We start from the raw sequence: 576,716 nt of genomic DNA, 5'->3' as shown, positions 1-576,716 counted from the left end.
ATCAATTCTACCTGTATATTTTTTTAAAATATTTTTTTCATTATTTTCTTCTCACCAACTCAGCTTTTAAATACTCAGGCACCTGGTTTTAATACTCTGAACATGAAACATAATTCTGGATGCTGACACCAAACTGATGCATGTTCTAAGATATTGCTCAGGATCTGTCTCATAAGGTAACACTGATATAACACATATTACCACTATGTGCCAGGTTATTTTCAGCTCTTCACAGTGGGAAACTGCTGTCTTGGATAATAGAGTATCTGCAAGTTATTACATTTTGACCATTGAACCTAATGGTACTGAACAGGGATATTATGATTAATGATCATTATGTGTTTTGGAGATGAAAGAGGCACCAAAATGTGATTTTTGGTATGGCTGTTGAGCCAGCAGGGCAAACTGGTGAGAGCAGACTGAGGCATGAGGACTGATCAGCCCTGCCCAGCCTCTGGTTCTTCTTAGTGTGCAATTGCAGAAGAGTGCAATTGTGTACTCAGTGCAATTGTTCACTTGTGCTCAATATCCTGAGCACCCTCAAAAGTGCTCAGGATACTGAGCTGAATGCTTCTGTTCTGGTTTAGCTGGCATCAGTGTCAGCTGAAATGCAGAGTTTGGGCAAGGGAAGCACAGGCTGCAGTGACAAAAGCACAGCTCAGAGCCCCTTTGTGGGCACCTGAGCAGAGCAGGCATTGTGACATGAGCTTGCATGGCAGACCAGGGGTATGAAAACTCAAACTCTGACGTGCAGAGCAGGAAGCAACCTAGGAGGTGTTTAATACACTCACATGTTTGAACTCTATCCTCTCCCTGCTTGCTGGAGGTCTGGGTGATCTCTGCTGACTTAGGAATCAAAATTATGTGCACAACTCCAGGTGAGCACCTGAACATGTCTAAGAAAAAGCCAGCACACAGCCCATGAGTGCTTTATTGTATGAAATTTCATTTTCTCACTAAACTTATTAACTCAAATCATCATTTGTTTTCCTTTTGGCAGGAGCTATCAAGACACAGAATAGCCTGGCTGATAGGAAAAAAGAGATCATGCTCTATCTTTTCTATTGAACCTGTGCTGCAATAAAGCCTGTCAGGCAAGAGTTACATGGCCAAAGGAGAGAATAATGTCTGGAGACCAGGTTTTCCCTATCCCATGTGAGTACCCTGCTGTTGGTTACTGCACACCTTCCTCAGTCATTCTCCCAGACATATGTCAACCCACTAATGGCTTTGGTCAAACCACTCACTTGAGACATGACTTACTAGCTGCAGAACTCTACAGAGAGATTAAAGCCAAGATACCCAAATTGATTGACTGAACCAACTTGCTGCTAACACAGCACTAACAACTCAACACACTTGGAAAACAAATAGCAAAATAAGCTTGGCTTTCACCACACTTCCTTTGTCATGAAAAAAAAGATCCACACACACAGACCCTTTCCCCTCAAGAAACAGCTTATTGAGGCTTTAATGAGGAGAAAAGTCTCTCTAATTGAGGAGAGGAATAGAGAAAGGATCAGGCAAATTCCCATCTGGCATTTACAGACATATCCACTTTTGCTGCTCATAACAATTAGCATATCTGTGCCAATGACGATTTGCAAGTCTCTGTCTGTGCTGACTTTGGATGTGTCTCAGCTGCAGGGAGGGGGAGCTCCACAGCATTTTGCCATTCTGAGTTTCCTTGTTATCCATATTACCCTCATCCAGAAACCTAGGCAGACCAATCAGACATGTCTCTTTTTAGTGTATAATGAGGATGTGGTAATTGCAGCCTAAGATCCAGAAGTTGGGAAAGGATCCCGCTGTTTGGGTGTATCCATCCAGTTCCTGGGTTTTGGTGAAAAGCTTGGCAAAAACTATGAAACTACAACATAGCAACAGTGCATACATGATGTATGTAGATTATGACACCTCTCAAGATGTTTCCCTCTCTCTTGCAGTGTCCCAGATAGCTTAGCCAAGCAGATGTTCACCATTAATTTGAGCCATGGAAAAAAATGCAAGTTTCACACTAAAAGAAAAATTATGGTACATGGAAGACATCTGAACTATTCTCTGTTTGCTTTGTCTTGCAAGCAATGAGGAATTTGTTTTTTCTGAGTCAGAGCTGGAACAGGAGCAGAGACACCTCACGTTCTGGAAAGATCTCACTATCCAGAATCTCCAGGCACTAGGGAGGACGAGGCCTGTGTCCCTCCCTCAAAGAAATCTCCTGCTTTTCTGTAGAAAAGAATCACTTTTCTGTGAAACAGTCAGGGAAAGAAAGAAGAGATCTTCCTGATGATATTCCACTCATTTTCTCATTCAAGCACATTGTTTTACCCAGTGATTGAGGGAGAAAAGACAGACCCAGCTGCCCTCAAGGTGCAACGGCTTCTGGCTTCATTGTCTTTCTGGGGAAAATGCTTGTTCCATAATTATAACCCCCAATTCCCTCTCAGCCACAAAGCTTTCAATTTCTATAACACTTCAAGTCTCATTTCTAGCTAGAATGAAATACATTCCTTGAAGTTTTCTGGGAAAAGTGTTGGTGATAAAAATTCACTATTGTCCATTGTTGGCACTGCAGAAGGGCTGTTGGAACATGGCATGTAGCCATCATTCCCTCCCACCTTTCCTTCCCAGTGTCAGCACTATCACTGCTGACCCAAATAAATGCATTGTTCCCTGAGGCAGGGAGAATGAAGTTATTCTGATCTGATAAGGCTCCTCCCTGACTATTCACTGCTTGGACTCTGTTACCAGAAAGATGGTCCCCATCTGACTTGGCTGCTCCTCCTGGAATAGCCCCAGATCTTCTCTATACTCCAAGTAGTTTAACCTTTTTCCTTCTCTCTGCAGCAGGTTCACCCATGGAGCACCAAAGAATCCCAGAACTATAGAACATCCCAAGCTGGAAGGGACAAGAGGATCATTGGGTCCAACTCCTTGCCCTGCACAGGAAAATCCCAAAAATGCCACCATGTGCCTGAAAGTATCATTTAAATACTTCTTGTACTACCTCAGTTTGTGACCACAGCCCTGGGGAGCCTGGTCAGTGCCCAGGCATCCTCTGGGGGAAGAAGCTTTTCCTGATATCCAACATAAACCTTCCCCTGATACAACTTCACACCATCCCCTGGTCCTATTGCTGTCCATGCCAGTTTGCAACATGGTTCAAAGACAAAACAGCTTCTGGAACTGCTGCCCTTTCCAGCTGCCACGTGAAAGGCAATGGTTACTGCAGCTCCTCCTTCCACTCCCAGCCAAGCAAGCCAAGCACCACTGCTCAGGTGGAGTGGCAGGACCATGAAATTCTCTGGACACGGGTCCAAGCCATGCACAGTATCTTCCACTATCCCTTGTGCCATGTTTGCAGACTGTTTTCCCTACTTATTTACCTGACTGGAAGGGTGTTCTCATTGCTCTTAGGATCAGGAAAGGTCTTCAGCTTCTTTTGGACTGAACACAAGAGGTTGGTACCATCTCTCCACACATCTCAGGTACTCACTGACCCCTCATCCTTTCCCTGGGGCCCGGGGCAGGCAGCTCTGGGGCACTGCCAGTGTCTGGCTCCATCCCTCCGTGCCAGCCCTGAGAACAGGACGCTTTGTGCAGCCTCAGGAAATGGCAGTTCTGCCGAAGGTCATGGTTTGTGAAACAGACACCTTTTTTTTTTCTTTTCCTTCTTTTCCCTTTACTGGGGAGTTTTTTTACTCCCTTCTCCCTCCTCACCCCACACTTTCCCTGGGCTGGTTCCAAGAACAACCCTGGTGCCATTCTCTCCCACTGAAGGCACAAAGAGCTTCTTTTACAGACCCACTGGCTGTTCAGGATACAAAGAAGTTAAACTAACAATGTGGCGATGCAACAGCCCATTACAGGCAGGTCTGGATGAGTCACAGAAATAAAGAGTAGGAAGGGATTTAAGGGGCCACCTTCCCCTCTCTCCCAAGGCAGCCCATGTATTTTCTCTACATTTTCCAGTGACCTGCTATTTCTGTTCCTCTGGAGTACAGGAAGGTCTTGGTTTCTCCTCAGGAATGGTATTTATTGCCAGGATTTATCACTCCTCGGAACAAGTTTGTCCAGTCTTTATGCTTATTTAGAGAATACACCACATTTAACTGTGGAGTTCAACCCCAGAACAAAATACCATCTGAAAACAGCATTTTAAGTGCACATTTAATCTTGGAAAGAGGCTAATATTCTTCTCTGAAAGTGTTTCTAAGATCTGGGTTGCCTAATGGCTAAGCTCTGATTCTGATGGAGCAAATGCTACATATATTATATGGTGACTGGTACCTGTACTTGCTGCAGTTTGCAGAGATTTACAAAGCAATCTTGAAGATTCAGAAGGAAAACTGGAATTACTGCATTCAACAGCTTTAAAAATAACTTAAAAAACTAACCCAAAAAACAACAAAGCAAATGCTAGTTCCACATTTGGGTTTGTACTCAGCCATGGTTAGATGTAGAATCATCTCAGCTTTACCACCAGAGATTTCTCTCCTTTCATCCAGCCATATCAGAGACATCCACCTGGTTATCCTCATCTGGTTATCCTGGTTATCCACCTGCTTATCCTCATCTTGAACAAAATAAGAGGGAATTATCCATTCATCTCTGGACACGGGTCCAAGCCATGCACAAGATCTTCCACGATCCCTTGTGCCTCGTTTGCAGACTGTTTTACCTATTTTACCTTGATTGGAAAGGTATTCTCTTGCTCTGATGATCAGGAAATGTCTTCAGCTTCTTTTGGACTGAACACAAGAGGTTGGTACCATCTCTCCACACGTCTCAGAGTGCACCCATCATTTGCAGCACTACAACACTGCCTTGGGCCCCACTGAATAAGCAGCCCCAGGAGTGTGGTAGGACAGTCCCCCAGGCCATGGTGGGACCAGGAGCATGGTCCCCCTTGCTGTGAGAGCTCACAGTTTTGGGAGGAGCCCCTTGCTGGGCACGGAGGCTGCAGAAGTGCCTGATGGTGATGCTCTCGCTCTCCTCCAACACGTGCACAAAGCCCAGGGAGTTCTGCTTTTTATGGGAAGGTGAAGCACTTCCAAGAGTAATAAAACAACCTGAAAGAACACACAGCACGCATAAAAATGCCAAATTAAGTTTGTCTTCTGCACCTCAAAATACAGAGGCCACTGGGGACCTACCTGGGGTTTTCTCTGCTGTGGCACAACATGGTCTCACCTGGAGTCCAGCTGAGAATGTTCTTGCTAACAGACAAATAACATTCCTCAAAAGAGTCCATTAAATTCAAGCCTGCTACCGTGATCCAAGCAGGCTTGCAGCCTGCAGCTGCAAAGCATCTGCCTGTGGCTGTCCCTGGATTCCTCATTCCTCACACAGAGCCTGATGCTCTCCAGGAAAAGTCAGACCCTGTCACCTTCAGCACGTCACCCTGCCAGGCACCAGCTCAGTAAAAGGGCACCTCTGTTATGTCCCTGTGCCAGCACCATTAACCAAATATCACCCCCATTATTCCCAGTGAGGTCAGAATAATTTTTACATCAAGGTCTGCAAACAAAGGAAGCCCATCTTCTACAGGGTAAATATTAACAACCCTTGGACTGTTTGCAACTTAATTAAATGCTTTTATGGAATATTTCCCTTGCATGTGTAAAACCTGGATGCTATTTCTGTTGGGTACAAATCTATGGGTGTATTAACTACTGTTAGATAAAATAAAACAAAGAAAAAAACCCTCAACCCAAAATAATTTTTTTTTTACTATTTTATTTCAGTGCTGAGTAGATTAAATTGTCTGACTGAGTTTAATTCAACCTCCTCTAAAGTTTCATAGCACTAGATGTAGATAATTGTTGACTGATAGCACTAAAATTACTAGTAAGAGTTTTTTTTTATCTTTTAGGGATGGAACTTATAAAAAGTTTGAATCTCTAATTTTTTTTTTTTTTTTCCTTAACTAAAACCATTATTATGAAGTTCTCTTCAATTTGTCCTGGAACAGCTTCAGTCATGGCTCAATTCAAGTGGAAACCAAACTGAAAAATGCATTGGTTCTTCTCTCTGGGCTTTGCTAAGTAATTTTGTAATAAAGCAGAATGGAAACAGAAGCACCACACTTCCACTTTGTGAAGCAGTTTGGAAATTCCAGACATTCTTCTGCCCAAATCAGAGCAAACCCTCAAATATTGCAAGATTTTACATGAGTGAAAAATTATCTCAAAAATTACCTTTCTTTTTGACCAGAATATTTTTTAGAAAACTTCATTTAATTTCAACTTTTAAAGGCTAGGTGTACACAAAGTAAAAAAATTAGAAATCTGAAGATAGTTCCAATAGAAGGACATGGGATCAAGTTCTAAATGTACAAATGGAAAGTTTTAATTATTTTGTGATATTTTAATGATTTTTTTTCTGATAGGCAAATAATAGACCACCCTTCATGAAATGTACTAATTTTTGCATCTTTTTCAACCAAATTTCTCCAACCAATCATTTTCTAATAAAGGGAACACTAATTACAAGCATGTGCAAAGCGTTTTCCATTTAAAATGCTTTTTATTGATGGTGAGGATATGTGTGACATCACAGGGTAAAAATAATTAAGAGCACAGCTGAAAACCTGTTTCCATAGCATTAGATAGGGCACTTGGCTCACCTCAAACAGAGAACTTCACAAAGTTAATGGGACTAACAGGACCCTCTTCCACCACCAAATAAGGCAGTATGTGTCAACTGAGTTTGTTGAGTTGCAACATAAGAACCCAGTCTCAGAAGATCTGATCTGTGTTCCTGCCTTGGCCATAAATGTGACAGGTGGCTTTTTGTACCTGTGGGTGTTACAGAGACAAACAGCATCAAATGAAGCTCAAAAAGAAGAGCAATAACTAAGATTTGGAATTCCTAAGTGTTCCTAAGAGGTCTGAGCACACCTACACAATGGAAGTAGCTCTCCAGACAGAACAGACTCCAGGATCCACATCCTGAATAGTGTTGGGTTAGCTAAAGCTGCTTGCTGACTTGTTAATCAGAAGTGAGTATTATCCAGGAAATATTGTCTCCAAATAATGATTTTGTTCTGAGTCTCAGTCAGTCCAGAAATTTTTCTTTTCTTTTTTTTTTTTTTTTTTACAGTAAGCTCCTGATTTTAACTTGCAATAAAAATGTCTGTAAACTTCCAGTGGGTTTAGTAAGCTCAGACTGATACAACAAAAGCAGGGGAAGTGAAATCCTGGCATGATCTGTATGAGACTCTTTTTAGCATACGTTTTCCATACACAGGCTTATATTACAGAACAGCTAATCAATGGAAACATTGTGCTGACATCTGTGTGTAAAATCAGGACCTTGATGTTGACACCTTTCAAATATTTATAGTAGTTATTGTACCAACACCTTCATGGTCTTTCAGCCAAGTTATACACACGTGCCCACATTTTCAAAGAGTCTCTCAAGCTGTGTAGTTTTTGCTGTGGGCTGCAGTGCATATCAAATTTGTAATAAGAATATATTTGTTCAACTTTCCACCCCAAACTCAGGATTGCTGCACATGAATAACACCGATGCGCACAGTGTTTGAATGCCAACATCAAAAGCTCAGGTCCTAATTCCACAAAGTATTTCAAATTAAAATGAGTCCTTTTAAGGACTTGTGAGGCTTTAAGGCAATTTAACTGGGTGCTTTCCCTCCTCCACACTACGTCAGAGCAAATGCAGACTCAGTCTAGATCACAAGGCAACACCTCCAAGCTCTCCCTGCTCCAGGACATCTCTCCACAGTGCTCACATGACTTGTCCCAACCATTTCTCAGAGTCATACCAGCACAGCTGGGCAAGGCACAGTCAGTGCTAACTCTGTGTGGATCCATACAAACCTTCTCCTGCCCTGGAGCTCCACGGTGTACAGTACTGCACCATGGGCACCCTGGGATTTGGGACCCAGCAAATGCTAAATATCATCTTCAGAGGAGGCACTGGATGGGGTCTACCTTCATCCCTCACACTGGGTGAGCTGCCCACCTCCAGTGGTGGGGTGGGATGAGAGGAGGAGAGGAGAATGACAGACCTTACCCAACAAACCCGAACAACACTTTCACACATTCACAGGTGGAGCCTGCAGGGAGACAAGGCTAGAAGCCCACGAGGCCCACACTGCAGGCACCCAGCTCTGGTTTGTGTTTGCACCCCAGACTGGTCACAGCCTTTTGCCATCACCTGGGACAAACCATTCTCAGTGCCTCAGTTCTCATCCATGAAACACACCTGGGTGTGTAAGCACTCCTCTCCAAACAGCTTGTCTTACCTTTTAATTTGAAAATCCAACTTTAGCAGCTGCACATTTTGTTATCTTCCTGGTGTGCTTGTGGTACAAGCAATGTGTTCTTCTACAGCCAAGAAGCTTCTGTTGATCTCAGACTGGAACATGGAAAAGGAGCTATTACAGTTCCCTTGAGAAGATCTCATCTGTCATTTAAAAGTCTGCTTCATATTACTTAATTTTTTTCCAGCAGAGGGGAAAGTGAATAAGGATCTAGTTTTCAGTGTTCTTTGTTTGCTTGACATTGTGAAGTCTAGAAACATCCCAGGCAGACACATGGAAAACTGCTTGTGTGACACTGGCCCAACACTTTTCAAAGTACTATAAATATTTAAATAAAATAGGCACTTGCAAAGTTCAGCCATTTGCATGGATGTTTTCCTTCTGAGCTATAGCTACTCCCTATTCACATGTAGAAATTGGATGAGTATGGTATTTATTGCGCTGGTTAGATCTCACAGCCAAAATAACAGTCTTATTTAGGAGCTGCACTGGTGTTTCACCAGACTAATAAAAGGCAGCCCTGTGTCCCATCTCCAAATATTGGCACTCAAGCTGTTTGGTTGGAAGCAGTTGCCTTGTATACGTGTATACTTACAAAGATTTTCTGTTTCTGTTGCAGACAGAAAGAAACTACTGTTCTTCTACTGAACAAACAGGTCATTATGGATTTCTCTCTTCCATTGCCTCAGCCACTGCAGAAGTCCTTAGGTCAAGAATTAAGTCATATTCCTTGGGTGTGGGGACTGCTCTTGAAAAAGAGGTGACAAATGAAATGTAGCACCTTTGCCCCATGTTGAAGTTAATCCATAAATACATGAAGGAGTGGGATACATGTGTAAGTTTTGCATTCAGAAAAGTTCTCTTGAGATTTGTTTGGTCTCCATATTACAATGTTAGATTCCATTGCAGTGATGACAGACGCAGGCAACTCCTCCCAAAAGGGAAAGGACCTAGACCTGTCCTGGGTTTGACCACCACATTGGAGTCACCCTCATGACTTGAAAGTGTTGGATCTCTGCAGAGGAAGTAAGTCTGCAGTTCATTTTTCATTGGTGAGCTTTGAGAGCAGAACACTGTTGCATCAGTGTGTCCACATGACACAGACACTTGCTCTCCTGTCCCACAGGTGGGTCCAGTGATGTCTTTGCTCACTGCAGGTCTTCCTGCAGGCACTGGCTTCAGTCACTTCCCAGGAATGGCAGGAGGTGGAGAAAACAGTCATTTTGCATGGGAAATTTTCACAAGGGTTAATTGTCCTTCTGTAAAAATATGTCTGGCTTCAACTGGGCCATGCTTCTGTCCATAAGAGTGGAAGAATGATTGGTCTCAGTAGTTTTCTGTGTGAAAGAACATAGAGACTGAAATTACTTCATCTCTTGACCTTTGTTTTCAGACTTCTCCTGATAACCTAAGAACTTGCTTCATAAATCTCTCATTACAAATTATTTTCTTTGGCTGTGAATAACATTTTGCTGCAATAAAACCTTTTCTATTTTTTCCCCTTGACCTCTTTCCCATCTCCTAATATCTCTACTTAAACATGGATAGTACAGACACAGCATTCCAGGGTCTGTCTAATTAAAGTGTTTAATGGAATTAAAGTCACATCTCCCACTCAGTCTTGCTGCTCCTGTTTGCCAAGGAGAATCACATCTCTTATGGCTCTGTATAGAAAAAAATCACTTTCACCTTGACATGCTCTTGGTAGGGATAAGATTTTACTCATGCTGAAATGTCCCTGTGTGCAATATTATAGAGCCACCATACTCTGAGAAACTATTAGAAGCAGCATACTTAATCACTTCTAGCTGCAGTTAAATCATCAATGATGTCCCAGTGACACTGTGAGCAAATGCTTGTCAGTGTTGCCATTTTATTTGTCTGTGGTTTGGAATGTTTTGGATTACATCAAGTTGAAAAATGCAGCTTTTTCTTTTTTTTTTTTTTTTTTACCAGACAGGATGTAAATGGCTTTGCAATTTTCAGTAATGTTCTAACCTGAATTGTAAGAAACAGTGTAATGTTCTCACACATGGGGTTAGCTCACTGCCATGAGGACAGTTTTATGGCCTTCTTTATTTCTTTGAAATGCAAGGCAAAAATGTGAGGATTTTACTTCTCTTATTTAAATGTTGCTTAATCAGCAGTCTGACTCCTGTTTCTGTGGTCTTCTCCTGGGAATGGCAGAGGATTCCAGCAGGCAAGTGCCCAGCTCTTCAGGAAAACATTACCATGTAAAATATTTCACAGTGGCCCATTTTCTCCCAACTGTTTGTCAGCCATCTGAATAAAACATTGATTATACCACAAGCTGCCAAAACATCATTTAAGCAAATTGCTTGGGGGAAAAAAGAGTGGAAAGATGCGAGTCATAAAACATCAAAACTTTTGTGGGAAAAGAATGTGACAAAAGTATTGCTTTCCTTATTTCTTTAAAAATGAACAGTGCCTGATGCCTTTTTATCCAGTGCTACAAAATTTAGGTGGGGAAAAAATTCTTCAAAGATTAAAGAGTTGATGTACAATAGGCACAAAGATGTTCCTTTTGTCTTCATGTCCCTAACACATATTGCATCTTAGCTTCCTATTTTTCTACATATGCATGTACAGAAAAACAATGATTGTACAAAATGTAATACCAAATCTTGGGCATATGTTTTCAATACCACACTCACAAAAATTCAGAGCATAGATGCACATACAAGTCTTGAAGGTTGGAGAGCTGTGAAAATGTGCCTTGCAGAGAAATGTCAGACACTCACTCTTCTGAAGTCCTCAAAAAGATCAAGGGGAGGATGTGATTTCAGTGTCAAAAAGACTACACTTTTTCTTCAAAGACAGTATATATCAGATATCAAAAGAGTTTTTAACAGCACGGAATGACTGAAAGTTAAAGACATCCCAACAAGAAATACGTCACAATTATTGAACAGAGTGGGTGAGTCTGAGGAAAAGAATTGCAAAAGTAAATGGTGGGTTCCCAGCTCCTGAAGAGTCCCCCAGATGTTGCAATCTTCATGGAAACAAGGCACTTGGATGTGTTTGGAATTACTCAGTCTAATATGATGGCTCTGCCATGACAAAGGACAGAGGAGAAACAAATCTGGATCCTTTTCCCCTTAAAATACATAACTGCAAGGCTGATCAATCTCTGTTCTCCACCCTCCTTCCCCAAAATTCCCCAGGAAATTTGCAATGCTGATTACCAAACTGTGCACTGCTGATTGTTATTATTATTATTTAATTTTTATTATGATAGTGCCTAAAATGCTGGACACAATATAACCTTTACACAACCAAATTGCTCCTGTTTGTGGGCCCCTGTGTTCACATCCAAGAGAAAAGCCCTCTTCCAATGTGTTACTTGTCACTGGACCTCATGGGATGCCACAGAGAATCTGAATGTCCCTCAAGCAAATTCCAAGCAGAAATAAGTGTTCAGGAAATCAGGCAAATAAAATGAGTGATATGATCATCACACACAGAGCTAATTGAAGAATTTGCATCCCACCCTCCTTTTACCATAAGGACTATTTTCTGTATTTAATGTGAACCTGTCCCCCTGTTATATGTAGAATAGGGGAGCTCCAAAGCCTCAATAACTGATTGTCCTTAGCATCCTCACCTTAAAAATATCCATTGTGACCAAATATGTGCAGACAGCAAAAGCCTCAGTCTCCACTGAACACTGCAGCTACTGAAGCCAGCTGAAGGTTTTCAGGGAAGGGAGATAAAGGGCTGCTAGAAATCCCATTCTTCATATCTGCCACAAACCAGACCCTAATCAGAGCATACCCTCCAATAACTCATCTCAGCTACTGAACTCAGGATCACAAGAGACTGAATAAGCCTGTTAGACTGAACTGTTAACATTTGCCAGAGTTTGGCTTTGGGGGTGCTCATATACTCCTACTGCAGGCCTTCTTCTCTGGTTTTCATTTACAGCTTTTTCCCTCCTTCAAATCTGTTACATTTTATTGCCTCTATTTCAAAACTTCAGCAATTTGGATATTCTGAGCCATATTTTTAGCATATTAACTGACTTCATGAAATAGATATGTATTTCTAACTATTTTTAATAGGAGTGAAATGCTGTAATTTTTTATTCTGTTATGAGAATACAACCTGCAAAAGTTTGGCTTTCTAAGGAATGTATTGCTGCTAAGATGGTTTTACTACATAGTGAAATAGAGGTGAAACTACATATGGGTAATTAAAACATCAAAGAAAAATACAAGTCGTCTTTTGCAGAGATAAAGCAATATATATAATTTCATCTAGTGGCCAATGTTGACTTTTTTTAAAGGGAATTTACTTGCCTCCTGCAAAGTATGAAGTTTCTGTCATCTGTTCCTTTTATGTTACCTTTCAGTTATTCACAAGGGCCCCATCTCTGTTGCTTTTGCTGCTATTGCTCCAGGGTGCACAAGGTTTTTGTGCTGAATTTATGGATTTGTGGAGAGCATCAGCACTGGTGATCACAGACAGGCTCAGGCTGGTGGGACCAAGGTTCTGGAAGCAGCATTGCTGATGCTCCCAGCAGGGAAATGTTTCAGAGCAAAAGCCTCTGGGTAAAACTGAGAGCAGAGGGATCCAACCAGGTGCTTGTGATGGCTCTTTCTAGTTGTAGCTTCAACAAAGCTCAGGAAGTCATGACAAATTACAAACATTGCTCTGAGGGAGAAATTACGGGATTTTTGCACCGCCAACTCTGTTTCCAACCGTCTTAGGTACCTCCTTGGTTTGGTTGTGCTTGAAAGAAAGGTGCTTAAATCCACTGCACAACTTCTTATACTCGAGGTCACTTAATGGAGAAATCCAGTGTGAGAAAGCACAGTCTGCCAGAGGAAGAAAGCTATTTATATTCAGGTGCAGGGCAGAACAGGGGAGAAAAGAATGATTGTGTTTTGTTGAGAAGAGTTGAGTTCATCCCACTCTGTGGTTTTGCTCTGAGCTGCCCACACTCTTTACACAGCCAACACAGATGCAGACACTTCCAAAAGAGGATTTCCCTACAAAAAACATCTAAGTCCCACCTGGAGGCCTTTCTCTGCACTGTGCACAGAGGATGCTCTGGTAGCTAAAACCTGTGAAGAGTGACCCAGGTCACCCAGACAGCACAGTGATGTTCCTCATCACACCCAGGGCAGAGCTCTGAGCCCAGAGCTTCTCTGAGCATTGTGCTTTGAATTCCAGTCCTCTGTGAGCTCTTCTAGACTGGTCTATAAAATGGAAGGGTCACACACCACACCAAATGAACTCCCAGAAAGCAATTACCTTTGGAAAATTGATAGATTCCCATAGGTTTCTCAGGGTGAGAGCTACTAAAGATGACATTGGAGAACTGAAAACAAGATGAGAGGGCACCTGTGAAACCCCATTAGCAGCTCCCTCATGAGCTCCTGTTTTGCTGTCTGACCCTCTGGCAGGGAGGTTTTCTAATGATATGAATCACAACGACACAACAAATGAATTAAAGCAGCAAAGTCCCGTTTCGTTTGCAAGGCTCAGTTTTTATTATTTCCCATTGCAAAGGAAGTGCAGGACTGAAACATCTGGTCCTGTCAATGGGCTCTCAGCCAAAGCTTCAACATCTGTCATGAGCTGAAACAACAGCAGCCTAATCTCAGTATTGTCTTCAGCCTTCTCAAAAACTTCTCCTCCCCAGTGAGGAAGCAGAAAGAAATCTTCCCTCGGTGTTTTATTTCAGGCATAGCATGTTCAGCTGCAACCAACAGCTGATACTTTCCTTCCACAATCCTCCCACTGCCTAAAGGCAATGAATGTTCAGACCAGGGAGTTCATCAGGGATAAGCAATTAATTTTTTCTCAAAAGATATTTTTTACCAAGGTCAGTTTTGCAGGAAATGGTACCTTATTTCTGAACTGCTGGGAAATGATTCCAGGGAATGTGGGAGAGCAGCAAGAAGTCCCAGTAGAAATGAAGGAATTTTATGTCTGAGATCCTGATAAGATTCAGGGGAAAATATACTTCAGACTGGATTCTCACACCCATGTTTCTACAAAGGGCCTGAATGCAGATAGCCTTATAAATACATTAAATTTTACACTTTTAAAAATGTCTGCCATGTCATTAGTGTGAATCATAATTGATTTTAGCACAACAAAGGCCAGAAGTCTGTTATAAAGTAAAGAGTTGAACAAGCTGGGTGGTTTGCTGAAAAATATACACTTAGGCCATTTTGTTAGCAAAAAATATCAAAAAAAAATATTCTAAAGTCTCACAGGTTTAATCTAAGAAACTATTGGCTATTTCAGGAGAGGAAAAAAACTCTTGCAACAAGCAGATCACAATAAGACATCAAAAAAACCTAATTCTGTAAATAGATCAGCAAGAAAAGAAGAGTTAAGAAGAATCTCCATCCTTTATTGGATGGGGTGGGAGTCACAGTGAAACAGGATGAAGAAAAGGGTGAGGTATTTAATGCTTTCTTTGCCACAGTCTTTACCAGCTGTTCTCTGAGTGCTCAGCCCCTTGGGCTGGAAGATGGGTGGGGAGCAGAATGGAGCCCCCATAATCCAGGGGGAAATGGTCAGAGATCTGCTCCATCACTTAGACCCCCCCAGGTCTGTGGGGCTGGATGGGATCAACCCAAGAGGGAGTCATGGAGGGGCTCACTGAGCCACTCTGGCATTTACCAGCAGCCCTGGCTCCCTGGGGAGGTCCCAGGGGACTGGAGGTCACCAAATGTGACCTCAGCTACCAGAAGGGCCTGGAGGAGGATCTGGGAGCTACAGGCCTGTCAGTGTGACCTCAGTGTGCCAGGAAAGGTCATGGGCAGGATCTTCTGGATGTGATCCCACAGCATGTGCAGGACAACCAGGGCATCAGGCCCAGCCAGCACGGGTCAGTGACAGGCAAGGCCCACTTGAATAACCTGATACTTTCTGCTTTATTTCCTCCTGCTTTGAAATAACTGTGTTTCTAGAGGATAGGATGTTTAAAATACTGCTGGCACATTGAGAAAGATGGCTACAACTATTGTCCTGCAAAGAAGAGAAGAAAAAAGGAACTGATGTGGTTGGTCCCCAGCTCTGCCTGTGGCTTTGCCAGCAGGGTCTGTAGGGAATGCTCAGGATCTCTAGGAAAAATCACATTGGTGCTTTCTTGGGTATTTGGGTTTTAAATCTCTGTGAGAGATCTTGCAGAGAGGACAAGGTGATGGAAAGCAACCACTCATAAGACACAGCCAGCTCCCCCAGAATCACAATAATACCCAGGAAAGTGCTGCTTAAGCTCCAGTAGCAATCACTTTTCCATGTCATCCAAACTCTGCAGCACTGAAGAGAATTTGCTTTCTGTCTGAAACTGACATCACAGCTCCCTTTAAACAGCCATTACTGCTCCAGATGTTGGCAAGCATTCCCTAAGTCAAACATGCCCCAGCAGATGTGGTATCTCACCCTTTTGGTGCTCACAGGCAACACATCTTTGGGTGAGCTTTCAGCAGACACTTTACATTTTGTCCCCCCTTTCCTCTTACCCCTCAGCAGGCAAGAAGCTGAGCAGCACCACAGACTGAATTTAGCTCATCCAGAAGTTATTCCAACTCATTCTAATTTTACGCCTTTCCTTTCCTTTCCTTTCCTTTCCTTTCCTTTCCTTTCCTTTCCTTTCCTTTCCTTTCCTTTCCTTTCCTTTCCTTTCCTTTCCTTTCCTTTCCTTTCCTTTCCTTTCCTTTCCTTTCCTTTCCTTTCCTTTCCGCGCCTTTCCTTTCCTTTCCTTTCCTTTCCTTTCCTGTGTACTTTCCTTTCCTTTCATTTCCTTTCTCCTTTCCTTTCCTTTCCTTTCTTTCCTTTCCTTTCCGTTTCCTTTCCTTCCTCCTTTCCTTGCCTTTCCTTTCCTTTCCTTCCTTTCCTTTCCTTTCCTTCCTTTCCTTCCTTCCTTTCCTTTCCTTTCCTTTCCTTTCCTTTCCTTTCCTTTCCTTTCCTTTCTCTTTATTGCTCAGAGCATATAAAATGCACAGAACAGATGAAAAATGCATTAGTAGCCTCTTTGTTTTTCTTTGGATGACAATACCTAATAAGTTAAGCTTAGCCTATAGCAAAGCAGTCCCAGATGGCCAGGTCTGTTCTAAATAAGCTCCTTTTATGAGACCAGGATGTCTAAAAGAAACACACTTCATAAAAGGAGAAAATGTGCAAGACAGAAAAACTCCAGTAAAAGAAAATCTCTCTTACAAAACTACTACTGTTCAGACTCTGTATAAACATGATTATCAAAGACATACTTGGGTTTTGCGGGAATTTCTTTCCTTTTTTTTTTCCCAAGTCTAGAAAGGAAATATTTTAGTCAGATATTTATATACATTTCCATTCTCCTGAAAAAGAAAAAACCTAAAGGTTCCCTTCACTGGATGTGAAAGCTTACCTGATAAAGAGACATCTGAAACCCTTAACAGTGAGATATGCACTTTCTATTAATATATTAACTGCTGAAATTGCATCATTTTTCTAGAGAGAAAGGGATCAAGGGTATGCTCATCACCTTCTTGCTTACAAGGAGGAACACATCTCTTTTAATCCATGCTGACCTCGAAACCATATTGTACTGATTGGCTTTGTAACATGGAGATTTAATCTGATTTTCCTTGCCTTTTACTTTTACAGAGATCCCAGACTATTCTGAAACCACCCTTTAAGAAACAAACAAGAAAACAGGTGAGGATTTAAAGGTTTATCATCACCAGGGGATAGCATAACCAATGAACCATTCTCCATCAGTCAAGTGTTTCCACTCTCTAAGAATCAAGCAAAACCCACTAATTTGTTCCAAATCTTATTTAAAGAACACATTCCATGAGCAACACAATTATTGGTATCTGCTTTCCCATTATTTTGTGCCTTGGAGTTGGAGTTTCAATAGTCAAACAGGATTCACAGTCTTGCTGACACTTTGTGGTGAGTTTTTTCTCCAAATGTGTAAACCCTGTTGTGTCAAATGTAAAAGAACAAGCTCACATTGCAGCCTGTCCCTCTGTCACATCCCCTCCTGGGACAGCTATTTTCATGACACAGAACTGTGTTTCTACTCCTTTTGGTTCTAGATAAATGACCTTGAAAAGACTTAAATGCCCACATTCTCACACAGTCCTGGATGATCCCTGAACCCTTGTTTCTTCAACAAACAAGCAAAAAAGCAAAGTGGCAGCATGTTATTATTCATACACAGAATAACCAGAGATTGCACTAATTCCTTTTCTTTTGATCAATTGAACAAGAATACTAAAATCTAGGGAGCATAGAAAGGTTCAGGTTTCTTAAATGTATGTCTCACCAACTGCTCAAACAGGCAACTGCAGACTAAAAAAATTCCATTCTGAGTGGAATTCTTCTGTTTAGGCTGGAGGTACTTTGTTTTAGCAGGGGTGCAGCAGGCACAGTGGTTGGTTTCTTTTCCATGAGAAAAATTAATATGTTTTCATTTCAGGTCAGACTGGGACAATTTTCCTTTTTAATTTCCACTTCAGGCAGCAAATTGAAAAATCAATACTCATCATAGGTTTAATTGCACTGTCTGTGTTCTTTTAACCAACACTCCAGAACACAGCAAAGAAATTGGGGTATAAAAATAGAAAACAGAGAGTGGAAAATCTGCTACCCAATAACTTATGCTGCAAATCTACAGCCCTGTGACTTATTCGTAGAATCACAGAATGGTTTGGCTTGGAAGGGACTTCAAAGATCATCCATTTCCAACCCTTCTGCCGTGGGCAGGGATGCCACCCACTAGACCAGATTGCTCAAAGCCTCATCCAACCTGACCTTGAACACTTCCAGGGTTGGAGCATCCACAGATTCTGTTACAGAGCCTCACAGTAAAGAATTGCTTCCTAATGTCTAATCTACATCTACACTCTTTCAGTTTAAAGCCATTCCCCCCTGCCCTTGTCAAAAGCCCCTCTCTGGCTCTCTTGTAGCCCTTTCAGGTTCTGAAGATTTCATTCACTCACTTTTCATTTCAGTGGGTGATGAATTTGTTCCAAATCTTATTTAAAGAACACATTCCATGAACAACACAACTATTGGTATCTGCTTTCCCATTATTTTGTGCCTGGGAGTTGGAGTTTCAATAGTCAAACAGGACTCACAGTCTTGCTGACACTTTGTGGTGAGTTTTTTCTCCAAATGTGTAAACCCTGTTGTGTCAAATGTAAAAGAACAAGCTCACATTGCAGCCTGTCCCTCTGTCACATCCCCTCCTGGGACAGCTATTTTCATGACACAGAACTGTGTTTCTACTCCTTTTGGTTCTAGATAAATGACCTTGAAAAGACTTAAATGCCCACATTCTCACACAGTCCTGGATGATCCCTGAACCCTTGTTTCTTCAGTAAACAAACAAAAAAGCAAAATAGCAGCATGTTATTATTACCACAACCACCAGGTGAGGGTACAAAGTGCAGGTGCTACTGACCTAGCATAAATGCAATGGAGAGCTGCCGAGCAAATGGATTTAAACACTGGGAGATGACAAATGTTAAAGGCACAAATTACCCAGCCCGTTACTTCACCATGTTTTGTTGAGAGTAATCACTGATTAAATGCTGGGTCATCAATTGCCAAGCAATGTTTAGCTTTGTATCATCCCAAAGCATCCCTTATCATGGCAGTGTTTGCATGTTCTCAGTTGGCAGCAGAAACAAGACAGTTGCATTAAGTTAAACCTCAGGATTAAATCTGGTCTCCAGGGCAAAGGCAGAGTGATTAGTACTCCTGCTTATAAACAGAGTTGCTCTAATCTTTTACTTATAAATTTCCTCCTCCATCTGTTATCCATCAGGGAAGTGAAGCTTTGAGAAATTGTGCAGATGGCTTTAAGGCACTGTAGTTCTTCTGCTAAGCAATGCCTTGGCCTGCTGGACGTGGACCTTGGAAATGGAACTTTATTTGCCAAAACTGCCTCTTTTCTAGCCCAAGATCCTGCACTGAAGCCCAGTGAAAAGCATTTTTCACTGCCTCTTCTCCAAAGAAAATGGGCTCCATTGTGCTGAAAGATGCAATGTGCAGTACCTGGGCCAAAGGATTAAACTTTCATCATCTGGGTTTGATACTTAGATTCTTGAGAGAAAATGAGTGTTAAGCATCTACTGCATGCCAGGATATATTGAAAGATTCCTTTAGCAATACATGCCAGTATTTTAAAAATAGGGCACATTAGGGATTTTCATGTGCTGGAGAACATTATCTCTTCTTAGAGCAAAGGTTTTGTGCCGTGCTTGATTTTTTTAGTGAAAGGAGGCAATTCTCCACAGTTTTTAAAATTATAGCAGTAGAATGGAGAAAGCAGAAAAGCAACCAAGGGAAGAGAGACAAAGGGGATGATAACAAGCAACTCAACAAGAATGCAGGTTTGGGTAGCTTTGGGCTGCCCACACATGCACATATAACATAGATATCAATCACATCATTGGCAGAACCATAAATAGTATTGGGGAAATTATTGAGAGTTCTGGGACAAAAAAAAAAAAAAAAAAAAAAAAACCACAAAAAACCCCAAACAACAACAACAAAACAAAACAAAAAAACCAACCAAACAAAAAAATAAAAAAAAAAATAAAACAACCCCAACCAAAACCAAGACAAAACAAAAAAAAAAAACCCAAAAAACCAAAATCAATGGTCTTCCAATACTGACTTTCGTAAACCTCAGGTTTAACATAAGAATTCACAAATAGTTAGGGTTAAGTCTGTTACAGTCAATTCCAGACTTGGAAAAGATTTCCAGTCTTAGCCAGGTAGTTTCTGTAATTGCAGACCTCTTCCCAATGTGTTTCTGTACATAAATACAACCTGGTGGGTAAAGTACTGAAAAATCCATTAAGATGTCATAGGAAGTCTGTGCCCTTTGCTAGAAAACTCCCTGAGCTCACAAGCCTGAAAGTGTCTTACTCAGACTTTAGCAGAGTAGAGCTTGTAGGAATAAAGGGATAGGTTTTCTGATGCCTCAGATATCACAAGAAATTCACATGAATTCAAATAAATGGCACCATAAAATTCATCAGCACCTCAAGGAACAGACCTGACTATCTACTGCAATAAACAGATATTAACCTAGCACACTTTCAAGGTCACCTTTGCACATAATCAAAAACCTCGGGTCAGCCTGTGTACAGCATCCTGCCAGAACCATCACAAAGGATTTCCAGGGCATGTTCTTTGAGGTTGGCAACAATCTGTCTATCATGGATTTCCATGACACTGCACATAGTCAGACTCTTCTTCATTCAATCTAATTCAGTTGAAATCCAGGGTCAAATAAATGTAACTTCTGCACAATTTTGCATTTTCCATATTGCATACAATACCATTAAAGGAAATTTCTCTTTTGTTACCCATCTATTCTTAGAAGCCTAACACGGATGGTTGAATATCATTTGTAGAGAACATGCATTTCCTCACAGAAGATTTATATGCAGATCTTGCTTTAAGAACTCTGTTCTTTGAAGAAAACATATTTTTGAGATTAAGACGTAGAATCAAGGACAGGTAATCCAGGTGAAGTTTTCAGTTCTGTCCTAAGTTTTCTGTGTCGCTCTGTGCAAATCACTTCACACCCCTCTTTCAACTCTGAATCTCTGGGATGAAAACTAAAATGGCTCTTCATTTTTCTTCAGTGTGCAAATGCATATAAAAATGTATTAGAGCTTTTGTTTAGATGAAGAAAACACTCATTTTTAATTTGTGGGAGCCCTGTAAAGTGAAGCTGTCTTGGCTGGGATGCTACAGTGCAAATATAAATTACACACTTGATCCATTAGTACTCCAATTTTTCATAAAGTGTGATTCATTTCACCAGCCTAAAAGCTGGAAGTCTAATCTAAGCTGGCCTTCTAAACACTGGCCAACAGAGAGAGGCATCTCCAGAGTACAATTTTTCCCACTGACAGCAGACACCTGGCACTCCATTCCACTGCCAAACTCCAGCATTTGTGTCACTTGAGACGCTCCTGCAGTGCCCAGCTGCTCTCCAGGACATCCCTTTCCACCCCCACTAGTCCTGAGTGGTCTCAGCCCCCCATTGCACTGCAAAAGTCCTTCACTGAAACAGCCCAACAATGCCATGAGGGAGAGTTCAGCTGCTGTACAATTTAGGTGTGCAGTGCAGGTGTCTGTGAGTGAATCAAGAGTCCAGGCAGAGGTGCCATCAGCACAGTCAAAGGAGCAGGCAAGTGATCCAGCTGCCCTGGAGCAGATGGCTACATCTGCCAGCTGAAAAGCTCTGCAGACTCCTCCAGCCACACAGACCTTAGATCATCCAATGTTTTGGATTCAGAAGAGTTTTTTGCCCCATTTAGAACAGCACAGAATTTACTTAAGAAATTATTTTAATTTATTTATTTAAGAAATTACAAGCAGTTATTGGCAAGCCAACTCCTCTATTAAACAGTGCTCCAAAATACAAAAATGACAGAGCCCCTAATGTGTAAAACTTTCAGCAGAAAGAATGTACAGAGCAAGCAGATACTTACTAATTACAGAAGAATGTCAGCAACACCACTATTTGTTTAAAGAGAAAGGAAGCCCTGAGTGCTAATTCCTCATAAGAGAAACATCTGTCTCACTGGTATTCAGAAATTAAATTCATGTCCCTCCTTAAAACTTGCACTTATTTGGTAATGTGGCAACCTTAATGGAAAATAGGATTTATGTGTCTGGCCATTCAACGACAAAGTTAATGATAGTAAATGGGGGATAGAAAGCAGGGTGGGAAGGTTGAAACTGAAGAAGCAGCATCTGACAAGTTTTAAGAAGCATAGTATAAAAGGCAGCCTCCAAAACCATCTGCCAAAGTGTCAAGGTGATGGATTTTTAAACATAAATAGATTATTTTTTTACACTATAGACTATTATACATGTCAGAGCAACACAGCAGGCAGAAAAATAGAAGCCAGTGAACCACATGGCACTTGCAGCCACCAACATTCCCATCTTGGCTCATTTACTTTTGTGCAAGAAGGCTGAAGGCACCACCAGGTGAGTGTCTGAGAGCACCCATCTTGCAGAGGCCATGCTGAATGTACACCATTTTCACTGGGTAACCTCAGGATGCTCTGATGGAAAAGGACACCCTGAAGTATGACAGAATCATAGAATGGTTTGATTTGGAAGGGACCTTAAAGATCTTTTTGATCCAACCTCCCTGCCGTGGACAGGGACATTTTCCACTTGCTCAGAGCCCCATCCTGGACTGCCAGGGATGGGGCAGCCACAGCTTCTCTGGCAACTTGTGCCAGGGCCTCATCACCCTCATAGGAGATAATTTCTTGCCAATGTCTAATCTAAACCTACTCTGACAGAAAGCAGCTCAGAGAGAAAGTTGCATAGAGAACGTGACATCCACAGCCCCATGAAGGAAATCTCTCTCTGGATGTGAATTTCTCCCATGTCTACTTCAGGTCATATTTAGCACCCAAATCAGTTTTTCTGAGGTCTTTGTTAGAGATGGATGAAAGGCCAAGCCTGCAAAGCAGGATTTTGTTGTTCCCACCCACTTGATGACCTTGAACTCGTTCACTCTCTGTTTCAGAGAAACGCGTTTTTGTGTTGCAGGTCAGGAAGGTATTTAACTGCACCTCATTTCAGTAAGTGAACAAGGTGGGGGAACAAGGGTCTCAAGTTACGGGGAAAGGTACTTTTACAGGTAAATTACAGCAACAGGTAATTGTCAAGTGTTTCAGAAAACAAAAAGAAGGCTTTTTATTTTGAAGTAATGCACTAAACTGACTTCAGCCTTTCATCGCGTGGGGAAGAGCAGAACAAATTCTCATTCTTGTATCACTTCCTTTGTGAGGAAAACCACAACCTCCTCTTTGATATCTATTCAATGAAAGAATTCACTAGAGGTACCAGAGGTAGAGCAAGAAATATCTACAAAAAAACATTTTTAGTAGTTGCACAGATGCAGCTTGATCTTAGAAAGTGAACACACAAGTGGTGCTTCAGCAGTGATTTGTTGCATTTTTGGCTTCTGGCAAAATTCAGAGAGGAAAGGCAAAAAAATATACTCAAAATACTACGGTCAGTTCTGATAACCCAGGTTACTCACAAGTCCCTCCTTCACCAGTCTGAACCATGTGAGACTTTTGTGACACCAGCTGCATGCTTCCATTGCATTGCTGCTGACTTGTCTTCCTTGGCCATGGAGCAATGTCTCAGGAAAGACAGCAAAGCATAATTAAGGAGCAGAACAACAAGACTGCAAGCTCCCAGTCCCACAGCCTGCTGTGGTGGCATTCCTGAGCTACTCCAAAGCCTCCTCACATGCATCTCTGCATGCTGGGACCAAAGCAGGGCTGCTGGTGCTGCGTTTATGCTCCAAATTCACAGTTCCTTCTGCTTCCCCATGGCTGCTAAGACAATGAGCTCAGCAGCAGGGATGTAGGATGTGTCCTGGGCTGGGATATGGGAGCCAACAGTGCCAGCACCCCTCACAGCAGCTCTTCCAGTGAATGCCCAGCCTGCACTCACTCAAGGAACTCAAGACACCTCCATAAGCACTTCAGGAGCTGGTGACTCAAAGATCAGCCTTGACTGAAGCAAGGCATGCCCTGCCCTCCCCATTCCTGTGGCTCTCTAATAACTGGGTCACTTTACTTAACTGGGGCTGCTTCTGCCAGCCAAAACAATACCACGTTCAAAGAGGCTCATCTCGACTATCAGTGTTAACTTTTCCCTTTCTAGCAGATAAGCTGAAGCAGGAAAACAGATTGTGGCTGCTGCATCCCCTGCCCCCCCCCCACGATGGGAATGTCATTACAGCCCCTCCGTGCCCCCGAGGGCAGAATAAAAAACCTTTTTCTACTCTGTCTTACAGGGTAGGACATCATTATTCCGTGAAACATAATAGCTCGACACCTACACCTGAAACACAATCCACTCCCTTCTCTCTTTATTCTCGCCGGAGCTACTTCAGCTCCCCTGTTCCATTAGGTAAGATATTACTTTCCCTGTCTGAGAGCAGGAGGGAAGACATCAGCTGTTATCTTTCAGCCGATAAAGATCTTCATTCACACCTGATGGATTGCAATTTAAGGGAAAAACCCCCTTCCTCCTCCCTCGGCCTCTGTGAATGGCAGTGCAATAACACTGCGGTAATAGCTCCCAGTCTAGATAAGGCTGTTCCTTCTGACAGGAGGAAACGGGGTTTGAGAGTCACTGAGATGTTTTGATCACCTGTCAGGGAAACATTATATCTAAGTTTTGCTTCAGTAGAAATATGCCATTAGCATCTGCAGCACATTCCTTGTCTGGCTGAAGAGCTGGCACCATGCACAAGCACAGGCTTTGGGCATAAATCCACATTATAACAATGGACCTTGAAGCCCCCTTATGTTTGACTGCGATGTCCAAAAGAGCATTTTCCACTTCTTCAAAGCTTCTGAAAAATCTTTTGCAGCACAGACACCCTGTTGTGCCTCTTAATTTCCCCTATCATTAGAAGTTAAGAACATTTGTTTAAGAGGGTCTCTGCAGCTCTTTTTTGATGCTTACCCCTAAATTTACCACCTCACACGAAGAGGAAGAAAAATCAGATCATCTCTGGTAAAAGTTCCTTTGACAAAGCTCAATTTTAGGTCTATCAATATTTCAGGTGTTATAACTATTGGGAGTATATGAGTTAATATTGTGAGCTGTAATAACTTTCATTTTCTCTAATGTGTGGTCATAGGAAATTTAACACTCCATCCTCCTCATCCTTTAACTCTCTGCTTCTCTCCATGCTTCTCAACAGAAAAAGTGTTCCTAGGCTCTGTAGGAATTATAATACTGACAGATATTCTGATGAAGGCTGCAGCTGCCAGGGCAGTGCTGCTCCACTCTCCATCACTGAGATGAGCTCTAAAAGCAAGATGTGATGATCTGCCCAAAGCCAGAAGGGTGGAAGAGACTGATTCTTCAGCTGAGAGCAGAGTTTTGCTTGCCTTGCCCACCAGGATGTTGTTGTGGATAGAACTGTGCACATGCATGTGCAAAATTGTGTGCTCACAGTATCTGCCCTGCCCTCTGGGTGCTGTCACACACAGAACTGAGCCAGTGCACAATAAATTAGTCCTGATGTGGGACTGCAGCTGCCTCAAAAACCTCAGACAGTTCTGCTCAGGGCTCCACTACCCACGAGAGGGAGCTGACAATCCTCTGGCTGAGTCTGACAGCCAGAAGGCTGCTAACTACCCACTGGGTCTGGCTTTCTTTCCCCCCCCCCCCCCCCATTTTAGAAATATCTGAAACATGTTTTTCATAAAACTGGGGTAGAATAAATGATGTGAGGCAGGTGAAAACAAATCAATTTTAAAAAAACCCCTTATGCCTGGATTCTTCCATATAGACTGGAGATTGACAGTAATCTTTCTGGGAAAAAAAGTAACATTATAAAGAAAATTATTGTGGCTTCCTGCTGCATTGTTTGAGTTCCTAAAGGGCTCCAGCTTTGTGAGGTGACTCCAGAATAAAGTCTGGCATTAAGTTCAACCTGGAGTCTGTGCTGAGGGTGTCTGACAACAGTTTTGTCACCACGTGGTACTTGGTGCTGGAACCAGACCCCAAGGTGCAGCACAATTTGTAGCTGGTGACACAGGGACTGTGCTGCAGCTCGTGGTGCTGCATGGCAATCCCAGCAGAGACAGCCATGGGCAGCTGCTCACCAAGGGGAATGTAAGGCTGGTAAAGCTGGTTCACAGCAGTGCCAGGCAGAGCATGTGGAGATCCTCCCTGCCACCCTGCTCCTGGCAAACAAGGTGTTCTCTTGCTGCCTTTTCCCACCAGGTTCCCAGACAATGATGTTCATCACACCAGTTTCTAGCCCAGGGACAGTACTGCACCATGCTCCCATCCAGGTTAAGCAGGTGGTGAAGCACCAAGCCAATCCTGCCTGAGGAGCAGCTTGGGTGCCCTTTTTCCCTGGGGAAAGGCAGCTGTAAGCAGAGGGTCAGGAAACTGTCCAGAGGTGGGAATCAGGAGTTAAAAAATACTTTGGAAACACTGAAAATGGCTCAAGGGACAGCAGCACAGCAGGAGTGGTGTGGAAGTACCCTATGGATGGAAGATTTCTGATCTTGGAGCATAAATCTGGCCCTTCTTTTAGTTAAACACATTTTTTGGCAAGGCTGATTGTCCCCTTCCCATTCCATAGCAGTTTGGCCACAGGGACCTGGAAAGGCTTGTGCTGCATTCCTTTCTCAAGCACAATTCCCAGAGACACCAGGGCTCAGAGAGGTAAGCAGAAACAGCCTTCAAAAAAACCCAAAAATACTAAATTTTAACATGAGAAGCGCATCCAGCACTATTTTTTTACACCAAGATACACTCAAGTTCTCCACATAGCAATCTGCCAGAATAAAATGAGAATACCCCAAAATAAAGTGAAAAAATCCCCAACCCCTGAGTTTATAAGACTTGACAAGTGATAAAACACAATGAAGTGTGTTTCCACTGCATATGCTCCCTTGACCTGCCATGAATCATTGCAACAGGAAAGGTATTGTAGCTGTGTGAGCAGCAGAGCAGGCTGCCATTTAAATTCCCCTGCAGATGAATAACTCTGTGATTTAGTGCTCCCCCAGCAGCAGCCCCCTGTAAATAACACCTAAAATGCTCAGGAACTCCCATGATGTCTCTCTTAGGCCTTCTACCAGAGCTGACTGAGGCAGGAGAGGCTCCTCATTGATTCCAACAGGCTTTGGTTCAGGCCATTGAAGCAGATGCTCAGCACAGTAAATCTACTGATATTAGAGGGAGGGTTTGGGGGTAAATCTGCTGTAAAAACCCTGAATATCAGAGCCCTCTAACAGCCTGCACTTTGCAAAGAACAGGAGACTTCTCAGGAACTACTGCAAGATGTGTTTTACTTTCAAAGCCATAACTGAGCCTAATTTAAATGGTGTTTTCTGACACGTTTGTTCCCAATTGCTACGACTGTATTACATTTCAGGCAAGGCAGCCCTCAGGGAATCCAGTGAGAGCAGTGTGCAGAAATTAGTTCTCCTGTTCACAAGCCATCAGCTGGGCATTTTCAGCTCAGGGACACTGGTCCCATCCCCTCCTTCCTCACTTATTTCAGAAATTGAAAAAATAGCTGCTGCCCAGAGAAGAGAGCCCACAAGCTACAAAGATGAAAATGGTCCCCAGGAGGGTCCTCATGGTCAAACCCAGTCTACTGCAGACTGAATTATGAAATGCAGTCTGAAAACTGTCTTTATCCCCGAGGCAACAAGACTTTGTTTCATGAAAAGGAATTCAATTTTCACTGTGAAAGCTAGTTATAAATGGGAGCAAATTCACACAAATGTGTTTAGTCAGAGAAATCCTTGCTCCCAGTGTGTTTTCCACAGTCAGCCAGGCACAGCAATGGGAAAGCAGGGCCAAGGCACTCTGAAATGTCTCGCAGACAGTTACAACACTGTTGATTTTATATTAAAAAAATTCTGGTAAAGTTAAGAAATTCTGTATTTAACAAAGTTCCTTTGCCTGTTCTCCCATTACTTAAAGATTTCTTTCTGGGCATTTCTACTATTTTTTTAATTTAAAATGCCCATCTCAATTAGTTTAACTAAATAATTCTCAAGGTTTATCCCGTGTGTTCATTTTGTGCTGGCTCCTCAAGTTGTCTGCTGAGACCTCTCACAGGGGTTTCAGGTGTATTCCCTTTGTTTTAACCAGTACTCCAAGTCCTTACTCAAGATGATAACTATCATGCCAAAAAATTGACTGAGCCACATTTAAACTCAGTCCCCCAAGGAAACAAGAACCGACCCTCCTTAAAAAGCGTTTCCAGATTTCCTGCTCTCACCTGTCCCCCAAACCCCTCCATGCTCAGCCTTTGCTGTCAGGAATGTCAGGAACACCAGACTGTGTGCACATCCCCATATCTCCACACCACCTGCCTCCAAGGCTGAAGCACAAGTGCTTCCATCACAGACTTTGTAGGAACTTTTGCTATCAGGCTGCTTCCTTTGAGTTCAGCAAAAAAAATAAACACTTGAATTTAAAAAGAGCACTCTGAAAAGGGATACTCTGTATTGGCCCATGGATGGAGCTGAAATCTTAGTAGGAACTGTGCAGCTCTCACTCTGATGAGCTCCTAGATGGTTTACTCAAACCCAAACAAGGCATTGTCCATATGGAGCTTGATGAATGTTTGAGCTGGAGGGGAACTATCTCCACTGAGCTGAGAGCAGTGGGTTCATCTTCATACAGTAAATTTGAAAATAACCCACATCAAAACTAGAAAATTGTTCCCTCTCTGTTTACCAGCACAGTTTGTCACCACTTGCATAACAAGTTTTCAGGATGAATCATGGACAAAGTATATGATGTCTCTGAAATTTCACTTTTCATCCAAAGAACAGAGTAAATTAAATTGTTGTTTTTAAGAACAGACCAACAGGCAGCCTATATCCACAAAATATTCAGTGAAGCACAAGGACATTGACACCCAAGATTTTACCAGTTATAATAGGATTTCAAGGAATAAACATTTGTGACTTGTAATCAACACTGCAGAAGTCAGGGTATCTTCTCTTGGTTATTTCAGTAAGTGAAGCCAGATCCCACAGCCTTCTGGAGGCAATAGAAAAGTTTGTATCTTCAAAAGCAAAAGGATGTGAGTATTTCAAAACCATCAGGAAGACCCAGTGGCCCATTAGGTGCTCTGCTCTGCCACCAGCTGTTTAAGAAATAATAACAATGCAGTAAAGCTGATGTGAAGTAGAATGGCATGAACTGACTTCCACAGCTTCCAGCCATGGCCCAATGCATGGAGATAACACTCACCTCCAGTGCAGTCTGATACCAAGATCACAGAATCACAGAATCTCTGAACTGGAAGGGACTCACAAGGAAATTCAAGTCCAACCTCCTGGAGGCTGGGGGGGAAACCTAAACTCAGTCTTTGGCAAGAAACCTCACCACTGTGGTTTCAAGGGACACTCTGTGTTTTGAAGAGAAGTGGGCTGGCCCCTCTCCCTTTCTGTAAGTGTTGGCCACGTTAGATGAGCATTTTGGTTTGGAACAGTGTTTTGTGTAGATGAGTATTTTGTGCACTTGGGAAGCAATCCCCCATGGCTCCCTTCACCACAGAGTTCACAGAGGTTGCTCAGTTCACACAGCAGTCTCAGGTTCCTTTTGTGGGAGACAACATCCAACCCTCTGTTACAGCTCACCCCAGATGTTCTCCTACAGGGATGTGAGGCTCTGGACTCCACTCTGGACACTACTTCAATCCATGCTCCTGATGGCACCTTCTGTAGGAAACCACACTACATATCAATGGAAATAACCCCCCTGAACCACATCAGGACCTCAGCAGCAACCCCTTGGAGATAGAAATCCAACCCATTTCTGCTAAGTTATTGTAGGAACAATCTTGTAGAAGCTTAATTAAGGGGTTTGTCCCATTGCATTAGTCACAGACTGCTGTGGGCAGGGCTGAAGGACTAGCTCTGTCCTTACCACTTTCTTCTGGCAGAAGTTTTATTTTATTTTGTTTCTGGCTCCTGTGATGCAGCTCTTAGATGTGCCTCAGTTAGGCCAGGAGTCTGACTTACCTGAGGCAGCAAAAGCAGCTAATGGTCATCTGCTGTAAATCCATGTGTTACTGCAGTGCTGTTCACAGCTGAGCACAGCACAGGGTGGCTGGACACTGGAATTGGATGATCCAGGGGACAGATGCTGGACATGAGCTGGTTACACCCTGTGACACAAATGGTTTCACCCTCAGCATCACCATTAGAAAATCTGGCTGGTGGGAGCAGCCTGGAGTTGGGACAGTGCAATAAGAAAGGAACTGCAAAAGCAAATTTTCCTGAGGAGGAGGAGGAGGATTAGTGTAGGACTTGGTGATGATGTTTGGATTAGCTTTAACAAATAACCCTCAAAGGGAATAGTTTTTGGCTCTATCCTGAACACTAAGTTGGCTTTGAACTACGAGGGATTCCACAAAATCCCAGGCTATTTGCACTCCTTTCTGGTAGTGTAGGATCTTTTTGTCTTTTTTTATGCTGCCTGTACAGCTCATGCATTGCCTTTGAAATTTCATAATGTGTTATGTAACTTTTTTTTTCTGTATGTCCTGGCCTAGCTTGCTTTTAAAACCAGCTGTGTCTTTTCAGCTGAGGTGAGGCTTTGCAGCTAGCCTGCATTTATGTAAACATGCATTGTAACATCCCCAAACCTGCAGTTAGTCAACAAAAGATCAAACAGACCATGGTGCTTTCATGGTAGCCATCAAAGTCACTCAAAGTTTCTCAGTGAAAGCTGCCAGCTCACATTTTTTGGTCCAATGACAAAGATAAGGCTATTTATCTTCCTTTCAAAGTTACAAATAAATAAGGAAAAGGACAGTAGTTTAAAATGATATCTTAATCAAACCTGTTCATCTCAGAGTTTATATTTCAAGCCTTTACCTGCATTCCAGAGTGAAGTCAAATGTCAAACTTTCCCCCTTTATCTTCTCTCCCTGACTCAAGAGAAGATCTGTATCTTTAGAGAATGAAACAACTGTTTTCCTTAAAATGGTTCAATAGGCCTTGGATTTGTAAAACAAGCCACTTCTCTGGCAGGTGCTGTGATTTCAGAGAATTAAAGTAATTTCCACAAAAGGGCTGACAAACCCCACAGCTGCTGGAGTAAAAGGAGGAGGAGCTGCATGGATGTGCACAGCATGTCTGGGCAGGAGAAAAGGTGGACACTGAGGGGGGCCTGGTATTGACTTCTTTAATTTGCTGTCTATTTTTCCATTCAATCCATTTTGGTCCTAAGAGCATATCCAAGTATTATTTCCTTTCTCCTCTTTCCTAAATCAGCTTTGTCAACTGGACCAGTTGTGGGTGTTCAGAAAAAGAACACAAAGCACAGTCAAAGCTGTAGTAAACAAGATGTGCAGAAATATGGTTTATTTAGTGTACACATAAGAGGACTGAAATGAACTTACAAAGCAGCTACAGATGAAAGACAAACAGCTCCTCATGTGCACTGATGATAGGACAAAGAGTAATTGGTTTCAACCCCACTAAGAGAACTTCAGGTTGGCTACCCTGGGAGACTTCTGATATGATTAATTTTGTGCTAGGAAATATTGTTCAAGAATCTGTGAAACCTCCACCATAGGAGGGTCTCATAAACAGCTGAGGCAAGAATGATTTAAGTGTTCATGAGAACAGATCCTGCCTTAGAGGAACTGAAGAGCTGTAGGTTAAAACACTTCTGTGAAATATCTTCCAACATTGTCTGCAAATACCTCATTTCATTTTCTCAAACCCCTTGGATTAGGACAGGACTCACAGCTCACAATTGATTCAAAGTTTGGGGCTGTTCATGCCTTAGCCAAGACTTTGGGTTCCACTGCTCTCTCCATTTCACATCTAACTTTCCAGCTCGTGCAGAGTGGGGTGAAAACCAGAATCCAAGCAAGGCACCAGCACTGGGACCATGACCCTGACAGGCAGCCAGCCCCTTGCTGTGAGTATCAGAGCCTTTCTCACCTGCTGCCATCTCAGCCCCAGAGTGCTTAACCTGGATCCTGACCCCCTCTCTTTCCTGCTCAAGTGGCACCTCCTCAGGGAAAGAGCTCAGTGAACAACAGTGAATCTTTTTTGGATGCCAGGCTCAGGAATGGTCGTGGACAGAAGCTGATAAACTGCAGAACAAGGCCAGAGCTGGAGGCTGCCCAGGAGCTGCCCTGTGCTGTCAGACCTGTTCCTCTGCCCTTCTCCTCACCCAAGTACCCAAGCCCAGAGCAGAAAGGACAAGCTGCCTCTCAGCTGTCTTGCATCCCCTTGAAGGTAAGAAAATGCTCTTTTTTCTTCTTAAAACTGGGTCATTATTTACATGCAGGCAGATAGTGCATATTTTTGGCAATTAGATTGGAAGACTTTTTTTTCCCCTGCAGGTCCAGTCCCTGAAATTGTGAATACAACTAAAGAAAGAGAATGGCAGGCACAGAGAATAAGTTTCTACTACTTAAGTAAGAGAATAAGTTTCCACTACTTAAGTAGCAGCCAGGAAGAGGTTGAGAAAACATTTTGATGCCTATAAAATCATTTGGGAAAAAAAAAGCATTTCAGTGATATAAAAAGCCTTTCCTTCTCTTCCTGTTTTACGCCTTAGAATATATTCTTAACTAGTTTTTCCTCTGAGTTCATATTTAAATTACTTGCTGCTCTATAGAAAGGTTTACTAGTGCTAAACCTGAGCCAGTCTTCCTTCTGGATGTGAAGGTGCCAGGAAACCACAGAAGAAAGCCAAGTGCCAGCCTGCTGGAGAGGCTGATCATTTTCTGTGTGTGTAATTGTGGCTTCTGGGTGTAAATCCCAAATTCTCCCATAAATTCTATTGTAGATGATTTTTCGTTCCTACGTTCAGGTTCAAAATCATGTCATGGGCTCCCACTCTCTCCTCTTCTTTCCTGACATTGTTCCTCATAGGAAGAATGTGCAGAACCCTCATCTGCAGATGCATTTTCTTTCTAACCATCCTGCAGAAAATATTATTGAATAAGAATTAAATCTTTTAAGTACTCAATGTAAACATTTAGGAAGGCCAGACACAGGCCATACAGAGGTCCTAGCCAGTCTGAAGCTGACACCACAGTCCAAAGCACACTCTTGGCTCCATGTCCCTGCTTGGGTGGAAGGTTGGCTCTGAGCCTGCATGGATTGCAAGGGCTGTCCCTTCAAAGGACACTCCAAAGAACAGTTTACAGCTGTAGTTTTCTCTAATCTCCAGGATCTTAACTCTTTTTAACACAGAATCTATTCAATTACCAAATGGCCTTTTTAATTCTTTCCTGTCTTTGCTATGTGTATTTGTTTTGCTACCATTCCCTTCCAAATTCATTATCATCCTCTCCTTCCACTCCTTTCTTCCCAGTCCAGATTGCTGCTCTCTTTGCCTTCTTATGTCCCTTTTCTCTGTTTCTCCTGCGTCTAAAGCATCCTGCCAGTCCCTCTGTTTACATCTCTGCCTCCTTCAAGTCCCCTTTAACAAATCATTCCTTTCAAAATGCCCACAAAGAGAAATAATGGCCAAAAGAACTCCATGAAGCCATTCCCCTCTTTGATGCTGTCATGCACCCTCTCCTCTGTGCTCAGCCCCCTGCAGTGGGGCTGCCTTTCCCCTCTCTCAGTCATGCCCAACACCAAGAAACCTCCTAAATAATTAGGGGATGAAATTTGCCTTGGAGAGTGAGTCACTGACCTTGCTCCATTCTCAGCTCTGCCATTAAGCTGCCAAATGACCCTAAATAACTTTTTTAACCTCATCTGTCTCTTCCTGTGACTTTTTTCAACAAAATGTGTAAGCTCCTGGAATCTTGTTCTGCTAAACAAAAGAGACCCATTTTCCCATTGCCTGTCTCAGCTAGAATTTATCCCTGTAACCATAGACATCTTCACAGTCAATATCTACACCTGAGCTACTCACTTAAGTTTCCTAGAGAGTCAGAGGGGAACAATAGGCAGGTTTAGGTTAAAATTCACCTAAGCAAATGTAGGCTTTATATTTGGGATGAAATGAATCACTTCATCAGAATGCTTGCATGTTGAAAATAATTCCCCAAATATTAACCAATTGCAATTCTTTGATGAATTTAGCTGAAAATAATTCCCCAAATATTACCCAACTGCAATTATTTGATGAATTTAGCTGAAATAGCGAAGTTATTTTTGTCCAAATAAATTGGATTTTTAAATAAATTATTCCATGAAAAAAAAATTGCCCAGACCTCTTGGGAAATACTAAATACTTGAAAGGTGATTTTTCTAAGTCTTTCCAGTAGTTTCTTTGTAAATGGATTCCTGAATCTTTGTTTTATGAAGAGTTTTTACCACACTTCACCCTCCCAAAGGGCTGTAACTGTGCAGAAGGCATGAAGACAGGGAGGTACCAGCAGGTCAGCACCAGACCCACCTCAGAGCTCCCAATGTCACAAAAATGTGACTTTTCCGGCCTCAAATGAGAACTTCCATGAAATGGCATCTCCTGAAGAGCTCATGGGAAGGGATATTCCATTTTCCTACCCCCAGGAAGAAGCTTGGGGAACAAGGAATCTTTTGTAAGACAAAAGATGGAGAGGTCATGTCACACACCAAATATGTAGAAATGGAAGAGCAGGGACATTACACCAATCCCTGCTAATCAACATCACCCCATCCAGCCAAAATGGCAGTAAATTTGGGAGTGCTTTTGAAAAACACTAAATAACAGAATTAACTTAAAAAAAGAAAAAAAGTCAGAGTTTTGCCAAAACCTATTATAGGCACTCTACAAAGGGGTGTCTGTGAGCAACAAGGAGGGAAACAATAATAATAAACTGGAGGAATGGCTTTCATAGGATAATAAATGAATTGCAGATAACACATGTCAGCCACAGTAATTCTGAAAGCAAACAGTTCCAAAACCAGAAATAAAATGTGACTGGGACAAATAGCTTCTTCATCCTTAAGAAATGAGAGTCACTTCCCTGAGAAAAGAATTAATCTATAAAAAAATGAAACATTTGTATTTTGTATGCTATGTTTTGGGCAAAGTAAAAAAAAAAAAAAACAAAAAAAAAAATTAAAAAAAAAAAATATATATATATATATATATCTCCACACATTGAATAACCCCAAAACCCCAAAGCACCTGGAAAGATTACTACACAGAGCTTGGGGCCTGCAATGCCCAGTCAAAGAGAGCCTTTAAAACCCACCTGAAACTGGATAAAGAACAACTCAGAGAGTGGATATAGACCTAGAAGAAAACCTTCCACAAGGAAGAAAATTCAGACAATTAATTTAGTTATTAGTCACATTTATTGGAAATACCTGGGCCAGCTGTATGAGGCTGTAGAAGTCATCAGGGACAATGGAAAATGGAGATGGACTCTAATCCTGTAAAGGAGACAGAGGAGTTAGCACCTTCCTGTGAAGCTCTTCCTCCCAGAAGGAAAGGCTGGTAAAATGTGGAGGCTCAATTATTTCTGGTCATGAGAGTTTGATATTCCAGAGAAATACTTCAGTGGCTTGTAATTCTGAAAACTGGAATCTGATCAGCTTACTCTGAAGGCAAGGAATCCCCACCTCTGTCTACAGCAGCTGGAAATGTAAAGAAGAGGAGATACAGCTAATCAGCTGGACAGAAAGCTGTGGTTTGTATCCTTCTAGAGCCTCTTGAGCCATTCTGTTCATGGAAGAAACAGCACTGAGCCATCAGAGAAAATTAAGAGAAAAACATAGTTTTCTTTCTTGGAGGACATATGGGATGTTTAGAGCTATCTTTCTGTGGCAGTAACTTTGTGCAGGCCTTTAGAAAAGAAAAGAAATGTTCAGGTATTTAGAAACAGCCCAGGAGCAGCCAGAGGTGAATCCACACTGTGATATTCCCATCTCATTTGAGGGAGAGCTGTGACAACCTGCATCTTCAGAGACTCACTTTGACATGTCCTCAAAGAGGCTCAGCAGCAGTCTTGGAATTACTTAGGAGTCCTAATAGTTACACCAAAGAGTTTTAGAACTAAATAGGGCTAAAAAAGGAAAATATTCCATAGAAATTATTCTGCAAAACAACCCAATGCCATAGAGAGTTAAAGCCTTTCTGTGGAAAATCTAAACATTCTGCTTTGAGGGTGTAATTTTGTACTAAACTTCCCTGAAAAATTTAGCCACTGGTTCAAACAAACAGTTTGCACTCCTTGGGTTAGTAAATAATGTTCTGCTTCTACACTGGTGCTTGTGTCTGACTTGTGTAAAATCAATTCTTGTTTCTTTCCTTTTGGGCAAAGAGCAGTTCTGATGGCAGTCAGCAAAGGAAAGAGATGCTTGAGCAACAGAAGTTAGAGAAGATTTTGTAGTGAAGATTCATTTAGACAATTTGGTATCTATTACAAGCTGAAATCAGGCAGTTCCTGCATGCAAATGTGGAGAGGGAGTGAAATTGAACCTTGCACAGGGAGAGGGTTCCTTTCCTTCATTATCATTTCATTATACTTCCCTTCATTATCATACTTATCACAAAGTAAGTGAGTGGCACAAGTATGGGATCTGATGACTGGAAACACACTGGACATGTGTGCCACGAGGCTCCAGGGCTCTGTGCTACACCATGTGCCACTATCATGTTCAGGTGCTCTCTCCATCCAGCTGACACTGAGAATTCATTGCCATTGTGGAAGGGGTCTGTAATCTCCCATCAGCAGGATGTGCCTGTCTGCTGCTGCACACAAGGAAAACCTTTGTCCCTTCATTCCTTGTCCCTTGGGCAAAATGGCTGCACTTGGGGGAAGGTAATAAAGATCCTCTCAGATGCCACAATGTTCCTGTCTGGGGAGCAAGAAACAGAAAGGGGGTGAGACAGAAAATGACAGTGCATGCCCTGAAATTGTCAGTGTTTAGGAGGCATTTGGACAGTGCTCTCGATAATATGCTTAAACTTTTGGTCATCCCTGAATAGGTCAGGAAATTGTCCTAGATGGTCATTGCAGGTCCCTTCTAAGGGAAATAGTCAATTCCATTCCACTCTGTTCTGTTCCATGATCAGGGATAGAGGGTGTGTTCCAAGGAGAGGGTTCAGTGTCTTTGCTTTCAGATCTCATCAGGAAAACAAGCCTGACAGAAACATGACAGAAATGTTTACCACAGCATCTATACAGAACAATTCCTGTGTGTGAGAGGAGGGATGGGAACAAGGGAGGAAGGTCTTGCACCAGGGCTGGTGGTTTTGAGCAGCTTCCAGGTGGCCCTGGCACAGCATGTTTTATCTGTCTCATGAGGAATGTGGGTCTGTCATTCCAGACATTCAGAGAGGGCTTCTTATCACTCTCCTGGAAGTGTTTGACTTCACCTGGCAGTTTTCCTACTGTTACCCATGAAATAAAGATTTTCATTAATTGCAGTGGAATAGCCAGAACTTCTTTATTGTCAGTTCTGTTGGAACAGGAGGCCAGTGATGACTGGAACAGCCTGTGCAGGCTGACATGAAAAATAATTTCCTGAGCTCTGTCATTCAGATAAGGAAAAAGGATCAGGTTCAACTCTGGGGGGAAAGTGTGTCTTAAACAAGAGTCTGCAACTTTGCAAGACCCAAGGCAGCAGAGCAGTACAGGTGGGAAGATAATTCTAAAGTGGGAATTGGGGAAATAGCATTTAAAATATGAAACAGAGATGGCAGGTGGCCTAAAAATATTTACAAGATTTTACACAGAAAGGAGGGCACAAAAAAATCCATAATATGAGGCCAAGTGCTCAAAATCTTCTGACTGCTCTCACCTATTATGCACAGGAAAAAAAAAGGAAAAAAAAAGAGAAATATCTTTGGTACAGGTTTAAAACAGGCAATCATTTGCTTGAAATGACACAAAGAAGATGGGTGTATTTTTCCCTTTTGCATGTTGTCAGTAAGTGGCCAGAACAAGACAGCTCAGAAGAACAGTAGGCAGCTTTGTAAGGTATGGCTGCAGAAAGAAGTCAGCAGGGACAATAACCTGAATGTCCTCAGACCTGATTTTAATTCCTTTTAGATCAAGAGTGGGTTTGGAATATTCTGTAGGTGTTACATGCCATACCCTGATTGCAGCACTCACATGTGAGAAATATTATAGTAATATATAAATATAAATGTAAATATAAATGTAAATGTAAATATAAATATAAATATAAATATAAATATAAATATAAATATAAATATAAATATAAATATAAATATAAATATATATATATTATTATATATATATATATATATATATATATATATATATATATTATAGTGCAGCAGCCCCTGCCTTGGCCTCCTCAGACAGGAGCACACAGGACAGTGCACTGTCCATGAGCCTTTCATCCTGCTGCCAGGCAAATTTTTTCTGCAGAAAAAAGGCAAGAAAGGGAAATTCAGTGAAGGCTGAGGGAGAGGAGAGGAGAGGAGAGGATGGGGACTAATGAAACAGTGAGTACAGAAATGCAGTGGCTGTACTGAGGGAGTAGCAGGGCTGTGCACCCCATTTTTTGCAGCACATGGTAGTGTTTTGTCGCTTGAAGGACAAGAAGAACCAGCACAGGGACCTCCTCCCATGTTTCCCACTCCATTGACACCATCACTGCTGGACCATGGCAGCAGCAAATGAAAAAGATATTACAGATATTTCTGCAGTTAAATGATGAGTTCAAGCTGCTAAAAAGCATTCTAATTTCTTTTTCTTAATTTTTTACATCTCAAAATATTCCTTGAAGGCAGTTCCTCAGCAGGAGCTGAAGGAAAACAGGCTGGTTACAGTTTAATAGACTGGTCCCAGAGAGCTTTTCATAAAATAGTAACACTATTATAAATGAGAAATATTGTAAGAATAGCTAAAATGGGAATTTGCACGAAGTATGGTGCCTTTTATTTGCATATGACCTCAATGATTATGTGCAAGATTTGGCTGTCCTCAGAGTAAGTGCCACATTCTGGTTAGGGAAATATGATCCCTTTGTTTTGGCAGAAAATAAATCTCTTAAGGTAATCAAAAATTCATGTTGCGTATTCTAAAAATATCCCCTCCAAAACTCTCCATGCCAGACAAAACAGGAGAAAATATTTGCCTTTGACAGGGATATTGATCTATAAAATGTTTCTTTTCTTCTCCCTTCTTTGCCCTCTTGATTCTCTTCCAAGCTGCCCTGTTCTGGTGCTTTCAGAGGAACGAGGGCTTCTGGGAAGGATCATCTTGAAACACAACTTTGTCAGCTATGCCCCAAACTTTATTCCTACTCAGGAGGCCCTTTGCACAGTTCTGGCAATTTGGAGAGGAATTACATCCATTTCTAGCTCTTCAGACTCCTCCCAGCATGTAGAAGAACAAGGGCTTAGTGTGCACGTTATTGCGAGGGTGCTTTGGATTCCCTCTCCCCTGCACAGACGTAAATGGAAGTGGATCTGGAAAAAATGTTTCACTTCCTGTGAAAGTCAATCCACCTAGTCAGGAATCCTCATAAAGAGGAATACTGCTCAGGGCAGGGATTTCTCTGAATAAACTAAGTGTCTAGGTGCTTTGAATAGGTGGATTTCCTGTTCAGTGGTGCACACTGGTGGCTTTGTAACGCAGCAGTGATGTACAACACCTCTGCTAGCTTAAAAATACAAGGTTTAGGATCCCTGGAACAGCAGTGCAGAGCAGCTGGACCAGCCCACTGTGTCTGTCCCTTGCTGTACCAGTGGTGGGACCTGATTTGAACCAGCTGTGGCTTCCTTGAGTTGGTCACTGCTTGCCTCTCCATTTTAAGATGAAGTGAGGAGAAATTGCACGGCTGTACCTCAACAAGATGGGATTTTCTTTACTCCCCACTCTTCTTCAAAGGCAAAACAGGGTCAAAAATCCTGCAAGTTTCTGACTGATATACTTACAAAACAGGGGGACTTGCGGGGGGGAAGTAAAGTTGGTTTTTGTTCAGCAGAAAACAGCAAGTCACTGGAGGGATGGCATTTCCAAACAACATATATCCCACCTGTCTCTTTGACCTGGCACCCTGTCACACCACAGGAGTGATGGATTAAAGCTTTTATACAGTTGACTGCTGTTTCTGAGTCTCATTTTTCCACTGAGGGCTCCATTTCCCCATTAGCAAATGTTTTTATTTCAGGCAGACTACAATGCCTTGTTTGTGTTTGTTTGGCAAGCCATGGGTTAGCCTGGCCAGAGGAAGCAGGACACACAGCCCATCCCTTATGTGACTGTCTTTTAACAGCTCTGAAAGGCCACTGGCAGGCAGCAGTCCCTGCTGCTCCCACCCTGCACTCCAGGCAGCCCATTAGTGAGATAAACCAATATCACCTATTGAGCATTAGCTGACATATGGCTTTTGAGGGACAAAATCAGATAAGAAAGAGTTTAAATATTGAATCTACTTGCACAGGCTTTAACTTCTCTGTTTGCAAGGAGGAAGAACACAGAGGCTTATTCTGAAGTCAATCATTTCAAACTGCAGTCAATAAAAGCAGTGTAAAAGAGCAGCTGGTAAGTACAACCATGTGTCAAATGAACCATTGTGTTTTCTAGGAATGAGGATGAGAGAAAGCCTGGTTATGGGAGCACTCTTTTTCCTGGAATACTATACATCTAAAACAGCAGCTTAACAAAACACCACTAAGATCAAGGGACATTTGCTGTTAAAGCCTAAAGGAATCACAGGCTTCCTAAACTGAGGGATTCTTAAGGCCTGAAGGAGCACTGAAAATGGTGTTTCAGCTTCTCTTTGTCTCCTTTCTGATCTATTTTTTTATTTGCAGTTATTGGCAGAACTAAATCCTTCTTCCTACTAATTCTCAATTCATACTTTCACATGGAATAGGCTTAACAGTTGTTTAAGACCCACGACAAACTGGCATTCACCAGTCTGGAAATGGACATCCACATTTTTGTGCACTTGTAAGAACAAAGAGGGTACCAAGGATTTCAGCCTTTACATTCAAAGGAGTCCTACAGGTGCTCAAATTTTGTGGCAGGGCTTACTATTTCCAGTGACTTTTGAGAAATGTTTACCATGTTTCTGGTCCTTTTTTCCATGCAGCCCTCAGAGATGACAGGTCAGCTCCCCAAAACTCTCATAGATTTTGGAGCCAAAAAGAAGGGAAATTGTGTCTCATCTATGATCTCTTACAGCCCCTCAGATTGTTCTGTGTGGCTTTTATCCAGTGCACAACCTTCAAGAAAGCTCAATGAAAAGATGAGCAGATCATCTCCACCCTGTCACCTCTCATGGCAAGACCAAGCCTGGGACTGAGCCCAGGGCTTCACACAGCCCTGCTGTGCCAGTTAGCTGGAGCCACATCTCTCAGAGCTGCACTGCTGCTGCAGGCAGGCTTTTGAGGAACAAAATCAACCCTTCCACCTCCTTGAAACCTGGAAGTGGCTGATTGCAGCTAAACCAGTGTTCCCTGAACCATCTGAATCTAGCTGAGTTCCTCCTCAGAGAGAAAATGCTGCAAATTCCTTGTGTGAACAAAAGGGGAAGCCACTGTGGCTGCTCATGAAAATCAGTCATGGAAAAAGAGCTGGGAATTCATGAATGGTGAGGGGGATTATTCACTGTCCCATTAAAATGTGCTCCTCTCCTGGGGAAAACACCCTGCATGCCACTGCTTTGTGCAGCTCACATCCAGGAAACCAGTTAAACTGCTCTGAGGGAGGGAAAGGAAATAATATCCCTCCTGAGGGGAGCAGGAGATCTTTCCTGTAGACACCAGAGTTTTGTCTTAAACTGCATGTCCAAGTCAAACAATTTTCAACTCCTCTGCAAAAGCAGGAAGGAGTCAGATGGAAGAATCTCTCATTGCATGGAGATAACAAGACTTGCACAGGTTGATTGAGTTCCTTCCTCCATCCCCTTTTCCTTCCAGATCCCCCTGGAAAGAGCTAAAATAATAATCTCTAAAAATTAATAATAAAATAAATAATCTCTAAAATAATTCTCTCTTGAGAATATCTGTTACTGACAGTTCATTACACTACTTTGAATGGGATTCTTGTTTTCACTTTAAAACTGGAGATGGTTTTGCCACTCATGAAGGATTTTGTATTTGTTATAAAAACAAAGTGTGTGGGAATGTGTCTTTTTAGTAGCAACCTACCTTCCACCAGCACTACTGGTTCCTTTCCCAGTATAGTTAGAATCAGTCTCTGATTTTAAGAGACAGGAAAGTTTCACAGAGTGCTCCCTCATGCTGAGCTGCTCTTGACTTCTGGCTTAGAAGACGAGTCAAACAGTGTAATGGTAACAGAATTATATCTCACAGAATTACCTTCATCTCTCCAAGACCTGAGTTAATAAATCAGTGGAAAAGATTTTAATTAGATATTGAGTTAATTTCTACTTTTATTACTGGGACAATATTTTTCTGTTAACTTGCTGGTGTTCAAAATGTTCAAAACTCTTCTTTCAGAGATTTGCCAAAGTAATACAAGCAGTTTCTAATTTGTAATTGTAAAGTTGTTCTTTTGTTTTCCTGGAGATACCAGTATTTTGTAGTAGAATTTTGTATATTCATGTAAGATCTCATACAAGTATGCACAGAAGAAAATACTGTTGCATTATTTGCCTTTGAATGGAAATTTCCCATGCATATAAATTAAGCTACTCTACAAAAGTGAATACAGAACAAACACAATTATGCCACTGTATTTCTTACATATTTTGGCAAATTATTAGGATCTGGTTATCAAATTTATGATGTTCTGCTTCCATAATAAATAATATGTGAACCCAATAAACCTACATTTCTCACATATCATTAACTACAATAGACCAGCACATGTGCAAACATAATCTCCTTCCCAAAGCCAGATACTCTATATCAAACTTCAGGTTTTTCGATGTGGCCTGTTTATAATATTCTTGGAACCTGGGGAGTGAAAATGATTGCTATATATTTGAGACCAATAAAAGACTGGGTTCATTTTTACAAATGTCATATATGTTATCCACTCATCTGAGTTTTCACTCAGTCTCTCCCACCATTAGATCCAAGTCTTAACCTGCTAATTACCAGCAAAAAGATTTCCCTTTATTTTTAACTTGCCTGGAGAAAAGGCAATTCAGGGGAGACTTTATGGTCTCCCTGGCAGGAGTTTGCAGCCAGGGGGGATTGTTCTCTTCTCCCAGGTAACAAGTGACAGAATGAGAGGAAATGGCCTCAGGTTGCAGCAGGTGAGGTTTACTTTGGATATTAGGAAATAAATCTTCACAGAAATGTTGAGCATTGGAACAGTCTCAGGGAAGTGGTAGAGTCACCATCCCTGGAAGTGTAAAAAAGGCACGTGGGTATGGTGTTTGAGATCATGGCTTAATGGTGGTACTAGGTTGACAACTGGACTTGATGATCTTAAAGGTCTTTTCCAACTTTAACAACTCTGTGATTCTATGAAAACTACAGATGGACAAAATATTTTCTGCTAATATATCTTCCAGCTCTGGCCTCAACTCAGAAATGTCAGACTGCTTCTACTCTCCCCTTCCCTTACATCTATCCCTTTGACAGACACTAGCAGGTAGGTCTCTTAGCATTCTTCAGCAATTAATGTTCAGCCAATTTTATATTCTTTGCCTTCCCCATAAAAAAAAAAAAACAAAAAACCAAACCCACCTTGACAGTGAAAAAATAGGGGATAGAAAGGTTAAAGGTTCATGGTTGCACAGGAGCTCTGTTGATAAGGCATTTCCTGTAGCACCAGAGCAGTACTGAAAGCCACCCTTCCCTTGGGCAATAGGTACCAAAACCTTTGCAAATATCCATGAATTCAACCCCAGAGCAGTGCTGCTCCTCCTGTCAGCAGCACCACCTCCCACTGCAAAACAGCAAATTGCAGTTTGAGTAAGAAGAGCTGGTGTTTGTCACCTCTGCCTTTGCTGGGCAGTGGAGAACGTGGCACCTGAGCTTCCAAACTCTCCTCTCCCTCTTGCCCACAATCATTTGTGAATTATCACTTGTGTAAACGTTTTCACCCTCTTCCCTTTCTGACAAAGCTCAGAGAAGAGGTGTCAGTGCTACTGCAGCCATCCAGCAACTGTTTACTAAATAATCCTTCACTGCATCCCACTGACTGTTTTCTTTGGAGGGAAACAAACATTCTTACAAATAGAGCAGATGACATATGGAATTATAAAACAGCCTTTTGGGTAAATTAAAGATCTCCTTTATCCTTAAAACCATCCAGCTTTGCAAGTCTAATGTGGAGTGCTGTATTATGCCAGATACATTTGGAAACCATCCCAGTTATCACTTTGAAACTCTGCCTATTTAAAAGTTTTGGCAACTTTAATCACAGCCACAAAAGCTTCAGCAAAATTGCTGTTTTAATGAGACCAGTTCTGCCAGGAAGCAACAAAGCAACTGATGCCATCTGTTTGCATCTACCCACATTTAATCTATTAATGTGAGCCAAACTTACAGTCATCAGTATTGTTTTACTGGGATCATTATCTGGCCTAAAAATAAGCTATGGATCTTATTCACTGCTTAAGTAACTGAAATCAGCATTCTTGCACCAGATATAAGTTTGATCCAATGCTTTTTTGGCCAGAAGAGAAACCAGGAATGGTTCAGCTCCATATGCCATGAATGCAAGTGAACCTTGGCTAAGCAGACAAATGCTTTCTTCACATATGCATTACAAGCTGAAAACTAACTACACTTGTGGGTCACAGTGTCTGTTTTCTGAATCACTGTGAACTTAAAATAGGTGGAATAGAAACAAGTTAAAAGATGTTACTACTTTCCTGCGCTACTATCAAGTTTCTACTCAATGATCCAACATGAAGTAGCTAAATAAATCCAACTGGCTTCTTTTCTATGCATTCTCTCTCAGGATCCTTTTTTCCACTTATTTTATGCAGTTATAAAACCTTTGGACAATTGTAACAATAAAACATGGATATGGGCATTAGTGTCTGTTACTTCAAGGCAAAACTTAAAATCATTAATTGACTTGACACTCCAGAGAAAGCCACTGCAGAGAAATGTCAGCTTGCATTTTGTGATGTCTCTGTCTACACACTGAACAATTGGAGCAACCAGGGCTGAGAGTGAACTGCAGGAACCTGCAGCAATTCTTGGGCTCTGATCCCAAGGCTGAGCTCCAGTTACATCTCAGCTCCCATACAGGCAGTTCTGCTGGTATAAATTCCCATTCCCCACCTCCTTATTCCACCTCCCTCTATTGAACCTCATTTTGTAACCTCTGGGGTGTTGTCACATGGATTGAAAGGAAATCATAGCAAGATCCACCAAGATCCCTGCCCTGGTCAGAGCCAGGACTGTGGAGGGGCATTGAAGCACAGCTGACCTGCAGCCTAAAGTGATCTAAAAATTTTAAAATCAATTGTTTGGTTGGAAAAGACCCTTTAGATCACTGAGTCCAATTGATCAAAGACAGCTCTTCACATCTTGTGCTTCAAAACTCCCTGAAGATCATGGAAGGCAAAGGTGGAGGTGTTCAGGTAGGGATGATGGGAGCTTGTGAGGAACAACAAGCACTATCTGCCATGGCTGGCAACACACATCCTTCCTCTTGGGATATTTAAACCTAATAAGACAAATAATTTTTCTAATTTTTGATTGTATGAGATCATCCTCACACAAAAGGAGATGGACAGACAATGCCTACCTGTTGCTTAAATGTTAACAAAACATAGAGCTAAGGAAACAAAAGAAGAAAAGCTGTAGGCTGTTTAATACCTGTAAGATCTGGAATAAGATGTTTCTAGTGGATGGAGAAACTAATTTTCCTGGTTTCCTGCTTGTTTCCCACACATAAGAAAAAATGTAGAATCACCATTCTCCAACATTTTTAAACATAATTTACTATAAGCAAGATGTTAGTTTCCTTGGCTGAATGCAGACATTGAAATAGGGATAATTCTTCCCAGTTCCTTGGGCCTCTCATAAATTTATTTCTTACTTGTTCAAAAAACCACTTATGATCACCTACATCCTCTGAGTTAATGGTACCATTTTTTCTTGTTGTTTTCAGCTTATGTTATGATCTCTGAGACTATACTGGATTTAGGGATTTCAATTTGGTCTTTAGTGGCTCATATATACCACAAATTTAATACATATCACTGGGCAAAGACTAAAACAAAAAAAAGTGCAGCTGAGGCTGGCATTTCTGTAAAAGCCCAGAGTGCTGTAGTACATTGGCAGGATAATCTGTCATGACTAAGAATTATTATATTCATAAGTCTATACCACACAAACTGAATCCTCTGATCTAAATTAAATTACTCTGGTTTCATGGCAGTGCTACTTATATTGCATTACAGTCCATTATCCATGGCCTTGTTCTGGCCCTAAGTGATGACAGATTCTAGTGCCTTACACAGTTATATTGGCCATTTATTTTCAGTGCTAGAACAATAGGCACAAACAAGTCTCTTTTGTAAAGCTTTGGTACAGCTTGAGCCACATATTCTGCTTTTCAATCAAACTTTTTTAAGATATCAGTCTTCCTTTTTCAACACTATTTCTTTTATCTTGCATGCTTGATCCTTAATCATTAAAATTTCACTAAGCTGTGACATGAGCAAACTTTTCCATCATCTTCTGCCCCCTTAATGCCAAAGTTCACAGTACTTCAATCATTTTAAATCACCAACTGTACTTCACATTTTATTGAAGATATTAGCATGTCATGTTCTGACACTGCAGAATGTTGTAGGGTTTAGTGCTGGTCTCTCTTAAACACAATAAACTGCAGTTCTTGAACCCAGATCACCCAAAGCATCACTGGGATGGATGGTCCCAAGGGCATAAGCACTACAGCACTGTGAGAGAAGCACTCCAGGCTCTTACACCAGCTGCCAAGGAAAAAATTGTTCAAATGAGCAGATTTAGGGTAAACTCCAGAGAAAATTTCTTCCTGATCTCCCAGGGTTAGGCATTCGATTAAGCTCTGGAAAAGAAATGTAGCAAATAATTATAGAGAATGATAAATGTAATTTTATTTTTTTTTATTCATATTATTTTCTTAGTGCAAGAAGAGGCTTGTGATGCCTTGGGCAGTGTGGTAGTGGGGTGCCAGCAACAGGGGCAAGGGAACATCATGCAGTAGTTGCACTTAGAAAGGAAACTACTCATTTCTAGGAACAGCACATTCCCCCACTTTGGATGCTGTGCTGCTGTATGGGAATACCCAAATAATTCCCCTAAATGTATTGACAAAACTTCTGCTGTCTAGCATCCATAAACACAGACTTATCCTCCAAATATAAAAGAGACATAAACCACAATCTGTTTGATTTTAAAACAGCAATTTAATAACTGCTGTAATAGTCTTTCTTTAGAGTGAAATCCAGACCACCACCCCTATTTGGGAAGCTCTGGGGCATGAGCTGCCTCTCCAGAGCTGGTTCCTTGGGAGCTGGAACAACCACACTCCAGCTGCCTCACCAGAAATGCAACTGCAGCAGCTCCAGAAGTTCACAGTAGCTGCACTAATTTTTACCAGCTGAGGACATGAGCCTTTATCTCTTGTTTAGACTGCAGAACAGACATCAGGTTTCAGCAGCATGGATCTGCTCTAAACAGAGTTGATCTTTTTGGGTTCAGGGTTTGCTCATCCCAGGGAGCCTGATCTTCCTTGTGCTGCAGCACTGTGGAGCTCTGGTGGCAGAATGACACCCCATACCTGGAGAAATGCTGCTGTGGATGCGGGGAATGGAGTAGCTACCACATGGATGCTACTGAAATGAAACTGGCCCCATGTGCCAGCTTTGCAAAAAAGAACACTTTGTTCCTGCCTGGCCTTGGCAAGCTTGTAACCCTGGCTAATTTAACATTAAAGCTACACTAGCTGTCTCAGATCCATATTGTAAAAGCCAGCTGGATATGCCAAAAACTACAAAGGGGAGCAAGTTTTTTGCCTACACAAATAATACTGACTGTCACTTTGTATCAGGACTTAATCCTGTTAATGAGCTGCAGGCGGGGCAATTTCCCTGATTGAATATGTTTTTCAGAGCCCATTTCCACTCACTGTATTGCTTGCTGATAGCCATAAGGTATGGACTGCAATCTGGACTCCACTCTCATTCAGCAGTTCATTTTTCAGAGTGCCTTTTGCTTCCACATCCACTCAATCCTGTTATCTCTCCCACTGCCACAAGGAAATGCTGTTCTCATTTATTGCAGGCTTTCCAAGCTGTATTCAGATTTGCACCAGACTGCACGTTCATCCTTTGTGCTGTGTAAAGGATTTTGGGGAGGTTTCACCTGGTTTCACACTAGTTCTGTTCTGCTGTACTGGATATTGGAAATTTCACAGGATTTCGTTCATTCATTCATTCATTCATTCATTCATTCATTCATTCATTCATTCATTCAGCAATGAAAACTAAGTAAATTCTTTGGTTATTCCACTTCAGATCCAAAGAAATCACATTGTGCTGCACAGAAACAGGCCCATGGATTGGATAAGTTTAACAACTGATTATATATATGTAGATTAGTCCAGAAAACAGATTTATATTATTGAAAACTTATTCTTATTTTTCATTTACATTGGTTTAATTTGATCCTACCATGGTTTCGTGGATGTAGAAGCAACAAGTTTTTCTTTGCCTCTGAAAACAAATGGTTGGATCCATTTCCCTACTTATGTTATATTAACTTCCTTGGAAGAAAAAGAGAATTCCACCAGATGAGAATTCCACCACCTCATCTCCCTGGAAACTGGGAAAGCAGGTGTGCCTGTATTGATTCTGCTTAGGATCCTGCAGCAGGCTGAACAGCTCTTTGCCCAAGTTTTGCTATGTGACATCCTGGCTCTTTTAGCTCCACTTGGTCTCCCAGGAAGAAAGGGATAGGAGAGGAGGCAGCCAGGATACTTATTTATCTCTCCAGTGAGTAAGAATCTATGATTTCAGGTAAAACATTTTGGGTTTATGACAGATTTTGTTTGTTTGTTTTTGACAAAGGAAAAATATAAAAACCTACAAATATTTTTCAATGGATATGAATGTTAAGAAAATCACCAATCTTAGGAAAACTCACTGCTTTTCACTGCAAACCAGTTCTCCTGCTGAAAACCCTCTGAAGAGCAGTGCTGGTTCTAGGCACAGGGCCTGCACACACCTAATGTCCCAGATCACCCCCACAAATTATTTGCTGCTTGTTTTTAAACCAAATACTCAAGCAAAGGGCTATTTTGGATTAAAGGGACAAAGCACCACCCTGAGCACAGGAACTGATAAAAGGCTGGCCTCCAGCAGGCGACCATCTCATGCTTTGTTTGTTTTTACCTGAATTAGATTAGTGCTGCAGTGTGATTTCACCCTTATTAGACACCAGGAAGGCTACACAACGTAGCACTAAGCTCAAGGAAAAGTTCAGAGAGAGTTCACAGCTAATTAGAGGTCAGGCTGCTCACAGCAAAGCAACCTTGATAGTGAAGTGGATTCTTGCGTGTCTGATATGACTGAGCTGCACCGGCGTGGATTTTTACATGCCTGAACACTATTGCATCCAGCTGGTGTTCTTCCCTCACTGGTGAACTAATAAGTGCTGTTCCTCCCCTCCCAGTTTGCACATAATGTTTACTGCAAAATCATGGAGAACTCTGTTAAAAATATCAGAACTACATGTCACATAAATATTTTGTCAGAGCAGCCTTAACAAGGCATAACTGGGACCCCAAGAATGGGTATATGTAGCTACTATGTATTTACAAAGTTCAGCAAATAATACATATTTAGTATGGCCTTTTTTTTGGCTGACCTCTCTAAATAAATTGTAAAGTTAAAGTGAGTTGTATTTTTTTTCTCTCTTAAAAAAGAATTAGTGTTAGGCTAAATGATCAGAAGTCAAAGATACATTTGGTTTTGCCCAAGAAATACTTTCAGGTTTACAGAAAAGAATTCACACATAACCCATACTAATTGCTGAGAAAAACCTTTGTATTTGTTGCCTTCCCAGTTATAATGATCTGATTTTGAGAAGTTTGACTACTCAGGAAATGTGTTGCAAAACACATGCATGTATCCCTTTTTTACACCACCAAAACCTGGATGTGGGCAGGAACTCTGAGTGTGGCTGGCAGCTTTTCACCCCTGCCTGACTTCCACAGAAATGTTTTCTCACCTTTCAGTATAAAATAGACTTGTTTCTCCATTTAAAAATTGACTGCTGGAAGCAAATAGTTGTATCCAAGGCTCCCCTGCCCAAAAGGCTTCCCAAAGAATAAAATTCCCCCTTGTTCAGATGGCTGGGCTCACGAGTCACTTCTGCCCTTCTTGGCTGTGGTTCTGGGCTGTGAGTGGGAGACCAGTGGCTCACAAGCTGTTTGCTGACAGTCTCTGCTGGAGTGAATTCACTGCTGGATGCTCTGTGATGCCAAACCTGCCCTGTGCCCACTGACCTGCCTTTACATGTGCTGTGTTGATGTGTTCCTTCAGGATTTGCTTATCTCTGCTTAAAATATGTAAGATATGGGTATTCTCTGAAGAGTCACCGTTTTCACTATCTTAAGGTATAAAGAATGTGGATGAAACACTTCATAAAGTTGGGGAAAACATAGCAATATTTCATTTAATGTGACTGTGCAATATATCCCATTACATATGGTGTATTCAAAAAGTTCAATACTGTTGAACAGCAATTAAGTAAAATAAAACATATATTAGCATATCCCAAGAAAGCTCTAAAGCACTCCATGCAAATTTTTGTGCTTTTTTTTCTTACTCAAAGCTAATTAATTTTTTGGAAACAGGCTGCAATTATGAATTTTGGAAACTAAGGGAAGCACAGCAGGGTTTCCAGTTTACTGCCTAACAAAAACTGTGACTCTTTTAACAGTTCTGACAGGCACAGATGAGTTTTACAAGAGCTGCTTCCTTCCCGCAAACATTTTTTGTCCCTTCAAACACTCTGTTGCCAAATTAACAATCCATGCTGAAAATCTGCACTTACCCCGACAGCATCATATTGTCAGGAGCTACTTTTGATTTATATCTTTCTCAACTGATTCTCAAGGAACACTGCAGGCATTAACCATTGCAAACAATAGGAAGGTTTTCAATGTGTGTGTGCTTTACAGACAGTCTATGTCTATTTGTGACATTTATTTTACAGCTTTTCTCTTTAGTGGTAATATTTGCAGTCCCATCATCAACAACCAAGGTAAGAGTTTTAAGGGAACAGTAGTTTGAAACAAAGATTGCCTCCAAGAAAATGAGGCAATAAAGTGTTTGCACACATGAAAAATACCTATGAAGTCACTCCTTGGTCTGAGCTACAGAGCCAGGTTGCAGAGAACAGATTTCACTGCTGAAGGGCTACAATGATTAATCACAGCCTGTAGGAAAGCCATTCTGAGTGTTCTGCAAGGGAACTGCAGGGCCACCACCATGTCAGAACTCCAAAGAGGCTTCCCCGTGCGAGCACAGAGGCGACTTTCTGTCCCCTCCACACCCTCCTACAAAGGCTGCCAGAAGCTGCCAATTTCAGCCCAGCAGAGACTCTGAACTCATTTCTGAACACCAAGAGGCTCCCATCTCATCCAATGTGCAAAAAGGCTTCAGCAGACTGATGCCTTAGCATTAATTATTATTAGCTGTCTCTGATTTATGGTGTGAAGGGGAGGGACTGCAGTTTGCCAGTTTCCAGATGGAGTGGAACTGGAAATACACAGCAGCTTTCCTCTAAATCTATAACCATGGTATCAATTTTGACAAGAACACGTGAAGATACAGCTCCCTGTGCATCCATGGCAGAGTAGCAGTCATCCAGCCTGTGCATACACCCCCTCCTGTCTCACACAATCCTGCAAAATGTGCATGGATGGGCTCTTAAACAGAAAAAATTACTTTGAGAGCTCATGTAGTTCTTTTAGGAGGTTGATGTAGTACTACCCAGAATATTGGGTATGGCATAGGTTGGGAAAACACCAATTAGGTTAAAGGGAAAATCCTTACTGTATGTAAAAGCTTCTTTGTATTTCAGCAACACATTTTCCACAAGAACCATTGAAAACCCTGACAAAGTGATATATGAGCAAATAAAACTTGAGTTTACAGCATACAGACTCACATTTTCTGATTTTTTTCCCCAAAACTCAGTGCCAACTGTTTTCTTTGCCATTTTTCTCCAAACCCACTGTGCCAACCAAATGTCATTGATATGTGACTTTCCACACAGATAGATGGCATTGCAATTTTTCAAAGTACTAGACTGAGGCTATTAAGCATATTGCTTTAAACTTGCACCAAAATCAGAGGATATGAAGGAAGCAGACAGTTGGCAGAACTAGCCTTTCTACCACATATGTCAGCAAGAACTATAGCTTGGGAAAATGATCATTTCTGGAATACAGCACTAATGTATTTACCGTATGCTGGGCTAGAAGCTTTTTACATTCATGCTAGTAATGCAACTTGGTAATTTCACGCAGTCAAACTACAGGTCTATATTTATTTTTTATGCAAAGATTTAATGTATGGGACTGTAACATGGCTAGGCTGTGTTATTTTTACTCACACACTCCATAGACTCTAGTGGTAAGTTGTGAAATGCTGTTAGAAGAAACAGTAAATGCATTACACTTGTGGAAAATGCAAGTCCTCTACATTATAAATGTTATTTGCCTTGTTTCTTATTCGTTTATCTATTTATTTCTTAATTAGAAAAACTACATCATTTCTAAAGGACCTGCCATTACTAGGAACTGCAGAGATTCTAACAGAAAGATAAATAAATACATAAAAAGCTGGAAATGCCCATTTCAGAGCTTAAAATGAAAGAAATGAGTAAGGCAAACCAGGTTTGTATATCTATGCCAAGAATGATACCAGAACACAAAACAGTAAAAGTCTTGACCAGGGGCATTTAAACAACTCTCATTTAGGTATTCCAGTCTCTCTCTGCTTTAAACACCTTCTACTGCTAACACTGTATGGGCAACAGCAAAAAGGAGAACACACATGAACATCTGAGTACACACAAGGAGCAAGACTAGAAGGATGCAGTTTACATTGAAAACATTCCTTGATACTCCTAGCTGCTCTTGTTCTTCCCTCCTTTATCCTGTCCTCTATCTCCTAGCCAGGTTTTTCTTCCTCTCCCCTGCACCATCCTGATTTATAATGTTCCCATGTTACAGGTGACAGCATAACAGGAGGTGACCTCCTGAGAGCTAACTCCTCCCAGGCTGGGTCCTGTGTGCAGACTTAGGTCAAAAACAGAGTTGAAACTGATCTGGGTAATCCCAAACGGCCCATCTGTTCCTCACTCCCATCACACCAAGCCTTGCCTGTCGTCACCCACAATGACTCTTGGAGCTCTGTCCTGCCTGTTTCAAAGTGGTTGAGCTCAGAGGAGCTGGAGATGGCTGAAATGTTTTATTTTTTTTACCGTATTCTGCACAGCCAAATGCATAAAGACACAGATGTACTTCAACCATCTCCAAAGTCAGCTTCTGTTTGGCTCAACACTGAGCTAGGCAAGGATGTGAAACATGGCTAAAATGTGTGCTTGGTTAAGGCAAAGGCCAGAAAAAGCTTTTAGGAATGTCTAGTGGGACTGATTTCCTCCTCTCTTTTGTGGTTTTTCCTCCAGAATCCTTAACATGGGGATAGACAGCCCTTGATTTTGTTATGGAGACTGCCCTCATCAGAAATGTGCTGTGTGCCTTTATCTGGGAGGCCCTGGTTTCTTTTGGAAAAAATATTGCCAGTGTGGGGTGATTCTCCAGAGTGCAAGGAGTAACCTAGAACCTCTCAGCCCTGCTCAGTTTCTGCAGAGCTTTTCTACATGTGGGCCTTGACAACACCAGTGCCTGGTTTTAGAATTTTGCGAGGTGGACCATGATGTAGAATCCAAATGTGAAGTCAATCCAATGGGAAGTCAAATCCAATCCAAAGTCAATCCTTTCTAGATTTGGTGGCTTCTGAATAGTTCTATGGCAGCAAGGTCAGAGGGCTGCTGCTTCCTGGGAGCAGGGGTTCTGAGGGACCTTCTCCATGTCCCATGTGTCAAAAAGGAAATCAACCCTCTTCACCTGCAGAACAGAAAGATTTTTCTTGTTTTGCTAGTGGCAAACTGTGAGTGACTTGCTAACAGAGCTTGTTCACTGACTCCTAACATTGAAAAGCTTTTTACACTTCACTGTCAAGAGTCACATCCTTCCCCACCTTGTTACCACACAAATTTTTCATTTTGTTCCAAAAGTTCTTTCCCTATCCCTTCAGATACCAGATACCCAGCTGGCACCCTAGTCCCTGGTATTACTTTAGTATTAAAGTTCAGGACAAATATTTAATACCATTTCAAGGGACAGATTATCAGAGCTTTAGACATAATCAAGGGAAGAGTTGCCCAAAGCTCATGGGACACAAAAGATAAAGGATCCTCAGGGCAGAACCTTCTCCATGGAGAGACAGAGCAAGTCAATCCTGTTCTTACAAGAGGCAGGGAAACCTTCCCTGCAAAATGTTGTAGCAGTCAGGGGTCCCAGGGATGCAGTTGATTTACTCACAGCAGTCAGTGCTAAGTCCTTCTGGAGCTGGTGGGATACCCAGCAATCCTAAAAGCACAATGTGGGAGAATCCCAGAAACACTACAGTGGACATGAGCAGTGTCCTCCTATTTGCACAGCAATTCTTATCTGCAGATTTGCAGAAAAAAAGAGATTTCCAGAAAGACTCTGGCACAATGGACCATGAGAAACAGCATGTGCTCCAAAGGCACATAAAACTGATCTACAGACTGAAGCATGTTGGCATTTTTGACACAGAGACCACAGAAGGAGAGAATTATCAAATTGCACTTCCTCAGGTCAGGAGCAGGTTAAATTCTGGAGGGAAAATAGGGCTATCATAGATAAACCAACAGCGCTGCATCTTGATGAGTTATGGCATTCTTTCCTGACTGCCAGAACAAGAGAGTTCAAAAATAAGTGGTAGCAATTTCACATTTTAATTGGCACAATTGTAGAAAATGCTCCTTGGCAAGTATCAGGTATTATGTCTAACAGACCAAGCATTTGTCTGCAACAGACTTCCTTTGTGTCACACAGGAATAAATAGACATGATGCTGCCTTATATGGCATAAGCATCACCTTGTGAGGGAGATGTGATGACTGTGAAATGAAGCTGAAGTTGGCAACGATAATGCAAACAAGAGGATACCTTCAGCATGAGTGCTGACCCCATTGCATGAATAGCACAATTCTGTCTCGTAATAGAATCCTCTGCTATTGTTTGTGTGTGCATAAAACACCCTTGTAGTGAAATATATACTCGTGCTCTCTCCCAGAAAACTGAAAATGATAAATTAGTGTCCTCTTATGCCTTAAGGCCAGAAAGCTGCAGATAGAAACTGAGAGGAACTGGAGGTCAGTTCAGTCTGTTTCTCAAAGTTACACAGCACAGCTTCAGCTGCTGCTTTTTAATGCTGAAGTCTTGAATATCCACTGTGCATTGCCAAGGTCCTCCGTTCAGAATTTTACAAAATTAATAAATAATTTATTCCTTCAGACCACTACTGCTTACCCTCCCCAGCATGACTGACCCCTGCCTCCACCTTTATCTTTCACATCCCTGAAGACTCCTGTATCTGAGTTAGTTTTAACTTCCAGTGACCTTATGCAGTCCCTCACATTTGCTGTTCTCCTTCAGGTGCTTTTCTGATGTTTCACATTCAGACTCTACATCACATCCTTGCTCTTCCCGTCTGCAGCTTTCCAGGTAAGTTCCATACTGAAAAGGCCACAGGCCAGATTTCAGTCCTCTTAGCCAAAGAGCAGAGAGGAGTCAATTTCTTTAGAGGTAGCTCAGCACCCTCTGCTGTATCCTCAGCGAACTGCAAATTTCCTTGCAGATCAAGGACCAATTTCTCACAAAAGCAAGAAAAATTCTGTGAAGACAGATGCCTAAGAGAGTGATATAGGAACTTCTGTGCCAACTGGAAGATAGAACAAACCTTGTTTTTTTTCTTTTCTCCTCTTCTTGGAATGAAATAACGAATATAGTATTTTCAACTTTTTTGAACATATGATAGATGCATTGAACCTGGCAAATGACATTCCTCAAACTGTTTTTACCTTTTAAATTATTTTTTCCTATCTATTACTTTATTTTATATGAGCCACTTAGATGTAATTTTTCAAAAAAATCACATTAAGTTCATTAATTTTTTTCATTTTTTTCTGAACTGAGAAGCAAAAGGATGTCATTCAAAAGTGTTTATCCTCAGCATGGATAGTTCCAGTGCCTTTACTTTCTTCCTCAAATTACATTGTTTCTCTTCAAAGTGCATTTCAAAGCTGTAGTATTTCTGAAGATGAGGTTGCTGGATATTTTTTTCTTTAGGATTAGACTGTGGGCTCAGATAGATTAGGGCAATACATGTTAAGTAGAAGATACTACCAGACACTACTAAGTAGTTCAAAGCAACAATAAAATAAATATCTATTTACATACTACATTTCTTTTCTTTATTGATGTGATGTTCCAAGTTCTCAGCCTACAGCTACAAAACATGGTCTGCCTGTGTCCAGCTTTCACCACAGAAAAGATCAACTGATGATTACCTGAACCATGAAGATTGTTACTGAATTTGAGTGGAAACCACTGTGCTGAGCAAGAAACAGGAATCATTCTGTTCTCTGTGAATATTCACATCTCTGAATGACAGGGTGATTCTTTTTTATTGTGACTCTTGTAGATCTAGCATGTATGACTCTTTCCTACACAAATTCTTTCAGACAGGGCTCATTTACACACACAAATTTTCAGCTTCATGAAGCTCAATTCTGCAATTAATGAGGGTTTGTGGAGTGGGATGGAAGAGGAACAAAACCAGCAAAAGCAAAGTATTCCACCTGGCTGCAAAATGCATCTTCCAGCAATTATAAAAGCTACAGTATGACTTCACAGACTTGCATGACAACTCTGCAGTGGGATGAAAAAGAGATTAGAGAGAATCCCTTCTTGGGATGCAAACAAACAGAAAACCACTGGGGCACAAATAATGTCAAATCTTGCAATAATTTTTTACCAGCCTCACTTTTCAAGCTATTGAAGCTCATCTGGAACTAAAGGAGAGTTGAATTTCTTTAAGAGTTTCACTACCTTTATTTGAACATGTCTGTAGCACTGTAAAATTAAATGTTTTGACTGGAAGTTTGCTTGGAAGGAAGCTGACTTTGAGATCCCAGCTAAACTCTGAAGTATAAGAATACTGAGGAGGAGAAAATCTATGAACTTTCCCATGGCAATAAAAAAGTAAAGGCAGCTATACACTGAAATAAGACAAATGTGAAGTTGAAAATTTCCATGCTGGAGCAAGGCAAGGACTCTTCTCTCAGAGCAGTGGAAGAAACCTGTGATGAACTGATTGTAACTCCCTTTCCCTGACTCCATGTACTTCTCGGGGTGGAGGTAGAGTTGGAAAGGAGGGAAGGGTGGGGAGGAAAGTTTTTTTAATATTAATTGTACTTCTCATTAACTTGCTGTGATTTTCTTACTAATAAATTCAATTAATATCCTCAAGTTGAGTGTGCTTTGACCATGATGGTATTTGGTGAATGACCTCTTCCAGTTCTCATCTCAACTCCTGAACCTTTCATCAAGTCTTCTCTCTCCCATCCACTTGTAAAATGAAAAGTAAAACATTTCAACTCAAAAGAAATTTATCATATATTCAGGGAACTTTATCGAAAAAACCACACCAGCTTTTAGTTTTAATTTACTTAAAACAGTCCAGGTAAAGTTGGGGTCAAACAAAACAAAGGCATTTGATGACTCAGTCATACCAAAATTATGCCACATATGGAGGGTATATGAATTTCAGAGTTGTTCTCAGAAAATAAAATTCTGGCACCCTTCATTCAGAGTCTCCAGTTGCTATTCTTGTGCAAAAGTAAAAGTAGTCTTCACTGTGTTTTGTCTCTTCATTCCAGTTCCCCCATTTGATTCCATTTTGAGAAGAAATCCTTGCTACTTAAATCAAAAGGTGAACTTTCACAAGCATGAACAGATACTGTGTTCTGAGCCCAGCAGAGCCTGCTAGAATGTCATATCCCTCAAAACTCACCCCTTTTCAGGAGTGCAAACAAAAGGAGATGCATTGAGTAAGAACTAAACTTTGGAATTCTGAAATCAAAAATCCATAAAGAAATTTCTTTTTTTTTAGGATTGAAGTCTATCTATAATACTGTACAGGCACAATTATTTATCCTGCAGCTCAATACATTCATAGCAAAAAAAATGCTCATTCAACATATAATCACATTTTGCCTTAACACTTAGGTAATGAAGGATTTATTTATGCAATATATTTGAAGCCAGAATTTTGAAAAACAAGAGAATTTTGCACTCCCATCTAAAACTTCAGTAAATCAGAAAGATCAGTGATGTTTTAAATACAGTATTCATGCTGAACAATTTGCTGGTTTATGCCAATTTGACATATTGGGGAAGTTACAAATACTTGGATATCCAGAGACTATGCAGTGCTTCTCCAGATGCTTCTTAACCAAAACAATTCACAGATGTTAGCTCATCTGTCTGCTGAACGTCCTCCTAAATTAGTTGATCCTAGAATAAAAATACAGGTACAAATGAAAAAAAAATAAATGGTAAAACTAGAGTAAAGCTTTATTCTTGTAAATTATTTGGGGAATTTATGTAAGGAAAAGCAAAACTATCAAAAATTAAAAAAACAACCTACACAACTGATGAAAACTTTTCTGTTGCCATTTTCATGAATGCAAATGTGCTCCTCTATATTTCCACAAAAGCATTTTTGCTATATTTCAATTTTAGCTACACAAGTGAATTTCCAAAGCATTATTCTGTATATGAACTGAAGTTAATTGCAATCATATAGCCAAATGACATCTATTACTAAAGTTCAATGCACCTAATTTTTTATAACATTAATTTCTCCTACATTATTTAGAGATCCTATCAGGTTCATGCATTTCATTATTTCACATACTGTATCACTCTCCAGAAATCTCACCATTTCAACAATTGGGATGTAAGCTTTTACAAGCTATAGGCCTTCATTTCTTAAAATATTTTTATTTTGGTTTCATGACCTCAAAACTACTTGGGATATGTAGGAAGGTCACATTTATTAGTATGGACTAAAAGTGCTTTATAGATTAATTATCTTTTTAATATAATTTAAAAAAATATTTCAATGGTGATGCAAACTCAACAGTAAGGTGAATTAGGTTTGCAAGATGTGATTGGTCAGGGAGCTACATGATCTCATCTAAGTTCTCTTTCCCAAAAAGGGCTGGACCATTCAAGGTGCCTTCTGACCAGAGGTGTTCTATGATTCTGTGATTTTATTTATTAATGTGCCCCAGTGAATTCCTACCCAAATCCTTGGGCTGATGTTTAAGCAGCTGCTTTTGCTAGTTTAATATTGCACTCAACAATAACACCCTGGAATAGCTCCCTTTTCACTGTGATCTGTGGACATTTACATGGATGTCTTCATAGGCAGATCTTTAAGAAATGAGCAGCTGAGACAGAAAACTTGGACATTATCAGATTTAAATCTCGGTTAAAATCTAATTCTGGAGTGAAGCAAAACCCAATTTTCATAGCAGATACCATCCCACACATAAGACCAAGGCAAATTACAATCATGAACACCAACATCTTTCATATTTTCCTGAAAGCCTACTTCCAAGTCTGAAATATCCTTTTTATTTTGGTTAATTTATTTAAGCTGCTGTGCTGAAAATTTTTCAGGAAGTGTTAAATGCTAGTTTATAAACATACTTGCCTTGTTGTCTTTGCAGAAGTCCAGAGATGGTGATTGGCTGCCTGGACAAAGGCAGCTGTGGGGAAGGTGATGTAAATGGATACAGCTGAGGGGTTCTGAAATCAGAATTAGCCCATGATCCCCTTAGACTGCTTTGGGATCCAGATGATGATGGACAAGAACTATGTGGTAATCTCAGCACAGGGGTGGATCTGTTAATGAAATTAATTCATGCATGTGATTTGAGGATACTTTTATAACAATACAAAAGATTTCAAAATAACTTCAATTTGTTGTCTATATATTTTTACTTACTGAATATTTTTATATATTTTAAAAAGCAAACTGACAAAAAATTTTGGAATCAGAAGTGGAAAAAAGAAGTACTTCATTACACATATTTTAAATTTCTGCTAGGAAGATATAATAGATATATTTGGCTTAACAGTTATAAAGAACAAGAGTTTAATTTTTCTGGAACAATTTAAAGTTATTGATGTTAATAACTCTCACAGTTTCCAATGTTTAAGATTGAAATGTCTAAGACATTTCCAATGTTTAAATGAAAAAAACGAGAAAGATTGAAGATTAAGATTGAAATTTCTAAGACATTCCAATGTTTAAGATTGGAAATGTCTAAGATATTTTCAATGTTTAAATGGAAAAAACCAGAAATACCTGTTGCAGGCTGCATGAAGTTCAGATTATTCAGAGAACAGCCCTTGAACAGATATTGTGCTTTTATCTCTAATTTTTGTAAGAATGATACAGCAGAGACATTGTTAACCTTCCTCATTATAAAATTACCCCTTTTTATAGGAGTACCATGACTGCAGATGTCAACAGCTACAGAAGCACAGAGTACAACTGCACATTGAAAAATGTGATTTCAAAATAAAATTTTCCCCCCATCATGCAGATGATGGCCAGGCTGCACAGTAACACTTCTTCAGATCTAGAATATAACCTTAATAAAGGCCAGAGGGGACATTTCAGCCTCTTGTAGGAGATGGTAACCTCTTGAAAAAGTATTGAATTACCTTGTAGATCCTGTTCCAATACTCTGACTTGGCTTTATTCGAGCTATCTGAGAACTCCTGTAGGATACACACCCTGTTGGAATCAGATTTTTGAAAACAGGACCAACGTGAATTACCCATTTTACTTAAGAGAAAACTTTGGAAACAAAGATTAGTACTTTTATTGCATGATTTGGGACAAATTCATGATTGGTTCATTCAAGAACTAAAAAGGGTGCACAATTACAATAGTCAATGACAGCACTCAGCTGTCACAAAAACATCATATTGCACCATCCCTGCAAATCTTGTTCCAGTTAAACACATGTTAGTTTCTTTCCCCTTCTTTCATTTATTAGACTATTATTAGACTATCAAGACAGCTGTGCTGAAGTGCTTTAGTTCTTCAGCTGATCTTTTTTTACCTCATCCACCTCTGAGAAGGAAACTTTCCTTAGTGCACCATTAAATCATTGTTTCCACTTACTCTTTTGCACATAAACTTTGATTCCCTCAGCCTTGTCCTCTGCAAAACTTTATGTGAAAAAAGTCCTGAAATCTGCTGAACACATAACTGTTCTACATAAAATTTTACTGTGTAATAAATATCTATTTATATTTAGACATAATAAAAAAACAGTTAACCTCAGCTCTCTTTATCTTGTTATGCTTAAATTTATAGGCAACCATGCATTTAGCAAGGATCTGAGCATATAAATCAGACATAACACAGAAAAAGCAATTTTTCCTCCTCCATTGAAATTGCATTGCAATTGCATTTGTCCTTGTTCCAGGACACTTACACCATGTAAAAACAAAAGAGTGCTAAAAGTTCTTTATGTGGCTGCAGATGGATTCCATGAACTGCTGAAGCCAGGTGAAAGCCTGCCTGAGCACAAACTGCTGCAGAAATATGCTGAATGTAAAACCAAGAATGGGAGAGACACACAGCATCAGGAATTCTGGGAAAGTCCTCACAAATAAACAGTTCTCAAGAGACTGCACCACTGTCAGTAGGCTGTTACTCATGTCTTATTTACATCTGAGTGTTACCCAAGCTGAGGGTATGAAGGAATGAAAGGAAGGAGCAGCAGGTAAAATGTCTTATGCCCTGTAACAGTGATAAGGTGAAAAAAATTCTCACCTTTTTCAATAAATTCTTGATCTCAACTGCCTCACTTTTGTTATTAAATATTTTTTTAACTTCCATATTTTTTTTAATTTCCCCCCTTTTATTTGTGTGATATTTAATATGACACTGTGGACGATGTTACTCTCTGTTAACCACAAATACATAAAATTATGAAGCTTAACAGAGGGTCAACAACATATATTGCAAGGATTCCTGTTCTGTTCCATCACACAAATAGTGACAGTATTTTCTTTGCAATTGCTGATTCAGCAAAAATCAGTTTGGTTACCAGTAATCATTTACTGAACAGAAGAGGTAAGTACTAGGGAAACATTTCATACTCCATTTTAACCATTTCCCAGCTGCTGGATTGAAGTTCATGTGGTAAACTCCTCACACCTCAACACAATTCAAAATTTTTTAGTAAATTGCTAATGTATGGATTTTAATTTATTCATCCTCCTAATGTAACAGAAATGTTATTCAGTTTAAAAAGTTTACTTTTACTCACCCATACGTCCATCCTGTGGTGGAGTTATTACTGATAATCTTGCTGGACCAGTTGGTGTCTCGAGCTAAATAAACAGCAAGTCATTGACCACAGTGTAATAAGCATATTAATTATTAAGCCATTTTAAGCAGTAGTGTTTTATTTTTGAGGTCTACAGAGCCTGCAGATTTCCAGAACTCTCTGCTTGCTGTCAGTTTTGTTCATGGCACTAAAATACAAAACCTAAGAATTAAGTTATTATTTTTAAAGATCTATGTGCAGGTGAGAAACACATGTATTTTAGCTTTATTATAAAACCTATCCCATTCAGATAAGAAGTGTTATCAGACACTCTCACTGTTTTCTGTGCTGAGATTCTACTTGCAAGCTAGCAGCTGCTCCTGGATGTTACCTCTCCTAACCAGGATACCAGCACTATGAAAAGCTCCTGCCTTCATTCTCTTGTTAGCAGTATCACTCAAAACCTGCAATTCCCTACTCAGGTATCAGACTCTAAATGGTGCTTTCAGACCACTGACATTTTTGAATTATTGGGATTTTAAGAATGTGTTGTTTACTTTGGCATCACAACTTTAAAAGCCTGTATATGGCATGTGGAGAATATAATTCCAGAAATTAAATGCTGTGATTTATTTGCTTTTGGTTTCTTTTGGGGAGCATCTGATTTCTATCCTGCATCAAGCATAACTGAAACCATCATGCACATCAGAATGGTTTTGAATGGGATGGGGGGAGAATCCTTTTTTTTTGCAGCATAAACAGAGTAAGAGAAATCAAAAGGATATATGTGTGTAACTATACATAAACAAGTATTAAAAAAACCCACTTACTTTCCTCATTGGTGAAGGTACAGGATCAATCTCCATTGCCTCCATCCTTGCAAGAAAGGTCAAAGTATGACATTGTAATAAAAATAACATTTTCATTATAAAGACTAAAATTATATTAGATTCTAATGTTAAATTTGATAAGTAATGGAAAAGCATAATACATAATGCATAAGACACGTAAGTATTTAGGACTCACTAGCAGTAAGAAAAATCTATTCACTGATTCTGAGCTCTGGTTTAGACATTTACAGAGTAAGTTATTTTATGATTAGCATTGTTATTCTTCTATTTGTCTGAATAAGCATGCAAATTTATGTATTTTTCACTCGTATCCACAACAAAGGCACTCTGAATCTCTGGATTTTTTTGTAGAAAAGAAAGTCACAATCAAAGGTACAAAAATATTTTAGCTTGGGCAAGCTGTATATTCATTTTCCTTACACTTAAATGAGCCTTACTGGAGTGGCTCCTCCCATCCATCCTGAGATCACTACAGTGTACATATAGGTGTCTGTACAATAAATTTAGTTTTTCTCTATGGCAAATGGAGAGTGTTTCACTTATCTATCCATGCATTCATCTATCTAGCTATTAATCCAAAAGTTCTTTGGAATAAGGTACATCATGCCTTAGATTTCTTTCCAGTACCCACCATCCATGCAACTGTAATGTACACTTGAATAGATAAGACTTTCCCCAGTTCATTCATATTTGAACAGTTTGCAAAAACAAAACACAAAATCAGAAAATATTTTAGAAAAAGGTTACTTTCTGTATAAAATATTAGTCAAGATTTTCATTGAAAATTATCAAGTTTGTACCCACGTTTCAGAAGTGGAAGGACGACTTGAATGAAGAGAATATGAAGAATAAACATTCTGTTTTCTTGAAGAAACTGAAGTCATTAAGAAATTTAATATTAGAACACAGCTATGTCCAGTGACAGGTATTCCATAGTTAATATTTTAAACCAACACTTCTTACTGGATGGATTTCTGCTCGTACTGGAGAATGGTAGTGGTGTAGTTTTTTCAGAAGGTTTCATACTAAAGGGGAAAGAAGAAACACCAGATATAAATTGAAAGCTGGTTTGATTAGTTAACATGCCTAACTGGTCAATAAAGTAAAAAATCAAAGCATTTATCTATGAGTAGCAGGTTTTAAAATGACACTATTTGCCATGGAGCAAAGTAAGAATTTATTTGGTAAATCTATGAACTTGCTCTTTACATCACAATATTTACAGTGCTCATTATGTACCCACCAATATCAAATTTAGCACAACATTATCCTTTACCACAAGGCAAAGGACTTTACAGAACAACAGGTGTTAAAATACAACTATTAAATATAGCTAAGTACAAAATTCCTTTCATTTAATGAAATTATACATTTACCAAACTTTAAGAAATCTAGTTAGCAAATGAAATGTTGGCATTTTGATGCTATTCAACAATAACTTTGCAAAACTGGTACCTTTGGCAAGAATCAGAAATAGAAGGAATATGTTTACTAGGCAAGCAAGAAAAGGCCCTAGGACACTTCTCTCTAGCTAGAACTCAAAAAAAAAAATCTAAAATTCAGTAAGAACTCTGTAGCTGATATAACCAAGATGCTACTCATTTGAGATCCAGACAAGAAAATGGAGGCATAAAATGAATAAAAATATATAAACTGCAATCCACCACATAGTTTCCTTTATACTGTTTTTTTTCTTTCTGTTACATTACACCAAGCAACCTGAGAAAGCAAAATACAGTATTATGTGCATTAAAGAGTCAAGGGAAATCTGTATTAAAAAACATAGAAAAGGAATAAATATCAATTAAAGATTAAATCTGTCCAATTAAAATGCCAGTTTAATGAACTGCTTATTAAGTAGATTTAAATAACAGTTTTGGCTTTATGTTGGAAATAAGATAAAAAGATGAAGGTGTATCAGTCATTGAGCAGGGGGATAAGGATGAGCAACCACTTTGAAACATTTGAGAAAAAAGACTAAATCAAGATGAGACAAGTATTTAATTTTTACTAGAAATAGAAAACTATGAGAACCATGTTACAAAACTCTGGTAACTTTATAAATGGGCTAAGATACCAGAAAAGGCATCACAGTATTTTCCAGGCTGATGCTATAAAGTCCATTGCAAAATACACAAACATGGTTATGTAACAGCAAATAAAAAATTAAAACTCAATATCTATGTGATAGACTTTATTAAAAGTTCATTTTTAGAGTTAAGTACAAAGTTGTATTTCAAAATAAAAGGATTTCTTCCTGACAGGATTGATCTTTTTGAATAAAAGTCACCTGATGTCATAAATCACTATATATTTATTTCTGTAAAAACAAACGAGGAAGGCAAACAAAACATGAAATTTTTATTCCTTTATAAATTAAAATTACTGTTGTCTGATTACATTTACTTTTGCTGCATTAAACCTCTTACCATTGTATCTGTTGAATTTGTTGTGTTACTTTCTTGAGAGACTCTTCCAGCTTTGCTATCTGTGAGATAATCATAGATTTAAATAAAGTCTGTTTGTGTGATATACAGCTTCATTTTCATCCAGCTAATATTCTAAAGTGTTAAAAGGCTGCTTTCTATTGGTTTTAATCTTAAAACATCACTGCAATTCCAGATTTATTGGAGCTGTTAGGGCTGTGTTATGGACCCATTAAACAGTCAATTTGGAAGAGATATGCTTCTTTTTGGCAGTTAAAGACTTTGTTTGATTACCTATTCTTAAGTATGCCAATAATACTGGATAAATGAATACTAGGAAAAGTGCTTAAAAATAGTTTTCTTTTCTTTTGCTTCCTATTTTCTTATCTGATATAAAAGCTTTGTTATGATTAATAAAGAGTTATCTGAAAAAGCCGCCAATAAACATACAAAATACATTGTTCCCATATTTCTCATTTCAGATTCAAAATGTATTCAGCTCACTTCAGTATCTATTTGTAATAAGCCTAAGTGAAAAGTTTTTTCTACTCTGTTAAGAGACGCAACCAGAAACATCTCCATTAAAAAAATGTTATGAGCTGGCAAAATTGAAGACTATTGAGGTCAAGAACGTTAGGTCAGCTCCCTAGTATGTGTATTTTTTACAGTCTTTCATTATGTGAACATATATTATATTTTATGAAGGATGATAAAAACTTATTCAATAGCCTCAATACTGCATCTATGTTTTATCCCTAATTTCCATTATGTGACCTTAATCCTTCACACTGTTCATATTTTGATTTGAAGGCAAATTATAAATTTGCCTGTAAACTTTTCATGCTTCTCAAACAGTTATTTGAATCCTTTAATAAAATGATCTGATTTATAAAATCATATTGTTTGTGGGAGATACTATGTTCTTTTTGGAGATTAAAAACTCTGCAAAACAGATTAAGGAAAAAATGTAATTTATGTAAGATCTGGGTTTTGGTATTCTGTTTTTTTCTTCCTTCCTAATGAGAGCTAGGTTTGATTAGGAAAGGAACCAGTCAGGAGGAATGTACTTTACCCTATTGCTCTGTAGGATGGGGCAATTTTAAGACCAAAGTAAAGAACATGAGTAATTATTTGATTTTCAGTATTTTGGGATCCTAGCATAGCCAGGAACATGGACAGCAAGTGGCCACCATCACCTGGACTCTAAGACCTGCACAACTCACAGAAACAGCAAGCAAGCAGTTTAATGAAGACCATGAGAACTTGTTGGTTGACAGTGACAAGGATGACAAACTAGAAATAAGGAGAAACAAGACAGCCAAGCATGAGAAACTGGAATGGTGTTTAATACAACCAGCTTCTCCTGACCCTGATCCAAAACAAGCAGTTTTAACATACTAACAATACACAGAATGGTCAAAACAACAAGAAACCCACCCAAACCAGTGTGCCATTGAAGCAGCAACCAAGTGTATTTTCAATGTTTTGGTACTGTCACCTGGACACCTTCCTTAGGTCAAGCACCATCCCTGAATACTCCACAAACACTGATGAGTGAATGTCCCAACAGTAAACAACTTAAAAAATTAGCATGACAAAGTATCAAAACTCTCCACAGATTCTTTGGAGGTAACATCTCAATTTATGCTGAATTCTATTACGGTATTTGTTTCACTTTGTCTACAGGTTTCAGTTTTACCATCTGGAGATGGTACAATAGATTAGAAGGGGGATGAAATCAGGATTCCTCCCAGGTCTGGCTTTGAAAGCAGAAGGACAGGACCCTAAAAGAACTACACACAACACAGCACACTATGAGGGATCCCAAAATGCATTCATGGAGAAGAAGGAAGAACAGGCCACAGAGCACCTTATTTTCCAAACTTTCTATCCATGGCAATCACACTAGAAACTCTCCTCACACGTGAAATGGCCAACTGGGCAGCTACATGAGCTTCTTCTCTGTAACTTCATACATGGGACACCTACTTATGGGTCAAGTTACCCATACTACCAAGTAGCTTTAAGCAACATCCCATGTCCTTAGAAATAAAGGAAAAATCCAACAACTTAATGAAATATTTAGAAGAAGCTGAAAAATGAAAAAGAATCTGCCTTCTAACCTAGAAAGGAAGAAGCACAGTCACAAATGCAGTACCTGTTCTCCACAGAACAATTAATTCTGTCCTTCACACTCAGCTATCCCAAATTTAGGGTATTAGCCCTTAGTCTTGTTCCCCACTGCTCAAGCTTCTCATTTGTCAGCCCTAGTCTTCTTTTCCTCTGGACTCATCTTCCAGCACCCCTCTCTCCCCACCTCCTCCACTTTCCCCTCCATACAGTGAACTGGTTTCTTCCCTCCCTGTCCTTTGAGTCTCCATTTAATCTTAACCACCTTACAACTAGAATATTTTATTAGAAACAGTAATCAGAATTAATAGTCCTCAGAGACTTTAAACAATTAAAAACTGGTATTTATAATGAAAGTAATGAGTCAATCCTAATAAATTATTGTAAGTATTCCCATAAAAGATTAACATCATTTCTAAAAATAAACCAAAGTAAAAAGGCAAACATAAACAAAAATCTAGAAAATCATAATAAGAGTTACCTTTTGTTTGTGGGATTTTAATAAACGCTTACGATATTTTTCTTGAAATTCTGAAATCTAAAAATAAATACAGTTATACCAAGCTTCATATTATTACATGTATGCACCTCAGCAAAGAAGTGATGGAAAATAACCACTTCACAGTATTCAAAGTTTTCTGTCTTTCATAGGCAGTTACCATATCTTTTTAAAATCCTCTTCAAAAAGAATCCCAACTATTCTAAGTTATTATCACTGATAGACAAAGTCTTATAAAGTTAATTTAATCCAATATGACCTACAGTAGAGTTGGTAGATTTATTTCACTGAAGTTATATTTTAACACTATGTTCAATAAAAAGGTAAAGACATTAGAAAGCCAGTTTAGCTGCAGTGTTTCTTATTCATCAGTGCTAAGCAAACACATAAAATTAATGGCAACATAAAAAGTAATCTGTCTTACTGGCAATTATAATATGCCTTGTAAAAATACCCTGTTAATTAAAAAATAATTGTTAGACACACTGTCTGGTGATGTGTAAGCATTTCTTGTGTCCACATGAGGATCATAAACCATGACAAGTTAAAAGTAAAAATGACAAGGCAGGCAAGACAAGAACTTGAGGAACAAATTACCACAGGCAGTAACTTCTAATAAATCTTTCTTCTCACATGTAAGAAAACTGCCAGAAAATCTGTAGGAAATGAGACAACCAAGAAGAAACATTCTGAGAATATACACCCATATAGGAGTATCCAACTTAAATGGTTATTTTATTCCCTGTGGAAGGACCTGGGAGGTTCCCACTGAATACTCATCAAAGGATCAGTGTGTCTTTGGAAGAACTGAAGGAAGAAATGTTCACTTAGAAAGTGATGGCTCTGAAATGTCTCTACTCACTCAGAAATGAGTTCTTGGGTCTAGGAGAAACCTGAATTTGTTCGTTTAGTGCTCAGTGGCAGTCAAAAAGTAAATTAGATCTCACCAGTAGTTTAAAATGGAATAGGGGACATCATCATTCCCCTCTAAAAAAATGCATGTTTCTATATCCTGAGTCTGCTTAACATCTCAGAAAGGACAGAGTAGGTCTGAAAACAGTTCAGATTAATCAGGGTTATGCAAGAACTTCAGTAAAAGAATGACCACATAGAATATGTGAATCTTCATGGTTGATAAAAAGACAGTTGAAGAAGGGATGCATCAGCAGTTAAAACTGCAGTGCATGAGAATGTATACTTTTCCCTCCAGAACTAAATTCAAGAGTAAGAAGTGAAATTAACAGGTTAAAACCTGAAAAATGAAATAATCATCATGCAGTGGAAAACCTGTGGACCACCCTTCCACAATATGAGACAGATGCTAAAATTCAAACAACCTGACAATTATGTGGGGAAAAATATCTACCAAAGCTTCTGAATGCAGAAGACCAATCTCACTTAGAGACGTTACTGTGCCACAAGTTGTGGAAAACTGGGAGGCTCTTCTGAAGATGTATCACTACATCCAGCTCTGCTCTCATGCTTTCCTAGCACCCACCAAAGTGACAAGATATTAGATAAGAGATTAGAGAAATTGCTCTTATATCTTTTGATGCTGGGACAAGTTCTGAACATACCTCAATGCCTTCACTACACTTCAGTATGTTCCCAACAGGTTATCTCAAGCTACACAAAACCTACCTCAGCCTGGAGAGATTGAGCCCTCTTCTCTCCTTCCTTTGGCACACAATGGAAGTTTGTATTCCCATGTGATTGCAGGTTCCCTGCATTTGTTCAGTTTATGGAGTAACTGCTGATCCTGCTGTCAAAAAGTGGGTAGGGAAGGACAGAGGAAGGGTTCACATTTACATTGTGTCCCTTCCACATCTGAGGAGGAACACTGCTCAGGAAAGGGGCCAAGCTCAGCTTTGGAAAAGTCTATGAGGCCTGGGGTAGAGCAAATGTGAATCCATGACCACTGTTGGAGAACACAGGTGATATCCCCTGGGTTATTGATCTGCTGCATCAGGAAGCTCACCCAAAGATCAGCAAATCCCAGCCCAAGGAGATGAAAACAGCCAACGAAGGCTGTGGCTGGGCCCAGGGACAATGTACTGCTGGAGGGGTTGAAACTGCTGCTGAAATGCACAGGGAGAGGGATAAGGACACAAAGTCCCAAAGCCAAGCTGAACAGATGCAGAAAATGAGGAGGAAAATGGAGTTTTGTAGGCACTCATTTAACCCAGACAGCTACTGAAGTTCTTGACTAGAAACTAAGCCTGACAAAACGAATCCTATCTGGAATTCACAGAAAGTAGGGGGAAAATGACCTTGGAATCGTTTACTGCATCTACCTGTGAAAAAATAAGAGGTGTATTTTGATTAAAAAAAAAAATAGATCAGAAAGAAGAGAGAGCACAGTCAGCTCAGGACTGTGTCCAGCTCAGGTTTTCACTGTGTAACTTTTTATTGCTGTAATTAAGGCACACTATCTGGGCATGTTTAAGCTTCTGGAAGATCTAATTTTTCACTGCATAGCATTGAAAGTGATTTTACACCATTAAAATAACCAGACTAGTGGTCCTCAGAGAGAGTTTGAAAACATAAGCAGTGACCATAATGAATAATTTATGTCTCCTTAAGAACTCAGAAACTGTGGAATTAAGGAAGTAAAGATGGTAATGGGCATACATACATTTTCAAGCATTCACTCATACACTTTTCCCATTCACATAAAAATCAGTAGGAGTTGCTGATTATCTTATAGAGTTAAAAAGTTTTAAGGCAGATTCACCTGTGATATTTCTTTTGAACATTTCTTGTTTAACACATCTACTGGCATGAACAGTGATTGAATATCAGGACTTGTCTATGAAGAAATGAAAATATAGCAAAGTTAGAATTTTTATTAGCAAGTCATATTAAATAAAGTCTTTTGTAAAGTGTTTCTTAAATTGACTAATGAATCTAAATTTAAAAAATTCGACAGATTAGACAAGGATAAAGCTGAAATTGAAAATAAGGCTAGTTTTCTTTAATGGCCCTACCAACTATCTGGAAACCACTAGGATTTTGTTTAAATCCTTTACCCACATATAAACCTATGGTGATTAAGATAGTACCAGTGTCCTGAGCACATTCAAGGAGGATGCTGTGGCCCGTGGAAGAGGCATTGCATTCACACCAACACCCAGGTTTCTGGCAGCCCCTTTCCAGGCTTTTTGGTTCTCACCATTCCCAGCCACATGGGATGCATCCTAAAATCAGTTTTGTTTCAAAGTCCTTTTTCAGAATAGTTGCAATGCTGACTGGGATCCCTTTGACTCTCCCTGCCCACTGGGCAGCAGAATATTATACTACAAAAAGGAAACACCCTTAAAGTAATTGTTGAATTTTTAAAGTATTTTATGACTTGGGTATTTTAATCAGAGCTGTGCATGCTTTAGGAAAACTGCTTTTCCTTACTCTTCCCAGCTACTAATTCTTACAGAACTCACAGAAGGTAAGTAATTGTACTTGAGACTTCCTCTACAATTTTGAATTTGGTTGACATCAGCCAAAGATTCAAAAATTTCCAGCTGACAGATGGAGAAACACAGACAGACAGTACAGTTAACCTACCTATGGTATTTCAGTAAAGAAAATTAAAACAATACAATAATATTCCATCTTGAAAGCTTAAGATATTTATAAAAATATATTCAGCTTCTTTAAATGAGATGCATTCATAGAACCCAAGCTCTTGCAATCTATTTAGGGTTCTATCAAAGCAATGATCTTGGTTTAAGTACCTATCAGATTTAAAAAAAATAAAACCCAACCAGCTTCATGCTGATATAAAAACTCTTTCAAATAAAGATTTGTGTAACTCTGTTTATATTTTATCTGCTGCATGGAGGAGTAGCAGATGTTCCTTTGATATTCTGAAATACTGAACAGCCAGAATCTGATTTATTTTAACACTTAACCATCCTCTGGGGAAAAGCAAGTGGGGATCATGAGACACAGAAGGAAGATATAAAGGTGACAAGAATGCATTACTGTAAAGATGAGAATATTTAATGTGTACATGTTGATTACTCCAACATACAATTTAATTAGGACTTCTAACACATTTATAGGACCTCCTCTCATTGGGAATTCTTCCATAGCATCAAGCTCATAAACCTTACCAGGTATATTTCCACTCAGGTTCCTGAATTATAGAGCCATGACTTTTTTATATGCATCTTAATTATAATTCCAATCATTTTATCTGTTCTTAATCAAGGATAAGCAATCATCATTAATGTCTTTTTTAAAGAATATGGTAATTTGCTTCCTCCCAGCCCTCCAGAGCAGTGGCAGGTTCTAATGAAACATCTAATATTTTTGTTAGTACCCAAATCATTGCATTTTTATATTCCTTCTGTGCTTTTGAAGTAAATTATCAAGTTCTGCGGAAATGGTGCAGTTTAAGACTGATGTAACTTAAAAATTAAATTTTTTGGAGCAAGGTGTTGAATAAGATGACCTCCAGAGGTCCTCAACAACTTAAATTATTCTTTGCCTGAAATGAAAAACAATGTTTGCAGTGACAATACATTGATATTGAAATCATACTAAAATATGCCCTTTAGAATTTTTATGAAGGGCTTTCTGATTTTTTTTCATATTTGATTACTGTGTGCATTATTCCTTTGTATTATAATTGCATTTTGTTGTTTTGATGCAATTTTTTCAGCAACACTGTCTTCTTCAATGTGCAAGATTACTAGGAGGTCTTCATGTTTAGCTGTATTGAATTTTAGTGTATCTCTTTTATCCTGTATATAAGAGGCATTGGCTCTTAGGTAGGCACCAGTCTACAAAAATATGAATGTTTTCAAACCTATTTATGAAATCAGCTAAAGAGAAGATTGCTCCTGGGAGAAATGCAAAATTAAAGATTCCTAATGATTAATCAAGAAAGGGAATTAAAAGCTCTTGGTTCTCCAGTGAATAACAAAAATTCCCAACAATATTTCAAACCCTTTCTTAATCACACAACTACAAGGAAAATAGTTAAGCTTGAGAGAAATCAGGGAAAAAAAACCCAATCCACTGGAAAACACTGCTATCCGGCAGGCTTTCAGTCACTACATGAAATAATTCATTACAGGTCATTTCCTGTGGTGCAAAAATGCCAAAATCAATAAACATTTTTTTTCCACATTTTGAAAGTAGTCACTGATGTTACCCAGTAACCAGCCATATTTCTTGAAAAGTTTAGAATGATTTACAGTCTAGCAGTACCTGAAAACCCAAAAAGTTTCCATAGACTTTAATTTAATGGAATATTTACAACAAAAAGCAGAGCTGTCTAGTGCCTAAGTATCTTAGTTTAGCAACCTATTATCAGTAAATATTCATGTCACAGTTGGCAAAACGAAAAAAGGAAGCATTCTTTAATGCAAGTAGTTTAGCTGTTAAGCAAACCACAGATTAATGTAATGCAATAAAACTAAAGCTTGATTTACCTCTTTTGAAAGGATTAAGGTACGACAAGCACTCCTACAGACCAAACATTCATCTTGTTTGCCTGTTAGGTAGAGACAAATTTAAAATATAGATCAAACTGAATATATATTGAATACATTGTAAATATAATGCGATGCCTAAACTTGGAGCTTGTGGAAGAAATCTGCAAGTTGCACAAGAAATATGAATAAACATGAATAAAGAATTTGATTCTATAACCATTACACTGAGTTGTGCAGGAAAAATGTATGTGAATGTCATCAGGTCTTTCTCCTGTAAATAAGCATTCATGTAAATGATTTTATGAATATCATTAGTGTCACAGAATGCAGGTGACTTTTAGTTCCCTTGATTTAAATAGGGCTACTTGCCTGGTTTAATTAAATGTATGCTTAAGTGCACTAATGACTTACAGTCAATCTGATATATGGCTTTTTAGACTGGGGCACAGTTGGGTTATCGCAACAAAATATATGAAACCTAAATGTCAAGAAATTAGTAATTCTGCCTTTTGAATTCCTCCAGTGAAAAAACAATAAAACCACTTTTAAAAACTTTATGACTTTTAAACTCTTTATCTGCAAACATATTAGAAAATATCTACGGCAAATGCACATTATTTCAATATTTATAATTGATAATTCCACTAGCTACTGCATTTCTGAAGATTCTAAGGATCAATGTTTATAAACATCTTCAAATGCATCTTATACCTCATTACTACTGAATTCAAAGCAAAAAGATATATAATCTTTCCTATGTTTTTCTGCCAAACAATATTAAGAGCAGAGAGGAAAGATGCTGTTCATGTTCTAGGGGCCTGCAAGCTGTGGAGGCTGCATTTCATCTATCCTCAACAGCAACCCTGTGAAAACATCTAGTCAAAACCTTTTAGTTCTGAAATACCGATTGATCATTTTTTCTGTGTGCTCTTACAAAAACCAGGACATTTAGCATGATGTGAAAGGGGAAAACATTGATATTTGTCTGCTGTATTTTTTTCCTTTTTAAAATCAACTTCATTATTCCTCTGCCTTTCCCACATATCTCTGCCCAAGAGCATCACATGAACCCCAGAATACGACTCTGGAACTATACATAACACAAGAGCTTCAGAACATCACCTCCAATCTTCCCTCATGCTGCTGAGTGTCTTCAGGAACAATACCGAGCCTCAAAACTTATTCAAACGACTTCCAAAACCTACCCTAGACAAACCTTACATTTTTTCAATTGCTCTTTCACTAAGGGAAAACCATTATTTTTCCCAAATTTTCCTGAACAGAGGGCCATCTATTTGTGGGGGGTTTTTTTTTGTTTGTTTGTTTTTTGGTTTTTTTTTTACAAAATTATGGATCATAATCCAGAATCCAGTTTTATTAAAGCCCAAGGCTTGCTCTCAAAGTCGCATCCACCCGGAGGTGGACACAGTTTCACTGTTCAATAGCAAGGACTGGAAAGGCTTATCAGTAACATTCTTAAAAGTGCTCAGGGTTTTCTTTTTTTCCTCAGCGGGTGAGAAATACCAACATTTGAGGCTGATGCGTGCAGACAGCACAGCCCGGCCCGCCGGGCGCGCCCCAGCAGCCATTATTACCTTTCTGCAGGCAAACCTCACAGAAAACGTGGCCGCAGCTGGTGAGGCAGAACCGCGGCGTGGGGGTGCGGGGCTCGCACAGGCAGGAGTTGCAGAAGGCGTGCACGGCCATGGGGCAGCAGGGCAGGACGGCCCGGTGGCGGCCCGGGGCTGGGGCAGAGCCGCTCGTCCTCAGGCCGAGCCTGGCGGGCTCGTCCCCGCCTTGTCCCGCCCGCTGAGGCGGCCCTGAGGGCAGCGCGGCCCGCGCCGCTCCCGCCGCGGGGCCTCAGGGCGGCAGAGCTTGATGCTCACACACACACACACACCCCGCAATAAAATTTGGTTTTTCTGGCCGCTCGCTACCAAAGTGGAGCGGCGCCGACACGGACGCTGCTCTGAGAGATCCGTTCTCTCGTCCCCAAAAGTGGGGAACAAAGCTGCACCCACAGCGCTCTGGGAAGGGCCTTCATCAGGAGCCCCGCCCTGCTCACTGCTCTCGGGTCACCAGATGGGGGGAAAAAAACAAAAAGAAAATCAGAGAAAATATTTATGGATTTCACTCATTTAAATGCAGGAATTCTGGAGGTTTGTTAATTCACTATCGCAGGTTTGTTGTGGCATCTTCTGTTGTGGAGAAAGAACAAAACAGGGAGATCTGATGTTCATTTCTTAGACAAAAAAAAAAAAAAAAAGACTCCATCGCTTGCTAATGTCCAGTGATGAAAATTTTAGGCAGAAAGTCCCTTACAGACTTAGCCTTAGACTCTTAGTCCCTTAGACTCTGGCTGTAACAGAGCCACAAACTGCAGAGGAAGCTTTTAACTTCACAAAGGCTTCTGCCCACAAAGTGCTTCCCAAAAGAGCTGTGAGTCAGCTTGTACTTTATGGAGCTGATTAAAAATCTTGAGGAAGACTGAAAACATTTTCTAAAAGCAAAAATGATGATGATATGATGATGATGATTATTATTATTATTAATAATAATACTACCATTAGTAGTAGTAAAGAACTAAGCAATCACAAGTTATATTCAAGATGCCCAAGTCTCAGTGCTGAGTCTATACTCTTTGAGTATAGACCTAATTAATATGGTGAAACATGATCAACTCTTTTATAAATTCTGAAATGTTGCTTGTCCTGGATTACAGCTGGAGTGTATTGTAAGTGAAATGGGTTATGTTTGTCACTGGGATGTGGTTAGGAGTCTTACACTAAATATCAACTTAAGTCTGAACCACAACTTTGTCACAACACTTTATTACTTTCTTCTTGGACTTCATATACCATATGGTTTTAACACATATTTCCTTCTTACCCACCACCAAAGATGTTATTACATGACAACATGTTGTGAGTGAGTGCACTATAGAAGTGAATTTAATAACAATTACTTACTGGTCATTCCAAGTGACACCTCTAAAGTATCCGAATTTTTAAATATAGGACACAATGCAGTGAGTAGCTTTATGAGATTTTATTTGGATTGATTTGGTCCCTGGAATATTGCTTTTCGTCTCTAGTTTATATCAATTTTATTGATTCTCACATACTACCAGCTGTCTTTTAATTCTCATGCTGGAAATATAAGAAGACTTAAAGGAAGATGTCATTTCCTTGCTAAAGAAACCAACAGGTGGGAAGATAGAAAAAAGAAAGAAAGAAAGCAGTGCCTTTAGAAAAATAATTGGTCCACAGATATTTTACCTTTCACTACCCTTTAAAGCAGCAAAGGGTCTGAAAAGATGGGTAGGAAAACAAACCATAATATTCTGCTGTCACAGTGCTCTAGAAACTTCAACTTCCATGTCTTTGTAATCACCTCCAAGTCCTTCCTACTACTACTGCTGCTTTGTCAAGCCAATTATCTGGATTTTTAACCACAGCCTTTGATTTGTCATTGTATGATACTGTAGTTACACTGCTATTTATACATAAAATCGCTAAATTAGGGCATAAAGGTGTATGCAACCAAGGTGCAATAAGTAAAATGGAAAATTAAGTCAAAACCTGGCAATTTCTGTAGGCAGTCATATTAAAGTTGCTAAATAATTAAAATCATGAAAATTTTCAATGCAGAAACATTTAGTGCAGGAATGAATTAAGATAAAATTGGCATTGTTTACCAAGGAACCAAATAATTTGGGTTACTTTGGCATACTTCATAAAGACTATAATTTACATCAACAACTCTGATCATCATCAATTGTATAGCCTAATGTTAAGGGCTTTTCTGGAGGAAAAAGTAAGTATAATTCCAAATTGCTTGTCTGGGTCTCTCTCTTCTATGATAATTGCTGCCACCACTGATCAGTTCAAACTCTGAATATTTTACTCACAATTATGTTTAGGTGTTACACATATATAGATTGCATTCAAGACACTCTCACCCAATTAAACACCACAGGGGATGTAGTTATTTCTCTGTTTACTATCTGAATCCTAGTCAGACTGAAGTGCTGAACTGTTCATGGTAGTGCCAAATAAGATTACCCAGCAAGCAGAGAAATAAAAAATCTTAGGAAACTTTATTTTAGATTTGTATTTTAAATTAAACATTCTTCATTAAGTACCAAACTTAAATTCTTAGTCACTGACTCCTTCTATATTTAGCTTTACGTCCATAAATGGGGAAAGAAAATTATAAAACATGGGATTCAAGGAGCAAAATGTGAGGGGATGCCTGAGGCTGTGACCTAGCTGGAGAAACCAGAGTTAGAGCAGAAGATGAGAGAAGGTTGAGAGTTCTATACAAGGAATTTTCTTATAGGTGCAGGGTTTCTTTGGATGTTCAGTGTTACATGTTGTGCTATTTTTGAATCTGTGATTGACTTTATAGAACTTAAACAAGCTTCTTAGATATAAAGAAATCTCTGAGAGATTTGATTTGCCAGATTCCAACAGAGATGAGGATTAGTGTTTGCACAATAGCCCACCACAAAATATTGCTGTTGGTTTCTTCGCTTGTTTTCCGAAATTTTTCTTCACGCTCCTAGACAATAAAGGAAAAGCATAATTATTACATTTTGAAATCTGTATGATTCATGGTAACCAGAAAGGCATTCCTCTTCTGCATAGTGGTGAACAAAAACATTTTTCCATGTGGATAAAAATGAAGGTTTGTGCTTATCTGTATGGTGGATATCTGCACAAATCAAAACTGAGAAGCAGGCAGACTGCATCCTGAAACAGGAAGATAAACAGAACTTCCCTCGTTCACAGAAGATGCATTGTGCTAAACATGTTCCATCAGTACATATTTTAACATGTTTAGGTTTATATCATTTGCTGTCAAGAACCCTTTTGCAGCCAAATTTCTGGTTTTGGGTAACAAGTTGATCCATTTCTAACTGGGTAATGAGTTCTGGGTAACGAGTTGATACATGTCTCAGTCTATCTGCCTGCATATGGAAAAGTGACTGGGTGTACACTACTTTGAAGAAGGGATATATAAATGTACACTTCATGGGGATATGTAAATGTACACTCAGTAATTTTCTTCCCCACTCAATGAAGTTTGTGCACCCAGGGCAGCGTGGAAACAGCAGCATCACCCCCAGTGGTACCTGCCACCTGCTGGGCTGCTGTGGCTGAATCTGACCAAGAAAACTCTGCTTGGAAAATCCTGCTTTAAAAGAACACCTGCTGCTAGAAAATAACACCTCTTGCTACAAGCATGACCCCACAGTGATTAATTAGTTTTATGTAACCACTTAAAAATATTTTGCAAGATAATGGAGACTATTTTGGTTAAATATCTATAGATTTTTATGAGTTAGTTAAAAAGACCCCTGCATTTGGATAATAAACCTCATAATACTTTGTAAATTAATAAGCCTATGTACAATATTTTTAACATTTACATTAAGGGACACACATACTCTTTCATAGTCTTGTTCTCTGGTTACATGATGAATTTGCTCAATTAGATTCTCTAGTCTGACATTAACTTCATTCACTTTGTCTTTGGCTTGAATAGCAGATTCATCCAAAAAATGTTCTCCAACTCTGATGTCCAAGTGAATACGCTGCAAAAAGAAAAAAAATTTTTTCATTACTGTATCTTCTGCTTTTTCAAAGTCCCTTAGAATAAAAATGAAACAATGGATAATTTCCCCTTAAGATCTTTGTAGGAAAATAGTTTTAATTGCTTATAAAAATCTCTCCTAAAATTAGAATCAGGTGAAAAAATTGAAGGCTTTCTTAATTTTATTTTTAAATTAGTTATACAAATTTACAATCTTCACTAATATTAGGGCATTATTTTATGTTAGTATTGATTCAACAGCCATTAAAATATTGCCTTTGTCCAGAATAGTTAAAAAAAAAGACTGCTCATTATATTTCGCATTTCATCCTGATATTGCAGAAATTATTATCTTTAATAGTACTGTTGGAGGCTTTTTACAAATACACTTCTAGGTTCCCTCACATAACTTTTCTTGACGTTATTTATCCAAGTTGGAATATCTCCCAATATCCTCCAGGCTGTTGTATGATCTATAGCAAAAATGCCTCAAGCCAGCCAAGCAATAGAACCATAGAAAGAAGGGAACTTGCAATGTTACGCAACTTATTTTGGCATGCATTAAAAATTCTGCTAAAATTAGTAGGAGAAGCTTCTCTTAGAAGCCAATCAATACCTAACAGAAAATAAAAAGGTTTTAGCCAAACAAATAATCTTCAAAACCCTAGAAACTGATATTACCATCCTAGAAGGTAGGTCTACTCAGAGATCAGCCACAAATGAAGAGTGCATTTTCTTGCAGTTGTCTTGATGTTACCTAACTGTATAGGTAGAAATCCATCTCACATCCTTGTGGTCCAATAATTTCTTTATTTTTGTTTGAAAGAGCTCAGATAACCATATGGTTCTTACAAAGAACAGTGAACGATTTATCTTCACAAAAGAATGTTTTCCATTTGTGATCTTTATTTCTCCAGATGCAATTAAAAAGGTCAGTATTTTCCTTTTTTCATTTTTGTGTTCTCAGACAAACAGCATTATTTAATATCTGTGACATTAATGTTCTCCTTCCCTGCATCTCTTGGCTTCTTTTATATGGGATGGTCAGAACTCTACATGGTGCATGTATCATGTAAAATAATGCTCATACAGCCCCATCTATTCCAGATAAAAATCACCTGCACATCCTCAGAATCACATTCATGGTGCATAGTTAACAGTGACCAACCAAAGCATTATCCCCCTTACTCTCTCTAGTTGATAAGCTCCACATTTTTTTTTTTTATGATTAGAGCTAATTGCTTTTGCAATGTATATGATTAAATTTCCATTAATTCCTGTCAATCAGCCTGTAAGAACACCTTGTTGTTCCAGTGTAATAATCCTACTCTGGTATTGTTATTTCTGTGTTATCTACATGTTTCTGAAGTGCACAGCTAGGATGAGATTTAGCATACCTTAACTCATTTAGAAGATGCATATATTTAGCTGGTTATTTAACATTTTTGCTGTCAGCTGAAGAGAAAAAGCCCCAAACCACTCTAGAGAGTATTTCTCTCCTGGTTTAGGGAAGCAGCAAATAGATAAAATTTCAAAACAGTATTTATAAATTTTTTTACTGCTAAAAAAAAATTTTTAGAGCCATGCTATCACCTCTGATGGCTTTTTTCCTCCCCCAGATCTTCATTAAAACCAACTTTGCTGGTAGTAGACAATAACAAGTGGGCTGACATGTTCTTCATTTGAATATCTTTCAAAAACTAAAATGCTACATTTTCATTGGCAATCCAATCTAAGTTAGTGAGTACATGGAATATCTTTATGCAAATGCTTGTGTTAGTCAATCTTACATATTTGTCTTTTTGATCCAAATCAGTAGTTCTTAATGATCAGTATCTGTCATATTCAAAGCACATTACAAACATTAAATCTCTCTATCCTTAGTCCTGCCTCGTGAATGCTGGCTTTTAAAATATGAGAACAGTCTTTTTGTCTTTTTATCTGCATAATTCTATATTTGCTTTCCTTAATCTCTAAAAACATTGAATTATCTGCTAGAAGTTAGACCAACTTCTAATCCAGTTTGAAATCTCTGCTATTGGTAATGATTTCTACTGTTGCAACAAAGACTATTTAGGAAATACACTTACCAGTTTACTTCCTGCAATCACTGCAAACTTTGTGGAATTAGACTGGAAACAGATGATATGCTCCCCAGAGATGTAGGATGTAAATGTAAAGGTCCCTTGTGGCCCATACAGTTTTGACAACAGTACCTGCAATTTAGATATATGCACTGGGTTTGTAATTAATAACTACCAAGAAATAAATCAAAAAATAGTACTGTGAATTGGATGCAAAAAGGAATCAGTTAAGCTGATGACATCAATAAATTTTTCCAAATTTCACAACACATTTAGAGAAAATGAAACAATTTTATCTCACAGAGAACATGAAAATATTACAGAATTTTGCAATGTACAAAAGCCAATGCTCTCTAAAGTATTCAGTGTCTGAAAACTGAGACCTTGCCTAGGCAGGGACATAAGTTGTCCACTGCTGGAAAAGCTCAGACCTCAGGCAGCTTCTCTGAGCAGCCTTGGTGACCTTGACTTTGGGTTTTGTTTATCATCAGCATTCCTTTCTTCTGCTCAAGTGGATTCTGTGCCGTCTTACTCCATTAGTGAATTTTGGGGTTTTATTTTTCATTTAACTTGTTTTCTCAGTTGTCACTCCTTCTTATTGACACAGTTTCCCAAATCTGGTAGTAATGCAAAAATTGTCCATACACATATTTATCGAATATAATTTTTTTCACTTTTATCTTTCAGCATCAAAATGCTGAACTAGCTGATAGACTGTAGATTTACTTCTTCCTCAGAAGTGTCTTTTATTTTTAGATAGTGCTGCCTGCCAGTGCCAGAAGTCAAGTCATAAATCATAGAGAAACATTCATAAAGCATTTTTACCTCACCAGTAGGGCTTGTGACAGTCACAAACATTCCCAAACCAGGAGCAGATTCAAGAAAGTCATGTGTATGTATATCCCAGCGTTGTACTTTGTAATTCCCTGAATAGAAACAGAGATAAATCTTTTAAATAAAACATAGCTTAATGTTAAACATCTTAAATGCTTTTTCAGGAAAAATAGAAATATGTATGTATTTAATGTGTTTATGAATAATGTTGTTCAGAGGTACTTCATCACAGAGTGAAATGCAATAAATTTTTACTACAGAAGAAAATATTCTAAAGTACTGCAAAAAAGGGTTAATTAACAAGAAAAACTTTCTAATTACTCCTAATGCTCAGTGAAGATTAGCCTCTAGAAGGCACACTGAGACTTCCAAAAGCAAAGTATGCTGTACTCAAATTACATTTTATGGATTGTCTTTCACACTTATCATATTATTTAAAAAAAAAAATTCATTTGTATTACTTTTACTATCCCCTTGAAATCTTACATTTATAGTCTTGTAGATTAATTTAATGTGCTTCTCATATCAGAGGAGAAATGAAACTTTAGTACATCATGAATTGTCTCTTTTCAGACCAGCACTTATCAAAAAAGTAACTCTCCCATTCATATGGGGAAAACCATGTTACAGAAATCCTGATATGAATGAGTGCATCAGTAGGAATGTGCAGAAGCACACATGGAAGCAGCAGTTCCACAGCAGTAGAATTAAAAAACATTATTTTTCTCTTTTAGGTCAGTAAAGCACTCTGAAAACCTGCATTTCTTTGTGTGATGGATACACACAATGTTTGAGGACTTTAAAACTAATCCCCGCTTCAGGGAGTTATTTTCAGAGTGCCCTTTTCTGGTTTTTTACCATATTCATCAATCACAGAAATTGCTGTTACATTTCCAGTTATCTTTGTTACTGCATGGGTTAGATCATCATAAAGCATTGACAGGTACCTACCAACTACCAGGGTCTCGCTGGGAATATCTTCAATTATGCATTTCTCTTCTCTTTCTCCAGTGTGAAAATACAAAGCAAGTGAAAAAGAAATCCAAAAGTTCATAAGAAATCCTATTAATTTTCTTTTCATATTTTTATAGATCCCTGCTGTACTGCTTTTGAAGGTAGTTACATACAAATGCCTGTAGTCCGGTGGTTGTTCCTTGTTTGCTGCTTATCAGGATTTTTGAGAGAGAAAAAAACCTGTGAGAAAAGGCAGCTGGTGATTACACATTTATAAATAACTACAGCGTGTTCTGGAGAATGAGATAACATGGAAAATACACCTTTAAAATTCTTTCTTCTTTCCCAGCATCTATTTTATTCACTTAGAAGAGCATGAAACTGAAAGGGCCTCTCAGGTGCTTGAGATCAGTTCCCTAGATTACTTTAGGCAACTACATTGGCTACCTCTTTCCATAAACTGCTCAATTTTCAACTTAAATGAAGTTATTATTTCTAATTAGTTCTGGGTGATTATTTCAGAGCTTCAGTCCTGTTTTATTAAGCAAACTTTTCATTTCCATCCTAAATCATTGTACAAATGTAGGCACCTGATTAAAACCTACAGGGATTACATAAAAGAACTATAAAGTCAAAAGAACTTGAATAATCAAATAATACATTAAATAATCAAATAACATTAGTGAATATGATATTGCAGGGAAAAATAACAACATGAACACTTTCCGAATAAGATTTTCTATATAGGAATGACTATTTCTTAGATACTTCCTAATACCTTCTCTGAAGAAAGTTCTGATATAAATCAAACAGTGATTGAGGTTCTTATTTTTATTCTTTGTACTAATATAGACCAATGTGTATGTCTGATGACAAACTCATTTATCACTCAAATGTTCCTTGTCCTATAAGTGAAGATCACCCTGTCTGCAAGGTGGGCCTAAATGGTCATTTTCCAGCAGGGAGGATCCACCTGTGGGATCATTTCCAGTCGGGAGGACCCATCTTTCCTCATAAAATTTATGTTATCCCAATTGCACAAGAGCACGTATTTTTCCTGTATCAAGGAAGAGGGGTGCACAGTCCTTCATCTTCAATATCTGTAACCTAAATAAAAATTTGGGGATGATAACTCCTATTGGAATATTTCACATCTGCAGAAGGAGGACTGATTTGTGTTTATTGCCCTTCACTGCACCTGCCATCTATGAAGTTGTCTCAACAAAGGAATGTCTGTGTAGCACTGGCACAGCTTAGGACCATCCTGGGTTCGCTCCATTTTACAGCATGGAGTATTTTCATGGAAGTTGTAGCACAAGTATTAATTCACCTCCACAAATTACCCATCAGCATCCCCATATTGAAAGGTTGTCAGGTAAAGAGAACTGATTCCTTACACATTACTGCTTTGACTCCATATGGCTAAGGGATAGAGGGATAAAAAATGGATCTCATGGTTGTTGAATCCTTAGGAATGTCAAGGGGCATATTAGGACTCCTTTACTACTTCAACACTTATCCATCAGAAATATTTTTTTATTATACAGGATCTCATCATAACATTGGACTTTTGCCCCTACCACAGGAGATGTTGGCTGTCATGCACCTGCATAAATTCCCATGCCTTACTCATACCTGCAGGAAATATTGGTTTGTCTGTAGGTTGTGAGCTACTTGACCTGTCATCTTTTTAGCTTTTTGTTGAGCGTTCCAAAAGTTCTGAGCTTCCAAAGTTCTGAGTTCCAGTGGTAGAACACAAGATATACAAGGTGACACCACTTTATCCTTCACTCTGCCCAGACCCATTGGAAGAGACACATTTCTTCTGTGCTTTTGGCTAGCAAATGCTGGCATAGTAGGGCGGCTGAACTTCAAGCAAACAAAAATAATTCAGTCTCCACGTAATCAGGTTGTTGTGCAGCATACTGAGAGCTTTCTTTTGTCTGGGGCATTCAGAGTTCTGTATATTGTCACAGACAGAACTTCTGCATACTGCAAAATCCCATTGAACAACATCTAGCTGATACCAGAATTGCTGTATTGGGTGTTACATTTATTTCTTGGGAGTGTTAAATATTGTCATAGAATAGTCTGAGTTACTTTATTATGTTGGATCATTCATGACAGGTCAGTTAATCCCAATGTACTTCAATTACCTGGGACTGGGAATATAATGAAATGAAGTTTTTTTGCCTTGAATAACATCAGATACTCTCATATCTTTTCTTTTCACACGTATTCCATTATAGGAATTTAATTTCTTGTTGATTATTTTTGTAGGACCACAGTTTAATTCTGTGGTGACTTTTCTGTTGCTACACTTTACCATTTGTATGTTAATACAAATGTAGGTATTCTTATACTGGGTCTGGGCCTTTTTTTATTCTGGGCATGTGAAGAAGAAAAACTGTAGTTTTTAGAGAATTTCCAGGAAAGTACCTCAAAGGATACCTTGTGGGTTTTAAGTTTGGTTTTCCTAAGGCATAATTTAGAATTGTATTTGATATCTGCCCCAAAACTTTATTGAGCTTAATTTGTCTCTTGACTATCAATTTGAAATAAGCTCCTACCCTCTGAGAATATTTGAATATATACTATGATATATGCTTATGTTTTCTGATATGATGATAAATGTGTAAACAGGAAGTAAATAAGTGTAACAGAAAATACAGAATGGTTAAAACTAATATAAAAAGAAGAAAGAAAAATACTAACGATTAACTAAACACAGCATAGTGTAGTAACACTACTCCCATTATAGAGTGGAAATAGGGAGAACTTAAAAAAATAGTGAGTGTGCAATTTTGTAATTGAACAATTTGAGTAAGTGAACAATTTTGAACAGACAACTGTGGGAACCTGAAGAATGAGAGAAGAGCAGAAATTCCTACACTTTGTTCTGTCAATTGGGTATTTATCAGCATTTGCAAGACCAGTGAAGTTTAGTCTGATAAAGTTTCAAATTTATTTGTGTCTTTGCAAGATATCTCTCCTGGAAAAAAAAATACAGAAAATACAGAGAAATGTTTAAATGTTTCAGCTCTATGGACAATACAGTGTGCTCCTTTAAGAACAAGAGAAATCATCTTGTATTTGGCATATTCCAGAAGGAACCTATTCAAATCAACTCTCCGTTCAATACCTGTGCTGTATATTTGTAAAATTGCAGTGTGCTGTAAAAGTTTTGTGAGCTGACTTTAAACTTACTCTATTGAATAAGTATTATTCCAAAATTCTTTTCCTAGTTGGTAGCCACAGGTCTTCATAAGTCATATGTTGCATTTTATGTTATTTGAGCATTAAAACTTGCAGTCAGGAACAGTTTCTGACATGTGTTTTGTTAGAGTTGTGCATACCTTAATTTTAGGTAATATATACACAATTAGCAGCAAACACATATAAAGAAACATGGGCACATTTACTGCATATATAAGGTTAATTGTATAATTTATGTTATGGTCAACAGTGTTAACTTTGAGAATAAAGTTGTCTCATGAGGGACACACACCAACAATCAGTTTTTGAATCTCAGCTAATACTTTTAATTCAGCTTCGATGTTTTCTACTACTATCCACACCTCAGATTTTTTTCTAGCAATTTTGTTGGCCGAGTGTCCTCATGGCAGTTATTCTTCTCACTTTTGAGAAAGAGAAATAAAAAGACATTTTCATATATTCAAAAGTCTCAAGACAGGTTTACTTAGTTCCATTATTATCTTAACCACACTGCAAACATCTGGTCGCTCTGACTTTTGTAAGTAGTTTCTGAAGAAATGCACATTAAGCAAGGTTAGACAGATGACAAAAATGCCAATAAATTATAAAAACATAATTTAGTGGAAAAAAAACTATTTTCTAGGTATAAATAGGTGTAGATAAACAAATTACAATATTTAAGGAGGTTATTGGTTTAGTCTTTGTGATTGAAAGATTTTTACTGCGAAGTAAAAATGCGAAATACGATCTTTCCAAATGTCTTCTTTTCTGCCACTAGAGGGTACTCCAAGAACTTACAGTGTATTTGGAAGATTTATTTGGGGGTTTTTGTTCTTTAAATTATCCAGTACTGTTGTCCTACTAAATCTTAGGAATTTAACCCCCCAAAATCTTGATATTAAAAAAAACTTTCAAACCCACTCTAATGCAGCTTTTCAGCAAAATAGTGCAGCATATCCAAATGATAAAGAACATTGATTGACATGTGGTTTAGTTTTAAAGTTATCCTACTTTTAAATTATCTCAGTTATTATCTTTTCTTTATTTCAGACACAATTTTCTGGTTCACATCCTGTTTCTTCATCCAGGTTTGGACAAGGCATTCCATTATTGGCAGGCTGAAGAAGTACAAAACGAGTTCTGATCTTGGTGCCTGTTTCTCTGCAGACCCCTCTGCAGAGCCCCCAGGAAGACCATTGTGAAACCTCGCAGTCCAGGGGTGTTTCTGCAACACACACAGCAAAGAGGTGACTTTACATCGAGTTGTAATTAAGTCAGATACACAGTTGGAAAAGCATTAAGGAATGATCATCAAACAGCATTCCTTTCTGATACAAAATACATGTGATATCCATCAAATCAGTGTGTTGTCTCATAAATTAAAAAAAAAATCTGGTTTCAGCTCCTAAACTCATTGGTATTATTGTTATTGCAGTCTAGAGACTGTCTGAGGTATTAGATCAGTTCTGAAGCATCTTATATATTGAATGAAAATACAGAATTCCTTAAAAGAAAACTGTGCTTAAAATGATTGTATTCAAAAGATTGAATTTAAAAATGGTTGCTGTCAATTTTTATAATTAATTTTCCTTTTCATGACTAACTAAAACACTGAGAATGAAGCTTTTCTTTTTTCTGGTTTATTTAGGTATATTTATATTTCTTTGCAGGCAGCTATTGTTCCTAGAGTTGTTAATATCAATCTCCATTTTACTTTTGTTCCAATTTGCTTCAGAAATAAAGTCCCATTTTTTATCATTAAATCATCTTGCTATATTTTGGTGTGTACACTACTCTTCCCTTTGCCAATAAGGATATTCTGTCGCTTGAAGCTTTCTAATGCTGAAAGGATTTCAATATAGTTTTCATTCAGTGCAAGAAAATAAGTTAGAAACTCTTAAGTATTATCCATAATACATGCTTCTATCTAAAGTAAAAATCATAAAAAGTAGGTGAATGTTCCCTAGCAGGTTAAATTAAAATACTGCTTTCCACAGGAAGTGGCATCAGAGCTGCCTGTTACAGCATTTGTGGGTAAAAGAGGTGTGCACAAGCCCATCCTTTAATGCCACACTAAACATGTGTGGCATTAAAGGACAACTTCTGATGACAACTTCTGTTGTCATCATTCATTCATATGTTTCTAGAGGGAATAAGGGACACTGCTTGACCTCTGGTAATTAAGTCTGCCCTTTTGATTGAATAATTTTTTTAACTGGTTTAATATACTGGTTCATATACAAGAAAGTGGGATTTGTGATTAAAAATAGATTTTTAAATACTATACTTTAAATGCAATTTAAAAATTATATCATGAACAGTGCCAAATATTCATTCCTTTCAAATCCTATGGGAAGGATATATAAGTGTAAATGAGATGTGTAACACTCACTTTGAATCTGTATTGTTTGCTAATAAAAATACATTAAACAACTATAAATTGATAAGTACATTTATTAAAAAAAATAACACATTAACTGAGCATAGAATGAGCTATATCTTAGTGGTTGTAAGGTCACCAGCACAGTGCTAGAGGCATGCCATCTCTAGACATTCTGGAGAAGCTTCTGGAACATGGCAACACTTTTGGGAATACATTGGTCCCTTGGAGCAAATATTGTGTTAATAATGTATGCATTTTAATTCAGAGATTTGAAAATCACCCTTATGATTGACTTGAGTCAGTAGTTTGCATGTCTTCCTATCTATTCAAGATTATTAGCTAATGTTCTTGAGAAAATGAAAATGAGAGATAACTTTATTTTTGTTATCAATATTTATGTTTCTAATGAAAATATGTCCAAATCAATCGAATTATATAAATTTTATTGCGCATAACTGCCAAGCTCTGACCCAGAAAGAGACAACAATAATGGTTCTTGGCTTCATTGTCATGTAAAACCTTAAGGATGAATATTTACTTCAAAGTTGCAAAGAGTTTGGGAATGCTGATTCTGACTGAGTGTCATTTGTTTCTTATAAAATTCACTGAGCTGCACTGATACAAAGGCTTGGGTAGCTCTTACTCTGGATATAGCCCAGTCCTTTGAACCACAGCTGAAGTATGCAATCCCTTACTTATTCTCTCAGGAATTCTCTTTTATGTCGACTGTCTTGTTTTATTTCCCATTTGTGAGTCTGGAACTATTCCTGTGCAGATAGGAGAATATTCTGCCTGATCACCTGTTTTATCCACATCACCTGCCAGATTTCCACATACTTCTGAGTGAATGGAAATAACAGAATTGAGAATATCTACTGATCACTTACCTGAGACAGTGTCTATTATTTCATTACTTTTAGCTGGAAGATTAATAAAAGGTGCAGAAAGACCTGGCTGGCTTTTCTTTAATTTCACCATTGTTACTTGAGCAATTGGTGGCAAAATTTTGAGTTTGGGATAATAAAATGAGTTTGCTGGGTGACTTGGAGAGGAGCAAGTGATCTGTGAAATAAAAAGGGGAATATTAAAAAAACTCAGGAGGTAACTGTAAAATCATATTTGTAAATCATGCTAATACTTTTTGGCAAATAATTTGCATACAACCAGTTTCTATGAACACATAGTTCATATAACTATGTTGGTCAGCCCAGAATTTTTAATGCAGGATACTTGATGGGATACAGGACTGTGGTAGGAGGTCCTGCAAACACAGTAATGTATGAAAAAATTTGACAGAAGGAACTGGATGTTATTACAAGAAGAATATGTGAGTATTAAACAATAATATTAGGTATTCTATAGGAGCTGTCATATGGATATGAGAGGCCAAATGCTTCTCTCTTCCTTTCCTCATTACCCATTAGCACAGCATTTGATGCTACAAAAACTCACCTTTAAGAAAGGATTAAGTGAATACTTATAGTATTCAAACCATTTGAATCAAAATCCTTCATTTACCACCTCTCTTAAATGGCAAAAGCAAAGTATGGGGCATAGAGAGGATGAAATGAGCAAAAGGGATTAAAAGCAATGTCACCACAATGAAGTTCTCTGCTTTCCTTTAGGTCCTTTCCTCAAATGTAGCAGTTTCAGGTTTCAGCAGTGCTTTCAAGTGAAAACTCCTCCTCACAGCAGTATTCACTACTAAGACTTTTCCTGGTTAGATTCACATTTGGTGATGTCAGGACTTTTGTATTTTCATTTTCCTGGCACTTTAATGATTGTTAAATATCATCTACGAAAAATTGTCAGCTTTTCCAGAAAATGTAGAAACAAATTCTCATGAATCATTTACATTTACTTAATAAATTTCAAAGATACAGAAGATAAACAAAAGCAGTAGGTTTATCAGCTGTGTAATAAATTCATATATAGAGAGCATCAGCACTCTCAAATACTAAAATCAGTTTCAAAATTTTAGACTAGTTATGTTTTAAAGGGAAGACTCAAAACATAGCAGAATGAAGTGCTAAACTATGTCCATCCACCTACCTCTGTAACTGTGTCCTGTGGAATAGTGGCAAAGTTTGGGGAGGAAAATGTGAATCCACTGTCAGTTCCAGCATCATATGGAAATAGATCTACTGATACTTCATCCATCCAGTGGTCTCCTTCACAGAGATTTAGGCTGTCAATGCCCACAAACCAGTCAGGGCTTGGAACAATTCGTACAACGAATGAAACCTAATGAAACAAATGATCCATCAGGATTGCATCACTTGCTTTGGAATGCTTCGGTTCTGCTTATAGGAATTTTCACTTAAAGGTCTTGAAATAATGTCATTTTGCTCTTCTATTTTATAGAAGCTGTACAGTGCTCCCTGCAATGTGACATGCTTTTTAGTAATTCTTTTTCGTTATGTTGTTTCTACGAGTGAGAACTCAAATATTTAATTTTGGTTGCTGGTAACATAAAATAAACTTTTGAAATGAGTATGTACATTTACTTACTAAGGGGTGTCTTGGATGTGCTTCTAATTCAGTTGAGGTTTGTCCTGTACCACTGGAAATTGCAGGAGCAGAGAAGATTCCGTGTACACTCTGAATTTTCTCTCCAGCTTCTTCTATTTCTTTCATTAATGCCCATGCTTCACCCTTTTCAGCAAAATCACGTACACCATTGCTGGCATATTCATTTTTTTTCCACATGCTGTAGTCAGAACTATGAGTAACACCTATTTGAGTGAATACATGGCATGACATAAAAGTCTGATTTAGAATGTCCCTATTTCTTCATTTTCTCTGTTTTATTTCTGAGGTTAAAAAAAATGTGTATAAAATTGAGTGAACACTAAAACATTTGGCTTATCTCTGCTTCTTTCAGCTGCAGCCAATTGAAAACAGAAGTCAATTGAAAACAGTTGGAGATTTTTGAGGACATTGTGCATACTTCAATATCTGCATTTCATTCTTAATAACTTTGGCTTTTTTTTTTTTCCCTTTTTCATTTCTTATCTTACATAACTATTAAGGAAAAAGAGACCACAGAGGTCAAGAGGCTTATCTGCTCTTGTTGCTGTGCATACATCACTTACCTAGCAAGGATGACCACTGTGCTGGGGGCCTGTAGAGTGGATACTGCTTAGGGAAAGCAGTCTGACTCCATTTCCCTGTGAAGATTATCCTGTACTTAGCAAGTTGCTCTGCTGTGCAAAGAGCATCCTCCCCCACAGGCAGGCTGCTGGCATAACCCAGTATTGTTACAACAACTGTCCAGATAACTTTACAGGACCAGTAGACAACCATCAGGTTTTCCATTCCCTTCCACAGAAAAAGAAAGAAAAAAAGTGTTAGCCATATTAGTCACTCTAAACTCAGAAATTATTAGCAGTTACCTAATAAAATGTAATGTGGCATAATTTATAGCCAAAGAGAAAGCAGATATCTGGAACACTAAAAATTGCTGTGCTTCTGAAAACATTATTATAATGCTTTCAGATTTGTTATTTCCATGGTATATACTACAAATCTGTAACTTTACCTGGGACAAGTGTTTCTAATAAAAATGAAAATAAAAATATCTTATCCTTGTCCATAGTACTACCTCAGAGAAAAATCTGTTTCTGATTTTCTTTTGAAATCTGATTAGAGTCACATCTTGATTTAATTAGAGTAGCAACTGTTTCTGTGGAAAACATTAGTGGTATATTTATTCTTCTAAAGATTAAATTGCAGGTTACTTTGCCAAAAGAAATGATTTATTTTAAATTTGTGTTCTACAAAGGCTGTTTTATAGCATAACATTTAAAGTCAAATAGATTTCATATTTATATAAATTACTTTCCCGTCATAATGTGAATTCAAAACATTGTAATTCCTTTAGATTGTTTAAACTCCATAGTTTTAAAAAATTAGTATTTTTTTTACAGTTACTGTCATAGGTGGTGCAAATTTTGTTTTTAAATTAACATTGTAATTGCATCAGACTGTTGAACTCCACCAATTGTTTAAAATAACAGCCTTAAAACTGATTTTTAAATGTCTTTGTCCTTTGAGAAAACTACACAATCTTAAGTAAATCACTAATAATACATTAGTTTGTAAAAATATCTATGAATACTCACTAAATATTCCTCTGGAGCACTGGTAGGGGGAGAGCACCTGCTTTTGCTGGCAGCTGAGTTGGTCTGCAAGAGAAGACAGTAGGAGTCTTGCTATTTATGCCTGAAGAGGGTCCCTTTGGTCCAACAATTATTGCAATCTTTAGACTTTCCAGGTTTGCAAAAATCGTGCCATCTTCTTGTTTGCAGTCCCTCTGGATGGACTAGCAGAGGTTTCCTGTCTGTCAGCTGGTTCAGATTCCTTATCAGAAGACTGAGATGCCGAAAAGACAAAATGCTTTTTAAAAATACCTTGGATTCTTAGTAACAGTTTGAGTTTTCTGGTGCCTTTGCAGTTCTTTGCTCTTATTAATGCCTCCAAGCTATACAAATGAACTGATTCCAACACTGAAATAGTTCTAGTGAATACTCTTTAAATGAGAAACATGTTTTCTTGTAAGTTTTATTGTCTGACAGATGCTCCTTCCAAACATTTACAGAGAGCTTGCTCACTCTCACACACCATATGTATGTGTTCAAATAAAAGGGGTGAGGCAGCTAAAAATGTCAAGAGGAAAAAAAGTTACATTTCATAATTGCACATACTCACACAGGCTGTCTCCTGCAAATATGAATTAATTTAAAGTAGTACAGTGTATATTTTTGTGTGTACAGTACTGTATGCTGGATGATGAAAGGGCTCTGTAACATTGTGGTTTCTTTGGAAAGAGTGGTTTTGGGAAGCTCAGAGATTTTTCTTAGCTGTCTTCAGAGTAAAAAAACCCATATAAAAATCTCATTATTACAGTTAAATCATACATCCTCTATAGTACAGTACATATACCTACATCACTAAAAACTTTTAAATTGTTTATGAAAAAAAAAAAAGCATTATAGAATGACCCAATTAAAAAATAATGTTTAATCTTTATTTTAAGGTATTTTCCCAACCACCTTTCCAGTAAGGGAAAACAAATGGCTTTGTGCCAAACCTGTAATGTTAACAAATGCTGTTGTGGCTAATCAGCAATTGAAAATTTTACAGTGAACCATGAAAATAATATTTCATAGAGTTTTCTTTAGAAATTGTGAGGAATGCCACTTAAGTACTTCCCCAGATCTCTAACATGATGGTGCAGCATAAGGGAAAAGACCCAAACAAACCCAGTTATTTTCCAGATGCAGCTCCCAGGGCATCACAGGTTAAGCACACACCACACAGCTCTAGTGACACACTCTTGTCCACCAAACAATGTGTCTGAGCTTTGTGGCACTTTAACTGGAAACTTCCCTCCCACCCCGTGGTAAATCCAAGCCAGGAGGTGAATAAACTGGGATGTCTGGATGGAATTTCTATCAATTATTCTGCTGACAACATGGAATCTATTGCAAGTTTCGACATAGATGGCTACAGCACCTATAGCCACAATTCTTCTGTATCTGGGTAGATGTGGGAATCCTGTAGCAGGTTAAGGCATCTAGGCATGCACAAGCCCTCTATTTCCAAGGTCTCTTCCTCCATCCTATGTTAATGGTATGTTTTCAATACTTGATTTCTCTTCCAGGAGCCTGACTCCACTAAGAAAAAGAGCAGAGAGCTTTCATGGATACTTTTATACAAGTTCTTTGAGTATTTGTTGAAGAATGATACTTGAATTACATCCAGCTCACTCCCTCCTACGCACAGAATTTCAGATCCACAGGTTTCTTAGAGATTTTAATTTAATGACATCCAGCCCATGCAGCCTGCTAGAACTACAAAAATTTCCCACAAATTTGAAAGTGTATTGCTAAGTGTACTGTTAAAACTACTCAAGGCTTGCTATTTATTATTAAATAGCCTTAAACTTCCGTAGGTTTTGTTGTCTGTCATCACAATTACTGAGCCAGTGAACTTCACATACTGAAACCTACTGTGGCACTGCCAGGACAACACAAAATGAGAACAAAGCAACTACCTCTGGGTCTGGCACAGAAATATTTAATTTATCAGAATAGCTTCTTCCTTCCAAAGATAAATTGCTGGCAAAAGGCACATCACTAGACTAGATTATTCTGGTTCCATGACTACGTGTTGTGAATGTACCCAGGAATGGGACAATACATGCAGGCTGCAGAATTTGGCACTGGACCTTTCCCTGTTTACAATGAGGGTTTTACTATGACAGATTTCTCATGATTAAGAGTTTCAGGACCTAGAGCCTAATTCTTATCCTTGTTGAATTCATAATGAAATCATTGGGAAAAATACTGTTAATTTATTTAATTATCTTGTCTCCCTAATCCCCTACCCCCTAAGGCTGAGCGAAGAGGGAAAAAAAAAAACCAAAAAAAACCCCATGCAGAGTAATGTCAGAAAATCCTAACTTGAAGACTCGCTGTCCTATTTTTTAGATAGAAACTGTGCTAAACATAATCAGTCTCTGACATTGTGAACGACATCAAAACACCAAATGTGTCTCATAGATGGGAAGGAAAACAAAGAACAGAAAAAAACCAAATTTCCACTCAATGGATTACTTTCATGGCTGAGAACCACAAATGAAAAGTTTCTGTGGGCCAGCAGTAGGAGAAAAAAATGCTGTGGGATCAGAACCTATGCTTGCATTCCTTATTCAGTTTTTATGTCCCTTTAGGAATATGCTGAGAACTCATAGAAAACTGGAAAAATAGTTTCCCTGCAGAAAAAAAATTGCCTGTATTATAAATGTATTTTTTCTTTTTCAACAAAATATCTTTTATTCTTCAAGTTTGTGTCTCCTCTGGTACACCTACTTTCCATCCACGTATGTACCTCTACAGACTTTGAATGCTGGAGGGATTAGTCATACAAAGCTTGTTTTATTTAAGCAGCAGTGCCAAAGTGTGCCTTGGGTTAAATTTTGCTTGCAGAAGTGTGCAACTTCTGCTGTTTCTTGTCAATATGACAACAGTTTTACAGTTTCCTGCAGTCTTTACCAAGATTCAGAGGACAAAAGCTGGAAAGTATAAAACAAAAATGGTGTCCAAATACTTCTGGTTTTTAAATGTCAGTCATAATGTTGTCTAAAATAGTCTGTATTTTTTCTAACCAATTATATTTAAAGAAATGAGAAACAAAAAAACCCCCTAAAAATACAGCAGTATCATCAATTTCATGTTGGCTCTGGAATCATTTACACTGCACTGAAACATTTAAATGAGCAAGTTCAGGCTATCACATAGGAATATAGCACATTAAAATCATGTAAATTCCATTTTGATTAGTCAGGGAATAATTTAGCCCTTTTTCTGGCAAGCAACCAGATTGCCATGATTAGTTATGACTTTTCTATTAAACTGTGAGATTAAGAGAAAGGAAAATTTACCAAAATGATTTATCTGAAGTTAGTTTGCCCAGATTTACTCAAAACAGAAGCTCCAAAAATTTTGTGTTTATATTCCTGGAGTATCAACACATTTCAGTTTTGCTAAAACAATTTCCATTCTGCTGATAAGGAATATCTGTGCAACTTTGATATTCACAAGCTTCTTAACATGCCTATGACGAGCTAGAATCTCTTTGTCTACCAAGAAAAACATAACATTGTATTACTTAAGGATTATTCAGCTATACTTTCTCTCCTGTGGTTACCATGGAGACACATATAATTATGGACACTCAGCAATGCCAAAGGTTTGCCTTCAGTCAAAACTCTCTGAGCTCTAAGTTGTAAAACCTCAGGAGCAGAGTAGCAAGCAGCAGAATGTTTTATGATGTAGAAGTTGTGGTGTTGGTTTGGGAGCTGTTAAAAAGAAAGCATTTACATAGGAGCTGTAAATGCAAAGGTTTAAGAGAACTGAAAACTGGCTATGGAGAACAGGGCAAAACTACAACAGCATACTTAAAATAATAAAAATTAATTCTCATTTTGTGAAAAATATGGATTGCCTCTTCCAGCAAATCCAATCCTATTATCTTTCAATTCATTTTTAAAGTGAAATGAGCTTGTGAAAATTAGCCATTAACATTTGCACTTCTTGTTTCCTGTTGAATTTCCACTGGAAACCTTACAAAGCTACTTTTCAAGGTTTTGACTTCTAAGACCAATTTGATGCTTTCTTTGACTTGTAGAAAAGTCAGTCCTTTATCTCTGTGGCAATATTGTAGAAGGCCACCAAATTACATTTCTAAAGTTGCCACAATCCACGCCACTCTTTGCTTATATTATGTTTTGCTTCATAGTCAGTTTTGTTGATTTATCTTGTATTTTTTTCAAAGATCTTAAATCTGCTGAATGATAGCTGTGGAGTTATTAGAGTTACATCTTTAATTCATATGAATAATGGGGTACTGAATAAAATGGATTGATCTTTTCTGGGAACTCATCCATACATCACAGTTTGCACATAGCTCTAGTTCAGTAAAAGATCCTTTAATTGCCACAGCACAGTATCTTTTTCCCATCCCAAGACTTGTGAGGAGTCATTGCAGAATGAGGATTGCACTGGAATGAGGAGTTGTATCCACTGTCAGAGTGGCACCACATTTTTGGGACCAAGGTGTAATTATTTACCTTCTGCCATGGAAATTCCATAGGAAAATCAGTAAAACCTTCTGCTTACATGGATAATTCTGTCATCATTCCTTAGCTTGGTTATGAATAGGATCTAATCACACTAAGAAAAACTAGGAATTTCCAGTTTAATGGCAGCTGATATATAATAGGTTATGTCATTCAAGGCCATTAGAATGTCTTATAGCAGAGACTGCGAGTATTTGTGGTGTTGCATTCAGCATTCATTAGACTCATCTAGAGTGTTTTATCCAGTTTTCTGCATAAAACCTCTTTTTCTGGGCCTCACCTAACCTCAAAACAAGACAAATACTGATAAACTCGAGTCAGCTCACAGGAAGTTTTGTTCAGTCTGGAGAAGAGAAGGTGATTAAGGCAACCTGGTAGTAGCCTCCCAGTGCCTCTAAGGAGGTCATCAAGATCACAGAACCACAGAATCACTGGGTTGGAATAGACTTTCAAGATCATTGAGTCCAACCCATGCTCTAACACCTCAGCTAAACCATTTAGTGACTGCCACATCCAATCTTTTTTCAAAAAAAAAACAGGGATAGTGACTCCAACATCTCACTGGGTAGACAATTCCAGTACTTTATCACTCTTTCAGTAAGAACTTTTTCCTAACATCTAACCTAAATTTCCCTTGGCACAGCCTAAGACTGTGTCCTCTTGTCCTGTCAGTTGCTGCCTGGATGCTTTACCATGGTGGACATTGAGAGGCTAAAGGACAATGGGCATTAATTGAGGCAAGAGAGGTTCAAACTGGATGTAAGGAAAAGTGTTTTCACCATTGTAGCATCAAGGGGTCAAGTGGTGGAGCAGATGGTCCAAGGATGCAGGACAGTCTCCCTCCTTGGGGGCTTTAAGGTGAGACAGGACAAAGCCATGAGCAGCCTGGCTCAAAGCTGACCCTGCTTTCAGGAGGAGATTGGATGAGACACCTCCTCAGGTCCCTTATAACCTGAACTATCCCATGATCTTACATTATGAAGAAAATTTGTTTCTGATATTACCTCAATGCTTCAGTAAATGGCAAGAAATTCTCACCTGTCTAATAATTTCCAAGGTTCTCTCCACACATGAGATTTATCTTTCCTAATAAAGGGAATGTAGTTGTAAAACTAAAGTTTGCAAAGGAGAAGGATGTAGGGTTCATGATAGGAATTCTCTTCACCATAGAATGGAATTCAGTGCAGAATTCCCTGAATTAGAACAAACCAACACTCAATATACTAGAGTCAAATGAGCAATATACTAAACAGTCAATATACTAAAGTCAAATGGAGAATATGGAATGAATTAACTGAGTGAGAGGTGGTATCTTTGCATTCAGAAACAGGGTGATAAAACACAGTTGTGTTTCTTTGGGTTCTGGGGAAAACCCCTTCATATGCACATTGTTCTATGACAGCAGCTTCCACAAGGGGTGATGATGTGCCTGTGGAGGGTCTCTGGCTGAAACACAAATATGAGTGTAGAGAACTAAATGCATGCCAAAGCACAGTTTGTCATGGAAAACTTCAAGTCTTTAGTGACCTCCTCACAAAAAGTAACCAGGCTGGGTTTTTTGCAATCTTTTATAAGTGGTGTGAAACCAATTCATATCAAATGGATGTTCTTAATTAACAATCCTCCTATCATTATGCTGCTAGTCATCCTCATGTTAAACCTTTGAGCTGGGAGGTTTTCATAGATACATTGTGTTGCATATTTGGGATTTTTACTTGTCTATATGTATGCCCCAATGCACAGAAAGAAACTTTCAGATGAATTACCAACTCTGACAGCAGAATAGAAGTAGCTTTCAGGGCATACATAGCCAAGAGCACAGAAAGTATTAAAAGTATTGCAGAGCAGAAGAAGCAAGACTATTAAATGTAAGATATTATTGTTTCTGACCACAGGCCAATATCACTTGTCTACAACCAAAAACTTGCTCTTCCCCAGAAATATTGAACGAAATAAAATGTTCTATTTACCCTTCAGTTCTCAACAAAACTCAGGGGAATGCAAACTGTAAGAACAAATATTTTCTAAATCAGTATTTTTGCCAGCATTGAGGAAAGTGAAATTATATTAAAAAAAAAAAAAAGTTTTCTGTTTTGAAACTGAAGAAAGCATCTGGTTAAATGATGGGTTATATGATTTCTTGCAATTTTTATTGCTGTTTCAAATCTCTGCATTATGAATACTTATAATTGCCTGAGTGTGAATTATATTTATTAATTATTATCATGAAAAAGTGTACTCTACAACAAGATGACAAGTTTAAGTTTTCTCCATTGTACTCTGCCTTAACTACAAATTAGGGATAAATTGATATCAATTTATATCTCAGGAAGCTTTGCTGCTCATTTACTTCTTTTGCTTCTAAAACTAAATCAGTGTCAAGCACCATTCTAGGACCCACTGTATTGCTAGAAATGCTTGAATGGATTTTTAATTCTGAAGCACTGGTATAAATATGAATTAGCATCAATAGAAACACTCTACAATTATGTCAATGTGAACATAATCTGAATCTGACCTATTCTTTTAAAAGATGTAAAGCTCACATTGTAATTCCTTTTGTCAACAGAAAAGTCATTGCCCAGATCACATTTTAATTAACCACCCTGAATTCCCTTTGCAAATTCATTTAAGTGGAGATATTATTCTTCACTTCTTGTCCTAACCTGTCCTTCAAAGTGACAGTGCAGTTTGCTGATATATTATCAGTTATGGATTCTGAGGAACTGTTCTAGGAGTTGTTTGGACAACATTTCACAATTATGAATAAAATGGATTATTAGGAAAAAGGGAGAAAAATACATTAAAATGTTACAGTTACCCTTAAAACTAAGGGTAAATAAGCACAGAACTGGGGAAGGATTTCAGTAATCATCTTCACACTTTTCTTTCCTAGCCCCCACATTTAGTTTTCTGTATGGGCAGTAATAGCCCTATACAACACTTTTGACATTCCTAACTGTCTCTAGAATTGCTGAAATAGAAAAAGCCAGAAGAATCAAAACCTAAAGTCTAAATGCATTGATTTACTCAGCTAAATATCAGGCCAAATACTCTGTAACAAGTGAATTGATTCCTAAATGTTTCGTGAGTATTTTCTGAATATTTTATATTATTGAATATGTGTTGAATTCCACGCAACACATATTCAATAATAGAGATCAATTTATTCTCTAGAATTGTAGAAACACCCGTTGGTAGGGGTCTCTGGAGATCTCTTGTGCAGGTTCTTATTCAAAGCAGGGCTGTCACCTGACTGGGGCAGGCCAGCTGTGCCTTTGTCTGGCTGGGTCAGGGCTTTGCAGCTCTTGGAAAGCACCAAGGGTGGAGATTGCCACCACCTCCCTGGGTAACCAGCTCCAGTGCCACCACATTCCATGTTGGAGTGCTCCTCCTCTGAACTGAATCTCCCAAGGTGCAGCCACGGCTGTTCTCACCCTCTTCATCATCTGCCAGTACTGAGTCCTTGTTTGCCTTGTTGGTCACTCCACTGAGTAAATATTGTCACAAATTTGCCAACAACACCCTGTTTCATCAAGTGCCATATGTTTATAGCACTCTGTAGTTCTGATATAAAGAAAAGGCTTTTACCTTGTTTCAAGTGTGGATCTTCTGCCTATTTCCAAAGTCCTGATTTCTTTCTCTGTGATTTCTTTCAACCAGACTTTGATAGTTACCAATATTCTGTTTAACATATTTCTTTTCTGTCACATCTCCTTATTTTCATGTTCACTATTTTGAAGGCTTTGATCATCCCCAGAAAAAATACAGATATTTTTCCTTTAATGATTATGCCAGTGTTATAAGAACTGATATAAATATAGGCAGTCATTTCATTGCATCTGCAGGCAAGTAGATCTTTCCTGATTCTTAGTATAGGTGCTGCTTTTACAAGTGCTAGCAATGGTATCAGCTGTGCCTGGTTTTTCCCTAAAATAAAATAAAATAAAATAACAAAATAAAATAAAATAAAATAAATAAAATAAAATATAAAATAAAATAAAATAAAATATAAAATAAAATAAAATAAAATAAAATAAAATATTTCTCAAAACAATAGTTTGTAAAATCTACTCCAAAATTCATAGTGATTTCTGAAGGTAATGTTATATGCACATTACATCACAAATCTCAAACTATTATCACAGGAGTCCCATCATTTCACATATCAAATTCTTTGCACACTTTCTTTGTTGAATATATCAAGAAAGTCCCATCACATTCAGCAAATCAGGCACATGGAACTACACTTATTACCAACCATAAATCTTTTATTCCAATCCATTAGTACTTCAGCTAGATAGTGTAATTCAACAGATATAAACAAAGCAAAGTATGGTTAAGATTTGCCCTATGAAGGTGATGCAGACAGGATTTAGGTTTACTTGTAAGTGTATGATATTTGGGTTTAAAGTCATGTGTAGTGACACTAACAAATATACCAAAACAGGAAATCAAGAGGGTTAAAAAAAACCATAATTCTTTAAGCTCAGTTTATAGGGGAATCAATATTTTTTGTTGATGGTGTGGTCCTATAGTTTATGCATTTATCTTCCTGGATTGCACTAGGATAGCTTGAGGATAGATAGGAAGCAGAGAACTTGGTTAACTCTATGGGAGCCCACAGATCCTTGAGTTTGGAATTTTGAACCACATATTTTATAGATAAATTACATTTTAAACAGAATAGAAAATATACATTTTTTACAGTGTGTATTGTATGATAAATGCTTTGAAATGTTTGAATTCAGCATGAATTCAAACATTGAATTCAAACAATGAAACTGAAATGTTTGAATTCAGCATCTAGAGATAGAAAAGCAGCTAAAAATTGAGGGAAACAAAACCAGCATTACACACAGCTCTTAAATCTCTTGTACTAGCTAAGACAAATTGTCATCACTAATTAGATCAGCTTCAAGAGATTAAACACCAAGCTTATTTTTCCATGGTGTCTAGCCCATTATAACAGCTATTTGTCTCCTTCTACCAGCAGGACTGGCCAAATAAATTACACCAGCAATAATTTACTGATGTTTCTTTAGTCTTTTCTGAATTAGGAAGAGAGGCACTCAGTCCCAGAAAGCTTTTATAAAAACTTTTGCCTTGATGGGGTTTTGCTGGGTCTCTGAGGAGGTCTGAACCTTGAGGCAGGACCAATTTTATTTGCAGAATGAACACCCCTACAAACCATGAAAGTAATTCTAACCTCAGTGTTTTGTTACAGCACAGGCATCCCATTAATGAATGCACCAAATGCAGGTCTTGTGATGCAAGAAACAAAAGTTTGGAAAACAAATCTTCCCCCTGCATTCTATTTCCTTTCAGAGTGATCTCTCCTTCCAGATGCTCTGGAGCCCAGCAGCTTGCTCTGCTTCCTGGGTTGCAGCAACCTTCAGAGTCTCCCTCTGGGTCTCTAGGAATGTATCCTCTCCTTGACCTCTGAGGCTTGGCCTGGATCTGCTCCTCTGCAACAAGCAAGCCATGTGCTTTGTCAGGAGCCTTTCCATGTGTGTGCAGACATTGTAATCCCCTCCTTTTCCTCCCCACCATCCACCTGACCCAAACTGCCACAGCCAGGAAAAGCAGAGGCAGCCCTTCTGCTTTCTGCCACACCTTTTCAAACAAAGCAAAAAGAAAAAAAACAAAACCCAACAACCACAAAATAGAGCCTAAGACAAGAAAAAAACTCGGTTTTGTCATCTGTCAGGCAAAAATCAGTCAAAATTGGAGGCAGTCTGTAGTGCTTCCATCCAAACTGCAAAGTTTTTCCTGGTTTTCTGGCTCAGATGGGCATCCTGTTCATTTTCCTACCTTGAGTAAGACCTGAGGTGAGACCTGGATTTATGAACTCTCCCTAGGCCCTGGTTTCTGGGGAGACAGGATGTAAATACATGAGCCAGAGTGGTTCAGGCTTCTGCTCATCCTCATTTTTCAGAGTGTGGATTGCACTGCCACAGTCCAGAATGAAGATGATATGACAATTGGTATTAGGCAGTACAGAAAAGAGCAGATGGGTAGATCTTACAAAATAATTAAAATATACCTACCTCTTGTCTGATCTTTTAGTCACCTCTCACAGCTATTGATTAATTGCCTGTCCAGCTCAAGGCACTGCTACCTGTTGTCATGGCATCTGACTGCCTCCTAAAATAATGAAATACAAGATTGATTCTAGTCTGTGCACAGGGAAAACAAAGCATAACTTCAGAAAGTTTCTACTTCAGAAAAAAAATCTGTGAAAGAGGTGGCTTTTACCAAATGTATAGCATTTTGAAGGAATGAAGGAATTTTGAGTTAAAGTTCTCCCCTGAAGCAGGAACAGTCTCTGGCACATGCCAAAGCAGTCTGGTGGGTGTTGGGAGAGAAAATAAACAAGAACCAGGAGTTGAACCCTTTTGGTAATAAGAGTGGCTCCCTTCTATAACCATCCCTTATCTTTTTTGTAAGCTCAGAAGCCTCCATGGTCTCTGTAAGATTTCCAGAACTGGATCAGTTCGGATAATCTTCACAAAACTGAGGAATTCCAAATCCCATTTTCTGTGGTTTATCAGCTTCAGCTTTGATTAACAGGAGAGACCTTACCTGTGCTGGGATTCAGTGTGGCCTGAGTGATGCTGGTCCACACCCTGCTCCTCACAGCTGCAGGTTTCTGTTTCTTGTTATCTTAGGCACTCAATACACAAAGTAGACACATCGTGTCTTTACAGCCTTTCTGGTGGAAAGGTTTTTTCCTTGCTCATGTTTCCTTCAGGTACATTGTAAATTCTTTCTGAAGTGACCTTTAAAATCCATTCAGACCTAGTATTTTTAATACATTGTAGCAAATATCTTGGCAGACACCAAGTCATTCATGCCCAAAATGTCAAAGATTAATGTATTTTTCTAGAGACAATTTCCATATGCCACATGTGATTTTTCACTAAAATCCACTGTGGTACTGCCATTCTGAAGCCATTGAGAGCATTTAGGATATTTATCAGCTTCTATCACCCTTTAATGAAACAGATTTCCAACTCCAACTTTTTCTTTTCAACAGCCATTCATAAACTTCATACATTTCTGAGGGGATAAGGATCTTTTATCAAAAAATAAAATTAAATCCCCTTTGGTAGATGTTTCCAGGATCTGTGGACATGTTAATTTCACCTCCCAGTCTTCCCATTTCTCAAGGGAAATCCAAGACAGAGGCTTCAGAGGTCAAACTAGGGAACACAGAATATGTCCTTCCTGTTAGTATTCAATAAAGGGAGAGAGGAATTCTCTAGAGAAATTACAATAAAAGCCTGTGGTAAAAGAAAAAAAAAAATTCTCTTTAAATTTAAGTTTTTAAGTAGCTTCCAAGATAACAAGTATATAGATCAGCATACTAGGAAGCTTCTTCCTTTTTTAGTGGCCTTCTATTTCCAAGATGTCTAGAGATCCTCTTTTCTGCATAGCAGCAAAGGCAATGCAGCTAAGAAATCAAATAACTGTAATTAAAAATATATTAATCTTGCCCCCAAGTCTGAAAGCCCTCACAGAATTAAAATTGGAGGGAAAGAGACCCCATGAGAAAAATTTCTAGGAACTCTTTTAAAATTAGCTAATTAAACTGTGAGTATTCCCACTAGTTATAAATCAAAACTACAGATAGATTTTTTTCAAAGTATTTTTTAAGACAGGGTAATGTGGAATTTGAGGTTTGGACCTTATAAATTGCCTACCAAGCTATGCTAACAATGTAAATAAAAATACATTATAAGCACAGAGATACTAAAAAGGCAGCCAAGGTATCTGCATGCACAATATTGAAAGAAAAGGAGAATGATACACTTCTTTAAACCTACCTCCTTCAATTTATCCATCAGACTAGAAGAGTGTGATGGGGCATATTAGGATGTCACAGATTCTTTTGGCAGTGACATATGGAAAATCTCTAGAAGGAGCTTCATTTTCTAGAGTGAAAAAACCACTCTCTTGAGCCATCCACAGTGTTTGGTACAAGTCCTGAAGGCTCTAGTTTGCACTCAAACACAAAGGTAGGGAAAGGATGTGGATTAAGACATCTTTTCACTTGGGAACATGCCAAGAAAAGCCTGGAAACTTATTGTAGTTACCTCATAACTGAAGTCCTAGAATTTAAAAAAAATGTATAGATAACTACATAAAATTCAGATAAAAAGAAGTACTTTTTATTGTCTTCTAGATTTTTATATTGAGTTCCTACCATCTGACCCCATTCAGTTCATTTGGGTGTTTTCAATAGCTGTTGTTTACATCCTGCATTTTTCACTCTGATGTAATATTTCAGAGAATGAAAAGGTTGTTGTGGTAACAAGGAACCTTCCCTCTTTTCCAGCATCCTTTTGCTGACCTCTCCTCAGTAATGCCCGTGTGTGTTTATTATTTAATATGTCAGCATTACCAAAGCACAAGAAGGGAGGAGATCTGTATAGCTTAGGAAATGCTGCTCATGTGCAGCTCTCAAAAGAACTGTTTGCTATGGGGTTTTTTTGGCTTTTATTTTGCATATACAGGCATAACATCTCATATTCTGGAAAAATTAAAATATTTAAGTTAGGAATATCAGGTTACAGAGCCCCTCTCACATGTCCATGATACTCCTCTGGAATGTGTAAGAGTGACAAAATTAATTTATTCAAAAGAATGAGTGAAGTTCTCAATCATATTTTTTCTTTGAAATTTTAATCTCCTTTCATCCCTTTGCATGAAAGTTTAATTTTGTTTTACTGATATACCTAATAACATTGAAATGATCCATTTCTTCTTCCATTTTCTCATAATATGGAAAATTCATTAAAGTGTGAGAGCAGTGCAGTGGATGGAAAATTATTGCTTTCTCTCAGAAACTTGGCCAAGAAATGGAGAATGCTTACTCAAATAATCCCAGAATACAGCAATATTTTCAGACTGGACAGGTGCTAAGTATTTTGTTTTGTTAAGCTGGCTAACCTTCCATAAATCAAGTGTATCTTTTCCAAGGTTAGCTTTAACAGTTTCTGTCCAGGTTTTCAGTGAGCTACTCCAAAACAATCCTACCATACTTTTCAGATGACCAAATCTGCTTACTAACACTAAATTTTCAAGCAAGGACTTCAATATTCTCTACTTTTTCAGAGTGAAATTCCATTACTTTTACACTTCTTAGATTGTTTTGTTTCTAAGAATCACAGGGTGAGCCTACATCAACATTTTAGCTCGGTTGTCATCTTTTGAAGCAAAGTCCCTGATTATTCCCATTTAATAATTTTTTTTTTTTAATTTACTGACTGGTATTTGTTTTTACTGTATTTACTGTATAATACTGGTATTTTTATTTTTTGTATTTACTGAATTTTGGAATGAAAGTGAGTGGGAGGTGATCTTTGGCAAGCATGAGTAGAACTAGACCAGCAATAAAGCCTCCTGATATGTCTGACAGCCAGATCCTTCTTACAAACAGTTTCATTTTGTTAATTTGCTTATATTGGTCTGTGCTACTTCCACATGTGGACACTGTTTTTAAATGGACTTTGATTTCATAGGCCCTCACAAGATGTAGAATCAAATTCTAATACAATTTAGGCACTTAAAATGTCATTAAAATGTATATAGGACTTAAAGATATGATCATTTTTGGGACTTATGAAAATTTCATTGGTATCTGAATTTTTAAATGCTAAAGTATCTTCAAAATTCAGAGCCTTCTATTTCTGTGATGCACTTCCACTTTCTTAAAATAAGGATAAATAATAATATCCATTTTGACAGGATCTGATGAGGATAAATGCATCAAAAAATTGTGAGCTGCTCAAATTATGGAATGAGAGGGTTGAATCATAGATTGCTTTCATATCAGAGATCAAGGTTAAACAAAGGCTAAAGCTCTGCATACATGATTTGCAAATGCATTTATGCTAATGGCATGATGATCTTAATTAGATGATCAGCTGCATATCTGACTTTTCATAATAAGTCCTAATGTGACTTGCTAATCAATGTCAGGTATGGGAATAGAATGTAGAATTTCTGACTTGTGAATCCGTGCTCTAATTGCTAAACCAGCCTGCCTCCCCAATGTCATCCTTCATTGCAAAATATTCTAGCTCCTCCTTGTACTCATATCATGTATTATGTCAACAAATTTTTGTAGATCTTCAGACTGTTAAGACCAGAAGAATCCACTATAATCATATTTTCCAGCTTCTAAAAAATAAGGACCAAAAACTTGCTATTTCATTATGGGGAAAATATTCTTTTTTCTTACCATAAAGTAACATTATCATTCTTAATTTTTTTTTACTGGGCTGTTGAATGTTCTTTTCAAAGACACAAAATTTTGACTTCAAGACTTCAAATGATTATGACTTTGTCACTTCCCATGAGAAGAAATGTCAGTCATTAATTGCCCTTCATCTAGCAAGATGCTCAAAAATAAGGTCAGATTCATTATGTTTTCCAAAGTTGCATTTAATTGGCAGTTTATGAGTTTCTGACTTCTGCTTTCAGCCTCAGTAATATCTTGTTATGCCTTTAACTGCTAGATTAAACATTCCTACATCTCAGATCATAGATTGCTGTATAAAACAGACTATGAAAGAAAAGTAGTCACTTTAATCACATTGCTTAAGTCACTGTGGGAAATAATTCCACTAAGAAAATAATAGAATTCTTTTCCCTTCAACTGTTTAGTTTTTTCTCTTTAATTTAGAAATATTACAGACAAATCCTCAAAAGCAGCTATTACAAAAATGCATTTTCAGGTGAAAGTGAAAGATTAGCCTAGATTAATTTTTATTCCAATGGACAATCTTGTATTCTATACCTGAAGAACAGGCAAGGAAAGGAAAGGAGCCATTTTTCCTTCTTGAAACTAAAGTGTGTAATTTTCAGCTGTTTATTTGGGTTTTGTCAACACATCAGAAAACCATCTTAACAACTGTGATTCCCATTAATTAGCTCACTGGAATAAATGCAGCTGTCAAAGCAAAGTAGGGTATTGTGGAATTTCTACACACAATAAATCATTATCCCTTCAATGGACAAATGTGAGAATTAATAAAATTTTAAAAGTACATGAAGCTGACATCACACACTGAAAAATGCTGAGATTCTGCACACTGAATCTAATTTGTGTTTACATGAAGTATTGCATGAAACAGAACCAAAATTTCATATCAGGATGATGTTTGTATATAAATTGCTCTCAATTGAGAATATTCATATAAAACTGAACAATAAGGAGTTAAATTACTGGAAACACAAAAGATTTTTTATTTCCTTCTGAATGCATAGTGCTACATACAATGGTGCATGTGTGATAATATGTATAAAACCCAAAATCTATTAAAATATTTGCTGTTCCTGTATTTAATTTTATCTCTACCAAATTAAGTGTTAATAGATTGTGGCCTAATTGTAACATGATGTTTAATTTTTCATCTTAAGCAAAATTTTACTGTGGGGAAGGGGAAAACAGCAAGATGTTTCTCATTTAAAAAGTGCATTTTTGCTGCTGCAGCTGCAGCTTTGGCTTCATTTCATAGTTAGAAGTCTCAAAGGACATTGAAAGAACAGTAATAGCCACTATGGCCCCAAACTTATCACCTCCTAAATACAAATGGAACATTTAGACAGGAGGAAAATTAAACGTGGTTTCTCTTCTAGTAAAAAATTTTCACTAAAAAAACCCCAAGAAACCCCAAAGCAACACAAAAGAACCCCTAACACATTAACTGACATAGCTAAACCAATGTCAGTGAACCAAATTCTAGAAAAGAAAATAACTACTTTCTAGTAATTTTGAGAATGTTGAATTTTCTTTTTCTCTTTGTAACACACTTTTCTCCTTTTCACCAGGGAAAACCTTCTGATAAAGAGCTGCAGGAGCAGAAATTCAGCTCCCACAGAGGAAAACAAAGAATTCTCTTTAACATGTACACACGTGTACCAAAAGGTTCCATCAAGATAGCAGGAACACCTACAGTATGGAAAAATATCAGAATGTTCATTTATTGTGAACTCTCAGCTCCTCACCTTTGCCCTGCTGATGAATCCATTCCTCTTGGGATGAGTGGAACAGTACCAGACCCTCAGAAATCTGCCAAAAGCAGGAGTTCTGTGAGACTGAACAAAAAGATTTTTTCCAAAATAAAAGTAACTGGCCAAAAAAAAAAAAAAAAAAAAAAACCACTATAGGAAAGTTTTGAAAAGTAAAGGAAGGGAAGACTGATGCCTTTCTTTTTCCAAATGCAAGGTTCATTTCTTAACATTTTTGCATAATTAGCACACATGTAGTAAAATAAATTTTAAAATCCTGGCAAAACAAAATACTACAAACAATAGGGTGGAGAATGGAAAAGTATGAACAGAGATAAACAGCCTTAATCACAGCTATAGCTGTGTATTGGAAAATGCTCAGTGTTACAAGTTTAGTTTATAAATTTGAATGGAATAGAATGAAATCATATGTTAAATAATAAATGAAGCACTGAAAAATAAATTCTGAAGACTCTGGAAACAAAAAATTTAATGGCTTCAATAAGAAAAGGTCAGTAAGTTTTATTTAGATAGAGTAAAATCACATTTTATCCTGCATTAATACATCTTGTAATTCCAGGCATGAATATTCGAGAGAAGATACATTTCTGTTAGTTTTGTTATGTTCCACTGTGAAGAAAAGTCCTATGCATTGTCCTTCCAGTACACCCTCAATCAAACAGGGAAGATCTGAATTATGTTCCTAATATTTACAAGGCTGAGAAAAGAATGCATACACTATAATTTATATTTTCTGAAGGATTAAAAAGATGGCCAATTTGAAAATCCTCCCTTCCAGAACATCTCACAGAGGCAGACACATTTCTGCAGGAATTAGAATTATTTTGTATATAATTAAAACTCTGAAATCATTGCTTACTTACCAAATTTGACCTTGGTGCTTAGTGATAAGAAAAGATATAATGCCTCCTTTGTTCATCCATTATAAACACATATCAAATATTGCAGGGGGAGCATCTGGTTTTAAGAGGCACTTACTTTGGAATGACAGACTCAGAGATTTAATGTACTAAAGTGATACATTTTGATTTCTATTACTGGCCCTCACAATTATCATCAGTATCTCTATAGTGTTTTTTTCCTATTCTGCCAAACAAACTGTAGTTCTGTTAATTATATTACCAAATTAGTCATTCCAAACTTAATACCTCCTAAAGCCATCAGCAGATGTTCCTTTATAATCATTGATGTCATTCCCTAAATGATTGAAAAGGAGACATTGCTGGAGTGCTATGAGTGAATGGTGACTTTGGTGCTCTTGTCTAACTTTAGCTGTGGAACAGGGAAGCATCTGGCCTGCCTGACTCAAACAGGCTCTCTCCAAGAGAGTAACACTTCCAAAAGGAAATTCACCCTTGTTAGAAACACGTGGAGGAAACAGCCCTGGGACACTCCTCCCTCTGACTCTGCAGGCAGCCCAATTGTTCAGCCCAGTCAGAATTGCTACCTTTGAAACTGCAAACTGGTGAAACTGATGCCATCTTTCAGCTGAATATGGTTACAATCTGCAGGTCAGATTCTCTTCTCCATTTCAGCTGATCTTGATTTATGTTTCTGTGAGATGAGAAGCCTGCCCAGTCTGGCAGGAGAAGAGGTGTCTCTGCATGGTGGGTAATATTTGGTACCTTCCACAGGTGGTCTCCCAGGCAAGTGCTGCAGTCACATGAAGTCAGAGATAAATGTTCTTAGACTGCTGATGCTTTTTTTGTAGTCAAAAATAATAGTAAAGTCTTCTCACTTATGAGGTCAATGTGAGAATTTAATGAAATATTTCTAAATTATGGAAGACACAAACAAAGCAGAGAGGCAATGAGAGGAAATGGGATTTACTTGGACTTCCAGCTCCATCCTTTGAGAATATCATGTCTTTTCTCCTCCGTGCTGCTCCATCAGTCTGTACCACAATTTACTACTGGAGAAAAAAATTACTGTTTTCCCTCTAAATAGCTATCAGCATGTTCTTTCTCTATAAATCCTAGTGAGATCCCTGGTGGTGGCAGAACAGTTAACAAATACAGAAAGTGATATAGAGCAGCTTCATTTCCCCAGCATATTAAAACTACAGTTGTCAGCATTTAATGTCTCTGATATCCTTAACCCCCTACAAGTTGTAGAATTAGCTAAAGCTTTGCCTCCAGGTATCCCATCAGGATGCTCCAATACAGAGATTTACATTCAGTGTAACTCTCTAGGAGTAAAATATCTTTTTTTGACAGACTTAATGCGTCATAATAACTGCAAATTTATTGTATCAAGCATTAACCACTTTCTCCTTCATACATGCCTGGAGCAAGGAAGAAACATCACTATTACCATAACTATGCTGCACTGAATGAACAAATATGCAGAAGCCTTACTGCAGACTTCAATCATTTGCATTATTTTTAAATGATATAATTTTAAAATACGTTCATTTTAGGGCCATAAATGAGAATGGAGCAGATGGTTAGAGCTTAATTTAGAGTAATTTGTCTATTAAAATACTCTGCATTGCCAGTGAGTCTTTGTTATAGCACTAACTCATTACAATGGAGTTGTAATTTATGGGGTAGAGGGAAAGGTATTGGACCTTTAGGAAAAGTTTACAGTCAGAGTATTCACTGGGAGAAGTGAACACAGATAAGCATTTCAATACAAAATTATTAAGAAAAAAATGGGAAAAGCAAAATAATAGAGTTAAAATTTGCAGTCCTTTCAGAACTCCCAGTGTTCCTACACAGAAAGAATATTCATAGGCACAAATAAAAGGACCTTCTTTATTTAATTTTAATAATGAATTTTTTCATTTGCACCGACTTTTAACTGCTGAAAAATGTAGAAGCTTACAGCTTCACATGACAGAAGTAAAGATTTTTATAAATAACTTTTTTAGAAATATTTTGAATAAGCAAGTTATGCATATTGAAATTCATTACTGTATTGTTCTCTGCATTAAAAACATATTTTAAAGCTTTTTCATCTTAATACAAAAGCCCAATAAGGCTGTTAATGTGTTCAGTCTGTATTAGAATTAATTTTATGTTCATTATCTATCTGTAGGGGAAATGAATGAGCAACAGGGAGGCAAAAAGCACACATGGGATATAGCAATTTAGGTTAATCAAAGCTAAAGGTAATGTGAAGAACTTTAAAGGGACATAAAATATAAAAAGCTTTAGTTTCTTTCAGGGAAAATTCACTGCTGTTATAGTCAAACTGGTATTAGGTGAAATAAATCTTTTGTATTTTCATATACCTTCCCCATATCTATATTATTTTTTTATTTCTGAGAGGAAATGTTTCTGTAATTTTGATCAAAGTACCAAAATTTTTGCCATCATACTTAGAGGTTGCTCAAAAGATGGTGATTAAACACATAGTTACAAATAAAATTATATAGAAAACAATACTAAATCTGTTACAAAGCTTGTATTGCATTTACACATTCATAAAAATAGATATGAGTGGGTATTTACATATATTTATAACTTCTTATATGGATATGTAGTGCTCATATCTGGTTGCAATGAGAGAAAACTGACAATTAATAAATATATTAAAACCAGCAGTATCTTGTAACTTGTACAATTATTTAATTGTGATAAAATGTTAGAATAATTTATTAGGGGTGGTGCTAGGTTGAGAAGTTCACATTGTGGAATCACAGAATGGTTTGGATTGGAAGGAACCTTAAAGATCAGCTGGTTCCAACCCCTGCCTTGGGCAGGGACACCTTCCACTAGACCAGCTTGTTCCATGCAAATTTACTGTATCAAGAATTGTCTGTCATGGGTGACTGTGGCAAGGAGAAAACAGAATTTTAGGACAGAAGAGTTCAGTTAAGTGGTTTTTCCACAAACCAATAATACCTGAGAAATACCCACATATCCAAAGGCAATTTCTGATTGAGGTAGTTTAGAACAAGGCTACTAAAAAAGAGCTGCTGTGCAATATCTCATTTTCTAGCTTAATATGAATGTGTTCTGTTTGATATAAAAGTATTCTGCTCTCCAAGCTGACTGTATAATAAATTAAAGCTTTGCTAAATCTAGAACATCATACATAAATATTATTAGCACAAAATGGAAAAAAGTGAAGGGCAAATCCATTCTACAAGGTTGCAAGTTTATTTTAAAACAAAACACTAGCTAAATTTCATATAATGGGAGTTCCAGTTGGTAACAAGAGCCTCATCTCCTGGACTGCATGAAACTAGAAAAGGGAAGGAACAAGATAACATTGTGTGATTTCCTCTTTTCAAATTACTCTGATGCTTGCCAAATCTGTATCTTCTCAAGCCTGCTCCAAAACCATGAATAAGTGTCTAACATCCCCCATAGCTTCTATCTAATTTATACAGTACTTTTTATAAATTAGTGGATAAGTTTTTATCTTTTTGTCAAATATCCAAGCAATTACTGAAGTGCAAGGCATGGGTAATGGCATTTGGTACTACAGGAGGAGAAACCATTTGCAAAATTTTATATGTAGCAAGATCTTTAATTTTTAAGTAGAAATGAGCAAAGAAAAACAAACCTCAAACAGCAGAACATGATGAATTAGGAAACAGTTTCTTCATGGTATGCATAAACTATTTTAATAAGATAGTGATAAGCACCAATTTTAGAAAGTGCATAAAAATCAAGAGAGTCAGAAACCTAGTCATATATCTTAGCATAATAATTTGAGAATTAGGATCAAATATTTCAGTTAATCAAAATTTCAGTTAATTCAAAAGCATCCCTTCCACTTTGATTTTCTAGAAAGGCAGACTTTGTTTCAATTTATTTTAAACTGGATATATCAAACAAAGTCTCACAGCTCAGTTCTGATTCCACCTACTGACTACAAAGGGGACTAAGGAGAAACCAGCTGAGACTTAAATATCTGATTTCTGGGTTTCTGAACTTCTCCAATAACAATTCTACCCTGGCAGTTTTAAAGCTGTGATTGTGTTATATGTCTTCCTTGCAGCATAAATAAATGCAAGCTTTCAATGTCCCATTTTATAATGGCATGAGCTCCAATGCAAACTGTTCTGCTCTACCAGGAAAATGTGGTGCTCATCTGGTCCTGCAGCTGGCACACACAGGGCTTGGAGTTTCTGCATGGTGACATATCTGGGGGTTCCATGCTTACCTGGAAAACAGCAACTTCCACCATAAATTCAAATATTTGAACTGAGCTTGGCCACAAGCTACTGGGTATTTTATGTAGACCTTTTATATTATATATGTAGATGTAGAAGGATTCTGGTAACACATAAGTAATATTTTCAAGCAGTAATCATGCAATAAACTGAAGATTTCAGCTGCATGAAATCCCTCTATTTCAAAGAACATGTTGTGCTTTTGTCAAATATCACTTACTCAGTTTCAATAAAGCATATTCACTATACTTTTGGAGCCTGTGCTTTTCCAAATTTGAGATCATTTCAGAGATGGTGATTCTGTATAAACAGAAAAATAAGCAATATGAAGTGTATTAGATCACTTCCAGAAAGACCAAAAATATTGTCAATACTGTTCAATACATTTAATGAAAAATACATTATGTGAAACAAGCCTGATATCATTCTATAACAGGACTAATTCAAGTCAAAAATGTAACTGTTTTTGGTTCAAACTCATTATACACCTGTGTTCAATTAGTGTCTTCAAGTCACACTGAGAGCCTCTGATGAGAAATGCTGGATTCTGTAAGAGCAAAAATACTTTGACGGCATCTCAAAATTTGCAGAATTCCCAAAAGAAAACTGTAATCCTCTGGCAGCTGGCAAGATGTTGTTGATTTATGACACTGCCTGCAATGAGAGCCTTGGCAGTGTGGCTTCAGGGAGGGTTGAAAGGAGGGTCTTGGTTGTCCCAGTACTGAATCCAACCCCTGAAAGTCTGTGGGGCCTTATGGATACAGGCTGCATGCCAGGACCCCTGCTTTTCTAGGGTGTGCTCTAGACAGGGTGAACTTAAAATCAAAGAGTAATTCAGGATGAACAATGAAAGGATTAATACCAGTCCTTAATGCCAAAAATAGTGATGCTGTGAATGGGCATAGAACCAGAGCTATTTGTTTACCTATTATGCATTCCTCCCCTAAATTCATAGTGTCCTATGTATTCCTGCTTTCCAGAGGTATCTAGAAACAAATCCAAGTACAGACAGATTCTGAACTATGCAAGTGGAAATTCCCTCCTCCCTGGAAGATTCAGTGTTGCAGGACTATTAACTGTGGAGTGGTCAGCATCCCTACAATGGGCATTGAAAAGTCAGGGCTTCATTTGATTCCAGGTTTGAAAGAAACAATAATTAAATGCTCTGTTGTTTTCTCCAAAGAGTAATAACACCCTGAATAGCAACAGTAATATAGAATTGCACCACAGATTTGTTTCTGAAAGCAATAACTTTTTTTATAATTATAATAGAAATTCAATTTTCTGTATCTTACTACTAAAAATGATGGCTCCAGATGATTAAATGAAACCTGTGTAAATATTCAGAAAGGTTTTATAAATTGAAACCTTTTCACCAAGCCAAATCAGAGACATTTTTGCTTATTGGTTTGAAGAGCAACGATAGAGTAAGATTTATTTCAGAAATCTCTTAGAAAAATGATCAGGGTAATGTTTCATGGAACAAATTTAAATATAAGACCAGTAAAGCATTTATTTGCTCAAGTATTACTTTCCAACTGCCAACATATTTCAAAGCTACATTTTTCTTATCAATTTTCTCCACAGTTTATATCTTAAAACATTCAGCTTCGAAATCCTTTACAGACACAGGTATTAAGATTCACAGCAGCCCAGAACTGTAATGAGTGGGTGAATATTTTTTTGGTTTACAGCCAAAATTAGCACCTACTCCTCTGATTTTATCCATGTAATGATGGATGCCAGGGTGCAGCAGGGCCAGTCACTCCTTTGGGCTGAGCACTGGGAGCAGGGAAGGGCCCCATGGGGAGAGGAGTCCTGAGCCCTTGGATGGGGCATGGGTGAGGTCCCAGGTCCCAAGTCCCAGGAGACTGAGAACCATTACCTCCAACTGGTGTACTCAGGGTCCTGACAATGTGGAATAATTTTAAAAAATTTGTTAAGTAGTGGAAAAACTGAAAAAGCAAAATTCTGTTAGAAAAAGGAAGACTTTAGGCACTGAAAGTCACTGAAATAGAAAGTTTTCTTGGTCCTTGAAAATATTTACAATTCTTTTTCCTAACCGGAATTCAAACTTTAAGTCTGAAACACAAGACTGCAATTCAAAACTTTGAGCAAGGCACCAAAAGTATTTTTAGCTGCACAAATCTCTCAAAATAGAGCCTTTTGTTCTCTGTGTACTCAAAAATTGGTATAAGCAATAAATTTACTTATTTAGATTGAATAGAATAAGATCTTCTGCTCTGGGTTTTGTAAGTAATGTCTCAGTCACTTGAAATGAGACTCAGCGCTATTGACTGCACCCAGTGACCTGAAAATACATTTTCCCCCCAGCTTTTGCTAAAGTCTTCAAACATCAACCCACAAAATTTTTATGACAATTGATGTTTGTCTGTGATGTGCATCACTCTAAAACATTTTACAATGCCCTGTGTCAGCCCTGAAGAGCAAAGATAATTGAGAAAGCCAGCATGAAAAGTACATACACTCTCAAAATACTTCATATCTTCAATTGTCAGCACCTGGTGCACAACACATACAAATTACTGTGAGAGGTTATATTAAAGCTCTCTGTTACAAGCAACAATAAACATTGATTTATATATTCAATATTGGACAAATAATTTTAAAAAATTAATTTTTATAACTGTATTTGGAGGAAATTAATGGGAATGACAACACAGTTTGAAAAACTCTTAACCCATTCCCGTGGAGAAAAGCTGCAGTCACACTTTGCTCCCCTCAATAGAAAGTTTGTGGGTAGATAACTAACTCTTAAATGCTCCTAGAGAAGAAAAGAAATTACAGTGGTTCTTCCTCTTCTGCATAGATGATAAGAATATCACTAAGATCCTGTCATCACAACACTGTAAAATTTGGGGTTGTTCAAATGTCATAAAATTAATTGAAACACTTCTTAGCAGCTTTTGAGCATGCAATTTGGTACTTTCAGAACTGTGCTGGCTGGCAAAGTTGTAACTGGAAGGAAGAACTTAGTAAAGGGAATAATTTAAGTTAAGAAACTTGAAAATGCCATCACTGTAAAATTCAGGTACATTTTTTTGGTAGGTAGGTAGGTAGGTAGGTTGGTTGGTTGGTTTGGTTTGGTTTGGTTTGGTTTGGTTTTTTTCCCATGCATTCCCCAGACATCTCTGTTTTTAATGGAATTCCAGCTGCCATGTTTGTGCTGAAATGCTCAGCACTTAAGAGACCTGAGGTGTCTCTGTACCTGCCTTGTATCTGTGGTGTGGTGGCATTGATGACCTACCCATTTTCTTAATTATTTTTGCTGTCAGGCAGCACTAACAACATACAAAACAGACAAAATTTGGCAAGCCTCTGGAGGGCAGAGTATTATTTCTTTGAAGTGTTCTTCCTGACACCTGGAAGTACCAGTGCTCCAGATGCACCTGGTGGAGCATCTGACACCTTGCTACCGGTCCTCTCTCAGACAAATTTATAAATAACCCACCAGTTTCTGAGTCCCCCAAATGCAATGCTGAAGACAAGCACTTCATCAGGCTCTGGCTGAGAAATGCTACTGGTTTGTTTCTTTGGCCACAGTTTGCTGTGTGTACAGTAAATATTACACAGTATTAGAGAGGATGTGGTGAGCAGGATGGGTAATGACCTGTTTGTCTTGTCCCACCTAAACACACTGGGTCAGAAAGAGGCCACAGAAAGGAGAAGCAGATTTCTAAATACTTGAAGAAAAATGATCACCCTGAGCCTCTGGAATGAAGGAGTGAAGAGACACAGGAAACTGGGAGTTGTAGCCTGGAAGACGAAGAGGAACAGGAGGATCTTCCTGCAATTGTGAGCAGACCCCAGACTGCTCAGAAGTAGTGAAAGGTTTTCCCAGAAACATAACTAACTTTGACTGGAGCATATGGCATTTAACCCATCTTAGTCACACTTTTGGGCACCCTGTGTTCCCTGAGGAGGCTGTGCAGGATAAATAATCGTCACTGCTAGAAACCTCATGAATCATTGGGAACATGATTGAATGCATCACTACCAAAGGAAAAAGAGTGAAAAATTTCCTGTTCTGCTTTAGATTCTTTTTCAGAAACATCAATACAAAAGAGAGAAAAATAGTACAGACTGCCTACATTCATATCAAAAGAACAAAGTACCCAAAACCTCTAAATATCTTAGAACTGCAAGGTACATTATTCTGCACATAACCATTTAAGAATGACTGAGTGCCCAACACTCCTGAAGGTACTGCTTTTCAGATGAGCCAAAAATTGTCTCAGTACATAGACAGAGTTGGAAGAGAGAAATGTTGGCACTGGAAATAGAGGAAACCTCTGCTTGCAAAAATTAATAAGGATATGAGCAAAGTATTCCATAGAAGAAAATATCATCTGTGAAAATGCAAGAGGGAGAAGAACTGGTTAGGTAGCAGCTCCTCAGAAATAAAGCTGAGTTATTACAAACCACAAAGCATACTGGAATCAATGATACACAATCACAAAATATTGGCAATCATTTGTTAGAACATATATAGAGTGATAAAAGATTATCTCCCATGCCTCACCACTCTGAGGAGTCCTCACTCGGTGTACTGCATCCCAACCCAGATTTACTTAGTTCAAGAAAGCTGCAGATTAGCAAGACTGCATATCTTGATGCCACATTACTTCTGATTCCTGACAGAGCTGCCTGGCCTTTGTTTGACTGGACACAGAGCTAACTGACACACGTTTAGAAACTCAGTGCCCAACACCAGAGAAAGCACAGCTAATATACTACATGTGTGAATTGTCTTCTAACCATAATTATCTCTAATTGATTACAAGGAACAGAAATTCTACATAATGTTTTCCTTAATATTCTCCTGCAGTTCTTGACTTGTAAGATATCTGATGTTCAGCTCGTTAAAATCTTCATCCTGCGGAGGAGAACAGCTCATTGCCATTTGCTCCTCTCATAAAATCAGTGATTTTTCCTCTGTACCTTGCAATACTAACAGCTCAGGAATAGCATCCAAATTTACACTAACCTTGCCAAAAAATTATTCATGAAAAGATCATCATAACAACAGATCCAATTCAAGTATTTCTAAACCTCTTTGCTTTGCTAGGGCTGAAGGTCAAGAAACAAACATTCAAGCACACTAGAAGTCTGGGCAGAAGAACATTGAGGAGCTGAAGGTCAGCAAGTGCTTATCTCCTGTGAGACTTAATCCAAAGAGCCACAAGTCTCTCTATTCAGATTCAATTCCATCTTTCTTGAATTCTTATAATCAAGCTCAAGCCTATCTTTTTTACATCCCCAGATACACTATTCTTGCCCATTGGCAAATTTCAGACATTATCTCAGCTTTTCAGATGACATTTCCATGGATTATTATGCTGCAAAGCTGTCAACTTCTGGTGTTCATGGTCTCTCACGTGGATATTGTCCAACATTTAATCTCTTCTTACAACCTCTGAGGAATTGGAAATATCAATAGAATATCCTGGAGCAGGTTCTGGAAAATTTCTCAAGTCTTTGAAAATATGGCTTACAAAAACAAAAAACAAAACAAAAAACAAACAAATTTCCCTGGCCCCATCAGCTGTTTATCCTGTTAGAATAAAGATAGATAATTATATCTACAAAAGGAGGTGGAAAAAAAACCATCGGACCTAATTTATGGGCCATGGGCTGATAAATATCACATAAAGACTAATGATTGAAAACCTAAACAAAAATTTTTATTACTGGCTATTAATCCAGTAAAATTAAGGTTGACTTCCAGCTGCCTCCTGCAGACCAAGACCTCTTGATGTATATCCAGGCTTCTTATGGTTTCTTTTATTGCCTTTTAAATATTGCTTTGTGTGTTTCTTTTTTCACATGTTTTTGATAAGCTGTTGGGACTGCAAGTTATTGGAATGTGGATGGTGTGAACTACATTGACCCTGCATGAACTTTGCCATCACAGTCCTTCCAACCTGATGATCCTCAAAGGGTTTAGTGGTGAAATTAGTGGGTCTCACCCAATTATTCATATCCTCAGTGTCTAGTGGGTTCACAGTAGTTCTTAATAGATATTAATTTTTACATTTCTCCTGCACAAGCCAAATGGTATCCAAGACTCTTCTTGGTCCTTTTTTGAGGCCCTCTGGCTGGTTGCCACTACTCTGCTGTGGTTTTCAGCCTTGCAGAGAAATTACAGAGTGTTGATAACATTATCTCAGGATCCATTGCTCTCCATGTCCTGGAGAGCAATGGAAATTTTGCCATATGCTATATTTCCACCAAAAGTGAATTTTTCAGAGTAACTTTCACAGAAGTCTCCAAAGCATGTCCTGTAACCATTCAGGCACACTTTGGTAGTGTTCTTTTACAGATATTTTCTAATGACTCTGAGATAGGATTGTAACTCAAATTATTCAACAATTCCAGGTGCATTTTCTAAGTATATTAAGTATCTACTAGCAATTATTTTGACCTCCTAGTTTTAGGTGAATATTTTTTTCTAATTTGCCATTGAAAGTCACACCTTTGATCTAATAGTTTTGCAGGATAGTAGCATTTTAGTCATGATACTGGCTTCTGTTTTTTCTCAAAAAATTTGGGGGTTGAGTACTTTACTATTTTGTCCTCACAAAATAGCGAGAACTTTTTGTTCTCACCAGTTCTAGGCAGGTGTGCTGAAAAATTCAAGGGTTGAAATGATGCCTCTATTGTAGGCAGCTACATCCATCTTTCTTAGCTATAACACTGAAGACATTCTGTGTTCTTGTAGGTTTGCAGACTCTGAGGAAATATTTCCAGCTTCATCTTGCCTCTAAGTGTGCCATTTCCTTGGTTTCCTTCTCTCTTGGTTCATGGGCTTCTCACCAGGAGTCTGCATTTGTCCACTGGCTCCTGAGTTAATTGTCAACGAGCAACACTTGGCCTCACCTCTTCAGTCTAATGTTGCTGTTTACTTGATATTAAATTATGCCTGGCTCCCTAAGCCAGTAGCAATTGAATTTACTTGTTGGTCTAACAGCAGAGCTGCAATCAGAGAAATGGAATCCTTGACATTCTTCTGCAAAACTTCATCCTCGGCATCTCCTCATCTCCTAAAGTTACACTGAAGTTCTCCTTCCCTTTACTTGACATCTTTGCAGCCCTGTTGATTGATACTTCCCTCTTGAGACAGCATAACTTTAGAGGATAAAATTATTCTCTTTTCTACACATTGTGCTTTATTTTCTAAAAATAGGCAGTTTTCTTTCTGAACATTGTTTTCCACATAATGCACTATGACAAACATGCCTGTATTTCAGGTCACCTGCTTTCCTCTTTTCTTGTCATAGTTTAAAACCTTATATTTTAAATTTATTATCTATATAGTTATGTTGTTATTAATGTTCATTTTGTATTAATTCGTTGTCTTGATCCTTTTATTTGGGCTTGGTTTTAATGTCATATTCTCTGGAATGCCACTTCTTGTGTACAGTCCTACCCCTAGCTAATACATTTTTAATGTATTTGATGTTACATGTGGACTTCTCAGCAATGAGAAGTCCTTTTTTTCAGCTCCTCAGTTGTGGGTGTGAGGCCAGTATTCCTTTCTACTCTTATTAGGTATGTGTTGTTAAATGGTGCTGCCTTAGAGCCACATCCAATAAAGATGAGGGACTTTCCAGCTGATTCCTGGCAGAGGAACAAATGATGAATTACCTGGTTGTACCAACAGGGTATTAGATGAGTGGGCCTGCAGATTACCTGTGCTGCATCCACACTGGGGGGCAAATTTCAAAGTTCACTGATGTGGACCTGGAACCTAGACTGAGAACAGCTTTGAAAAATCCCTTTAGTTGCAGTACAGATGTATATAGACATAGATAACTGAAATTCAAGTCCTATATAAATGCCTTTTCTGAACTTATAGGTGTGTTTCCACTTATTGGCACATTGCTGACTTGCCTTTTTTGTATTTTCCATCATTTTCCTGTCTTTATTCCTCATTGACTTTGCACCAGACACCAGTCCTGCTTTCCTATTGCTTTCATGCTTGTAGAAGTAGAATTTTAGCTAGAATTTAATAATCCCCTGGCATCTGAGATTTTCCATGATACTTCATACCTTTGTTTCCAGTGGTGATTTTTTTTCCATTTACAACATTTTCCTGTTTGCTGATGTTTTTGCTAGATTGGGCAATGCCAGTGCTTCATTTACTTACTAGCTAGTTACTTGCTAGTGAGCAGCATGAACAGAGGAAAACCCTTGTAAAACTAAAAATTAGCCTGGCATGTAGGTAGCTGAAGATGAGTGAGATTCTTTGCATCCAAACTATCAACTCATCTGTAAGCCACAACAAATGCAACCAGGACCATTTTTGCTCAGGGCCTTGGGTATTTTTATTGTTCTTCTAATATACTGGTCTTAGAGGTTTGTTTTTCCTGTTCCTGTTGTAAGTGGAAGCACTAAAGTCTCATAAAATCTATGTGCACCATCACCTCTTACATTAAAACTTTTCATATCCAGGGCTGCACAAAAAGGAAGTGAGCCCAGCAGGTCACAGGAGGGAGGTGATTCTCCTCTGTTCTTCTCTCATGAGACACCACAGGAAATATTCTCTCCACTTCTGGAGTGCCCAGTTCAATAAATACAAGATCTGTTAAAGGGGGTGAAGATGAGGGCCATGAAAATGGTGAGAGGGCAGGAACAGGTTTCCTGTGAAGACAGGAGGGAGCTGGAGCTGTTCAGTCTGTAGAAGACTCCAGACTCACCTTTTAAAATAAAAAGTGGCTTATAAGAAAAAATTGAGGAGAACTTTTCACTAGGATCTGTTGAGACAGGACAAGGGTCCAAGGTTTTATACTGACATAGGGCAGATTTACACTGGATAAAAGGCAGAAAGTGAGACTGGAAGGGCCCTTGAGCAACCTGGTCCAGTTTAAGGTGTCCCTGCCCATGGCAGAGGGGTTGGACTGGATTTTTGAAGGTCCTTTCTAACTTTAACCATTCTATGATTATGTGATCCTCTGTCACTCTTTGAAGAGGTTTACAGCTCACCAGATCTTCTGAATGCTTACTCAATTCCCTTCACATCTCCATTCAATCCAAACAGTTCATCAGGAATATTTTGTCATTGCTCTGCGGTTTTTCACAATGAACTGTAGATTTTTTTGAAAATTGAATTTCATTGGTAATGTATAAGTTTAATCAATTAACTTTGTATTGGAGTCCATCTCTGGGGCAGAGAGTGAGATTGGTAATAGAAGAGTTGCTGCCAAATGAGTCCCATCACCTGTGGTGCATCCAATCAAACCTTACATTATTTCAGTCACTATTTGAAGTGGACATTCTTCCACCAAGACCATGATTATATAGAGTGGAATTCTAAATTCTTCTGACTGCAGTTCTTCCACATTACATGAATAAGTGTTTATTGGAGCAGAAAATTGGACAAGTGCCTGACATACTTAGTGCAAGTTACTTAACCATAGTTCTTTTAAATAAAGCAAGGAGAATATATCCTTCTTTGATTTAGAGCTTTCTGAATTAAATTTCTGAATTTCCAAAACAACTTCATTTTTCAATTTACCACTATCCTTCTTTTTCAGGGCATTGCAATGTCATTTCAAATTCAAAATCAAAGAAAGTTGGAGACTGCAAAAAGTCAGGAACAGTTGAGTCAACTGTAAAAGAAACAAGTTTTTTGCACAATAGAAGCACACTAAATCCCACTGACTTTTGCATCAAAATTACATCTGTCATAAATGTCTCATGCTACATTGGTTCTTTATGGATGCATCAGTAGTTTATTCCTCTGTACATTAACTTAAAGAAAGAGAGTTACATGCACTGGTTTCAGTTTTGGCTGAAACACATCAAGAAGGCTGAAGTTGAGCTAGAGATTATCCAGAGGATAGAAAAAATAATGAACAGAGATCTGGTGCAGTTTTTAGTCTTATTCTTGCTCTAAGTGGATTATTTTAAAGCATCTAAGTATGAGCTACAGACATTGCTAAAATTCATGCACAAGTCTTGTATGGTATTTGTCACAGGGCAACAAAGCACACTATATCATTATATCTCTTCTCATCTTCCCAACTGGATTAAAAATATGTGCCTTTTTTATATTCCAAAGAGGCAACATCTTTTATTATTTAATCTTGACCTCCCTTTGTATAGAATGGTGATATTAGTGGGCATAAAGAAAAGTTCTTCACACCATTTTCTTTAATGCAATTCTCCATCTAAAATAAGAGGCTATAAAAGTAGGAAATACAGAGACCCTGAGGGTCAATATAATGACATAATAAGAAGTAACATATACCCAAAAGATGAGAAAGGATGAAAAATATATAAATGAGATTTTTATTTATAGATACTTGTTAATAATGCATAATATTTAAGGCTAGAAAATAAAAAGCCCTCTTATTAATATATTTGGTAAGAGCCCTGAAATTTAGATGGGTATTAAAAGATAATAGGAATTTAACAGTTCCTAGGGTTCCTTATTCTTACAATCTCAGAAAAAGGAACTTGATGTAATCATGGTAATTTTATTCTTTGGTCAATTGTGTTTAAACTATATAGTCCAAAATTCACTTTACATATCTTTAAAAATGTGCAGCTTTCATATTTCTCCTGATACATATTTTGCAACATTAGACATCAGTGTTTTAAAGAGGCTGTTATCACAACAAAGGCAGCATAAAGCTGAAAATATAATCTAATCAGGAGATACAGTAGAAATATTTCCTGTGAAAAACTTGAGGAAGAGGAGGACAAGGCAAGGCAATGAAATATTAGGTGATTTCCAACAACCAAACACAAGAATTGCAAGAAGAGCAATTGCCTGAATCATTCCAGTTTGCAGACATTCCATTTTGGACCACAGAAGTGCCTTGAGCAGTTACCATCAGTGATTCTGGTAAGGAAAATGTAGCACCAGGAGTCTCCAACATGTGTCAAATTTAACACCAATTGCAAAAGGCAGCCAATTTCATAACCTAGATGAGATGCTGAAATATCTAACTACACCAATCCTATTAGTGGGTTAAAATTGCTTCTAATCTGGTTGCAGTTACATTTTTAACTTTCTTCTATTTTTTATAGCAAGCAAATTTAAAGTGTTTTAAAACTCTGTCTGTTGCTAAAGCTTGTCTTTTTGATCTGGCTGGTAGTAAACTTTCATTTCTCCAAGTGTGGCACTCTCTGAAACCAGGTTACCACACCACAGCTCCATATTCAGCACAACATTCAGGATGTAAAGGAAGTTTGCCCACTTCTCTGCACAGAAACACCAATGTTTGGTCATGGCCATTGTCAGTTTGGAAGAGAAATCTTCCTGTGAGTAACAGTCCCTGGCTCCCTCACAGGCAGTGATGTAGAAAACCCCATAACAGCCTGGCACTTGCATGTTGTCTGAAGAAAAGACACATTTGTATGAAAAAAAAAGTAGGAAAAGTTATTATAAAATAGTTCTTTTATTTCCCTTATGAGGAAAATCTTTACTGAAGTCTGAATTTTCTTTGATTTTGTCTATTTCATCCTTTCCTCAGCTAAAAAAAATATTTGAGCAAGATCATTAGGCTTAAGGATGGGTTTTTTCAGCATTACTGACTGGATAATAATGAAAAGGGTTTCAGGCTGTGCTATGAATAGAATGAATGGCAGAATCCTAGTATTTTAAGATGGAAAAGACTTCTTAATTCATGTGCTCCATCCTTTTGATCAAGAGAGACTCTTTGTAAAGCAAGGTAAAATTCTTGGGTATTATATTGAACTTTCTAGTCCACAATACCTTCAAAAGCTTTTTTCATTACTGAAACTAAAGAACCAAAGATCTTTTTTAAGCATTTTCTCCTAAAGGCTTTATTTAGTCAAAAAGTAAATGAAACTCTTGGTATCAAAGATAACATTTATGCTACATCAATAAATAAGAGCCAAGATACTTCTACCACCAAGAAAAATTAGACATTTGTTTATCTACACATTCTTTTTGCTATGTGAGTGTTAAAATAAAAAAAAATGCAAAAAGTTGATGAGTAAAACATTAAAACAAAGCATTTTTTTAAAAAAATTGTTTAGTAGAACAGAGGGAAAGGTCTCAAACCTTTGTGCTTTCAGTTCTGTTAAGCAGATGTGTTCACTTGTGATCTCCTACTTCAAAGATTTTTCCTACAATATTTATTTATCTAAATTGCTGAAAGTTTTCTAGCTGCCTTGTACTTAGAGCTACTGCAAAATACATTTGTAAACATCATAGGAAAGAGAAGAGGAATAATTTTTGTATTGGCTAGTTCCAAAATATGTCATAATGGCTTTAACAGTGCAAGAATCTCTGGGTTACCTCTGGCAGGAGAGGGAGGTGGAGGAGGGAGGATGCTGGGTTTTTTCTCTGTATTAACATCAGTGGTATCATCTGGAGTTCATCAAGCCCAGGTCTGTTTCTAGTATCAGTATTTTGAAACATGCTCTATAAATGCTATGGGGTTATTCAATTGGAGCTTTTTTTTTTTCTTTCTCAGCTCAACCCAATTAACTGAATTAAATAGACTGCTAAGAGCTTTACAATTCTTTTCCCTATAGCCACCATATCCATATGACTTGTCTGTCCACTGATTCTTTCTTATGGCATCTGTCACTATCAGCAGCAGCATTTCAGATTTCATGAGACAGTTCTCTGCAAAGGAATGAGACAATATGTCAGCTGAAAATTGACAAAATGTGTTTGCCTCAAAAGACACTCTGTTGTTCAAATACTTCAGCTCATTCATGAGAAATCCAAGAGAAATTCTGGTGTAAAAGATTTTCAGCCAAACTGTAGCCCATTGTGTACAGAATAAAAATAAATTTGTGGTGAGACATAGCTAGTACCATAGAAGTGGGGACCAGGACTATTGAATATTCTTCTAATCACTTTGTCCTGTTACAATGGCTGTGGGAAAATAGCACAACTAAATGAAGGATTTTTAAGGCTTTCTTGAAATAGAACAGATTTCACAGAATGGGTAGGAAGCAGATGCTTTGCAGTGGTGGCCAGGGCCCCTCCACACTGGTGACACAAAACCATGGATCGTTCTGAGTCTGTAATCCTGTCCACATTGCACACATCTGGCCTGAATTCTGATTTAGAGAAATCATTAAAAACAAAGCAGAATCATTACTCTCCATCACCCCATGAGCCTCTAAAGCTTTTTTCCCTCCCTTTCCTCTCTATCAATATCAATTTTCCCCTCAGCACAGGGATCAGGTGATGTACCAAAGAAGTCTTTTTATCACCTGCTCCAATTCAAAAATTAAAACTCTTATTTGTAGCTGCAGATCCTGAAGAACTTCCATTAGTTGATTATAGATTATGGTAAATTTTCTGGCCTTGAACATTAAGAAAGGAACAAATCTTTGGCTGCAGTCACCAATGTCATTTTCAAGGACTGAAATGCACAGAAATGATGAGATGGGAAGGGTCCTTTGGAGATCCTCTAGTTCAACCTGCTCAAACAGCTTAAGCAGATTGCTTGGGGCCATGTCCATTTTGGTCTTGAACTTCTCCAAGATGGAGACTCCACAACCTCTCTGGACAACATTTTCCAGTGTTCAACTGCTCTCAAAATCTATAAAACCCTGAACATTATTTGAATTATATGGTATTTTTCATACTTCTGTTTGTTCCCATGGCCTCTCTTCCTTTCTGTGTGCAGCACTGAAAACTGAAAAGACTCTGGTTCCACCTTCTTTGCATCATCATCAGGTATTTTTACACATTGAAATGATCACCCAGTGAGCCTTCTCTTCTCCCAGCTGAACAAATCCAGCTCATTCAGCCTCTCTTGAGTGTCTGATGCCCCAGTCCCAAGGAACTTCACCTTGGCTGAACTCACTCCAGTATGCCCATGTCTCCCTTTACTGGGGAGCACAGTGCTGGACTCTGGACTCCAGATGTGTCTCACAGTGCTGTGCAGAGAGGAAAGATCACCTTTCTCAGCCTGCTGGCAATGATCTTCCCAATGCAGCTCTTAGCAGGGTTTCTTTCTGCAAATCTGCTTTCCAGATGATTAGTCAGTCATGCTTGAAGCAGTCAAGATCTCCCCTGGCAGTATCTTGGTGCCCCTTTGGAGGACCAGCAGGAAATAATAATCCAAGGGCCATTCAAGCCTAGGCAGCCTCTCTACAATGTCCCAGACCTGAACTCCCAGCAATAAAGCAAACATCCCTAGGCAGCAAGTCTGGTCATCAGATGGGACCTCCCTTCCCCTCCCTAAAGCAGGACTTGCCTACTGCTCTCACTTGCTGCTTCCTCCTTGCTCCATCCTTGGCTGCTTTGTTGGACAGAGCAAGGTCCTGAGGGTCTCCTGGTCCCTCATCTGAAGTTATGGCCCTGAATATATTCAGATCTGCAAGTGGACATGAGTTATGCACCTGATGCCAGAAGCCATCAGCTCAGAGCCTTCAGCATCCTGGGAATCTCCAGTTCCCAGCCTGATGAACACAGATTCTGCCTGTCCCTGCTGGGGGTTCAGGTTATTCTCCCTGCAGAACTTCTGAGAAGGTTCTTGGGACCTTCCTGGCTGTCCCTGGTGCTCTGCAGTCTGCTGACCCCCTCCAATGTTGTTTTTATTTTGGACCTGGGGACACAGCTCCTGCAGGCAGGAAGGTCATCTCTCCTTGTCTCAGCAAGACTGGAGTTATGAATTGTCCCTTACATTTTGCTTGGGGTAAAGAGAGTGTGTCACATGTCCACCTGTCCAGGTATGTCCTGCAGAATACAGCTCTGTGACAGTGACAGGATCCCTGGCTGTAGCAGTATCTGTTCATGTCTTCACTCCCAAGAGCAAAACGGTTTTTGAACTCATTTTGCCTGACAAACAACACTGTGACTGCATCACCCCAGTCACAAGGAGGCATCCCATGATCCAGTAACAATTGCCAATCCCATTTTTTTATTTGCCTTTTTTTCAAACCAGCAGCCTTGACTGCCTGCAAGTTTTCCTCACAGATGTAGCTGTCACCTTCTCTGACCTCAGTTCTGTGGTGTCTCCCTGTTTATAGAGTCTAGGCACTGTTGAATGTGAACATCTTCTAATATGTTATTTCATATAACTTCATTACATCCATATTCTCCCTATTTTTATGTCTCAATGATCCCTGGTCATTGAGACATAAAAATAGGGAGAATATGGAACCTCAGAGGTCATCACATGTCTTGTCTTTTTAATTTCTATTTCCCTGGGCTCTCAGTTAAATGAGGCTGGGATGAGAATTTCTTCTGTGCTTTTAATTCTGGGAAGTATTTTAAAATATGGTTTGTGAGAAGGAAAAAAACACAGTATGTGAAATACATCTGTTCTTTATCCTTTACACTTGGATTTCTAGTTTGAATGTAATCTTATATTTTGCTGATTAGAAAAACCCATGATTTTATTAGTCATTGTAGTGCTGCTAACCTCAAGCACTCAAACACTCTGAGCAAAACCCCAAAATTCCTGCAGTGAAGCTGAAAGCCATGAAATCTAAAAATATATATACATGAGGACACTTCATTTCCTGGGCTAAAGTCTTTAGGGCATATTGAGGTCACATTTTGAGACTTTTTGAGCAAACAGGAAGACTATAAATAAATCTCTTTTAACACAAGTTTATCTATCTCCTTCCTTTTAGGAGAATGGACAATGAAAATCATACTAGTCACAGTAACATAATAAAGCTGACAATAATGCCATTTTCTTGTTTGAAGGGTGAACAATTTGATAGTTTTTTGTCTGTGTGGGTGGTTTTTTTTTGTTATTTTTTGTTTTGGTTGTTGTTGTTACTGTTGTGTTTTGGGGGTTTTTTCCCTTTTTTTTTCTAAGCCAGAATTTACAGTTTATGTTGAACCAGGCTTTATTAATTTCAAGTGTGAAAGACCTTAGGTCATGTTCCAAAGGTGGGAGATAAACCCACAGAAGAAAATTGTTTCAGACAGAAGAAAAATGAAAATAAATCATCTCTGTGGCAGTAGAGGGTTTTATCTGTGGAGATGAGGCTCAACAGTACAGCCATTCAATAGAACAAAAGATAAGACTGATTAATCTTAACTTCAATGACCCTTTTAAGGCTTTACTACTTGGAGAATTTAAGGGGGAAGGGAAAAAGGAAAAAGCGGGGAAACCTCACATGAAGTAGGAGAGTGTCATTTTAGAAGGTAGAAAATTTGGTCTGTATTTTTTTCCCCACCATCTCAAGCTCTAGCCATTCTAATTTCCTACTATAATTGGATGCTCAAGTTACATATTTGGGTGTTTTGGGCAGTTTTGCTGTCTCAAGTCCAGCTTCCCCAAGCTGCATTGTCTCCCTGCATTTGAATGACATCCAGCCAAGTGGCTGCCACCTAGTCACAGGATGGAAATGGTTATGAATAGTTTGGGGATGTAAACACATGGAGTGATGGCTGTGGGGCTTCTGTGAGGCCAGTTTCCCTTGAGTTATAGCAAAATCCTTATTTTTAGAAAGTAGGAGCACATTTGTAGGTGTGCTCCAGCTACTGTTTTAAACATGCAAGGACTTATACTCTCTCCATACCTAAGTGGGTAATAAAAAAATGTAGGGTCATCAGCATAAAGGCTCAAACATTTGGTGAAAATTCAGATCTGCAGAAAGCAACTGGAAGATATGCCAATCCTTCTGGATGCCTTGGGACTAACCTGAGCAAACACATCTTAATTGCAATACATACAATATTTTTGGACATCTTCATTATTCTCAAATGCTACTTTGACTCTCTTTCTTAGGAGGTTTCCTGCCCATGTTACTTCTCTTAAATAGCATTCAGCTCAGAGAACCACCATGCATAAAAGAGAAATGTAGTGTGTTTGAGCTAGATCCATAAAATGATTTATGAGTTAGAGCAATGAAGAATCATATATCTAAAATTTTTGGCAAGCCACATTCACAACTCTGCATTAGGTGACTGGGGTCTCAAAGTGATGCCAGAGAAGTATTGAACAACTCAAAATGAGATTCAAAAGAGTGAAGTTTCTGAAGTGGGAACCATTAAGAACTGAGCAAAAAAAGGAATGCCTAAGAACACATCCTAAATCTTTCCTCTTTTCCAAATCTGCAGAAAAGCACCCCCTGAGTTAAGGGATACTCCTGAACACAGGTACCACCCCATGTCCTTCAAGGGTACAAGCAATTATTATTTGCTTGGTTTTTGTCCAAATTACCCCACCATGACTCCTCCCTCACCTCACACTGGATCCCCAGTACAAACCTGACCTTTCTCCTTGACCTGGGTATGGAAGAGTCTGGCTCAAATTCTCCCCTCTGTCTGAGGATGTTTCAAACCAATCCTTCAGCTTCTCTGGAGGGCATCAGCACTCATCAGCCAGTTGCATTCTCCATTCCTCTGGCTGAAAAATGCTCTATTGCTCAAGAACGAACAAACAAATCACGATGCATTGGAATAGCAAAAGCAAAAAATAAGAGTGATTCTTCATCCTAGTGCAGCACAGGAAGGGAACATGGTCCAGTTTCAGTCCCAATGTCAAACCCTGCTCCTGCATTTCATCCAGTGCCTGCCTCAAGTAAAATGTATTTACCATTATGAATTCACATTGCATTTGCCATAAAAACAAGGAATCCATTCTGTTTTCTCTTTTTTTAATTCATTTTCCATATAAGGGAACAGGCACCAATACAGCAACTTGTAGAAGCAGCATGGAAAAAAACCACAGAAGTCACCTACATCTAACTCTCTCACTTTTGCTACCAACGAGCCAATATTTGAAAATGCACAATAAAAATATCCACTATCAACTAACAGGATATAGCTCAGGTCCTACAGTGAGGAGCCCCCTCTGGCCACACATGGTTTTAAGGGACTGCTGCCTCCTTTTTTTAACAATCTCTTTGTAATACAAAGCAACCAAATGCAGCATAAAATCTGGCTTAAATGCAGTGGTTAAGAATAAGGAATTTGCAAAATGCTAGAATTCAAACACACATTTACCCAAATAAGTAGTTTTATCTTTTTTCTTTTAATGTACTCAAGGATATTTTTATAAATATAACCTAACTTCTTAAAAATCTAGGGATATGTTGTGGTTTATTTCTATTTCATATTTGGAAAATAACAAGCCATTTAAGAAGAAAAGACTTATTAGACTTAATATAATCTTGAATTAGCTGATTAAAGCTGGGAACAGACATTCTGACCTCAGCATAACTAAAACACCCTGCAAGTTATATAGTGAAAGGCTGCTGGCTCTAGGTAGTGCTTGTTAAATGTGTTCTGTTCTTTCCATAAAAGCATAAGTCAATTTTCAGTATATGGTTTCAATTTGTTCAAAAGTCTGTATAAATTACATTTTATTTTTCCTTGGGAAAATATAGTTGAATATCACATCAAGAGAAGTTGACTTCTTTTTATTCTTTTCAATTCTTTACCCCACCCTGCTCAGTGGAGCTGCAGTTTTTCCTTTTGTATTTCCAAGTCAATGCCATTCAAACACAGGCTTCTCTTTGTTGCCATTTTTTATGTGTAGCAAAGTCTCCCAGGAGCAGTAATAATCCTCGTTAGCCCTTGCACAACTCCTAATCAAAAGGAGCAAATTATTTAGGCTTATACTTCATGGCTCCCACACTTTTCCTCATAAAATATCAGAATAACTCTAGGATCAGGAGATAAGCAGGTCTTTGCTCTTAGTCTGCCCTTAGTTTCTAACATCCTGATCTCCTCCTTCAGCAGGTTGCTGAGAGTTCTTGCCCTAAACCCCACAAATTCTTGAGTAAACCCATTGATATGAATGAGCCTCCTGAGGTGCTGAAAGTTAAATATGTGCTTAAGTGCTTTGCTGGATAATGGCTGAAACACTCAGCACTACTGGGGCTGAGATCTGGGTAATTTCCTATACCTCTTATGCCCACAGAAAATGGCCTAATTCCTTTATATAACAACACAAGGATTAGCAGAAGGGTCTTCTGTTTGAACCAGGAGGTTTAGGAGGAAATGGAGGAGGAAGGAAACATGAACAGCATTTTTCCAAAGTTAGTAATTTAAAAATTATTAAAAAAAAAAAAAGGTATGGTGGCAGATTGTGTCTAGTTAGTAATAGGTCCAAATCAGAAACTTCTCATCGTTTTAGGTCATGTTTGTTTAAGCTGTATAAGAAAAGTAATGTCAACTCCAAAGGTCTGGATAGAAATACTCATGAAGTGAGAAGTTTAGTTTGGAAATATGGCCATGTAACACTCTTTTATTAAATAAAGAAACACTTTTGACTTGAAAATGTTGCCTTAGTCGGTCCTCCAACCATTCATTTTTGCAGAATTGGATGTGATGTGTCACATCCCTGTGGCCACAGGGTACATTAAGGAAGAGGTGCTGAAGATACAGATCCAAAACCCTGAGACCACTTATGACCAGAAAGAAAGTCCTTTTCTCTGTGTTAAGGGGCTGTCATGAGCATGAAACCAGAAATTCAACTCACATGGATATCAAACATCTCCATTTTTCACTCACTTGTAAGGGAGGTGATGCCTGATCTGATACCTGTCCTGATACCTGTCTCTGTGTAGTGTGGGATTTCAGGGCACAGTCACCATAGAAAGGGGACAGGAGGAAAAAGGAACAAGGCTACCTATAAGCAAACTTCATTACCTGAAAAATACAACAGGAAAAACTTGGCACATGTGGGAACAGCATCTAGAAACCTGATTCTGTCCACACAGAGGGCCTGCTTTTCCACTTCCTTATGCTTTAGAATGTCATGCCCATGTGAAGAAATTAAAAATTTGTTTGTCACGCTGGTACCATTTTGCACTCACTTTTCAGAAATAAATGATAGCTCATGACTGAATGGAGAATGGGGTGTGCATATCTGGGGCTGTGCTTCTAACTGGAAAAAAAGATACTTAAAAGTTTTGTCATGTCACTAAGAGTCCTAGGCAATGATTAAATATCTGTGCTCTTAATCCCTTTCATGTGGGTAGGTAAGTGTGTGTATGTATATTTATGGAGAGAGAGAGAAAAGACAGATTATTTCTGACTGAGGTTTTGCTCATGTGTCAAGTAAAAAAGGAACTCATTGACCTCAGCAGGGAAATATCAGGATCAAACTTTCTGACAATCACATTTAGAAAATGTGGGGTTTTAATAAATGGACAATTATTTTATGCATACATCTCTGCCTCTGTATTTTAGTTCTTTCTGGATTTTAATTGACTATCATGCCCACCAATTTCTTTTGATATGACTGTACTCAGAATGTAATGCTCAGTGACATTTTCCAAGATGTTGCAGGGTCCTGCTCCTAAAAACTAGCAAGGGAAAAGGGAAGAGCTTTTTCTTGTGACTTACTTTCCTTTGAACAAATATGTAACACCCATGAAAAGCAGAAGAATGGTCTTTTCTAGTTTATTTGGGGAAGGTAAATCCATGTTTACAGCAATGCATTCATAGTACATTTTGCTTGGAACCCACAGAAATATCGGCAAAAAATTTCTGAAACCAATGAGAAATTCCAGGCTGTTTTCTGCCTGGTATTTTGTGTGGACACTGTGCTGAGCAGAATGAAATTCCACTTCTGTTATTTGGTGTACATTCAAAGCCAGGCTGCACCATATGTGACCTCTTTAGTGTTGAAATGCCCCTTTGTAAGATAACTAAAACTTGAGTTTCCCAACTGTACCTGCCTCAGCCAACCATTCTGTTATGTATTTCACAAATAATTACCTGATCTGGAGATCCTGGCAGGGAAAAAGTCTGAGACAGTCACATCTGTGGGTATTACAAAGGAAATTATAATGGAACAATAAGATGTTTGAGTCACATTGGAAATTACCTGACCTATTTAAATCTTTTTAAAATTCTCCCCTCTCATGGATTTCTTTTTCTTTAATAGAAAAATAATTCTATATGTAAAAGTAGATAAAAAACTAAAAGCATCTGATGAAGTCATCCTTATCTGAACTGATTTACCTCCACCAAGTAAACCCATTGCATACCTTGACACAACATTGGCTCTGCAATAACCAGCTCCTGCCTCTGGACTGTAGTTCAGAAAGTGGAATGCATTATTACAGCTCAGGGAAATGTTGCAAACTATTGGTGACTCTTTACCCATAAATTACAAATAATGAGCCAATACCATTCCTGATGTAAGCCCTTAATGCTGGGATTAATTTGATGATGTGTTTATGTGCTGAGGAATCTAGGCAATGAGAAAAAAAAAAAGTGGGCAATGCCAAACTTGGTGTCAATAACACATCAGAACACTTTCTAGAGATTGTCCACAATGGTTTCCTTCTGAGAAATTATTATCCCAACAACTCTGCCAAGGCTGAGCAGAGCACAAATTACGTGTTACAGATGCATAAATTAGACTAGAGATTAGTGAGATTTATGTACCTGGGGTGCTATTCTTACACCTATTAAGATTATTGACTTCAGGAATGTGCTTTTAGAGGATGTACTTTGTGTCCTAGTCACAAAGTGGCCTGGGCTGTTGTTCCAGATGGCTCCTGTTCTCTCACCACATATCTGCCCCCCTCTCAGCCAGCTTTTGCAGCCCTCAGCCCTGTGCTGGACAAAACCTGCAGCATTTTAAATTAACCCCAGGCTGACTCCTGCAATGTTTTACACAAGATGCTTTGAGAAGACATCAGACATTTCCCATTCAGATTACAATTTGTCAACAAACAGATCATGTACAGGACTTTGTAAACACAGAAACCAACTGTTCTTCAAATCTGATGGCTAATGACTTCCCCATCTGTTGGCTGGAAGTCAAGGGCTGTTTGAACAGCACAACGTGTAGAGAGCACAAACACCACCCATAAACTGTTCCTGGTAACTTATCAAACACTCTATCCACATAAACAGCTGTTTCAGAAACCAGCATTCACAGAATGTTGATTATAGTACCTGGAGCTTTCTCTGTGTAAAAAAGTCTACCAGTCAAAATCTCAAAGAAATGTAAAAGAAAGAGTACTTAAGGACTGTACAGAGTTTCCACATCTGCCAGTTACAATTGAACTGTGGTTTATTTGTGAAAGTGCCACAGGAAGTTCTTGTAGCTGATAAAAACTGAGCATTATCAAATACTGAGCGAAAGATGGCACAAGTCAAGGAAAATGTCACAAGAGTTCAATCCTGCTGCACTCTTGTATCCCTCTAGGAAATATGTACTTAATGATAAAAAGCTCAAGAAGAGCCACTGCTGACTTCCTGCACTCCTAAAATTTGTTGCAGGATGGAGTGGACTGACAAGAGTTCAATGGCATTGCAGGAAGTCAGGATCATTCACTGTCTTGGAGGTCATTGCAAATCCATAACCAAGATCCAGATGAGCTGTTGGTGAAGTTTTATTTGCTCCTCTAACTATAAATGCAACATTTTGTGAACTGTCTGCTATGCAAAGCAGACACACATGTTCTCCTCAACTCCCAAATGTTCTGAAAGCACCAAACATCACATAAGACATTTCAGTTCTGTAACTCTGTGTGTAACACCCATTTCCAAAAACAAAAAACACAACAAACAAAGGCTCAGGAACATTTGTTTTATTTTGAAAAGATACTCTGCATTTTTTCTGATGAGATTAACTTTTCCAATAAAGGGGTCAGAAAGCTAAAAGATGTGCATGTTTGTTTCTAGTCAATGTTGTGAAACTGCTCCCTGTCCCCTCCAAACTACCACAGATCAACTCTCAAGAAGTTGCACAACAAAGCTTGTTTTGAGCTGGAAAGATCTTTTTCAGATGAGCAGAGGAAGATACCAGAAGATACAAAACTAACCAGGACAAACAAAAATGGAGCAATATGCATCTAAGCAACCACGGCCAAAGCTTTCACCCAATGTCCATGAAGCCAGTGCTTGTGACAGAGACAGAGGAATGCAAAGACAGCTTCAATTTCATGAAGGGTGTTTGAGTATATGCTGGAAAAATTAGGCAATGTGCTAAGAAAACTTAAAATATTCCAATGTGCAAAAGAAGAATGAGTTCAGAATAAAACTCAGTTGTTTGCATATTTGATTCCAAAAGTTCTAGCTATCCCCACCCATGTACTAATGTGCTTTCCAGGTAAAGTAGATCTGCACAACAATACCTCTAACAGCCTTCATGGAGCCAGATGAACTCCTTTCCCTGTCACAGGCACCACTTACATCAGAAATCTATGTGTGGAACATATGGCCAAAACTACATTTTTTTGCCCTTGTATACCCAGGCAGACCAAAAGGAATAAGCCAGGATGTCAGATATTTTTCCTTTCCATTCAAGCTAAATTCTATTTGCTTTTAAAATAAGCTCTTCAGATTTTTTCAGAAAAACTGCCATCCAATAGGTTAAAACAATGTTAGGAGAGCATTAAACACATTGTGACTCCCCCCCAGAAAAGCACCACAAAAATGACCATTTGCTGGTCCAGCCTCATAGAGTAGATCATTGCCAGAACAAGCTGCAGTAGCCCAACAAGTCATCTCACAGAGGACAGCCATCCCACAATGATTCTCCCTCACAGCAAAACTTTAATTCAAAATCCACTATTTTTCACCAGTTACAAAAGATGAAATATTCCTTTTCCCTCTTTATCTTCCAAACATGGCTTGATTATCAAAGGATTTTCCATTTCAAAGGAAAGTAACCAAAATCAGGGAGGGAAAATAAACTCTCTGGGTTGTTTCCTCCTCAGTTTATTCTGAAGCAGAAAAAGCATTTTTCTGTGTTTGGTCCCACCTGCCCTTTTAGCTGCAAGGTCATAGGTGTTAGAGTGGCCTCCATATTATTTATGTGTTTATATGTGCATTTACAATTTTATGCATGGAATCATAGGATCAATTGGAAATCAGTGACAAAAAAGACCTCTAAGATCACTAAGTCCAACTGCTAGCCCAGTAATGCCAAAGCCATCACAAAACCATGTCCCTTCCCCACTTCTGGTACCTTGCAAGAAGGCACCCAACTCTTCTTATAGCACTTTTCTTTTATTCTAAAAACTGTGACTAACATGAGGAAAATTTATAGAATTTAAAACTTTTCTTCCTTGAAGTAACTGTGGCAATGGCAATGTGTGGATTAGATAGGAACAAATCTAATTACTGCAGAGCATAGCTGGAAGAAGAGATCTACAACCATGGGATCAGTGCTACAGCAGCAGGAGTTTTTTTAAAACATCAGACATGTAATGCAAGTTCATGGCAAGCAGCTAAGGTTCATATAACCCATTAGTCTTTGAATGATTTTATTTTTCTAGGCCTTTGAAGAGCTTCTATTCATTGCTGACTCTACAGCCAGTTTTTGTTGTTGTTGCTGGAGGCTCTTTTCAGTAAAAGCATCACATCATGAACTCTACACTCATTTTATTGAAGGGCATTTTTTGTAGCTCCTCTCATGGAAAAACTCCATTAAATGTTTTTAAACCATCCTTGGGAAGAATATCTTTTGCCCTGAGGACACATCACTGGAGTTAGGGAAAAAGAGCTCCAAAGTTGTAGCTGCATTCAATGTCACACACTGCATCCTCCTATGGGGTCCACATTACAGAAACCACAGAACAGCCATTCCCTGGCATGCTTTTAATTATCTATATTTTTACTTTACTTTGTGGTTTTCTTGTAGCTTTTACTTCTGTGACATCACTTTTTCTTTTCTACATTGAAAGTGAGAGACAGAAGAGGAAACAGACCCAACTGGCCAGAGATGTTTGGAAACATTTTTCATATTAATTTCAGAGTTTGCAATCTATTTTTCTATACAGTTTCTAATGACAAAACAAAGTGCTCTGCCTCCCTCCCAGACTTTTGGGTTTTGTCTCTGGACTGTGTGCCTGTGCACTTTCCAGCATATGCAGTTCTAACAGCTTTAGACACATCAACAAACAGATTAAATTATGTGCTGTCCTTAAGAACTGATTCCTTGAAGCCTAAGGAAAAAAAAAAAAAAAAAAAAAGTGGTTTTAGGCTCATATTTTACTACATATTTTACTAATTTTACTAATTAATTTTACTAATTTTATTTACAGAGTAACCCATAATGAAAATCTTGTTGTTTTGCTGTGCAAAAGGAAAACAGCATAGGTGGCATGAGAAGATGAGAAGTACTTCTACCAATCTTTACCCAAAGAACTTCTCCTGCACTTACTCCTTCTTTTACCTGCATTCTGACACAAAGGAGTGTGTCAGACACATTTGATTCACAAGTAGTGAAAGCCTGAACAGCTGTGGTTGCAGGGAAGTGTTAAAACTGTGCAAATACCAAGTGTGGTTCCCATCACACATAAAAGAAAACAAACTGAACTCTGTCTGGAAAATCTCTCTCTTGCAGTGCTTGAAAAAGGAACATCATGTCACAATGATTCACTGTTACATGCTGATTTTGAGTGAATGCTGGAGAGCACATGAGCAAAACCCCATTATCTGCATCCCAGCGCTCTGCAAAGGCGAGGGGCAGGCCATGCTATTAAGGCCCACACACAATGCTCCAGGACCCACAAAGGGCATCCTGGTCCATGCACTGATACCTCCCCCCACAGTGATTTGGGGCCCAGCATGTCCCCCAGCTATTTCATCATGTCTGCCATCACTAAGTTCTCTGAGCCAAAAAAACACTTTTTTTTTTTTTTCCTACTCTTTGTGATACAACACGAGGTTTCCTTGTTTGTTTTATGTTCCAGGAGACAAATGATGGGGAAAACATTTCTGAAGCTCTTTCATTTGTCAATGACAAATGCAGAGATTTATATGAAACACCAGCAAAATGGAAATATTGACTCTGAGCCTTCAGCTCAGATGAAAAGTGCTACCTAGGTGAAGAGTGTCATTATTGTAATGAATCAACTGCACACACGTCACAGGCGTAACAAAGTAATGTTTATTGCCAGTAACCTTTGCAATAATCATAGTTTCCAATAAGGACTCTTTATTAACCATCAAACTCTACGGGTGAGATTTCAAGAGTTGTCTGAGTAAATTTGGTGCCAGCTCAGATGGAAAATTGATGAAAGATGGGTGCCTGACTCCCACAAGGCCTTTGAAAAAAGGCTCATCTTGCATTAATTGAAAGTGGGGAGAAACAGAAGTTCAATTTACCATCACAGCAAAAGCAGGGGAAAGAAAATGGCATATTAAGCAACTTTGAAGGAAAAGTTCTGTGTCACTGAAATACAAATAGCTGCAGAATCTTGTTATTTACTGGCATTCTATTTTGCTTCACCGCCAGGAGACAGCAGAAATTAAAAAAGATGGTCTGCAATGTCTCAAAGTCTTCCTTTCTGTTCAACAGAGCCCTTAGTGACAAACTCCATTAACCCAAAATCCTATCTCCAGGACTATTCAACATCTGTGCATCTGTATGGAAGATCCAGAAGATGCCACAGGGATGGGACCAGGAGAACAGCAACACATGCTGCTGCTCAAGTTTCTCTCTGCCTCATGTTCCAACCTCACTCTTGGTACTTCTCAGTGCATACCTGGAGGGAAAACAGGTAAAAATGTTGACTAGAGAAAAGATCAGGGTGATGCTGGTGAGGTACATTTCAAGCAAAACAAAAACTTTCCAGAGCACAGCATCCATCCTCATCTTTGGTCATCCATCCTCAGGCTGCTCAGTATCTCTTCTATGCTCCTTGTGCTTCTGGAAGTACCACTTAATGGCAGCATGAAAACACTGATTTGCATCTGGAAGGGGATTTAAGCCTGAATGAATCCGGACACTGACCCCCACTTGGTAAGGAAAGCTTTTTTTACTCCCCCATGAGCTTGACTCCCTCTGCTCCATCCATGGAACCTGCTGTGTTTGGGGTTTTTTCAACACTTGCTGGGAGAGCAACAGAAGTCACCAGTGGAGCCACAGGAGTCTTCCATCCTCTGCACTTGCTTTTGCCTTGCACTAATGTCATTGAATGTCATCTTCACACCCCAAATCCTCCCAGGATTTCACTCTAATAGGCAGTTCCCTCCCCCTCCCTAAGGACTGTCCAAGGAAATGTACTTTCCTGTGGAAACACCAGAAAATGGGGACAGCAGATCCTAGGGAGAACTGGAAACTGCTGAGGAACCACACACAGCTGGAAATTCACCCCAGTGAGAACTCAGGTCACACCAACCTAGCAAAGCCACCACGTTTCAGTGAGCAGATGAAGGGTTGAGTGAGGGTATTACTGCTCCATCTGGGTCTGAATACTTAGAGAGTCAGATACCACAGTGAAAGAGGTTTCCCAAATTATCTGGCACTGGGGCAGACTTTCATTTGACTCATTAATACTTAATAATGGGAATGAACACAGGTAACCATAAGGCCATGGACAAGGCTCTGCACTTACACTGTGCTTACTTCTAAAAATTCAGTGATAGCAATGAGCTGCAGCATCTTCACCCAACTCCAAAGACCATTTTTCCCTTCTGAAAAGCACACAGGACCTGACATATGGTAAAAATAAGCCCTGTAGTAGCAGTTTCAAGACTTCCATAGCACCATAATGACAGGACAAGGGGTAATGAAGTTATACTGAAAGAAATTAGGTTTCGATTGGCTATAAGGAAGAAATTCTTGAGAATGAGGGTGGTGAGGCACTTGCACCAAGTGCTCAGAGAAGCTGCCTCTTCTCTGGAAGTGCTCAAGGTCAGGTTAGATAGGGTTGGAGCAGTCTGGTTGATGTGAAGGTGTCCCTGCCCATGGCAGGGTCTTGGAACAAGTGATCTTTAGGGTCCCTTCCAACTTAAACCATTCTGCAAATAATAAAATATTACCATAAAATATTATTACTACAATGATTCAGGGTTTTTTTCACCTTACTAAGCAGTCTTATGAGCTTCCAAATTAAATTTGTGGTAGAGCAGTGGGCTAGCAAGGCTTGTGCCCAGATTTTGTCAGGAAACAGCTGACTTGCAAGACAAAATATTTCATGGGAATCTTTGAGAAGGTGCCAACCCTCACAATTATACTTGACCTTTCTCTTGCACACAGCTTCTCAGCACACTCTAGCAAATGCTGCAGCTTTGCACAGGAAGAGCTGAGAAGCCTAATGATGAACATCAGGGTTTTCTGAGTGTGTTTTCAGTACTCCTTTCATTTCATGATCATTTATTTCCTTCTGTTTTTAAGTTATTCTTGTTGAACTTCCAATTTTCCCACTTAGTAGGAGACTGCAGTGGAAGTAGTCTGGTGACAGAGTATAGAGAGGGATGATGATGTGGAGCAGCTTCTTCACACTGAAAAACTGCAATTAGAAGATACTAGATTCTATAGAAACTTGATTTAAATTAAGGTAGAAAGATTCTTCCACTGCTGAAATGTAAAGAACAGGTAAATATAAATTGGTTTACAGCTGGTTTCTTTCTTGTCTTAAGAAACAGCACTTGATTAGGTGAAGGCTGCTGCTACTCAAAGAAAATTATTTTGCCCTCCAAGTTCAGTATCAGGTTTTGCCCTGAGTTTTGACCCACAGGCTACAAGAAGGTGGCAGATGTGCAATGTGAGGAAGAGGTGGCTGCATGGCAGAACCAGAGAGTTCTTTTAGCTGTCACAACTACACAATTTCCCTTTTCTCATCCCATCAGTGATGCAGAGACACCAAGGTGGAAAATGAAAAGCTTGACCTTGCTCAGAGCATTTGAAATCCCAGTGCTGCAGCCTGGAACAGGGAGTGAAAAGGGCTTACAAGGAGACAACAACCATGTCAGAAACCTCAGAGGGCCTCATTTAGGTAAGGGCAAGTTTTCAACTGGAAAATAAACCCTGCAAGTATGAACCTGCAGCATTTGTGATATACCCATGTGATATATGCGTGGTGAATCCAGGACCATAAAATCCCCCAAAATTTGCTGTATGAATAAGGTCTTTGGAAAGATCTCTGTTGTAAGAGGACAAAATCAGTCTGCAAGAAAGAAGTGCAAGAAAAAAACCTGACTAATTTTTTTTTTCATTAGGAGTATCAGGAGTCTCAAGAAACCTCAAACCTCTGTCTGTATTTTATTTTAGTTGCATCTGCTGATACATGTTGATCACAGAGAACAATTTCCATGCACTTTCCAAAAATTTAGTTGTCTATGCATTTACATATAATAGATCAATACCCCATAGTAAGGAAAGATTGGCAGCTAAGTTTGAGAGAGTAGATCAGAATTTGAGCTCCAACATTTGCAACAATCTGACTGTGACATTAAAAAAAAATGCTTATTTTGCAAATGGTTCTTATTTCTAGAGCCAAAAATGATTGTAGAAGAATTACATTAGTAATCAGGAATCCAGAGAAGCTTATTCAGCTTATTTTACTGCTTGTGTTGATTACACTGTCTTTTGTCTCCATCCAGCAGTGGGAAGCACTTTATCATCTTCTGGTTTGGAAAAAGACCCAAGCAGTTAATGTAAAAAAAAATATATTCTCCTAGTGGCTGCAGTGTGATTAATTTTCCACCCCACAAGATCACTGTGAGTTTGAAAGCACCCTAGAGCTTTATATGCTACATTACAGTCATCAAGGATCATAAAGCATCCTCTTCCTTCCGCACCACTAGCACTTCAGAGGGCTAGCATGGTTGAGTGGAATGAGCAAAGAGTTGAAAATGTGGAGATTTTTAGGATGAACCTAAAACAGCTTGTGTCTTGCCTTTGGCCTTAGTTACATATTGCTGGACACAGTTCTCTGAAGCACTGCAGTCCTAAACTCCAGCTAAAAAAAAAATCAAAGACTTCTTCCCATATGATACCCAGATTTTGAAATCTGAATTATAAAATGCTGACAAGAATACCAATGTTTTTTCATCATGGATATTGGGGTTAACTGATGAAAAGCAGTAGGTAACAGCAAAGCATTTTAATTATGGTCAGTGAATCATTTTCCAAAGAAAAATTACTCATTATTTTCGTTCCACATCATTCCCCACAGATAAGTACATGGAGGAAATCCTGCACACTACATTTCCCCTGTTGCTGCAGAGAAAGTTGACCTGGGGACAGCTGCCTTTTACACATCATGAGGACACTCCAGCAGAGAGTGAAAACTCTGGGATTTAGGCTGCCTCTCAGCCTTAGAAGTATGGTCATGCCTGGGGTACAGTGGTATCTAGAGGCACCTAAGCCCCCCCAAACAATAACAGAAATTATTACTGTAAGACTTTTTAAACTTGTCCAAAAGCAATTCAACTATCCCATCAATCTGCAGCTCTTCCATCTCTTAGGGGGTAAAGGCAGCTGCCAAATGCCACGTGGGACAGAGTGGGTCAGGCTGGGACAGGGACAGCAGGGCCATGCACATCACCTTTAGTGCTGCCACCTTGGGAACAGGCCAGAGAAAAGGGGTGTCCAGATTGCATCACATGATGATGCTGCCCTTGAATGGCCTCCAGGATGGTCCTTGGAGGAGCAGTCCCTGCTGGGGAATCTGCAGGACAGGGAACATCAGGGAGAAGAGTCCACACCTGTATTTAGGGAGCTGCATGGTTAGGAGAGGGAAAACAGATTCACTGCCCTCCACCAGTGTTGACAGCCACACTGAAGCCATCAGGACTCACAGAAGCAAAAATTAGACAAGACTTATCAATATTAGCATCCTGATGTTGATTTAGGTCAGTTCTACCTGCAGCTGTGCTACAAAGTAAAAGATGTACAAATTGTTCAGGATACGACCCTCAGCATTTACTTTTTAAAAAATGTGTTTCTCCTTAGCATCTTCGGGTTCTGTGTGCATGAATTAATTATATTTAAGACATTCTGTCAGGTGACACTTAAGAAATTTGTACAAATAATTAATTCCTGTTTTCCAGGATGGTTTTCCTGAAATAATTAAAAACATGAAAAAGGCAAGTCATCTGAAGTTAAGTTTAACTTCCATCTGCATCTTTTTAAAATGCCATTATACTGGATTTTTCCCCTTTTATTTTTACTCACATAATTTTTCCCATCCTTTCCTTCCATCCTCCTTCCTCTTCACATGAATATTTTAGGTGCCAGCAGAGATCTGTTTGGCTGCGTGACTTCCAGTGAAAATGAAAAATAAAAGCCAGCAGTGGCTTTTTATTTATACCTTTATATAAAAAAATATTTAATTGAATGAAATGTAGCATTAATTTTCTTTTTTCATATTGGATAAATCCTGCTGAAGGCCTGCTCCCTGCTATACAGTCATCCCTCCAATTTAGTTTTTGCTCACTTTGTTCCATTTCTGAGGTGATGACTTTAACACCTGGTACCATTTTCCTCACGCCTCTTGTTCACTTAAGAATATCAATGCAAGCCACAATCCATGAGTGTTTATGTTCAGTGTCACCCTGACACTTCCAGCTGAAGACAGCTTTGCATCATTTAAATAGATTCATTTGCTTGAGAAGGACCCTGCTACTCGTCTCTTCTCCAGCTGGACAGAATAATCAGGTTGTCTCACACCAGCCAACAGAGAGTTTAATCCTCAAAGCCTCAATCTTCCATAAATCTGTCTGCAGAGAGCCACTGCTAGAAATTCCTTGTCGTTTATGTCATATCTTGTAAAATCTATTGAGCCTACTTTGAGCATGTGTCTGTTTTGACTTTTCCTGAAGAACAGTCTCTGGAGGGAAAATCTGAACCCTAGCATTTATCTTTCCATGCATTGGGATAGGAGGTTGTGAAAGGCTCTTTCTCATGGGGATATTTTCCAGTGAGTCAGACTTGCTTTCTCTGGATTGACAGGCTCTGACAGCAAAGTATTAATACTGTCTTGCAGTATTAGCCAACTGGTCTCCAGCTGAGAGCTGAATAAAAAGACAGACCTTCATCCTAAAACTGATTCCCAGGCAAGGCTGCCATTAAAGAAAACAAGACCTTTTCCTGAGTAATCAAGAGGGACTAAGAAAATTAAGAAGGATTTCAGGTGTCTCTGAGTACATAGGGAACTGTTAGTTGGGACCACAAAACTAACCCTAAACTTAATTTGGGGTTAAAATGAGAAACAGAATTGATGCACTGGTTTTGACAAACCAGAGCAGTCAAAAATCAATAGTTTGTTCTGCTACATGGTCAAAGATTGTTCACAAGAGGAGTTGGCCAAGAAAAAGCTGAAACATCCTTTTCTTTATTTTTGTCACGGTAGCACAACTCAGATAAATGAAACAGCTAAGTTAAAACCTATGAAAGCATCATTCCCTTCAGACTGAAAAATGAAGAGAAAGAAAAATAAATTACTTTACTTTCTAATCCTCATTCATGTTGGATTTTTACTAGATCCATTCTAAGGTCATTTTGTTCTAAACAATTTCTATGTTTCATATCAAACTTCTTTCTTTATGAAAATATCCACCATCTAGCAAGCATACAAATGTCTTCATTTCTGGTATTTAAATTGGTAATCATATGTCAGATTTAATTGTATCATAATGTCTCCTGATGCTTCAAAAAGTATTTCTCAGAATCACAAAATCTCTATTGAATATTATAGCCTTTATTTCTCAAACTGGAACTTCATTGAAGAGAATTTAAGAAAGAGTTCTTCAAATGCAAGAGCAAGGTTATTTTACTCAGAAGAATGAAAGAGAGGGGGGAAAAGAGAAAGAGGGGGGAAAAAGAGGCAAAGAGAATGAGAGAGAAAATCAGAAAACCCAACTAGAACAATCTAGTAACACCTGAGCTCATTCACTAAAAAATGGTCACATCTATTGTGCTGCTTTTAGACCTGGGATTTCTGCTGGAAGAGATCTGTGGTTGCAGGTCCCAAGAGTGAGAAGTGAAGTTCAAATATGCACCAGCCAGCCAAAAAACGTAGCCTGCCCTGATGATAAGCTGCTAGAAGCTTTCCTCAGCAGGAAGAATATCAGGGGAACCTGCCAGGGGAAAGAGGGACCCAGGGCCTGCTGAGGCCTTTCTGCTGCCACAGAGCAGATTCCAAACCCACGGTGAGGATCCGCAGGCTGTGGTCATGTTCTTCCTTGGGGTTTGCAAGAGCAAGGGGATGGTTGAGCAGAGGGTTACAGAGCTCAGAAAGAGCTGAGGAGTTCAGATTCCCAGCCAGGAGGGACATCCCTGTGCTGGGGACATCAGGCCCAGCATGGCCAGCCGGGCAAGGGAGGGATTGTCCCGCTCTGCTCGGGGCTGGGGCGGCCTCACCTCGAGTGCTGGGGGCAGCTTTGGGTGCCACAAGGTAACAAAACATTAAACTATCAGAGAGTGCCCAAAGGAGGGCACGGGGATAGTGAAGGGCCTGGAGGGGAAGCCGTGTGAGGAGAGGCTGAGGGCGCTGGGTCTGTTCAGCCTGGAGGGGACAGAGAGGAGACCTCAGTGCAGGTACAAATTCCTCCTGAGGGGAACAGGAGGGACAGACACTGATCTCTGCTCTGTGCTGACAGTGACAGCACTGAGGGAATGGCCTGAAGCTGTGTCAGGGGAGGTTTGTGTTGGATACCAGGAGAAGGTTCTTCCCCCAGAGGGTGGCTGGGCACTGACCAGGCTCCCCAGGGCAGTGGGCACAGCACCAGCCTGGCAGAGCTCAGGGGTGTTTGGACAATGCTCTGGGACACAGGGGGTGACTCTGGGGGATGGTGCTGAGCAGGGCCAGGGGCTGGGCTGGATGATCCTTGGGGGTCCCTTCCAACTCAGCTCGTTCTGTGATTCTGTGATTTTAAGTGTGATATGGAAGTGATCCAACCAACACTTGCTTCTATCTTAGGGGCTCCTATGGTCCCTTTTCCTCCTGCATGCAGACATCTCCCAGTCCTGTAGTGTTTAACCTTACAGCATTTTTCTCCATTTCTATATTCTTTGGGCAACTGAGGCCCAGAGAGATTAAAAGCTGCAGGGGGGAGGGAAGAGGGAAAGAACTGTTCAGTACTGAAGCATTGCTCCTGGCTCTTCAGAAGTGCCTGGATCCAGGAGAAATACAAGAATCTGTGTGCAGAGGTGCTTTTAAGAGTTCCCTGAATGCTGGCTGCATCGTGCATGCTTAACACTGTTCCAAAATATGGCTCTGAATCATTCCTGTCAGCTGGGTGGACAATGTCAGACCAAGAAATCCCAAGTCTCATACTGGCACTGACCATCAGTTTCTTTCTTCCTTTTCTTTTTTCTCTCTCTCATTTTCTTTTTTCTCAATGACCTTAAAATAACATTCCAAGGAAAATAGAACCATATCTTTTGCTGGAATAGGAGCAAAAGAATGGAAATTGACTCAATATGTTCTGTAACAACTCACAATTGAAATTCATGAAAGGTGAAATCAGACTAATTTAGACCAAAAATAAAGCTCTGCCTCTTTTTTTAATTTTTTTTGTTTTTAACATTGAAAATTAATCATTGCCACAGCTTAAAGGTGTGTGCAAGATTTCCCATCACTAGTAACTCCTATATCAGCATTGGATGGGTTTTAAAAAGAAAAATAAAGTTCAAATATAAATTAAATCAGGGAAGACCTACGACCTCTGTTACACAGGATCAGATGGCCACAGAGGTGTTTTCAGTTTTACAATCTATTCATTAGATCTTTCTATTCCCTTCTCTGGGATTACCCTTTCAATTCCACTTGTGTTCCTGTAGATTTTTCTTCTCAGGCACCTAGACAGGAGGCAGGTCAATTAAAAATACCATTAACCCCTGCAAAGCTCATTTAGCTGCCACCATTTCTCATCAGGTGGCAGTGCAATGTCCGGAGGGAAAGCCCAAATCCTACAAGATAAAGGCAAGCCCTGGAAAACCCTTAAGACTGTTGGGGCATCAACCACATTGTGGTAGCCCATTCTCAAGCTCAAATTCATCTTCCAGCTATAAATCTGAGAACTATATATGGCTTGAACTTCAAACAGAAAGCCAGTCTGAGCACAGATGGAAATTTATTCTTAGAGTCTGCTCAAATCAGGCAGAGGCCAGCTGACCAACATGTATATATGAGTGAGAAACACTTCATCCCAGCATGTTCAAATGTGATCACCTACTTTTCACTTAAAGACAGAATTTTTGCATAATTCTTGCTGACCATCCCCAGTCATCACAAATCTGTTCACACTGGGCTTTCACAAGAGCCTAGCTAGCACCTGATAGTTAGCAAAAAGGCTTTTCTTCCAATCAAGTGTCATGGCTCGAGAATATTTATCTTCTGGGGTTTTGTTGGGTTTTTTTTTCCATGATTTTCAAACACCATCATTTAGCATTTGAAACCACTCCATGAAAAGTCCATATTTGAGACACCTTTCCCATCTGAGCACACCCAGGTACCCCATTCTTTCCAACTTCATTACAACTAAAGGATAATACAGATACAACCAAACCAGCTCTAAACTCACTTCCTCAGACCCTGTGGGTACTTCTGGTGGGCAGGAATGATTTCTCCTCACATGCATTTTATTTTGCAGTGTGACTATAGAGTAAGAACACATTCATCACCAGCCAGCCCACACCAAGATAAGATTAAACTGCAAATTCTACATGAATCACCCAGCCCCTAAAACAGGTAAATGGTTTAAATTATTTGGTGGTTTGGTAAATAAGTTATTTAAAGAAACAGCAGCAATTGCTAGTGTTATCCTTATTTCCATTTATATCCTTATTTATAGTATTATCTTTATTTACAGGGATAATTTTTACAAATGATCACTTAATAATGTACTTTGTTTATTAACTCAGAAATGCACTTATTTTACATCAAGGGAGATTTTATTGGTGACTCATGAGGCAAGAAAGTAATTTAAATCTTCTCCCTGTATGAGAAATATGAAACAGAGTATTTTATAATAATCCCGTGCTATGCTTGGTTTTTCAGCACAGGGAGATCCCAAGTGCTGCCAGGTCAAAATTGTTCCAGCAGGACAAGATTCATCTCACTTGATTGTATCTATCTGCAGTGTGAACCCTTCCATCAAAGGCAGTCATCTTCAGCTCCTTTTGTGTCACTGCAGTTTTTCATCTGCCTTATTTTAGATGTCTTCTGTAGGGTGAGCTGAATCACAACCTGCAAGTGCCCATTTCTCCCCTCTGCCTCTAAAAAAGCCCTTGCAACATCTGCACACATCTGCAGTGCAAGCCTTTCCTGTTGATCAGCCTTGTGGCTGCTGTGTTCAATGATTGCCATTTTAATGGTCTGAGAGGAAATGTGCCAAAATATTCAGTGGCATTAATAAAAATATGTAGGCACCCAGTGACAGACAGCAGATGTTTAAGTGCTGGAGAAACACCATGACTTTCTGAAGGATGTAGTCATAGGTGGCCTGGGGGATAAAAAACCAAACATTTTTTAATGCATATACTCTTTTACATGCATCAAATACGATAAGAAGTGGCTTAGGCAATGAGTTTGAAACAGTAGCCAATCCTACAGAAAATCTGCAAAGAGCTCCCAATTCAGTTGTTACATTCACAGGGATGTGGGTGGCACAATGGGTAGTTTTACTGAAAATAAGCCATTTTTAAAATTTGGGCTGAAAAAAAGATTACGAAAGAGACATCTCCCTGTTGATTAGAAGAACTGCTTTATCTGGTGATTTCAGAGTTATCAATTACTGTGTGGATGAGGAACATAATAATCTTCAAAGACTTCTCTTTGAATTTTTATGTCATTATGAGCACTTTGAAAAATTTCCTCAGAGTGTCTATTCAGTCACTGAAACTGCTGCTTTCTTGCACAGGTAGGAAAACAAAGAATTACAGTGCTCTTTTGGGGGGCAATTTATTATTCATATATTTATTATTCTTTATTTTTGCCATGTTTCCTGAACTTGTAACTACTTCAATGTAACAATCTATCATGAAAAACTGTTTTCCCAGCTTGTAAAATTCACATTCTTCAGAGCTGGTAGCAGCTGTTTTGTAGCTGTCATACCACATAATACAAGTAAGGTCATTCCCTGTAGCAAACTCTTAAGCCAAATAAGAGAATTTGATCCGGTGCCAAATTTTAAAAGAAGAGATACCACATTATGATGAACTGTGGTGTCCAGAGTTTAATGTATTTCTTATTAAAATCAATGGGAAGTTTATTCCAACGAGGGTTGGATGGAGTTCTAATTACCTGTGGACAAATGTTCCCCATATGCCAGTTCCAGTGCTGGAGCTGCTGTGGATTACATGTCCTGACAATGTGCTCTAGTCCTGTGGCCAGTGAAACAATTAATTTCTATTGTAAACATTAAATTTAATTAAAACAAATGTTTATATCAAACACCAAATACTTCACCCTGATAGTTTAGTTAGAGAGCAATCCTGTTTCCAGTTCAACCACTGCAGTTTTCCACATGTTTTAAGAGTGTACCAGTGCTAATTGCACAATGAGCAGTGATTCTCAAATTGTTTTCCAGACATGGCAAAATTATAACAACCCTGATTACAGTTATCCTCACTGAAGAACGAGTTGCAAGGCCTTTTTCTACATCATGTTTTTTCCCTTGGCAATAAAGTAAAGATTCTTAAATCTGTTAGACTGAACTACAGGTTCCAGTGTGGATCTTCCTGCTGGTTTTAGTGAGGAATAGATGAAGGCCTAAAAGGAATAGACACAGGAAATAATATGAAAAATCAAAGATTTTAGGACATTGAATCTCTGTTTGATGTTACTGTGGGAAATGATCACCTGGACTTCATATTGGGTTGAAACTTTCTAGTAAATTATTGTTATATACATTTCATGCTCTACTCTGATTGGTCCTGTGTATCAATGTGTGTGTGTGTGTGTGCATGTGGCATATATGTTTCCCAGTCATTTTTCTCACAGCTGTTGTTTGATGGTTGATCTTTCCTCCCCCCAATGAATCATTGTCCTCTCTTTTTCATTTCTGTCTCTCTGCATTCAATTTGTCTGCTGTGTTGGGGGCCACTGCTGGCTGATGATCTGTCCCTGTGGTAACTGAGACACAGCTATTTCTGTTCCTCAGCCTGCTGAGCCAGAGGATTTATGGGTGTGTGGGTTTTGGGCACTGGATTAGACCACTGAAGGAGCAGTTTGGGAGGTAAGGAATGCTGGGAACAGCTTTGTGTCAGCTCTGCTGAGCTCCAGTGCCTGATGTTCAGAGTCAGTTAGCTATCAATGACATGAGACTCCACTATTTCAGGAGATGTCCTTGCTCTGCCCACTTCAGAGTAATCTTTCAGACAGCTCCTTTTGTGTGCCTGTCTCCACACCAAGCAATGAGTGAAGGTGGTCTCTGCAAAATTTCCCTCCAGGCTGAAATGGGCTCTACAGTCAACAGAATTATGAGTGTTTGCACCAGGCAAGAATCTGCCCCATGTTCCTTCCAAATGTATAAGAATTATTTTTAATGACAGCACAGTAGGTCCATATGGAAATGGTGAGCTTTCATGAAAAAGAAAAAAAAAAAAGTAAAGCTAAAATTTAAAACATTTTGATTCAAAAAGGAGTCAGGATAACTTCAAAAGCAGCTGCTCAGAACTTGAAAATTATTTCACCATCCATACTGTCTGAAGGAAGTAAAATGTGACTTCTACTACGATAAAGGATCACAAGGTCGGTTCAGCAAGAGTAAAACTTGTGAGACTTGTAATTAACAATAGGATATACAAATTAGTCAGCAGCTGTCAATGTCAGCTGTCAATGTCAGCACAATAATCAAACATCAGATACTCACAGAATCTGTGAGGGAGTCCCACATCAAAAAAAGGTGAATAAAACCTCAGTGAACTGAAGATCACAATGCAGACTGTATTCAGTAGAGAATTTCAATTCTTTGGCATCCTTGGGAAAGGAAACTAGAGTGTTGCTCCAAATGTTTAATAAAGCCAGCCAGTATGGTAAAGTCTAATACATTCTTTCTACAATTTAAAATCTCTACTTTGAAAACAAACAGTATAATTCAAACCTTTTTCCTTTCTGCCCTTCCTAGGGACAGTGATTCCACATCACTAATGCTTTGTCAGTGCACTTCACAGTATATACTTTTCATTTTTTGGTAAAGAAAAACACTAAGCTTTTTTCTGATCTCATTATCAACAGCATTGCAAACATATCAAGTAAGCTGGAGTGAAGAATGTCTGTAAGATAAGGCTTGCATAGAGTAAACTAAATTAAACAAAGCAGAAAAGATTGCATATGGTTCTAAGTAATGTTATTCTTCCTCTTAATCCTCAAATAGAGTCACTAAATTACACTTCCAGATTTAGTTATGATATTTACAAATGACTTAACAGTGCATTTAAAGAGGGGAAACTGGCTACAAATGGGGGCAAGCTCATAATTTAAGGTCACAGTGGTGCCAGCACAGAGGAAATGCTTATTACTGGGGTATTTTTGGTCATGGGGAATTCTCTTTCCCTAAGAACTAATCCCAGAAAAACATATTTTTATTACATCTTCCAAATCTGGAATTTAGGCTGTATGTAAATATACAAGACAGAAGACCTTTCTTTTTAAAATTCTAGGAACTACAGAAACAGCTGAGATTTGTTGAAAAAAATTTCCTTTTAAATCATTTGTCTGAGCAGCCCAAAAACTAAAATATATTTAAAAATATGCAAATAAGAATGAATAGGAAATGGCATTTTGCTGGAGGCTACATAAAATCACTTCTTCCTTCCCCTCCTAAACATAGCACCTCTAAGCAGAAAAACAAAAAAGTTCAAAAGAAATTTACCAGTTTTGTTCCTTTATAACTGAAAACAGAAGATGGATTTTTTTTTAAGATTTTATCATTTTTGACTTCAGATGCCCAGTTGCTCTCCTAAATGTTCCCTCATCTTTTGATATCCATCATATTTTCAATATTTTTTTTCCTCCAGAGTACTTTCATCTAACATCTGTCTCCTTTTTCTTGGTAGAGAATCACAGTGCAGACCTAGAATTTGGAAAAGGTGTCAAGAAACACAGTCCCCAAAAACTCAGAGGCAGTACTGTGATTTACAGAAAATTAAACATATTTAATTTTGGCAGGAGCTAAATAAAGACTGTGTCATACAGTGAACTGGGCAGCTCTCAGAACAACTTTGGAGGGCAGCTAAAACCCAGAGATCTCAGGTTAGCCAAGCACAAGTTTTATTTTAGCAGGAATTTGGTGGGTAAAGAAAGAAAAATGGCAGCAGCAGCTGTTGCTGGATGTCTGCTGGTATGAACTATGATTACTGGAAGTTACCCAGTTTTTTGAGGGTCTCTCCCCATCACATGCACTTTGCTAAGGAGGTACTGGCACACAAAATTATGTTCTTATATTTGTAAAGTTAGAAAGATACACCATCACATTGTGGTGCCTGAAGTCAGCCCCAAACAGATCCTTGCAGTGAGGTGGGAGATGTCAGCAGGAGTTAAAACACCTGAAGTCTTTATTCTTATAAATCATTTTACTGGCATTCATTACTCCCACAAGAAAAAAAAAAAAAAAAGCCTTGTACTTCTGAGATTAATTTCTAACAAATCTTACCATCAAGCAACTTAAAAATGAGTAAATTTCATCTCTCTGAAGCAACAGTGAAATGCATCATGATTAAGTTCAAAACAGGACTGAGAGAGAGCACAGAAACCAGTCTCCTCCCCCAGCTGTCATTTGGGATTTCCCCGGCATCCAGCTCTGCAAGCTGAGACCAAAAGCAGCAAAAGTTCATTTCCTGAGTGTTACTGTTCAGGACTGTCCTCCAAGACTAACTTGGTAAGCTGAGCCTGCCTCTTCTGTCTCAGAAACTCCACTCTAAACCATCTCCCTCCTCCTTTTCAAAGATGAAAAGAACATATTTCTCCCTCTTTTTTATCTTTTTATTCAGAATTCACACCTTTTTTTATTCTTTTCTTTTTTTTAATCTGTTAATAAACATGCTGGAGATGATCCCTTGTTCTCCCCTCCAGCACTCAGTGGGGTGAGTCTGAACACAAAACCCAATCACACCAATCACAACCCTCTACTACACACTGCTTTTAAAGTGATAATCTGATGGTAGACTTAATCATTCTAGAACTTACAGAAACTTCAGATCATTACAACTTTTGGGGTTTTTTTAATGTCATAGTGATTTAAAAATCATATGATATATCATATTCCTCACCATCTTTCATTTGCTTCTGGGTTTGCAGTAGAGACAACACATGAGATTAATCACAGAGTTCTGGTATTTTGGGAAGATTTTTCTGGAAGCTTTTCACACCTTTCCACCCTGCTCCCTCTAGAATGGTTTAGCACCGGTTGCTCACACATTGCCCAGATCTAAATGTTGGCATTTCTTCCCTCCCATGGCTACTTTTTCTGCCAGAACAAGGAATTTGGTGCCCCAACTGACATGCCAGTTTTTGGGCCTCTGGGTGCAGCAGATTTTTCCTTTTCAGGCCAAAAAATAAAAGTAGAGTATCCAGTATTTAAGCTCTCTGCTTTAATGTCCCAAATCTAATAACCAGAAGCTTTTAGCTCCATTCCATGGAAGATGCTGTCCTTGTTCAGCTCATTACAACCTCATGAAATCACAGATGCAGGGATGATAAGCTCTCCTCTGTGTTTAGATCTATCTTAGGATCACTTTCAAGTCCAGATCCACGGACTAGCCAATAAACAACCCCAGAGCAGGCTGGCCAGCTGCCCCCTCCAGCCACATCAGCTCAGATGAGTATCCTGCCATGCAGAGGAGCCTCCTCCACCTCCTTGCAGGCACACCTTTCTTCCTTGCACCTGGCTCTGGAGCATCACCAGCCCCTCACAAAATCCCCTGTTCTTCACTTTGAAATCTTTCTTTTCCTTCTCTGCTTCCCAAAAGAAAGAGGACACAGCCTGTGTATTATCATCACTAGAGGAGGGCTGGAAGGACATATTTGCCAATTTGCCAAAATGCCAATGTTCAGGAAACAAGACTATTCCATCAGTTACACAACACAGGAGAGAGAGGGAAGGGTGCTTGTGTTTCAGACTGGTCAAGGATACAGAACAAGCACTTGCACCTCCAATTCTTTCTGAAAAATGTGCAAGATCAAATGTTAAAGCAGAGGGTTCCCCAAAACTACTATTTAAAAAGGTCTATGGAGAGGTCTGGCTTCTCCAGCACTTTTATATGTATTAAAAAAGTGGGCCCTAAAGGATCTGTGCCAATCAAACTCAAAGTTGCTTCTGGAATTTCATTACTTGCATGAAAATATTTGCAGCCTCAAAAGCAGTTAGGGAAAACCAAAAGAGATCATTCTCCAGGTCTGTGTGCACATTTCATTTTTGGTGGGTTTGCTCAGGAGGAAGTTTCTCTATGCATAACCTTCTGGCTCCCAAACACCAGTGATTTGCTGGGCTCATTGTGCTGCAGAGGGAAGAAATGAGTCAGAAACACCTCAGGACTTTCTCACAGGCATTGAATGACCTTGGGAAATTCACTGCAAGACCATCTGAAGATCTGATATTAAACAGCAACACCCACTTTTACTAAAATAAATGAGATGCCTTTATGCTAGCATCTGGCAGGCTCCTCACCTTCCAGTGAAAATCTGAGGGCCTTTTTAATGAAGTGTGCTGGAGCCACAAGCCCAATTCTGCTTCCAAAAAGAAACAAGAAAGGAGGACTCAGTAGATGCCAACATAACTTTTCAAGTCCTTAAATTCAGAATCATGAGGGTTTTTTCCTTGGTACTTCTCTTTTACCCTGTAAAAAGTGAGATCTTTTTACCCATCAGGCACAACTTCGTTCAACTTGACTCTTTGGAAAATTCAAAAACTTCCAGCTGCAGAGCCCCACCAAAGTTTACAGCTCTACAATAATTGCAGCTATTAAAACACATATTTTGCTTAAGGATTTCAGTGTTTGGTGTTTCCACAAACAGCATTCACATAAGCAGACACAGTCATGTAGGAATGAGAAATGGAAATTTTGGAAATGGGCTTTTAGGCTAGGGGAAGGTTCAGGAAGAGGAATTCCTATTAGTGAAAAAACAGACCCTGTGCATGACCTACACATATAAAATCACCCTCAGAGACATTAATAATTTTAATTCAAACCTCACCACAGCTATCACAAAGGGAGAGGGGGGTGACCATAACTCATATGGTCCTCACCATAATTTTTGAGTCTCTATTTTCTACTAATTACTCTAATCAGGAGAGCCACCAATGCATAGGCAATGGTTCAGCAGCAAAATTACAATGTCCTAAACACTGAGTCACATTCCTATGCCCACATTCCTCCAGCTATCTCTTTTTAAGGATGCTCATTGCTAAGCCAATACAGACTGAAATGAAATTACAGGCTGACTGAAAAATATGAAATGCAAATTTCTCTTGAGAAAACTTCAAGTACCCAAGGACAGTTGCAATCCAGAGAGAATTTTGCTCAAAATAATGTAATTATTGCATTCTAAACCATTAATTTCTGCCCATTCACACTGGAAAATTTTTCTCTCCTTATATTTGTTATGCATCTTGTTATATTTGGGAGGATATTTATCCCAATTTACAGAAATCTGTGCTAGGAGTTTATTGTGCATTTCTGACCACAAAGGTGTGAGGGCTCCATCTTTTAACAGGTTTTCATTTTTTCTCTCTGCAAAATCTTGCAAACTCCAACTACAAGCAGTCACAAAGGAATATGAAACCTCATGGGAAAAGGCCCATTTGTTACTCCTATTTTGCAGTCTCACAATCAATCACTTCATCATGAAGTGATAGATAGATATTATCATTAGCAGTTGTTCTGCAATCATGCTAAACCAGCTCTCCTTATCTTCTCTTTGTCTTTGTTTAATCCCAGTATTCTGAACTGCATTGTCAACAAAAGACCTCTTTTCCAATGAGAAAATTATTAATTTTTATGTGACTGAAACTAATGAATTTTTAGAACTTGGTTTCTTCTCCTTGATGTAACCTTGAGTCTGAATTTTCATGGTTTATATTATGCAGTTTGGGTATAACACCCCTATAATTTCTTTCCTGCTTAGTACTTATCTTCTCAAAATTAATCCCATCTTAGAAAAGCTTTTTGTCTTAGAATGTCTGCAAATAAACCACTGTATTCTTAGATAATAGAAATTGTCAGTGATTAAATTCAATTTGATAGGGTATGAGAGAAATTCCTCTGACTAGTTATCAACAGTATCTTGATTTTAGGTTTGGATTTATCATTATATTTCCTACATTTACAGCTGCCTGTACTTTTCTTCAGTAGATCTCCATATTTATTTTTGCAGATTGTTTTCTGCAGGCCCATGAATATATGGGTATTTGGCAGTGATTTTGTAACATATAATCAGAACTGAAAATTATAGTGATCCCATTTGTGTTATTATAGCTGAAGAATGTGTCAGACTTTCCATTTTAAACCTTATACTCTAAAGAGTAATCTATGACTAGTCTTTCTTTACTGCCAAATATTTCTGCAAAATTTTCAATAAGGATAATGCTATTTATTAGTTTGAAATTTTTCTCAAGATTTCTGTCAGTAAGTGTAAGGAGATAGCTTCTCTTGCAATCAAAAAAAAAAAATCTCCAATTTCCTGTCTCTTTATTCAGTGACTCCATTTTAGCTAAAAAAAAGGCTAAATGGGTTTCTTTTTAAGGACCTGTAGTATTAATGCAGTAGTGGATAAGAGGGATTACTTGAGAATGACTGGAATTATTTCCTTTCACTGGAAACTTAATATGTTCCTTCAAGATAGTGCCAAGATTTTTCTGCCAGAGGAAGAAGAAAATGGATAAGAGAATCAGCTCTCTACTCTGGGCAAACTTATTTCTTTTTAAGGAAAATATCATCCAAAACAAACAAGACCTTCTCATGCTCCAGAGCATCCTTTAGATAAGGAGACTGTAGCTGTAAAATAAGGAAGTGCTTGGCTAGAATTTGGGATAGGAGAAGAAACCTGAAGAACCAAGGTGAGACTGGCCAGGAGATATTCACAGCAGCAGCTTCATTGACATTTCCCACTGGCCTGACTAAAAGTTAGGATCCACACTTTATGGCCCCTTTCAATGTCTCCAAACACTGCATACATGTCCTGCCTTCTCTTCTCTTTCTGTCTTCAGCAGGAGGGAAAAAAGCCCTACACAAATGTAGTAAAATTTGGCCTTCCAGCTTCTCAAACCTGTTGGTGAAATGACAGACAGTTGCAAAATTCCATCCTAGACAAGAGTAGAGTGGGTGACTTCAAGTGTCGCTCACCTCATCACTCAAATTTTAACCTGTTCTGAATTTCCAGCCCTTTGTTCTCCCAAGGCACCATAATCGAATTCCCTTTGAGTTTCAGCTGCCAGTTCTACCATCAGCTCCTGGGGGACCTTGGGCAAGTGGTAAAAGCCAGGTTTCCAGCAAAGCTGGGAAATTCCAGCACCCTCAGAGAGCAGGAAGACAGGTCAGCTTGCTGTGGTTCGGTGAGCTCAGCCCTGAACGCTTTGGCCCTGGCTAAATTTAGGCTTTGAGGCTATCAGAGATGGCTCTTGAGCACAGAGAAGGAAAAAATGCCAAGAAGCTTTGCCATGTCTTCACTATCTCCATTTACAAACAGGATATTGCAAGACCTCAGTCCTATGGGAATTGGTTCTGCTGTAGGAGAACTGTAGAAAATGTACTGTAGGAAGAAGAAAGACTTTAAGCTCCATTCTGGTGATGCAGAACTCTTGGGTCTGTAAATAAGTCAGAAATCTTGTGAGAATATTCCTGGTTCTGAGGATCTCTCTGTTTTCTTTCCACTAATGAATGGAAATCCTACAAAATGGAATTTTGCCTCCTGATGTTTGGACTCTTCCAGTTCTGATCCTACTTAGTGAGAAATATTTCTTGCTGAGCTGAGGGGTTTTTTGCCAGTTAGTTTGCATAAAATGCTGAAGATTAGAACTCTGCTCTCAATGTACTTAGCTCATATATTTTATATAACTTTTTAAAAGAAAATAGTAGTTATAAAGACTGTGAGATAACACATGCCAGTTTTTCCACTATGAAATACATCCTGTTGTCACTATTTCCATTCACTCTCATTGCCTATAATCAAAGGCAGTGGGAATAAACTTTGGAAGTCTCGCCCTCGGTGGATGGACTCCAAGCCTCAGCATGGCATGTCTGACATGACACATATGGAATATTCATTGCCTTTGAACCAAAACCTGCAAGGAGAGGTTCTCTAGAGCTGCAGACAGAGAAGCTGCCAGCAAATGGGAATTAGAGCTGGAAGAAAAGAATGAGGAAACTTCAAAACCTCTCTCCTCTGCTCTCTCAGATGATTCCCTGGCTGCTGTTTTAGATCCTCAGCATCAGAGTGGCAGGTATTAAAAGCAACCTTAAATATTTGTATAAAAAACTAGGCAAGGCAAAAATCCCTGTCCTAAAAGGCACTGCCCTGCAAATCTTTCCTCACCTCTCCAAGACATCTGATGCTATTCAGTGAGCTCACATTGACTAAAACTGATCCATAGTGTCCTGCCAAGGGCCATGCTGGATACTCTACAACAGGTAACCCATGCTTTAGACAGGGAAGAGGACTCAATGGTGGGCTGGCACCACAGCACACTGTGCTGGAAGTTGCCTGGCTTAAAAAGACATGGAGGAACCTGCCTTTGGTGGAGAAGGAATATTTTTAAGAAGTTGTCTACAAAGCCATCCACTGACTCACTGGTATCCCAGTGTATTGCATTCAGGGAGCAAGCTAAAACCCCTGACTCCAGAGTGCAGACCTACAGCTCTACCTGCCTGGGCTAAGAGCTCACGCCTGAATCAAGCACTGTAGTTGCAAGGGTCTCTTTTTATCTGCAAACTTTACATTGGAAACCCTCATGTATGTGGCCCAAGCTAAACAGAGTTCATAGGCTTTAGGGGGTAGCATATTCCATATTTTCCCTGCAGTTTATTGGCAAATTAATTCTAGTACATTCAAATTACATCATGAAGTGTAATGTAAAGATATTTCATGAAGGGTACCTTAATAGGGTGTGAAAAGCTGATGAAGGGTAATTCAGAGGGAACAGCTTGGCCCATCTCCTATTTACTTGGAAACATTACTGCCTTAAAAAACCCTTAAAAATATTACTTATTTTTATGGCTCAAAACCCTTTAATTTGAAGATTTTTATGACTCCCTTACAATACACATCGATTTAAATAATGTTTTAAACTAAAACGGATCATTTACTGCCAACTGTGCTTCAGGCATATCATTGATTAGTCCAAGTGTGATAAAACAACTTTGTTTTTATTCATTCTTTAGGAGAATAATAAAACCTGCATACTTGAAAATACTGAAGCAATATCTTGGCCCAGAGCTATTTAACTATGAATTATTCACATCTAGTTTATTTTTTTTCTTTTAAATTCATGAATCCCCAGAATGGTTTTGTAAAGTGTATCAGTGAAACTATGTTTGTAATTATTAAAGAGAGTGTGGAGGAATCAGAATGAATCATATATGTAAAGGGGTCATTTTTTTATTTGTCTTCCTTTGCAAGCCACTGTGAATCTCCTTTGAAATTAGTTATTCAATATTCTCACTATTTTTTAATTTGTGGTCCATTGAGGGAGAATATAGAGAGATCTACTTTTTTCAAATAACTTTTGCAAACAAACTTATTCTCACATGCTGTAACACTGGAACTGCTTAAACATAGGGATATTTAGGGATTTCACAGAAAAATGACTGGTAGCCCACTGCCCAGAACTGGCCCAGAGAGATCAGAGGAAATAACTGAAATAAAAAGAATTTTTTTTGTATCTTGGTAAGAAATGGTTCCTGTAACAATAATAGGGTATCTATCTGGATATCACACTGCTGCAAGTGGGACTTTTTCCTTAACTGTTGCAAAATGTCATAGCCAAAAATATCTTTTGTAAGTGAAAGAACCCAAACATTCATCTGACTTGCAATTCTTCCATCCTGTGTAACCTTACAGTGCTTCCTGCTCACCATGGTCTGAACCCTAACAGTGGAAAGAATGCGACTGAGATAAAACTTTCTTCTTCCATATGAATTCTACTGAATTTCAGCAGAACATCAGCAAATCACTTCATTTCAGTGCACCCCCAGTCCCTACACAAACACACACACACAAGACTTTGTTTTTATTTGCAGCATAAACTCTTCAGTCTACAAAACACTTTTCTCTCTATAGTACTCAGTGTAATTCTGCACTTGGTAAATAATGAGTTTTCTTTCCTTATACAACCACAGAAAACTATATGGGTTGAAAGGACATCATCTAGCCCAAAAAAAGAGTTCAGGGCAGTTCTAGATAAATCAGCTTATACAGAGACTTTTTGAGTTTTGCATATATCCAAAACTGGTGTTTGCAAACCTCTCTAGGTCTGTGCTCCTGAATAATCCACCTCATGGTGAAAACCCTTCTCCTTTTATGTTATCAGAATTTCTTCTCTTTCAGCTCAAGTCCATGGCCACAGGACTCCAGGTTTGTCCTCTCCATACTCTCCATTTGGTTGCAGCAAGATCTCCCTTTGCCATCTCTGGCATGTTCTCCAGCACCTTAACCATCCAGGTAAGATGATGTTCTCAAAGTCTCCTGGTGTTTTATCTGAAGGTTTTCAAATATCTTTGTAACCAGGGCCTCATTATTGGGTACAACTACCAGAGCTGCACCCCAAGAATGCTGCTGGGTCTGTGTGGCTGCCACACCCACAGGATGCACCAAGCCTTCAGCAGTAAGAGGAAACAGAAAAATTAAGGGTTACTGGAAGAAGGGGCAAGCAGCAGACAGCAAGGAATGGCCTTAGATGCTGATTGCTAACTTGAAAGAAACACCTCCAGATAGCCAGAGCAGATTGAATGCTCCTGTGAAATGGAAACCCAAAACAATGGAGAGTTGAAGATACTGAAACACCAACAATTCACTGGTCACAAGTGCCACTGTATGCCATCCAGTCTTACAAATAGTACAATTTTAAACACAAATATATTACAAAAAGCATTAGCAGACTGTATGGAGTTTCTAATGGATCTATGCTGAGATTTTAAATGCTCACAGTTCTTTCTAGGACTTACAAATTTATCTGAATGTTTGTTTCTGAAGACACTTAAGAGTTTTCTAAGTCTGGAAAATGCTGAGATACTCAGCAGAGAGCTTGCAACAATGAAAAATGAGAAGAATCCAACCTTTTAACTTGGCTTCAAGGCCACATGTGGTTGCACTCTCCAGATGCATCTGCCATACTGGGCTTAGCACAAGATTATCCTGGAAGAATTGTGTCTTTTCTCACTTTTACTCCACAGCCAGATGGGTTAGAGAACTTGTCTGAGATGGAGAAAGCTCTCGTTTAAGTTAAACTCTTTTCACTGCATGGCTCTCTTTCTAGACTAAAGGCAATTCTTCTGTACATGGCTACAAGCAAATATCTGTCTATGGGAAAGATTTAGAAGTTATCAATGGACAACATAAATGTGTCTTCAAGGTGCTAAGAGTGGAAGATTTAATTTGTTTTACATACTCTTGGGAATCCAGTGCCAGGTGTTAAGCGTTAAGCAGGCATTAGCCTCCTCACTACAGAATTGTATCTTTTGAAAAGAAATCCCAGCCCCTGATTCAACTCACCAAAATCTGTGGGCCTCAAATTCTATGTAGATTTGGTCCCAACACCATGATGTGAATTCTCTGCACAGTTTGAGGTAAACCAAGCCATGTGTTTGAATACTTTCACCAAGGGAATCAAACAACAGAGGTATTCTCACCTCATTGACATTTTCCTAGTTTTATTTGGCTCATGAAGCTCTAAAATGCTGAAACTGGAAAGGAAAAATGATTTTAAGCTGCTGGATATGATGAAAAACAATGCTTTCGAGTAGCATGATGAATTTGTTGGGGAGTGATTAGACATTAATAGCAGGTTTGTATACTTAATAAAGTTTGCATAGCCAATTTGTACTTTATAAAGTGCACTCCATTGTTCTGGAGTGTGGCCCTGATTTGGACTTTATGAAGCATGCAGGAGGCAGTACAGACTTTATGAAGTCCACATTGACAATAAGTATCAAATTAAGTAGGAAAAGCACACCAAGCTCTGATATGTGGCTTGGAAACTCATGCCTGCCTGCAGGAATTGTTGCTGAGGTCACCCTGGGGCACAAAAATCCCCACAAATTCCCACTGTAAAGGGAACCAAAGCATCCAAATATGACTTCTGCTAACCACAGGCAAGGAGGCTGGGCACCTAAGGTGTAGTCTTGTGCTTGAATATGAGACAAGTGCATTCCTCCTTGATGTCTTGACCCCTTTTGATGTGCACCGTGTTTTTATCTTCAGGGAGGGTACCTTGGATCTGAATAGCTGTTCTTTAAATTTTAATTTGGAGAAAATGTACTCTATCAGAAAGAAAACCCTGCTCAGTGAAAGGCTACAGATGTTGGCTCCCAAAATCACACTAATTAAGCAGGTTACTTTTTCTTCCTTCTCCCCACACCTTCATGATCCCCTGTGCAAAACAAAGTTTGCAACTCTTCTTTCAAAACACTACAAATGCTTTAATGTCTTCTTGTAAATATAATCTAGATTGAGTTTAGTTTACATTGTAGATAGAGAATGAAACTTCCCTAATGAAAGTTCCCTTTTATTTTTTTGTTTTTATTTCTCAATGCATGGGTTGCCAGTGAAATACAGAAACCAGATGGTTTGTTAAAAAACAGACCCAAAAAATTATCAGCTCTAAACTTGCATGGATTTTTTTCCTTATTTAACAAGATTATAATCTAATCCCTATCAAATAGAGTATTTTGACTCACTTTTGAGGAAAACTGGCTATTCAGGTTCATATTTAGATTGATCACTCCACAAAGCCTCTTAGTTTGCAAACTGGTAATTTCAGAATTACAGTTTTAGTTTTCTTGCACGCAGCAGCTTAGCAGGGTTTGGGTTGCTATGCTGTGAACTCTGGAAAGGATTTTTTCCTTTATAACCCAAAAATTATTTCAAGTATGACATTGCAATGCTGATGAGACAATCTTTCCAGCTACCAAATCCATGAGCTAAGATGATTGATTTTATCTAGCTTAAATCAGTATGAAATTGATTAAATGACCTGGCAAATTCTGTCATTCAGCTTGAGAGACAAATCCAGCACGATGTTCCAACAGCTGCTTCATTGCTTGTCCATTACTTAACAACTGAAATACAGCAGTTTGTGTATGACTGGGAGAGGCACAGATATTGTTTTAGAGCATCATTATGAGTCTGGTAAATAGGTTTAGACTAAAGATATGAACAGAAACTCACTGTAATGTCATGTAGCAAGGTTTAAAGGGCTCATGATTGGCAGCATAACTGATTGTATTGACCAAAAGAGACAAGGACATCTGGCTTTCTAGCCCTACAGCTGAAAGACCATATGTTATAAAAAATACAGTGTGAGAGGGAAAAAGACAGTTGTAGACTGATATAAACGAGGAGAGGTCAAAGCTAACACAAGTCCAATCCTGTCACCAATGTTGCTCCAACAAGGGGTGAGTGATGTAGGGCTGTTGGCCCCTGCAGAAATGTTGCTGTCTTGTAAACCAGCACTTAGTTGAGCTGATGGCTGAATATTGATGAAATCCTCAGGGACCCCTCCTCTTCACCTGATGATGATGAGAAAAATTGTTTACAAATGTCTACAGCTTACCAAAATTGTCCCATGTTTGTACCTTCAGTTGTTTCACCAAGCTTCAAGTGAGTAGGGTGTAATTATTTCAGAACAAATAAGGGCATATTGCAATTTTCAACAGTAATCCCAGTTTTCCCTGCTTACAGCTATGGAAACAATGCATCCATTCAAATTCATGGCAAGCCCTCCATTCACTCATAATTTACTGTTTGATGCCCTTTTTTCAAATGCTAATGTCAAAGTTGAGGTCATAAACATAAAATCCTTTCCTTTGCTGTTCACAAAAAGGCATAGCAATTTTATAAGCCCTTCTTACAGTATGGGCAGAAAAAAAACCAAAACCTCCACTGGGTTAGGAAAAAAAGTTATTTTTATATACAAAATAAGAAATAAAGATTTTTTTTTTAATGTAAGACCAAGTGCTACAGGCTGGTGTGTCTTTCCTTTTTGCCAGCAACCAATTAAAATTAAGATATATTGAAAATTGTGTATGAAAATTGTGCTCAAGAAATGAGGGAAGTAGAGATCTTTGCTCTCTCAAAGTCACAATAATACTTTCAAGGGCTAAAGAAACCAAATTCACACCAAGTTGGCTGGAACTTTGCAATGTGCTAACTCAGCATACTACTGAAGTTTCTACTGAATTGAGCACTTTTTAATCTTTGAAATAAACATCTGTAATTCAGTGTGATAGATTTCAGTATAGTTAGACAATACAACAAGAAGATTTTTGGAGGAAAACTTCAGTATGAATGAATGCTTCTTGCAAGCTCCCACACTTTTAATTTTATTGAATAATAGATTCCTCTGCAGAATATTTCTACCAAAACAATAAACCTTTCTATTATTAAGTGGAGTCAACAGAGCAGGTAAAGGGGTATTTTTTTACCAGTATATGGTATCAACCATTTTCAATCTGAATTTTTACACTAAACTACAGCATTTGTGTATGTCAGTGATCTAAGGTTACTTAATACATTGACTTGAAAGCTGCCAAGGCACAAAATGTAGTGCAGCCAAGCACTTCACTACAAGCCACAAAATAATTCACTTCTACTGCTTGTTTTCACAGGTAAAGTCAATCAAAGTAGTACTAAACAAGAACAAGGACGGGGTGAGGGGGAAAGCAAATTCCTTTCAGAATCCTTAGGAAATGGATGTTATTTTCCACTTCCCAAGATAATTAGCAAATATGATCCCCAAGCTTGAATCAGTTTCAGTCTTGAACTTCTAATATTTTCCTAATCAAATTAGTCCCAACCATTAGCTATGTGTGGCATTTTACAGTTCTTCCCCCAGATTTCATAAAGGATTTTATGCAATATGGGCCCCAAATCAGACAACTGCTTTAATTTCAAGGAGCACAGGCTGTAAGCAGAACACATGGTCATTTACTCCTTGCAATCCCAGACCCACCATCCTCAAGGAAGCATTAAAGTTCTCTAGATACTTGCAAAAGACCATTGCATAACACTTAATTTAGTGTTCAGTAATGATTTCGTCAGTGGGTTCCGATGATAAAGTGGACACAGATGTTCATTAGCAGTGGGAACACAGGCAAACAATGAAGCATTCCAAGAAGCTGCTACAACTGAAAAGTCCAAGGCTGACCATCACGTGCTGCAGAGTCACAAACATCTCTCTTTAGGCCAAAATAAAAGAAATCTGACCATTCCACCATGCACAGGAATCCAAACTGAATGCTCTCCTTGTCAAGAGTAAGGCCATTTTATACTGGATATCTTTAAGTCTCAGTGGCCTAAGATGGGTCTGGAAGTGTCCAAAAGGCACACAGATGTGGCACTTGGGGATAATGTTATTCTAAGCATGTAGAAGCGTTTGCAGCCTTCCAGCCAGCCAGGATTTGCTCCTACATGTCTTTTCATACAAACAGGCTTCCCTACCACTCCTTTTCCCAAAAAATCTCCACTGGCTGAGAGGTAGGGATTCAGAGCCTGGCTTTGCTGGTCTTATTTCTGGCAGCAACAATAGGTAATGAGAAAGATTCCTCCTGGGGCCTTTTCCAGAGGTATTCTCTCTCCCAGCTTCCCAGTGGAGGAGGTAAACACAAAGAGGATCATCTGCAGGGAACGACAGCTTCGTTTGTCACGTCAGACATGCCAGGCTCTATCCCTTTCCTCTGGAGAGAATCATTCACATGGAGAAGATTAGCCCAAAGGATTAGCATGAAGCCGGATTATCCCCACACACGGCTCAGCCAACTAATAAATCAGCACCTTTAGACATGTTTTGCCTTTTAACCTCCCGATTTCCAGACTTCTGATATTCATCCCTTTGAGCATCGCCGTATTTCAGGGGATGATGAAGGCAGGACGAGGAGGTGGTTTTGGCTGTTCTGGCGTCTGAGCCATTTCTCATCAGCCACAAGATGTCAGTGTTGCTGAATGTTATTATTCTCACCTGCACCCAGGCATCGAGAGATGCCGGGGGCAGCTGTCAACACCGGGCTCTATGCAGCAAGTCTAACAAAAAATCCACAACAAATAACGCAAACCGAGGGCAATACAAGTTTCCATAGCAGAGTGTGATTTGACCATAACAGTAATAAGTACAACTTGAACTACATGCTAATTGCTGCCACCTACTCTTAATCTTTTTGTCTCTGCAAGTCCCAACTCAGGAACCCATGAGCATGGTAGATGGTCCTTGCACAGCAACATCACCAGGAAAAGAGCAAGCAGAGATGACACCAGTCCAATCAGTCCATCCCAATCAGTCCAATCAGTCCATCCCTCCAGAAATGAGGCTGTCCACAAATCCTGGCTCTACCCACTCTCACTAAATGTGATATCTGAAATTAAGGAACACACCAATATCTGTCTCCCTGCTTTACTCTTGGTATTTGCTTCCACACCCGTCTAGCTCTGGCAGCAAACTCTGCCCACATGGCTCTATCATGGAGATCTTTCCATGCCCGGACTTGTTTCCTCTCTGTATCACCTCCCCAATTGTATGAGCACACATTTTTATAAGGCAAAATCAGTTTCCTGGACTATCTGGTTTTAAAACACCCTTTTCTCACACCCTTTCCTCTTTCCAACCCTTCCCAAAAAGTCAAGGTCAGGCAGAAAGGGAACTTTTGAACCAATATTGTTTTGGGCTTAATGCATTGTGAAGCTGCACCTCGGATTTCCTCTGCGGACCAGCCGACCCATATGTTGATTATTTTCCTGCTTCCTTCTCGGTTGCTGGAGATTTGCTTCACCAAACACTGGCTTGACTTCCGCTTCTAAGTATAGCAGAACATGGGTACATTTAGCATGAGAATTCCTGTTTACATTGTTTGCTGCCATTCATGTCCTCTGAACTTGTTTTCTTTTGGAATCACAGGAAACACGACTTTGGTGGGAGTGGAGACAGGACTGTTCACTGTGCAAAAAATTTTAGATGAACAGAGACAGATGAATTTATACTCACTTGAAATTAAAAAAATATGCAGAGGCAACATGGTTGTTTGAGCTCATGAGTAGACAATTTAATACATTTCTTCTGTCTCTATTTTCTTTTCACAATTGGAATCATAGAACAGTTTGGGTTGGAATGGACCTCAAAGATTATGTAGTTCCCCCCTTGCTGCCACAGGCAGGGACACAAATCTATGTCCCAGTAGCAATTCATCAATATATCTCCATGAATGTATCTCCCAGTATGCAAATATATCTCAAAAATCCAAATATTTGAATTATGGGGGGCATATTTAGGAGAAAAAGAAGATTTTTACCTAATTCTTGTAACTTTTTCCTGGCTATGCTCTCTTTTTCTTCCCAAAACAGGGCCTCTTCTTGCAAAATAGTTTACATAGGTAAAGCCATAAAAATAAACCTCTGAGAAACTCTTTCCCACTTCCAAATCTTCCCTCCACTTGCGCCGAACACCTCAGCTAGGAAAATCCATTCCCAGTCTAATAAAAATCATTCTTCATGATGACAACTCCTGACAGCTCCTCCCTGTTCCTTTAAACATTCAGGTTGTAGAGACCATAAATCCCTGTGTTTATCTCCGTCCCATCTTTGCATTGTGTTGAAGTTGGAGTGTTCTGCCTCCCTGTGAGTGACAGCAGGCACAAACGTGCCAATATTCACAGTTTCAGGTGCCTGGCATGCCCGGCTGCTGGGCAGAGGCACGGCTGGAGCACAGTGACCATTTGTCTGGGCTTCCCAGCTGCCTGCAAATCTGCTACATCCATGCCCAGAGTGGTAGGGTTGGCAGGAGTGCAGTGGTGAAATTCTCAGAAAAGCCTGATGGTTTCTGTTGAACTGGCTTGCCTCATTTAAAAGCTGCATTTGCTGGGGTCATCTGAGGATAAGGGTGACTGGGATTTTTTTATTTTCTTCCCTAGGGTCCCACTTGGTTAAGAGTGTTTCCATGCAAATCCTAGAATTTCCAAGCTGCTTACCAAAATTCCATAGGCTTGCAGAGACTGTGCTCTACACAGCCCTTGGGGAGATGGATGTTAGTTTTCAACAGAATTCCTGGAAAAGTTAAAGAGGTGACTGAAGCAGGGTTATTTGATCCAGCTCATATGTAGGTAGCAGGCCAGCTTAGCTAAACAAGGTATTATGCTTCAAATAACTAGAGCAGTCTAAGAGGTAAATGTTGGGACGACGTGGGAAAGGATTTCATCAGCCCAAAACTAATAAAAACAGGGATGGAAACACAAGGCTTAGGAACTAGAGAGTGGAGAAATATCTAATTTCAGGCACTCTGGTGTAAAGGTGAAACTGCCTTGTTAATGTGCACATTGGCATAAGCCAGTTCTGGCATCAGAGCCTGCCCTTGGGGGATGCCTTTTTCACCTGCTTTTGTTTTTCTCCACCCCTAACAATCTAGTGATTGTGCTGGTGGAAGGTAGGGTTAGGCAAAACCCTGGATTTTTTTTCATTTTTGAGAATGGACTTACAGAAAGAAAAATATAGTTCTTCTTTTAAATTGCAAAAGGGCAAACTTCATCCATGTGGTTTAATTCAGTTTCACATGCAATAACCTTTCAAATGGTGCTTGAAAGTCAAGTCAAATTTCAATATAAATGATATTGTCAGGTTAACATTAATGTATGAGACACTGCCCTTTATGTTTTTCTATCATCCCTTTGAATGTGTTGAACAGTAATTTTAATAGAATCATAAAATTCTTCAATTTCCTCTGTAGATTTAACCAATGCCAAGAGCAGTAAAAGAGTTATGCTTCTGTCTCGTTTGTAAGGTTTGTGATTGTTTTAACATCTCCATTCTTGCAGGCCTTGTGTACATAGAGCCTGAGCCTGTTACCTCTTTGCTTAGAAATACCATCCCAGAAAGAACTGTTCAAATTCTTTTGTCCTTTCTTTGCTTCTTCCAAAAGGGAGGTTAAACCTGGAAGCTACAAGTGGAAATAAAATTTTAAAAAAGGAGTTATGGAAATATCCAGACACCAGTGTGTTTCATAATTTGGCTTCAGTGAATATTCAGAACTGTGAATTAAACAAAATTAAACAAGGGCACTGGAAAGTTATTTAAATATGCTTCAGATGCAGAAATTGCAAAGTAATTTCTTAGGAAACATTCCATTGACAGAAAACAGTGGGCAGAGCAAAGATACAATCTCAGCTTAAGCTGCAGCCTTTCAAAGTCTCTGCTGCTGCAGGAGAGGAAACTTGTCACCACAAGCACTGCTGGCACAGAGAGGGTGCAGGAAGGCTGAAGTGCCACCCCAGCTTTGGTGGCCACAGCAGCCCATCCCCAGTGCAGCCACCTCATGCTGGTGCCAGCAGCCATGCAAAGGGGTGGCCAGTCAGACCAGAGGGAGCTTGATTAGCATTTAAAAATGCACAGATTTTTTTTAATTTTTTTTTTTTCAATAAAAAAAAATTGGTAGGGTTTTGGGGGATTTTTGCTTTGACATCTCTGGTGAAAAACCTTAATCAAAAGCTCCTCTGATGTTTTTTAAAGAAAAAATATTGGTTTGGCCATGTGAAAAAGCAAAATGAAATATTGCATCTCACCCCAATATTTTCAGGGCATCATTTCAGGGCTAGAAGGGGCAATTTGCTGCTTTTATGAATATTTGCCTAAATTTGGCCAAAAGAGCCATGTCAGCTTACAGAGTGATACCTACAGTAACTTACAGTGAACTTGTTAAGGTGTAAAAGTACAACTTCCAAAAAGTTGTGGAGCCCCACTTCCAGTCTGTAGGCACAGAACTGGAGTTACTCAGGCTTCCAGGGATAGATAACATTGCAAGCTGCCCTCAGAAATGGGTTATGGGCACAGGTTTCACAGCATTACAGGACAAGTTTTCCCTGGATGAGAGAGAGACTCTCTTCTTATTTTTTCAGACACCTTTCTACAGACACCAGCTCAATGATTTCCACTTATCTTTGCTCTGAACACATGAGGAACTGTGAAATTCTAAAGGAGCTGAAATAAAACATCATCATCATTTTATCTTGGTGCCTTTTTGGCACAGAGGTGTCTGGCTACACTCAGCACCTGTATGATTTGCCTATTAATGCCTCTTTACAAGGCCTTTAGGAACAGAAATGCAATAGTTTGGGGGAATTGCTAAGATCCTGTAACAATGAGGACTGAAGGAAGTCCAGAATGAAACTAATAATCCCATATTAGTTGCTAAACAAATCCAGAGGCAACACTTAAGAATGGGATTAAAATACCTGTGATCACATCAGCTGAGTTCAGCATGATGCAAAAGAATCAGTGTTAAGCTGTGATTTTTAAAATAATCTTTAATTACTTTATTTCTTAACCTTAAACACTCAATTCACCCTTAACCAACTCACAGAATGGAGGATTTTTTCCTTGTACTCATGCATTAGCTATGCAATGCACCCTTTCCAAATTCACAGGGTTTTGATCTGAAACTGCCTGAATATTTGGAGGTGATTTATTGTGTAGCTAATGATTGATTTCTTCTCTAATGACAGATTATTACTTTAATTTCTTAGGAAATGTCTTTAATGTTTTGCATGGTAAGCAATAATTCTGTAGGCTTGCACATCCCTAGGTTAGCATTATCTACAGCCAACATTTACCCTACATTTATTTTTAGCAGGGAATGTCTTGAGATTTTACCCTTTAAGCATCAGTCATGCCATGGGGCTAACCCTCAGGAACAATCTGGATGATCCATTTTTTAGCAGACATCTATAATATCAGTAGGACATAAAGCTTTGACTCCAGAAAATGCTTAATTGTGGTTCTGAGTTGAGCCCTGGATATAACATCAGTTATGGTTATTTGCAAGTCACATTTCAATATCCAGCTTTTCAGGCTGTGTGTTTTTGTAGTTGCAACTTTCCACCTCCCCCGCACCGATTTAAGTGATGTTATTCTTGGCTAATAGTAATTGTGAGAAAATTGAATTCCATCTGTTTCCACCAAAAGCAGAAAATAGAATGTGAGAATCAATAGAAGACTGCACTTGTTACACACATTTGTCACAATCAGTGACTTTGCTAAGGCAACATGTCCGCAAGTATGATTTGCAAAATAAATAGCAAGTCACAGCATCTGATCACCAGCTGGCTTATTTAAAAGTCAGAGCCTCTTCTGACAGCTACAGATCATGAACTTTTAGGCATTGCATGGCCCCTCCAGGCTCCTTCAAGGGAAAAGATGTCTTTCAGCACACAAATGGATGGAGGAGAATTTTAGTGCAGGTCTGGATGTGCACTCCTCATCGAAGTTTTGGGTTTGCATCTGGTGGTGTCCCCATCCTAGATGATCCCCTTCTCCTATCTGTGCTGATTACTCCACAGCCCCTGTAATTTCATATGTACTTGCTGTGTGTCACCAGAGATTTCTCTGTGACTAATGCCAGCATCATTTCAGGTTTTCTCCTTAGCTAATGTTGTCAGAATTGAAATCTCTGTGGCTGCCTTTGGCTGAGCTGTGCAGACCGAGTCATTCACTGATTCATGGCCTTGACCAAAAAAGCAAACAGTGAACACTTTAATAAGTCCTAGCAAGCCTGTGTTTCATGTACAGGCACAGCACCATTCTTTTTTTTCAAATACATATTTGAGCCACCTCGTAGGACATACCAGTGTCTTATCTGCCTGTTTTTATCTCAACCATTGGCTGGGTGGATCATTTCAGGAGTCCTTCAGCAAGAATTGCTAGATTCCTTCCCAGAGTACAGTGTGTACTTGATCAGTTTGCAACACCTTTGCCTGATTCTGCTACAGTCCCTGTGTAATGCAGCACATTTTTGCAGATGGTGCTGTGACACAGCCAGTCCCAGCTCAGAATTTCTTGCTGTGCCAACAAAGCCCAGTTTAGCCATGGCAGCAGAGCATCTCCCATGTCCCCCTGAACCACCTCCCTACCCAAGTGTGCAGCGTGCCATTCACAGGCCCCATCCCCAAATAAAGCTCAGTTCTGGGGTGCACAGAGCTATCAGACTGGTTGCTCTGTAGCTGGGGATCTCCTCAGCACTGTGCAAACCTCAGGTCCAGGTCAGTGGCACAGGATGAAGCTGGACTCACCTCCACTCACTGCCACCAGAAAGAAGACCAAGGCTACCCCAGCTGCATTAGCCAAGAGTCCCTCCCAAGAATAACAGGAACAGCTCACAAATTCAAAAGGTGGATTGGGGATTCCTCAGCCCTTAGACTCACAATCATGTAACTGGTATGGTTTTCATAAAATGGATGCTCGACCTAAAAAGCTCAAGGATCTTGAGCTTCAAAGTTAATGCCTGTTTTTTGCCAAAAATGTGTAGGAAATAGGTGTGTGTGACTGCTGCACTGCAACAGTAAAAACAGGAGTCATTAACAAGGAACACTGCTGGATGAATAATGTCATTATGTTTGTTAACAGCATGCCTTCATCTGGAAATCTCTTTGACATACCTGGGCTTGAATTTCAGCAGAGCATACATGCACTGAAACCTGGAAAGTCCAAAGTGGTAAATTACAATGTTCAGCAGCCTAAAAAGACTCCCATAGGCAGAGAGATTTAAGGCAGCACAACAGCCTGCAGTTTAGAGGGAAGCAAGTAAAAAGGGACAGAACAGAGACGTGTAACACAAAGAAGCACTTGGGACAAATAGGGTAAATTTAGGTGTTTCGTTTTTCCTAGAGGCTTCCCTATATATTAGGCAGTTATACCATAAAAATTCTTAAATAAGTCAAAGAAATATTTTCCGCAGTGCCTAACAGCTGTGAAAACTGTTGGAGGGAACAAGGAGTCAACAACTTTAAAAGAGGGCAGACACTTAAATTTATATCTGTAATTATCCCAACTGAAATAAATTAAAACATATGGAGATGGATCTGTTGCCAAAGATCAGGCTCCATATGATAAGGGCTTCTCATATCAGCTGACAGAAAGGTGAAGCTTTGATAATTTCATAACAATAAGCCAGAGTTCCATGGTAGAGTGAGTGCCAGATGCAAACAAGAGTTTCCAAGCCTTACTTTTTAAAATTCCAGGGGTTTTACTATTGTTAGTATCACATACATTAATATAATATTCATAGAGGTTACAGAGAGACTTGCAGCTATTATTTCTTTCCCAATGATTGCAGAATTTTTCCCTGTCTTTTCCAGCAGGAAATGGCCAGCTTAGGAATGGGGACAGCATGTGGCTTCAGTCAAAGTGAACATAATGGGAAATGAAAAACCCTGAATGGGGCAAAAGTTCATGAGTTTGGTGCCAGTAATCAGTTACTTCTAAGCTTGTTTGGGTTTTGTTGGGGGATTTTTAGGCTTTTTAAAGGAAAAAAACCCCAAACAGTTAAATAAATCATATCTGGGAGAAGAATTAGGCTCTCTGAGGATGAAAGCATGAGTAAAGTGAAGTGCCAAGATCTGAAGGCAAAAGCTGTGGCAGATCCATATCTTTCATTAATCAAGCAGATCCAGAGAGATGTACTGTACTGACCAGCTGGTTATCTGCTTCCTGCCCTCAGAGGCAAGATGTCCTGACCACATGTGCCCCAGCACAGGCTGAACCTTAATCCAGTCCCAAAATTATGATAACCAACACCTATCTTGAGGAAACAACTGAATCCAGGACACTCTTAGTGAAAAAAAATGAATCCCATCCTTTGTTAAAAGTGAGGGGGTTTTGAAAGATCCTAGTTTTAAAGATTTGATGTCTAATCTTCCTTCATGAGTTTCTGAGTTTTGAACCTTTCTGGTGTACTCAAGCCTGATTTCCAGGTCACTGCTCATGACTTGGTTCCTGATTCTTTTGTTATTACCATCTGCTTCCAGCTGCTTGGTTCCCCAGTCCAGATTGTAGAGGTATTTATTGTTTCTGACTGCAGGCAGGTAAATTCCCAATATCCACTGAAGAAAAGTTCTGATTAAAAATTGTGTCTGATTGTGTCATTAGGGTTCTGGGATTGCCCCTCCAGGAGAAAAAAAGGGCAAATCTTGACCCAAGAAGCATCCAGAGGAGTCACTCTATGATGACTGACAGATATATAGATAGGTAAATGATAAGAGATTAAATTATATACATAAAATTCAATTATGCACATATATATATATAGATATCAAGAACACCCTGAAAATGGACATGTGCTTGTGCATGGGGAATTCCAAAACTAGTTTTCTTGTGGCCCAGTAAAGATGAGAATTGGCTTGGCACTCATGATGGTCACGCTCCTCTTTCTCAAAATGAATAATGACTAAACTCTGAGTACAGAATTTCTTCCTTAAGTCTGACCTAAATCTGCCTTTTGCAGTTTAAAAACATTGTCCCTTGTTCTGTTCCTGCCTGTATAAATACTCTCCTCCTTTTTATAAACCCCTTAAGGTACTGGAGTCTTTGGAATGATTCCTGCACTAGCTTGCACTTGCACTGCTGCCCACCACACCACAGGCTGAACAGATTTTGTGTGGTGTGAATCCCCTCACACAGAATTCCTGCTTGCTCTGGGAAATCACCTCCCCAAGGACCCTCTGCTGCTTCTGCCTTCTTCAGCAAATGTGAGGGGAACAATCCACCAAGCTCACACCAGCACTGAATGTCAGAGGTAAATACAGAAGGTCTCAGTGATGTTGAGCACATCCTCTGAAGGTTCATGCAGCATTGTGTGGGTGGAGTGTCCTGAGCAAAGCAGCTCTGGGTAATTTGTGAAGAACAAAGCTGGTTCCAGCTCATTCTTGCAAGAGCATCTCAGCACAGAACTTAGCCACAAAAACATTTCCCGTCCTGTGACATTTATCAGCCCAGCAAGCTGCAAAAATCCCTGAATTTCAAGAGGAAAATGTGACAGATTGTTTGTTGAATGCAAGCTACTAAAAGTGGTAAATGACTCTTTTTTACTACCTCTCCTGATACATGCAGCTGAACATACAAATCACTGAGTTCACTGGAAGACTGGAAAAACTCACTGTTCCGGAGTTAATCATTAATATTGTGGGGTTACAAGGAGGTATTTTTAAGATTGCCACAGCATGTGGGAAATTCCCATGTGAATTCCCTGCAGGTTTTCAAGAAATAGCCTTTTCTATTTGGCTCAGATGTTTTTCTAATTGTTTACATAAATTGAACATGAAGTATCAAGGTCAGATATTTTCCAGAAAGCCAAAGGAAACAATTTACCATTCTGTTGTAGAAGAAAACACCAGAACAATTCCAACATAGGCCAACTTCCTTTTTCTTTCTCTTGCTTTGTGTGGTATTGCACTATCTTGCAGAAAACACTGGAACTCTGATTACTTAAAAGCATGTCAATCTGCTGGGTACAGAATTCCCTCACTGAGAGAAGTAGCAACTAGTTTAACCTCACACACTCAGAGCAAGTTTATTTCCAAAATTTTGTTTTCCAGATATCCACCATGAGCTCCAGTATCAGCTCAGTTCCCAGCATAAGCTCTGAGAACCAAAACTATTGGATTAATGCAATTATAATGGCTGGATTTTTGTGGGCTCTCTATCCCCCAGTTCATAGTACCAGTGGAAAGGATAGCCTAGAACAATGCTTTCTTTTTCTTCTCAAATTGATAAATTTTGTACCAAATCTGTGCATTATTGCTGACATCTTCTCCCAAAAACTCACTCAGAAATTGATCTTTGTGCTACCTAACCCCAATGGCTTTTTTGGATAACTAGAAAAGTCATCCAGTCCTTCAGCTACTTTGGAAAGAGAAATCCTTTCCCTACTAACCCTGCTCAACTGGGATAGAAACCTTCTGGATGACACCCTGGCTGTGACCCCTAGTCAGAGTTTTGTCACCAGCAATGAGGGTTTCAGGATTAAAGTAGCCTAATGCAAGCCAAAAATGTCAGTATTTCTCCCAGGAGGGGCCCATCCTCTTGACCAACCCCATAATACATAGACCACAAATTTTGAAGGAATAAACAAAAGAAGTTTGCACCAGATCTGCTTCTCCTGACCCCTCTCATGCCCAGAGGCTCACACTGGGAAGTCACTTCTGTAGATAGAACCAAAAAATCATTTATGTTGGAAAAGATGTTTAAGATCATCAACTCCAAGTATTAACCCAGCACTGCCAAGCCTACCAAAATGTAAGCCAATATATTAACAGCCCACCAAAATATAAGCCAATATATTAATATTTTTAAATTACATTAAAATGTAATTTTAAAAAAAAACACATAAAATGAAATTTCAGTACAACACCATCAGTTTAGAGATTATGTATCTTATGAAAGTTCAACATTTAATTATAGAAAATTAAATAAGAAGTAAGAATTGAACAGTGGCCCTTCTGATACATTCACAGAACAGAATTGTGTTATGCAGAAGTTTTATGTTAGAAAAGATGTTATGAACCCAGGGAAATTATATATATATGGGTCAACTTTAAAAAAAAAATAAAATTAAAAACAAATCCAAACACAGAAAAACCCCAATAACATAGCAACAACAGGAAGCCTAAATTCATTTTAAATACATATTCAACCATCTGCATCTACCATTCCTTCTTCAGCAAGCTGAACACCCATAACTTGCACTGCTTGAGAAATTTCAGCTGATATAAACAGCTGGAAACAAATATAGGTCAGTAAAAAGTATTTTTAAGAATTAGATGTCTTTGAGAACGGCACCACTATGTATTTTCACCATCTTTCTTCTTAAAATCTGGCACTCCTTAGGGTATCATGGTTCAAAAAGATGTGGAAGCTCCCTTAGAGGGTACTGCCTACCCAAACTCCAGGTCAGATCCAAGACTGGGCACTTACCCAGGGGTGCTTAAACAAAAACAAAATGAAAATCCTCACTGCAATGAGACTTCAAAAATAAATATCAGGATGAGAAAATAAACTCACTGAAATGTAGGTTTGGGCCAGTGCTCTCAGGAAGGACCCAGGCCAATTAGTCTGAGTCCAGGCAAAAATGAGGGAAGGTTTAAACATCATAAATTATGAAGAATGATTAAAAGGATGGGATTTGTTTAGTCTAGAAAGGAGACAATTAAGAGGAATCATGATAGCAGTCGCCAAACAGAGGGACTTGTGGCTGTGTAAGAAAGGAAATGACCATCTCCTGTGATCCCTGGGAGCCTGGAAAGAAGCAATGGTGTCACACTGGCCCCGGGAAGGACATGAGCAAGGCAGTAGGAAAGAGGTTTGTAACATTAACCAGTGATAAGCCTTGAAAACATTTCCTAGGAAGGTTGTGAGACCTCTGTCACTGCAGGTTTTTGAAAACATGTGAAACAAGCATATGCCAGCAGTAATTAGTGTGAAGCCAACCCCACCTGGGTGAGGCAATGGACTGGGTGACCTCCCAAGAGCTTGCCCAGCCCTATTTTCAATTATTCTGTTCTTCTTTTCTTAAGCTGTGTGGAGAGATGTGCAATTGCTTGTCACAACCTGTTTATAAAAAGCAATTCTCTTGTGAAATTCCAATAGGACACCCCAAGACAGCACATTAGAAGCAAACACTAAATCCTATTTCTTTACACTGCTGCCTCAACACCACAGACTTCTTGTCCAGTTCTGTTTTCCATCTGGCTGTCACAGGTTGGCTCCAAGATTTTTAAGAGCCTGTTCAGAAGCACTGTTAAAACAGAAGTCTCTGTCTCAATGAATAATTAACAACAAAGTTCCAGATGTTTTCAGAAATAGAAAATATAGTTAACTAATGCTGTAATTGATAGTAAGACATTAGAAAGGAAAGGCACCGCAGACTAGGAAATATCCTCCAGTCATGTACTGCACTCTGAGATAAGCAGATACTAAAATTAATTCAGCAATTTGGTTTTGATGCACCAAAACCATCTCTGGAAAGAAGATGTGTATTCTGCTCTTCTGTACTCCCTGCCCAGCATTCTCATTAATTCAGATTCAAAGCTACTGAGTCATTTAACTTTGTATCTCTATTCCACTGGGAACCAGGTTGCTGAGCATCACTGCAGAGCTGAGCCTGGATCTGTACATCAAGTCCAATGTCATCCTGAAGAGTCTTCCCAAGGCTGGCTGGCCATGGACCTAAGGACTCCAAGCATTGTCAGCCACAGCTGTGGTCATGGAGATGTTCTCTGAGCAGGCTTTACCTAAGTGCAAACAAATACACTCACACAAACAAACACACATAGTTTGACATTTTATGCAGGCCTGGAGTGGTTAAAGGTCAGAAAACCACAACAAATAACAAAGTGTTTTCATTACTTCCTTCTACCCTAAAATGTTCATCTGTTTTTGAGGCTGCAATCTTCCTTCTCAGAAACATTCAGACACTAAAATCTTTCTCATTCTAGGTCACATCTCTTTTTCTATTTTTTAAATCACCTCCCAAATTTTTCAGGAATTCATCTGGAAATTCAAATTATTTTTTGGGTTTTTTAGCTAACAAGTGATTGTACAATGCCTACATTGGCAACCATGCTGTTATTTGGGCTGTCTGAATTACGTCCCTTTTCCTTTTTAATTTTAAGAGTTTTGCTGCCTTAAATCCCCATTTAGAATTCTTGTGACTGTTTGGACATACGCTGTGTCCTGCAGACACTGCTTTCATTTGCAGGCTTTGTAAGATCAAAGAATAATTTCTAGTCTTTGAAGCTCACCACTTTAAAATCTACCTCCCAAATTAGAAAGAGTTGGAAGAGTTTTTCTTCAACATCCTGGCTTCCTGTGATACCTTTATAAGCTTCTCTTCCTGACCACATGAGCTCAATGCCAACCTTAATGTCACCATTGATTAAATGCATTTTAAATGTGGTGCCTCTCCCTCTGCTCAGTCACAGCTGGCACTTCACAATGCAAAAACAAGAGAGGGAGAGAAGAATATCTCCAGGTTGTAGCTGGAATGTTGGAAATTCAGTTTGCCACATTGATTGCCCACTTAGTGTCAACTCCAGATGGAATTCTTCAGTGAAGCTTGGTTGCAGACATCCTGCAGGATCACAGAATCATGGAATGGTTGGAGTTGGAAAGGACCTTAAATACCATCTCATTTCACCCCCTTCCATGAGCAGGGACACTGCCACTAGACCAGGTTGCTCCAAGCCCCATCCAGCCTGGCCTTGACCTCCCGGGGATGGGGAGTCCACAAGTTCTCTGGACAATTGATAATTAATGATAATTGATCTTATGGTGAATTTTTTACCTTGGTCCATCCCATCACAGTGGGACTCCTTCTCAGCCAGAGTGGTGACAAAGTCATGTTTAGCCATCCTATGCAGTCTATGAAGTAATGTGTGTGTTTTGCTGTTTTAACTGAACTGCTATTTAAGCTTTTTTATATTCCTAAATCGCAATATCAGAATAATTATGGGAATATTTTAAACTAATAAAAGGATATGTTCTGATCATTGCTCAACTCTGGACTGAAAAGTGCTACCATCCAATAATCCTAATCCTAATTACAAGTAATAATGTCTTTCTCCTTGGAATGGACAGTTTCAATTCACTGCAAATTCAAAGCAATTTAACAATAAGACTGACAACGGGAACAAGAGAAGAGCCACATCTATTTAGACAGCACAAAGCAGCACTTGCTGTACAACAGTGGCTTGTGACTGACTGAACAACTGGGAAAACTCAGCAGGGCTGCTTTTTGAAGAGAAAGATGGATAAGTATAAATTCATTTGGGCACGACAAGGCGATAGCGAGTGCAACAGCGACACAATTATCTGCCTTCAAAAGACAATGAGGGAGGCACATTTCTTTATTCATGTGATGCCATTAAAAATAAATAAACTATCCAAGTGACAAAGGCACGTGGACTGCAGTATTATTCCACCACAAAACACTGGTTTCTGGAGAGACCTTCTGCAAGGGCAGGAGTCCCCCAGGCTCTGCTGCAGAGGACGCAACCCCACGCTGGCAGGAAAAGCTCTTCCATGGAATAATTAGACAACAAACCCAACTGTGGAAAGCTTTGGGAGTCAGAGTCCCCCATCCTCATCCTTCACAGTAAATAAAGGGTAAGTGATTGCCTTTGCATGAAAACAACCTTCCCCTCTGCACTGGAGAATGGCAATGGGAATTACAGAAGCCTCCAAATTTGCTCAGATCTCATGCACGGTGCTGTGTCAAGGCAAGCCTGGAGGATTATGAAGGAGTAATCACTCTGCAATAGTTTCTCTTTGGGCTGCTTTGCTCTTTGGATTGCTGTATGGATTGATCTCCTCTCGGTTCCCTGAGCAAATTGCCTCTCCCAGCTATTCCATGTGATGTTTTTGGGATATCCTGAAACAAAATGGCTCAAGGCTGAGGTCTGCTGGGACCCTGGAGATGTCCAACCCAGGGTATGTGTAAGTCATTGTGTGCAGATTGCAAAATAAATGCCAAAAGTATTCTGTATTCACAGGCAAATGCAGAGCAGCTTTAAAAATAAAAAAAATGCAAATAAATCTTTACTCTTTACTCTTTATCAGGATGAGAGGGAAAGGCTCTTCACATCCCCGCTGATACACCCAGGACCCTCTCTTTCCCCCATTCTCACACTGAGGCTGTATCCACCCACCTCTCCTTCAATCTCACTTTGAACCAAGAAGGACCAGCTGATGTTTCCTCTGAGACCACAAATATGAGAGCAAGCACAGCAAGCAGAATCCCACACCATTATGGAACCAGATTTTGCAATCCTTTTTGCTCCACTTCCTCCCTTGAAATTAAAGCCGCATGTGTCAATGTCACCCTACTCCAGCCGGAATCCTTCTTCTCCTCCCTCCAGCCAGAATCCTTCTTCTCCTCCTTCCAGCCCAGTTTCTTCTGCTCCTAGCTGACATCAAGGACACAGCTCCCTACAGCAGTAGACTGAACACTGGAAGGGGATATTGAGAAGATTTTCCATATTCTTGGTGCTAGAGAGCAGAATTAATTCAATCCATAAAGCAAGAGGCTCTTTCCACATCCTTTTCTGGAATATGGCAGAGATATTGATTTCCTCTATTTTTCCTCTATTTCCTGGAAGGCCTATTTCCTGTGATGCATTTGAAAGAAAATTTAGAAAATATAATTTGCTGTAAAAAATATGAAATACTCTTGTTGTTGGGGATGGAAGCTGAGAGGTCTGAGGCATTTCAGCCTAAGCATTATCAGTCTTCAAAAAAACTTAAATTACATTGTCCACAATAGCTGGACAATGTAATTTAGCCTTATTTTCTCAAGTTCTTCCTTTAGATTAATAGACTTCCAAGAGAAAAGAACACAAAAGTGCTCATACCACCACATTTCACGGCATTTGATCATCCTTGAGATTTAGTCTCCCTAGAGCCCAGTCTGTTGCAAAGGAGACATTCTAAAAGGGCAGCACAGAGTCCACCTCTGGGAAGAGGCAGCCAGCAATCCCTGGGCAGTGCAGTGAAGCTTCCATCACCTCCCTAGATGTTTGACAAGAGATCCTGCTTTTGGAAGGCTAATCTCAGATGAGATGAAAGTAAAAGGATGCTTTTACAAAGAACTTAGTCTGAGCTCCTACTCAAGTACTCTTCCTACTCTTCTCTCCTATTTGACACAAAACATCTTGTACCTAGTTCTGCTGTGCCTCCAGCCCTTTCCTGTCTGATTTACTGGGCTGAGAAGGACCACAGGTTCTGCTGGAACATAAGCTGGAAACCAGGGTTGGGGAAAAAACTACTGCCCAGGACAACTCTCAGAAATTTAAAAACCCAAGGAACAGACTTGTTCCGTGAAGAAGAAAATGTTGCAATGTACAAACCAAAAACACGCAAAACTCAGGCTGGTCAGTCACAGCACTTCATCTCTATGTTTCTGAGAAGTTCACTGAAATACCAACCTTTTATTGCTTTTTGTTTCCAGAAGGGATGTGGCAATTTCAGAATATCAATTTTGAAATGTCACTGTCTTTCAAACAGCGAGGCTTAGCCTTTTCTGCCAGTACTACTCATTTCAAACAATTGGCAGGTCCTGAGGAAAAAATATTTAGGTAAAGAAAAAAAAAAAGTGTTTCTTACAAGTTCTGAAAACCTTGCAGAGCACACTGCAACATAAATGTGAGCTGCATCAATCAAGTGCAAATATTGCCTTGGGTCTTTCCCACAGCTTCCCAAATGACACATACCCAATGGCTGCTTGTCCCTTCACCCAGCCCAGGAAGTGAGCAGATGGCCTGGGGTCCTTGCACCCCTCCTGAGTCCAAATAAACCACACAATAAAATAACCTGGAGGGTCATTCTTCTATTTACTTTTCTCTACAAACTGAGTGTATTGAAAGATGGTGCTGAAGATGGTGGCTCGAGAGGATAGTGAATCTTTAATCAGGCATTATATTGTTTTTGGAAGACACAGGCTGGCAGATATAAGTCTGTGGTATTTTAACTCTCTTGTCTTTGGGTGATATTATTTTCTTTTAAAAAATGACTTAGCTTCAAAAAGCAAGCACCCATGTTAATTCTTCTTCACTGCATGTGCCCTCTCATCCTTCCCCAGACCTCTCTGGCAGCTCTGTCCTCCCAGGTGCTGGCAAGCATTTCTGCTTTGGAGAGACATCCTTCCTGGCTGCTGCCAAAACCAAAAGCAGCTCCTGATACTAATGCAAGTTCCTGGGAGAGAGCATTTTTCCCATTTGCAGCTAATTCTCAGGTTAGGGATTCATCATGGGAACTGATTCCAGAACCATACAGAGGTCTCAGATGCTCATCTACAGCAAGGCCATTTATACAGCAAAGGCATAGAATGGAATCACAGGCTATCCTGACTTGGAATGGACCCACAAGGTTCATCAAAGACCAATTCCTGGCCCTGCACAGCACCATCCCCCAGAGTCACTCCCTGTGCCCCAGAGCATTGTCCAAACACCCCTGAGCTCTGCCAGGCTGGTGCTGTGCCCACTGCCCTGGGGAGCCTGGTCAGTGCCCAGCCACCCTCTGGGGGAAGAACCTTCTCCTGGTATCCAACACAAACCTCCCCTGACACAGCTTCAGGCCATTCCCTCAGTGCTGTCACTGTCAGCACAGAGCAGAGATCAGTGTCTGTCCCTCCTGTTCCCCTCAGGAGGAATTTGTACCTGCACTGAGGTCTCCTCTCTGTCCCCTCCAGGCTGAACAGACCCAGCGCCCTCAGCCTCTCCTCACACGGCTTCCCCTCCAGGCCCTTCACCATCCCCGGGCCCTCCTTTGGATGTTCTCCAGTAGTTTAATGTCTTTCTCATGTTGCAGGGCTCAGAACTGCCCCCAGGACTCGAGTCCATCCCAGAGAAGAGCAGAGCAGGAAAATCCCCTCTCTCCACCACCTTGTGATGCTGTGCTGGATGCACCCATCTAAATAAAGCCTTGTCCTGGTTCCAGGCTGCCATCAGACAGGAGCTGACATCCTGAAATCAGTCTTAAAAATGCTAAGGGCTCAACTTGAGTCTGGGTAGCAAAAAGTTCACAGATCTGTACGCCCTGAGATCATCTCCCAGGAGAGGATACTCTACTGTGTGTGTGCAGAGCTGACACAGAGGCTGGGCTCTCTGCTCCCCCACCTTAAGCCCGTGTGCAAGTGTGTATTTATCTTCAGGCATAAAGTTTTTTAAAATCTTTCACTGGCCTGCACAGGGTGGTAGATGCAGGATTAATGGCTGTTCTTCAAAGCTATAAACTGCATGGTGTGTTTGCTCAGACTTTGAGCCATGAGTTACTGCTGTAATTAAATCCAGAAAGAGAGACCATAATAACATTCTGACTTGATTTCCAATGGCAGAGCACTGATTAAGAGAGCTACATAATAAATGAGAGGCATTTCAGAATCACACTGTTGATGTTATCTGTAATTTTTTTATAATTAGAAAAGCCTAAAGAAAATTGTATATTATAATTACATGCATTATTAATCCTACTCTAATATGAATTCTTCTATGATTACAGGTTGCAGCACAATTTTTGCAATTTTTTGTACGAGGTACACTGTTTACCAAGTGTGTTCAGGTTTACAAAAGCCCTTATAGGCAACAGATAAATTGGACTATATTATTTCAAACTCATGCAAAAGCAGAGGAAGTTCAAGTTTATGACTCAAAAATCCAAAAGGAAACAAACAGTTTAGAATCAATCATTTTACTGTTTGAACTCCACGGCATGATGAAAAGAACATTAATATAACAAGGTTCTATCCAGTCCTTCACACAGAGGTCTTGAATAATTGAATTTGAAAGGAGGTACACAGGATATTTAAGGATTAAAATCCCATAATTTATGATTCATTCAGCTCTTTTAGAGAAGACTGACCTGACCACAGGGTTCTGTTATTGAATAAAACCTCTCTTCTACCATTTCCCATGGTTATTTAGTGGATAATCTTTTCAGCATTCGTCACTTAAATCAGAATGGAGTTAGCAGAAGATGAACAGAGAAGCTGTGGATACCTCACCCTTGAAGTGCTCAAGGTTGGAAGGGGCTCTGTGTGACCTGGCCTAGTGAAAGTTGTCCCAGCCCATGGCAGAGGGTTGGAACGAGATAGTCTTTAGGGTCCCTTCCAACCCAAGCCATTTTGTGATTCCATAAACTAAACTGTGCCTTTTATCAGCTTTTTTCTACTCACAGTTTAATTAAAGGTACAAGACCAATAGGATAAATGGTAAGATGCTGGATTTCCAAGCAATGAAGACTCCAGCATTTGTGTTTCAATAATCCTATTCTGATCTATATTTTCTGATCTATCTTCAATAAATCTTTCTCTCTCCCTTCTGTTCATTTTTTAATTATTATTTTTAAAGCTAATGGCTTGGTTAAATTCTATGCTGACCTTTTTCTGAGGTGATTTGGAACACTGCAGAAGTCAATATTGTGGTGAGAAGGTGCATTAAAAGCCCTTTGAGTGCTTGATGGTTAGCACAGTGTCTTCAAGGCTTCTTGCTCTCACATGTGACAGCAGGCAGATCTCACACAGTACTGGAACTGAATCATTTGACATGTCAGCTTCACCATGTCTGCTAATGTCTGAATCCCATTTTAATTAATTTGGTGAACAAACTCCACATCCAAAAAGAAACAAGAAAACCCTTACCAAGCAGTAAAGCCAAAGCAACATACCTTCAGCATCCTCATGAACTCAGAGATGACAGGAGCCACTTGGATTAACCACAGACCTATCCTGAAATATTTGAAATTGAAAAATGAGAGTGTGGAAGTGGACAAGAACAAATACACACAGGCAATTCTCCCATTTCTGACCCCCTAATGTCAGTATCATCCAACCCCAGCCAAATGATCTCCAGACCAGCTCTTCCCAGGACTGAAATCCACGTGCCATGACCACCAACATCACAGGACCACCCAAGACCAGCCTCTGCCAGCCAGAACCACACGAGTCCCACGTGGCTCAGGGAAACAAGGCCACGTTAATGCCTGGTAAAGGCCATTTGGAGAATTGTTACAGGGAGCCTCTGAACACGTTCCAGTCACTGAGTGTTGATTCTGGCAGGCACAAACTGAGCCATGCTCAATCCCACACTGAGCCTCTACACTGCACTTGGGGGCTCCCTCCAGATGGTTACAGATGCCTCTGAATGGGGACCAGCTGGTTAATGTTTTCTTGCCTTGGTTACAAGCAGATAAAACCATTTGCGTCACGGTTACTTTTGAGGGAAAATGGTTTTGCTTAATTCACTTTTGGCTCAGAAAAGGGGGGTGGTTTTAGCTGGAGACAAAGGGTTATTCTGTAAGTTCATGGAAATGTTTCACACAGGTTTCCCTGTCATTTAAATGCTCAATCCAAACTCAACTGGACTTTCTTAAAACAGATGCAAAGGCCCCCACTGCTGCTGTCACATGAAATGCACTGGTTGTCTCCTTCACTTATTTGTTGCATTTTGCCATAACATGCCCTGACTAACAACGAGCTTTGATTTCAAGTTTTCTGGAGAGATTCCAACCTGGAGGAGCATTAGTCCCCATTTGTGTTTTGTCTTCATTGATTTCTCACAGTATTTTGCATTGCTTACCATGAAGAACAGATACTTCTAGGCCCATTTCTTGCAGGTGAGAGATTTCCTTTTTTTATTTTTGTAACTGTTAATAATTTAAAGAAGGAATGAAGAAACAATATGAAGGAAAAACCCTCTCACTCCCCAGTTGCCCAGGATTGTATCAAGATAGAGGTTCACCCAGCTGGAACAACACTGATTAGACTGGGAGTGGCAATTACCTTAAAAGTTCTTATGCCAGGCCACATCCCCAGAATATATTTGACTTTATTATAAAGCAAAGAGCCCTTCTACCAAATAAAATCTTCCAGTTTCTCCCTATTTTCTGAGAAGAGTTTATTTCTGTCTGAGCTGCCATATCCCACTGGAAGCTTAATACAGGATTCCACCATCCAAGCATTTTGAAGCACAGGTGTTATTCTTTACAGATTAAGTGGGGTAACACAATTCACCTGATCAGATTTAAATGCCAGCTAATGATTAATCAGTTAGATAATTTCTTAATTCAGACATTTTCTTAATAGTATTATCTAAAAATTATTAATTTCTCAATACATTGCTTAAAAACTCAAAAATTAATATTTTCCTTGGTCAACCACACACAAATCAGGTAACTCAACCTCTAAAGTATCCTTATTTCATTTGAAAGTGAGATCTACACAAACAGCACCAGGAGTGGAGATGTTTGGGTTTGGTCAGATTAATCCTTGGTGAATCTGGATAAATCTTGAGGATTATAAAAACAGATCTGCTACAAGCATGAAGAATGGGACCCACAGTATGAAACAGTTCATTTCAAAAGGAAAAAATTATTTCTTGTGAAGAGTTGTCATTGACAATGGTATGAAAATAACCACAGATTACCTTAGCTGTGCTGGGAAAAGTGCTTTGCTGGTCCCTAAACGTGGAAGTGCAATATAAATCGTGTACATTTTCCTTTTCTGCTAACTGCTTTCTCTGCCATAAAAAGAGTCTCTGACTGCTAAAGCAAATTGATTCCATGTGCCAACTCCCCCCCAGAATTAGTGAATCTACTAGTGGATGCACTGCCCCTTTATGGATGCCTGCATCACTTACTGCTCTGGGAATGGGTCTGATGGGGTGATTCAAGACCATCTTATGAAGCACACATGCAATTATTGCTGGGACAAGAACCCATTTTATACAAAGCTGTATTTATCCTTGGTGTGAAACGACGCTGCTTCAAATTATCCAAGTGACTCTACAGAGACTGTGTTCAGCAGTTACCTCATTAACATTGCAGTCTCCAGATGGGCAAAGACAGATCACATGGATTTATACATTCATTGAATAGCCAAATTCAGCAGCTCCTTTAAAATTATATCTAAATATTTTCTAACATAGCTAAGAGGTCACTGATCTATTTTGGAGTACTTACAAAATCTGTATTGCCTTTGAAAGCAATCTATGGGCTGGATTGTGTTTAAAGGTGCTGTAATTCTTGCTGAATATAATTGGCCACATTGCTTGCCAAATTATGGCAAAAATTGATATCCCCCACCTTTGAATACATTTTGCTTCATATGTTTAAACTCCAGATGTGGATAATACCTATGGTTCATCTACATGTGGTTGTATTTCATCTGCTACCCTGAGTGCTTGAAGCTAAATCAAGTCTGACAGGTTGAGAGGTGATGCTATATTCCCACTTCAGAGACTGCAGCGCTTCTCATAAGACAAGCCCAGAAAATATTTATTCCTGCAGTATTCTAAATCACCTAAGAAAAGGGTGAGCATAGAATTTAACTAAGCTGTTTGCATTAAAAAAGAGAGAAACAAAAGGGAGAAAGAAAGATTCGCTGTTTAGAAACTGGGGACAAGGCAAATCAAAATAATTGTCTTCACCATAAGCACGTGTCTTCAAACATCTGGAAGAAGCTTCCCAGTGATGGTAAACTCTGCCTCTTCCAGTGAAGAGAGACACTGGTCAAAACTGAAGCAGAAGTTATGGAGAAAGGATTCACTGGGTGATTGCTGATGGCCAGGGTTGTGATCTGTTAGAATTTCATTGTATTTTTTGAACTGAACATCCATGAATCAAAATAATTTCAAGTGTCATGATATTGATTATGTCATTCCTCCCCTCTTTATGAGGCTGTTTATCAATCTGCAGGACCCTTGTCTGACCCTTTCATCTGCCCTAAGTCTGCTGTTTCACAGAGAAATGTGTGGGGTTATTTAGTAGTGTGTTATTAAAGCCTTCTCTTGTAGATGGATGCATGCTCATATGTTGCCATGTTAACAGGAGTTATATAAAACATGCTCTCATTAAAAGCTCCTGCAATAAAAAGATTACTTCAGCTACACAAAACTGATTTTTTGTGATAATTGAACATCCTATCCTGCACTGCTTCCTGACTCCAACATTGCTGTGAATGTGAAGCTCAGAGATAGAGAGAAAAAGGGAAACTAGCACCTTGCTTAACTTCCAGCCTGGTGCCAATACTCTTCTTACTGCAAGACAGATTAACCAAGGACCCAAAGTAAATTAATTCTCTGTTCAAACATTGCTATCAGAAATTATGTATGGCAGAGTTCCCTGAAAATCACCAGCATATGGAGAATTTCTTCAAAGATTTACAGTTCCCCAGGCTCTCTCAGATAAAGACAACATATTCAGAGAAGGGAACAGCAAGTAAGAGTGATGAGCAGCATCATGTTGCCTAACAGAATGTCTGCCATCCAAATGATGGCATCTTTGATCACTTGGAGCCAAGGCCTCCCAGAGCAGTGTCTGACAACTGCCCACCTCAGGTGTTTAATTACACATAAGAGAACAGCAATAAATGAACTGAATTATGCAAAGCAGTATCCTCTCAGGATGGAAATCATGACACAGCCAGGAGAATTTCTCTCAGTAAATCACTTCTGTCCCTAGATTTGGACAGAGTTATCAAACAATAGTCCTGGAAGGAATAAAAGATGCCTTTACTTGAAGGCATACCAGTATATGTCATTCCTGCCTAAAGTTTGCCCAATCTGTTTTTAATGACCCTACAATCATAGGAACTTCACAATCTCTCCAAGAAACCTATTCCACAGCCTTATTGCCCTTGTCCTTCAAGAGCTTTTCCTAACACTCAATTTGAGTATCCCATGCGTTATTTTACAAACACTATTTGCCCTGACTATCACGAGCACAGAAAATCTTCCTGTCCTCTTTGAAGTGGCTCTTTTTGTGGCACTACATAACCCCAGGTCTTTCAGCTTTTACTCACAGATCAGAGATTAAAGGAATAAAATAGGTAAACCTCTCACAGTCTTTATCAGAAGAGAACATTAAACTCTGCCCTGTACATGTACACTACCCTTAAAAATTCATTAATGAGAACTGGCCATTGGTTTCCCATGCTGAGCAGAGCAGAGAGCCTTCCTGTCTGACCGTGATTGTGGGATGCTTGTAATGCTCACAGCACCAAGCCTTTGCCTACTCCCAGGTAATTTTTGATCTATTTACCAAAAGATCATTTTCTGGAAAACTGTTCTTAGCCAGTTCTTTCCCAGCCTATTTTCTTAGCAAAATATGTCCAGTTAAGAATAATTTTCACTTGTCCTGTGCTGAATTTAATCCTGTTTCTTCAGAAATTTGTATCATTTATCACACAAATATAACCCATTCCTCCAATGTGCTTGCAGTCCTTCTTAATTTTATGACTGCCATGGACTTACCAAGCAAACCTTAAATTTTTTTTCCACATCAAGCTATGCAACCTTTGTGCCTCCCCAAACCAACCCACAAGGGTTTTTTCACAGTAAGGGAAATTAAAATAGTTTAACACAACTTATTTTTGACCAACTCATATTGACTGCTACTTGTCTTCCAACTATTTTTTCAAAAGTTACAGGCAATTTGTTATGGTTGATTTTATTTTCTTCTAGAACTGTTAATCTGACTGGACTGTAATTCCCAAGCTACTTTGGGAAAAAATAATTTTTCCCCTTCTCCAGTATTCTTCAAGCTTATTGTAATTATCTGCAGACAGCTTTCATTCTGCACTGAGTAGCAGACCAATCCTCCCTTTGATCTTCCTCATTCTATTAACGGATCTTACAGAATTATTTCTGGTTATCTTTGGGGTCTCATTTTGTGCCTTGGCCTTTCTGGTTTCATCCCTGAATACTTGTACTGTTTTTTCAGATTTATTCTTAGAAATTTGACCTCTTCTTTTTTTTTCTGTGCGTTTCTGTCTGGTCTTGAAGTTACAGAAAACCCTTCATCATCTTCCCAGCTCAGCACCTACTGAACTTCCTGCATTCTTGCATTTGGACAGCCTGAATTCAGCCCTCAGCTCACTCTGAAAACCTGACAACTTATCCTCTGTTAGTCTCACCTCTCAGGAGTTCTTATGTGTCACATTTTGGTTCATTGATATCTGTCTTCTTCAAACCCACTGCTTTTATCATGATCTCTCCCACCTTCCTCTTCTGACACAGAAGTCCCTAGGCAATTAAAGAAAAAACTCGAGAAACCATCCAGCAACTATTACAGTCACCCATCATTTAATGACAGTAAAGTTGGATATACAGAGGAACAAAGTGTAGCACTTTAGCTGCTCAGTAGGACAAAACAGGATTTGGGAGGGAAAGCTTTATGAGAAAGGAGAATCTACCAGCACGTGTTCATGTAATGTGAGAGTTTCAGAGGGTTTGTGACTATCTCCATCCAAAACAATGAGAAATATTCTGATCCTTGACTCAGCAAGCCATACTCTCTCAGTCCTGAAGTTCTGTTCTCCTGATGACCCCCCAAAAGACCCCAATAATCTCAATAGTTCAACCAACAGTGAAAGCATGGCAGCCGTCCTGGAGCATGGCACCATATTTCAGCACACTCTCTCTGTGTATTTGCATCAACAGCTTTCAATTTCTGAGGGCAAAGCCTCAGTTTTAACCTTGAACTTCTTTGGGCTCACTGACAAAATAAATCATTCCTCTGTGCCCCAGCACAGACAGGGAGCTCATCCAGGTCTCTTTTAAGGCACCATTCACCATTAGCACATTGGATTTTAAGCACTTGCTTCAAGACACATCTTCTCCTAATGGGGCAGTTAACCCCAAATGGAATTAATTCAGCAATTGGCAATTAATCCAAATCAGCCATTGACTCAAGAGAATTTAATCATTGCCTGGAAGTAGATATTTGAACAACTGTGGGTTTGGAACAGCATCTGTGCTTAAAATAACCCAGCAAGACCCAGCAAGATCTAGAATCCTACTCCATACCAGCCTTCTCTTCCCAGACCTGCTGCCATGGATGGAAAGTGACAGAGGTTTGTCACCTTCTCAAGGAACTTTGCAGCTTCTCATTGAGCTTTCATTCCTAGAAAGACACATCCCAACAACCCTCTGGCTATTCTGTATATTCCCCTCTGCACGTGGGATTGACCCTGATTGTTTATATGTGGTCATGTCCCCTCCTGGTGCTGCTCAGAGACCCTTGGGGCTGCTGGGGATGGGACTCCTGGAGGCTGCCAGAGGCTGGGCACAGCCTGCAGCTGATGCTCATGGAGATGGTGCCTGCCAGAAGAGCTGACAGAGGCACAGAGTGCTCCAGCAACATTCTGCACACACCTGGGGACAGGTCTTGGAGCGCCCTCAGCACTGCAGGAGATGGATGCCTGTTTCAGACCTTATACCACAAGGCTTGTCAAACTTGAGAAAGAGAGGGAGACAGTGGTGGGGTGTTTCAGATGCCTGTAAAACAATAAGTGAGTTATGAAGAGCAAAACAGCATCCCCCTTTCAATATACCAAAAAACATAAAAACACATAAAACATATTAAGAGAAAATACCTCTCTCTTTTCTCTCTCTTTTTTTTTTTTTCTTTTTTTTTGCAGTTAGACATTTTAGTCTTAGGCCTGTGGAAATACAGGCAACAGCTGCCCTTTTGGCTGGACAGACAAGCACCAACGTCCAGCCATTTCTGGGAAGGCATCCAGGGGCTGACCTCTGTCCCCTGCCTCCTGCAGGGCTTGGGAGCAGCCCCTGTGTTCTGCTCTGCATGCATTTTTTTCTCTGGTTTCAGGGTGATTATCAGCAAAGAGCCACTCTTACAATGCAATTCTCTCAACATTTGAAGAGGCAGCAGAATACCCTGGGTGGAAAATCCCCAGATCAGAAGGATCCTGTGCCTGGAAGCTGGCCAGGGGTTGCTGGCCTGCAGAGCCGATTGCGAGATTCATCTCTGCAGCCAAGAATTTTCCCTGCTGGACCAAAGAAATGCAAGAATCCATTTCCAAGCAGCAGCAAGCAGAAAAAAAAGTGCATGGGATGAGATGAGTGCAGCCAGTGCACAGCAGGAGAGTGTAAGGTGATATTCTGCATTGCCTGCCCCTGTCTGCTGTGTGGTCCAGCAGCATCAGACTGGGATGTTTCCTGGGGAAGGGTTGGCAAGAAGGACCAGGTGTTAAGAGGACAACAAACCTGAGACCTTCCAGGGAGAGCTGCCTGCACTGACCATGGGAGAATGTGCAGGGAAGATTTGGGTTAAGCCCCTGTTCCTCCTTTCCACCACTGAATCCAGCAACTCTCCCCAGAACCCAGACAGCAAACAGTCTCTCTTTAACAAGTCCAGCTAGAGGAGATGGTGACTCCCCTTACTCTGTCATCTCTGGACAAATTACTCAGCTGGGACTCAGGTATAAACCCTAAACTAAGCTGGAGCAACTCAAGCCCCATCTTCCACAAACTGTGGGGTATTTGCACGTGGGACATTGTAAAATGTGTGAAAAATAGCATAAGCAATTGCGTGGAAGCAACTTTCCCTATGCCACCCCCTTTTTTTATTGCTCTTGTCAGCAGTACAGTCCTGTGCAATGCAGGGGCATCCTGCAGGGAGCCTGTAGAAGAGCTGCCTGCTACAGTGCTGGCATCCAGCCCAGCCTGTGGGATCAGCCTTGGTGCAGTAAGGGATCCCCACTCCACCCAAATTTCATAAACTTGTTCATCTCTCTTCTGCTCACTCCCCACAGCAGCTCTTGGTCCAGCTGGGGAAGGAGCATGCTAAAAAATTAAGTAACTGATTAAAAGATAAGTAGATGGAGGGAGATGAGGGAGAAGGAGGAGGATATGTTTTAAGGATGCCTCTAGTTCTGCTAGGTGTAACCTGTCTCTGCAGAATGGATCTAAACATATCCTCTGTGTTAGAGACCAGATTTCTGCCTGGATCTTAATATTGCCCTCTATTTTCAGTTGCCCCTCCTGTCAACCCAGCCTGGCCTCTGCTGTACCAGCTTTCCTTTTAAATTTTCAACTACTTATTTTTGAGACACTGTAAGAGTCAATACCAGGGGAAATTAGATTTCCTTTGCTTCCCATAACTGCATTTCTCACAGTATACTGGGCCAGAGAGATGTAAGCTTTTATTAGTAAACCAGTTTTTTTATTATTAAAACAGTTTCATCACAGCTTTAGGGGAACAAATTAATTGACCAGGCTTGCAGGTACAACTTTGGGTGCCTGCAGGCTTGAACCAGTCCCTGCACTGTCTGTGTTCCACCAAGAAAAATTCCCATCCATTAAAGCTGATCATATCTTTTCCCCTCCTTTGCTGAAAAAATAAAGGGCAATTAAAAAAAATAGTAATCTGAGAGAAACTAACACTGCAATAATGAAATGAAATTATTTTAGAGGCAGAGTCTCATGCAGAAGGGCATGAGAACTGAGCACTCAGAGGACCACACCATTCCCAGCCTGCCCCTGCACTGGGCAGCTCTAATCAATGGCACATGGCATTTCTGCTAAACACAGCCCAAAGGCATGTCACAGGGAATTAGAGAGGCTGTTTCAGCCCTAGCCTGGCCTTCCTGTTTTTATGAGTTTAAATCTGATCTTTAAGTCTGTTTGGAAACAATTGTTGTGGTTTAATGATCTATGGTGGCAATAAGTCAATAGCCAGTCTAACATCTCCGGGTCTCCAGGCTGGAAACAGTGAGGGACTGAGTCTGTGGCAGAACTCAGTCTGTCTATACATCCTAAAAGCCTTCCAAGCCTGCAGCTTGGCTCACTCCTCCATGGGTACCAATCTGCTGAATGTCCCTATATGTGCTAATATTTTCAGTTACCACCTCCTAAAGCCTGAAATAACATATACATGTTTTTGTTCCAAACCCACGTCTACAGTCTGGGATTTCAGAGTTTGAATCTTCTCTTGCATTTGTCTAAGTCTTGCATTAATTTGCAGAGGAGGCATGATTTAATCTGAAACTTATTGATAAAACCAACTAATGGCTGGGATTTACATAGGAATAATGCAGGCATCAAAAGCTATCCAGGAGTTTGATAATGCAGGCATCAAAAGCTATCCAGGAGTTTGAAGCATCAGAAATAATCATAGTGCAATGAATAAGATCATATGAATAATTCAAGAGCTTCAGCATCACAGATTTGGATTCCTTCAAGATTACTGGGTGTTTTTTTCCAGATTTGTAAGCTTAAAAAGGAAAAAAATTGCATCAGTCCTTGGACATATATTTAGCTCATCTTAAAAAAACTTTATGTTCCTTGTAATTCCCTGTGATTCATAAGAGGACATGTAGGTGTGCCAGACCAAAACTAGTACTGCTTTAAGCTAAAGTTTTCTAAAATATCTATGAACAACAAGGCAGCAGATCATTCAATGAGAAATAAAAAATATGCATCACCCTTAATTTTTGTTTGATTTTTCAATTTTCAAACATTTGCCCTAAATATTTTTGTCTGGCATAAGAGCAGAATGCTGGACTAGCCTTGGGCACCCTCTGACTACTAAAAATACCCTTTTTCAAACAATCTCACTCACTTCCTCTTTGAATTCAGCCTGTGTGTGAGCTGCGCCAACATTCTTATTGCAGTGATTGTGCCCAGGGCTCTGCACTGGCCCTGCACTGCTGGCACCATCCAAGGTGCCCCTCACTGTTGTCCTCTCCTCAAGCCACTTGGTAAATGTGTCTGGGCAGAGAGAAATCCTGGATTCCCCATCCCTGGAAGTGTTCAGCTCCAGGCTGGATGGGGCTCTGAGTGACCTGGGCTAGTGGAAGGTGTCCCTGCCCATGGCAGTGAGATGAGCTTTAATGTTCCTTCCAACCCAAACCAATCTGTGATGCTATGATCTTTCTCACACCTGAATTTTTGCATGGCTCTATCAGCCATTTTCATTCTCTGCTGCCCATTTTTATTCTCTGTTGCCCTTTCCTCGATGCTTCAGCCCTATTTTTTCAGTACTGAGCAGGCTGCTTTGGGCCTTGCACTGCATGGAAAGGGTGGCCCAGACTGCAGGAACCAGCAGCCCTTGGAGAAGGGCAGGCCCAGGTTCCAGCCCTGTCCCTGAATGTGTTTGTTAGAAATGGCACAGCAGGATCTTGTTTGAATAGACAATTGACAGGAAATTAACAGTTAAGGCTGAAACTCTAGCCCTTCATACCTGTGATTAAAAGAAAACAGATATCATGCTGAAAGAGAAATACAATTCCAGCTTTCATCTAGCACTGTCCTTCAAAAAGTGCTTCCCATCAGGCACTATTCCTCTGCAGATATTAGCTATTAATTTCCTTCATTTAAAGTAAAAAATGTCCACAGAAGATTATAAAACACTCTGTATTCCCAAACAGACAGGTCATAATGGCTCCTCCTGAATATGGCATTCTGCCTCTCCACACAGATATTAAAAGGCTGAGATAAATTGTGGCTTGGGGGTTTGCAGAGGCATCATGTCAGCACCAGCAATGGATTACAAACTTCCTCTTTGAGACAGCAAACACCCAATTACCAGCATCATCTTCCTTCTTGCTCTGAATAGTGAAGGGAGGGTTGTCATCCATAATTTTTCATTTCTCAGTATGATCACACCCTGATATGGCAGCGTGTGTTGCAGCTGAACATTGATACCCAAAGTCATCATTAAACAAAATTCCACCTCCACCACCCATGGGGTGAGAGCAGGGATCCTGCTCCATCTTTGCATCCCTGCAAAGTGTGGGGCTGTGTGGGGAGGCCTCCAAATGCTCTGGGACATATTTGCACCATGACCAAATACAACACTTGAGATAAAAACACATTTATTCAGAAGAGCCTGGACAGGCTGGAAGAAAAGGCTGAGAGGAACCTTGTTGAGTTCAGCACAGCAAATACCAAGTCCTACACCTGGGATGGGATAACTTATACAGCAGCACAGCTGTAACTAGGGCTCTGAAATCCTTGGAAATAACCAAAATTTCACTGGGCAAGGATTGAGCAACCTCAGCCTCTTTTGAGGATGGCACAGCTGTAAGCAGAAGTCAGATCAGATATCTTCCAACCAAAATATTTCAGGGAATTCAACCCCTGACCTTCCCAAAGCTGCAAGCATGGGAGAAGTCTCCTAAGAGAAGCTCCTTCTTGCTGGGTGATATTAAGCTTTTCACCTCAGGCTTAAAAAGTGGTTTTTAGAAACTTGCTAGCAATAAAACACCAAGAGATCTATCTGGAAACAATAACTAAACATAAATGATTAAAAAAAGATTGATCCCACTTGCAAGCATTTAAATGTGCCAGCTGCTGAGCTGAACACTGGCACAGACCTGGATGCCTGTGCCTGTTTCAGACAGAGCTGGGTGAGGGCTGTGCAGAGCACAGGCTGCCCGTGCTGGCCCTTGTCCTGTGAGCACATCAGCAGCCTTGAACCCTCAGTGAGTCTGGTGGCTTGAAAATAGCTTGGGTTTTGGTTAAGATAAAAAACCAAGGAGATCATGGAAGCAAAGCCCCCAAGGACTTCACCAGGACATGAGGATGCAATAACTGTCCATCAGCATGGCCAGGACCAGGGGATCATGACTCAAAACAGCCTGGTGGGGTTAGGAGGATCTGGAGATTCTTAAAGCTTCTGCTTGGGAAAGGCACCCAAACCTTAGGAAGAAGGGAATGCAGAGTGAGTGGCATCTGGAAGAGGATGGTTCATTGGTGGGTACATTTCTAATCACAGGATCATAAATTCAGAATGGTTTGGGTTGGAAGGGACCTTAAACATCATCTAGTTCCAAGCCCCCTTCCCCCTGGTCCAGCGGAAATTGGCAGGAACAATTTCCACTGACCCAGATTGCACAAAGCTCCATCCAACCTGGCCTTGAACGTTTCCAGGGATGGGACATCCACAACTTCTCAAAACAACCTGTGCCAGTGCCTGCAGGCTGCAGTTGTAACCCATGTGCATCAGGCACCCACAACTATTGGAGGTAAAGCTCACACACAACTCCAACAACATCCAAACTACCTCTCCAGCAGTTGTCCCTATCCCATTTTTTGCTGCCTAGCAGAACCTACCATTTATTAAAGTGTAAAGGCACAAGGGTGGCCCACATTCCCAAGAAAAAGCAGGATAAAGCTGCAGATAGGAAGGAAACAATCCCAATAGCCCCTGTGAATGGGACTGAGCAAATAGGTCTGTTTGACCCCTTCTGCACCTGTTCCATTTGCAGGTTGAATCACTCCAGCATGAAGAGGAGCTCTCAAAAGGGAGCTGGGCCTCTCTTGAAAGAACTCCACTCCCAGACAGGACTCATGGCACACTCAAACTGCTGAGAACACAGCATGAGTTTTCCACCTGCCCATCATGCCAGCTGGAAAAAAAGGAATGACAGGCATGTGCAGCCTGGAAATCATCTCAGATGCCTTTCACCATCTCTTCTGCTCACAGGTGTGTGCCAGGCTGCATGTTCTGCGTGTCTCCTGCCTTGGTTCATTTGTAGGCAAGGGATCGTGTCTGCTGCTCCCTTAATTATGGAAAAGTTGTCTGTGCACAGTTTAAACAAGCCCCCATTCTGCTCTTTATCAATATTGCACACGCTTCCTGTCTCTCCAACACTCTGCTTGCAGCCACACAACATTTGTTCATAGCTGCAGGCTATGTCAGCAAGGCTTTGGTGGAGCAACCAAGGAGTTCCCTGCTCAAACAAACAGCATGGAGAGAATCACTCAGAGAGCTGTGAGTGCTGCTGGGACTGCAGCTGGATGGAGCTGCTGGGATTGCAGCTGGATGGAGCTGCTGGGACTGCAGCTGGATGGAGCTGCAAGGACTGCAGCTGGATGGAGCTGCACCAGCCCAGGGCTGGAAATGGGACTGTATTGTGGATATTTTTGTCCATGTCCGGAAGGAACGATGAGGAGGATTCCATCTTATCAGAAGGCTAATTAATTACTTTATTACACAATATTATTCTATACTCTATTACACTACATTACATTACATCTAAACTGAATCTGCCAAGCACTCACTGCACTCCACTGCTCAGAATCTCCTGACTGTCCCAACAGTCCCAACACACACACACACACACACTCTTGGCCCTGACAGGCCAAGGAAACAAAACTCCATCACTTTGGGTAAACAATCTCGATATTGCATTCTACTTTGGCACAACACAGGCACAGCAATTGAGATAAGAATTGTTCTTCCTTTCTCTGAGGTTCAGTGAATCTCAGAAATATTCTTGGGAAGAACTGTGCCTTGCTTTTCTCTGTGAAGGGAAATGTGGCTACAGCCAATATGGGCAGCCATTCCCAGCCCATATTCCAATACGGGCAGGGAATTCTGCCACAGCACCTGGGATGTGTTGCCCGTGCTCTCACCCAGTCCGGGGTTTCAGCTGTGAGTGAGCATCCAGCACGTACTGCTGCCCTCCAGGAGGCTCCAGGCTACTCTGCCAGACATCACATGGATGTGCAGGGCAGGAAAACCTCTCCTGCAATGGAGAGACACGCTCACCAAGCACCTTGAAGGACTTGAAATCTCTCATTCTAGGTCTCCAACTTGGGCTTGTAAAGCTCACAGCTGTCAATACCTCCAGGCAGCCCTCACAGGACAGGGCCATCCATGAGTTTGGCAGAGGTTCCTTCTGACCTTCCCATCCCTGGAGGTGTCCAAGACCAGGCTGGATGGGGCTCTGAGCAACCTGGTCTAGTGGAAAATGTCCCTGCCCAGGGCAGGGGCTTGGAATGAGACGGTCTCCAAGGTCCCTTCCAACTCAACCCACTCTATCATTTTGTGATCTTCAACAAGAAAGTTGTAACTCTTATGACAATTTTCTGTATTTTGCTTCTCTCCACTTGGAAGAATATTGTAAATACAATCTGTGCACCAGCATCATCATCCACACCAAGAAACACTCTGTTTGCACCCTGAGTTTTTTCACCACAGAGGCAAAATCAGGCCTTTGCTGATTGCCAAATACCAGGAAAGTTTAATGAATCAGTTTTCTTATAGAGGACAAATGCCATCAAATCTATCACACTGTGAGTGAGGGCTTACCTTTCATTTGCATAATGATTAAAACAAACTTGTGAATCTCATACTTACAGAAGCAATAATTACCTGCAGTTTTTATGCAAAGGTTGATTTATTTCTGGTGGCTTTAGCACCAATTTTCAAGTGATTGATTTTGGACCCTTCTGTTCTGAGCTATTTAGACCAACCTAATCTTAAAAAGGCTTTCAAGGTCAGCACTTTCTGAAACTGAAAATTTGCTGAAGTTCTCCTCCTGCACACACAGACACAAAAAAAAATCATAATTTGCTTTTTTAATCCCCAACTGTCACTGCTTAGTCTCATGACCTTAAATGAGCAAGAAGAAAGGAAATAGAAGATCCATAGCCCACAAAAATGCTAGCAGGGTGTGACTGTTTTACTGCAGAAACAATACCAGGGTGTAAAACTCAATATACAGAAGAAAAATTACACTAGCCAGGACAATCCAAACAGATGTCACATCCCTGACAAGTGCTGGCACTCCAATTTTAACTCACATCACTGGGACTTGCTGCCAGGTAAACTCCAAGGCTTGGAGACTGAACATTAGTCAGAGCAGAGGACCATTAGAGCCCAGCACCCTGTGACTTGCACGAGGAGGACAGAGAGTAATTCTTGGCCAAACCAGGGGAAGAGCAGCAGCTGGAGCAGGATGTGGCATCTGGACCCCTCTTTTTCTGATTGTCACCATGTGCTGATCTCCTCACCATTTGCCAAAGACCTTTCTGAATCCACCTTTGTTTTTTCAACTGCCTGAGCCAAGGTGGTCATGTGGCCTCAGCTGACCCTTATTCTGGGTTAAATCTACTGCAGTCCAGTCATTTTGATGCTACTGGTTCTTGCCTTGTGTAAAACAGCAATGAGTCAAAATTATCTCTTGGCTGACCAAACCATAACCCCTGAAAGTGCCTTAGGAGAAGGCCCTGGTTCTTCCCCAGCCATTTCCAATCCCTGGACCTTTTCCAGTTATACTTGGTTCTCTCCAGAGAGTGTGGCCAACTCAGCAGGAAGCATTGAAGCTGGGAGCATAAAATGCCTTCATACAAGAGCAAAATGAGGCTCATTTTTTTACCTTGCCTGAAGCTGTTCAGATGCATTTATAGGCACCTTCATATCAGGTACTTGAGTCCACAGATGAGACACAGATAAAAAACTGCAGATAAATGTGGACTTTCAGCAATTTTGATTCCAGCCCTCCATTGCACCTCAAAGCCAGGGGCCAAGAGGGACACAAACCTAAAATTTTCAAAGCACACTCTGCATGTCAAGGTCCCTGTGATACCCACTGCTGGCTTTTAGCTCAGTTTGACATGTCCAGCACTGCACTTTGCCTAAAAGAAGCTTGAGTTATCTGTTTGTGGAGGGACTGTGGTGCACTGATGTGTCCAGAGTCCATGAATGAAACCTCAGGTCCAGCAAAGATGGGCCAAGAGATGGTGCTGGGTCCTGCCTCCTTTCTGGAGCCCAAACCAAGGTCACCTTCTGGCTTAGTTTTGAGGTTTCAGAGAATAACTCACCAAGTGGTTAACTCAGAGCTCCTTCCCTGTGCTCTGCCTGGCTGTGGCACAAGGTGAAGCCAGAACCTGCAGAATAACACACCCAGTTGTTCCACCAACTGAGGAACACAATTCAGAAATGTCTCTTGCTGAAGTGTCCCCCTTTTCTGTGACTCCCCCACTGGCCAGCCATCAGGCAGGAGTGCTCTTCACCCCTCTGCCACAGCCTCCCAGCTCCCCTCTGCTGCTGCAGCAGAGAAGAAGCCTGAGAGGGCCATCAGGGCACATCAAGCAGCTCAGCTGCCCCCTCCAACCCATCCTCCTTCCACCAGAGCACAAGGAGGAAAGGGGGGAGACTTCTGCAACTCCAGAGCCTTGCAGGCAGTGTTCTCTTTCAGGATGACTAGGGTTGCTAAATACAGATGACCATTTGAGAATTCTGAGTCATCCAGAGCCATTTTCAAGCAGGCTGGGTGTGCAAGAAGAATCTACACCGTGCTGCCAGCAGCTCAGCCACAGCTCTAGGTCCCTGTACCCCTGAGCTGGGACTGGCACTGCTGATGTTGCTGTGGGGAAAGGACTACAGCAAGCTCTCTGCCAAGGGCTGATGTGAGCACAGCAAAAGCTGTGTGTGCTCAGCCCCAGCTCCACAAGCACAAAATCACAGAGAGAATAATAAAGTTGTTCAGGGTGGTGTAAGTAGCCACATGAATAGGCAGGAAGCCTACAAAAATCTTTTCAGGCTGCTTGCAGATTTCTCACACGGGAAAGGTGAGGCAGAGAATAGTGCTCTCTCTATAAGAGGAAGATAAGGAATTGACTGGGAGTTTTATCGATGGAAATGTGATAAGAAAGGATGAATGGCAGCACTGAAGAGATGGCCCTGCTTCCAAAGAATGGGCAGAAAAGTTTCTAGCTGCCTTTTTAATGTAGTTTTATTTCCAGCTGCAGTTAGGGATTAGCTGGTGCCTCTTTCAGCCATGCAGAAATTGGGAGTAATATAATAACAGGTCCCCTTCCATGCGCAATTTTCAAGTGCCTGAAAGACATTTCACTGCTCAAATGATAGCAACACTTCCAAAGGAATGTAAGTCAGGTAGGAATGCTTTCCTTTTCAGATATGACTTGACTCTCAATCCACAGCATGTTTTGGGAGTTAACTTGTGGTAAGGCATTCAATTTTCACCAATATTCATGAAAATTGAAGTGGAATTATTGGAGAGGAAAAAACAAGATACCAAGAATCTTTCTGGACCAGTGTTTAGGAGTCTCAGGACTAATGCTCTTCAAATTTGGTCCTAAGGGTCCAAAACTGGTTTCTAAAAACAGAGTCCCAAAGCATCACTAAGGGCTCTGCAAACTCACCTTCCCACCTGTGCCACAGCAGCCAGGACCCTTTAACAGCTTCTCAGGACTCACATCTCAGTGCCCTAAAACTCCAGAATGGTGCTTCCAGCAGGTCTGCAGGGCATCAGGATGTCTTGTCTCTTGGTTTATTCAGCAGGACAGAGATCTTCAGCTGTGGCTTCATCATCCTCCCTTTGCATCCAAATGCTTTTCACTGGCACAGCAAGGGATCAAGCAGAACTCAATGACCCCTGATATTTAAACAGCTTTGTGTTACATTATCTGTCCATGGTGAAGAGTGCCTGAGCAGTGTTTTCCTCTTTCCCTGGGATATCTCAAGATGTTTTTTCTACAGGGCTGTAGCCTCTCTCTAAAACCACTTGGAAGAAAACCTCTTGGCACAGCAGTGCTCGTGGGAACATATGGCCAATCTTTGTCTTGGCAGGCTGGGGAGGTTAGCAGAGGCTGCTCCCAAACCAGGTCAGTGCTGCTGCACACCTGCTGCCCAGCTGGAGCTGCCACACTGGATCCAGCACAGCTCTGTGGGGCAGAACAGGCATCCCATGCCCAAGGAACCACTGTGGACAATTTGCAACAGCCCAGAGAGCTTCTGCCTCCCACTCCCCGTGCACTCATCTCAATGCCTGCTCAATTTAACCAGCCCCTCTGAAATTTAGGCTTGGAGTTTAGTGGGATGGGAGCTTGCACTGCAGATGTCAATAGCACAAAGGGTGGATTTCAGTGTCTGGCATTTGGGATTCTGCCTGGAAGTCCATGGAAATGCCAGAGCCCTGCATTACTCCTCTGTGGCAGTCAGCAGAGAGGGCTGCAGCTGTGTGAAATGCTGAGACCACTCTGATGTGATCTATCCCTGCAGCACGGCCCTGCTCTGCAAACTGCAGTGTCCCACAGCCAAGCCTTTCTAAAATGCTCAGCAGATGATTCATGCAAGTTTCCTCTTCAGGAAAAATAACAAATGGGCTGTGTGAATGCAGTAAAAGACAAAAAAGCTGCAGAAGAGACATCTTGTACAAAGCCTTGCAAACAGAACTGAGCCCTGATAGATTATGGCACCACACCTGCCAATGAAACCCTCTCAGACCATCTCCAGAGACCTCACACAGCTCATGGCCTGCAGTGTGAGGTGCCCTGAATGGGGTTCTGGTGATCCTCCTCACTGGAGAAGAGCACAGACAGGCTGCATAGAGCACAGGCCACACAGTGTCCTTGTGTCAGCAGTAGCCCTGGAGATATCCCACATCTCTGCTCACTGGGTCAAAGCCTTTAGGAAGGAGCCAAGGCTGTTTCATTGGCATGATACCATGGGACATGGAGCAGCCAGCTCAAGTGTTGTATTTGCATTGCCCCCAGACAAAGGAAGGAATGATGAATCTGACTCCATGCTCTCAGAAGGCTCATTTATTATTTTATGATACTATATTACATTAAAGAAATACTAAACTAAACTATACAAAAGAACACAGAAAGGATACTTACTGAATGCTAAAAAGAGAATAATGAAAACTCCTGACTCTCTCCAGAGCCCTGACACAGCTTGGCCCTGACTGGCCAAAGAGTGAAAACAACTCCCAGCAGAATGCAATGGAACAATCACTTGTGGGTGAACAATCTCCAAACACATTCCACATGAACACAACACAGGAGAAGCAAATGAGATAAGAATTGTTTTCCTTTTCTCTGAAACTTCTCAGCTTCCCAGGAGAAAAACACTGGGTGAAGGGATTTTTCCAGAGAATGTGAATGCAGCACTTAAGTCAGTCCTTGCTCTGTCCCTGCTGTCTACAGCTCCTGGTGTACTTAAAATAGCAATTAGAGATGGCCTTGAGTGTTAATAGTCATATAAGCACTTGAGATTAAACAGACATCACAGATTTATTTTTTTTTACTTGAATGCAGCTCACTTTATCAGTGATCTGCACATTAATCTTATTTCTATTAAAGGCACTAAAACACCCCTAAATCCCAACGTCTTGAAACACCAGTATCAAAACCAGTAAGACAGAAGACATTTAAAATACAGATTAAGACTAAGGGACCATTGGGGGTGCAATGTATAAATGAGAACTTCATACTCACCTGAGATGACACATGGCATTGTGCAGCCCAGCCAGTGGGTCAGGGCTGGGCTTGGTGGATGAGCCAGTCCCAAGAACAGGCTGTCAAGGCTCCACTGCCTGCATGAATATTTCTGATGTGGCTTGGAGGAGAGAAAGTGGAAGAGTTCTTTCCTGACTTTCTGCAGGAAAGGAGGCCAAGGCCAGGTCCATCCTGCTGGAGCTGCTCAGGGAACAACCAGCAGAAGTCTATTATGCAGAACTTAATTGAACACAGTTCAAATGAAACTTTGTGTTTCTGCAGAAAAAAAAACCCCAAAAACCAAAACAACAACAAAAAAACAAAAGCAAGCAAACAAACAAATAAAAAAACTAAAAGAGAGATTTTGAAACTGTGAACAAACTCATGTGGATTTTCACCAAATTCAGAGGATCAATTCCATAATACTTTGTTAGGGCAAATGAACTATCCCACAAGCATTGGTGTGGGATTGAAGGTGGAAACAACTGAGCAGGATAAGAGTGCAAATGTGCTTTCCAATGCCATGAAAAATCTAGAGAAAAGCCAAAGTGGATGGGTTCCAAAATATTTCAAAGAAGCAAACTCTTCAGTGCAGACATCTGAGAAAGTAATTGATGACTAGAGCATGAATGTCAACGTGAAAAAGTTATTGACACACCTTGGAGTCTGTGACTGCTTAACTAAGAGGGGGAAATTGCTTTACAAGAAAGGCACAAAAGTGTGATGAAACGTGCAACCTGACTTGATAGTTTTTGGGTAGACAATTTAAAAGACCCATTTATTCCTCTTGGAATTAGTTTCAGAATGTCTTTATCACCAGACATAGTATCTGCAGTGCAGGTGTCTGGCCAGAGAGGACACCCCCAGGCACCTACTAACTAGGGGTGATGTGCTCTGACATGACTTTCATCTCCTTTGATCATAAAGGGAGTGTGAATTTCTGAGAGCTGCAGCCATCACAAGTGTAAGCACCTCCAGACTGGGCAGAAGAAAGTCAGCTAGGAGTTAAGGGGATTGAAAGATTTTACAATGGCAGCCTTTGGAATTGCCTTTTCACACACCAAAATGCTTCAAAAGCTCATGAAGAAAACGAGGAAGAGGAGCGTGTTTCATGGTCAGTAGGACTGGCTGATTTGAGTTATTCCTTCATTAAAAATCAGGCTCTCCATTTGTGGCCCTTCCCTGCAGCCACAGGAGCAAGTCAGTCCCAGCTAGCTGCTCCCCAAGCTTGGCTGGAGGAAGCCACAAGATCTGCCACCCCCAGGTTCCCTTAGAGGACCCCAGGTGGTGGTGCCGTCTGTGGCGTGGGTGGCACAGGCGAGGAGGAGACCACGAGGAGTCCCAGGTAAAGGAAGAAAGAGACGGCTCCATAGGCAAGTGACAAGGGAGACAGGCTCAAAGGGGAGGGGAGGGGAGGGGAGTGGGGGGAGAGGGGGAGAGAACGGTGTGAGGGAGCTGATAAAGGGAGTGGGCGTGGAAGGGGGGGAGACTCAAAGTAACCAATAAGAATAGGGTAGGGGAGGAACGAACAACATATTTGAACCAATAAAGATCATAATGGGAGGGGAAAAGCCCCAGGGGCAAATCATACAGCACAGTAAGGGTGACTGACATGGAAAAATCTGGAACAAAAGGGGGTTGGTTACAGTGAGTGACAAGGGGAGTGGGTGGCACCACTGGGAGGGGAGAGGACTGATAAGGGCAGGGAGGGAGGAGGGAAGGATCACTGGGTTTGATGGGCAGGCAAGTGGCGGGAAAGGAAAGTAACAGACAACCCGGGACAAACCATCGTGAGGAGAGAACATGGGGGGAACTAAGGACCAAACCATTTTCTTAACACAAAACAACTAATACAACCAATAATAACAAATCTTTAAAAACACAATGCCACACTCCATCCTGCAGGAGTCTCTTGTCTCTTTTCCATCTGACCTGTGACAGAAGCCTTCCCACAGGCAGGGAGGAGCAAGGAAGGGCTGCTCCCCATCTCCAGCTGGGCCTGCTGGGCAGGGTCCTTGTGGGGACTTTGCAGCACTGACAGGTTCCTCCCAGCTGGAGGGAAAACTTCAGGACATTCTGGGATCACTGTGACCATCCTGCTCCAGGAGAGACATCTTTTGTCTGGGACACTCAGCAAACTAGACCAGGGACAATTAAACAGCTCAAAGGGACTCAAATGGATGTTGAACCAAGGAAAAGATCTCAGCATTGCAAAGAGAGATGTTCTGAGCATCACAGGGTGCACACATTCCCATTATTTGGGATCTTTAGCACAACCATATCTGGGTTCAGGCTTGAAGACTTGCTAGGAAATACAAAATCTCACTGGTGCCTTAGCAGTTTGTTGTACCTGAAGAACATCACCCCACTCCTTGCTTCTCTCTTCCCATGGGAAGACTTGGCATTGCTGCTTTCCTCCAAAATTCCTGTCATGGTGAAAAGCGCAAGCACTGACTGCTCGGGTGTTTCCATCAGTAACTCACTGAAAATCCCCTCCCCAGGTCTGCCACTCACACAGCCAGCAGAGATCCCAAGAGGAGGAAATTAGAGACTTAAAGGAAAAAACAGTGGGAAGGAGCATTTTCAGATCTTCCCACATCTGGTTGGCACACCCGATTCATCAGTGGCATTGATGTACAGCTAACAGGGGAGAACTGAAGCTCAACAGCCTACACAGGCAGCCACTCCTGGGAGTGTAAAAAGAAATGTTTGTAGATCCAAACTACAGTGAAAGATTTTATTTCAATTTCACAAATCAAAGCTGGAATATTATTTTTTGCAGGTACTGCTTTTTCCATCAAAGAAATTTTCAATTGAACATTTCTGATTGGTTTTAAAATTGTTTTTTAGTACCTTTGTGACTGTCAGGTCACAAAGGTACTAAAAAACAATTTAGGTTTTTTAGTACCTAAATTGTTTTTTAGGTAAAAAACAATTAAAAAAACAAACTAAAAAACAATTTAGGTTTTAGTCTATCCAGAAACCTCATTGTTTTTTAGGTACTAAAAAACAATGAGGTTTCTGGATAGACTCAGTCTACTTTCCTTTCTCATTTAAAAATATAAAATCTATATAAAATCTGATGCAGTTTGAAAATTCAGTAGCACTTTGATTAAACACTGTGATTATAGCATTCAATATATGGTATAAATTAAAAAAACCCTATAGATTGCAGAGTCTGAATTGTTTAAACAAACTTTCCAAGACCCCAAGGAATGAATTTCCAGGAGTGGCTTGAGATGTCAGAGAAGCAAAAACTCATCAGTTTTGTAATTTAAGAAGGAATTTTTACTCATATACATTTAATGTAGCCCAGACAAACTCACAAAGCCTTTAAACCATGTAACAGTTTGAATATTCAGTTCAATACTCTAGATGGTTAACTGCAATGCCTGGAAATGCAGTTTTGTGTTTGGAATGCATCTAAGCAGGAATGTGGCACACCAAAGCACTGCACCCTTCTCTTGCTCTTTTGGGACAGTTTTCAGATAGGGAGGTTTGAAAGGGATCCCACCCTGTAAAAACACACATTCTTTCTTCTGATCACCGTTTAAAAACACACATTCTTTCTTCTGATATTGCTGATGCTGCTCCATATGGTTCCAAATATGAAAATATATTCAAATCATGTTTACTTAATATCTTAGATTTTACTCTTCTAGTTGTAAAGTTGGATTCTACTTTAGAATTAAACTTGAATATTTTCAGGCAAGCCAAATAACAACCCACCAGGCATATTTGCAGGTCAGATTTTGTCTTCCCATCATGAGGCTCTGATTAGACCTTGTCTTCTTGCACATGACCAAAGCTTGAGCAAGGTCTTTCTGTCCTGAGAGAACCTATCTCAAAGGAGAAATTGCTGTGGTGGAATTCTGTGGCAGCCTATGACACTGAAGTGATACATCCTACAAATAAATCCTCAAAATTATTTATTTTCATTATTTTTACCCCAAATCATTTCAGCAATCCTGTTACATGACTGTACCATCAGCAGCTGTCTTGGCATGAATGAAGGGTCAGGAAAGTGTGGCTGGAGGGAGGAAGGTATTTCTAAAAACCAGGTTTCCATGCTCAGCAGGTCCATTCTGCCCATGTGCTGCTGAGGTTTGCTTTCCAAGGCCTTGGGGGCACATCCTGCCTCTCTGCCGTGTACATTTCCTGTCCTGCTACACAGGATGTGCAAGCCAAATTCCCCACTGCTCCAAATTCAGGTTCAGCCTCACAGGGTGAGAACTTCTCACCTGAAACCCTGCTGGATGCCTGACCCTCACTGGCCTGGGTCTCCATGAACAGCACTTCCAGCAGTGGCACCACATCTATAGATCAGAGTCTAATTTCATTTCATGTATATATTTATATAGATATACACAAGAAAACAGCTAAATGATTGACTGCAGCAATCCTAGCCAGCCCATGCTCCACACAATCTGCTGTCAAGTATCAGGCCCTGTTTACAGAGAGACAAGCAGGAGCAGGGCCAAGGAAGCTACATCAGCTGTGTCTCAAGTGAGAAAGCATCTGAGGCTTGCAGCAGAAGCTCTTGGTCTTGGGTGAATGCAGTGAACAATTCCCAGTGCAAAGCACTTATCTTAAAAGCACAGCTTTGAGCACACAACATAAATCAGAATTCTGAGTGCTTCTCATCCCTTGCTTTTCTCTAATCCTGCTGGAGAGGTACAAAAAGCTCAAGTTACAGAGTACCAGAGCTGCTGATCCCCAGCAGCAGTAAGTAGCTCCTGCTCACTCATAGCAACTGCTTGACCCCCTCCAGCCACAGCCTCCTCTCCGTGACCACTTCTGACATGACCTCCAGAGGTCCAGGACTGGAGAAACCACAGCTTTGATGGGGTGAGGAAAAGTCCAGCCTGTCTGATGTCTCACTCTAGTGTGAAGGTGGAAGAAAGCTCTTTTCCCTGTTGCACCATGCCTCAGCCCCTCAGAAACTCTTTGTGGCTGGGGAATGTGCAGAGAATCAGAGACGAAGCTGCTGCTGGAGCAAAGTCACAGCATTTTACCCTGCTGATGAACTTTTCCTCTCATTTCCATTTTCATTGAAATATCAATTTGCATTTATTAAAAAGCTCTTACCCTCCTCTCCAGAAAAAAAAAAAAAAAAAAAAAAAGAACAACCACCCTGATTTAAAGAAAGAGATTGGTTTACATAAAATCCTATTAGTTTAGCTGATTGCTTCCAAAACATTTCTGAGAAAGCCTTCCATTACCATACAAATGGTGCTGGGCCTTTTGCAGGCTAACTGCTAGAAAGCATAATGATTTGGGCAAATATTCATCAAGGCAGCTGCTTCTGAGTGAGTGTGAGCCTGCTGCACACCAGGAAAGGAAAGAACCAGAAAGAGCTGCTCTCTCCTCCCTGAAGGCAGCAGCTACACCAGCCCCTGCCCTCTCCCCCTATTCCTGCAGCAGCACCCCAAACAAGCAGGGAGCACATCTGTGGAGCCAGGAAAAATGGGGAATGCAGAGGGGACAGGGAGTTTGGGAGAGGAGGAGGAGGCAGAGGCAGCCCGGTGAGCGGAGCAGAGCAGGCGGGAGCTGCATTCCTCCCCGGTGTCATCATTTCCCCCCTCGCTGGAATAACCACGAGATCCCACAAGCTCTTCCTGGCCCGTGGAGCCAAGAGAACTAACAGTGCTGGAGGTTTATAGAGCCCTGTGCAAACAGATTTGGGAGGTGTTGGCATCAAGTCAATCCTGATGCTCTGAGCAACCTGACCTTGGGGAAGATGCCCCTGCTCACTACAGGGGATTTGACCAGAAGACCTTTAAAGGTCCTTCCCAATCTGATCCATTCTGTGATCCCTGAGGCTTGCTGGTCACCTCTCTGGGACTGCAGGGTGTACCCTGGCTGACGTGAAAGCAGTCAGGAGGGAGGACATCACCTTGGTGGCCATCTGGGCATAGTGGTGGGCAGGAGGTTCTCTGGGTTTCTAGAAGGGAAGCTCCCCACTGAAGATCCTGCAAAGTCTGCAAAGATTTTACCAAGTCAGGGCTTTTGACAGGGTAACCACAGTCTCCTGCTGACATGTGGATGATGCCTGACCCTTTCCTGTAAAGGTAAAGCCATTCTTAAGCACTCCCCAGAGGGTTTTTTTGTGAATCAGACAGCCACGTGAACAAAGCAAGGATCCACATCTAAAACACCATCATAAATTTGGTGAAGATCCCAAATCTGGGAAAAGAGTCTGCACAGAGCTTGTTTTTGTACTTTAACATCCATCATTGCAATCACCTTTGGGGAACAAACATCTTATTAATAGCTGTCATGGGATGCAGTAACAACCTCAGTAAGTACTGTCATGCAGAAAGCCACAAACAGCTTCACTGGCAAAAAGGAAAAAATATGGGGGGGGGGGGGAAATATCAGTGAGCACCAAAGATGCAGCATGAGAGAGCAGTAAAAATTTAAACATTCAGCAGCTATTCCACTTAACATTTATAGGCAATTTCCTATTCTAATAAGCCAAAATGAAAAAAAAAAAAAAATAGAAGAGCTATGGTACCAGGGAGATATCATCAACCATTGTTGAAAATGAAATAAAACATCAAATCCCTGGGAGTTTTCATCAAGGGGGTGAGTGAAGGGAACATGCCAGTCCTAAGGCTGTGTTGCAACTTCCCTGAAAGCACCTCCCAGTCTCACACCCCCAGCTCCAGGCAAATGAGTTCTAATTGCCCCATTTGAGTCTGACCAGCACTGGTAACCAGAGGGTCCTCACTCCCAACCTGTTTTAGGAGCTCTGCGTGGAAAAAAGCCACAGGGGAATGTGAGGAGATGCTCTTCCATCTCCAGCATCTCAGCCACCAGTGATGCAGCATGGGCTGGGCTGTTGAGGAAAGCCCTCCAACAGGTGGTGGAGGAGTTGGTTTAAAACAAACACCCAGTCAATTCAGCAGCTTTGGGAAATTTTTCCCAAAGACACCTTTCTCCTCAATTTATAATTTTCCAGAGACTTAACACATCATCTGGGGGTCAAAATGACACCAGAGCTGAGCAGGGACCTTTCTGCTTTTTTGACTGAGGTGACACAACACAGAGGGACCACCCAACAAAAGAGACTTGCTCACATCTGGCCTTAAACCTGACTTGCAGAGGAAGCTGGAGGGATGGATCTGTTGAGGGACAACCTTCCAAAGCAAACTCAGACTGTGGCTGCCCCTGTGTTTTTGCTGTTCAAGGTCATCAATAAGCTCAGTGTGGCACTGCCAACACCTCTGTGTGTGCCCCCAGCCACGTCTGCCACGACAGGAGAGCACAACACCCCTGGCAGGGCCATGGCTGCTCTTCAACCACTGAGCAGGAGGGTTGGACCTGGTGACCCACTGTGGTCCCTTCCAACCTGACCCATTCTGGGATTCTATGATTCTGCTTCCTGGGAAAGCAGGACTTGGACTGACCAGCCAGGCTAAGCCTGGGGCAGGTCCCAGACCTGCAGAAGGACTACCACAACCACAGTTTCCTTTGCCTGCCTGCTCCCAGCCTGGGGTGTGAACAAGGAGCAGCAGGCAGCAGACAAAATAACTTTCTCCTTCCCTTCACTTCCAACCCTGCCCACAATTTTCCAGCTGATGCCATGTCCCTGATGCCATGGGAGAAGCAGAGGGGAGCCAAAGGAAAAAACAAAAAAGCCCTTTCTGAAGACACCAGGCCAGTTGAACACTGGGAGGGGAAGCCCTCACTGATGTGAGACCCCTTCCCATCTGCTCCATGGAGGTGACTGGCTGAGGCAGCAGAGCGTGAGATTTGATTATAATTATTGTCTTAACGCAGAGCTGAAATTGTTCTGAGCACATGGAGCTTCTGGGAACAGGCAAGCATCCAAAATAATCTTTGGGCTGCAAACTCAGTGAGGAAGAGAAGCCATAAACCGACAGACATCACAAAACCCTTTGGAGTCTCTTTCCCATTGAGCAGGGTTATCCCTGTCAGTCTGAAATTTCACCTCCAGACAGTTCCCACCTTCCTGCTGGCCTTGGCAGACACGTTGTTTTTCAACAAGGAAAAAAATAGGTTTATCAAGGGACCCTAAAGCAGCCCAGCCCAATTAAATCAAGCCCTGTGGCTGCCGGGCTGTGCTCCTCTCTGCAGCCCGCTCTGATCTGGTGCCTGCCGTGCAGAACCAGCGACACTGCAGAGTGCAGCAACACAATTAGGAACAAAGCCCACATCTGAAAAGGTATTTAGGTGGCAGTTGGACATCTAAATATCTTAGTGGAGTGACATGCAGCTCTTGGGGCAGAAGTAGGTTTTTTTTACAGAGAAGAAGCCACCTCCATTTCCATGCATATTCCTGGGAACTCCCACGCAACTCCGGGTTGAGCCACACCTGTAGCTCAGGTTGTGGGAAGTCAGAGGCAGGGGGGCCACAGCACCTTCCCTGGCCACTCCTTTTTCTCTTAAGCTCCAGAAGTTGGAAGCATTTATTACTCTCCTGCTTCTCATTAAATAAGCCTGACTTCCTGGAGTCCGTGCAAAGCTTTCAGCAGTCAGCAGCAAATTGGAGCTAACGGATCTGCTGGAACATTTCACACCCTGCATCCTTGGGAAAGGACATTTCCAGCAGCCACACCACATCAGCAGCAGATGCTTTTTGTCTGCTGGGTACTTCCTGGTGGTAGAGCAGAGCTTGGTGAGCACCAGTGGGGATTTTACACAATAATTGGCCAGTGTGCACAAGGCTTAGGAGTTTGACTGCTGGCACCAGTGAAGCAGGATTTGGCTGCTCCCCCTGAGTCTTGTTAATACCCAGATATGCAAAGGAATCTAAATGGCTTATGATATTCCAGGTGGGCAAAGCACTGTGTAGGGTAGGAGCTCACAAAAAGTCAATCCAGGAGAATTAGAATTTCTTCTGGCTGCTGTATCCTGCCTAACTCCTCTAGGAGTTATTTCACCATAGCATCTGTAAAATGAGCTATGAAATTCCTTTTGTGCTGACTTGGCCATGGGTACCCCTGCAAGGGAAATTCACTTACAACACCCTTCAGAGAAACTCAAGGTTGTAATGGACAAGAACAATCTGCAAGCAGGTTGTGTGTGTACTGCTCTGAGTGGGGAGTGAAAGCCCCTCTCAATGCCTCCATGTTAAATCTTCCTTTTTGTGCCTCTGCCATAATGCATGGCCAGATTTCCCTCTTCCAGAGTGCTCCTGAATCACATTTCCTCCTGGCATTTGGAAGAGCAAACAGCAATAACAAGTGTGAAACCTCTGTGGCCTTGCCAAGTGTGAACCAGCCTCCCTTCCCTGCTGGGAAAGGTTCTAGGAAAGGCCATTCTGGACAATAGGAGCAGGCAGTGCCAATATTCTGTTCTAATCTTTCTGTCAAGTGCAATGTGTTTTTGTTAATTTTCCTGCTGGGGCAGACCTGGGAGCCCTGCCTGCTGTGCCAGGCTCCTCTCCTGGCTGTCCCACCCTGCACTGATTCACTCAACCTCTGGGTTCTTGCACATCTCTATTATTCAGAGAAAGCCCTGTCTGCTGATTGCAAATGCTGAACAACTTAAAGACATTTTATATCTGATTAAGCACTTTATAAGGCTGTTCTTGCAAGTATCAGGCCAAATTTCCTCATTCTGTAGGCATAGAAATATATTTTTTGCTTAGTTCAATAAAGCCATTTGTATTCATCTCTACTGATTCCACTATTGTTTTCCCTTGCTCAGCAAGATGTATATTACAGTTTGTTTAATTGTGTGTTTGATCTTTACTACTTAACCAGCTCTATTTATCATTACAATGCATCACTACATTATAAAGCTTTCAGGCACATTTATCAACATAACAAAGCTCCCACTACAGAAGAGTCCTCCAGGGAAATAAAGCAACAACAACAACAAATACTTCAATGCAATTCACTTAACAGTACAAATATTTGTAATTACAAAAATCTTTAAGAGTGCTGCTTCCATAAATGGTGTGTTTTACTTAAAATTGCTTTTATAATGTGATGGTTCCTCCATGTATGCAGCTGATGAGTTCCTCAAATTAAAGAAAGCAAGGCCAAATTAGCTGCTTTCTCATATATTCCCTTTTGCTAATGTGAAGGCAGGACTCAAGTTCACTGATGTGCTACTGAAAATTTAGTTACCCCTAATAAAGTGAATTTAAAACATTTCAAAACCACCAGTGTGTGATTAGTAACTAATAAATACATTACAGTGTGAATGCAATGCTGCAGATAGCTACAAGCCATGTGGGAAACAAGCTTACAACAATCAATTAACTATTGATTGCAATGCCTGTTAATCATTGATTAACCCTTTATAAATAACAAATACATTACCTTTGCTGTAAACTGGGACCACCAGATCCTTTCACATGGCTCTTCATGTTTCTCATGCCCATTAAAGACAAATAATGTCAATCTATTTTAATTCCAGCAATATATATATATATTTTAAATTTAGCATTCCTGGAAAATCTGGTTTTACTCCATTAGCAGGTTTTCTGGTTTTGGGTCTTTTTTGCTTTTGCCTCAAGGAAATTATTGCAAACTGAAGGGCATCCCAGGAAGTTAGCTGAAAACTGTCATCTCACCTGATCAATCACATTATTAAAACAACCAGAACTCTTTGAAGCCACAAGAACTAAAGGTGAATTCATGAATACAAATCTTAAAATATCACCACTAAGATTCTGAAGACAAGTACTCAAAAATTAGCAGATCCAAACTTGTGATATTTTGAGAACATCAGCATGGCCACATGAACTTTATGATGCTGAAGTGACCAGCACCATGCTGCATTTTTGGTAGGACTGTACAGAGCCTTCCATCAGAAGATCAATGCTCCATTAATAAATGTCTGGTCAAAAAGCTGTTTCACATCTACTGCTTTTTTCTAGACCCAATCTAGCGGAATTATTATTGGGCCTAATGTTAAGACTTAGACTTTAATGTCCAGACTGCCAGTGACACAGAGAAAGAAAATGAATCAAACACTGCCCATGTTTCTCAGCGTTCCAGACCAGGAGATTCCCACCACATTTCAAAACACAGTAAATCAGATCATCATTTTGGAGCCTGTCTTTCCAAGGAAAACCAGAGAAGAGGCAGTGAAGCTGCCACTGAAGGCACTGCAGGACCCAGGTGTGCAGGGGATGAATTTCATGTCCCAGCACCTCTGAAGAACAGGTACCACTACCCAAATCCAGGTAGGTTCAGCAGGGCAGTGAGGTGCATGGCTGCAAGGATGTTGTCAGGGAATTGGACAACAAGGCTAGGAGAGGCTTGGATGTGTGTGAGAGATGTCTGAAAGGAGCCAGCCAAGAGCACTGCTGTCATCACAGAGAGGGAACTGGAAACTTCCCTGCGAGGGCCCCTGGAAGCTGTTGAGAAAACAAAAAAAAACCAGACCCTGATGGAAGTCTGTAACTTGAGACATCTCCAGTAGGCAAAAGCACAAGGGTGTATTCCACAAAGGACAAAATCTCATGGAGTCAGGGTAACAAACAGCTATGCTCCAGCCTTGGAAAATGCCAAGGGTGTCCATGTTTCTCCTCTGATTTTTTTGTTTCATTTTTCCCCCCATATTTGTGCCTCTAAAATATTTGGTGAATGAATTATCCAATATTCATGTATTTGTTTATAAATAAAAGAAATAATTCACAGAACTCCTGTCCTGAACAGATCCCATCTGCAACTTAAGAAGGGAAATGACACCTGATTTGTGATTAACAGGGGAGCCAGTACAGGCAGAGCTTTTTAACAGCGAATTCTGTGAATTTAACAGTCCCACCAGGTTGGTTAATACTTTATCCTCTTCAAACTCTGGGACACGGTGCAGAATGTGTTGCTAACCTCGAATGATCTACCCGCAAATAAGAACAGGAGCATTTACAGACTTTCGAAGGGAAGACGCTCCATGTGCAGTCCCTAAACACGCCAAAATAAAAAATAACCTTATAAAAAATAAATATTGATGGAGGAGGCTGAGATTAGCGGCGGGGAAAGCCCAGCCCGGTTTTCCCGGGGGTTCCCACGTCCTTTCCATGCACAAAGTGCATTTTGCCACCTAGTGGATACCGCGGAGGGACCTCCTGCTCCTGCGCCTTTGTCACCATCAGCGGGAGCGAAACGGCAGAGTGGGACAGCAGAAGATAGAACAAAATAAAGCAAATATGACAGGCACAAGTCAAATCTCCCGGACCTCTTAAGTTTAGCCGAGAAATCAGAAGGAAACTCGAGTGCCGCAGCCCGGGGGCTGCGGGGTCGGGCGCGATCCCGGCGGGGAGTGGCGAGCGCGAAGGAATTCTGAGAAGGGAATGGGAGAAAACAGCTCAGCTCTGCCCTCGCTCCTCCTGCAAAATGCAGGCCTTGGCACGGGACATTGGAGCTTAGATCATCCCTGGCTGCCGCCAAAGGTTTGGGTTGGTACCGCAGCAGCCGCCCCTCCAGGGGAGGGAAGGAAGGACATCGATTCCATCGCGTTCTTCTCCTGGGTTTTCATGGATTTAACTTGATGAGGAGGTCAGGCAGCAATTTCTATCCCTGACATGTTTTGCCAAGCCAAGGCTACAGCAGGCACTGCAGTTCTGAAAATCCAGACCCCTGGAATGATCACACTGAAAAAGCATTTAAAAACCCCCAACTTATCACAAACAAAATTTTCTACCCAGGAATCGACATCCCCCAAGGGATTTCAGAGGCCGATGGAGCTGAGCCTAAGCAGCTGTTTAGGAGTGCTTCCAACAGCTGGACTTTTAAACCTCACAACAATAGATTTTGGGGGTGAATTATCAGATGTGGATTATCAAAGCAGTTTTTCAAAAACAGCTCTTCAGGTTGGAGAAGTTTCGTCCTTCTGTGTCCTCTGGGGAGAGGTTTGATGGGGGCTGCATGGATCTGGAGAGAGAGGGGATAAGGAGCAGCACACAGAGGTACCTCTCCTGGATGACATTTTATTTCTGCTCTGTGCATCTCCTAAGTAGCAAAGCCACTTTGAAAGCAGAAAATTAAAGAATTACAATGAGAGGTTTACTCTGGACACACTCAGATCTGCAGAGACTCTCCCTGGTTTGCTCCACTGTAATCTTAAGCACTTAACTGGAGAAACTCCATACATGAGGAGCTATTCCTCTTAGGATTTCACTTAGGTCATTGAGAACAAGCAGAAGAAAGAGCTCAGACAGATGAATCCAGATTTAAGAGCAGCCACCATCTAATGGCTCAACAGCCTTTTTCAAAAGGAAACTCTGGTGTCCCCTTAGTTCTGAACTCTGCTGTGTCACACAAACATCCCAAACTGCTGGGAGCCACTGCAGCTCCACTGACAATTAATTGCAGATGAAAACTAAAGAGCTTTGGGGATCACTGTGACATCAGAAACCTTATCCTACTCCCAGCAAATTTGGATGTAACACAGAGGGAGAGTTCTCCAAATGATGATGTTCAGTCCAGCCCCCGTGTCACTTGCAAAGGCATTCACTGGAATGGCACATTTTGCCCTAGGACACATCTAAAAATCCAAGTGGTACATGTGCCACAATCCAAGGGGGAACAATTTAATACTGCTCTTTAAACACAATCAAGACTTTTATTTGCCTGTAAAATAGGATAAAAACTCAGCCACTAGTTTCATGATGCAAAAGCATGCCTTTATTATTTTTTTAAATTTACAGAGGCTGAAAACCTCTGAAATGAGCTCTGAGTCACAGTGGAGATTTTTCACTCTTACCTGTGCTTCTTGCAATATGAGGGCTGTGCTCTGCACTGAAAATAGCTGGTCTGCAGGAGGAAGAGAAAAAAGAAAAAGAAAACTACAGCTGTTCAGAATGTGAACACTTGAAAACCTCATTTCAGCCATCAGTTTCAAAGGACAGGCACTCCATGCTGGGAATGGGAAGTAATGGCCTTGGAGCTAATTACAAAGTGCTGCAACTTAAGAGACAAAAATCTATCACCAGAACTTCATACACAATAAAGACATTTCACATACACTAGACCTTGAAAAAACACCAGCAAGCAAAGTGCAAGATGAACTAAAACTTGTATCAAAAAGAGGCTGGAAATCCCCTGACCCCATTTTCACATGGAAACCACTGGTGCTGATAACTGCAAATGTGTTACTGGAAAACACCACCAGCAGATTTTCTTTCTGTTGTGGTTTAAGAGCAGTAAAATACAGCACAGACTTAGCTTTACATGAGGGCTTAACCAAAATCCCACTGAACAGCAGCAGGGACTTAAATGGGATTTACTCTGGAGCTTTTAGGTGTGCTGAGGAGGAAGTTTGCTGCTTCCTGAGGTCCCAGGGATGGGGATGGGCTGTGGAGCTGACAGCTGTGTTGGAGGCAACTGGCTTGAGAATTCAACACATTGCATTGGGTGGGACACTTTGAAAATGGCTGGAGGGGTTTGGAAACACAAGTCTGGGATGTCAGCTCCTCAGGAGATTTATTTTTAGATGTTGATTTGATGCCCTGACTCCTAGAGTTTATCCAGGGAGCCAGCTCTGTAAGCTTTTTCCAAACTAAAAGGTCTCTGTTTACACAGCACAGACAAATAAATAGCACTGTCACACTGACACATAACTGTCTGCTTCTAATGCATCAAATGGGACACATAACAAAAGGTTATTATGGCAATTTCAGCCATGATCTTGCTCTGCTTCATTGCTTTAAATCTTTGACCTTTGAAACATTTGATTTTGGGGTTCTTCCTGAACTTCTTTACTTTATTTCTTGAGCCAGCAATTCCTTATCCTTTTTAGGCAGACCATGAAAGAAGGGGGATAGATGTGTAGTTAAAGACTGTGTATGTAACAAATATCTTCAAGGGACTGGCATGCTCAGAGAATTACCTGTGTCATCTTGGGCATGTCCCAGATGCCTCTGGTCATCCCAAGGACATACTTTAGTCTGTTTATGGTGGCCATGACACCATCATGACCCCCCCCCAAACAGTGTTTAAAAAAACCACTCCATTATGGCTTTGAGCAGAAGTGTAAAGGCAAAGCAAAGTGCTGAGACCAAATATGAAAGGGTTTATTTGTTTTTGTGGTACAGAAAATGAAGGAAGGAAACTCCAGATGAGGATCTGCATTAAAAAAAAAAAAAAAAAGCAGCTGGGTGATCCCAAACCCCAAATTGGATACAAAAAAATGTAATATATGACATGGATTTAGTGAGGTGGTGTGCAAGGAGGTCAGCCAGGGAGAGCTGAGACTGTGTCCAGCTGAAACTCACAGATGGAAAGTGGAACTGCCTTCCAGAAAAGGGAAGAATTTTAGGGGTAACATTCCAGGTCTCCCAAAGGCCAGAAAGGGACAAGGAAGGACACGAGGCAGATGTTGAGGGGCTGATCTGAAGTGTGAGACCCAGGAAAGGTCCATTCTGCAAGAGGCAGACACACAAAGTGCGCAGATGGTGGATGAAAGGAGCAGGACCACTCAATGTGGAGCTCTGGCTGTTAATGAGGGGCTGCCTGGGCAAAGAAGGACCAAGAATAGGATTAATTAATTTCCTCAGCACTTATGACTTTGAAGGAAAATTCTTGAAGGAAATATTTCCAAGGAAATTGGAAAGCTGATGGAGGGAAGAAGACAACAGCTGAAAGACTGAGATCAGACACCCTGAAATTCCATCTGCAGGAGAGAACCATATTGGACTAAGCCATTCCAAAGGGCAAAAATACAGAGAAACAAAGAAAGGATGGAAAGTGCAATGGAAGCAACTGGAAAAGAAAACAGTTTATTCCTCCTGGAAGATGTGTCACTGACCTCAGCACAAGGGCAAAATGGCTAAAATGTGATATGCTCACTAAATTCAAGCCAGCCTACATGACCTCATGTTTAACATGAAACAATAACTGGAATTTAGAGGCAGGGAAAGCCAAATTAAATAAAGCCATTTAAAAATTACAGCGACGGTCATTCCTTGTTTAAACAAGCTACTAAAGGAAACAGCAAAAAACCACCCATCACTTGACATTTTCACATAAATACTAGAAATATTTCTGAAAGATTTACTGAATTCAAAACATGGCATCAGGTCTAAGGAAGACTCATATCACACTTAACAGCTTTACTAGGGGGTCAGACAAATGATCTAATACTACACTCTGCCCTTAAAACAAATTACTCTGATTTTTTTCCCCTCCAATTTACAAAATAGTAAGGTTGGAGTGAACTGAATAAAAGAAATACAGCTAATGCTGCCTTCTCCTTCAAGCAGAACAACCAACACTACATATCCACTGAAATGAGAGGAGAACACCCTTCAGTCTGAGGAGCAAGCTGGGAACAGATAAACTGTAGCAGTCAAGGTAATTTGGAAAGCCAGCCTTAATAACCTGAGGTGGACAAGATAATAATGCATTTTAAAAAAAAAAAAAAAAAAAAAAAAACAAAAAAAAAACCCCAAAAAACAAAAACCAAAAAACCTGTAATAAGGGAAAAGGCCTTGAAGCTTGTTAAAAAGGGAGTTAAAGTGTTTTATCCTGAATGGAAAAAAAGCCTCTAGTTGCTGGTTTGGCTGCAATCTTATACAACCTTTAAACAACAGTCTCACATTCTGGATTATAAAAAAGAAGTTATATAAAAAACCAAAAGGACCCAAACACAAAACAAAAACCCCAACCCAGGCTGCAGAGACTTCAGGACTGGGTCCCAGGACCTCCCTATTGACAGAGAACTTTCCTTAACCCCACTTAAACTGTCATGCACCAGCATTTCTTTAACAATTCTCCTTCCTCCAGAGCATTTGTTACTTATAGCCATTTCCCCAACTCAGCCTTCAGTTTAAGCTGAAAATATCAAGTTACTCAAATTTCCTCTCCTATGAGTCCTGCACACCATCAGTGAATCTGGGAGCCCATCTCCATTATGAGCTCCAGCTCAGTCTTTTGAAAATGCCTGACCAAAATTACTCAGCAAATGTAACAGGACCTGTGTGACACCTCTGATCCATTCTCAGACCTACCAAAACCACCCTGCCAGATGAATCTGCCACCACACTGCTCCCTCCCACAGCACCAATCCACCAGTCCTACCCTGGCTCCTTTTCCTGCTAAGTTTCTCTTTGATTTGCAACCACCTGGCTTTGCACCTGCACAACCGGCACCTTTCTGCCCGTTCTTGGACAGCACCAAATTCTTGTGCAGCCCCAGAGCCTCCTGCCACCCTGCAGTTGCCTGCAGCCTTTGAGCCAGCAGCATTTTTGTCATGCTCAGCCTCACTCTTCATCAAGAGCTGCAATTCAAACAATGCCACCAAAAGCAGATCATGTTCAAGGCAGGCACATCCATCCAACTCCTCTTTCAGCACTGCCTCAGGTCACCTGCAGCCTCTGCTGCCATCACCTTCTCCACTCTGTATTTTCCCACTAACTGCCTTCTCTGCTGTCTACACTTATTTAGCACATCCTTCACCAAGTGGAGGAAAATCTCATCAGCACCCAATAAAAGCAGTCATAAAAGAGAGCAGGTTGCTCTGGCTTAACAGTCTTTTGTTTATTACGGGCCACTTTTCCAATCAGTCATTTACCCCAAGTTTGGATTTTCACTACTCCTCAGGTTTTCAGACCATAACCCAAAGTCAGTGCCCATCAGTCTTGTCCCTGCCCAGATGGCTTTTGCTTTCTGAAGCAGGAAACTGGATTACTCTGCTCCAGTCAGACCAAGAAATAACCTCAAAACCACATGAAAACATTGAACATGCATTTCAGGCTCAAATCCTGAAAAGATTTTGTGCTTCTGAACTGATCCCAAGAAGTGCACACAATAAATACCATTTCTAGTTCAATTATCAATCCACTAGGAACAAAATGTACTTACACAAGCCATGTCCAAGCGATGCAAGGAACACTCCTGGCTTTTCCTTGGGAAATGGGGCTGCAAATGTGGCTGTCAGCAATTCTTGGCAGCCAGATGTTAAATGTTTGTTTTACATATGTTAAAGAAGCAAGTTCAGTCTGACAAAGCAGCATCTTAAAATATGAATTACCCAAGAAATATGAAATCCCACTTCAACAGAAGGAGACTGCATTTGTTTTTTTGCAAGTTTTTGGCCTCAAAGTTCTCAGAAGTGTCTTTGCTGGGATAACTTGCAACTTTAGGGCTGTTCTCTGTTTTGTTTCACAGAGGGAACAGAAACAGTTTTACCATCAAATAAATTAGAATAGATGACATTTTTAGCTCTATATGTTCAAGGCAAAAAACTTCCTCTCTTCCACAGATAAAATTTCACTGTACAATGTGCTCCCTGCATAGAGACCCACAAATTCCAGAGTTTTGTGATTTACAGCCTCTTACCCTTTCTTGACCTGAGGTGGAGTCTGCAGAGGGCCAAAACTTCTCACAGATTCCCATAAAACCAGTTCACCAAGTTTAGGTGGATGCTCTGTACAGACTAATGGTGAAAAAAGAGACAAAAGAGCACCAAGGAGGTTCGTGCCCAGGTTCAGTTTTGCCCACCAGGGGTTTCCCCCCTGAAGCAGCCAAACTTTTGATTTTTAAAAAAATTTTGAGAGATGAAGGATGCCTTAGCCAGGAGCACAGGAAAGGTTTGAACAGCATCCAGCTGGAATCTAACCTGCCTGGAACACTGTGCTCAAAGAAACAAACTCCTTCAATAAAGCAAATACAATTACATCCTGCTGCAGCCTTCCATCATCACAGAAACAAATAAAACAATGGACACTTCTCGTGTTGGACTTCGGCAAAAGACATTTATTATTATTATTATTATTACTGCTGTTGTTGTGTTGCTGTTGCACCTCCTCTGCTCTGCCCACAGTGGTGGCATAAATGCTGTTACCACATTGTAGCTGATGATGCCGGTGTACAAATCAAAATCCATCTTAATTTCAAACTCCATTAGAAACACAGGAAAAAAGATCAACATTTACGAAATGTAAAGGGAAAAATGGTATGGAAAGAATTATTTTTTTTTTATTTTTCAAGCTTCCAAGACAGTATTACAAACAACAGAGAGCAAAGTAAAGCTAGAAATGAAATACTTGACAGCATCTGTTTAAAAATTACAGCTAAGAAACCTAATAAAAGTTGAATAAACAGTTACTAGAAATAAAAATTTTTACACATATGATATTTGTCTGGGATTTTTATTTCTTTAAAATAATTCATACAAATGGTTACAGTCACAAACATGATTTTAACCAAAAATATTGCTAGCCTACCACATTACCAGGAAGGAATCAATGTAGGCAATGAAATGCTGCTACTTTTCAGTAGTCTAGTGCCTTTTCCAGATACCACCAATAATATATACTTTAACTGGTGACAAAAAGCACAATGCTCGTTTATACAAAACCTTTTTGTTTTCCTCAAAATCTCTTTGCAAGGTTGTCTTCATTTTGAAATAAGGGAATTCATGCCAAAATTAGGAGAAACTGTTTTTCTTTTGTTTACTAAATTATTCTAAAAAATAAGACAAGCAGGTAGAAAAAACAATGCACTGTGTGGCGTAGAAAGAAAAATGGGAAAAATTCATTGTCCTGAGAAGTTTGCCAACTGCCTCATTTTTGGGCATGTTTGAAAATATAAAAGAAAGGATTTTTAATCTCAAAACTGGTTTGCTGAATGCCTCCCTTATGTTTTTCCTTGTTGACAGCTAAGCAAACAAACCCTTTTTAATGTTCTAGAAACTGTACACAGACAAGTACATTCATGATATAATTAACTACTAACTTCTCTTGCTTAACAAAGAACCCATAGGACACAGAAACAGTGAATCAGTCCACTGGACAGGGACAAACTACAATTTATACGGAGGAAAAAAATGTTTCCAAATCTTCTTTTTGTCTCCCACCTTTTCCTTTTATACTGTATATTGGACCAGTTTCTAAACCAATAATCGTCTCCTCCTGTAAGTTCATGGTTTTGCCTTTCATCAAAATCCAGGGTTTTGTTTTGAGTTGTGTTGTTTTCCACGCTGTGGCTGAAGTCTCCGATGTTGGGAATGCTGTTGTTGGCTACAATTGGTCGCTCGGGTGGTCTCTATCAGCTTCTGGTTTGACAGTTTGGCCGGGGGAAGGAGCATGGGGCGGGTGGGCTACGGCAGGGAGGCCGTGTGATAGAGACATGGGGTTGGGGACTATTCCTTCTACTGCTGCAGGTATGCCAGTGGAAGCCACGCTGACCACGCCTGGGGGATACCTGCTGGGAGGAGAGAAGCAGAGCAGACATTAAAACCAGGAGCCACCTGTGGGGGTACCAGTCCTTGGTTTCTCTGGGTCTGGATTGAAGGCATTTGAGACAGCAGTTCCTGTTCAGACTCAGGTGTTTATTATTTCTTATCAGTAAAACAGTCTCACTACTGTGAGTTCTGCAGCTTTTCATTAGAAGGCACAAAATGGCCAACAATCTCTTGTTCCAAGGACTTTTAAGACTAAACTATCCAATTAAGAACTGACACCTGGATTATTTTCCCTTTTAACCCAATAATTGATCCCTGGAAGCCCAGAATGCAGAATTTTCTGCCTAATTACAAAATGCCACCCAAACCCAAGAAGAAGAAGGAAGAAGCAGCATGAAGAAGAAACCCAGGACGACACCCTGTGCTCTCCATCTTGCTGCCATCCACAACATACTAAAAATCCCAAAACCTTGATTTCTCCCCAAGTGATACACCTCCACTACTCTCTAGAATCTATCCCACACTTTTGTGGATTCCAGAATATCTTAAGTCTAGAAAACTTTCTCCATGAATGAGGTGCTCCCCTGGGGGTCAGGGCACCCAGAGCAGACAGAGAAATATTCCCAGTTCCCTCGGTTTCCACACCCACCCTGCCTCCTTCTAGAGCTACTGAGATGCTTCTTTTGCTTTCAGACCAGTTAGAGACACAGGAGGTTCAGCTCCAGGTGAGATGCCACATGCAGATACTGTTACATAAAGCACAGGATGCTGTATTTTAACCAAATAAGACATGAATAAGTTTGCCAGATTGTTTCTTCAGATTTAAGCGCAGGAGTAACATCACATCAAAGGAAAACACCTTCAAGTTTTGCTCCTCTCAAAGCATAACCTCACCAAGAAGTAATTCCAGCTGGGTCTGTGCAATATGTTCTCTACAACTTTTCCTTTTTTTCCTCTTTCACTCTCATGCAGGAATTTTAAATTTTTATTGTTGTGGCTTGAAAAAATATTTGTTTACACTATTTTTGCAGTCTTAGCTTCCTGACAGCTCCCCCAAAAAGCCATGACACCCACACACTAATAAGATGACAAACTATTGCACCTGAGTAACTTTTTCAGCAGCAAACTTGCCACTGCACTTGTCTGAAGGAGAACCAGTGCCAGTTACACAAGGACAAGTGCTTTAGGCAGACTGCAAGAAAGAGAAATGCAAACACAAAATTTATGGATGGTTTCAAAGATTTCTTTCTCTATCTGGACAAACACCGAGGTCTAAATATTTTGTACATTCAACAAAAGAATCACCCTCTGATTCAGCTCAATTTTATGATGGGTCTGATGTTATCAGGCTAAAAAAATCTTTCAAAACTTCTGTTCCAATCACAAACTTCAGATGTAATGAACACTAGTACTTCACAGTGCTGTCTAAAAACAGCTACACATGGATTTGATAAAAATATGTGGGGTCAAATACCTCAATACTTATTTGAAAGTTATGTGACACTGGCCACTTAGCACGGACCCTTTACCTCCTCTCCTCATCATAAAGCTGCACACTCATCCCTCATTTCCCTCATTCTCTCCTGCTGTACTCTGCCCACCCAAGCATCCTGGTGAGAGCATTATCCATTTCAAAGCCGAACACAAAAACCACCACTCACTGCAGCTTTTGCTACCCAAGTATTTACCCAGAGCTATATGGGACAAAAGGCACTTGTCAAGCTTTTTTCAAGTACATTATTCTGCTGTTGATCTTCTCCTCATCACAGCTCAATGCATCTGGGAATTTCACCCCATTTCTGCATCTTTTCCTTGGTAATATGTGTTTGTGCTGCTCATCCCAAGTTCCCTCAAACTGGCAGAAAATTAGTGCAAAACTTAGGGAAGACTCAGGAGAAAAAAGCTGGATGCAAGCACTGAGTTGTTTTTTGGCTTCCACCACAGAAACATCATGGAAACCACTTTTGGAAACACAGAGCCAGAGGGGCTCAGCAGGACTGACATGGCACAGGGACAACAGGGACACCACACTGCTCTGGTCATCTGGCAAAGACTCCTACACAGCACAACACTGACTGCAGTCTGGGATGGGTAACGAGGCTGTGACTGATCACACCACCTGTAGGCCAGAAAACTTTGTTCCCAGTTGTACACATATTTACAGGGCTTCCTATGTTAATTCCCTCTCCACAGAGGTTCCTTGGAATTAATTTGCAGTTACTAATGGAATTCGTTACTTGTTTCAGTAACTCCATTTGAATCTTATTAATCAAATTTGCTTCAATGCCTATGAAAACTGTCAGACAGTATTGTTTTACCTAAATTTAATTTTGAAACAGCTTTTCTGTTATTCTAGGTGCTCTGCAAGACACACAACATGACACAAATTTCCATTTAAAAGTCCAACACTGCAGCTGTTCTCAACACACAATCTCTGCTTTCTAACTACAGATTCCCTCAGTATCAACACACCAAAGCTGGAAAATAATCAAGGACAGAGCAACTTCTGCAACTTCTGGAAAACTGTGTTTTCCTCAGGAAGAAAAGGCAGAGCCCCTCCTTGTGAAAATGGACAGTGCTGGATCAGGAGCTGGATTAAGAGTTTCCTTATGAGCACATCAAACATTTCAAACTGCACATCTGTAATTCTACTCTGACTCCAAATATCCTTTCTGTATGTAAGGACATTCCCATGGACACCAAGTCATAATCACAGGATTCTACCTGCCAGCACCTCACTTCAGGTACAGGTTTCCTACAGACCTTTAGTAACATCCAGAGGCCCTATAATTGCTTTTCTTGTCCTAAAGCCACACAGTGGCAGCAGCCAATATCCAGATACCATACTGTTCCACAGAAACTGCACTCTACTTGACCACTCCTAACCCTGCTTTGCAATCCTCTTTCTGTAATTTTTGTCCCTTTTTAATCATCAGTGTTGCTCAAATCCTGTCCCTGAAAGGGCACATAAACTCCAGCCTCTACCCATGAGCATATGTATTCTATATAACTTTCCCTTTTGCTGCTATTCATTGCTTTTCCAGTCTTCCCATTTTTTCTATTCTTAACCAGCAAATACATCCTCTCCAGCACTTCATGAAGTTCCCCTCTAGGTTCCTCCTCTGGCAGCAGTAAGTTGAAATTATTTCCAAGTAGCATGTCCACTGAACTAAATTTTTGTGAAAGCAGGAGTGAGCAGTTATAGCTCTTAATTAATTCATACTCTTCCATCCCCTTCCCCTATGTAGTCTTAATTCAGGAGGAAAAATACACTAGCCCTCTTAATTACAACAGATGGGCAACTCCAATTTCTACTTTACTCTCATCTATCTTTTAAATGGCAGAAGCACCTTGGACTCACTGTATCAAGCTCTGTTAAAGAAACTGAGTCTGTCCTAGAAGAGGTTCAATGTTTAAGTGCACTCTGTTATCATGCACTGAATCTGGAAATCACCAGTGAATCACCTCAACATGAAATAACTCCTGAATTACCACATCCAGCCATGCTCATCCAAGTACCTCTTCAGTACTTAGGTATTCACAGAGTCATGGGATGGTTTGGGATGAAAGGGACCTTAGAGATCATCTTGTTCCAACTCCCTGCCATGGGCAAGGACACCTTCCACTGGAGCAGGTTGCTCTGAGCCATATCCAATCTTATCCTCTGTTAGGAGGCAGGAATATGTGTAGAAATGTCTATAAATGGTACAACCACTGATCCTGGCTGTTGAATTTCTTTGTGTCTATGACCTGATTGCTCTGGGACACAGGAAGTGACAGGAGATATTTCACAGGCAGCTCAGTAAAAAAAGACACAGTGATAACACAAGATCAGGATATGCTATGCTGCTTCACCAAGACCACTACAAATAATTTCTTCTCAGGAGTATTGTTGATTTTTACTCATGGGATAGGTCCTGTTTGCATGACCTTTAGTGTTGATAGGGAGTCTTGCATTTCACACAGTAAATGGTTTTGTTTTCCCCAGAATATGATGATATTCAGATGATCTAGATTACAATCTGCTGACTATTGCTCAATGTTCTTAGCTTGTGATATCTGGTAATTTGAGATTTCTGTCCTACATCAAAATACAAGTGAGTTATATATCCAAAATAAAACAGCCTCATTAGTCTTAATTCACCAAAAGAGGTATCTGCATTTTTTAACATATCAATTATTATCCCAGGTCTTATCTTCTAATGCAATTACATGAGTATGATACAGTTATTAGCACATCTGAAACACTGTACTGTCTGTGAAAGACTTCAGAACTCACTTAGCTCAACATCATCTTGGATTGCAAAGAAAAGATGGGAAAACTTGGTTTGAACAATCAGTTCAAATGCTGAAATTAATCCAGGCAGGAATTAAGCATCAGCAAACACTGCTATTGAAACCAATTCCTTCATAAAACCCGAGCTTCAAGTGATGCATATTTTACACTTCACACAGTAGTGACTGCCTTTACCCACATTCAAACACTATTCTACTGCCCCTCCAAAAACCTTTTAACATTTATTGTATAACTATTAACTCCTGCCTTAAAAATCCTAAAATTAGTTTTATTTTGCATTTGAAAATAATTAAATCAGAATTTTACAATAAATTTTCTTCATCAAAAAAATGGACTGGAACCATGTCTTAAAAAGCCATTCAGTTCAGTGTTTATCCTGCTGCAATTGAATACATATGGTCTTTACCTTGTAAATCATTAACTCCCCCAAACATTCCTAAGTTAAAATTAATTTCTGGCTGCAGAGCCTGCTTCTGCTGGACTTGTGACCCCCAAAACGAGAACAAAAAGCTGCATTTTATTTGGGCATGGACCCCTGTTCTTAACTGCCATGACAGGGTTGGAGTTATTACCTTCTGTCCAGCAACACCTGCCTTTAAGCCCCAATTACAACCAGCCATACCCTCACTACTCCAAACTGAAGTCCATGAAACCAGATGCTGTGTGGATAAGAGCACGTGTGCTTGAGCTCCTCATTTAAGCAAATAAAGCCACCCTTCTTAGATATTCATGGCTATGGGCATACTGCCAGAAATAAACATCAAGTGATGTGATCACCAAATCCAAGTTATTCTTTTCCCTTGGTGCACTTATGGCCCCTGATGTGGCAGAGGGTGGTGACACTCATCCCTGACAACCCTCCATCCCCTTCTGATGAGATTATTCCAAGTCACTGGGACAGGATAATTTTGCTTCACTTCTCAGCAGGGCACAGCTGGGTTCCCATATGGAGTAACACAAAATCAGGAATCCCCCCTCTACCAAAAGTATGGGGAGTCCTCCTAAAGAACAGCAAAGGTAAGCAGATGCATGAGGAAGGCCAGTGGAAAGATGAGGATTAGGATAATGAGGTATGACAAAATAGTGAGAGGACTGCACTGCCCCTTTCCTCAAGGCTTTGAGGGAAGATGGCACTTTCATCCTACTTATGTATAAATATCACACTGAAAAATACAAAAACTGCAGGTGTTTCTCATAAATCAAAATTGTCTGAAGCTGGTTACTAGGAAGAATCTGCTGCTAGAATAGCTGCTAGGGGTAAAGGGACAGAGAATGACTCTGGAGCAAACAAAGTAACTAAGGAATGTGCATATTAGATGTAAAAAATTGCTACCTTCTATTAATTATTAAGACCTGCTTTCACAGTTGACTGAGAATACCTAGATCAAGTCTCTCAAATGCTACTGCTTAAAAATTAAACATATAATTTAGAGAAAGCTATTTTAAACATATTTTCATAATCACCACAGGCTGTTGCACTGTTTTCAATACTGAGTTACTTTTTCTCTCTTGTGTCTGGAGGCCACAAAACAATGTAAGTTTATTACTGAAAGTCTTTCTGTAACCTACAGCTGCATCATTACCTTCAGCAAAGGAATATAACACTTCCACTGCAACACTGGAGAAGACCAGAATTGTTTTACTTGAATATATAAACAAATGTATATAGCTCACATACTAACCTAACAAAAAAATGACTGTAAGAGGATTTATAGTCAGACACAGAATGACTGATATCAACTAACAGAACAAGATTATTCTCCTGAACACAATGATTACAAAACCAGTATAGCCGGTGTGCAATGCAATAGCACTTCAATCATTAACAGGAAGGTCTTTAATCTATTCTTGAATATGTACACTGAATTATGGAGGTATTTCTTCTACCTCTTCAGCACCCTTACCTGTATGCAGCACCATTAAGCTCTGGATGAACAACTCCAGGGTCCATACTGGCCCAATGTGTAGCTGCAGTCAAGTGATCTTTGTTAACACAGTTTTTCAGACTGTCTGGAATACGACCTAAGATGAAGCAAGGAAGAGAAAATAAAACTGTATTAAAATTGTGTGCCTTATACTCTTAGTTATGTTAAAAAATACTTACAAATATTTGTGTATTTAAATCAATATATAAAATGACACTAAGAGTTTGTTTCTGATCCTTGTTATAGCCTTTTGCCTGGGACTTGGGTAATAATGGCTGAAATGCTCTGCTCAATTTTGATTTTCCTGTCTTTCTTTATCTATTGTATACAGGGTCTCAGCAGAACCAAAATCAGTAGGAGTTATCTTTCCAAGAAGCTGTAAATATAATTTGGATATAGAGCACAGCTACCAATCATATTCAGTAATCTAAAGTAATCCCTGCTTTCTGTCCTTAATATCACTTTCCTCCTTTTCCTTCCACCTCTAACAGCAACTAAAAACACTTAATGAAAATACAGAATTCTGAATGGAATTGTGCCATAAACCTGAACACAACCAACACTTATTCCCTGTCCTCCTGAACTTTCCCTTCTTTATCTAAATTGCTCTTCACTTTTACTGCAACGTATTAATCCTCAGCCATGCCTTTCATTCCTACACAAAATGAAAAGATACCAGAATTTCCTTTCTTCACTTCTTCAAAACCCTTCCTTAACCTCTGAAGTACAACTGAACTTTTAAGACTGGAAAATCTGTCAACCTGAATCCTCAATTCAGCACTGGACAAGCCTGTGATTGTCTTCCGCAGAACTATCTTCAGCCCTGCTACAAATGACATGAGCAGATCCAACACAGACTTTCTTCATAGCAATAGGAAAGCTTGCACCTATTTTAAATGGAGAGAGATCAAATGGAGCATGTGTTTCTTCTGACATCTGTTCTAATGTGTCTTCACTGAAGTTCAATGTCACAGTGCTTTTGCACAGAGGGGCAGAAAAAGGTAATTTTGAGTCCACCACTGCTACTGCTGGCAATGGTACTCCAGAAACCCTTTCAAAAACTGACCATGCTCCATCATTAAAGAACTCAGCCTTTTGTCTCCAGCTTCCTACTGGAAATTTGATTAAGGGCTTTATTACCTCTGCCTGCTCTTCCTATCCATCAGCCTGGCCACAATGGAGCTGTAAAAAAGCCTTTTCACAGAACTGCTTTTTGTGCAATGGATACCATCAAATAGGTGTTACTCCATTACTTCAGCTGATGTCCCTGAACCTGTCACAGCTCCTGTGCACAACTTGAAAGGGTTTTTAGCTCAGGACTGAACAAGGTGAGGTACATGCCCCATTATAGGTGAACCACCTAGAAATCATCTTCAAAATGTAGCTGAAATATACAACTATCTAAACTTCTGCTAGAACTGTCTACAAATTCAAACAGTATTTTTCTTCTTCTAATCCTGTCTTCCTCTCTGCCCACCTTGTTTTCTTCATTTTGCTAAGTTCTGTAGGCATGTTCTACTAGTCTCCTCTCAGAACCCAGTAGTTTTTCTTTTTATTTTAAACTTCTAATGATCTTTTCACTTGCCATGCTTGCCTGTCTCTTACATCCATTCCGGTGGTCTCCTCCTTATTTCATACTTGGAATGCTTTCAAGTTTAAAAATATATTTCAAGGTATTTAATCTCTGCTGACTATTTCTGTTTTACATATCACAACATCATTGACTTTTAAGCAACAGCAGAAACACTTAACATTTTTATTGTCAGATGGTAGTCATAGCCTTCATTCCTACACTTCACACCTTTTTCCAATTATTCTCCCTCTCTACGCCCTCTCTTCTTTGTGCTCCCCTATGGTTTTCATATATCCAGCTTTATCCCACATTTCCTGTATCTTTCCTACATTTGTTTCACTGCAATTCAATGTCATTCTCACCTCCCTAATGCTGGTCTCAGTTTGATCTTACTAAGAACCATATGCAAACACTGAAGTGCTGACAGCTTCGATACAAATCAATGATCCAGATCGCTGAGAGCACCATCACACTTGAAGGAACTGTAGGTCTGCCTTCCTAAGCACATATGCTTGGGCTACTGCACAAATTTTATATAAAACTAGCTCTGGATAGCTGGCTCTTCTTTATTTCCAGACAATAGCCTATTAATGCTGATTTGCACATCAATCGTCCCCTACACAGGTACTGGATGCTGGTTTGTGCAATCTCTCCCAGAGCTATCTGGGAGCAGGCAACAGCTACTGACAAACAAACAAATGTAGCACTGGAGTTCTGGAGTACAGCCACAAGGACCAATTCCAGGAAAAGGATGGTCAGGCTCTTCAGGTCACCTCTAAAACAGAGGGAAATTGTCCAGTAAAGGACAATTTAGCTCAAGAGTTTAAGAGGTGTCTTTAATTAGCATCCAGAAGAGAATCTTCTTTCTGCACAGGCTATAAATGAAACTAAATTGCCTGGCCTCTCTAGGCACAAGGCAGGGGGAAGGCTACTGCCAGTGCTTTTTGTGTAACAGAGCAATGTGTTGGCACTGAACTACTCTCAAGGTGACACAGATGGCCCTGCATGTCTGCAGAGCATTCAGACAGTATCGCCAAGGGGGACACAGCAAAGTCCAACTAAAGGGAAAACATTAGTGCTTAATGAATCATTTTCCAGTATGAAAACCCTTCCTTTTATTTTAGGCTACAAGGGATTCAAACCCATGCCAAATGGCTCAGTCCTCTCATTTTATTTATTAGCAGTGCATGTTTGAGACGTAGCTGTTTTCTCTTATGTGAGCAGTTTACAATTACATGGCAGTTATATAACAAAGACACTCTGCCCTTTAAAATGCCAGACTTCTTTAGCAAGGCTTTAAAGAGGGGAACATCCAAAATAGAATACCCTCCCAACAAAATACTGAAAACTTTATGTAGAGAACTGCTCATGACAAGTATAAAGGAGCCTCTAGGAAGATACCAGCAATAACAGGAGGACTTGTAGTCAAATCCATCAATGGGTAATAGTCATATGCAACAAAGAAAAAAGCAGATGATTTTTCACATATAAATACATTTTCTATACATGAGAAGCACTTATTCTGCAATGCTTGCCTTCCCTTCGTAATTGCAAAGAACCTCCAAAATCACTTGTTCCAATTCTGAGAATAGACTTAGCGAGCATTTGCTGATTTCTGTGTTCAAAATATTAGAAAGAAAACCCAAGGCAGCTCCTTTTAGGCATCTTTCAAGACTGAAGAAATAGGTTTCTTAAAAAGAGCTACACAGTGAAGGAGCCAGTAACAAGAGCAATGTGAGTCAGTACCTGTGATCGCCCTTCGGATCTCTCGCGCTGCTTCCTCCCGCATCTCAATCGAGGCTTGCTCACTATACCAGGCTGCATGTGGGGTACAGATCAGGTTTGGTGCATCCTTCAATGGGCCCTGACTAAAGCTAAATGAAAATTTAAAACAAGATCAAATGACAAAAAAATATTGGGGGGCAAGGGGAAAAGCAAGATGGGGAATCCAGATGGATTTGTACATACACAGATTAATTTCTACAACACAAAAGAATTGCATTTCTATTCCTTACTGAATTTGTTTATAATTCTGTTAATTTAGTGTACTATTTAGGGTATAAATAAGCAACAATCACTTTTTATAGACTCAAAGGGAGGAACTTAAGTATAGCAGCAACATTAGCTTCTGTCCAATGCACTTACTGTAACTACAGTCACTGCCACTCCAGTTCTGGGGCAGAAATGCATAAAGGAAAACCCAGATTAATTTAGGATGTCATTCCATTTGTCTAGGTCATCACAATTTTACTTTTATTGCATTAACTAACAAAGCTCTTCTCTTTCTTTCAATATGACATCTAATCATTTAAAGAAAAAAAATCTTACAATTATTTCCAAATCAGGAGTGTGTTCATCAGCAGCCTCAATGCCTTTTGGATAATTCAGGGTTTTTTTCTTTTATTTTTAACTATTTTTTCTTTCCCATTCCTTTATAGAAACTCCACAGAAAGAAGGAAATTTACAGATTTTTTTAGGGAAAGCAATGAATCTGTGTAAAAGTGTAATCAAAGATACAAAGTAGAGAAACTGAAAATAATGGAAACTTGCTCCTCCTATTTATTTCCAGTTTTAATAATCTTGCAGTCAACTGTAACAGGGGAGCCAATGTTTTAAGACAAAAGTGTGCTTTCAGTGTTGGTCATAATTCATAAAATGATAGTTTTTATCTGTAGTTCAATAAACATCAAAATATCTGGCAAAACTGTTGAATAAAGAGTGCATGCTGCAATCACACAGACATGCAGCACTGCAGCCAAAGGAAACTGTGGCTGTAATCCTGCAGCTGAATCTCTGCACAAGGCATCTCCGTGCAGGAAATGGGGCTTCCTAGAGGAGCTCTGGGCTGCTTGTTTAGATCCCAGATAGGAATTGGGGAAAATGTATGGAGCTGCAAGTCCCTTGAGCTGCTACACTCTGCACTACTGCATTGCAATGACTACCTTGAGGAGTAAATGAATCCAGGGTATGCATAAATAAAATTAAGTCTTTGTGATGTGGCATTATGCCTCAGTAGATATAAAAATTCTGACTAAAAGGATATTATTCTATTTTTTCAAAGGTTCTATTTCCCCCTTAAGCTGAAATGAGAGGTACTGTCCTCTCTCCAGTCTTTGCAACCTGCCCTGAATCTGTTCTTCTTCAAAAACTTATGCGGATTGTTCCAGTTAAAAATAACAATTTTCCCTGCCCAGCCTGAAAAAGGCTTGTCACATGCAAGGACTAAGCTACAGCAGTCTGTTCTCAAGCCTCAAGGACATATGAAATAGGCTCATTTGGATGAGGAGTGCTGACATCTCAATGCCAATGCCACTTAGGGGAGTGGTGCACTTCTGCCTGAAACACTGGACTTCGTAATTCAAAAACTCAGGCTTGTGCTACCAGCCCTGCTATTGACAGTAGAGTGACTACTCCCCTTAAAAGGATAAAACAAAACAAAATCTGCACTCTGACAGCCTTTCTGAACCTTTTTTTGCAACCTCTCACACACTTATGGCTTTCCTGCAGAGGCAATCTGGACAAATCTCTATTCCTTCAGAAAGGTGTCATAAAGCACTTCTCACACCACAGCTCAGCTCTTTGCCTTTGAAAGACCCGGTTCAGACACCAGTTGCCTCCAGAACTGAATCAGTGGCAAAGGTGCCCTCCCTTCAAAGCCATGGCCAGGATTTGAATTCAGGTCCCTGCTGTTTCTACTAAATAAACCCACTAGTTTTGTTTTATTTTTCCTTTTAAGGAATTAAATTTTGGATGTCACTTTTTTCACTTCTAACCACATACACAAACTCCATCTACATTTGCATTAGTCCAGTGCTGCACAGATTCATGTTGCTTTGCTAAGAAATATTTAGCTACCAAATGAACAGAAAATTCCATTTACTTGTTGCTGTTGATTGTATCATGCACTAAGACTTAAAAATAAGAGAGTGAACAAAATAAAAAGAAAAGAAAAGGAAAAGCACCTGAATGGTTCTGACTCATGTACATCTAAGGCTGCCCCTCGTATCCTTCCTTCCTTCAGGGCCTGTGCAAGTGCTTTTTCGTCTACTAACCCACCTCGAGCTGTGTTGACCAGGAAAGCCCCTTGTCTCATCTAGGGAAAGTTAAAAACAAGAATGATGAAATAAAAATAAATGAAATAAAATCGTTGTGGCATTATTTTTTACTCAAAAGAAGCATCCATTACAACAAAGGCTATTCAGCTGGTTTGAACTGTAACAGTTGTCTTCCCTTTCCATTGGAAAGTACCACCAAATGTGATGCTTCTAACATAAAATGCTATTTCACAGCACTTAATAACCTTTTGTTTCTTGTAAGTAGTGTCATTTAATAGAAGTGTTGGTTCAGATATTGTGCAGTAACATGATCAAAAGATACAACTGTGCATATGAAAGTGACAGATCATTTTATGCCTTTTTATTTCACTGTGAAATTGCATGAGACAGAAACTACAGCACATTCTTAAACAAATTCATATTTTGTGGCTTTCAACTTTCACACAAATAAAAGCCTACATGAATTTTTCAGAAAAATCAATGCTTTTGGATTTTCAAACACTTTTCCCTTTAGTTGCCAAAACACAGTAGATGTATGCATTATTTATTTTTGTTACTTCAGCTTCCTCCTCCCCTGTGAGACTTTTCAAATAAAGGTCTAAAGAATCCTTCTATTATTCAATTAAAAGGCATGAAAATGAATTTGGTTGAGAGCGCTGTGTGCCCAGGAGAGAAGCTGTGCTGTGCACTGTGCAGATTAGCATTGCAGATGACACTACAATCAGTAGAGGGAGAACTACAACAATTTACACCATAATACATCCACAACTTGAAAACAAAGTGGCAGTTTAAATAAGAGAAATGGTACTGAAATAAACATAAATTACAACATCCTGCTTCCAGCCACCCTGGTATTTCATCTTTGACAGATGTCTCAAACACCTCTGTGCATGAAGGAAAGCATATGAAGGGCAGGAACCATGGAGAAGATGAATAATGAAAATCTCATTTTGTACCAACTTCATCTCTCAACAAAAAAATAAACAAACCCCAACATTTGGACACCAACTCAATTTCATGAAACCTACACATCAAACTCAACTTTAGGTAAATGGATCCTTACACTCAAATACTGATTCAAAATGCCAAATTCATCAACAACAATCAGGTTTGAACAAGTTTTGGTTGGTTTTTTTTAATGAGGTCATAAAGATTATTAATATGCACATGCTTGCAGTGTTTTATAAAGTAAGAACCCACCATATTTTACTGGCCAGCTCTCAAGGTTTAACGTGGCCCTGCCTCTCTCCATTTGCAGACTCCTGGACCTACAGGAGATCCACCCATACAGCAAAACCACACTCCACTCACAGGAGCACAACTAAAGGATGCTTCTCTCGGCTTTATGTAATTAATTTGGGAATCCCAACAGCAAAGAAACTGGGGCAGGATCTTAAGCTGCTCTGGTAACAAGAAGAGATTCCTTATGGGAACAACCACTGCATCTCCAGTTCTTGGGTCAGCTGTAGGAACTGTAGCAAAACCAGCACAGGTGGGCTCATCCAAGAGCCACTCCCAGCTGTGCAGACACACCATAAAGGATTGTGGGAGCTCATACACCCTTCCCATTTCTGGGAAAAATGGTAACTTGAGTTGTAACTACAGCCTGGTGTATTTACAGGCCCTCTGAAGGACATGAACATTTTAGTTAAAGTGAACCCTGCTAAAATCTTCTGTCCAATCTATCAATCAATCCTGCTTGAGATTTTATTTTAGGACTATTTATGAAACTCCAGAACTAGCACTAAGACACTTTCAAATCAAACAGAACATGTCTGCATAAATGCATTCTAGAGGGAATGAATTATGTGACTCATGATAAACTGTCAGGGTGGATGCAGCTGGAGATGATCCCTAACAATGGGTGGAAGCTTGAAAGAGCTTCACAGCTGGAACTGCTGATGTCTGTTAAATTCACCTACACTGAACCTGCAGAGCTGCTTTATAGAAGTATTGTGTTTAAACTGCAGTTTTTTCTCAAATCTGTATAACTAAAGATGACCTCAGCCTCAAGAGCACAAGTTCATTGAAACACTTCTCTGAGCTACTCTGGGACTACAAGGACAAGCAGGATGGTTTTACAGAATAATGATTAATTCACTAGAAAAGTTACTTTAGAGAAGACAGACACCAAATTTTCAAAGACACTTAAAGTGTATGTCACTTCAGACTCCACAAAACTCAGGGTGAGACTTCAGAGAAATGAGATGTACCATACTTCTCTGTACTTTGTTTAAAAGCTGGTTATGACATGAGCATGCAGTACTGGACAAAAAGGGTATGCAATGCTCTCTAGAAATTCTAGGCCAATTCCAACATCTGTCAGCCTAAATCAGAATATGCTCTACACACACTATGCAGAGGGGTTACAATTTCATGGGTTTCACATCCACTTTACTATCCAGACTGCCTCACCCAAACTCCTACCCAAAGCAAGAACTATCATCTAACACTTTAATTAATCCTTACTTTGATCATGAAGGTTAACAAATAGGAAGATAAATGCTTACTTAAGACACTTTCCAGTGCAGAGTTTATTACAGGCATTTAATTTCAGATGGCATTACTCAGTTTTAACATGTTTTCCTTTGTTTGTTTCTCTGATTAATGCACTGTGCCTTCTCCAAAGCTCAACACACTTCTCTGCCTCCACTCAAAAACTTCCTGTGAAACTGGCCCCAGTTTCACAACTGCTGTATAATAAAGTGACCAATGCTCAGTGGTCCCCTGGAATTCAGTATGATGCTTTTTGGGTCTAGATGTCTGCTTGAAAAGACATCTCACCATGTAATAACCACTGAATGTACCCAGCCATATAAGAGAAGACAATATTCAAGGCAGGGTGACAGAGCTCTTGTGTCTTTAGTTTCATTTTAAGCTTCTTAATTTTTTAGAGTTTTAAATCCCAAATCCTGATTCCATGTTGTGATGGATTTGCAAAACCCCTAAACTCTCAAATCAAGAAGTGTGTTGTACTGTCAGTTTTCTGCCATGATCCTACATGACTGTGGAACATGTTCAGTAAGTTCTTTAGTTCTGAAGTTCAAGAGTAGCAGGTACAAACTATTTCTCAGAAGACAAACAATGATTTACTGTAGAAGAGTGCTACTGTCATTGTTACCAACATATAAACCCACTACATTTACATATAAAGAACAGCCAAATCAACTATTCTATCTTAGGTTTTCTTTCCTCTACATGGCCTCCATTCTTATGTCTCAGAGTTTTCCTGCTGGCTGTTACCCACACTGAAGCTGGAGTCAAACTTTTTCATTGAATGTCTGGCTTCTATTATCAAATTTTTCAACTGTGGAATAGTTACTACACCCAAATTTTGAAATTATTTTATTATTTTGTGTATTACCTACAATTTTATGGAGAAGATAGTACTAATTCCAGGAAACATTATTTTTCCCAGGAATGCAATGTTGTAAATGAGCACCATCCTTGAAGTGCTCTGTGAGCATCGGGACCGAGCACAGGGGGGAGCCATTTAGTCATAATCCTTAAATTGCATCAAAAGAACTCAAACTGAGGGACAACCATGAAAGGCAGAATTGCCCCCTGAAAATACACATGTAAAGGAAGAAGCTACTACAAGACACAGAAAAAGTGCTTTTACATCAATGCCACTTATTAAATCTGAGTAATATTAAGAAGAGCAAATGATTTCCACAAATGCAATGTTACTGAGCCAAAAAGACAATAAAAGCAACAACACATAAACAACCAGCTAGCTCCTAATCAATTATAGACCTGTTTGATCTTAGAGCAGCAGAAGAGAAAGATTTCTATCAAATGAGAATCTACCTATTTACAGAAATAAATACTATACAAAGTTGGCAACCAGCACTGGTGCGGAGGGCACCCACAGAGATCATTACCTGCTTTATGGTGAAGTCATTAATAAGATGATGATTGTGTTCATTCAAGTTGCAGTGCAGGGTAACACAGTCACTGTGGAACAGCAGGTCCTGCAAAGTGCTCACCCGCTGCAGTCCCAGAGCCCGCTCCATGCCATCCGAGAGGTATGGGTCATAGAAAATCACACTGAAGCCAAAGGCTTTGGCACGGAGAGCCACTGCTTGCCCAACACGCCCTGGAACAAGAGAAACACACCGTGAGAGCTGATTGAAGCAGGGGTGGGTGTAAGGTGGCCTCCTCCTGCCCAATGGGAACCCCTGTATCAAACCCTGATGCTTTGTGCAGCCACTGCAAGGGAGAAAAGGGAGGTGTCTCCCATCCCACTCAGAATCATCACTGGGATCAGAAATGGTACATCTGGGCTGTTTCACAGTGCCTTGAAACAAAGCAGGAGGTTTGTTTGCACCTTTTGTCACCAGACATGTGAAATGCCAGAAGATGTCACGTAATCTGCAATAATCTGTGTAACACAAGGCTTGCCTGCTGGGCCTGTTGATGGCCAAACACCACTGCCTGTGAACACATCCTGCCAGGGGCTTATCCTTACCCATGTCAAACCAGCTGGCTTTAATAAAAAGCTATAAAATTAATCCCCAAAAATGGGTGCAATAACAGATAATTTGTTTAATCTGAAGCACAACCATTCTCAATACATGGAATCTCCTTTCTGGTATTATCTTTCATTTTGAGTAACAACCTTCCAGCATTCAAATGCTTACAAGAATCCTGTCATCTAAGGCTTTAAAATAAATTTTATTCAGCTACCTGAGTGATAATAAACACAGCTGATCATATGGCATCTAGTTAAGAGGACTGCAGTCCCACTTGGAATTGACACTGAACTTTGCTTTTTTGTTCCACTTCCCTTACTGTCATATTTCAGAGCTGTGCCCAAAAGTGCTGTATGGGCATGACTCCACATGTACCAGGAGGCATGTACTCCCCTTTGACACACTCCCAGTAAAACAGAGAGGGGAAAAAACCTCTGAGTACATCTTATGAGTTACAGGCATTTTGAAGAGTGAGAACTATGATGCTTTTCAAGTTAGAAGTTCACAGACCATATATTCACATTAGAGTACTACAAATGTTGGATAAAGATGTTTTAAAAGCACCACTTTACACACCATAATAACAATGAATAATTTGAAAATAAAAAAAACCAAACAAACAAAAAAAAAAGTCAAAAAGTTTTCCTTTGTAACATCTAAGTTTGTGCAAAAAAGCATCAAATCAACCCAGGGAAATCCCATCTCTTTCCAATTGTGCTTGAAGGGATTTCCCTCTGCTTTTCAGTTTCTCTTTGAATAAACTTCAGAAGCCACAGAAAGAAAGGTTTTTGCTGATCACTTAAAGTGAACACAGCAATTCTGCAGTGCTTAGTGACAGATGTGCTTGGAATATTAAACAGTATATCAATCTGACAGGGGCTGTCTGCTTTTCTTTGGGGACACCAGGTTAGAATACTCCTCAAAATCTTTCATTTCAACACTTGCATGCATGTTATTTGTTTGCTTCCAGGCTGTTTTTATAAATTTGAATTAGAAAATTTTCAACACAAACACTGTATTGTTTCCAAATTTTGGCATGTTCACAGCTCAAGGAATCAGTCACACAACTGTAAATATTTTTTATTTTTTTAACAAAGCATGTAACTATTACTCCAGCTCCATTCATTTTCACATGCAACATTCTGTCATCTGTTCTTTTTTTTTTTACACTCTTTACAACACTAATACCTGAGGGGATTCACAACAGCAAAATCTCTTACAACAGCCTCTCCAGTTAAAGCTACACTTCATTCACCCCCACCCAGGCTAAGAAACCAAAGCTTTCTTCAATGGGCACAGAAATATCCTTCAAAAACACCAGGGAATCACATCTCTATTTCTAACCAGAATTATTCTATTACAAATATTTTATGGGATAAAACTCTTCTGCAATTGGCAATTTGTATTGAATCTTAGTCATTAAAGAAGTACACAACTGGACACAAGGAATTTGCCAATTTTTTTTTTTAAATTACCATCTGACATAAAGAACAACCACAAAACTATGACCTTTTTTCCTTTCCTGAAAACCTTCTATTATAGAAGACTCTCCTGGGCATGAGGGGTGGTTCAAAACCTACCTCAGCACACTGAGGACAATACAGCACACAAAGCATCTCTGGGACAACTCCATGTTAAGAGCATATCAAATTGTTATGATTATTCATGGCTGCTTCCAGGCAGGGCAAAAATCCTAAGTTCAAAACCCTAAGTTAATTTATTAGTCAGCAGTGTGAGAAAAATGCAGAAAATGAATGTTGCATATAATTGCAAAAAAAAAGCAGGAAACAACAAAAGTGTATTTTCAAGGAAATCAATGTTCTAGCAAGGTCCACTCATCATTTCAGAAGAGAGATTCAAACACCCAAGTCTCCTGTTACAGCCTCATCCATTCAACTCCCCCACAAGTCTCCCAGCTCCCCTGAACCCACATATTTATAGGTGTGTCTGACCATGACCCTGCCAATGACCTGATCTGAGTGTGACAGTACAGCAGCTGCAGGTCAAGGACCCTGCTCAGCCTTTGGGCAATGCACACTCATCCTATGCTGCTATTGCAAAGTTTTATTAAATGACCTTGATACCATGGAAATGATGATGATGACCTGCCTGAAGACTTCCATGGAAAGAAAAAGTGCTTTCACTTAGTAGCTCTTCCCTGCCTGTGCTTCAGCAGTGAAGAATATGGGTAATTCTTTCTCCTTCTTGGAGAACTCTGAAATGTGGAGAGTGCTGTTCTGTTACATTTCCTGCTGAGCACATTAAGAGAGCCAGTAGAACTGCTAAGAGTAGATCATTTATTGCACAGTAATACTACCCAACTCTTAAGTCTTATTTACTTATAACACAGGTTAATAATTTGGCCAAGCATCTAGGCAGGGCAGTGGGACTGCTGAGAGAATAGAGCAGGTGAGGAAAGACAAACTGAGTGATGACATTCACTGTGATGTGGAGACAAATTTATTTAATAGAATTTCACCTTTCTTGGGTGAGGAAATGCATTAGTCATTAGTCATCAGCATCTCTCACTGAGAAGGAAGGGAAAGGGAGTGCAACTTTACTGCTGTAAAATTACCATTAGAGCAGAACCAGGGCCAGAAGTCTATTCATCCAAGTACCAACATGCTGCTGCTCATAAATACCCCTCCTTAAAAAAACCCACAACCCCCTATATTTCTAGAACAAGGTGAAAATGTAGCGCTTTTTTTTTTTCTTTTTTACATGTGGGACTGATTATCCACACTTGTGATGCATCACTTAAAATGTAGGACACTGGACAGTAATAAAGATGAAAAGTGCCAAAGGCAGCTGTTAAATGATGTGATATTATTATTTATGTAAGGCTCAGAGAATCAGACACTTCACAAAGACAGAAAGAGGCACGGGCTGTGCCCTAAGGAGCTTAGGGGCTAACCAAACAACACAACAATGACTGATGGGCTCCAACAAGCACATGAAGGAGGCATTATGCTGTTGAGTCTCTGCTTATCTTCAAGCTCAATACAAGCAGAGGATGAGAACTGGGGTTAACTTTACAGGAGGAACACAGAGTAATAGGATTAAGCAGGACAGACCAAGTGTCAAAGCAGGAATATGCATGAGAGGAGGGAAAGAGAGTGGGTGATGGAGAGAAGGCAAGTGAGTCACGAAACTTGGCTAGATCAGTGGATAAGGAAGTGAGTAGCTGAAACTTTGGAGACACAGTCATTCCCTAGCACAGAGATAGGCAAGAGCTAGGGTGTTTCTCTCTGGCAAAGAGTAAAGCCCAGGAGCAGATGTTAAGAAGGTCTGCAGTTAGCTGTTGCAGCAGCAGTGATAAATTTAAGCTACCCACTGCTGAAGAGACCACAAGTTTTAAGACAAGAATAGAGAAACACAGTTGTGGTTGAGAGGAGATGATCTCAGACACACATTGAGGACAGAGGACAGAAACTGAGACACGACACAGAAACAGAAGAAAGGGCTGAGCAACAGATGATGAGAACTGTTTATTTTGTGTGTAATATATCCACTTTATAGCATCTGGGTGGATCATCACTTCTGACACTGACATGCCTAAATAATAAACTGAGGCAAAACTCCAGAGGTGGGGAGAGGCCACTAGTGAAGAAACACAACCTAAGGACAACAATCTTTGGCTGTAAATGCATGTTTGAGTCTGAAAGGCAAGACAGCTAACCTCTTGCAGAAAAGGGTGCACATCACAGCCTAAGTGCCTGAAGTGCTCACACAGAAATTCTGGTAGATCTTCTAAGTCTACATTTTTACTTTTCACAAATGCATAGATTCATAGGAGTTTGTTAGAACAGGTCTGACTCAAAGTGTTGTGCCTATTCACACATATGCCTGAGAAGGAAGTATGGAAGTTTCCAAAAGTGAACTTACAATTTAGTATTCTTTGAAATTTTGAATATTCTATGGTAGGAAATAGATAGGAACAACAAAAGGCTGGAGATAATGACCAGTCAAAAACTGCAACAGAAGGGTGCCCTTAAAAAATCAGATTTTACTAGCCTTTTTAGTGTAACATGCACACAAAAGGCTTGCTTTTTAAAACTAAAACCAAAACCTAGCATTTTGTAAAGCTTTACACACATACTGGCAATCTGATTACCCATTTATTCCTCTATACTTTTCAGTCATTAAGAACAAAACCAGCAAAACTCACTTAAGGAAGTCAGTGATGAAAGACTTTTTCTTTCTAATCTCCAAACTGAATGATAACAGTACAGATATCTCCAGCAAATGTGCACACTGCATGTGAGCCAAAGCTTAAGTTTCAAAAACCAGGTATGCATTTCCATTTTGGAAACACTGCAGGCAACTGTCTATGATTTGAGTACAGATGCTGTGACTGTGAGGACAATAATCATTGTGTGTTTTAATGAGATGCATAATTACATTAGTACAGATCTGAAAAAGCAGCTTCATGACTAACTTCTTGAAAATCATATTTTAAAGGCAATTCTTTGATTGTGAAGATGGTTCTGGTGTACTGCATGCTCATTTAAATGAGCACTATGTAACACCTGGCTATTTTCAGCTTCCAAAAGTAAGAGTTCAAGGCTGGAATTACTTGACAGCAATGTGTAACTGGAGCAGTCATTTAAATATGATGCTTTGTTGTCAAAATCATATTACTAATTCCTGTGGATGAATAGCACAGCAATTACATCCACAGTCTATCAGATCTGTGTAAGACAAGCACATGACTGAATAATTTTTATATAGAAACTGACTTGCTTGTTTTTCTTCTCTACTTCTGTAACAGACAGTAATTAATTCATCTCTAGCAAGCCTGTCCATCTGTTGGATGCTGAAAAACATTTAGGGTCACTCAGAGAGGTAAGTAGGTGATTTTAATAGGTCTGGAAACATTTCAAAATTTCTTGCATATATTCTTCCTCTCATTAGAGGAGAGATACAATTTCAGATCCAGCTCCATCAAATGCACACAATAACTGCTCTGCAGGGTGTTACCGAAGCAAAGACTTTTTAGTTACGTAAAAAACTGTAAAAGGAAGAAAGTCCAAATAAAACCAGATATGAAAGGGATATATATATATAAAGGCAGATAAGATATATAGGGGATAAAACATACACATGGAATTGGCCTGAAGTAGCAGGATTCTTGTCCTGGAAAAGGGAAGTGATGGTGTCTCCTCTTACAAGTAGGCAATATGGCAACAGAAAGATATACAGAAACTCAAAGAATTGAGAGAACATTAGCGATAAAATAAGTTTTCTGAGGAAAATGATTATGTCTAAAGGGAGAACATTTGAGTTATATGATCTTCAGGAATGAATGTCTGACATGGAGTGAACAAATGTTCCATTTCTACAGCTCAAATCCTCACTTTATTTTTTGGGCAACGGGCAGCAAAGAGCACGAAACCAGGTCTGAAGCCAACGTACCCAACCCAATGATGCCCAAGGTCTCCCCTCGGATGCGGGCAGCTCCCGAGGCCACTTCCCGGATCTGCTCCACGCTCTGGACCCTCGTGCCCTCGCGCAGGGCCTGGTGCAGCCAGGTGGTTCTCCTGTACAGGTTCAGGATGTGGCACATGGTGGAATCTGCCGTTTCTTCTACGGAGGCGGCTGGCACGTTACACACGGCGATCCCTGCAGGCAGCAAGGAGAGGATGCAGTTGCCAAACAATGCTTACTCTTCCCATTTAACAGCAATGCAGGAGCAGGATGGTTAAAGTCACACCTATTTCAACATGTCTTGCACAAATACTGAGTTTCTGACTGTAATGGCAGGCAGAATACCAACATAATAGTTGACAACTATGGGCCAACTTATTTCTCTGATTTTTTATTACTAATTATCATGCTTTTATTTATTGCCAACTAAGGCAGATAGTAAACAGACCACTGAAACCACAGAAGGAAAGCAATGAAGCAATTCTGATAGTTTAGAACATGGTAAGCATTTTACATTTCCACTGAGCTTGGTGTTCTGAATAGCCAAGAGAAACCTGCCTTGCTCTCAACACTGTGGTCAATGATCACAGTTTAGGCTTAATTGTGTGAGTTAGCTTTCCACCACTGGACAAATACCCTCCCAAAAGCTATCTATGCAAGTTACAAAAAGAATAAAATAATTTATAAACCCTTCACAGGATGACTGTTAGTAATTCCACATCATGTGTAGGTAAACATGATACAGGAAAGGACAATCTGTTACATGTTGCACAGGGGTTTTTAGAATTACGACAAACAACATCCCAATCCTTTCCTGGTCCCCCACATTAAAGGGAACACATCGAATCATCAATAGGAAAATGTAAAATCTGCTTCTGCATGGCATGCAGAAGTAATGCCAAAGTCCATGCTCCTAACAGCTGAAAAGTCACCAGCTAAAACTAGCATAACGTCAAGCAGCCTGAATTGTTACAGCCACAGAAAACTGTGGAAGGTGGATTATTGATTCAAGACCCAAAATAAGCCTATTTTACTTCAAAAAACAGATGGAGCAACAAGTGATTGTAATTACATGCAAGTTATCCCACTCTGCTTTTTACCTTCCAGTACTCAATACACAGCAATTAGAAAAATGCTTGAAAAACTTTGTGTCCTTTTTGACTTGTCTCTCTTCAGTCTTTCCATGTACTGCATGTTCTCTCTCTAATCACCAGCTCCCACAAATGTTTGTGTCTCAGCTCTGCTGACTGAGACAACAAACAGCACGCAGTATAATTTCATGGTGGAGAAGAAAAAAAAAAGTGTTTTGTATCTAAAAAACACCCAAGAACTGTTTTTACTGCTTGGGATTTTACATAACTAGATATTCAGTAAGTCCTCAGCTAATACCAGAGTATCTTAGAAAGCAAAGAAGAAGAATAAACATTCTCCCAAAACCAGCATCAATAGCAATATGACAAATAATAAGCTCATGCTATATTTATCTATGTTTTACATTCAAATGCCTTTATTCTGCTGCCCACTACTTTTTTATAGCTTTCTCTACATCATTAAAAACCTGCACAAGGAACTTACAGAACTATTTTTCTTTCCTCTGCTGTAGAGATAAGCCTGTCTGCTGAGTCACTGCCCTTAAGACTTACAAGAAGATATAGCAGCATCATTTGCTGGAATATTAATCTTGGCATCCTGCTAACATCAATGGCAGAAAGAAATTCACCATTTTTAAAATGGGGAAAAAAGCTTGACTGGGAGGGAGAGGTGAAAGACTGAAAAATAACATCCCTCTAAGTACCTCACATTAAACACTTGCATTTGTTTATACAAAAAAAGTCTTTTTCATGGAGCAACAATGCAGGTTTTAGATGGCAACGTAAATTAAATAAATGTGTCTCCTAATAGCTGCCATCAACAAAATTATGCTTTAAAAGAAGCTTAAAGAATTATAGTATGAATTTGGGAAGAGGAGCAATATACCTTCTTCCCTAATAGGTTTCCTTAGGAAACTGAGGGAACAAAAGTCAGATAAATTCTCTGCTGAACGGCAGGAGTTTATTTTTCCCAATTTTTCTTCAAGTCTAAAAGCAGCTCATTTTTGAAAGGCGAAGACATAGCAAACCACAAAAAGCAGCAAGAGAGAGGCAAGGAAATGAAGAGACATTTCACATGGGAAAAGACAGCACACTCTCATCTCATATCCACTGATCAATGCTCCCTTCCCTTTTCCCACTGCTTGCAGTGATTTTGTGCACAGCTTCAATGCTGAAAATTGCAGCAGTCAACAGGCATTACCTGGGCTCCCACTTCACTTGCATCCAGCTACACCCACAACTTGCATGTATTTTCTAGTCAACTATTAACAAAGTGCAGAAAAAACATGTTTTACCCAAGAAACACATATTTTCATGCTTTGTAAGAAGATTAAAAGTGCTAATATAAAATAATGTTTAATAGGAAAAGCTGGTAACAACCCCATGTGCCAGCTCTACGAAAAAATAACTCAACAAGTTCCTACAGAAGTTCAGGAATATGTTGGACTCTGGTCTAAATCTACATTTCAAAAGCAAATCAAAGCCTTTTATAAAGAGCAGATCACTCTCACATTACCTCCTTAAGATCTGGATTACTTACACCAGTTCAACAAATGGAAGGCTCTTTGTCTCAGTAATATTCCATTCCAGCCATTTCACCCAAACTTAATATTAAAATCAGAGATTTTACTGTAAACCTTTCTACCATTTACTGGCTTTTGACAGAGTGGACAATAATATCTTGTAAATTAAGAAATACACAAACAGTTTGGACCCTCAACTTTATAACTCAGTCTAATCACAGGAACTGAATAATAAGGAAGGTGGCCATTTAGCATTCCATATGAAGAACTTCCACAATCTGCTGTGTATTCTAGCTTGAAGAATTATGTGGCTGCATTAGGTTGTAACTTGGGTTACAATCCAGCATAGAGACCTGCAGAAGAGACAGCCAGGAAACCTTCAAAGATCTTCCTCTTATCAGGGATTTTCTCCACAAACTGGGCTCCTGACTGGTCTGAGCCTTTGATCTGCACCTACATTTTGGCTTTTGATCTAGGATTTTACCCCAGGCCAGTCTCTCCACACACACAGGTTTTCTGAGGCTCACTACACGTGTCTGACTGTGGCACCAGTTAAAGCAGGCAAAACACAGCCTTGCACACTTTCAGCCCTGACCTGACCTTTATAAAACTCAGCAAGGAGTGGTTAAAGGCTCTGCCACCAACACAAGAGGTGAAATTTTTTTACCATTAGCTGATAAAGAGACCACTCTACAGCTGCTCACTACACCACTGGGGCTATTGCTAGGACTAAGCACTGCCACACTGAAATAAATGTTTCCAAGATCTTTCCAGAGCATAGTGGGAAACACACTTGGTCTCCACAATCTTGGAAGGGAAACAAAGAAAATCTTTACTCCAAGTGGTAGGCTGACCTTTAGATTACAGGTAGGAGATAGTTTAACCTAAAGTAAGAAAAGTATAGATAGTTGCTTCTCTTACAGTCAAACATCAAGCACCATCTCTTCATAGTTCCAGTAGCTGAATTTATTCTGAAGAAGCAACAACTGATTCTCCTATAAAATTGGTATTTCTATTTTATGGACTGGTTTAGTACTAAATCTCATGCATCATAAATAAGTCTCAGACAGTTGATAATGATCTCATTTTTTATTCAAACAGAAGTAGTATGCCACAGTGATGGAATTATATTTTGTAATTAGATTACAGTAGTAGTAGTTAAAATATACAACTGGGGTAAAAAAGAAAAGAGATGAAAAATTATGGCCTTACTCCTTGGGTTTATATTGAGCAGGCAGATTGTCATCCTGCCACAAAGCTGTTAATATTATCACTTAATTAACTAATGCTAGTATCTCCATAATGAGTTTTATACTCTGATGGGAAAATTATACAGCTTACATATGATGCTAGTTTAAAATACACAGAAAACATTAACACAAAGATTTAGATGCTATCATATTTCCAGAGGCAAATATAAATGCAAAATAAAGTCTGTAATAGCCATACCTAAATCTCCAGCAGATTTGATGTCAATATTATCAAAACCACTGCCAATTCGGACAATTATTCGAAGTGCTTTAAATTTCTCCAGGTCTTCTCGAGTTAAAGTTATAGTGTGATACATCAGTGCACCCACTGCTTCATTTAGTACCTAGAAGTAAAATTAAGAAAAAAAAGTTGTTTTTTTTTTTTCTTTCACAGAATCTCAGCTTAATCTCTACACATATTCTCAAGTATAAAAGACAGGAAAAGCATTAAACACAGATTCAGGGTTTTTTTAAAAGGTTATTTTTCCAAATATCTCCCAGCCTCTTGGTGAGTTTTTTTCATCTGAAGTCTCCATTCTAGCATGAAGGGATCAGCTTCACAAGAGCTAAGTGATCTGTACTTGTGTTCTTAATAAGAGGGAAAGCTCTCCTCATTCCCCAGGAAATGCTCTGCAATACTGACCCCAGTACAAGTGCCACTGGACTGCATCTGCACACACAGAAGCCAACACTGCCCACAAGCAGTGAGTATTTTTGCTTAGGCAGCTGATATTCAGGTTTGAATGGAGTAACAGAGTAGTATCTCTTCACCACACACAGTGATCCAGGCATTCAGTGCCCTATTAAACCACTGGATACCTGAACAGAAAACATTCAGTGAACACAAACCCCTTCGACAACAGAGACTGAAATTGGTCACTTCACACACAAAAGCAAAAGTGTTTGCCCCTCAGCTCACTGACACTGCAAATAAGCTCTCACTGACAGAAAACTGGATGTCACATAAATTGGTATTAACTGACATGCCAAACTTGACATTATCCAGGAAAATCCAAAGCCTGTGAGAAATAAGAAATTGCATGAAAGCAAAAATGTTGCAGAAAAAACCCCAAAACTTGTGAGAGCACCAAAAAAGCAAAAATAGAAGACAGTCAAATTAACAAATTAAATTATGTTAGAGTGCATCCAATCTACACAACAGCATTTAAAACAAAGGGGTGTGGAGTAAGGAGAGGGAGAAGAGAAGGGGTGTGAAGAATGGAGCCAGACATGCCCCAGCAGTTTTGAATTTTGCTACCAAACAGTGACACTACACCCCACACAGCTGATATCAATTTATTTTTCAGACAGCAGAGAGTATTTTCCTCTTTATCTGCAAATTGCAACAATTTTACTTCTTCAACACACTTCCCTGTGCTTGCACCTTCGATGCTCTAGCTAATATCCTAATGGTTCTACAAGACACAAAACATGCACAAATCATTTTAGCAGCTAAGCCAGCTGTAATGACTTCAAGAGATTCCTATGACAGTCTTCACATAAAAGTTTTGCAGAGGCTCTAAATTTCTTGTTCAGACTTTTGAGTCTGGTACATGCACAGATTCTGTCATCTGAATTCTTTCTGCTCATATGAGCATTTCCTAGTGTAATGCAAGGGCAATCAAAATAATCAACATACATAATTTTTAAAAACCCATTGCAGCAAAGGAGAGTCTTGCACACAGAGGATTACAATTGCTGGAACCTAGGATCTACAACAGTGTTTAAAAATACATAAAGAAAAATATAAAAGAAAATAAAATCCAACTCCATGAAAAATGAAAGAAAAGCACTTATTACTGAATACTTCACAAAATTATTTATGCTATTTCAACATTGTTTCTGGACTGAGAACTTCAGTTCTAACTCAGATAAAGACCAAATTCCTTTGAGCAGAATTTGCATTTACTAGTAAGAACTGCAAAAAAAAATTACCAATTACACATCCTTCAAGAATGCAGCTACAACATAATTCAAAGACCAGCTGTAGGCTCAGATCTTATAAAATGATTACACACACACAAAACTCCTTGATTTTAATGGTGCAAACAAGTCCTTTGGAGATTACATCCAGCAGTTCCCAATCAGAAAGCCTGCACTCACCAGTAGTGTTACCTTGAGCTGTTACACAGGGCTAATAAAAACCCAACACAGTTTTTGGGTTTGATTCTCCACTGACATTACAGCTGGCATGGACCAAGCCTGAGGTATCCTACACAAGAAGCAGTCCCTGTTAGGAAAGGAAAGCCCACCTAAAATGCCCTCAGGTTATATCTGCTCCCACTAGAGGCTGAAATAAAATTGTTCAAGGATCTCCCAGCCTCAGTGATGTGGAAATTTCTTCAAATTCAGCTGCAGCACTTGTTGCTTCAAGCCTCAAGGTCAAGTTATGATATCCTGGCTATCTCCAACAAGCCATGTCCCCTGTTCTGTGCTGTATCATTTATTTTCCCCTGCCCCTCCCAAGGGCTGTTCTGGATGCCTGTGCTGCAGGAGAAAACATCATCTGTGCAGCTGTCAGATAAGCAGAAATTGGAGCTTAGAAGTTGCAAGGACACACCCCTAAGGCTCTGTGACAGCCAGAGCCTCTCTCCCAGACTGGAAAAGGCCCATGGTGGGTGTATTTTGGGGGTACAGATCTGCCACTGCTTTAAGGACTGCATTCAGCAGGGGTTAAAGCACAGCTGAACTGGCTCAGACATTTGTGTTTCAGTATCAGAGTGAGTCACTTTGGGAAGCAGATTTTAATTTCATAACCATGCATATTTTATTAACTCAGCCAGTCTAGACTGGCATTGGGACTCTAAGAGCACTGGTGTGTGGACCCATTATAACACACTTTTTGGGCCCATCTAGGTTATGGTTTGGCACTAGGAGGAGACAGAAAAGTACTGGAAAGCTTGGGAATGTGTTCAATAAAAGGGAAAATATTTCCTAGCTATAGCTTAATGCTGACACTAGCCATTTCCACAGGCAGTTATTTACCCATCACATGGGATATGGAACAAGCAAATGCAAGTGACAAATCTCTGAGAATTTCTTTTTAGTGACTGAGCCTCTCCTAGGATTATGGGCTAGTTAGCAAGGAAATACACTGCTAAAAATGTAATACCCTGCAAGTGTGTTTTATCACATTAATTTAATTATGTTATTGCTTTTTGCTACCGGACATGTGATAGAATATGCCAAAAAGGCAGAAAATAATAGCAGAAAATCTGAAGTTAGAAACATTCAGCCTTGGTGAATATAAATAATGGCACTTAGATTAAAACAAAAAACCAGTGAAAGTTTCTGTATTTTGGAATTATTTGCATAAATTATATTCTCAGTCATTACATATACTAAATGCACACAAGGAAGTCTGACAAGTCTTTCAATGAGTAAAATAGAATACATGAAACTGACATCCAGCACAAATATCAACAATTCCAGAAAATGAAACGATCTTTAGAAAAAAAAAAAAAAACTGAGCATAGAAGTAATTCACTGATGATTTAACAAAAGAGATGGATGCATTGAGAAAATCAGAGAGAATATGTGATTTTTCTCCATCATTTTCCATAATGAACCTAATTTTTAACAAATTCAAGAACAATTTTATTACAAGGAGATCAAACTTGTGAGTGAGATAGCAGGCAAGACAGAAATCCCAGACCAGCCTGAGTATGTGGCAGTCAGACCATGCTCTTTGATGATTTCTTGCAACGAAAGGCAATGGAAAAACCTGAGAGAAAATGAGCAGAGTCTGCTGTGCTCCTCCAACAGCCACTCCTGCTTCCATCACACTGCAACTGTGCCCTCTGGGAAGAGAGGATCTGAGGCAAAAGCTGAAACAGGAGACATGAGTTGGGTTCCTTCTGTTACCAAATTATTATGGAGCTCACCTGCCTGATTCCTCTGCCTTCAGACTTCCTTCCAGCTGAAGCTAGAGCTAAGTGTTGAAAGCCTTTGTCATTCCCTATTCCATGAGCTGACAGCTTTTCCCAGCACAGCAGCTTGGACAGGTCTTTCTGCTGTTCTTCAAGCTCAAAATGACTACTCTGCTTTCACAACATGCCAGGTCACCAAGGCTCTTGGGGAACAGATGACACAGTAGTGGGAGACATTTCTATTTCCAAGAATTTAATAAATCCTGAGTACTGATTATTCAAGGTTGAAATCCTTCTAAATGTTTTCCCATCTACATTTTTTCCTCCTTCTTTCAGTACCACACTATTTCAGCCATCATGCCAAACATCACAGAGTCACCACTGTGACACCCGTATCTAATTATCTGGGGAAGAACTCTGAACATCTTGCTTACTTTTACAAAAACATGAATCATAACAGGCTAAGAACTAAACAGCAAGGCCTTCTCTTCTTGGAGCATCTCAAAACACTTCTAGATTTGACTATGAGATGCTGATCCCAGACACTCATGGATCAAATCCAGAGCATATAAACAGAACAGTACATGAAATGCAAAACTACTTAAATGCAGAGACAAAAAAAATTTATAAATTACAAGATGAATAAAACAAACTCTCCATCTTAAAAACAAAAATCATCACTAGAAAGTGCTGTATTTAATCCAGTTCTAGAAACTACAAAGTGTTGCATTTCTTGGACTTGAAATTTCATGTGTCATCTCTAAAAAAATTACGTTCCAGTGTCACCAACAGACTTGAAATATTTTGCACATTTGGGTGGAACAAATGTACTTTACCAAAACGGAGTGGGCCTCGCCTTATTTAACTTGCAAAAAGCAGCTGCATGTTGAATTTGTAACCAATAGTCTGTCACATGGGGAAGGCTGCAGAGACTCAGAGCTGCTCTCAAATCTTCCCTACAACACTGCAAAGGATCCATGTGAAACCACCACCATTAAAGCTAAAAGGAAAAGCCAGTGTGCTCAAGTGATATTTAGTGGCTCTCCAAAGCTCTGTTATGTTGTGCTGCTTTTTACAAGTTCTTGCTTCTCTTTACAAGCTCTCAGCTCCCTGTTAGGTTCCTATGATCCATGGTGCTGTCAGTAACCCACTTATCTCATATAAACTTTACTCAGCCAGGATACTCTCTTGTGAGGACCCTAAACATTAATACTTGAGTTTATACTGTCCATAAATACAAGTATAAATATTTACACAAACATAAACAAAACTTACTTGCAGGCTCCTGAAAACATTCTCTAAAAGCCTATATATCCATACACTATATAAACTACATATATATACACATGTGACATATATATATGATAGTGTATTCCTAAAAATTGACATTAAAATATATATATATACAAATACATACACACAACTGCATAAATAACCTGTATAGTCTACACATAACTTCCTTTTAAATACCATATTGAAGCCAGTCTTCCAAGCCAGGATTTACTGACCATTACATGCAGCTCTAATTACAGAAGTCAATTTAAAAATACAGAATCTGAAAACATTTTTACTGAATAAAAAGGCTTCAAGGAGAAGTCTTTAACAGGAGTTCTATGTGTTAGTTTGTCTATTAATAGGGATGGATTGTGTCTATTCATAAGGCTGAATTCAGGTCAAGTCTATCAGAAACTAGAATGGATTGAACCTCTACACCAAAGGATATTATGGAGTTATGGAAGTCACTGGTGACAACTCATCTCACTTTTTCCCCAAGTCTTTTAAGGAGTCTGATCCAAAGCTCATTTGGTTTCAGGACATTTACAAGGTTTTGGATCAGCTCCGAGGTGACAACTTACTCCCAAACAGACCTTATTGTTTAGAACAAGGCTGCTTCCTTTCAATCTGTGTTCTTTGAGAATTTAAATCTGATGGAAAACTAAAATGCTTCATCTGCATCATGAATATAAACAGCACTGATGGTGTAAACACAAGCTTTACTGCTAAACAAAGAATTGGAAGCTTGAAAAATTATCTCACTTAACCATTGCTGTAACAGGGACAAATCAAAGAGCTGAACAACAGCACCATCCTGAAATTGTTTGTAGCAGTTTCAAAATATTTGTCGCTTTTCACCTCCTCTTTGAAATGGCCTTTGATAAAACTGCCATCACTAGAATTGTTTCTATATTTAATTCCTATGTAAAAGTGTGACTGAAAAATTGCAAGTTCTGTTAAACAGGAAGTTCAGATTTAAATTTTAACTTAAAACTACAAATATGGAAACGTAGTATCCTTTTGAAAGTTATTTCATGTTGGCCTCGGAAAACAGGAGTCAAAGGATCTGACACATTCTACCCCAATCTCTACTAAGGCTGGGGCACAGGTTTACCCAACAGACTCTGTTCCCACCTCCATCCAAGTACTACTCACTGCTTTCATCAATGTTCTGGTCAACTGGGTAAATGCTTGAAGCTGTAAACCCAGTCAACCACAGACTTTTTTCATCTACCTGATTTGCAACAAGATGTAGGAAAGTACATAATTACAGAATAAAGAGAATGAAAAAACATACTCAGCCTCAAATAAACTCTTGACTTCTTTCCAGCCAGTACATTTTGTTTTAAAGGCCATTCCTAATCAGTTGTGCTTCCTGTCTTTTCATCTGGCTTTGCAAGAATCACTATTTTCTCTCTCTTTGGTTGAGATGCCTATCACCAGCTTTTGCATATTGTTTACATTTATCCCTCTCAATCTACACAGCACTTCCAAGGTCAGGAAGCCCAAAAAGCAAAGACATGAACTCAAAAAAATCTTGGGCATCACAAAGACCTCCAGGGCGTGTTTGAGTCTGTTATGCCTTTAAAGGTACAGAAGTGGAAAAGAGCAGCAATATTGCAGGAATCAGAGTGCTGGGTAGGCTGCCAAGGAGCCAGGAAAAGCAGCAAACTGTGAATGGCACTGAAATGAAGAGGGATTGGGGAAAAGAGGCAAACAGACACTGGAGCATGAGATAGTGAAAAAGAAAGTTGACCTGGAATGAGGATGGAAGCAAGCTAAGTGTTTTAAATAATTTTTTTGGATGAACAACTGTATGTTTGGCAGAACAAACCAAAACACTGTATAGACTTGGAAGCAGTCTTAGATAGTTACTGAGAGAACTTATTTACACATCATTAATTGTAAAATAAAAGCCAATTTAATTGCAGTGAGTAACTTTTACAGACAGTAATGCAATCTCCAATAAGAAACTTGAACACTGAAATCTTAAAATATTTTTACCCTAAATGACAAAAGTTTTCTGATAGGATGCAATGACCCAAACTCACAGTTTTGCCATGATAAGAGTTTGACAAATGTAATACTCAACTTCACACAGCCACATGCAACATCTACAATAAAACAGAACTTAGGGGTTAAGGGACAAAAACATCTATTGCAGCCTTGCAGACTGGCTCAAAAATAAACTGTTTTTATAAAGGGAAAATGGAAAACAAGGAAGGAGACAAACCAAAAAACCAGTCAAATCTTACACGAGTAAATTTTTGAAGAAGCATAATAAATGACCCTAACTACAAAGTTAATTCAAAATATTGGGTCACTCAGTAAATGTCAGTATTCATTTAAGCACTGGCAGCCCGATTTTTCAGAAGGAGGGAAATATATCTTCACCATCCAAGCTGCTTTCCAAAGCACTGGAATGGGGAACAAATGCCTTTACCTGAGATGAAGCACAGTTCTACTACACGTTATTACTTGTTTGCAACTTTACAACTTGTTACTTATTTTCCACAGTTTAATCACCTCAGTCATAAGAAGTGATTGGCAAATGAACTTTTGGCAGAAGGGAGTTGCTACAGAACTGCAACTCAGTTACCCAGCTGGAGAAAACTTTCTTGAATGAGCACACACAGAAAGGTATTTGCTAAAATCCTGCTCCTGACCCTGCACAGAAACGTCATTCAAGTCCTTGCTTCTTTCCCACCTTTCTTTTTGTGTTGAAATCTCTCAGCTCCTCTATGAAAAACTACCTAGCTTGTACTTGTCTCACAAGCTATAAATTCTTCTTTCTACTCTATTTCCCTGAAAAACTGAAAACACAGTATTTTAAAGCAGGTCTTGTCCCTGAAACTCTCATGACCAGCAGAAATTCTGTCTGCAGGTTCCAAAATGTTAATTTCTCAAATTCCTCACACCCCTGTGATCAAGGCTCCACAACTGTGCAAGCTGAGTTAATATATGTTCCTACTTTCCTAGAGATCCTTTCCTCCCCATCTGATTCTTGGTTCATGTCTTTCCCCCTGCCCCATTACAGTCACCCACCGAAGAGCATCAAAAATGTCAACGAACCTTCTAAGGCCATCCTAAACTTCCCAGCCTCTGGCTTGCTCTCTGCAACTTCACATTAAATGTTTCTGTATCTGCTAGCCTATGGATTCAGCAGCTTTTCTCACTATCTATTATCAAAATCTGCATTTCTACTAACAGTGCAACATCATTTAGTATGGCCACAAATGTGCATTCAGAAATACATGAACAGCTTTGATCCTGCTTTAAATATGCAACTCTTAATTTTAAAACCTTTTGTGAAAACAACTTTGTATTTAGCAAAGCACCATTCCCAAATAATGTATTATGCAAACAGTACTAAAATACAAATATTCCTCTAAAGATAGGTGAAAAGTAGTCATTTTCCACTGCAGGTGAACAGTGAACACTTTTCACACAGAAGTGAACAGTGCTTAACATTCCATAAAACTGCTCTTTCAGCCTGTGTTAAAGGAATATAGCAGTATGATAATGAATTCAGGCTGGTGAATTTTGTTGTAGAAATGTATTACCTTGCAGGCCCAAATGTCTTAGGACTGTCTCATTCTTTAGGCAAGTGAAAATCTTTATTATTCCACTGTATTGATAGGTAGTAAAAATATATTTTCCAGATGTATTACTGAGATCACTGAAAGTTAATTATTTTTGTATAATAAAAAGCAGAAGATGCAAGCTTTACTATAATCCCCTCAATACAGCAGTTTTGTGAAGATCAGCAACAGATTACCTATGTCACTCATCAGTTATTCAAATACTCTTCCAAACCTGCAATTTGAGAGACACACTCAACCTCAAGATCTGAAAAGCTCATTTATAACACACCACTGCTAACAGAAAATACCCTTTTCTTTTTTTTGCAAGGCATTCATGGTACACAGGAATTCCCCAGTCTTGATGCACCAGAAGTAAATTATGTTGATTTTAGTAAGCAAATCATAAAACTATACAGGTGGTGGAGCAGCCAATGGTACAGTGTTCACCCCAAGAGCAGACTGCTAATCTACTAATAGAAGTAGAACAGTATTTATATTATTCTTCATGTGTCATTTAGTCCTTGTAAATGGAATCCATGTATTAACTCCTAACAGTGATGTGAGACAGGAAAACAGTAAAACAAAGGCAACTTCTCAACAAGATTAAAAAGAAATACACAGAATAAAGACATTCTATCACATTTTAATTCTTGATATATAATAAAATAAAAAGAATTTATTATTCTAATAAAATAAAGAAATTTCATTTCCTCTAAATTTAAAAAAACATATATTTTCTTTGAACCTTATAAATTAAGTTTTATCATATTAAAAATCTCAACAGACATTGTCTCTGCAGATCTATTATGAATGAAGACTGAGAAGTTTTCAATTCCTTGCATGTGTTCTCAAGTTAGACTGACATTCACCTCATTTTCCATGCAAATTTTGGGTTAGCATTTGTTTTGAAACTCTTTTCCAGTGACATTTCTCAGTTCACAAGGCTGCCTAACCCAACCTGCACAATTGCTTGGCTAAACCAAGAAATCACAATGTTACCCACACAGACAATCCAATACTGGATATCTGAAGTTGCAGGCAAAGGCTGAGCAACAGAAATGTTTCCAAGGAGCATTTCAAGATATCCTGCAGTAGTATTTTGCCCAGAAGGAACTCTCCATGAGTCTAATTCAGTAGGGAAGCAGAGGGACAACATCCAGCCAAGGACACACTAAAGCACAGCTCACCACAAACATGGTAGTAACACGTCACAGCTGACACAACGCTGTTCCAAATCACTAAAATACCTGCATTTCCTAAAACACCTCAGCTGTCCCTCTTAAACTTTACCTTTTCATGAATTTCTTGTGTAGACTGAGCATCACAAAATGCCACTGTGGCTACATCCTTCAGAATAGGCATTTCTACTGTACAGTCCCTGCCATCCAGCAACGCTACCAAAGGGCGCGGGTGCATGGGCCCATTCATGATCGGAGGTCGAATGCCTGCAAAGAAACACAGAAGTTTTGTTATTCAGGCCATGCAAATGGCATTAAAAATAGGTTATAGCTAGTCTGGTTTATTCTGATGGCAGAAAAAGATTCCAAAGACTGAAGCTAATAAAACAGGAACAAGTTTAGACTCAGCTGTCAATCAAGCACAGAAGATCTTACAAAGAAATTCCATGGAGGTTCAGAAGGCTGAACTTTGAAAGATGGATAAAACCACTGAGGGAAGAGTATACTTGTTTTTTAAAGACACATCTCACTGCACTAATCAGTGTCTGTGCAACCTTGTTCAACCTTTAGGTTTTGACTGGATTCCACACCTCTGTGAGCTCTAGAAAGAGTGAGAACTATCTTGCCCAGGCTTGCAAGAAGAGTGGAGCTTAAGGAATATAATAAGCAACTCAGTGAGGATTTGACTATTCAATTTACATATATAATGATGATTCTGCTGAGACTAAAATTTAACCTTAAAAAGCCTACAACAGCAAAATTTTCCATTTACTGAGGATCCAGTGTCCAAGTTTACAGACAAATTGCTGATCTATGTAGGTCTGCTTAGACTTAAAAAGTTTTACCAAACAGTTCTATATAGCTTAGTCAAACACATCATACTTAATCCACCACTGAAAACTCTTACAAAACAGGAAAAAAATGTCCCTCCCTAAATCAATGTCACTCTCTGAACACTGTGGAGTGACAAAGAAATTTATGTCAAGTATCTGGGAGAAGGAAAATCAGTCCAAACTGAAGACTTAATTTACATCCTCCTTACAGAGTCTGGAAATGAAAAATAATCAGTAAGATATTTAGAGAGCATCTCTTTAACAATACAGATGCTATAAATACACAAAAGTACTCAAGGGAATCATATTAAACCATTGCATTTACAGAAAGTAGTTAAGCATGGGTGGGAAAAGAGACTTCCTGAAAAGATCATGAAAAACAAAACGAAGAATAAAGTACATTTTTCTACTCTTTTAAAATAAGAAGTTTTAAGCACTGCAAAGTGAATCAGGCTAGATACTTCTTATATACAAATTTCAACACATATTTTTGTTGCTGTGTCAATTTTAAAACATTGCTTATTTTCTTGTTAATCCAAGTTGGTCCAACAGCAATGCAAATGACTGAGATGCCCCAGTTAACTTCTACAAGCAATCCTTGCATCTTATGTCCCAGCCTCTGGCAGAAAGCAAGTCCTGAAACACTGGTGTCTGCCTTTAAAGTGGATGGAAAATCAGTAGAACCCCAGCTGTACAAGGTATCTGATGAAGAAGACCAGCTGCTGGGAAGAGAGATTTTCACAACTCAACAAAAACAGCCTATGACTTCCCCAGGGACCAGCCTGAGGTCTGGGGCTGAAGGACACCTCCAGGGACTGCAGCCCTCACAGTCCCTCTCAGTGGCCTTGCCTGAACCCAGCAATTCCATGTCCTCTCCTAACCACCTCAGGACAGCCCAGTACCACTACAATCTGGCATTTCAATCCTTCACCTATTCAAACAGTTTTTATACCTGGAGACATGAGAAAAGCAGTCACTACATTTGGTTCTTTTCTGTTCTATTTCCAGCACCTCCCCACACCTGATGATACCATGGACTGACTGACTCTGCAGTACTCTCACATTTTTCAGATGGGGAAAAACACCCACCAGCAAAGTTTGTCATGGAAATTACACTGTTGCAAAAACACCCACTCCTAACCTGTACTATGATAGACAAGCTTAGAAATGCTCCTGGTACACATTATTTCACTAATAATCAGCAACCAAAACCAAATGGGAGATATTAAGACATATTTTTTTAAAACTGTGCAGCTTGATGGCTTATTATTGATACTTGTTTGAAGCAAAAAGATGGCCACCTAACCCTCATACTGACATTTTTAGTAAATAAACTACATACCAGGAATGTGGTACTGACACAAACACAAGAACATACAACATAAAAATACATAAGTTATTAATGGAGCAATTCTATCCTTTAATGGGGATTTAATTATAAAAACTACACATTCAATTTACTTAACATCCTAGGATAAAGCATGTTATAGACTTACTCACATTTTTTTAAAAACAGTATATATAACAGCATTAATAAAATGCAATTATGTCTAGAAACAAATGCAACAATGACATTGCAAGACCTCTTCATTTTGCTTAGTGACTGTGCTCACTCAACAACTGAAATGTCATGGTCTTGTCAGTACAGCAAAGCCAGAACTTCAATAACAAGTCTGAATGCTAGCTAAAATAATATTTAAAAAACAAAACTTTGATACTAAATTTGTTGCAGATGAATGAGGAAAAATATGGCACAGGTGATTCCCTCAGAGCTCCAACTAAAGCACCTCTGTCAGAGCACATAGTCCAAACTGAAAATAGATGAGATTAAAAACTCTCACTTCAAAGAAACACTTTTCTGACCAGGGCTAGCTCAAGAATCATGAAATGTTACAGCACTAAACAGAGCCTTTGCAGATAATGATTTCTCTAAAACACATGAAGGTATGGTCTGGTTTTCCCCTCACACCAGTGTATCTAAGATTTTAACCACGTTACTTGTGCAACCTTGGTGCTAAGGGGAATGCCAGGGCAAGCCCCAAAGCACAGGAACAGTCAGAAAAACCCCAGAAGGAGAAACCCTCCCTGAGAGATTTTAAGGCTTTGTTAAGAATCCCCAGAACTCAAACACATCGAGTAACCTTGACCACAAAAACCCTACAAACCTTTGCTTGCTAAAAGCCTTTCTAAACTTCAGCACAGACTTCCTGTTGCACAATCTTTCTGCCTAAATATCCTGCCCCTGAATGGCAGGCAGTAACTCCCCACTCAAATTAACTTACAGGAACTTCATCCCAGTGGCAGTCCCTAGTTCAAGTTCCCATTTGGGAAGACATGGCTTCACTATGAATCAGAACCTTTTGAACAAAAAGCTTTCTCTTCCAGCATTTAGGTACATTCTGCCTGGTTTTTATCTGGGAATGTCACACTGCACTGTGCCTTTGGCTTTGCAGGAGACCCTCAGAGAGGCAGCAGCAAGCAATGTGGATTTAAAAACGGTGTTTTGCATGCCTATATTTACAGTGAATAATGCAACTCTGTGCCACAGAGAAGTAACTGCAAAGTGGTCAGAAATGATATTCAACACGACAAATGTGAAACTGATTTAAAAAAATAATTTCACTTAGCTGGCTTATTTAAAAGTATTACGGTACAGCACTTCACATTACACAAATAATAAAAATTATACCATCCACCCCCACATCCTATAACCTTTGTTATGGGAAAACAATCTTAGTTTATCCTAACTCAAGACTTTCAGGAACCCCTACCAACCTGACATTTCTTAATCTGAGCTTGATTTCCAGGATCATGAATTCGATTTCTCAATGCTTTATAATCTTCAGTATTCTGAGGCAAAATAGCAGCCTGTCATTCCATCCTCATTTCCATGTCTTTAATTTTTCTTGCAGCCTCCTGTAATCTTGAACCAAAGCTTTTATACTTCTTATCCACTGCAACCTCTGTAGCCTGGATGGTTGTTCAAATTTTTACTAAAAATTAAACACAAACAATACATTAAAACAACGTTAAGGGTCTGACTCGTGCTCACAGAAGGCAGGAAACTCAAAATTAAAGCTTCTCACTGCATCTGTACCCTTCCCCCTATGGCTGTTGGCTTTCCACCACACCTGCTGTGCTGCCACTGGCCATTAACATTCCAGGGAAACCAGTGGAGTGTTAAGACACACACTGCACCTTGCTCAGGACAGCAGGTGTATTGTAAATACACCTACCTGGAACGGTGGGCACCACTCACATGGCCAAGGCTTTGCCTGGGTGAGCAGGGATCCAGGGATAGTGTGTGATCTCCAAAATCCCCCTGCTGGAGGGCAAAGCACTCCAGTGGGTACCAGAGATGGAGTGAGAAGCCTTAACTCTGAACTTGATGGTTTTGCTGGGTGTAAGTCAGGCCCTTAAGGTTATCTAAATGTATTAAGGAAAAAGCCTAACACTTTCCCAACAGTTCTAATCCAGCTGTTAGTCTGGGGTTTCTGCCCTGCCCCCATGTGGAAATAATCTGGTGGGGAAACTCTTATCCCAGTAAGAGCTACTGTGCCAGTGGCTGCTGGGTTTTTTCTAAATTAATAGCAGGTATAAGGTGCAGAGACAGACAGAGCAGCTGTCCTCAGGCAGCAGCTATTCACCATGTGGCTCACAGCTCAGTGCCTTTGCACAGCTGCAGTCTGGACTAGCTCTCCTGGAAAAAAAAACCTATCAAAACCTTATTCTAGTCCAGCTCTTATGGAAATAAACTTGGGAATTGAAAAACCAGTTTTCAGCTGCAGAACCTGAGAGGAGGCCAGCCATGTGCACAACTGACTGTGGGTCCCAGAAACAAGGGGATTAATGAGCTCACCATGCAGCTTTGCAGGAAACAGGAGTGGAAGAGCTGTGAACAATTTTACCTTCACACCTTTGAGAGCAAGGGGACTTAAAAGTGATCAGACCAACCTTAGCACAAGATGTATTTTTTTGAACTGGGAAGAAGATACCTAAGCAGGGTAGGGTCCTCTTCCCTCCCAAATCTAACCTTCATTTCCTGCTCCTCAAGCAAAGGGGCACTGTTTGTGCTTCTCTCCAAGGGGGAAGAAGCCAATGCCAGGCTTACTCAGGACTGCAGGGAAAGAAAGCTCCCCCTGATATAATCCAGGCTGTTAAAATAGGTTTCAAACCTTTCTTAAAAACAACCTTTTATGGTACAAACTGACAGTAATTGAAGCAATCACTCTGCCCAAATACCAGAGATCTCAAAGTAAGCTGCCATGGTTTACTGACATCAGAAAATGTACTAAAATGAACAGCTATCAAGATTAATAACAACACAATTTTCACATTTTTCTACTGCTGATTAACTTAACATCATTTAGGCTGAGGAGTGTCTCAGACAAGGCACACATGTTAAAAGTAAAGGACACTGTCAGATTTGTAGGCCCAAAACTTGACCTACCTTTCATTTCTTTAAATCTGTTTGCAAAGTCCATGTAATTCTTTAAATGTGTTTTTCTTTTTTCAAAACAAATGCTTCAATTCTTTTTTCTGAAAAATACATCAATGCCAAAAAGCACAACACTTATCAATAACCCTATAATCACAAACCAACAGGAACATGAAATGGAGGAGAGCAGCCTGGCAAGAGTTTTCCTGTCACTGGCGATTCTTACAAGTGCAAAGATTAAATAAGGAAGAAAAATCTCTTGACAATATCCTTTTCAAAGAATTTGTGGTAAAAAACTTCCTTTATACATTGTAAAACATCAAAGTGATTTACTTTTTTAACAAAATGCAAACTACTGAAAAATCTCATCAATATTTACAAAAACAAGACCTGAAAATGACAGGTTGGACATTCAACTAATTTATAGTCTTGCACATGTATAATGAGACTAACCCCTTTGGCATTTACCTTTATTTTATATTCTTACCTAGGTGTAAATTCAGTGAGAGCTGTCACTTATTTACCATAAACCCTCACAAAAATTTGCATTATTTTCAAAAATAAATGGTAATATTAATTCAAGGAAAGAATGAATTGTCAAAACAAACAAAAAATATCTTCCTCATAACATGAATACAGAAGCTGTTATAAATTACATTTGCCAATATGTACTATTAAAATTCCTAGAAACCCCATACTTAAAAATCATATTTTAAGGTTTTTGACCTATCATGCATTTTTACATCTTGGACTGTTTTGGCAGGCTCATTGTTTTGTGCACCATGAACTCGAGTTCAAGATATTGAGATACAAGGTACAGCAAAACGCTAAGAGCAGTCAATTAGAAGTTTAAAATACAACTCAGGTACAAGGATCAGAGAAAAGGATGCAAGAAAAAAAAGAACATTTATCATCCTTCAGTATTTTGATATTCAGCATATTTAGATGCTGAATATGCAACACAAAAATTTCATGATTCCACCAGAATCTGAGCCAACACTTTTTGCTGCTGCCTTCAAGATGAGCAGGATGCAATTTCCTATGATTTGGGATGCAGGATTGGAGGGAGGCACAGGGGAGAATACTTTAAAATAAAGAACACCAGCAAGGGACAAAAAAGTGACAGCCACCCTCAGAAGACTGAATTATGCAGCAGATTAAATTTAATTTCCTTATTTTTTCATCTCATTTAATGCTCCTAAGTATACTTCTTACGATTTTAGGAACCTGCTGCAAGACTTATTAAAATTTAGAGGAACACTCCCAAACTGATTTTGAAAGTAACAAGATGGACTTCACAGTACTCATGCAAAAGCAAACTGAGCATAAGCTGCACTTAAAGCTCCTGTGCAGCCCCTGGGGAAGTCCCCAGGGCTCAGAGGTTACTGCTGAGCACACTGGGACTTTACTGGAAGCACACAGTGGATGAATACTGCTGCTATCTATGCTTTTTATTTACCTGAACTCAGTAAGAACAAGTCATCTTCCTTCTTTTCTTTTTAATTTGCAGGAGACCAAGAAAAATACAAGTGGTTTCCTGCGCTGTGTTGACCCACTGATGTGCAGAGCAGTCACACCCAGCTGTATCCTCCTGTTAACTGTGAAGGTTGAAATGCACCCAGAGCTCTGCAGGACACTCCCAGCTCACTCCCTGACACTAAATGTGCACCCAACACCACCACTGTGCAATTACACCCCTGCCCACAGCCCTCCATGAGTGTAAGATTTCTGCACATTGCACTTCATTCTTTCACTGCTTGTGAGAAATGAGCCTGGGCACCCAAGCAATCACTCCAGCAGACAACACAACAGCCTCAGCACAAAGTATTTGAGACAACTCTCTTGCTTGATTTTTTCTTTTGGTACAATTCAAACAAAATAAGCCAATGACTTTCGTTTAGAAAATTCTGCATTTCCCTGCTGTTCCTAGAACCTGAATCATGGTTCCTCATTACTCTTCCATACTCACACAGCAAGTAAACTTGCCATTCTCAGGATATTATCCTGACAATCATGAGGACATGGGTTTAGCTGTGTTTTTTAATAATGATCCCTAACCAGTGGGGCTTTTTTTAAATCTAGTAATTTTGCTCTTATTTGTCTAATACCAGTCAGTATGCATACAAAATCTTAAGTGCCTGTCAGGGTACAAAAAAACAAACATCCCACAAGGCACATCTTGAAAGCCTTTGATCAGAAATAATGTTCCGTTAAGGAGAAACAAAATAATCTGGTAAGATTTTATATTAAATATGTACTTCAAACATCAGTTTCACATCTGTTAAAAAATTACTCAAATTGCATATTTGGAGTATGCTGTAAAGATATGCCTAATCTTAACTAATACTTTTCAAAGTAAGACTGAAAACAGTATGAATCACACCTATTTAATGTAAAATAAACAAGCAATAACAGCACTATATACTATGGTAAAATGTTTTAATTTCCCACCACCATTTAAAAAACAAAACAAATTACAATATTCAGTAACTCAGTAACAACTATATCAAGTACCAAACACAGAAAGTCGAAGTATCTGCAATAAAACACACATAAAAACCAATGTTGCAGCAGTGTTGTTTTCAAGAAACAGATACAGGAAAGCAAACTCCAGAGAAAGGCAAAACATTATAAAGGACTGAGCTCTTCTTGGATGTGCAACATCTCAGTGCCTGTGCACAGAGAGTATTTATCTGTTTCAAATATTTTTAGCTTTATTATGTAATAAGGGAAAGAAGGGGGAGGATAAATAAATTGGAACAGTGGAGCTGTGCTAGTTGAGTTCAGCTACATCAATCTCAGCCTCTGAGAAATCCTGTCTCAGGCTGCCAGCTCCTGTTAGTTATCCCACAGGTTTTACGGTGACAGTGGAATGCCCCTGTCCACACACACTGTGGCAAAAGCCACAGAAAACTGCCTGGTCACTTACAGGAATCACTGCAGTGAACCTGGGGATGGCACCTACAAATTAAAACCCAACAAACTTGAGAATTATAACTCTCAGCAGCCACATCTGCCCACAACTATGGACATCAATCTCCCAGTTACTGATGGGGCAGCTTCTCCAAAATACAGAGCTGAAGGCATGAACCAAGCCTGCATTACAGACATTCCCACACTGCACCACATGCTGGTTATATATCAGAATATACCTCCACTTTCTCCTTCCCCCAGGACAGTGACCATGGAGCTGGCTGATTATGGCATCTGGGGGTTAACCCACCCTAACAAGCTTCCAAACCCTGGTTTAAAATACAACTGAGCTTATATTTCAGACGATAAATTTTATTGGTGGGTGGGTGTGACTTTAAAAAAAAAAAAAATTCCTGCTGGCAGAAACTGGAAAAACAATCTGTTTCAACAATTGCACTAGGAGCAGAATGATTAACTCCCTGAGCCATTCCAGTAACAATACAGATCATGCCAAGACTTACTAAAACACTTTCCACGGAAAAAGTGGTACTGGAGATTTTTAGAGCAATACAGAGGATAAATAACACCAGACTAGACCAGGTTGGCAAAAGAGGGTTGTGCTGCACATGAAGTGCATCAGTGGCCCTTATCCTCACTCCTTTACCCATGTATTCAATAGAAAGCATGCAACCACTGCCTTTCCATTTTAAATCGAGTTATCAGAACTAGCATCTTGGCTGTAGTATTGATAAAAGTTCAACAGCCACACAGTGTTAATTTAAAATGTAATTCCCTCAAGGAATGAGTCTTGATGTGACCACAACATATGCATTTGAACCATGAAGGAAAAAAAGAAATGAATTTTTTTCCTCTCACCCAATAATGTTACTTTCTAGCAAGTTATTTTATTCCAGCAGGTTTGGGTTTTGGTTTGTTTTGCTTCAAACCACTGCTGGAGCTGGAAATATTCTTTGAGAGAAAACACCACTTTTTAGCTTTGTCATTACAACTGCTTTCAGAGTATTAATTTCACATTATGTTTTATAGACACTGCCAAGAATTTATTACAACGTAAAATTTCTGAATGTAGCCTGTGCTAATGGCTACACTCTGTGCTTTTCTCCTAATTTAGATGCTGTACAGGATTCTGTCTCTGAGAAAGAAACCAAATAATCCAAGTGGAGCCAACATCAAAGGCTTCCTTTACTCTGATCCCAAACACCAATAGCAATTTCTCCAACAGCACAGCTGTACTTTGACCCAAGAACGTTAAACTATTACCTGGGACACTCCTTACTTTCCTTATCAAAAAGTCTGAAGATAAGCAAGTTTGGGGCCTTGGATAACCAAATTATTTTCACAAGGTTTTTTTTTTTTTCCTTAAGGTCAGTAGAACACACTCAGATGACACTAAAAATAACAGTATGGAAACGTTTTACATATTGAACACTGGCCAAGTTCTTTGTAACTCCTTAACTTTTTTTTTTATTTTGGGAAAGCATCAAATGTGATACATTATCCTCTCAGCTGAACATCATGATGCTGTGTGTCAGCAATCTTTAAAGTGAAACAACAACAACAACAAAAATACTGTGACTTGTTTAGGGATGGGGAGAAGGGAGGAAAGCTGGAAACTTTAAGGCAGACAGCTAAAAATTTAAAAGAACAAATACACATATATATACGTACACATCCAGACTGCTAAGGTGAGCGTATTTAAAACAGGACAATTCAACACAGTAGGAAAGATTCTGGTAAATAAGGATAATAAAATCCCTTGAGTTACACTTCACTATGTTCTCTGACAAACATTGAACTTTTGCAAAGGCTCCTTAAAGCTTTTTTCTCTCTCCCTTTCTGGTTCCTCCCACAGCCCCTGACCTCTGCTGTTCTCTGTCAATATTAAGAAAATGGCTGATGATGATTACAAACTGGAGAACAGTGTAGTAGTAAAAGTGAGAAAATCTGGAGTATAGTGAAATCAAAATCCTCCCATCCAGGGTCCTCTGCAGCTTAAATAATCAAGCTTAAATAAATAGCTTTTTCTGAAAAGATACTCATTTTGAAGGTAAGCAAACAGGATGTATAAAAAATGACAAGCTCACTGAGAACCAGCCAGTAACAACAGTCCAAGTGCCAAATAAAACAGGCAGTTTAAGGCAAAAGCTGGGTTTATGTTATCATGTTACATTTAATCATAATATAATCAAAGCACATGATGTAAGAGAGCTGTTCTACCGAGCTGTTCTTTAAGTAGAATTTGAGTTTCAATTACAAAGGCTCTGGTCTCAACATCACAGTTAAAGCTGCACAGAAAAACAGTTCAACTTGGGAGTTATTTCCATGACTTGATGAGAGAAGCAAAATATTTCTTCCCACACATACCACAAGCTGAAGGGGTTTAGGGAAGGTTTTTGAACATTTTAAGATCTTTCTGATGGTAAAAAGCCGGAAGTGTTTAAAAATGACCTATATTTGCATTTTTTATACTAGGCTTTATAGTTTCTTTTAGTCTCTGCAGTTTAACCATTTTCAACTTGAAAAGGGTCCGTTCACATGCACTAAAATGCTTTGCAGATAATTATAAATTTTTCAGGGCACAAATCATGTTCTGTCTCTGTAAATTGCATAAAACATTTATCAGTGCTAAAAAACATCAGTAACAGGGGAAGGATTATAAAAGGAATTATTGACTCCATTATTAAGAGTTAGAGAATCTTAAGGCAAAAGGGTACTCATCACTCTCAACATGGATTTCTTGCCACGTTCCCTCTCTGACTCTGTATTTTTGGTGTGATTGAGCGCTTGTATTTTGGAAAATGCATTCACTATTACATTTCTCTGTAAATACAGTTAACATGACAGTTCATAGTTTTATTCTAGCCTGTGTGGTTTAGCATAAAAACAAACTTGCACCAGCTCGTGTGGCCGCCAATGTGCAGGCAGAGACATTTACAAAATCTGCCCACGGCACATCTGTGCGTCACACAAATGCCATCTCCCCCTCTCACAGTGACAGCCTCAGACTTCTGCAGTGACACACTTTGTGAAAAACAGACAATTACAAAAAATGGACCTCTTCTGAAACAAAATATAGACTGACAACAGTTGGAGAAGCAATTAAATTGGTCTGGTTTCCATTCAATTGGATGTAGGGGAAAAAAAATCCCAAAATAAGAAACCTTACTCTGATTTTTCTAGGTTTTTGAAACCAGAAACAAGAGGGATGTCAGTAGCAAGATAAACAGCAGCATGCTGAAAAGGCTGCAGGAACACTCTATTTCTGCAAGCCAACAGGAAACACATTACTTCGAATTTTATCAAAGATAATCATCACTGAGTTCATGCAAAGTAAACTTGAAACTCATTCTGTTGCTCAGAAAGTGGACAAGGCATAGGGAAAGATGCTGGAAAACGAGTTTAACTGCTTCCTACTGACTGTGATTTCTGAAAAATTGGGAGAAAATGACAGCTAAGAGCTTACTCAGTGCAATACAACAGCCATCAGATAACTCCCAGAAACCAAGAAACCATTATGACTATTTTCCAGAACATCACAGAAGAACATGAAGCTTGAATCCCTGAACTTGGGATTGAGGCAGAATAACAGGTCTTCATAACACATTATTTCACCTATTTTCTGGATATAAAGCAAACCAAATTCCTGCAGGTATATCATTGCAAAAGTAAAAAAACAGCAGTTATTACTTCTGCTCCCTACCTTTGGTTACAACCAGGCTCCTTTTGCTTAGCAGGTATTTTGACAGCACAACGATTTCAGAAGAAAATGTAGGTTTTAAAACATTTTCATCAATCTTTTAATCCATTCTGTTCCTCTGGGTTGGGACTGTCAACCCAGTTACAAAAGGAAGATGAAAAACAAGTGCTGAGAATAACAAATGAAATCTGAAAAATAACTTTGTGATGAAAATTGTACATCCATTTGAGCAGCCCAGATGAGAGCAATTTATTTCATCTGCACTGAAAACCAGATTAAAATAAGGTACATTCAACCAATTAAACAGGTGCTGGTCAATGAAGTTAATGCCTTAAGAAGAAACTCCACCTGTGCTCTTTTTTTTTTTGAATAATGGAATTAGCCTTACTTCCTTATGAAGTCTACACCATCACAATCCATTGAGAAATGTGACTCTCAGGCTGAGATAAAATTCTCAATTTAATCAGAGCTATACATCCCTTAAAGCTTATGTTAAATAGCTCACATAAAGATAATGAAACTTTTATGTCAAAAATATTTAAAGAACAACATAACCAGTAGCTTAATTCTCTGGGAGGTCTGACAAGGACCCACAGCAGAATAGAGGAGAGCTTTCCACCATATGGGAAGCCTTTGATTTCAGTGAGGAGTCTACCCACCTCTGGATAAATGAATTTGAGAAGGGACACCAGCCACACTCAACATCTGGTTAAAGAATGAAAAATATGTAAGAAGAGGCTGTGCTGGTTACTGAAAGTTAGTTCCAGAAAGAATATGTAAGAAGAGTTCAATCTACACCAGAAACACTACAGTTCAGTACAGGGATTAGGTGAATTAATAGTGGGAGTTCTATCCTCAGTGTGGTTCTCTGCAGCCCTTCCTGGGCCAGGAGTGCCATCAGGCATTGCAGGGAGAGATGGGGAGGGAGAAAATCAGTTTAGTACATCCTGTCACCAGTTACTCTGCAGTACACCAAGACTGGTGTGGGACCCATTTTCTTCTTCAACAGATGTGTTGAGAGAATGAGGGTGGGGGCTTGAAGAGAGGAAGGAAGAAGGAATGGCTTTACTCTGCATGATGAGACACTGTCACACAGGAAGCATCAAAGCCCAGTGTGAAACTTCTTTTCACAGCTGCATTATGATTAGTGAAAAATCTGGTCTGTAAACTGCTGCAAAAAGCCCTCATCTGCTGTACTCAACTATCAACCTCCAAAAAAACCACTGGCAAGTAACTACAAGAAAGCTCTGAACAGTTTCAGTAGAAGGGTTTGGCACGAAGCTAAATCTTTATTTTCCACCAAAGTTATCTAAAGAAAATATGAAATGCAAAAATATGGGGATTGCACCTAGAGGGATTGGTTTGCTTTGTTTTACAGTCATATTTTGTAAACTGTCCAGAGGGAATGAACAATATGGTTGCTGAGTAATGCCATGACACTTGTAACATAGGACAAGTGGTATGAACAAAGTTTTTCTAACCTGCAGGTCTGTAGTGCTTTAACTGAAATTTGTGAAATGCTGCACAGACTTAGGGCTTTGAAATGGAACAGTGTGTACTTTAACTTAGAGAATAAAGAAAAAGCAGTTCAGAACTACACCCAAAGAGGCCAGATGAACTGACTGTTTATTAAACATGTAAAATGGAGTTATGAGCAGTACCAATTGAATTTATTTGTTTTGCACACTCCCTAATAAATGGTTAGTGAAACAAAGTGTCTGAAGCCTGGAACAGGATGGAGAAGAATGAGCCAAAGTACATGAATTCAAATCTTATTTTTATTCTCCATATCCAATCTGTACAAAGCTCTTCAGACAAAGGTCTGGAGCTGTTAGGAATGAGATTAAATCTCATCCTAAAGAAAGCAACTACACTGGAAACAGAAATTCTGCAACTGCTTGTAGCAGATCTTAAATTAGATAGTTACCAATAGTTAAAACAGTATTTATTCAGATAGTGTTCCTAATCTCTACAAATGTGAGCAAACAATAACAGCCTAACTACTCTCTGTGAAGATGTGTGACAGACCTGTTTTTTCTCCAAGCAGCAATTGCTGCAGGACACCATCACAGCACCATGAATACTGCTCCAATAACTATAAAAGAAGCCCAGAATGTGACTTTTGCCAGTATCAAGGTACTTCAGGAACTTTAAACTCCACTAAGTAAAAAAAAAAAAAAATCACAAAATATTAATGAAATTATTCCCTTACTTTTGTCAGTACTGATCAAAGCAAACTGCTAACTTTTTTCCCAGTGAAACGCAGTGAACTCTTAAAGCAAACAGGGCACTCAGCCAATAATAATAAAAAAAATAAAGAGCAATGTCAATAAATACATTTATGAAATGAAAATTAGGTGGTGTCATTTTGTCTTATTAAGTGTTGGGTACCTTCTGAGCTTAAACTAAGCTTTGGTCTTAGTCTTTGTTTCACTGATTTTGCTAAGTTTTATGTATAAAAAAACCTTATATGAAGTACTGTCTTTCTAATACAGTGCACATGATGCAGTGGTTTTTTTCTTCCTTTAGGAGTACATTTTACCCTGTAAGACAGAAGGCAAGATAATTTACATTGCATTGGAAAGCATGCACGTATTAATGATGGGGAATGATGAGGAACATAAATAGTTTCCATTTTCACATTCAAAAACAAGTACCTGCAAATTAATGCTAAAAGCAACTGGCCTATAAAGGAGCCGTGTTTCCATGCCAACTGATAACAGAAAGACATATAATTCAACAAAAAAATGAATAACCTACTAAACAAGAAAATAAAGAGCAAGTAGAAGTGCTGGAAATCAAGATTCTGACCATACCCAACTATTTTACAAGAATAGCAAAGAACACAACAATTAAATTTCAATTTAAGACATGAATGGTTTGCAGCTAATGGCACTTCATCATTACAATACTTCTAAAAGCTGTCAGTCTCTAGTGAAGAAAAACAGGATCCAGAACACTTCTATTAAGAAGGAAGGAACATTTGTACAATTTTAATGGAGGTTTCATATGAAAGCACCAAGCTACTTTTCAGTGCACATCTTTCATTAGGATTTTCATTTTTTGTCCTTAAGGCCTTGCTTTGCACCTCACTCACAGACTTGTTCTGGGGTCCTGCAATCAGTCAGCAGAGCTGGCTGCAGAGAGAGGCTGTTGCTGCCTGAGTGTTCATTGCAAAATCAGGACATGAGAAATGAGCAGATATGTATCTGCACACAGGCAGCTCACATGGCCAAGTGCATGTATTTATCTGATGTAATTAAATTTTTCTATGTGTATGAGCAAAATTCAGCTTCACAGCTGGTAAAACTGTGCTAGCACTAACAGTATTACAGCAAACAAGGAAGTTCATAAAGTTCATAAATAAAATCATGAGATATACAGTCCATACATGTCAATTTCTACAGGGACAAACCAGACTTAAAATTTAAGCAAGGAAACTTAGAAATACTGAATTGACAAAAATGTTACTGATCTAAATATAACCAGTTCCAAGATACTGACATTTACACGCAATAAAACCAGCAGCTCGAGTATATGTTCTTTAAACCTCAAGAAATAAATAACCCCAACTAAAAGGTCCATAAACCCTGTGTTCTAAATGAATACAAACTGAAGGCAGGACAATAAACTGCTGTTTCTTAATACGTCTTTATTTTATCAGGCAACAGTGCTTTTCTTCCTATTTAGCACTTAAAAACATATTAGAAGTCATTTGAGGTTTAAACCAGATAAAAATTATGGTTACAGAACTGGAAGTTGGAAAAAACGCCACTAATGCATTTCAGTCCATTTGAATTTTACTGTTTTGTCGCTTTCTGCATAAGTAGAAAATAGAAAATTACAAGTGCTTGTATCCACCCAACTGACTTCATATTTATGTGAACACAGAGGTTGTCACATGAGAATGGGCCTAAACACTGCATGGAAAAATGCAAAGTTCACAGAAAATGATCTTTAGTTTCATTTACGAGCCTCAGTCTGTGTAGGGACTTCAATGACATCAGTGGATGAAAGAAAATAATTATACAGCCATGCTCCAGCTTATCCAGATAGCATGAAAGATTAAGGGTTTCAGACTTTCTTCTTCTGTCTATTCAGAATTTACTAAGAACTGAATTTTTAGATGTGACAGTTGCTTGCTGCCCTTTTAAAGAAGCATTGATTTTCCTAGGAAATGCTTTGCCCTTTAAGTGTAATAAGTATATGTATTCTAGTAGAAAAGATCTAAGCTGAAGAGTTTTTAAGTCACCAAGATTTATTTTTTTTTAATAAAACCCATGCTCCCATCACAGCTCAGAAAACTATACAGTAAGCATTCAGCATCCCTGAAATTTTTTAGGTCTGACTATCTTTCTCCAAACTTTCCCTAAGGCTGGCCATAGCCAACTCACTGCATTTCTGCAGGTCTTGTACAAGCTGAAAAATTACAAATCAGCTGTGTGGAGGGGCCAAGATTTCTGTATCTTTCTTCATGTCTAAACTAATGCTTTTAGGCTTACACACTAAATTCCTGTGTGGGATCCTTACAGAAAAAAAAAAAAAAAAAAGAAAAAAAGAAAAAAAGAAAAATCTACACACAGGCCCAAGACACTGGCTATTCCAAAATGATTAAACTCCATTTGTAAAGTCGTGTACATCAGAATTACCTTTGTGGCATGCCAACTCTTCAGAAACTCCCAAAGTACAAAGATTTGAATTCCAACAGGGGAAAAATTGTATTTTAATAAATCCCTATCAATGTGTAAAGTTACAAAACAGCAGCAGCCACTGAAAGCTGCCTGTGCTGGGGCTGGCTGACAGTACCTGCACTCTCAGCTCCACGCTTCCCTGACAATTAATTCCTGCTATGTTTTGGAAGGACTAGGAGTGACAAAGCTGAGTAAGATAAAAGGTCAGTTCAGCTTCTCACACCTTCACCTCTTTTCATCTATTGTCAAAGAATTTCTTCTGTTCTACAAACACCCTTCTATTTTTTGGAGCCTTCTGAAAGTCAGTTTTATACTGATGACATCGTTTCACTACCATGGATGAAATCATCCACAGAGTACATGGATTTTTCACACAGCACTGCCTTGGGCAAGATCTTAAAAGGCAACAGAGCAGAAGACTCCATGTTATTTAAATATGAAGAGAAGAACAATAATGAAATAAAAAACAACAAATCATTTTCAACAGAGCAACAATTGGAAGGGCAAACAGCAACAATTTCATGTTCCGCAGCACTTCTTAGCCTTGGCCAGCACTGTCTGTTTATATAACTGAAAGAAAGAATGCTGCCCTGAACTTGCCCATTATCCCACAGAAAAGGTATTGTGGGAATGTTAGCTTTTACCTGGCTAACTTCCAGATGCTGGAAGAAAAAAACACCCTTTTAAAATTTTAGTCAACTGAAAAATACTTGACATTTTTCACATTTTGCAATTATTCCAAGTTAAGTATAAACAAACACAGGCCTTGAAGTAAACCCATATAAAATGGTCTTAGTAAGATGATGGACTGCTGTGCAAAAGAAGGAATTGAGGGGTCTCAGAGCCAAATCAAACAGCCAGTACTGTATTACTCAAACCACAGGAGCTTTGCTGAAAGCAGGTACATTTCCAGAATAGCAGAAATGTTTGCAATGTCCATAAGAGCACTTGCTGGACAATGAGGGCAGGAACTAAAAAAAAGTGCCATCCCAATTTCAGGAATGCAGCCCGATGCTGTGATGCTGAGCTGGCAATGTGTGACCAAGATGCTGTTTGAACCCTGCATTCTGTCATACAGGTAACAAGAGAGAAATGCAGCTTGCTATACATCTAATATCTGCATGGGACCCACGACAGAAACTGCAACACAGAAAAATCATGGAATCATTTAGACTGGAAAATATCTCCATGATCATGAAGTGTAACCTGACACTGCCAAGGCCATCACTGAACAAGGTCCCAAGTGCCATATCTACAGGTCTTTTAAGTATCTCCAAGGACAGTGCCTCTACCACTGCCCTGGGCAGCCTGTTTAAATGCTTGACAACCCTTTCTGTGAAGAAATTTTTCCCAATATCCAGTCTAAACCTCACAATGTAGGTTTGAAGATAAGTAACACCTCACCTCAGCCTCCTTTCCTCCAGGATAAACAACTGGACACGCTTCAGCACTTTTAAGTATTTTTTGTAGTGAGGGGCCCATAGAAACACAGGATTCAAGGTGTGGCTTCACCAGTGCTGAGTACAAGAGGGACAATCAGTGCCCTGGTCCTGCTGGCCACACTACTGCTGATACAGCCCAGGATGCCACCGGCCTTCTTGGCCACCTGGCAACACTGTGGCTCACATTCAGTCCCCCTTGACCAGAACCCCCAGGTCCTTTCCACCCACCCTGCTCCCAGCCTGGAGCTGCTGTGGGCTGTTGTGACTCAAAGGGAGGATCTGGCACTTGGCCTTCTTGAACCTCAGACTCATCAATCCATCCTGCCCAGATCCCTCTGCAGAGCCCTCCTGTCCTCCAGCAGGTCAACACTCACACCCAATTCAGTGTCATCTGAGGACTTGTAGAGAGTGCCCTCAATCCCCTCACCCAGGTCATCAATAAGAATATTAAATGGAACTGGAGAGAACCAAAGGACAGAAATTGTGGACTTGAGAAGACCCCAACACAAAATGAGCAAAAATCCCCTTTCTGTTTTAAACAGAAGGCATTTTTCTTGCTCTTTTCCATCTGGCACTTCAAGTAGCTGTCTTTACTTAACAGTCATCTTGAAGTTTTTAATAAGTCGTACAATGTGCAAACTCAAACTGAAGGAAATTATCCCTTACTTCTTCTTTTCCAAAGTTCAACTGTTAAGTAAAAATAGCTCCCAATCATGCTTTGCATCTCAGCAGGAGCAAGGGTACTCAGTGCTGACACACCATCCCCACATTCCAGTGCACAGCACATGGAGCTGCAGCCTCCTCACTCACCAGTTCTCCGCTGGTTCATTTGCATGTGTGTCCTGTCAAGCTAATTGGCAAAATACAACTTCCCCACTCAAATATACAGAAGGGGTTTTTGCTGTTTGAAGAGAAAGAGCTTTAATGGTGGAAATTGCATTTTTAATTTGGAGAAAGCAAGGCCTTCAGTCACAGGGGAATGTTTTGCACAGTACTGTGTTCAAGCCACAAGTTGTGTTTTTAATAAGTGCATTTACCTTAAGCCAGTTCACAAATGAAAGCTCACTGCCTCCCAAACTGTTTCTGTGTGGTAAAACGAGACACAAAAAGATTGACCAAGCACCTACTCAATAGCACCATTAACTAAAGAATCCTACTCTAATTTGATGCCATTTCCAACAGATCCCAGAGTGCTTTCCCAGGTAAGCTCACCATCATTTGCATGCACAGAATGATGGGGCACAGAAAAATTAAGTGAATTATCCCAGGTCACTTCTGAGGCTTCTCATGTGACAGAACCAACATGAGCATCTGGGCCGTTCCACAGCCACGTGGGACATCTTCTCTCTTCCAATTCCCCTGGCAATAATTAGACCACATTTGCCCTGAAAGTCAGAAGCTGCACTTGACTTTAGTACTCAACTATGATTTTTAGTAACCAGAAACTTCTTCTACAACAAAGAAAACAAACAAAAAACCAAAAACAAAAAACCAACCAAAAACTTCAGGAAGGTGATTCAGTTCTCATGCAGGACATTAAATTCCTAACACAGGTCCTTCAGTGATGTTCCTTTTATAGAGGCACAAATCCCACACAAAGCAGCTGTATTTATGCTCAAGTGTGCTTCAAAACTAGAACACACATGCCTAACAATGTCATTGCAAAGTACAAAGTAATTTGGTTTTCCTGATTCCTAAATATCTTAATGCAAATGTGAAATAAGCTTAGTACACTTAGTCCCACTTTACTTACTTAAAAAAGAGTTCAAACAGGCTTGCACTACCTTAACTAACTCGATTTAAAATCATACTTAAGTAAATGCAAGCTGTTTCCCAGGTATTTATATGGCTTATTCACTTCTTTCACTATGCACTCCTGTGATCAAAGACATCTTAGATGTAACAGGTGAGGTTTTTTACTATTTATAAAAACAACCACTGTTTAATATTCTTTTTCAGAATTAGTCTTCTAAAATGAAAACTAATTTTTATTAATTCTCTTTGAAAAACTGAGAGAGAAGTAGATGATTTTGACATCATTTTTTCCTGCAGGAAAAAAGAAAAATCCCCTTCTGCCAATAAATCTTTAGGGCACTTCAATAGCTGCTGGAATTGTGTAAATACTTCAGAATATTCATCATTTCTATGAAAGAGTATCCCCAGGACAGCAAAAAAACCCCAACTTAATTTTCAATTTCTTGGGAGTTTGGGGTTTTTTTCCCCCTTGACTGTGGGTCTAAGAAAACAGTTTCTACTTATGTATTTATTAACAACTTTTTTAATGCATTTTTTTTAACAAAGCCATAAAGCTCAGAAAAATCACTAACAGAATTTAACAGACTTAAAAAACAGTTCAGATGGAAGATGGTAGCAAAGTTATGAAAATCAATGCAAATCTGCAATATTCACAGTACTTCAAGTTCTCAATTACTGGCTCCATGCAAGACACTCTTTTGTACCTTCTTAATTCAGAGGACTAAGAAAATAAGACTCATGATTTTGGAGAGTTCCCATAATCCTGAGTCTTTCAACTGAGTGGCAGAACTCGTTCCTCAACTCCAAGTAAGGAAACAAACCAATCTTTGAACAACATTTTGGTAGAAGTGTTATCTTGCAATAACTCAGGTTTAGTGTGCAGGATGCAGCCAGAATCCTTTCGATTTTTGAGCCCACTCCAACTCCCATCAATATCAGCCAGAAGCTGAATAGTTCAATGTCCTGCAGGATCCAAATCTGTTAAGACAGGAAAAGTTGTGCCTGCAGCTTGCTGTTCTCCTAATTCCTACTAAACTCCTTTTCTATTTCTTTCTCTGAGGAGATGGTTCTCACTGCTGAATACACAATGATGGTTTTAAATTTTAGATGGCTGCATGGTGGTCACGAGACAAATGCCAAGAGTATTTGCACACCTCTCTATTTACAGTAAGAAGGAAAATCATCAGGATTCAAGGATTCAAAACACAAGACCTTTTGAAAAAAGACACGGTAAGACAAAGCCTTGAACACAAATCTGCCAAATACAAACAACATACATAACCAGACCCAAACGGCAATGTATTGTGAAACCTTTCAAAGCCATACAACGCTATAGGGATTAAGTAAACTTCAAACTCCCCTGCAATACTCTCGTCATAGCTAATTTGTGATTTCCTGTACGCTCAGTACTAACAGCACAATGGAGCCTCTATTGTGGGCCTCCTCCCACAAGCTTTTAAAAAATGCAAGACATTCTTTTTATCTAGACTGGCGTGGCTAAAATACATCAAGCTCTACATAGATAAAAGGTCACTTTAGACACTGCTGCTCATAAAGCTAAAAAATAAAAATGTGCTGCCTGGTGGTGCTGAGTTTAAAGTTCACAAAGGAGCAGTGCTGTGGTGGCTAAAGTGCTGACCATGGATCTCAGGCAGGGCAGATGTAGGAAGCCACTTTAGTTTTAGGGTAAGAAGAGAAGAGTCCACATTGAGAACTCTGCAAATTCAACACAATTCAAATCAGCTTCGAGACTCTCACAGGAGTTGAAAAACATTCATGAAAATTTGACAGAATTCATGGAATAAAGAAACTGCAGTATTCACCGCAAATCTTGATTGAAAGTGAAGGTAGTAAGTCCTTTAGGTGCAAGTAACTAGTTTATGGAGGCACTAAAAATTGATATTGCATACTTTTTATCTTAAAGCATCCTGAAAGCTAACACAAGCCAACCAAAATGAACAAGACTGTGTGCTGGTAGCAAAAATGAGAGACAATAATCCTGGCACAGCATTGGGAAAAAAGCACAGGCTGGGAAAAAAGCACAACCAGCATAGACAGTATGCAAACAGAATATGCAGACATAGCATGCAGTAGAGAATTTGGTGAGGACATAAAATAAAACTTAAAATGCTGCAGTGGCTTTGATCAGCACCTTAATGACCTTTCTTAGTCAAAAAATAATGTGTTAAAATGGAATTAGCTGCCCAGTTCCAGTCAGCATGGGAACACACACATATACAGTACTGAATTACTCAAGATCACTTCTCAGTAACCCTGATTATATGAATGGGAAAATCAACGACATGAGAAAGGCTGTGATACACATTAATGCTGCTCACTGAAGCACCAGACACACATTAAGATGGTTGGTAGACCACAAATGTGAAAATGCTCATTACCCGGTTGAAAATAAACAGTTTAACATATCTGGTACAACACATTAAAGTGAAAAAATATTTAAGTATCAGTTTAAGAGTTTGGAGACTGGCTTGTGGTTATCTCTGCTAAACACTTTTGTCCTGCATGACTCTGCAAAGACTGAAGCTACTCACTCAGCAAGAGACAAACTGGCTGCAACCATCTAATGAAATTTGACTCATCTGGGAATTTTGATGAACTGCTCCACACCACTGTTTCTGCTAAGCCATACATTTTCCTTGCAGGACTGAGAGTCCTGCAAATATGCAAAAAGCAACATCAATTTTGGACTGTTTGGCTTAAAATAGAAGGTTAATTCTGAAAATCCATATTCAGGTAAAAATACCACAGAAGCCGATGGAAACTTTGCAATTATAAATTAAAGGTACTGGGATCTGCATCAATGGCACAGTCATTACCGTTTGTCAGCCCCCTGCAGCACCTCCTGCTGACTGTAAGTCTGACTAAGAGCTGCCTGGGGCAGTTGTCTCTTCCTACAAACCCTCCTGCACATCAGCCCAATCCAACTGGAGAGCACATCCTGGTACAGCTCCTTTCTGGCTCATTCTCCCAACTTCTGACTCACCCAAGTGCTATGATGACATTTTGCAGAGTGAAAAAAATCTATGTGTAGCAGCAGATGATGAAAATCCCCTGCAGTGCTGCTTCTCTCCTGGCTCTTTTCTGAGCTCTGCCTGGCCAGTGCAGCGTCCGAGCATGCTGCAGGACAGCCCAGTGGCCATTCCTCTGCCTGGGCAAGCACACAGTGCATGCTCCTGCCAGAGGACAGCAACACAGCTCGATGGGAATGCAGCAGGGACAGCCTTGGAGACTCCCACTTGCCATTCCTGCTGTCATCACATGGCAGCCATGGGCTAATTTTCCTATTGATCATGTTTGGAAGGTGGGAGAGAAGAACAATCTGCCACATGGCAGCAGCAACAGCAGCAAGCCCAGCTTCCAGAGACTCTACCATGAGCAAAACAGAAAGCAGGACCGCTCTCTTCTGCTGCCCCAAGAGCTCAGCTTTCCTAAATCACTATCTGCTGTGGTTAGACCCTGCCCTGACTGCCCAACAACCGGTGGGTGAGGGTCTAGTCCCTTCTGCACACCCCAGACACATTCAGGTCAATGTTCACAACACTGGGCTGCCCACTGTGGCTTCCCCCACTACATACACTTCTTGCCTCAGAAGGTCACGTGTGAACCAAGCACAGAAGGTGCCAAAGCAACGCCTGCTCTGGAAGGCAGCAGAAGTTGTGCTCTTGTCATGTTCTCCATGGCAGCGTGAGAATTCACTGCTATTAAAGCTTTCAGCACATCCTGCCAGGACAGAACTCCCACCCTCCTCATCACAGGGCGTGCCTGTGTCCCACAGCAGAAGATGGAATCTATCAAAAAATACTGGAGCTGTTCAGGAAGACCGTTAGGAACATCCAACAATACAGAGTTTGGACTGCACACAGCAATCTGAAACTGTGACTCAAGTCAAGTAAGAAATGTTTCTCTGCTTCCTTCCTTTTTTTTGTTTTTTTTTTTTTGTGAGTTGGCATCAGAGCTCCCCTAAATAGACCAAAAGGAGAGGAGGGGTAACGTGGTGAGCTCTGGCACACAGGCAGAAAGCGTGAACAACTTTCACTGCAGACTTATGTAACTTTGCTGGTGGTGACACAACTCGCTGAAGGGTGGTTTGGGCATGGATAAGGGACATCCACTGACCTGTAAATAGAACTATTAAAATACATCTTGAAATACCTCACATAAAGCACAATTATATAATCACATTGCCTCGTGCTTTAATACTGAAACAACAAAGGCTTCATATGCAACAGAAATGAAAGCTTTCTATTAATACCTCAACTTCAGAATTAGCTGAACAATTGTCCCCAGTCCCCAGGGCCAGCTTTTTCTGCTTTCTGCATAGGATCCCTTCTGGCTGACTACTCTGGAAGGTATATTGCAAAGAAGTTCCTCTAAAAGCCCCTTGAAAAAGGCAGGTATTAAAAAAAGATGAAAATGCAAGGATAAGCAATAGTCATCCAAAATAAATACCCACATGAAACATGCTACTGTATTAGCTACACTTAATTAAAAAAAAAAAATCAAACAATGTCAATTTTCAATTATGTTAATTAGAAACAAACTGGATAATTAGTAAATAGAATAATAATATAGGAAACATGATATGTTTGAAATGAAGTGACAAAAATATTCCAGAAGAGAGAACAAGCTAATTCAAAATCTTCCTCAAAAATTAATTTCTCATTCTGCTACGGCAAACAAACACTTTGTTTTGCACATCAAAAAACAATTAACCTATTCATTTAAGGCACAGATGTTTTTCAGGAAAGGTTTTTTTTGAGCAAATTTTTTTTTATTTGGCATTTAATTTTACCTTGTGATTTTTTTTTTTTTAATTATTATTTCATTACTGCTGAATACCCATAGGGGTGAATACCCGGGTTAAAGCAGGCATGCACCCCTGGGCCATTTTCAGCAGGCAGAGCCTGAGGGTGGGGCTGGGGAATCCAGATCCAGATCCTCCCATCCTGACACACCATAGATTGCAGCTACTGGGTGGCACAAATTAAAGGAGCCCAGAGACTGCCTCCTGTTCCTCGAGGAACCAGAGAGCTCTTGGGTCATGTTCAAAAACAATCTGAAGTTTTTACCCACTTCAACCACCAAACGAAAGCTGAACACCAAAGGGCCCCAAAAGCACCAAAACCATGTCTAATCTAGGGACTCTCAGCACCTTTTCTGTGTCATGAACAATTTGGGATTCTTAGTCCATTTCCCCTCCCCACACAGGGCCACACACCAGTTTCAGTCAGCCAACACTCGGACGCTGCCAGATTCCCCAAACACTCCTGACCACGTTCATCATCTGGGGAGATGGGCTGAGGATTACTGTGCACTGGAAAAGATCCTGTCCTAATCACAGCTCAGAGATCCTAAACCACAACTGAAGTGCCACTGCACTTCTCCAATTCTCCCCGAGGAATACTGGTGAGGGAGCAAAGGGTTACACTTCAGCAGGAAATGTTAATTTTAGATTTATCTGCAACGCATGTTTTCCTGATCAATTCACAGACTAAAATGAATCATCATCTTTGCTCTTGAGGCAACAGGGGTGAAAGAGACCCAAAACTACAGCTGGGAATTTGTTTTCCTGAGCTGTAAATCCACTGCTTCTCTGTCTGGGAGTGAGAAAGCACGTGCAGCTGAGGAACTAAGGCTAAAGGGCTCTGTACTACAACTTTTATCCTCACCTTAAATTTTAGGACATGTATTAAAAGTGTAACTTCATCTCTAGTCTCACACTAAATAAATAATTATGGGGGCAGGAGGTGAGGGAGCCTCAGAGGAGGCTGCTGCACTGCTGCACTGCCAACTGCTCTGGGATTTGAAAGCTTGACACATGCTGGAGTATCACCTCATCAATGTTCCCAGCTGGCTTGGGAGGCAAAAACCTGACTACTACTCTTAAAGGCAGGTCTCACACACAAGCAGCCAAGTGCTTCAGATAAGATTCAAGAAATACAGTTATTACAAATGCATGGTACGTAAGTCAAAACAAAATGGCAACAAGAACTTTCAGCCCAAAACATCAGCACAGTTTCAATTCTCTTATGTGAAATACAGCTTTAGATAAAAGAATTAAAGATCATGTTGCTTCTCAGCATCTTTGCTTAAAAGACATTAAAATCTGTCCCACACTCACTACCGTTCAGACTGCTTTCTAGCAAAATATGCTTTTTTACTTTTTTTTTTCATATTTACAGTATCTATGTAAAATACTCTGGGAGAATGTCAGTTTCTCCCCAAAAGGGATGACCCAGCCTAGTCAGTGATCCGCAGTAGATGTTCTTATTTGATAAGGGGGAGTTGACTTTATGTTTCAAAACACTGGCAAGTGCACTACTGGATCTGCATGATAGCACTTCACAGTGTGCAGCCCAATCCTAATCTCTTGGATCACGCTTTTGGCCAAGAGCTGCGACCCACTCTGTTTACACAGCAAATAAAACAATAGCTTTTAGAAGCTGAGAGATTAATAAATTGAAGGATCACACATTTCTAACAAAGGGCAGACACTTTTTTATCTTTATGATGCAGAAGGACAAGTCAAAAGGTAACCAAAGCGACAAGCATAAGGGCACCTGTAATTTGTTTTATCATGCTGTCAGAACCCCACAGGATGACAGAGTATCACAGCATATACAATATTTACCATGAGGAGCTTTCTATACATCCTGTACTGTGTGCTCAGAAGGTGCATGCTCCAGCTATTCCTTAACTACATATGACAACACTCAACTGCAAAATTCACAAAGGTGACTGGAGGAGTTTCATTTCAAAATAGCAGTTTCATTGACTAAACTCTTCTACTGAGCATGACTACAGCATTTCTCGGGATAATTACTATTTTATTTGCAGTTCAGTAATGAAATAACACATTCCCTGATAGAGAAACACTGAATCTGTGTTATTTGGGAGGGTATGGGGGGGGTGTTTACAGAAAGACAGAGAACACACCACTGACTCTGCATCAATTTACACCCTCAATGCCATTAAAGAAACACAGAGAAGCTAAGTTCACATCCCAAGTATTATTCTATTATTAACAATTACAAAAATGAGGGAACAATTTAACTCTCCCACCTTCTCTCATCTGTTTATGATTGCAGCCCCCTCATAAACACCCATTTCTTGTCCAGGCTGGAAAAGAGGCAGGTTGGGGGCAGAGGGTTGTTTGTTTCCTTTTGGTTTGAAATACACCAGTGAATTGTCAATGGGCAAAATATTCTGTCACTACCTCACTCTGGGGATGGCTGACATAATAATAAACTGAAGAGGATGCTATCTGTCAAACATTAAGGAATTCCAATATTGAAATCTTGCTGCCTTTGGGGGTCAATAAAGAGCAACATTACAAAAGACACTAAAGTTAGCAGTTTGGGCTGCTAATTTCACATGCCTGCTTCACCAACGCTCAGCTAAAAATAGATAAAACAGATAAGAGCACAGAACAAAGAGATGCACTGGACAATTATCTTTCTGCTAGCAGTCTAATTTATACTCAGCTTTTTAACCCTTCTTTTTATAAAAGAAGCGTATTTTTAAAGTATTATTTAATGTAATCTCAATATGAAATTATTAAAGAATGTTTTATTTTTCTTAGTATTTTCTTGCTTCTGTCCTAGTAGGACAGAATAATGAGATTTAAAATATTTTAATAAGGGCATCAGGCTACTTGCCAAGGGGCTCGAATACTAAGTAAGAATATTTACATCTTTTAAGACCCTGGAGGAGGGATCGGTGCAATGCTCTTGAAACATGTACACACATCACAAATATGACAGTTAATTTTAATTCACTGGAAAAGAAAGTACACACTCACTTCAGTTTATTAGGCCTCATTATTTTCAGTGAGGCTAAAGGGATGATTAGCTGCTCTAACATGGCCTAAAAGCAAACATTCCTCCTCATAAGGACAACACTTACTAAAATATAAGGCACTGTGAAATTGTTCAATTTAAGTTACAACAGGTGAAATTTTAAAAACCAGCACTGCTAACAATATTTTCTACCATTATTCTGTCCAGCTCGGTTCTATGACTTAAATCCTGACTTTTGAATTTAATTTTTAGAGGAAAACAAAGCAGCATAGCAGTCTGACTCATATCTACACTGTAAACAGGCTTATTCTATGCTTTGTAGCCTTCTTTTGGTAACATTTGCTTACAAAATGATAATGTTTATAAAGAGAATCGACATTCTGTCTCCTTATGGCTGGGGGCAGGAAAAATAAAATCACCCCTTCAGATTAACATGACCATTTATGCCCGGCAATTCTGAAGACATCAGCCCGCGCATATTATTCATGTTACCTTAAAAACAACACCATAGATGCATGCTTAAAAAAAGAAAAAAAAAGTAAGGGACAAAAAGAAACAGAGAAATTGAGATTTGGGGTGAAGGGCCTTACCTCTGACACACAACCCGTCCGCAGCTCTGCCAAAACCACCCCACCAGCCAGGCCTTAAGCACTTTTTTACAGCAATAAAACGCCGCTTTTAAACTTCCTGTTTATCCAAACACCGGCCCAGCTTTCCCGCAGCTCGGAGCCGGCACCGCTCACCCCACGAGCCAGAGGGGGAACCGAACACCCCGAGGCTCCCCTGGGGGACCCAACACCCCAAAGCCCTCCGGGGCGCAGCTCCAGCGCCCTCTGAGTTTGGTACTTCGGGACGACTCGCGCCCCCCGCCCCTCCGCCTCTCGTTTTTATTTCCCTTTATGTTTTCAGCCAACCTCAAAAAAGCAGCCACCGGGCAAAGTTGCGCCGGCGCTGCGGCCGCCAGGGCAGCCCCGCAGCCCGCGGCGGGCCCCGGAGCGGCGGTGACGGGCACACAAAGCGCGGTGGCGGCGGCGGCCGCTCGTGTGTGTCCCCCCCCTCCGCCCCGCTCCCCGCCCGCCCCGCACCGCGGCGAGCAGGCCGGATGGTTACCTAGAGGCAAGCCCTTGTTCAGGAGGTGCGAACTTCCCATGGAGGCGCCGCGCTCCGTCCGCGCCCGCCGCAGGGAGGAGGAGGACGGCGAGGACGAGGAGGATGCCGGGGGGCAGCGCCGCTCGGAGCCGCCGCGGCAGCCGCGGCATATGGCGGCCGCTCCGTGGGCGCCCCCGAACTGAGCGGCGCCTCGGTGCGCGCCCCCGCCGCCGGGCGCGTCCCCGCCGCCGCCGCGCGCACGCGCGCCCGCCCGCCCCCGCGGGAGGGAGGGGCGGGGTGGGGCGGAGGGGGGGCGTGGGGGGGAGCGGCCGCTGCCGCCGCCGCCGCCGCGCCCCCCAGGCTCGATCTCCTGGTTCTAGGCGGGCGCCGAGACGAATGAGACAGCGGGGCGGGCGAGCCGCGCTCGACCGCGCGCAGCGAAACCGGGACCTGCCCTGGGACACGATGTCGCCACTGCTTTGTTTTGTTTTGTTCTGTTTTGTTCAGACTTCGGCAAAGTTAACGTCGTCTGCGTTCACAAAATCACGGAATGGGTCATTTTGTAAGGGACCACAGCGGGTCATCGAGTCCAACCTCCCTGCTCAAACAAGGTTTTCCCAGAGCGCACGAATCAGGATTGCGTCCAGACGGGTCTGGAAGAACTCCAGGGAGGGAGACTCCACACCCTCTCTGGACAATGTATTCTCTGTGCAGTAACTGCACAAGGAAGAAGTTCCTCCGCATGTTCAGGTGGAACTTCTGCCCATCATTTTCTGCCATCCCAAAACATCAGCACTTCGGATGTTTTGCTGTATTTGTGGTACGGCTAAGGCTTTTCCCTCGCGAGCTAACAGGAATTAAAACAAAGCCATAACGCTCTAATTTTGCCTCCGGTCAGTGCCTCCCGCAAGTCCCTGATTCGCCCTGAAGAACTCCAGAACTAACCCTGCGGAGACACCGCCGCGAGCGGGGGCAGCTCTTAGAAAAAGAGCAGAGAATTGCCCAAAGTCAGTGAATCCAAGGCCGATTTTTTTCCTCACGGGAATGCTCCCATCGCGCCCACGTGGCCGCTGTCCCTCGGGGTCACCCCGCGCCCGCCATGCCCTCCCCGCCCGAACAGCGGCGGCGGCGGCCGACGCGAACCAAAGTGGTGGCGGCGCCCCTGCGGCCGCTGGGTCGGCTGACGGCGGCCCCGCCCGGGCGCGGTGAGGGAGCGGCGGCCGCCATCGCCCCGCCGCCGCCTGCCCCGCGGCTTTTCTCTCCTGAGCGCCCGGAGCTCCGCTCCAGCCCTCCCAGAAACTTTCGCTCTACTGGCACAGCTGCCCCTTCCTCGTTCCCCGCCGCGGGCGGGAAGCGGAGCCACGGCCGTTCGCTCGTCCGTCCCCACCCAGAGCCCAGCCCAGCCCGACAGCGAACATCCCTTCTCTGGGTTTTTCCAGAAATAAAACGATCGTTTCCTGTCAGGCACTCGGACCCTCTCGGATAAAGACAGACACTCCTGGATAGCAAACAAGAGCAGTTCACTGGGAGAACGGACAGGGCTGTTGATTTTTCCCCGGGGTTTTTTGGGAGTTGGTTTGCCTATGAGGGGAATATTTGAACCCAGAGGTTATGAAGAGTGGTTTCAGTCTCCGAGTTGTGTGGATTTCAGGAATCCGCTCACGGCACAACTCGAGGATTTTAGCATACAGGCAGCTTTCAGCAGCTTGGCTCCAGCTCCCTAAAAACTTGTTTTCCCCCATCATTTCCCAGGTAGTGTGTCCTTTCATGGGATTACCCACCGGGATTTGGAGGTAACTCCCAGGACCAAATTTATGCAGCCTCTGACTTATTTTCATTTTCCTCCTGTATTCCTGGGAAAGCCTTTTGTGGCTCGGCACAGACGTCTCAGACATCCCTCAAAGAACAGCTTCCCTAAATTCTCACTGTGCATCACTAGGGCAGCATCTAGCCAAGCGCCTCATGTGGGGTTTGTATAAATAAATTTGGCTTTAATCACTTTAAAGTGGCTAACCACTTTATTGCCATTTATAGATGTTAGCAAAATATAAAAACACATACATATCAAAGCTCTACGGAGAAAATAATTATTTTTTTTTCTCCCTCACTGCTTCAGTTGCCATGTGGCAAAGTATCGGGAATGAGCATTAGGGGGTCAAACACGCTTAAACCACAAGAGAAATATCTGTGAATACCAATATGGATATGAAACTCTCCAGAAAAAAACAAATTATTAGAGGAAAAGATCAAAAATGAAATTAGGAATTCAGTTGCATTTTTTAATACAGAGACATAAACAGATCCAGGCACTGAGACCATGTCCTCGGTAGGGTTACATGACTGGGCAAATGTTTAGATCTAAACTGGAACTGCTGCTTCGGGGAGGGAGGGGAGTGTGGCGCAAAATATTATGACAAGGGGAGTGCTCTAAGTGAGGATAAGTTGGCATGATGAACAGATGGAGGATTCAATAACAGGAGGTTATTAATACTGCAGTTTGGTATTCTCTACGCTACTTCGTGAAGGGATTCATATGCTTGCTCTTTTTCCTTTTCTGATTGTACACAGACCTAACAAATACACACACGGTAGGTAACACGGGACTCAGTTCCCTCCTGGCACACCCATGACAGTTCATGCTTCCTGGGAAAACATCCTGGGCTGGATCCTCAGCTGATGCTGACTGGACCAACAGTATTCCCACCACCAGCAGCAAGCCCAGTTGCACCTGCTGAAGGAAAGAGGTTATCTGACCCCATCTCCCCAGCCAAAAGGTCTCTGCACCCTGCTCAACAGCTGCCAACAAGGCACCTGCTCTACAGAATAAACTATGCAGACTCTCAGGTTGGAAAAGAATATGAAATAACTCAAGCGATATTGAAGTTTCCCTTCAGAACACAATGCAGTGCTCTTTCTGCTTCAGAAAATGCAGCTCCTTTTTCCCCAAATTCATCCCCCCTCCCTTGCATGGCTGTCAGTGGCCTAGTTTTGGACTGGACATGAGAAAATCCAGGAGCAGAAGAGCTGACTCCAGCCAAGCCTCTAGTAACCCCCAGCCGTTTTGCTTCCTGCTTTCTCCAGCAGCTTGCCTCTGGATCACCTCACATTCAGTCATCTTCACAACTTTTACACCATGGCTCAAAGAGCTACAAGACATCTTTCACGTAGCCTAACAATCCCCATTCTCTTACTGCATTTGGGCACTGCTGTTACTGCAATCTCTTCTTTCAACAGCAGTGTAACACAGCTGAATGTGTTCTGTGCCCTGCACTAAGAATTATGGCACTTTTCAAAGCCCCCAAACTGTTTCTTGGCTTCTTATGAGTCAGCTGGAGGAGCACATGTGCTGCAGAGCAAATACATTGGTTTAAGTGTATCTGTTAACGGCCACATGTATAATTTAAGTACAAGTTTTATTTCCCTCAGAATGAGCAATCATAAGGGCATGACCTTGGGCTTTCACAAATTCAGTGTATTAGGGCTCACTATCTTTAGCAGATGTGACTTTGAAGATACTGAAAGATAAAGTTTTGCTGGTTTGCCCCCTAAGCAATGAGCCAAGATACATGTTGAATGTTTTCTGAGGTGTATAGCGAGGTTTGACAATTTTCTTACACAAAGATACTGCTTTTGTGTGCTAACAGATTTTTCTTTGGTTTGTCACAGCCGTGCATGCTGGTTCTTTCATGCATGATTTTGCTTTGTTATCAAACAGACGTCATTCATTGTAACAGTTTTTAAAGCCATAAATTTAAAACCTTTATGCATTTTTAATCAAAATGCATGATTATGTTTCAATGGAATATCTTAACTTTAGTCAACAGTAAATCTTGCAGATGCTATTATGAGATCCTTGGAGAGATTTATGTCAGAAGAAAAGAATGGTTGGATAAAGCGGGCCCAACACTCAACCTTTATCCAAAAACAGATTGTTTAAATGTATAATCAAACTAAGTCAATTCAATTTATTTAAAACCTGGAACGAAAACTTTGTTTGGATTTCAGTATTTTCTTAATTCTTTCACTTAGATCCTGAGAAGCATTTACTTATATAACACACAGAGAGATCAGCCTACTTAGATTTTGCAATTGCATATTTCAATTACAGCTTCTTTTTCTTTTCGTTATAACTTCCCCTGTGTGCAGATTCCCACTGCAAGAAGTTAATGCTCTTTCTGGTTCATGTGAAAGTCATTTTGGAGAAAAATCTTCAGATTTTGAGGGGAAAATGGGAAAAAAAAGAATAATTGACTAAAGAGAACCACCTCATCTTTAAGAAATTGCAGTCACTGCAAGCATGAAATAAAACAGAGGACCTTCATCTAGTGATACAAAGAAGGTGAAGGATGAAAGTAGTAGATTAAAGTTCCACTTAATGAACAAGAAGTTCAGCTGTGTCAAACATTCAGAGTCATTTTTGAAATGCCAAATGTGCATTGCTCCTTTCTTAGGTTGGAACAGCTCTTCTAGGTCTAGAAATACAAAGTGAAAAATCTTGTAGTGAGCTGAATGAATGGAAGAATAAATTCCCTTCAAGCCACTGAACACAAAAAACCCTCTCCTGATGTTATCTGTATTAAGTAACTAAGGGATTTTCTTCTTGTTCTCACCCTCTTCATACAAGTGCTAAAAACATAAGAACTAGGGTGGAATTAAATCCTCTGCATTTTCTGGTTGTCATGAAACGAGACATATTATTTTCCATCTAGTCAGGAGGAGTCACCAGACCATCTCCAGGATGGTCTGTGTTCTGGCTGAAGAGAAAAAGAAGACAGAGATGAACAGCAGAAGAAATCTATCAAGAACCATTAGTGGATGTCAGCCATTGTCCATCTGTTCACAGTGGAATAAATCCAGACCTGAAGGAACAATTGCAACCTGCCCCATATGGCTCACTCCCTTCTGCGCTGGCAGGGCTTATTTGGGGATTTGACATTGGGTGAGGTAAAGGAGAAGCAGCACAATCTGTGTTCCCAGGAATGAACAGGCAATTAACATGAAAGGACAAAAAATGGGTTAGTGACCTGGGGAAGGTTTTCTCCTCCTCACCTGTCTGAAATCTTACAGATCATTCAAACTGTGTAACCTGAATAGCTGAGGGTCCTGCTATTAATGAAATCTTAAGAATTTACATTTAGCTACTAACAAAATTCTCTGGACAGTGGGAATCCCTCAGCTGGTGAGACCACTGATCCAGCTGTCTCCCAAAGTGTTAAAGAAGGCATTTAGAATATATTACACTCACATTCCATTAAAAATTATAATGCACTATGCTTTCAACATAATGAACCAGTGTAACAACATTCTGCATTTACTTTTATAGAACTGGATTATTGAGTAGTAATTTACTTCTCAAATTTTAAATCAGTCTGGGCCTGGTCATGAAGCAGAGTGCTATTTTTTAGATGATTAAGGGAAGTAGGCTTGGCCTATGCAGAATAGTTATGAAATCTGACTGTCTCTTTAGAATTATAATGAGAACCAGATACTCTTTATGATTTTGCTGCATTCTGCATGCAAAAAAATGAGATCTACATATTAAGGGCAACTGAAGGGATCAAAACCTACAAGTCTGTAGCAGATTCAATAACCTGTTTGGTGGTGGCAATTTCACAGGTAATAATATGGAGAATAATGAACCATCCAATGGCCTAAGCAGAACCAGTGGATGTCCTGAGTGAACTTGCTACTGGGGGTGTCTTACTGGGCTGCAGTGTCATTTACACTCTACTATCCTCCACCTCCTCTTGAGTTCTAACACACTTGGCATCTTATTTTTATCAAAGTTGCACAACAAGTAGCCAGGAAAAAAAGCAAAAGTTGTATCAGAGATAGTTTTCAAGTTCCCAAACAATTATATTTGCATTTGTGACTGTCATTCATTCACTAGGTGGCATAGAAAGCATCATACTTCCTTGTTTCAAACACACACCACAAGACTGAGGATGCCCTGAAGAAAAACTAAACACATATGAAATGAAAGCCACATCTCACTAAGAATTTAGCTAGAGACTTTGCTCTGAAACTTAGCACAAGTCTTACTCATCTGAAAAACCAGCAAGGATACTAAAGGATGAAAAAAGCAGAACAGTGTTACATGAAACTGTCCATTTGCTGCAAAGGGCCTTAAGCACAACCACACTCTGGGACTATGTACATTTATGACATTGAAATGAACTCTCCTGCTTTGTCAAATTTTCTCAGGATAATGACAAGTTACCAATTTCATCCTCTGCCAGACTGAGCAGCAGACTGAGCACTGCTTTGTACCACCATGAAATACTGCACTACCAGCATTCCACTATCACCTATGTCTCACCTACTGCTGAGACAAGAGAGTGGTTCACTAGTGAGCAAAAAGTGACCTCTAGTGAATCCCCACACCTGCTCCTGAGACACACAGCACCTCCCTGGCTGTCCCTGACTGATCACATCCCCCTGCAATTAAAATCTGATTGTGCTGCACCCCAACAGTCAAGCACTTCAGGTACCTGCAGTAACCCACACTGTGCACAGCAGCTGTAACAAGCAACAGAAGACATTGGCACATTGAAAAAACCTGAACACATTTGGCTCAACACAGTAAAACCTGCCCACTGATAACTGCTAGATAATTTAACAGACGATAATAAAACATGCAAGATCTGCCTGGAGTGTAGTTAAAATTATTTAATTTAATTAAAAAGTAGTATATCCAGAAATTTGTAAACAAAATGAGAAAATCATCCTATTAAATATGTAAAAATAATACCAATGTCAGTGATCTTTGCACTTTAAGAAAACAGGAAAACTAGAGTAGAGAATGACAGTAAGCAAAGAGATGGGCGGTGAAAATCAATTTCATATTTACAACATACGGAACAATATACAGGCTAGGCAATCCATTACAGTGAATGGTCGATGGTTTTAGACCAGTAAAAAGGAACTAGCAAGGTTTCATGTGTAAAACACATACTCCATCAGCTAAAGAAACATATTCCATGTTCTCTGCCTCCATATACCTGGCAACACACTAATATTTTTCACCTTCTCCTAATACATTTATCTTTTCCTAACAAACATCTATAGGAGGTTATTGAGAAGCCCACCTTTTTGCTTTTATTAAACCAAAATACTCTTGTGCAGCTCTTTTACTTTCTATTCTCAAGACTTAAAACTGAATAGCTGAAAAGTAAACTGCAACTTATCCCTAAGACTCCCCAAGATATAATTCAGATTTGTAAGGGACATCAATTTATGTGATTTACAGAGAGATGTGGGAAAAAATATTAAATATATTGAAAACACTCCCTTTGTATAGCTGAATAATGAGAGAGCAGCATGTTCTCCTAGCAGAAAGATCACACTACTTACATTCATGTAACACAGAATTTCACTACAGAAGCAAAGGCGATTCAAAGAGGTGATAATCAGTATCAACAGATTTACTGCTGTTTGAGCTGATCTGTACTGCCAAATACCCTGACTTACAGACTAAGGCAGCACTGAGCATTATGATAGGATGGTATTATTTAAAGATTAATGGATAAACTTTCCAAAGGCCTTATCATATTACATGAAGAAGATACTGCAGAGAGAACACATCTCATGGAAATGTTTGCTAAATCATTGTCTTTTTAACGGTTCAATTCCTCTACCCAGGAAAACACCATCTGACAGGGATGTTTTGTTGCATTTGTATCACAGCACAGCACAACTCTGGTCCTACAAGTGTCTTCTGGGAACTCCATCATCTCACAACAACCATTACTCTCAACACAGCAGGATCACCGGTGCAATTTTAAACACGGCTCTTGTTGTGCCAGGCAGGCATTGGCAAGGTGGCTGGGCTCACACATCTGCAGCATTTGTGATTCACAGTGGCACTGTGGAAAGCCCACAAAGATTTCACCCTGAGCTATAAACAGAATTGTTTGAGATCACTGACTGTAACCATTAACCCAGCACTGCCAAGGCCACCATTACACCGTGTCCCCAGGAGCCACATCTACATGTCTTTTAAATACCTCCAAGGGCAGTGACTCAACCACTGCCCTGGGCAGGCTGTTCCAATGCTTGGGCACCCATTCCATTGAAGAAATTTTTCCAAATATCCAATCTAAACCTCCCTGGCATAACCAGAGGCCACTTCCTCTTGTCATGTCACTTGTCCAGGTCCTTCCCCTGAGTGAGTCACCCTTCACAGAAGGAGATCTGGTTGGTCCAGAAGGACCTGCCTTTCATAAAGCCCAGACTGACAGGCCCGCAGCTCCCAGATCCTCCTTCAGGCCCTTCTGGTGGATGGGTGTTGTATTTGCAAACCTTCAGTCCCCAGGGACCTCCTCAGTGAGCCAGGACTGCTGGGAAATGATTGAAAGTGGCTTGCAGAGCAAAACAAACAGCATTAAAATAAATTCTGTGACAGTTTTGAAAGGTAAATTTCCTGGAACAGATTATTGAGTAGAAGAGGTTGGAACATTATGTACTTTTTGAAAGCAGTTTCAATTAATGCAGACCATGTTGCATATCTTGCTGCTTTTTTTTTTTCCTCTCATTTATTTCATCAAGACAATTACTTGGTTTCCTAACATATGCTGTCTTTTTCATGAAGCAGGGTATCTTATACTGCTTTTATGTAACAAACTATTATTTTTCACTACACTGATGTGCCATCTGAATCACAAGATCACAAGTAACACAATAAACATTAAAAATCTGCAATCCCAATTTTTAAGTTTTCATTTTTATCACATAATTCCAAGGAAGATCTTAAGGTATATAAAGCCTATTTTTTCCCTTCAAATTCTTGTGGTTTCTTTGGTCCTGAATAATTCTATGAACAGCTGAAGAGTCACTGATATCAGAATGCTCTCTTATTAATTTGTATTATTTTATGTATCTGGAAGAATGATCACAGTACAGGCTTGTACATCAGCACAGGAAGAAGAAAGTTCAGCAGACATAGACAAAAAGGGAAATGCTTCTATGCAAACAGATTGGGTTCTTAATTAAAATGATTTGATACGCCTTATGAACAGTGCAAGTTATATCACAGATGATGAAGTTACCTTAGGAAAAATGTACTTTAAATTAACTACTGGAAGCTAAAGACAACTGAGCTGTAATAATAAGTGAATGTATATAGATAAGGTATAAATAATTAATTCTCTTTTCCTGAAAGACCTGGAAACAAATGGGAACACGCTGTGTATCACTGTACTGTGCTGATCTCTAACTGAAGTGGCTTCTGAGACCCGTGACCCAGAAAGGTTAAAGTTTGTGTCTTTCCCAGAGGCTGCACCTCTATGATTAACATTACAGAGAAGACCACATCAGAAAGAACTATCACAAGAGAGGAATGAACAATAATTCATGGAGATAATAAATAGTCTAAGGAGAAAAAGAAAAACAACCCTCCTTTGGTTCAGTGAGTATTTTGAAAGTTTTTCCTTTTATGCATCATAACTGTAACTTTTACTAAACACCAAGTACTGAAGGAGATGATTTGTTTGTTTTTTGAGGTTTTACAATCACAAGCAGAATTAAGTAATTAAGTGTTCCCGCTCGATTCCTGAATCTTTCCTGACAAGAGATTTTCAGCTCTAGTAAAATCTATGGGCGTTTTCAGATGTAGACAGATGTCTGAGAGGCCACAGGCTGAGGTCATCAAACTCATCTCATTTGTGACCTAAGCTTAGTCTCTTGGCTGTCTTAAAAAAAAAAAAAAAAAGGGGGGGGGTAGGGGGAAGGGAAGTGATGGAGTGATGGAAGGGAAAGGACACCAAAGAAATTGTTTGCCAATTTATCTAGAGATTTTTTCTAGTTAACTTTTAATCTAATACACACACGCAGTTCAGTAACACAAAGCCAAGATGATGCACATTGAGAAGATATATAATATAGACTTGGTGATCTATCATACACTGCTCCTCACAGCCTAATTATTGTTTATGGCATTATTAGCAGTCAACTGTCTGTTATTTTCTGCACATCTAACCAACCAGATTTTCAAGAACTCACATTTAAATCTCATTTCAAAGGCCATTTTACTACACTGAGTTAAACTGCTTAAATTTATATGTATTTTACATAAACCTTCATTTATCAACAAACAGCTCAATTTCTTGGTTCTTGAAACACTCAAAGAAAAAGAAGTACCATGCTGATGCTGACATCATTTTGGCTGCTTAAGGGAAGACAAAATTGGGTCTCTCAAAGCTGCAGGCAAAATACTACAATGGATAACAAATATTCCTTGTGTATACATGATTGGAACGGCTGTCTCCATTGGGCACTGACTGTACATTGTGGAGCACAGAATGGATTCAGAGAATATTTTATTGTTAGAGTCAGTTCATGTGGACATGCAGCATTCAAACAGTTTATTTTACAATTGCTGCTACCTGCTCCCTGCCCCCAGAGATGCCTTCTTGCTTAAAACAACCATCAAACCTCCAAAACGTTACAGAAATCCACCATGTAAATAAATATATATACATATACTCATGGAACAGGGGTCTATTTAGAAAAAAAGCAAAGATTCAGTGATGGCAAATTTTCTGAGTCTTTTTCTCTCTGATGGCTGCAGGGTAGTCTAAATTTTTACATATAATCCACTGTTAAGATCAACACTGTTTCTGTTCTGCTCTTAAAAAAAAAAAAAAAGAGGAAAGGAGAAAAGAGGTTTTGCACAGGAGCATTAATAGTTCCACTTGCCCTGTGGCAAATGGGGGAAATATGTCAATGTGAATTACTGTACTGTCTCCATGGATCAAGATTTCTCTTAGTGCTTTCAAAATTCCACTAACAGAAACAATTGCTAAGAGCATTTGCTACTTAGCCTGCTCTGCTGGAATCAAATAAGACCCTAGGATCAACTAATGCTAAAATATTATCTTCTATATTGATTTTCTCTCCCTACATTAACTGAGGAAAGAAACAGCTAAATAATTTCAGCTGGAAAGAACAGTCTATTGCTCTCACAAGGACATCCAAAGAACTTAAATAATCAAGATAATTGCAAAGCAGATTTTTGAGCAGCATACACTACCAGAAACGTTAGGATATCACAGTATACTACCTCTTTCTAACCCAAACAAGTTGTATTCTATATCTATATGACTCACTACATGGTTAAATGCAACATCTCTCTCTCCAGAAACCAAGCTCACCCACATAGATGCATTAGAAATAATAATTCTAATTGTGAGCAGTTGTGCATGCACATTCAGATTTGAAGGAGTGAGCCAAATACTAATAAATACTTTCCAAGTCCATTTTCTCTACTGAAAGGCTACTTTATGGGGGTTTTATTAAATTCTTTTTTAAATATCTTTTTCCTAATACTAGATTATGGTCTCAATTAATTAATAAAGTACAATTGTTGAAATTCTTGGGCCATTTGGCACATCTGGTACGAAAATTTATTTCTAAACTCGATCTGGCCAACAAGAATGAACAACTAATGAAATCCAGACACTGTGTACTTACACACTGCTGATTATTTCTACTAAATAGCAAATTATTTTCATTAAAAATTAATAATCTGAATTCTTATACTGGATTCATCACCAGGATTCATAAATATCTAACAAATTCATTTAAGGCAGCCATGAAGATGCAACAAATTAGAGCTTTGCAGGGTATCCAAGTTAACACTACTGACATTCTGGTTTAAGAAGTTAGTGCTCTACAAGGCTGATAAAAACAAACACATATTTAAAGGATTATGATCAATTATCTTAGGACACATTTGTCAATGAAAAACTCTCTCAGTAAAAATATTTCCAATGGGTATTTGTCATCATCTTCACCAACAATGTGGACATAAATAAAAAATCTTTGCAAAAATTACTAGGAACATCATAAAAACAATAATAACTGACTAAAAATAATAGCAAAAGTGCAATCATGCAGTCATTTTGGATCACAGATAAATAAAGAAACAAAACATGCTTTAATAAATCCAAGATGGAAAGCTTTGCCATTAGAAAAGACTACTGTCATACTGACAGGGTAGGGAATTAAGAGCCTGAAAAGGGATGTGCAACTGTGTGAGCTCCAAGAACCACACCTCAACATGAGGAAGTCATGTTTCCTTGAAAAAATCCTTAAATTCAAGTATGGAGGAAATTTTTGCCATTGTGGACAGGATTACCAACATTATAACCAGTGAACTGTTGCTGCCAGCTCTGGCATCCATATTCTGTAAGGGCAAAAGGCTGCAAAAAGAAAAACTCAGCGCTGAAGAAAAAAATGCCTTGAAGAACACAATGTACTCAGAATGCCAAAATTCCCTGAGAGATAACGTGATTACACTTTGCAGGGGGAAATACCAGACACTAAAAGCCTGCCTAATCTTAAAGGAAGACATCATAACACTGAGCAGCTTAGAAGCTCATTCAAAAGTCTGTATTTTCTAGCTTATTTTCTTCTTGTTGTTGTTGAAGTGGATGTTATTGACTATACTACAAAGGTTATGGCCATGTCTATATCTCCTGAATACTTCAAATGCCATTCTGAAAGATCAGTCTAATAAAACATCTGGGGCTGAACTGTATCAGATATGTACATGATACAAAGAGAGTTTGAGGTAACCTGGTAATTCCTTCTGGATCCTGCACTTTGGGGAGTTACAGCTCCAAAAACTTGAAGTTGACTAATGGCTGGTCACTGCCTCACTTCCTCCAGGAATGAACAGAACAGATGAGCTGTCTCTCACAGGGCATCATCTCCTGATACCAGTCTCCCCCTGCTCCTGACATCCATTAACAAAAAGCAATTACTACTGAGAAGTTGAGATGAAGAGAGATGTCTTACCATAAACCAGCTGATTTCCAGGAGAGAGCTCGTGGTGATCCCACTGAGAGCACCACAGACAAGAGGAGAGACATTTCTACAGGGCTTCAGTGGGAAGCCCCACACAGCATGGGAAACACTGACCTCAGGAACTTTCAGTTCTAAATTCATACCAAGTTCTTTTTACTGCCATTTGATAACTGAAACAGTTTGGGGCTCATACACTTGTGTATCCAAGTGCACCAAAATGGGATGTCTGGAGACCAGGGATGAATGAACAGGTCACAGGGCTGGGTGCTCCAAGAGCAGACTGGTTTGAGATGGAGTTTGTGGCTCCTTCATCGCCTCACACAGGGAATGCTGCTGGCAGAAATGTCCCCCACTGGATAATGGCAGAGTCCTGAGGGACCAACACTGCTGCCTTGCTCAGGTTTAGCTCAGTCAGTGCTTTTCTGAACACGTTGTCTCTCAGCACTGCAAGACTATTCTTGTATTCTGTCAAGCAGAACTGTTTGCTGCCCATCAATTTTTGGTATTTAACTTGCTGACATTCTAACTGATGACACAGCTCAGACTTTTCCACTCAAGTCTGCAAAAAGTTGCACAAGACAGAGCCTAGAGAAATTCTGCTGGCAGTTGCTTTTGTAAGGGAACAGGGCACTTCAAAACTGGGAGAAATTAGAAGGATTAATGCAGCAACCAAGATCTGGGAAACATACAATCAGTTCCTGATTCTGTCACCAGTCTCTTACCAACCTTGTGATGCTAAACCACTTCCCTTCTATGTATCCAGGTTCCTCATCTTTAAAGAATGTATAATATTTGCCTATTAAACACTCATGCTTGCTGTCAGATCAAATCCATAAAATACTTAGATATCCCACTACAACTGAGGAGTCATTCTCCATATGACTAAGGAGACCAAGGCAGACACACATTCATCCATGCTGTTGATCTCAGCTGTGTCAGTAGTGTGGCATCATTCTGGTTTCACAGTGGATATGGTAAAGATCAGACAGTGCTTCCCTGTAAGGAAATATCCTGTAGCAATCTGTAGGAGGCTGATTATCTAACCTGCAGTTTGCACTCCCCCTGATATGTCTCATGTCCATGAACACAGGTCACCTTATTGCCAGGAAGTTCCTACTGCTAAAAAAAAAATACAATATAAATGTGAAGGTCTGTAAAATTACATTTGTTTTAATACAGCTACTGTGTTTTAAAAGTATCACATCAGCCTCCCACTGAATCATATTTTTTGTTGACTTCTGCTAGAGCTGAATGCTTTACTACTACATGACAAACAGAGTTGATGAGAGAGGAGTGGTCCTTTCAAGGGTAGATAAACCTGGCAGGTCAAGATTAAGGAAAACTTACTTTCATTTTAAAACAGGAATCCAATTAGGAAGCTAAACTGTAAAAATTGCTGTAAGAATTGTGTGGGCAAAACCTGAAAGGATCACCAAAACACTAATAAATTAATAATGGCATACGTAAAGGAGAAATTAAAATCAATAAAAATTGTCTTCATGTGTTGCTGAAGCATTTACACCACCAAAAAACCTACTGTTGTTAGAATCAAGAAAAGACTGTCAACCCCAGTGTGGTTTGTACATTTATTTTTTAATGCCAGCTATACCTCTGTTGTACAGAGAACTAAACACAGCGGGTGTAAGACAATCCTGCTCCCTATGAGATGGCTATCTCAGCTCTGAGCTTTTAGCAATCTGTGTAACTGTACTCCAATCACAACCATAGCTATCAATAATAGATGTCAGTGCCTCCATCTGCCTGGGCTCTTCTCTCATCCTGAATTTTTACCCAGCAAAGACCTGCACGTGTTTAACTCACCATGCCTGTGCCATGGACATCCCACCCCTCAGGTCTAGACAAACAGATCCTCTGAATCCAAAATTAAACCAAAATCTGCCCACAAAGCTGATTCCTCATCCTCCCCCACAGGGCTAGTATTAATTGCACAAAACACTTCCTGGATTAAAAAAATAATCAAATCTTTTCCTGGGACCTGAGAAGCACAACACACACATCACTTCTGCAATAATTATGCTACATGAAGTAAGTGTGAACTGTGTATAGGTCTGCAGTTTCCATTATCAATTTTTCTGTTTTCCAATCCATTGGGAAAATTGAGAAGTCTCTTTTTCCTTTATGGACCAAGCCTTGATGTTCCTGAACTCAATCACTTGCCCTCCAAGTATGCAAGACCTGCATATGCTAAGACTGAATTTTCCAATTAAATCTTTAACTATTTACTACATAGAATGACACTAACACAACCTAATTTTTGTTTTTCGTAGCTCTCAAAATAGTTATGAACATGAAACAACAATATCACTGTTATTCAGATTATAGTTTTCAAGATGTTAAACTGAAAGACCAGAGGGATTCAATTAAACATTTACTGTAGATGACAGGACAGTTAAGTGTGCCAAAATAAACCTCAGCTCACAGCTGTACTAAAATTTTGAAAGATTTTCAGTAAAATAAATCCATATTTTATTATAATGCTTCCTGCAACTATTGGAATAGCATATGTCATCATAAAATAAATGTTTAAATCAGTACTGTACCCTGCCCTGGGTATTACCTGCCTTAAAATCAACTTTTTTGGTAACTCATTTTTAGCAAAATACAGATATAAGAACAATACAAAATAAGAACAACCTTTTACCACACATTCTCTTGGCTAAATTCTCTTTCCTATTACAAATTAGCTATAGGCAAGATGATGGGGGAAAAAGGTGAACAATAAACAGGTATTTATAGGATGAAAACTGGCCTCTGCTGACATCAGTCTCAGAAAGCAGAAGGGGATGATTTCTGCCATGGAATAATCTTTTATAGGAAAATCCTTCCAAACTCCAGAGCTTGCTGCTCCTGCAGCCGCCCTCCCACCAGGATTTGCCCATGGTCAAATGAGGGCAGCACAGTCGTGTGGACTTGTCCCATCTTTCCACAAGGGCTTAGCAGAACCTGACCTCTTGCTTGCATTTCAGACCTTAACTAATGATTGATTAATATAAGCTCTCTGTTTCCCTGCATGTTGACAGAGCTTCCAAGACAAGGGTGTTAATAAGTTTAATGAGGAGAATAAAATCTCCACTGGCTTTGTCCTACATTTCTGACTCTCCTTCAGCAGGCTCAATGCAAACCTGTCCTCAGGGAAGGCCTCTAACCATGAATGCAGTGGAGGATGGGCTGAGAGCAGCCCCAGGAGAAGGACTTTGGGGTGCTGGTGGGTGAGAAGCTCCACATGGCCTGGCCATGTCCACTCAGCCCAGAATCCACCTGTGTCCTGGGCTGCATCCAAAGCAGGGTGGGCAGATCAAGGGAGGGGACTTTGCCCTCTGCTCTGCTCTGGTGAGACCCCACCTGCAGAGCTGCCTGCAGCTCTGGGTCCCCAACATGAGTACAACATTGATCTGTTGGAGCAAGTCCAGAGGAGCCACAAAAGTGATCAGAGGAGCCCCTCTGCTGTGGGGACAGGATGAGAGAGCTGGGGGTGTTCAGCCTGGAGAAGAGAAGGCTCCAGGGAGACCTTGAAGCATCTTCCAATGACTAAAGGGGCTTAAAAAAACCTGGAGAGGGACTTTTGACAAGTACATGGAGTGACAGGACAAGGGGGAATGGCTTCAAACTGACAGGGAGTAGGTTTAGACTAGATTTAAGGAAGAAATTCTTTACTGTGAGAGTGATGAGGCCCCGTTCCTGGAAGTGCTCAAGGGCTGGCTGGAGGGAGCTTTGAGCAGCCTGGCCTGGTGGAAGGTGTCCCTGCCCAGGGCAAGGGCATTGGAACAAGAAGATCACTACAGGCTTTTCAAACCCAACCATTCTGTGACTCTATAAACTAAACAAGTGAAAAACACATACAAGTTTTGAAATCTGGAGATACTGGTTGTAGTCAAAAGCTGCAGTTCTACTCTGGTATCACTGCCTGCCTTCATCTGCTACTGTTAAACAAGGCCTTCTAACACAACAGATCCTCCTCCACTTGCTGTTGTTTCCAGAAAATAAAGAGTAGATGGCACTAGACACAACCTCTCTGCTTGCCCACCTTACACAACCATCTCACCACACACCCCCAGCTTGGATAACACTGTGACAAAAAGCCTTGTTCTAACTGAGGAAAACATTATTCACCACTGTCCCCTGATCTTCAAAGTGAATGTACCTACACAGCAGGGCCTATCTGGGATAAATTCATGCTGACTGTTCCCAGTCACCCTCTTCTGCATCATGTCCCTAGAAACACATCCCAATCCTCATCCTACCCCTGTAGTTGTGGAAGCTTTTCCTTGCCTTTGACATTCAAGTCTCAACCTGAGCTTTGACTTTCCTAACACTGTCCCTGCATGCCAGGGCAGTATTTCTAAATTCCTCCTTCGCAGCCTCTCCCCTCTTCCACCCATGCCATTCCCTTAGATTCCAAGTTTACTGGAGGCTGTGGAACGACTCTGCAGATCCAATTTACACATATCATTTCCTGAGCAATTTAATCTAATGATTTGCTTGCACATTTCATTCAAAAGGAAGGGTTGTTTTTTTCTTTTTAAACAAAGCCAAACTTAAGGAGCACTGACATCTATAATGGGACTTAGAAGGCAGCATGTGAGTAGCATTTAAAAGCCTACTGGGAGCAAAATTACAGCTCTTAAGAAGAGTGTGGCTTCTAAAATTTAATTTAACTGTTGCCTAGGCCTCTTCCTAAATTCTTATCTGGACTAATCACTATAAACAATGAGGTGACTATTCAGAAAAATACCCATTTTTAGTATTTTAGGTACAGTTTGGGCAATTATAAAACACAACAACCCAGATGAAGCAGTATTTCCTAGAGTCTTCTCTTCCAGCATCCAGAGAAATACCATCCTCTGGTACATTTTTGTAAATGTGATTATACAGTCATTTTTATATATGACATTTTAGCAGTAATTGCATGAGCACAGCTAAGTAATTGTACTTGAAAATTCGATGATGGAAACAAGTTTTCCTGCATTCATCACTACTGAAATGAGAATGCAGTGGGTCTTTTAATAAATAATAACCTAATTTCTGGATGTTCTAAGTACAAACCTTGTGATTTAAATATAGCTCAGTCTGCTAAATGTTCCTATGAAAAAAAGACAATTTAGACCTCCATCAATTATAACAGATGGCAAACTGATTTCTGTTTTAATAAAAAGTTTGCTTGGGTTAAATAAAGTTCTAATTTATTTTTTCTACATTTTGTTTTATTTAATTAAACTGCCCTAGAGATGAAAAATGTGGTCAGGTTATCAAATATTTGTTCATAAATAATGCATAAAAATATGGCCATTTCATTCCTAATCACTTATTTTGGATAATTTTTTAAAAGTGCATTTAATGTTAGTGATTTTGATGTTCATATCTCAAACCACATGGACCAAATCACAGGAGTGCAGCCCAAAAGAGGAAAGGTTTCAGATTTAAATCCTTGAATTGAGTAGGGGAGTGTAGTAGGGCACTGTGCCAAAGTGGGATTTGTATCTGAAACCACTAGACTTATAACTTTAATTTACTGAGATTGCTCTTCAGAGGAAAACATTTGAAGGAGGACTTTCCCCCCGTTCCAGCCAGGGCCAGGCAAGGTATTGGGACTGCTTTAAAAAAGAAGTCAGTGAGCTTGGCCATCCTGCCCTGAGTGACCTCGGCTGGTCTCTCCTGACCTCAAACTCCCTCCTGCTGTTTCCCACATTGAAATTCTAATGGTTTGCTCCTCTTAACTTCCATGGTTAAAATGACCTAATTTTGCAAATGTTGACATCTCCATGAGATGCAAGAGGGAAAAAACAAATCATCCTGTGGAAAGTAACATTTCTGAGTCCTACTTCTGATGCAAAAGAACTGCTAAGTTCTGAAATTACCGAGTTGGCTTCATTTGTACTGATCTGCAGTATCAGACTGAAAATTCCCATGACATTTCTTACAACTCCATACACAGATATATGCTTCCTATATACTTTGTGATTTGATCACTTAAAAAAAACCAAAACCAACAAACTATGTGGAATTTTATAACAAATTCATGAGTTGGAATCATAGACATCACAGTCACTTTGGAAAATCCACACAGATTTCCCTCAACATAATAAGAAGATACCACAGTCATCTGACAAAAACGCCCTTCAAGTTTTGAAGCATATCCTAAGAATAAAAATATCTGGACTTTGATCGGAAAAGGAGCAAGTTCCAGAGTTTAGGACCTCCTGCTGGCTCTTCTCTCCTCCATCCTTTGGTGGCTGCTTGTATCAGTGGGAATTGCTCACACTGATCTGTTACAAACCACTGCTTCTACATTTCAAACTGAACCTCCTCCAGGGAACCCAGCTTCAAACTTTTCTGTCCCTCTTCCCCATGCTGTTTAAATGAAGCTTTAACTTTGTAACATGCTCAAGAAAACTGGAGCAGAAAAGTCTTTAAGCATAGCAAAACCTTCCCTAGATCCTGCAGGAAGAACTGCACAGCTAACAGCATTTATGACCCCTAAATCCCTTACTGGTGCACCTCATCCCAACATTTAGGTCCAGTCATGCAGGGCACCACTGGAGATCAGCAGAACATCTCCATTGTCCAGCTGAGAATAAAACAAATTTACAGAAGGAGATCTGTCTGCTTCCCTACAGAAGGCACACAGTCAGACAAGCACACATCCACTGTTCCCCCTCTGGCACCATCACATGCCAGACAAGGAAAAGCTGAAGATCCTGGAGATCCTGGAGGTCCTGGAGACCTGCTGCATTTTGGGTCTGCACCATCATGTTTAAGCCCATGTAACTGAGGTTACTGATCTGGAAAACAGTAACATACATATCCACTCTTGCTTTTACTATATGTACTTGTCAACAGGATTTTGTCATTTCTGCCTTCAGTTTAACAGCACAAATATTTTGATACCAAAGGTTGCAAAGAAGATGGAGAGATTTTATGTCAACGTGGACCAGTATGAAAACAATAGACCCACAGATCATCAGATTTACTTGAGTTTTCTGTTGAGTGTTGAACAAGGAGATTTCTTCCTCGGAATGGCCATTTCATGTTCAAACTAAAGAGAAGGCCAATATAGCTGTGTCATTAAAGAAAGAAAAAAAAAAAAACCACCTCCAGGAAGTAAGTATTTACTCTCTGCTGAATAACTGGCATGTTTGGAGCTCAAAATGATTTTAAAAGGGAGTGATCTGCTTAGAAGGTATAACCAGGCACCTAACAATAATTTATATAGTGGCTTTCTACAGGCACAGGACAATAGCCCTCCCCAAAACAAGAACATAAAACATTATGCTGAATGTTGGGGAAAGCAAAGAGGAAAGGAGAGTGATCTTGGAAGTATTCAAGGCCAGGCTGGATGCATCTTGTTCTTCCAGCTGGTCTAGTGGATGGTGGGAAGGTATCCCTGCTCATGGCAGGGGATTGGAATGAGATCTATAATGACCCTTCCAACCCAAACCATTTTATGGTTCATTCTATGATTCCTAAATGAATTTTATGTTTCAGGTAAAGCTTTGTAACTGAATATAAAGCAGAATTAGAAGTGTTCCTCTTGCTTCAGACATTAAACTAAAGTGGAACAATAATGGCCAAATGTTGCCTCTCAAACCATGGGGATTTGAGCAGCTTTTCCTTCTGAAGATGAAATATTGGACTAGATGAGACACTGCAGGTCACATCCACTAACTCCACAGAGCAGATGAAGTGGAACACACTACAAGCAATGCATATGCATACATTTGAGTCTGTGACACGTCAAAAAAACCCCTCCGTGTCTGGGTACCAAAACACAAATTCAATGGATGCAGCCAGGTCATCTCCAGGATGTTAAAGAGGTGCTTGTGAGTCTTGTGTGAGGCAGAAGCATTATGCTTTAATTGCCAGCCTTTATAACCATAACAAAATACTTCTAGCAACTGAAGGCACAAATGTGATGATTAAAATGTAGTCAATCTGGCTAAATTTTCCTCCAGCTGAATGCAGGGAAGTAATTCTTTTCCTAAATTATTTACAAAAGATACTTGTGAGAGGCAATGTGCCCATGTTATTGCTGCTGCAATCTTTGTTTCCTTAACTTATACTAGGGAAAATCAAAAAGCTAAACTGACAATGCACAGAAAAGGAAGAAAATAGTGTTTGCAAAACAAGCATCACACTTCTCCCCTCTGGAATCTTACGGGGTGTCAGTGCTGTGTTATTTGGAAAAGTGTAATTCATCAGAGCTTTCAACAGGTGTCTTTTGGAGATACACGGCCTGATGCAACACAAAGTGCAGGTGGCAAACAAAAATGCAATTAATCTGTCCAACAGCACAATGAAATGTTGAAATACATATCTGAAACATTCAAACCCTGAATCTCTTCTGACCAGGATGTCAGTTTTTTCCTGATTGGGCAACATGAGTAGCACAGAAGATTCTAGAATATTGTTTTTATCTGCAACATCCAAACATGGCAACAGGCTGAGTAATTCTGAGCAATATTCAAATGGTAGAGCAGGTGGGGGGTTAAGTATTGACCTGCACACATAAAACCAGGCAGTTTTTCTTTGAAGGAAATAGGAATTATAGAGAATTCCTCATTACAGGTCATACCCAAAGCTACAAATGCTTCACCTAATTATGCCTTCAGTGCTACTCCTGCTGTTTAACTTTTCAATTCTTCTAATGGCCTACATGGTCCATCAGTCCACCAGTACAAAAATTCAAGAGCTTATAATAAGTATTTCAAGAAAAGTAGCACCGAGAGCACCAGAGAAGGAAGTTTAGTTCATTAAATAAAAATAAGAATGTATGAAAGGCAAAACAGTTTTTAAAAACTAGAAACAGATGGGGTAAATAGCATCAACACAATGTAACTTCTGTATTTTAAAAGAGTAAGGAGAAATAAAAATTAAATATTAAATGTGCATTTTATTAAATTACTTTAAAATTGGATTTTGCATGTTATATAGAAAATAAAAGTCAGTTACTGGATTTTGTACATATTCCAAGCTTTTGACTACTTTGACATAAAGTATCTTTGTGAAAAGAAACCAATTCAATCACAAAAAGATAATCAATAGTTTCCTTGCCAGAGGCAAAAGTTCTAGAAGTGAAAAGTGGTTTGTTATTAATTTTCTTTTCCTGAATCTGCTGACTGTTACAGTGCAGTGCAAGATCCATTAAACTCTTCCATCCAGATTTTGGTAGGCATGAAGCAAAGAATGCTGCCAACCCAACACACCATTAGCAATAAAGCAAAAATCACAAATCCCAGAAATATTCATCTGAAAGTGCTGAGGGAGGAAGGGAAGAGAAGGGAAACAGTGGGAATGCTGTCATGAAGATTTAGGGGGAAAGGATCAGTGACAAATGCATCATTTTAATTAGCAGTGAAGGAGTGCTCAAGGCCAGGCTGGGTAGGGCTTTGAGCAGCCTGCTCTGGTGGAAGGTGGCCCTGGCTGGGGCAGGGGTGTGGCCCTGACCATCTCTGAAGGTTCCTTTCAACCCAAACCACTCTGTGACTGTAAGAACAGCCACAAAAATGGCTTTTGAGCCACTGTCAATTGAAGATGAGTTAGCCCAGGCTGAGACAGCCTATTGAAAAAATAAAATAATAATAAAATAAACCAGCCAATAATAATAAACCAGGACCATCACCTTTACAGACCCACTCCGGTGGCTCCCTCAACAGCTCAATGTGTCCCCAGCACTGCTGGAAGCACCAACCTCCCTCCAAAAACCCCTTAACCTGCCCTCAGTGCTTGATTTCCACACTGCCAATAGGCAGCATGACTCTGGAAAACCTTTAAATCTTTAAAATAAAAACAAAAACTTGGGAAGAGAACAGTATTTTTAACTGGACATGTCTGTGAAAGTGTATTCTTTCAGGTGTTTCATCAGCCCTTTGATGCAAAAAGGGTTGTTATAATTTTGCACTGTAACACAAGCAAGGGAGGAGTGGGAGGTGTTTCTGTACACACTTTTTAAAATTTTTTTTGGTTTTTAATGATGACAAAGCAGCTGAAATTCTGCTTCTTCTCTTTGGAAAAGAAAAAAAAAAATGGAAAGAAAGAAAAAACCCTGAAAGAAAACACTGAAAATTGCCATTATGCATCTAATGCAACTTAAGTGGAATAAACAAAATCCATTTTTTTTTTTTAATGGAGTCAGCAATTGCAAGAAGCCAGATGACCTCTGGAAAAAACTCCCAATATGTACTTACAAATAACAAGTTTACATGTGATTTTGTTGTACTTATTTAGTTCCTACTCTCCTCACCATCTGTCTGTTCCAAGAAGGTTTTCTTCTGGCCAACTGAGTAGTGAACATAATGCAGTGGACAGGCTGACTTACTTGAGGTGGGTGATGAGGAACAACTTGGACATCCTGACAAATGAGATAAATGTCCTGGCAGTTGGAGCTTATTTCATTATAGGGAAAGTTACAGTAAGAAGTGAAATATTGCTGCTATTGCACATTTCACCTCTTTTTATTTTGTTTTCTTTTCTGGTAACCACAACTTCTCTTAAAAGCAGATGCTATTCTCTTTTATTTAATCTGAAAAATGAAAAGTGTGTATGTTGAAACTGCTACAGGTATGCAAAAAACATCAAACACATTTAATTATTAACATTATTTTCAAACACATTGAATTATTAACATGTGTGAGTCCTGGTGTTGGTCCATTATGTTTAGAGTGATAGAACAGTTGCAGATGATTAATCCCAAACTAGTTTTATATCAGTTATACATGTTTTTATACTAGTTTTACTTCACTTTTACATGTTTTTATAGCAAAAGTTTCAAGTACAACTGTAAATCAAGTTTTACTCTCTGTAAATACTTTTGTCTTTATAAGAAATATGAGAAATTTTGTATATACAATAATGAAATCTATTTTGCAAATCAAATTACTGACTTTACTTTCAAACCAGTATTAAGGTATAACTAAAGCTTTTGCTTATCTTGAGACTGTAAAATGCCAAACACTACTAAAACAAGCTTTCCTTTTGTTGAATATTTTGAAGAGTACTAGAGTGAGTGCTATATTTAGTAATGGTGAAACTCAACAGCTTGTAGAATTTCTTGCAGTGAATGCATGCAAGGCTCAACCACTCCTAACTGTACACTACACTTTGTAGTTGAAGAGACAGCAAATCATCTCCAAATGAGATGGGGGGGTTCCCATTTATTAAATACATCTCACATGCACACAATGGTTCCATTTCTGAGCCAGAGCTCATCCAATAAAAATGTGCACACGGAGGTTTTTGGGAGGTGTATATATGTATGAACTCTGTGTCTGAGAGAACTGAAGCTTCTACAGGCAGCAGAAGGCACTCACACTGCAATGGAACCAAAATGAACTTGGAAACCTGCGTTTATTGCTGAAAAATCAACCCGCTGAGAGACAGGGTATCTTAAAAATTTTCCAAACAACCTATTATTATCCCTATTCTGGTAACATCTAAATGTGCCAGATGAAATCACAGCCCCATGGCCTGAACTCAGAATGAGCAAATGTCTCCTATTAGAGATGAAGGAGATAAGGCAAAGGGAAGAAAAGGCACAGACAGCTGAAGTCACTTGGTTGATGAAAACAAATCCATCACTGGCCAAGCCAGTAATGTGAAATCAGTCAGCTTTCCACACCAGAACAGTTTGGAATTTGACCCTTCAAATTGGTATTTACAATAATTCACATCTAGGCATCACACTTATTTGTTCACAGAATTCCCCGTCCTTCCTCACCCCAGAACCTGAGGACACTTGTGCAAAAACCAAGGAGACAAATACTTGATTTGTGTTTTTGGAAACCAATGATAAGACTATTTTTTTTATGTTTTCCTTCATTCCTTTCCCCACTCAACTGAAAATAAAAATCATTTTCTTAAAAACATAGAGCAATAACATTTCCTGTGCTTTTCTTAACCCTGTAATCATCGTGGCACTCCTCACACAACAGTGTGGGTCTGTACTAGGCAGCTCTCTTAGCAAACACTGCAATCCCTGTGAGCCCAGTCACATGCAGAGCCCAGAGCCCCAAAGATGCTGGGACCCAAGGGGCACACTTGGACCTCTGCATTTTGCTGGAAATGGTTCCAGAAAGAAAAGAGCCCTGGTCATGGCACTGCTGGTCCTAATACCAGCTCAGGGAAGGGAGGACTGGAGGAGCAGGGGCACAAGAAGCCAGCTGAGTTGACTTCCAGGTGATCTGGGTATAAGTGTGAATCAGGAACACAACTGCAGAGCTGAAAACCATCTCAAAAATGAAGCCACCTCCTTCCAACTTGGTAAAACAAAAGCCCTGCAACGTTATGGATCTCTCTCAGTTACTATTATGGACCTAGGCACATTTGGAGAGGGAAAAAATGCAAAATTAAGTTGCTAAAATATAATTTACATCAATGAGAGAAAGACATAAAAAGGAAAAAAACCAGTCTCTTTTTTATTAAACACAAATTTATCTGTGGCCTGACCAGTGCAAATAAAAAATTATGACAGAACACAGAGATGCACATTAAAGATTCAGAAAGTGTCTTTAATGCCAGCAAACTCCATGAAAAACAGAGTGGAAGCATGTCAGGGCTGCTGCCCACTTAGGAGTGGAACAAGGCAGAGAAGTGGAGCTGGGTGTCAGAAGCCCAAACCTTCCATTTTGCCTCCCATAATTGATGAAAGCCCATTCCAGCTGATGGGAAATGATAATGGCTCTGAAAACCACCATCAGGAAGGCCTGAGTAAATTAGTCTTTCCTACAACTGATGAGAAAACCAGAATATGTTACACTTCCAGCTCCAAATGAAGAAAATCTACTGACTTTGAGTGTGATAAAAATATTACCATGTGCTGTCACTTTTTTCAGTGCCTTCAATTAATTTTTATCTCTGTCACATCCAGATAAATGCTGGCAATCTTTACTCCTCAAGACTATAAGCTGTTTTTCATTTTTGATATTACAAAGTCTATATAATATGTGTGTGAGAAAGACCATGATTTAATAGTAGTGTAATACTTTAAAAATGCATTAATGTATAATAACATCTTCTATTTAATCCAATAATTTTTTTAAATTAAAAACACATCAAATAAAGATCTGTGGAACTCTTGTCCAAAATTTCTCAAACCACACAATAAATCCATCACAAAACTATCTTTGTGTGGTGAAATCATGAAATGACTTTGTCAAGTGCACATATAATTGTGAATTTCAACCTTTTGAGGAACAGTAAAATTGTTTAAAATGAACTTAATATATAATTTTGAGAAACTGTGGCTCTATAAATCTAAACATTAAATGCAGGAAAATACTTGTAATTAAATATATGAAAATTAACCATCAAGCCATGAAGTAGAGAAATCAAAGTGAAGCTATGAAAACATCTAAGGGGAAGATAAATTATTTGTTAAAAAAAACCCAGCAGCATAAAGGTATACTTCAAAATATTTCCCAGTTGTGCTTCTTGACCTGCATCTGAACTCTTTGTTGCTTGTCTTCCTCCATTCCTGGGAATCCTCCTTTCTTAGAGCTGGGATCTGCTCTGATTAAACTGGACAAAGTCTTGTCCTGGGCCAGAGCAAGGACTCAGAGCCTTGCATGTTGCCCATGGCCCAAGGTGAATTCCTCACAGCAGCACGAAGATCAAAATATCCACACCATAATATTTTTCCAAGTGTGGAATAACTTTGTGCTCAGGCACCTCCAAAGCAAGAGCTGATGGCTGGGGGATTAATACCCCAGTTGTGCCAGATTAGTCTGGAGCTCCCTATCACCACCAAGGTGCACCTTCCTCCACCCTCAAGCCCCACCAAAGATCCTCAGTCACTATTTCCACTTTATTCTTGGAGGTGAAAGAAGGGGCAGAAAGCTGAGCATTGCTGGTACCCCAATGATACATCAAAAAGCACAAGGAAAAAACACAGCACCAATTACCTTGATTTAAAACCTAGGAAGTGACCCAGATTCTTCAAGCAGAGCAAGTCTGATATTTAATAATAATATCTAATATTTAAGAAAGATAAATTGCCCTGGCTAGTAAGGAGTGATTCGTTCTGGAAATATGTACAGTTAGGCCAGAAGTAAGGAGTTTAAACATTATCTGGTGATCAGCAGGACAGACTGGGAGGTGCTTTAATTGCACAGATGAGGCACAACCAAGGCCAAGAAATCAAGTTATAACAGATTTTTTAAAATTGAGTTATTCACCTCTTACAAGTTTCTCACTAGAGTCTGTTTTGTTTTCTTTCTTTTCATTATCACACATTTAAACAAGAGGTTAAATAATGGTGAAATTAATTGAGCTTAAAACAATTTTTGGAGCAGGACGCTACACAGATAAAAATCATAGCCTGAAAGGCCAACTTTAATAATTTTCTACTCTGGTGCTTAAAGGAACCGCAGCACAAGACAACAATCTCTTCACCTGGCAGTAATACACACATAAAAAAAAAAGAATAAGGCAATTCTCTTCCAAAATTTTCTGGCTAGACCACAGTAAATATCCAAAGAGAAAGAAGGTCTGGCTAGAGATTTCTGTGTAGATTGCATGGTTGTTTATTTGGTTTACAAAGGACTCAAAGAGATTTAACACTTTACAAGGCAGACAAAGTATGGTTGAAAAGTGCTTTTTTCAAACCTGACAGAGGTTTTTACTAATTTTTAGCTACAGATCTGAGCCTGTTTTTCATGTAGGGCTTTGCCTACTCACAGAACCAAAGGGAAGGTTGTCCACCTCCCAGAAGGATGAATGAATTCAAAAGCCTAAAGTCCCAGAGTTAATGTCACAGGTGTTCTGAGAGCAAGCTATTAATGTCAAAGATATTTAAAAGAAAATGGTTTAGAGACTGAAATATTGAGATGTTTGATTAAGGTTAAGTGGGAAACTCCAGGGCTGGCACCTCAGGTTCTGCACTTCCTACAGATTTGAAAGGTCACATCAGTGGTGTTGGATGTTTTAAAACTCACAAATACATGACACTTAAACACCATTTAGTTTGTTAATGTACAGAAGGACTGAGCTACCAAGGCAGCTGGAAATTCAGTGTTCAAAACACAGCTTGCAGCAATCCTCTGGATGTTCCACCATCCACAGCTGCTGAGTTGGGCGCTGTTGGAGGATATGTCCCCACTTACTGCTGTTGGTGCCCATGGATCAGATATCCAAGAGCTTGTTCTGCCCATTTTTCAGTCTGTAGAGCAGATATAATCTAACTCCACAATTTCCCAAGGCACCAAGGTCTACATGTTCACCACTTGCTGCATAACTCATTAGCTCATTATTTCATCATCAGGGTTTACACTGCTCTCCCACTGGATTCATTAAATTGCTCCCCTGCTTCAGTAGGGGAGGATTTGATGGAACAGCAGCTCAGGTCTGACGTGTATTTACTGAGAATTGTAAAGTGTCTCCACAAAAACTGCAGATTATGAGTCAAAGTTCATATTGTAGAAATGAATGCTTTTAAGAGGAGCTGTTGCACACACGGGACTCCCAAAGCCATACACCCCAAAAGCACTGCAGCTTGCTTCCTTCAAGCAACAATATCCATCTCTGGAGAATGGCACACTGTTCTGTCCAAGTAAAACTGAATATTTCCAGGTACACTGGGATTCAATGACAATTCAAAGAATAACACATTTTTTCCAGCCAAGTGTGGGAAGGGGGTGTGTGCCCATTGCTTTTCCCCCAAGTATTTTCTGCTACACTACTACTTGAAATGCTCTTTTGTAAGGAACACAGCTTAGATATTTTCATACCCGTTAGTGATGGCTGTGGAAAGGCACATAAATTTAACAAGAGTACAACACAGTTTGCTATTTTTAAACCTGGAATATTTAATACTGGGGTCTTTTACCACACTAAAACACAATGAAAGCTAGGCAGCTAATTATCTAAGAGGTAACAAAACTTTAAACTACACACAGATGTTGAGCTGCACTAAAAGGACAATTATTTGCTAAAATCACTGCCAAATTAAAGTTCCTATTTGGAAACTTTCACACATTTGTGTTTGGTGCAGCTGCAGCTGTTTAACTGCACATAAATTTTGTTTTCCCCTTTCCGATTGTTATTCAAACGACATTAAAGAGCAATTACAGCAGAATGACAATAACTAGTCCGTTAAAAGTTCAAATTGTAGGAGATCTGTTTTAATTTAAAGTCAATAAAGTATTAGAATAGCAAAATAAATGGATCTCTCTTTGTGCACATGAATGTTCCTTTTCTTTCTACGCACATGATCAGTATCTGCAGAGGCACCAGGTGTAGCTCTGGCTGCTGTAAATGTGAGCCCTGGGCTGGTGCTCTCTGCAGATGGACTCTGACTCCCTCAAAGGCAGGGAGGCCCTGCAGAGAGAGCTCAGCAAATGTGAGGGCTGGGCAATCACCAACCATGGGAGGTTCAACAGGGAAAGTGCCGGATTCTGCACCTGGGATGGAGCAACCCTGGGTGTACGGACAGCCTGGGGAGTGAGGGGCTGGAGAGCAGTGCCAGGGAAAGGGACCTGGGGCTCCTGGGCAGTGGAAAGCTGAAGGTGAGGCAGCAGTGCCCTGGCAGCCAGGAGGGACATCCCTGTGCTGGGGACATCAGGCCCAGCATGGCCAGCCGGGCAAGGGAGGGATTGTCCCGCTCTGCTCGGGGCTGGGGCGGCCTCACCTCGAGTGCTGGGGGCAGCTTTGGGTGCCACAAGGTAACAAAACATTAAACTATCAGAGAGTGCCCAAAGGAGGGCACAGGAATGGTGAAGGGCCTGGAGGGGAAGCCGTGTGAGGAGAGGCTGAGGGCGCTGGGTCTGTTCAGCCTGGAGGGGACAGAGAGGAGACCTCAGTGCAGGTACAAATTCTTCCTGAGGGGAACAGGAGGGACAGACACTGATCTCTGCTCTGTGGCGACAATGACAGCACTGAGGGAATGGCCTGAAGCTGTGTCAGGGGAGGTTTGTGTTGGATACCAGGAGAAGGTTCTTCCCCCAGAGGGTGGCTGGGCACTGACCAGGCTCCCCAGGGCAGTGGGCACAGCACCAGCCTGGCAGAGCTCAGGGGTGTTGGGACAATGCTCTGGGACACAGGGGGTGACTCTGGGGGATGGTGCTGAGCAGGGCCAGGGGCTGGGCTGGATGATCCTTGGGGGGTCCCTTCCAACTCATCTCGTTCTGTGATTCTGTTTTATATATATATATATATGTACAAAATCTATGTGTAAAAGTTGCAGACACCTGTGGGTGACCAGGTAACTCCCCTGTAGTCCTGGCCCCTGGTTTTGCCCAGGTTGGAGCTGAGGGGGCACAGATTCAGCCTCACACAGCTCACCACCAAGCTTTTCATTCAGCTGACTGCACAAATCTCCAGACCACAAAACTCCACAGACTTCATCATTTCCATATTTATACTGCACCTAAATACTCCCAGTTGGCTGGAGTACCTCTTTTACAAAAAACCCTCATAAAAATTTGGCCTTGGAAAAAGATCTAGAGGATATAAATAAGCACAACTGAACCACAAGAATGGACACCACCAAAACACATCTGATACAGCCCCTAAAGGTTCTCTTTATCAAACTGGGCAGACAAACAGCTCTGTCATAAACTGAATGGATTTATGAGATTTCAGCTGTACAACTACATCAAAGTCTACCTTAAGGGGGCTGATAAAAAGGAGGGGCAGATAGTGACAGGACAAGGGGCAATGGTTCCAAACTGAAAGAGGGCAGGTTTAGATTAGCTTTCCGGAAGAAATTCTTTACTCAAAAGGCAGTGAAGCACTCTAAGATCCTGCCTAGAGAAGTTTTGGATGCCCCATCTCTGGAAGTGCCCTGGCTGCTTTATTGGCAAATTAGGTATTTTTATAACATAGCCTGGAAATAAATATTTTGCCTTAGCAATACCAACTCATTCCCAACTCACCTGTAATCTCCCGCCAAGGGACTGATGCATCCTCAGACTCCTAGATACTTAGAAAATGCATCATTTAAACAACTGGATTACATCCTTATGCGTGAAAACTATTCATTAATTATAGCAAACCAAATTCCCCACTCTCCAATTTTCTAAATTCTTATCTCCATTACTGATGTCAAACCCTTAAGGAAAGATTTCCCATTTCTTCTCTGCTGAAGAGGCTTGAACCCCCTGCAGCACAGCTAGGAGCTCTCATCTGCAGTGTGCTATGGGCTACTCTCCCAGCTCATACTCAGATGAATTATGGAGTTTTAAATTGAAATGCTTTAAGAATCATTTTTTCAGACTCGGCATAAGTTCGGCAGTGTTCCAGTCCCTGAGAAAGACTCTGAAGTCTGCAGATAGCAAATCATTAACATTTTGAAGACTCAGTAAAAATGGAATCGGAAGATTTATCTGCTAAAAATTGGTCAATCTAGTCCACATCCTGACTCTGGAAGTTGTCCAAGCACCTGATGTTTGAAGAGCAAATCTTCTGTAAGTAAGGAAAAAATATATTTACTTTTCACTTGCATTGTCAGTCCTCTTCATGCCATCAAACTGGAGGCTTTTATCACTCCTAAAATTTTCATTTTCATTAGCATACTCTGTTTAATTATTCAGTTTTAAATTCTAACCTGTTCTATTCTAAATGGGCACTCATGAAGCAGCTACATTTTGAGCCCAGTACTTTTCAAGACTTGGCATCAATGCTTTTAGTGATGCTATTAACTAACCAGCTCCAAACCTTCCATGCCTTAGTAAACCTGCATTTACACCAATCAAATTTAGATGCTTCTTTCCCAAACACTGCAAAAACTCCCTGCCAACAAATTTTGTATTGTGTTATTGACATAAAAATATCAGATACCTGTACTTAGAGACATTGTCCTTCAGGTGCTATAAACTGTTCCTTACAAGCAGAGCAGGCACCTCTATGGAAGCAGGTATTTAGAAAATCAGTAATTTCTCACAGTCCTGAGCTTCAGAAAAAAGCTGTCTTATAATACTGTCTGATCTTGAGTTTATCTTGAAAAAATTTGGTAGATAATTTTCCATGGGAAGACAATAAAGCATCTAACATCCTTTGAAAGCATTTCCTGTCCATTTCTGAAGCTATAAATTTATTTAGCTTCTTCTTGTGAGAGGACACTGAGAGGAGATACAGAAATGCAGAATGAAATGAAATTGAGGAAAAAGGAAAGTATCTAATTTCTTTCAACTCCAGGAATCCTGTATGTGGCCTTGAGGTAACATCAGCGAAGAGTCAAAGCAAGGAAAAGGTTCTCCTGCACAAACCTGCCTTTCTGGGTATTCTCTGAGTAAAGAACCAAGCCAAGATGAATATCTAAATTGCTTTTCTCTTTTGAGATTTCAGAGATGTGATATACCAATAAGCTTTTTAAGGTGCCAGCCCAAAAGCAGTCACATCTTTCATGATAAGCACATCCCTCAAAGAACAAAGCAAGCATCAGCTCTTTTCTATGTATTATGAAATATTATAACCTAGAAGATCCTTTTGTCAGTACCAGTGTAAACAAAGACCTTCCTTTGCAGTTTGCTCCTCTGTTTCAGAGCTTGAAGAGATACACAAATCACTTCCTTTCCTTCATAAATCAGAGGTGCCAAATCTTGTGTTTATACAACAAATTGTTTATACACCAAATTCATCTAGACATTTAGCAGCACTGTTCCAGGAAAAAAATAATCTGATTTTACTAATGAAGTCATTAACAACTGTACTTTGTGTGCAGGCTTCAAAACCTCTCTGTGAAGATCCAAGTAGAGAAAAGACTGAGCAACACATAAAAGAACAGTGAACCTTGATTTGGCCACCAAGAGGTCCAGCAGCCCTCAAAAGAGGAGTGGTCACTAGGTGTTAAAAGAGGAGCACAGCAGGCCAGGGGCAGAAAGAGGAACTGTGCTCAATATCCATCTCAGTGCCACCAGCTAAAAAACTAAACCAAACCAAACAAACCACAAAAAACCCCAAAGCAAACCAAAACCAAAACAAAATCAACCAAAAGAAACCCAAAAATCCCCAGAAAAACCCAAAACCAAACCAACCCCCACCCTAAAAAAAAGTTTTGAAGCATAATCCCTCAAAAAAAAGGTGGAAGAAATTACATTACTTGGAAGGAGGAAGAAATGCTGAGAAAACAGTTCTATAACCTTTAGTGAATCAGAAAAAAGAGCACAGCTTGCTTTTGACCAAAACTACTTTTCTGCTCACTTCCCTCATTTCTGCAGGGTTATCACAGAGGTGACTTCTAAACAGCAATTTTTCTTACATAATGACTTACTAAGAATCTATCCATTGCCAAGGAAGTTATGATCTAAGGCAGAGTTATAATCTAATCTAATAAACAGGAAAACATCACAGAGAAAGTGAGGCAAATCATATGAAACCAGAAATTATGAAAGAATATGCTTTGATGATCAACTAACCAGCTTTCTGAAGTTACAATATTTACATATGAAAAGAGGATTGCACAAAGTTCCAGAAGTTCATATTTTATAAGCTCTGATGTTCTATCCACCTCCCATTAGAACTAATTGAAGGATGGGTGGTTTTGCCCTGAGGCATTGGATGGGAGATAAAAGGAAAGGTGAAGTACAGATGAGGCTACCAGGGTTATGGCTAGTGAAAATAATGCCAACATCCAGCAGACAGGGACAGGCAGTATGAGCACTCAGTTGCAGAGAGCAGCTCTCAGTGCCAAGGCACGTCACCACCCTGCCCTGGGACAAGGAATTTGATTCTGTAGAGAATCAAAAATTTCAATTAAAAAAAATAAATAAATAGATTTGGGGAAATGTTGAAGGCAATCAGAATGCCCGTTGAGAAACTTTGCAATCAATGATCCATTCTTCAGACCTCAGTTGCTTTAAGCTGACACATTTTTATGAAGTAAAAGCCAGACTGACTGAGACAGGTTTGGAGGACTGAAGGTTCAGACCTCCAGGATTTCTTCAGGAAATCTCACACTACCACCAAAAACCCCCAACCGATTCTTTGTGTGCCTCCTGACATAAAACCCCACATTTTCTGCTAAAAGGGCTCAGCTAACTCTAGCCTTTTTTCCCACCCATTTTATCCTGCTCTCTGCCACACTGCTTGGAAGAGAAGGATATGGAACATTTTTCAGAAACTGTCATACACTTGCAGATCAGTGGGTTAATATATCAGCCTTTCACCTTTGGAAACCACAGTTCAAGAGTCTGAATTACTATGGTAATAAACGTGGTATTGTTTTGGTTCAATACAGACTTGTGTTTGAAGAACTGTAACAAAATATTTTTATAACCTTGTGGAAAAGATAAGAAGTTGGCAATTTCTTTTATGCCATAGATTTTGTCTGTAATCTCAGGCAAGCTAATTAAACCCAGTCTTTGAAAATAATTACCTGTCTAACACTGATTTTACTAAGTCTGGTTTAAATAAAACTACTTTCTTTGATAAACTAAGCTATGATATAAGTATAAATTATTTCCTTAAACAGGTTCACAGCAGGTAATATAGGTTACAAGCCAATGAAAAAATGTACATCCAGCTCAGGTAAGAGTTAAAAAAATGTGATTCTTTCAGAAATAGGGAGAAAAAAACATTGTTATAAGTCAGATGTTCAGCTTAAACCAGTTTTCACATCTCAATAAAAAAGCTGTGAAAAATAGAGCTTGCTAAAATACAACCAAGCCCACACTGGGACACCTTACAATTGGTGAAGACTTACTCAGCAGCCTTGTGACAGCTCTATCCAGCAGGATATGTATCTCCATGGATTTTAACTACAGATTACTCATGACTATAGACACAGTAGTGCACTGTGGTCAAAATGATCTTTATAACCAGTGCTTTTAAGGGACTTACAAAATCATATCATCCATCCTGCCCAAAAAGTGGATGGATCTTTAAATTATTGTTTTTAAGAACTCAGAGCCCTAGGCAGGATATATTGTTCCTTAAAAGAAAGGCAAAGCCTCCTGGACCCAAACTCACCACAACCAAGCACAGAGTCAGATAATTTCCTGCTTTGCACAACTAATGGGCATGTTAATTCTTTTACTGTAGCAGGGATTAGAAAAAAGCCCTATTCTATTGATTTTAATGGTGCTGTCACTGCAGCAGAATAATGCTTTTCCAGTATCACTTTGCATTACTGCTTCAACCTCTGATGACAGATGAAAAGTACTGAATCTTCGCCAAAAGCTGAATACGCCATTATCTCTTTTTGCACAGCTGCACAGACATACCCTAACACAGGCTGGGCCTTGCTACCATTTTGTTTAGGGCTTAAAAGTAACATAAAAAAATAAATCAAAAAGATCCCATATCCTGAAGGCAAAGACAACCTGAAACTTTGCTCAAAGAAGCATGAAAGCCCAATTCCTTTGCCAAATGCACCTCAGAATGTCACATTACCATACATGGAGTTAGTAATGGGCAGCTGAACTCTGAAACGCTGCTTGGGTTTTATTTTCTGTTTGTCCCTGTCAGTTCAGCAGATTCCAGAAATGGCATAAATAAATGCATAATGGTTTATATTAACTCAGTCTAAGTTATAATGTAATCCAGATACTACTGGGACTAGAGGCACCTAAGCCTGAACAGGGCCTTTTGAATCACTGACTCCAATTTTCAAGTACCATTCAGGATTAGTTTTTTAAAAATAAATCACATTAAAGCCAGCTTGGTGTCCAGACCCACTGCATCTGTCAGAGCGATCACTCATGGTCAGAAGCCTCCCAGCCTCAAGCCTGAAAGCAGTAATTGTCAGTTTACATCAATTATTTCTTATGCTAATGCTGGCATTCAGCTGAAGGAACTCCTCAAATTCCCTCCTCCTTTAATTCTCAGATATCCTTGCAGACAGCAAACATACACACGCTCTCAGCCCACATTTTGCCTGCTGCCAGCCACTCAATCCAACCATCCCAGGACATACATTCTCCTCCATCACCTTAGCAGATCTTCCCTGCCCTGTCCTGGTATGAATTCTTCATTTGTGAATGTGATGACAAGAGTAACACACTTTGGGTCTGAAACGGCACAAAAGCCTTATCCAGTGGCATTATGATTTTCCTCTCTTCAGTGGAAGTTTCTTGCACAGAGCATTGCTCTTGGCCTCTCTCATGGCTACATTTCATTAGTGGCTGCCAGGTAACCTGCACCACCTACCACAACCAGTATCTTCTCTTCCTGTGTCATTTCCAACAGTGGAATAATGTGAGCTGAGAAGCTTATGGCTAAAAAACACCAATCAGCAGTATTTCAGCATATATCTTTGCAGTTCATCTTTTCAGTTTGCAGTTTGGTATGAAATTGAAAACTATTTGTATTTTACCCATCCTCATTACCTTCTTCACAGATATTCTGATCCTTTACTACGCATTGGTAATTCTGTCCTACTCCAAAGTCTCAGTATATTTCATTCAACCACTCTTCCTGCAAGATCCCTACTGAAAACACTAAACAAAACACACAGCAGGACCAACTCACACATCACTAAAACTCCTCTTTCTGCTTTAGTTCTTTACATCAAGTCCTCTATCACACTCACCATCCTTTAAATAATTTTAATCGTCTCCAGTTTCACTAACAATTTCCTGAAGTGATGCTTAACAAGCACTTCACTGAAGCCCAGACTGAGCAGAAGTATCAGTTACCTATTTTAGTAACCTCAGACCAGACTTTATGACATTTCTATCTACTAGATCAGAATCTATTTATTTCCTCTAACCCCTTCCAAAGGATGTGAGTGAGGTGTGACTAACAGGTCAGCAGCCCTTTTAATAGGCTTTGCTTCTCCTGTTAAAATTGTGGTTGTTATTTTGCAATTAGAAACTGCTGTTTCTCTGTCCTCAATGTCATTAGCCATCTTCTCCAAAAGCAGCCTGTTGGGAAAGGAAAAAGGCATCCTGGGCATAAGCAGCTACATTTAATCTCAATTTCATCCAGGATTAAGGCAGTCCCACTTTTAGATTAAGGCAGTTCTAGATTTTCTTCTATTATCATCTAGTTGTCATTTAAATTTACTTTTGCAGTATTAGGTCAGCATAACTTTTTGCTTACTCTCTCTTAATCACTTCACCTCTAACATGCCACTCATTCCTCATCTGCCCTTGATTTCCCTGCTTAGCCAATTTATCCATTCCATGGGGACTGCTCATTCCCAGTCCCCTTCTACAAGCTCCTTTTCAACGCTGCCTGCCCATCTCCACTTTGGTTGAGAACACAAGATACAAGTAGCATTTATAACCCTGACCTCCAGATTCAAGTCCTCCAGCACCTGGGCCCAGATGACATGACCAAGTTACTCTTTTATCTGAGCTTAAGACCTCACACTACTAAATTCAACACAAATATTCTCTAGTGCAGTCAAAAAGGCCAGAAGAAATTAAAGGATTGTGAAAGACCCTCAAGTCAAGGGTCAACATGACTGCTATTATAAATTACAAGGGAGCAGCAGTCTTATCTCACTAACAAGGATAAAGCAAGAGTATTAACTCCAGGGTGGGATGTGGCTACTTCCACAGCAGGATCCTGCACTGCTGCAGCACAGCTGCTTCTGTAGGGGACTCCCACAGCACTCTGCCAGCACAGCAAAAACTATTTTCCACAAATCTCAAGTGTAACCCGAAGAACTGTTTTTTCTGTTCAGGTAGGGAGGGATAGAGACTGCTGCCTGGGTGTCAAATGGCACAGAACAAGGGGGAGTGTTTTGTGTAAAAAAGGAGAAAAAATGCAAGATAGATTAAGAGAAATGAACAATGCAGTGGAGAGAGCCTGAAAAGCAAGGCTTTGACAAGTTTCTCCGTCTTCAGAGGGTCTTTACTAAACACTAACTCAGCCTGCTGGAATTTGCTGGGGTACTATAAAGTACCAGCTGCAACATGAGACCTAGGACAAGGGAGAATGGCTTTAAACCAGAAGAGAGTAGGCTTAAATTAGATATTAGGAAGAAGTTCTTTAGTGTGAGGGTGGTGAGGCACTAGGACAGGTTTGCCCAATGAAACTGGGGATGCCCCATCCCTGAAAGTGTTCAAGGCAAGGCTGGATGGGACTTTAAACAACCAGGTCTAGTGGAAGGTGTCCCTGCCCATGGCAGGGGGTGGGACTAGATGAGCTTGAAGGTCACTTCCAACCCAAACTTCTCTGTGATTCAAGCTGGGGTTGAGAAGAGGTCTCAGATGAGCTCATCAAGACTGTGAAACTTGTAGTAAGGTTATATGTACATCCATAAGTGACATATGTCACAAAACAAATGTTAATTCTGTGACTAAAAGACAGTACTGTCACCTCAAGAGCTGCTTCAGTAATTTCTTAGTTGGGTAGCAAGAGAATAAAACCTGAATTCACAGACAGGGAGGAAAGTGCAGTGTTTGTCATGGTTTATGCATGGAAAGTCCTCTGCATATCTGTGTTCAGCCACCTGCCTTCAGCAATTATAGTACAACATACGTGTACCCATACAGAACTAACTGCTCCCAGGTTAGCAGCAATAAAATTTCACCCAGTGACATCTCTGTCTAAGCACACAGTGCATTAAAATAAATCCCAACAATAGGCTCGAATTACATTAAAAAATCTCAACAAGCCTCCTGTTCTACATTTTATGTACATGGCAGACAGCTTCCATTCCCTTTATGGATATATATATATAATCTTATACTGAGCAAACCTTTTTATTCCACTGAAAATGGTGTTAATGTTTCTGTTAATATTTCTATTAGCATTTCTTTGCACAATGGGTGCCCATAGGGCTGAAAAGCTGTCAGAAAAACACTGAACACTTACCACTGATCTAGCAGAACAGATTTACAATTAAACCTTCTCCTTAGAGCAAAGTGCATTTTTCCTCCTAAAAATAGTCTTAAGTTTGTTGCTAATCACATTAAAAAATAAGATACCATACTTATTTAATCAGCTGAGACATTCACATGACAATATTTATACTGCAAATTTTCTGAAAGCCAAACTCTTCTGGAAGAGAAAACTGAATCAATCCCTTACCATGGGCATTGTCATACCGAAGTAGACCAGCAAAATGTTTACACAAAACAAGTGAAGTCAACCTGAGTCCTTTTGGGGCAAAATGGTCATTATGTGAAAAGTTAGAGCAAGTGATGCAGATGGCTATAGGCAGAATGGGAGCAAGATTAGACAGATGGGAAATCATGGCACTGGACAAATACTGAGCATAAAAAGGGTTGAAGCCACTTCCCCTCCCCCAGCTGAGAATGAGTGCATTCAGGATATTTTTATCCAACTATTTATTGTGCTCTTTTGCTCCATCTGCCGGCTCTGCAGCAGCAGGCAATGCATTCCACACCTATTATAATAACAATACTAAATATAAAAGGAGTGAAAAAATATTTACCAGGGTCAATCTCACAAACTTTTATCCACATATTGTCCTTTTCATTTATAGACAGATATCTAGTTGTCTTCTCTTTTACTTAAACTACTTACTCCAGCTTTGTGGGGCATTTTCCCTGCTATATGCTATAAGCCTAAGATGTATTTTGTCATTTACACTGTTAAGCAACAGAAAATGTTATTCTGAGCATGAAGAGTTTTCAGAGCTGAAATTAATTTATTTCTCCGTGGTATAATGAAAAACAAGAAGTGGAAGGATTTTCTTACACTTAAAATCATAGTAAATCTGTGCACAAATAGATTATCCATTTACAGATTTACATAGACACAGGTGCTTATTTAATAAATCAAATTTTATTAAGGAAAAGGGTCTTCCCAGGGTATTGTTATTACACCCCTAGAGAGAATCATATTTCACCACAGAATCAAAAACTGGGACTGAGTGGGAAGTAAAGGGATCCTCAGTGCATCTACTACCTAGAGTAACACCCAAGTCACCCCTCTGAAAAGCCAGTGGAGCTCCTAAAGCAGCTTATTCCAGGTAATTGACTCCAGGTATTGAAACAAATTTGCTGAACAGAGAAATAATGTGAAAGCTACAGCTGGAGAGTGTTCCACACTCAGAGGTGGACACCACATAAACACATGGAGTGTTTTTAGGTAGCTGAGAGCACAAAACTCTTGGGCTTGCAGCAAACCAGAAGTCTCCCATTAGCACATTAATGGACCAACCTGCAGCCCTGGTGAGCAGAGGTCACCTCTGTCCTCCCCTCCTGCCACCTGCAACTTATGGCCCAGGTGTCAGCAGGTGAAGGAGCACGGTGGAAATGTGCACATCCCTTAAATGCCATTCACTCTGGCAGAAAGGAAGACATAAATTAATTGCCACACTGATAATTTTTTGGCTGCTCAAAGTTAAGCACATGCATTGCTATAGTAAGTAGGGAACTGCTACTTTTTATTTAAGTCTGGCAATTTGATTTTTCACTTGTCAAAAGCACATTTAAATGTGACTTGATAAAAGCGTGGTAGGGGTTGGAAATTTTGGTATTCTTGTGAATGAGAGACAGAAGGAAAATATTCCAGTAAGGCTGAAATTTTCTTCCTTTTATATTATGGATAAAAAAAAAAATAGGAGATGGAATAAAGCCAGAATATAAAATCCATTTTGCAATAGGACCTTAACTGAAATAGTAGTAATTTTTATGATATCAAGCTCAGTATTATTCCAAAGTTAGTTCTCCTTACAATCCAGAGCTTGTGGAATAAATGCTTGCTCTGCTTAGAAATTCTCCCCTTACTACCTGATCCCTCTCAGAGGCAAGGAGCCAAACTAGTCAGTACTTTGGTTTGACATGGTGCTGCCATTCATAACATTTTAACATTCAAATACAGCTAAAAGTTTAACCTTCTGCTTTTTTATTCAGATCCTATTAGTCAATGCTTTTCTCAGTGGTTGTGGGAATGTCTCTCAGATTCTGTGAGAGAGCACTTTAAGATGCAGAAGCTGCCAAACAACATATAAAGAACAGTAATGATGTTTTTTGGAAAGTGAAAACAAACATTCAGTATTTCAAATTACACTATTAGATGACTGCAGAGCTCAAACCTCAGAGCACATGCAGGCTGTATAAGGTATCACATGCCTATCTCTATGGCAGCCAAGTAATAGCAGGGAACGTAAATCTAAAGAAACCAGAATTGTGTATCTGTTATCAGTTTAGTGTGATTTCTAAAGAGACAAAAGTCTCTTGGATTTTATTTTTTAAAGCTATTACTGAGGAGAATACTATCCAACCCCAACAATTTTTTTTTTCCACTGATGTTTTTATAATGTGCCTAATTTTACACTGTGACAGCTCCCACATTATTCATCTAAGGTCACACAAGAACACTGCAAACAGAACAATGTTCCAGAGGAACACTGAATAACTGTATTGAATAACAGTCCAAATGGAGTTGTTTAGCAAGATATCAGAGTGTGGATGTGGCAGCACAACAGCAGAATTTGCCTCTTCCTGGTTCCTCTTGTGTGAGAACAAAATGGGCTCCATCCAGAGGAGCATTCCCACAGCACCACCTCATGCAGGTGTTCCCAAATCAAACTGTAAATTAAATTATGAGTGGTGGGGAAGGAGTGGGCAGTGTGGGTTTGCTTTGATCTGTCCTTTACAGTCAGGGCAGCAGAGGGTCTGTGCTACACACCAGAGCCGGCAATCCTGCTCAGGGAGAGGGCAGGGTGTGAACAAACTTTAGTGTGAGGACTGACTGACTGAGACAAACTTTAAAAAACATAGAGAATCACAGAAAAGCTTGGAAAAGGCCTCCAAAATCATCAGTTCTACCTGTTAGTACTACCAAGGCCATCACTAAGCCATGTCCCCAAGTGCCACATCTACATGTCTTTTGAATACCTCCAGGGATGTGACTCCACCAGTGCCCTGGGCAGCCTGTTCCAATGCCTGCCAACCCTTTCTGTGTAGAAATTTTCCTTAATATCCAATCTAAACCTCCCCTGGCACAACTTGAGGCCATTTCCTCTTGTCACCTGGGAGAAGAGGCTGACCTGGCTGCCCCCTCCTGTCAGGGAGTTGTAGAGAGCAGTAAGGTCCCACCTGAGCCTTCTTTCTCAGGCTGAGCCCCCTCAGCTGCTCCACATCAGACTCATGGTCCAGACTCTTCTGTTCTCTGGACCTGCTGCAGCACCTCAATGTCTTTCTTTTCATGCAGGGCCCAAAACTGAACACAGACATAAAAGTTAAATTCCAGTCTTCATTAAGATCTTTTATGTCTGTCCTCTGTTCCTCAGTTTCTCATGTGGCAAAAAAAAAAAGAGCTCACAGAACTTTTTATAAAATACTACATATACACTGCTTACTAATTATTCAATATTTTTATTTATGCACATCCCCAAAATCCTTCTCTGGAATTTCAGATGATGGTATTATAGATGTCTGGCTTTGAGAAGTCAGTAAGACAGCAATTAGCTACAGGCTTAAATGAAGAGCTACACGTATAGATTCTATATTAATTAGAGACAACTCATTTCTACAAGTAAAGATTTTTTTCCTCTTCCCTGCAAATATTTATGCACTCATTTAAAACCCAAGTGCAACTGTGTAATGCAGCCAGCTTAAACAATACAGCTGAATGCATGGTTAGAATGCAAAACAATGTGAAATTAATGTCTGCAGTACTGAAATCTAACAGACATTTCAGGGGAAGTGCAGTAATGCCACGAAGCACAACTCCTTCTCCTGGGCCTCAGTGCTAATTGCTTGTGGACTTTGCAAGATGTTAGAAACAGCAGAAAACCACAAAGTCTTTTCTCAGTGGAAATCATGAGAAAAATATCATTTCTTCTGACCACAACAATAAATGCTTTTAAACACACCAAGTCCAAAGTCAAAAGACTTTCTAAGCAATTTAGAAGAAATCACTTCAGACAGGATTACTACTTTGTATGTATATCCAGAGCCCTGCAGGCATACTAGAGTCAGATTTGTTAATTCTGCACTAGTCTGCTTTGACTTTACCACGGGGCTTTTGAAATGTTAAAAAAGAGGAAGAGATTGAAAACATGAAGCTTAAAGAAAACTTATATTGCTTTACACTGTAAATATCCCCTGTCAGGAACTGGAGAAGCTTGATGTCCTTTCCATTTTGTTTGGCAATGATCAAGCTGAACAATTTTTCTCCTTTTTCTTTAATCCACTTCCTTTTGCAGAAGAGCTCAGTGGAGAAGACTCCCCAAAACAATGGAAAATCACTGTACACAGCCTGGGACCCAGCACATTACCGACATAAGCCCAAAGCTGTTCTTAGGAAAAGCATCAAATACAGATGTGTTGCCTTTAGAAAATTCAACCCTTTACTTATTGATGAAAATTAGCAGTGCCAGTGCTCCCAAGTGAAACCTTGCATTTTCCACTGCAAAAGCCCAGCCCTTTTTCTGTGTCTCTCATGTGTGGACTCTGGGAGGAAAGTCATCAGCTGATGGCTGATGCAAGAGCCAAGGTAATGCATGAGTCAAGGTTTGATGCATCATTTATGTTGGAATTTTTCCCTCCCTGCCTTGGCTCTTGACCTTTCCCATCTCCAGGTATGACTGCAGCAGCATGGATGTGAGTTTTTAGTGCAAACATGGTCTAAAATTCTTTTGTCCCAGATACAACACAACTAATCCTTACCTGGAAGTTGGCCTAACACACACAAAATACTTATCTTTTCAAATGTTCACAGTACAGGACTAACTGGCAGCCTTGAAGGAGTCATCACCTACTGCTCTCAGCTTAGGACAGCCCTTCCTGGCCTGACCGAACTCAGCTCACTCCTGAGAGCAGGCTCCTGCTTTTCAAGGTTTAGATAATTCCTAGAAAATACCACTGACACACACAAGGTGCATGAGGTGTTATGTTCTTCCTCCTCCAGTTTGAATATGAATGAGAAATTTTAGCTTTTCACAATGATCTCAGTGAGGCAATGAACAAGAAATAAAATTAGGGATTATCATGATGATTTAAATCAGTCAGTATTGGTTTTATCAATCCTTTCCCATTGAGCATTATCTGTTTATTTACAAATGGCCATCTCTGTGTCTTTGAAGGAAACAGACCTCACATCCTGGCATTACAAGTCCTCAGATGCATCCATCCATAAACACAGTTGAGCTTTATCCATATATCCAGCATATTTATCCACGTGCAAAGGATATGACCAAAGAGCATTACTACTCACACACATAACTAATACATGAAGTAAGCCAAGAAAATAAACTTCTGGAGGGTTCTTATCAGTAAGTCACTTTGATAGCTTTTATAGAAGAGAGGAAACAATCCTGGGAAGGTACCAAGGATTGTACCTTCTCAAGTCTAGCTGCAAAGCTGGAGGCTGTGAATCTCATCTTGCAAAATTGGCAAAAACCTCTCCTCCAGTGCTGGGCCATTTGGTGCAGGAATTCCATCACTTTTAAGAAAGTGTCTCAGTATCCTTAGAAACAAAGTCTGTATTTCTCAAAAGTGACTACTACTTGGGCCTGGAAGTGATGATAATCCATCCTCTGAAAAATCAGATACTTTCATGTTCTTACACAAACATAAAAGGTACCAAAATTTTCCAGTCAATTCTGAAAGTGTTGGCCCAGAGGAACACTTTGGAGCTCTGAATATACCATTCTCTTCCCAGCTTAAAACCCTGTTTAACTGAGTTAATAAGTAGCCTACTTCTCAAATTGCTCTAAAGCAAAATGTACTTTTCTGTACTTTTCAGGATTTTCAGGTTTCCTAATGAACAGCATTTTACCAAAGTACTTTCACACCCTAATGCTTTCTCCCTTGATTTCACTACACACCAGACATCCCACTGTTCCAGTCCACCCAACAATACACCTGTTGTTCCCAGCACAACCGTTGGCGTGACTAACAAAGCCCTGCTGTTCACATTTCAGTTTAAAATGCCACATTCTGTATATCCTGAAATAGTTTGTTCTGATTTCAGAAGAAAAATACGTTATTTAGGACATATGCAGTAAGGAATCATCACAGCATTGCTCTCAAAAAAACGATGTTCATATTCTCACTATGTACAGAGATATGCACTTATAAAAAATCTGCAATCTAGGAAGTCCACAAGAAAACAAACTTCAAAATCTTAACTTTAGTAGAACCCATTTGGTTTTCCTACAATAATCCGTATCCAACAAAATACACTCATACACCATCTATGCAAATGAGAGCCTTGCCTGGGCAATGAAGCTTAAACTACACCTAAACACACAACCATGAGGCAGGCAGTGATTTAAACATCATCAGCAGAGCAAGGAGGGAGATAAATTAATGGCCCCCCCTCTGAAAATTGAACTCATTATGAAACCTCAGTTAGAGAACAACTTGACTGCAGCCAACCTGACCATATCTCAAACCTCCTGTGTAAGCGTAAGTGGGAAAGATAAATCCTGGTACATGGAGAATAATACCCTGATTATTTATTAAAATGTGCTTTTTCCCTATACAAATGTGTTAGATCCATATTAGGTTCTTTCCTATTAGGTAAAACTAATTTATTTGGTATAAGGCAAATGGAGAAAAAAACGAGACCATTTTAAAATCGCCTAAGGTCACTTCATGGGCAAAACAATGTATTTAAACTGCAGAGATGACAACATGCTTAATATGACTACACAGAAATTGCTTCCTTGATGACAATACATTAAAATCCTCATTGAATATTCATAGAATTTTTGACAAGATTGAGTGACACGTAATCCCAGCCCCAGCAAGCACCGAGTTGATAGTCTCCCTGTGCAAGGATGGATGCCACACCAGCCAGGTCATCTTTGTTCCTCCCAGGGCCAGGAATGGCTGCACAAAACATCCCTGCTCCAGTTTTTAATATCTCATCAGGCTGACACAAATGGAAGAAAAGGAAATCAAATGTACAAAGCTCCTCTGTGTATCGGATGCCAGAGTGAGGAAGAGCCTTTATCACAACGGTACAATAAGTGAGTGGAAGAGCTGCAATTTCCTTATAGTGACAGAAAATTAGAGAAATAGCAAAGAAAAATCCTCTGAGTGACTTTCACTTACTAAGTTACGACCTCTGCATGATAAATAGGTAAGCAGAGTTTAAATGATGTGAAATATGTCAATTCAGAATGCATTAGGATGCCATTAACAGACAGTAGCTTAGACATCAGGAAAATATTAAGATGGATAGATCACTTAGCAACAATAGGACAAAGGGGGTTTTAATAAAAGCAGTGCAAGACAATGCCAGACTAATGCCACCAATGATCCAGAGCACCTTTTTTTTGTCAGATGTGCACCAATGTGATAAAAACCAATTGTCATCGAGACAAACAAAGGTAGACTGTTGAAAAACAGTCAAGCCAAAGCCCTCTCTATTAATCAAGTAAAAAACTTGACTGATAAGTTCTGTACCAGTAATGCAAGGTGATTAATACCATGTTTCAAAGCCACAATAGAACTGTTCCATAATTTCTAAGTGCATAAGTGATCCACAATGCATTGCTCATTCCATCACTCCCATGTCAGGCAGCATCTATGACAACTCCACCTGATACAGCTTTGGGATGACTCCAGGCCATAGTGAGGAGCATTTATTTGGGAAACTGTATTGCTCCTCTTAGGGCCACTGGACCTGACAGAAGTTTGCAAAAGAAAATAAATCGTATGCAACTATCTCACAGGGTAAAAATCATATACTTCTAACTGGTTTTTAAGCCTGAAAACAAATGATATTCTAAAATACTTGCAGGAATACCAGCCTGGCATGAGGGACAGTAAGGAAGACATACATGTATAACAATGCATAGCAACAAAAATGAAAAATAAAATTCAGAGAAATAATTTTCTCTTGTTTACTTGTAAGCCCCAGGCTGACATCTTTGCAACAGCTCCAGGCACACAGTTGCACCTGGTACAAAGAAAACTCTCATTTTTTTGTCATTCCAGACCATTTACCTTTGATTTTTACACTGCTGGCTATTCACATGAGCTGCTCATGAAAGCATCTTATCTCCATCCAAAAAGGAGGGTATTTGTACAAACCCAGAGATACAGGGGTGCCCAGCAATGCCCCTTGAAGCCATCACTTCCACCAAGTGCAGGAACATGACCTGCAAGGTTCAGAGACTGCTCTTGGTTCTGCCTTCAGTCTGCCAGCCCCTTCAGCTGTCAGTCAGCCTGATGATGTGAGTATGTCAGTGATGTTGGAGGATATTACAATTCCTCCAGAGTGAACACTTAAAAAAAACCCCAACAAACACCAATCAAAACAAAAAAGAACAATTCTTTCTGCTTGGGAAATTTTAACGTTCACTGGAAATAAAAAAATCAGTTGTGACACAGGAGGTGGTGTGAGGCCAAAGCTCTGCCATGTTTGAGCAGGCAATAACATCAGCAAAAATAATGGGGAGAAACATTTTTGGACATAGAGCCTCACAGCAGAGCTGTCTGTACATGCAGCACCAAATCCTGCCACTTACCCCCTTAGGAGCAGGGCTGGATGGAGTCTCAGGAGCCACAACCCCTCTGACACATCCACTCCTTGTTTACAATTGTACTGTTCTAAGTAAGTTGAAAATTCTTTTTAAGTGAAGAAAAAAAAAATCATTTGCCAAAGCCTCAGCTACAAGTGACAGGCAGAGCCCAAGCACTGCAGCTTCTCCTTTTCTTTACCCCACTTACATGACAGCTGTAAGTGCAGACACCTGATAGCACAGATAGTGACAGCAACACGCTGCTCTAAGCCATGTACCTTTCACAGACAAGCTGCTGCTTTCATTTGCTACAATCCTTCTCAATGCCTCACACAGCTGCAAACAAATCATAACACTTCTTAGGGAAATAGCTCCACCATAAAGGTAAGGAAGGGACTTCTGTGCTTCTGCAGACTGCAGAGCTGCTGCCTCTGTTGTGACTTTCCTGTGATAATTCTCCTCTCACTGCACCCCAGCTGCACTGCTGGGGGTCACAGTGGGTGACAACAGAGTTTTGCCATCAGCCTCTTCTGCTCCTCACATGCCTCAAAGCAGAAACAGGTTCATTGGCCTAGGAAAACACCAGATTTTAGCATAAATCACAGAATGGTTTGAGCTGGGCAGTGTGTTACCTCATTCCAACCCCCTGCCATGGACAGGGACACTTTCCACTACCCCAGGTTGCTCCAAGCCCCATCCAACCTGGCCTTGGACACTTCCAGGGATCCAGGGGCAGCCACAGCTTCTCTGGGCACCCTGTGCCAGGGCATCACCACCCTCACAGGGAAGGATTCCTTCCTAATATCCCATCTAAACCCACCCTCTGTAGGTAGGCTGTATTCTGTGTTTTTGCAGAAGCTGGCACTAAACAGGCTGCAACTTTGCAACTGCTTTGATAAAAACAAACTTTTTTTCCCAGTATTTCAAACTTGACCTTTTAGAATCAACTGTGGTAACTAATATTGGTTTGGTTTCACTGTCCTTCATCCTGCTGGGAGCAGAAGAAGAGGATGCTCTTAATACACTGCCCTGTGCTCCCATGACTGTGGTTTCACCATCATCAATCCAACCCCTTCTGGCATCAGGCAGAGATGGGCTGTGGATGATGCTTCACCTGAAGCAAACATTCTGGAAATTTTGAGTAAAATCAGTCCAACTGCTTTTAAAAGTAATTTTCACTCACTCCAGATAAAATCAGAGAAAGGTGTAACAGAGATGAAAATGCAGTGTTGCAACTGGAAGTGCTTGCAGAGCTAGAGAGTGGCTCAACTTAACCAAAAAAAAAAAAAAAAACCAAACCACCAACAATGCACTTTTTTCTCAGAACTTGCTAAAAAAGGATGATTGCTGAGAATTTCAGACAATTGGCCAGATCACAAGTAAAAGTTCAAAATAGCTTTTGCCTGGTATTTCACAGTGCTTTGAACAAAAGGCCCCCTGCAGCACAGGGGAGCCTCTAACCCATCTTTCCTTGGTTAAATTACACTGGGTTTGTTTCACACTTCATACAAACTTCTTTTTCCCTTCTAACTTTCATTTCCCTTTCTTTTAAAGTAGACAATGCTGAAGATTAAAGTGTATTCAGGAAAGAGGTGTTGAAAGCTGGAAATAAACACAGGGAAACTTTGAAACAGCAGAGGAAATGAAAAATTTCTAGTCACAAGTACCTCAATGCAGCCTACTGCTGCATGGGCTGATGGCTTTGTGGCAGTGTTGTAACAATTACTCATTTTCTTCTAATTACATCCAATGTGCTTTTGTACACTCTGAATCACTTTTATAGAAGAAACAGGATAAATGGGGGAAAAAAATATAAGTTTCTAATTAGCATGCTTCCAAAAAACAATACATGAAATAGAAACCCCACCTGGCAGTGGACTTGTACACCAAGATTAACTCCATCTCATTTCATATAGGCTGTATTTTCAGCAGTGCTTTTTGCATTCACTGTTTTAACCCTCTGTGTTAACTCCATCTCATTTCATACATGCTGTATTTTCAGCATTTTTAGCAATATTTTTTTCATTCACTGAAATTTAACCCACTATATAAACACTAACTAGTCATGTAATGCAGCATTAGATGTCACAAATGTTTACCTGTTTCACTTCTCAACCTTAACTGAGCAGCCACATTCATTTTCTGCATTTAATAAATACACTGGTTTACTTTACTGCCCAGATTTGTTCTTTCCACAAGGTGAAAGCATTTCCCCTGGAATCCCCTGAAATCAGTGTTTAAATCTGGGAAAAACTTGACTCTCCTTTAGAAAGTTATTTGGAAATTTTCCTGAGAAAATGTTCCTTTCCTCACTTCTGAGTACTTCACTGATTCCTTCCATTCTCCAGTCATGTTATTCAGGTACCAGGAATGTCTGGAAAGTTCTCAAGGTGCTCATGATGCCTGCAAGCCTGAGGATCTGCCCTGGAAGAGCACATTTGGAAGAACAGCCTTGCAAGGGGAAATCCAAACTATATTTTAGAGACTTCAACCAAGAATGGGAACAAGAATCTCAGTTTGTACAACCAGGGACACAGCACAGCCCAGAGGGCACCAAAATCTCCCCTTTCCAGGGAAGCTGATCTCTGCCTCACAAGCTGCTGGCGCAGCACCTTGTCAAAAAGGCTTTTCTATCAAAAACTTTCAGGAATAACATCACAGAAAAACAAAAACCTCGCTCCAAAAGCACATAAATCCCCATTTAGCACCACTCACTTGCAGGCACTGATGCTGAACTACACAAAGTCTCCAGGTATATTTTAAAAAGCCCAAATTAACTTGATTCAGTAGCTGCAGGAGCTTTGCACTATTTATCCAGCTGCAAGGCCACGTGGATGATTTGTTTTCCTAAATATGTGAACACTTTGTACCACTATTTGTTAACTGTTTGATAAAATAACATAATGCAGGAGGTGATGAACTCTTGGCACATCTCTGAATCTGCCACCCCATCCTTTATCCAAAGCTTTCTCTTTGATTCTGGACATTAAATATAAAATAAGAGCAGATCTCAACAGATAACTCACTCAGTAGTTACCTGTGGCACATAAGCTGCACAGTCCCAGCAAGGCAAAAAGGCTGATGTGAGCTTTCACAGTCCAGCAGCTGCATTATTACCAACACATTATTAAACAGCAATTATTGATTTGCCTGTTCCATTTTAGTTGGAGCCTAAAGAAGCTAACAGAGCACAGCTGATGGGAAGGGGCCGGGCTCTGCTTTGTGTTTTGCTTGGTTTAAAAAAAAATAATTCTTAACTATCTCCTTAACTCAGGATTCAAAGCTTCAAACCTTTAAACTTTCATGATATAAACCAGTGAATTTTATGTGACTGAAAATAAAAACAAAGATGGATTTAAAAATTAAAACTCTAGAAGAAAGATGAGCATAACACCATTAAAGTATGACTTCCAAGTATTGCAAAGTGTGAGTTAAAAGTGCTCAGTCAGCTTCCCCTGTCTGAAAGCTCACAGCTCCACCTCAACTAAGCAGAAAGCAACCAATGAAAGAAAAAACCCCAACATTTCACACAGAAGACAGCACTGGCATGCATTTACTTTCTTTGCAGGATCTCCAGTCAGGACCATGACAAGAACAGCTCTCCAAATACCCCAGAACATCCTCACTGCACCACCTGATGACTGGCTGACACATTGTTTTAAAGCTTCACTTTCAGAAAGTTTCCCTTATTTTGGAAGACCACACAACTTACATGGATCCCTAAAGAGCAGGCAGGGATGACCTCCCAACACATACACAGGGTGCCCAAAATACCAACTCATCTCTCAGATTTATATGTGGAGTCTTTTGCATGTGGAGCTTCCCTTCAACTGTCCATGCAGTAAAGAAAATTTCTGCAGATATGAAATTTTCCTGCCTGTAAGATTCACCCCCAGGCTCTTCTGACACAGCTGGAATTTGCAGATCTATATCTAAGTTCCTTGAATGGTACATAGCTATATTATGGCTATCACCTACAAAATCCCATATCACTTGATAGCATTCACACATTCATTAGAGAAAATGAACAACTTAGCACAGACAATTAACAAAAACATTTAAGAAGCAAGAAAGAGGAATTAGCAGGTTTGGTCTAAGTTTTCTTGAGCAGCAGTAAGAAGCAATACATCTCCAAAAGAAAAAAAATTAGATATCCTGGCTCCCACAGATATTGAGCACAAGCAGGTAGGAATAATTCTAATCTGCTGACCTGTGTGTGTGAAACACTGAGAAGTAAAAACAACCCAATCATGGCTTTGTAAGTCACAGATAGAGAAACTGTGAGTACTTCCACCCTTTCAACAGGATTACATCAAATTTTTCAATCATCAGTTAAATGCATCATTCAACATCCCTGTTTTGAGTGTTTTCTGAGACATTGTGATCTCTGCAAGTATCTGCATCTTTCATTTAAAATTACTTTCCAAGCAGCAGAAGAAATTGAAGTAAACGGAATGAATTTAAATTCATTACCAATTAAGTGTAATTTAATTCATGATTCTTTCAACTTTCTCGTGAGAATTGGGAGCTGCAGGAGGGATGTATACCTGACTGATGGGGCTTGATTTACTGCTGCTGCCCCCCCAGGAAATCACACACAGCTATATATAGCCATCAGAAACCTCTTGGCCCAGAAAAAGAGATGTTTACAGAAACAGATTTTAAGAACAACATCTGCGTAAGAACTGAGCATGTGTTTCTAAAAAGGTAACAACATGCTGGCTTTTAGGAAGATAATTAAACCCCCAAAATTAGCATCCAGGATGGTTAATCAGAGAGGCTCCAGCTCACATGACAGAGCTGGAAACCTAAATAAAAGGCAAGAAGCAGCTAATAAACCAGATGAGATCCTGATTAGCCAGATTTCAGAGGTTATAGGTGTCAAAAATGTTAATGATAGGTTTATAAAATGCTTGTACCTGATTTCCACCTCTGTGAGCATGCCAGTGAGCCAGTCATGGTCCTGGTTTCACCAGGGGACAAGGTAAGGAGGTGAGTCTGAGCTACAATCCTGAATGAGGACAGTCCACTGAGCAGAGAGAAATCCACAGCATCAGCCAGCCCAGCACAGAGCATCCCACTGGCTCCTGCATTTTCCTGCCTTCCCACAGCCCTGCACAGGTTGTTTCTCCCTGCTTCTGCTGGGGAATGTGCAACAACCTTTACCAGCATCACCCTCTGCCCTGCCTGCACATAGGCACCATCCAGGTGCTGAGAAATGTGTCATCATCCTGAGCTCCACTTTAAGTCTGCATTTGGAAATACCAATTTATTAATTTATTTTTTTTACAAAAATTAATTTAAAAATTTTGTTCCCAGCCAGCAAAGAAAAACTGTATTTGGGTTGACCCAAATTCCTGAGGAGTTACCTATAATAATGTATAATATAGGATAATGCCTAAATTAGCTACAACACACAGAACTGGCAAGCACTTGTGGGAGAACAGGAATGCCCAAGTGTTTGCCAGAGACAACCAGTGGAAACGGTGCCAGCACTCCACAAGAGGGGAAAATCCCAGCAGAAAAAGCTTTGCCCAGCCTAACTCAGCTGTGGAGCCTCAGAGGAGCACAGGGGTCTCCTGGCAGTGAGAGGTGCAAGGACAGCAGTGGAAAATCTGCTGTTCTTCATTCTTCCTGCATCCTTCTGAGTCAGCAGCTTCATTCTACCTGCAAGAGCTGTGATGAGTGAAGAGGATGATGTACATAAAACAGATTACTGTCCAGGGATTTAGAAAGAAAGCAGTAGGCATGGGTGTGAGCAATCTGGTCAGGAATTAAATGTGACACAGAGCAATATCAGATATAACAAGACAATATCTGGAAAATTCATATTTGAAGATTATGAAGATTCAAAAAGGTTTTAAACATGAGACTTCTCCTCCTTTTACTAACATTTTTAAATTGCTCTTTTTTGAGCAAAGAAACCCTTCCCCTAACCCGCCTCTACTCAAGGTGCAGAAGCAGAGATTCCACATGAGCATGTGTTAGTTATAAAACAAGTTTTCCTAAAATTCACAAAAGAAAAATAGGACTGCAACTGGGCTTTAATAAAATATAAGAAAATATAAAAATTTTTTCAGCATCTGGAACTGCTCTACTCAGCCCCTTGGGGCTGCTCAGATATTCTGCTGCTATTGACTCCCCACTCAGGTCTAATATTTCAGCAGAAAAAACAATGGAGTTGGGAAAACTTGCCAATATTAACTATAAACTCTACAAAATGAAAAGCAGGTTTTTCTTATTATCTGAGCTGTTACTCTTTTCAATTAGATGACTAATTGCATGACTATTCCTTTTAATTAGGTGACTTGGAAAAAGAGCACTTTTAACCATAAATTTTTTTTAAAATCTCTTGATAGAGAGATAACTGCAGTTCCCACCTCTAAAATCTGGTATGACACACCTTCATCATACTCTACAGGTGACTAAATGAAAACATTGATTAACCAAAGTTTATCTTCCACATCAAGCTACAATCAGAGCAGCAATTCAGCTGCAGAGGACTTGGAACAAGCCATGCTCTGGGGCACAATAATTTGTTTCCTATGCTAAACTGGCTGTATTTATATATATATATATATATATATATATATATTAAATGGCCATATATATAATAAATATTTATTTTTATATGTGTGTCTGCACTTATGTGCATATATAAAATACATATGTATATAAAAGCTCAGGATCTTTTCCTTTTGCCTGTGGTGCTCATTTCACAGGACCAGCTGCCCTGCTGATGTTAACAGAATTCCAGCCTCATAAATCAAGAAAGAATCCATCCTCCCCTCGGTCTGTGGGCCACACCTGGGAGGTGGAAGAGCAGTGCCAGGGCAGCAGGAGCCACCCAAGAAGCTGAGTTAGTGCAGCCACAGCTCCTCCAGACTCAGCTCAGCACTGCCCCTGCAAGGGCCAAGCATTTGAGCTGTTCATTTAAAACCAGCTGGGTGTGTTTGTGGGAGCTGTGAAATACCCAATAAAAACACCACGTGGGGATGCCCAGGAACTCTCCTCACTGCTGCCAGCACCAGGTACCTGGCAAGGTGTTTTCTTGTGCTCTGGAGATCTCCTGCTAGATAAGTAAAACTCTGGTCTGCATTCAGATTTTCTGCAAACTTCAGCTGCATCTGGGCTTGCTTTGCCACAAAAGGTGGGGTCTCCATCAGCCAGCCAGATTTATTACCCTGGAACTCACAGTTCAGGTTTTCAGCTGAAATGGCTAGCAGAACAATTTAGGTGAAATTACAATTAAAAACTTCTGGTTTTCTAACTGGAGAGAAGTATATACAAAATCCAGAGCCCTGTTAAAACAAATTTTACAGAAGTTCTATGAAATCTAGCATTCATAAACATACCCCTGCCATTTGTAAAATTCTATGGTAACTACCTGTTAAAAAAATCCATCTGTAATATGGAAAGGAGCATGGTTGACAAAGGACTTGCAATGTCTTGGACTTATTTAAATGAGTCTCCTTGCTTAACAAAGGCTACCTTTACTTAACAGTGTGTAGAACAAGAAGGCATTTGGAAGTCTCAGTTAGAATTCAATGGCAGGAATTTGTGTTATAGAAATACATTCCTATTACCAGATATTTAATTTGAAATCCTTGCATTCATGAAGTATTTACTGCCACAGCACACAAGACCGTAAGTGCACTTTTCCAAATATAATCCCCCATCTGATTTGTAATTCATTTTTCATAAACTCTGTGAGTGCTGTAGTAATGCCATTCAACCACCTGATTTTCAAATTGAATCAAACTCTGTACCACCATCCAGAAATAGTTTTGTGATCTCCACTGTCCTGCTGCAAACAGATCCCTGAGTTCATCTGAGCTGAAATAGGATGTCACAAACTTAGCTGAAAAATATCTTTCCCCATACAGAACCCAAGCTGGATGATTTGTCTTTGTGTAAACAGGTATACAGAAAACATACAAGAGTCTCTGGACAGAATTCAGGTTTATGAAAAGTCTTATTCCTTTCCCTATTCCCATCATCTGGATGAGACTGTTAAAAACATCTCTATCAATATCCTGTGACAAAGCTAAAAACCTCCAGTTTCTCTTGCTGAACCTCTTTCCTAAAAGTGCTAATGGGTAACAAAGCACAGAGTAATTGAAATTGATTTTTGCTGAAGCAATTTTTACGTCTCCAACTTTTTCTAGGAAGAAAACAAAGAAGTCATTGGCAAACAGTGCCTGAGCAGCAGTCAGGGCTGGTTGGGAATCCACAGACATAAGGAGGAAAAAACAGGTTTATGTTTTGAACAAATTATCATTTCCTAAAGAGAAACAAGCTGGAAATCAATAGTATTGAATCAAACAGTGGCAACCAGTCCAAAATATTTGCCAAGCTAAGGTGGTCTAAATGCTGTGGGACCCTTTCAAGTAAGGTAATTTTTCCTAATGTCCAATCAACCTCCAACATCCAATCAGCTTCCCCTGGCACAACTCGAGGCTATTTCCTCTTGTACCATCACTTGTTACTTGGGAAAAGAGACCAACACCCATCTTAGAGCAACACACTAAATTAGAAATTATTGGGGTTTAAGTTTCAATAACAAATTCTTTTCTGCTCACCCATTAAATAATGGTATCAAATAGTATTTGTTAGCACTCTAGGGAATGACCAAGTCCAAACAGGTGTTGCTTCCACTCTTGATGTGGCAGCAATGCCTGGAAGCAACACCTGGAATGGGTAATATCAGCACAGCAGCTACAAGGGGTGATGGAAAATACACACAAAAGGATGCCCAAACAGCTGATTCCTGCAGTTCATCCTTATTCAGCAATCTAAGTCCACATTTAATCACACTGAACCACCTGTCTTAAAGAACACACTATTTCCCTGTGTGGCTGCTGTGCTTTTCATCAGCACAACTGAAGTCTCTTGTAGGAGGGGTCCAGTTCAGAGCAGCACCGCATGCTGGACAGGCTGAAGCTTTGTAGTGTAATTCCACAGCTGGCTCCCTCCTGAAAATGCCCCCACTCCCTGCACTGCCTCATTTTCCTTGCATCTACAAGGAAATAATGGCATTTAAAGAAAGAGAGAAAATCAAGTGCCTGAGCGCCTGCAGGAGTATTTTTGGTTGGCATTTAGCTGCTGCTGCTTCCCGATGCCCACAGAGTGACAAGTGTAACTTTAAAACCGTAAGAGAACAAACAGAAAATCTTTTCCTGGCAAGCTGTCAAAAAAACCAAACACTACTGTACTGCACAGTGGAGTTTTATTCTGGGTGGGCCCTGGATACAAGCACAGAAAAACTGAACAGTATCAATTTCTAAAAAAGCTAAGGGAATCAGAACTTCATTTATTAGAATTGTGAGAAGAAAAAGAAAAATGTTTAGAATTTCTTTCTAATAACTGGGAATTTTTACTGCAACACAATAATAACCACCATATAACCAGATTTGATAGTGCTACAGAAAAAGATCATATCTTTTGAATATTTAGTTTACTAGTATGGATTCAACTACTGAATGGATTTGAGGTCTAAGACCAACAGACATCACTGGAAGTTAGCAGCATCCACCCAGAGCTGGGGGAGTTTCTAAAAAGTCTTCTCTTCAATGACCAAATGGTCAATTACTGTCTCAGAAACTGTAATATTAAACCCATTTCAATAGGGAGATTCAACATCATTAACAAAAAATGACAGTCCTGCCACAATACAGCTCAGAGTGTGCACTGCAGTGTGCAGAACACAAACCAGGTTTCATTTCTCTCTTAACATAAGGGGATGCATTTTTCCACTCAGGTGTGTTTTTAAAATATAAAAGATATAAACTATAAAAGACAGTTAATGCTAAGTCATTACATAACCAGTTTGTTAGAAGAATTTAAACAACTCAGATTTGTGCTGGCTATGTATGTTTTCAACAAAAAGAAAGTTCTAAATATTAAATTAGAAGATGAATCAGCTTCAAACTTCTGTTGCCAAGTCTTGCTTCACCTGGGAGAAAACCAAGGAGGCACTAACAAAAAGTACTACAAATCCAACTAAGAAACCAGGGGTTTTATTGACTTCCAAATGAATTAACAAAAGAGAGCATAAAATGGCTTAGTGTATTTTTCCTTTGCAGGGAAGTTAAGGTTTTGGTAACTTAGGCCAAATACACCTTTAAAATATCTCCAAAGGAAAAAAAGTATATTGTGGCTCCATGACCCCCCATCCTGTGAGGATGTAAAGCTCAGACAGGTTAAACCAAAGCCATGAGCACACCTGCCCTGTGCTAAAACCCTCATCTAATGATGGAGCTGAAACAGCTGCACACAGCTGGACACAGGGCAGGACAGTGAGCAGGGTCCAGAACCTCTGGCAGCTCCACGTGGACCCCAGTGGAGCACTGGGAAACAGCAGACACAACTGGTTATGGATCCACAGCTGATGGCATCCCACCCTCACTCATTAATTACAGCTACACAGCCTGGATTTAATTACCTTTTACGAGCAGGAGGCTCAATTAGATGAGTAAGGATGTTGTACAATAACGCTCCCTTTATGCAGATTCTGTTATTATAAATCAGAACATTAAAAACTGAGATAGTGCTTATGATTCCTGATGAAGGCTTTGTAACAAATCACAGCGTTCCTGTTCAGAATCATCCCCACAGAGATCATGACCAGAAATGTCCTGTCAGCCCCCAGTCCTGTGTGGGTCACTGCTAACCCAGGAGAACACCAGTGGCCACCCCACTGACCCCACTGGGATCTGCACCCAGATGGAAGAGCAAGTTCTGTGACATGTGAACCCTACAGATCACACTGACAGGATGTTATTTTTGATATTATTGTTATTCCAAAAAATAATAAACACTGACAGGAGCAACCAGTTCATCCCCTGCTGGGAAGGTGCCACTGTGGTCCAAACCCAAGCCTACAGAAGACAGGGCTTGCTTGCTCTCCTCAGTGCTGCAATCCAGGAAACTCAGCTTCCATCTCCTCTTCAGCCATAAAACAAAGAGGCAAGAGACTGAAAAATGGGGAAATGTCAGGGAAACCTTGGTTTCTTCCTTCACCTGCATCAAGCTGAATGGTTTTTAAAAATACATACTCTTCTGTATTTTACATGTACTGTTTTTAAGGTCTGCCTGAATTCAGATTTTCTTTGATCCAAACTTTGCCAGTTGTTTGGAGGATATCTGCCATGGCGCCACTACTAAGCAGACTCTTACTAATCTAAGTTTAAGAAAATAAAGCACTTTTTTTTTCTGAAGCAGAAAAACAAAGAAACTTAATATTTACCATATGATGGTATCAAATGCAGAGAGGGAAAAAAAAACCCCACTATGCATTGATTCCCTTTCTGGGAAATCAGGCAAGGAGCACGGGACATTCTAGCAGAGAGGAAAACAAGGCTCTCCCCAAAAGGCAATAACTGGGATGTACTCAGGGTCAGGGTTACACAACCCCGGCAAGCCCTGATTGATTTTCCCTCCAGCCAGGGAGGGCTGAGCGTCCCAAATGCCTCCATCCCCTTCTCCAGCTCACCTTCCCCAGCTAAAGCCTCAGGGAACAGCAGGAACCATGAATGGTGCTACTGTTGGGATTTTAATTGGTGGGAAAAACCTTATTCCTTTTTTTTTTTTTTTTTTGGTTTTCAGTTACAAGCACCACCAGCAAGTTAAAAAAAAAAAAATCAAAACCAAAAAAAACCCCCAACCTCATGACTTGACATTCTTTAAAACAATGTTAGTTAAAAGTAAGGCAGTGAAACCAGTGCTGTGATACAGAACATATTTGCTCATTCAAGCTCAAATGGGCATTTTGCAGTTCTAAACTGGACCTGCAGATTAGTCCCGAAAAAATATTCTATCAGAAAAGCTTTTGGTAATTTGATTTTGAAATTTAAAATAAGCCCGTTTTCCTCCCCGTTTACAAAGAGAGCATCCACATCTGAAAGAAGTTATTTTCCACCCACGTAGGGATTCCACCCATAATAAAAGGTCACTTATTAGCCCACTTTGTGAATACAAAAGAAACCTCCAGCTGAATGGGGTCTCCACCGAGGGGAACAGATGGGCCAAGCGTGTAGCACAGCGCTGCTGTATTGACTGGGGATGGAGCCGAAATCGCATCGCCATGGCAACCCCTGCGCTGCCTCCTCCCTCAAGACAACAAGAAATAGCTCACCAGAGGTATTTTAGGAAACCCATAAAGAGAGAAAAACTGTGTTTCTTGCTTTCCAGTTATTTTAAATGTACCTACAAAAGGTGCTTTCAGGAAATGGATGGATGGTGTTTGCTTCCACAAAGTGAAAAATCATTTTTGCCTGCGCTGTAGAGACTTGCAGTGAATGCTGGGTCCTGATCAGCCTTCTAAAATGTTAACTCCAAACTTTATACCCTTCCACTGAAAATCTTTATGCTGATTTTCTGGTGTATCTACTTTGGAGTTTTATTTCCTAATTAGACAGAGAGCTGTCTGAAGCAGGGTCTAATGAAATCCAGCCTGTTTAAGACCAGAGGTGACACCTACCTGCAATGCTCACATCATTTTTGGTATCACTTCTCATTTAATAAACACAAATGCTGAGGACCAGTTCTGCTTTGCAAAAATCCCTTTATAAGACTGCATTAAAAAATAAATACCAAACTCCCCAATGTGAGGGAGGGAATGGCAAGTGGGTGGGTGCCAGTGAACTCCTGACTTCTTTCAAGGAGGATATCCCCAAGCTTTCAAACAATAATAAACACTTCATTCTCCAAATACAGTTCTCTGAAGTACTTGTTTCCTTCCAATTGAAATTAATTGGGGTTTAATTTTCAGGAGAAGATTCCATCTCTAATTTCAGACTTGGTTACAGTGATAGACATCAGAGAAATTAAAACTGTGAGATATCATTTACAAAAGGACAGATCTCCAAATGTAAACTGCTTATTAAGAGGGCCAAGTGAAACTCTTGCACAAAGCTTATGAAAATAATAAACATATTTGATTTTCATAGCATTACCTCAAAACACCAAGAACATAACCCAAAGCAGTTCCAGCTGCTTCATGTATACTTGAATAATTTTGGAAACTTTCATTTCTGACGCACCCCTGAAGGGTCCCACTTGGATTATAAATGTTTTTGTTTTGGTTGGCAGAAGCCCCTGTACAATCTTTGATTTAATATCAGCTTTAAAGCAATAATAAAAATAATAATCTCACTCACATGCCAAACCACCCATGCTGCCGTGGACCCTGGGGAGGGACCAGCTGTGGGAATCCTGCTCATCTGTTCCCATTGTGTTTTCTTAACTCTGCACATTTGAAGATGCTCTAATGAAGATTTCCTTACCACAGTGTCTGGGCAGATGAATTCAGTAGCCTCCCACAATTAAATACTCCCAGCACTGGCACAGTAAGTTGTGTGCAGCTGCTGCAATTCAGTGTAAAAGACCAGCCAAACTACATGGGATTTCTGAATATTAAAGATTCTGGGAGAATAATCATGAAGCCTCCCAAAGTTAGGTACAGCAGGTAAGAGAAACAAGATAAATGCCTTGGCTGCTCACTTTTGTACATTGTTACATTCTGAATCTCAGTAGGGTTCTATCCTCACATCTAGGAACGGGCAGTATTTAAAATGCATGTGATTTTTGTAGGCTTCTGCTTCCTTCTTCTTTCTTAAGGCACTAAGGTTGTCCTTCAAAAAAAGTCTGAAAATGACAGAAAATCTCCCTGCAGCCTTTTTCTCCTGCTTGCCACTGCACAGCTCACTCACTCTTTTTCATCCTTCTTGTTTCTTATTTACAACAAGCACTTCAGCTCAAAGCATTTTCACTCCTTCCCACACAAAACCCACTGGATGATGCTCCTCCACTGAGAGCTCCTGTGCAGGGAGCTGCAGGTGACAGGACCTTTACTTTCTACTGCTAAAAATCATATGGTTCCATGCCCAAACTCCTGCACACTCATCCCATTTTCTCCAGGCTGTGTTAGTCATCCTCTCCACACCCCTCAGCACTGATAAACTGAGGGATTACTCTTGGGGTAAACAGTCTCACCTCACATCTACCTTAAATTTGTCTAAATTACCATATCTTAGACAATTTTTTGTTTTCATCTTGGATTAAGCAAGTTTCTCTCTTCTGTCTCAAATGACATGGCCTTTGAACCATCCTTGTGCTTCTTTTCCAGAACTTTCCCCACCTGGTGGAGGGACCCAGCTCTCAGTTGCCCTGGAGCAGCAATTCCCTGTGCCTGAAATGGGAGTGATCCCTCATTTTGGCCATGACTCTGCAACAGCAGCTCTGCAAGTCCAGGTTCATCTGGAGTTGATTCACCACTGCCACCATGACATGCAGCTTTTGCTTTTGTGCCTCTGACTTCATCCTCCAATTTATTAAATCATATATTAAAATAAGCCCATAAAACCAGGTGATCCAGAGCTACCTGTGCCTGTGACTTCCTGTCTTCACTGATCTCCATCTTTGACTCCACAACAAACATCAAGGATGTCTTTACAGGTTTTTTCCACATCATGGATAAAAATGGCAGCAAGGATTAAGGCAAAAAATTCCCTACAGGACTGGTACAATCTGCCCATTTTTAATCCACTTCATCTTTAGTGTTCATTTTGCACCATTCTGGTTTTCCACTTAATATGTTGCATGGTGTCAAGTCAAATGTGATAGAGAAACCTAGATTGTTAAATCAACACTATTACCCTCATTAAAAATAATCCCATAAAAAGACCCTGCAGTTTGACAATTTATATACTATAAATCTGGGCAGACAACTTAATTTTCTAAAATTTCAACCCATACTGTTGTTTTTTTTAAAACATGGCAAACTATTAATAGAAGCAAAAAGAAGTTGTAATCAGCAGAAAGTAATTTACAGCACACAAAAAAATTACTCACAACCTTTTGAAGCTAAACCTTAGAGAGTTAAACTGGGCACCACTGAAACCAGGTGTCTTGAGTTGCAGTAATAACATCATTTTAAGAACATCCACCTCAGTCAGTAAATCCCCTGATGCACCATTCACATTCCTGTCACTGCAAACAGGAGCAAGATTCCTCATCTTCAAAAAATTATATTTTCAAAAAAGATATTTTCACATCTTTATTCCTCAGATTCCACCTTACTAATGAAAATTTCTTAGATGGGTTTGACTCCATGGAGGTAGAGAAACAAACAATAATATTCCCAGAGCAGTGGTGACAGAAAGATATTGTTACAATAGGAAACTAATTTTGTCACTATTTTGCACTGTGTAAATAGAAAGCATAATTAATAAGGACAGGCATGTTAATTTTGGTTCCCTTCAAAACCTGCAGGCAAGGGGAGGAAGAGGGGGAATGACAATATTTGGCAATAGCAAGAAGAACAGTTACAAATGAGACGTTTTTCAGCTCTCTTAACCAGCCTTAGTAACAAGTCAGAATAAAAATAAACTTATAAACACTTTCATACCCTTTAGAGTGCTCCATTTAAATAGCATATTTAATCTAAGTCATACGTACCATTACAACAATGCTCTTTTTGCCCTCAATATGAATTAAGATTATTAAATATGTATGTGAAATAGTAGCCCATGCTGGAATATCTCCAGAATTAAAATCTCAATAGGAAGGTTTCTTTCCTTTTTTTCACTTTTGTGGACTTTTAGGATTTGGTTTTTTTGGGGGGTTTCTTGTTTGTTTTTGTTTTGGGGTTTGTTGTTGTTTGGTTTTTTTATTTCATTTTTGGTTTTTTGTTTTTTCCTGGTTTGGTTTTTTCCTTATTTGAAGCCACAATGATATTCAAAACTAGGTCAAGCTTACAACACCCAAGAAAAGTAAAAGGATCTGCAATTTCTTGAATTATATTTTTAAAGTATCTTCCTTTAAAATTTACCATTAAAAGATTTTCCATTTGCTTTGTGAAAAAGACAAATACAGATTTCTCCATCTCCCTGAAAACAAGTGTTCACAGAAATAAGGTAAGTACTGAAACACAGCTTTATTCCTGTCCTTGGGAGGCATTACTGCTCTGACATCACATTTACTATCAAGTGAAGCCACTCAAACTGTATGTAATGGAAAGAGTAACTGAGCAGAACAGAGAATTTCTAAGAAAGTAAGAGCAATTCATTCAATTTTTAGGAATAAATGTGAATAAAATACACAAGATTCATGGTTTGCTATACATATTACTAAAATGGACATAGACAACAACCTGACATTGTCAGCAGCTCTCTCTTCATTTGCATTTATTACTTCCTAAGTTCTAACAGATGCCAAAGTCAACTTATAATATTTTTTAAGAATGAAACAGATTTAGAAACTTAAGGGAAGGAGGCACTACCTTCCCCTCAGCAGTCTGTTAAGCCCCTGATGTGCTTTACCCCACCCATTTCCCCACCTGGGAGGAAAATCCTCTGCCCCCAGACTCCTGCACAATGATGGGACAGCATCTTCGGCCAGCTAAACTGAGGAACCAGCCAGCTCAGTTCTTAACAAACCCTCAGCAGCCACTCCTCCCTCCATCCCCACTCTAACACTGGGTAGACAACACAGTACTTTCAATCACTCCAGGGACCTCCACCCCTATTAAAAGTCACATTTTTACCTTGCAGTGCAACACTCATCATCATTTTTGCAGATTTCCTGCATTACAGCTTCTCAATGAACAGTGATTTACCTAACTAACAGCCCATTTATCAAGACAAACTCTATAAACAAGTGTAAATTTGAAATTTAAATTCCACCTCTCTGATAAAACGCTGCAGCCAGATCAAAGAAATCAAAGCAGTGGGGCTGCTGCAATGCATGAAAAACACAACTGCAACTCTGAGAGTGTGGAAGTGAAAAGCTGGGATGCTTGGGACTGAGAGCTCCAAGGAGAATTGAAACCTGAAAAGGTTCACCTGTGATCACCCAAGAAACCACCTTCACCCTCTGATGTAGGTACCACAAGGATCTCATTGAATAAGGGCACACCTGGTGAACTTTGGTTTCAGTCAAGTCTGTGATAAATAACCAGAGAGGATCTCTGGTTGGTAGCAGGGCATAGTAAACATTAAGAGTGATTAATAAACAAATGCCAGTCTACTAAACTAATTGTCAATGCTGAATACCAAGAGTGGCTTTGTATCCACACCACCAAGGATAACCAGTGGAACAGCAATAACCTGGGAAGGAGAAACAACCAACAAAGGATTAAGAGAAAACCTCAGCATAAAAATCTTGCAATAACTTTGGCTGGAAAGGAGAACAAGATCATCTGGTCCAACCCAACCTCCTTCTCCAAACAGGGCTCCAAAATGCAATTTGTACAATACTACTTCCTAATGATTTGGGAAATAAATGTACTGGTCAAGAAGTACAGGGAATGTCAAGAAGTCCAGGGAATGCTGTGAAGCTACAGCACCACCAGTGATGGAATGATGCTGCAGCACAAGTAACTAGAAGACCAAACCCAAGTTGAGGTCAAGACTTATTAACAGCTAGTGATGAAAACAGCCAAGAGATGCAAAGCCATTTACAATGACTAAATAAACCAGTGTGGATTCCTTGATGACAAGCTCCTGATAGGCCACCATGAGATCTGGTTGGATCAACTCCTCATTCCATGTCAGATTTGCAAACATCTGACGTTGAATGATGAGTTGGGCAAAAAATGCTGAATTCCTCTATAGGGCTTGACATCTTCATCTTTCAAAAATAAACCAGTGCTGTGAAAAAGCTAACCAAAAAAAAAAAAAAAGAAAGTGTGTTGACTTAACAGTACTCATCCTGAGCTGTGCATCCCTGGTGTTAAAAAAGGCAGAACTGTACCATGAAGAGCCTGTATCAGTTTTCCTCTTCTCTTACCTAGTGTGCCATGCATTGAAATGAAACTCAAAATGAACATTTTCTAAGTGAAAAAGGGGACCACATTTTCTAAGGGACCAGGGGACCAGCAATGCTGAAGCTGCTGGATGAGCACGAAGGGTTAGCACTGGGCCAGGTGGAAAAGGCAGAGTTTCCAAATTCAAGCAGTAATTTCCTAAGAGAGGACCTACATCCAAGGCAATCCTGGTTCAAGGGCTCCCATCAGACTGTGAGCACGTGGGAATTCAGTGCCCTGCTCCCCTCCTACAGCCTGAGGGACCAGCAGGAGCCTCCTGCCACTGCCAGCTAAAATCCCTTTCATATGAGGACAACCTTCTGTCAGAATCCTTTTGGGACAATGGCAGATAATCACACTAAATTATGAATAAAAGAGGCAATGGGTTCTTTCTGGAAAAGCACCAAAACTGAGGGGGAAAGGCTCATGAAAGTATTTCTAATAGATCTCTGAAAAACTGTCTACAGCTTATCATGGACACATCTTGTCATGGAGAATGAATAATTCCAAGAGCATCTGATATCTTGATATAATTTACATTTATATAAATGTGATGCAAATGTATATAAAGTGAATTTACAGAAACACAATTTTTTACAAGAAGGGCACAGAGCCAAACTAAAAGGAAACAATGGACAAGATGTAAAATACAGTTGCTCTTTCTGTGCCTCTTGCAGGGGTTTTCCTGATTCATCATCAAAGTATAAAGCAACACACATATTATATTCATCAAAATATATTGCTGAAAATCTTGAGTGACTTCCCTTGGCAGTTCCACGACTCCTGAAATCACTTGGAGTTTTAAGTAATATTTCCTCTCACTGCAACCTGGTTTGCTTCAAAAAATTACATTACATTTACTCAACACTTCTTTAAGCAACGAAACCCAGGCAGAAATCTGTTTGTTTATTGCTATCCAAATCCCATATAAAACAACATTCAGTATTTCCTTGCAATTGGCCCCACAATTTACAAGCCCAAACCACTATGGAAATATATAGGACAATATATTTATTGCAACCCATCCAAAGTTTCTTGACTTTTGATTCCTTGTCTGCTTCCCAAAGTCCTGGTGAATGTTTACATAACATGATTGCTTTTAATCTTTCTGTGTTTGCTTCAGACATGCCCTGACAACCACTTAGAAAAGTGGTATTTTCCTGACAAAATGAATCATTTGTCTTCTACCACCAAGTTGCAGATCTTTGTTACAGAAATAGAAAGGCTAGAACATGCCCTAGGAAGTCTCTTTCTCTGCTTTGAAATTATAGGGAGCAGATATAGTCACTTTGAAAATCCTGTGATAAAAAAAATTAAAATTAAAAAAAAGTGGCACAATTTCCTGAAGCATGAGCTCATAATGGGAACAACATACTGTGACAAGTGGATTGCAAGAGGAAAAATACAGCGTGGAATTGCACAATCCTTTCTAAGTCAAAGTACTGACACCATGCTCTGCTGAGAAAACCTTTTGTGCCTCTGATTTAATGATAAATTTCATGTGATTTCTCCTGGTTGGAAAAATGGAACAGAAACAAAACCAAAACACTGTCCTGACGTGTTAGCATTAAACATGTCCTTCAAGAAATAAACTTCGTGTCTTTGATTGTTACATAAAATTCTATTTTTGGCTGGAACAAGAAGGAGAAAAAGAACAAGAAAATAACCACAATTATTCTCAAACCAAGAATCCATTAGAGGTCTAAAAGCATGAAGGAGAAATCCTTTTTAAGGAAGAAAATATCTCCATTTCCAGCCCTATATTCCAGTTTTCACCACCTCTGCTTGGCAAACTGTGGTCAGTGCTAAACTCCTACTCTCCCCATGCATCCAAAACAGTCTCATCCCCCTTAAACTTGTGTCCTTCCCAGTTTTAACCACTTTTGTTTTTTCCAGCTCTGACCTTCCCAAGCCCATCACTTCCTAACTCTATTTTCTGACATGCCTTTCCTTCCCAGAAATGAGCCCTCCTCCTCCAGCATCCACCCAGGTTCAGATTCTGCTCTTTCCTTTGCCCATCCTGTTCCCTGTTCCCAAACTCCATCACTCTGATGGTGACAGCTCACACTCTGAGTTTCCCTATGATAAAACTAATATTAAATTTTGCAAAGGTGCAGAACATGCATTGGTTAAGACCAAAGCAGAACCATCACTTTGCTCTCCATCCTCCCTGGAGACCTCAGCCATCTCTATTTTTTCCCCTCAGCAGATAATGCCATCAGGCCACTGCCACAGTAGAGCATCAACAGAAATTTGTCCTCACTATTCCTGAGCCTTTTTGGACAGATCTAAGTTGTGCTGCTTCTTTGCAAGTTGCAAAACTCAGGAGGAACAGCATCTTCTTATGACCATGAAGTCATCTACTACACTTCTCCCCAGTAGCCCTGATGATAATCACATTCCCCCACCAGGCTTTTGTCAAATACTTGGTATTTTCATCCCTAATTCTTTTCATGATCTCTTCTTTAAGCCCCTGCATTTAATTGGCTTTGGTGACTCAGACACAACTGAAAGGGTTTTTTTCCCCATTTGTGTGTAAAAGATGGAACTGCAGTTGCTCACCTACATTTTGTTTACTAAGCATACAGATCACCATTTTCCAGCTCACTGTATTTGCCTTCAAGCTTTCTGCCTTTTATAGACAGCATTATACCTACATATGTCATCTTTTTTCCCCTTGACAAAAAAATCACCCACTGATGTCTCTTTGTTAGAATACAACAAATCATAATTATTAGTCAACAGTATAAATGTCCACCACAGGACAAAAGCAAATCTGGGGCTTTTCCTTCACTGAAAAACCCTTTGGTTTAGAATTGCTTCCTACTTCTGGCCTATTTCATCTGCCAGTTGAAATACAGAGTGACCTCTCCATATGGCACTTTCAACATACATAAAAAAGATACAGATGCACAAATGTTTTGTCTAAAGCACGGAGAAATTGGAATGCATCCTTCAGTTCCAATTTATTGTCTTTGCACTGATACCATAATTTAGAAAAATTAAAATGTTCTGAAGTTTGTGTTTGATAATAACTAACATTTCTAAAGCAGTTTTTCAGATGTTCTTTTTGCAAAAATGGACTATATATGTCTTTAGTATTAAGCCAAAGGGTCTTTTGTAAAGAAAAATAGCAGTTACTGATGTCTATCAGACAATCAAATCTGCCCCTGTGGGGGCTGTACACACTCATTCCCTACTGATGACTGAGCTACTGCTTTCAGAGAAATTAATTTTTTTTCCTTCAAAATCCTTCAGAAAGTTGGGTTGATTTTTTTAAGCAATAATCTCAAAACATTTCAAATCATGTGAATAAAGATCTCAAGTTATTTAACCAAAATAACACAAACATAACCACAGAGAGAAGAGTCTTTTTATTTTCATAAAAAGGACAGAGGTTCAATACCATAAAGTTCAGACCCCCATTTATGTCCTAAAATCTGAAACATTGACTTGATCTAAAATAAAATCCCAACCCCTCAGATGCTTCTGCTTCATCCTCTGCATTCAAGAGCTGAAACCACGAGATGTACACAGCCAACTATTCTGCAAGATGTTGGTACCCACAAGCACTTTTACAGATCTAAAAGCATGAATTTACTGTTTTTCTGGAGGCAAAGAAATAAGATCATCTTCCCAAGGTGTTGCACTCCCCCTCTCCATCAGGGACAGCCCATCCCATACACTGCCTTTCTTCTGCAAGCACAGTGTCCAACCTCACAAACAACTCATCTCCAGCAAGGGATGCAGGTCAGTGATCTCCCAACAGCTGGCCCTGACAGGCCACAGCTGGATGAAGAGAATCCTTATGAGCAACCAGGACATGCTGCTCCCACCAACTATATTTCCAAAGTGGCTGAGTTGAATGTGTCATTGGGATGTAAAAAGCTCCTTTTCAGGCATTTCCTCCTCAACAAGGGAAAAGCTTTTCTTGCAGGCTCTGGTGACAGCACAAGCAGGTGATGTTAGGCATGTGTAATCCAAGCACAGAGACTGCTGGGAATATTAATCCAAGGGGTTCCACCTGTCCAAGAGCAGATGGGGCACCAGAATTCAGAAAGACCCATCAAGGCTTTAGGAGCATCCAAAACCATGGCACCATCCCCTGACCAGGACACAGCAACTTGGCTCCATCAGGAAAAGAAAAGCAAATAAAATTAACTTTGCAGAAAGCAGATTTGAACAACACAAGTGGTTTGTCCTTCCATCTTCCATGACAGCAATGCTGCCACATCTGTTTGAAGAAGTTTCTCTGCAGCAGCACCCTCAGACTGTAACTTGCTGCATGTGCTCTCTCCTTATCTCCAGATGTTAAAACCAAGTTAATCTCTCAGCAGAAATGCAGAGAATGCTGTCCTTGGACCATGTGCAGCACATCCCACACAAGCCTCACTGATGCTGCACAATCACCAACCAGAGGAAACAAAGCACTGCAAGGCAGCAGAAACTGGAGGTGCATGTGGGAAACAAGAAATGTTCCTTAGTAATAAACTCAGAGTATCTGACAGAAAAAAAAATATGTCCCATTATGCCCCCTGGTCAGGGTATTTAGCTCTTTGTGTCCCCACAATGCTTTCCAAAGGGTTGATCCATCCTTTCCCCAGCTGCTCTCACAAATGCATCCTGTCCCATACTAAATTCAGGGTACTTAAGATGTGCTGCACTTCATCCACTAGAGCATCCAGTAGAGCATCCATCTGCTCCATTCCCACTCTGATCCAGCTCCCACCTGGCTGGCACAGCCCAAAATCTTATGGCAGAAGATGGGCATGGCAACCTGGGGTTCAGCTGGGAGCTTTCCACTGAGAGCCTGCCAACATTTCCTTGAATCCATTCTTCCCACTACGCTCTCCTGTACACACAGCAACTGTGAAATCACTATTAATTATGTCCTTTTGCCTGACCCACTTATCTCAGAATTGCAGTATCTGGGATGGGCTAAAAACAGGGGGGAAAAAAAAAAAAGGAGGGAAGCTGCTCATTTTCCTTTCTGGACAACTCCTTTTAGAAAAGCCAACTCTGTTCTGATTTTCTCCACTATTTTTTCCTCTGTCTTTCATTTCTTCTTGAACTTCTCTTCTGTATCTTCCTTTTGTTTCTCTCTGCAAGAAGAGGAATCGGGTTAGGAAAAAGGAACGATGGAGAACGCTGATCTAAATTGCTTCACATCTTCAAATATGTGGAGAGAAAATGATGGAGCGTGGGAAGGGAATGAAGCCCTGTGGGTTTTCTTTTCCAGATGACTTTCTTTCCTTCTGGCTCATGACTGAACAAGATATGAGAGAATAAGAACTGCTGGAGATTTTGGCAAATATTGAAAAGGAGAACATGCAACTACAATTATTCAGAGAATAAGAAGAAAATGCTAAAGAAAAAATAAACCCCACACATACAGGCTATGGGCTCTTTCCAGAGGGAGAAGATTTTATTCAGTCTGAATTAAATATGTCTATTTTTCCCATTCATTCAAGCGTGGATTTCATATAAAATTCACAAATACCTATGTCAAATAGAGCGAGGAACACCAGCTCAGAGGCATCAGAAAGCCTTCTTTTATTGTAAGAGAGAAGATACACAGTTCTGTTTCCTGAAGGGTGGCAAGGAACCAGAAAGAGATGAAAGCACAACCATAATACGGCAACTAACAATGTTCAAATGTTCTTGCCTACACATTAGGAGACACCACCATGCACTTTTTGCTTACATTTACTTCTGCATGGAAAACAGCTTAAAATTGGTCCTGGTACTGTGCACTGCTGCCTGGAGCAGGGCTAATTTCTGGTTCAGAACAAAGGACCCTCATGGTAAAAACAGAGCACTTGAGCATGCCTGGGTTGTTCCCACAGAAGGTGAGCTGTCCTCCAGGTCCTGAAGCAGAAGGCACCGAGCTGCAGCTGCCCACAGAGATCCCTGTTCCCCCCTGGGATGGCTCACACATCCCTCCTCGTCACCCACCACAAACCAACACAGCCACCAGAACTGCAAACCCACCAACAGGGAAAGCAAGCACAGAAAGTGAGGATTTATTTGAACATAAGCTGCTCTTGAGGCATCCTTTGATGGGTTTGTTTCCTTACTTGTGACCTTTGGGAAGGAAGGAAGGACACATTCAAAACCTCAGTCACTGTTTGTTTGATAAAACAGAGGTGATACCATCCATACAATACATGTAGTACACATACCTGATTATTTGCCTTCAGCAAATGCATCAGAGAAAACAATTTGTTTGGTTTAAACTCATTTAAAATGGAGGTATCTTTCACTGGGAGAGGAGTTTTCCATAGGAACAGGGTTTGCACTTTGTGACGTTTTCAGAAAGACCTAAGAAATAATATAAAATAACAACTATTTCTGCCTCCTGCCAGGCTTGTTGGAGTATTTTAAAACAGCTTTGCTAAAATAAACCAAGTTTTTTTTTTTTCCCCCGAACAGATTTGCCACCAGGGAACCAAATCCTACCCTTATAAGGCTACAGCAAAACAAAAGTCCAAAAAAAAGTACAAAATCTAGTCCATTTTTTAACTCAGGAAATAGGAATATTAAGACACAACACGTTTAAAATCAGTTTCTTCAGAATTTGCAAGGCAGATGCTTCAGAAAATAATGTTCCCAAAAGATCACCTTCTGGTCCTTCACTCCACTCCTCTCCATCTAGTGAGATCTTGAACTGTTAGAGTTACAAAACTAAAGCAGAGATTTGAAATCCACAGCCAGGATTCAGACTTTACCCACTACAATGTTTTACACACACAGAAAGGGTTACTTTTACCATTAAAGAACTCAAACTGTTATGGCAAAGCAGAAATTATTTAAACAACTTTGCCTACAAGGACTGATCCTCCCTCAGCACTAAAACCCCAATATACACAAGAAGAAAGGAAAACCTCTGAGTGTTAAACACTGGAGAAAGATCTTAAAAATAATGGACTCTAAAACAGTTTACAAGAATCTAAAATAATGCCTGTGCTAAGCTAACACAGAAATCAAATTATTTGGAAACAAAAAGAAAAATCAATGTTAAAGATTAATGTTTTAACTCTCTCCAAGGCAGGATAAATTGCAGGGGAAAAAAAAAAAAGGCTGAAAAGCCAAGGTGTTTTTCTTTTTTTTAATTTTACCAAATTTCTGCTCTGGACCATATTCTATTTAAGAAACTGCATGAGAAACAAATTGCTCCAAAGCTGAGTTGAACCTCACCCAAGGTTAAGTGAACACCAAACACAGACCACTTCCTTTGGGTTCTTGGTATAAAAAACAAAATATCACCAAAATATGCAGCAACAAAGGATGCTGCTATGGCAGCTCGTCCCAGCAGTTCCAAGGCTGATGTCTGCAGTGTTCCAAGCCTGGGTAAATAAACTTTAAAGGCTCTTGAGAGAAAAAAGTTATTTTCATCCTCTTTTTTTTTTTCATTACCCGACACTAGGAGTTGAGTTGTATAAAAGATTTTCCTGTAGCACATACAAAGGCAGCGGCACACCAGTGAGCACTTCATTAATTAAAAGCCAGAAAAGGAAGTTTGCTAAACGAAGCAAATGTTCTTATCACTCCTATCTATATTCATTAAAACTGACAGGAAACCAAATATCACCATCTGTCTACTTGCAATAAAGACACTAAAAACAGCTCTGGGGTAGAAGAATAATATAAAGTATAAAACTGCAGTTTTTCAAGTTTCAGTTTTAAATGGACAAGAGAGAAACTGATGTCAGACGAGGGAGAATGAAGGATGACAAGGAGCTGGTACATGAGACTGAAAAAAGAAATTACATGCTTTAGAATATAAATTGAAGCCCCTTTCAAATCTCAGAAAACAAACAATAAACTAAAGTTTGCACTGTCTTTTTCATTCAGGTCAGTGGGTCTGGAAAAGGCCAAATGTTGCAACGGCAGCTCATCTGCCTACTTACAAATAATTGCCACCAAAAACAGTCAGAAAACTGTATTATGCAACTTCAACTGCAAATTTTTAATGGTCAAGCAAGTCCCAGGAAACACTTGTGCTTCATTATGTCTTGATACACTCTCTTCAGATTTACAAGGGACCATTCTTTTAATTATTCCTGTATTTGGATTTTGCTTACAAATCAAAAACAATATAAAATTGAGTAAGATTTGATAAAAGGGAAAAGATGGCAGAGGTACTAACTTAACTATGAAAAAAAACCACCAGGCTGGGCTCACACCAGCAGTGGCAGAGGTCAGCTGAAGGTCACTGATTTAAGGTATTTTCCAGCATTTGTACAATTCCTACCTTCTAGTAATCACCCTTTTTTTTTTTTTCTTCTTTGCACTGCAGGGGAGAGGAAAGAAAAAACAAATAGATGGTAATAAGATATTTAATGACAGAAATGAAAATAAACTACTGCTCACACTCTCAAGAGCACAACTCCCTGTCGTTAATTCTGCACTATTCCCCAGCTGCATTTTGCATAGCAATGAAAAGCACTTCCAGTTCCTCTCAATGCTGCATAAAATATTAGCTTCACAGTCACAGTTTTTAAGACTAAATAAGGTTAAAGTAATTTAAGGCTGAGATAAACAGAAAAAAAAAAAAAGAAAATTCATTGTTAGAAGTCTCCCAGCCCCCTGTGGTGCCGAGGTACCGGAGCACATATGGTGCAGAGCAGATCCCTGGGACCTCCAGGAAGCACAAATGGGGTCAGGAGAGGAGGAGCAAGGGAGTTCAAGACTAAACTGAAGCCTTAATGATTTTTATTATTATGTACTTCCAGGATAGTACTTTGTTTTTGTTTATTTTCTGCCCTAAGAACAGTAATTCATACCTCGATAAAGGCTCTCATTAATATTCTATGAGAATGCTTTTTTAGCCTCAATACAATTACAGCAGAGCAATTATTATTCTTCTGTTAATACTTTAACAATACTAACAGAACTATTAACAGCTCAGCATAATGAGGCATTTGAAACAGAACTGTAAGGCTACTTCTGTTTACTAAAGAAACCACAACAGAATTATACAAGTTAAATAAAATCTGAGTGTAAAATGTCACTGTAAACTGATGTGCAAATGTGCCATCAGATTCCCCCCTGATACTGAGGAATCTCCTTTTGAAAGTCAAGTCAATCCTGTAAGGATATAAGAAAACCAAACATTTTTAAGTGAAGGCTGAAATTCAAGAATAAGTTCTTTTTTATGTTCAGTATATAACAGAGACATCTCTTTGTGCATGCCAATGAAATCATTGGGATGCTTAGAAAGGATTTGGTAGGCACACCTGGAGGTATGTAACAGAAGAGAAAATACAAAACTATCCATAAAAAATTCCTGAGTGTGCTGTAAAAATGCATCCAGGCTGATGCTGGAGAATGTTTGTTTATTCTAAGGTGACTATACAGCATCTAAAACACACAAGAAACATTGCTGCAATGGGAGAGAAGTCAGTGTTGACATGTTACCTTTATAAACCTTTTAATAATAAGCTGCACAGTAAGGGCAACAAGCATAACCCAGATTATTAGATTTTGGAAAATTTTATTTTATATATGCCTTGTTAGAGCTCCTATTTTCCTACTGAGAGTAGTAACTGTGGAAGTTGCATTTAAAATTATTTGCTAACAGAAAGCAAATGACTACTCGGGTTCTTCAGCAGCATGGATAATCAGTGGAAAAGGTGAAATTCTCTGGCAAAAAGAGAAAGCACAATTCACTCCTGTGGTTCCCCTGCCCACAACTGCAACAGTAACAGGGTGCAAATCAAAGCATCTAACACAGCAGATATTGGAGAAAACCAGCCCCAGACTCCTAGGATTTGAGACTGCCAGGCTGGAAAAAGTTTTTTCAGTTCTTGGGAACAGAGAAAAGATCCATTTCCTACAATCCTCTTAGAAAGGTAAATGAAGCTGAATCCTGAAGCACAGTCTTAGTCCCTCCCATTCCCATACTGGTAAAGCTGCTGCTGCACCACTTTCCTTTAATTATGGGAAACTTTGTTCTAATATCATACACACAATTCTACCTGTATTATTAATTTCTTTAATTATTTATTTAATTATGAAAATATCTACTTATTAAAGTATGGGGTTTTTTTTAATCTTGTACCCACCTTGTCTGTGAGCTGATGAATTGATCTCCTTTGCCTGGTCTGTACCCACAGATGAAGCTGTCCCTTCTGTAAGGTACCACCAAGCAGCCCCTTTTGCTGATTGTACCAACTCCCCTGCTTGCTCACAGGGTTATGTAAACTGTCTTTAAATTCAGGATGGGTTTTGCCCTTTTATACTCAAATGCATCCTCTTCTCTTCATCCTGCTACATACAACAAACCCTGGATTTGTCAGGTTTGATTCTAGCTTGCAGCATGACTTATTTTGGTGAGCACTTTGCTTTAACACCTCCTCGCCCACTGCAACACCTCCTGGATATTATTCTTGAATTCTCTTTAGATAGTCAATAACAGTTTTCCACACACCTTTGTAAAAGCTTCCCTTAAAAATCTACTTTTAAGTGACTGTTCCAGTGAATATCCCAGTCACAACGCCCTCATGTCTTTTATTTAAAGTACCGCACCAGCACCTCTGCACAGCAGTGATGTAAGTAAGGCTTGTCACGCTTTTGCTCTAGAGCATTAAAAAACCTGACCCAAAACCAAGTCCATCTTGAGTGTACCTTCTAATCCTCACAAAACCAGAATAATTTATTACTATTTACATTGCTTAAATTCAAAGTTGCTATTTAGATGGTCTTAGTAGTAATGACTGCAGCAAGCTGGAACAGGTTCACAGCACTAAAAATAAAATCTGGGTGTCTTGAAGCCTGGGAAAAATACAGCAATGCTCCAAGGGTGTCAGTACAAACCAGCAAAACAAATTTTCTACACAGACAACATTTCTTATTCATCAGTTTGAATGAACAGATATTTACAGACTGAGAATAATTCAGTTTCTACAGGTTTCTTGGACACTCCCATCATCATGCTTCCCTTTCCCATGTGTTTCTTCTCCCACACTTAATTTGTCTGCCCTCTACCGTCTTTCTTGCCTTGAACCAGGCTCAGGCCAACTATTTCTCCCTGTCCTGGTTTTGCCTCTCTCCCCCATGCCCAAATGATGTGATGCAAGTGATGGCTCTTGGTAAGCTCCAGTGCAGGAGGGTCTCACCTCTTGGGTAACAAGCCAACCTTTTTCTGCCATTTCTTTACACTATGCAGTAAATATAGTTCTTTTTTTCCCTTTTCCCAGCCTATCCCATTATTTCTCTCTCTTTTACATACTATCCATTATTTTTCAGGGCTTTTTTCCTTTTTTTATTATCCTATCACTACCAGAGTCTTTAAGAGAAAGCTGAGGCTGTTGAGTGTCTCACACCTGTCATTTCAGCATTATGATTAGGAAGCAGATTCTGAAAATCCTGATGCCACCATAAAACTGGTAAACTAAGAAACCTCACCTTAGATTCCATCACTTTATCACTGTTCTTGTATGCTTCCCTAGATACCTGCTGATCACCATCAGAGACAGGATATTGAATTGTAAGTGCTTGCTCTGAATCAGAACAGCTGTTCTTACAGATTTATTGCTAAAACAACACGGGTTCTGCCAGACCTAAGAAAATCAGCAAGAAATAAAGTTACAGACTCTTGTATTTTGCCACAAGTAGCTCTGGTATTTGGAAATTCCCTTTCCTTGTCCATGTTTGTTAGACTGTTATGCAAAGAGAGTTAATTCTGGTAAAGATTAACACATATGTAAAGTACCCAGATGATTTCTTTGATTATGATAGGAAACATTTAGATATGAAATTCAGCACAAAATACTTTTCAGCTTCTGAGAAATATGAGTGAAACTACTTTGAACATGATTAGGTTAGGAGCATCATCCTTATTAACATCAGAACGAAAAACTATTTGTTGGAAAACACTCACCATTTGAGGTATTCCCTACTGTTTTCCAATGTTATTTTCCCAGAGACACCAAGAATGGTTTGGTTTTGTGGTTTGGGTGGGGTGGGGGAGCAGGCTGTTGATGTTTTGGGAAAGCCTACCAAAGCTTGCTTTGTTTGCTTGCTATCCTCAGCTACAGCAGTAAGTGGCTGCTGGCAGACCTAACTTCAAAAACCAGCTGCAGGAGAAACTGTCATTATTTCATCCATTCAATCTAGAATTAAAACCTTTTTTTAAAAATGTATAAAACAAAGAAACAAACTTTTAAAAATATTCCAAACAAACAGCAGAAGGTTTCCTCAATGGCAAAGTTCCCAAGCCCAGTTGGCCAAGCCCTTCCAACCACATATCCACCCTTGGGTTTCAGATCCAAGTTAAACTCCACTCCCCACCAGTCTTATCTTGCCAAATTCAGAGCAGAAGGAAAACATGCAGAGGACTCCAGCACAGGCAGAGCACAGACACACACAGCAGCACTCCCAGGGGCCTGCTCTGCAGTTGCATTTTATTAAGGAATGCACACACTTCTGTGCTCCAGTCAGAAATATTCAGGGGCTCCAGCACATGAACAGTAACTCAACAATCCCATTTCCTTGTCTGTATCATAAAATAAACAGTCTCCAAGATGGACTCTATGGATTTATGTCCTCTCAAAAGAATTTAGTAATTGGAGGGGAAAAAAAATAAAACTATAAGTAAAGTGAACAGTTCAAAATGTGCAGTAAATAGTTTGGAAAGCAATGTTCTCATCTGGGAGTATTGCAACAGATGTTTATCGTGAGCTACTGCAACAGTTAATCCAACTCCCAGCCAGGTTACCTCTTTGCCTTTGGAAACCAGCCTTTTTTCCATGGGCAACTTACAGCAAAGGAGGGGAAGTGCCAGAACTGACAGCAAACAGTTAACTGAATGGAGCAGGAGGGAAAAAAATCCATAAAGCCCAACCAAATAAAGTGATATCTGGCCCAAAAGACTTAGATGAACAGGTGTATGTGTGGGTGGAATTGGAAGGAAAAAAATAAAGAAAAACATTTAAACAAAGCCTCCACTGACATCCTGGTCACTTAAGTGGGTACACACAAAACAAGCCAAACAACATTTTTGAACAATTCAGCAAATAATGGATTTCTTTCTTTTTTTTTTTTTGAGAGGGTAGGAAATATGATTATTGAACTTGGATATCAAAATTATTGTGGTGCCAATAAGCCACAGTAACACTCAGAGGTTATTCTATTCTAAGATATTCTAAGGAAGAATGAAAAAATGAAGGTACAAAACTACAAATGCAATCTGGTATTTACTCCTCAAAGATACAAATGCAAATCACAACTTAAAGCATCATTATTTAAAGCTGAAATTACCATTTCATAATGAATGCAAATCTGATCCCTGTTTACAATATTTCCTAAAGGCAAGTGAGAGGCTAGTGGAGCATGCCAGAGCATGGACATACTTCTGCTCCTGACTTTACACGCATTTAATTCTGAAAAAACCTTGAGCATACATGAGTCCTGTGAAGAGTGAGCAGTCCATCCCCTTTGACCATCCAAAAGAGATCAGGCAAGAGAGGTAAGAGTACCACGTTCTCAGTGCACTCACCTGAGCATCACCTATGGCTCCACCACCCCTGGGACCACACTCACCCTGGCTGCCCCAGGATCCCTGGAAAACTGCTGGGAGCCAGAGGTGGTTTTTGAGGCTTTACAGCCTTGCTAGCTTACAAGGCTACCTGCCACTTTCACAAGAACCCCACACCCTCCCCTTCGTGTTCCCAGCTGTGGTAACACAAGAGTCACAAATTCTGGAAACTTCTGGTCTAAACTTCCTTCCTTACTGAAGAAAATCTCAGCTTGTTGGTTGTTTGGGGTATATTAAACAGAAAGAAGAACAAATGCCAATCTGTCAAGTGTAAAAAAGATGTAAAGAGATTTTGTTCCTCTAATTGCTCAGCAGAACAATAAATGAATAAAGAGCTCTAGGAAGTCCTTTCCACTCGGCAGTATTTCTGCTGGTAATGCAAAACAATTTTTCTTGGTACTTCTCTTAATCAACAAAAACAACAGCAAGCATTACCAGTCCTTTCATATTTGATGAAGGGATTGATGTTATTTATTCAAGAAAGTCTTTATAAATATTCCTTCCCTTCTAAAAAGACCAATGACCACAGAGCCACGTGCCCCCAGTACGTCCTCTCAGCCCTTGGCCCCTTCCAGGCCACTGGAACAAGCCACCCATTGGTCTATTGACTTAAAAACAACCATTTGCAGCTTGGCTTGTTAAGGTTTCTTTTCCCCCATATAACAAAAGTCGGAAGTGTCAAGGGAAAGTTTTTGTTTTCTAAATTTTGAGTATTCCAGAGAAATATATTGACATTGCATTCCGCAAGTCTTGCCAAAAATGTCTTTTGTGTTCACAGCTTCAATGTTGATGATAAATTTTAAACACCAACAGTACAAAGTATGATTTAAATCAGAGCCTAAATCATAAATGTAAAAGTAATTTAAGCTAGTGAACTGGAAATCTTAATTTAAATAATCTCATTTTGCCACTATAGTTTTCCTAAAGACCTATTTGCTTTCAATGGTTGTTAGTTCTCATTGAGAAGGTAAATAAACTACTTGCATCTATTTAAATTATTATGAAGCCTAATATATTCTACATCTTTTATTTTTACATTTTATTAAGTAGACAATTTACTAGGCAATCATTTTTTTAACTATGATTCCTAAGCGCTTCAAAAATATTTAGTGAGTCCTAAAGCACCTTTTATAATGATGATTATCTCCATTTTATGGAAGGATAACCCAAAGAAGAGACAATTAACTAGTCTGGGCTCTTTCCTTCACCACATTAAACTAGCTCTAAGGTAAGAAGATTGATCTCCACTACAACAGCAACCTGTTACACATAAATTTTTCACTCTGACCAAGCAATTGTAATAATTTGTAATTATTGATTAAGAGATCAATTAGAAGCAAATACTCAGGTAGCAGCAGCAGAAGGCTGAATTAAATATCTGTACAAGAATCAGGAAGCTTTGCTGGATGCTTTTACCAAGATATGACACTTAGAACTATTTTTACTTCATCTCCTAAAACGTGGATGCAAAGGTAGCACACAGCACAGTCTGTTGCTGCCTTCACAGCACCACAGCTTGCTTGATGAGCAACCTCAATTATTTTGCCCTGAATGACAGCAAAAACAGCATTGAGCACTGAGATCTCTTACACAGCCCAAGAGAGCATAGACACCAGGCTCCCGAAGTTGTACAAACTCCAGTTTGAGTACTCATTTCTTAATAGGGCACCTTGGAATTTGCAGGATGTTGTGCCACCAGCACTTAGTGTCAATGTTTCAGAACCACTTCTGTGTACTGAATATTGCCCATCCTGATGAGACCTTCCATTTGCACAGTTTCTTTCCTGAGGGATAGCAGCAGCCTGGAATGGTTACTAGTCAATATAGGCCACGTATGAAAAGTGGGAAAAGTGGTACAGAATTATTTTTAACATTTTTCCACAGTCTCTCATCATTGTGCCCATTTTTCATTGCGCCCTAAGTTGGTCCATGATGGGAACTGCATCTTTCCAAAAGCAGATCCTGATGTCTCCTACCAAGCCCTTACCAAGCAGGAGCATCAGTGCTCCTTAGGCTACTCTACCCTCCTGTGAACTTGCCTTTCCTAGGATGCACACAAAAATTTCAGCAGTTAGACATTAGTGACCATTTCTGAGCTTTGCCAGCAGTGGTGAGAGGCACACTCCACCCCACGGTGCAGGAAAATAAAACAGTAAAAGACACAGTGGTCTATGAAGAGACAGTTATGATAGGAATGACCACATAAAATGCCAGCTCGTCCCCTCTGGCAAAAGGGTGACCACTAAGAGGGATGGCAAGAGGGATGTAGAGCAGAAGGGTCTTGAGGAGACAACCCATTGCTTGGACACTGCAAGATCCACCTGGATTCCCCATCTCATTGCGAGTCCTCATCTGCACTTTCAGGACAGAGAGTGTTGTTTCCCCCAAAATCAACTCCAACACTGTGTGCCAGACCCCAAACCACCCCCCACCAACAGGCCCCACACACACAGAGTTTTTTGCCTACACACAAGCCCAGGAATGAGGGGGATGAGCAGGTACTGCAGGTCAGGGACTTCGCTGTGCCCACGCCAAGCCACTGCTGAAGCAAAAGCGAAAGGCTGCCCTCCCAGCCAGCAGCAGCATTTCCTGCCCAAGCTTCCCAGGGAGATGCACCCAGTGAAGCCCTACCCTGCCCTGGTTTCCTGGCCACCAGGCAGGCTCCAGCCCATCCTGCCCTGCCACCAGGCTTCCAGGCAGGATGCTGCTGCTGTGGGAAGCAGCGAGCTCCGATGGGAGCGCCGGTCCCGGAAGGCAGATGTTGTGTAAATTCATATTTCATCAAAACAGTTAATTGTGACAAGAGGGCTATAAAATTCCTTGTACTGCTTAAATTATTTCTCCACTTAGAGCAACTCTACTACCAGGAAATGTTACACATTGCACTTTATACCCAACTGGCAGCACTCAGTGATAACATTACAGCTCTGTTAAATAACAGATATAAAAATCACAGATCTTCAAAAAGTACAAATTAATTTTTCTCCCGTCATTCAACATAACCATTTACAAACAAACATGCCATGCAATTGTCATTAAAAGTTTTCCAATCTAGCACTGCATGTGTTTAAATATGAAAATTATACTTCTGAAATAAACATTGCTGCTATCAGGGAAAAGTGCTACCATAAGTCACATCACTATAAGACAGAAACTGCCACCATGAAGACTCAATAATCCCTCACATTTCACCAAGAGAATGTTCTCTCTCCATCCATCAGGGTCATGATAAAAGGAAAACAAACAAAAAATAGCTACAAAACAACTAGGCAGCACCTGCTAAAACTTTGATTGTTTCAGACCCACAAGTAGGTAAACTAAGAAATTCAGAGACTGTTTTGTAATGAATGAATGGTTTATCCGTATTATTGGTGCCAAATCCCCAGTAATCCATGCTCAGCAAATTCATACAATTAGGAAAAAAAATAACCCCCAAAAAACAACTAACAGGGTTTCACTTTCTCTAACCTGACTTTTTTTTTAATTTATTAAGAGTTTATTACTAGTCATACTTGGACAACATATTTTTTAGTAACATGTATCTCTTTTAGATATTAAGTCTACACTTAGCAACATTTAGAGTAGGAAACAACCAGGTTTTCTGCAGCTCCATGGGGGTCACAGGATCTCTACCAGGTACCAGAGAAGCAATCCATTACTGTGCCAAAGGGAAAGGAAAGCCTTCATCTTCTCCCCCTCAACTGCCTGGGTAAGAAAACAGGCAGGAGGCGTGGAGGGTAATTCAGTTCTGCAGTGCTCACATCATCTTTCATATTTCTGTTACCACCACTAGCAGGCAACGCCTGCCAGCCTGGCTGCAGTTTGTTTACACAGCATTAGAAACCAGAATTTGCCACTTAGGCTAAAAAAGCCTCACTAGGTATCAAACAGACCTAGACCTTATTTTGTCTGTTTTCTCAGGATGTTCTGAAAGAAGTTTATATAATGCGTGAAAATTATGCATGCCATTATGTAACAAAATCAAAGTGCCACAAAATGTACACATGGGTAGTTCTACTTTCAAACAGCAGTTGCTGAACTGTAGCTGGCTTCATTTTAAAAGTACAGATCTCTTGTATAAACAGCATTTATTTAATCATAATAATAACAACAATTTATATATAACTCTCTGAACTTGTCACCTACTCAAGCAATCACAATCACCTCATTATAACACACTAACAAATTCCAGTTAAACTCCTTCGGTGTTGCTCATTTCAGACGATTTGGGTAGATGATCAAAGAACTACAGGTGCACAGTTTTTCCCTGGGAGATGACAAATCACCAGTGGTGCAACAGGTGCCATTCCCATTCATTATCATTTTTCCCAAAAGGATGCCCCTGTCACGGTGCCTGCTGGCTGTCAGGATGTTTGTGCACCCATGGGTGCTCGGGCAGGAGGTGAGGACACACGAGCCTGGGGCAGTGCAGCTCCTCTGGCCACTTCCCACACCCCAGAGGAGCAGGGGCTGCTGCTCCTTGGTAGGGCCAGACTGAAATTCTTCCATCACTCCATGTAAAAACCTGTATTGAGTCTCACGGCTTCAGGCTAGCAACAAAAAAATTAAGTTTTTAGGCCTAGCACCAGAGCTGGCCTCACAAGCATCCTTCTGCCTCTGCAATGCACAGCAAGGGGTTAATCACACATGCAGGTGTAAATCTCACTGACTATATGGTCAGAACCATTGATTTTAACCCAAATTCTATATAAGGCACCTTAAAGGTTAAGCAGCGATTTTATTTGAAAGAACCATTCAAGCACTGATTGCTGAATGGCCATAATCAATTATTTCTCTCCAAAATCTCCACTTTTCACACATCAGAGAAATGGTTGTACAAATATACTACAGCTTCCAGTACCATCTCCAGCTGGGGATGCTCAGAGACTATTTAAATTCCCAGCTAACTACTAGATGGCACAGAAATCACAGAACCCAGTCCTAACTGCAGCCTTATGCAGAGAAAAAATGCCACAGAGAAAAAAGTTGCAAAATCTGTCAGCAGATTTCTCTGTCTAAAAACATATCTCCATCAGAAATAACTTTTGCCACGAAAACCACCAGGAAACTCAGAACTTAAAAACGTGGATGTGGTTTTCATAAGATGTTAAATATACAGAAGAAATATAATAAATACAGTTGATTGTAAAAGAGATCATGAAAAAGAAAGGAGATATGAGCTAGGAGATATGAACAGAGCTAAATTCGTCTATGAAACGTATAACAAATTTACCAGGCAAGATAAAAATAGAGAGTATTGAACTTCATATTTGTTATTTTACACTCAAACCAATGTTCAGATAACCGCACCTAACCACATCGATTTCCAATTAACCGAAGGGGAGGTACTTCATATTTGGCAAATCCGGGAAAAATAACTTATGGGAAGAATCCCGGCTTTTCCTCTGGGATCTGACAACACCCCCCAGCCGATTCCCATTGACTTTCCGCAATTCCGCACACGCAAACCTCGATTTCCCAACCGGGGGCACCGCAGCGCCAACTCCGCGCTCGCCAAGTTCCCGGCAGCGCAGCGCAGCGCCGGGACGGGCGGCGGGGCCCCCGCACCCCGCACCGCTCCCGGGCCGCCCGGGACGGAACGGGGAGAACGCAGCCCGGCCGGGATCCATCCCCTCCCGGGAAAACTCCCGCTGCCCCCGGCACAAAGAGCCGCATCTCCCGAGTAGCGGGCGGGATGCGGCCGGCGCTGCCCCCGGAGCTGCGCTGGCGCAGCCCCCGCCCAGCGGCCGCCGGGGGGTGCGGTGCAAAAAATAATTATTGAAAAAAATTTTAAAAATTAAAAAAAAAGAAAGAAAGAAAGAAAGAATCAACCATCGTGGCTCAGGACGGAGCGGAGAGATGGGGCATCGCGCCGGGTACCGAGCGAGCGAGGATCCATCCATGCATGCATCCATCCACCCACGCCGCCCTCCCCCCGCGCATCGCCCTCACGCCCACCTTGCATCCCGCCGCCGGCTCCACACCGGAATCCGCCGCCACCGCCGCCGCCGCTGCTGAAAATACGGGGCAGGCGGGCGGACCAATGGGGGCGGAGAGCGCCGCGCCCTCAGCCAATGGCGACCGCCCGCCGCCGGCGCCCGGCCAATCAGAGCGCAGCTCATTAGGCGGCGGCGGCCGGGAGCGGCGGGGGCGGGGAGCGGCTCTGGGCGCTCCTCGCCCGCCCCCCGCGATTAATTCTTTTCCTCCCTTTTTCCTCTGTTTTTTCCTTCCCCACCCCGCCTTGTTTTTCCCCACCCTTTTTCTTTCTTGTTCTTTTCCCTATTTCTCTCTCGCTCCCTTCTTTTAACTTCCCTCTGCCCTTCTTATTTTGGGCAGGGCCTTTTCCCGGATTTTTTAATGTAGTCCCCCCACTGTACCTTAATTATAGACACCAAAAACTTGGGGAGCCCCCAGGGAACTTGTTCTGCTCTGAGTGGAAGGATGCTCTTGCCTAAATCACGACCGATCGCTGGGACGGACCAGAGAGTGATATTTTAGAGAATCCAAAAAGATGAGAGGATAGAAGGCACCAGAACTAGTCCAGCCAAAATCTGAGCTCAGCCGCTGGTTTGGCATGGCACACAAGCTCTGTGCGCGCCTTCCACAAGCTCCCAGGATGCAGAACCGGCCTTTAAAAATAACAAAACGAAACCAGCAGATGTTTCAACCACACAGGGCCACTCCAGCATGCCAAGCTGTTTCTTTCATCTGTATCACCACTGTGAAATTCTTAGCAAAGTTTTTTATTCAAGGCGAACAATTGTGGGTATAAATACCTGCTTTGCTAAAATATAGGGAATAAACAGCCCTTTTTTAAAAAAATCAAATTCATTAACATTCATTCTTGAAAATAAACTTTTCAATCAACAAAACTCATGACTGCTTTATATTACAGCAGAAAACTATCTACTGTAGAACAGGGGAATAAAAAATGCTTCAGAATTTTCTTCTGTTTTTGCAGTCTGGTGACCCAAATAATTCCTAAGTTCAGAGTGAACTAAAACAGTGACAAAGCCCAAAGCCTGCACCTCTCATTTCTGATGTTGGGCTCCTTCTTCCTCACCCCCAGTGTTTAAAATCACTAAATTGTATTTGCTCAAAGCCCTTGCCTGAGCAGGCCACATTGTGAATTTATTCACAGAGTTTGGCTAATACAGGGTAATACACAGTGTGAAGTGATAAACCCAATATCAACCCAAGTTTGATGATAATTTACAGGAGAAAGCTTTTCTTTTGCAGATCAAGAGAGGTTTTTTCCTAAGGTGCCCCAAGAGCCAAGAACACTGTGTGGCTGTGAACTGCTGACAGGCAACCAATAACTGTGACAAATTATACATTCATGGCATCTGCAACAATCGATAAACTGACTCACCAAATTAATAAAATACAGATCACAAAGCATACATTTTTATTAAAGAATAACTTCGTGATAACCAAGTAATGTGGATGCTTCCAAGCATAAGATTAAATTACATGCTGAGCAAATCTGGCATTTTGTGATAAACTACAAAAATAGTCTTTGCAACAGCAACTGAGGAAGAACATTGCTGACATAGTCTATAAACATGTTTTATAAAGCACAACCGAAAGTAACCAAAACAAAACCAAAACAAAACCATCTAAACCCCAGAGTGAAGTGGCAGCTCAAAAATTCACTACCATAATCACAGTAATTACTTTCTAAACTTCTCCTTCTTTTGTAATTTATTCCTTCAACTACAATGCTGATTTTGGTGTTAAAAGGAATAAAACTAGATTACCTATATCGGGGAATATTTACACCAGATAAACTCCTTAACTAGTCAGACTTCAGCAGTCATTACCGGAGTACACAAAGATTTTTAGCACATTTAGGATGACAGCAAATGTACTTAAAAACACAAAGGAAGTGTCTGACCTGACAGACTGACCCTGCTGGTCCTAATTTCGTGCCTGCTGAATAACTCTAAATTTAAAGAACTTGCTTTAATGTAGGAACACAATGAATCCTGCTGAATTTGAAGGTCTTATGCTTTACACATGATAAAGTGTTTTCCTGCATGGACATTTTCCCCTACTGAGGAATGCAGTGAGAAGAGGTTTCCCAGCCCTCTGTAAAGCTGTTGGAGAAGTTCTTCTTTTCTCAGGGAGGAAGATGGAGCATCTCTTATGGCAGAGGCTTCACTACTGGGAAGAACATACTTAGGCACATCCTCAGGGTCCACAGTCTGTGCTGGGTTATTTCTACACAGCTCTGAACCATGTTCTAAATTAAGAATTTAAAATACTGAGATCATGCTCATTAAAGTTTACAATTATTAGTTTACAATTATTAGTTCTTTAGTACTTGGTCTCTCCAGGCTAACTGTGCCATACAGCTGCATTAGAAGGCTGTCCTAAATTAGTTTTAATCTACAATGCCAGATAAAATGGTGCTTTCAGAGTGTCTTCACATGACTGATGTCTTGTCAGATCTTCCAAATATTTATTTTATAGCAAAATATCCAGCATTTCCTGGAAGCAGACTTTCATACTTATGAGTATTTTACATCCATAATATTCAGCCACTTCCTCAACTCCCACAGATTTCCAAGCTAAACACATGAGATGTGCTGTTTCCCATCCTTCTTTCTAGCTAATAAATAATGGAATCTTAATTCTGAACGGCTGTCATGAAACAAAGCTCAAATAGAGCCTAAGTGATACAAAAACAATATTTGTTTATACTAGATCCATTATTAACTTAATTCTTTCTTAAACAAATGACATTTAATAATGCATTAAACACATAAACAGGAACATATTTGAAGTTATAATCCCATCAGCTCCTTCTCATGACATTCATCTTCTCAAAGGCAATATCCACATTTCAATCTAATCATGTGTTGAACATCGTTAAGTTAATAAACAGACATGGTTCCTTAAAAACAGCTTACTACTTAAATAAGCTGCTGCATTCCCTGGCTGTGGCAATCTAGATCAGTTTAAAAAAAAATCTATTCTCTGGCATATTATTAGCAACCTGAAATTTATTATATTGTTTTCTTTCAAAATTAAGTATCTTTATTTAGAAAACATACCTACATATCCCCACTTACAGCCAGCCATTTATCTAAATATTTTACAAGCGTTCTGCATGGTGATTGTTTCATTTACTAAGAAAATACCCACATTGCTGTGATTTTTTCTCAGTCCCCAAAACGTGCCTACAGATAGCAGCAGTGCATATTTTAGAGAAGCAGCAAACAGGACCAGCTTCAGGATTACACCCACCACCCTCCACATAAGATGAAGCTAGAGCATTTTCTCTTGCCATAAATTACCACTCCCTTCTATCAGCAATTATTTAACTTTCAGAAATAGCTGCAACGAGATAAATTATGAGCTATAATTACCCAAATTTATCTTTGATATTAAGAGTGCATACATGCAGATATGTATACCTAATCTGCTCTAAAATGTGTAATATTAAGCATTATAATCACATATACCAGGGAATCTTTATCTCATCACCCAAATGACATCTCTATGCTAAACATCTGTGAACCATTCCAGTGGCCAGCAATGCCCATTATTACTTTTTTATCTGGTGCCAGTCACTCAATCCTGGTACATTTTCTTCCACCACACCTTCCTCTTTCCCAGATGAGTGCAGGGACCTAAGTCGACAGCAGTCAAAGGGACCACCAACTCCCAGGGGGAAAAAAAAATATATCTATATGTATCTATCTATATATTACTGAGGGCACCACAGAAGTCAGGTCAGAAGTCCATACTCTGGAAATATCTAAAGGCTAGAAATATTAGAAATACCATGCAGAGTTGACTTGGTTTTGCTTTCTTGCTTTCTGTTTCATACAGGACCTTGGGCTAGAGGGCACTTTATGGCCTGACCCATAAATATGGCCTGACCCATAAAAGTTCAATAATAATTTCATAAAGTATTCAAGACTAAATTGCAACATTCTTTTCTTGGAAACTGGGATTATTGGATATCTTAAGTTACTCAAAAGCAAATTAGAATTTGCCAACTCCTGCACTACCAGTCTTACTCAAAGCAAGCACCTCCCACGTTGTCAGAGGTCTTCATAGACCACTGTGTCTCCAAAAGTACCAGCATTTCTGCTAAATCTCTGTTATGCTGTGAAGTGCTGCCTCTCAGACAGCTGCATTTATCCTGTCTGAACATCCACTTATCACAGAATCACAGAGTGGTTTGTGTTGGGAGGGATCTTAAAGATCATGCAGCTCCAAACCTCTGCCTTGAGCAGGGACACCTTCCACTAGACCAGGCTGCTCCAAGCTCCATCCAACCTGGCTTTGAACATTTCCAGGGATGGGGCAGCCACAGCTTCTCTGGGCAACTTGTGCCAGTGCCTCACTACCCTCACAAGGAAGAATTTCTTCCCTATATCCAATCTAACCCTGTTCTCTGACAGTTTGAAACCCTTCCCCCTTGTCCTGTCTCTCCATGCCCTTGTCTCCCTGCAGCTCTGATGTCATTCCCTTTAGGGTCTGGAAGGTGCCTTCTCAGCTGCCTCCACAGCAGAAATGCTCCAGCCCTCTGAGCATCTTTGTAGCCTCCTCTGGACTTGCTCCAACAGCTCCATAAATCTCTTACACCGAGGCCCCAGAGATGGACTCAGGAACTGCAGCTCTGTGGGGTCTCTGCCTTCATCTCCAGCCATTCCCCAGGCAGCCCCTGGTGGGTGAGTGTGGAAACCCAGGGCACCAGGAATATTTCTCTGTCTGCTCTGGGGTGCCCTGACCCCCAGGGGAGCACTGACTTTGACTCTCATTCATAGAGAAAGTTTCCCAGACTTCAAGATAGACTGGAATCCACAAAAGTGTGAAATAGATTCTAGAGAGCAGTGTAGGTGTGTCACTTGGGAAGAAATTGAGGTTTTGGGATTTTTAGTGTGCTGTGGATGGAAGCAAGATGGAGGGCACAGGGTGTCATCCTGGGTTTCTTCTTCATGTTGCTTCTTCCTTCTTCTTCTTGGGTTTGGGTGGCATTTGGTAATTGGACAGAAAAGTCCCCATTGTGGGCTCTTTGGGATCAGTTATTGGGTTAAAAGGGAAAATAATCCAGGTGTCAGTTCTTAATTGGATAGTTTAGTCTTAAAAGCCCTTGGAACAAGAGATTGTTGGCCATTTTGTGCCTTCTAATGAAAGGCTGCAGAACTCACAGTAGTGAGAGTGTTTCACTGATAAGAAATAATAAACACTTGAGTCCAAACATGAACTACCATCTCAGGTGCCTTCAATCCAGACCCAGAGAAACCCACAGGTGAGGGCAGGGAGGTCACACAGGTCTGGGCTGGGGGCCAGGCAATCTCTGTGTTCTCAGTGATCTGAGCATTTCTTTTATTCACCTATTAAATTGTCACATCTACAGAATTTATTATGCAGTTACCATGATACAGCAATGAACTCAGGTTATTATTTTTTTGGTTAAGCTTTTCTTGTTATTCTTTGCACTCTTGTAGGGCATTAAAAGTCACAGATTCATAGGATCTATTTTTTGCAGAGAAACTTAACAAAAAGATAGGAACCCAATAGAGTTTTCTTTCTCCACATTTGTTTTCAATGGCAATAGAATAAATTGCTCCATTAAAAAGCCTTGATACTTACTGTTTTAAAGCACAAGAACAATTCTATTTTTAAAGTCAAAAATGTATTATAATGATAGGGTTGGGGTTTGGGGTGGGTTGATTTTTTGGGGTTTTTTTTTTTTTTGAAGAGTAAAAATCTATTTTTTCAGTTACAGTGAAAATTCTGATTGCATATTCACTTCATTTTGCAAAACTGTCAACACTAGATACACACTTCTTTCTTTGAACTATCTCCCTGTGTTGCAACCCTCATCTAAATTTGAAAATATTTTGGTAAACATAGCTGATGTTTCATGGGTGCAATTTTGAGACCATAAGGAATTTAAGAAAACAGTTGATACTGCATTAAAATCTAAAATTGGCTTTTAAGAATCCATCAGCTTTCTCAAATCAGCAACCATTAAGAAAAACATCCAGAAATGAGTATCTGTAGCTAATCTACTTTCTCCTAGATTTTCTTCCCTGGAGTGTTGTTTTGGAACTTTTGAGCTCCTTTTGGAGCACTGTACATCCTTTTGTGGTGACATATTTTATACATTACTTAAATATGCTCTTCTCTTACTATTACACATTCAGCCTGCGTATCAAGGTAATTGTATCACAACATTTATCCCAACAGGATTTTACTTCCAGAGTGGGTTGTCTCAAGTATAGTTGATAACATCCACACTTTGCCCAGATAAAGGAAATAGTTCAAATGAAGCATTATGAGCACTAGTGGCATAACACATTTCTTAGAAGCACAGGGCTGAGAAGATTTCCCTTGGGATGTTATAGGAGAGATGTAAAATAATTTATTTCATGAACTTACATTTCCTTATTAAGAAAATCCCTGTTTTGTTTTATTGCCACCACTCTCCTTGGAATGCTGTGGTGGACTCTGGGGGCTCTGCCCATCAGGAATCCTCTTCAGAATTCAACCTCAATTCATTCAGCAGTTGTTTGCACCAGTTTTTTCTTCTGCAGCCATTGGCTTTCAGTTCTTTTCCTCTTGCTCCACACAGTATCTAAAGATGAATATATTCCTCATGTCTCCCTCTGAGATGACAGCCTCTTCACCTTACTCATTAAACTGTTCAGAAATGATGAACTGGTACTGATAGAGCAGAATATTCTGTTCACTTGTTTTTATGCATATCACAGGGGCTGCTAAAGCACATCCCGTGATCATCCAAGTACCATTTATCTATAATGAGAATCTTGTTGCAAGTTTCTATTTTACAAAACTCTGCTATTACTCACTTAGAAGATATGACCTCTGATTTTATGTTTTGAATTTGATTCTGCTTCTATTAGCCCAGTGTTCAACATAATCTCAGTTATTTCTATATAATATCTGTGGATGGGCTTAGTAGCTGGTTTTTCTACAAACTGTAAGAAAGGCTCTCTAGCCCCTTGCTGTACAGTAGAATATCTCTGTTTCAGAGCTGCTATTTCCATTGTTTTAAGTATAGTACCCATACTAATTTGGTGAGCTTGTGTTACAACTAAATAATGTCTACAGCAACATCTATCCTAATTCCTTGTTATATTTAGGATGCCTCTCAGTTTAGCCATTAGCACAGCCACTCTACTCATGCCAGGCCATCATGTGAGGCAAGCCAAGCTCAGCACTCCACTGCTAACCTCTCCTGCAACACCACACCTTTTAGAAAAAAAATCCTTTTTGAAAAACACCCAGTGATGAATTTCTGTGGCAATAAATGGTTCTTTAGCCCAGTTTTCCAGCAGCAGCCACTCAGCTCTCATTCCATCCACGGTTCTGCTGAGAGTTGGGACACCCAGAAGGAAGCTGTGCCTCAAGTTGCTCACACAAGGGCTGTGGCTGACTCTGCCCCATCATTATTCAGCAGATGGTCCTGGGTGACGTGTCCTGTCCGGCCTGGGACGGCGCTGGGCACGTTCTGCGGTGCTCGCAGCCACGCTCGGGCTTGGTGGATGCTGCATTCCAACAACCAAGGTCTCCCTGACCTTCAGGAGGCCGCCAAAACCCAAACCTCAGCTTGTTTCTTCACTCCTGGTAGCTCAGAAGGTAGAAGCCTGTAATTCTTAGTAGCAGTAAATACTAATTTTTAAGAGTCTTGAATTAATTCCCAATAAGCTCCACAGTATTCCATAAAACACACAAGTGCTGAGGGCTCTGCTGAAGCTTTTTTTTGGGGTTTTTTTTTTTTTTTTTGAACAAGAGATAATGTCTGGATTTCAAAACACTGTGGTGGTTTAGAAATGAAGGCTGAAGGCTTCTCCAGAGAGGTGAAAGAAGCTGCCCTGCACACCACATGGCTGCCTTTGGCACACTGGAGCCTTCAGAACCTCTGAAAGAAATGGTTCTGCCAAAAACTGCTTCTGCTTAAGCAGGTTTAACCATTTTTAGAAGCACTGCCAATACCAAGGCATCAAACCAGAGTCTTTGCCTGTACCTGTCTCCCTATCCCCAGAACAATCAAACAGTATTGTTAAATCCCTCATTATCTTAGAGCAGTCCAGGACTGCCCTGGAGGCACAGAACCCAAATCCCTCTTCCCAAGGGATCCTTGGTTTGAGCAGGCCAGCAGGGATTCAGACCACTGGCCAAAAGGGTGGGATTTCTGCAGAGGTACCAGGGAGCTGGAGGACCTCTCTCTCCCTCTCTGCTGACTCAGGTGTGTTCCACAAAATGCTGCATTTTAATTATGCAATTACACAGAACTGCACGACCCAGCTCTGGAGTTTTGCAGACACAAAGACACAAACCCTGCTCCTGGCATCACCTCCCTCCGTGGTTAAACTCTGAAGCCACGTGCAGGGAGAGAAGTTTTCTCAAAGCCTTCCAAGAACATCAATAAAGCATCTTGGTTATGAGCTTCATTCAGCTTCATGCTCATTAAATCACAGCTGTTTCCCCTTGATGCTGTGTTAGATCAGACATCACTGAACCTGCCTCTCTCTCTGTGGGTACACAAATCTGCTCTTCCCTTTGTCCTGCAAAACAAACTCCTAACAGAAAAGTGTTTCTATTACAACTAAATGGAATTAAATGCCAATTAACAGTTAATAATAGTCTAAAGATAACAGTTCAGATCCCTTTAATCCCATAATAAACTGACTGCAGAGCTGACGTTGGTTAGGTTTCAGCTTTTGTTTTGACTCAGAAAGAAACTACCAGTTGATTAAAAAACCTAAATTATCTTAGCATGAACTCCACAATTGAAAATGCTCCTGAGCTTCCCTCCCTGCTCACGAGGAAGCCAACACACCTCAGTTCCCTTGCCCACCTTCTCCTCACAGCTCTGCATGCATGAGGAAGCTTTTTGGAGGTTTTACAGATATTTACTAATTACCTCTTCTGTAAGAAAAGAAAATGGACTTTTTTGCTACTTCTCTATTCCTTCATAAACTATTTGGATCACAGATAACAGAACTTATTTAGCCTACCTGGAATGAAAATTCTGTTCAGTTTGGATGATATAAAGCTATTTTTCACTGAAAGGAATATGTTTATTTTCAAAGCTGTCTGAAATACAGACAACACCTGAAGGTATAAAACCAGGTAAAACACACACTAACATCATCCATTGCATTTTGTGCCCACATTCTTGCTAGAGTGAGACTTCTTCTTGCAGCCCTTCTTGCAACAGGAGTAAGAATAGAGCAGTTTTGAGGGTTAAATCAGAAACAACAGCTTAACATTTATTTTTATATTTGTCTGTTCCTATATGCCTTTTTTGAGCAGTTTAATACCCTTCAGAAGCTCAAAAAATTGTTCTGCCAAAAAAAAAAAAAAAAAGGCTTAAGCATTTTTAGAAGTACTGGATATACTAAGGCTTCAAACCAGAGTGTTTGCCTGTACTTAAGGCTTCTCTCTGTGAAGACAAAAGCTCTGTAATTCTCCAAAAAAGCAGCAACTGATCCTGTAGTGAAGGCTGAACTCTATGATACCCTGCCACATCCTATTTCAGTTCTTTGCTAAAATGCATTGAATAATACATAATGGAAAAATACAAGTGTTGTAATTGAATCTGGGCTGTAAATCCCTGCTCCAGACACACATCTCTCCTCCAGCACCCCAAGGAACATACAAGTGACAGATGAGGAAGAACAGCTTCCATGGCAGACTGGTAACACTTTTGTGTCACTTACAACACTTAGATTATTTGAACAAAATTACTTTTTAGTTAATCACAGAAGGAAAACTCAGTAGAGTTTAGAAAAGGAAAAACTGGGAGTGATTTAAGAAGGTAGCAAAGTTCCCTGCAGCAGTCCTTGGCATGGACAGCACTTAAAAATGGGTGAAAAGCTACAGCCATTCAAGGAGAAACTGGTTTCATTTTGTTTGAAGTAGAAATTCCCTACACCAACTAAGCAAACATCCTCATCCCTTTAATAACCCAAACACTTGAAGCCAAAGTAACAAAGCAAACAAACATTTTCAATAATATTTCTTCATTTTGTAGCATTGTCGTGTCTGGGGCACCCATAATTCTCTGGGTAGCACTAGGAAGTTATTTCACATTTTGCACCACTGAAAAATCTAGAAAGAAAATTTTAGAGAAGGTCCACATAAATTGTCTCCAAACATAGAAACTTCACCAAGTATGCAGAACTACTTGCCCTACACAGCCATTTCAACAGACATTTAATTATATTAAGTGTTGGATATGCCAGAAAAAGAAAGCAGGAGACATTTAAAAATCAGATTTAACACTAAGACATGCATAAAATTTAAGAGGTAAAGAATTGATTAATGACAGGGATGATGATGTAAGAATAAAAATTAATCACTGAAAAGAAAACAGTTTTTGGGAAAAATCCATGCAGAGCACTTTACAGTACCAAAGTCTTCCCAACAGACATCCACAGTCCCTTGCTAAGTCCCTTTTCCATTCTCTTAAATCCAGCACTGACTCTTCCTACTATAAATATCAGATATCCATGAACAATAACAGTGTTGCTGTCAATGATAACAGGATAGCATTAATATACAAAAAATGGATTTTCATGATGAAATATTAGGAGAATTGTGTCTAAATAATTGTGTCTATAAACACTGGACTTCAGTCTGTTTTAAAAAGAAAAAATGGGTGCAATGAAATAGAGAAAAAAATTCTATATCCCAATATTTAAGACCTGTCATTTGTTTATACAGCAACAGATAAATCAAGAGATACTAAAAATGTCAGAAGTTAAGATATTTCCCTCAAACTAGTTTTAGTCAAGTTCTCATTTTAAAATTGTCCAGTTACTCCCTTTTATGGAGTGCAGTATATTTTGAATCTGACATTTCACAACCCCCTCAAGAGGAAATCCCATCACCAAAAGGGTAAATTCATTCTCTAGAAGTGACTGGATCTGAAAAGATCAAACTATCCTTTTGGTCCACTGGGCTTTTGGGGTGAGGAAGAGTGAAATACCTAAAATTTACAGCATCAGGAAACAAAAACAACTGAGGTCTACATTAAATGGCTCACTAGAGCACATCACACTGCAGAGAAATGGGATTTTACAAGGATACAGAGGAGTAGATTTTTCATATTTGAAGAGTCAGCCAAAAAGGATGGGGGAAGAAGAGCAGATAGTCATGGCATGAGGCAATAGGAACATTACATGAAAGTATCTGAGGTTTACTATGCTGATTTGTAATTTTTTATTCATCAGCTAGATATTGCTACAATGGAAATATCTGCTTATAATTTTGTTTAGTGCAGTTGAAGCTCTTGGAAAAGAAGAAAGAGGGGGGAGAGAATTGTATGTCAGAGAAGGAGAATAAAAATTCAGAGCCTGTGCTTAAGATAACATCTGTGGTCTCAATAAAATATGTAAACCAACTTGCTGCGATCTAGCCATGCCAAAACATTGTCTTCAAGGGACTGTCAACAGAGTAACAAGAAGAAACTTATTGATTTAAAAAAAATAAATATTCATTTACAAAAAAATTTCTGGTTTTAATGAAGCTGAAGATTAGAAACTGCTTCACATTACCTATTCCTTACACAAAACACTGCTGCTGAATTGGAAAAGTCAAAGCAAACAGAGATTGCATTAAATTAATTAAAGCTATTTTAAGTTCCCCTCTGCCCTGGAAGCCTGTACAAGAGCAGCAAGGTGTGTCTGGAAGGAACCTCACACCTCAGGCACGATGGGAGATGAGGGAGAGAGTGAAAATGAAAGTGTCCTCTGGAATCCAACTCAGTCTCAAGTGCTTTAAGGTTTCTGACACTCAAGAAACCCAGAAGCCTCAGCTACTGAGGGCTGGGAAGTCCCACATGGGCAGAAAACATTTTTATGTCATTCTGTTTTCTTACCCTGCTCCACTTCTATTGATTTACTGTGAGCTTGAACAGATACATTTCTTTTGATATTACTCAACCAACCAGTATCAAAATATATAATTGAAGGTGTTGTATTTGTGTATAAAATCCACATTTGAGCAGACTGATAGAAAGAAGTAAAAGGTTCATTTGCTCTGGGCTTATGTGAATTGCTGCAGTTGAATCTTGACTGTTTCTTCCCTGTTTTTAGCATAAGCACAGAACTGACATCAGTGAAATGATGGAAACATTGATTAGGAAGGATGAACAGGTGATTTTCATTTTTCCTTCAGAGTCTCCAGTTAAAGAGAACATTTTGTTTTCTCAGGGAACAGTGAGAAAACAAAATGACATGGCTGATGAGTCTGTGGTGGGTCAGAGAAGGTTGCACTGGCCATTGGGGAATACAGAATGGCCAGGATCATCACCAAATATTGATATAATTACTACAAAAAATGGAAAAACCTGAAAGGTTTAGAATTTCATGACATCCTGTAGGTGGCCCTGGGATTAACATCTCCTTTAAGAAGAACATGAAGAAGAAATCACTGTCAGAAAATTCTGTCCAGACCTCAGTAGAAAGAACCAGAGTGCATCTCACAGGGAGTCTAGCCTTATCCAAAGTCAAGCAACCATTAATCTCTAAATTTAAAAACATTTTTAAGCTTTTATTTATCCTGGTTGATAGGATTTTTTTTAATAAATACCTTAGTGTACACAGAAATTTTTTTTAATAAATACCTTAGTGTACACACAGAAACCAGTGTAAGAGCTGAGCTGCACAAGAGGCTGGGTGAATCATGATTAAAATTAAATCTTGCTGATAGTCCTGGATAAACACACATCCTCATCTATGACCTCCAAAAAACCTCCAGGGCAGCTGCATTACTGGAACTGGGACAGGATGCACAGCTCAGACACCAAGGTACCCCAGACTGTCACCCCACAACAGCAACCACAGACAACCTCTGTCATCTCCATTCCACAGATTTAACCACTTTATCGTCTCAAATGTCCTGATTAACAGTTGGCTCATCTAGAGCTCAGGAAACATGCTAGAGTTTGCTTGAAAACACTGAGTATCTACCAAACCTAGGTGAGTTACACATAATGGTAGAATTCAGGTTACTTAAAGTGTTAATTGGTCATTTGTGGAAATATGTACTGTTGAAATTAAAATTAAAGCTATGCAGTTTTGTCTTCTAATTATATTCCTTCCTTTAGTCTATGTTATATTTTACATATTTGTTATATTGCTCACACAAGAATGGATTTGCTGTTTCTGGAAAAACATGTAACAGCATCTTCTTTCAGCTCATGACAGCACACTGAGTTATAGTGTCATCTCACCTGAGACCACAAGAAAAAACACCCTACCACCAGTTTTTAATGTAAAGGTTAAGATACATGTGCTCTCAAGCTCATTCTATTAAACTTTTTTTCCCTGATTAATGGTTAACTGGCAATATGTTTGCACTTTTTTAGTGATATTTATTGCAGATTACAAGCATCGTGCTGAGAAGCACATATGCAATGAGGTTTATTTCTATTTTCATGCTATTCCTTGCCAAAAACACACGGTGAAACCCATCTGTTGTATTTCCCTTCTGAGGTTAGACAAGAAAAGGAGACTTTACACAGCACTCTGTCACTGCAAACAATATTGATTAAAGCAGAGTTTGGAGATGGAATCCAAAGTGCTTACTCAGAGCAGGCATTCTGCCTCATTGATGCACACAGATGAAAAATATATATAAAATATGACATAATTGAAGAAATAATGACCAGGGCAACACAGCTCTGGATTCTGAGATAAGGACTGAAGTAGAAGCTGAATAATCAGAGAATTGTTTCTGTAATTTGCTCACATGTACCTTCAAACATGCAAATTTTTTTGCACCACTGTTTTTTCCATTTGTGCCAATTTAATAAATGAAGTCTCTATCTGAAAAACTGAGGAATACTTGGGAGCCCTTCTTTTGTGCCTTGAATAAAGGCTGCAAGTGCTCTGACAGGGCAATGCACACTGCATTGTTTTTCACTTTCTCACAGAAAACAGACACTGTCCCCCTTTGCAGATGGCCAGCCTTCACAATGTTTTAACTGTACTCATTTCCTCATTCAAGACACAAGAAATGTTCTTTCTTTTATCTGTCAAGTAAATTCATGCAACACATAATTCAATGCTAATTTAGTGTGTGAAGGAGCATAAGTAATGAGGATGTTGGTAAAATCAGCGGAGATGATGCAAGTGGATTCTGATACACGGAGGAAGAAAGGGCACCAAAATATCAGACATAAATGGGAACAAAAATATCTGATACACAACTGAATTTAAAGGGAACAGGGGCAGGCAGACACACAAGAATGGCTTTATGTTGACTACACAGGGAAAGTATTTCAGAACTGGAGACATTCTTGTATTTAGGAATGTATGGGCATATAAACCATAACTGAAACATGCAATTGTACCCCCAGACAAGAGACTGAGCTCCAAGAGAAAGTTAATATATAACATACAAGGATATCAATTAAAATATAAACAATTCAGCTTCAACACCAAATTTTGATAAATTGTTTGCAGCATGGACACAGAGATCAACAGGACTGTAAAACTTCAGTACACAGGCATAAAAATGCAAGATATCTTTCCATGCCCCCCTCGGAAAAGTAAACACTCACATGGCTTTTAAGGAGTGTTTCATTCAGAGCTCCAGAAATGAATGTCCTCAATATTAAATATACTGCACAGGGGACAGCCTAAGATACATTTCAGCTTCTAAATGCTCTCTTATCAGGAATGAGTGACTTTTATTGTAAAGATACAGAAACATAGCCAACAGGGTAGCTTTCCAGAATAACAGCTCTCCCATCTAAACCTCAGATCCAGGGAAGTTGATCTGGGTCCTTTTCAGGCTCAGATCCTTCCTACCACCCAAAGAACCTAAAGGAGGTGTGTTATCCAAAGCACAAGTTCCTTTACATTTGACTAGAAATGATAGAAACTTCCAGATCATGTCATCTCAAGTAAAACCTTAGACAATTTATAGATGACCTTTCATCTTCCACTCATGATCTCGCTGCCTTAACTGTGGCTCATCACATTGCTGCAAAACTCAGGCACAGAACTCTGAATTCAGGCCAGAAATAAAAAGTTTACACAGCAAATCTCCACAGAATTTGTTAAACCTTCTTCTGTGGATGGGAGTTAAAAGATTCTGTGCCCAAGGGAGCTCAGCTAGTGCCACCTCCCTGCAACAGCCACTGCCAAGGGGAGTGCAAACAGTGCCATGGTTCTGGCAATACAGACATCAAACAGCACCCTGGCAAACCCCAACATTTTGTATTAGTGCGATATCTCAATACTACTAAATTTTGTATTAGTGTAATATTTCAATATTACTAAATTTTGTATTAGTGTAATATTTCAATGTGCAATATTTTCAACAACAATATTTCAACAAATTTTGTATTAGTGTAATTTTTCAACAATTATTTCTCATTGAGAGCTAAGCCATCTCTCAATGAGAGATTACATTTGAATAAAGCACAAAGTTACTCACTGGCTGGGGAGAAGGCTCCTTTAGGTAGGAATGTTTGGTTTAATTTATTTGACTCTCAAGTTCAACAACAAGTTTCCTGTTATCACATAGCTGTTTGAGGGAAGGTCAAAGCAAACAGTTTTAACAGCTTCATTCTATGCATCTTCACATCTCTCTGTAGCTCTATTACTTCTTGGAGTGACATTAAAGGCTCCATCAGAAATGCCAAAGTTTGCCAGACCAGACATTTCCCCATTCTTCCCTTAACTTTATCAGTGCAGTAGAAAGATGTTGTTCTTCAAAAAAAAAAAAAAAAAAAAACCAAACCCACAAGTCAACACAACACTGTATTTGCACAGCCTACAGACACATCATGTAGAATTTACACATTTAGGGGTATAAAGAATGCTTGGCACAGACACAGACTTGTAATTGAGACCATCCCCAGGACTATGAAAGTGATTTAGAAATGACACATCACCCCCTTTTATTGGTGGATGCCTGTTAGTTAATATCTGCTAGTTAATGTTTGCATCACTGCCCTTATTTTAGGGCAGCTCCCCAGTTCAATGCAATTTACTGGTAATTACATTTTCAATTTTTCTTTTTTTTTTTTTTTTTTTTTTTGTGTGATAAATCTCATCCTAGTGAAGCTCTACCTGCCTTACCTAGTACCCAAATCTCTGGCAGTGTACAAAGATCACTTCCATAACGTACTGGATGCAGTCCAAACCTGAGAAATTGCTTCTATGTACTCACTCTCAAACATGTTGGAAATCTTGGAGAAGTGTAGTAAAGTGGTGCTGGTAACTGTGTAACTAAAGCAATAAAATCAACACAGTATTTTTACTATTTGTTCAGTAACAGGGCTTCACAAATATAGAGCACTGTAACAGCAAGCTAAAATCCACTTATATTTTTATTGCTCCTGCTTCAAAAAGAAGAAATAAAAGACACCACTCATAAAATTCTTGTAATTAGACATAAGTTTTTTCATTTTTTGGATGTAGTTCATATAACTGCTGTTACAAGTTAGACACTTCATGAGGTAATATTTAAATTAAAAAAAAAAAAAAAAGCCCTGTACTAACAGAACCAGTTTGTTTTTAAGAGCATTTTGCATTCCTGCACACTGGCAGCAGAAATGTATCTGTGGTTTCCATCTGGAAACTCCCAAGGATGAAGGAATCTGTCCTTTATGCATGATAAAATCTCGTGACACAGCAAAATATTGCTGCTGCAGTGTCCTCAAGGTACACCCTTCAGAGAGTCCTGTGTGCTCACTCACCACTGCTGCAATAATCCATTAGGTAAAAATCATTTACATGCACAAAAACAGCTCAGCTGCTGAATCATGAAGTGTATAATAATGATGTGCTATAGCTTTTTAGCTTGATAATGCTATTATTTTTCTTTCAAATTTGCTCTGTAAATATGTTTCAATTATTCCTTAATACAGACAGTTGCTTGGATAGGCAAATTATGAAACACTAAGTAACACTGTTCTACAATAACTTGTAGGGGGTTTTATTAAACTATATATAGACTTTTCACCTTGCTATAAAGCCAGCAATGAGTTAAGCCTCAGACAGATGAGTGTTATCATCCTTTCACACACAGGGAAACAACTACAGGGAGAAATTGCTGCCACAAGGACTCTGAGCACAGCTGGCTACTCCTTGTTCTGATCTGCTGTACCTTTAATCCCACACCACAGCACTTGTAGGGATCTGGTCACAGATCTGTGACATGAATCAATCCCATGTTGTGCATTGCTGCAAGTACAGGGAGCTACTTTTTTATTTTTTTTTTTATATCCTGCTTTTCTTTCTTTGGTACTTCAGCCATTCTGAGCTAGACAAAAAAAAACAAAAAAACCCCACTGAACAGAGATTTCTAAAATTAAATTTTTTTACAGCACCTATAGAATGGATATTTGAATTTGTGGTTATTTCTTGTGCTGCCAGGGCTAATGGGGAAGTATGAGAAATGCACAGCAGCAGGTACCTGAGGCTACAGACACTGCAGTGCTGGGTTATGGACTGTGCACTACAGGTGGGCAGTGCAGCTCTAATTTCTGACTCTAATCATGAGGCTGAAAGCCTCAAAGAACTGAAGGATCCTCCAAAGTTCTGCTAAGTTTGGGCAAGGGAGATAGAAGCCTTCCACAACCAAGGGTGCAAGAGAAGCTTGTCATGGGTTCAGACCAAACATCTACCTTGCTAAACAGTGGTTGGTTTTGTTTTTTTCCCCTGCTGCTGAGATTCAGGAAAAGAACAGTGAGAAAAAGAAGATGAAAAAAGGGCAAGACTTGTATTTCAGAATCTCTCCCTGCCACCAGCAATTTGCCATTCAAGAGCTCTATCAATCGGAATTGTTTCAGCACACCCAGTGGATTTTTCTTCCACGAACTTATTCACTCTTTCAACCTTTGTGAAACTTCAGTAACCTAAAATATCCTGCACTAGAGCTTCTTAACTCACCTGATGTATGAAGAAATGTTTCCTACACCTACATGCAGCAGTTTCACTTGGTGCCTGCTGGTTATGGCTTTGAGAATGGAAACAGGTTTGCAGAGATAACAGGAGAGGGGGTTTGGACTCCTGTGCAGGAGGCAGGACACTGTTTTCAATCCTAGGGCTGAAGAGAATATTTTAAGTGCTACACTTCCATTAAAGTAGGTCAAAATCTTCTTCCTTATTCCCAGAAAGGGACTTGATGTTCTGACTATCAATAGCATAGTGTGCAGTTCTGAGTCAGGTACTTTTCAAGCACAGCTCATCAAGACTTCAGCAAGGAGAAACATTTGTGCTTCCCACTCCTGCTTGCCAGCTGGATCCACACACAGCCATGGAAAAGATCACAAACTTCAGACAGGTCCTGAACTGCCTCCTAAAGGCACCTGCTTTCAACTCCAAGAGCTCTCACCAACCTCCCAAGTCTTTACTGGATGCCACTCATAGCTTGGGTACCTGAGGAAGGCACCTTCAAATCATATCAAACCTAAAAAATCCCAAGTGCATACCTTACTTCTGTTCAAAGTCCTCATCTTTACACCACACCAGCTGCTTGAATTCTTGTTTCCCTCATTTGTCTGGTGGAGGCCACAACAGACAGCCCAGCAGGGTCAATGCAGGCTGCAGCTACAACACCAATAATCAACCTGCTGTCAGTAAGTTATGATTTAATTAAGATATCATGGACATTGCTGTATCCCTGAAACATGAGGTTAGAATGTTTTCTCCATTATTAGGAAATACAGTCAAAAACATGAAAATTAGAACTAGAAGAAAATAAAGTAGCCAGAGAAAATGAGTGCTGAGGAGTTTCCTAATGACCTGATTCAGCTGATAGCTCACCATGCTTATGCTCAGTTGCTACACAAAGCTTTTATGGTATTTTGGAGTTTGTTATCCAGCATAATAAAACTTCTGTAAATGCATTTTTCCACACCACTTCTGAATTGACTCACACCAAATTCTGTGAATGACACTCTGGTTTACCACGCAATCTTTTCTCCCACTTTATTTTGAACCAGACAAATGTTTTTAGAGAAGACACTGTCATATTTGAAAAACATAAAACTGGGGAGGATTATAGCCAAGCTTCCCAGAAACTGAGTTCTGAAAACATCCCATCCAGCATACTCTAAGTGTTTCCATCAAATTTCCTGCCATTTAAAAAATATGCTAATCTCAAGCATTAATGGAACATCTTCAAATGGTGAGTGCATCTTAAAATAACCTTACCAACTGCTGAAACCTAAAGTCTAGATACATTTTTGGCTTAGCAGCAGCTATGCTGATTCTCTTCTTGCTGATAACATCACATCACCAATATAAATCTTAAATAAACCTAGAAAGAAAAAGCTTTAGCTTATCCTTACCTTCTAGGGAGGCCACACAAAAAACTTTTTCAGCAAGCAAAACACCCAAATCAGTGTTGCTCAGCTGAGCTAAATATTAAAAACCATTTCCTTGTATTTCACTACTGTTGTGGATAACATCTTTTACAATAAAATTAGCACCACAGGTCACAACAGATGATGGAGCAGCTGCAACTAATGCTTGAATATAACTGGTTCAAGAGCCTGGTATTTTAGGTGTCATAAAAGAGAAAATTCTGGCAACAGTGTCAGCATCTCTTGTTCCTTAAATGGTCATCAGTAGATGAATATTGGAGAGGGGTTTTTTGAAATCAACTCCTTTTTTCCAGTTTACACTTTCTTACCAAATTAGTTTTTATTTTCTCAGCCTATAATCCTTTAATGCTACTGAAAGGACATAATGTAATTGAAATGTAATTTATTAAAAAGGAAATACATCATTAATAGAAATCACAAAAAAGCATTACATATATCAATGGGGAGAACAAGGTCATCTGGTTTTGGATGCAAAATCATTAGGCATCACTGCCAATCTACAACTCAGATTATACTCCTAATGTCAAGGATATGATGATATCTTGACTGTGCTTCTATGTATAATTTCAGCTTTCCCTTCCTCTCCCTGCTCTGTCCTTCACAGCCAAGGAATGCTGCAGAGGATCACTTCTCTAGAACTTTACAGTTTTCAGTACAATTCCTTCAAATATGAGGTTCCAGCAGTTTTGCCAAAAAGCTTTGCTTGCATCAATTTGTAAACTTCTTTACATCAATTCAAATTTGTAAACCCCTTTACATCATTAGCAAAGTAGCCCAGCTACATTAGATATTAATTTATGGACTTTCTACAAATCATAAAATATTGAAAAGTCTGCTTCTACTGTTTTATGAAGTCTTTATTTAAAAGACAATTTAAGGTTTATAAAAACACTGGCATCTGTAAACCTGGCAGCCTAAGTCAGGCTCTGTCCCATGCTTCAGCTACATTTGAAAACTTACCAAAAATAAAAAAAGCCACTGATACTGCAGAAGGAAGGGGGAGCCTTTTAATTTAACTGCCTTTTAAATTAACTGCAACTAATAAATCAAGCTCCTTTTATGCTGGATGTAATGTAGTTCAATTGTAACACCAAATTAAAGAAAGATTTTCAACAGAAAATATACCTCTGTGCTCCTGTGGAGAAGTGCTGATAAGCCTTTAATTTCTGTAACTTGTGGCAGTTCTGGCCTATGGAATTGCTGCAAACAAAGGCAAAGAATTCCAGCTTTGATAACGCAAGCAGCTCTGCCACACTCAGACATCAAGAGGAGAAAGAGGGAGAACAGATATTAACTGCATCCAGAGCAAAGAACTGCACAAGGGACACAAAAGACAGAATGGACACAAACATGAGACAAATTAGAGGTCACAGCTTCTCCAAGACTGAGGAGTCAGGGGCAGTAATAACCTAACCACCTGTTTAAAGATGCTTTTTAAATTAAATATCTCATTTTTGGATACAAAATATTTGATTACATTTTCAAATGATCTGTATCGTGTATGTGTACTCATATATACTCAAAAGGAGTTTTAAGAGCTACATGAAGTTATTAAAAATAAGTACTCCAAAATGTAATAGTGCTCTCTTGTCTGTGCAAATTGGGCTCCATTAGAACAATTCTTAGTACAAATCTTTCCTGTTAAATTGAACATTCAAAATTGACTAGTATAGAGTGAGGCTAGGCTACCTTCTTTAACTTTGAACTCCATCTTCCTACCAGAAAAATCTGTCAAATTTTATCAATGCAAAAGGATAAACCTGCTTGTAAGTTAGAGCAAGCTTAAGCTAAGTTAGGAGTCTGCCTGGTAAACAATTTTAAAAGAGAGCTTTTAAAACTGCCCAAAACACAAAGTTTTTATCTAGAACAATCCAACAAACTTGATTCAGCAAATATGTTTTCCAATTACATGGAAATTTCCAGGAGCTACTAGTCAATCACCCCTCTGGAGCACTTCATAACTCAGGAAAGACCACAGCTTGTAGCCAACAAGCCTTTGGCACCACCAGGGAGCTGACATGAAAACCCCATTGGAATTTCTTTTAAAAAGGAGGAATCCACAACTTCAAGGCAGGGCAGGAGTGTTTTCCATGAGTGATCCTTTAGTAAACTGGTAAATAATTTTACACTATGTGGAAAGATATGATTTTTAGGAACATATTTGCAGGTGCTTCCATTCATAAAAGACTAATGCAAATAAAATCAAACTGAATGGAGCAGAGTTGAACATTAAATTTAAAAATTAACATTTAATGCTAATGAATTTCAGTGGAAATCCCCTTGTGTATCACCAGGCAAAGAAAAAAAAATAACAAAGAATAATTCAAGAAACATCAGAAAACCAGTAATGAAACAAAAAATTATTTTATTCCCTCATTAGAAAAGAGGAGCAGGAAAACAAAGAAAATGAGACTCAGAATTGCAGGGGAAAAGGCAGCTAAAGACCACACACATCAGATGCACCAGTACCTTTCTGGAGCTGCTGTGAAGTTTCTTTCACCAACTAATTCAGGATACAGTCCTGTTGTTGATTACTGTAATCACAAGGACCTATACAATAGCCACTGATTTATGGTTAACACAGATAAAAGGAAGCACTAAAAAACTAAAACTAAAAATCTGAAAAATTCTTCATTGGATGTTTGCAGCTCTGGAATGAACTTCCTTTCACTTCCCTCCATCAACATCTTGGATAGGGGGCAAAACTCATCTACTCATCTGACATTTTGAGAAGTTTCTAAGACTGACACACAAAAATTAAACAGGAAAGGATTTTGTAAACTTTAAGATTATATTAACAAACATTTCAGAATTCTAGTGAAGGATTAGGAACCAAGGAAAGTTCAAACCGAGTTACATTCCCTTTCAAAAACATCACAAATTAGTTTTATTTAGATACAGCTAAGAGATAAGGTAAGAAGGAAGAAAACATGGTCTGAAGGTATGATACACTGCTTTTAGAAATATTTATTTTAGGTCAAGTTTCTTATGAGACCAGAGAGGAGGTGTCAAGGACATGAATAGCCCAGTGATGGGGGCACTCACCTCAAAGAGGAGAAACAGTCCATAGTTTTATGTTGTGGTGCGTGTTCGGTTCCCAATTGAGTTATCTCCCCTGTTTTGTACTGTTCTCCCGTTTTGTAATGTTTCCCCCAGTTACAACCCCATACTTATGTTGATGGTTCAGTCCTGGTTCCCCCTTTCCCTCGAATGGTGTCCTCCCTGTCTGGGCTCGCTGCCAAGCCCTTGTCTCTACCCCTGTTCCCCTGGCAACTGCCCCTTTCGTTATATTTTCCCCTCCTCTCAAGCCCTGTCCATCTCCCGGGGTCCCCCCCATCCTTCCAGAAACTTCTCCCTTCCCTAGGGAGTGATTGGGCAGGTGCCCCGAGCCCCTCCCTGGTTCGTGTATCACTTGTTGCCACCCGTGTCAGTTATGTTCAATTCTCCTCCTCAGTTTCCCCCATTGGTTCTTGTACACCCCTTTATATACTGCTATTGACCTTTATCCCCGCCTTTTCCCGCCTGGATTCCCTGGAGACAATGATACATTAAAACTATGGACTGCGCCGGGCGAGTTAAGACCCTCTTTTCTCTCTGGCTTCTCCGCCTTGCCGCTCCTCTCGATACTGTTGCTGCTTCGGTCAAAGGCGCTGCCCAGACGTCCCTGAGGGATCCGGGTAGTGCCCCTCGCTGCTGGCTGCTGCTGTGCTCCGAGCTAGCCACGGCCGCCTCCCCCCTCCCCGCTCGCGGGAGAGTGAAGTGCACTCGACGCAGCAGCGCGGCAGTTTTAAATCTCCTTCCAAAACTTACACACACAGAAGCACTGGGAACAGAGAAGCTTGAATTTCCCTTTCTGAGTCTCTGCTGAGCTTAGTTATCCCTTTTCTTCCCACTGACACAATGAGTTGAGCTTGCATTACCTGGCACATAGACAGCAGCAAACAACACAGAAAGGGTGACAAACCTCTCCAAAAAAGCAATCAGCTTTGGATTGATGATAACCTGGATCAGAAAGTTTCCCTGATCCTGAGAAGGCACCTTCACCTATTGTGGAGCCACTGTTAGGAGCAGTGCTTGAAGAATCAACTTGAAGGCTACCTGCTCCAGGGAAGGAACATGATTTGGGTCTGCTGATGGACATCACTCCCTTGGCCAAGGAGTGATCAGGTGGCAGTTCTTATTTCTGCCTGCAATATCTAAGCACCTTTCAGACAGATTTTCAAAGGAAGCCAAGTTCAACTAATTGTGTCTGTCTATCTACCCACTGGGCCCTCCATAATTAAATCTTTAACTCACCAGCAAATTTCAGCCAAAAGCTGCCAGTAGTCAAGGAGAATTTTAAAAAGGGCAGCAGATGAGAAGGCAGACACAAATTAGAGGCTGTGCCCTGTGAAAGGCTCCAGAGGACATCAGCAGTAATCCCTTCTTCCATGACACCTGCCAGTCTCCAGACACAGCCTCAGCCACACACAGGCAGCTGTGAGAGGTGCTGGGACATGCTCTGCACAAGAAATTCTGCAGCAAAGCACCTCTTTCTGTGCCTCCCTCTTTCTGCAGAACAGGCTCCAGCTGCCCATGCTGCCTGTGAGCACAGGAGGCTTCTGCTCACTCTGCATCTGCCTCCAAAAGAGCTCCTTCAGTTTGGGGATCCTGCCTTGTCTTTGTTTGAGGATCCTGCATTTGCCACAGAATGCACACAAAACTGCTCAAATCTGCAAGAGGAAAGAAAATTCAGAAGGTCAGAACTTTGAGCAACTTGGTCTAGTAGAAGGTGTCCCTGCCCATTGCAGAGGGGTTGGAATGAGATGATCATTAAGGTCCCTTCCAAGGCATTCTGGGATTCTGTGATCTTGAAAGTGTGCAGTGTACTTGAATTTCATCCATGAAGTACAAAGGGATTTCAAGATGCTGAGGATTTTAGATGGGTTTTGAAGTACTGAGAAACCTGCCTTTCCTGTAACTCCTAACTTTGGGTGTCTACATCCTTTTGCAGATCTGGACTGAAGCATGTTGCTAGGCTGCCAACAACTGCCAGGCAACAAATCACAGCACACAGATTGAAGCCACGCTTACAATGCAATATATTGAGCATGTTTTATTGTTAAGAAATCAATAATCTGCATTGCCATAATAAAATGTAAAATGTGATTATGTTTTTCCCAGGGGGTAGAAAAAATAAGAATAAAAAAAATCTGTAAATCATTTTTATTGCCTTTCCAAAGTAAAACTTACACATTCATTCTTCAATCTGTTATAAAATCAAATTAATTTCCACTATTAATGAACAAAACCTCTCTCGTTGCACACGTAATTAAGAGTGATACTACTTCTTTCTGAGCCTCTTTTATTCATTGCCCCAAATTATTAAAACAAAGCAGTTACTATGGTAACTAATTCATTGTCTGCATTAATATATTGTTTCTAAACATCAGTGTCGACTCATTCTGACTTACATGCCCTAAATTCCAGTTTGAAATTCTAAACTTCTGTCTTGTTTGTCAGAAAAGCCCTTTACAATCTATGCATTCATGCAGATAAGGATAGCTAGAGCGCAGCTGCTTTTGTTTATTGCAAGAAGAAGGAACTGTTACTAAATTATCTGAGTTTGATAAATGGATGATGCCTGCATGGAAGTGCAGGGCAGCACTCAGGGAACAAGCATGGGAGGCTGTGGAGCACTGCACAAACTGGCAAACAAGACCATCTGCAGGTTAGCTAAACTAACAACAACAACCAAAAATGACTGGCAGATGTTGTGGAAATTAAGCAACACCTGCCTAAGTGGTATTTGATACCCAGGAAAAAACCACATGCGTGTGACTGATGCAATCTTCAAGACATAAAGGAACAGCAGGGAACAAGAAATAGTGATAAAATTGCCTGGGAAAAAGTTTTCTTAGCACTTAATAAAACTATTTCTTCAAATGTGCACTCCATGACAAAAAGAGGCATTTATCATGTATTTAATTAAAACTTATAATTATTCTTGATTACCTATTAGCAGGAGTCATAGTCTAATTGTATTTGAGTGTCATTATCTAGCACACAAGGAAACTTTCTGAAAAATACAGGCAGGATCAAAAGAATAAAGAGTCTTTACTCTTCATCTTTTGCTCTCCTACTGCCATTGCCTGTAATTTCTGGTGTGTTCTTTTTGCTGTGTCTCCAGTCAATTGGCAGAATGAAAGGTTTGAAAATTCAGTGCATGGGAGGATACTTTGAAAAATAAGCATCAGGGGAAAGAGAAACATGAATACTTTTTAACAGCTAATTTCTGGCTTTAAAAAAAATCCCAAATACATCTGCTCAAAGTCACAAGCAATTTAAATTTAGTTCTCATAGGAAAGGGTGGAAGAAGGAACCTTCAGGTATCTGAGCAGGGTATTTTATTCAGGTATCTGAGCAGGGCCACAAACCACCGAGTTCTGCATCTCCAGTGGTACCAAAGGGTGTGTTTTCACCTGCAGCAAGTGCCAGGTATTTTCACAATTAGCAAAGCCTTGTGTTTTAAAGGGATTCCAAGAGTATTACAACAGCCTGCTGCTATTTATATCCCAGAACATCTCTGTCTTTTCTGTCACAGAAAAAGAAGAGGCAGAGGCAGCTATTTTTTTTTTTCTAACCTGGTACCTGACTTTAGAAGAGCTACAAGATAAAACCCAGGTTTCTTAACTCCAAATTACCTGTCTATCAGACCACAATGACTTTTCTAATGAGGAGGGACATCTCTGCAGGGTACTCCCTCCCTGGCAAAGCCTCCATGCAATTCCTCCTGTTCAAGGAAAGGAACCCTTCAATTCAGTATTGACCTCCTGGAATGAGGACACAAGGATGTGTCTTGTGCAGAAGCCTCCAGCACTAAAAGATTGTCTCCACTTTTATTTTCTTGTTTCCACTTGCATAATCACACTCCCATTCTGACTGCACTAAGGGAGGAAACAAAATAAAATCCTTTTTTGCATCTCAGACTGCACTTCCCTGAGGTTGGGAACTGCCTCTGTGAGAGCTGAACATGACTGCTTTAATTAGATGGCTATGTAAATTTTTCAGTATGTTTACCTAGACACTTAATCTTTGTACAGTTCACTTTTCCAGAGCACAGTGAAAAGCAACATCAGAGCATCTTCCCTGACCCCAGGCAGAAATAAGAACATACTACCATCAAGTACTTAAGGCTTCTAAAGCTTCTAAAAATTTTACCAGCCACACAGCTGCACTGTATAAAAGCTAAATATCTAGCCTGAAAATATTTTTATTAATAGAAGAATAGGAGGAATAAATTCTCTGGAGATTATTCAGGAATTAGAGGATGAGGTGTGGTTATGTACTGGATTCTGACTCTGATACTACAAATACAGTTAATACAACCCTGTAAAACCAGTGTCATGCTATATTATTTTCTCTATTTAACACTGTCTCTGACACTAACATTAAGGGAAACTATTTTGACTTTACTGCAGTGTCAAAATGTAACTTTCTGGATGGATCACAGCTGAACATAGCTGCTGTTGTAAGCAAGTGCATTTTATTTTAAGTGTATTTTATTTCAAAATACCAATCAAAATGTGACAACACAGATAAAATGCATGACTCTGGACACCACAAAATTGCAGTTTTTCTTTACAACATTCATAACTTAAATCAGTGACATGAACATTTCAGCAAAACTTAAAAATCTCAGATTCGTTTCTCCATAGATTTTTTTGCCCCCCAAATTTTCTTACTGAAGCAGTGCTTTTCATCAGCAGCCACTATTTAGTGTCACTTAGAGCAAAAGGGGCTTCTAAGCCAATTCCCTTTTCATACAACTTGCACTGCTACTGTGATACCTCTGCAACATTGCAGTACTTAAGGGGATGCAAATCCAAAGCCTGTGTAGGTGAAGACTGAGATGCAGGTTACTGCAGGAAGCCAAAAGAAAGCTAAAAACCACTTTGCACTGCAAATACTGATATAAAGGACAGAGCCAAAAACCAAACACAAGCCTGTGAATGAGCATTTCAACTCTAATTCTAATGAGATAAAGGATGCTTCTGCAGTAGGGTAAACATAACCCAAATATACAGATCATTTTCCTTTGGAAAGAGGCAAAAACTCTTGTTATGTTGAGATTCCTGGTAGCACCATTTGTTATTTTATTATTTTAAAGTCAACTTATCTTTATCCTTAGAATACGGTCCCCGTTCTTTGAAGGCAACTTTTACCTAATTCTCTATATTACCACGTTCAAAAATGCTTTTAAAGTTTTTACAAGCAAAACACAGAAAAATAGTGTTGAATGGGAAAAACATGATTGTATGCAATGCACCAAAGTGTATGTTGTGCATTTGTATGCATAACATACATTTTTATGTTAAAGCACTTGTATCTGAATGTAAATTGGTTTACTTATAGAATATTCTTCTATAGGTTTTTCATAGAAAACTCTGCTTGCTTAAACACTTTCATTTGCTACACTTGAAAGGTTTGATGGCTGTTCCTGCAGAAAGACTTTGGTAGCTTTAACTATCTAATTCCTAATTTAATTTATACTGGATTGCTACAGAGAAAAGGAATTTTCTCCAGTTCAAATGCTTATGTATTTGCTGAAGGCACTTAAGGTTAGAAAATCACATTTTTGCAAAGGTTAATTGGTACTTTATAAAGGAGCTACTTTGACTTAGGAAACAAATGATAAAATATTAGGAATCTTTTAGCTCCCTCTGCTGCCCTAATCCTTCACTAAGCCACCTTCTGAGGTCTGTCAAAGACACCAAGAAATGAGGCAGCCCATTAATCCCTTTTTAAGAAACATTTTGCATATTAAGTATGCCTGGTACTAAGAAGTACACAGGAATAAAACTCTATAAAGTACTATTTGATTTACCTTTGCCTGTGCATTTTATTATTTCCTTTCTTTTTTCAGTATCTTAGCAAGTGAAACAATGAAGAACATGTTCAAATTTGGATGTTAAGAGAAGTGTAGCTCTTGTTCTCCAAAGAACTTGACATCTGCAATTCTCACTTACAGAAAGAGCTAAGGGCACTCACTGCCTGGAAACATTTATTCCTCCTTCCTCTTATTTACAGGTCAACTTACAGGGTACAGACCAACTTTAGTAAAAAATCCTTTTTGAAATTCAGGGAAAGCCCAGACCTTGCCAAAGTAAGCCATCTTCTTATTAATATAAGAAAAATCAACTGCCCCTGCAAAGGGTCAAATCCCAGTTTACACCAACTAGATAAGATCCATCAATGGTCATGAAGAAACACTTGGGATTTTCCAACCTGGTACTTCCCACTAGTTAAAAAGCCAAGCTATTATATGCACAAGAAAAAGAAATCAGGACAGTGAATACATTTTTCTTTGAATTAAGTCACTCTTTATCACAAGATTTCTCTATCAATTTGGGAAGACAACCAAATTCAATTCATACCTGGTTTTTCCCCTTTGCATTCTTCCTGGAACCATCAATATATTCCATATCAACTACAAACTGAAGAGTCATCTTATTAAATCTCAAGCAGCAAAATGAAGCTCTAAAAACACAGATGTTTCCTTATAAAGAAAGAAAGCCCAGGCCATATCCTTGAAAAGAAACTATTCATTTATCATGCATTTTTACTGTCCTTCAAAGTGCATCACCCTTGGGTATTTGCCAGTAATCAAACCTTCCCAAAGAAAGGCTGCCCTTCATAAAAGCAAAGATGAGAGATTTTATCTGAAATTTCAGAAATTCATCCCATTAATATGCACTTTCTTTTCCAATTTATGATCCTGGCCAACTCTTCATTTCTTTAAAGCATCACTGTTAAAATAGCTAAAATACATTGCAGCTTTTCTTCTTGGAACTTTTCAAAAAGATGAAGCAACAAGCATATAGAGAATAACATTAACACTAGTGCTGCACAAAGAGGAAAAAAAAATTAGGAAATGATTGTGTAAGCATTCTGAGTGTTAAGATGCTTTTTGCTTCATCAACACCAGAAGAAAACAAAACCAAAAACAAACAAAAAAACCCCACCAAAACCCAAGAAATAATCCACACCTGTCTGGGGACAGACAGGGTCTTCACAGATTTGTACTTGGCACATGTTGCAGTCTTTGCTGTGTAAATATCACATGAGGTGCTCTAGGAAGAAATCACCTAATTGGGAAATCCTCTGAATTTTCCAGCATTGTGCAGTTTGTAATCCCTAATACCTGTGCAAAGAAGCAGGAAGAAAAGAGAGAAGCCCCTTTCCTCCCCTACCAGTGTTCCCTCTAGCTTGGAACCCCACCAAAAGCAGTGTATAATAAACACATAGTGCTCAGGCAGCCAAAATAATGTACTTAAAAATAATTCACAGTGTTCACCAGACAATTCAGACATTCCCCCTGCCTGCAGCCACCTTCTGTTCCTTCCTGCTTCATCTATCAGCACCCAGCAAATGCAAGAGGGGTCAGACAGCCCAAGGTAACTGCCAAGCAATGGTCAGTAAAACATACATGAATTTAATTAAGGATTTCCAGAATATAAGCAAATAAACAGCATTGTTTACAGTTTGTTACAATATAAAGCACAATAATACCTTAATTAGAGATAACAACTTTTCAAAATGCCAGAAACATTTTGAATTTTTCAAATTACCCACAAAATGAACACATTTTATTTTTGCACTGTGACACTTCCAACTGTTCTGCCAAATGTATACTACTGTAATTATGCTTTGCAATCACCAGCATCACCGGAGAGGGGGACAAAGAACAATATAATCAGGAACTAATTAATCTTTCACATGTCGTGGTACCATTTATCTCCAAGGGAAGAATCCTAAATGTTATTTTACAAATTGTGAAGTGAGTTTAATATTAGCATCTCAGAGTGCCTCGAATCATGTCCTGATGCCTAAGCATAATTCACAGTTAGTGCTGGAAGTTAGAAACCAGAATTTAATACCTGGTTTTTTTGAAGGGACAGCCTTCAATGGCAGAACATTGAAATGTGCACAAAAAAAAAAATATAATTGCAAACAGTTTTGGGATTAAAAGCAAATATTCAATTTTATATTTAAGAAATCATCAAAGGGAATCATAGGTACCTCAGAGACAAAATCATTTACTGAGCTACATTAAGCTTCATTATATTCAAGAATTCATGAAAAAATACGTAGTTAGTAGTAGTTATCAAGTTATTGCAGCCTATTTTTAAGTGAACTTGCAATAGAAATAAAGTGCCTCTTTAAAATATTCTCTTCTAAGGGAAAGTTCAAGAGAAGAAAGCAATGCACAAGCTGATGGACAGAAAAGCTGACCAAGAAGATAAATCACCTTGAATAGTTCTACAGCTCACTACATTCCCTAAGCTTTGTAAATCACACATATTTCTAAAATATAAAATAGGTTGTGTCTTGAAAGGTACATATATCAGAGAACAATTCTGCATAATTAATTTTTAAACCTGAACAGGACCATATGCAGAAAAAAAAAGCCATTATAAAAAAAAACCAACCCCCCTAGTTTTTATCCCTTTTTACACTCTTTGAAATAATCATCAGGGAAATGTGTTTACAAGTTTCAAAGAACATTTGAACATACAGGGACACAAGAGCAGAACACAGTTCCAACACTTGGGAGTCAAACTGGGTTTCCACAGCTACAAAATGTTAAGCATGTTTCCATACCTGTTGTTTTACCCCCTCTCTTTCTGATCATTTTCTGCCTGGCCTTCCCACTCTATTTTTGCAATCTGGCTATTTGGTAAATGTGATTAAGGAAGCAGAGAGGTGGCTAAAAAAACCCTTTTTTTCCCTACATCACTTTTCAAGTGGATCAATTCCCTCCATTGCCTGGCCAAGCAGATTTTACCATAGGATGGATGCAGGGAATTGTGCAGGGCAGGGAAAAACAAGCCAGACAAAACAGCATCACTGGATGTGAGCACAAAGCCTGGGGGAAGCCACTGCTATTTCAGTCCCAGTGGCTGCTGTTCTGTCACCTCTGTCCCTGGCAATGTTCCTTCCCACATCATCACAGACTTCCTGCCTCTTAGGGTGTTCTGTTGCTCACCATAATAACCCCATTAGGAGGCTGAGATTGCACTGAGTGGGCTGAGCTGCTCTAACTGCTGGCTGCCATCAAAAGGGACAGGTTTGTCATTCTTCTTCACACCTTGCTGATTCAGCTGACTAACACAGGCCAAAAAAAAAGAAAGTTATTATTCTCTGTTTTTTATGGAAGAGTTGGATACAGAAACTCTAGGATGGGGAACTGAGACTGGGAGCAGAGAAGAGGAGCATGCACACTCCTAGGTCAGTTCTAGCTGATCTAACAGCCTGATCTAGTTAGCTGATCTAACTAGTGGGGCAGCTTCCCAATTTCATCATCCTCTGCAGTCAGTTCCCCATTTCTCTGAGCAGGTTCTGGCCACTTGGCCAAGCAGTGAAGGTGGGACACAGTAACAGTCTGGACCGGGTAACCATGGGTGGGCTTGGCCAGTTTTGGAAGACTGACAAGAAGATGAATCACCCAAACCAAATGTGGAGCTGCACCCTTTGATATTTGGATGAAATGTCCCTTTCTCTGGCTATGTTAGGCTAAACAGTCCCAGAAACCCCACTGAGCTTTTCCAGCTGCCCTTTCCATGCAAGTGCTCTGTCAGCTGAGCAGTGACCTGGACTGAGGAATTTACCCAAATGGAAAATATGCCAACAAAAGGTTTTACTACAAGTCAACTTCTCAGTGTAGCTCTTGGTAGAGTCTCACTGACATTGGCACAAAGAAAGTGGTAAAAATCCCCTGCCAGGGACTCCTCACACACACAGCTGCTGGGAAAGGGTTTCAAGACCAACATGTGGAGGAGGCAAAGGTTTCACCCTGAGTTCACATCATTAGACATGATGCAGAGACCATGCGCCCACCAGTCTGTACACTTTCTCCCATTGTTTCAAAAAGAAATTAACTAGTCCCTTGCCTTTTAGTGAGAAACTAACATTTTAATATAAAAATTCATGTAGTCCAGACCATTCATGTATACTCTTAAAGACACTACAACTTATCCCTTGACCTGCTTTCATACCAGCTCTAAAAGCCCTTTTGGAGAAAAGAGCAGGAATATGCAATTTGTCATTTGTGACCTGAGGTAAAATGACAGACCCAGATGATTACAAGTCCTTTCACTGGAATTCACACTATTTTTATTAATACTCATTTAACCTTTGGGGGTCTCCTGCAATTTTTATTTTGTTTTCATCTGACTTTTTACTTCCTTTCAAGGATTAGATACAAGCTGTTAAATCAATCTACATGAGGCAAGCCTGTAGAGAAAGACTCCTGAGAGCACTATGTGGTCATCTTGCCCTCTTGCAATTGTTGTTTTATATAAGCCCACAATTTTTAGAGGGTTTGGGTAGAATGTTGTAAAATGCTAAGATGAAAACCAACTCAACTCTAGAATAGGTCACAGACTAGTTTCTTTTATTCGTCTAGATCTGGTTCCACCCAAAAGCCAGCATTTGTGCACATTCAATATTACCTCAACAGGAACTACAATTCAATTAAAAATACACAGAATGACCAAGAGAAATTATCAGTATTCCACAAAACTAACACAGTTAACATTAGAAATTGAAATGTCCAACCTTCAAATATGCGATCCAGACGTTGCCGCTTCACTTTGTGTTTGTCCATGAGAGACACAAAAGTGGAAGCTCAAAGAACGTCCCCACACAGCTTGGTGATGCTCTTCTCACACCAGGCAGAAATGCTCAGTCTTTTATAAGCTGTGAACAGAAAGATAAACTTTAAAATACATCATTTTTGGCACCTTTGTCCAGATGATCTGGAGATGATCTGTAATTAAAAAACCCCCAAAGTTCCTAAATCGTATTAGGTAAACTGGTATTTATTTCACAGCAAACTGTCTTCTAAGCACAAAGATACAAAACACACAGCACAACTCAGACCAACCAGTGTGGAAATGTTCCAGGACAGCTGCTGTTCTCTGCCTTTTCACTTCAAATACTTTTTTGCCCTTCCAATGAAAACCACCAACAAATGCAGGCACAGATCCATAAATTGTCAGAAACATGTTCACCTGAGATGAAATTGGAAAGCCACAACTTTGCATCACAAAGCTCACAGTGAGAGAAAATACTTCTTTCACTCTTAACTTTCAGGTCCTTGATGATAATGAAACTCAGAGTTTCAGCTTGGAAGTTGAAGGAAACCAAATCAAGGGGCAGAGACACAGGGAAACACATCCTGGTGACAAGAGGGAATGCCAACATCTCTATCAACCAAATGGCATTTGGAGCAGGTTTCTGCATGACTAGGCAAAGCTCTTTGGCAGCAGACACAGGCAGGCACTTTTCAGATTCTGTGGAGCTGGGCAAGGCAGCATAAGGGCATTGCAACAAGCAGGCTGCATTTTAAGCCAAACCACTGAGAAGTGGGAAGGGGGGATGGGGAGAGAGGAGGAAAAAATCTCTCAATGAGAACCTAATTATAGCAGTAGAATACAAAATGCAGGTGAGCAAGTGCATGTGGTAAAACTATGGATACAGATGCTCTAAAAAGCATCATCAGAGCCCCACTTTTATTCACTTTTCAATATCTGAGTAGACTTTGAGAAACACGTACAGAGCACACTGTACTACAAGCACTGTGCACACTAAAATGAGCCAAATACTCCACCTCCCTGTTTCTTTTGATTCCTGCCCAGCAGCTTTCAACATCAGTGGATAGGATTAAATGGCCTCACAAGTGACTGAACCTCCAAATCTGCTTGTTTCTTTCTAGAGGCTGCACTGCACTAAAACTAAACATAGGCACAATTCATTAACATATCAAGATTCATGAATTGCAAGTGAAATTATAAAGAAAAATATTTTGAATATCAAGAACTGCACATTTGCATTTATACTAACTATCTTTACCAGCACTGCCCCACTCAATGCATTTGGACTTTTAATAAAGTTCCTTCTTTGTGTTTGGTCTTTTTTTTAAAATTTAAAATGGAGTTAGTGTGCAACATTGATCATGCTTTTAACTCTTCCTTCGGCTCATTGTCCTCTTCAATTCCCCTCAACATCTATTTAGCCTCAAATTCAAGATTCTTCTGCTGTTTTGCATAGATTCCACTTGAATATAACATCCCATCATGAAAGGGAGAACAAAAATGGATGAGGAATGCAGAATCCCATTTTTTTTACTTTTTAAAAAACAAAGACTGTTGCCATTTTAGAAATTCACTTCTACATTTCTCAACATTGGAATTCTTCCAAAATACAATGTTCTTTAATATTGAATGTGGTTGTGTTGTAAAACTGCACAAGCATTACATCAAATCTAACATGGATTTTATAATCTTATAAGCCAAGTATGTAAGTATAGAACTATATAACCACCAGCCTTGGCTTAAGCCAACACCCCAAACCTGTGCACAGACTCAGCCTTAAACTAATCTTTAATTTATTTGCTTATCATTTCTGTTTTATAATCTACTTCCTTCAGTTATCACATAGAAAAATCTAAAGCATAAAAACCAAACCAGAATATAATGAACATTTTAAACACTAAGTTTAAATTTGTATATCTTGTTTAATTTCCCATCTTGTAGAAACATTCAGGTCTGCTGGCCTCCTTGTGCTGTGGTGCTTATTCATTCAGCAAAAGATTTTTCCACTGTAGTCACTCTGCATACAAAGCTGGATGACAGCTGTGAAGAACAGACCATCTGTAACTATTGACCTACCACTGAAAGTGTCACCAGATGTTTTCTATCTGTCTACAGTAGCTTCAAAGTGTGCCATATAAATCAAGTAATTTTTTTGCTTTCAAGCACTGTTTTAACATTATTTCATTGATACTAAGTTGTCATAAGTTTAAAAAATATTTGAGCAAAAAATAAATTAACATGTTAACACCATTCTAAGTTGAATCCTCACACAGTTTTATTACACATCATGTTCCAACAGAAAGAGCAGATGATGATATGGGAAGTGCTTCCCAGCAAAACAAAAGCCTTGTAATTGTGGAAGTGTTGGATACTGCAATTGCTAAACCACAACATGAATAATTGTATTTGAGAAATTCACTAAAAATACACACACAGTGCCTGAACACCAAATACCAAATATATTTAAGACCAGACTTCTGTAGTTCAATATTTTAAGATTAAGTGAGAATCCAAGTGATTTAGGAAAATATAGTGCTTATCATAAATGTCAGGTAGTATCTACAACAGAACCCTTTTGAGCAGTACACATTTTGGATCAAAATATACACTGTTGCAAACAATATTAGTGTTTTTCCTTCATTTAATCAGATTATTTCAGTGTATTTTAAAAGAGAATAAGTCCTGGGGTATTGCTGGAGCATTTAGCTCTTTCTTAAGAAAGGGAAACCTTTACTCTGAGACTTCAAGATAAAAGGAAAAGTGATTCTCCAACATATTTCCAACAGAGAGGGCAAACCCTACAGGCTAAAACAGAAATGATAAACAAGTCAACTTTGAATTCACTTTTCAAAACAGATAATACTGGTAATGAATGAGGGATAAACATTAGTTGTGAGTGAGAAATTTGAAGGAAGACCCATTCAAAAGCCATGATTTCTCCAGAGAAAAATAATAAAAAGGAAGCAAACAAAGAAATTAATTTTTTTAAGAGAGCAAACAGTTGGCTAATTATACACATCCTGTGTATGTGTGGGTTGTGACAAACTCCACAAGATCAGGGAAGGACTCCCCTCAAACTCAAATGTTGCAGCATGCAGTGTTGGACCACTCCCTTTGCATCAGTCTAATGGGGGAGGTTGGCATGGACCAGTTTCAACTAGATCTGAAGAGAAAAACTGCATCACCTCTGATGAGTTACCTCACTCTGAAAGGGATCCAGTGTCACTGTCCTATTTTCTGAAAAATTCCCTTGCCCAGGATTCTTCTCCTGGGAAGCTGAAAAACCTCAGAGAAAAAGGAAAACAGCAATTACCTGACTGCTTCTCCTGTGTTTTGCTGCTTTGGAATGTGTTTGGAGAGTGTTTATCCAACAGGCGGATGTTTGATCGGTTTCATGTGAATTGTTTTGACTTAATCACCAATCACAGTCAGGCTGTGTTGGGGCTCTGGAGAGGGTCACGAGTTTTCATTTTCATTCTTTGTAACCTTCTGTTTATATCCTTTCTCTATTCTTTAGTATAGTTTTAGTATAGCATTCTTTAATACAATATAAGTACATAAAATAATAAATTAGCCTTCTAAGAACATGGAGTCAGATTCTCAATTCCTCCTTCGTCCTGGGGACCCAACAAATACCACAATCCAGAGAATGAACTCTCCTGGGCACAGACTTCCACCCACAGGATATAAAATGGAGAAGGCTGATTTCTACCTTTGCCCCACTGTCAGTTGCAGGCATAGATTTCTAGGCAATCCCAAATCACAAGATGAAGCATAAGAAATCCAGAACAGAAATTAAATTCACAGAACAGTGACAGGTTACTAGAGGACAAGGCCATGAAGATCTGTGTTACCCTTGGGAATCTCAGCCTTCACTTAACTCAGCCATTCTAGCTTAAACTCCTTTATCTGAAACTGCAGTGAACTATTGAAATATTTTTTTCTTTCTACTAAAAACTATCAAAAAGTATAATGAAAGGCAAACAAAATAAACACTGTAATTTTACTTTCCAAATTCCAGTGCCATCAGTTTTGATGATCAAATATTAGATAAATTCCCAAGGCAAGCCAGACCAACGCTTTCCTTCTCCTTCCTTCCCACCCAAACTGACAACATCTCTATTTTCCATCACACCTCACATGCCTTGAAGTGCTATTCTACACAGCCCTGGAAGCAATAAATAAACATAGTGGTTTTCCTCATGTTAGAAATACTTTAATTTTCCTGAATAATTATACATTTTGTTTTGCAGTAATTTTTTGTTTCAATTAGTAAACAGATGACCCTTCTGCCATGGGCAGAGACAACTTCCACTAGAGCAGGTTGCTCAAACCCCATCCAACATGGTCTTGAACACTTCCAATGAGGAAGTCTCCACACTTCTCTAGGCAATTGCTCCTCACTAAAAAAATTAAAAAATCTTTATATTCAAGTCAACCATACCTCAACGTTATTACTAAGAAATGGAAATGTATCTAAATTTCAAAATATTTCTGTGATACAAAACAAAGTATTTTGTGTTTGGTGAAAAATGAGGATCTGATAGTGTTGATCAAGAGACAAAAGTAAAATTCATATAAATACTAAGAGAATTTTCTTTTATTTGAAAATTAACTTAAAGATGTATTTACTCAGTAAAGCAGTCAACTTTCTGAGACTTAGAGCTCTAATCCTGTGAAAAGGAAAAATAAAGTTTATGATGTAAGAAAGAAACACTCTACTTTAAAAAGCTCTACAATTTGTGGCTGAACCCTTCTAATGTCAGTTGCAGCAGTATCAGTTCTGTATAAAACAGAAATTTTGGACTAGAGGACTGGTGTTTCATAATGAAAGTTAAGTAATGCTTACATCTCTAAATTATACAGTGTACTACACCTAAAAATGGAATATAACAGAGAAATATCTGAACTTTTTTTCTTTCTATATTCCATTTATAAAAATACTATTTAGCAGTACTTATCCATTGGTGTTTGGAAAATTTCCAAATAAAGATATGGAGGACCCTCAAATAGGAGGATGAGTAAAAGAGGACAAAGACTTTAGTTTGGGTATTTCTTCAAAATGTAGCAGGGACTGCTACAACACTGGAACATCCTCTTTGCAAGTTCTGCAGGACAGCTTTTGTTTTACATCCTTTCCTGAGGATCCTGTGACTTACACTGAAAACTTCTGCAGTATGAAACCATCACATTACTATCACTGTGCTCAAAATATTCCTGCAAAGATGTAAGTTACACTTAAAAATAGGCAGAACAAAAAAATATTAATTGCCAGAAGAAAAAGTATATGTCAGCCTTTTTGTGCACAAATTGAAGTTATTCCATCTTGTCTTATAAAACCTAATACTGAATTAAGAAGGAAATATATAATTATATTTGCCTGTCAGACAATTCATCTTGCCATTAAGTATGGCTAAGCCACTTTGCCTTACCATTAGATGTCAGTACAGTCTAAGAGAAATTGTACAGGGAGCTTCAAGATCAATAAATTATTCACAAAAATGAAGCCTTTATCGAATTAGACACCAAAACAAATATTAGCCACTCAGAAAAGAACTAAAACCCCAAACATTCTAATGACATTACCTAAATCTAAGGTGAATCTGTCTCAAAAAGATGGAGGACTAGAAAAAGTGCCTGAAGAGGCAGTAAGCATGGTCCAAATCATGAAATAGCTTGCTGAAAAACTCCCCCAGCCTGAAGACAGTATGACTGAGTAGAATACAACAAAGGCACATATAAATACACTCCATGTCTCTACTCAGTGTCTGGGGAGCACACAGTGAAATAGCAAGCCAGAATATTAAAAACAACAGGAAGCTTTGTCATGGAGTAGGTAATTAAATTGTAACATCTGGTGTCACAGGTATTGTGGATGCCAAAACCTTAAGTGGTTATTAAAGGGATAAGATAAGTTTATGGAAAACACATCAGTGGCCACTGATAATAACAGCCACACCACCAGCCCAGGTCAGAAATCCATAAGCTGGTAAATGCCAAAGGCAGGGAAAATGTCAGCACATGCTTTGTTCACAGTCAGCAATGACTGCAGTGTGTTCCACTGACCAAATGTCTGTTTAGTTCAGCATCCTGCATTTGCCAAGACATGAGGTGCTGAATTAAAAGAGCAAGAGCAGAACAAACAGGATCTTTCCTTCAAGCACAAACCAGTGGCCACTTCTGGAGCCAGAACATGGAGAGATGGGGCTGCAGCCCCTTCTGACACGTGGGCACCCCTTACATTCTTAGGAAATGCTGAGATAAACTACAAAATACAGAAGAGTGAGGGCCACAGCTCACAGGGATGCACCAAAAACATCTTAAGTGCAAAATAAAACTGAAATAAGTTATTACTTATTAGTACAACTAAGAAGTAAGTACTAACACAGACTCAGAAGGTACTGCTGGAATCAAACTGACCATGTCTCCAGTGTAAAGCCTAAGAGACATCTGAAAATCATCATAATTAAGAAACTGCAGTGCCATAGACTCCACCCTAGCACACAGAAAGCTCTTGCAGCAGTAGGTGTCCTTTATTTGCTGGCTGCTTTTGCTCGTCAGTTTGGTTTAAACTTCCAGGGATTGGATCTTTCTTGCAGCTTTGCTGGCAGATGGAAGAACTTCATGTTCTTTGCACAGGCACCTCTTGGGTATCACCAAGCCATCCCTTGGTCTGCTTGCAGAAGAGACCAAGCTCCTTGATACTCTCTAGGAGGTCATATTTCTGCTCCTAAATTGTGTCAAACCTGTGCATCCTTAAATTCAAGAGAAAGCCACCAAAATCCTGGTTAGTGAGTGCAAGAACAAGGCAAAGCCTTTAACTGCAGGAGCAGTTACATCAATATCCAAAGCAGAACTTTTACCACTCTCTTTCACAGTCCTTGGGACCACATCTGAGATTAAAAGACTTTGCACTCACTCCAGCAGTTTCTTCATCACTGGTACAAGGCCAGTTCTTTTTAGGATGGGGTTCTCTGCCCCAGGTATACAGCCAACAGCTTCCCCTTCTGTATTCATGACCCAGAATTTGAATACAATTTCACAGAATCACAGAATCATCCAGGCTGGAAGAGAACTTCAGTATCATCAGCATTTTTTTTCTCTATTTAGCAATGAAGATTTTTTTTCCTGTTGATAAAATATTCAAAATAAGGCCAAGAAGTCTCTTTGTCAACACACAACTAAAACCAAGACTTATGGGCTTTTGACATATTGTCCACTATTTTTTAATACTTTGAATTCCCTTTTGGACTATTCTTTATTTTTAATTACTTTAGCACTAAATAAAATGCCTTCCAGAATTTAGTGTAATAATTTGATAATCATAAGCCCTTATTTTTATGGCATGGCACTTTAAAATGTCCTTTTTGACAGGGAATATGGTGAAAACAGTTGAAGAGATTGTGGCAGTAATTCTATCATTACAAGCTTTTCATGAGGTATTTGTCTTCACCATAAGGGTTTTTTTCCCAGAGCATTTTTCCCCCCTTAGCAGCATTCTCTCTCAATTATACATCTGTCCAAAAGCCAAAAATTACTCACTGCTGAAAATTAATTTCTGCAGATGTGTATGACTACAGACAGATGGGAAGCATCTCTGCCATCTCAGATTTCTAGGTCATGAATTAAACTTCATTGAGGAACTCAAGCTATTAGAAAATTATTAAAGGCTAGCAACCTAAGACATGTGCATTTTAAAGTAAAATTGAACTGATTTCTTTTGTGTCAGAAAACAGTAACTGAGCAATACTGCAGCTATGATTCTCATCAAACAATATCTCTAAAAACTTCCATTTCAGGTATTCAGCACAAGCTTATTCAGGAAGGCCACCATTGCAACAATCCTCAGTCTTAGCCACAAACAGATTTAAAGGAAGAAAAATGAAGAATTTGGTGTGGTCTAACATCACAAACCTGATTCACTCACATGTTGAATTCCTGGCTTTGCCTTTTACTCTCCTTGCTTGTGGAATTGAACCTGATGGGTGCATCCTTCACTTCACCCACAGCTGCTTTGATTTGTAAAGCAACACAGATCCACAGCCCCTGCTTTACAAAGTATTTTGGAGCTTCCAAATAAAAACCATCCAGAAATGTCAAATAAGTCAGTTGTTAGATCAGAGTTAATCACTTCTGCATTTTTCAAAGTCTGAAAAGAAAGAAAATTACACTGAAAGAAGATCAATCTCCATTCAGGTTTCCTTTTTCTGAACAGGCAGAGGAGCTGGAATCCTTCCTCCTTTTTGGAGATTTGGATAGAAGAGACAGCAACTGTGTAAATGGATGAAACACAATCTCAGGGACTCTGAGAAACAATAGCAGTGAAACTGAACTGCCTCTAATTCAAAACAGAAAATTATCATTATTTGAATCAGAAACTCAAATGAATAATGTGTATTTAATATTTTAATGCACCTGAGAAAGTACAACAGGATGCAAAGTATTAGTCAGTGCTCATGACAATAAAAAGGCTAATGCCTTGGTTAATGAATTCTCTAAGAAAGGAAACAATTACTGGTGAACTTCATGAATCTCTATTGCTAGAAAGGATTTGAACCAGCAAGGAGAAAAGAGGACTTTTAACCTTTTATTGATTTATTGATGCTTTTTTTTGTCTCCAAGAAAGACACAAACCCACACCAAAATGCCAGGCACATGGACTGTGTGCCTACTCCACATGTGAAACTGGTTCATCTGCCACAGATCTACTATTATAAGTATCGAATGGACGTTCAGAAACCTGAACAGCTTTACAGCTTAAAACTCCTGGCTAAAAAAACATATGCTTGTGCAGTGGAAAAGAGTGGGGAAAAAAGAAAGCTTTATTCTCAAAGTAAATAGGAAATCACATCTAAAGACACTTAGGTTAGAAATTTAGTTAAACCTAATTAAGTTTAGACAAAGACCTGTGGTCCTGGTTTTTCTCTACACCAAAAGCCTCCTGTTGGACACCACGAGTCCAAAGGAAGCCTCTGAGCTGTTGGGGGCTTGGGGTACCTCTGCTGTGGGGTCAGGCTGAGACAGCTGGGGGTGTCCTGCCTGCAGAAGAGAAGGCTCCAGGGAGACCTTGGAGCACCATTCAGAACCTAAAGGGGCTAAGGAGAGCTGGAGAGGGACTTGTGACAAGGCCATGGAGCGACAAGACAAGGGGGGATGGCTCAAACCGACAGAGGGCAGGGCTAGATTGGATATAGGGAAGAAATTCTTTACTGTGAGGGTGCTGAGACATTGGAATAAGTTGCCTGGAGAAAAGCCTGGAGAAAAGGAGACTCAGGGGTGACCTTATCACTCCCTGCAGCTCCCTGAAAGGTGGTTCTGGTCAGGTGGGGCTGGTCTCTTTCACCAGACAGCACTGAGAACCAGAGGACACAATCTCAGGCTGCATCAAAGGAAATATAGGTTGGATATTAGGAAGAAGGTCTTTACAGAAAGGGTGATAAAGTTCTGCAGTGGGGAGGTGGTGGAGTCACCATCCCTGGATGTGTCCAAAAACAGATTGGATGTGGCACTCCCTAAATGGTTTAGTTGAGGTGTTGGGGCTGGGTTGGACTCAATGATCTTGAAGGTCTCTTCCAACCCAGTGAATCTGTGAATTCTGTGCCCAGAGAAGCTGTGGCTGCTCCATCCCTGGAATGTCCAAGGCCAGGTTGGATGGGGTTTGGAGCAACCTGGGATAGTGGAAAGTGTCCCTGCCCATGGCCAGGGGTGGAACTGGCTGATCTTTAAGGTCCATCCCAACCCAAAGCATTGATGATTCTATGGATATCTGCATCCTTGCTGCTGTAAGAAAGAACATCAAGTACTGGGAAAACATTTTTGAGATTGAATACTTTATTTTCCACTCGAAAAGTAAACTGAGTAATATTTTAAATGTTATGACTGTGCATTATTTCTTCAATATTACTTTTTTACCTGGAAAATATTTCAGTGAAATAAATTTCTACAGATAAGGCAAACACAATTGTTGGTCACATTTTTTATTTGCCCATATAAGCAAACACATCTGCCCTGTAGCAGCAAATAGCACCACAGCAGGATCAGTATCACAACACCACAAACATTAGAATTTTTTTCCTATGGAGAGCTAGTATCACATCTTTTTAAAATATCAAAATGTACAGTACTGCAGCACTAGATTGGATACACCTGACATCATCCACTTAAGGAATCTCTAAGCCTTACCTTGGTATCAATTAATTTTGTAATATTTTGTCTTAATTGAAATACTCATTAAAGATTTTAAGAAAGGAAGTTTAACTGTTCCACACATTAACTACTACATATATAATTTTTGCTCAGTTACTAGAAGGAGAAAGAAAAAAGCAAGAAGGAAAAAAATTATCATTTTGCATGATTAGACTTCCAGAGACTGTTTCCAGTTATGTTCTGGTTGGAAAAAAAAATACCAAGGATAAAGCTTTGCTACTATGGCTACTACTCTTTGGACTATAGCAATTCATTCCAGTCAGAATAAAAGATACCTGGTCTGGGTATTTATCTCTTGATTGCTCAGCTGTCTGGGTAAAACTTAATTTTTAGTAGTACCTGAATTACCTAAAAAGGTATTTTTTAAAAAAATTGCACATTGCCATATATAAATTACATTGTTTTGGGGTTTGTTTTGATGGGGTTTATTAAATACATTACAAATGCTGGACCATTTCTTTCTGCTACTTTAATGAGAAGACAATTTCTATCACCTAAACAAACCAAAATGGTAAAGATCAAGTGGATTTACTCTGCATTTTCCATAAATCACTATTTAAAACATTATAAATTATTAAATTTTTACATGATCATTGATAACATTTAGCAACAGCATTTCTACATTTCTCTGACATTTCTGAAATGTAATTCTACTGATATCCAGTACATAAATCCTCTGGAAGTTTGTGGAGTCAAAAGACCTAAGTTTCTTTATGAGCAGGTATAACTACATTAAAAAGGATTTTCCAGCATACCACTAGATATTGAAAAAATGTCTTCCCTCCTTGCTAAGCAAAAAAGGCAACAGAAGAGACCAAAAAGTGACAAGTTCCACTTACAGCCTTTATGGTTTAATTTAACCCATCTTTGTCAGACTTTGCACCTTTACCCACAGTCCCATCAGCCAAACAACAGTTTGCTTTGGAAGGGACCTTTAGAGACCATTTAGTCCAATCCCCTGCCCCCTCCAGGATGGTCAGGGACACCTTGGACTTCACTGGGTCACTCCAAGTCACATCCAACACTTCCAAAGATGGAGCATCCCTGGATGCACAACCACATCAAGATGTTGGTCTAGGTCTAGATAAAAGGGCTAGATAAAAATTCACATTTTATAGATAGAAAACAGTCTGCAAGTGCTATAAATTGTTGCTAGAAAAACCCCACCTATTAGAATATCTGTTTGTGAAAACAGAAGATATTACTGAATTCTACAAAAATACCTACAAGTTAAATTACCAGTTTATTTCCCACTGTGGCTCCCTCACCCTGGGACTCCTGGAAACAGCACAAAGGTGTTGAGCCTCAAAGGCATCGCTGACCATCTTCCCACAATCAACTTTCATACTCAACTAGAGGAATTGTTTAATTAGCAATTCTTTCCCCCACACTTTGGTGTCAATCTCCATCTCCTGACAGGACATTTCATGAAGAAATTTCCAGCCAACTACACTCCCATCTCAGTCACAGCAATACAGTGCACTTTCACACCTTGCTAAATTCTACACACAATCTTTGTTGCAATTACAGGCATTGCTTATGTAGAAGATTAATGCTAGTGGCTGGGATATTGAATCCTGTAATACAATTGAATGTGGGGAAACAAAGAATTAAAAGTACAATTAGATAGTCTCATGCATCTGAAACTGGCTGACAACTGTTTGCTATGATATAATATATGGTAACCAACAGTGCTCCTTTTCCAAACTGATTTTGTTTTGTCTGTACTCATCATTTAAGCTCATCCACTCATTCTTTTATTTAGTAGGAAGGCAGAGGAGAGAATTAAAGTCCCTGCAGGCTGCTTAGCTGAAGGTCACCAAAATTTGCTTTCGGATACAGTTTTTGAACTAGATTTTCCTCTCTTCTGTTCACATAGTGCTGAGATGTTGCTCTCTAGGGAAAGGACCTTAAAAACCTGGGACCTGTGTTCTTCATCTCTGCATTCAGAAGTTACCTTTAAGAGCTCTCAAACATCACAGAGCAGCAGCTTGCTCAGTTTTTGAGACCCACTTCAACACACAACTACTTGGTGAAGCAATTCTGAAGTTTGCAGAGCAGGACAAATAGGCACTGAAATCCTTAGGCAGGTGTGAGAAATCTTGGGAATCTTCTCCATGCTCATGTCAGAATGCAAGATCCCTACATGACACACACCTGGCAGTGTAAATCAGTTCAAATGCATGAAACTTTTGTTTTATTCCAGAAGGGTTTTAGTGCAACTACACCACAGCATCTCAATATCTTTCTGAGATGTAACTGATGTAACTATAAATTACCACAGTTTATACTTTCTCTCATGTCTGGGAAGAGAACTCTGTGTGCAGCTAGATTATTTTTAGTTTCCTTATTTGAACATATATGCTGGGTTTGTATCTGTTACAGAAGAAAGATCAAGCAAATGCACTTGGCAGCTGGTCTGGAAAGTGATAAGACCATAATAGTCTTTAATGGAAATTAATTTCAGTCCTACACTACACTAGAAAATAAAATTACCAACCCATATTAACTTGAGGTTAGTTCTTCTTGATTATTTAGAATGCTTCTCTTGCTGAAGAGTGCAGTTTTAATCAAGAAGATTTAACCTGTTCTAAGTTCATAACATCTTGAAAAATAAGGCCAAAAATGTGAATATAATATTCCTTCAAGATCTTACTAGAGACTTCAAAAAATTTGTAAAAAGACTAGAAGTTAGACATGGACAAAGTAGTTTGCATGCCTCAAGAATTGTGTTCCTTCATTTTGGAAGAAAGCTGGAGGTGTGAGACAAGAGAAGTAGCATTGCACATTATGTGCAGCACCCAAGCCACCACTTCACAACCCCAAACCTCTTAACCCCTTCCCAGGCAGCTGACTGTAAAAAAAGAATTATTCCTTCCTAGAGGAGATGTGCTGCTGTCAGCCTGTGTCAGTATATACTGAATATGCTTCTTTAAGAAACCCTTGAACCATTTGACTGTATTGATCTCCTGTCAGAGAGAAGAATGGCATTTCTTGCCTGTGAGAATGTCACACTGTCACCACGAAGGAGAAGAGCTATCCACTCACCAGCCATCAGTGAGTCCCTCAGCAGTGGCCTGTGCTGCTCTCCCAGGCACACTCTGCTACACTGTTGACTTTTCAAAAGGTCTAGATAAAAATTTACATAAAGTAGATCAACTTCCCATTGATTTCTGGTATACTATGAGCTCTTCCAGTAATGTCAAATGAATTCTATTTGGCTAGAGTCAGAGTACCTGGAGAAAAGCAGAGTTTTGCAGTCTTGCACCCAGGAGGAAAAACAGAAGTCTTCCAAGCAAACCTCACTGTGCTACTTTTAATTATCAGTAATCCAAGTAGTTCGGAACTCCTCCAGTTCCTAACAGGCCAACTCCTTTAAAAGTACCACTCAAAGGGAGTCCATCAGCAGATCTGCAGGAATCACTGTATAAAATTGCTGCTCTTATAATCTGTTCCATAGCTGGGAAACCTTAGTATTTCATGTTTTCCCTACTTTTGGAGCATCACAGTGCCTGCTCTCCTATCTTCTTCGCACTACAGCTTCCTGACCTCCTCCTCAAGATGACTCCTGAACTCTGCATGGTATTGCTTGTTCCTCCTTGATCCTTCATAGGTGTCAGCTGCACTGTGAGGACAGGAAAGCTCCTAAACCCAGCAGACTGCCTGGATTATCCCCTCAGTTACACAAGAACTGAGTGAGACTTGGGCTCCTTTTGAATATGGGAGCCTGTATGGAAGGGACTCAGGACCAATTGCCTCTTATCCTTTCCCTCCATAGCATTAGCATCTCCACCAAAATACTTGGAATTGTTTCACAGCTTAGTATTAGACCCTGAATAGCTAGCTCATATTGTCCTGCCTTCAGCAAAAAAAAATGAGACAAACCCAAAAAATCCACCTTTTTAAACAGCAAATTCAAAACAAACTTCAGAAGAGACACTCCTGTGTTCTTTATAAAACAAATGCTAAGGGATGCTTGTTTTACTAAGAAACAAAATATTTTCCTTCACCTTCTGAAGAGAGGTTGCCCAACTTTACTAAACCATATCTGGAGTATGGTTGGAACTGCAGCAATGCAAAAAAAAATTCTGTTAGATATGATCTGGTTCTAAAAGCAAGCAAGTAGGCAACAAAAAAAAAAGTTTTTGTTAAAAAAAAAATCTTAAAACAATTAGACTTAAAGAAAAAGCAAACAGTGGTCTACAACATGACTACAGAATATGTAGAGAACCAAGAATGCAAACTACAACTAAGGTGGTCTTATTATAAACACCGTAATTTTTAAGTTTCAATTTACTGTACATACATGAATTTTAAACCAAGGGAAATATAATAATTATGGCATATACATATGGGGAAAAAACATGAGAACCAGAGCCCAAATAATACTTATTTTGCTTTGGTTGCTGGTATTATTTCTTCAGAAGTAGTTCAAAGGCTGCCTCCAGAATATCAAGACCCTGCAATCTTTTTTTGAATGTTTGAATAACAGCTCTCCCTATACATAATTAGATTTGAAAACATAAAAGTATTTTGCTTGAATAAATACCATCAGAAGTTCAAGACTCCAAGATGAGTATATTTGCAATTATATCAAAAGCAAATAAAAAAATTGCTCCCTGAAAAATCAAGTCTTAAAATAGACCAAAGTACAACATGTGCCTTTGTTTTATCTGAGTGTTGCATATCTGGACTGAGATTGTTAGCTTCTCTGTGTCAAGATCAGATGAAAATTATCTGCATAAAGGGAGTAAAATGTCAAATTCTGAATATCTGACAATTCTACAACAGATGGCCTTAAATACTAGTGATTCAGTTGTTGCTGGCATTGGGTCAGTTCTTTACTTGTTAATTAAGGACCTGAATTTTGAACTATTATTTTGTTATAAAATGCCCATCAGGCAAGGAAAAAAAAAAATTAGAAATGCATGGCTAAAGGTTTTAGAAAGCTTGCTCTCTGCTTGTGCAAGAATTTCCTTTCTGGCTGATTAACAGAATACCAGGTTGGAAAAAACCTCCTCTCTCAGTTGTTTAAATAAGACCCAAATCTTGCTTTTAGCAAATACTGGCAGTGTGCAGGTGCAGAAATCCCTTTAGAAAGCCTATCCCTTTAGGCTCACATGAGGATATATATTATAGTTTAAGATGCTCAGATAGCAAATGTTCAGCCTCTTCTTTCCACAGCCTGGCTTTGGAAAGCAAGTCACAGGAAGGGTGACAGGAGGCTGTTACTTCTGCTCTTCAAGGGAAAATCCAGAGTCCTCCTCCTCCACAAACTGGAGCTTGCCAGGAGTTCACTCACCATTTCCATCACAAAGCTGAGTTTGTCCTTGTCCTTCACACAGGACCTGCCTCTGCCTGGGTGTCACTGCTCAATCTCCCTATCTCCTCTTCTCTCTTGCAGCTGAAAACAGAACATTTATCTTGTCTAACTTTCAAGTCCACCACAAATGGCCCCAGGATGCTCAGGGCAGCTTTAGCACCCAGAGAAATGTCCCTGTCACACTCCTGCCTTGGGAATGGTCCCAGCAAGGGGGTGAAGGAGTGCCATGCCACTTCTTCAATGGGCACAAACAGATTGTAGAGCTGGAATCAACTGAAGAAAAGCGAAATGTGGGAAAGGGATAAAATTCAGTAGTGCTCATTAATTTCAAGATCATGCTAAATCATATCAAAGTTATCCTGTAACTGAGGAAAACCAAATAGGAAATAATAGCCAGACACCAGCAATGACAACAACCTCTCTCCTTGATATTTTCTTTCCACTGTATTGTCCTCTGTGTGGAAATCCATTCCCCCAAATCCCTTCCTCTAATCCAGTCCACATTCACATTGGTGATGAGACCCCCACCAGCAGTTACCACCAGGAGAAATTCCCCAAAGAACTTGAAACTAAATTTTTCCCTCCTGAAGCATCAGTTTGTTATCTGATGCTTTGGAATCTATATGCAAGAGCACATAAGGGTTGGCAATTACACAGTTGGGTATTTATAAACTCTGAAAATATTACCATATGTTAGAAGGCAAAAATGATATATCACTAAATAAACTTTCCCTTTCCATTAGATGCACATTCCCTGAAAAAAATACAATTAGGCAGTAATCAGCCTTCACAATACATATTTAAATGTAAGATAAAATTACTCTTTTTTTAACAGAAAGAAATGAAATTTTGCAAGAGTATGCAACTTTCAAGTATTTCTATGCAATGACAGATTTAACAGCCAGTAGATGCACTTGAAGGAAATGGAAATATTAAGCTTAGAAATTTAACTTTTGTAATTCCTTTACTTTACAACTACCCAAACACTGCTCTGAAATCCCATGGAACATAGATTTGCTTTTAAATAGTAGCAATATCTTTGACTTCTGTATAAGGCAAACATAGCAACTTCAGACCTTTTAAACTAAGCCTTGACAGGTATTTCTCTTCATTTATAAGTCACACTTACAAAAGTGTTTTATTTAAATGGCCAGTAAGTACAACAGCCACCTTTAAAGAATGAACCCTTTTGAAAGAAATCCTTCTTGACACATTTCCTTTTGGTTTCCACCCATGCACAAGCAGTTATCTGATGTTTAACATAAGCCAAGGATGCAGTTCTGGATGTTACATTGGTCAGACTTGGCAGTGGATGAAATTGCTGTTTCTTTGCCTTTTGTTTGATGTTAGATGGCCATTTCTAACTGGCTCTGCCTGCCCCAGAGGGCACAGCTGGAGAAGTGCACAGCACAAACACAACAGGCTCAGAAAGCAGCAAAGCATCTGCCACTGCTCCCAAAGTGAAGCACCTGACCCGTTCTAATTCTTAATTCTCTATTGCTTATTAAAATAGAAAATTTGACAACACTGGAAAAAAAACCAACAGAAAATTAGGAATCATTAAAACATCCTATAATCCTGAGAACAAATGGCTGCCTATGGCTCAAGTGAGCTACTTTTCATCACAGGGGGTGGGATACTTTTTACTGCAGATCCCAAGGACTGAAAGAACAATGCCATAAATTAATAATAGCGAGTCTATAAAGGTTCAGTTGATACTGACATCTTGGATATTATTACAGTAAATGACAGATTAATGGACAAAGGCATGAGATCCCAAAAGTCATCCTAGATATTTAATTACTAGGAAGTAACCAATAATCATATTAATTAGCACAGCTAAAAATCCCATCAAGCAGTAAATGATTTCAAAGGAAATTTTGGCTATAACAATGACAAGTTAAGTAGTAACTCAGGCCAATGCCAGCACAGAATAAATGATTTAATGATCCCCATAGAAAGTTTTATTTTACTGAGATCAATATCTGCCCCCTATTATACACTAAAAGCTATGCCTAAAACCAATTATAAGAACTATTGTTGGTACTCTCAATTACAAAGAAATTTCCTTCCTGATTGTCATTCCATCAAAATTAAATACATAATGTGGACATCTCAAGAGCAATAGGAGCTATTTATATTTAAACATTTTATTTTAAAAACCCCTATAAATCTTCAGTACTCAACTTCCTGGATTATAAAAAAATCAAAGCATTTAGAACCAATATGTATTTCTAAATGCAATATATTGTTATAATTTCTAAGTGAATCATGGAATGGGATTGAAAGGGATCTTAAAGATCATCTCAACTCTCCACCATGGACAAGGAGAAGTTTCACTAGCCCAGGCTGCTCCAAGCTCTGTCCAACCTGGTCCTGGACATTTCCAGGGATGAGGCATCCACAACCTCTCTGGATAACCTGTGCCAGGACCACCACCCTCACAATACAGATTTTTTTCCTAATATCTAAGCTAAATTTCCCTGCTTTCAGTTGGAGCCTTGTTCTATCCCTGCAGTTCCTGATCAATGAACATCAATAGCAAGACTGACTAATCACAGCACAGGAAAAGTAAAAAAAAAAAAAAATAAATAAAAAAAAAAAGAAGTTGTGAATTTCAGGTTTTTCATTATTAAAAGTATATTTTAAAAATGTAATCCCTTTCAAACTTAACTTACATCAAATGCAACAAGTACCCCACACAAAATAAAGGGTTGTGTGATAAAGTGAACCTTTTTAAAGTAAAGTTGTATATTGAGTCTGTACCATTATGAAACAAAGGAAATTCTTCACTTAGAGGGTGGGCAAGTGCTGGAGCAGAGTGCCCAGGGAAGAGATGGAATCAGCATCCCTGGAAGCATTCAAAAGACATGTGGCTGTGGCACCTGGGACATTGATGGCTGTGCTGGGTTAGTGGTGGGACTCAATGATCTTGGAGGCTTTTTACAACCTTAATGATTCTATGATTTTTAGAGGTAATACTTTTTATACATATAAAATCTATATATCCTCTATAAATCCTACTGGGCGATAAAACATTTGTATTCCAATTTTGCACCCTGTCTTTGCTCAGATCACATCTTGCTTGTGCACAAATTCTGCTTGTGAAGGATACCAGGCAGCAAGAAGGATAATTGTCACATATCAATCAAACATCACATAAAAAGGCAGCTAAACTGACAACATAGGACCTGAATGATGGAATACTCAATTAAAAATCAAGAACTAATGGAAATAAGACTCTTGACTAACTTGACTTCCTTATGTTTGTCATAGTCTAAAAGCAGACTGCTATTGCATTAGTCTAAAATAAAATTTTATATTTATTTTAAATGTGTGTGTACATGCAAGTCTAAATTTTCAAATATCTTCACAAAAAACTTCCCACTGTGCTAATGCAATAGACACTTTAAAAAAACTTCCTGGCTATTTAGATGCAGAGTCTAATTTTGTATGACCAGTTGACTCATACATTCATTCAAACATATTTATGTTTCTAGAGTTACACCTGCTACTCACAAGAGACAGGACAGGAAAAAAAAACTAAACACAAAAGCAAATAATAAATACCTGCTTTTCAAGTCCCCATTTAATTTGTACTATTTACACTACTGTTTTCCTTCAGAGAGCAATTCTCTTAAAAGCTTAATTTTTTAACCAAGTTTGTTTTCAGGAAAATAAATATAGCTTCCAGAAATCACTTATGGAACTATTTATCTCTTTAGTGTTGGAAAGTGTAGTTATAAACTAGATAATAATCTGAAAATACACTGGACAATCATTATGGAAATAAGTGAGCATTTAAGGTAGCACATGCCTTAACAGAAAGACACAAATAATGAATATAGAATTAGTTGGAAAGTTCTCCAGTTCCATTGCAAAATTGAAATTTAAACCAAAGGCAAACTTACAAGGAATTTTGGAAAAAGACTTTCCTATAGCAAGATTAATAATTGCTTTCTTTTTTTTTTTAATAGACAAAATAATAAAGCCTCCATATAAAATATAACTGTAAAAAAATCCTATGTTATCAAAAGAATTGTACAGTAATTCATCTAGACAGTTCTCACTCTAATGCCACTTTATGATTACTGAGGTTAAAAAATGGGATCATGAAATAGAGAAGATTAATTTCTCAGAAGTTTTTACAGCTGAAAGTGGACACTAAAGATTAACTACAAAGACAAGAAATCTAGGCCCTACAAGGATGAGAAATTTAGACCATCTGTATTTCATCAAGTATTACTTTATGCATTATTCTTGGCTTTTCATCAAACTCTGACCCTTATAAACATCCTTTTTCTTTAGAGCTTTAAAGACTACAGCTGTTCTTGTTATTGCTTTTGGAAATCACTGTTCAAAACCTTTAAAATGGAACATATCTGAAAAGACTCAGCAAAACTGATATTTACCAAAAAAAGCTTGTAACTAAAGTAAAGTTTCAACATTCTGAAGATGAAAATAGCAAGAACAAATAATCAGGATAAACACAACTAGCTTAAGAAAACTTCAGGAAGAAACTATGAAATATGGAAAAATGATTTAAAGATTATATACCAGGTATTAGTGAATATTGAAATATAAAGCACAGAAGGCTTTTCTCCTCTGAAGAAAAAAAGAAGGATCTGTATACTGGATTAGAATTTATCATACCTGCTTCTTTACTCTGAAAGGTAAATTAGAATGAACCATTCACAATTCCGAAATAACTTGGAATAACCAGCTATAAAATTACAATAAGAAAATGTTGGCATTCATTTAATTCATCTGTTCCAACCCTTTTACTGAAGCAGTAGAACAAAGTTATACCAATGTCTATGCTCTAAAAACAGAAATAAAAGAAATATACTGTATAGAGTCTAAATAAGCACATGTATCAGAAATCAGAAAGGAATTTCTATAGATACAAAATAGCAACCACCCCTCCTCCACACATTTTATGTTTTAATTCTCCAATGTATAATGACAAATGTACAAGAGAGCATCTCTCATGGTTTTAAGACCTAAAATAAGCTTGGCAATCAGTTTATATCTGAGTGATCTTATTGCAGTCCTTACAATAAGAATTATACCAGACAGAATCAGAAGCAGAGCAGCTTCATTGCTCTGAGGTTGCACCTGAGATAACCTGGGAGGAAATGTAAGAATGAATAAGCAGATTAATAAGGCAGAATGGCTCAAAACCTTGCTCTGTGACACACTGCTATCATTCCCAGGTTTTTAGCTATTAAACCATTGCCCATCTACTGCTACAGGTATGCCCAAAGGTCTGCAGGACTCCAGTGCACAGCCCAGAATAATGTCATTTTATACAACCACACCTGGCTTAGGCAATGTCTAGAACTACACCCCCAACATTCTGGCAGCTGCAAGGAAAACTCAGGAAAGCCATCCAAGCAGTTTGCTTTTATGTCTAAAATAACCTATGGAGTTGTGCATACCCAAAGTGAACTATTAGTTCAGGTCAGATCTGTCTTCCTAAGAGGCGTGGAACACTTCTGGAACTCCTTATTTTTGACATTTATTTGATCTTCAAATTTCAAGTACATTTGTACAGCTCCAAATATAATCTAACTGAAGCTCTTTAGGCTACTCCTCTGGGAATGTGCCAATGAAATTCAGAAGTCCACTGTCATAGAATCACACAAAATTTGGATTTAAAAATCATCTCATTCCAACTCCCCTGCTGTAGGCAGGGACACCTTCCACTAGAGAAAGTTGTTCAGAGCTCCACCCAACCTGGCCTTGGACACTTCCAGGGATGGAGCAGCCACAGCTTTTTTGGACAACCTGTGCCTTCCCACCCTGTGGCTGAAGAACCTTTCTAATATCCAACCTAAAGCTTTCCTGACACAACTTCAGGCCATTTCCTCTTGGCATCTGCCATCTCAATACACCTGCCTGTGCAGCTGCACCTCATCCCTGGCAAGAGGTTAAGAAAAAGGTGAGATCTGCAGTTTGCTGACCCCCAGCACAGACCTGTAAGGCCTGGCCCTATGTTTATAGCAAACAGCAGCTTTAACAACAACACTTCAGTAATATGATTTCTTGGAAAATTTGTGTAATGCCTTCTACCAATCTGCTGCCAAAAATGTAATGCAGCTGAACATCTGCATCCTCAAAATGAAGGAGAGGTCACTGGGCAAACTGCAAAGTCTTCCAGAAATGCCACAAAGACTTCTTTTCCTGGAGGTCAGAATTCTAATTCAAGAGATGAGGTATTCCTACCTGTGGGACAAAAAAAAAAAAAAAAAAACCAAACCAAAGAAACAACCAAAAAACCCCACCCTAAACACCATGAAGCTCAAATTACTTGCAGAACTAAGTCTAGTTTTCAGGGCTAAAATCTACATAAAAACCTCACAAAATCTGAGGAAAAACAGCTTTACTCATTTATGAAAAACTACAATTCAGACAACCTCCCCTCTTTTTTCCTACCAGCAATGAGGCAGAATTGCACTCCAGAAATGTTCACTAGAGTGGATTTTCAGGTGATCTCACATTTATTACACAAGCTTAAAGCAGAGCACCATACCTAACAAAATGAGATTCAAGTGATTCTCCCTGTATGCTTCTGATTCTGAATAATTTACAGTCATTTTACTTCCCAACTGTTTTAAAAGATTTTTGTCTGAAGAAGAAATCAGAGGGGGAAAAGGACTCAAAAAAGACATGAGTACAGGCACCACAGGACTCCCTGGTTTCACACCATTCAGCAAAAAGAGCTCTGAAGAATGTGACAGCCAGTCCTCTGATCTGTGATTCCTTGAGGTCTCCTCCCAAAGCACTTACTTCAGTTTCAAGTAACAAGATGAAGATGATACCTTTTTCCCAGCCCTTGAGTAGGACACTGAAGTCCTTCAGCAGACTAATACAAATGAAAATAAAATCAGTCCCTTTGTAAAGACCTAAGACCTCAAATATATAATAAAAAACCCCATTGTATCAGTATCTACTAGCATCGATTTAAGTTTATTTCAATTGAGCAAAGCTAAATATTAAGATTTTACTTCTTTGCTTTAAATGCTTCTATATAAGAGAAAAGACATTTTATTTATATAGTTATCCCTGGAGAGAGAGTTCAAGTCAATTTTTTTTAAGATGGTGAAATTCTGAGCTTCAGATGCCTGTATATGATGCATTAAAAACCCTTAAAGAAGCATTTATGTTCAAATATTAGTGTGATAGTACTCATACTATCAACAAGGGAATATGAATCTTCAAGGCATGAAAAACTTTGGAGGTCACCAGTTCAGTGATTATCCTGCAATGATTAGAAATTTGCTTCCCCACAGCATAAGTTGTCTCAGTGTACAAAAAGAAAAAAAGCGAGTAAAGCAGTAAAAAAGGCCCTTACAGTTTGATATTGATCCTCTCAGAGTTGTTCCAAAGGACAGTGTTTCTTCTTGAAGCCAAAATAGAGACTGTCTTCTCTCCTAGTGACAGCCACACTAACTCAGCTGTCTTCTATTGAAAAACATGTCAGACTTGTGCCTGCTAGAACAGGGCTTTTTCCCCCCAGAAAAGACCTCAGAAATGAATTTGTAATATTTTCAGAGTTTTTTCCCTCCCTTTCAGAAAAAAAGGTTAGCCACATTTCATTTTTACCTTTTGGTATAGCTTCCTTCCCCTCGGTCCCATTCTTAGCTACAAACCAATGAAAGCATCATTTGTAACTGTGAAACACTAAAATGGGATTTTCTTCATTACTTCCCATTATAAAGTACAGTATAGTAACACTGAATATTGCTTACAACTGCACTGCCCTCCAAAAATGCCTGTAGTACTTCCTTTTTGTCAGAAGAAACTGCACCTCTACATTAACTGATGTTTTTCTTGATTAAAACAAAACAAAACTCCAGCTATAACAGTTATTGATTCAAGCATTTCTAGCACATTTGTTGTGTTTTGCTTTTCCACATATAATTTCTATTTGGTGTGTACTGCAAAAAACCAAGACATTGCAGGGCTGTTCTCAAATAGCAAAGGCCTTTAAAAGTAATGTTTAACTTCTGTGACTTGTTCAATCAACTCCAATTAAATCACTTGGTAAGAATGGATTACTCCCAGGAGGGAATGCTGCACATATTAAGTCATTACACTTTTCAGGGAAAGTGACATATTCCTGTATTTAGAAAATTTATAGAGCAGTGCAGTTAGAAAGAACTGATTATAGCTGTACATCACTGCTAAAAACATTAATGGATTAATAGCACCTATTTCATATAAACACAATTTTCGATGGATGAACAAAAAAAACTATCAGTTCTGGAGACATGTAGTTGTGTACGTGCACCTAGTAAGCTACTACCAATCTGAAGTAAAAAGTAATTTAATCCACATATCTCTGTTCTAGGCATCAATTCCTTAAGTGTTTATTAGAGTCATTCCAAGTAGTTTTCTCTCTCATAGTTAAAACACACTAAATCATGAAATTCAAAAGAAAAAAAATTACCAAAGATGTTTTCAGACACCCTTTGCATTCAGAAATCCCAGCCAAGATGACTTTAGACTTGTTCTTATTGTACCACCAGGAGACATGAAAGACCTGTTAAGTCATCTTCATAGAGAACTTGTCCCTGGGGTGTCTTCTGCAAGTGATACATTTCATTGACTCTGATAGTAAAAGGGTCATAACCAGAAGCAACAAATATGCAATGTAGCACTGAATGTACATTCTGGATTTATTAGAGAAAATTGAAAGCATTGCAGCACCAAAACCTAATACACCATTAAACACAGCATAAAACACAATAAATACCTCTGTACCTTGCTTTTATTATATATTTTAGGAATATTTTAAGCCACAGTACATTAAGCTATTTTACACCCAGCATGGGGCTCTGCAGGTGATACATGAGAACTCCATCTTATTTCTCCTCCTCGGAATGTTCTTATTTATATTTCATATGCAGTTTGTCACAATTTAATTTAAACAGCTGTTAAATAACTGTTAATCTGGTCCTAAACCCATTATAGGCTTTTACATCACATTCAAGAAGTACAGTACTCAGAACATCTAAGTTGGTTTTCTGCATACATACCTAAAAACACAAAGACTTTGAGACAGCAGCCAGTACGTATCACTGGAACATATTATAGCAAAGCCAAATAACATTTGTGGAAAGTACAAGATTCAGTGTTCAGTATGAAGAGCAAAGACTGATGTTGAGAAATGTTTCTTTTTTTGTAAGTTGATAGGATAAACACACCCCTGGAACATTCTGTCCATGGCAGGAGACTAAAAAAAAAAAATTAATGCCAAATTAGTTGTTCAATTCTGACAGAGCGAATGGGACTTTGCCCAAAAAACCTCACATGCATTAGAAAAATTCCATCAAAAACAAGCTTAGTGCTACATCTTTGTGAAGAATGCACCTCAAACTTCTAAACAGAGATAAACTCTGTCCCCTAAAGGCACTCTCACACAGTGATGGACAAAAGAAGCCACCTTTAAATGCAACTCTGGAAACACAGTATGAAAAGCTACCAAGAAGTAAAAGGGCACATCCTCCACATATCTGTTAGTCTGAAACTTCTTGAAAATAAATGAACTAAATGAGTATCATGAATAAGAATTTTAATGTATATTCCAACACTGACTTTTCCCATATTCAATAGCTGACAAAAGACTTGGGATTCACAAATTTAACCTCTAACAACAAAGAAACACAACAAGACCAAGTAAAATCAAAGCACACAAACTAGAAAAACAAAGGAAAAACAACCATAACCCAAGCTGCCACTGGACTGTTTTATCTTTGGGAGCTTTTTTTTACTTCTCAGAGATATTAGATTGTGCCATGACCAAGTGGTGCAGCTTTATTGAGTTTAAAATAGCAAAGATTAATGTAATACAGCAGCCTTTATGAACTTAGCAGCAGTGTAAGGGCTGGAACTGGAAACTCAAGAGACAAACATAACCACAAGGATGCTCATGCATCAACTCTGCATCCAGGAGGTTTTCACATGAACATTTTTTGTTTGGTTTGGGGTTCTTTTATACTATACATGCCTTTAACTGAAGTACAACATTTAGTATAGTTCAAAGAACTGGACTTACTCAATTCTGTTTATTTTATTTTCCTCTGCTCATTCTGAAGCACAATACTAGCCATTTCTAGATCCATTACTTATAAAGCTTTAGATCTTTGCTTTTTGCTGATGGCATTTATACAGGACAGGTACAACAAACAAGTTGTGCAGCAAAAAAAGCAGGGGCCTAAAAAAAAATCAAAATCAGTAAACTTTCAAGACTTTGAATCATTGACACCTTACCTTTTGTCCTATAAGACAGAATAAAGGTCACCAAAATAAGATGGATCATACAAATGCCTCCAAAGTAAGTGCCTGCCTATGATGCATCAAAATAAATCTTCTTCCCTGTAACTATGTGGAAAATACCATCCTGATGACTTCTGTTAGCTATTGCTACATTTTCTGCTTCAAAAGCATTCATAAACTATTCAAAAAAAAAACCTGTGGGAAAATGTAGCTGTTTTTCAGAACATTAATACTACGTTCCTATAAATCTAAGTCAATTGATTTGATTCTTTACCAGCAATATAGATAAAAAAAAAAATAAACTATTTTGTGAACATTCTGCAGTTCCTCTGAGAGCAGCTGTTACTGTAAACATGTTTTGCTAGAGGCAAACTGTGTTCTTTCTCTTTTCATGTAATTCCTGCCTTCCTCTAATTTTCAAGGTTGCTTTAGTGGGAATAAAACAATAGGCAGCCAAGCCAGATAGCACTGTAGTTTAAGTTTTACCAAAATGCTTCCCCACACAGTAATACATATTTTATACCCACAAATCTTCTTCCAGCTCCTGAGAATGCAAAGTTTGAGTCAATTCTTGGGTTTGTTGTGTTTTTTTCAGGGAAAGCTTTTACAAACCATCACAAACTGCACACCACTACAGTACTGAAGCTACTCAAGACTAACATGCAGTTTTCTGCATGAGAATTTTGAATTACTTTATGAATTCTGCTTCAGTTACAGTTTAGTTCATATAAATATTTTATTATCAAAACAAAGAATAAAAGTTCTAGTTGTTTTTCTAAATTCCTCTAGAAAATCAAGCAAAACACTTATACTGAAGAGGAACTGGTGCAAGAAGGAATTTCATATGGCAGAGATTTCACACACATACACACACTGATTATTTTAGCATTTCCTAAGATTGGATGTGGCACTCAGTGCCATGGCTTAGTTCAGGTGTTGGGGCAGGGGTTGGACTTGATGACCTTAAAGGTCTCTTCCAACTTAGTGATTCTATGATATGAAATCATCTCACACAGAAGCTCAAAAACAGTAGAAGGAGAAGGTATTTATGCACCATGAACATGGAAACATGGATTGAGCACAGACACATCATGCTTGACCAGCCTAAATGCAAAAGCCCCCAGGAAGGACAAAGCCCCACACCTTGTAGCAGTCTCAGCTGGGAGGGAGGGAGCAGGAGCTGCAAACTGGCTGCACCACTCAGCCCAAAGAGATTAAATCAGTGCCTTGGCTGCTGGCACATAATAATCCAAGCAGTTATTAATGTTTGAAATCCTTTTCAGCAAACCAGAGGAAGAAACAATGCATATACAGCAAATCCAGTACAGTATCAAGCTTGCAAAGGGGAGGATTGGTATAGAGATTCAGCTCAAAGGAACCTTGATAAACCAGGGGGCTGGGCCAGCAAAAGGGTATCAGTTAGAAGATTGCACAACTGGACCAGAAAGACCCCACACCTCAGTACAGACAGGGGACAAACTGCAGCCCTGAAAGAGTCAGCTCAGGGGAAAAAACTCTCACAGAGCCAAACTTCTCTCAGCAGCAGAGAGAACAGCAGAGCTCAGAAGCAAAGTTGCAGCTTTGTGTTGATATTGGTCTGAGACCTTTTCCTCAGGGCACAGGCAGTGCAGCAGTGGAATGGGCTGTCCAAAGAGGAGAGAAGCTGTACCCTGGCGATCTCCAAAATGAGACAGACAAAGCCTGAGCTGGCAAAACCTCGTGGTTCTGATGGAGGGGCTGGACAAGATATCCTGCAGGAGTCCCTGAAACCCCACAGGTTTGTGATTCCAACCCACAAGAACCCTTTACAAAAATTCTTCCATATCTCAAGACATTTTCCCTCAGCAAGGTTCTCTATATTAGCCAAGAGAAGTCTATTTTCACATCTATTTTATCTAGAGTAAGAGATTTTCTCATGCAAGTACAATAAACCTCTGCTAAAACTAAACTTGTTAACCATTTCAAAAACTGTTATTGAGAAAAATGCCTCCAGGTTTCAGCTGTTAGGAAACTGGTCTAACTAATCCAAACCAATATTGCTGTTGGGTGAAATAAATGTCTAAGATAGTTGCTATGCCCAAGCAAAAAAAAGAAAAAAAAAAAAAAAAAAAAGGAGCTGCAAATTTTCCTTATCCTCCCCTACAGCTTCTGTCTGTGAGAAATTTTCAGCATTCACTGAAAGGCTGACCTTAGACTAATTGATTTATTGGCTTGTGGCACAGCAAAATATCTCAGTCTCCTGAGGACAAACCTTGGCTGCAAGACTGGTTGTTTTTGGTTTTTTTTAGCTGAACATTAGTATGTATCTGAATGATATGAAAGACAAAATCAAGTCTTGGTCACAGTAGAAACCATCAATATGACATTTGTGACACTGGAGCCAATTTTAGGCTCAGGCTTCTTCAGGTGCTGACATTCAAGCAAGGTCTAAACAATGCTGATTCCAAGGTTTAGAATTCTATCTAACTAAAAATCTAGTCCCAGCTAGAACAGACACTTCCATTATTTCACTGTGTGGATTTTTCTGATCTGAAAATACATTCCCTTCTCAAAGGTTCCACCATGCTACCATAAAGTTGGCTCAGCTTTTGAATATTTCACCCCTTTTTGCCCCTACTTCTCCACTACACTGAACACAAATTATTAGTCTGCACTCTGAAGACTTCTGTAAAACTTCCCAATGACATCTCCTGCCTCTCACTCAACAGAAAGGAATTGAATTATGTTTTCCCAGACCTATGAAGCCAGACTCTACCAAAACACCTGTGGCATTTTCAAGCAAGCACTCCTGAGCCTTCTGCTGTGAGATGTCTCCCTCACACTTGAGACAAGCTCCCATACAAACATCAGCAAATTCATTTAGCTACAGTGTTCATAACTTTGTACCAATTCAAACAAACTCTAGAGCACCTCAAATGTACAAGTAGGCACCTTCAGAGATCAACTATTAAAGACACAAGAAAATAGGTAGACAAGGATTTAGCACCATCCACATTTTTAATATAGCATTCCAAAATGCTTTACTTTATCTGAAGGATTAAAACCCACACATCACATCTGCCAAAAGTGTTTAGGGCAAAGCAAGTCTAGAATAGGCTGTCTTCTACCCATCTGGTTACATCTGAGGCACAGCACAGGGGAGAATTCAAAGCTGAAAGGGGTGGGACAGAAAGTACAAGAGGCTATTCTGTAAGAAAAAAGGACACCCAGCTGAGGCAAAACCTCAGGTCTGGTTATCTGCGTTTGAAATTAATTTCAACTTTCAGTAGAAAGCACTCAAGATATTAAAAAAAAAGCAAATTTGTCATCTTAACTTCCAAAGCAGGTTATTCAAGATGATTACACTGCTAAAGGTAAGGAGGTAGTGTTCATTTCCCAGCTTCAGAGCACACAAACAATTACTGTAAAGCCAGCATTCCTACTGCTTAATTCTCAGGCTACAGAAATATTTCTCATAAAAGGATCCCACTAAGCCAGTAAACAAATACATGTTGCCACCTGCTAGAAACAGGAGACAACTGTTCCCAGCACTGTGCAGAGAGCAGTGCAAATCTGCTTGTGCCATGTGTAGAAGCTGTAAACTACTTGTCTAGCTTGGCAAAGAGAATATTAGGGAAACTTTACAAGTCTCTGCACTTGTTTATGATGAGACATTAATTTATATCATTCCTGATTAGATCCATGTGAATACTTCTGATCTATAAATAAGACTCCCTGTTGAACTACACCGAGCTAATTCAAAATAAGACATTTGTTTGCTGGAATGTGAGCAGCTGTGCAAAAAATAATTGGGATTGCCAGTCAAGGACTTCTATTTCAAAGTATTCCCCATGTAAACATGTTTTTTGTTGTTCTACTCTACAATTTATTATTGTATTTCTGTGTACAGTATGATATTGTAACTCGTTGATGTTATTAGAGTTGAAGGTAGAAAACCTTTTTTCTCTTTGCAGGGGAGCCCACCAGTGCTCCAGCCTCTCACAAATTATCTGGTTTATCCCAGCCAGGATCACAGCACAAAGCAATACAGTTTAAACTCACAGAATACAAGTACAGAAAAATCATCACATGACTATGAAGAGCTTGAAAAAACAAACTCTTAAATGTGCCCAATAGTGACCTGAGCAGTTTTTAGTATTTTCTCTTGCATCAGGTCTTTGGCTGTCCTTTATACCTAGTTTATAATCTCACTTCAACTTCCAATCCATTCCTGAAACTCAGCCATCTGTTATGCCTGAATGGCTGTATCAGTCTATCTGTTATGCTTTCCAGCAATATAAATTTCTTACTTTGTCAAGTCTCAAACATGAATTACAATTTCTCCAGTGAATAAAGTAAAAATGAAATTTCAACTCTCAGCATGATCAAACATCCTCCCACTGTCCAGATATGTGGGCTCTGAAAACACAGATTTCTCTTCAAAACACTTTAGAAATGACAGAAAAAGCAGCATTGAGAATGAGCATTTGCTTTCCCTGGCTGTAATCCTCTCTTTATTACAATGTCCCTTGGTAGTCTCCAGTTACAGCAGTTACACACCATAGAAAGTCAAGAGCTGAAATTAATTTTTTCTGTAAACTTATTGGTTGCAATAGGAAATGTCTTTAGTCAATTCTAACTAGGAAGTTACAACTTGTATTGATAGACTTGAAGTTGGTCAAAAATATTCTAGGCAGTTCAGCCCCCAAAAAAGCAGTTTAGGGTCACTTTTCAAAGCAGCAGCTGGGTTGGTTCCTGACAACTTCTTGTCCAGAGAACATTCAGAGGCTGGCAAACATCTGGTTAGCAGCAATAGCTCTGATTATCTCTGACTTTCAGATTCCTGGAAATGCAAGGCCTGCCATCAGCACAGGTCAGGGGATGAACCTGACTTGCACATCAGCCAGGTCAGGGGATGAACATCCCAGGCTGTGGTACAGCCTTGAGCTCTGCTCACCTCAAACAGAAAAGAGGCAAAAGTGCCAGGTTTGAGAGCACAAGAATCAAAATTACAGTGAGGAAACATGAAATGGGCTAAAAGAATGAGTGAGCACAAAATTTGATTGTGGTTTTACTCTCTCCTACTCAGTGTCACAGTTTTGTCATAAACTACAAAATCCTGTAAAAACTTCTTAAAATTATTTTTGGTAAGCAATCAAGAGACAGCTCCCTGATAATGAAATTTCTAGTTAAAATCACTTTACCACTGGCTAATGAAATTTCTAGTTAAAATCACTTTACCACTGGCTATAGCAAAAATATTTAGTTATATTAATTCTAGTTTTATAATGGTTAGTTTTTTGAAAACTCTCATATTTAGCAGCTATATATTAGGGGAATAAGGTATTCAAAGACTCAATAAACAATTAATATTCAACCAAAGAACCAGCAGTATTTTCTGTAGCTTATATTGAAATCAATGCTAAACTTACAGACTAAAAACATGGTTAGTACATGCATCCCCAATTCTCTTTTTAAGGCTTGTTCTTAGTGCCTTATCAGTTACATTTCAGTGTACAGAAAATTTGACACAATTAAATCAGATTAAATTAACATGATTAAGGGTGCAAAATCAGGCATGTCAAAGTTAGGAAACACTAAAATTAGAAAGTAACATGCTCTGCATTTTTCCAAATATGAAAAAACCTTATGAGAGAAATCCCACCTTATTCCTCAAGAATTTGTTTATCCTACACTATTCAAATCCTGCTCCCAAAAAAGAAAATCCTAATGTGCTTTTCTGTGCCACTTTTAACTGTAATACCTGAATTCTCATACATTCCTTTATTTTCCTAGAATATGTATTGTGAAGAAAGCACCTTTTGCAATCTGCAAAATAATGAAACTAAGGCACAAGAGGGTTAAGTTCAGAGGTATTAAATGACTCAAATAGCCAGTATAAGATTGTTAGACCTGACTTGTCAGAGGGCATGATTCACACAGCCAAATATGCAAGCCCTGTCTTAAGGTACATCACACCATCCCAAAGGTATGGGCAGACACAGCTGCTAAAGGAAGGTCATCTTCAATTGTCTCCCTTCAATTCTCCCAGAAAACAGAGCTCATTCTTCACTTATACAGCTTGGTATTTGATTATCCAGCAAGTCAATATATCCCAAAGAATAAAAATAATACTAAGGTAACCACAAAATTACTGACTTCTGCTGACTTAGTGAGCTAAACCAGTTTGGCAAGCAGGAGATTCGATGTAAAGGAAGGAAAGTGACAGCTTCAGGAGAGGGAGTGGGATTTCCCCTCTTGAAGGCAATTGTTTACTGGATCAGGTTACACATCGTGCCCAGCTGAATGACTGGCTCAAGAACAGATTGCCAAAGCTGGCAACTACCCCAGGGAAAAAAAAAAAAAGCCAAACCAGCCATCACATCTAGCAGTGCAAGAACAGAAGAAACATCTGTCTCATACCGCAGAAAACACTTTTATGACTTTAACTGATACCCACCACTGCTGCATCATAAGGAACAGATCTATCCAGGAAAATACCCACTTCCTGAAAACACATTCCTGGTTTTGCAACACAAGGTAAAAGACCTCATCAGCAATGACTTCTCTTACCATAGTTCTGCACTGACCCATGCACACAGCAGAGTGCTGGGCTGCCACAGACAGGCTGCACAGAAATTGACACAAACAAGAAATGACACCTCCGGCACGCTGAATCAAGCAGAAACCCTGCTGACAACAGAATATATAGATAAATAATAAAAGATGTCATCATACTGAACAGCATATCCATTTACCACATTCTGAGGGCTTTACTCTGGAAACCTCATAACTTATTTTAGTATGCACTGTGCATTCACTGAGCCCTCCAGCAGCCTTTTTTAAATGGAAGGAATAAAAATTCTGTCACATGGAACATTACAGATAGTGAAAAGTTTCATATTTGCCATAGTAGCTCTGCCACATGGGCAGTGACAATGATGGACAGAGACCACAAAACAAACAGATATAAATTGTCTCTGGGCAACAAGACCAGGCCTTAGGGCTTCACTCCATAAATACTCCCAGCTATGCTGATGCAACTGTTCCCAGGAATGCACAGTGCAACACAATGCTGAAATGTTTGTGTTTTTGTAGTCAAAGAGAAAACAAACAATCAAACAAAAGACCATAAAAATCCCAACCACCTTTTAAGCCGAGTTTACGTCATTAGTAAAGTTTATAGAGCCAAAAGGAATTAGACTTCAATAGAGGATCAGGGAGGAGGGAACATCAAACTGTGTTTTCACATATGACACATCAGAACAGTGTTTCATCTGTCCTGCCACCATGTGATTCATTTCCCCTGGTCTCAATTCAGCATGTGATTTTCTCATTGGGAATGGGAAGGGTTAAAGAACTGAATAATTCAATAGTCTAATTATTTTCAACTCCTCTGTTCTTATTTTGACAGCAATGTCATTTTAATGGACTACAGGTTCATAGCCAGAACCTCTTTAACTGACTCCTTGAGGTTTCTATTTGAATTCAGAGATTATTTTCAGGTTTTGATGAAAACACTTGGGGCAAATTCCAATAAACTGATAACCAGATAAAATTCCCAGTGTGATCTTCCCAAATTTCCAAGAACCATTGGAAAGCATGAATAACTGTCCTCCTTTTTCAAATGTTCCCCAGCTGGAGATACACTTCATTCTTCTTACCCTTTCCTGAGATGGAGAAAAACTTTCTCTATGGAATTCTAGAAAATATTGTAGAGATTTTTAATGCTGCATGCAATTCCATTTTAATGCCAATTTTTAAGTTGCCTTTATTTTCCATCTTTCCTTTATTTTTCTATTTGCAACATCCCACACTAGTATAAAATTAACACTTGGCTAATACATTTGATGGATTTCTTAGTCACAAACTGCATGTTCCAACAATATTAAAATGACATTAATGAGAAAATTGCAAAGCTTCTTTTTAAATCAAATTGAGCCTTTTTCATTTCCTTTTTCTAAATAGCTAAATCCCTGACTGAGCTATATTACAAACAAAAGATGTTTGTTTGAAATACTGGAAAGAATTATATTCTGCTTGTTCCATCTCTTTGTTCCACCTTTGGTATTGCAAATCAGATCAGCTCTATGCTCATGCCTGGAAATCAATAAACAGTATTCAAGTCTGTATAATTTTTGGCAGTTTGTTTTCACTTTACTGGCTGTAATTAAAATAACGAGCAATCAAACAGTTACTAAACTATTGCAAATAAAATAAATTGTGAAACACACAACTTGTTAGCCAGCTTTTACAGAACTAAACATCCAAGTGCTTTTCATATACTCTAGGTATTTCCAGAAAGCAGCAATTGTACTGCAAAGTTTGACAAGCTGGTTTATTTAACTTCTCCATCCTGGTTGTGCTGAGCTGACTCTAACCAGCTCCCTGGTTTTCAGCTAACTGAAAGATGAAAGGATCAGAGATTCTGCAATTCTATTTCTCATTTTCAAACACCTGAAGTTTATTTTCTTAATTGTTTTTTAGCAAAAACTGTGTAATTCTCATATAGAAGTGTCACCATTCTAAATATTTCAAAGTGAGAGAAAAGTTCAAGATAAATTAAAACATTTTGTTACCTTCCTGCTTTCCCCTCATTTTTAAAAACAACTAACTCTTAGGGTTCCTAGTGTCAAATACTTGCACACTACAATTAGATAAAACTACAAAAAAGTTCAAGTATACTCTTTAAAATACTCCTAATTTACTCATAAACCCCCTGAAAATATATTTACTAAAATGTATTTTCAAACTTGAATTTAAAGCACTTGGGAATTGGACAAATTTTTAATGCAGAAAGAAAAACTTAATAACATTTTCTGAGAATCAGCATACTTGGCCTTGCAATTTTCCTGTATCAATGTACACACTGAGAATGAAAAACAAGGGATGTAAATTTATGAGTAATGTTAGTAACACAATGAGATACTCATTATTTTAAATTATAGTATGCAAGCACATTTACAAAACAGTCTGCAAATTCCTTTCCAACTTCTCTAGAATAAAAGTAAAACCATATAAGCTATAATTTAAGATTTAGGTACTACATAGATATTCTTTTTTAATTTTTAGAATATTAGAGAGGTTCAGCTGCAGCATAAAAAGGAACAGAAAAAGCAAAGTGAACAACAGTGTAATACCACCTATCTATGGTGGTTAAAGTTAATATCAATTCTTTCTACAGGGGATATTTTCAGAATTCATTCTGCTAGCTGAACATGACTCTTTTTGTGAGTCAAACTACTTCAAAAGCAGCATGAGAATTTCTGCATAGATAGACAGATATAGTGTTATTTACATGTCTTATTTTTTAATTATTTTAATAAATATCACAAATTTACTACTACAGCAGAGAGACATTTTCTGGAACAGGCCCAAAAGAAATGTAAAACATTGTACAGAGGTCTCAATGAAAACTCCATTTTCCAGCAACAACACCACTCAAGGCAATCTGGAGAACAATAGAATACACTCATCCTCAACAGAATTCAAGATTAAAAGCCCAGATCCATTTCTGAACTTGACCTGACTTTTCCAGCAATGAAACCCATACGAGTCTAGGGGAAGATACCAGATATTCTGCTAATTTATTTTTATAGTTCCTTGGCTAAGTGGTTCCACCTGTTTCAATATCCAGAAGCATACTTTCTTCTACAGACATTTGCAAGTAAGAAGGGGGGGAAAGAGAGAAGCTTTAGTAGCCTCTGTGGGCATAAATCAGGTTTAATTTAGGAACAACCAAACAGATCTCAGTCCTTGCTAGACCAACATGGCACATTCCAACAGCCTTGCTCTTGACTTCAGAACCACATGAAGCACTGCCATGTTTCCATGGGCTGCTTCAGCAGCACAAAGCAGACAGTTCTTAAATCATCCAAAAGGAAGTTTCAGGAACTTGACACTGAGAAAGAGGCAGACAAAAAGAACCAGGTTTGGAAGTACAAAAAAAAAATCAGTCCTATGGTAAAGCTTAAGAATTTATCTGTCAATCAGCCATTGAAAACAGTCTGGGAAATAGCCTTCTAAAACCTTTGGATTAATGAACAGTTCAAATTGCACAGTCTAACAGCATTTAAGTATTTCCACATCAAAAGTTTGATTTTTTTTCCTTAAAAATAGCAAGGGAATGCAGTTCCATGCAGACACTACTAAAACAAATCAGCTGTAAAAGAAAAAAAATTTAAAGTCCTTTGAGTACAAATTTGCAGTAGATAAAACCTTAAATTAAAAAATATAGTCATTAGTGGATATGTGCTCTAATTAAAATTTCATTTGACCAATTTTATCCCACTATTTCTCCAGGTGGAACTCTCAAGACCCAGATTAATTAAATCTCACTAAACACTCTGGCCATGAGAATAAAAGAAAAGTTACTGCTTCTCCAGCATAACTTTGAATTGTCTGGCCAGACACATGAGATAGCAAAAAAAAAAAATTCCATCAGACCTAAAATTGTAGACAGAATTGCCCTTAAGACAAACACATAAATCTAATCTTCACAGTTCTGGGCACAGGTTTCAGGTGGAACAGTAAATACACCATTCTCCTCAAGAGGCTCATTAGGTTCACTCATTGGTGTGACTAAGCCTGTGCTGGGAGGACATTAAAGTTTTCTCATTAAATCTCTCTTTTATTTGGAGGGATGGGAGGGGAGAAGGGGGGGGTCTCCAGAAGAGGACTCCATGAAGGTGCAAACAATGAGAGTGGACCTGACCCATGCAGCCCAATTCCCACCCACCTGTGCTGGAAATTCAGGAAATTCAGCAGCTGAATCAGTGCCTGGGCAGAAGGAGAAGGTCTGCAAATGCTGAGCTTTCACTGCCCAAGCAGCAGTTGCACAATAACACAACCGTTGGCCAAACAGCTCTGGAAATCAAGAATAAAATTCTTTAAAAACTTCTCTTTCTGAGAAAACAACTTAATTCATGTGAAACTACGGACCATAATGAACTCCCAAATGCTTCAGCAATAAAGTAATGAATAAACCCATGAGGGCTGAATAAGCATTTACACAAACACACTCAGAGTTCATAAAATAGCAGGCCACACCAGATTAAAAAAAAAATAAAACCACAGGATGAAAATGTTCCAGAGCTGCATCTCATATCTTTAAAACCAAACTATAAAATAGGGAAAGCTGGCACACTCTGAAGAGAGATTTTTTTTTTTAAAAGGGATGAAAACCAAAACACAGATCACAGGAACTCAATGACTGGTGCTCCCAAACAACTGCCTACCCATGTCCTTGCACACACTAGGAAGTGTTGAAGAACACTTAAATTAAATGGACAGACTGAATCTTTAACTGATAGCTCATAGCACTCATAGCTTCACACTGGAAATTGGTTAAATATGGTAGTCATTGCCAACAGTTGACTGCCCCAGAACAAGTATGCCAAAAAACAAATAAAACATGCAGACAGAGTTATATCCCTTCATTAAAAAACAAAATTAAAAAAAAAAGTGAGAGGTACTGAAACTTCTTATAGTTCTGCTGCTATTCTATTCTTAGGTTCACAGAAAAAGTAACTGGAAGGGAGAGCTCAAGAGGTCACCTGGCCTGCTCCTTTCCCTAGCCCAGATCATCTTCCCTCAATAATCCACCCAGAGTTGTCTAAACAGGAGATTAAGGTCTCAGGTAACAGAGACTGTGTAGGATTTCCAGGCAGAGGACCCCACAGTTTCTGTACCATTATGCTTAAAAAAAGAAATATCTTCTGGGTGGATGGTAATAAAGTTCAACCTGCCCGGCTCTCTCTTGCTTTGATCCAAGATCAGTATTTTTGTACTCTCCCACCATGTCCCTACAAATACTTCTTGCACACCTAAAAGCTGTTACACTGACCTTTAGCAACCTTCTCTTCAGATTAAGCTTTAATTAGTTCTTTCATTCTTCATTCCAAGTTGGGTTTTCCAAGACTTAAGTCCACGTGACAATTTAATATAATTTAAAAATTAATATAATTTAGTAGAATTTCATATCTTGCAATGAAATAGGGCATAAAATGAAATACTGTGAAACAAACAAAAAAACATCTGGAAAGAATCCTAGAACAGCCTCACATCAAACAAACATTTTAAAAAACTGAATGTGAGAGATTAAAGGGTTTCTTTGGTCTTAATATTGTAGCCAACCTCAGGATCACTACAGGTGAAGGAATACATCACAATTTTATCAGTAACTTTCACAGATAAAATCATGAGGAAACTCACAGACCAGATGCTTTTTCTCATATGAGTATCACACTGGCACATACCTTCTTATTGGATTGTTTGCCTTCCCTTTTCCCACAGTTCTCATATTGATGGAAAACAAATACCTAGGAACAGTTGGGTCATCACCTCTGCTGCTCCAGGACCACAATACATGACTGGTGTGCAGCTCACACATCATTCTCACTGGCTGTATCAGTTTGTGTCACTTCACAGAAAGGCATTTCTATAATTACAGATTCATTTCTGTCTCAATATTAAACATACTATATTACAAAAACATCTGACCCAAATACAAGCTGAAAGCAGCTGTTGTTTTTCCAAGATGATTCTTCCAGCAATCCATCACAGAGAAAGAGAAAAAGTCACAAAGCTTCTTTAGAGCAAAAGTGAAATTTTTTTGTTTTAGATTATTTCCAAACATTAGGTCTTCAACATTGAAAATCCAGTCTCTAAATAACATTATTGCCTGTTCTAGCTCAGAAAAGGGCTTTATGTCAGACAGACTTTTATTATTTTTGGATTTCTTTCCAATATTCAGCCTTATATTTTTGGACACTAGCAGACAATTTCAGAATACAACGTATACAAAGAACAAGAAGTAATGAACAAAAAATCTAGTACACAAACCAAAAAGGAATACAAAGGAATCCTAAAGGCATTATCTTCATTTTGTCCTGCTAATTGCTTGGCCATACCATGACTTACAGCACATTTCTATATCGCCAAGATTATCCCCTGGTGATTCCAATGGAAGTGGAAGGAGGAAACAATATTCAGCTTTAAGAGGAACAAGGCATTACAGTACCAGTGACTTGTTTTAATACCCAACAGATGTTAACAAGGTTTTATATTGCTTGGCAGGGTTTTGCTGTGCTGTAAACCTAAGACACAAGACAGAGGTGCTGGTTATTGCCTTACCTTTCAGGCCTACGTCATCTTTGTAGCTTATTGACCATAATCCAAATCCATTAAAGCCACATCAAGCTATCAGAGAGCTACAAACACTGGATAAATGTGACCATCACCTTAACCTATGACTGGATCAGCACCAGATACAACAATAGTTTTATACGACAAATTGAATCTAGAGCAATAAAAGTTTCTATGTTGCCTTTAAATCACACATTTTCTTTCTGCTGCCTTGAAGTATGGAGATCTATAACTCATAAAAGCAGCAACCACTTCACCCCAGAGACACAAGCCTTGAGATATCAGAGTCTTGTTTTAACAAAAATTTCTGGAACACCCTAGGGTTCATCTGATTTCTTTTTTTTTCAATGACCAAAGAAGAATCTAAGCATTTCCAGCATCAATTCCTCACCAAAAAAAGCATACCTCCCCCACAGAAGTGTAGCTCTGCCTAAAGTGCATGCCAACAACCAATCTCCCTAAAAACTAACTGGAATTAGAACTAAATATAACAGCTGTTTAAATGTTCTAAAATCACATGTGAATCTTATCCCCTAAAACCAGGTAGAAGAGGGAACAAATTCTTTCTTCTGAGCTCATTCAAACACTTGAAGCAGATCGTTGCTTAACAATTTGAAAATCACAGCATAATTCCTAATCTGACTCTCAAGGATGCACAAGCCCACAATGAAGGTGCCACACTGAAACACAGAGAACTGAAAACTGACAGCACCCCTCTTTTGCTTTTCGTGTTTTCACATATGAAGTAACAAAGATACTTCTGTTCAGTCTTCTTGCTATCCCCTCACCCCACACATCCTCCCCAGTCCCAAATGAAGAATGTTAAAAAAAGTTTGGGTCAACCCCAATTTTTCAAACACCTAATTGCGACACACCTGTTTTAGTATAGCACACTACCATGTCTAAAATGCTTTATGACATTATTGATCTTAGAATACATGCATCTCCAAACAGCCTACATCAGGAAATATTTCTGTGTTTAGAAAAACAGTACCCTGTGACAAAATACCTTGAGTATGAAAAGCAAAAATGTGCAAATACAAATGATTAGTAGTTTATTTCAGATCTTGCAATAGCAAATCCCCAGTCAAAAAGAACAGTAAAATGGAATCATGCCTGCTTTGACAAACAGCAGCCACAAAAATAAGGTGGCAATTTCACACTCCCTTTTGCACTGCAATCTAAGTGACTCTGTCAAATCCTCCCCAGGTAAGGGATTTACAAGGTACCAAAGAACCATCACTAATAAGGAAAAAGCAGTGCAAAGAATGAATAGGGAGAGCTTCTCACTGGAGAGCACGTGGGTTGTATCAACTCTTGCCATTTGAATGCATGACTTTATTTCCAGGTTCAGTGAATTTTCTGCTCTGCTTGAATAGGGTATTAGGTCTTGGCAAATAATCCATCCTCACACCACACAGAAAGGAGAAGATGAAGACTGTAAATTTTATGGTTTAAGCACTAAGTGCAGTTGGTGAAAAGATCCCAGATATTTTCTCTAGGAAAGAGGAAAACTCATACCTAGATCATCAGGTGACTACAGAACTTGCTGTAGGACACTTTTTGCTCTGAAGAAGAAAAATCCATTGCAGCTTCCACTTTGAGCAGAATACAGAGACATTGATGAATCTGAGCCTTCTTTCTCATCAGTATGACAAAAAGAATGGTAGATATTTCTGAGACCATTGTGTTGTATCACCTTACCTGCAGCCTCTTAGTCCCCCAGAGCCCCACAAAAGCCTTTCACTACAACCAGCTCAGCACAGCACTGCAATTTTACTGTTTGTTCAAGCATCACCAGCATCCATCAGCACCACAGGTCAGGCTTGCAGAGAACTTTCTGTTCACTCTCACATTTCTGGCAGAATCCTCAGGATACACCTCCCTCCTCCCTGTACTGACACAGTGTCCAATAGGATACTGGTCTATAACTTGGTTTAATAAGGCACTATAACCAGGCTGGGTAATTTCCCACAGAGGTCTACCACACATTTCTCAAAACAGAAAACCTCCAAGACCCTTTTTTTGGATTGTACCAGGATCTCTGAAAATTCCAACAATGGAAGCTTTTGGCTTGTCAATTCAAATTTCAGATTCTTGTTGGATCTGGGTTTTGCAATTGGCAACATGACAAATTCTTTTCCCACAAAGGAACTGCAGCAGGAATTCCCCCTGATGTTTGCTCAGCACAACCTTCCCCATCACTTAAGAGTCAGTGTTGAAGAGGGAAACCTCCATCACAGAGAGTGCTTTGGGACATGAGACTGCCAATTGCCGTGGATGTTTGTCTTGGACAGTGCAAAAGACTTTTGGTTGAATGTCATGTTATTTATTTAGGTAGCATAACTAAACAGTGACAGGATGTTTGTTTATTCTGCTGACAAGCTGGACCCATAAAGCTTAAGAGATGCACTGCATTTGACAAGAAAATACTGCTGGAAACCTCCTTCTTTGATACATCACTGTTTTGTTAAAATCCCATATAGACTCATTTTGTACAGACACCAGTTCCATTACTCATCATGGTTTTATGAAAGAACAGTATTCTTCCTTAGAGACTCAGCACACACATAATAAAAGACAATTTCTTTCTTACTGCATAGTGATAACTAATGTGCCAGTATTTTATTTCATTTAAAATTTGAACTGAATTTAGTTTTAATTTAATCTCGAGTTAACTGTCCTATCCAGAGGTATGTATCAATGCTGAACAACTAAAAAAATATAATGCTGAATTACAATCTGCTGCCTTATCCTACTTTTTATGAGACCCATTTTTACTGTCAGTCTTGACATCAATGTGAACACCAATCTGAAAAAATACTGAACCACACTGCAAACTGTGTACAACTTTATTGCACCGAAACCAATACACAGGATTATTTTAACAAGTAGCTGGGCATAACACTATTTCTAAGTTAAAATTTTACTGCAGTCTTAAGTTGATGAAATATGTAACATTTTTGCTATCAAAGTGCAGCAAGTCAAAGCTAGAACTCTACAAACACCTCTTAAAAATCACATTAAAATTATCTGATCCTTTTAATACCTAGTGTTTACATCACATCTTTCATTGCAAGGCTCTAAAACACATGCAAAGACAGATATTAACAAAAAAAAAAAGCTAATTAAAGAGAAAAAACACTAGGTAGGTTCCTTACTGTAGGCAAACTTCTCAGGATGATGGGGCAAATTAATATCCACATTGCATATTTTTAGTCATTTTGCAGTTAATAGGCTTTTTCAGATGTTTTTACTGCATAGTCAATGGTTACTATTTGCAACAGCAGTGACTGCCATTTTTAATTAGCATTGACTAACAGCCTACTAACATAAAAGACTTTCTATAGTTACAATAAATAACCATGGGTGCATAGAAAGCCCTCAGAGCATCTTCAGGTATACACTGGTTTCCTGGACTGCAATACAGAGAAATTTCTTCCAGAACTATACAAACCTGGTCACTGCAAATTGTGACCAATTATGAATTTAGGAAAGAAGACTAAAACTACAGTGAGCACACTTGTAGAAATTACTGCCTTCACCCTAAAAAAAGCCCATTGTGAACCTTTGTGATAAGAAAGATCACAGAATTATTCAATAGCCTGAGCTGGAAGAGACCCACAAAGATCAAAGTGCAACTACTGGATGGTAAATGGTAATGTGCTTTAGGAATCACAATTTAAAGCCAAATGATGACATTAAGACAACACCTTTCAGGATACAAAGTCATCTTAGTCTGAAGGTAACAGTTGAGACTCTATACATAGCCCTCATTTTTTATAACACAAAGTTATTAAATATATCACGAAGGAGAGGTACTCTAACGAAGCATTGGAAAATTGACACCAGGTATTTAAAAAGTTACTGTTCCAGGTGCAGATCACTTATCAAACATTATTTTCCAATTATGACATTGTCAGAATTCCCTGTAAATAGCATTGTGAAAATGGCTGTCAACCAGAGAAGTGGCTTCCCAAAAATTACTCCAGTCTAGCTGAGGATATTGCTCCCAAAACATACATCAGAAATGCATAGCATGGCACCTTGCACACTTCAGCCTTACCTTCCAGTTGTCAGAATGTCATCATCTGTTCTCAAAACACCAGAAAATATTTTGTACTCTATGTCCTTTCATATAATTTGAGGTACTCCAGCTGACAATACTCTGACTCATCGATATTATGCAGACGGAAATTGCCCACAAAATCAAAGCACCGGGACAGAAAAGAGCTGGCAAGGAGTTGTTTATTGAAGCAGAAGCAATCATAAACACACTGAGGAACTTCCCAGACTGTACTCATAATTCTCATTAGAACATGTTGCCCACATGTTAGGAGAGGGGTCAGTTTGGCATTTCATCCTGTAGACCTCTAGAGAAAACACCCACTTAAATCTTCAAGCTTGGCAATAGACTGTCCCTCTCTCCCAAGAGGGATCTGAACAGCCACAATCTACAAACCAACTCAAGACCAGACTGCTGTGCCTTTCCTTACCCAACTCCATCATTGCTCCATCTAGAAACACATCTAAAGGAACAGAAAATCTTACTGGCAATTCTAAGGAATCCGTGACTAGCACTTGGCAGAGAAACTGCAAATGGGCTCTAAATCAGAAAAAGAAATTTATGTACATTACTGCAAGACAAAACACAATCAACTACAAACACTGAAACAAACAATGCAGAGCAGAGGTAAGTAAAGATGTAGTCAAATACAGAACAAAACCAAGCGCAAGTATACAAAACTTAGAATGACATTAAAGACTGCTAGAAATATCTGCCATACTTATCTATGCATCTACTAACTTTGGTGTGCAATGCTAATTAGAAACTTGACACTATCTATTCCTTCAACTTGTGCACTCTACTGCTTACTTCTTGTCCTCTCTAGGTTTATACTGCTGCCCCCAGTCAAGCAGGAGCAGACAATCCTTTCTGTACAAGCTGTTAGCATTTCCACAGGTTAACTTTTCCCTTAATTAGGTGGGCAGAGATGCTCAAATTAAAAGCAGTGTGACATAGATTTAATTCAGTCTTATTCAAATTAAGTATCAATAAGGTGCAGAAACCTTGACACACGGCCAGGATGCAAGTGTTGATTTTTAAATAGTTCTATAAGGATCAGAAAAGTTACATTTTTAATTGCTCCAACAGGGATGAACACATCCTGTTTTTGACATCTTCAGCAGTCTAACAACATAGGGCTGAAAGCAATACATTCTATCCCAAATAGATTAAATAATTTTATCTGCTTAACTTTTATGGTCCAATGACTCTACCACAATCTTTACTTTCTCCAAGCTGACTTCCCAGGAGGTAAAAATCTGCAAAATCCATTTCCTGTCCCACAGTAAGAGTAAAATAGGAAATGGCAATTGTTTCTTGAGTGAATCCTTCCCAGACACTTTGACCTTAAAAGTAAACAGGATCTTTTCTTTCATTTCTGTGCCAACATTTGAGGAAACACATCAACCTGAGCACAACAATTTAAATGTAACACATCTTTTTGCCTGCTTCCCACAGTCTGAACTCCACTGGTCACCTCTCAACTCACAATATCATGGATGGGTTTTTTTATCCATTTGTACTAGAGGGCCTGAGGAATTACATAGTAACTGCATTAGATCAAGTTCACATCACTATTTTGCAAAAGTCAGAATGACAATCACTCCCTGATACCACTCCCTCACTGCAGAGATGAATGATGAAAGAAGAGAGGATCTTAGAAGTTGTTATTTAAAGAATATATTATTCTAAGTATTCTAAAGTACAGCATTTTTTATCTCTACTTGTCTGTCACAGCACAGCATAAACAAAGCAGCAGAAAAGATACACATACATTTTACAGTTTAAAAGAGGATATGAGAAAATGTCATGCCATACTCTTTCTGGAAGCATATCAGTAAGCAAAGCAGGGAATTTATGAAAGATCTACCCAAAAAAAAAAAACAAAAAAAGGCATGCAAAAGCTTTCAAACCATCATTATCTCCTTGCAAAACACTGAGATTATATTCCAGTTTGCACAGGCATTACTAGATCACAACATTATCCCTGCTTAACTTTCCTCTACAGATACCTGAGAAAGGTAGAGAAATACCTCAAGAACACAGCATAAGTTAGAATGATTTCCAAAGAAACACCCCCTGATCTTTACTGTTCTAAAGGGAAACTGTCATGTAGTTGCTGCTCTAACATTTACCAAGATAAAAAATGACATAATTTACAAGACAAAGCATACACTCAGTTTCTCAAAGCTATAAGGATCCTTCTCCACACACACACCTCTTACTGAGAAATATAAACAGAAGCTGTTTGGATACAAAAGCTTTTATTTATTCTATTTTTTATGCACTAAGACATATTCCAGGCACTGTGTACTCAGAAAATACCAATGTATAAACAAATTTTACAAACTAAGCCATAATGTCTTGTTCTGCACATGAAGAAAAATACTCCTTTCAAAGGGAATACTGTTGGAAAAATTGGGTTTTAATATTAGAGTTCTTTTTAGAATAAAATCCTGTCCTTTAAACAAAAAATAAAAGTATAGCTTTAAAATATACTTAGTGTTAGGGACTATTTCAATTATATTAAAAAACCCCAGTACCCCAACCAAACCACAGCAAGTGATCATTTTCAGTAACAAAACACTGACTCTGCTGTCTACAAAGATAAAGATATGAGTAGATAACTGAAGCAGGGTCACACAGGAAGGAAACTGTGGAAACTTAAGGTGCAATTTGTACTTCAAACTATGATTTCCTAAATTTTGTCATCAAGTTTTAGATGTAAATGCTCTTCTCTGTCAATTGATTAAACTGATCAGATTAGATAAATAGCAGCCCATCTTTTCTCAGAATTCACAGAATCACTGGGTTGGAAGACACCTTCAAGATCATTGAGTCAACCCATGCCCCAACACCTCAACTCAACCATGGCACCCAGTGCCACATCCAGTTTTTTTTTTTTAACACATCCAGGGATTGTGACTCCACCACCTCTCTGGGCAGACCATTCCAGAACTTTATCACCCTTCCTGTAAAAATGTTCTTCCTGATATCCAACCTGTATTTCCCTTGATGCACCCTGAGACTGTGTCCTCTGCTTCTGTCAGTTGCTGCCTTTTGTTCAAGATTTAAACTAGACATGTATAATATGTCAATTCTCACTCTCAAGGTACTAACCTGCCAGCTGATATTCAGCTACCCTACAAAACCCTACATTAGTCACAAGTGTCTGAAAAAGCCTCATCAGCACTAGTTAAGATTTTTTTTTCTGCAAACATTTTATTATCAAATCACTAGTATTTTAATTATTTTAATGTTTTAGGACCTTTGATGCAAATATGTCAGTATCACCATGTATGCTGCTGTAAGACAAAATATTGCTTATCTCAAAATTGTATTAGTAGATATTGAAGGAATTACCATTACACCTGTTTTGTAGATGGAAAACAGAAACAGAAAGATGAACTGATCTGCCCTAATCCAATAGGAAAGAAAGACAAACACTATTTCTTCCAATTCCACTATTTCTATCCATTAGGTTATACAGCATCTTGTGCCTGAAGTATCAGGTTGGTTGTTCTTAAATATAATACATCCTAATAAAGGAGGATGATAAAACAATTTCAAAACACACTGAAAAGGAAATTAATTGTTACGCAACAATAGCTATATCTGAGTTTTGCTCTAGATATGGAAGCTTTTTGCTTCAATCTAAAATAGCAATCTCTATATAAATAAAAATTTTCCTCTGAAATAATAATCCAGTATTAATGCAATAACAATGTGCCATTCCATAAATGTCAACTCCAACGTGAAGAAAAAAGCAAAATATTGTCCACTGATAGCAGCAATTCAACACTTTTTCCTCCTCTTCCTCCTTATTAGCAGAGAATACAATTAGTGAACTTTTAATACCTTTGAAAAAGTAACAATTTTAACAGAAAAATCAATAAAATCTGGTGACCATTCCTAGTGTGAAAACAATTTGTAGCAAATGTGAATTTCATTGTTGCTGGGTCTATTTTTTGATTTGGCCTGAAGTCCAGAAACATACATTCCATTCATGGCTTTAACCAGCAGTGTTGCACAGTGATAGTGAACTCAGTCTCCTGAACAGGTACCTGATAACACCCTTTTAGAGCAGCTGATAAGGGAAACTGAGGGATTATGACCCACAGAAAGCTCCAAGTGTTTCCTAGAAAATCCACAAACACCTTAAAACTCATAAAACCATGCTTCTAGGCTATGCTCAACTAGCAGTTTCCCTGCCAACTTCTCATAAAACAAGTGTTTTACAGCCTCAGTGGGGGCAGAGAGGAGGGGAAACCCAAAACTTTGCAGTATTTTATTAAAGATTTGTCTACTGCATTGCCAAAACCCCAGTACACTTTAGCACCTATTACTAGAAAGCTGAACACACCTCATGTCCCCCAGATGTCTCTGCACTTTCATAGCAAATGTACTTTTCACTGTTACAGGGAAACAGGCCCTCTATGCTGGAAATTGAACCTGACCTCTCCCCTTTCTGTTTCCTAGCTTTCAAATTGCTAATCACTAATTAGCATCTCTGGTGGCTCTCTCAGAACACCAGAGTTTTATGTGCAAGCATGGCAATCCTTCCCATGCCCCTTGCAGCTGATCAGCATAATCTCAAATTCTTCCCAGAGAAGCTCAGGATAACACTGAAGCCTCTCAACTCAAGGAAAATCAGAAATGTGGTCCAAGTCTCTCTGGCTGCACTCCAAACTCCCCCAATATTTACCAGCTAGAACACTAAGCTCTGATTTTGTTTCCTACTTCCTATGACCACCATTTTTGAAGTTTAAAAAAATCCTAAACACATATCATAGACATGCTTAAAAATAGGAATGCAAAGCAATCTAAATAAATCAATATTGCTTCACTCTGCAAAAACCTAAAATTCATTCACTCAGAATAGCAGACTTTACCTGATTTTGTGCTGCCCTTCGTAATGTGAAAATCTATGCAGGGTTCTGCTTTTGTTTTGTTGGAGTAGGAGGATTATTTTAATATGCAGAGGATTGATTTTGTTCCTGTATGCATGAGCCGCTGTTGATATTCCCAACCAGAAAGACTCCTTTCTAGAATTATCATCAATATATATTACAAGAGAGTGTTTACTTCCACCCTGCCTCTCTTTTAAAAGCCTCCACAGTGTTAATTCCCAGAGCAAGGCTACAGGTCTCCTACTCAAAATTTCTCTTTAGATTTTCTAATCCTTTTCTCCTTAATCTCCATTATACGAAAAGAAACCCACATATGCATGGTCTGTGGGAAGCTAAGTAACTTTACCTCTCACCATAGTTACCACATCTGATTTAACCACTGGCTCTGGACATTGAATCATTGTCCTTTAAGATTTCAGATTTTATTTGTGTATGCCTCGATACATTCATCAAGCATAAAATTCTACAACCAGACTGATTTTAATATCGTTACTAGACTACTACATTTCAATTTATGTGACTGTAAGATAACGTACCATCCACCTCTGCTATTTCTGTACTGTGTACTGCTGTTTTCCAGGATCTCAGAAGCACAAATGTTTAAATGTTACATTATTGACAAGGTTTTCTGTCTAATCCAGTTCTTTGAATGATTCTAAAACAATGTTACATTCAGATATTCATTAGTGTGCTCAACTATTCTATTAGACTTTTTTGTTTCTCATGGTAACCAATTTTATTTGACTTAACGGAAGCTGTTCAAATATTTAAAGGCACTCCGAGATGGCAGGAGTTTATCTAGGAGCATACATGATGTGTCACAGATATTCCTTTCCTTGCTCTTTTGGATTCCCCCTCTTCCTCCCCCTTTCAAAAACAGTAGCAAACAAATGAGAATCTCGACCTGCCACACTGCACCGGGAACGTGCTCGCTTCATCTGTTTATGTAAATATTCAAGTTACAATGGGCACATTTCGAAACCAGCAGCTCGGTAGGTAAAACAGATGCTTCTTACGTTCCTTCATATGCACTGAATCCCTCTGCCAGAATCGCCAGGCGCAACGCAAGAACTAAAGTATAAACATCTGCAACACCTCTCTGTTTTCTTAACATTCTTTCACACGTTTTCTTGCTAACTCCAAAAAGGCTCGACGGTGTAAAAAAGAAAGAGAGAAAAAAAAAACAAAACACCAAACCAACAACAAACAGTGAAATTGGAAACATCTGCGAGATAGCTACGGAAAACGGAATGAAACATGAATAAACAAAAACATGGCGAAAGTGGCCTGGGGTTGTTACACTGTCAGATCATTTTTCCAAGCCCAACATCAAGGCTTTTGTTACAACCAAAGCGGTCATTTGCATGGAGAACCAACAGGGTTCCTTCTCCTTCGGCGGCTCCGCGGCCGTAGCGCACACACACACACACACAGAGGCACAGACAGACACACAGACACACGGTGGCCGTCTCGGAGCCGAAGCCTCCCCGCACACGAACACCGCGGCCGAACGCGCACCCGGCCCCGCCGCGCAGCCCCCGCGCTCCGCACACCCAGCACTCGCCCAGGGAAACGCGATTTAGGGATAAAAAACAAGAGACGAACCTTTGGAGCGCTGCCCCAGCCGGAGTTGTCTCTCTCTCTCTCTCTCCCTCTGCTCTGCTGTTGCTGACAAGATCAGGCTGAGATTAACAAGTCCATGCTACTCTGCCAACCTCGCTGCTCCGGCGGCTGCACACACGCCGGGGGCTCGCAATAATACCAAACTTTCGGAAAGTTAAAAATGGAATGGGTTGGAGGAATGTAAAGCAAAATGGCAGGGAAGCAGAAAACACTGCCTGGACAATTATTGCAGCAGCAAGCAGGGCACTGCTCTGTAGTCAAGGCTGTGTCAGCACTTTCTTCCTAAACCCCCCCATTTTCAGGGGGCTGTAATTCAGAAAGGAAAAAACAAAAAAAGAAAAAGGCTTATGGCCAAAAATATTGCAGGTAAACCCCCTTCCCTTTGCATTTTAAATCATCCATTTAGACCATTCAAAAAGTTACAGGAGTCTGTGCACTTCTCAGGCAGTCCCTCATGCCTTTTTTTATGCAAATACAAGTCTTTTTTTTTAAAGAGGTTTCACAAGAATTTGACCTACATTGTGAATGCCCCCTCTTTTTTTTTTTTTTTTTTAATAAAAGCAATATAAAACATACCTTAACATCGAAACCCAGTTTGCATAAATATGGGATAATTTCTAAGTTCTACATGCACATGGCCTGAAAGGTGCTAGATTGGTACCAGAGATATGAAAATGCTCCCACAGACAATCCGGCACAGCCTCTACTGAGGTCTCAACCCCAATTCATTATGGTAACTTAGTAACCCAAACTGCTGAGGGTATCTGCATTTGCCCTGGTTAAGGAAAGGGTCCTTAAAATCATGTTAAAATAGAGAAACAAAGTGTTTGATCTGTATTTACTACTTTACAACTACACTCTAAACAGTGACACATCAGGGCAATGGCTGCTGCTGTTGTTAATCGCTGGGGTTTGGTGGTGGGGGCTTTTTCTTTTGTTTGTTTGTTGGGTTTAAACTCTTGGCAATTTCCTCTCAGATACAGAAATAAAACTTCACCAGACTTTTTACACAAGCCATATACACTAAGACACTTTTCAGTTACATTTCAAGTTACAATAACAAAATTAAGGAGAAAAACCTCCAACCATGAACTATACAGGCATATTCCTACTTTCTTTTAAAGTAAAAATACACCTTTATTGTAAAGTCTGTGCAGCAGCCTAAGCCTGCTGGGCAAGAAAACCAAAGTATAAATCTTGATTGATATGGAATAGCCAAGAAACATGGAGGATCCATGATAATGGACAATACCACCACACCCACCTGCTTGGAGGAAGAGAACTCTACTGAACAGTGGGACAATCTGTGCTCCTTCCCACCTGAACCAGCACAGCCTTCACATTCCTGCCTCAGGTCAGTCTGGTCTGCAAATACAAGAAATGATGGTGACACACACACCCCCACCTCTGCCACCAGGCACTGGGGTTACAGCGGCCATGGAGAGGAAAGAGAAGCAAATGTGGTAAAATCTCCATCCACAGCAGTTTTCTTCAGCGTGTGAAAGCAGAGCACTGAGGTTTCTGCTCTGCTCCACCAAATAACACACAGAGTGTTTGTGTTCCTGAAAGATACATCATTTGCATGCAGTGTTCAATGGTAGGCAGATGTTTTTCTCTGATCATTAATCTGGAGCAAAGTGGAAGGCTACTGGAAACAAATGAGTGAAGTTCTCCTAAAGGTTTGGAGTATTCTCTGCACATTGCTTAAGTTAAACTAATTGCTAATTCATATTAACAAGACACTGAACAAGGACAAACATTAACACATTATGATTCAACTGGACAATACCAAGAAATACAAAATGGAACCTGATTTTTCATCTTCCTTTTATGACACCAGGGGACAAGGAAAAAATAAAGAGGATACAGTACAAAACTTCTTAGTAGATCCAACTTCATACTTCCTATTGAAGAATAAAGTAGTAGAATTTATAAGAACTCTTAAAGCAAAGGCATATAGGCAATTAAACTAAATTTAATTAAATTAGGACTCAGTTTTATAAGTTTGTATGGTAGGTTAAGCAGAAGACATATATTAACCAAATATTTAAGAAAAAAAGTACAGCCTTTGTACATTAATGACCATACCCAGGAATAACAATAGCCATAAATATTTTGTTTAATTTAGCAGGAAACGACACATTTTAACAGCATCAAAAGATCATTAGCTGAGTTCTCATCCCCCCCATTTATCATGCCAACATTTACACTATAAATTTACAGCTGCAGCAGCCCAAAGCTGAAAACATGTCAGCAATATGCATAGGTTGTATCAATATTTGCACATGGAGCCTTGAACATAAATTAGTTGACACTCAACACTTCAAGCTTTCTTCCTGAAGCTGCAATATTTAAAGGTTAAAGATTAGACATGCTCCCTCTTGTGTTAAACTAAGAATACACGAATGCATGCTGTTTTCTCTGACATGATGGTTGCTTGGCCATCTGTTCCATCAAGCAACCCCTTTAGCACTGGCTACTAACGTCTGACAAAGCTTCACCAAAAACCCTCCAGTTTAAAGACAGATGCAGTCCGAGCACATAACCTGTATCTACAGAGTATCTGTGTTACATTAAACTAGCTACTGTATTATCAGAAAGGGCTATTAAGAGATTACATATAAACCAAACCTGTTGCAAATAAGTGTCTTGGACAAATACATACATGACTTAATCAATTACACAGCCAGTCACACTTCTTCAATCCCTATAGGCATCACAGAGTTAAGGTATGCCAGGTTCAAGCTGCTCACCATTAATCATGGGGAATACTGAAGAGCAAATTTCCTTCTAAATATTAGCTTACAGGATGCTTAAGACAGACAGGAAGAACAGGAATATTTTACAAAGCCACATAATTATGTTTGTAAAAACAGCAATAATTGAGCAAAGTTTTCGATCCTCCACCCAAGCAGCTCAGGGTGAACCATTCCCTGCACAGAGCCTTAATGGAGTCAAAATCCCCCTTATAAAATCCTCTTGCAGGATCTGGTCCCAAGATCGTGTCTAGACATGAATGCTAATCCCAGGTGTAACTAACACAAAAGTTTTACTAACACACTTCTCAAACAAAGGCTTTGCACCTGGTGTGGACTTGGTAAATTATGTTTAGGCATACATTTTCTGGTTATGGTCAGCACAAGGCTGAATGCTAGGGCAACTGTGAGTAAATATCAGTAAAAGGAATCGAGAGCCAAAGAGAATCTAACACTCAACTACATGACTTCGCACATTCCCTTTTATTTATCCCCATCCCTTTGAGGTGGTCAGATACTTTCAGCGCAATGAGGTCTGTGCACACCAGAAATAACACAACCAAATATTCTCAGAAACATACTTGCTCTTTCAAAACATGAAAGTTAAATGTGTTCACTGCTCCTGGAAGTATTGGTGTTTATTTTCCCTCAGTCTTCTGCAGACCGGCAAAAAACATACCCACAGTATTTAGAGAGCAAAAAAAATCATCACGATTATTGATAGGTACAGGATTTGGGATCTCTTTAAAGCTTCAGACTCAAGCAGCACACTGCTTGAAGCACATTTGCTGCCAGTGCATCAAGAAGCTAAACTTTTGGTACATCGACTTCAGCAAGAGAGTGAAGTTTGTATTTACTGCACGGGCGGGTCCTACGGGTACCTTTCCCTTCCTCTGCAAGCTCGCTGTGACGAAGGTCTGTCCCAGTGCCCTGGGTCAGCACTGAGGCGCCCAGGTCACAGCGAGGAGCCGAACATCGAGACGCTGCCCTCTACGCACCAACCAGAAAGCAGCTTTTATATTCGGACTGACGCTCCAAGAGTGGTTTTATTCCCTCGCACACACACAAGCAAAACTCTGCAGGATCGCGTCCCTTTTCTTTCTTTTTTTTTTTTTTTTAATGGAAACACTCACGTACGTCCGGCAGAGGAATTACTGCTAGCTTAAAGCGGTGCTTGTCACCTTACAGGGACCGGCCAGAGGTCAGCGGGTCACTCAAAGCCTCTGAGCGCAGCCATGGAGATCCACAGCGCGCCGGGGATCCCGCCGGGAGCCCGCGCACCCAGCGCCGGCCGGAGCAGCCCCAGCTCCGCACCTGTAGCGCCCGGTGGCACCGGCTCCGCTCCCCGGCGCGGCTGCGAGGGCAGCGGCACCCATGAAGGGACCACCAGAGACCCCGGCGGCCGAACGGAGCCGCCCCCCCTCCCCACCCGTCCCCCCGCGGGGCGGGCGGGACCAGCCCGGCTACGGCGGGAGCTGCGCCCGCCCCACGCCTCCGCTCACCGGGGAAACTCGGCGCCGGCCCGGGGAGCAGAGGGCAGGGGGCTGCCGCCGTCTCCGCTATTTAAACCTCTTCCCGCCGTCTCCGCCTCACTGGCTCCCACTCGCTCCCTCCGCCCCGCGGAACTCGCGGGGGCAGCCCCGCCCCTCCCGAGGTACACACAGCCACACGCCGCCTACCGCTCCGCCCGCCCGCCCCAAACGCACCGCCCATTGGTTCATCAGCCTGCCCGTCAACCTGAGAGGCTACAACATTGGCTGGTGGCGCTGTCAATCACAACTCACCCCGCCCTGCTCCCCGCCCCTCCCCATTCTCGGACACCTCGGGGGTGTTAAAACGGCCGTTTGAAGTCACCAGCAAAATTTACTTTTAGGCTCCGCCCACTGAGCGCCAGAGCAGGTTCTGATTGGGTCTTAGGAAATCGCTCTCTGCCGCCACTGAGTGGCTGGGTGTCCATAACCCCCCAAATCCCGCCTATCCCGATGCCGTAATCCCATTTGATTTGTCCGCGCATCCACGCGGCCCCGCCCATTCCCACGCCGCTGCCCATTCAGGCGCGGCTCTCCGAGCTCGGGGGTGGTGCCAACGTTCACGGCGGGGGAACGTGAGGAAGGGAGCCGCTCATTGGCCGGTGCGCCGTCGCTCTCCCTCCGTCACCGCCCCCGCGGAGCGTACCAAGCCGCGGCAGCGAGGGGTGGCGGGAGGGGGGGAGCGTGTGGCGTTGGTTCGGCCCGTGTCCATGAGGGCCGGGGCGGGGCGCACGCTGTTTCCCGGCATGCCGCGCGCGCCGTAGGTAGCTCCCGCCGGGACGCGCTGGGAAGGAGGGCGGGAGGGAAAGGAGGGAGGGGGGAGGCCGGTGCCCGATCCAAGATGGCGGTGCAGGAATCAGCCGCTCAGCTCTCAATGACTCTGAAGGTGCAGGAGTACCCCACTCTCAAGGTGGGTGCCGGGCCGCCCCCGGCGCGGGGGGGAACGCGTTAACGCCCTCAGCGTCCCGCCCGAGCAGCGCTGAGCGGGAGCCCCTTCTCCCATCCCGTTCTCCCCGCCTCGGGAGCCCCGGGGCTGCGGGATGGAGGTTGGGAGCGATTCCTGTCGCGTAGTTCCCGCCTGTCCTCGTTTTTCCTCCGCTTGACGCCTCGCTCCGCTGCTGCTCTTCCCATCCCCCTCCGCGGAGGGAGAGGGACGTGCCTGGAATATGTGGCTCTTCCTTGGTGTCTCCGTGCCCTGAGGGGACGGGAGAGGCCCCCGGGCCACGCTGGGGGCACAAAAAGAGCTGGAAAGGAGCTGGGAGAAATGTGAGGTCCTTGTACTCGCGGGGTGCTGTGAGGGGGGAGTGGGGTCGGACGAAGCCGGGCTGGGGGAGAGGGGTTGGGGCGTGTGAGTAGAATGTACTCCCTCAGGAACACCGAGGACTGCCTGAAGTGCTCATCCCAGATGATTATCTGGATCTACGTGGCGTTGTTAGGAGACGTGTTAAAGGGGAGGGAGTGGAGGTGGCGGTGTAATATGGTTCCCTGGCTGCTTGGTCCCCCAAAGATGGAGATGAGCTTAAAATATAAAAAGGGACAGACGTGGAGGGCTGTGGAGGCGAATAAGCAAAATGTAGTTTGGTAAAAGCTGTTCCTTGAGATACTGGGTCTGCCTTCAGGATGGAGGTCTCCCAGGGCTGCCTAGGTGGTCTTGGGCTTTAAGCAGGTGTTGTGAGGCAGGTGAAGGACTCAGCGATGACCTTAGCGCTCAGTGCCTCCGAGAACTGTTGAACTGCAAGGATGAGATGCTCATAGGAATCAACGGGAACCTTTGTTTGCAGTCTGGTGTTGTATATACAGGAGGTTTACCACATAAATAGCAGCAACTGTGGAAGGGACCTGGGAGAAGCATCTCTATTGCAAAATGCTTATTTAAACATCTCTCGTGTCAGTGTGTCCACATTTTGCCGTCTATAGGAGATGTTTATGTAAAGTCAACTTTGTTGTGCTGAGATCATGCTGTCCTTCACACGGCGAGCATTGTGGGCTCCTTACGGTGTTGGTTCTGCAGGTTCTCTGGCCCTGTTCTTTTTATGCATGTCCTCCTCCACCAATTCCATTCTGCTCGGATCTTAGAAACAGAAGGACAAAGTGTTGATTCCCCTTTTACTTGGGAAGGCTCCTTTCTGTCACCCAGAAGTACTTTGAACCTGACAGCATCAGGCTTAAATTTTAAAATAGCTGTAAAGAGCTCTCTGGCACTTTCCATAGCCAGAACAATGCAAAGGCTTTTAATATTAAGAAGATCATTTTAAGGCTGAATTTTAGGTGTATTCCAGCTGTTACCACAGATTTGGTTGCTACATTCCTGAAAAATTACTGGCAGTGAGGATCAGTGAGTTTTTTGTTTTGGTGCTTATGACTTAAGATTAATTGTCAAGGTGCCAGCCATTTAAAAGGTAGAGAATATATTGGACTAATTATTTTATTTTCAAAAGCATTCTTTTCCCCTAAAATACCTCAACAAAAATATACATAACAGAATGGAATGTTGTTTGCAAAGTTAGCAAGCTAAATAGTAAGTGGCTGAGACACCCTTTCACTGAAACTCTTAATTTCCAAGCAAAGGTGATGTTTATTGACTCTTCCCAGCAGCCATTCAACTTCTGGGCTGTTCCTGTAATCTTTAGTAACATTTTTCATGTTTTAAAAAAACCTGCCAGAACAGTGTCTGCTCAAATCTTTTGAATGTGTCCTCTGAATTGTTCTTAGCTGTGAGTCATATATCAAAACATTTTACTGGTGAAGGTGAAAAAGCAGTGCAGAGAAATGAACACTAAGGCTAAAGTCTACTGAAGTAATTTGATATGAAATCTCATTTTGATCTTTAGAAGTCAGATGCCTACAGGTTTCTGTGGGACTGAGAATCTGAATTTTTATTTCCAGTTTATTTAAATGCTGTGTAAAATGAATGTGTACCACTGGGGTCTTTTTATTCACCAATGCAGTAGCTCAGATGTATCTCTTGGAGCTCTGTCCACTGGTGGTTTTCCCTTATGTGAGTAAAATATAAAAGATTGCAGACTTGTATTTATATTCTTCCTGTTTCCTCCCTCTAGCTTCCTCATGCCAGCATCACTAGATAATAGTTGTGTAATAGTTCTACATTTACAGTGTGTTCCACAGAGCGCTTTTCATGTGAAAGAGTGCTTCAAACTGCAGAGGGAAATCCCTGCTCCAGAGCTAAATTGTGGCTGCTGCTGGAGTGGAAATACTTCAGCCCTTCTTCAGCAGTTCTGCTCAGGGGAAGTAAATACAGCTCTTCAACTGAATCTAGAGAAGCTCTTTAAGTGTACAAAATAATTCTTGAATATTCCCCCCACCCCCTCCAGTCCTTTCTCAAGGACAAGAAGGTTGTCAGCTATTCTTCTACCAAACTGCTATGGAATTTTTAAAATTTTTTTTTTCATCCTACTGATGGGGAATTCTGCTAGTCTCAGATGAGAGCATGTAAGATGAAAGCTGATAATTTGAAAATGAATGAATGCAAACATTGTTATCAGAGTTCTTTGCTGAAAATAATAAACAAGTGATGACAGGAAGCTGGATAATTCATCCATATCTTTAGAGTATAAATAATTATTAAAGTGATAGCAAGCTGTATAGGCTAAGACCCCAAAAGTGGAAGATGGAAGACCCAAAAGCAGGAATGATCACTTTTGAAAATATTCTGGTCTGTTTACTGGTAAGCAGTTTTGGGTTAGCTGCTCTGCTACTGCTTTTAAAAAAAAAAAATTGCAACAGGAGAGTTGTAGAAGCACAGGATATGTCAGTGCCTTCTCAGAGCTACTGTTTGGTTTCTTTTGTTGGCAGCTCTGTCAGGGAAAATACTGGCAGCAGATTTAAGAAGATACTAATTTCTCATGGAAATGTAATTTTTGGATTGTTACAGGGAAACACGTACGAGACTGGGTTTATATGAATTGCATGTTGTGTCTGTCCTGAGTCCACAGAACAGCTGAGGTTAGAAAGGACCTCTGCAGACAGTCTAGTCCAGTGGCCTGCCCTCCAAGCAGGGTCAGCTGGAGCAGGTTGCTCAGCACCATGACTAGACGGTTCTCAGTTGTCTCCCAAGATGGGCATTCCAGCCTCTCTTGGCAAAGCTGTTCCAGTGTTTGACTGCTGTTGTGGTACTAAAAGAATGTAATCTTGTGTTGACAGGAAATTTTCTGTATTTCAGTTCGTGCCCATTGCCTGTTGTGCTTTTATGGGGCACTGCTGAAAGGAGTCTGGCTCCATCTTCTTTGTCATCTCCATCGGGTATTCACACACCTTGACAAGGCTTCCCCTGGGCCTCTACTGGGTTGAACAATCCCAGCCCTCTCAGCCCTTCTTCCCATGTCAGATTCTCCAGTCTGGTAGTGATCGCTCTTTATTTGTTCCAGTACATCCATGTTTCTGTTGGATGGGGGAGCCAAAACTGGACGCAGCTTTTTGGGTGGGTCTAAGTTCTAGTTAGAGGGGAAGGATCACCTTCCTTGACCTGCTGGCAGTGTTTTTCCTAACACAGCCTAGGGTGCTGTTGGTAGCCTTTGCTGCAGGAGCACATTACTATCATGGGCAATTTGTCCAGCAGGACCCCAGGCTCTGTTCTGCAAAGCTGCTTCCCAGGCTGTTGTCTCCAACTTGTCCTGGTACAAAGGGTTGTTTTTTCTCAAGTGTAAGACTTTACATTTTTCTTTATTGAATTTATGAGGTTCTTGTTTGCCCTTTTCTCCAGCCAGCTAGGTGCTTGTGGTGCCATGGAATGGCACCACAAGCACCTAGCATGGTAACAACTCCTGGTTTCATATCCTCTGCAGGCTGGGGAGGTGCACTCTGATCCATCATCCAGGTCACTAATGGAGATGTCAAACATCTGAACAATCAACTTTTTACCCAGTGAGGCAGAAGTGCACAATTAATTTTTTGCATAACTGGTTGCAGTACTTTATTTTTTTTCCCACATTTATAAGCTTTACTCTAGGTTGGTTTTGAACCTAATTATAAGAGTCAAGAGTACTTTTGACAAAACTTTGAACAGGTAGCAGCAAAAGTTGTTCAGTGAAAGTGGTTCAAGCAGGACTTAAGACAGAAGTAACAACTTGTAACATTTAGTTCACTGTCTGTACATTAATGTAAGAAAATACAAATTCATATCATGATGGAATCATAGAATGGCTTGAGTTGGAAGGGACATTAAAGATCATCTTGTTCCAGCCCTCCTGCCAGGGTCAGGGGCACCTTCCACTACACCAAGTTGTTCAAAAGCTTATCCAGCCTGCCCTTGAACACTTCCAGCTTTCTGGGCACCCTGTGCCAGTGTTTTACCATCCTCACAATGAAAAAAATTCTTCCTCATATCTATTCTAAACCTGCCCTCTTTTAGTTGGAAGCCGTTCCCCCTTGTTCTGTCACTACCTGCTGTTGTAAAAAGTCCCATTCCAGCTCTCTCTAGGCTTCTTTTTGGGTTATCTAAGTGCTTTTCAGACAGAAGGTTGGCAAAATAAGCTAAGCCTGGATGTTGGTGACAGCTCTGCACTAACTCATCATGAGCACTTACCTCACACTAAATCCATCTTCAACCTGGATGCTCTGACTCACCAAGTGTGTTCAATGTCCATGCCGAGCGTTCCTGTGCTGCTGAATAATGCACTTCCTGTTTTGACACATGGTGTGTGTGTGTGTGTCAGCAAACAAGTGTGAAATCTTTCCTACTGCTGTTGTTTTCCTGCACTACACTCTGTTCTAAAACACACTCTTTTAAGAAAAAGGCAACACTAGGACTTTGTAAGAAGTTTGTTGTACAGTAGCTAAAGAATATGGCTCTTGTTGGTCTCTTTTCCACCCCTGCCCACTCACTATAAAATACATTTTGAAGTGATTAATGAAGGAGGAAAACACAGTAAAAGGCAGTATGGTCATGACCTAGAGCTGTTGCTTAGTTATTAGTACCCCATTGTGCCTGTAGGAAAATACTTGAAGAAAGGTATTCTCAAACATCTTACAGAAGATATCCTGTTAGTATCTTCAAAGTGAACACTTACCTGATGTTGCAATTGCTAGTTGCACCATACTTGTTTTGTAGTGTTTTCACAGGACAGTGGCCTGGGATCTTGTGAGTTTGGTTTGTGTATGTTTGGTGTAGGAATCATATGTTTGTATGGTAGCTAGCACATTGGGGGATCTTTAAATGTTGACATAAAACAAGATTTGAGTCTTAACATAATGTGTGTTTTTCAAGAGCTGGGAAGTAAGTAAAGATGAGCTCCAGACATTTCCTAGCTACTGTAACAGGAGGAAAATGCTTTACTTGGTGTGCTCCCTAAGCATCTCTCCATTGTCTTTCAAATCAGTAGTTCCTGTATAATCAGCATAAGAGTGTGCCTTTCAGGCTCACAGGTTTAGGGAAGTACTGTTCTGGCAGATTTGCTGTAAGGGCACACTGACAGGATCCATCAGTCCTTGTGAAGTCAAAAAGCTGCCTGAATTGTACACTTGGCCTCCCACAACTTAAAGCCTGAAGATACACTATGTGGGAAGTATTTGCTAACCCAGAATGTGAAATATGCCAAAGTAATTGATTACTTACAATATGTGATATTTGATTTGAATAAAGCAGTTTTAAAGATACTTTTATTTTGATAGTAATTTAACTACTTCACAACTTCTTTTGATTTACTTCAGCTTTTTTAAGAGCTTTGTGAATTAACTGGACTTGTAAATCAGTGAACATGAAAGTAAAACAGATAATACATTGAGTAGAACTTTGGTCATTCATATATTCTGATATGGGTCTGCTAATTTGAATCAGTAATGCTTAATTGTCTTACAAGAAATGCTGTCACTTTGGCTGGAATAGGTTATTTTGGGAGCAATTTGATGGGAAATGGGATCTCTAGCCAGTATCATGGTATCTGGACTGTGCAAACACACAGAAGGACAATAACCTCTTTCATTTAAAGAGGTAGAGAGGTGGTGCTGTGATTAAAATGGACAAATATTTGGAGAAGAAGGATCAAAACAAGTGGAAGCACTTGCTCAGGACACAAACCTGCGGAGTGACCTTAGCTTTGCAACTCAGCTTTGGCCAGTGAGCAATGCTTAGGTTCTTGTTAGTATTTCTATTAAAAGAAGAAAAACAAAGACATTTCTTTTGAGGTGTAAGTCCAGGGTGGCAGCTATAAACAACTGCCTTGAAAAGGACTGGCCTCTGATGTCCTCAGGGTAGTTCTAGACAGGGCTCTAAAATGGCTGTCAACTTCCTTTTATATGGATGTAAAACAATTTTCTGTAACTGTAAAATCACTTTGTAAAGCACTTAATTTTCTTGTAGGAAGCCTTGTTCAAAAGTTGATAATGTATTCAGAAATAAGTTACTTGCAGTTCGTGTAACAGGATAATATTGTGAAGGAGTGTGATTGCTTCTGTTGACTAAGTATGTGTGTAGCAGATGGATGGCCCAAGAATTTTTGCTGTTCATTCTCTCCTGTATTGAAGTAGCAGCTTTGAATAATATAATGATGGTTTCTTTTGAGACACAGCTGCTCTGGAAAACACAGTACTGTCTTCCCGAGTTGCAAAACTGACTTCTTTGTAACTAAAGGCAAGCTACTAGGCTTTATCCTTCCAAAACATGGAAAGAACTGTTTTTTAATAATCCAGATTACTTCCAACTGCTTTTAAGTTTATGGAATTTCTTTGTTTGGCTCTATATCTCTTCAAGATTTTATTTTAATGCTTTTATCTAATTAACCTAAATCTTGTCGTATTTTAAGCCATCTATTCCTCAAATACACTACTACTCTTTTAACTTTATTTTCCTTTTCTGATTTTGCCTAGAACAAGGAAAAACTATTACTATTTTGAGGAATTGATAAGAGCTCACTGAAGAGGTGTTGATATCATTTACATTTTGGATAAGTCCAGTGACAAATAACGATATAGTGATGCTGACTCTGGTCTGAAGTAATCCAAGAATTGTTGAGGAAAAAATGAACTATACCAAAATACAGAATTTCAGTAATTCTGCAGGGAAGTTCTTAATTGTTACTTCTTTGAGGAAAAATTTTCAGTAGTGTATTGTACCTTGCCTCATTTTTCTTTTGCATCATATATAGTAGATGTCCTCTACTTTTCTGTTTTGTTGAAGCGGTGAGCATGGTGTTACAATTTAGTCTCAAGAAAACATGAGACTGAATGCTTGAAGGTGTTCTTTGCGGGGTTTAGTTTTTCTCTTAACACTGTTTACTAAAACTCTTCAGGAGATGCTTAATTTTTCTTACATGTTCCTTTATTTCCTTGTTTTTCTTGCTTGAAGTGGTGCTAAGTTGTCTTTGCTTCTAGTTTTCTGAAAGGCAGTTTCATCACTACACTACTCTCTTGCTTGCCCCAGCTGTCTGGCCAGCCTAAATTGAATGTAGGGGCATTTGAAAAAAATCTTACTTATATCTCAAAGTCTTCAACAGAATTGTCTTGGAGACTGTAGATTCATACAAATCTCTGGTGCTTTTCAGGTGTTATAGGCTAACACAGTTGAGGAGAGGAAGCACAGCATTTTTGTGACCCTTGAAAGGAGAGCATAGTTCTGTAATGGTTCCCCCCACCTAATCGGGTAGGACTCTTTTTATTTTATATTTCTTGAAACTCTTTTTTTTTCTTCCACCTAGTTTTGTGACTTCATGTACTTGATAAGATTTTTACAAATCCATTTTTAATTCCCTCCTGCTCACAACTGAGTTAATTTGAAAAGATACACAATGTAGGTCTTTATGTTTTAAAAAAAATCACATTTTATGTGGGAAGGAGTTACTTTCAGCCAAGATACTTTAACACTAAGGATGCACACAGAGATGTGTCAAGTCAGGATATATAGTTAAAAGTTCCCTCTGTAGGAATTTGTAGCAGTTAGACTCAATTAACTACTTTATGTCAAATACAGAAAGAAAATGGATGTTCTTTACACAATTGCAAGCCTGTGTAAACTATGCTTGTTTCTGTTGTCTATACTGTTCTCTATGAAAATGAGTTTCTAAAAACTTTGAAAATTCCTGTTAACAGGAGTCTGGAGAATAGTTAATGTTCTTATATAAACAAATACTTCTTCCTTCAATTTCTTCCTTCAATTGACTTTTTTGAAGTCTCACTTTATATTTCCCAATTACCAAATGGTAGCTATACAAACTGTTTCTTACTTTTTTCTGCTGCATCTGAACTAGTTTCATCCATACAGTTACTGTGGACTAGAAACATTTTGAATAATCTTGTGATCTGAAAGTGATTGTGTTTTAGTTTCCATTTTTATTTGGAGCTCCTTAGGGTTGACTCTCCATAAGTAAAGAAGAAATTTGGCCAGTGTTGTAGTGTGTGACCAGACGTGCTGAAAGTCTAATGTAAGGCTAATGATTTGGAGAAGAATAAAAACTTACATTTTTTTCAAAACTTCAGTCATGAAAGAAATTTGTAATTCAGTCTTTCAGTATTGGTCTGTACCAGTTAGAAAAACTTGTGGGCAGCATCGTGGTGGTTTTTGGATTTTTGCACCATGGCCATTAGACTTTGGCCTAATACCCAACACCTCCAAAAGAGGAGAAATGCAGCACATAACACTTGTTATAAAAAGCTTTTTTCTTTTGGGAGAAATCCCTTTTTCCCAAAAGAAAAGGGATGTGTTGAGTGCTCCTCTTAATCCTCTCATAAATGCTGAAGTAGTTTGAGGGTTTTTTTGGATAGCTGTGGAAGAAAGACAATGTAGAAGACTGTTTCCGTGCTTCTACTTAAAGTAAAATTTTAGTGAGATTTTTTAATATATATAATTGATTTTTCCCTTCCAGCCAATGACTTATTGATGCAGAAATAGTATCCTGACTAATCCAGTATGGAATAATGTGCATCAATTAATGTGACATTTAAAAAATGCATTCCATATAAAGCTATTGGAGTTGTTTTTAAAAAACTGAAGTAGGTAGTGAGGTGGTCTTGGTTGATAGTTTATTTATATTACTGAATGTTTTTTGGAGATAAGCCTTACCAGGAACTCTTGCAAGAAAGACTCAAGTCCTTATGCAGATAAGGAACTGGGCAAGATAAAAAACAAACATCAAGATTTAGTTGCCAGCTTCACTGATGGAGGAAGATTGGTGTTAGGATTCTGCTGGCGTCGTGGTGATATTCAGCTGTTTGAACAGCCTGAAAGAAAATGTAAGTGCTGAAATGAAGCAGTTTCCTTGATGATACTAAGATAATTGAGATATTACAGATGTAGCCAAAGTGTGAACCATTAGAGGAAAAAATAGTGAAGGACTGAATGGGTGTTAAAATATATAAAATTCAGTATAGAGAAGTGCAGTGTGATACAGTTTTTAGGTATGGTGGAAAGAAAATGAATCCAAGTCTTATATATATGTGTAATAACTGAGTTGGAAATTATCATCATTGGGCAGTAGGATCTCAGGCCTAATAGTGAATCTTTTGTGTGAGGGGCCAGATTAATGTTAACAAACACAGGACAGAAGTGTTGGGAAAGGGAAGAATGGAGAACTCAATACACAGCAGTTAAAATCCATGGTTTTTTCTTCTCTCAAGTAGTATGAGTTACTCTTATTTTCTCCCTTCTCTCATCCTGAGAAAGGGTTTAGTAGAACTGGAAAATGACTACAGAAAAGTGAAAATGATTAGAGAGATGGAATGTCTGTCTTCAAGGATTGGTTCAAAGAGTCTCTCCGATCTCAAGATATGTGAGAAGTATGTAGGAGAAGGAGAGGGTTCCCTTTCTTGCTTCCAAAACAAGAACAAAAGGGCTTCAAGTCAGTTGAAGTCACTTGAAAAGTTAAAACCAAAGAGTATTTCTTCATATAGTTGTGAGCCTATGAAATATCTCACAACAGGATGTTGCAGTGCTAAAACTCAGGTCAACAGCAACAAGAGTTCATGAGTGAGAAACACCCTGTGGTGTTTCTACTATTAAGTTCCCATCTCTGGCTCAAGAAGTCCAGTGAGACTTTGGGATTAGTAACTTTGTTCTTGCCTTTTTTCAAGTGCCATCCTCTTTCTGGATATCATCAGAGAAAAGATAGTGACAGAGAGGGGATTTTTGGTCTTATCTGGTATGGTCATTCAGATCTTCATATGGAAATGTATTTGATGTCTAAGTTAGCAAAGATGAATTCATTAAATTAAGGTAGGAGAGTACTTCTGCAGACAGTGTTAAATTCAGGCTTCTGCTCGAACCTTGGCTAACTTCAAAGCTAATCTGAGTTGCTCAGAGTTCTGCCAAGTTCTGAAAGTTTTTGAGGGTGGAGATTCCGTCACCTTTCTGGGCTGCTGTTCCAGTGCTTACCAAGTCTTCAGATTGAAATATTTTTTTATGTCCAGCTGGAATTTTCTTTAGTGACAGTTTTCAACTCAGCCTCCTTCCTTTTTGCTCTGTAACTCCGGAAGGTCTGGCTGGCTCTTATCTGTGACCTTCACCTTTCAGTGGTAGAAAGCTTTTATCAGATTGTGCCAGTTCCAGCTCCCTGTAGCCTTTCCTTCTGCAAGGAAACAAGCCTGCCCCTCTCAACTTCTCTTTTTTAATCCTCCAACCAGCTCACTGTCATGGTGGCAGCCTTCTGGACTCTCTCCAGGTTGTCAGCATCTCTTTTTTAGTGGGAGGAGGGGAGTGACCTGAAAACCAGACTCAGTATTCCACATGAGTCTGCATGAGTGCTGAGCATAAACAATCACTCCTCTCAACCCACTGCCTTTAGTCTTGCTAATGCAGCCTGGGATGGGGTTAACCTTTATTGCCATGAGGGCCTGTTACTGATTCACATCCCACCTGCTGTCCATCAGGACCTCTGCATCTTTTCTTGCAGTGGTAGTCCTTGCCAGTTATTCCACAACCAGTGCTAAAGGCTGGAGTTGTTTTGTGCTAGATATTGGGCCCTGTTGTTTGCCTTGATTATGTTTCATAAAGTTCTTGGTATATTTCTCCAGTATGTCATTTTTTCTGAATGGCAGCTCTGACACCCATTTATCAAGCCCTCCACCAGTTTGCCCTCTGTGAGCTTTCTGTGTTCTATAGTGCAGATGGTTGAAGATGGCATGTTTGTTGGAGTTGATAACATTCCTGGGGAGAGAAGCAGTACTTGTAATTGGCCACCAGGAAGCTTTGGAACCACAGACCATTATTCTTAGAGCCTGACTAGTCAGTCCCTAACCCATCTTGTGTTCAGCCATTGAGTCCAAGTCTCCCATTTGGCCACAAGTGAGACAATGTCAGAAACCTCACTGCTATTGGCTTGAAGGGCTGCCAGTGTGCTCCTGCCATTCAAAGACAGTCAGTTCATCTGAAAGCAAACAATGTTGTCAACCTTGATTTGCATATGACAAGTCTTGTTGTTCCTAGTCACCTTTATAAGATTGGAAATGGTTGGGGGGTTTTGGTTTTGTTCTTTTTTTTTCTGTAACTTTCACGAGAATTGAGATGAGGCAGACCAGCCTGTAGTTTTTGTGATCTTCCAGGCTCTCTTTTTTAGAGTAGAGGCACTAAACTTGCTCTTTTCAGTCATGGACAACTTTTCTTGTTCACTGTGATATTCCAGCAATGATAGCAGGTTTGCAGTGTCATCCAAGAGCTCTCTCCTTTCCTCCCTTCTGCTCCTATGTACTTGTGTATCTTCATCTTGCTTTGGACTTCTTACATGAGGGAATAGTACCTCTCTCCCCAGACTCAGTTGCTCATACATCATGAGGAAGGCTTAGGAGAAGACCTTACCAGTAAAGACAGAGAAGGCATTTAGAAGTGAGTAGTTGGGTCACAAACTCAATTCTGTGGATGCTTTTTCACCTTCTTTAAGCTGCTGGTGTCTGCAAGGCCCTGGTAATTGCAATTAATTATTTGAAGTCTAGTTGAATCAAGTGGTTGTATATGCTGGCTGTGATGGTAATGAGAGCTGCATTTCTAGCTGTAACTCAGAAGGCTTTTGTGGCTGGACAAATACAACGCCTCTGCAAAGAAGATCTCTTCATAGTTCATGTTTGTTTTGTTATGTTGTGCTCTATCCCAAGCAGGGAGCCCTTCAGCAGTGTCTGTATTCAATTTGTTTTCCAACCCTAGGTGCTCAGTGAGTGACTGTGTCTGTTGTAGAAGCTGCAAGTGTGCAAGAGGCTGAAACTTTGCCACATTCTGGAAATGGCATGCAGCTACTTAATGGAATTCAAGGTGCTACAATGAGCATAAGTCCAGTCTCGATGTCTGACTTCCAACAGCTAAATGCCATTGAGCTTTTTAAGCTTTGATCACTATAATTAATAAACTTCTATGAGGAGAAAATGGTCTGCATTCTCTTCTCCCTTTTCAAATTGTTAAAGGCTGTATAGATGGTAGGCTCTCATCACAGGTTTTCTAAAGGCGTTTTTCTTTAAGTCTGTAGAGATAAGCAAGAGCTGAGGTGGGAGTGTTTCTGTATAGTCAGCAGCAGTTTCTATATATTTATGGAGAGAGTACAAAGTGTGCACATGTTCATACATTCAGAAAAACCTTAAGAGAAGAAAAATGAATCTCAGTAAAGTCTTGATAATGAGTGTAAAAGCAATATGCATTGTAGGACACTGTGAAAGGATTAGCTGGTTTAGAATCATAGAAGGGTTAAGGGAACTTGGAGATAATTTAATTCCAGCCTCCTTGCCATGTTCATTAGACCAGGTTGCTGAAAGCCCCATCTAACCTGGCCTTGAACACTTCCAGGGATGGGTCATCCATAGCTTCTCTGGATAACCTGTGCCAGGGCCTTACCGCCCTCACAGCAGAGAATTTATCCCTCATATCTAATCAAACCCTGCCTCTGCCATTTTGAAGCCATTCCCCCTTGTCCTGTCACTCCATGCCCTTGTGAAAAGTCCCTCTCCAGATCTCTTGTAGCCCCATTAGGTACTGGAAGGTGCCATAAAGTCTTCCCAGAGCCTTCTGTTCTCCAGGCAAAACACCCCCAGCTGTCTCAGCCTGTCCCCACAGCAGAGGGGCTCCAGCCCTCTGATCACCTTTGTGACCTCCTCTGGACTTGCTCCAGCAGGTTCTGATCCTTCTTGTGTTGGCGGCCCAGAGCTGGGTGCAGCATTGCAGGTGGGGCTTCAGAAGAGGAGAGTAGAGGGGCAAGATTGCCTCCCTTCACCAGCTGCTCACACTTGTTTTGATGCACTCCTGTATGCAGTTGGCTTCAAGTTATATTTCTTTAAATATTTATTTGCAGGCTGATAATTAACACTTGAGAAGTGTGTACAGTTTGCAAAACATCAGGTTACAACATATGCAAGCATTTAATACTGGCTGGGTTTTTTTCTATTTTTAATGTATTTTCAAAAAACTCAAGAAAATTGAATCAATAAGTGAATGGCTTGCTGAAAAAATTATTTTTATGAAAATATATTTAAATTCACTCAGCTTAAGGGTATTTCAAGTTACATTTGGTATGGCTTTTGAAAAGAAAGATTGCCTAGAGTTGCCCAATTGGAATAGTTTTAGCCACTTCATGATTTGAGAGCTCTGCCTTGCTTCAGTACCTTATTTGCATTCATGGGCAGGAAGAGGACTGTGTTTGGGCTGAAGGCCAGCTAGTAAACTTCACAGCTGAGTTCCCAAGTGTACACTTAAAAACTCCCCCTGACATCCTTGGCTCGGCAGTTTTCTACTCCTTGCTCTCAACTAAGTGATCAACATGTAGCTCTCCTGGCAGTCCTTCCTCCTCTTCCACCAGTTCAAGCTTGTACACCCAGAACAATCCTCTTCTAAGTCTTGTCTCCACAGCTAGAGGTTGTTGGAGCATGTTCTGGGACAGCACACTGCTTTTTTGGCTTTCTGAAAACAGTGTGAAGTAACTTCTGAAATGAAGAAAATATTTGGATCAGATTAATCAGTTGTCTCTGCTTTTTTGTTAGTGTTTAGCACCTGGAAACAGTCACGCTACAGTTGCAGAAGCCACCAGCCAAGCAGACTTTCCTTCACATCACAACAAAATTCTGATCTTGGAAAAACTTGTGTTACTGGAATTTTACCCCTTGTGTAGGTTGATCTAATTTCAGTCAAATTCCTTTTCACTAGGTTTAAGTTTGACCTGGTTTAATGCATGCTTAGGTTGAATAATGTGTCTGCAGCTGTGGAAGATGGTGAACAAAAGGAGCAGAATCTGTTTAGTGCCCCTGGATTTAAATGTGCTGCCCACTAATATTTTACAACTCTCCTTTGTATCCTCTTGTATGCTCACCATATGAGCCAACTGGGTGTGGCTTTTCAAGCTCTAACGAGTAGGACAAGTTGGTATTGTGCTTATACAGAACACTTTCTGGTCAGTACTTGCTGCTTTATTTCAAATTTTCTAGTAGCTGATTTATTCTTTTTTCCTTCAGGTAATGCTTCCCTAGGCTGAATTCTGTAGGTCTCTCTTGTCTCTAAATAATGATGTGTAATCCAGGTTTGGTCACAGAATGGTACTGGCAGGAAAGATTCCAAGTCTCTAATAGGTTTATGGAAATTAATGAGATATAAATCTTGCATCTGTCTCTTAGTTTGAAAACTTTGGTGCTCACAGTGTTCCAGCCATTTTCAGATGGTACCTGAGAATCAAGTGAACTGTAATTAAAAATTTTTAAATTGCATTGTCCAGAACGCTTTCTTATATGTTCTCCTTTCATTAACTTTCATTATTGGTGGAAAGAAATGCTTCTCTTGGTACAGTGCCTGTAACTTGTGAAGGGTTCTGCAGTAAAGCAAGCCAATGTTGGATCTTTTGGCACTTTGGAGCTGGAGGAATAATAAAAGAACCAGTGGATAAAGATGCAAATTCAAGATAGAATCCTGCTTTGTAAGAAATGTAGTTCTAAATTTTGGCATTCATGGATTCTGTCTCTCTAAAGTAAGTGTAAAATCTGTACCTAGATATGATTCAGAAATATTCTCATGAAAACTGCTGGCTCTATAATAAGAAACAAGTGCCTGTGCAAATTATGAAAATCTCTGGTAAAGGGTATTTACTGTCAGCTCCAGTTATGCAAATAATTTCATTGTACCTTTAATATCCCTTGTTATGACACACTAAATTATGTTTCTCAATATGTTTACTTTTATTTACTTTCAGAATATATAGTGGAAACATTTCAACTCAGTCTCTTCCACAGAAGATACTCAGATTGTTTTTATGGTAGGGGAAAAAATTAAGAGAAGATTCCAAAACCTATTGCACCTAGACATTCTAAATGATATGTAGTGTTACCAGCTGAAATTGAAAGTTGAATTGTTCTAAATGTCATATGAACACGAACTGTGCCAGAACTCTGCATGCTGAAGAGACAGCACAGGAAATGGGTGCTGTTACTGCTCTTGAGTGCAGATAAGGAACTAAGGAAAAGGGAGATTAAACACAGACTTTTTTTCCCAACTGACTAGATCTGTGTCCAGCTGACTGCTCAAAATTTAACAAAAGCATTTTCTGTACTAAAAAAGGTACCTCAAATTAATAGTAGCTTATGAAATTCTTTATTGATGCAGATTTTCAGTGTGGCATGGAAAGCTGATTAGCAAAATACTTGCAGAAATATTTTTTGGTGAACAGTAAGAAAGATGCAGTGGGGCAAAAAGAAGGGAAGAAGTTGTCTTAATGCTGTCTGGCATCAGGTCTTAGAGTTGGAAATAAGTTTCCATGTTCAAAAACATGAGATGTCAAAATAATGGCCTCCTAGAACATCCATTTTATCAGTGGGTCTTTAAAATATTTCATTTTTTGTGTGTAAATGGAAAAAAGAAAAGGGTTGGAGGTGGAAGGTTGTTACATAGGCAGCTAAGTCGGTGTTGAAGCCTAATATTTGTCATGGTTTATGTGGCTTGAGTTTTCGCTGGGTGTACTGCTGGGATTTTAGAGCAAAATGTATAAGGAAAATAATTGTTTTGGCTTGGTGCCTACTGTGATAGTCTTGTCCTGTCATTTGTTTGGGTCTTAGTTTGAGATACCAGGAACCATTTAATAGATCATTTCAGTCTTGAGAAGAGGAACCCTTTCATATCTTATCAGGATTATCCTGTCTTTTATTACTACTATAAAGAAGCACAACCTCTTGTAGGTAATGCAAAGCCTTGGAAAGCAAATGCTTTTGCTTACCTTCCTTCCTCTGGACCAAACTGTTCTCTGATGGGGAATTGCTGTGGGGCTGTAGGAACCTCTCGGCTAATAGAGCCCAGAAGGGGTGTGGCCTCTGGGGATACTTCCTTGCATGCAGATAATTAGAAGGAGGAAAACTGAGCCCTTGATATAATTGATTAAAAGTTATATGCTTGAAGGATTTGTAATCAAACATATACGTGATATGTACCAAACAGAGCACTGATTTGTGCTTCCTGTTTTACCTTTAACATGGATAATCTGATTGCTATCTAAATTATGCCTTTGATTAATGGAAAAGCAATCAAGATTATCATAACTACCTGAAAGAACTTCTCATGGACTTTTTAAAGATTAAAGATATGGCTGAATTAAGTGTATAGCACTGAAATGTTTTTAAAAATTCCTGTTTCTGTGAAGTAATAGAACTTCTTGTCTAAATTGCTTTTGCTGCCGCTGTAGTGGAAGCGTCTTAACACTTCCCAAATCATTCCCCAAGCTGTAGACAGCTCCCATCCATGTGTCCCTAATGGCCATTAGTAGCAGTTTTGATTCAACTGTTCCACAAAGGTGTGGGACAAGTAGGACAGGAGACCTCCAAGACTGCCAAATCTCTTAACTCAGGAATGGAGCATTAGAAAAAATTAACCAGTTTAGTAATACATTGTAGGCTTTTATCACTGAAAGAAAATTTTATGGGTTTATCTTGGCATTCCTTATAGTCCTTGTATGTACAAAGTATATACTACTTTTTAAAAGTAGTCTTTCATGGGTAGAGGTATGTAGGAGACTTGTTGAATTTCCTGAATAATTGTTGGTCTAGTATGTATAAATTTTTCAGTAGCCAGTATGCATTATACATACATTTTCTCTTTCTTAATGAATTAGTGAAGGGAAGAAATGTAAAATTAGAAAGTCAGGGTCTAAAGGGTGATCTCTTAGTTGTGATTTAATTTGTAGCTTTCTTTTCATATGTACAAATTTGTCTTCATATTCTGTTGTCCCTGGATTGTTTCCGTCAGTGCTTCCTACAGCCAAAGCAGGATAGGTGAACATGGTATCAGACAAGAAACTGCAGCATTTTTCCTCTTGTTTTTTTCATAATCTTTGAAGTGTGAGCTCCTTGCTGAGAGAACTTAAATAAGGGTTTTACTATGGGAACTCAAGTTCAATCAATGACCTCTAGTCCTCTGGAACCAATGTGCTCTTTGGGCTGCATTAGATGAAGTCATCAGTCTAAGCTCTAGAGCTCTAGCTCTAGACCTGACTTTTTAAATACAGAAATTCTAATGACTTGCTATTTCTGCTTTAGGTGCCATACGAAACACTGAACAAACGATTTCGAGCCGCCCAGAAGAACATTGATCGGGAGACCAGCCACGTGACCATGGTGGTGGCGGAGCTGGAGAAGACGCTGAGCAGTTGTCCCGCTGTGGACTCCGTTGTCAGTCTCCTGGATGGAGTCGTTGAAAAGCTCAGCGTTCTGAAACGCAAGGTGAGTGCTGTTCTACCTTCAGTGCAGTGCTCTTTGCTTGGATTTTCTTTTCAAGATACTTTTCAGAGCATTACTGGTTCTTTAAAAGTCTTGGAACGCACAGTGAAACTTTGCTTCACTGTACTTAAGAAACACAACTTGGTGGTCCCTGTCTAAGCATAACAAACTTCTGTTGAGATGTAAAACTAATATATATTTGTAATCCTGAAAAGGACTTCCTTTACTAACAGAAAAGAAATAGTAGCAAAATGAATTGGTTTGTACCAATTCCTGCTTGTCTAATGGAAAGGTTTGTGTAATGGAATTAATTGATCACTGGAATAGCAAAACAGGTAGAAGATGAAGCTGAAAAACGGAAAACCCCCAGTGCAGGAATAGTTGTATGCAGTGTTGAGAATTCTCAGCAGAAGAAAGTGCAAGTTGTCCTGGATTGTTACTTGAAATTTTTTTATAAACACTCAACTTGGAATTTGAAAGATTCCTAGGGAATATTAAGAACCTTTTAAACAAAATTTGGCAGGATAACCTGCTTCTGGCTGTTAAGCTTGAACAAAATACAACCAGCCTTTCATGTCTTTACCACATCTTTCTTAGAAAAAGATGTATATGTTCTCAGAAGAAGTATAAGCCATCCTTATTTTGGATGGGAATATTACTCATCCCTAGAGTCATCAGAACACTTACTTGAAACAAGTCTTGCAGAAAAATGGAAATAGCTCTGTCGCCTGACTTGAGAGCAGTGCTTCTCCAAAAATAAATAAATGAAACATAGAAGCAGAGTCATTTTATTGAAACTTAAATGAAATAACCAACAGATATAAATCTTGTGACAGTACTATGTGAAGCATCAAAATACCTTGGAGGTTTGCAACATGAAAATAACGCTGTCATTTGTGTTGATTTGGGGTTTTCTGCTTGAACAAGTTGGCTAGGTGTTGAAAAGCTGTTCTGCAAAAGACTTGATAAATTAATTGCTCTTTTCATCCTTGGATTGTGAGCCTTAAAGAGGTCTTAAAGGATATGTTTTCTTCACTTCTCTGTTACTTACAGAAAAATAGGAGCTATTTCTGAAAGAGGTGTTGTATGTTGCTGGTAGGTGTGCAGTAATGATGTGGAGGAGTAAAAGTTATTTACTTGTTAAAGCTTTGCTGACTGTGGGGGTGTGTCTGAAGGCATTACTGAGTGTTTTGGGTGCAAAGCTCCGTTTTAGATTAATTGCTCATTTGTTTCTGACTGCCTGAAAGACTCTGGGGAATCTTATAGCTACTCAGAAAGAACAAAAGGCCAAAAAAAATTATTTAACAGTAAAAGTCCTCTGAAATACAAAGGTCTTGTTTCTGCTCCAAACCCTCAACTCCCAGCTGTCTTCTCTGTAATCTCTACCCCGAGCAAAATGATTGTTTTCTTTAGAGCCTTTAGACCCATGTGGGATCTCTGTTTCCTCCTGTGTTTAGACATGGATCTCATGAACTGTTGAGATGGCCATAATAGAATTGGATGGTTCCTTTATTTAACACCTTACTCACTCTTGAAAGAGAGCTTTAAAACTCAGCAGGTTTCTTAGGTTCTGAAAACGATCCTAGGGAAACCTAGGCCTTTGTGTTTTCCCTTTTGTATCCTGTTTAATATGCTTGTTCCCTCAAGTTCTGTTAACATCCAGCAGGGCAAGTCCAGATAGACTTGCTTCAGAGGGTTTTGAAAAGAATCTGTAGCCTTTCTGAATGTCCTAGAAGGATCAAAAAAACAGCAAGAGCTGTATAGGTCCAGATACAAAGCCATATCAGAAGAGTTCTTTGGAAGCAGAAGGGGTCTAACCTTTGTGCCTGGCTACCTTAAGTTCTTAGTTGTATTCAGAATCTTTCTCAAGGTTGCCTTCACGTCTGATAATACTGCAGATATCTAAAAAGTGAAACTGTATTTTGTCTTGAGTTAGTATTTGCCTGCTGAATAGGAAGAGACCCAGTTTATAACTCAATCAAAATACTTGTCTCCAAACTATGTTACAAAATAAAGCTCAAGTCAGCAGCACAAATCACTCCAACTTCAGTAATAAAAGTAACTTATGCTACAGATGTTTACATGGATGTTGAGAGACTCTTGTATAGTGACTAGTGTTTTAGATACTTGAATTTGGTTTCAAGGGCCAGATCAGAGGTCAGGCTTAATTGCGGGGTGGGGTGGGGGGGGAATAATCTCAGTGAGCTTTCCTGGAAAGTTTTCTCTCATTTCACTTTGCTTTTCAAATGCTGATCCTTCCAGAAGTCTGTCTATGGGCAGGCATGGTAAATGCAATTAGAGCTAACCTGTGCTTCCAGAGCTGGAGCTGTACCATATATGATACTTTAGTTTGAGTTCTGGAAAGGTCGCTGTGTCAGCATGGAGTGCAGATTGGGCTGCCAAAAGCCTGCCAGGTTCTGCCTGTGCCTCCCAGCTGCCAGAGCTGTGCAGTCATTCAAACACAAGCCAGAAAGTTTAAAGTCACCACAGGGCAGCCTAACTTGCAATTGCATCACCAGTGATATATTGCAGATGGGAAAGGTACTAACCATCCTCTGCTGGTTTGCCTTTACCTTAGCAGGCACATAAAAGTTCTGCCAGCTTTGTGGAGTTCTGTAAGCTGACCTGGCCCAGAGTTGTCACATGCTGTGTACTGAGTCAGCTGGCTTGGAATGATGGTTCTAAGGTTGAAGGAAAGCAACTGAGCTGAGTGTTTTGGTTTTAATTAAAAATATTGTGGCAATACCTTGGGGGACTGGTGTGTGTTGTTTTGTTGGGTATGCCAATATGTTGGTTTAAAATCATCAATCTAGTTCCTCTGGACAAATGTGTTTTCCTAAGTAAAGCTCCTTAACAAGAGATGCACGTTCCCACAGTAGCAGGGTTATATAAAATAATACCAGTTTAACAAAACTGATGATTTTGAAAAACTGCTTTTAGATCCTTGAATTATAGGCGCCAAGAGGCCAACCATTTGTGTAATTTCCATTATTGCATGACTGATTAAAATGGCTCCAGTGTATTAGAAGTAATGTGGGTTTACTCTGCATTGCTCCTGAGTAGAACTAATCCAGCAGAACAGCTGCTGGAGGAAGAAGCCATACATAGGTTAGAGGTGGAAATTTTGCTTTTCACCTTTTTGAATCACATGACTGCAAACCTTTACAAAGCTCTTTGCAGGCTATTACAGCAGTTGCTGCCATGGTTGATACATTTCTGGTTTTCTGCAAATTAAGCAGAAAAATGTATCTATTCATAATGTCAAACAGATCAAAACTTACTTCTGTGCAAGAATATCTCAGAACAGAACCAGCCATGCAGAAGCTTATGCACTGCCATAGGAAATATTTCTAAACAAAAGAGACACTACTGGGAGTAGCTGTATAACATATAAAGAATGTTTACAAACAATTACTGTGTTTTGCTTTAAAAGGAGATTGAACACATGCAGCTCTTACTGTTAGCTTTTACCTTTCAGGCCGTGGAGTCAATCCAGGCTGAAGATGAGAGTGCGAAGCTCTGCAAGCGCAGGATTGAGCACCTGAAGGAGCACAGCAGTGACCAGCCGGCTGCTGCCAACATGTGGAAGAAGAAGCGCATGGATCGCATGATGGTGGAACATCTCCTGCGCTGTGGCTACTACAACACAGCTGTAAAACTGGCCAGACAAAGTGGGATCGAGGTGGGGGCCACTGTGGACTAACTTGCTCACAAAATGGTAGTAAAGAGGAAGTTGAAAAATGAGAACAAGCTGGTTTAGCCTTGTAGCTGTTATTGTTATGTATTGGTGTGCCTTCCTGGCTAATGTTTGTCTGTTAATCTTTTTAGGCTTGAGTTTGTTCTCCTTACTTGGTAAAAATTGTGTTTTAATGTATTAAATAAGTTGAAATTGAAGGCATCATTTTTAGTCACAAATTAAATGCTTTTAGATAAATACCTTTCTCTGTTCAAACTCAGATTAATTCTCAAATATCATACAAAATTTCTTGTTAGAGGCCTTTAGGCTGCTGATTAAGCAGGTGGTGGAGCTTCCCATCTGTCTAGCCCCACTCAGCTGATATGTGTAGGTGACCAGACTGAGCAGAACAACATTTGCTGATTGCAGGAACAACTGTTCTATTGTATCATCCTACTGTTTAATGTGCTGAGAGGAAGGCTGGCTTTTACTCGGGAAAAGAAATTTTGATACAATTTGGGTTTTCTAGTAGCCATTATATCTTGCATGATCCTAAGAACATTTTGTTGCTTTGCTTGTTTCACCATTTTCTGAGTGTTGCTTTCCTTTTCACAGGTTAGCTAGTTGGTTTTGCTTGGGCTCACAGTAGGTTATGAAGTGTTTACAGTTTGTGTACTTTAGTGTAGCTACTTTATGCAGACCAATGAATCGTGACTGTGGTCCTCTGACAACCATGAGGACACGAAAACTGATTTTTTATGAATTTGCTTTTTGTCTAGAGAAGTAATGTTTTGCAGATTTTAGGTAGCCTTTGCTATTTGATCCTGAGTGATCCTTGAAACTTCTTCTAATATTCCTGATTCCAGAAGGTATGCAACTCTTCTAGTTAAAATCTTACTTTTATAAAGATGCTGAAAGTTGAATTCTCTTACATGGCTTATGTACTTTGCCTTTCTTAGGTGGAATAGTTGAACACATCTCTCTCATTTTGTTGGAGAAAAAGTTTGTGTTTTTGTTTTTTTTTTTTTTTTACTGATGTCAAATTAGAGCATTTGTATTTGTTCTTTGTCGTGTAACAGGGACCTATTTGTCATGTGTCCCTTATTCCTTGGCTGCTTTACTGTCTAATCCTGTTCAGCCAACAGCAATTTCAGTAAATGCCAAATAGGAAATAGCATGTAGAGGCTGAATAGAAGTGAGAGGGGAAGTGGGTTACAAAGTATTAATAGGAAATAGTCCTGGAAAAATCAACTGAAGAGGCTGTTGTGCCTCACTAGTGAAATAGCCTGTGCATGTGAGTCAGAAATACCCAAGGCAATTAGCTGGGATAACTGCGGCTTGACTGGTCAGCAGCTCTCCCACTTCTGGTAGATGTTTCCCTCAGTTTTGAGCAGGAGCTCATCTCTGCTGAATCATCATGTTACTGTAGCTACTAGGTCTGCTGAAAAAGCATTATGGAAATATTTTCACTTTCCTAGCAAGCTCTATTGTGCCTGATTAAGTAATGCTCAGCTTTGGTTTGGACATGAGTGTGGAAGTCTTCATGTCATACTGCAAGACCCTGTGGTAAAAGCATCATTCTTAAAGCTTTTCATTCTGTTTGTTGAATAGAAAATTTTATGCAAGTTTTAAATAAGATTATTTACCTTCTGCCTGCAAGCCTAACTCTTTTAATTTGCATAACATCAGATAATAACACAAAACACAGTTGCATGTTGAATGCACTGAGGCCTTTTTTCTTCTAGTTCACTCAAATTATGCATTTTAGTCAGCGTTACGGTTTGTTTTGGCTTTATAAAGATAAGGCTTCCCTCAGTTTCCCTGCTTTGCACTTGGTCTGACTGTATGGCAATCTTCTTTGTGAACAGCTTTTGCAGAGTATGATACTGGGACCTGTTTGTTACACAGAAATTGTGGTTTTGTTGGTTTAGTAAGACAGCAGCTTTGTTTCTTTTTGTTCCTTTCTTGCTAAAGGATGCGAGCATTGAAATGTTCTCTAATGCTTACTAATGTAACTTTGCTCTAGAGATTACAAAATACCACGTTATTCTCTCATCCCAAGTAATCTTTGTTTACTGTGGTCTCACCTGGCATTTTGATTCATGTCCCCACCACCACTCTTGTCTTGATTTTGTTACCACTGGGTAGACATTATGCCCTAAGTAAGAACCTGAAAAAAAGTACTGTTTTTGTTCAGCCAGAGGTGAGGCTGGTGGACAAGGTAAGCATGGCCCACCGATGTACTCTTGTGGCAAAGACAATTCAACAGCACTCTGGGTTGCACTGGAATAGGCGGCAGCAGCAGAAGGGAGATCATCCAGCCTCTCTACTCAACACTGGTCACACCCAGCTGGAGTGCTGTACCCAGAACTGGGCCCCCAGCAGACTCAGGGACTTGTGGAGTCTCCCTGTACTTGGATGGAAAGATCCCAAGTAACCTGTTAAGAGGTGATGCTGCTTTGAGCAGGGACACTACTCAAGTTCCAGAGGTCTGAATCTCAGCCATTCTGTGATTCTGTTCCTCTGATTGTGAGGCAAATGGCTGAGGTGCCCTTTGCTGCTCTTTGGAAAGGCTGAAGGAAGCAGCTTTTTCAGTTCAGTTGTAGCTTGGTTAAACACTTTCCAGTAGCTGTTAGACCAGTCTTGGGAGCAAGTCTCAACCTGCCTGATTTAAGTTTCTCGTGTGGCTCCTGAATACGAGAGACCTGCAGAGCTGCCAAGGTGCTTCATGGGTGAAGCAGGTCAGAAAGGATTCTGCTTCAGTGACCAAAGGGAAACCATTAAATCATCCCAATGTTTGAGCAAACTGTCTGCCGTGGGCTATTGGCAAAGATTAACTGTGTGCCATAGTGTACAATTCTAGTAGTTTTTGATGGTCTGTGACAAATTTTAGGCTATTTTCTAAATTAATTACCTCCATAGGAATGATAGGCTATAAAATCTTGTAATAGAAGGTAAGTGCTTAAAAACCATGATTGTAAACTAGGAAGCAAACAGAACGGAAAGCAATGCTGGATGTAAAAAATTATAGGGAAATTTTAAATATCAGAGTTAAGAACTTGTTCAAGTAAAGAATAACTTTGGGCATAAGGCATTTATACAGCATGAAGTTATGGCAATATAAGAAATACATTCCAAACATTAAATATTTGTTACATGTCTTTAAAGACAAGTAATGCTGCTTGAGAAAGTAAACCAGAATATGAGTAAGATTAAAATAAAAGCTGACAGTCAAAGACAGAAATGTTTGTGCCAAAGTAAATATGGGGTAGAGGGGATTCTATTGTGGTCTTTTTTCCCCGATTTCTTCTGGCTCCATGATGATGTGAAAAACAGTTTGGGTTGAAGATACAAACTAGATTCTAAGGAGTTTTTTGTTGCATATGAATAAAACTCATCACTATAGACTTATGAAAATAAATAGAATCAAAATAAGGTCATTATTGCAGTGTAATGTCACATCAATATAAAAATGCCTGTTTTCATTGCAGATTCATATTTTCAGCTAGCTGGCAAGGTTGTCTGTTAACTTCAGCTTTGTTATTTCATGTTCTGCTATGCTGCTATCTCATTTCTGTGCCATTAATTGATATGCAAATTTAGTTTAGGAAGAGTGGTGTTCCACTAGGAAGTTGGTTTCTGTTTGTAGATAAATTTTTTAATTAAGCTGTGTATGTGGTACTTAGTCTATTGTTTCTGGAGGTGGTGGGGTTTAAAATTGTATTTGTTTTTCCAGCCCTTTCCTTAATAGGCTGGGAAGAAAAAATAAACATGTAAAGTATTTTTACATTCTTTGCTTAATTATGTATAGCCATAGTGATTTTTGCCCATAGGATTGAAAACAAACCCAGATTCTGAAGCTTCCAGTCTCCCTTATCATATGCTGTAAATCCTCTTTCCATCTTTGCTTAGCTTATTTTAGTAAAAGAATGTATCTCCTTGCCTTACTGCTCAAGCTGTACAAAAGCTGTACAAGCGGCAATGTTTTTTCTGTGAAAGATAGCATAAATTCAACCTAATTCTTAGTGTGCTGGGGCAGGGAGCAAATTATTCAAAAATCTATAATCCACAGAGGAACAGAAGAGTTACTGCACCCCTGGGCAGGGTGGGCAGTGACACTGTAACGTGGGCAGTTAAATGCTTGAGTTGAAAAAACTCTTAAATAGCTTAAAACTTATTAATTTGACCTTAAATCAGGGATTGTGTATATCAGTCAAAATTCTGCCAATTCATGTTCTTAAATCAGTAATTAGGTATATGCATCATCCCTCAAGAAACTTAACTAGCCTTTTGCATTCATACCACAGTGTGCTTTTTGCTTTTGAGAGCTGGGGGGTAGGTGGAAGTGAGTATTCCATTGACTTGAGGAGTTTTGTCTAGACATATGGCCATTGTCAACACTGATTGGTATTAGAAGGGTTTCTTGACACTTCAGGTATTGACAATAGACACAGTCCCAAAAAGATAATAATTTTCTTGGAGTAGGAGTTCAGGTCTCCAGTTATTGTCAATGATTTCCTTCCTGAGCTGAACTTCTACATCTGTGGTAATGGTTATTCACTGGAGAATATCAAAACAGGGCAGATACTGAAAAGCCATTCTAAAAGTATTTGTCTTTCAAAGTAGTAAATACATTTATTTTAAAAAATTAATTTTGTTTAAATAAGGAATAGTAGTCACTGGAAAAACTGATTATCTTCCATTCTTCTCTCCCTCCTGTTTGGTCTAGTTAGTCTTTTTTTACTGCATCATTGCTGCTTCAGTTTCTGTAAAACTGTTTTTGGTGGGATTAGCCTAACTAGAAAAGATACCTGCTACAAATTCAAGAGTGTTCTACTCTCTTAATTTTGTTATAGAAAGCTGTGAAATCTTATTTGATGTTCTGTGATATAAGAGAAACTTGAATTCTTAAAGTCAAGCTTTCATGGCTTTTGACCAAGTATCTGATCTCTTCTTTTTCCTGTTCTCTGTCAGTGTTCCTTTTTTCAACCCCAAAGCTGAATGTTCTTTCCTTGCTTTAGAAAAGTGTTCCTCAGCACTGTGATATGGATCCTTCAGCTGACTCCTCAGTAGAATACTGCTGAAGGATTTCTGTCTGCTACGGGGCAAAGTCTTCCTGAAGCTGCTCTTTTTGAAGTAATCCATTCCCTGAATAACTGTTTCTACTTGATGACTGTCAGAAAATGGGAGATGGAGAATAGCCTGCACATTTGAGAATCACAAAAAGGAGCAGTATTAAGTCTTAACTCAAAAAGTTAAAAGCTGAATAAACACATTTTTTAACAATCATACAAATGTACCTTTATGAAATTCTCCTTGTTAAGATGCATAATCCAACAATTGCTTGTAGGCAAACACACATGTATGTATTCAAGTAATTAATCAGAACACATCTATATTCATAACAATTCAATTTCAAATAGGTAAATAATATTCATCATACTGCTTGAATGTATTATTTACTTTGCTGTCATGCAGAACATAGCCAAGCTGACTTTCCAGATGCAGGATGAATAGTAAAAGGTGTCTTTTCCCAGGAGCTATTTGTGTCCCTCTCCTGTGACTTGCTGTGTTCCCACACTAGAGATGTTACAGGAAAACTATATATGAAGGAACTCCTAAACTGGCATAACTGATTTAAAGGTGCCAGGATTTTAGCTTGTGCTGCTTGGAGTTACCTGCAGTACCAGGCTATGGAGAGCTGCTTGGAAACTCCTTTAAATGTGTTTTGGCTGTACCTAGTGTAAACATGGCAACTTTGAGTAGATTGGTATAATGAATGTCTGGGTGTGTTCATCTGAATTTCAAAGTGCTGCAATTCCTGCACAGTCTTACATCTGCAGTTTGTCTCAAGCATCTTGAGGAATTAGAATTATGTAAATGTGAAATAGTCAAGATGGAAGCAGAATAACAAACTTCCTCATTACGAATCATTTGACACTTCAAAAGCCAACAACATGAATTGTGCTGTGATGTTGAACATCTTGGTTTCTTCAGTCTATTTAGACAAAGTGGGTTACCTGTAGTGTATCATAACTGAGCTAATTTATTACAAAATACTTAGTCTGGAAGGCTGCTGATGCAAGAAATTCTTGAATTTTTATCTAAATGGGGAATGGTGTTATCACCTGGAGATTACCCAGGAATAGAAGATGTTTGGGCTTAGTCATGTCTCTTCTTACTGTCCTTTTTTCCTGCCAGACATTCCTTCAAAGTATAAATCTTACCTCACATTTAACACTTGCTCTTACTGATACATTAGATGACATGATAATGTTTTGTTAGAGAATCTGTGTAGCTGCTAAGACAGACTGATCCTGCATGGACAAAAGCTGCAGGGTCTCTGCTCCACCAACAGAGGAATGGGTGCCTTCCCTCTGCTAGAAGAGGCTGTGAGAGAAAATGAGGCCCTTTTTTTTTCTGCCCAGTGATGCATCTTAAGCTCTAGAGGCTTTGTCACACAACTGTAATGTAGTCATTTGTTACTGTACTTAGCAGGGTATAATATGCTGATGGGTAAAGGTGCAGCCATTTGCTGAGCTACAAAAATTGCTGAGGCAGGAGCAGAGGATTCATTGGGAAAACAGATTGCTAATAACCAACCTCAGTGCTTGTTCCAACTCTGAGGCTCTTCCAAGCAGCTTGTGTCCTTGAGTGAAAGCAGGTGGATGAAACACTTCTTTGTGCTTGGCTGTGGAGCAGCCAGTGCCAGAATATGTATAGTTTTGGTGACCACACTTTAGAGAGCTGTTGAAAAAACTGGATGGAGGGAGAGGATGACTGGAAAATGTTATGGGTGGGTGCTTTGGGTATGTGTGAGCAGAGGTCAAATACCAAGGAGTTTTGTAATCAAGTCAGAAAAATTAAAGTTGGACACAAGTTTAGAATGTGAATTAATCACTAGAACTAATTAACAAAAGTACCAGTATCATCTAATGTTATGCAAAGACCATGCTCTTCTGATAGACACCAAGTGTAAGATACTGGCATCCTTCAAAAACAACCAGGCAGAAGTAAAAGGTCTGTGCTATGCTGAGGGTATGGAAGATGCTCTCATGTGAGAGCTTGACTGTCACCATGGGCACTGTGTTTACTTTGTAGATGAAAACATTTCTGGCTCTTCTGTTGACAAATCTGGTTTGGCTGTCTGTTTTTGCATTTTTCCCCAATAACTAGCTCCGCAGCTGCCTTTGAGTAGGACGTTCTGTCAGTTACTCTGTTTAGTTTCTCTCTAATTCTGTTAATGTGAGTTACATTATAACACTTAATAGTAGCTTAATGATCTTCAGACAATGTTATTTTATGAGCAGAGAGCAAGGAGGCCCCTTACTGTTAATTTGTGCCCTACTTCAACTGGTCTCCAGTAATTGTGGTGTTGCTGTATTGTCACCACCTATGCCATTATTTTCTTAATTTGTGTCTCCCTTCAATGTTACTGCAGTTTATACATACTCTGTGTTGACTTTGAAGAAACTGTTACTCCAGCAGTCTTTTATTCCTGCCCTTGTATAAGGGCAAAGGAATTGGATTGTGGTCCCAGTTCCTGTTACTGCCATCACAACCACCTGCACTGTCCCCCTCTTCACCTGCACCTGATTTTTGCTTCCTGCACTTGTTTTCAAGTAGGCAGTGTGACTGTGGTGTTCTCCAGGCTTCCTGCTCCTGCCAAGTGATGCCTCCTTCACTGTTTCCCACTGTGGAAATACACTGATCTCTTCTTTCCCAGCTGCTCCTGTGGTCTTGCCTTGTAACTCCTTGTGTTTGCCTTCTCCCTGAGTTGTGTAACAGCAATCACAGCCTGACATGATGCCTGCATTTGCTGTGTGTTCATCACAGGGGAAATTTTAACAAATGAATATATTAATATAGAAGACTAAATTGACCTCTTCATTTGTAACTGTTCATTAGTGCATTTCTATTTCACTTCCATAGAACTAAATTATACTTAAGGTTGTGTTGCTGTGGAGAGTATGAGAGTAGTCATTAAAAGCTTAACACAGCTTTTTCTGAAGCTGTTGTTTGAGTGATCTAAGTGTTTATTGTATTTCATATACAAGTAGTTTACCATGCTGCTGAACACTGAAGTGCATCAGCAAAGGCTTTTTTATGAGAGTAGTGCTCTTATGCATGTAATATGTGTAGATAGATAGATAGTCAATCCTATTAAAGCTGTTATTGGTACATATTCTTGGCAATGAGCCATTGATAGCTTGAGGCATACTGGCCTATTTTCAATTTCATATTGGTGCTAGTAAGCAATTAAAAATAAACAATTTGCATTTTTGAAAAAATACATAAACAGCAGCTTATGATATTATGAATTGCTTATTTTATACAACAAATAGCCTATTTTATGATGTTTTTTCACTGAGGAAACTTTCTTTTCTACACAATGCTGTTTTTTCTCACTGAATCAAATTTTTTATTTTATCTTGTTTAAACCTAACATTTCTTTTTTGATGAATTAATCTTGTTTTGAAAATAGCTTATGGGAAATTTGAAAATATCAAGTATTAGCTGTTCTAGTACCCATTTCTGGTTGGTTTTGAGCCCTGTTAAAGATTCACATTTCTAATGTGAAATATTCTGGGAGTTATATTAATACATAAATGTTCATATGAATTATAAGGGATTTTATCACACTTTTCCTTCTGATAGCTTTCCAGACTTGTTCCTGGAGATCTCATAAAGTGAAAGTACTTCAGCTCATGTGCATAGTGAAGACCACTGGAGAGGAATGACTTGACCTGACTGCTCCAAATTTTAAAATGTTACATAAAAGTCCTCATGTGAACACTACATGAGTTTCTGTAGTTCTTTTACTACTGCAGAAAAGATGTGTTGTTCTATTCAAGTCATTTCACATACTATCTAATGCAAAGTTGCTATTTTTGTTGCATCTGGTGCTGAAAATTCTGAGCAGCTTTCCTGGTGAATTAGAACCCCACATGTAGATCTGTTTTTTTTCCAGCTCACTGCTGAATTCTCTTAATTGTGCACAGTCTAAAGTTACAGCCTTTGTTTGGCTTTAAAGTCAGTTTAAATTCACATTTGTATATATATTTGCCAGTTTGGTTCACAATTTTGTAATAGATGTAGCTGTATTTAATTTTAAATTCATGTGAAGCTTATATATCTGCCAGTTAAACCAAATTACCTAACTGCCTTTACACATACCTTCTCATTATTTCGCAGCTATTATTCTTCACAATCTTCCCTGTATTTTTGTGAATCACTTTTTCTTTTTTGTGACATAACTGCATAAATTCATTAAGTCCTGGGCCCATTTTCTTTGTTGTCTTAGTTTTGGTGTTTCAGACTAGTGTTCATTTTTGCTGCAGTCTTTCCCTCCAGTGAGGACAGGCACTGGAGTCTCCAGAAAACAAGGCCCTGCTGAGGAGGGCACCCTGGCAAGGAGTGAGCTGCCCTAAAAGTTCAGCCCATCAGAGTTCAGCTCCTGCTCACGCTCAGCAGAGTCCAGAAGTAGTTCAGAGGAGGGGATGTGCATAAACATGCTTGGGATGTTCTTGCTAAGAACCCATCTGAGCAAATAGGATCCAGCTTTTATGTTGGCCAGGAGTATGTATCTAGTAATCATCATCATAAAGGCATCCTCGTTCTTCATAGTATTTTATACCTAATAATTGGAGTTCTGTGCAGAATCATAGGGTTGGTAACCTCCCTCCCTGGAGGCACTTGCAGCTTAAAAAGAAGCAGTGATATTTTAAAAGCTATATATATGTAAATCAAGCAGAGCACAGGGTGATGGATAGCTGTATTCTTGTTTAAATAAGTATCTCTGCTTTCACTAAAGTGACTTAAGCCTTCATGTGCAGTTTTCTCTAATAAGAAATGTCTTTCTCTGGAGTTTTCACAGTTGTAATGGAATTAAATAGTTCTTTTATGATAAAGTTCACCCAGTGTTGAGATAGTTACCCTTGTAAAAATCTGGTTAGTGGCTGTTGTATAGAAGGGAAAGGTAGTTCACTTTAGTCCAATAGCAGTTTTTTTAAGCAGAAATTATAAAATCCAGGTGGTACTCCCTGGTTTGTACTGTGCTCCCCCCTTGAGTGTCTGGATAATTGTTGCTAATACTTAATTAGCAAGGTCTCATCCTTGAGACATTTGAGGCTATTTTTCAGTACAGTTGTAAAATTAAATGAAAGCTTCATGTAAATCAGTCTTCCTGCCCAACCTCAAGTATTTGTAATCAAGTGAATTAGGCAAAGTTGTAACAAGACACAGGAGGCTGGAAAGGCTGTGCTAAGAGTTATGGTTTGAAATAATCAGTGTGTTGGGGTAGGGTTCTCCTTAGTTCTGCAGTACTGGCAGGAAAGTATTGCAGCCCCCCTTTGAGTGTGAAAGCTGAAAGTGTGAAATGAAGGGAGATGTTACTGTTGTAAAGAGGGTAATTAAAGAGTTTAGAATTCAGTTTTAGTTTATATACAAGTCAGAAAACATTTGCAATGGTGCTGAATACTGTGTCATTTCAAAGGGGAGTGTGTGGCAACAGATTTCTTGCTTCTGCTTTTCCTGCACCTGCAAAATCAAGTGGCAGTATTTCTCTAAGATTGTGTATTTACATTTACTCAATTTTATATGTAAATTATATAAGAGAGGCACTTTGTAGCAGCCTGTGAAATCTTAATGCTGCTTTGGGAGCTGAGAAAGACAATGTTGCTGTGTGATCTGCAGCCTGTACATACTGGAATTGCAGAATACTTTCAGAAAGCTATTCGGGATTGGGGTCTTAACAGGGATTTTTTTTTACTGGAACATGAGACGCTTGTTACAAAAGCTAAACTGGTTCCTGTCCATCCAAGATGAGGCAGACAAGTTGTACTCCTGACTGTCCTGTGTAGAAGAGCTGTGCTAGTTTTGATAAATCCTCTGATACTCCTTTCTTCTGGTTCCTTAGTCCTAGCTAAGGAGGAAGCACCAAAAGCAGGCACTACCAGGAAAGATAGGAAAGTATGACTGGATTTAAAAAAAAACCAACCTGTGTGGCATATGGGGTTTTTAAAGGTTTATTGCCTAATTGTATCTTAGTATTTTTGTAGTAATCAGTCTGCATGATTAAGACTTCTAACTACTTATAATCAAATGCAAAAGCTATTCCTGTCTCTACAAAAGGATTTCTTAATGCCCTTTTTTATTGATCCTTAACTTTCTATCAAGTCAACAGAGAAGAAAGTCCTATTTATTGGTGCATTTTAAATGTAATTGTTGGTTCTGAAAGAAACTCTTTTAATTTAAAATGTTCTCCTCTGTTTTCTGGATACATACTGTCTATTTAATAGAGAAGGCTGCCAAGCTTTGACTTCTTTTGGCAGCCATGAATCTAATTAGCATTTCTGTTACATAGAACCCATTTCATTTTAAGTTTTCAAATGCAATGTAGAAATTCTCTTTATTTAAGAGTTTTGTCTGTCTCAGCAGTAATTGCAGTCTTTTTGCTCATAGTAGAGGGCTGCTATACCTCAACACCTGATTGATAAATACAGATAGCTGGGATTCTCTCATTTGTTATAAGCTCATGGGCTTATAACAAATGCTGCCCTTATGCTTCTTTTTTTTTTTTTAATGAAGCTTAAACTATAAAAAGCTAACAAATGAGATTAAACCTCTGATTTGTTTTTGCTTAGCACATTCCAGACTTCTTTTGATGTAAAAGCAAATGCTTTTGTTTTAATTTGGTGTAAAAGCAATTGCTGTTCACTAAGAGAGCACATAGCTCAAACAAGCTTGAGGACATACATGGAGATGTTATTGTTTGTAACTTAAATGAAATTGTCTTTCCACTCAGCAGCTGTATGGAATGCAAGCAGGATAATTAATATGACTGCATTATGTGTCAAGCTACTTACACAGATGAGTTAATGGGCAAGAGGTTTTTAAATGGTCACCTTATCATGTGCAGGGGAGTAACGCACTTTCCTTCCACTTGAGCATATATATCATCAGGAAAACTTCAGACTGGCAAAAAGATTATTCTCATTTTCTTGTAGGAATACTTTAAAACTACTGTTGTGGAACAGGTTGGAATTCTTTCAGTCCGTTTGCCAACACATTGATAAAATAGATTTTTTTTTTTTTTAACCCTAAGGGTATGGAAAGAGTCCAATAAAGCCCAGTCTTAGTGTTGTTCTATAAACTTGTAGCTGTCTGAATTCTGAGCTCAGTGTACCAGTAGAGCTGCAGGAGGCCCTTTATTCTTTTGATGGTAAATGGTTTTGTTGGTCTTACAACCTATAAAATAAATGTTAATGTTTTGGTTCTCAAATTCAAGAAACGAGAGTAAGATTTAGTAAGCTTCAAGTTTTGGTGCACTTTAGAAATACATGTGGCTTGTTTAAATTGCTGTAAATAACCATTCTGATAACCCTAACATGATTTAGTTCACTTCCCAGTAGTATTAGACTTTCTGTATTTATAAGGAAAAGCTGGCTAATGAAATGCCAGATGTGAATGTGATATATAGCTGATGCTAGTTCTGGTTTTCAGCTTTTTCTCTTGGAAGGTAGAACTTCCAAGATTAAGTATATTCAGGTGTTCTGACCGATGAAAATGCCATTATTTCTGAGAGTGGTTTTGTTCACTATAGCTATGGTAATATTTGTGATATTAAGCATGTCAATTATATAAATGTCTGCAAGACTCAAGGTTTAATCTTTGTTTCTTTTTTCTTTTTTTTTCTTTTCTTCTTTTTTCTTTTCTTTTTTCTTCTTTTTCTTCTTTTTTCTTTTTCTTTTTTCTTTTTTCTTTTTTCTTTTTTCTTTTTTCTGTTTTTTGTTTTCTTTTTCTTTTTTCTGTTTTTCTGTTTTTCTTTTCGTTTCTTTTTTTCTTTTTTCTGTTTTCTGTTTTTTCTGTTTTTTTTCTTTTTTCTTTTTTTCTTTTTTCTTTTTTCTTTTTCTTTGCTTTTTTCTTTTTTGCTTTTTTGCTTTTCTTTTGCTTTTTTGCTTTTTTGCTTTTTTGCTTTTTTGCTTTTTTGCTTTTTTTTTCTAGTTCTGTTATCTAACTAGCCTCAGAGAACTGTTGTCACTATCAGAACATTCCAATCCATGGAAATATCCTGTAATGTCTCTTTGCAAAGTATAATTCTAAAATCCAGAAGTCCTGAGAATAAAGTCTTTTGTACCTCTGTATTCCAGCTAAGTTGAAGAATTGTTGTGTAAAGTATGAGTACAATTTAACAGCACCTTCGTTTTTTGTTTTTTGAAGGATTTGGTAAATATTGAGATGTTTTTGACTGCTAAAGAAGTGGAAGAGTCATTGGAAAGACAAGAGACTATGACTTGTTTGGCTTGGTGTCATGACAACAAATCCAGACTCAGAAAAATGAAGGTATGAAAATGCAACATGTTCACATTTTGCTTCATCTGTTGTCTAAACTACTTGGGCGCTGGATGTGGTCAGTATGTTTTAAATTACAGGTCTTGTATAAAAGTAAGGACAGTAAGTATAAAAATGTTCTTAAAAGGCATAGGCAGTTGGAGGTAAACAGGCTCACAGATGTCAGACCTGGAAGTGTGTGGTAGGTCATCTTCTGGATTCAGTGTTGTCTCAACAAATTATGCTCAAATAAAATTACAATACTCAGTTGGGTTTAGTGTAATTTGTAAACAAAGGCAGAAATTTGTAGTGTCTTGATGCATGTAAACTTAAATTTATAATTCTGTGCATCCTGGTGAGACTTTAACTCAATTTATATGTGAAGGTGTTTTGAGAGTGAAATTAATTGGTAATCTCTGCTCTCAGGTTTAAAATCTGAGAGAAATTTCATGCAGATTTTAGTCTTAGTAATTTTTAACTCTTGAATATAAGAAGACAGAACTTTAGAGTAAAGAATTCACTTGCTGTGAGAAAATACAAAAACAAAAGCTGGAATACAATCAAGCAATAAACACAAGAAGTCTTCCTCAAGCCATTGAGTACCATGAGCTGAACATGCTGTGCACTTGCTGCTGTGCAGTCCGTTTAAATTTCCTTGTCTCTTAAATTATGCACTTCAAAAAATGCTGTAATCTTTTATAGGGCTTGCAGAAATCTGTTTTTAACTGATATTAACCAAAATCCCTGCCTCCCTTAAAGAAGTTTTTATCTTAGTTTTTTAAAATAGGTGCTTTCTTTAACCAAAAACGTTTGAGTGCACTTAACAATAAGCAAGGAGTGATGTTCTCTGTTACTCAGGGGCGCCAAACTGAGAATGTGCCAATGGGATGCAAAAGTCAGTTGGCCAGTGATTACTCTAGAGAAAATGATGGTCTTGTTATGGAAACCATTAAAGGAAAACCAGAATTGGTATGTAAACCATGTTGCATAATTATACTGCTAAAAAAATCCCCCTTGTGTAATCTTAAAATGTTAAGTAATACAAGACATATAATCTGAACATCTTACTTTTTCATCACCAATTTTCAACAAGCAGTAAATAAGGAAGACTCTTCCCCTCCTCTTTTTGAAAAACAAAGTACAACAAAAATCTATTTCTGCAAGCCCTATGCTTTTTTCGTTTTCTTTTTTAATCAAACAAAAACCAAAGCTAAGGCTGTGAGAGATCAGAGTTGAAAGAAGAGAAATTACTATGCTTCTTTTTGAAACACAAACATTTCTGCTGCTTCTAGTTGCTTAGCTACTCATCACTGTTAATGTTCCAAAGTCCCAGCCACCACCTACCTGAGTGCAAGCCTTATCTAATATCCAAACTGTTTGGTGGCCTGGGAAAGCAGTCATGTAATCTTTACAGATATGAGATGTGAGCTATCTGAAATCTTGTGAAGAGCTGCTGTGGGATTGTTTGAAGGTACACAGAGTTGGAATATGCATCATCTGATTGTCTAGGACTCTCTGCTTCTAGTTACACTTGTCTTCAGAACCCCTGGGGCCATTGGCTTGCACCTTACTTGAAAATTCAGTTGTTTGACCATGTGGGTTTTGCTATGGAAATGTCCTAGCAAAAGAGGAAGCCCTGGGATTTAGTATCATTACCAATTAAAAAGCTTGATCAGATTTTTAGTAGAAACAGGCTTATTTAAAATTCTAGATGAGGAGTTTGTGTAGATTTGGTTTAAAAGGTATTTTAAGATGGTCCTATTGAAAATGTCAAGAAGAGAAATTTTTATTTTCTGCTAAATCTGGGCTTGAATACAGAAAAATGCATATTTGGAAAATATTTTTTTCTGCTCCTTAAACAAGTTAGTTTTAACATATGAAATAATGCATGATTTTTATGTTCAAATGGCTTATGTTTCAAGTCTTAAATAAGTAGTTGTTGCAATGTGTGCATTAGTCACCCCAGGCAGCTAACTGATAGAAATTTGGAGTTGCTCAAATTCCTGCTGAGGCCACTGAGGAATTTTGATATGACTGTGCTGATGGACAATAAACAAAAGGCAACTATTCATTAGAAACATGGTTGAAGAAAGAACACTCAGCAAGTGGAGTAGAGGAACACAGGGAATAGAGTTCTTTACATGATTCCGAGCACTTTGGGGTTTCATTATTTTCATAAGGTAATAGAACAGTTGACTGTGTCCCTATAAAGAAGCATAGTGATTTGTTCTTTTATGGGGGGGAGATCTTTTTCTTTTTAATTCCACATATTCAAAGTTTTTTTATAGATTTTGTGAACGGGTGATGGAATTTGATTTAAAGGGACACTCTCAACTTCGTTAGGCTTCAAATTTTACCTTTTTCCATAAACAGGTAAATGCCACTTGGTTTTCTTGTTTGAGACTTGTTTCCAGCATGGCTTTTAGATGTTTGATAAGAGGAGTGGGATAGAAGCTTGAAGAAAGGGAGGGAGGGTATTGCAGCAACTTAAACTTTCTGCTGGTATTTGTTAATACTGGGGTTTTTCAAAAGACATTCCAAGGCTTGTTTCTTCCTTGCAGACTTCTGGGTAGATCTGTCTGAATTAGCACATAGCCCCAAACTCCTGCTGACTCTACTACTTTAAATTGTGAGAAAGTACAAGGAAACCACCTATTACTCTCATTTGTGTCTCAGGTAACAAGGCTTTCAGTCATTAGGAAAAAGTTCATCCCTGCTGAAGTTTTATAGGAGGCAAGAGGAGGAGGCTTTTGTTTGCTTTTAGGGAATTCTATGCTGATCTTGTCTGTAGAGTCAGCATTTCAACTTTTTTTGCATGAATGCCTAAAAGCAAGCAAACCAGGTTGCATGTTATTAACACTTTCTTTTTTGTTGTGCACACATAGTCATTAACGAACCATGCGGTGCAGCTTTGGCACCATCTAAGACCCTGTCTTGTCTTTAATCTCAGAGCTGTCTGGAGTTCAGCCTAAGGATTCAGGAGTTCATTGAACTCATTCGACAGAACAAGAGACTGGATGCTGTGAGGTATGAAATTAGGATGCTTTCCAAACAATTTATTTAACAAGATGGTATTATGCTTCATTAGAAACATGTGATTATTGTTGCAACACCCAGAAGCCCTGTAAAGCCTTGAAGGGTCTCCCCTGGTATTGTCATCAGTCTTTGGGTTTAAGCTGGGCTTGGACTTCTTTTAAAGGCATAGTGTCATTCCACAGATGCACCTTCTTAAAGAATTGGTGTTGTCCCTGAAACTGTCTTCATATTCTTCAAAATCAAGGTTTAGAAAATTAACCTGTTTTAAAAATCAGATGGATTTTCTGGTGGCATATAGTGTAATATATAAATATAAATTCACCCTTAACTAATTTTCAAGAGGTACAGCTGGCTTCTCATGGCAATTCATTACAGTTTTAATTACCAGAAATATGAAAAGGTTAATGAAACCTTCATCTAAAGCTTTAACATTTCAATTTTGACCGATTTTGCTTTGCTATCTTCATTAAACGTTTTGTTCTGCAAGGTACCTGCAAGGCCATGTTCACCCCTTGTACTGATGCCTAATTTAGAGTTCTGCATGGTTGTGGGTGGGAGAGGGCTGAGCTGTGTTAGGTTTTTCTCACTCCATTCTTCCAGCTCCAAATGGGGAAACCAATTCAATATCCATTTTTACGTGTTCTGAAGTAGTTCAGTGGGGAGTACAGAGAGAAAGCAACAATGCCCAGTGGGGTTGTGAATCAGTGACAGAAGTGCAGTCACACCTCAGCACTGCTTGACTTAACCACAAGAGAGTTTTTTGACAATGCTTTCAGTACCAGCACACGAAGCAATTTATACATCCAAGTTAATGGTCCTGATTGAAGGTGGAATAATGTTCCAGGATAACACAGGAAACTAGTCTTGCTGAAATAAGTAGAATTTTTATACTGGTACAAAGAAATGCATTGATAATTTGATAAGCAATGACCTTGCCAGCACTGAAGTACAGTACAGGTGGCAGAGCTACTGGAGCTTACACGTGCACAAGGGAGGGAGAACTCTCAGCAGGTTCTCCTTTGTAAGAATATTTAAACCTAAAGAAAGGTGAGAAGTTCATGGCCCAACCTGAAGCTTTGCTGATGAATCCTGATAAGAACACTGTTGCCACATAATATTTCTGTGTTAAGGAAGTTGCAAGTTCTGCTGCCTTTAAACCCAAACTAGGTACTTCAGAAACTGAAACTTGTATTTGTGGAAGAGCTGATTTTTTGGTCAGAGCAGCACAGAGGTACAGAAAACTACCGTAATGTATTCACAGACTGAAAATGTTCTAGCATATTCCTAAATCTAGACGGAGAAGCTCTCCTGCAGGGCAAAGTTTTAGGGTTATTTTCAGGTTTTATTCCTAATTTCATTCAGATGTGTGGCTTGCTTTGAGCTAATATCGTTCCTACTTTGCCCTACTTGGGCTTAAATCATCTTTGCTCTGGTCCCAGCCAATGCAAATGTGCAATCTGATACAACTCCAGCTAATGTTAATGTTAATTATTAAAACCAAACATAATTAAAAACAAAACCTACAAGCTAGCATTTAGATATGTGCACTTACCCTTTGATGGAATTATCAAATCCTAAGGAATTGTCAAGTACTTAAGAAAAGGATGAAAGAGACTCAACTCCATTATCTGTCTTCTGAAGCCCATGGTGCTCTTTATACCAAATGAATACTGTGCCTTTAGCTTTATTCTCAGTTTGTTTCTTTGCCAAGTGTGCAGTCATGCATCTTAACAATGAGTAGTCCATGCTCTAAAAACTATTTTCTTGGAGCTGCAGCTTCCTTATGTAGCTTGGAAACTAGAGGGCAGGCACAGAGCTGGAATAAGGAAATAGGCTGAGAACTGGGACAAAGCAAATAAGGTCCTTCTGTATTTTATTGTTACTGGATATTTGTTTCCCTCTCATCCCTTTTCCACATCAGAAGTGGTAAAATTTGCAAGCTGTCAGCCCTCAAGAGGACACAGCATGCTTTGTGTGGAATAACCTCTCTGAGGCTTACAACTTAAAGCTCCTGTCTATATGGCAAACAAGGCATCCATATTGAGTGCTGTTGGGGTGAAGTGTGTATATTCCATGTACCTGCTGAAATTCAGGGTTGACATACATTTTATAATTGGCAATTAAAAGTTGCCACTCATGGTAGTGCTGCTTTAACTTCGTATCCAATTCTAAAAGGAAAAGGAGCTATGGAAGTCTTTCTGTATCTTAGTTGACTCCTTTCTAGAAGGATGAGTTTTGATTATTTTGTACATTCAGACTTCAGCATCTCAATGCTTCCTTTCAATAATGTGGGTTAAAAACTTTAAGTTTTTACCATGGCATTCTACTTTGTTTCAAAGTAAATAAGTAATGAATAAGGGAGTACCTTTGGGGAGGTGTGGCATAGACCTCATTGCTTCTAGCAAACCCTTGCAACTTGTGGTTGTATTAGCTTGCTTCTGTTAAGTGCCTGCAGCAGGATTCTTTCAGTATTGTGTCTGTGGTGCAATAAATAGGTCAGGCATCCATTAGAAAGCAGAGAAAGAGGCTGTTTACCAAGGAGTTTCCTGTATGAGTGGAACAGGGGGAACTGACATTTTGTTGAAACGCAGCTGGTGTTTAAATAAGTTTGAAAGCTTTTGCTGCCTGCTGAGAACCTCTGAAGTGACATTGCTTTTACATTAAAATTGATGTGAACTTTGAAATTATACATCTTATTTAATAAGTGTAGCTTTTTAGAATGAGTACAAACAGACTTTCCTCTTAGGTACCTTATCAGAGTAGCCTTGAAAGTGCAAGTTTCAAGAATGTAAAAAACTGTTCTTGAATATAAAGAGTAAATCTCTTAACCTTAAATATAACACATTTTTTTACCTAGTTCCATTAGCCTTTAACTCTCAGTCTCTAGGGCTTTTTTGTCAAATTTGTACCTACTAAAGTAACAATGAATGACTGATGACACCAATTTCACACTTTTGGAGCTCTCACTAATTTCATTCTGGGAAATCTGACAGCATTTTGATATTTTGCTCTTATGCAATGCCAGAGATACACAAAGTTCTCAGCTAAAAGCTTAACAAAACGTCATGTGCACTTCTTGTTCTGGGGATACAAAGGACAGAAAGGAGTAAATAATAGCTGATGGTGGGCAGAGTTAGGAGAAAATGGCTACAGTCTATCATTTTAGTTAACTTCCTTCCTACAAGGATGAATGAACACTTAATTTTTTTAGTGGGGATCAGTTAAACAGGGGTATAAATGTACTTTTGAGCCATTTGAGTATAAATTTTGCTGGGTGTCATAAGGGTCCCAGATAAAGGCATTCAGTCATTGGCCAAAAAACTGAGTAGAAACAAGTCCTCTCTTGGTAACACCTTATATTTGTGTTCAGTTATTGCTACTGCCCAATAAAAATGTTCATTTTTATATTCAGGCATATGTAGACATATAAGCTGGACATGGCAAATGTGGATCCTTTTATAGCAATTTAGTGTGCCCTTAGTGAACTGTAGGTCTTCAAGTCTTTGTAAATATTTGCCAAGTACAATATGTCAGCTGTACCTGTGTGGGTAGAGGGACACACAAAAGATGATGAACTTTGTCCTTGCAGAGTTTACAGGATCATTCTGGGATTCGAAAAACAAAGTTTTCTACCTATTACTTAGATCTATCACAGGTATTTAGTGACTTCAGGGATGGTTTGTTGTCAGGATTTTAAATAATTATCCTGAAAAATTTAGCCCCCTGCCTTAGCTATAGAAACTGGTATGTGCTAATGGTGGTAAAAACATTGCAATTAAGCATTGTAATGTTCACATAGACCTCAGGAGCAAGCCAGCACTTGCACAGAGGTGGAATTAGCTGAATGACAGGGAAAGGGGTGAATAATGGCATGAGGGCAAATAGGGTGTAATTCCACTGTTGTGTATTCCCAAGTAACTTACAGTGTTGTGTCTTGCTTCCCAATCTAAAAAAGACTTGAGTGCTATGAATTAAAAATTGCTTCACCTTTGAAAGATATCTTACTCTATTTTAATTTCTCAGTGGATGAAGTTCAGCCATAGCATGCAGACCTTGTGGGAAACCTTCCTTGGTTTTTTTTTGTTTGGTTTTTTTTTTTGGTTGTTTTTTTTGGGGGGGGGGGTTGTTTTTGTTTTGTAAAGAACACAGGAGAGAGGCAAAGTCAGGAGATAAAGACTAACACAAGGTCACTTTGGAAAATTTAACTCATTCTGGCTGAACCCAAACCAGCCACCACATCCCAGTGTGTTCAGTACTTTGCACATGACGAAAGGCTGATGGCAGGGAGGAGATCCTCAACCCTAACCAGGCTGTGGAAGCTGAAATGTCACTTCTGTTTCACCATCACAGAATACAACTGCACTCTGATCAGTTCTTGTGAGAAGACTTTTTTTTCCTCTTTTTTCTCTCATGCATGCACGGATAATCTCAGCTGGGAGATCTGAATTTTTTTGTTTGCCTAATCTGTGTTTGCAAAAGCTCTCAAATTCATCTGCAGCTCTCCACAGTTATTTTAGCTTTCTTCCAGTTTATCCAGGCTGTCTGTTCTATCAGGCCAGGGGGTTTGTGCTTCTGCCCTCATAACAGTAATCACCTGGGGAACAATGTTTACATTCCTGAATTGCTCACCCAGCATAGGAAATTGGGTGGAAACATTCTGTCCTACATAACTTCCATTGCTTCCTGGCTTGGGTGGGAGAGGAAGTGGGAGTACTGAAACACTGCTAAAGAGACTGTTCTCATGGTATTGATGACCTCAGTGTAGTTGTCAAATTCAGAATTGAAAAAAAAAAAAAAACTTGCCTAGGTTTTCTTCTTTAAGCCATGAAATGGGTATTTTGAAAATACTGTCTATTCCTATAGTAGTTTAGGAATTAATAAAAGACTCTTCAAAAGTTAAAGACTGTTAAGTTAAACTCTTTGTAGAGGACTTGAGAGATTACTTCGTATCTTTCCTGCAATACAAACTGTGCAGAAATCATAGCATAGGGGAGATTTTCCTACACTTATGCAATGGCAGAAATTCAGTGTAATGCTGGTTCCATTCCTAGCCTGCTGTACTATATCTGTGCACCACTGAAAACAGGAGCTTTTAGTAGAAATGCTGAACTAATCACTCGGTTTAAAGGCTGAAGGGTCTTCCAGCACACTTACACTCCAGCTTGAGAATTACTGATCTTGTGGACACTAGGCTGGGGAAACTTTCATACAGGCTTTTAAAGTAATTGGATATCCTCAAAATCTGGTAATAATTTTGTGGTTTCTTACTACTTCCTGAGAAATATTAAAGTTTGTATTTTTTATTAAATATGTTTCTGGTAATTCTGTCACTTATTTGAAGTATCCAAGCTTTCAGCCATGTGTGTATCCCTTAAAATCTGTATGTGTTAAAGTACAAAAATTTATACTGAAGTTTGAATTCATTTTTTATTTTCCTGGCTAAAAAAAGGTGCTTTTAACGAGGTGTTTTCTATTACATTGCCCTATAAGTTCTTGTAGTTTGCACAGAAAGTGATACTGTCTTCAGGCCTATACCCCTGCTCCCAAAAAATCATTTATTCAAAATTAGCATTGCAGTTACTTGAACATTATTGATGTGTAGTGGGTTTGGAACAGCTGATTTTCAGGCTGCCTTTATCTCACTTGTGAGTGTATGCCAGAGGAGTGTCATACACTGAGCCTGCATGAGCAGAGACATTTCTTCTAATAATCAGGGTTGTTTTAGTTCTAGGTGAGGCAAGACTTCACACTACAGTAAAAAGATTCTGGTTTCTAAGAAATTACACAGTAAAAATACTAATTTTTAGTCTTTCTTGCATTCCCAAGAATTGGGAATTCCTTTGCATTTGCAGGATGGGTTTTTTTCAAGTCCTTAAAATGTACAGAGAGCATTCTTGGAGTTCATATATTGAGAGCAGAATCTGTAGGTTTTCTCTGGAAGTAATTGAATTGACTTGGTTTGGAAACAAGGCTGTCTAATAAAGTATCAATTCTCTGTTTCAGACATGCAAGAAAGCACTTCAGTCAGGCTGAGGGAAGCCAGCTGGATGAGGTTCGACAGGTGATGGGAATGTTGGCCTTTCCTTCAGATACTCATATCTCTCCCTATAAGGTAACATTGAAATTCAGTGCTGCAACACAGTATTAAAACAGATGTTTCAGTTCTTTTTTCAGCACAGGAAAATGCATTGATAATATCAAGATAAAGGTTTTTTTAAAATTTTACTTCCTAAATTCCACTTCTGTAAGAGTTCTTAATTTTAGTAACCAGTCCTTGTACATTAATCTAGAAAGAAGTATTTGTATTGTTTCAGTTGGATTGTAATAGTAACATGGATTCACACTGAGCCAGGCTTACCATAAACCCAGCACTAGAGATCTGTGGGCTGGAAGCACAATAATTAAATATACAGCAAGAGCAGAAGATGGGGAAGTACAAAGGAAAAAAAAAAAAAAAGAGAGAGAGTCTTGTTCAGCATACAGAACTGTGGCTTTAATACACCAGCAGCAGTTCTTACTTCTACTTCTCACATTATTATTGTTGCAGTGGTTGGGATGAAGAAATGAAGGATTATTTGAATGATGTGAAAGCAGTATTTTTATTCCTTAAAATAAGTTTTCATTTATTTGGATTATGCAAATTGATGTAGATATTAGTGGTAATATCTACATCTAAATTTATATCAAGCAAAATTCACAGATTGCTACTGTTTATACAGACTTCAGTTCTGTGGTCATGTGCTAATTCACTTCTTTTTAACTTGGCTTTGGAGGCAGAAGGTAGAGAAAAGCTGAGTTGTCAAAGCAAGACAAGATTTCCACGAAATGCCAAGCCAATATGTGGCAGTGCCAGTATAAACACATTTTCTAAACATGGTGATGAAATGATGGTTTAACAAAACAACCACATGAAAAAACCCTGAAACGAACAAGAATCAATATGAATTTCTTTGCTCATCCCAAAGTCCTGGAAGGATCCTGGTATTTTACATGCTAGATTTGATTTCAGTTATGAATATAAATTATATCTGTGTTAAAAGACTTGGGTGTAAGATAGAATTTATCAATATTTTATTCTAAGGGCTGGTTTGGATGGAGTGTTTCAATGAGGGAGAACAAGAAGAAATCGCTGGGATTGTTCCACATACAATGAGAGCAAATTTCCAAATACTTATGGATATGACTTTAAACATTCTAGTTTATGGAAGTTAAGTTTTGAATTCTCTAATAATTACCTAGTTCACCACAATTACAGCACATGGTTGTTTGGAGCTACCTTTAGTATCTTGACTATGAGTTCTGTGCATAAATGGCTTCCTAAAATGCCTTTTAAGTAAAGTCTTTTTAAATCTGACAAAATTTGTGAGATCATATCTCTAACCAACTGATTTTTATTAATCCAAGGAAAGAAGCATCTTCTATAACCAATGAATAGAACTTTCTCTGGCTTTTCCTCTTTCAGGACTTTAAGGAAAACATTCACTGTTATGCAGAACAAGCTGTTTTCTTTGATATCTGTTGAATAATCTTATGTCACTTTGCCTTCCACTAGACCAGATTTCTTGGAGCCCAATCCAGCCTGGTCTCCAACAGTAGAATCACTGAATTGTAAAGGATAGAAAAGGTCTCTGAGATCATCCAGTCCAGCCATTAACCCAGAACCATGTCCTTATCTGCCCTGTCCCCTATCCCCAGCTTTTCTCCAGGCTAAACACCCCCAGCTCCCTCAGCTGCTCCTCATCAGACTTGTGCTCCAGACCCTTCCCCAGCTCTGTGCCCTTCTCTGGAGTCACTCCAGCACCTCAATGTCCTTATGAGGGGCCTGAAACTGAACACAGGACTTGAAGTGTGGCCTCAGCAGTGCAAAGTTCTACAGATGGGACATCCGCAGCCTCTCTGGCAGCCTGGTCCAGTGTTTCACCACCCTGACAGCAAAGAACTTCCTGCTAATGCCCAGTCTAACCCTGCTTTCTTTCTGTTTGAAGCCATTCCGCTTGTCCCAAGTGCCTCTCCAGATCTTGTGTAGCACCTTTAGGTGCTGTAAGGTGTCCCCAGATTGTTTCTCCTAGTTCCCTCAAAGTGTAGCATGCAGAGTTGGCAATATGATCAGTATAGTATTTACATGATAAATATTATATCAAGGTAAATAAATATGGTCACTCCTCCTGACCAAAGGGCAGGTTATGGATAGAAAGGATAAGAAAGAAAGGATTAAGTATCTGCCTGTACAGATGACACTAAGTGTATTTTCAAAGGATCTTCCCTTCTTACATGACTCTTCAACAGCACTGCTTTTAAAGCTCAGTGTATCCTTGACCTGTGAGTTTAGTTCTTACTTCCATGAAAAGAAAAATCCTGACTTTTAGGTAACACACAGCATTTAAAGAGTTTTGTCTCTAAATGAGCTTATGCAAGCTTTCTGTAACCTGGGGTTGTGGCAGCTTCTTCAAATTGAAATCTTTTTACAAAATTCTGTAAATATTATGTATTGCAAATTATTTAAAGTTAAAAAATACTTATAACTTTTTGGTGTTAATGGTTCAGAGGCTGTAGAAGAAACATTCCACAGTACTAATGTTGTTTCCTATATAGTCCAGCATTCTAGGAAACTAAATGGAAGAAGTAACCCTCACCAAGATTTACATACCTTGCTTAGAACATTTGATAGATGATGGAGATTGAATATTGCCCCAGCTATTTTAAGTAATAGTTGTTTTAATAAAGTAGTGTTAAAAGGTACTTTTTAAACACTATGCATTGGGGTGTCCACTTCTGGTTTATGATGGGTTTGCACAAGTGAGTTTGGCACAATTTGTCACTCCCAGGCATCCCATTCCCTGGGACAATTAGATTGAAAGCAACTTATAGCTGTGTTGTTTTTTAACAGGATCTCTTGGACCCTGCTCGATGGAGAATGCTGATCCAACAGTTTAGATATGATAACTACAGACTACATCAGCTGGGAAACAATTCTGTTTTTACTATAACACTCCAGGCAGGCCTTTCAGCTATAAAAACACCGTATCCTTTAAAGCAGATATTACTGGGAGTGAAAAAAAAGCCATGTGGGGGTTTATTTTTGGTTTATGGAGACTATTCAGAGAGCTCAAATAAGAAATGTGACGCTTCAATATTTTTGCTCGTGAGTTGTTCAAATAGAGTATAAATTGGGCACTATTAAATTAAGGGGAGATTATAATAAATAGCATTATGGTTTAAAAAAAAAGGCATGCCCAAACAAAAATTTTAAGGTAAAATGTAACATTGTGTTTGGTTTGGCTGTCTTTTCATGTCTGAAATTAGTGAATATGCCTGCAAGGGTTACTGAGCTGGATCAAAATTACTTGTTTTGAAGCACTTAAACACGAATTTACCTGCAAGGTTTTATGTGAATATTCAAAAATAGATGCATCTTTAGAAACTTCATTGGGTTTGTTGGGCTGGAGAAGGGCTGGTGCTGCTGGAGTGCTGCACCTCAGAAGCTGTACCTGTGCCAGACAACTCTTGTTCCTTGAAACAGATCAAACCCTTGATTCTTTTGTGTGGACATTAAACTTGAATTAAATGTTCTGTGCATTCTGTCACCTGGGCTCTGCTGGCACAGCTGACAATCTTCTAATTTCAAGGTTTCCCATACAATGGGAAGCTAATGATGGTTTCATGGTGGTGATTGTTCCCTAACCTGCTGTTAACAGACAGTGTTATAAAGAGGATGGGAGCTCAAAAAACCCCGACTGCCCTGTGTGTAGCAAATCCCTGAACAAGCTGGCTCAGCCCCTGCCGATGGCACACTGTGCCAACTCCCGACTAGTCTGCAAGATTTCGGGGGATGTAATGAACGAAAATAATCCTCCTATGATGTTACCAAATGGATATGTCTATGGATACAATGTAAGTGTTGGAGTCAATGACTTGCTGAAGGCTAAAATAGCAGCTGTTAGAATAATTTGCTAGATCAAAATAAGAGCTTATAAACTCAGTCAGAAGTTGAAAGAATAATTCTTGCAGTAATGTTTTTTTAAGGACTGTATATTTAGCTGCTTAAATTGGCCTTAATGAAGACATATTAATGGTCACATATCTAACTATGTGAATTTACAACATAAGATCAAATGGCATTGGAAATCTTTCCCTCCAGAGAGCAATAATGTGGAATAAGTAACTTCTAGGGGCAAAGATGTTTTGACCTCAGACCACAACATTTTTTTAAAATTAAAAGTTAATTTCCTAAACAGTTCAATAGTGCTTTGAATTACTGTTGTGAATATCATCTTTTGCTTTCCCTCTTTTTCAGTCTCTGCTTTCTATTCGTCAAGATGACAAAGTAATTTGCCCAAGAACCAAAGAAGTCTTCAACTTCTCACAAGCTGAGAAAGTCTACATCATGTAGGTCTGTAAACCACAGGATGAAGTGCCGCTGGAATTTTGACACAGTGTATCTTGGCATACCCTGTAAAGGGGGGGGCCTTAATGTGTGGCAAAGAAGCAAAAGCTGCCACCTTGGGGAGCAGACCTGTCGGTGGCATTATTGTTTCTTGCGACCAAAGATCAATGAGCAACAATAAACACTCTTGAAAGGAAAAAAAAAAAAAAAAAAAAAAAGAAGAGAGGAATTATGACTTAAGTTTGTACTTGAATAAAAAACACAAAAACAAATTTTGATTGTTAAGGTTTTGTAACATAAGGTCAAAAAATTGGACTCTTCTCAAAGAAAAGTACTTTCATCTTCTAAAGGATAGCTTTCTTTAAAGATGGACACTTGCACTGGGGGAAAACTTAGAACAGATTTGAAATGAAATCCATTTTTCTTCCCTCTTTTTCACAATTGTCCAAGACCCTTTTGTTATCAAAGATCTCAGTACTACCAACGTGTTCTCCTTTAAGCTCCTCTTTGCCTTCTTTATGATCCTCTGGTGAAGTAATCCTGAACATGAATGATGTAACTTATTTCCATGGGAAGATATTTTTGATGTCTTTGACATGAGGTGGCTTCTCTGGAGGATCAAATAGGGACTGGTTTCAAGGAGTATGAAGTCTTTTTCCAAACCCAAATATTTTAAGGAGGTTGCATAAGTATCAAGAAGAACTGAGAACATTTCAGGCAAAATCCAATGCTTGTTTAAATGTTCTTTTTCCAGTCTACCATAGTGTTAAAGTCCTTCTAAAGTTATTAGTTATGTGCATAGGGTTCAATATGAAATCATTAGTGCTACTGCCTTATTTCTTGCTTTGAGAATGTACTCACATGACAATGAGCTGGTATTCTTAAGTGTTGGGCGAAGTTTCTGAAGATGCCTTGCAGGATGATTACATAATTTTAGGGTCTAAATAGTATTCATTACTGAAACTAATAGTTCAATTTTAACAACTGCAAAACACATCCTTATGACTTTTCAAAAGAATTAAACCATTGTAGTTTAAACAAAACCATATTGTAGAGGTTTGTATTTAGCGCTTATTTTTGCATGTTGATGTTGATTAGCTAATAAAAGATTGTAAATGTAAGACATGTTAATAAAAATTGTTTTCCATTTCTTGATTATATAAAATTAGAAAGCTGTTTTGTGTTTAAATGTAAAAAGAATTAACTCTCAGTGGCCTCTCTTCAAAGCAGTGGAACTTCCACGTGTTGGTTTTCAGTGTTCTGAAGGATTTAAAAGAAAACTAACAATACACATGCATACAAAAAACCCCCAGAATTTCCCAGCAAACCCAAAAAATGCCACACAGCAACCATAAAAATGTTTTTCTTCAGAGCATTTCAGTCAAATTAGTATTTTTGGTTGAAACTTTTCATATATGAACTAGGAAACAGGGTGTTTTCTGTCTCTTCCTAGAACACTGCCTCTCAGTGTCCTAGAGCCTTCCTGTTCAAATGTTGTGAGTGATGTTAGGTGTGGGTTTTTCATGCTTTAAAGAATGCTAACAAAACACACACAAAGGACCACAACTTCTTTTCATGTTCAACACTTAAAGCTCACAGATATTGCTAAACTGCTGGTGCTAGCCACTGAAACTGTAAATACCTGGGATTTCCAGGGAGGTGTGTCTGAAAAGGTTCCATTTGCAGTGGGCATCAATTACAGATGAACAGAACAGGTGTGTCTGAACCACTGCAGTGCTGCCAACTTGGCACGGGCCAGGGCTCTGCACTCACTGCTGCAGAGGAAGGGTCTGTTCTCTGTGCTTTTAATGATTCCTTAGGACAAGTGCAGTGTACCAAGAGTAGGTGGGGACAGATCCTGAGAGAGCTTAGGTTAGTAACTCGACTAATTTGCTTTCAGTTATGCAGTAACTGCTCTCTTCATTTCTCCTGGGGCAAGAGTTGGAGCACCCTCAACTCAGAGAGGGAGGATGTCACTCTGAGGAGCAGTGTTACTCAAACCCACATGGAACAGCACCTCTGTTTCTTTGGGCCACTGTTTACAGCATCATTGCAGAAGGGCAAGCATAGCTTTGAGCATGGCAACCTCACTTTTCCCTACTTTACAGGAATTCATAAAAGGCCAAAGCAAGAAAGAAGCAGTAGATTTCTATTGGACCTGAGGGAATGTGTGGTAAATGCACAATTGTAGGTCATGGAAATTGTTGCTTTTGCTTCTCTTAAATACCAGTTAGAGCTGTGGTTTCCTGAGACCAGCCTCTTTTGATTTCTGTGACCTGAGCAGAGTGGTGAAGAAACCCTCACTCTCCAAAAAAAACTGGTTTGAGATGGGAGGAGAACTGCTGTCCTACAAGGAGGGCGTTGATTTCTGGGAGGTGTGATTCCAGAGGGCCGGGTGCCAACATGAGGACTCAGTCCCTGAGGGTGTGTTTCTGTTACAAGGGAGGGTTCCAGAAGGAGCTTCAGCTGTTTGTTAGCTCTGATTGCTCACTTTGGAAATCTGCAGTCGCACAGCCCGTTCTGACTGCAGCAAGGCCTGTGTGCCACAGGCAGCTGTAGCCTCCTGGCTGGCCCTTCTGAACTGCTGGGCTGCTCTCAGGCCTGCTCTGCCATGGCTCTGGGAGCCTCCAGCTGTGTGAGGGTCAGAAATGGTGGCAGCCTGTTCTGCTTTGGTGCAGCTTGGAGCTCTGGTTTGCATTCCCTGGCTGCTCAGTACAGCCTTGGGCTCCCAATCCAACAGAGGTGTTGGTTCACAGCTCATCTCACAGGTGGCCCCAGACATCAAACCAAGAGCAGCAGGTGACTCAGAGTAAGTATAAAGTTATTTGAGATGGTAGAAGCTCTCTAGTAAAGCAAAGACCCTTTCCTCTCAAGATCTGGCTAAGCTGGAAATGAACACTATCCTTCACTGGGATGTTTGAAGGCAGCAGTTTGTCCCAGTTGTGATCAGGACAGGTTACTCTGATTCCCACAGTTACACCAAGGATGAGAATTGCCTTAACCTTCTGTTTGTTGTGGTCCAAACCCTACTCTAAATGCTGAAGGTTTTCCAGTGTTACAAAAGAGAGATAAAGCTAACTCTTCACAGTGCCCTAGGGGCTTTTGGTACCTGTTTCCAGGCTGAGAAGGGTTCAGGATGCTGAGGTCACAACATTTTGTAGGTAGGAAATAGCAAAGCTGATAATAAACTCTGGCAAAACATTTTCCTGCAAGCTTTAAAGACTGTTGAAGTGGTCAGGGTTTGGGTTTTTTTTTTTTTTTTTTAATATAAGCATGGCCTTTTCTACTCAGTAATAAAATTACTCTTTGGGGAAAAAAAAAGAATATATTATTTGGGACAGGAAGAATGAGAAAATTACAGCTGGAAATCTGCCAGAAATAAGCCTTTGAACATGCATAATGGACCACTATTCAGAGGGAAAAAAAATGAATACTCTAACTTGCTTTTTTTTTTAGCCTCAGGTAGCCTGAGCAGAGGGTGTTGGGAAGCACACTAAACACTTCTATTGAGGGTGCTTTGAGACCCACACTGTGACAACGTGCACTGGGTGTCCTGATGCACAATAGAGGTCACTTGATCAACAAAATGAGTATTTAAAACTTTTCCATCCTGCATTTTCATGTTCCATAACGAAGTATTCTGAACTCATTATTCTGAACACCAAATAAAGCCCAGCCCAGATCCACATGCTAGGTGGTCAAGAATGATCTTCATCTCACCCTTGAACAGATAAACTAGTTTCCAGTAGTTCCCCCTAGTTAGTGAGCCTATTGTTTGATGATGAGGGGGGTCAGAGATTTACCAGGATCTCCCTGCCATTATGCTTTTCCAGAGATTCAGTGTCTGGTTGGTTCTGCATCATGCATCAGCCATGCTGAAAGGCAGCATTTTTCTTAATTCAGTCATTTATTTTAGACTTAGCCCTGTTAGCTAAGCTCTGAGAAGTTTTTAGGAGCTCAGCTTTGTTTTAGAAGGAGATATAGGATGGGCAGAGCAGGACAGCAGAATTTCTTAACTCTTTACTAACACAACATCTTAGAGCCACATAGGTTCTGTATGTAGAAGTATCTCTGGCACAGTTGGGGAAAAAAATTGCAATCAAGGCCAGCAAGAGGGAGCAAGAAGGTTCAGTTCAGTTACTGTTGGATGTGAGGGCTGAAGATGTTTTTGGCACAGCCGGTGTAGAGCCAGCACAAAGCAGTTCTACCTTACAGCTGGCTTTTGTGAGAAGTTGTGTGAGAACTAGGCATTGAAAAAAAAAATCCTAAGAGATGTAGTCCTGATCTCAATTTGAACTGAAGTTCTAAAACTGTACATGGGTGTTCTTAACATCAAAAATAAAATTAGTCCTCATTGCTAGCTGGCAACAAGTGATTTCACTGAGAAGCTCACAGTGGTGAATCAGGTATTCTCAACTACACCATAAAACCCTGGTATTTGATCATGTTACAATTATCAGAGATCTGTATGCTAAGCCAGAGGAAATCAGCTGTAAGATAAGTAGCACCACAAGAAGAACAATAGGAAATAGCAGAACAACAAGGAACAGAAAGGACTGCTGAACAAGAAAAGCTGTCTGGTTTGATTCATCAAAAATGAGACCAAGCATCAGGGTAGAGCTAAGAAATGTTATCAGCCAGTTACCTTTCAAAGAGATTGAAATAACTGAAGCTTTTAAAAGTGAAAGAAGAAGGAATTAACATGTGTGACAGAGATCCAGACTTTGTTACAAACTGCACCCAGCACCTTGCTGCCTGCTCCTAATAAAGATGGGAATGTGCGACATCAGTGGGCGGCGTGGAGAGTGAGATGCACCGAGGAAACCAGAAATAACTCAGCAACATGGAAGTGAAAAAAACTGTGCCTCTTATAGAAACCAAGTGATCAGTCTCCTGGGATTGTTAATTGTTCAGCTCTAATGGAAAGAAGCTGCTCTAATGTCCAGTCTGGGAATCAGATCACGTAGAATCAGAATGGTTTGTTTTGAAGCAACCTTGCAGATCATCTCATTCCAATCCCTGCCATGGGCAGGGACAGCTTCCACTATCCCAGGTTACTCCAAGCCCTGCCCAACCTGGCCTTGGACACTGCCATGGATCCAGGGGTAGCCACAGCTTCTCTGGGCACCCTGTGCCAGGGCCTCCCCACCCTCACAATAAAAAATTTCCTCTTTATATCCAATCAAACCCTGCCTCTGCCAATTTGAAGCCATTCTCCCTTGTCCTGTCACTCCATGGCCTTGTCAAAAGTCCCTCTCCAGCTTCCTTGAACCTTTAGGTTCTAGAAGGTGCAGGAAGGTCTCCCCAAAGCCTTCTGCAAGCTGAACACCTCCAGCTGTCTCAGCCTGTCTCCACAGCAGAGGGGCTCCGGCCCTCTGATCACCTTTGTGGCCTCCTCTGGCCTCACTCCAGCAGGTTCAGATCCTTCTGGAGGTGGGGCTGCAGAGGGGTCTGGTGCTGCTGTGCTGGAAGGTGGAGCACTCCTGGGTGTTCAGGTCATGTCTCTTACACTGCAGCTGGAGCAGAGAAATCACTGAGCTGTTCAGTTTCCCAAACTAAAATGGAAAACTAAAGCTGACTAAGGGGGGGATAACATCTGTACCTACTCCTTTGACACTATTTCCTATCCCATAAAATTAAATTTTATGTTGTGCATTTAAGGAAATAGTTATACCTACCCCACAGAGCAGAGGGGCAAATTTTCCCAGGGAGATCATCTGCATTCCCAGCCAGGAGTTTTTCCTGATAGAGCCAGAAGGAAGAATGAGGAGAAGAAGATTATAAGGTCTATTCACTTCAGGACAAAAAGATCTTTAACTAACTTAAATATTTTGTTTCCCACCCATGAAGATTAAGCAGGATCATATAGACAAATTCCCCAAAAGAAAATAAACAGATAATAAACCAGTAGACAATTTCCTTTTCTTTCTTTGCAAACCACAGCAAGACAAATTGCTCAGAAGAGCCAGGAGCAGAGCTGTGGGAAGGTCCTCAGGGTGCCCGTGTGTGCCCCTTATGGAGATGTCTCCTCTTTCAAGTAGCAGCTTTAGGGATGCAAAGCAGAGAAATATTTTATTAGATATTGGAGGGGTCAAGGGGAAATTTACCTTAGAGAAGCTCAAGTTGCTCTGGATTCAGTCATTAAGGAAAACCTTGTATTAATTCCTGCCAGACAGGGCATCATCCTGGCATCGTGCTGCAATGCCCAGCTAATTCCTCCACTGGAACCAGCTCTGTGCCCTGCTGGCAGGACTGCTCTGGGCCAGCAGAAACCCAACAGGCAGGGTTGGAACCCCTGGCTGCATGTTGCTGGCCCCCCTCCTTTTGAGGTGGCTCCTTGGTGGCAGCTGTTTTGCTCAGTGGTTTGGGGGAAGAGGCTCTTTGTCCATGAGGATTGTGACACGATTTTCTATTTTAAACCCTGCACCCTCAAGTCGCTGTCTCATTGTCCTGCTTCTCCGTGCACAGGAGCTCATTAGCTTCTTTGTCCCTATTTGTGGCCATAAGGAACATCCTTTACAGAGCTGACTTCTACCAGGAAATGGAGAAGAATTCAGGCTGGGTGCTGGGGGATGCACCAGGGGAGCATCTCGGTGGGTGGTGGCTGGAGCGAAGGAAGCAGCAGCAGCACCTTGTGCTGTCCGTGCCAGCTGCAGACACCAGAGCAGAATGGGGAGGTCTGTGATGGAGGGGAGGGGAACCCCCAGCTCTGATCAGCTGAGTGCAGTGTCACATTCCTGTCTCAGGAGTATTCCAGCCTGCTTCCTGCCTCTGTCCTGGAGTCAGCATGAGGCTTGAGCCAAACAGGCTTGGAGTCTGTAAATGGATCTTGCCCTCGGGGCATTTGAATTTGCCCCTCCTCTGGGTACAGAAGGTGCCTGGAGCAGCCGCGCTGCCAACCTTGGTGTGTGGGAGCTGAGCACGGCCAGCTCCAGGAGGAACAGCCCTGGAATGGGACAAATACCACGGAGTGAGTGATCCTATCTTGTCAGACAGGGAAGAAGAGATGAGAATTGATGCTGCTGATGCAAATCTGCTGGCTTCTCTTTTCCAGCAGCACTATGCAAATGTTGATCTCAGATGTACATACCCTCTGATGATCCAGGCTTTGTGGCATCTGTTTTCTTTGAATGTCACTGTCACATCCATTGCCAGCTATCTGGCTTCAGTGCTGCATTATCCTACTTCAAAAAACAGTGAATAAGCAGGGTGCTGGTGTTACAGGACAGCTAATGATTCAGTTTAACTACCAGGTGTAGAGAAAAGCCCAGAGGCTACAGCTGAATTGCTGGTTTGCTCTTTCAGTGAGTAACAGACCTTCTTTGACCCACCTAATTTTTATAATAATTGGAAAGAATGTCACCTGCCCTGTTAAGAGAGAAATTATCCTACCCTTGGCCAAAACATACTCCCTGTGTCTCTGGAACTTTGTTCTGAGGAGGTAAAATTAAGAATTCCTCACTGAAGTAAGATTAGCAGCTGCCACATCCAGAAATACCTCCCTTATTCTAAACCAATTAGCAAAGGATAATGACTGCTTTCTTTGCACTGGGAAACCATAAATAACATCACCTGTGATCTCTGTATTTGAGGTGTGAGATGCTGAAGTAAATTTTTATCTGAATAAAGTCTTTGGCTTAATTCTTTCCCTCCACACCTTGTATTTCCAGGAACACCATGAAATCAGAGTTTTGTCGTGGCCAAAGAAGCCAAGAATCTTTGGGCCAGTGAACTTAACACTGAAACTTTGGGTAGCTATTTAAAGATATTATTTCAAAATAACACCTCAAAGTATAGGTAAAGATCATGCTCAGGTGAAGAGATACTAAAAGATCAAGGCTAAAACATGAAGTCTCATAGAACAAGTTTCTGGAATGTTCTAAAACTTTGTGCAAATCCCATTAAATCATTAAATACACCAGTATGGATCAGTTCTGTTAAAATACCAACAATTAAAAATGCCAACTCACAGCTTCATCTGCTCCAAGCAGTTAGAGGGGCTGCTCCCACCATTGGAGGAACCTTCCTATCACCCTTCTCTGTCCTTGGGTAATTGAGTCCTGAAATTTGGAACATTCTTGAAAAGTAGTCACTTTTGAATCAAGGATGCTTCAAAGAGACACAATATCCTTTTTCTTACACTCCATTTGCAAAACCCTCTGTGCTGCCCCCTCTCCAGGATCCACTGATAGCTCCATGAGTAGCCAGGTCCTACTTTAACAGTTACTGTCTGAGCCACCAGGAGTTCCATGTCCTGCCACCTCTTTTAGTTTTGTCTAAAATATCATGTCTGTAATGTAATGCCTTCCAAAAGAGCCAGTGGCAACAGACCTCCAGTGTCCTGATTTTGGATGTCGAGTCTCAAAACTATTTACAATCCAGGGCTGTTTGGTTCAAGCACATCTGTCAGAAAAACATCATCATGACACAGAGAATCTGTTTCCTCACTGGTAAAATATGTGCCTGGTTTCCAGTTTGAATTCATCTTTTGTTCCTTGTGTTTTTCACTGCTATACTCAGAATTATTTAATGTGATATTTTCCCCTGAAGATAATTTTATTTCATGAACAAGTTACCCAGGAATAATAAAAACTGATTTAAATCTTTACTAGTAGGCACTATTGCAACTATTTCTTTTCTGCTGTTTGTTCTTGTACCCTTCCTATATGTCACAGAATTTTTAAAGAGCTTTATAAAATGCATATTATTTTAGTATTTGCTGTGCTGTTTACACATTTTACAGAGCTTAAACTACTTAGTGCTTTTTGTTATTGCTCTGAAACTGTTTAACCCTGCTGTTCCCACAGTGTGATTCTGTATAATAGAGACATATTTGAAATTTGCTGATGGTTCTGAAATAGCAGGAACTGCTGCTTTTCTATGGAGCAAATACAGAATATGGATATTAAAATATTCCTGTGCAGTTCAGGGTCTGTGACACTTTTGAAGAGACAATGCAGTGTATTTCTGTGTCAGATAGATTTTGTTCCCTAGAGATTTTTATTGCACTATTTAAAACAGAGTCCAAGCAGAGACAGAAGTATTTGGAGATGGGAGAAACCATAGTGATTGCAGATAATTTGGATTCCTTGTTTGTAGTAAGCAAAGTTCCACTGTGTTGGACACGTGCAATGGAACCTCTCAGCACTTCCATCATTTCCTCTGGAGCCACTTTAACCAAGCTGTGGTTATGGTGCTCAGGGCAGTGCTTTGGCAGCTCTGGTGTGATTTCAGTTCACCAGCACTGGCCTTTCAAGGCAGAGTCACTTCTCTGACAGGAACAGGTTTTACAGTCATAAAAAGAAGGGAAGATATATTTTTCAGCAGCTTTTTGGTGCAATCAAGCTTTTTTCATTGATTTCTTAACAAGCTCAAATATTTTCCATATTGATTTTTTTAATTGACTTTAGAGTTTGAGGAGAAGGGGATGTTTTTGTTGGGTTTTTTGGGGTGGGAAGGATTTGGGTTGGTTTTACTTGTTTTAGGTGGATATTTTTTGTGTGTACATGAATGTTTAGAAAAAAGGCAGAGTACCACTAAACACTTTTAATGTTTCTGTATTTATCCCTTTTCCTATTTTGGGTTACTCAATTCATTTACCTCTACAAGCACCGTCATTCCTCTTGGAAAATGTCCCCACCTTCAGTGCTTTCTCAGAGACATGTGTTCTCTTTTAAACTGTCATTAAAATTGTTTCTATGATATGGTACTCAGGAATGCTTTGTTCAAACAAAATCTCTTTGCCTATTTTATTGTGAGACTGTGGTTATGTATAAAGGTTCAGATCTGTTTCAAGATTTATTCCTGGCTTGGAAACAGTGTGGCTTTGCACAGGGATGGAAGATGCAACAGAATATGGGAAAAGGGGTCAGGAGTGGGGTTCTTAAGAGGCATTTTATATATATATATGTATGTTTGTGTGTCTGTGTGCATGTATCTATAGATAAATATAACAAGCCACATTTAAATATCTGTCACTTGTGGCCTTGATAATGCTGGGTGAATGGCTGGACTTGATGATCTTGGGGATCCTTTCCAACATAAATCATTCCACGACTTTCCCAGGTGACCCCCGAGGTTTTGGCACATTCACCCCATTGCCACAGGCTGCTGTAAGCTCGAATGATCCAGTTTAAAAACAAAATAAAATCTCTCGCTGACAGTGAAACAGATTTGGAGCTGATGCTGAAAACATCGAGCGGGATTTCCAAGGCGAGGCTTTTCCCCAGGAACAGCGGGCGCAGCCCCAGCCTTGCCAGGCTGGACGGGCTACAGGTGCTCCTGCATTGCCACCTGCTGGGGGCTGCGCCCAGGGCGGACCCGGCGGGGACACGGCGACACAGGGACGGGGGACACGAGGACAAGGAGGCACAGGGACACGGGGGCACAGGGACACAGGGACAAGGGGACACGAGCACAAGGGAACAGGGGGGCACGGGGACACGGGGGCACGGGGGCACAGGGACAAGCAGACACGGGGACAAGGGGACACGGGGACAAGGGGACACAGGGACACGGGTACAAGGGGACACGAAGACAAGGGGACACAGGGACACTCCTGCAGGAGTCTCCAGTGCTTCCCCCTCGTGTGGCTTTACCCCGGCAGAAATGCCCCGGGCTGTTCCTGGAGGAGGAAAGAAATGGAGTTTATGCTGTGTGCAATTCACTGGGCACACTGGTGGTGAAGAGTGACCAAGTTCATAGCCTGATAATGCAAATTTTTACTCTTATCTGCAAATAAACTATTCTTAAAAGGACATTATGCTCCTGTATAGATTTCATTTCTATTCCCATTTGAAAATGTACTTATCTGAAAAGTGTATTTCTCATAGCTCTGCGAACTTCAGTAACAATTTTTTTTTACCCTAAAAAAGACATAGCTTTAGGGGTTTTTTGGGGGGTTTTGGTTGTTTTTGTTTGTTTGGGTATTTTTTTAAATTAAATAAATCAAACATTTTCTAAATAGGTGTGGAACTTTTTCCCTCAGCAGCCAGGAGGCCATGTCTCTCAGGGGCTGTGCCTCTCTGGCCATGCAGGATTGCAGTGACAAAGGCAGTGACAGGGTATTTTCTGTGATTTCAGCTGAGCAGAGGCTCTCAGTCACCCAGCTCAGACCAGTGCTGGCAGTGCAGTTTCCTCTGCTATCCCTATAAATATACCTTGAAAGTACTGCCTGCCAGTTTTGTTTACATCTCAAAAAACTAAACCCCATACTTGACTAGAATTCAGGTTCCATCACCTGGAGCAGAACTGGATGTCAAGGATATCAGGAGAACTTTTTGTACAGTTTACCTAGCAGTGTTCACCACAAATACTGCTTTTTCAGTATTTGGTATAATTTTACCACTATGACTTGTGCAAGGAGGAAAAGCAGGCATTATTAAGATACTTTTTAGCACTCAGGTGAGACAAGCTGAAACACAGGATGGGGGGATGCATGAGCAACACCACTGAGATCACCCTGCAGGAGGTGCTGCTGCTCAAGGGATGGGATCATACATGCTGCCTGTACCTGAAAGTCTCGTTCCAAGCTGTACTGAGGTTCAATTGCCAAAAAAATTGTGAAACATTTAAGAATTCCAGCAGTGCAAAATCTAAAATAATATTGGTCAGTGGAACTGTCGTGACACACTTGCTGCAGAAACTGAGAGCATGCAAAGGGGTCCAAATACATGAAATATGAAAAAAAAATTTCTCATTCTGCTCCAGCTTAGGTATTGAGCCATAGAAGTGCAACACACTTCCTTAAAAGCATAAATAAATAGCTACAGACACTTCACAAGACTTGCTACCTCCTGCTTTTCAAGACACTTTCTTCTTTCTTTTAGTTATACTTCAGTATTTCCTTCCCTCTCAAACTGTGGTCTTTGCACTCTATTTTTGTCCCAACTGCCTTGTAATCTCCTCAAGACAGGGATTTTCGTCCTGCCTGCCAAAGCCAACATGTATAAATAATCTCTTCATAGACACAAGGCATTCTTTTATCATAACAGTAGAAGAAATTCCCTGGAAAAGCTCCTTTTGATCCATGAGGCTTTCTTGCTCACTGCAAATAAAAGATGATGGAAATGCTGAACAGGGCTGAGGGCTGAGAGCAGGCTCCTTTGGGCACTGTCCTGGTGCTGAGGGATTGAGATGGATGGCTGAGGACTCACTGCTGTGAGCCAGTGATTGCAGTGGCACTGTGGGTCCAAGCTGCCTGGGGCAGGAGCAGGACAGAGGAACCTGCAAGGGCAAAGCCCAGAGCAGAGAGTGCCTGTGCAGTGGTGTGTGAAACACACACAGACCCAGCAGCCATTCCTGGCTGAAACAGCAGCAGCAGTTCCTAACTGGGAATGGGATTCACTCCCCTTGAACTGGAGGCAGCACAGCAGCTTTCAACAGCTTCAGAGCAGTCCTCTCCTTTCCACATCCTTGGGGGAAAAAGAGAAAAGGAATTCATTTGGGTATCTGAGACTGCTGCATGCAGTTGCTCATTTGGAGAATCCAGCTTGAGCAACTGCAGCTCTGCTGCAGCCTAAGGCTCCCCAAGGATGGGACAGCTCCGGCATCCATCAGGCAGAAGGAGATCCTAAAAGCACCATCAGTGAGTCACTGTGACACCCAAACCAGTCCTTTCAGGTTGTTTAAGGAATTTCTGCTAACACCAAATGTATTTACACATGCAGGAAAATGTAATTTCTGTTTCTGTGTGATTTAGAATCAGAGGGTCTTCATGCAGAATTTGGGCTGGATTTCATCTTTTGGTAGCCTTGGGGGTCTTCCTTTCCTCTGCAGTCTCCTTTTGTACTTGTTAACAACCTTCAAGATGCTCCTTTTTTGCACCATCTGATCTGAGCCCTGCCTAAAAGGCTGGTATCCCCCTGACCCCCACGGGCACCCCTGTGCAGTGCAGTGGGGTTTGCCTTGGTCTTTTTTGGGTGCATTCCTGTAAAAATGTTAACTCCTGGTGTGGATATATATTGTCTAACACAGGAAAATGCTCATTAAGATCCACTTTGAGTCTGCACAGATATTCCAGTGAAGAAAGAAACAATTTACCTTCATTGACACTAATCAAGCGTGTCCACACTGATGTGCAGTTTCAGGAATTGCTGTAGGATCATTTTTAAAAATTATTCTAGACATGAATACAAGCTATGTGTAGGAAGGTGCTGCTTGATTTGTGATGGCTCTCCTAACACCTAATGCTGCTCCATCTTACCCACAAGTGGATATTTAATTAGTGATCTAGACCACACAGAGCAGGTCCATTCATCTCCTCCTGTGACAGAATTATAAAATGTTACAGTAGGCTGAAGTGTTGTCACAGTCACTATTTTAGATAATTAGAGGAGGTCACCAAGCACCTTTGGCCCTGCATTATTGATGGTTTCATGAATAGGCTATTTCCCCTTTGAGAACATCTGTTCAAATATACTCTTTACCCCTTACAAGGTAGTTCAGAGCTCTGAAATATCTGTCACCCTTTTGCTCAACTCAAACTGCTGGTTCAGCATCTCTTCAGCTCACATAGGTCATTTTCTTTACAACTCAATCGGCACAAACTGTGACAATTTAATGTGAGTGTTTATCATGTTTTGTATCTTCAGACCTGAAATGAAAGTTATTTTAACTGTAAATTATTTACAGGGAAGCCTTCCTTTGCCTAAGTTCCATTTTGGCAGGGAAAGAAATCCTCCTTTTTAATTTCATGTCATTAAGCTGAATACAGCTATCTTAAAAGTTATAGGGGGTTTCTTTTTGACTGACATTCTCCTTTATTGCAAAGCTGGAAAACAACACTTGGCAAAGAATCATCCAGTAAAATGGTGGAACTGCCTCCTACTGAGATGGTTTTTTCATAAAAAGAACTAAACCACATAATTTAGTATTGCACAAAGTATGAAAATAATCCTTCCTAGAGCAACCAGTTTTACCTTTTAAATTTGTGATGGAACAAATTGCTCTTCTTTAATGTACATACACCCAGACCAAAAGCATTGTTAGTGGACAAAATTCTGAAGTTTTTCTTTGCCTACAGGTTTGGCCAAAGGTACTGAACCAACTGAAAATGACCTCTGGATGGACCAACTGGTCCTGTCTGGAGATACCTTCCTGTAGGAGAACATTCCCACTGCAAATGCCTCCTGCCAACAGTGATAGCACTGGGTGTTCTGGAGAGCTGGTGGAAGGACAGTGCTTCTGGAAGAGTCTGTGCTCCTGCAAGGTGTCACTCACAAAGTGTCACCACGTTGCTCTTGCTGAGGTCTCAGTACAGACATATGAAATGCAACTCCTGGATTCAACAATCCCCATAACATGAAGCTACAGACACAGGCTTTGCTGAAACCAGGTGTAAACAAAAAAACCACTGAACTCTGAGGCTCTGAAGGGATATCAGCTGGTGTTCAGCCCTCCCTCTGCACAACACAGTGCTCTGTGTTCCCCTCCATGGAACAGCCCAGCCCAGCTGGGGAAAGTCAATGCAGGTGCAAAGTTTGTGAGTTTTGCAGCTGAGTGGATTTTTTAGTGTTCAGGCTCTCTTCAGCCTTTTATCAGCCTGGTCCAGATGAAGAGAGTATGGAAATAATTGAATGATGGGTAGTTGCCATTTTCATTAAAAAGTAGAAGGGAAAAGGAGACTCAGCAACTTCAGCCAACACAATTTTATGTAATTGTCTTTGATTTTAACAAATAAATAAATAAATAGCCTGGCTCTCATTGGGATTTGCCTAAGGGACTATCCTGAATGAGTTACACAACTCAGCACTCATTCATTCATCAACTGATTCTTTGCAAAACCATACGGCTCCTTGCAGGGATTTCTTTAAACATTATGCAAAAGTATGAAATCAGTGCCTTTGTAGATGCTAAGTCTGTTGCTTGAGGCTCATTTTGAAATTCCATTTCCAGATAGCACAGCAATGCTCCTTTTGCAAGTCATACCCTAACAGAAAGCAGTTGTTCTGGCACTTTCAATCAAATGAAGAAAAGAAATAGACATAAACAGTGAGAGAGTAAACTGATCTAAACTTTACAGATGAGCTGCACTGCTCTGCGTGACTTTCACATGGAAATGCACTGTGCTTGATGGAAGGCAATGGGGAAAGGATAAACCTTATGAAAAAGTAGGATGTCAATGGTTTCATGCATTGAGTCAGAAATAGCAGAGCCCTGCAAAATGTATGTATTCACTTACTGCAGTAAATCTGGTTGAAGACATGAGTCCACGTGAAAAATGCCAATCACTTGTTTTTAAGATTTTAAGAGTTTAATAATAATAAAATGGTTATAAAAATAGCAATATAATTCGAGTAATAATAATTTGAAAATTAGGATTAGGACAATACGAGACAATAAAAACAAAGAGTTATGGACATGCGGGTACCTTTTTCTGGGCAAAATAAGCCTGAAAAAGGACCCACGTTAACAGAGGATTAACCCTTAAAAGCAATAGCCTGTTGCATATTCATACACCTCATACATGATGCATAAATTCCATTCAAACAAAGGATTCTGTCTGGTCAGTGTCAGCTTCTTCCTCTGAATCCTAAGCGAGGCAGGAAGAAGTTAGTTTCTTCTAATAAGAGAGAAATAAATTCTTTTTCTCTGAAAGATTTAGGTGTCCTGTGGCTGCTATCTCGGTGCAAGCTCTTTCTTTAAAAAAAGTATGTTACATAGCAGAGTTTCTATTTTAACATTATGTTATAACCTAAAACTATATTTAACGCACCACTTAAGAAAATACAGCATAACTTTCTAACATAACACAGATAATGGCTGGCGAAAAGCCAGTCATAAAATACGCATTTTTCACAGTTCCATTCCTAGTGAAAATTGTTCAGTGCCCTCTTTCCCGAGCACAGGAGCCAGCAGACACAGCTGCAGCACCAATCCACACAAACGGCTTCCAACACGTGCCTGAACCGTGGATTAATGGAAATACCTGACAACTAGCTGACACCCTCAAACGGGAACAGACACTTTAGATATCTTCCTTCTTTATTTAGGCTGTTCAAAGTGGGGGTACCTGCAAGGTCTTGTTCATTCCCAGGGGTTAAGCAGCACTTGCAGAGCCGGGGGTCTGCAGAGCACACAGACCTGCAGGTTCTGCCAGCAGCGAACCCAGGGCGGCCTCACGATGTCCCACAGCAGAACCGGGCCTGTGGGGGTGGCACACACTTTTGTGACACTTTTGTGGCGGTGCAGCAACGCCCAGGGTCGGGCCCCTCACGACAAGAAGGACCCTGAGGTGCTGGAGTCTGCCCAGAGATCGGGACGGGGCTGGGGAAGGCTCTGGAGCACAAGAGCTGCGAGGGGCGGCTGAGGGCGCTGGGGGGCCCAAAAGAGGCTCGGAGGGACCTTGTGGATCTCTGCGGTTCCCTGCCAAGAGCTGGAGGCCAGGAGGGGATCGGGCTCTGCCGCCAGGCAAACAGCGACAGGACGAGAGGACAGCTCTAAGGCGCGCCAGGGGAGCTTTAGGCTGACATTAGGAGGAATTTCTTCACAGAAAGGCTGACTGCACCTTGGCACGGGCTGTCCAGGGAAGTGTTTAAAAAAAAACTGGAACGGTGCTGTTTGGTTGGTGTCGATGATTCGGAGGTGTAACTGACTCTGTGATAAGCAGGGGCGCTGTGTGGCGGCTGCTCGCCCCTCCAGGCGGGTTAAACACAGCATCCCCTCATACAAAACCGGCGGGCTCGGATTAAACACAACATCCCCTCACACAAAACCGGCGGACTCAGGTTAAACACAACATCCCCTCACACAAAAAAGGGGCGCGGCTCCTTTAAGGCTTCCCCCGCCCTACCCCGGCTGCGCTTCCGGGTGCTGGCACATCACGTGAGCGGGGGGGGATGGTAGGTGCCGGGAGGGGGGGAAGGAAGGTACCACCCGCCGGGGCGGGGGAAGCAGCACCCTATAGGGGGCGTGGTCTTCGGGGGGGGGGCGCGGGCTCAGCACTCGATGGGAGCAGCTTCATGTGGGCGTGGCTCCACAAGGGCGTGTGTTCCCTGAGGGGCGGGGCCCATGCAAGAGGCGCGGCCGCGTGAGGGGCGGGGTTTTCTCAGGGGCGGGGTTTCCCCAGGGGCGGGGCTCCGCTGAGAGCCGGAAGATGGCGCCGCCCAGACTCGGTCGGGCCCGTCGGCGCTGGTTCCCGTCGGCTGGGCCCGTCGGGTTCCCGGCCGGGGCTCCCCCGCCTTGAGGGACCTTCGGGGCGGGTGTCCCGCTAGCTCCGGTGCCTTGGTGCCGGCGGAGATGGACCAGCGCCTGGCTGAGCTGGTGGAGGAGCTCACCACCTCGGGGGAGCCGCGGCTGGAGCCCGGCAGGATGAAGGAGCTGAAGAAAATCTGCAAGTACGGCCGGAGGGAGGGACAGAGCCGGGCCCGCTGTTGTCCCCAGGTCGGCAGTCCCGGGCGGAGCCGCCCCGAGCGCTGCTCCTGGGGCCTGCTGTGGGGACAGGGTGCTGCCAGCACAGAAGCTGCTCACTTAACATTTAAAATAAATTACGTCCCCGCGCTTAGGTTTTCACGTGCTGAGCGTCTTTTTAAATATCTCCCCTCCTTTTCCTTCATTTTCTCCGTGCTCAGATCGTCGGAGGAACACATCAGCCACGCATACCACCTGCTGCTGACGCGGCTCCGAGAGGAGCACGCCGAGATGCGCTTCTCCTCCTTCCAGGTGGTGCAGGAGTTGTTCGCCAGGTCCCACCACTTCAGGACGCTGCTCATCTCCAACTTCCAGGAGTTCCTGGAGCTCACGGTGGGCATAGACCACGAGCAGCCGCTTCCCCCGCCCAAGGAGGTGGCGCAGAAGCTGAGGAAAGAAGCCATCAAGGCAGTGCAGGACTGGCACGAGAAATACGGGGAAGCCTACAAGCAGCTTTCCCTGGGATACCACTTCCTAAAGCAGAACAAGAAGGTACTCAGCGTTTTTTATTCCACTGTGTGGTATGAGGTGATGATCACCAGGAGATGTTCAAAGTAAGGAAACCAATAAATGTTAAAAAAAAGAGAAAGCTGCAGGAAATGACAGTGCATTGTAGGAGACCTCCTGTTCAGTATCATCTTTGGGAAACAAACACCAGGCTCTCTGTTCATCTTGCAGTACTGTAGGTATTTAAAACTCTGGTCTCGTACTCCTGGCTGGGCTGTGCCTTTTTCAGGGTGCAAGTGTTGCTCACCAGCTGGCTTTCACCCACTAATTCCTGACTGGAGCCCCAAGGTTTAGCTCTTTTAGGAAGGGCAGTAATGGTCATGCATTAAACTGAAGAAAAACAGCTGTTACATCTTCCTATGGCCAGTTTAAACCAGCTTGATTTTTGTACTGAGCTGCCCAGTTCTAGGTTTCCTTTACTGTACGACTTTGCCAGTCTATGTGCCTGCCACCCTCACCTGCAGTGTTACTGTGCCAGAAAAGAGCTTTTATGAAAGAGAATTTTCATGTAAACCTTAGCTTTTACATGTCACTTCAAGTTACTCTGTTTGGAACATTCTGCTGCTTTAGTCTGTCTTCTGAGGTGCAACAGTGAAATTTGCAACACTATTCTAGCATTCACACTACCTACAATGATAATAACAGGCTTTCAGTAAACATACTGATTTTCTTTCTCTTCACAAAGGAAGATTCAGATTCATTCAGTAGATGAAAAGCTTTTGTGACACGTGGAGTATTTCTGTTGTTCTGGTTCCATAGTAAGCTGATGATGTTCCCTACTGAACTGTGCTGTGCTGGTTTTTTATACAGATTTTGGCATCCACTCACAAAATATGCTTGTCTCTGAATTATCCTTTCTTATCTTGTTTAAGAAAGGAACAAAACTAAATGACAGTGATGAGGAGAAGTGCAAGACTGAGACAAGGGGGCTTTACCATGTAATTCAGATTCACCCAGTTGAACACAAGTGTACAACAGCTCTGCTGAAGTGTGGTAGGTCTGTCTGTGCTCCTGGGGTCAGTGGCTGCTTCCCAGTAACAACTGGGGGATCGCTCTCCAGGTTTTGAACAAGCTGTGCTATTTTCTAGAGCAGCTGGATTTGAGCTCCTCTACAAACATTAATATCAGTAGAAGCAATCTCAGTTTGGTAACTCTTGTACTCAAAGACTTGATATGAGCCAAGTGGCCTTTTGCCAACTTAATGTTTGAAGTGTGAGAAGTAACCAAAAGTTTTGAGGAGGCATTTGCTACTTTTTTTTGTAGTAAAATACATCACTGTTGAGTTTTACTGGTTTGGCACAGTATTATGGGGCAACTTGGCTGGAGTGTTAGCTCTCTGTGTGGTCCATAGTTGGGTCTTGCTTGGGTTTTTCTTAATGATCACCAAAATCACTCTATAACAGTCAGAAGATGACAACTGCTGCTCTTTTAGGGTGTAAAGCTAGAGAACTCCCCACTCTGTTAATGTTAGTAGGTCAGTAGTAATAGGTACCAAGTAGGTGCCTCTATAAATGTTTGACTTCAAGAGCACTAATGCTTCAGAATACATGAAAGTAATTGTTTTCAAACTCCCATCTCAGAGTTTAAAACAAGAAGAAAGAGGAAAAATATTTCACATATTTCCAAATGTTTATATATTTGGGTGCATGACTCATATTGTAGTATCTTTGTAGCTGAGGAATGCATGGATGGAATTACAGAACAGGATTTCAAACAGATCCATGCAGACTATGGTACTATTGTATTCCAGTATTTTCACAAAAGTTGAATTGTCCAGTAATTGTCTCAGCCTGCTGCTTGGCATCCTTTCAGTTGAGCAGTTTTTTGCTCCTCAAACATTTGGTTCCATAATTGCAGACCAGCAATAAAAGGTTTTATGGTCCTTTTGGTACAGAGAATGGGAAAGAATGGGCAGATGACTCCACTGCAGGTACTCTGGCACCAGGCAGAAGTTGTAGGAGCTGTGTCTGGTTTTCTGTGCAATCCAGTCTGACTGGCAGCAAATGATGACTTCAGTTCCTGAGTTCTGGATCTTTGTTCTGCTTTTGTGGGCAGTGTTGCTCTTTGGGTGCATCTGTTTCTCCCAGTTCTGTGTGAGGAGCTTTGCAAACCTGTAGAAAAATCAGGTCCTGAAAACCAGGAAGGCTCATTTTGGTGATCAGCATGATGCTGTAGGTTGTGAAACCAGATCTTTTCCCTGCCACCCTTCTGCCCACCCATTCTCTACTGAAAAACCAGCTTGGTGAGTGTGCCTATTTCTAAACTGATGGAGACCCTCCATGCCAGTTTCTCTGACAGCTGTTAGAGAAAAACATTTGTGTGACTCCAGAACTTTGTTGTAGGCTGTGGAGAGCCACTAGTGGATGTTGACATGCTTGATCATCTAGCAATGGCAAGAATGACAAACCTTCACTGAGTGCTTGTGATGGAGACATTGCAAGAGAGTCTGTGGGCTGCACAATCAGCAAAGTGCAGGCTTGCTCGGCATTGTCTTTCTGGCAGTTCATAAAAGTCATGTCTAGCAATCAAAGGAAATTCTGTGTTTTTCAAAAGGGTTTCCTTCCACACTGATGCAAGCAAGCCTCCCTTCTTTAAAACAGGAGTGAAATATTTTTTGTGTTTTCAATCCCTTCTAAGACCAAACTAAAAAAACCCCCAAATATTACTAATATTTTAAGAAACAGTGTTTTGAGTTGTTCAGATTGATGTTTATAATTCAACCATAAGGAAGTGAGACTGACTATTTTTTCCCCTCAATATCAAAATCCAACAATGTAGTTGTAAAATCACAAATTAGCTGTTTCTTAATAAAATTGAAGGTCTTCTCTTTTACTTTCCTTTCTTACAAAGTACTTTTTGTAAGTTTTATATCTATATATATATCTCTATATATATGTATATATAGATATATATAGATATATATATATATAGGTATAGATATACACATATGTATACACACACACACATACACACACACTTGTTGTTATAGTGCTTATAAATTTTCCTAAATGTCCTGGTGGACATGGTGTGATGTTTTCATGTAATCTTAACATCTCCCCTGCATAGTCTCTTCCTGCTCATTCTCCCTAACTCCTTGTCTGTGACAGAAGTCTCCCAAAGCCCTGTTTGTTCCTGCACTCTTGATGTGACAATCTAAGGGGTTTCAGGGGTTTGTTTTTCTACCTTATGATTTCCTTTTGAAAGCCATTGATTCTCAACAGTCCTTTATTAGTAGGAGTAAAAACTCTGTTCACAATTGCTGCAGTTATTGATTCAAGGGGGAGAAGAGATAAAGGAAAATGCTGCTGTGCTTCTGGCTGGTGGCTGATGTTACAGGATTTTTCACCACAGATAAGGATCTTAGGAAATGGATTTTCTATATATTTCTTGCAAGGAATGTTACACTTTTTTTCTTAATTTCCTCCTTAGGTGGATTTTCAGGATGTGCATGCCAGAACTGTGGCTGAAAGGAGGAGGGAAGAGGAGAAGCAAAAACGACTGGAGAACATTTACAAAGAAAAAGTCAAAAGAACTGAAAAAGAAATGGAAGGTTGGTTGCTTTGCTTCTTTTAGTGCATTTTTGGTTTGGTTTTTTCTTTGTTTATTCATAAAGCAACCTTTTTTAAAGTTATATAAAATAAATTGAGAGAATAGCTATCCAGATAATAGCTGACCACAGAAAGCAGAAATACTGCATTTGTTGGAGCTCAGTCCTCCCTTTCTCTCACCTAAGGAATATCAGGGAAAGAAGTGACTGTCACCTGAGTTTAGTAGGAAGAGATGGAAAAGAAAGAAAATGTTATCAAGTAAACATCTGGTCTCTAATTCAGTAAAGTATGAGTGCATCACCCCAAGTAAACAAATTTTGAGACTTTTTGGAGCTAATGACTTAATTTCTGTTAGGCACAGACTTCCCAATGCCTTGTTGGCCCATGGCACTACTTATATATTCAGTCACTGTGTTCCAGAAATACAGGCAATGGTCTGCACGGGAATCCTGGATGCAGTGTAGGATAACTGTGAAAAGTGTCACAGTGCAGATAGAAAATGTAACTGGGGCCTGAGACTCTGAGCCATATGTGCATAACAGACTCATTTCTGTCACCCCAAAGAACAACAGAGATAGTAAGTATATTATGCTGCAGTTTAAAGGGTTATTTAATTAAATTATGTTGGTGTATGTAATGCATGCAATTGTGTCTGCATTGATTTTGCATGCTGGAAATGTTTTCATGCACTAGAGTGGAATTTTAAAGAGGTATAACTTTTTTAAAGTAACTTGTATCAGTAGCATCTCTTTGAGCAATGATATACATTCATGGCTATTCCTACACACAGCATTAAAATTCATGGGTGTAGAATGAATATCCACCAACATCACTAAGAATATCGCATTGAACCTTGTTTTCCTTCTAATTCTATGAAGCACTTGAGTCATCTTTACATAGTGAAATTTTAGAGAGGCTAAGGAAAGGAGGAGCCCTGATTCTACATGTCTGCCATGTAGATTCTGACTTTCTAGATTTGCTGCTTAGGGATTGTCACTTTTACAAGGACAATTTCTGCAGAAGAGGAAGATCTGTATGGCTCAATTGTCACTGGAGAAATGGATTCTCCCTTTGGCAGTCATATGTGCTTTGTACCTGTGTGTCTGCTCTGGAGACATTAACATTTTTACAGTATCTAACAATTTAACAATTGTGTCTTGATAGAAATGTCCCACGAGATTGCTGATACACTGACAGAGATGGAAAACTGTTTCCAGCTGCTGATGCCAGATCCTTTCAATTTTGGGGTGAACGAGATTGACCCAGAGCTCAGCAAACCAACATCTGCTAATGAAACCAGACCTGCATCCTCCTTGTCCTCCCAGGGGGAAGTGACCCCATCCTCTTTGGGGTGCATGGATGATGAGCAGCCATGCTGCAGCAAGGACATTCTTCCTGTTTCTCAGTGTGTTACAACTGATGGAAACAAAGAGGCAGATGAGAAACCTGAGCAAGAAGAGCTGGATGGAGGCACATGCTTGGACATTCAATACAGTGACCCTGCTCTCCATGATGATGATTACCAGACTTTTGTTAGGAACCATGGGCTTATTTCACATAAATATACTCTAGACCTTGAAATCTCCACAGGTACCTGGAAAAACTTCTGACATGTAGCTGGAGGCAGCCTTTCTGAAGTGTTTTGTGCTTGTGGCTTTGGTTTTGTTTCTGTTACTTAAATGCTGTGGTTACTGGACAGCATTTTGCCTTGGTATTCCTGGAAACCACCTTGATTTTTTTTTTTTAAATTTATTTTTTTATTTTTCTGTTTCTGGTTCCTCTAGTAACTGTTCTTAGTTTTGGGTGTTCTTGTGTGTGATTAACAGATTTCATTAATTACCTTCTAAGACTGAACTTTTGTAATAGTTGTTGCAAGCCCATTATAGCACTTCATAGTATCTCTAATGAGTCTTTTGTGTTTAAAAACAATCTGTTTATCAAATACAATTTTCTTCCTCTTTGCTATTCACTTCTTTCTCTCTGTAGCTGGGGAATAAGCTGCTAGCTTAAAAATCTTACTACTGAGTGTTTCTGAAATTTTCCTTGCAAGAAAGTAAGTAGTTTTGCTAGCAAGTCATTACACCATTTTTGTATAACTTTGCTTGTGTGAGTTACTTGTAGAAAAATCAGGATGGTTTGTGTTTTGGAAGTCTCTTACAATTCCTGTCCTAAGGGAATTCCATGTGCAGACAGTAAGGGTGATGTCTGCTTCTCTTTTTGCTGACAGCAATGGGTGAAAAGTATAACTTTCACTTGGATAATGGCATACATGCCTTCTTTGGCAATCCAGTCCCTGTTACTACCAGGGTAGGGATTATTTTGTATTGAACATGAAGAAATTAGTACAATAAGGCCAGTTCATTTGAACTTGGGACAAGATGTAATGAAAATAGTAAAACTGAATTTGTCTGTGGTTTATTTCATCATCCTTAGTAATGATGGCTTAACAACTCTTTCTGGCATGTTGGACTGAACACTTTTCATATTTTCCTCAGATTTTTTTCAGTGTGTGGATAGTAATAGAATAATTAATACTGAGCAGAGAAGCATTCTGATGTTTGTAACTCTCCCTGAAGTAATCAAATGTCTTAGAGTAATTTGCCTTCTTTAGCTCCTGTAGTGAAGATACCATAACTGTCATGTACTAACTCTTTTCCCCTGTTTGAGCAGATATAAAAGTGCAAGAGAATGAAGATAATACTGCCATCATAAACAGTGTCATGGATGCTCACAAACTTCTCAGAAATAAGTTCTGGCCTTCTGTGCAGTCCTGGATTCAGGTGGGATAAAGAGATAATTTTTTTTTCATTTTTTAATAAAAAGATGGTGAAACAAGGACTGGGATACAGTAAAGCTTGAGAGAGAGTTTGGCTTCACTAGTTGCTATTAGTTTTTATAGGTAGAAAATGAATTGGCTTCACTAATTGTCACTTGTACAACAAAGGAATCTGTGATGTTGTTTAGATAAAACTAGAAGAAAATAAGGAAGTTGTTTTCTTGGTTTGCAGCTGCTTACCAGAGCAGGAGTCAATGACGATCGGCTAAGACGTGCCATTGAACTCAAGAATAAAATGGAGACTGCTATGAAGAAATACAAGGAAATGGACATTTCCTTTAAAGCAAGAAAAAGAAAAGTGGTGAGTTTCTTAAAATTCTGTTTCACTAGAGAGGACCATTAGTAAAGTTTAGCTTGTTTACAGAAAAATGCTCTTTCTCTTAAGCCCTAACCAGGGAAACTTTTCAACACAGGTTTTATTGTAAAGTATGTTAATTCAGCTGATTGTAGGTTGCCTCAAGGAGCAGTAAACACCTGTTTAATATTCCAGGGGCCTGGTTATTAGACCAAAACTGTTTAAGGCATCGCTGTTGTTGTTTAGGATAGAGAAGTGGGTAAGTGCAGATTTTATTTACTCTTGGTTGCTTTATGTGTAACCCTGTTAAATCCTCAGCTTCTTTTGTGCCTATTTCTCGATAGACACTGTACTGCTCACGTTCTTTCACAATTTGCTAAACTCTGAGAGTCTGTCAGTTCAGAAAAGTAAATGTTACGTAGCATTTACTCTGTACTAAACATGTAATGTGATTAAGGTTATCATAGGAAAGTTTAGAGCATCAAACTCATTTCACAGAGATTAACTACCTATGACAGTTCTTGTGAAACAGGTAGACTTTGTGAATAAACAGAGGCTGAAAGGTCAAATACATTATTCAGATCCAAAAAGGAGTTTATGGCCTGTTTATATAGATAAAAAGCAGAGCTGCATGATACTAATTTCTGTTGGCTGTGGTGAAATGAAATAACTGCATAGCTTGACATAAAAATAAGTGCTTTGGGTCAGAGTCCAGTGTAGAGTCTGGTTTGGATTTACTGGATTGCAAGGATTTGATCTAAATTGAGCTAAATTGTGTAGCCTCATTTAGCCATGACTGAGTGTTGTAGACTTTGCCTTCATTGTACAAATGAAGCTAAATCAAGATTAATCTGGTTCATCATCTTAACACCTTCTGATGTGCCACACCAGTCAAAAATGCCAACTCTGAATGAAAAGTACTGAAAGGCTGTCTTGTCAGAGGCTTTTGTCTCCAGTGAAATATGTGTGCTACCTTTATGCAACCAGCTATGAAGGAATCCAGACATCTGCTGTCATTCCTGCCATTTGCTTGACAGGACTTCATTTGCTGCACCTCTGCATGCAATATTGGTTGCTATATTTCTTGTAAGATATAAAAGACATTCAAGCCTTGATTTTTGTGTGTGTGTGAATGTGCACGTGTGTGTGTGTTTAGAGTGGTATTGTTGCCACTTAGGAGAGTGACCAATGCTGTCTCCATGCTTATATAGCATGTTTAGAACTAATATCTATAATAATTTGAAAGCTAATAAATTCCATTGCTAAAAGGGCGAAAAGACAGGAAGCACATAATGCTCACAGTACTTTCAAAATGAAGCAATGGAGACTGAGTTAACTTAGGCATTGAAAACAATATATAAATATTCCTAGGGTTTTCCTCCAGTGGAAAATAACCAAATTTAATGTTAGTGCTGAGCTATTTTAAATTTATAACCTGAACACAGAGAGCTTTGTACAGCAGAAGGAAACTGCATAAATTATATTTTATTCATGTGTCAGATGACTTTATTGAAACATAAAAACATTGCAAATTGGGAGTCTAGTAGAACAAAATAAACAGGATCTCTTAGGCCTTGGTTATTGAATCCCCATCTGTCAAATATTTGCGTGTCAGCATGTGAAACACTGCACACATCTCCTCTTCACTTGAGCATTACTGCCTGGGTTAGGTGTTGGGGCTTTGTCCAGGTGTCCTTGGACCTCTTGCCATGCCAGTTTTGCTGTCTTCTGTATCTCTGAAGCCAAGAGAGCAGTAGTGACAGCCTGGCTGTCCTGCACAGCCCTGGCTCCCAGCCCCCCTGTCCTTCCAGAGCTTTACAGATGGGATTTGTTGGCACATAGGACCAGCAAGTGCTGGACCTGCTCGTGTGTGGAGATACGCAGAGATGGAGATGGAGGGGAGAGTGTGAATCAATGGCTGAGTGCAGAGGTTCCCATGTGGATTGGTTTGTGGGTGGTCTGTGCCATCTCTGTGTTTGGACAGGATGGCAGTTCTGCACTCTGAGGTAGCTGTATCCTTAACTGGAGATTGTAAAGGTGAATTGTTTGTGTACTTGCTCATTTCGTTACTATCCTGCACCACAGTAAGCCATTCTTTCAGGGAGAGAGGGGTTTTATTTAATTAGCAAATATAAAACAGAGTGACAGGGTCTTGGCAACTTGGCTGGGGACTTGGGCTTGTCCATTCTCCTGGGACTTTTTGCCTTTTCTTCATGCTCAGTCTCCATGCTTCTGTGGTCACTGATTTTCCCCCTTTTCATCTGTTCTACTCTGTGTTTTGTTTCTGTTCTGTCTGGGAACAGAGGGAGTAAAGTCTTTACCCATCCTCAAACTGAGATCAAGAAAGTTGATAAAGGGAAAGGTTTGTTGAGAAACAGTGAAACTGGTGATTTATTACTGTGAACTCTACTATAACTCTCAATCCCACGGAGATTTAAATTGCCGCTTCAAAGAGGGAAGGTCCTGGGATGCCTTACATTTGCCATGTGTCATTGCTACTCTCTTTTAGCTGATCAGTTACACATGGATATGGTGGAAATGCAAATAATTGTATATATCTGGAGTAAGTCTTGATGCTGCAGTTTAATGTGAATATACCAGCAATGTAGCTTGATGTAAATTACACTGAGAGCAAGAAATTGGTGGTTTCGTAGCCTGATTCCACAGAAGAAATATGTGTTCGGTTCACAAGGTGTGTGCTTTTGGCAATCCTTGTTATTACATCCATGCTTTCCATTGTTTCTCATTTCATTTTCCATATCACAGAGCACAAGCCTCCAAGGCAGGTGCCTTTGGCAGTCAGGGCCTGTTACATAATTAGCATAAGTTACTTTCTCAGAAGTTCTTTTCTGCCTTTATCTTTACTGAAAAATGAAAATGTCAAACTGCTTTTCAAACCACAGGAGAACTTCCTGGAGGTTTAGGGAACTTCCCTTATACAAAGTCTCTTGAAGGAAAGCACAGAACTTTATACAGTGAGACACTTTGACTTAAAATGGTTTATAGTGACATGAGCTATAACCACTTCAACTTTTCTCCTCCATGAGAGTGAAGAACACAAACCATCAGAGAGTCTTAAATACAAGGAGGGCCATCATTTCTGTGTGACACACTCTGCCAGCACGAGCAGCCTGGGTTTTGTGCTTGCCTCTCAGGAGCTGTGGGAGGAGAGGGAAAAGAAAAACAAAGGTTATCCTTTAACTGTCTAGAAACAAATCCCTTGAAGCAGATTTTATAATTATTAATACATCCCAGTTGCCCAGTCCACACATTCCCCATTCCTACTGCTGTGCTCCCAATAGATCAGAAGTCAAGGCATTTTTTACAAGCTGTTACTTTTTCAAGTGGGTGGAGAGTGGACAAAAAAAATCACTGACTACCTGTATTGGTCAAAGGCAGATGAGTTTTTGTGTGCTTACATGGGTTATGTTCACTGTAGTTAAATCCTTGTTTGGGGTGTCTGGTTTCTGACAGGAAGTGCATTTTGAGAGTATAAACAGTTTGAGGGTTTTGATGCTTCATTTTTCTGTGAATTTGGGTTTTGGCTGAATCCGGGTGAAGAGGATGGGAGCTGTAAAAAGGCTTTTATTTCACGGTAGCAGGGTGCTCAGACAGGAGCCTTTCTTCACCGAGGGCCTGCTCAGGATAATTCCAGTGCCCAGTAGAGGGAGTGCAAACTGCATGCTCCACATTTTTCTCTGTGCCGCCTTGATCCAGAGCCTGCCATCTGCTCAGTCTGTGTTTCCAGGCAAACTTACTACAACAGCAACACCAGAGACATTTCAAGTTAATTCTCGACTCCGTGAATTATTGTAAAAGTACAGTTGTAATTATTGGCTCAGATTGGTGTTTAAATGGACACTACTGTTTCCAGACTTTAATTCTTTTGCAGGAATAACTTATGATCAAATTGTTCTTAATTTTTTTTTTCTGGTAAGATATAGATTTGTTTCTCAGTGTCTTCTTCCTTTTCTTATAATACTGGAATTTAATTTTTTTCTTGTTTTATGTCTGATTTGCTGCTGATCATTTGCAAATGATCTTGCAATTTTAGAGAGGATGAGTATGTTCTATATTTTAAATCATGCACGCCACCTTTCACTTACATCTTTTCCATAAAGACTTACCCATTAGGATAATACTTGAAATCCTGACATTGTTAGTAGAAATGTAGCTCATTAGCTGGATTTTGTACACTCAAAGTATGCTTATGTCTTATGTGATTACCTTGGGAAGCCATGGAAGATTTAGTACTGAGGCTGGCTAAAACTTGGGCAGACAGAATCCAGGAGGAAAGATGATGTGAGGAACATCCCATTCATGTGTCTGTCAGCAGAGGGATCATTTAACAGACCTGTTACACTTTGAATTTTAAATTTCAAGTTACAATAACAACCAGGGGTATATAGTTTTTCATTAACTGTATTCATTACTTTGTTTCACCTTTCCTTATCTTCTGTCAAATCTAAGCATGTGCTTGGATTTATTCGTGTACTTAATTTTATCCATGTGAAACATCTGGTTGAACTCAATAATGCCATTAATAATTAGATTTGGAGGAGCCTGTCCTTGTGTTGTCCAGAACCTGATACTCAAACCTCACTATAATACAAGTAAGATTTTTTTTCAGAAACATGAATATCATAAAATTGTTACAAATTTACAATTTAAATATTTGCTGCTAATTATTTAGTCCTAAAATACATTAAAAGGTTTAAATTTTGATATATTTTGAATGAAGCTAAGAGTTCTGCCAATTACTTGGTTACAACACTTGCTGATTTTTTTTTCCCCATGTCTTCAACTACAGTTTGGCATTTTAGCAATTTTAATGAGTTGTTTTTTACCTAATAATTTTGTAGCTTTATAACCAGCTCTTTTCAAGTCTGTCTTTTTGTCGAGTTAGTGCCTGCTTTAAGAAAAACAGAGTTGCACTTGAATTTTAGATTTTTTTTTCTGCTTTGGTAGCCATAGAGAATCCAGTCCTGCTGACAGCTCTCTGTAACAGCTCCCTGTACTCACATCCTTACAGTTTTTTTCTCTTGTTCATTTTAGAGAAGTTGTTTCTGGGGGTTAGGTAATTGTCCTCAGTGATCCCTCGCAGTGCCTGAAACCACATTTACTGAAACATGCTCAGACTGTGCAGCAAGAGAGACACCTTTGCAGAGAAGTTTTTTCCCCAGGTGCTGCTTTTTAACAAAAACCCCAGCTCTTAACAAGAAGTTGCCCTATGAAAACTGGAAGCATTTAAGATTTAAATGATAACTTGATGTTGATTGTTAGTATGTTTTCTATAGAGAAATACAGGAATATTTGATCACTATATCGGCATTATACTGAAAGATGTTCTTTACCTGATTTTATACATTGTTAGCATATAATATGGTCAGAATAAATTGTAATATTTATATGGTCAAATTGGTAGCCCAGGCAACATTTAAATGGTTTGGGTTTTTTTGTCTAGGTAATATTTATCAAAAAAAACCAGGTCAACCATAACTGTAAAAGTAAAAACACAGACTATTAAGTGGGTCATACAGATACTTAATGCTCCCTCTTCCCTCCTTCCTAATTGCTGTTATTTTTATTGTCGTGTTTGTCATGTTCTTATTATTTCTGTTAAACGATAACTTTTCAGCTAAAAGAGCTTTCTGGTTTTTTTAAGTTTTAGTAGGATGTAGGACTGATATAAACAAAACACTGTAAAATTAGCCCTCAGAACAGCACTCCCTTGTTAAAGTGTCTGATCAGCTGGGTCATGGGTTTGGTTGGTTTTGTATCTTCCCAATAGCTGAATGTTGCTGTGGTGTGTTTTATGCTTTGCCCTGACCATGCAGCCTGCCAGTGCTATGAAGTTATTAAAAATATCTTGTTATGCAGATCTAGCCATGAATTCTTGGGGCTGTCACTGTGACGACCTCTGAGCCCTGTGTGATTCGCAGGTCGCACAATGCAATTTGGAGCTCCTCTAATAGAGTGGAAAATAAAGGAGGATGTCTCCATCATCAGGTTAACCCTTATGTTAAATACTTAAGTTTTTCAGGCCCAGGGGTCATCTCCCTTGATTCATCTATGAATACTGAGCAGTGTGTACTCTAAGTAGGAGATATAAATTTGCTTCCTGCTTTTTATCCATCCTACCTTACAAGGGGAAATAGTGTATTGAAGTGATTTTTTTTTTGGTGAGGTTCATAGAGGTATATTGCTAAGTGTGTATTTATAAAAATGGAAAAAGAAGAAAAGTTTTAGGCTTGAAACATATATTAATGCATTTAAATTTAGCTGATGAGCAATGTGAAAGTAAATATATCCACATCTAAAATGTCTTTGTACCTGAAATCCACAATCAGAAATACGTGTAAGGTTATGTGTATCTTGCATAGAATAATTTTTTACCTGTCTGTAATTAATTAGGTTTATTCAATTGAGATATGTATTTACCTGTTATTGTTAGACTTGGAAACCTTCAAAAATTCACCTGTTATTGTTAGACCTTGGAAACCTTGGTTTAACTAAAACTGCTGCATCTCTCTTGAATGTGATACTTTCTGGAAAATGTGGACTGTGCAAGAGAACTTTTTTATGTACCTACTTAAGGATTAAGATGATTTATGCAACCACGATTTTGATGGATGGTAGGAGCTCAAGTAGTGAGGTATGAAAATACATCTGAGGATACATCTTGAGTGGTTCTTGCTAAAGAAATACTGAACTTGCCTTGTAATATCTTCCTGAGGTAATAATTCTGTCCAATGTAAGAGTTTTCTAGACTGCCTTTATTTTCTGCCCTCTGAAACTGTGAAGGCACATGCTGGTCCACTGGGTCTCTTGGACATACCAGTTGTTTTGAAAGGATTCATGAAGATGCAGAGTCTTTTGAACTCCTTGCCCCTCCAGGACTGTGAGAATTCTCACAGACTCTTGCTTTAGGGAAAAACTGGTTCATCAGGTAGTTGTTATCTTGCGAAAGCAATTTGGAGCAAGGTATGTTCATTCTCCAGTGTAATTTGGCAAAGTGTTAGGCTGGAACCCTTCAAGCATTTTTACTAACTCTTGGAAATTAGGAAATAATGTGAAAAGTGCATTCCTAAATAAAAGTCAGCCTGGCCAAGATGCTTATGTGCTGTTGAGCAACTACACCTAGAATGAATGGTGATACTTTTACGGGTGAACATAAAATGTGCTTTGCCTGGACCACATATCTAATTTGCAGTCATGGGGTTTGAATTTATGTTCATATCACAGAGTGAAGGGGAGGGAGGCTGCGTGGGAGGTTCTTATAAATACAGCTCTGTTAGTAGTTTGTGTTTTCCTTGTGTTGCACATGAGAAAACTGAAGCATGGTTCTAAAATCTGTCCAAATGCCAGCATTTATTTCCATGTCACCCTGTGATGATATAAAAAAATTGAAAAGGAGGAATGTGTCTTTATTAATTAATATACCCTGTTTGATTGTTCAGTTTCTGTTACTGGCACTGAAGATTTTTACCCCAGTCACTGTTTTCTTACATAAAATATCCCCAAATTTCATTTTAACATGCCTTAAATATGTTTTGGGTTGTGGTTGAATAAAAAACGCATGTGCTTAAGGTTGCCCCTCTAACTAGGTTCTACAGCAATAAATATTCTGGTTCCCTAACCAAAATCTTCTAGAAAAATATTTAGTTGGCTTTGAGTAGATGCACATGAGATATTGGCATGGTGGAATAATTTGCAAGATCTTTCAGTGAGGGTATTAGCATATAAATAGCAGATGCAATGACGACCATCACAGCTGAGTACATTTAATTTTTAGTTTATAAGATAGAATGGGTTTTTAAATGCATAGCCATCAAGCCTGCTGAAAGACAAATGAAGTTTAGAGTTCACTTGTCTGAGGATGCCTTACATCATTTTTTTTTAGAAAAGGGAAACAGGCACGCATAAAACTGAACAAAAGTGATTTCTTGGGTGAAAAGTAATTGAGATTGCAAACCAAGTTAATTAGACCATGCAAAATTTATTTAATGGCCCCAGCTGTAGTTTGCAAGTGGTGTTTTAGTGAGTAGATATGACTTCTTCATGTGCTATCTTTTCTCTTCCTTCTTTTTCTAAAATAATTAGTAGTGGCTGTACATCTAGTCCTATAAACTGATTGCATTGTATATTCCAGTAATTTTATTGCTTGCTTTAATTATGATTGCAGAGACTCAGGTTTTTAAATCCTCTTAACAGAATGTAGCAGTCAATTTGTATAAAAGTGAGCAAAGGATCAAGGGCTTTTCTTCACATCTTTCCAAGTGTTGTGTGGTGGGTGGAGGCTTTTTTCACATTTATTACTGGTTGGGGTGGGTGAACAAGGCCTTTAACTGGGGCTCTGGTTGCACTGAGCTGCACTAACAGATGGAGGCTGTTGGAGCATTGACTGCAAAGAAAAAGAAACAATTGCATTTCTGCTGGCATCCAGTGCTTTTTCCAGGTTTTTAAAAATAATGCAGAGTAATAAGGAAACATCTGTTTTTTCAAGTTTTTTTTAATGAGTTTGGGAGGAAATGGCTTAATTGCACTTGTCTAATTGGAATAGTCAGCACTATTTTAAGTTTTTAGTGGAAAATCAGGAAAATGGTGAAGATGTTCTAAGTGATTACAGTGAAAATAACACATGTATGTTTTCTGTCTTTTTTTAAACCATAGTCTCATACGTAAATAAGTCCAGCTCAAGAACCTGAAAATTGCCTCGCTAAATCCCATTTATTCTCACAGGATTATAGCTACCTAGTCAGTGATCTTACTACGTTAAAGAAACCAACAACCAGCCCATAATTTTGTAAACACATCATTCTATGACTTAGATAAATAAATACAAAAATAAATATCAGCATTTTACAGCAGATAACAGGCTAAAAATTCCCTTTCCCTTGGAACTTGAGGAGCAGTGGTAGTGCAAGCAGCCTCTGATGTCTGGGGATCTGGTGGACCATTCTCTAGTGACAGAGAGAGGCTGTTCACCCTCCATCTGTGGTAAGACTGTTAGAGAGTTTCCTCATATCACCTGATAATTAGAATGGATTTGAACCCAGGAGCTTCTTTCTCACATTCTTTGACGGGTGATTGAGAAACAAGCAGTTCCGTGACTACCTATCTTCGAGGTATTTAATCTTATACACTACAAGAAAAGCTTTACATTGTGGTATTCATCAGTTGCTCTTATGCTTTACTGTGCCCTTCAGCCATGGCACACTAGATATTTCATTTGGTTTTAACTTAGTCTCCCTTTTCATGGTGGCAAGTACCCTAACCCTTCATTCCTAAAAAGATTATAATTTACTTAATCAGCCATTTAAAAGTATTGTCTTAAATATTTATTTCTTCTGATTTAATGATGGATTGTTTATTTTAATTTTTTTAATTGACTAAAAAAGTTTACCTATAATGGAAACATAGATAGGAGGGGGTTGAGCTTTTCTACTACCTCTGTAGAAGTTGCTTTTGGAGCTGTCTTCATGCTTGAAAAGCAGAACTTTAAAGAAAACAAAACATACTTTTCTAACTAATAATGTTTCCTATGAGCTCTCCCACTTTGTCTTGCAAGGAAAAGGAACAAACATCCATAAATGGGATGGTTCTGATAAAGTACCACTGGAATGAAGTAAATTGAGATATAACTACCTGCTATTACTGTGCAAATTCTTGAATTTCCAACACTGACAACTTAATATTTTAAAGTAAAAAGATAACTTATTTAACTTGGTAAAGATTTTATCAGGATAAAGACTTTATGTCTGTTTGAAGGGAAAAGAGTTCTTAATTCCTGATAGTTAGCTAAGCAGTTAATTTTTTTTTTCAGGAAATCTAAATTTAATAGAAGACTCCAGGGAAATTCAAGGGTGTGAACAATACGCATAATATTTTATGAAAATGACCCCCATATTTAAAATCTGGCATTATATGTTATGCATTGTAGCACCAAGTCCACATCTACCTTTTAGAAAATTAAAACACATAAATTCTGTTTAGTGTTTGATATGTGCTGCACTAGCTGAAAGCCATAATGCCCCTAAAACCTTGGGTTGCTTTTCACCTTTCATAAATTCCTGGGTAGATTCTATACAAAAAATAATTTTCAGCTCCGTGGCTCATTGTTATTCAAAGTTGATTGATTGTCGTCATTTACCCAGTGAGGAAGTTAAGTGCTCCTGTCATTTCTGAAGAGTATAATTGGGACGTTTCACAGGTCAGTGGTAGTGACAGGTTTCCCTTTTGATTAGTGTTAGACTGATAACAAAAATTACAGTTTCCTATGATTAATGTTTTCTATAGTACTTGAATGCACAGTTCATGGATTGTACCTAAACAAAGTGAATTTGCATCTGATTATGCCTTTTCTCTGTCAGGCTTCTCACGTGCTTTAAAGTTTTAGATCATGCAGGTAATACAGCAAAGTTGCTTCCAGTGCAGTTTTCAGGAGGAGGATTAGTGAGATCCACTGAATTTTAGAATATTACCATACAGAGAGATATGTGCCTTGAGTGATATGAACAAATTAGGTGAAATTTCAATTAAAGATAGTACTCTGCTTTCCCTCTAGTCCTCTCAGATATGACAGGCAAGGAAGTGCTGGTATTATATCCCTGCTATTTTAGGTATCATTTGGCAACTCAAGTGAAATGATCAGGCTGGACTGAATTTTGTCCTCTTGCTTGTTTAACACTATTTCTCTCTTCCTTAAACCTGTCGCTGTTTATTTGTTTACAGACTGAGTGAAAACAAAGGGAATACACTAAATTTACTTTCCCTTTTTATGATATGAAAGTTAGTCAGTTTGTACATTGACACAAAGTTGCAGACTAAGATCATCTGTGACAAATTTTATCTTGGTGAAATCTTTTTTTAATAGCTAGGTAAGAAATGGAACCTGAACATGAAAATTATGATGATGTCCTGCTTGTAGAATTTTACTTTTAACTTGTACCATCCATTCATTATGTGTTAATGTATATCTGTGTATTAATATCAATTAACATTCTTTGTTAGAAATTAACACAGTCCAGCTTACAATTAATTATGGCCAAAAATAAATGCTGGGTTTTTTTATGTTATTATTTATTTTAATTTTTAAACCACATTTGATAACTAAGGTTAGCTGCTAGATTTTTGGCTTCAGAGTATATGTATGATTTAAAGGAACTCAGCTGTGACATAAGATTAGAATAGTGAATTAGATTGGGAAAATTCTGCTGCAGGCAAAACCTGCAGTATCCTCTGGTGCTTGTAACAAGGACTAGTTGGTATGAATATTAACAGAATCCAGGTGCACTAATAGAACTAAAGAACACAGCTGAAAATAGTGAAAATTATGCTATTCCTTGTCAGTTGGGCTGCTGCAATGAAGTGGAAGAAGTAATAGCCTGTGCTAGGGTTAGATTTAGTGATACCTTTTACTATTTCCTTGTAAAAGGAAAATATGGCAAACATACAATAATAAAGTGCTAATTATGTTGTTGGGAATGAGGTGACTCTGAACTTGGGCAAAGGAAATAAAACTTAAAGTCTCCATCATTGTTGCCTTTTTAGGGTACTTGACATTTGCTTTTTTAAAGCTCTGATAGTACAAGCCATGTTTGGTGATGCAGATTTTTTTTTTAGCTTGCTTGCAATTTAGAAATAAAAATAATTTTCAGGTATGGAACAAGCTTAGAAAAAGTATAGATACAGCATTTGCTAGCTAAAATTATACATAGGAAGCCATTTATGTGGATGAATTGCACTGGTTGGTTGGAAGTCCATTTTTTTCTCACCTACTCATAGATCCTCAATTTCAGACTGCAAGACAGACCAAGTGCTCATTTAGGAAAGTCCTGTTTTGTTGGTCTTTATCAGAGTAGTGTGTGGTGTCTGGTGGTATAAATGGTTGGGATGTACCAAATCAGCTAAGAAATCAATGTATCAAATTATTCTTAGTGCTGTTGTGAAGAAACACACTGAACCACTGTAGTACACAGATCTGAATATTCTTATTTGGGTCACTTTTAGCTTGGCCATTCATCAGCTTCCCATCCTGTTTGCCTGCTCTGGTTTTGAACTCTTAAACAATTTGTGATACCATTTAACATGCCACAGATTATTTGAGTGCTGGTAAATGAGTAAAATCATCAAAATGAGAAGACTTAAGGCTGTAAATTGCTCATTAAGTCAAAATCTTGATGTTATTTTAAGATTTTTTGGTCTTATTTTATAGCTTCACACTTTCTCAGACTTCACCAACTGCATGTGTTCTAATGGATAAAAGGGCTTTAAGGAAGCCCTTAGGATAGAGTATGGCTTTAGAGATAAAATGTTAAGCAAAAGCCTAATCTTAGATATAGATTAAATGCGTAATTAGGGAAATACTTTTGACATAGAGAAGTCTCAGTAGGGCTATCAGGATGTTTGCAAAATATTTTCAGTGTGAAGGGAAATGAAAAACAGTCTTCACATGAAAATAAAGAGAAAATAACCCCAACAAAAATATCTCTGTAGATGAAAGCCTCGGATGATGATGATGATGACGATGAGGATGAAGATGACTTTGTGGAGGTCCCTGAGAAGGAAGGTTATGAGCCCCACATTCCAGACCACCTGCGGAAGGAATATGGTGAGTTTGCCCAGCTGTGACAAGCTTTATCCCTGCCTGTTACTGCTGCACCAAGGTAAATAAACAGCCATGCTGAAGTAATAAAGTGATCAGCAGTGTGGGTAATCTCTGCCTGCTCTGAGGAAGTCATTACATAGACACAGAGCAGTGATTGGCTCTGGAAAAACAAACACTTTTAGGAGCAGGAGCAACTGAGAGGAGCAGCTTATTCCATTCCATCATCTTCCACAGGAGTTCAGAGCCAGGAGCAGCACTCTATGTGCTTGTAGGTGTGCAGAGCACACCCTGGGAGCAAAGGGATTGCAAAGTGAAGCTGGCAGTGAGCCTGAGTATTGCAAATACTGGTGCCAGTCTGGTGAGCTGGGATAAGGTGCTGTTCCATCACCTGCATTAATAGCAGCTGGATATGCACAGACACTTCCTCCCATATAATGGCCAACTTACAGCCCTGCAGGGTGGCTCTTTCTGTTTAGGTGTTGCTGTCAGAAGATTTTAAATGAAGCTCAGCCTTCAAGTGCAGAATTACAGCCATGGAGTACATACCAGATGACAAACTATAATTTTGCATTCTTAGTAAAAGTAGATAATTTTTAAATGAAGCTATACTTACTTGTGTTCTTGTGGAATTGAGTGGTGTTACTGAAGAAAGTTCATCTTAATTCAACTTCAGTGCATTGCTCCTTGTCCTTTATACCTGTTGCTTAGTAAGTCTTCAGCTTTACTTCTGTGTAACTCAGCATATTTGAGGACTCCCAAGATTTCAGTGCATTGTAGAGAAGAGTAGCTGCCATCAGAAAGCTTTAAGTTAAAAACCTGTAAGCAGTGTCTTGCTCCTGCATTTGTCCATGAGTATTTGTGTAAGACTGGTGCTGTTGCTGTGGCTTTTTCAGTCCTGTTGATGCTTATTTTTCCCATTGCTGCAGTTTTCCTCATAAAAGTCAGGGTGCAGCTACCACCTGGAACTTGTTTTTCATATCTTTAGCAGCAGCCCAAGTAATTCTAACATGCAGAAGTTCTGTTTGTACTTGCCTGCTTCCACTGGAAGTGAAATGTATTCACCTCTTCCCTTTTATCCCATCTTCCTCATGGACACACATTTTTCAAAAATAAAGCATCTTACCATCCTTTGTACCACAAATACTTGGCTGCTATTTGAATTCCTTCTTATAGGGATGGATAAAAGAAGAACCCTGCTATCTCCTCAGGGATATTTTAAAAATCAAAATGGATTAAGAAATTCCCAATTTGTATTTAAACTATTGCTGTTAGGAAAATACATTATAGTGAAGAAGTCAATCAATCAGAAAACAAAACCTCTAATTCTGTATACCTGTGGTTATGTAGGAGCTAATGGTCACACTTGGCTATTCTTTATCTGATGTGTTCATTAAAAAAGAACATTTTGAAAGAAATTAATAATTCCTGATGCGTCTGAAGACATTCAGCTTTACTTCCTGCCATTTAAAGCTATTATGTAAGTTCCCAGTTTAGAAAATGGTCTGAAAATAACTCAGAATTCCTGAAAATCACAGCTTAGAAAATGAAAGTCTGTGTGAGTGCAGTGTTCTAACTGGAACATTAAACCTCCCATGTAAAATAAAATCCCAGAGTTACATGGAAAGTGTAAATGACTAAAAGCTGTTTTTCCTTTTGTTGTTACTTTTCCTGAGCAAGCCAGATTAACTTGATACAGTAAACCAGAAAACAAAGGTGTAAAAACATGACTGTGGAAATGGATTGAAACGTGACATGTAAATTATTGATTTAAATGTCCCTTTATTTCCTTTCACTTCTCTCACAAAGACATATCCTACCATGAAGGTAAATTTTGTGCTTTTCCTTATTGCTGAAAAACTTGTTAAAAATGATAATTTATTTAGAAAGACAAGTTCTGTGCATAAGTCTGTAGACACATGCAGTTGTATTGTCTGTGTTTATATGGTTAATAACTATAATCTCAAAATTGGTGATGATAGTAAATATAGAAATTGAATTGAGCCTGGGTACAGTTTGGTTGGAGGTAGAATTGAACAAGTCAATTTGAATCTTGATGTATAAAATGAAATGTAAATTTGTTAAAAGAATTTAGGTGATTAGATAATTGAAGTGTGAAGATATAACCCATTAGAGGTGTCATGCCAAATTAGCATTACCAGAATTTTAATGACTTCCCATTTGTATAATCCTTATTTACTCTTGCATCTGATGTCTGCAGCTGACAAGAGGCCAGCTCTCCTGTGGGACCACAGGGTCATTTAAAATCCACTGTGGTGCTAAAGAGGAAAATTTGGCTAAAAAAGAAACAACACTGGAAATAATTTTCATACAGTTCCTCAGATCTCACCACTGGGCACTGATATTGCTGATACCACTGATGAGTGACCTGCCCTTGTATGGCTGGCATTGCTAAGCCCTAGAAAATGGAGCCATTACTCATTTAAAGGAAAACTTTAGAGAGAATAAAACCTTTCTACTGGAGATTTTCCACATTCCAGCCTTTGCTGGTCAGCTGCTGGTTTCATTGGTATAAAGCCTTGGGGTGGATGAGGTAAGGGATGGAGCTGTGTAGCCCTGACGTTGCTCTTGTCCCATAGAATAGAATTTTTGGCTGATGCCAAAGGATGAGAGATTCCTTCCTGTTCTTGGTGGTCTTGGCCTGTCTGGCAGCTGAGCTCAGACCCACATGGGAAGTGGTCTCTTTTGAGGGATGTGCTTTTCCACATAAAAATGGAGCAGTTCTCAGCTCTAGTCCAAAGCACCCACTTTAGTTGGCAGTTCTTGTCTGTGTCTCATTGCAAGCATTACTTCCCCATGTAATAATGCTTTGGGGACAGGGGAGTCCTAGTGCTGCTTTACAAGAGGTGATAGAGGAAACCATCTGACTTGGGACTATTAGCATGGAAGCAAGCTGTCACAGACATATTTTATGAAAAATCCTTTTGCTAGGATTTTTTCTGCTGAGAAGCTGAGAGGCCTCAGAAATGAAATGTAAACAATAATCTGCTGCTGTGGAATGCAACAGGTGCATCTTTGGTCTCATCTGGTTGTTTTTAATTAATGGCCAGTCACAGTCCAGCTGTCTGGGACACTCTGGTCAGTCACAAGATTTTATTATCATTCCATTCCTTTCCTTTTCCTTGCTACCCTTCTGATGAAATCCTTTCTTCTAGTCTTTTAGTAGAGTTTTAGTATATCATTTTCTTTTAATATAATATATATAATAAAATAATGCATCAACCTTTTCCAGCTTTTCAGTCAGGTTTGATTTGTCAGGTCTTCATACCTCAGGAACTTCTGAGGGAATTCTCCCTGCATGTGAAGGATGTGGAGAGCAGTTTTATGTGGACAAATAGCTCAGTGTAGACCTCAGCAGAAGCAAACCTGCAAAGTCCAGGTGTCTAAAGCACCATTGTCAGGGGCTGAGTTTGAGGCTTAGAATTGTCTCAAGACTATGTAAGCTAAATAAGGCTTTTACCTGACTTCTCTAAGGAGAAAAAGCTTACCAGGTTTTAGAAAGGATATGTTAGGCAGAATTACTTATTTACCTCTTTGAAATTCAGGTTCCTTTTTCCTAAATTTGGAAAATGCAAGTAACACACAGTTGTTTCTCAGCCTAACAAGTCTAGTATCTAGAATAAGTTTTTTATTAATAATACTATGAATCCTTTTAAAAAATCAGATGTAGTTGTTGCATGATGTAAATGGCATGTATTGATTTATCATAAATGTATTGAAAACAGATATTCAGTATTGAAGTTAAAACCCCAGACCAGAATTTCTGTAATCAAATATGTGTGTGGTCTCCATTTCTCTTAGGATATACAACTCTAGAAGTATTTAATTATAATTTTAGAAGTGAGATTGTCTTGTTATATTGGTGTGTTCTGATATACCTGTATATGCACAAACACAAGTCCTGTATGGAATCTCAGAATCATCTTTAAAATTGGAAAGACCTCTAAAATCATCAAGTCCAACCTTTGACTGAGTACTGCCATGCCCACTAAACCACAAAGTTGCTACATCTACTCATCATTTGAATACTTCAGGAATGGTGACTCCAGTACTTCCCCAGGGAGCCTCTTCCAGTGTTTAACTGCTCTTTTCAGTGAAGAAATTTTTCCTAATATCCAACCTCAACCTCCTTTAGCACAACTTGAACCTACAGAGACCTAGCCACACTTAGGACAATAAATGAGTAAAGCTGCTTGTAATGCAGTATTTGGAATAAAGATTATCTTTTCACATTTGTGAAAAAAAACTGATTATCCCTTCCAACACAATACTTCAACATCCATTTAGAAGTATTGACTGTTGATAGTTCTTCTGATGCATCCTGATCATCTGGTCATGGAAACTCTCCTCATTCTCAGGAGAGGTCCTTCTACATAAATAAAAATTTCCCAGAAACTCTAACAGGTTATGAGATTTGTGATGGTTTTGAGATTTATGATTTATTATGATCTCTACTAAAGTTGTTGGAAATTAATAGTCTCTGCGCAAGATGTTGGCAAACTTTCAAGTAGTTTGCCACAGCAGTATCCCTGAGAGGATCCATGCAATGGCCAGGGGATGCAAAATCATAAGGAAGAAGCTTAAAAGGTGAGGGTGTAAGGTATGTAAGGTATAGAAAGGGCTTGATATAAATGCTGTATATTTTTGTTTTTCTGCTTCTTCACTATGATTGTAAAGCAGTAAAAAGTATGGTTAATTAATGAGAGGTAACATTATATCAACATATTCTGTAATTCCAGTAAGCCAAACTAACTGTTTATGTAATGTGAACTCTTCTCCTTAACTACCATAGTTGTCATTTTTCTTTAATTTGAATTTCCAAAGGAGGATTCAGAGATTTCACATAAATGAGCATAGCTACATTCAAAGGCACTGGGAAGCTTTACAAAGTCCAAAGCTTGCTGAGTAAAATACCAGCAGGCATTTTCATTGTGAGCACAGTGGAGTAAGAGGGGAAATACTTTACCTGGACTGTTGGATTTTCCTGACAATCTAGGACAGTGTCTGTACTATTATAAATCACATCCACTTGGCTTGACTAAGATTCAACAAATGAGGAGCAGAAATTATTAATTTTTTTTCAGGAAAGGTGAAGTCTGTAATACTTGTTTATATTCTATTCTGTTTTTTCAGTGAATCTGAAGTAGCTTGATTTCGTCTAAATCCACACAGCTGAGGAAACCTGGGCTTGCTTTTTCTCTGAATTTTCACTGAGGGGCTTTTATCTCCCCCTAATCCCACCATTTCTGTCAGGACATAATCTCTTTCTCAAATTTACATTTTAATTACAAGGCCAGCTGAACTAGCTAAAATCAATAATGTCAGCATTCAGCAGCCTAACTTCAGCTGAAACCCCAGCCTCTCTTTTTCCTGCTATAGATTTATCTTGTGAACATGGGCTACTTTATTGCTCCAGGCAATAGGTGCCATTTGGTCAATTTAAACAAAAAGGGTGATTTAAACACTTTTATGATTCTTTCTCTAAGCTGCTATCGGCACAATTTGAACCCAGTACTGTACTTCTTAAATAAACCCCACAGAACAGCAGAATTCTGAAGAGGAATTTTACTTTTAAAACTGTACTTAATCCCATCTATGTTTTAAAACCAAAACAAAGCAACCCCACCCTGACATTGGACACCATTCAGCTGGGGCTGTCTGCCTGGTCACTCTTATCTTTGTCTTGTTACCAAACCTACTTTCATACATAAATACTTTTTAAAAACTCCACAGTGGAGGTGATGTTACTGATGTCTTAGTGTATCTATTTTTAGCTATTTTTCTGTTAATGGTTTAAAATAAGAAATCAATGAGAAAATATTTTGTTCTTGTAACTCTTAAGAATTCCTATATTGATCTTCCAGATGTGATTTTTATCTGTGTCACATTGTCCATTTATCTCTCTTGCTGACTGCTTGTCTCTGCTGTTCCCCTCCTCCTCAAGCAAACCCGTGTTGTGAACAAGCAATCATGCTTCCTGTAAACACCATAGGAAAAGAAATGGAAAAAAATAGGGTTTTCTGAGAACTTTTAATACATAGCAAGTATTTTCTCAGAAGATAAGAGGTGTGGTGAGTGAGACAAACCTGTTATCTGCTGATTTTTTTTTTACTATTTGTAAATAGTACAAGTGCTCTCAAACCACTTGCTTTAAACAATGCTTTTCAGAAAGGGTCCTTAAAAAATAGGAAAAGGAAGGCAGTTTAAGTCCTAAATATCGTCTGAGCAATTCTGCATTACAGATAGTTTATGACATATTCTTAACCAGGATAACTGAGAAGTGCCAAAGGCCCTGTTTGTAACTGTTTCTGTCATTAGAGGAAGTTTACTGCTCCAAATACTGATGATTCTAAAGTGTGGTTGCAGCAATGTTTTTGGTTAATTCAGTTTCACTTTTGTAAAAGCACCTGAGAAAGGCATGTTCCCTTTCTAGCCTGTGATGTGAACTGAGATAGAGCCCTGGCCCCTTTCCAGAGACATAAATTCAAAATTCCTGCACTATTATTTCACTGAAGTGCTGTTTAAAAGCACATTTTTGTGGAGGCACCATTCCCCCTCTTGAACAGCACAACCTAATAAGTGTAATGAAATCATTTCTTCTGCTATTTAACCTAGATATCTGCTTAAATCCATCCTATTATATTTAATTATAATTTTCTGTATTCCTGGTCCTTCTCCAGACTGTTTTCTAGTGCAGAGATTGGACCTTTAAATGTTTTTGGGTAGGGTTGGTTTGTTTTATTTTTTGTTTTTGATCTTGTTCTTTAAAGGCTTGTTGACTTTGGAGAATGTAGAGTGTTCAGAGCTTTTGTTAGTGTGTGGGGTGGGCAGGAGTGACTAAGGGAGCAGCAGTGCCAGATGTGGTCAGCAGCAGGATGGACTCTGGATTTGGAATGAGGATTGTTGCTGTCTCTGGGGAGAGGCTGTCCAGGAATTGGGTTAAACAGGTGTTCTGCTCAGTGCCCTGAGCTTGCAACTTTGGAAATCAGGTTTGGGTGTCATTTCCTGCACAAGGACTCAGCTCCTGATGGAGGTGTTTGGAGAATGCATTCCCATGTGGATCTCAGAGGTTGCCCCCTCAGCATCTTGACCTTTGGTTTTGGTCAGGCAGTGCCATCTTTGCAGTCACACCCCAATGCTTAAAGGGAATGAGTGATGCAAACCAGTCAAGGTCAGGATGAATTACTGGGAGACCTTGTGAGGTGGTGAGATGGGTCACAGAAAGTTGGTTGTTTTTTTGTTTTTTTTTTTTTTTTTTTTTTTTTTTGTTTTTTTTTTTTTTTTTTTTTTTTTTTTTTTTTTTGTGGAAAATACAATATTCTCTGAAATAAAAATATTTTGTGTACCAAGCTTCCCTGCCACTGTGGGTCTTGAAAATTATGTAGTTTAGTATCTGTGAAAAACAAATGTGCTCTAAATAATTCCGTTTCACTCTGAGTGGGATTGATGTCTAACACAAACTGAAAGCAGGAAGATGTAGTCAGCACCCTGAGCTGTTTGGGTGGACTGTGAGGGTGGGAGAAGTGAATCACTCCTAAACATCAAGGTTTTTTTGCAGGGTTTGAACCTCAGTCACCTCCAAAAGCCCCTGTGGTGAAGGCATCGACGGGAGCACCTCTGCTGAGCTCCCGCACTCAGCTCAGAGGGAATGAGGATGACCTCGATCCAACCTGTGCAGCTGCCACCCTGAAACTTCTCAGAGACAAACTCCCAAAGTTACCATCTCCTCATGCCAGGTCATCTTTGTTTTAATTTTTGTACAAACTTCTTGCTTTTGTGTTTATTAGTCATGACAGCACACAGAAAAGCATTCGTGAGCCAGGCAAGCTGACAAGGCTGACTTGATCTCTTTTTGAAGTTACTTTCATTGCTTAGTGCTTGGGATTCTGGTGGTGATTGCACCAGGATCTTAAGGAACCTTTTACTGCTCAGTTTAAATAGATCTTATTTGGTGTAAATGACCTTTATGAAAATACACTGTTCCTTCTTTGCTAACAACACCCCCCACCCCATTTATTTGGGTGAATTTTGTTTGCAGCTGAACAGAGTGTATCCTAATGTTCAGTCAGCAAGTAGGTTCAACATCTCTTTGTTCCCAGTGACTTAAGCTGTCAGTGCTGCCTGGAGATGTTACAGTGTTTCCAAAGACATACTTGTTATCAATCCTGCTCAAAGTTTGGTGAAACTCCAGCCTTGCCTAGCATTTGGCTGTGATTTGAGGGTAAGGCTGGAGTCATCTGTTTAGTGACATGTTCCTGCAAAGACTCTTCTGTATGGACTGGGAAAGCCCCCAAAACCTAGCAAACTGGAATTGATCTGGCATTTCCAGTACCACATCTGTGGCTCCTGTGAGAGTGCAGTGTGCCTGGTTCACTGCTGCCCCCATCAGATCTCTGGGCTTTTTCCCCTACAGTGTGATATGTGCTAGCCAGCACTAGCTGAACATGCAGTGAGCTGCAGAGTGTGTAGTGTTGTGTCATAATGTCTTCCTTAAAAAAAAAAAAAAGGGACAACCTTGAAAAATAGTTGTAATTGTACATGTAAGGTAATATTAGTGTTGGTCTAGAAAAAAAACTAATGAAAACAGAAAGAAAGAAAAGGTTGTTGTGGTCACTGGTGTTCTGTACTGACTTCTCATCAATTTTCTCCAGTGAATCTGCAACTTCTGAGACAGCAAACTTGGAAGATCCTGACAGTAAAAGAAGAAGACTAGAAGAAAGAGCTAAAGCTCCCCTCATGCCTTTTGGATTAGATCTTCACTACTGGGGAGAGGATCAGCCAAGTGCTGGGAAGATTCTCAAGTAATGCTCTTTTTCTTTTAAGACAAATTAAACAAATAAATAGATTTACTTGTACTCAGAGGTCATGCAGTGGGGTGACTGCTGTTTCTTTTGATAATTACTTTTCTTCTTTACCTTCTGTTGTAGGACCCACAAACAAAGTCAGAAATTCTACCTTTAAATGTTGTTTGTTTTGAGAAGATGTGATACTAATTAAATATCCTTTGATGCTTCAAAGCACATTTTTTTTCTGCTCTTTTTATGTTTGCAGCATGGCATCAGTTACTCCAATTTAAACTGGTACCTCATTATGCAAAGGGCTCTGCCAAGTGTGTAACAGACATTCCCTGAGCTGGAGACTTTAGGATCTAAATAAGTAGCAGGCAAGGTAGGAGAAAGGCTGAGGAAGTGTTTTTCCTGACTTCACAGAGTGGTAACTGAGGAAACTGGTAGGCTTATTCAGTCACTCAAGAGAAAGGTGGCAGTTACAGGATTTGGATTTGGCTCTTTCACTTTCCATTGCTGTCTGGGAGGTTTTGTGTTTCATGAATCACTGCTGGGGAAAAGAGGTGGTGGGTACACATCAGAAGGTATTTCTAGCAGTCAGTTTTTAAAACCCTTTTTACTGTTTTTAAATGAAAGTTAGGTTGCAAAGTATAAGTGTATAAATTTCGTTGAGGTTCACCAGAACTTTGGTATCTCTGTACCATACCAGGTTTGAAAAAGGCAAAAATCACTGACTGGCTGGGTTGCAAATTAAGTTATTATATTCTTAGCAGCATTACTTTAACTTAGTTTGTTTTCTTACCAAAACAAACAAAAAAAACCCCAGCCTGTAATCACAGTGCTAAAACAGTGTTGGCAGAAAGGAACAAGATGAAATCTTTGCCCCTGCACCTGATTTTGTAAAAGGCTGAATATCTGTTAAATTACTGAAAACTGGTGCAATTTGATGCATAAAAGTGCTTTAGCACAGTCACTCCAGGCTTTGGATTCCATCTCATGTGGTACAGGTTCTTCAAAGCCTATGAAGAGATTTTCAGCAGGGCTTTAAGAAGCATTTGTCTGTGATAATGCCAAAAAGGTAGTAAGGCCTTATTTTACATTGCAAATGAGTTATTCAAGTCATAAGTGAAATCAGAAGCATATTTCACTGCCTGTCTGCCTCGTGCTGTACTGTTTTATTTTTATGCTTCCCAATAAAATAGAGGGCACAATTCTGAACCATATAGTCTATAACTACAGATGTGCCAATCTAACTAAAGATAATTTAAGTAACTCTGCACACACAATACCATTGACCCCAGGCATAAAATAGACTTATTGAAAAATTAAGGTAGTTATCAGTCAACTCCTTCAGCATTTCTGTATGCACTCATACTGACTGTAAGATTCTTAGGGAAAAAAAGCAAACTGAAAAATAGACAAGAATATGGGATGTGTATGGAATTTGAATTTTTAAAATCTGAAAGGGAAAAGTCTTTTTGCTTCATTTAGCAGTGCACTTACTTAATCACAGCATTTACAATAAATTAAGATTTTAACAGTGAGATTTTCTAAAGAAGTTTTGTTGGGTTTTTGGGGGTGAGGGGGGGACAGAAGGTAGTGTATGCTGCAGAGTGTTGAATTCTGTGGAGTCTGCTATGTCATCTTTACAGACTTGTTTTGGATAGCATGGACCTTCCAGACTCATCTACTCTCCTCCCTGAATTAAATCTGCTTACTCTTAGAAGCAGAGTGAAATAGCTGGTGCAGCTCTGACTGTGACTAGGATGTTTGAATTAGCCCATTTTTGCACTTGCTTCAGGATCTCTGTAAGCATCTGGGGCTAGAATTTATATTTATACAATGTTTTTATAAGCTTCCTGTCAAATTAGGAATTAAGATGATATAAATTCATTGAAAGAGTGCAGCAGTTCTCCAAGAGCTTTCTCTTAGATTTCAGTTCACCATTACTTGTCTTTTATTCCTCCGCTTCCTCCTCATGTATTGCTGTGTCATTGCCATTAAAGCCTCTGTTATTTACCTGGATTAGGAGCACTCTAAATGTAGTGAGGTGTTGATCTTTTTCATCTTTTAGTTGATTATCTGTTCCTCTTCTGATCCATCTTACAAACAGGTTTTACTTGTCACATGCATCATTTTTTCAAACAAGTATCTGCCTGTTTATAATGTTGCTTAATTTACAACAAGAAATCAGAAAACTTTGGGAACTGCCACTGCTTTGCTCTCTCACCTGCTTCTAAGTTGTGTTGGGAGAAAATAAGTTATATGCTTGTAATAAACTGTAATATGTAATAATATATTTGTAGGAATATTTTATCTTCAGTTCCCAAATACTGGTCAATGATACCTAGGGTAAAACATAATTTTAATATTCTTGACATTTGTTGGGTGCATATTGAGGGGAAGGGAGAAGAGAAATGATTAAATGGAACTATTTCCTAACTGGAAGGGTTGACATGCACAACTGTTCAGTGCTTCTTCATTCTCATGTAACTGTAATTTGATAATTTAGAGGGGGAGGGGAGTTCAGACCACCAAAAGACACTAGAATTTTACTAAGACATTCTGTTAGATTGTCATGCATGTGAATATCCTGTATGGTGCCTTTTTTAAGAATGCTTTCCCCTCTGTGTGGCTGCAGGTTAGCGACACAGAGCTGCCAGTCAGTTTTGCTTTCAGCATTGCATTGAACTAAGCAAATAAGAAATTGATGTCATTATTTTATTTACTCTCTTTTGTATAATCTTGCCACATAATTTCTGAAGCTAAAATACTGTACTGTTCAAACACTGGGCTGAAATAATACTGATTTTTTAGAAAGACTCAGGGCTTTTTGGGTTTTTTGCTACATTTTGCAGAGGTGTGTAATTAAAAATATTTTGTTTAACCAAAAACTGTGGAAATACATTACTGTGTTTATTGTTGAACTAGCTTCCACTGGAACTCTTTTGCCTTTGTCGCCTAATCTACCAGAAGAAAATTGTTTGTACTTTATGGCAGGTTAGCATTTCTCTGGCACTAGCAAGGTGTATTTGATGGAGAAAATACAGATAGAATCAATCTGTTTAACAAGAATTTTGTTGAACATTTTTCTGGTGATGGCAAATCACAGAGATGTTTCAGAGTTTCCTTAATCCCTTTTTAACCTGCTTCTAACCTCCTCACATAGTTTAAATGCTCAACTATTGCATTAAAACCAGCAGCTAGATATGTTGTACGTTACTATGGTCAGATATTTTCCTCTGCGCTTTTTTTTTTTCTTTTGTCATCTACTGAAAACTTGGTCAGATAAAATTTATCAAAACTTTTCAGGCCCTCTAAAGTAATTTTTTCAAGTATTGGTTTATGTGCTTTGCCACATTGTGACTGGTGTGATGAGTGAAGCCAATGTTCATGTATATATGGCTCTGCAGTCCACAGAAAGCAAGGCAGGAATGACACCCAAGGATATTAGTGAGTGAGAGGAATTGGATATGGACAGAGAAAATCCTCTCAAATAACTCTGGAACTGATTGGGTCAAAGAACTATGTGGAAGAAAGGGATTGTAAGGTTCCTTTAGGAATTTTATGTCCTTATCAAGACATCTGTCATCTAGGTATCTTCATCTTGCTTGTCATGAGCAGCAGACATGCAGGCTGCAATTTTTTTTTCCCTTAGTTTAGCTGTATTTTTTTCCTCTTTAACTTCATATTTCCTTAAATTTGAGATGGGATGGTTGTGTTAAGTTCAGAAATCTTAAAATCAGATACCTAAGCTTAAGCTGGTTACCCTAATTTCTTTTCATGATTAAGAGAAAGAAACACTATCAGAGGGACAGTCATTGTCTCCTAAGACTGGTATTTAAAATGAGTCATGTAATTGCTCTCTGGGGTTGCCTGTTTTTCACTACAGACTGTTGGCAGCTTAGGGTGGAAATAATGTGAATATTAATATAAAATTATATTAATGCTGTTGAGAAAATGTCTGTTAATGTAGGTAAGGTCTCTAACTGTAAAATAGCTGTTTAATGGATTAGCTTAATTTCCTAGAAGAACACCTGCTAATTTCTCAGATTTATGGGCACTGTGTAGGAGAATCTGGAAGAAAGAATCTGTGTAAGGCTCAGCTGATTGCTTTCTTTTTCCTGTGGTCTCAGTTTATTGCAGCATCCTCTGATTCCAGCTTTTGCTTCTCTGCTGCTGCAGGACTCCAGCTATCAGGAATGACATCAGCCACGTTAAGATCAAACTGGTTTCTCCTTGAGCTGTGCTTAATCATAGAAGTATTTTGTTATGAAGAATGTTAAGTACAGAATTACAAAGTTATTCACTGAATCTGGAAATTGGATAACTGACTCTGAATGTCAGATCATGAACTAAAGCTAAGACTTGTAATAGCTTAGCAGGTTAAACAGGAAATCAATACTAGACAGGCTTTGGTGGTATTTTAAAAATATCTTCATAATACAGGAGCCATAAGAAAGACTGGTAGATTCCTAGGGGGGGTTAATTCACCAGTAATTCCCTTCCTTTCACATGTGAGTTTAGCACAGGTTGATAATGGCATCTCTGTGTGTTTTCTTACAATTTTGTGTGTGAGTTATTTTCATTTGTTGTTTTCACAGATTTACCTCTGAGCATCGATTTTGGGCACCCAGTGAAGTAGAGGAAGAGGTGGAAAACAAAGAAATAACAGAAATGTTAAAAACCAGGTATATAACCTTTGCTGGCAAGTTTGAGCCAGTGAAACATAAATGTCGAGCTCCCATGCCTGATGGAACTCTGTGTGAAAGACAAGATCGGCTCAAGGTAGGCACCAAGTTACAGCACCTCCAAGATCTCTGCTGTATATAGAAGGTCTCCTTAAAACATCCATAAAAATTTATTTCACCTTGTAAGTATAGCTCAGGGGAGTGGAAGAACATTGTGTTAATGTTCATTGTTAATATGTGCTTCGTATTTTGGTAAAGAAGCTGTAAACATTTAAAGAACTGTCAAATTTTTTTGGCATTCATTATAGGTTATCTGGATTTTATTTATTACTGTGATGTATGAGTACCTGGCAGTAAGGCAGAGATAGTTCTTTGCTGAAAATTTTTCTTCAGAGGCATATTTGATATTAAATGTTTCTAGAAGCTTACATGTTTGAGGGGCAAAGAAATTTTATTTACAAATTAGGTTTTATGAAAGCTAAACTCTGCACAGCCTCAAATTATGAGCACTATTGAGCAGAACAATGTTGCCTCAATACTTGGTTGTAGTATCTCTCTTCTTCCTGTATTATCTGAGATTGGAAGATCTGAATGCACTACAGTACTTTTAATGGGATTGGTACAGGAGAGGGATATAGCATAAACAACAATATATGATGCAGCATTGGTGCCCTAGTTCCATCCTTGACAGGATGTGCTACCTGGTCTCTTGAAATTGTATATTTGTTTCAAAAATAAGTTATTTCTTTGACATTCTAAATATATTAAACACATGATGTTTATGGGATTCTGATGCTTTCTAAAGAGGACTGGGAGTCAAGTGTAGTTTTGTTGCTTAGTTCCAGTTTTCACCTTTAAACTGTGTTGAATAAAAGGTAAACATTTTCTTTTCATTCAAAAACTGTGAGATTTTTTTCTTTCCCCCTCTTTCTTTCTCAAGTGCCCTTTCCATGGAAAGATAATTCCTCGGGATGACTCTGGGATTCCTGTAAATGCAGAGGACAGAGCCAGAGAAGAAAAGATGAAGTTTGAGAAACAAGCAGCCCAGCCAGGTCTGTGTCTGCATAGCATTTTAAAAAATAAAAATAAAAATAAATTACTAGGCAGAAGTGGGAAATACCTGTTACCTGTTTTGCTCCTAACCACATTCTTCCATTTGCATTCCTATTGATTTTAAATTACAGCTCATTTGCAGTGGTTCTTGTTTATGTGATAAACATGGATACATGTGTAGACAGAATAATGTTAACATTGCATCTGTGCTTTATTTCCAGTGGATCTTGAAATGTTCCCAATACTGCTCAGACAAACCAGTTATAGCCATTGTCTTAAGGAACATGTTTATCAAGGATGGTTGGAGTAACTGTTCTGTGCTTCTGCAAAGAAGATGTCTGATCTTGCTGGTCCCTGACAGTTGTGATTTGGGCAATATAATGATAATATTATTAGGATCATTGTGTTACCACCAGTTTTGGGAGGGTGTGCTGAATTTTTGTTTTTAAACAATTGGGAATGGGCAACAAAACTATTGGTCTTCTCCTTGCATCCTTCAGATGTGGAGGAGAGGGCTCCTTCTTCCCCAGGATAATTTGGGCATTTTTTGCCAAAGTTCAGGTCTGGACTGGTAGGTGAGAAATGCAGGCAATGAGTACCCAGGCAGGAAGATTTCCAAGGGGAATAAAAGGCTTTCTTGCAATAGTACAACTAAACTGTTAGTGATGGACAGGTGGACTACATCCAGGAAGCCACTGGCAGTTGATGGACTGCAAAGGAAGATGAGAGAGAGGGATCTATTCAACAAAGACACAGCGTATAATTGGAGGGGACAGCTTTTCTTTAATCTAGCTTCTTTCAGCAGTCTTAGTTTTCTCTGGTTTGAGCTATTTATTGTAGGTGAGTATTCTTCATTTTAATTAAACTTACCCATAGGCATTAGCATTTTGATATCCTGTACAATACTCCTTTGCAGGAGTTCTCTCTTCAGGTTTGCCTGACCTGGTGTTTGACAGTTATGCAAATTTTTAATGAAGTTACTGAACCTTTAATGAAACCTCTTGAGAGCCTGAGGAGCAGTTACCTGTATTCAAAACAGGAATCTGTATTCAGAAAGGTCTGTGTGGAATGAATGTGCATTTAAACATAGAACTGACCCACCCAGTGTCCTTTAATACTTGTTTGACCATCCTTAAGTGACAGTGCTTGGTGATTACAGCAGCACAGCAGTGCAGCAATTACTGAGCACCTTCTGGTATTTGCAGGTGTCAAAGTGCTACATTTGCAGGTAGTTTCCATCCCTGTCCAGGCAGAGGAAGTGCTGTAAACTGGCATCCAGCCAGCAGCACAAACACTGTTGGACTGTCACAGGGAAACCAGGACAGGAGTGTGGATGTTGTGTTAAAAGGGAAAGTTCCCAGCTTAGTAATGACAAACTCAAACTAGCAAATTAAACTGATAGGTGTTGTTGAAATCTCAAACTGGAAACTAATATTCTGGTATAAAAATCACTTGGACTGAAAAATATTGATTTTTTTTTTTCCTGTGAAATTGCCATTGCTTGAGGCTAGACATAGTATTTATTTTTATTACAGTGTCAGCTCAGTGTTGTTAGAGGCTTCTCACCTCTGGTCCACAAGGATGTGTCTGTTAGTCCCAAACCAGTGTTGGCATTGCTCCTTGTGTTATTGAGTGTGGTTGTTAAGCTAAAATGTCACACAAAGGTCCATCCCATCTGGCTGGGGACATACTGCACAAGCTGTGGCACTCAATTTGGACAAAATCCTCCATGTTTCTAAAGCCATACATATACCAGATGTCACTAAATACTTCTATCCACTTTCTTTTTTGCTCTGCCTTGCTATTTTTATATTTGCTTTAGAGTATTTTCATCAACTTTTTTTTTTTTTTTTTTTTTGCTTGTTTTGAGGCTTGTGGTTTGGAGGGGTGTGTTTGGTTGGTTTTCAGTGGTATTTGGTTTTGGGGTTTTTTTGATTTACAAAGGTCTTGAAGCAATTCTGAGCAGTGCTGCTATGGAAATACACAACTGGGAACCTACTGGACAGTCAGGAACTGTTTGATTGACAACATCATTAATGATGGCAGTTTGAAAAATCTGGGAAAAAACTTAAATTTGGGGATCAGTTGTATGGTTAAATTGCACCAAAATTCTTCTTGCATCTCCTTCCTACTGGGTGGTAGATTTATTTCTATCTTTGTGTGATTAAAGGGGGAAGCAGGTAGTTAGAAATCATGTGTTTTTAGATAGAAATCATGTGGTTTGTGTGCTAATGACTGTGCTTTGACAACACTGTCATTGTTATTATGGATCATTTATTATCTTAGTACAAAATTTTAAGCTTTAGCTAATGTCCCCAGAGAGATGATTTGGGCTCTTCAGTCCTGGAGCAGTGAATCACTTGGGATTACCCTGACCCGCTAATCTGCAGCGTTCATCCTTTTCCCATAGTTCACACACAGGAGCAAATTAAGTGCCTATTTTTTGTGTCAACCCTGAAGAGTATCTGGTTTTTCAGCCCTTAGTGACTTGTTAACAAACAGGTATCAGGACAGGCCGGTGAAGGCAGGCCGCTGGCCACTCAGATGTGAAATAGCATCTCTTTACTAACTACAGTATCGATTCCCGCCTACCCTTGCAAACTGTGTAATTTTCTTTTCCCTGCTGCTAAACTCAGTAACAATGTATGAAGAGCTTTAGGGGCCCATCAATGCTCAAAAAGCCTGCTCTTCCCTGGCATTCTATTGATTTTTCTCAAAAGCTTTTAAATTGCTCCTTCATTTTACTCAAATGCTCATTTCATCTCTACTGGATGCCGGCATTTTTTCGTTGTGTTTAAACAATTGCTCCATTCACGGGGTTCCTAAACTGTGACGCCTTCTTATTACTGGGAGATAAACTGTTTAGACAGTTTTCCTTAATCTTGGATTAATCGTTCCTGTATCTGAATTGTGCTGTTCTGTATTCCCTCACTTCAAAAAAAAAAAAAAATGAAGCCTGTGAGGTCTTATGATCTATCAAGTATATGTGTTCTATTTTCTCCCTTTGTAACTCTCCTGTGCAGCTCTTGAACAGCTTGGTTTTCCTTGTGCTTTTTGGTGTGTTGGATTTTAATCAGTCTTTGCTTTCATGTATGATGGTAGTTTAGATCTAACCTTTCCTTGGAAAATTGCTCTACTGTTCCTTAACACCGTGTTCTTAAGTGAGGACATTGCCTCTGACCTTCCTGAAATGTTGTTAGCAGCATTTGTCACACTCAGTGACCATCCTGGTGTATAAATGAAGTTGTAGAGTCCTTTAGGACTGTTTATTTCTCTATATTTACAAAGTTGTTATGTAACAGGAGTAGACATTTGGTGTTACAATTTCTGCAGGCAAGAAAGGCTGACTGACATCAGGGAAACTGACAAATGACTGGCAATTGCTGTTGTTAAAATACAGACTTCTGGCATTTCTGCTGAGTGTGGACCATATTCTTTTTGAAGTGGTACTTCCTACAATTTTTTCCAACCTAACTGCTCAAAGTCTTTACAATGAAATGAAATTTTTCTAAATTTCCCTTTTACTTTGTACTTTGTGCTACCTTGTTTTGATACACAAGACTACACTGAAGGTGAAAAACTGCAGCTTCCTCAAACAGTCCACAGTCCAAATAGTCCATGCTTTTTCCTCAGGTGGCATCTAGGATCAGAATCCACTCACAGTGTGTGGCTGGATTCTGAAGCATTAAGGTTTTGAAAAAATGTAAACCAAGGTTTTGTTTAGATAAATTAACTTGTGCCATTGTCAAGAGAAGAAACTTGATTTAGATAATTAATCTGAGGCAATGTGGGATACTTAGAAGGTAGTATCTTTTTCAGATGCAAAATGGGTGTCATGGCAACAGGGTCATGTCATCCTACTCAAGAATTTTGTGTAGATATCAGATACCAGTTCATATTTTAAAATAAGTGTTATTGATGAAAAGAAATCACAATGTTGCCAGGCCTACCTGTCTAAAAAGTTGATATATTCAGGTTTTTTAGGTTTATTTTTAAGCTTATGCAGAATTTATTTCTGCAGATTAAGTTACTCAGCTACATTGTAGGAATTTTCATTTCTAAATAATAATCACTGTGTTTATTCACCTCTCCTGCATGGAATTGGTTCCTTGGAACTTTGCTACTGTGCTGCTGAAAAACCTTGTCTTGGGTCTTCCTACAGAACAGTTTTGTCCATAGCAGCTACTCATACATACTAACCCAGAGTGGCAGGGCTTCTTCATCCAAATCTGTCATTTTGGAAAACTGTTTTATCCTCCCCTTCATTTGTGTGTGCAACTTGTGTGGCTCTGCCTTCAGCCACTGGTGACAGGAGCCTCTTCCTTAGGGGACTGCAAATCCCCCCTGGGTTTGGAGTTTCAAAGTTCATGTTTTGTCTTTTGAACAGAGTGGAGAGATCCAGAATTCATGAGAGAAATTGAAGCTGCTACAGGACTGGATCTTGGATCCTCTAAAAGTAATGGAAAAGGACAGAAAAAGAAAGGGAAGAAGCAAAAATATCCAAATCTGACAGACCTGAAGCAACAGGCTGACACCTCTCGCTCCCGGCTTGAGAAGAAAGTCTTCAATAAGTAAGATACTTCCATTCTCTATAGCCTGTTAATTCCTATTTCTGTCTGATTCAGCAGTACTTTCTGTTTCTACATTAACATGCACTTACTAAACAGCTTCTCTGGCTAACTGCAATCAAGAATATCTTCCATATGTCTGGAGGGTAAAAAATAGCAGTACTGACAAACAAGGTTATTTCTTTGAGAGTGATTTTTAACTAATTTGCAAAATTTCCCTGTGAAAGGCTTTTTTCATCCTGTCTCAGGTTTTTAAAAACTTCAATTGCTGGATTGGCTTCTCTGGATGATCATTTATTAGTCAGGCACAGCATCTCAGGTGGCTGTGGGAACCTGCTAACCACTCCTAAAGGTGCTTTAAAACATACAGTAGCTCAATCTGTCCACTATTAACACCATTTTTGATGCCTGTTCTTGCTTAGATGTGGCTACAACATAAATTTGCCTAAGCATACTCTGGTCTCTATCAAATGGGAAGCAGCTGCAGCTATTTAAAGAGTTTCATATGTCAAAAATGAATAGTCAAAGGAAAGTAAAGTTGTCAAATCAAAAAAGAAAAAATATTATTGTAAAATTATTAGTGGTGGATTATTCTCTAAGCATACTGGATGAGTTGAACAGCATCCAGGACACAATATTTGTTTAAACTCAATTTTCCCTTCTCTGATGTACTGGTTATAATAACAAAGTCAAATCCACACTTATTTTGGTTATGAAATAGCACATTCTATGTGAATTTCTCATGTCACCTGGTCTTAGTTAGAAGTCAGAGACATGCAGTTCTAGTGATTAGAATTTCATATCATGGTTTACTGTGGTTTGTGCTAATGATTTTGAGTGTGTGTTAGTGCCAGGCATAGGGAATCAAACCTGTCAAGTTTTTAATAGGTTTTATGCTTTGCAGCACTAAACAAGATGATAACCTTGGCTCCTTCTAACAACCCCAAATTACTTGAAATGTATAGGTGATAAACCCAGGCTCTAGTCTGCCAATAAAGCCAAGTGAAATTGCACACAGATCATCAAAGTGGGATCTCATTTCATTTACAGTATCACACAATCCACTGGTGCTAATGTAAAACCTACATGACATGAAAGTGGCAAGGCCACTCTGCACTGCTAAAGGCTCACTTTTCTCCTACCAATTAGGTAATATTTGAAGTGCAAAACCATGACCACATTTTCCTTACTCTGGTAACTTTATTGGCAGACTTTTGTTAAAAGTATACCTCTTCCAGGGTGTTTTTTCAGAATGTTGGTTTTCATTGCACTTGCTGCTGAGAAAATCTTTATTCCCACCATTTAGAGCATTATTAAGAAGAAACCTCTTTCAGATGTTACAAAATGGCTTTGGAAATGAAGCCATTTCAGAGAAGAGTTACCAAACCAGAACTCAGCTTGTTTATTGGGGATAATCCTGGAAGCAGAGCTGGAATTAGTGTGTAAGGGCTGATCCTGAGGAACACTGCCCAGGTGCATGTCTTAGTTTCATTTTCCTGCACAGCTGGGAACATCCTCAGAAGTGATAAATGCAGACTGTCACAACGTAGTGTCTTAACAGCACAGGCCTTGAAACATCTACTTGTGTGATGGAACTTGTCAAATTTGTAGAAATCAAAGAAATCAGTGCCCTGCTTTTGAATGGGACAGTCCCTCAAACCAAGCCTGTAGCTGCTCTACCTCACACATCAGCCAGGTGTTTACCAGCCTTCATAGGCAGGGGGACAGCTGAGAACACCTGCAAACATCAGCCTCAGATGGCTGAACTTCTGTTCCAGGGGTATCTGAAGTAACCAGTAAAAACTGGAACTTTAGAATCCAGTTAGGAACAAAATTCCTGAGGCAAGGTGCCCTCAGCTCTGCACAGCAGATGCTTTAAGTTTCTGAGGGGCAGATGTTCACAGGAGAACATTGTCCTGACTGCTTCTGCTGCTTCTTACTCTTTTGGATTTGGGAATCCATTCCTCTGTCTTACCAGCTGGAGGATGTAGGGGCCTGCTGTCTCTCTGCCTTTTATGACAATCTCCTACTCCTGGTCATGCTGTTCATCATTTTCCTCACCCTTCAAAATCTTAGCTGTGTAATCTTCACTGAGAAGTTTGTGGAGGGGGAAAAAAGTGCAGGTGTCTGAATTACCCAGCTCAGAAGCATTGCAGCTCCTCCCTAGAGAAATCTCTGGGCACATCTTTACTGGGAGGAAGCAATGGCAGCCAGTGAAGCAGCAACAGGGAGACAGACAGACAGGCCCTCACTGGATTTGGGAGCACCAGAAAGCTTAACAGCTCTGAAGTTCATTCCCTCACTTCCTTTTTGAACTTGAAAATTGTTCCAGAGCCTTCTCCAAGCACAGCAGGAGATGCAGAGGGCTCAGGTCTTGCCCATCCCAAGGCAGCAGAGATCCCATTTGCCCCTGAGGTGTGAGTGAGGTTGGCCATACTGTCCTGCCTGTGCTGAACTCTGAGCCCTTCTGCAGCAGCAGCCTGTCCTGGAGAGATACACAATAATCTCTGGTGTCTTCCTAAACTGGAGTTGTTCTTGTGGATTAAAAGCTGCTGCTCAGGAATGGGGATGCTGCTGGTGTGAGCAAGAGTCTAACTCAGCCCACATCTGATGAAACAGAGTTTTAGTAACCTGTGGAAGTTCACATGAACTGAACAGCCAAGCCTTCCCTCACAAAAACATTCTGGATTATGAGTTTGATTTCATAAGGGTTTCTGAGTATTAATTTTTAAAGATCTTGTTAGATACTTTCAGAGTTTTTTTCCCTGAGAGCACTTAGTTGCTTTTGAAAATCAAACTTGCTCTATTTGGCTCTAAGAAATAATGCTGGGAGGGTGGAATACACAGCCATTAAACTGAAAGACTTGAATTTGTTTACTCCTGTTAATAAAATCATTGCTGAATTAAACTATTTATATTGCTGCAGCTAATTTAGTTAACGAGACAAATTTGTTCAGCCTCATCAATGCCACGCTCAGAAGCCTGGTAGTGATTAATCAAATTCCCCAACATTCATAAATGTTCTCTGAGATTGAGTAGACTCAACAAAAATATTATTATGGTTTTGTTTCTCTTTCAGAGGGGCCATGAAACGAGTCATGAAAGCCATGAACCGGGTGGACCAAAGGAAGCACGAGAAGTTTGCCAACCAGTTTAACTATGCACTGAATTAAATTCTTAATCACCTCTGCCCTTCTTTATTACAAGAGTGCAATTGCAAAACCCTTAAGCAAAGATATTTGTATTTACACTACAATCCTTTGCTAGGCACATTTTTACAGGTGTCATTTTTAAAATTGTTTCCGAGTTTAACTTATTTGATAATGAATATTAATTTTGGAAAAGATGTAGTGGTGTGGAATTGAATACATTTTAAAAGTTGATAATTATTTGAAATATGCATGAAATAGAGATGTTTTATGACTTGTACATAATTTGGGTAAACTGTTCATTTGGGTTCTTGTCCTTCCTAAGGAACTCATGTAATTTATACTTCTTTTGACAGTATGTGTGTTTAATTTTCTACTTTCAGGCCTTCAGGGAAAGATACTTTAAAAGCAATTTGATTGCTGCCAGGGATGACAATGCACAGAGCATTTTCTCAGCTTTCTGTACAAGCTGAGCCACACCAAGCAGCACAGCAGCTCCTGCAGCACCTCTACAAACACCTTGGTGCACAGTAAAAAAAATCCAATTCAGCTGATGCCTTCAGATGATAAACAGAGTAGAGTTTGATTTCTGCAAACTGAATTCCAGGGGCTGTCAGTCTGGGTAGCTGTGGCACAGATGGAAAAGCTGAAATGGCAAAGATCATCCTGACCTGCTTCTTCCCAAGATGGTATCCCAGTATGTCTCAGAGCTGCTCCTGGACAGCACATTGTGGAAGTCTGGACATGTACACAGAGTGTGCTCCAGTTGAACTGCAGTCAAAAAAGCTCCAGTATGAGGTGAAAATAAGAAGTTTAAGAAAATCACTCAAGTGGTACAAGTGAACTGCCTGGCTTGGAAGAGATAAAATTACATCAGGCTGAAGCCCCAGAGTGTATCTAAGGACCCAGATACAAACACAAGCATCTGGAATCTTCTAACTCCAGACAGAAAATGTACATTTGGATCCATTGTGGGTTGTAGTTCTTGGCTGGATACTTAAACAAATCTCCCAAACTTGTTTGCTGGCTACAGTCAAGCTTAAGGAGGGAGAGTGAAACAGTGACCAGTTGTGCTCTTGCAACATTTCATACAGCTTTCTGGGTAAAGAAAGTCCTGAGAATCAGGAGGGTTGTGTTTGAAAATCAATTTCAAAGTGACCTGCAAAAGTCCCCAATAAAGTGCTCATTACAGAGTAGAATGGATCCTCTGTAGCACAGGCTTAGTTACTCACCTGTTGGAGGTGTTTTCTCATGTGTAAAGACACTCTAAGAATTAAAAATTGGGAAAATTTTAACAACTCAGTGTAGTTTCTGACCACCTCAGACAAAAGCTAATTTACAGTTCTGCCAAATACTTTCTGACTTGCACAAGTACTGCATAGAGAGCAGTACTGAATTTGTGCTGACTTTTGATAATTTATCTTTCTAGAGCTCTGTAATTTGGAGGACATAGTTTGTTCTTCAACACAAGTTGATATACTTCTGAAATACTGAAAATAAAACAATAAAGAGGCAGAATTTCAAGTAATATCTACTGACTGCACTGGAAAGTTAAACCACCTCTACTGGCTATTAGTCTTGCTAATGTGACAGTGAAGATTTCAGGTGAAAATGTGGATAGGGACAAACCAAGCTCATCTCCAAGTCAGTGGAATCAAGTGCTAAACTGATTTGATTTCGTAGAGAACGCACAAACCCAACAGCTCCACCACCTCACCCATTAGAATGTGATAGTAATCATTGACTGCTGGGATTCCCAGAGAGTCCAAACTTCCCTGACACTTTGTGATTAACCTTCAAAGAGCCACAAAGGTCATTGTGCCAATATTCAGAGATTCTTGATCCTGCACAGGCTGAAGGTGTTCACTTATAAAACATGTTTTCTCCCTGTAAAAAGAATAGGAAATTTTTATTGTGCAGTGACTCTTAGCCCTCCTTTGCTGGGGCCATGAAATGTCAGCACTACAAAGTCCCCAGCAAACAGTAGATGCACTTGACCCCATGGAGTTCCCAATGTGGGCCTTTATTAAAGATCCCAAAGACCAAGATTGGGAATGGAAATGGCAGAAATCTGAGGGGGAAAAAAAAAAGTGTGTCAGTCAGTTATGTTCTGCTGGGAGCAGCCTGGTCTGATGGAAGGTGTTCCTGCCTCTGGCAGAAGGGCTGGAAAGAGGTGATCTTTAAGGTCTCTCCTAACCCAAACCATGCTGTAAATTCTAATGATGCTGCTCAGTCACATCAGTTCTAGAATTATCAACTAAAACTTCCTGTCTGGATCCAATTGTCCAGTCTGGCAGTTAAACCTGATCCTATCACATGATCTATGTGCTTTCCCCTTTCCTTTTAAGGTGATTATTAAAAGCATGCATGCTTGGGGGGTGGGGTGGGGGTGGGGGGGGAAATCTTCCTGTAGTGCCTCTCATGCAGAAGGAGAATTTTCAGAGTTAAAGTTAAAATTCCCTGGCAGGTGGCTCAGAAATGGCCAACTCAGGCAGAGGTTCATGGACTTTGGGACAGGTTGATGGCCAGTGATGACTTCTTTTAAAGCTCTTCTGGTGTTTTTCCTCTCTATCTTTTTCTTCATTTTTTCACCTTAAGGCAAGATGAACCATTGACCCTTCATAGGAAAATGTGTCAATTGCACACCCCCTGTAGCACTTCTTTATGTTCCCCTGCTCCAGTGTGGGACAAACCCTTCCCTTAACCCCTGTTAATTACTGACACTTTTTATCCAATTATTTCTCTACAAAAGCCACTCAGCATGTATACATGCATCAGGTCTTGGGTGTTGTCATTTAAGCATTCATGTTAGACCTGGTCAGACATAATTCAGAGATTTTGGGGGAGCTTTCTTCTTTTCCTGAGTTTATCCATAGCTGTGCTGGAAGAAGAAATTTAAGAAGGCATCTCTCTTCAAAGATCCAGTATACCTCCACTAAATAGAAAAAGTATGTTCAAAAATTCAGAATAGATCAATCTGCTTTTCTGATGCATCACACTTTTTGTGTGTCAGTTTACTTACAGCAGTTTACAAATTTGAGGTCCTGGGCTCACCAGTTCAAATATTGCTCAACTGTCCCTGTGACATTTGTACTGAAACTTTTCTATTCCTGTCCTCGGGGCTTCTGGGGAAAAAGAATAAATACAGGTGTCATTCACATAATCTCTGTGTGTGGTTTTGTCTTTGTAACTCACTCCAGCACCTTTGCAGTTGTGCTTGTGCTTACTGGGGGTGCTGTGTGTGATTTGCAGGTACCTGCACACATTGTGGTGATTTGGCCCTTGGAATGTTGGGAAGGTGAACAGTTGTAATACAGGTTGAATATTGTTGGCTGAAGGGACTCTGAGCTGAAGTGAGCTGTGCTGGTGCATCTAAATCATCCTGTCTTAACCAGGGTTGTGTCTGGGAAAAACAAGAACTGTAAGCAGACTTCTCAGTGGTTATTCTTACCTAGGCACACGGTTACACCTGGGGAGTAAAAGCCTGGAAGGAAAAAAGACCACAGCTTGTAAAGTCTGGCACTCAAATACAGAGCATTTAGTGCATAAATGAGCTTGGCTTGGACCTTAAGAGCAGGGCTTCTGAATGAGAAACATCCTTCAGCACATCCCCTCTGAGGTTTCAGGGGATGGTGATGTGCCCATACTCACAATGCCTTGTGACTCCATTTTCTCTAAACTCACTTGAGGCTTGGCTTTATCAACCTGGATATGGCTGAAAGTTTCTATTAGAAAACTGTAACACTGTAACCTGGAAATCATGGTTAAAATACTTACTCGTAGTTCTTTTCTTATTGGTAAGCAAAACATACAAATGGGATTTGTAAGCAGTTCTGCATGGACAGTAGATCACACCACACAGAACAGTTTGCATGTTGAGGAAAGGCTTCAGTTAATCAAAGTGGGCATTATTGGAAAAAAGAACAAAGAAACCAACCTTGTCTTGTGGAAAACAAAAAGTAAACCTGTTCCATTTAAAGTGGCTGTGGAAAAGGGTGAGAAGGGTGTTACTAGTTACAAGGAGTCTCTAGCCAGAGGCAAGAGGTGTTGAATCTCAGGAGCCCAGGCAGCACAAACCCAGTTCAGGTGTGTGACAGCACACAACAGAGACAGATGGGCCGCCTGGTGGTCTCCCACCTTCTGCAAATGCCTGGCTGTGGTGCAGCTGCCTGTGGGGCTCATCCAGTGCTGTTAGCAACTTTATTGCTTTTACTCAGAGCTGATGTGAATGTGTCTGTAGGATGTGCACCAGAAGAGGTGAGGATGTCACAGCAGAGCTTCAGTGATGAGAGTCAGCCATTTAAAGCTGTGCCTTTTGGAATGCCTCACACCTTCAGCAAAGTCACTGGCTTTGAATAGGCAGTGGCAGTCCAGGTGCACTTAACAGCTCTCACGTTCAGGAGGTGGAGCCCAGGTCCCTTCTCAGCCTCAGAGGTGACAGTCTCATGTCCTGGCTCAGGGGACAGCCCAAACCATCAGCAACTTAAAGCAGGAGAGCTGCTGGGAGACAGCTGCCATCACCTGTTACCCTTGGGAACTGGAATTGAACCACCTTGAACCTAATACTGCTTCATCTAGGAAACTAAACAGAGAGTAAAAGATCTCTGCAGATTACAGTCCCAGACTGGGGCAAGGGAGGGCCAGAGCTGCTTATTCCCTTGACACCTGTCAGGAAAAACAGCACTGAACTTCATGGAATTGGGAGAGAGCTCCCTCGTGGATACCATCAGCAGCTAGATCTGCCCTCAGCGCCCCACAGACACCAAAGCCAGAGAGGGGATGTTGTTCTGATAACTTCTGCAGAGCAATTTCTCCATATGTCTGTTCTAGGATGCTCTAGGACAGCTACATTCAAACATACCCAAAACAGGTAACAGCATTCTGCTCCTGGGTGAAAGTAACACTTGAATTTGCATCTGTAATCAAGTTCTGCCCCAAGCAGTGCCCAAGGAAGACTCGATGGTGCTGGGAGTGCAGAGGGAAGTGTTAGTCCATAGCCAGGTGAGAAAGAAGAAACAGAGGAGAAACTGGGAGGGAGGGGTGGGCCAGGAACTGAAGGTGAAAATCAGTGTAATGTCCTTCCTGACAGCAGCACCATCACACAGCCCCAAACAAGAAAACAATCTTAGTAATAGGAACAGAGTCAGCCACCAGTTAACCTGAAGGGCCACCAAGACAAAGGGCAGGTCTGGAGCCAAGTCAGCAAGGAGAGATCAGGGTGAGAGCTATAAAGCCAAGCACAGCCCAGCCCCAAGGCTCAGGCAGAAGAGCCCACTGAAATGCAGCTCTCCTGCAAGCAGAGGAGGCTTCTGCAGGTCTCTCCCAGCTTAGCTGTTTTCATGGCAGCCTGAGCCAAGGAGCTGCAGCTGTGCCACATCGGGGCAGAGTTTCAGCACCTGCTGGGGTTTGGGATGGGGACACCAGGAGGATTACAAAGGTGGTGAGAGGGTAATGAGAGAAATTAGATCCTGCTGGTACATTCAGAGCCCTCAGAGCATCTCTCTTACTGGATGTGGTGATGGTCCTATTGCAAAATCCTCTTAGTTAAGGAACTGAGAAAGGGAAGGAACTTGAGGGAAAAGCCTCAAGCAGTAGCCTGGGTCAGACCAATCTGACCCCCTCCCCATCCAGCAGCACCTCCCCACCCCTTCAGCTGGGAGAGATGCTAAAGATCCCAAAACTTAGCACATCCCCTAGAAAGCACATGTGGATGAGAGCCAGGGCTGCCTGGCAGCTGGACAAATTGTGACCTGTGGGATAAAGTTGTTCTTCCAGGTTTGGGAGTGGGATGCTGCCCCTGAAGGAAAGGAAGGAGAAAGATCCCTTCATTACTCATGTTTCTGAGTTGATGCTTTCTCTTTTCTTCAAAGCTGATTGAATGGGGAATGAAAGGGATTCATGTTCTTGCTGAGCCTTTCCCATCGGCTGGCTCTGGGGGATCCAGAGCCTAAATGCCAGCTCAGGGGAGTGGTGGAGGAGCAGGCTTTGCCAGGGAGGAGGGCATGGGGTGTTTGTGCTAGAGACAGGCTGCACCAGAGCCTGGGCAAACTGAGCTAGGCTTATGTCAGCACAATCTGTTTCTCCATCTCTAAATGTCTGTGACTGAAATGTCATCATTTGGCTTTCTGGGTAGACTTCCAGACTTCCCCTTGCTTTTTCTGCCTGCCAGTGCCCTGAGCAAAAACCCAGCTCTCCTGTGCCAAGTGCTCGTATGTTTTTCCATTATCATGAGCAATCCTCTCTGTTGAGGGGTTAAGGAAAATCTTATTAAATTTTTTTAAATGTGGTGCTAATTAGTTTAGATGTAATGAGCAGCATTAGACTTGTGGTGGCTTTGAAAGGGGTTGTTGAATAACCA

General features: G+C 39.7%; 6 protein-coding genes across 20 annotated transcripts; 2 read left to right on the top strand and 4 right to left on the bottom strand.

The window, feature by feature from the left end:
• Positions 1 to 58,307: 58,307 nt before the first annotated feature.
• RNF212 (ring finger protein 212) lies at positions 58,308 to 75,310 on the bottom strand. Its single transcript, XM_030239621.2, has 12 exons — positions 75,136 to 75,310; positions 73,538 to 73,599; positions 70,834 to 70,908; positions 68,082 to 68,138; positions 65,474 to 65,532; positions 64,008 to 64,069; positions 63,849 to 63,918; positions 63,024 to 63,069; positions 62,194 to 62,257; positions 60,572 to 60,644; positions 59,553 to 59,743; positions 58,308 to 58,345 (listed from the first exon to the last, which is right to left on the bottom strand). Exons 1-12 carry the CDS (start codon positions 75,245 to 75,247, stop codon positions 58,308 to 58,310), a joined length of 909 nt encoding a protein of 302 aa, XP_030095481.1. The 5' UTR covers positions 75,248 to 75,310.
• Positions 75,311 to 77,953: 2,643 nt separating this feature from the next.
• LOC103823582 (transmembrane emp24 domain-containing protein 11-like) lies at positions 77,954 to 83,322 on the bottom strand. The gene is given in 7 exon segments (XM_009098686.4): positions 77,954 to 78,103; positions 78,993 to 79,139; positions 81,229 to 81,354; positions 82,048 to 82,148; positions 83,008 to 83,168; positions 83,170 to 83,229; positions 83,231 to 83,322. Coding segments are annotated over 7 exon segments (837 nt in total).
• Positions 83,323 to 86,409: 3,087 nt separating this feature from the next.
• On the bottom strand, positions 86,410 to 93,242 carry LOC103823593 (spondin-2). The gene is made up of 6 exons (XM_009098697.4): positions 92,734 to 93,242; positions 91,705 to 91,930; positions 91,121 to 91,344; positions 90,662 to 90,853; positions 89,497 to 89,671; positions 86,410 to 87,451 (listed from the first exon to the last, which is right to left on the bottom strand). Exons 2-6 carry the CDS (start codon positions 91,925 to 91,927, stop codon positions 87,273 to 87,275), a joined length of 993 nt encoding a protein of 330 aa, XP_009096945.1. The 5' UTR covers positions 91,928 to 91,930; positions 92,734 to 93,242; the 3' UTR covers positions 86,410 to 87,272.
• Positions 93,243 to 224,938: 131,696 nt separating this feature from the next.
• Positions 224,939 to 461,953, bottom strand: CTBP1 (C-terminal binding protein 1). Of its 9 annotated transcripts, none has more exons than XM_050973583.1 (10): positions 461,834 to 461,953; positions 408,001 to 408,141; positions 262,023 to 262,177; positions 252,204 to 252,348; positions 248,129 to 248,335; positions 242,123 to 242,337; positions 238,146 to 238,276; positions 235,930 to 236,051; positions 232,590 to 232,707; positions 224,939 to 226,411 (listed from the first exon to the last, which is right to left on the bottom strand). In XM_050973583.1, the coding sequence occupies exons 2-10, from the start codon at positions 408,047 to 408,049 to the stop codon at positions 226,225 to 226,227; spliced, it is 1,329 nt and encodes a 442-aa protein (XP_050829540.1). In that variant the 5' UTR covers positions 408,050 to 408,141; positions 461,834 to 461,953; the 3' UTR covers positions 224,939 to 226,224. The 9 variants fall into 9 exon arrangements, with proteins under 9 accessions (XP_050829540.1, XP_050829539.1, XP_050829538.1 ...); XM_050973582.1 differs by having other exon boundaries at positions 224,939 to 226,408; positions 235,930 to 236,057; positions 461,834 to 461,950; XM_050973581.1 differs by having other exon boundaries at positions 235,930 to 236,057; positions 461,834 to 461,948.
• A 563-nt stretch (positions 461,954 to 462,516) lies between these two features.
• Positions 462,517 to 511,109, top strand: MAEA (macrophage erythroblast attacher, E3 ubiquitin ligase). Of its 7 annotated transcripts, none has more exons than XM_050973589.1 (11): positions 462,609 to 462,624; positions 470,356 to 470,453; positions 480,281 to 480,463; positions 483,939 to 484,142; positions 497,358 to 497,480; positions 498,327 to 498,437; positions 500,419 to 500,495; positions 506,508 to 506,616; positions 509,392 to 509,525; positions 510,200 to 510,395; positions 510,799 to 511,109. In XM_050973589.1, the coding sequence occupies exons 3-11, from the start codon at positions 480,356 to 480,358 to the stop codon at positions 510,892 to 510,894; spliced, it is 1,158 nt and encodes a 385-aa protein (XP_050829546.1). In that variant the 5' UTR covers positions 462,609 to 462,624; positions 470,356 to 470,453; positions 480,281 to 480,355; the 3' UTR covers positions 510,895 to 511,109. The 7 variants fall into 7 exon arrangements, with proteins under 7 accessions (XP_050829547.1, XP_030095037.1, XP_050829546.1 ...); XM_030239175.2 differs by having other exon boundaries at positions 462,624 to 462,770; XM_050973590.1 differs by lacking the exon at positions 470,356 to 470,453 and having other exon boundaries at positions 462,517 to 462,620.
• Positions 511,110 to 527,955: 16,846 nt separating this feature from the next.
• On the top strand, positions 527,956 to 573,521 carry UVSSA (UV stimulated scaffold protein A). Its single transcript, XM_009098764.4, has 13 exons — positions 527,956 to 528,224; positions 528,459 to 528,789; positions 532,234 to 532,354; positions 533,517 to 533,942; positions 535,023 to 535,132; positions 535,361 to 535,489; positions 547,982 to 548,096; positions 555,670 to 555,847; positions 556,763 to 556,912; positions 561,502 to 561,685; positions 562,529 to 562,640; positions 567,029 to 567,212; positions 570,289 to 573,521. Exons 1-13 carry the CDS (start codon positions 528,127 to 528,129, stop codon positions 570,380 to 570,382), a joined length of 2,232 nt encoding a protein of 743 aa, XP_009097012.2. The 5' UTR covers positions 527,956 to 528,126; the 3' UTR covers positions 570,383 to 573,521.
• Positions 573,522 to 576,716: the final 3,195 nt, after the last annotated feature.

Source organism: Serinus canaria, chromosome 4 (genome assembly GCF_022539315.1).
Source record: "Serinus canaria isolate serCan28SL12 chromosome 4, serCan2020, whole genome shotgun sequence".
Lineage (NCBI taxonomy): Eukaryota > Metazoa > Chordata > Aves > Passeriformes > Fringillidae > Serinus > Serinus canaria.
The sequence above is the reverse complement of the archived record's forward strand: the minus strand, read 5'-3'. Positions and strand labels throughout refer to the sequence as shown.

Coding starts and splice junctions, on each gene's coding strand:
- RNF212 (XM_030239621.2), bottom strand. CDS start 75,247: ATGGCCGTGCACGCCTTCTGCAACTCCTGCCTGTGCGAGCCCCGCACC. Junction 68,139..70,833: donor GTTCAAAAGAAATATCACAG/GTGAATCTGCCT, acceptor ATTTATTTTTAG/ATTTCAGAATTTCAAGAAAA. Junction 58,346..59,552: donor ACTTCTGCAAAGACAACAAG/GCAAGTATGTTT, acceptor TTTTTATTCTAG/GATCAACTAATTTAGGAGGA.
- LOC103823593 (XM_009098697.4), bottom strand. CDS start 91,927: ATGGAAAACCTGATGGTTGTCTACTGGTCCTGTAAAGTTATCTGGACA. Junction 91,345..91,704: donor ACAGTGGTCATCCTTGCTAG/GTAAGTGATGTA, acceptor TCACTCAAATAG/GTGTTACTCATAGTTCTGAC. Junction 89,672..90,661: donor CACAGGACACAGTTACAGAG/GTAGGTGGATGG, acceptor TTTATTTCACAG/ATCACTTGCTCCTCTCCAAG.
- CTBP1 (XM_050973581.1), bottom strand. CDS start 408,049: ATGGACAAACACAAAGTGAAGCGGCAACGTCTGGATCGCATATTTGAA. Junction 252,349..262,022: donor CACAAGAAATTCATGAAAAG/GTAAAGTTTAAG, acceptor TTTTACTTCTAG/GTACTAAATGAAGCAGTGGG. Junction 242,338..248,128: donor CTTGGGCATCATTGGGTTGG/GTACGTTGGCTT, acceptor CTCTTGTTCCAG/GGCGTGTTGGGCAAGCAGTG.
- MAEA (XM_030239174.2), top strand. CDS start 462,702: ATGGCGGTGCAGGAATCAGCCGCTCAGCTCTCAATGACTCTGAAGGTG. Junction 480,464..483,938: donor TCAGCGTTCTGAAACGCAAG/GTGAGTGCTGTT, acceptor TTTACCTTTCAG/GCCGTGGAGTCAATCCAGGC. Junction 506,617..509,391: donor CTCATATCTCTCCCTATAAG/GTAACATTGAAA, acceptor GTTTTTTAACAG/GATCTCTTGGACCCTGCTCG.
- UVSSA (XM_009098764.4), top strand. CDS start 528,127: ATGGACCAGCGCCTGGCTGAGCTGGTGGAGGAGCTCACCACCTCGGGG. Junction 548,097..555,669: donor CCACCTGCGGAAGGAATATG/GTGAGTTTGCCC, acceptor GTTTTTTTGCAG/GGTTTGAACCTCAGTCACCT. Junction 561,686..562,528: donor AAAGACAAGATCGGCTCAAG/GTAGGCACCAAG, acceptor TTCTTTCTCAAG/TGCCCTTTCCATGGAAAGAT.